The 576,716-nt window shown below is 48.8% G+C and overlaps 1 protein-coding gene across 12 annotated transcripts; it reads right to left on the reverse strand.

Moving 5' to 3' along the window:
• Positions 1–3,328: 3,328 nt before the first annotated feature.
• Positions 3,329–468,556, reverse strand: Agap1 (ArfGAP with GTPase domain, ankyrin repeat and PH domain 1). Of its 12 annotated transcripts, none has more exons than XM_052750467.1 (20): positions 467,853–468,556; positions 312,187–312,245; positions 307,178–307,265; positions 306,484–306,495; positions 287,817–287,902; positions 285,328–285,469; positions 281,968–282,102; positions 249,068–249,195; positions 247,295–247,450; positions 241,351–241,443; positions 180,799–180,903; positions 161,759–161,927; positions 141,838–141,996; positions 115,741–115,902; positions 80,829–80,906; positions 70,068–70,222; positions 66,703–66,793; positions 60,811–61,033; positions 12,859–13,114; positions 3,329–9,778 (listed from the first exon to the last, which is right to left on the reverse strand). In XM_052750467.1, exons 1-20 carry the CDS (start codon positions 468,013–468,015, stop codon positions 9,575–9,577), a joined length of 2,664 nt encoding a protein of 887 aa, XP_052606427.1. In that variant the 5' UTR covers positions 468,016–468,556; the 3' UTR covers positions 3,329–9,574. The 12 variants fall into 12 exon arrangements, with proteins under 12 accessions (XP_052606427.1, XP_052606421.1, XP_052606428.1 ...); XM_052750461.1 differs by lacking the exon at positions 467,853–468,556 and adding an exon at positions 333,681–335,070; XM_052750468.1 differs by lacking the exon at positions 306,484–306,495.
• Positions 468,557–576,716: the final 108,160 nt, after the last annotated feature.

Here is a 576,716-nt window from a genome sequence, read left to right on the forward strand (position 1 = left end):
GGGCCCTGGCTCCCAGGATGGCCCTGACAGACTGGCTTCCTGGAGCTGACAGGAGGTGCCACAGTAGACTTGAGACCTCGTGAGGGCTTGCAGTGGCAGCTCCAGAGCTCCGTGGAGGTCAGGTCACTAAGTGTCACCTTTGAGGAAGAGCCATTTTATTTCAGATGCCCTCAAGGTAAGGCACTGGCTGGCAGGTGGGGCCTTCCAGGGTAGGAGAAATGGTGGGCGGAGGGTCCTGAGCTGCAGACCCAGGGTGTGGGAGGATCGGGCAAGGACAGCCAAGCAAGGGGCAGGGAGAGGAGAAGGCTGTGAGGAGGTGATGGAGCTTGCAGTGTTAAGACTTTTGGACAGAACCCTCAAAATAACGGAAGCACGAAGGAGTTTCCAATAAGGACAAACCAGGTTAGATGCTCAGAGCATGAGAGATTGGCTGTGCAGCCAAGCTGTGAGGGACAAGGGTGGGCCAGGGCGGAACAATTCAGAGCCAGCCTGGGGCCCTGTGGGAGACGAGGAGCTGCGAGCAGGGAAACGTGTCCATGCACTTGGATCCAGGTCCAGGGATTGTGGAGGTCCCCGGCAGGCCCATGGGGCCTGGATGGTTCTGGCCACATGCTGAGGCTGCTGTGGAGGCCAGATGGAGCCCTTGGGATTGTTAAGCTTTGCCCCTCACCCTAATGCCTCCTAATTCCTAATCAATTTGTTTCCGTAACAAAATAATCAATTAGCCAATGGGTTCACCAATCTCAGCATGAGTGAACAGTGTATTAATAAACAGTCCAACCGCTTTCCTCACTGCCAGGGGGAAGCAAGAGCCTTGGCCTATACTGAAACTCTTCAAATGCCTTTGGAGAGAAGGATAAAGGAAAGGACTCGGAATTCAGAACATTCAGAATTCAGAACACTCAGAACTCTGTCAACATTCTGAATCCCCCAGTATATTAAATGGTTATTTACGGAGGTCAGTCTTAAACGTACCTTGCACCCTTTGTTTTTATTTGTATTACTCCCTTGAGGGACAAACACACTTTGAGACAGGCTCCCAGGTGGCTCAGGTTGGCTTCAAGCCTGTTATGTGGCTTAAGATGACCTTGAACTTCACACCTCTGCCAGCATCTCTGAAGTGCTTGGGATCACCGGAACTTGATACCTACACCTGGGGTTCAAACCCAGGGCCTCATGCATGTTAAGCAAGCATTCTGTGAGCTACACCTTCAGCCCCAAGCTCTCTCATCTCTAATTTTTTGGGGTGTGTGTGTGGCGGTGGTGGCACTGGGGTTGAATCCAGGGTCTCATTCACACTAGGCAAGTACTATGTCTATATCCCAGGTCCCCAGCCCCCAGCCAACAGTGCCATCCTCATCCCTCCCTTTATATGTTGGCCTGAGAGTTGTCCAGTTTTGTTGTAAGGAGCACAGTGATGAGCATCTCACATGCAGAGGTCAGAGGTCATCCTCTCCTAGGATTCCCAAGTGGTAGATTCAGTCAGCTCTTCTGCATGTTCTCGGCTGGACCCACAGTGACAACCGTGTGTGTCTCCTGGATCTGTGGCTGAGGGGAGAGCTGGGGCACTCTCACATTCCCCATAAAGTCTCTCACTATTTGTACAACTGTTTGCACGAGGGTCTGTACCTTGCGGGGGTGGCTGGTGCGCCAGGGTAAAAGCATTTGCTATGTAAGCTGGACACCAGGAACCCATGTAAAACAATGGCGGTGGTGGCCTGCCTCTATAGTTCCAGCTCCTGGAAGACGGGAGACAGAGACAGGGGGATGGCTCTGAAGCTCTCAGCTAGCCTGGAGCAGATCTTTGTGCATTAATGGCAAGAAACAAGAGAGACCCCGCCTCAGCCAGGTGAATGGAGAAAACAACCTCTCAAAGCTGTCCTCCAGTATCTGTGCACACCCTATGGGACATGGGTCTGAACGTACACAGACAGGCCGGGCTGTGACTCAGTAGTCGGGCACTTGTCTAGCATGGGTAAGGCTCAGGATTTGATTCCTAGAACAAAACAAAAAACAAACAAGAAGCCTGCCTCAGTATCTAAACAGCGTTTTGCTTCTGACCCAAAAGTGTTTCCCAGAGCACTGTCCTGAAAAGGGGGTTCAGAGCCCACCTCTGGGGCCCTGAAGAAGCTGAATCCTCCTGGGTAGGAGACCTCTCTGAGGTGGACCTACAACTTTGGTGCAGCGGGGACAGACAGGTGGGAGGGGGCTGGTGCCTGCTCACATGGCCTCTCAGGAGGAGTATACTCTTCGGACCACAGGAGGAGTGTGCATGTGGGCTGAACAAGAATGGGATGGCAGAGACCATGGCTGCCGCTCCCCTCACTCTCAGCAACCACTGTACCAACCGCACACCCTAGTCCTCCATGGGGTCCTAAGTGACCAGTGGAATGGACAGAGCCACGAGCGATGATTTTCACTGTGCCCTGCTTCCATCTGGAAGGCATCCTGGAGAACAGCATTCTAGACACTGTGGGTAACAGTACCAAATGACTGGGGGAAACCAGGCCCAGAGCACACCTCAACTGGCCAGGCGGTTACCCGTGAGGAAGAGGGAACGTCCGTTTATTCATGCCATTTTGTAAATCTCTCACGGGAGAAAAACCCAGCGTGTGTTGGAGCACTTCCTGAAAGCCTCTGTCTTTATCTCCCAGAGGACACGCTGCCTGGGGATGCAGTCACCTGTGCTGAGTGACACGCTGTCCTGGGTATGGAGTCACAGGCTTACGACTGGGATCGTCCACGTGGCAGTCCAGTACCACAGGCAATTCAATTGTGCTGTGGGAAAGGGTCCACAGACAGGATTCTCACAGAAGCACCTGTGGGCATTCCTTACCTGTAACCCGATGTGGAGGGCTGGGCAGGTGTGTAGAGGGTGGGTATGTACGGGATGGGTGTTACTTCCTTTTGTAACGTGCGAGTGATGATATAATGTATTGTGTGTGAGAAAGCTGCAATACTACTTTTGACAGTAGTCACATTGATAGTGCAGGTCCGAGTGAGGTTCATCTTCTAGGTGTCCACTGCATCCCTGTCAGTCATGTGGGGAGGGTGGGCAGGGCGATACTGAGACACACACAGCATCGGGAACTGCCACTCACTCTCTTGGGCTTTCCACCCGTGTTTGAAGATATGGAAGAGATGCCTGTCCAGCTTCATGGGTCCCACTTCTGGGTCTCTGGCTGAAAGCTGAGGGGTTGGTCTGTCTCTAGGACAAGTTTCCCTTGGGCAATTGAAGCCCCTCTTGTCTGATTTACCTTCCCGGGAGTGAGAAACCAATTAATTGTGACAAACTGCTACCAAGAAGACACGTCACAGAAGCCATATATACATATTTTCATTTCTTTATTAGAAAGAGGTCTCTACACTATAGCCACCTCTCTCCGTTACTTTACACACTTTTCCTTTGCCTTTCCCCTTAGAATACTGTACAGCTGACACAAAATCCCAAGGCAAGAAAATACAAACCAGCAGATTGAACCCGAACAAGGTCGCATGAACAGACGAGCGGAGTGGATGTCTGTGGATGGTTTAATTACAGGACAAACAGCATAAATAAAGCCATCAGTCATGGGGAAACACGGAGTTATGGAATGAGGTAATATCAAAATGCCCAGGACGGACCACCCCCTCGGAGAAGCCCCACTGTGCTTCAGCCTTCTAGATGGGTCTAGGCAGGTGAGGCAGTGGCCTTCTTTGCTCCCACCCAGAAATGTGCCATTGGCACCCTGCCTTGCCCTGGGTTTTCTCTCTACAAAGATGCGCCTGTGGCAAGATGAGGACTCGGAGGAACTGGGGGAAAGGAAGGGAAGAGGGCAAGAGAGGATGCCAGGGACTCTGTCCTCTGCAGGTCCAGCCGCAGGCCACTGTAGGGGCCAGCCACCTCCTGGGCCTTCCTGGAGCTCAACACCCTTTCAGTTCTCAGGGCTCAGGGCTGGAGGACCAGTTCTCATCTTGAGAACTCATACATTTTAGAAGAAAGCTATCACCCCCCTCAAACAAAACAAAACACCAAACAAAAAACCCCACAATGTGGGGGAAGGGAAGGGATGGTTTTTACATATAAGAGGAGGGTTATTTTCAATAGGAAGGTGCAGGTGTCTTTCCCTTCTGGTCACAGGGACGTTTTGAGGGTATCTTTTGTCTGCCTGTCACACAAAAGCCAGGTCTCCACTCAGCTGCCCTGGGTACCCTCAGTACCACCCTGGTAAGAAAACTGCAGGACCTGGTAGGTGAGCAAAATGTGTGTGCCAGAGCAGGAACCGGAAGCCACATTTGGACTGCACAGCACCCTGGGCCCCTTCTCTGCCCATCCTGAAGAGGCAGGTGGGTCAGGTGTCTTGCCAGCCCCTCAGCTATGGATAGAAGGCTGTTTACAGTTCTGTTTTGGGCCACACAGGTCTTTCTCCTCAATGCCCTCCGTTAGTCCACATGACCCACGCAGCAGTTTGCTAAGTGTGTCTTTTTGCAAGCATGTGAGAGCCCTCTCTAAAAACCACACTAATATCTGGGCTCCTGTGGCTGCAGTCCTGAACCTGGACATTGGGGTACAATGTGATCCTAGGATGGGTTCCTAGGGTTCCTAGCGGCAGCGTGCCAAGGCGCTCTCCTCTGGGCCTAATCCCACCCCCCACCCACTCACACCTCTTGGTTCCTTCATTTCACCCACAACAAGACAAAGGCTATGTAATTCCCTGCACACAGAATTCCAGATCAGTCCTCCCCTATGGCAGGAGAGTCCATCCTATGGCTTGATTCATGACCCCCAGGGGGTCCCCTGCAGATGCCATGCGCCCAGCAAAATAATGACAAGCCCTGAGCTGACCTCTCTCACTCACCAAGGCCACTTGCTTGGACCCTAGAGCGGCAGCCTGTGCTGGGTGCCCACACCCACCTGAGGCTCACTACGGAAGAGGCCTCAGTTCAGAACGCTCTGACCAGACAGGAGCAAACCCCAGACCAAATACTGCTCTTCTATAGGAAAGAGCAGGATCTGCTAAAACCAAAGGACATACACTTTGTTGGCTGTTTAGACTCATCTACGATGAAATGTTCTCTCTCAACTCGGACTCAGGGGTGCAAACCAATGTCTAAAGAGCAGCAGGCACAGAAACTCAACAGAAATCTTAGCATCTGAAAAAGCCCTGTCAGGCCAGGACTTCTGAGCAGGGAGAGACTTTGTGTCCTGAAACACTAAGGCCCCAGATGGCCGGCGGTTTCTTTCCCCGAGGTGAGAGATGAGCCCTGACTTTGGGTGCGGGCTTCTCTTACAGATGTTCCAGGAGATGAAAGCCTGAGGACCTGGGCTGCAGTGAGGAGCTGGGTCCTTCCCTCTCCTTCCCTTTCTTTCCTCTCAAGGAGGAATGTTACATTTTGGCCCCAAACCCATCTACCTCAGCGCTTTACAGATAAGGTCCCCAAACAGGCCAGACACAAACAGCTGGATCACGTGGTTCTCCCGTCCGTCCGTCCGTCTGTCCGCTGTGTGCCAGCCAGGCCTGGCAGGGGTGGAGCCATTTAGAATCCAAGAGACACAATGGAAGAGAAGGTCACACGTGGGATACCAGTGGCCCTGACAGCTTCCTGGTGAGTGACAGGAGTGGAATCATCTCCAGCTGTGCCTTCCCAACAGAAGCAGTGGGGGATAAACTGCTTTTTTTTTTTTTTTTTTTTTTAAAAGGAAAGATGTCCATCGGTGTCACATTTCTGTAAATCCCTTCCCTGACTGCTTTTCAATTTGTTTGCTTCAAAGTCATAAATACAATCCTGACAGGGTTCTAGCAAAGCCTCAGGGACCTTGTAGGGTGTGAACGATGGAGACAGAAGAGCTGAGGAGAGCCCACCAAAAGGCATGGGCTTGCCTCTCAAAAACCTCAGGCTCCTGGCAGCTTGGAGGCCCTGATGGCAAGCCTCCTCCCCCTCCTCCTCGCTGTGGTGCTGCGGGGCCCTTGTGTCCCCAGGAGCAATGGAGATTGCACATCTCAGCCATCAAATAGCCTAAATACAGGGAAGGATGGTGGCAGCCTCGGCAACACAGGCCCGGGGCCAGCAGGTTCCTGGCCCACCAGGTTCAGACACACACTCACCGTGGGGCTTGACAGAGCAGGAGGATGCCACAGAGCGCTCCGACCAGGCTCTTCTGGGGACAGTTGGGGCAGTGAAGCCCAGGGCCCAAGGTGCTATGATCCTCAAAGTTAATGGGAACAGCGCGCCGACAGCGTGTGTGCACGCGTCCCAGCAGCCTCGTGGGAACTGCGGGGAGGAGATTTGATGAGCCAACAGCAGAGGGACAAGGCTGGAGGACAGGAGGCTCATTTCGGGCTTGAGTGACACTTGGGGACGGTGGGAGAGCGGTGCTCAGCTCTTCTCTGTAAAGCAAGACAAATTGGGGGGGGCTTTCTCAGAAGTGGGGAGAGTAAGGAGGGCTTCACCTTCCTCCCCGATACTGTTCACAGGCCTGGGGAGGGACATCAGGTGTTCAGCAGAGGTAGCCACAGGCTAGACCGCCTCCTCAGGACAGGTGACGGCCAAGTCGCAGGCCCGTTTGCAGCCGCCCCCCAGCTGACTACTTCTCAACAAGAGAGGAAATTCACCTGGAGCACAAAGGTTGCATGGTTTGCAGGGGGCGTCTCACATCCGTCACTTCCCAGAGGCCCTCGCTCCTGGCAGAAAAGTGGTCTCAGCTCTAACACTGCATCCGGAATGAGTTCCCATGCTCCTTCCCCCTTCCCCTGCTTCTCTGACTTGTCCCACTTCCTGTCTTGATTTTAGTAAGTCCACTGTACCTTCTTCTGACATGCTCCTCAGAGAGTGTCTCACATTGAAGGAAGTGCTGAGTGTGGCAGAGATTTCCATAAAACCCCACCTCCCTTCCCCACAACCCTGATCCTCGTGGACCTCAGCCTTGGTGTCAACTGGAAAATGGGAAAAAGAAGCTTGTCATTGAGGGAAGGACTCGGGTCCGAAGGGGAAAGAGAGGCACAGGCTAGGCCGCTTCTCTCCTTCATCTGCACAGAAACCCCCAGAGGCCCCCATCACCACTCTGTTGTCAAAACTCAGGCTTAGGAGAAGTGGGCTACCTCTTGGACAGGCCAGCCCAGCTCACACTGGCAGGGGAGGGGCCGTGTTCCGAGGAAGAGCTGATGATGTCGGAGTGACTGAGGAAAGGAGGGAGGGAGGGAGGGAGGGAGGGAGGGGACCAGAGCGAGCAACTGAGCATTCAGGCAGTGGAGGGCGATGTGGAACAAGGAGTCATTCAGGAAAATATCATATTATAAACACATAAGAATATGTACACACTCATATACACCCCAAGAGAAGCTTCAGGGAGGGTCCCACTTCCTTCCTGCAGTGGCTCCTCTGTGATAAAAGCACTCCTATCGTGGGAATTAACTACACTGAAATAATTTACGAATCTCATTTATACTCTAGCTGTGTTCTCTATAGAAGTCTATGGTAAAGGCTACGTGGAGGCGAATGTGGACTGCAGGGTCGGGTGCTAATGCAGTCTTCAAAAATAGGCAATGACAGCTTGTTTTCTCTATTCACATTTAAAGTAACAACACAGTGACGGAGAGCAGGGTGAGAAACCAAACGCAGGGCTTGCGGCACTGAGCTCAGGGGTCTCAGACCTGTGGCTTTCGCACCTAGGACGTTTTTTTTGGATACCGGTCAGTTCTAGCTGTGTTGAGACTGGAGATCTCCACGAGACACTTACCCACATAGAAATGCTGTGCAAGGCTTTACTTCTGTTCCCATCTACTTAAATTTTTTTTTTTTTAAAGTGAAAGAAGAGGAAAAACTCTTACAAAATATAAAGTTCAGTATATGAGAGCAAGGAGCCTCTCCACAGGTACCGGGGTGGCTCTGCCCAGCGTCCTGTCTCCCAGTGTGCTGGCCTTCTCCCTGTCACACCGCCAGGAGGGCTCTCTGGCAAGGCTGCCCCCTCTTTTTTTAAACTAAATAGTGTCACGGTTTGGTGTTCTTCACCACTGTGCCGAAGGTGGTCCACGATGGCAAGTCAGTCATCCTGTTAGAAACAGACGGGGTGGACCGTACGGTCTACAGGCTCCCAGGAGCCGGATGCACCAGAGCGGTCAGCAGCCACTCACAGGGCGCTTTTATGCGGCTGGTGTTCCCCAAATCACCCCTTCCTGCCACAGCCCCTCACTTTTGCTTGGGAAGAGTGGCCTCGGCTCTACATCCTGCCTTTGGGATGAGGACTCACACGCTCCTTCCCCTCCCCCCTTCCCTTCCTGATTTTAATAAGCCAATTGTCCCCCCATCTCATTCTGATATGCACCTTTTAAAAAGCTGTTTATCACATTAACGGAAGTGTTTACTGCTGGGGGGCACTTCCCATGCACAATGATCTGTAACCCTCTGATCTCAACTAGTTGCACATTATTAGTTCCCATCCAGCTCAATTTATAAATTAACAGAGGTGCTATTTGTCTGCACAAAAATCAATGCATATTTATGAACTTCTTTTATTCAAATAGATTTTCACACATCTTCTCTACGACAGAAACGCGGGTAACTCAGACCTTGTGGATCGGGAGTGACTGAGGCCTGACGTAGCCAATGTGGTCAAAGGACAGAAAATCTCTCTTAGGGAAAAAAAAAATAGCATTTTCTATATTTACTTAGTTTTGGAGCATACTTGAGAAGCTATTTTCAGCTGGATTCATGATTTCTTTTTGAATTTCCAAGTTATTCTTATTTATTTTTTTCCATTTTGTTTTTGCACCAAGGAAGGAGATTGCAGTCAAATAATACCCGGCAACTGATTTCCTCTCTTTGGACTGAAAAATTAAACAGATACTAAATTATGACAGTGAATTTAGAAAGGAGGACTCCAAGGGCTGGAGAGACATGTCTGGGATAATATGATGCTTCTAAGCGCACTGCAATCACATCGTGGCAATCACCGGAGCGTGCCGTGTAACTACCTCCTCGGCTAATATGCCTTCTTCCCGGTGATGACTAATCACGTTCTATTAAACAGCGGTAATGCTGGAGGAACCCGACTGTACAAGTGTAATGAAGCCAGTATTCTCCCTGGACAGATTAGCTACAACTGATTTGACACCTACCATCATAGGGGCTTCAGACCTGACAAACTGTGCTTGTTTCTGATTTATGCCGTCAAGCTCCCCAGAGAAGACGTGAAAGCCAAGCCTCCTTTTGGTCGAGGTGAAATGTACGGATGTGCTTAACTGCCAGTTAGGGGAAGCTGCCCCTTCTCCTTGCCACCCCTCACCCTGCGCTCCAGGTCACTGGAACGGGGGTCCCCCGTCATGTGCTATCCTCAAAGCCGCGAGGTTGTGGTCCCTCCTGCGTTGCTTCCGGAGTGTGGGAAAAGAAAGGGTTCGGTTCTGTGGCCTCCAGCCTCCTCTTCTCCCCTTGAGGATGTCCAGGTTTGGAGACTTCAGGTGGGGTGTGTGAGTGGCAGGTGGGTGGACGTGACCACCAGGAGGAGGGAGGGAACTGAGGGACTCACGTGCTGTGCCCACCGTCGGTCCGGAGCGGGCGGGCGGGCGGGCGTGGGATCCCGGGGCGGTGTTGGCTGAGCTCAGATGATGCTGGGCGCCCTCCCACTACTGCTGTTCCTGCTGTTATTCTTCCTGGACAGGTTGGGGGTAGCCATGAGCACAAAGCGCTCATCGGGGCAGCCGTACTGGAGCAGCACATCGATGCACTCCTGGCTGGAGGCCTGCCGGGCATAGGCCAGTGCCGTGTTCCCGTGGGCATCGCGAGCCATGACGTCCACCCCGTACTGTAGAGGCAACAGAGAACAAGTCAGTGTCCCTGGGGCACTAGTGCCCCTGAGGGCAGGCGGGGGAGGTCACAGCCTCAACTGCCACATGTGGATTGAGCTGAAATGGAGACACTGGGCCGAGGACTGAAAAGGCAATGTTCAGATGTTGTTTAGAACAGGCTGGATTGATATCTGTTAGGGGAAGACCCCACACCCCCATTTACGTCACACAGACATGTCAAAGAGGACTTCAGGCTTGCTCTTTGTTTTACCTTTCCAATTGTATATCCATGGGGAAGGCAGGAGGATGGCTCAGAGGGCCAGGGCTCGTGTCAAGACTGAGATCTGAGTTTTATCCACAGAACTTACATTATGAGAGAGAGAATCAACTTCTGCAAGGTGCCCTTTGACCTCTGCGAGACTGCTGTGCCGCATGGGTTTACATGTGCATGCACACACACACACACACACAGAGTAAAGGCAAATATTTAAAAAACAGTAACATTTAAAACAATCTCAGAGGCAGCTCCGTTTCACTGCAGAAAGTACGTAAGAACACATGAGCACGAGAGGAAGAAGTTCCTGCCAATCGTTTGCTGTTTCTTTCTGTGTCCCCTTCTTTAGTACTGGAGATGAGGTTCCGGTCTTGGCACATGCCAAGGGAAGACCCACTACTAAGCTATGCCCCAGCCCTTTGTAAGGAGTTTGCTTTGACTCAAACAGACTGAACTGGACTTTGATCATCTTCTTACATTATCGACAATTACTCAAAAGCATGGTTCCGAATAGCCATGTAACATCAAAACACCTGAACCCAGTTCAGTTACTCCGTCCTTGGCTGTAGCACATTTTGTCCAAATGTTGTCACTGGCAGAGCTAGTGAGGAGAGGTTTATCTTCAGTGAGTCTTTCTCAGTAGCCCAGGGAAGGCCTGAATGATCCTGCTGAAGATTAGGCCAGGGCAGTAGTACACTTAGCCACGTAGCACACAAGCGGGGCTGGGGTTGGGGTTCAGTGCTGCCATCCTGACCTAGCACTCACAAATAAAACAACAGAGTCAAATAATGGGCTGGAGAGACGCACAGTGGCTAAGGGTCGCTGCTGCTCTAGAGCCCTGAGGTGAGTTCCTGGCGGCCACCCTGGGTGGCTCACAACTGTTTGTAACTTAAGCTCCAGGGGATCTGGTACCCATTTTTGGCCCCTATAGGTACCTGAACACACCTAAAAATAAAATAACTGCTGTTCCACAGGGTGTGAATTTGGATCCTAGCCCCCAGGCTGGATGGCTCACACCCATCTCTAACTGCAGCTCTAGGGTATCTGACCCCATTTCTGGCCCTCAGGGGCACTGGTAGATATCTACATACATACACATGAATAAAAAACGAAATAAATCTTTAAAAAGTTAAAGAGCAACAATCCATAAACACACACCACACACACACACTTTTAAGTTTCTTGCTCATGGTAAGTGTAGGTTCCCACATGCTTGTGTAACTCCATGTTTGGGCGGGGGGTGGGGTGGGGTGGGGTGGGGTAGGGTGGGATGGGGGTTCAGACACTCAAGTAACATGGAGCACTGCAGTTGAGAGCTTCTGGCCACTGTGAGAAGGAAATGTGTGCAGACGGGTTATGCTCCTCCAATTACTATGCTCAAGTCTTAAAAAGCCCCCCGCTTTAGACTGGGACTCTATCTGTCCAAGCTGAGAAGTCCAGTGTCCTGAAGGAACAAGACACCGGAGGCACACTCACAGAAGAGACCACACGGGGCCACAGTGAGGTCCTATCTGCTAGCTGAGGAGCAAAGCCTCGTGGGAAACAAAGCCTCGGGATGTTTTGATGTCTGTCTTTAGCTTCCAGAGCTATGAGGGCATAGTATCTGTGTTACTGCGGCCCAAGCCAGCCACACACACCTGTCATTTAGTGACACTGAGGGTGAGGATGAACACTGAATTAGCCTTAGTACCCGCATCTAACCAAACTCTCCCACTGTACTCCAGAAAGCGGATTAAAACCAGGAAGAAAATGGGGCGAGAGATCTCAGTCAGTAAAACGGCTCATCTCCCAATCTAGAGGACTCGAGTTTGAGCCCTAGAACTATATCGGAAAAAAACAAAAAAACAAAAACACCTGAGTGTGGTGGTGCAAGCTCGCACTCCCAGGTGCTGGGGAGGCGGAGGCAGGCGGCTCTCTGGGCTTGCTGGCCAGCCAGCCTAGTCTACTTGGCCAGCTCAGCAAATGAACAGCAGCAACAACCACCACCGTAACGTGTCTAACTCACAAAGAACAACACTTGAGGTAGTCTTCTGGCGCATGCGCACACACACACACACACACACACACACACACACACACACACACACACACGTAAACGTAGAAATGCCTCAGTCTTCAGCTGTGTTGTATCCCTGTCACCAGAGTGGAGGCAGAGGAGAGGCCCAGGGTATGTATGAGTGGCAGATGTCCCTGAGAGGTATTTAGGAAGTTGCCTGGGGACATGGCATTAAGCATCTCAGCTCAGCCCACAAAGGCAGGGCTTCTCTGTACAACCGTGTTACCCAATTTCAGTTTCTTAAAAAGTTCAAATTCAAACTTCCCATTTCAACAAATTAAAATTTTTTTTCAGAGTAGAAAGTCATTAACACAATGCAAGAGAGGCTTGGAGACAAACTCCCACCTCAGACCTCGGTGCCTAGGACCAATACTTTTGTGTTATGAGAATAAAAATTCAAAGGTTTGGCAAAAGGCCTCCTAGAAGCCATTCAAGTTATTCATGCCCCTGTCCTCACCCGCTAGAAGATGGCATTGAGAAACAAGTCCACGCCTCCCCACGGAAGGCTTGACCGGAGGGGCCATCAAAAATACACTTCAGAAAACTCTAGCAAAGTGTGTCTGTTTCACTTCTGCTCTGTACCCAGAATTCCCTGCTGTTCTATACCCTCCTGCAGGTAAGTCCAGGCGGAAAGCTCAAATCCCATTAGGGTCAACTCTTAGGCACAGTGGTCTTCTACCGGAAGGAGAAGCAGTATCAGAATGCATTCTGACCCCACAGGAGCTCCACCCTCCGTTGGGCATGTGGTGGGCACCCACGCCACCTACCCAGATTAGCAGCTGGGCCAGGACCACGCTGCCCTTGCGGCAGGCCAGGTGCAGTGCTGTGCGGCCATCTCCTTCCCCACAGGTCTCATTCACCTCATCCCGGGAGCCGTGTGCCAGGAGCAGGATGACAGTCCGCAGGTCTTCCTCGGCAGTGGCACGCAGCAGCTGCTGGCCCAGGGAGAACTCTGTACACGGCAGTGGGGCCAGGAAGAGTTTCTGTTCATACTTGGCCCGGATCCATCGTTCCTTTTCTTCCCTGAAAAAGTCACCAGACAGGCACACTCAGGACTTTGTGTTAGAACGAGTCTGGGACCTCTGCTCTGGCAGCCAAAGTGGTTAGGAGGCAAGGCAAGGGAAGGGAGCAGAGCGAGTCTCCTTTGGGGATAAAGTCCCCTTGGGGAATGCTCCACTCATGGCTTCAGAAGTGGTATCCTTGCTGTCTACAGCGTCCACTCCTGATTCCGTCTGGGGTGTATTTTCAAGTCATTGCTGGGCTCCTGTAACCTAGTGTTGGGAACGGTGGCACGCCTTTAATCCCCGGCATATGGGAGGCAGAAAAAGGTGGATCTGTGAGTTCAAGGCCAGCCTGGTCGACATAGTGAATTCCAGACCAGTCAGAGGTACATAGTGAAAGGCTCCTGGTGAGCTGCCTTTAGGCTCTGGAATAGTAAGGTTAGGCATGGGTGCTGGTTTCTCAAAAACAAAAACAAAACAAAACAAAACGGCAGACAGGAAGTGTGAGACACTGAACTCCACAGTCCTCCGGACTGGGCTCATTGTTAGGAAAAGAGGTGTGTGTGTGTGTGTGTGTGTGTGTGTGTGTGTGTGTGTGTGTGTGTGTTAAAGAGGATCTGCGATTTCACGAGTAGCCCTTAGAACTTTCCCAGCAGCCTGTGGTGTGTTCCTGAGGCCCGAGCATGGCTTTTTCATGAGGACGATGAAGAGAGCAAGCCCTCCCCCCGCCCCAGACTGTAATTATCTCAGATTCAGTAAGACACTGACTCACAATGATTTCTAAAACCCAGCGCCTCTCCCAGCAATAATCAGAGCACACAGCCACAGGGAAGAACCAAGCGCCCTCCCCAACCCTCCAGAAAGAAAACTCATTCCATTTCTGCTTCCAAGGCCCAGAAGAAAGGCCTCGTTTACACCCCTGCACCGTGTTTACATTGCGCCCGGTGACCCAGTGTCAGGCTAACCCTAATCTGTTTTTAAATACTTAGGCAAACAGATTCTTCCAGGAGTAAATCTGGATTAGTTTTGCTTCACTTCCTGGTACATGTGAGTGACCCCCAAGTGACCCCCGACTCTTCATTCAGAGATTTCCAGGACAAACACTTGGCTACAGCTGAGATGAACTGGCTCCCAGAACTGCAGCAAAGCCCTTACACATCCTTACTTAGGCAGAAAGGTGGGGGACAGCCAGGAAAGGCAAGACCCAAACCCCAGTGGTTCCGATTCTATTTTAGGAGCTTGTTTATAATATGTTACACGTTTGTTGATGGAGGTCATAAATCAGGAAGGAGAAAGAGCAAGGCGTGAATTAAATGAGAAGGGCTAATGGTGTAGGAGACGTCCAGACCTCCAATTTCCAATCTGCTAACTCTCATTTTTGGGTAGGCATTAAAATCAGACTGTCTTATTCTGCTCTGGTTGATTTTAAAAGTCATTGCCAGATCATCCAGGGGGAACGGGGGAACTTAACATCAGAACTCTGGTCTTAACTGCAATGATTAAAATTTCATTTTAATATTCCAATACCCAGCCAAAGACTGAGCACAGGTCCCTGCCTCCACCAAGGACAATCCCGAGACCCACTCGTGGTGCGGCTTTTAGCATCAGATGCAAAGGGCTCTTTACTGAATCTTCGTACACTTCTAGAACACAAAACCCTGCAATGCCAACTGCTGGGTCCTCTGGCCTTCGAGCTCACCAGAAATCTAAGTGAGGCTGCAGGCTTCGTGCCTGCATCAGATCTGACTCTTTCTTTCTTTCTTTCTTTCTTTCTTTCTTTCTTTCTTTCTTTCTTTCTTTCTTTTTCTTTCTTTTTTTTTAGCTGAAATTCATTTAGTACATAAACAGAGCCTGGCCCAGGGCAGTGGAGGTTTCTGGGTGTGAATTCAGTTGCTCTCACCAACTCCCAAATTCTCCCCGTTGTTCAGAATCTGTCTTCTGTGGCCACCGCCCATCCTAACAAGTGCACCCCATGGGCTTGGCGAGCTTTTTCCAACAGCTACAGGGAGGGAAAAGGAACCCCATGGGTGCTGGGCTGTGAGGCTTCATTCTCTCCTCTGAGGAGATCTCATGGTCTTAGCACTTGCTCTTCTTACTTCCCCCCAGCCCCAGACACTTGTTTTGCCATCCGTAAAATGGGTCTGGTGACACTTATTAAAGTCAGGGCTGTCCGGATACCCATGTGGTCAACGCACTGGCCACAGCAGCCCTTCTGTAGCAGCAAACTGGAGAAAACCTGTCTCTAACCACTCAGGGTCAGTTACGGTCAGGCACAGCACGCACCAGTGTGGTGTCATGTGATGGGCAAGCAAAGATGCCGTGCTGGGTTGTGGGTTTCTAATCTGTGGCTGCCTGTCACTGTAAGAGTCCCAGAATTCATCATGCTGAGCAGCTCTTGTCTAGGGGCTTTAGTGAGTCCCTGGAGGGTGTTGGAGGTCCCTGGGTGCTTGGGGCAAAGGGTCTTGGCTAATTCAAAGGGTCTCATGGCTGTCAGCGTGGCTGGGGCTGAGTTTGGGGTGTGTGCATGCACAGGCCTGAGAAGCCTAAGGCTCCTTGTCGTCATGAGCCAAACTGGTTGACTCCAAGTTCACATGTGGAAGCTGTAGCCAACAGTGTGGCCTTCATTTGGAGACAAGGTCCTTAGGGTAGATAAGGTTAATTGGGGCCCTTGAGGTGGTTCTCCAAACCACTATGGCTGGGGTCCATAAAAAACGAGTTACTAGCTACCCCTCTTCTCCCTCCACGCACAGCGGAAGGGCCATGCAGGCCAGGAAGGGAGGCCTCCCCAGACAACTAGCCCTACCCACCACGGACCTTGAACTTGACCATGCACTTCCAGTCACAGAAGCCTGCATATGATGCTTTGCTATGGTGGCTCAGCCACCCTTCTCCACAGCTGTCACCAGTCAGAGAGGACACTCTGATAATAGTTTCTGTTCCATTCTGTCAACACTGCCACCCCAGGAAACCACAGTGCCAAGGCACAGCGACTCCAATTGTTATTCTCAGGTCCCTTGGCCATGCGCTTCATTGTCCCCAAGGAAGGCCAGTTCAAGAGCAGCGGAGCTGGCAGTAGATCACCTCTCCTCATTCCAATGCCCTGGAGGACCACTGCTCACAGCCTCTGTTAGCTAATGAGCTAAAAAATGAATTATTGGCACGGCTGCCATCAGCAGGGAGGAGGGGCTGGCTCCTCATCAGGTCTTGGTGCTGACACACCTTTAAATAAATCAACTGCAGAGAGGGAGGGAGGGGGGAGTACTCCATCAGAAGACAGATACCAACCCCATCCCTAAAAACACAAAGAAGAGACGTTTTCAAGAGATGCCCTCTCTTCCCTAAACTGGAGCCCGTTGGGAGTGGCCTTCGGCCTCCCTCTGGATATGACCGTGAACTGCCTGGTGTTTAAACCACAGGCTAGCAGTGACCGAACATAAGACTTGGGTTTAGAGAATGGGGAGGACTGGGTGGCAGAGCTAGAAGCCCTGCAGGTGTCTCGGTGTCTACTGGGCTCGGCCAAGGATGCTTTGACACTATAGCTTGATGGATGGACACAGCTACTCCTGACCTTAAGGAGTGGTGACTTGGCCAAGTGCCCAGGTGCCACCACAGAAACAGCTGCCTAGTGTCCTGGCTAGTTTTATGACAACTTGACACAAGCTAGACATCAGAAGAACACGCCTCCATAAGATGGGCTGTAGTAGGTAAGCCTGTGGGTTATTTTCTTAACCAGTGATTGATACACAGGAGGAGGGATTCCGCACATTGTGGGTGGAGCTACCCCTGGGCTGGCGGTCCTGGGATCTATAAGAAAGTAGCTGAGCAAGCCATGCGAGCAAGCCAATGAGCAGCACCCCTCCATGCCCTCTGCATCAATGCCAGCCTCCAGGTTGCTGCCCTGTTTGAGTTCTCGCCATGGCTTCCTTCAGTGATGGACTATAACATGGAAGTGTAAGCCAAATAAGCCCTTTCCCCCTCAAGTTGCTCTGGCCATGGTGCTTTGTCATAGCAACAGGAATTCTTAACTAATATACCCAGGTCATGTCTCACTCGAGGTCCGTCAGAACTGACAGTTGGTAATATGGCCTGCCAAGGGATTCCTCAAACTGAGCAAGTGCTGCTGCTGGTGGGGATATGACTGACTTCATGGGCCACAGTCTCCTGTGAGTAGAAATCAGAGGTCCCACAGATGGAGGACCACTGACCCTGCGGCACCAGAACTGAGGCGAAATTCATCAGATCTCAGGATGGGGACTGAGACAGAATCACTGCCATGTGTGAGGGAAAATGTGAAGTTTGAGCATGTAGAAGACTTTACCACTTCTGTGGAGACCTGGGCCAGGAGCTCTTCACTGTGCAGCTGCACTGCGCTCCATGCTGGACCCTTGGGGTCAAGTCTTCACATGAGCCCCTACTGTGTGCAGGCTACACTGCGCTCCATGCTGGACTCTTGGGGTCAGGTCTTCACATGAGCTCCCTACTGTGTGCAGGCTACTCTGCGCTCCATGCTGGACTCTTGGGGTCAGGTCTTCACATGAGCTCCCTACTGTGTGCAGGCTAGACTGTGCTCCATGCTGGACTCTTGGGGTCAGGTCTTCACATGAGTCCTCTGTGCTTAGTGCTGGCAGACCCCAGCCGGAGCACTCACAGCAGGGACTGTCACCAAGGCAAAGGCAGCCCAGTGACAACACCATCAATGGCTAGGATGGTAATGACTGTGCCTTGTCTGTCCTCAGGTGACTGAAGGTGTGTCCTGAGATGCACATACTCCCCGAGCTTCCAGCTGCCCAACACTGGTGTCTAGGGTTTACTTCCTTCTCAGTGAGTGGAAACTTGGCAGGAGCTTCCTTATGAGTTCAGGAGGGCACTCCCTCAACAGCACTTGTGACTAGTATGCTCTGCAAGTACATGTCCCCACCCCTGGCTCGATTGCTGAAGTCCCAAGCCCGAAGGCAGAAGATTGGTGTCTTATCTAGGATGCCCCAAGGAGGTGGCTTGCTCCTTCCATGGTATGAGGACTCAGAACTGAAAGTCATCTGTGGGGCAGATGCTGCGCCCTCGCCAGATGTCCAATCTGTTGGCACCTTAATCCTGAACTTCTCAGCTTCTAACCCTGAGCAGTACATTTCTAATGTTTTACAAATTGTCCAGTCTAGCTTGGGGGGTAGTTTAATAGCTCGAATGTGGGAGATCCTGGGCCCTGTCTCCAGTTCCCACACTTTTCTCCCCCCGAAAATTCTTCAGTGTAAGGTATTTGTTGCAACCATCCACACTAAGACAGACTAAGATCTAACCCCTCTGTATCATTTATAAGGAATGAGCCAAGTGGTGGGGATGGGTCATCAGCCCAGGGACGGATGTTGGAACGAGATGACAGGGTCTGAGGGCTGGGTGGGGCGGGGTGTGAATATGACCACAATAGCTGTACTCTGTTAGGCAGCCTAGGCACAGGATCAGGAAGGGCTCCAGCTGGCCCCCATTGAGGACACTATGGATCTAGAGTGTCTCTGCCACTGCTGAGGACGAACTGACAATCTGTTCAGTGGCCCCCCACCCCAACTTTCTTCCCTACTGAAATCATTCCACAATCATTAAGAGCAACAATTTACAGAAAGAGGTATAGAGAGAAAGGGAGTACAGCTATGTGTGGGTGTGGGGGACTGAAGCCATTGTCCGAGGCTGAAATCCTATGAGTGCTCAGTCATCTTGCCTGGGACCCTACAGGCGAGGACTATCATTTGAGCACTGGCAAATTCTTGGCCCCAGAGAAGAGAAAAGTGTAGAGTGAGACCCTGGGGTGAGTTAGAGGGAGGTCTGGGAGACGCAGAGGTCATACTATGCATGGGACACCTTTCTTAGAGAAGGGCTCCTTTCTTCTGTCTTTGTTTTGGTGAGACAGAGCTTCATGTAGCCCAAGCTAGCCCTGAGTTTACTACACAGCTGAAGTTAGCCTTGACCTCCTGAGTGCGGGGATTACAGGTGTGCATTACCACGTTTGGTTTTATGCAGTGCTGGGGACTAAACCCAGAGCATCATGGGTGCTAGGGGAACCAACTGAGTGCCACCCTGAGCCTGCGAGTCTTAATGCCCCCTCTCCATTCCTGCTGCAAAGCCTCTCCCTTTCAGCTCCTACCGCAAAGACGGAGCCCTGCTACTGTCGCCAGCTGTGTTTGGGGTCTGGCGGGGAGGGCGCAGCACACTGCCAAGGGGTAAGAAGGTTAATGGGTTGATTCCCAGAAAGAAAAAGTTCTTCAGAGAGCTTGTGACTGGCTTTCAACACTGTCCTGTGGATGTCTAGAAGATGCGTCACTAAAACACAGACGTGGGGGTGGATGGCCAGACAACCCTTGGTCCTCCAGGGAGCCTGTTGCCCTGGCTGGCGATAGTGCTTCTGGGCTGGTGTGATGAGCTGTCCCTCAGTGGTATGGTCCTCAGCTGTCAGACCTCACAAAGCATAGAGGCTGTGGAGTACCAAGGGCTTTTCCAAGAAGTCTACTCTCCGTGAAGTCCTCTGAGCTCATTCCTATTTGAAGCTTCCCCACAAACGGTAAAGGAGTCAGCAGTCATTCTGCATGTGCACACGTCACTTATCACAATGCTCCTTCTGGAAACATCCTTTCTTCCTAAAGCAAGCAAAGGGATTTTTTTTTTTCCAGCCGTGATTTTTATAGGCCATCCTGGAGGAATGAATGCCCTTGGGGCAGGGAGGCGAAGCTGGAGGAGCCACACACGGCCTGAACTGGTGACAGATGAGGAGAGGAAGGACAGAGAGAGAGAAGAGCAAAGAAAGGGCTAGCAGCAAGGAATTTGTAAAGTGCTTCCTGCCTCAAGCCAAACAGGAAGAGGGAGAAGAGGCATGGAAGAGGGGGCTGGAACAATATGTTCGGGAAAGAGGGGGGGCTCCCTCCCTGCGGGGCAAGCCCAGGCCCAGGGCTAGCTGAGCACCAACCCCTGCTCACATGCATGCCTTCTCCGGAGCTGCGTTGCTAGGGGGTCAGGCCACAGCGCCGAGGATGGCCAACAAAGACCGATGGATATTTATTCCTTAATTACTGAAAGCTTTTAAGAAACTGGCCACTGTAAATCCCACATGCAGGGAGCGGGAGACAACAGACGAGAATTTATACTCATGGAGCAAAGACAAAATAAATATCTGGCCTGACTTCTGATCAATAATATGAGTGTTTTTTGCCAACCTGCAGGGTATTTTATGAGCATGGGGGAACAGAACAGGATCATTATTAATTAAATAAAGTCAACCGTATTAGGCTTATTACTTGTGGGAGTCACAGTTAACTGTGCTGGGCCATGGGGCTGGGCAGATCTACAGGCAGGTACAGGTCCAGGCACTGGAAGGTGCTAAGTGCTTATCCCAGTGTTCCTTATTCAAAGAGGTCATCAGTATTACAGTGCCTGGTGTAGCCCATGCATCCCGGAGGGTACCTGGGTAATAGTGTGGTTTTTAGAGGGCTGAGTTGGGCCTCAGCCTGTGCTCTGGTCCAGCATAAGGCTGACACCTGGAGCCCTCACGGTCATTCTGTCTCCACATGCCTGGCTCCTCTCCACACTTGCCCCTTAGTAACCTGCTGGAGCCACTAGAACTTAACACCAAAGAAGTCTCCAGGTCACAGCTCAGCAGACAGACATTCCTGGAGTTTCCTTGCAAACTACCAGACCCAAGAACCTTCTTCAGCTCCAGCCATGGTGATTGCCAGGATTTGTTTCAACACAGGAAAAGAGTCGGAGCAGATAGCCTGTGCCCGGCCGGCAGAGGGCTGGGGAGAAGCAGTGATGGACGACAGCATAAAGCAGAGATGGAGAGGGCTGTACCTCCTGGCTGGCTCTGCCTCTAACCAAGGCAGTTCTGGTTCTGTACATCAGCCTTTGTCAGAGTCCTATTCATCAAGTGGCTAAGCACTGTGGACTCTGAGGTACTAACCTCAGAGGCCTGCCTCCCTAGGGACCAGAGAAGGACAAGGTGTCTGTGAGTGTGAGAGAAGCAGATACCCTGGGTACTGACTTAAGAGGAACCATGTAGGAGGCTGCAGGAATGAGGTCTCTGTCCAGGAACTCTGTTTGGTACCTCTCAGAGTCCTGGCCCCAGGAGCTATGGCTGGACCCAGTCCCTTGACAGGCATGCTCGGAGCCTCTTTTCTAAGTCCTGGGTACAGGACCCTTGGAGCAGTCCAGCAGCTTATATTTCCTCAGTCCTGGGTTCAAATTCTCCCTTAGACTCTGTAGAGTGGTATCAGGTTCCTTTATCTGAAGAAATGGGAATAAAAATATCCACAGAGTGAAAATGGAAAGAGGTTATGTATGGTGTGTGTGGAGGGGTGCAGAGGCCAGAGATGGGGGGCTAGGGTATCTGATGAGGAAAGAGAACCAAGACCGAGCTCTAGGCTGAGGCCAGGGAAGCCCAGTGGGAAGTGGCAGACAAGGCTGACCCTGCCTCAGGTGACATGCGGAGGGCTGACAGGCGCTGGGCTAGGAGCTCTGGGTGATGGACAGGGGCTGGGACCCATCCGGCCAAAGGGCAGTGAGTGACTGCTGTGGATGACATTTTTCCTTTTCCTGGGAGGCCAATGGGAGCCAGGAACAGGGAGTGACAGAGTCCCTGATTAGTGTTGAAGGAGAGGAACCCCTCCATAAAAAGTGGGAAACAAGAGGCAGCAGTGAGCAGGGCTGCTGTTGGAGAGGCGAGCCCAGGAGGCCAGGTACAGGGAGCAGAAACCCAGGCTGGACTAGCAGGTGTGTAGGGGGGGGACTGACGGACACCAAAAACCATTCACAAATGTAACTTCTAAGCAAATGACTTGAGAGAATGCCACCCTGTTAGAGAAAGGAAAAACCCACTTTAGCCCCAGAATCAGCCAAGATAGAATGTCAACATTTCCCTCTCCTTTCTATCCTGCTAGAAAATAACACGACAAAACACAGACATTTAAAGGATTCCAAGCCCAGGTCTACCTCTTTAAGCACAATTTCTCTAGGCGTCTCTCAAGCCCTGTGTGTTTGTGTAGGAAGGCCTCTCAGCTTAACTAGCTGCATGCACAGTAGATGCAGCTGAGCCTTGACACCAGGAAGAAACGAAAGAACTGTCTGTTTTAAGGAATAAATCCAGGAAATCTGTGCCAGACGAGAGCGAGCCTGGGCAAGTGGAGCGAGGCAGATCTAGATTCCGTGTAATGTGGCATGAAACGCAGCCAGACCTCGGTGGCCCTCCAGGCTGCCCTGGTGGTGGAGCCCCATCACAGTGAATTAAGTCCGCCATAACAGTGGCTGATGTGATGGGCTTTGGAACATACCGCATCATAAACAGATAAGGGAAGAGAAACGGCCCTTTTCCTCCACCCGCAATAATTTAAGATGGATGCAATCCCTCCCCTGGCGTGCACCACTGCCCTTTAAACACCAGGGAGAGGGAAGCCCAAGGCCCCTTCTGCAGGGAAAGGCCAGGAACAAGAAGAGCCCCAAAGCACAGGCTCCAGCCATGGCTTCTGGAAGTGGCCCTCAAAACAGGGCCGGTCCCAGGTTGCTAAGCTGCAGCCCATTAGTGAAGTCACAGGAAGTCCTGAGCAATTTTCTGCCATCAACTGCCAACTGCCTTTAAGAACATAATCCTTGGTAACACTATTTTAAAAAGACGTAAGACTACTGATTTTGAACAATACGGTATCTTCTTAATGTAGCTTTTTTCTTTGAATCTAAGGGTGGGAGGAGATTCCATAGTCACAGTTACCAACCATAACAATAAGGACACAGGCTTCCCAGGAGGGGAGGCATTGAGAGTATGCAAACGCAAAGACACTTAATGGTAATTTGCATTTTAACTTTTTCCAAAGTAGGGAAACATGGAAAGTGCTCAGGATATGAACAGGATTAGTAGACTGGGACCTGCTGATTCCTTCCAGTGGGGACCACAGACAAGTTCCCTAGTGGGGAAGGCCGGCCTTGGAGCAGCTATTCCTACTAGCTGGGACGGGCTCTATTCCAATGTAATGTCAGTCGAAATGTTATGGAGACCAGATACGGCTTTTTAGAGGAAATCTTACAGATGAACAACTGCTGTATTTCTTTCTCAACTGATGGACTGATGTTACAGACCCGAGCTCACGGCTGGGGAGACGGCGCAGGTAGCAGAAGACTAAGACTTAAAGCATAAGGCCCTAAGTGTAGGTCCCCAGCACCTACATAAAACACCAACAGTGTATGCCTGCAATCCCAGCACTGGGGTGGCAGAGACAGGAAGATCCCCGAGGCTTGCTGGTCACACGCACGCACGCACTCATGTACGCATGCTCAAATCCATACACCCACTAGGTAATTTTTCCAAGTGTAGCTAGCTCTGTTGTGGTGGACCTGGCCACAGAACAATTCATCTTAACGGTAAAAATTCATTCTCTTTGTAGAGAAAACATTATTACTTAACAAGGGTCAATGAAATTCTTTCATTAAAGTCACCAAATCTCTAACTAATGGGACCAGGAGGCAGACATTGGCCAGATACTTCATTTTCCACAAGTGATGAAAACTAACCTACCTGACGTCATCGCTTCCAGTGGGCAAAGTGAATTCTGAGAGGTGACCTGGGCAAAGTGAATTCTGAGAGGTGACCTTTCTCATGGAGAGATCTTAGAAGCGGGGCTAGAGCAGCTCCTGGCCCTGGGCACAGCATGGCTGCCCAGCTCTGTGGTGACACAGGGAAGTTGGGGAAAGGAGAGCCATCGCTTTGGGGAGACTCTGCTGTTAGTGCCTGAACTGGACAGTTACTGCTCAGGGGTCCCAGGAGTGCTCCAGACAGTCCTGAACAGCTTGGCTGACCAAGTATCAGCCGATGGTGGCGGAGTTGTGGCCAGTCGACTGAGAAATGGCAAAATTTAAACCGGAAGACGAAGACCTGGTGAGCAGATTCTGAACCCATCCACCCCACCCTCTCTCTGCGGAGAAGTCCCTGACTGAGATATTCGATCGCTGGCCGCAGAGCTGGCCACAGCCTGTCTCTGTCTGGAGCCCAGGGTCCATCCTCATTGAAAGCCTTTTATCAAGGCTCTAGAAACAAAAAAGATTTCATTGAGACAGTCAATGTCAAAAATCCAACATGTGAGGAAATAGTATGGCAGTTGTCTGAGTGATTAAAACCAGAATTACTATATGCCCCAGCACCTCCCCTTGCCAGTAGGTACCCACTAGAACCAACACGAGGACCTGGGACTTTGTAGCTATCCAGGCCCACGGAGACATGACTCACAAGAGCTACAGCGAGGAAGCAGCTTCAGGGTCCATTTTGAGATGCACAGGTAAAGAAGTTACACTGAATATCTTCAATGGCATGCTACCCACTGCTACTGAAAAGGGTGGAACTACAATGGATAAACTCTGAGGACACTACGCTAAGGGAAATAAGCCAAACACAAAGGACCTAGGAGTCAGGTTCACAGGAACAGAGCAGAAGCTCCTGGTTGCCAGAGGATAGATGGGAAGGGGTAGGGAAGGAGGAACTTGTGTTAAGAGATAGTTTCAGAGGTTGGAGAGATGGCTCAGCACTGACTGCTCTTCCAAAGGACCTGGGTTCAATTCCCGGCACCTGTCAAGTCCAGTTCCAGGGTATCTAACACCTCCTCTAGCCCCTGTGTGCACCAAGCATGTGTGTGGCTCATAGATATACACATGCAGGCAAAACATCCATACATATGAAATAATGATGATGATGATAAAGACAGTCCCTCGGATAAAAGGTGCCTATGGCTGCATATGATGCATAACTATGCTTAATGCTAATAATGTAAACTTTAAAAGAATTAAGGTGGTAAATTTTGGATTATGTATATTTATACTACAGCGCCCACCCCCAAGACAGAGTCTCACATAGCCCAGGCTGGCCTTGGACTTCTCATCCTTCAGCCTCCATTTCCTAAGTGCTAATATTACATGTGACACCATGCCCATTTCATATGGTGCTAGAGACTAGACCCATGGCTTCAGGCATGCTAGGCAAAGACTCCATCAACTGAGCCATCCCTTGATGTTTGCAGTTTGAGTTACTGTCTTAAGCTACTTTTCTATCGCTGTGACAAAACATCATGACCAGGGCAACTTATAAAAGCAAGTGTTTAATTGGGCATGCCGTTTCAGAGGGTCAGAGTCCAAATGGAGCAAAGGTGTGATGGTAGGAACAGCTGAGAGCTTACACTTTATCCACAAACAGGAAGTGCTAGTTGAGAGTGGTGACGGTCTTCTGCAACCCCAAAGCCTGCCCCTCGGGGACATACCTTCCCAAACAGTTCCACCAACTGGGGACCAAGTCTCCAAACATGAGCCTATGGGGCCATTCTCATTCAAACCACCACAGTTGTTGTGAGTGAAGCTGTCATGGAGTTTTATGCATTGTGTCAAGAAAATGTTTTATTTTATTAGCCAAAATGTCCAAGAGTACTAAGTAAGTATAAGCCATATAGGAAATATGCATATATCCATCAAACTGTTCTCCAGACTAGAAGTGATGAGCACGATATGATTTTTATTTTTTTTATTTTTTATTTTTTTTACGATATGATTTTTAAAGTACTATTTGATAAAAACCAAACACGAAGATGATACAAAAGTGTGTTTTAGAGGAAGTGACATCCCTGTACCAGTGTGCTGTAGACTCAGTCCAAGGTGGCCTCCACATCCCTACAGAAGGTGGGACTCTCACAGCCACAGCTATGCCAAAGTGTGCTAGGAACAAAAACAAACAAACAAACAAAACACCCCACAAACAAACAAACAAAGAACCCAAAACAAAAAATGCTACCCAAGGAGAAGATGGCACACAGGTGTTAAGTGATACACTTGTAAACAGGTTTAAAGGATTTCTAAGTGTGCTTAGGGGGATCAAATTTATAAGGTTGCCAATAACAACTGTGAGACACCCATGTCTGCTGGCTTTCAGCAGAAAAAGGGTATAAGAAAGGCAAAGATCTGAGCGATGGGAAGCATCCCAGTCAGGGCAGGGCCTTTCTCAGCACTGCCAAGGTCCCAGCCCCTGGACGGCTCTGTCAACGGCCTGTTTTTCCATGCCTCTCCCTATCTCTTTGTAGTCTCTTTGGGGCACATTTGGAAATTATTGAAAAAGATAAAATGACCCTAATCTGTTACCAATTAGAAGAAACTCGAATATTATTTTCTAATTTGTGACTCTTGAGCATACATCTCAAAACCCCAAGAGAAGTCATTGGAATAATCACAGCCGCTCCTGAATATTCCTATTATGCTCTTGAACTGGGAGGGTGACTCTGAGTCATGTGCCTGGGGGCTGAAGGTGTCTGTAAGACATCAAAGCCCTGGCTGTGAGTCACATTGCTATCCTGGCCGTGTGCTGGGCCCTGCGCAGCGGGCACCCTGCTCTGGGCAGGAGCTCAGGGAGAGAAGCTGTGATCGCTGGTAAAGACATGCTCCCCCCTGCGATGCCACCCACCCCAAACTTCCCCATCCTGGGGACTCATTTGTAGCTAGAAAACCTGTCTATGGATGAGCCTGATTTATGAGAGGAGAATATGGTTTTTTCCCTCCTTCCAAACCTAGTTATCCTGCGACTTGAGTGACTACCCCCCGAAAATTGATAATTTCTTGGTGCTTAACAGTAGCAGGTCCACCAATGAGGAGTGTGGCACACTAATAAATTTATAGGGCGTTATAGCCAATTAGAGCGCACCAGCCATTCGACGCCAATCAACTTACCATTCCGCAAACGCACTCTTTATGGCCCACTCTTGCGGTTCCATCCCTCATTTATATGTTTGAAAAGCAGCATATTAATGCTGACGGTACAGGAATCTGGAATTTGCAGCAGGCCTTCTGGGGGAAACAACCTCCCTTTTCCTCAGGGCAAACTTCTCTTTGTTCTTTGGTGGGAGGTGTGGACTTTGAAATGGGTAAGGCATTTGTATGGAATATGATTCACTGAAGACTTTGGGTATTACCCATGAGGGCAGGCCATATAGGCAACTTCCTGCTGATACCTGGGAGGTATATTTGTTTTTTAAATCTCCACTGCATATTCGCTGGGCAGAGACACAGAGTGCAACTGGAAACAGACAGGCTGGGGAAGTCACTGGGAATGAGGAGGAAACAGAAGTGTGCAAGTCCAGTTTTTCTGCAGAAAACAATGACTGGGGTGTGTGTGTGTGTGTGTGTGTGTGTGTGTGTGTGTGTGTGTGTGTGTGTGTTTGTGTTTCTTTTGTGTGGATGCTGTCCACATGGATTTGGGTCCAATGGCTTGGGTGCCGCCAGCGACGTGAGCGGTCTGGCTTGACCTTTCCCTCTGGACACTGCGGATGTCCCTCTTCTCTTTCCTGAGTTGTGACATGGGTACCCCTTCTCCCTGGCTGTTTTCAGGGAGGGCCTTCCTCCTCCGTTCTTTGCAGCAACGAGCTCTCTGGCTCCTCCCTGTCTGTTTTCCAGTGCTTACCCTTGTCCACCTTGTCTAAAGGAATACCGGCTGGGCGCTCTCAGCATGTGGATGTCACGTGGCATCCACGTGGCTTGTGTGAGGCTCTGGAACAGGTGGGTGGGGACAGGCAGAGAGGTACGTGTCATAACAAGTGACATTGGTGAAAAGAAGCACTGTGATGCATGGCAGTAAAACCATCAGGAGAAGCCAAGTCCTCTAGTTTCTAATAGGCAGACAGCCTGGAATTCATTCACAAAGTAAGACCCGGGTCAGGAATGAATCCTGCTTCCTTCAGCTTGAGGAACGTAAAAGACACCAGCAAAAATGAGGACATCAACACACTGAGCCCAGGTCACCAACACAAACCGGTGCTTGCAGAGGCCACCTCTGTGAGCACCCATCCTTTACCAACCAAGGGTGGCTCACACCACCTAACAACACACACACTCTCCAAAGTGTTTCCTGATTCACCACAGTAGCTGCAGAGTGGTAACCAAGACTCAAACTCCAAGTTTCCTTATTTCCTATCAGAGCTGGGGTCCCAATACTCTTCCTTGGGGTACAGATGGAGCCCTCACCTTTGCCAATTTCCAAATAAAAAAATACTGATGACTTCTCTTAGCAAGGGTCAGGGGTTACTCTCTGAATAGACCATGACAGGGAGGAGCGAGGCCAGGTGCCTGGGGTCTGGCCGGTTACTTCAAAGTGAAATGCACACCAGCCTTTCTGGAAATGAATATTATCAAGACTGAGGGTCTTTGTTGCTCCAAAGTGAGGTCCTGCCCAGAGTGTATGTTAATATACTGGAGAGACGACCCTTCCCCCGAGGGTGAGGGATTCTGAGCTGGCCTTACTGGGCTTCCTCGCCAGAGCTGTGCTGGAGGCTGAGGTTAATCCAGGCAGCCGTCTTCACACTCTTCCAAGGTAATACAGACAGAGAATACGGGACCCCCTTCTTACCCCCAAGATCTCTGGACTGTCATTTCCCACCATAGAGCCTCATGGTGGGAGTTAGTGAATAATGTTTCAAAGACATCAACTTCTTCCTTGATGGACAGAGAGAGCAGCTGTGCCATCTGGCCGATGCCATAGTACCGCACTTAAATACAGAAAGCTAGTGGAGGACAGGGTGACCAGGTCAGGACAGCCATAGGATTCTGCTCCAAATACCACAGGTGGGAAGATTCTACCACCTCCTTCCTATGCTGCACCCATCAGTTAACAGGGACTGTGGGTCAGGGACAGGCATGTCATGGTAGGGTCACGACAAATGGATGGTCATAATATGCGAGGTAAATGGCCCTGAAAGAGCAACAGCTCCTTTACAGGAAGGGGCAGGGGGACTCTTTCAAGAATGAGCACAGAGCACACAGAACGCTGTCCCCACCCCTACCCCCACCCGGGGCCTCAGCTTCCTCTCATTCCCACCTCACCCCCTAAACAGCACTGGAATGCCCTGTCCCCTGATGGGCTCCATAATGAGAAGTACTGTCAATCACAGCTCCATTAGCCTGGACAGACTTTCAGTTCCTGAAACAATTTATTGGATTCCCAGAAGCAAATGGGCCTTCTTCCTTTTCAGCTCTGTTTTTAGGGAGCTATTCAGAGGGAGTGTGTGTCCCTTCTGTCCCTGCTGGGCTGCCTTTGTTCCCTCCATCTACTCATGAAAACAGTTTCCTGAGTCTACCTACCTCCTCTGTCCTGGGTTTCCCCAGTGTTTGCCAAATCTTCTCTCCACTGTTCAGCTGCCACACAAACCCACCAGCTGTTTCCAGCTACTGAACCAGGGAGGCAGCGGTGAATTCTATTTGCAGATTTTTTTTTTGGAGGGAACCAGAGCAGGGGGTGGGGGAAGGGAAGAGGCACACACATGTGAAATTAAACCGAAGTAAAGGAGGAAGGAGATAATGAATGAATGGTAGAGGCTGTCCATCTTGTCCGTAATTCCCAGGTCCCTACCCTACCCTTCCCCACCAGAATTTAAAAAACTGTATAAAGAATGGGGAAAGACGCAGCTGCCAAACTTTTATCCCACAATTAGCATGTCATTTACCTAACTTTGAGGCAGGATACAGCAGCCCAGGCTGGCCTCAAACTCTTGACCGCAGCCTCCAGGGTGCTGGGATTACATGCATGTACCATGATGCCTGTCGAGTCAATTCAAACGCTTGATATTCACAACGTTTTAGGATCTATGTTGGTGATGGTTAAAGTTACATTCTGAGAAAAATGTCAAGCAATTAAAAAAATCAACCCAGTAACCAACACTTAAGATCTCCATACCTGTCTGGCTTCTGAACAGAAGAGGACAGAGAATCACATCTGATAACATTTCTCCTCACTGCTCCTCTGGAAGAACGGCACACTGTGCCTCTGCACCTGAGCAGGAAGGCGCTGCCTTCCAGGCATCAATCATTTTAACTTTTAGCCTGGGAAAACAGGCCGCAGAAGCGGAGGGCTATGCCTTGCCTTCCGAGGCTCTCAAGTCAATAGTAAATTGGGGGGCACCATTGTGCCACGGAGATCCAATCAGGATAAAATTATGCAGTCATGTACGAAATAATATCTATTAGGCTAATTTAATCACCGAATACTTTACAGATGAATTAGAATTTAGAATCCAATTATTTCCAACATTCGGACTGTCAGAGCCTGTTTCTAGGCAGGAGGAAGAAAAAGGAAAAAAAAAAAAGAGAGAGAGAGGAGGAGGATTAGGGCAGTTTTTAAAAATGCGGTCAGCAAGGCTGGGTGGGACCCAAGGGAGGAATGATGGATCTGATCAGGGGTTCTCCATCACACCACCCTGCCCCACCCTACTGGGCCCGGGACACACAGATTCGGTTAGCCTTGATGGACAGCCATTGTCCTGGCCGGGAACCACACAATCCGCAAAGGAGCCCTCCTCCTCAGGGCTGGCACATCACAAAGGCAGCTGGCCGGGCCATATCCTGAGGTAGCCAATGATGCAGACCCGCTCCTGGGCCTGAGAGTCTGCAGTGGGCCCCAGGGGCCACCCCAGGAGACAGGGTCACCTCCTGGTGATCCCGCCTACCTGCTCCCAGCCCCTGTCTTCTTTAGGGCTGTACTGCCTTTCATGGACAGGAAGGTTGTCTGGAGACTGGGACAAGCTGAGGAAACAGAAGAGGCCAGGAGTCTGTGGACCTCTGGGATGGGAACTTGTTAAGCCACGTGAGAGGCGGTTTACTACCTTTTCTGCAGGGGGAACTGAGGCCTGGGAAGAGTGGTGCCAGGCTCATCTTTAAAAAATGAAAACTGACTTGGCATTCTTTATTCACTTTCTATGCACGAATGTATGTGTGTGCATGTATGTGCCCATCACAGGCATGTGGAGGACAGAAGAAAACAGGCAGGAGGCATTTCTCTCCTACCTCTGAGTTCTTGGGCTTGAACTCAGGTCTTTCAGGCTTGGCAACACGCACCTTAAACTTCTGAGCCATCTTGCCTGCCCAGCTGAGTGCTCATCACTGCAAGAACAAAACTAACCTTGGAGACTGTCCCTCTTCCAAACAGAGAACAGTCTGATGGTCCTGTTAGTGCTGAGACTGGGTTATTACTTCAGAAAGATCAAGGTGGTGGTTTTTTTCTTTCCTATTTTTATAGGTTAGTTCAGGCAGCAACGAACACAATTTTTTTTTTAAATGCTCTATTTTCTTTGGGGAGTAGAAGCATGCAGAGGCCCTCTGCATCCTGGCTCTTTTGCAATTCTTAGGAATTTCCCACATTTCCAACATAGAGCGGGAATGTTAGGGAAAACCCACCACTTAGTAATGCCTTCCATAATGATCTTTACAATGAAATGAACAAATGTACTATATATGCATTTACACTTTAACATGTCAGCAGGTTAGGGGCTGTTGTCAAGACCGAGTACATTTGCTGTTTAAGGTGGCCATGGAGACCCTTGTTCAGGAAGGCACAGACGCAGTTAACCTCCTTGCCAAAGCCACTGTCCAAGGGCCTCCCCCGCCCACTGGCAGGGGGAGGGTTCTGGATATCTGCAGGCCTCAGGGGGTTTATGATGGGGGCTTCCTGCCTGGCTGAACAGAAAGCCTGACCCCATAGACTTTGTGGGTCCTCCTGCTCATTTTCTTCCTCTTGGCACAAAAGGTATCCTTATTATCCCTTTAATTACTGAGCTGGGTACTCTGCTGGGCTCGGCCCCCTGTCCTCAAGGACTTTTGTGTGTGCTCCTGGGTGGGTGCACGTGTGTCCACATCTGCCTCTTTTATTCATTTGATTGAGGGCAAGGCTCTGGGTGGGATCTCTGAGGAGGCAGTTCTTGTTTTAGGACGGTTTATTGCACCTTTTAATAACACCCGTCCAGGGGCTGGAGAGTTGGCCCAGCCCGTAAGAGCACTGGCTGTTCTTGCAGAGGACCTGGGTTCATTTCCCAGCACCTATATGGAGGCTTACAACCATCCACAATTCCAGTTCCAGGGGATACAATACCTTCTTCTGTCCTTTGTGGACACCAGGCATGCATGTGGTGCACACGCATGCACACAGGTAAAAAACTCACACACATAACCATATAGAAATAAACAAAATAAAACAAAGAAACACTTGTCTCTCAGCTTATCCTCTCCTAAGTAAAAATCAAACTTCGTGTTCAGTTTCTTTAAAGTCTTAACTTTTTTCGTATGTAATTATTAAGAAAGAACAGAACAGAACCTAGGATGTGGCTCAATGTAGAGTGCTTTCCTAGCATGCACAGGGTCCTGAGTTCGAAGCCCAGCATGGCAGCTACAAACCTACCAATCAACAAAACAAAAACACAAAAGAAAAACCTCATTACTGTAACGATAGAAACTTGGCTGGATATGCCGGCACACACCTTTAAACTCAGCACTCAGGAGGCAGAAGCAGGTAGATCTGCATGTGTTGGAGGCCTGTCTGGTCTACGAAGAGGAGTTCCATGCTAGCCAGGGATACATAGTGAAATTCTTTGAATAGAAATAAACTATACTTAAGAATAGTTATAAAGGGACAGTGAGATGGCTCATTGGGTAAAGGCATTTGTCACCTAGTCTGATTATCTAAATTTAACTCCTGAGACCTTTGAGGAGGAAGGGAGGAACTGACTTCTACACATGGCATCGCGTACCTACACCTCCACACCAAATAAATGCAATAAAAAAATTAAAAAGAATATTCATATAACATCTGTCCCAATTTGGGGTGCGGATCCCCCCCTGAATCTAGGGGTGCACTGCACTCTGTGGACTTCTGATGAAGGCCCTTTCGCCACTGGTAATTAAGTAGAGGCGGTGATTGCTTGAGAAGAAAAGGCCTTTTTATTTAAAGCCTGTGTATGAAGGGGAACCACATGCAGCGTTTCTATATCATTTTGATAGACAAAAACCAAAGCAAACCAAACAACAAAAACCCCACTTCCTTATGGAAAAGGAAAAAAAAAATCCTTTCTCCTTCCTTTGGGGAAGTTACATGGACAACCTTTGATGAAACTTGAGGAAGACGGCACCTCAGTATTAGACACTGACCCAGGAACTGGCCACACTGCACCCGCGTGTGACAGGTTCACCTGGAAATTCCAAGACCAAAGCTGAGGTGGGCCACATGGCTCTCTCTTCGGCAAGCTCACCCAACCCATTTCAGTGGACACTGGGGCCTCTTGAACTAGGTGAGTTTCACAAACCAGGCGCCTCTGCAGCTAGGTTGTTTGCGCCTCAGTAGCCTTTAGGGCCACACCTTCCTCTCCAGAGTGACAGAGGAGTAGCCCTGTCTCCCTGTGACCCAGTGGGCAGCAGACGCTTGGCAGGACCTGGTCGTCAGCTCCCACCACATGCCTAATTAATGACCCTGCTGGTCGCAGCTGGAAGAGCCGAGCTGGGGGTGATTAATTAAATTAGCTGGCAGAGGAAATTACAGTGGAAAAGCCAAAGTTTGATTGCTCCATAATTAACCGCAGCGCAAATAATATCTGCATCTATAACTTCCAGCGATGAGATCAGAAGCCAGTTGAATCTGGCGCTGATTGAAGCTGTAAATATCCTGCGGTGAGAAATGATAGGTTTGTTCTAGAGGGAAAAACTCACAGAAATGGACTGCTAGCAAATGGGATCGGGGAGGAAAGGGCAGCGGAGGAAGCCGCGGGGAGGAAGCCTCACCTTTCATACTGCCTTTGGCCAACATTAAAACAAGTCTTTTCATATTTCCTTTGGATTGGTGGCGAGACGTGCCAGCCTACGTGCCCTAGCTTCACGCTTCCGATCTGACTTCCCATGTGCAGGACCGACGCTGGGGTTCCATCCCCACCTTCATTCTAGGGATTAAAACCCAATTCTAAAATAATTTCATAGGCTAATAGAAGGGAATACTTTCATCTCCCCAAGAAGAAGAGAGTGCTCTATTTGGGCCACCAAATGTGTGCACTGTGGCTGCTCTTCTGGGTAATGGCATTTCGTCTTTGCAGCAATTCCATGTCCAAAATATGGTTTCATTAGCAATAGGAGTCTACTTAAAAGAAAAAAAAAAGTGTTTTATACAGATAATTGCCTTAGGAGAAAAAAAAAAAAAGACCTGCAGAACTTTCAGCAGACGAAAGCATTACTTTTTTGACCGCCCATGCATTTGTACCAGTGAGTCACTTGGAGGCTGAAGTAACCGTACCAAGGAGGCTCTCAAAGTGATGATGGGTGACTCTGGGTCTGAAGGTCTGGCTTCTGCCTGCTCAAGAACAATTGTCCCAATCTTGATGTGCAAGAAGCACTCAGTCCAGTGGAGGAAAATACCACGGTCACTAAAATGGGATGCTGTTCCCATGATTCAAACACAGAACCAGACATACACGTCTGGGTGTCTCACCATGGAGCTTCACAACCAGCAGGGTAGCAGGAGGGCAATCTCTCTGACCTTCATGAAAGCCGAGGCTCTGGGTATGAATGGCATGACAGGAAATGGCCTAGTATCCTCAAGCCAACCCAGATGTGCCTCTTGCTACCACACAGTGTTGCTTACAACAAAGGGCTGCTCCTGCTGCACCCTCCTCCGAGATGACCCGTAAGAATCATGAATCTGGATGCAAAGAAACGAGAGGACAGAGCCCCGACTGTTGTGTGTGGGGGACTGACGACAGGGCCTAGGCCCATAGAAAGCTGATGGCATGGGCCAGCGTCTAGAGGAGACAGAACAATGTGGTAGACACAACCCTGGCTCCCAAAGAAGTCTACATCCTAATTTTCAGAACTTGTGAGTATGTGAAGGGATGCAGACATACTGGAGATGTGATGAGGTCAAGGTCCTGAGGAAGAGTTATCTTAGACTATTTAGGTGGTCCACATAATCACAAGGGTTCATGTGATAGGGGGGCAAGAGGATCAAAATGATGAGGCCAAGGTCCAAAGTAAATGGGCACCTCTAGAAGCAGGGGAGGTGGGGCTGATGTGGTTCCCGGAGGAGCTCCATTGAACAGGCAGGCTGACTCTGAACTTCTAATCTCCAGGACTGATGGAGAATAAACCTATGTGCCTTCTAAACACAAATGTGTGGCCATTCCCTCTGTGGGCAAGAGGAGTCACACATCCACTCTGTGACAAGGGAAGGCTTGAGAAGGGAAATGCTGGGGTGGGCAGAATATCTAGGGCATAGCAAGGGTTGACCTTGGTGGCAGCCACTGGCCTCAACACCTGACGGCATCAGCCCTCTCGCTCTGTGTGAAATCATTCCTCTTGGCATGGAAATCACACAGTCCTCCACACTTGCCAGGCCACAAGCCCAAGCTAGCATTGTGGAGGTCTGTGGAGACAGCGACTGCTTCTGTGAGACACCACCTGATCCTTGTCCTTATTCTCAGTGAGGGGCTGCTCTCAGGGGCTCTCCCATGTCTCTGTGTCCTTCAAGCACGGCCATGAGTGCCTGTGTTCTCAACAGCTTTTCCACGCGTGGGCGCAGTGGGACAGCCTTGCAGTCCACGGCTTTCTCTGTGGCTCGGGCAGCTGTGAGCGTTGTAAAGGCTCATGCTGAGGAGCTGGCTCAGCTGCTGAAGTACTGGCTCTGGAAGTGTGAGGACCCGAGTTCAACCCCCAGAACTCACGTCAAAGAAACTGGAGAGTGACGGCCTGTGTCTGTAATCCCAGTGCCGGAGAAGCAGAGATAGGAAGATGCCTGGGACTCCCTGGTCTGTCAGCCTAGCCTCTGTGCTAAGTTTCTAGGCTGGTGTGAAATCCTGTCAAAAAAATGTGGTCAGCCCCGAGGAATGCTGCCTGAGTCTGTCCACTGTCTGGCATGTGTGTCTGGACACTCATGCACACCTTTACACACACATAATAAAAACTTTGGCCCCTGGGCCAGGGTCCTCTTCTACCACAGAACCGATTATATGCAGTGCCCATTGGCCTCATCTCAATGAGAGAGACAAGGGCTGATATGCTGGCCACTACTTCTGCCTGACATACTTGCCTCCATTACCTGGCAGGGTCGTGTGTCAACCAGGCAACACTGACAACTGGGTACAATTTCAGACCCTTCACACTTTCCTCCTCTCTTCCCATCTCACCTGGAGTATCAGTCTCTAGCAACAGTGAAATGGACATGACTGAGCTGGGCTAGGGCCCCATCCCGTCTCTGTACAGCTGTCCCATGTCTAGGGTCCTGGGTGACTGTCTTGGCTTCCTCTGCTCACTCCAGCCTGCCTCCTCTTCTCCCTCACCACACTGCAGTGTGTGCCCGGGCCATCCAGTAAGCGCTTCTCCCTGTGGGGGCCTCTTTCTCTCTTGGCGCTGGCCTCCTGAGTGCAAATCACACACAGGACTGGGCGAGGCTGTCGAAAGGGATTCTGCTGCCCTTTGTGTAGATGTGGCCTAGGAAGGGGCAGGAATCAGGCTACCATTCCTAGCTCCGACCCTTGGCTGAGAACGGGACTGTGGTTTCACTGCACAGGTCTTTCTTCTGGAATAAAGGGCAGAGCTGGAAGTGAGAGAGGTTAAAACGGCAGTGGGCGTGGTCATGTATGTACCAAGAGGGATGGAAGACTGAAGGGTCAGTCTAGGACCAGCTTAAGGATCCCAAGGGGAAAGGAGTTATCAGGTCCAAGTCATAGGAGCCAGGTAGGGGTCAAGCTATGAGTAACAGCCCTGTGGTGGGAAGGGATCTATCTACCTGCTCAGGAGAGATAGAGAGATAGACACACACACACACACACACACACACACACACACACACACACACACACACACACAGAGACAGAGAGACAGAGACAGAGACAGAGACAGAGAGGTAGGGGACTGTCACATCTGTCTAGGAAGAAAACTCTTGGAGAGGCAGAGCTCAGTAAGATCTGCTAGAATGGGATCCTTCGGATGGTTCAAAGCACAGCAGACGTGATGGTTTATCTTACAAGTCCATGTGGCGGAGGCTAGGGTCCAGTGATGCTGGAGGCGTTGGGTAGATGTGAGGCATGCCATCTGGGCTGTAGAGTTCAAGTACAGGCCATGACTTTAATAACAACGGGGTATGGGTGGGCTCATCAAGTCGGTTGAGGGTTCTAAGGAAATACTGAAGTCCTGGACCAGCCTGCTGCATTAACTCCCTCCTGTGGTCTGCCCTACAAAGAGATAAGCCAGTTCTTTCTTTACACACCCTTTCTCCTCTTCTTGGCTGTCCTCTGGAGCAGGGGTGGGGCGAGGGGTGGGGCAGGGGGAATGGCACGGGACCCAGTAGTCTGCCTTGAGCAGCACTGGGTCAAAGTGTTAGAATCTGTGTGATCTGGGATGGGCTCCAGGGACCTGGGGCAGCAACGAGGAAGGACAAACAAATGGGAGAGGGGGGATGGAGTCATGCTGAGCAAAGATTCCCGGCAGCCTATGCCCTCTGACTAGCCGGCCTCTTCTTAGGAACCCATCATCACAAAAGACTTAGCAGGCCCACAAGGGGTACACACAGGCATGCCCATCCCAGCACAGTCAGAATCTCAACCTCATCAATTCAAAGTGCTCAATGCGGAGGTGAGTGATTAGACACCCCCCTGCACACATGTTATGAAGCCACTGAAAAGAACAGAAGGAAAAAAGTCAGAACCCACAGCCTCATACACACTTGGCGAGCGCTCCAGCTGTGGTTCCCAATGAAGAGCTTCAGAAGACATCTGCAGTGAAGAGACAGATCGTCTCAGTACCTTGAGAAACTAATATCTCAAAAAAAAAAATGTATTATTTTGTTTTGCCTGTAAGTAGATCTGTGCACCACACGTGTGCCTGGTGCCCGAGGAGGTCACAAGACGGTGTCAGATGCCCCAAAACTGGAATGACAAGTAGCTGTGAGCCCCCATTTGATTATTGGGAACTGAACCTGGATCCTTTGGAAGAGCAATAAGCACTCTTAACTGCTGAGTCAATTCTCCAGCCCTCTCAAACATTTTAATAATTAAAAATTTTCAGGGACAGTTGTTAACACTGAGTCTCTTTATGTAGTCTAAGTGGTCCAGAGCTCACTAGGTAGCCTTAGGATGGCCTTGAACTTGAGATCCTCATGGCCAGCTTCTCTACTGCAGTCGTGTGTACCCCCAGGCTCAACTCTCACTGCTTTAAAAATCAGTGTTCAAGAGAAATCTGCATAGGAACACGATATAAGACAGCAAACACTGAGTATTCTGTGTGTGTGTGTGTGTGTGTGTGTGTGTGTGATCAGTCCTGGATATCCCCCCCCCCCACTCACGCACGCATGCGCACACACATATGCTCTCATAGGTCCTCTCTACTGCTAAGTCTGTTTGGGAAATGCTGTCGAGGCTGGTGATTCAATCATGGGGTCATCCCTTACCACCCTGACACTGCACATGCCAGGAAGAACCCTCTTTCCCTTGTTCCCCTCTCAGTTTCTAGAAACATCTATTACCACTGGCTGGGACTAAAACTCACAGGGACGTATTCTGGTTTTGTATACTCTGGCTTGGGCTGGGAATCCTGGTTCATGTGCTGACATGGTCAAGATGGCTTCAGGAGTTGGGGATCTGCCTTCCAAGTTCACCTCCAGACTCTAGCTCTCTGAGAAGTCCACTCTACGAAGGGGCCTACAGGCAAGGACGGCCAGCGCAAGCAGCCGAGTGTCTGTAGGCTTGGGCCTGGACTCACAGGCTCCTGGCCCCTCTAGAGCATACTTCTCTTGAGATCCAAGCCACTTTCTCTCTTTTTTTTTGGTTTTTCGAGACAGGGTCTCTCCGTGTAGTTTTGGTGCCTGTCCTGGATCTCGCTCTGTAGACCAGGCTGGTCTCGAACTCACAGAGATCCCAAGCCACTTTTTTAAACACAGGTTTCAGACCTAGAATCAATGGTGATGGGCCTGATGGCACAGTGTGTGTGCGTGTGTGACCTAATTATTGTGGAAGGCTTGTGGAGCCTGTGGAGACAAGACGGTGAATCCAGCAGGTAAAGGGAAGTTTCTTCCTACAGGAGGATGGCACAGAAGGCATGCCTTGCAGTCCACCAAAGACTTGCCACGTATCCTCGGCTATTTTCAGATTGAAGAGGCCTGTATTTACCCAGGAGGCCTTGAAACACTAGGAAACCAGGGCTGGGGCCAGATGGCCCGTCCTCTGTGGCTGGGATCCAGCTCACAGTTATGGCCACAAGGGGAAGGGAGTGGGCCCTTTTGTGCTCTCCCTTTGTGCTGCCGTTTTGTTTTGCCCTTTCCTAGTAAACTGGGGGCCCCCCCCACCTCAGTGGGGGTGGGCAGTGATGAGTCTTTTTCTTCCCTAACAGCTTTATTGAGGTATAATTTACATGCCATAAAATTCACCTGCTTTAAATATACAATACAGCGATTTTTATTAAGGCTACAGCACTGTGCAAGCATCTTCCGAAAATGGTCCTAGCCCGTTCCCATCATTCCAGAGGATTCCTTGTGTCAGGCTGGGACTACTGATCCCACACTAGCCAGCTCCTCTGTGTTGTCCATACAGATCTGCCTTCTCTGGCTGTTCCACATGGGGGAAATCACACAGCGCGTGAGCCTTCTGTATCCAGCATTATCAGAAAGCTCGGCCTTAATATTCAGTGCATATACGTGAATAAGCAGAATGGGAATTGGAAATAAAAACACACCTCCAAGTGCTTTGCCAAGAAGGAGTTTCTGGTGCTTGTTAAGTTACTTCTGTGAATGGTTTATAGGAACTCTACACTTCTATTTAGGTTTGGAATGGACCAGAAACACCTACTATGTTATGTTAGGTGCTAGGTTTTATGTGGTCCACTATTTAGTAAGAACAAATAAACATTTTTTTTTTTTTCTGATCGAATAAACCTGAAATTGCCGAACTTAAACTTAGGAGAGTTAAGAGTCTGTGCTAGGCCGGATAGAAAGAGCATTAACTTGCAGGTGTGGCAGCACACTCCCACCTCTGCTTCTGTCAGGCAGGTGAGGCAGTCCTCCCATTCTAGAGATGCTGACAGACAGAACGCAGGAGGTGGCCCCCTTTACTACCTTTTATCCACATTCAGCCTAACTCATACCAAAGAAGCGTCCACACCTTCCAGAAATGACTATGCGGGTGTATGGCGGTGTAAGTGAGGAGGAAAGCCCAGGGTGCTACAGGTTTCCCGCACTTCAAGGGGCTCCTGCTTTTCTTGAATGACCCAAGTGGCTGAGAACTCAAAAAAAAAAAAAAAAAAAAAAAAAAAGTCACTCGGGCTATCTGTGAAGTAGCGCCCTCCAGTGGCTGGGATGCGCAACGTGGGCCTGGAACAGTTATTAGGAGAACTCGGTAATGAAAGAAACCACCAGGCTTTTTTTAATGAGGGGGCTGCTATTGTAAAGGGCCATCTGGAAGTCAGAAGTCCTGGGTTGTGTTCCCAGAAGCCATCTCCATCATCCTCTGCCTTTTCAGAAGCAGCTCTGACTTCTCTAGAAGTGAACATGCTTCCTGGAACACATGTGCTCTGGAATAGGGGGCCCTGGAGACCAAGCCAGGCCTGGGAAATTTATGTACACAGCTCCAGGGCTGCCTTCCAGAACTGTGTTTGGATAACGGGTTTGAGGACACCAGGCTGGTAGCTGCAGGGAGCGGTGGGCAGCAAGGTACAAGATGTTTCATTGGCCACACAGGCCTGGACCTGGCCACTGCATTGACACAAAAGGTCTCGGGATGGACTTTGACACTGGTCACGTCCAAAGGTTGGGAACAAATATGACTTATCTGAAGAGCAGACAGCAGGTCTGGGGGACAAAAACCCAGGGCTTGGAGCAGTAGGACCCAAGGTAATGGAAAGGCAGTCAAGGCATAATCCATTTGCTGCAGTCTGGACGGGGACTGGGCCTTCAAGATTCAGGTGCTGTCATGGACTCCCACTTGAGAGGGGGCAGGACCTCAAAGAGGTCTGACTTACAAGGGGTGTCACAGGGTCATGAGGCATGGCCCTTCTGAATGAACTCATGTCTTCTCTCCAGACTGGATCAGCTACTGCCAGACTGGGCTGTTATGAAGGGGGCCAGTACAAACCTTACCCGTCCGAATCGGGCACTCTAATCCCACAGCTGCATTGCAAGGTGGCTGAGCAGGTGGTACTGTCCTCACACAGTGCTCAGATCCGTGATGTCCAAATGCTAGTGTCTACCGGACAACCGAAGTGCGGCTCGTCCCACTTCAGGTGTGTGCTGCGAACTAACAGACTGTTAACACAGACTCAATTCAAAAGAAGAATTTAAATAGCTCACCAATACTTTAAATTTATCTATTCATTGTTTATTGTGTACCATGGCATGTGTGTAGAGGTCAGAGGACAACTTACAGGAGTCAGATCTCTCCTTTTACTATGCGCGTCCTGGGGATTGAACTCGGGTCATCAGGCTTGGCAGCAAGCACCTTTACTTGCTGAGCCATCTTGTTAGCCCTCCTAATACTTTTCTTTTTTTCTTTTCTTTTCTTTCTTTTTTTTTTTTTTTAAAGATTTATTTATTTATTATCTATACACAGTGTTCTGCTTGCTTGCATGTACCTGAACACCAGAAGAGGGCACCAGACCTCATTACAGATGGTTGTGAGCCACCATGTGGTTGCTGGGAATTGAACTCATGACCTCTGGAAGAGCAACCAGTACTCTTAACCTCTGAGCCACCTCTCCAGCCCCCTCCTAATACTTTTCTATGGTGATTACAATGTTGGGGTTATCATATTAGCTAAAATGACTTTCAGCACGTTCTTTGACTTCCCATGACTACTAGAGAAGCGACCAGTGAGAAGGTAGAGGGGAAAATGCCAGGGCGTGGTAGAGAGCTGGCTAGCACCCAGGAGACCCTGGCATGCAGCATCAAAAGAGAACAAGGAAAAGACAAGACACGTCTGTACGAGGAAATAAAAGGACCACCGGTATCTGTTTCTAAGCAAGCTTAGATATCTCCTGGAGCTGGCCACCATTTGAAGGGCAATCACCGGGCCTAAGAGTGATTCTTACCAAGGGTGCCCAGCTCAGCATCCACTTGTCCAGCAGAGGCCCCAGGACCCATGTGCTTCCTACCACCATTGGTTTTTGTGAAAACTGTATCCTCAATTCAGCTCTTCCAGATGAAAAGCCGAAGTCGGACAGCGGCTGGCGTCCATGGGGCTCAACGTCACGTAAGTGAGGGTTTCTTTGGCGTGCAATTCTGGGTTTTAGCTCATTATAAACGAGGACGGGAACTCAAGGGAGGAACAGAGAGATGCTGTGCTGTCAGAACACAGCCCTCTATCCAGCCAAGAGCAGGTAGGGAACGCCGCACGCACCACTGCCTGCCTGGCTCCCTGCTTAGGGAATGGTGCTGCCCACAGTGGGCTGAGTCTTCCCATGTCAGTTAACAATCAAGACAGTCCCCGCCACAGACAAAACCACAGGCCTATCTACTACAGTTTCTCCGCTGAGACTTTGCCCAGGTCATTCTAAGTCCTGGCAAGTTGACAGTTAAAACCAACCATTACATTCTTCCCACAGTTCACAAGCCCTCCCTGGGGTCTGTCTCTAACCACATCTTTTGGAGACTTCAGAACCTGCATGCATGCATGCCTTCAGTGGTTCTTGGATCTTTTTGAAAGAATGCTGGGGACAAGATCATTGGTGCCAAAGAAATGAGTCTGAGCTGCTTCTCAGCCTGCTGGGACTTGTGATTCCCCCTTGAGATTTCTAAATACTTACTTCCTGTCCCAGACAAAATAGCTTTCTTTGGCCTCACCTAAAACACCAGAACACATCGTTTCTGATTTTTCTCTTCACTGAAAGATTGGCATATTCCTGTCTTTTCTTTATTGAGATGCAACTCACACAACGTGTCATTTTGTCATTTAGTTTGAGTATTTTGCAGTCATGTAACTATATAGAACATTGTTATCACCCCCCTTACCCATGAGCAGTCACTGTTTTCCTCACGCATCCCCTCTCTGCTCCCTTCTAGAACGCACACCTAGGTCACACTGAGCTTATCTGTTCAACACTTCTTGGCTGAACCATGTTGCTACACACATTCATACACAGGTTTCTGTGTGAACATGCATTTTATTTTTCTTTTTAAATATTTAATTCTCTAAGTGTTTTGCCTGCATGTATGTCTGTGTACCCTTTATGTGCCTAGAGCCCCAGGAGGCCAGAAGAGGGCATAGATCCTCTTGAACTGGACTTTTGACCACTGTGAGCCACCATGTAGGTGCTGGGTATTAAACCTGGGTCCTCTGCAAGAGCAGCAAGTACTCTTGGCTGCTGAGCCAACTCTCCAGTCCCTGGACTGGTCCTTTCATTCTTCTTGACTATATACCTGGAGGGGGAGTGCTAGGTCAGACTGACTCCTGAGTCAGTCACGGGGTTGTCGATACTGTCACCTGTGAAAAGGTCTTTAGAATCAGTCTATGATGGTCTGGATATGGCCCTACTCCATCTTATTCACAGAGACAGGTGAAGCAGGCCATCTGAAAGCTGCCCTTGACCCTATGACCTGCTGAGATCTCATCTATGGGAAGAGTACCTCTTACAAAGAGGGAACAGGCCTGAGGAGGCCAGGGCTCAAGTCCAAGTGTGATGACTCTTCCAGCCTCAGTGTTCTTAGCACAGGCTCCAGCCAGTGCACAGGCAAGTACGCCTTTGGGGGGCTACTCACCTGCTCACATTTGGTGAGACGCACAGGCATGTCACTCGTGTTGAAGATGTCCCCTGTTCCTCTAAGACTTTGATCTCACAGGCATCTTATACGAATAGTGCCAATTAACAATTTACAGTACGTTTACAAAAGGCTTTTGACTTTGTATACTGTGGCCATCTGTCTGTTACTACATTTCCAGTTGCACTGAATGTAATGGGCTAAAATGTCATACTGTATATGCTAAAGGATTATCATATAGAAATAATGCACATGTTATACTCTAAAAATGTATGACTGAGTAACTGCAAGTATTACAATATACTATGTGACTACTACATGGCACCTATGTATTATATATATAACTATATAACTGTGTACATATATATTATACTTAGATATGATTTACATTTTACAGAATGTGGCATATACAATATTTTACATTAAATTATTATGTGTACTAGGCTTGATTAAGTTGTTCAGTGGGTATAGGAGCCTGCCATCAAGCCTGAAAACCTGAGTTTGATCCCTAAGACCCACATGGTGGAAGAGAACTTCTGAAAGTTGTCCTCTGACCTCCACATGTGTGCTGTGACATGTTCTCCCAATCCCTGCCAAATAAGTGCAAAAAAAAAAATTAAAGTAAAATATTGCATATGCTTCAATACTTATCTACTTGGGATTTCTGCTTTGTTTAAAGCTTGAATTTGTAAATGCAGTAATGCAGCAGGACGTTTTGTAGATGCACACAGCTCTCACTGCTCTGGGTAAGTGTTAGAGAAGGCTCTTTGGGTCAGAAGCCACATCACTGCAAAGGCTGTGGATTATGTTGCCAAGCTTCTTCCAGGAAGGTTCTCAGTTTAAACTCTTACAATCAGTGTTGGGAAAGGCAGAATGCGATACGGGCACATTTCCATGAAGCCTTGGCCACACTAGGGATTACTGTTTTTTTTTTTGGGGGGGGGGCGGGGAAATGAAAGCACACTTGTCCATTGCATGTTTCACACTGAACTGCAGCTGCTGCTAATTATCTGACGTCAGTAAGGGTCTTTCTTATTATAGGAACACATGACTTGCCCTCCTCCTGCCTGCTGAGATAGGTGCAGGACCCATTTCAAAGTGACCGTGAAAGTCCACAACAGCTGTCCTTTGGGAAATGGTGTAGAGTACACCATGGGAGAACAGTTATTGATCTGTTGTTTCCTTGAGTCACACATGAAAACCACTCGCCATGGCTAGGTCTCACATTCCACGAACCCAACAGGCTGGCCGAGAGGCCATGTTTCTATCCAGAATGGGGAAACAGACCCTCTTTCATTATTTCAGGTACAAGTAACCCTTGGTTTCAGTCCATAGTTCAGGGCATATACTATTTCACATTATTCATTGACAAAGTTATTAAATTCTCCCTCCCAAAGGGATTGGCTCAGTATTAGTTGTTACTGTGGAGAATGATGGAGTGTGCTGATCATTTGACATAGGAAATAGTAGTAAATGAGACACAGCCACATGACATCTTTTTTTCTTATTTTAGTTGCTCTTTGTTTACTGTGCATGGGTGCTCTGTCTGCATACATGCTTGTGCAGCATATGCATGTAGTGCCTGGGGGCCAGAAGGAGGAGTGACAGGAGTTAAGGTGGGCCTAAGTTTTCTTACAGGTGCTGGGAATCAAAGCCAGGTCCTCTGAAGAGCAGCCAGTGCTCTTAGCAGCTGAGCCGTCCCTCCAGTCCTTTCATTGTGATTTTTGGGTTCAGTCTTGGGATCAAACAATCACCTATAGTAAGGTATGTGCTCTACCACTGAGCTATATCAGCACCACCTTCAGCATAACTTCTTGCCAACACGCCCCACACTGCATTTTTAAGCTATGTCTCTGGACTTTCCCCAAGTATCTAATCTGTAAAGCCCCCTAGCCCCCTTTTAAAAGCATGTTGATTTTCCTTTAAAAACAGACGACAGTTACATCGAATTTATAGCTTCATTTGGAAGATGAGTCATAGCAACAAGTTGCACATGCTGCTAATTTAATTCTCAACATCATTCTAGCGATGTGGACACTAGACAAGTCCTAAATTTTGCAGAATGGAGCAGTGTGTCACAGAAATGTCAGACACCTAGCCCATCCCAGTACATCATAACGCTAAGGGCCTGACCCAAGGTGGAACAATCCACCAAGATTCTAGAACCTGCTGCTCACCTCCCAGTCCCTCCATATCCTCCCCTTACCACTGCAGCATATCCCACCAAATTTCTGCACTGATGCTGAGGAGCCAAACAAAAACAAACATCTTTGCAACACCTCTTCATTCACCACAGTGGCATCGGGAGCTGCAGTGTGTCACACAGTACACCCCTTTTGTGCAATCAGTCCCACCCACAAAATGTTCACTGCAATGAGTCATTGCTCTGGTTCAAGGTACACCATCATCTCTGGGTCCTCATCAAAACTCCTCTGGAATATCTTGTCCAACTATACTCTTTAAGTTCTAGAAGCCAGGTATGGAAACACTGCTATTCCTGATTGACAACTTGCAATAAGAAGTGTCTTGAGCATTAAGAAATGTCTTGGCTGTAGTGCACGCCTTTAATCCCAGCACTCAGGAGGCAGAGGCAGATGGATCCCTGTGACTTCAAGGCCAGTCTGGTCTACAGAGCAAGATCCAGGACAGGCACCAAAACTACACAGAGAAACCCTGTCTTCAAAAACCAAAAACCAAAATTTAAAAAAAAAAAAAAGTCTTGGGGCTGGGCTGGGAAGACGGCTCAGTAGATTAAGAGCTTGCCATGCAAGCACGGGGACTTGAGTTTGGATCCTCAGCATCCATGCAAAAAGGCTGGGCATGACTATAGTGATATTTGCTCCGCTCATGACCTTGGGCTATCCGGCCCAAAGGAGGTGGTGCTTCCTGCCCTTGTGTGTGACCTCTGATAAGGGAAGGGAGAAGGGTCACTAGCCCTTTTCCCTGCTCCTGCCTGCCAGGTGGATTCGCTCCTGGTCAGATCAGAGGATGACTCCAGCTGTCTACTCCATTCTGTAATCCTGAGTGTATTTCCTCAATTTATATCTTAATAAATTCTGTTACCCATTTAATAGACTCATGTGGATTGATACATAACAGAATGTGCCTGTAACTCCTGTGCTGTGGAGGAAGAGACGTAAGGGTCCCTGGAGCCTGGTGACTAACTAGTCTAGACAAACTGGTGAGCTCCAGGGTTGGTGAGAGACCCTGTCTCAAAAACATAAGGTGGAGGTTGGCCAGATGCTCAGAGGTTAGGAGCACCTGCAGAGGACCCAAGTTTCATTCCCAGCATCTCATGGCTCACAACCGTCTGTAACTCCAGCTCCAGGGAATCTGGTCCAGGGACTTGCATGAATGTGTATTTACTTACATACAGATATGTGCACACACATAATTAAAAGTAAAACAATTTTGTAAAAAGGCGACCCACTAAGAAAGACATGAGGTGTTGATCCCAGGCCTCCACAGGCATGGACAGGCACATGTGCAGAGGTACCCATCACACATTAAAAATTTAAGGGTGTCTAACCCATGGGCAGCATACAATCCAGAATGGCTCTCTGTGCTACAATATTACACAAACCAAACCTGTGCATGGTTTTGCAAACTGTTAGCCACAGGATGGACACCCCTGAATTTAATATGTGGCTCAAGACAATTCATCTCCATCCAATGTGGTCCCTCTAGAGAAGCAAAAACACTGGACACTCCTGGAGCCTAGGGCGACAGTGAGGCACACTTCCTGTGTGTATATGAGGGTGTTTCCAGAGAGTAAGTGAGTGGAAGATCTATCCTAAATGTGGTGGCACCAACCATGGGCTGAGGTCCTCAATTCAATCAAAATGGAAGGGGAAGAAAGAGCCAAGTGGTCCCCCTCCCTCCCCACTTCCTGATCTGCTGAGATGTGTGCAGGAAGCTGCTGCATGCTGCCACCACCAGGCTGCCCAACGCATGTCTTCCCTGCCATGATGGATGGTATCCCCTCAAACTCAAGCTAAACAAGCCCCTCGCCTTCCTAAGTCCTTTCATCGTATCAACAAGATAACTGATACACACGCATGCATGCACGTGATTCCATCTACAGAGGTTCTTGTGAGAAACTCAGCTAACCTGAGCTAATAAGCACCAGATCTGCAGCTGTCCTGAACAGGGAGGGCGAGGAGGAGGAAACTTCTAGGGGTGACGGAATACCACAATAGGTCCATGAATGCAGGTGTCGAAACTGACCTGGTGGCACACCTAAGCCGTGTACAATGCACACGCAAACCTGACCAAGTTTCAATTTCTATATTAATTTTTAAATTCTGTGTTTATGTGCGTCTATGTGTGGGTGTTAAGTACAGGTGCCTATGCAGTCCAGAAGAGGACACTGGACTCTACAGGGCTGGATTTATAGGCGGCTGTGAGACACCCCAAGTGGGTGCTGGGAATTGAACTATGGTCCTCTGTAAGAGCAGTACGCTTTCCTAATTACTGAGCCATTTTTCCAGCCCTCGAAACTTTAAGTTTTTTTTTTTTTTTTAAAAGAATCAAGTAGAGCCACGCACAGTGGCACACTCCTTAAATCCCAGCAATCAGGAAGCAGAAGCAGGAGGGTCTCTGTGAATCTGAGCCTAACCTGGTCTGCATAGAAGAGTTCCAAGATAGCCAGGACTACATAGAAAAATCCTTTCCTAAAAACAAAGAAACCCAACAACAAAAACAAAACTAACAGAATACTCTAGCTGCCCTCAGTGATCCAACTGTTCACAACTTATATCAACAACAAGGATGGCATTCTATTGAATATTTCGAATAAGGCATTTATATTTCAGGTAACACTCCTCCACTGTTGGTGGGAATGCAAAGTTGTACAACCCCTGTGGAAATCAGTATGGTGGTTTCTCAGAAAATTGGAAATCGATCTACCTTAAGACCCAGCCACACCACTCTTGGGCATATACCCAAGGAATGCTCAATCATACCACAAAGATACATGCTCAACTATGTTCATAGCAGCACTATTTGTAATAGCCAGAACCTGGAAACAACCTAGATGCCCGTCAACTGAAGAATGGATTAAGAAAATGTGGTACATATATACAATGGAGTACTACTCAGCAGAGAAAAACAATGACAGCATGAAATTTGCAGGCAAATGGATGGAACTAGAAAATATCATCCTAAGTGAGGTAACCCAAACCCAGAAGGACAAACATGGTATGTACTCACTCATAAGTGGATACTAGATATAAAGCAAAGAACAATCAGACTGCAACCCACAGAACCAGGGAGGCTATACAGCAGGGGGGACCCTAGGATGACTGTGGCTTATACTAAGTTTTCGTTTTACTCAATTACTGGACAAGCCTCAATGAAACATTTCACTATTAGGATAAGAATTTATACTGTATCAAGCTGACAGTAGAAAAATAAATAAATAAATAAAAATGAAACAAAAACAAAAACAAAACCGTAGCCAGATATTGGGGTAAAAGCTGAAAGATCAGAGAAACAGAACAAGCCAGCCACAAGTTCTTACCTCTAGGAAATCCTCTAGGAAGTCTCAAGACAGGAGTTCTGGTTCCTCACACCTTATATACTTTTCTCTGCCCTGCCATCTTACTTCCTTGGATTAAAAGCATGTGTGCTTCCCAAGCAAAGGCATGAGCTCTCAAGTGTTGAGATTAAGGGTGTGTGCCATCACTGTCTGGCCTCTGTGTCTAATCTAGTGGTTGGCTCTGTCCTCTGATCCTCAGGCAAGTTTATTAGGGTACACAATAGATCACTACAACACTGTTCACAGGGACTCTGCAATGTTGTCCTGAAGCTGGTGGCTTCTACGTGCCCTGGCAGAGTAAGAATGGTGGCTTCTGCCTGTGAGGGTTGTGTCTGCACCTGCTTCACCTGCCCCACTGCGCGTGCGCACAGCACCAGCGGGCAAGGAGGGGATGGGGGCGGGGCTTTCTACTGCCTCTGCAGCTAGCACCAGGCTCTTCAGGTTCTTTGAAGGCTGTTGGAATCAACACAGCTGTTTCCCTATGTGGCCTCTCTGTGATAGACACATGTGGAGGGTGCCAAGTGAGGATAGTAACCATAGAGTCTGAGGGGCCTGGGTTCAGGAACTGACTCCAGAAAGCCAGTTAAGGGTGGAGGCCGGATTCTTATGTCAACCAAGTAGGACCACACCTGCCCGGTCAATGGCTGCAATCTATAGCTGCTCCCAGAAGCTCGGAGTCCAGGAAGAGGAGGTCTGGGCTGGTGCAGTTCTGTGTAGGACTCTGGCCACAGCATGAGATTTTCTGCTGGCCTGTGAGGGAGTGCTAGAGGAGAAGAAAGTCAGGGGCTAACAGACCTCGCTGGACATTGAGGGCATAAACCTCAGTGGCATCTTGGCAGTGTGGTTCCTGTGACAGTGTGGCTGATGCCCAAGGCTCGTGGAGGTTAAAAAGGACCAGGGCAAAGAGCAACTTTGCCTTTCTGAAATTCCCCTGTGGTCTGGCATTATCCATACTAGTACCATGGGCTCCCCTCCAGCTCTACTGGTGACTGTGGAGTGGGATTCTCCTGCTCTGGGCCTCCTGGCATCCCTCGGACCCTGAAGAGCAGTTTAAGTCACCTGATGTGGGTGCTGGGAACTGAACTCGGATCCTCTGGAAGAGGATTAGGTGCTGAGCCATCCCTCTACCCATCTAAAAGCCTTTTAACCAAGCTTTGGGTCACACAGCAGGTAGCAGCTTGTGCAGGTGATATGGTGGCCTGTTCTGGGAGTCACCATAGTCTAAGCAGTCTTCTGCAAGACAGATATTCTGCAGAGCCACTTAGGGGTCACCTTAACCATGTGTCAAGGTCCAAATTTAGCTTGTATTTTGGGGTAGAATTCCACTACAAAGTAACACTCTCTCAGCTACTAGCTGAGCATGTATCATGTTCTTCTGGAATGCTATAGAATGTGTGACTACTCTTGCCTTCATTTATCATTATTTAGAGAGTTATTAGCAATCTAGGGTGAAAATACGTTTGTCTTTCTCAGTTTCTACGGGGTCTTGAGGAAACTATCTGAAGGACACTGTGGAGTTTTAATGAGAAATGCCTCCTGTAGTACTAGGCATCTGAACACTTGGTCCCCAGTTGGTGGTCCTATTTGGGGAGGTTTAGGTGACATAGCTTTGCTGGAGGAAGAACACTACTGGGGACGGGCCTTGAGGTTAACAGCCGAGTTTTGCTTTCAGTTTGCTCTTTCTTTGCCTGTATGTTAAAGGATGTGCACTATCAACTTCCTGTCCCTGCTGCCCTGCTTCTCTGCCATGATGGACTCTTACCGCTTCTGGAAGCATAAGCCCCAAAAAATTCTTTCTTCTAGAAGTTGCTTCTGGTCATGGTGTTTTATCAGCTATAGGAGAGTAACTAACACAGAGCCAACCACCTACTTGAGAGCAGGTTCTGGATGGCTCTATAGCCACACAGGTTAGGTTTTTGTGGGCTCCTCCCATGGCCCTCAGTAAGGGTACCAAAGCTATTTCTTATTGCTTAGAACCGTCCTGGGCCTCAGCAGTCTCTGCTGACAACTTTTGGAGTTCTGAGAAAGAGTAGCACACGCTCTTGTAATTACAGGCACATGAGGAGTATGCGTAGACTCTCTGAGGACCTCCGGTGACAAGTCCCCAAGTTAACTTAGGCCTGGTCCAAATCACAGGTCAGGTTACAGGCAGCTCTTTTTCCCTGATGGAGAATTCACACATGCAGTTTCAGTAAGATAACACAAAGCAGTGTGTAAACACTGTGGCTCCCCTTGGGGGCCCTCGAGAGACTCCAGGCAAGACACGATGGCAACGCATTCATCAGTAAGTGTCACCAGCATTCATCAGGAAGGCTCCAGGTACTTCTGGACCTCTAAGACTGAGTGACACGTACTCCTGCTCGCACTGGTCTTTTGGACTCCAGAATAACTCTGTTTTTCTTGAGATCAAATTATTTAGTCAGTTTTACAGTCTCTCACATTTCTAGGTCAATTATATTTCTATCAACTTGTCCATTTTTTTGTTTGTTTGCTTTGGTGAAAAGATAAAAAAAAGGCAGCTGTGATTATGGGAAGGACGTGTTGAATTCATACATCAATTTGGGGGAGTTGCCATCCGAACAATATGAATGTTCCAGACCACAGTCCGGATCCTGACAGTTAATGCTCCTTTGATCTCTAACAATCACGCTTTGTAGTTTTCTGTGCACAGGCTCAGTTCATTTTTATGTGTGGTTTTTTTTTTAATGTTATTTGTAAATGGAACTGTTTCCTTACTTTTATTTTGGTTATTTACTGCTAGTTTTAGAAACATGACTGAGTTTTGTACAATGCTCTCTCGGCCCTCAATCTTGCTGACCCTGCTTGTTAGCTGTCACTGTGGCTTGTGATTCCTTAGGATTTTCAACATAAACATTATGGCATCTGCAGGTAGAGATGTCTTATTTTTTCTTTCCTCATCTGGAGGTATCTGGTTTCTTTCCCTGATAAATTCCCTGGCTTGAACTTCAAGTACAACGTTGAAAAACAGTGGTGATATTTCTGTCTTGTTCCTAAGCTGAGGTAAAAGTTGCCAGCACCTTACCACCTAAGGATGAGGAGACGTGTTAGTTTTTCATAGATGTCTTTCATCAGACTCAGAAATGTCTCTTTTACTCTCTTTGTAAAGGTTTCTGGTGTTTGGATCACAAAAAGGGATTGGGTTTTGTCAGAAGTACTTGCTCTATTTCCTGAGGTGATTGCTGTGGTATCTCACACAGATGTGTGTACATACTTGAGTTTGTTGAACCAACCTTGCATTCCTGGGAAAATTGTCACTTGAATATAGTGTGTGAATCCTCTTCTAGGGGGCAAAGGGATGCTCTGCGGCTGTACCTCTTGCTGGGATGACATTCTGGACATACCAGGCAAGATTGAAATGTGGCAAAGGATGACAGCTTAGATCTCAGGAAGTCTGGAGGCCTGGGCTGAGACAGACCGTCCACAGGCAGGGTTATCGACATTCTGATTATGGAAACAAAAGCTTCTTGGACTCCAGCATGTTTTAGAATCACATCACTGCTTTTTATCCCTGGGTGCCAGTTGCACAGGCTTGGGGTGGGTCTTGAGGATGTATGTTTTTAGGTGGTACTGATGCTGCATAAGCCAGTGTACAGATACAGAGTAGAATCACCAACAACATTCTCCACGCTCTCAGGGGGAGCACACAGGCCACCTGCTCCTCTTACTGGCAGCAGGCAGGACCCAGGAACAAAGCCCAGGGCACTTTCTAGATAAGAAGGGGCCGAGGAAATTTCATAAATGTTATCTTCTTTTAGCATTAACTCCACATGATTAAGTGGGTAGGCATAATGACTAGTTTCATTTTACAAAGGATCAAACGCCCTTGCTTTGAAAACCAGAATCACAGAAGATGCTGAACTACAAATCCTCTGGCCCAGCTCCATATTTCATCATGTAGATACAAAACGATGGATGGGTGAGTGCAGCATCCACATTTTTGGCAAACAGAAGTCAGGAGTTGGGTCAGGGACACAAGCAGAGCAAGGCCAGGTCAGGAATAAGGCGTAGGCATGTGAAAAGCTTGGCCAGCACCTGTGTTGGCTGATCAACTGTTCGGGGTTCTCAGTGCCATTTTCTGCATGAGTACTTAATATCGGCACCAGTTGCAGAGAACGTAGACTCCTGACTCCTGGGCAGAGTGCGAGTTCAGGCTGGCCACACGGAAGGAAACAGAAACAAAGGGCACCTCACTGTTCTTTCTATCTTTACCAAGTGAGGCTCTGGGAGGTTATTAGTGGGAAGACACCGTGGGCATACTCCCATATACAACGAGCTTACACTAAAGCCCACACCAGACACAGGATGGCTAAGGACAGAGAAACTGAGTGCAAGCTGGGCTGGCCACTGCTAACATTGAAGCATCTCCTGCTGCTGTGTGGATATGATCTTTCCCAAGCTACACAGCCAAGACGAACAAGTACAGCAGGAGTAAGGAAGGTGTCAGGAGTCAGATTCCGGCTCAGGTGATCAGTGTGATCCCAGGCAGGAAACACAGGAAACAGGAAACACACAGGAAAATCCCATGCCTGCCTTGTCCTCATTTGCAAAACACAATCTCTCCATGCTCAGGAAAAGCACAGGGCACTGAGGACACCAGGTATGTTCACCTTCTTTCCCTTTCATGATGGGGACAGAGAGAGGAACATTTCCCATATGGAACAAAACTGCACTGAAAGAACGACCCTTTGGAAGATGTCACAAGAGTCAAGAGCAAGCATTTGTTGGTTCATGGTAAGTAATTCAAGCCTAAAACAGTTATCCTCCCTGTCCCCTTCCTTCACAAGCTCTCCCCAGAGGACAGAAGCTCAACTTTCTGAGATGCCTGAGAGACATCTTCCAAGCATGATCAGAAACCTGAACATCCACAAGCCCCTCAACTGTCTCCATGGTTACATTTCAGAGAACAACACAGGTTTCCATCCACCTCAAGACTGCTTTCTGGCAGGGAGGCTGGCTTCCAGCTCATACTGGCTTCCCACAGCCATCAGATAAATAACCAGGTTCCTGGGTAGCGGGTGGCGTGAGAAACCCTGCACATCACCCTGTCCAAAGGCAAATGTGAGTGCAGGCATCCTTTGCAAACCGAGACCCTTTCTGGTTAAGCTTAGGAAGATTCTTCTTCAATCCACCCTTCTCATGACAAGAGCCAGCCTGTTAGGGCTTTCTGTACTCAGAACAAGCTCCCTGGCCTCGGCTTGTGTGAGGAAGTGCTCTGTTTCTTGTCACTGTAATCTATAGGTATTATTTCTAAAGCAGTGTTAATGTACTCTTCATCTGTACATTTTCCTAATTGGCTTAATATTTATAGTAGAATATTTGGGATCTGGGCCCAGTGCTCTAGTAAACTCCAGCGTATTTAGCAGCGTGCTAATGAGGCCCACCCAGACAGGAAGGGCTGCACCATGAGTTACGGCACTCTCGGCTGCAGAGAAGTTGCTAAATATCTTAAAGTAAAAGCGGAGGTCCCCAAGCAGCTGTTGGGTTTGTAGAGCTGTGGATGTATAAACTTTATTGGCAGTAAATGTCACTCCTGCGAGTAGACAGCGCACCGGCAAAGCCTTGGCTCCTCAGGAGTCTGCTGCCGCCGGGGCTTGTGCTGGACACACAGGGGACAGGGAGGGTGGCCTTACTCTGTGGCTGGGGCATGGCTGCCGACAGGCATGCGATGGTGACAGAAATTCACTTTGAGTTGCAATTAGTGGCACTGTCATTTTCGGGGGGCTCCTGCCAATTAATTAAGGCTGTCAAACAGAAAAACCACAGCGTTCACATGGTAATTTATATTGGAAGAGACAGGCCTCGGAAGCACAGCGGCTTCCTCCACAAACAGCTTTCTCCCTCAGAGCGCTGGAATAAACACGGCAAAATAACCAAGATAAAAGCTGCGCGTGTGTGCGCGCACGCGTGAGAGGGTCTGCGTGGGCAAAGAAGAAAAGTTAAGCTGCCCTTGTTATAACTGTTAACTCTGGTCGCCAGAGAAGAAGACAGGCTGATTAAAACTCCGAATGAGCCCCCAGCTCCCTGAACCCTCTGCGTCCAGGATGATAGAATCAGAGGAGTTTATTCATGCCATTAAGCCCCAGAGAACTTAATTGAAAGAAGAGCACAGCCCGGACCTTGACAAGCGGGAGGTCACAGTAATTGCTGCCGGACATATTTAACATTAAGATAATCAGGCCATTAATTACCCTTCGGATCATTAAATCAGCCAGTTGCAAAATGAAATTTCTGCCTCTATTACTCACTTGAGAGACCACAGGGGTGGCCTTTAATTTATCAGGGAGCTTGAGCTACAAAGGCTGGGGCTGGGGGAGGGCAGCTGGGGAGGGAGGGGGCTCCCCCACACGAGCGCTGTGGCAGTGGTGGCCGGGCAGGCATCAATCCACCATGCTTGGTGATCGTGGCAAATTAACTAGGTAAGATAACCTCCTCGTGCAAAGGCAGAAGCTGGGGGTATGTAAATAGATGAGGGCAGACAGGGAGCTCAGAGTGTGCACACCACTTAGCAAGATAATAAAGGGAATCATCCTTGATTATCAGTGCTAATTTGGACACTGCCGGTAGCTTGTTATGCGTGTTCTGAGTAGCATTTAATTAATTCAATTGCTTGTTAATGAGGGAAGTGACATGTGGGGAGCAGATGCCACCCAACTGCAGATGGACTCTGGTCAGCCCAGCAAAGGCCTTTTTTCTGTCTCCTACTTCTCCCCCTCCCCCCCTTTTTTTTTAAGAAAGAGAATAGAGAAAGGTGTCCAGCATAGAGAACACTCAAAAGACACAAAACATTGACCCCAGCAGGCCAAGAACTGCTGAAAAATAATCAGAGGAGACAATCCTGGGGCCGCGTGGGCAGTCATGTCCCTGAGGCCACATTTAGAACAGCGCATCTTTATGCCAGAAATTTGAGCCTGAGATTACTATATTGTGATCTTATGATCAAACCTAACAAGACAAAGACATGGCCAAGTGGGGCTGCTTTTAATATCTCCGAGTCAGCTGCGGGGATCCAATTATTTTCAGTTTGGATACATTTCCCCTTTATCAATATCTCCGTGTGCATAAATAAGATAAAAGTGGCCCTGTAGAATCAAAGGAAGTGGCACTCCTCTCGCCGGGCACACTGGTTGGGTCTGGAAGTGTGTGGCCACTCTTCTCCCACGCAGGGTTCTGATGTGGGCCCTGATCTTCCTATCGATGGCCAAAGACAAGAAGGGAGTTTAGGCAGGGAGATGAAGTTACAGATAATGAAAGGCAGGTGGGGAGGATGCGCAAAACAGGAAGAGAATGTGTATTAAACCCGCCAACATTCCCTTCCCAGTGGCATCAAAGGGGTAATGGGTGATTTCAGCTGTGCTCTGAGTTTCTCTCCTGAGCTGTGCCTGGAACTGAAAACACAGTTTGGCATTCCAACTTCCTTTGATTTCCCAGCCCAGGCCGGCAGGTGCCAAGCATCGCATAAATAGGCTACCTGCACTAAAATGTAAATAGCGTGGTCCCCGCTGACCCTCCCAGGCCAGACACCATTAGGGAGGCAAAGACAGGAAGCCAGTCGAGTGGGGACAGTTACACCACCAAGTCCCCTGGCTTCGGCCTAGAGGTCTCTGCCTTGTTCTGGGAGGAAGTTACCTTCACCTAAGCCTCCATAAGCAGCGCCCACATGGGAGGGCGTGACAATGAAGGGGACAGGTCAGAGTGGTGCCACACATAGCCATGAGGACAGGAGTCCCAGGGGTTTGCTGGAGCAGCTTGGCTATGTTGCAGACTCCCAAGCCTCCTTTCATTTCTGGGAGGAGCCAGGTGTTGTGGCCACCAGGAGAACACCTGACACCTGGGTGTCAGTCAGGTGACCCTGTTGTGTGTTGTGCGTGGCATGAGCAGTCATCTGACTCACAGTGCCTTCACCCTAAAGGCTATTTTCTTTTCCTTTCAAAGGGTCACCAATGATCTTGGCACTCCCTTCAGTGACAGTTCATTAGTCTCTTCACATTGGAACCCAGAGCCCTGAGCACCTGCTGGCTCCAGACTCAGCTGCTCCAACTGTCTACTACACAGCAGGACACACACACACACACACACACACACACAGCCCGAGGATCACAAAGCACACCCATTCCTATCCCCAATTCCAGATAACTGTCCCCTGCTGCTGCCTCTCCGACCACCTGGACACCCCCATTTACAATCGACATTTTAAGTGTGTGCTTAAATGGTATCAGTAGCAACACAGGAGGGGGGGGTGTTCTGATTCCAGCCCAGATATAGTTAATTGTTGTAACATCGATCTCCACTCTAACATGATTCTTCCTCCAAATCAAACCCCCCATTACAGAGGGGTGGAGGGCATCCTCTCCCCTCCTGCGACAATAAATTTAATATCGAATGTACTGGAAAAAAATGGCAGCTGTTGCAGAATCCATCCAAAAAGATTTTTTTCTTTTTTTCTTTTCTTTTTTTTTTTTTTTGCTTCCTGGGAGTAATTAAAAGATGCTTTCCCTGACTAATGATCCCCCTGTTTAGGAATGGGAAGTCAATACTGCTTCAGCTGTCGTCAGCTCCGATTGATCACGATGTTGCTCAAGTTGGAACGGCAGTTCTCAGGGCGGCTGAGGATCGCTGGAACCAATTATAGGCCATCCAGAGCTGCCCTAATAGGGGTGTGGGGACAACAGGCAGAAGGCCGGCCAGCTGCGCCAGGCGCCCGTTCTCCCAACCTGCCTGCAGTCCTGGATGATGCCAATGCATGGCTGTGCCAGGGGACTGGCTGTTTCTTTATAGAAAGATATGTTGTGTGTGTGTGTGTGTGTGTGTGTGTGTGTGTGTGTGTGTGCATATAAGTGTGTCTATGCACATGTGTGTCTATGTGTTTGTGTGCTAAGGTGTGTAGATGTGTGTGTATATATGTTAGAATGTGCCTATGTGTACAAGTATGTGTATATATATGTGTTGAGGTATATATACATGTGTATATGTGTGTGTTGGGATATGTGTGCATGTGTGTATGTATATTTTAGGATGTGTGTATGCGTGTGTTGTATACATGTCTGTATATGAGCAGTACATTTTTAATTACATTCCACAGTCAGAATGAATCTCCTGAACCTCGCAATGCTTCTAGATCTGGCCTCAGTTCCTATGGAGAAGGTAGGAAGTCTGGGTGTGGGGGGGCAGATAGTGCATCTAGGACAGGCAGTATTTAGACTAGGTACCAACTCTCTTGGGGTGAATCCAGACCGATTCTAGCCCAGACTGCCAGGCTTCTGTTTCTATTCGGGGAAAAGGTGGGAGGCGGTGAAGGTGGAAGGCGGTAGGATCTCTACTGTGTGTGGGCTGTGGTATTTCTCATTTATGATGGGGTCTCTAAGGCTGGTAACCTTCTAGGTGGTCCTGGCTTGGTCTGTCTTGTCCTTTCCAATCGCCCTGCTGCTGACTTCAGTGTTCTCGGGAACAGATGGAATGTGGTCAAGCACAAACGCAGACTATTCATCCTACCCAAGTCCCTCTGATATCAGCCACCCAGGCTCAAGAGCTTACCAGAGCAAACCCGTCCTTGCTTCTCGTTCTGAGGAGGTCCAGCCCTGCAGGAGGCACGCTGCTGAGCATGCGCGCTGCAGGCAGGACCTTCCTGTCTTTGCTTAGGCTGTTCTATCCTCCCACACCTCTCTCCTGGAAATCAGCCATGGCTATGAACTTGCCGGAGCTGGTGTCCTCAACTGGTCCCCAAGGGTCCACATGTCATGATACTCATCCTTTACTCATTCCCCGTCTTCTTATGAGTGTTTGGTGAATGTTTATTGAATTTAACCAGACGAAAAACTTCCTGGGATAATTTTACCAAAGACACAAATAAGCCTCCAGATCTCATGCCTGTCTGAAAATATAGAAATTCCAAAGCCTTGGAAAGGATTACTGATCAGGGAGGCTCTTGAGAATACCCAGTGTGACCCAAGGCGACAGGTTCAACTGCAGTCACCCTACTTGTGAGGGGACGACTCCTCCCACCTTCTCTAAGTGTAGAGGGCGACATGCGCAGTGCTGGGCAGAGCAGAAAGCCACGGCACCACAGCACAGGGCAAGCAGCAGTGAGACCCGAACACTGCCCACCAGCAGCCACTCACTGCTGGGTACATGAAGACAAGCACAGATCAGCTTCTGAGTGTTCTACACTCTAAAGGAATAGCAGACGTTCCTAATGCACGCCATTAAACATAGTCTATATGTTACTTTTAAACCTAAATGGTCAGGTACATAAAATTCATTTTTTCTAACTCATTTCAATGTTTTTCTTCATACATTAAACAATTTAACTTCCAATCATCTTCTCATTTTCAGATCGAAATTTAACTACACTATAGAAAAAAACACACTACTACAAAGCAAATTAATGTTTTAGGATTGAGTGAATAGCCCAGCTGACTTCCATGTGAGTGCAAGATAACAGCTTCTCAAAGGGCAGTGTATCCTGTTTGTGAGAATATCACTCCTAACTGTATTACACAGACGAACTCATAAAATGAGGAGCTGTCACAGCAAACCTCTGTGATTTTAACAAGCACACTTTACGCACCTTGCTGGCCTTACCTTCCTGTTCCCCTTCATGCCAGCCTAACACAAACAGGATTATGGTCTGGCAGCGTCACTTCTGATGTGCACCAGAGGGGGCGCCACTCATCCATTCTGCAGTGTTAGTGAAATGAACCCAGCCGGCAGGTCTCAGGAGATCACTGGCTAGGAACCTGGATGTGCAGCCTAACCGCTGGTTTATAGCCACTCGGTTCTCACTGTATCTCACCAGCAAACAAACAAACTTCCGATGCTCAGCAGGACAAATGCCTCTTCCTCTGGTTACCTTGAGAAGCATGGCAGAAGCAGGCCTCAAGCTGAAGACCGGGGCGGGAGCAGGGGCGGGATAGTGGGAACACAGAGCACCCAGTACCTTTTCCATGTCCCTGGTTAGACCAACTAGAGATGAGCTGACCCCTCTGCTACTATGAAATGGGACTTCTTTGAAAATGGGCTATTTCAGCCACCTCTTGGGAGGATTAAATATGTATGCATATCCTCAAAAATGGTTTATAATCGCTGTAAATGAAAAATGAGAAACTAAATGGCCTCAAAATAAATGCGTTTTTATCCTGGATAACAATTAGCATTAATGAGGAGTCACCATACATTATGCTTAACTGTACTTAATTAAATGTGTTAGAAGTATATTTTAGAAAATAAAATACATTTTCTTCATCATAAACTCACTTGTTGGCAGGGGCAGGTGAGGGGGTTGGTTACCCACAAGATGCTTACCAAGGGTGTACGAAAGAATACAAAACCAAAGAATCAAAAATTTATAATTAGTGTTAGCACAGCTTGTGCCTATTAGAAATATATTAATTAAAGTAATATATTCATAAGATTAGAAGCCTAATACATTTCCAAGAGGGGAGGGGAATCCCCAAGGCCTAAAAATAAACATAAAAAATTAAGGAGTTTGAATCACCCAATCTGCTCCAGACCAATTTCAAATACAGATGCATCTACTCTAGGCTAATCGGCATGCCTATCGGTTGCCAAGGCAACTGCTGCAGCTGCCCCTGAGGTCATCCCCAGTTGTGTAGCTGCTGGTGGAGCACCTGTGCATTCCTACCTTGTGGAGTCCAATGAGGGTTTTGTCCGTCCCTGGCTGCTCTCTTCCCACACACTGTTGGCCAACTCATTCCCGATGGACGACATCACCTTGATCAGCTCCATGGGCCAGTCATCAAGATCTAGAGATCGGACCCGAGAGAGGTGGGTGCCAAGATTCCGGTGGATCCCTGAGCACTCGATGCACATGAGAGCTCCCAAGTTCAAACTGGCCCAGTTAGGGTCTACAGGAAGAGAAACAGGAGCAAATTTCAATCAGACCGCCACCATTCATTCTCAATGTTCCTGAACTCCCAGGGACACCTGACCAGGCAGTCAGTCCCCACTGTCACATGACTTAGAGCTGTTCTTGGTGTCAGGGGAAACATGGTATGTTGCTTGCAGCTGTGGCAAATCCAGAGTTTCCCAGAACTGGTATTCATTTGGACAGAGATACCTCTTCTGAGACTTTAGCAGCATTGTTCGGGACTGGTGCACATTAGAAAAAAAAGTCATGTGTATTGAGATGTCCACTGTGGACCTCTGATGATGGAGTGAGAAGCAGAGACAAGGCATCTGGGTGCCACCAAGGCCTAGGTCATGCCTGGAGGCTTTGCTGGCCCTCATAACCCCATTCTGCTCCTGTTAGCCCAGCTTGGTTGTGTTAGCAAATTTCAAATATGGAAGAGGCACACTCCTGTGAGAAGATATGGTCATCAAGGGTCTTACTTAAGGGTACCCATTGCAGTGATTCACAGGGTTCCATTGGCCACTGGCAGGTGAGTGGGCAGGTATAAGTTCTATCAGGACCCACCAGTTCCCTCAACCGTGACTTGAGGAGTGAGCAGTGTATGTTTCAAGCTGGGCTGGTAGGATGGTGGGCTTGTGTAAAGAATGGCTGGGGGGTGGGGGCCTGGGACAGATCTGTCATTGTATGGTGATGTGTGATGACATCATCAGAAGATGCTGGAACTTGGGCCCAGGGCTGGCTTTGAGCTTACAATCTCTGGATGTTTTGCAAGGACAGGCTGACCTTGATGACCACCGGCTCTCACTGGTATCAGGAAGAGAGGCTAAACTCACACAGGTAGAATTGGCATTTATTCAAGGCTACCAGAAGAGTCAGCAAAAACTGATCTGACCCCCTGGGGAGACTTCCTATATTCTCTACAGGGCAAATGACCATGGACGGCTGCATGATGACTAAGCAAATGTCAGCAAGCCACTTATTTAAGATCAGTACAACTCAAGAAGATGGCTGATTCATACCCCAGAGGAGGCCCGTGATCTCAGAGATGTTCTGATGGGGAAGGGGAAACCTAGGTCTCTAACAGAAGCAAAGAGAATAGGATACAGAACCATACAGACTGTGTCAAGACAAGGAAGGATTAAGTTGCAGGCAGCAGAAGACAAGTGTGTTGTGGTTTGGATGTGAGATGCCTCCCTACCCCAGGCTCAAGTGTTCGAACACTTGGTCTCCAGCAGGGGGAGCCATCTTTGGTGGGTGTGAAACCTTCCACAGGTAAGGCCGAGGTGGAGGAAGTGGATCTCTAGTGGAGCGAGCCTTGAGGTTTGGGGCTGAGCCCCATTTCCTGTGCTGTCTGGGCATCCTGATCCATGGAGATGGGACCAAACAGCTGGCCCAGCGGAAGATCCCCATCCCCATCACACCACAGACTCAGCTCCTCAAACTGAAGTCAAAATGAGCACCCCCTCTTCCTGTGGTCACAGAAATGAGAAAAGCAATGAGTGGGAACAGCGTGGAAGGCATCATGGACACAGGCCACTGGACGCAGCTGGTGAAGAGCTTGCATACACTTCTCAGCAAGGCTCTCGCCTGTGTCTGCAATCCCTCAGAGCTGGGCTTCTGCTCTGCTGCCCCCATCAGCTCCGGCCACTGAGACAGGGCTGTCATAGCTGCCGGCCACCTCCATGATTACAACCCTTCAGCCTACTGTTGGCCTCTTGCCACTGCCCATTTCCTGATGCTGAACTGATGCGGCTGGAGTTAAATGTCTCTTTGGGATTTTCTCCCTGGTTTTAGTCTTATCCCCGGCATTTCCCCCTCAAATTGGCCCTCACCTTGGCTCCTGTAATCTCCTCTCTTCTGATACCATTCTCTCTTCCTGGCAAAGCCAGCTTGACCCTGGCTTTTGTGAGAACCCAAACTGTAACAACTGTCAACAGCTCTTACCTCTTCCTCGCTTACCAGCTGAAAAATTCTGTACAGACCTGCCTGATATCAGCTTGCCCCATGATGGTTTCTTCTGTCAAGCTTCTTTCTACCTCTCCCAACCACACCAATGCTCTCCCAGGATCTGGGGAGTCGACCTTCCTTCTAACATCGTCCCCATAGATACTCTCTCAAATTCAACCCTTCTTGAACGGAGACCCCACTCTTGTCCTTACTATCTCCATACATCACGGTGGGACTATCACAGCTCATATCTGTATGTTCATATCCTGACCCCTGCAGGCCACCTCCCAAAAGCAGCCACGAAATGTAGCAGGCCCAATCATGTAACACAGAGACTCAAAACCTGCTGTGGCTACCACCTGCCACCGGGATCAAGTCTAACCTGATCAGACAGGATCAGAACCGAGCCCCACCCCCTCAGGAAGGATCCCAGTGGGATCAGAACTGAGCCCCACCCCCTTTCCCCTGTCTCATGTGAGACCCTCACTGCCTTCATCCACCTGTACACAACACTCACTTCCAGCTCTGCCTGGCATGTTGCTCTCTCTTTGGTCTCAGCTAGAATTACCTTCCCCAGGACAGCTCGCTTGGCCATCTCCCCGCCCCCTGCCCCCCAATGTAGTATCAAGAACCTAGTCTCTGCTTTGGGTAGAGCTTGGTGTGCCCACTCTTCCTCGTGGCTATGGGAATTCGAGGCTGTGACAACACACTGTATCTGGGTGAATACAGAGCAGCCCCACCGGAGCAGAGCCCACTTCTAAGGGACTGGAGGATGGTAGAGGGCAAGGCTGGTGGGTGAGACAAGATCTACTGGGAACCGACAGGGCTCTAGCTGGATTGTACAGGCAGCACTGACAATGACAGAGCTTCGTGGACGAGGAGTCGGAGGCTGGGCTGCCTCTCAGCTTCGTCCTGGAAGGTCTGGCATACTGATGAGGAGTGAGTGTGTGAGTGTGTGTGTGTATGTGTGTGTGTGCGTGTGCATGCACGCACGCGTGTGTCTCCAAGCTCTGGGATTCCCTAGGTCCTTTTCTGGACATGTTGCTGGTGGCTGGCAAGTGGTACCCCCAACAGAGGTTTCCACTGTCAGTGGGTTCTTGAAAGCTAGGCTGAGCCAGGTTGCAAGTTCACTCTAGGGCAAAATTCTCAGATAGTGATGGGCCTTTCCCAGAGAGGTGGATACCACTGACTTTTCCAAATTCATTGGACCAGAATCTCTCTTTATAGACAAGCAGCCGACAGCCAAGGGGGCCCATGGCCCTCTTTGGAACCAATGAGACAGGCTAAGTGTGCAAAACAGAGGAGATACTTGGTGATCAGCATGAATCGTGGCCTTAAATCCCACACTGCACTCAAGTCCTCAGGCCATATCCTCAACCCCCAAGGGTGATACACATGAAATGGGGGCCAGGGAGACTCTCTAGCTGGGGCTTTACCAGGAGGCACAATGTCTGTTACACACTGACATGTGTCACCAGTACTTCTTCCGAGCCTCTAGATGTGGGGTGGCCATGATTTCGGTCCACAGAGTCCTGGAGAGGGACATCTTTAAAGCTGGTGTCTGCTCCTTTCCTGCAGAGATCTCCTTCCTTCCCACTGGGATGCTTCCTAAGGGGAACTGCTGCGGTCAAAGGCACACAGCCGCCACAGGCTCTTAGACACACTGCCCTGACACCCTGTGAACATGCTCACATCTCACTGCCAGCGTGGGCTACGTGGATCTCATTGCTGGCATTTACACTGGGTATTTACACTTCAAATCCCTCCCTGCTTGCTCACACAGTTCACATTGGATGTCCCAAGCATCTTAAGGCCTCTGAGGAAGTAATAGGCTGGCGGAGGGTGTGGGCTGAATTGCACAGTACTGCTCGCTACCTCAGTAACCTGGACAAACTGCTGTAGGCCCAGACTCTTCCTTCCCTGTCCTGTCCTGTCCATGGGCCCATGACAATACCAACTATCACTCTTTAGAACTCAAAAAGACAACACATGTGTGGACTGGATACAGCATACTTGGTGAATGGTCTTCAAAGCTTTTTTTTTGAAGCTCCCGACTCTGCCTTTACCATCTCTGTCCCATCTGCTCACGTGGCTTTGTCTCCAGTCTGGTCCCACGGCCTCCCCTTCCTGCCCATCCTTAGCATGCATATGCCTGTCTCTTCTCAGAAAGGACCTGTGACCTCCAATTTGCCACATGCCACAGTTCCCGTGAAGCCACAGATTGGTTTCTTTTTGAGGAATCTCTAGTTGCATGCTGGAAACAATTACAGACATCAATCTCTGGAATTTTTTTTTTTTAATATGCCTCAGGTTTTATGCTTAAAAAAAAAAGTCTGTTTTAAGGAAAGTTTTGGATAAAAAACACTTCAAATAATGTTCTTTTCTATCTCACATTTTGAAAGTAAAATTAAAAAATTCAAACAAAGAGAGACTTTAAAGCAATGCCCAAAGGAGTCTGTGGAAGAGCTTGCCCTTCCTGCCCTGAGGACGGGCTCCTGCTGGGCTATGGTCAGTCAGGCCGCATGGACAACCTGCTGGCCAGGGCCCTTGGGGGAAGCTCAGCTCTTCCCCTTTGTCCGCAGCAACCCTAGGCTAGTGCTTCCGTGTCCGAGGTGATGCTCACATTCTACCTGCTCTGACTCCGTCTGCTATCTTCCCATAGAGTGAGCTGGTGCAGTCAGGCAGTGCCTTCCATAAAACAGCACAGAATCTGCTGTGAGACTTGGACAGTTCACACCCCTACAAACGCGTAAGGACCTCACCATCCCTCCATCGGCACCCAAGTATCTCCATCATCTCCATCCTTTCCGGCCTGAGATGCCACTCATTTTCCTGGCTCACCCAGGGAGGCCTCTGTGAGGCTGCAGCCTCCAGTGACACCATGTTCTCTCCCCCCCAAACTCTTCCTCAGAGCCCTTCTGACAAGCCAGCTCTGGTGGGAAGCTTGCTTTGAAGTAGATGATCTCAAAGACCTAGGTCCCTTTTGCTCCTTCCCAAGGCTGTGGACTCTGTGCCCTGGGTGGGTGGGGCTTATGCCTTGCCCACTGGGCTGTGACCAACAATACAGGTGTGTTCAGTTCTCAGACACCCCTCACCTGAACCAGCACCTCGTGTTTGAACTGCACCCCTCCACCTTCAAGACCCTACATAACAAAACGAACGGGCAAAGTTTCCTCAATATAGCTTCTGAGGGAGCAGATGTAAAGCAAGGCTTTGTGCCCCCAGGATCTAGGAAGGGAACTCCACTCTCAAAGGGAATATTACCTTTTACAAGTCAGAAAGTGTGACTTGCGGGGGTAACTCCAAGGGATGCAGTCATTACAGTTTCAGTCCTTCACTCACTGTGATGCCCGAGGCTTAAGAAACACACACAGCAGTCCAGTGTATAAGAAACGGCACACTTAGCCGGGCGGTGGTGGCGCACGCCTTTAATCCCAGCACTCGGGAGGCAGAGCCAGGCGGATCTCTGTGAGTTCGAGGCCAGCCTGGGCTACCAAGTGAGTTCCAGGAAAGGCGCAAAGCTACACAGAGAAACCCTGTCTCGAAAAAAACAAAAACAAAAAACAAAAAAAAAAAAAAAAAAAAGAAAAGAAACGGCACACTTGAAGCACCAGGATGGCTGTGTGCAGGACACTATGTGCAAACAAAACCCAAATTCGAATATATCAAGCCCTCAGTGCCAGAGCCGACAAAGATCTAGGGGCACCGTGTACTTACTTTGGGCGTCACAGTCCACACAGTGGGAGTTCCCTCTCATGTTCCGGATGGACTGCAGTGCCATGGCCTCGCTCTGGCTGGTTAGTCGGGACTAGGCACAAAGGAAGACAGAAAATGCAAGATGTGAGCAGACAGGAGAAATCCACACACCTTCTAATGGTGTCAGAGAAAAACCAAAGAGATTATGCACAGGCGCAGCGGTGTGCAATTTCCAAACAATTACTGTTTTTCTGATGTCTTAGGGAAGTTTGTGAGGGAGAGCGAAAGGTCATATGTCACGATTACTTGCTGAGAGGGACTTTGCCCAAAATGAGCTAGGTGGTCAGACCTCCGCCATTTGTGAATGAACCAGAGACTGCTACCCAGAGAGGCTGATACACCTTCATGGGCATATAGCTACTTGGTATGAAGATTAAAGAGTGAGAGAAAAATAATCTGTGTATCAGCCAAGGGTCAGACCTCCATCAGCATACACAGAGCTGTCTCCTGGTTCTTCATCAGAAAACTCCCAACCATACCACACATCACGGCCAGGAGAGTCTCTCTCTCCCATGTGACGATCGCTCACTTGCTACAAAATCCAAGTCACTCATTGGAGTGAGGTAGGGGCATTCATTTTTAAGCACACTTTACAGTCTTCAGAAGAGATTTTTTTTTTAAAGGTCCACCTAGTGCGGCAACGTTAGAAAACATGGGAAAAGACACGAGCATTTATACACCAGGATTCGATCACTCAGAGGATTCAGATCATGCTCTGGCTGTTTTTCCTATCTGTACCTGTGCACACAGGCCCTGCAGGAAAGGCGGATGGGCAGGTATGCATGACCTTGCAGCTTGCCTCTGCTGCCTAGTAACTACTATCTGTCCACCACTTTATGTCCACAGAGCCTCGGCCGCCATCATTAGGCACATGAGTCCAGTTAGTGAGTATGTAGCAAGTACCTTGGCCATGTACTAGGGCTGCTCTAGGCAGCCTCGACCCTGGACAGTGCTGTAACGAACACGCTTCCTGTAAATCTCTACACACATTCCTGACTACGCAGTAAGGGTGACATCCTGGAAGCAAAGAGGCAGAACGGGAAAGGGTATGCATATTTTAAAAGGTTTATTTATTCAATATGCATTTGATATTACAGTTAAAGCAAAAGCTGATCAGTTTCAGAACTTAGAATAAATTGTTTTGTGTACAAATTCTTCACAAATTGAGGTATGTTGTGTTAAATAGATAGATGTGAAACAATTTATTGCTTGCTACTTAATAGTAAGTTATCATTTATTTATTGCTATTGTTTAATTGGCATTATGTACTACTGTGATGGGGTTTTTAAAAATAATTTATTTTACTTTATTTTTTATGTGCATTGGTGTGAGGGTGTCAGATCCCCCTGTAACTGGATTTACAGACAGTTGTGAGCTGCCATGTGGGTGCCTGGAATTGAACCTGGGTCCTCTGGAAGAACAGCCAGTGCTCTTAGCTGCTGAGCCATCTCCCCAGCCCTACCGTGTTTTTATTTCCTTTAGGAATCAGAGAACATTTAACACTTGAATTGGCATCTGGAGGCGTCACACACTCATACGTGGGTGGTGGTGGGGTTTACCTATCTCCCTGTTTCTTTCTCCATATATCTGAACAATTCTGTGGCTCACTGGTTGGTTGCTCTCTCTTTCTGGGTCAGAGCTGAAATACTAGGTACTTCTCTCCTTAACGGAGTCTGGATTTTCTTCCCCAAGTCACCCATGGTGGGAGTACTATGTCCCATTCTATCCTCTCACCCCTGGTCAGGAGCTGCCCAGGGGTGTGTGTGTGTGTGTGTGTGTGTGTGTATGGTGTCCTTCAGCTGCTCAAGCTGCCCAGGGGTGTGTGTGTGTGTGTGTGTGTGTGTGTGTGTGTGTGTGTGTGTGTGTGTGTGTGTGTGTATGGTGTCCTTCAGCTGCTCAAGGGAACCTCCTCTCAGGGGAAACCATTTCCACAAGTATGCTTGCCCATGGATACAGAGGGCAGCTTTGGTGGGCTTGACACCCTACTGTCTGGATTCAGAGGAGCAACCTGGAAGAGGCTCTCTGGGAAGTGAAATGGGAGAAGCCAGCACTAGCCAGGGCTTCTGGAATCAAGGAGAAGGGGTGTGGCTTCAGTCAGAATGTGTGAGATTCATTTCTTCATAACACCTGGAGACATGCTTGTCTGGTCAGCAGCATGTACCCTCTTACCTGCTCTGAAACTAGAATTCCAAGCCTGCGGATGGCAGGTGTCACCAAGCCCATGGCCAAGGAAGGGAGAGACAACATGGCTGGGTAGGGTGGGAATATGACCCGAGAAATCAGGGAGCTCAGAATAAAAGACAGTGGTTCTTCCCAGTTGGGTATAAACTGTCTTCCAAGAGAGAAGCAAATTACATAATAATAATAATGACTGTGGTCTGGCTTACCCTGGCTCAAGAGTGTAATAAAATAACATACCCCATCTCTCTGAAAAAACAGACTCCCTTCTTAATGACAAAGCTGGCCATACATCACGGGCAGAGGTTTCTTTAAATGCTTATAAATGAAACTGCAGGTGGATGGCAATGTCTTTCTTTGGTTTCCAGTCGATCACAGTTTGAAAAATCAAAATGCTCACCAAGAATCTCAATGGGCCAGCAAAGGGTTCTGAGTATCTAAGGGTTCAAAGACTGCAATGGAAAGAAGCCAGCTGGGAAAGACAGGACCACTATAAGGAAGATCGCCGAACAGTGGCCCAGAAAATGCAGTGAACACACTTTTATTTCTGGCCAAACAACTGCTGGAGAACTCTTTTTAATTACTGAATGAAACATACACCAGACTTAAAAAAAAAAAAAAAAAAAACCCAGAAAATTCACCTCGCCCAAACTCCCTCTATCTCCTTTGCGTCTCGTTTGTATCCCTGTGACGTGCGAGGCATTGATGAGGGCAGGACAGGGCATCTTTTAAGCCAACGTCTCTTTTTCTGATTTATTCTGCCTCAAACAATAACAACAAAAAAATATAAGTATGGACGCATAAGCAGGCAGAGTCCAAAAGGCTCTGTCGCCCACAGAGAGAGACGAGAGCGTCCCACGTCGTGCTGGCTGTCACAGCAAAGGCTTCATGTTGGACATCCTGCCACACACAGACGGCCAAGCCAGGACACCAACACATGCATGGTGTTTGTAGATACAAAGTGGTTTTATCTTTTCAATTACTTAGTTTTTTTCTCCTCACAAAGCGTACCTGGGTCTTGTCATCCACACAAGCCATCTGACGCCCCTGTGTCGTCCCCCCCACCCCCCCTGGGGCTCCACTTGGGCCTTCTTTCCCCTTTAATGATCGGCAGCCTTGATTTTGGGGCAGCCTGCTGAGGGCCTTACCTTATTCTTGCTGCTCTCGCAGGACTGCAGGCTGGCTAGGATCTGGCTCTCGATGGCTTGGACCCATGCGTCTCGCTCCTCGTACGTGGTAGCTTCAAAGTGCCACGTCTGGCCAGTGAGGGACACAATGATAAACTCAAAGTTTTCTTCTTGCTCTGGAACACAGAGGTGGGATGAAGAGCTCACTTTCATGAGACGGCAGCGCCCGAGCCCATCCTGTCACAAGTGCCGCCGGATTCAACGGCACCGGCATAGGGCTGGCGGCACACGCAGGCTGGGAGCGCTGAGATCTGATCCACACACCCGCCAACACTCAAGGCCGGCTTCCAAAAGCCAGCAGCGGTAACTAGGTTTCAATCAATGCTCGGGGGACGGGGAGAAAGGAGAGACAGCGTGGGATGTCAGGGTCTCTGTGTGGGCACAGACCAAGCAACTTAGGAAAATAAGTTTGCAACTTCCTGCTGGCTCTCGGATCTGTGGGAGGAAAATGGAGTTAGTTCTGCTAGATGTGAAACGGGACTATGTAAGCATCTGAGTATGGATCCACTGGGAACACCGAGGTGGGTGTCCTTCCAGGGCTGAGTAAATGTCAACGGGAGCTTGAATTCTCATTGTGCCAAGACTTGGACAAAGTGACTCCAGGCAACTCGGAGGGCTTCAGTGGACACAGGTCTGGATGAGTGGCCACAGAGAGACACCTGTTTCGAAAGGGGACAAGAGGCCTGTGTCCACACCCTGCAATACTACCTGCCCCTCAGTCTTTAGGTAAGTTCTACTCTCAAGGCTCACTTTCCTCCCCTGTGGATTGGGCACAGGCAGCTTCTCCTGAGTTTATCAATAGCTAATGTTGTGCATGAGCACAGCAGTGCATAGTCTGGCCACAGGAGACCGTATGTACTCAGTCCTTATTCTCAGTGCCTGACTCAGAGGGGGCACAGCTCAGGAAAATGCAGCTGGAAGTCGAGGCTGGACCCTTCACGTGCCTCACTGGATGAGGAGTTGCTAACATTGGCCTGGAACTGGCTGTGTGGTCATGTGTAGTCACAGGGAAAGAGTAACCCGGAGACTTGCTTATCAACGAAGTCATCCCTACCCCGCCAACTGTACTGACAAGGGAATGGTGCCTTCCTTCTGATCCTGTGGATGCCATCAAGCCCCACTCCCAGGACCTGGGACACTACCCAGGAATGGGAGGCTCTGGTCTTCAATGTAAGACTTCTGCAACCACCACCACCACCAACCGCCACTGCCGGCGCCACTGCCACCGCCACTGCCGGCGCCATCACCAATTGCTATGACACACTTGTGTGGAGTCTTTGTGTTCTGAAAATAACAGGATTAAGCTTTGAATGTAAGCAAGGTGGCTGTCTCTGAACTTTTTTTTTTTTTTGAGTTTTCGAGACAGGGTTTCTCTGTGTAGCTTTGCGCCTTTTCCTGGAACTCACTTGGTAGCCCAGGCTGGCCTCGAACTCACAGCGATCCGCCTGGCTCTGCCTCCCGAGTGCTGGGATTAAAGGCGTGCGCCACCACCGCCCGGCTCTCTCTGAACTTTTATACTGATGAGCAGGCCTCAGCTCTCAGTCTGAACGCCCCCCCGGAAGATGGGCAGGTGAACACACCTGTGTGCAAACCCCCTGGTTTCTCCCAGACAGCCTGTCTCAGGGAATGAAAATGACAGCTAACAGAAGCGTCCACAGCCTCCCACACCGCGAAGGCCCGTGACTCCCCTGCAGGGTGAGAGCTGCTGCATTTCACTCACGCTCTGTAGCAGCGACATGGGTGCCGAGGAGGGGCCAGGCTTGGGCCTTACAGCCATGGCTCTGGCCTGTCAGCCCTTTGAGGGCTGAGCTCACGGCAGGGCCACAGTGTGGCCTGAGCTCAACAGGACACTCAGGCAGCCCAAGGAAGCCGTTAGCTTGCTTAACCCCGGGCATGCGTGTCTGCCGAGCTCTTCCCTGATCCCTTTGCTTCTTGGGTTTTGGAGCTTGAGTAATAAGAGTTCAAAGCGCAGGAGTTAGCCGGGAATGGGACTCAAAAGAGGCCCATGTCTGTGTGGAAGCAGAACAAGTCCACCTACTGTGTGGAGGGCAGCTGGGGAGGAAGCTCTAAGGCCTTTGGACATGGGAACTAGCTGAGTTTTTCATTAAAAAAAAAAAAAGACTATACAGTAATTTCAGACAGGGTTCTCCACGGCTGGCCTGCAACCACACCCTGCAATTACCAGCACAGCCATGGCATCTGTGGGCTTGAAAAGACCTGTTCTCTTTATCCATGGGCTTCTATGTCATGATACTACTCATTACAACCTTTACCACACAGAGGTCTTAAGACAGCACCCGATTCAGTACCTAAAACTCCTCGTGAAGGGAGAGGTAGGGCAGGGACAGGCTATATAATTTATGGGTAGAACACAGGACACTTGGTCATTCATGGGTGGATGTTAGTACTGTTCGTTAGGACATTTATGCACAGCCTCACATCATCGTACATCTGTGAAACTCAAGGACGGTAAGAAGGCTTCCTCTGGTCGGGGTTTGCTGCGCGTTCAGTGAAGAAATGACAGCCGTGAGCCTCGCAGATGGATCTCCGTACACGGCTCTCCCTTAGAGGATTTCTCTTCACAATCTAGCCTGAATCATGAGCTGCAGTGTGAGCTCCAAGGCAGAGAGCCAAACTGGCTTGAGTGGGGTGCAGGTTGGTCCCAGGGCACTCAGCTACCTCCTTCATGCCTTGGGTGTCAGGGGGGCAGAGGGTGGTGTGTGAAGGATTCTACTTAGCAGGGACATGCACACCCACACATGTGGAGGACAGAGCACGAAATGATAGAAATGGCCGGGTACCCGGGTCAAGTGCTACACAGCCACCACCAAGCTTTCTGCCTCCCTCCGATTCCGGCTTGGGCAGCTGTAAAGTTCAGATGAAGCCGCAGAGATGCAGCCTGGCTCTGCCTGTCCTGGGAGCCATGCCCTCTCTCTCCAGAGGAACCCACTGTGCCACACGGCCGGTTTTCTCTCCGATGGACAGGTTCCCTGCGGCAGCCTCTGTGCGCTCAGCCTTCCTCCCTCCTTTCTGCTCCTGGTGATCTTCCGTTCCTCCTCTCTGCTTTCCTTAGGGCTACCTGACATATCCTCTTGGCATCTAGATTTTGGAAGGGCTTCCTCACTCTACGCCCAGTTCCAAGAGCCCCTCTATAAATGTGTTGACCTTCGTTAGGATGTTCACCCTGCAGACAGACCTTTCTGCTCCACTCCATACAGCGTGCCACCTCCCACTTGACGGCCCAACCTGTCAAGCAGCCGCACCTGCTCAGCCCCTCATGAACACTGAGGTTGTCTTCCCTCTGGCACCTCACTTCCAAGTCTGTGGATGAGCGCCCAGGCAGGCCATGGCTCGACGCTCTCCTTACCCTCAAGCCCATCTCTCTGGAACTGTCCAACACATCTACTGTCCCCTGACCTCGGTCATGCTGAATCCACTTGGATGGGAGGAAGGTCTGGACTGGGTGAGTGAAAGGGAGCTGAGACAAGTTACATTGAGTAGTGACTCCCCGGAGGCTTCCGGAGCGTGCCTCCAGTTCTTAAAGCCGGAAGGAAGCAGGCTGTAGGGCCGCCTCACCAGCCTGTACCCTCCTTTTACCCGATTCATGTTTTTAGTGGGGTTCTGAGTGAAGTCTGTTCGTTGCATTTTGAAAAAGAGGAGTTTTGGGGAGGACAGCAGAGCCCAGAGTGAATGTACCCTGTGAGGCTATAAAGCAATCTGAAATCCGAAACTTTCTGAGTCCTGAGGTAACACTCACGTTTAATTCACAAAATCTAAGCATGCTGTGCATCCAGGGGTGTGGTCCTGCCCTCTCCTCTGGTGGAGGTCACTGAGTGACACCAACACACTGCAGCCAGGAATCAAAGTGCCAAGAGGCTCAACACCTTCCGGGCCCGAGCCCAGACGCCTCTCCAGCCAGCTGCCTCTCCCGGCCCACAGCTGGATATGTGGGATGTTTTATTGTCTTTATGGCCTTTCCCCTTTAAAAAGGTTTCTGTCACTTGCACCATGTTCGGGTCCTGGCTGGGCCTGCCAGGTGACTGTCAACGCTTACTGACGGCACCTCAGAGGACTCCTGACTGGATCCATGCTCGCACTTGGGCAGTGGCCGTGACTGAGAAAGCAGATGACGCAATGCAACAGCTGATGATACCAGAGGTTTTTTTTTTTTTTTTTTTTTTTTTTTTTTTTTTTTTTTTAGCAAACAGATTTAAAAAAATGACCATACGCACAACTGACGGTGTGATGCTGGTTGGTCAGAAAGGGCTGAGTGCTGCTGCTATCCTCTATTTATTAACTGGCTTTTGGAGACTGGGTCTCACTCTGCAGCCCTGACTGGCCTGCAGATCTCCTGCCTCACCTCTGCCTCCCAAGGAGTGAGATGGTGAGATGACAGCCGCAGTCCCCCCGCCCCTGCCCCAGTGATAAATACTTGAATAGTGAGAAGGGCCAGTCCTGGTGTTTCATTCTCCAGTGTCATTCACAGCTACAAACCAACCACTAACGACAGGCACAGTAGCAGACTTCATCACAGAAAGAGACTCAAGTTGTAGAAGATACTGCTGGCATACACATTAGAAGCATGTTCTTAGTTCGAGACACACAAGCACAGAGTTACTCCCTACCCAGACGAGAAGCCCAAAGGCCACCTCACCCCAGCCTGAAGCTCCAGGCTATGTGCAGTTCCGGTCCCCAGCTCACTCACACAGTGATTGCGCTCCCGGGGGTTTAAACAGTTTTCTGTGTTTAACGGTTGGTTGTGGAAAGGTCCACTATAATAGTATTTTAGAGCCATGAACCTGTCGAAACCAACCTGCCCAATTATTCCCAATGACATTAATAACACCGGATATCGCACTAATTGTGTCCAGTTTCTATGCAGACGAGGCCCCGGGGGGCTAATTTTGCCTCCTCAGGGGCGAGCATCTCAGCCATCAGACCGACTTCACAGGGAATCCCTCCTCATTACACAAGTCTGGGCTGTCAAACTTTTTTTCCCTTAAAGGTTAATGGGCCAATCAGTCATCAATTATTTTTGTGGAATTCTAGCAGACAAAGGGTTAAAGGGCTACAGACAGCTGAAAATAGTTCAAACATGTGGCGGTTGTTTTTAACAGGAGACACCTGATGAGGATGAATACAGAGAAGGAGGATGGGGGAGAAGGAGGAGCTGGACACTTGCAGATACTGGCCTCATAGAGGGGACAGGAAAGAGGCCTTCACCAAGGCCAAGACCAAGGCCTTCCAACCTTTGTCCTCAAAGCCATGCTCCACAGTGGTGTGACCAGAACAAGGGAGCTGAGTGGGTTTGTTTTCCAAGTTGAAAGGATGAATGGGCTGCAAGGGTCACTCCCGCCAGTTCCTTACTGACCACATGTGAATCCGCATTCTGGCAGGAGAAGATGTCTCCCAGGCTTCCTGGAACCTGGGCTCCTGACCTGAGGTCCACCCAGCAATCCGCCGTAAGGCGGAGCTTGCTTCCTGCTGCACTGACTGACAAACACTTGGCAAGAATGGCATGTGCTTTTGGCGTTGCCTAGAGAAGAGTGTTCAGGCAGAGAATGGAAGTAGGTATGGCTGACATGGACGCTGAGGGGAGTGAGCCTAGAGGTATACAGATGGGTACCACTGAGCATGATCAAAGATAACACAGCCCAGGCCGTCAGGGAGGAGGGCACCCTGTCCTCACCTCCTGTCACAGAAGGATGGGTCTTTGGTAGGGTACACCATACCTCTGCTCAACACACAGACACCAACTCTGTCTTTCGCCACCCCTTCATTCATGAGTACTAGCAAGGGGTTTCTCCAGTGGGGCATCTACCTGGTGGAGAGGGGTTTCCCTTATACCCTGTTTAATGGGTGCCTGGAAGCAGGTCACTCACCTCTTTTTAAAGATTCCTGCCTGTGTGAGTTATGTGTGAGTGCAGGTACTCAGAGACCAGGAGGGGATCTGTATCTCCCGGAGCTGGCAGTACAGCTAGTTGTGAGCTGCGTGGTATGGGTGCTGGGAACTGGACTTGGGTCCTCTGCAAGAGCAGCATGTACTCTTAACCACTGAGCCATCATCTCGACACCTTTTTGGTCTTCAGCCACACCAGCACTAGCTAGCTAGGGATCACCAGAGCATGCTGGCCCCACCTTCCTGTGGGGACATCCCTGTGTTCTAAAGAGGCCACTGGCCACTGGCCACTGTCTTTGATGTGAACTGTAGACAAATGGTCAATATTCACAGTTTCAGTCCCCAGGTCTCCCACAACCTGAGCCCCATGGGGCCATGTGAGGCAATGTCATACACAGCCTCAGGCTTATATGCTCATTTTTTGAGCAGTACATTTTGTAAAATGTTTCTGTGTCTATTTTAAAAGCCCACATTTAGTCGGCATGTAGCTTGGGCATTCTATCTGATGGTGGAAACTACCCGTTTAAGATGTCAGCTCAAACCCACCACAGCACAAAGGTCCACTTCATCCTCACATTTCCTCCTTTTTAAAGGAAAAGATGGATGTGACAGATGTGACGGCCAAACATATCTGCGTGTTTCCTGGTGGGATGCTGTCTACGTCTTCCTCGTTTGGGGTCCTGGGGCTCCCAGCTGCAGGCACAAGTGAGTGGGCTGTGCTGGGAGATCCAGGTCTGTCAGGGACTATCACCAGCCCTTTCTGTTAGTCCAGGTGTGCTGAGTTGACCAGCGTGGCCAGCTTCCTTTTCTCTCCATGAAGCCAACGGTGCAGCTTGGATTTCCCAATCTCACTGTAGCTCCTATGACGTTAATGAGAATGGCCCCCATAAGCTCCTATGTTTGAATAGTTGGTCCCTAGTTGGTGGAACTGTTTGGGAGGGATTAGGAGGTGTGGCATTGCTGGAGGAGGTGTGTCACTGGGGGTGGGATTTTAGGTTTCAAAAGCCCACACCATTCCCAGTTAGCTCTTATTGCCTTTCTTTCTGCCTCATGGTTGTGTCTCAAGATATGAGCTCTCAGCTACTGCTCCAGCGCCATGCTGCCCACCATAATGGTCATGGACTGACTCACTCTCTGAAATTGCAAGCCCAATGACCTCTTTCTTATATAAGCAGCAGAGCAGTTGCTAAGACAGCTGCATTAACACATTCAGCACTTAGGCATGCTTGCTTCTGCCAATCTGTCCCTATACTGGCAAGTGACATTCCATAGAGTCTTTAGGTTGAATTTTAGTGATGAAATCAGGACACCACAGACCAGATTCTGCTTGAGCGGTCTGTGCCACACAGTGACAGACCCACTATGGGTTTTCCTCTGTCTGTCTCTGGACAGATTCCAAACCCACAGAAATGGACCTTTGCAGACAGAGGTGGACCACAGGGTCTTTTTGGACTATGGGCCACTCCTGAGTCTGGCTGTGGCAGGATGGGTGGGCTCTGCACACCAAGCAGAGCTCATTGCTCCCAACCCCTCCTCCCTGTGTTCACTCCCATATCAGCAGTTCTTCTCTATGTCAAATAAGCTAAGAGAAGCCAGAGAGTTCCTCTGTCCCTCAGCTGGTGAGTCCACCTGGCTCTGGCATCTGGGGTGGGGGCAGCCTTTTTTACTATGTCACCCTAACCTGGAAGGATACTGTCACACAGGGCCTGTTTTTCCTACATAATGTTTCTTGGCTCCTAGGCACTCTCTCAGAAACATCTGCTACAGGGGCAAACAGTGAAGTGAGGCCCACTTGACCAGACACCTAGCCCCTTTCTGCTTGGGCTAGCAAGAAGGCTGGCTGGAGAACCACACCGCTAACAGGCCTTGGACCCTGCTCCATAGGCTTCTGAGACAAGTCAAAGTTGAAATTCCTGCTGAAGGGCATTCAGTTTTTACCAACCCCGGGCAAGAGTTGAACTGTGGAAGAGCAGCAAAGCGTTAACCCTGGGTGCTACAGAAGGCGCACCAAGCGTCTACCTGGCTCTCAAGGGTCAGTAAGCCTGACGGGCGAAGGAACCACCATGCTTCTTTTCTAATCCATGCCTGTCCTTCTAGTAATCCATTTCACACAGTCGGGGCTCATCCACCATCGCCCCTCCCATATGGATCTGGGAGTGGAGGTCCTGGAGCAGACAGCTCAGCACACGGTCCGTGGAACTTACCACAACCTCAATTTCCTGTGTGGAACACAATACCTACCTGGCAGGGCACTGAGAGGATCAAATGAGACCATGTGGTCCAGGGGCCAGAAAAGCATGTGTGTCAAGGAAAAGGCTTCAGTGAGCTCACAGGGCTTCAGGCTCAGCCCTGTCTGTCTCACAACCTGTGTCCCCAGGAGGGTCCCACAACTTCTGAGCCAGACTCAGGCTCCTACCAAAAATTGGGTTTATTAGTTGGTCCCCGTCCCAATTAATAAACCTACTTTTTGTGTCTAGGGAACTGAACTCTGGTGTCAACTTTATTTTGGTATTTACTGGGAATCCCTGAATAAATCTATAAAGTGGAGCATTTTAAGAAACACTACATTTCAAGATGGGTACCTTTCAAATTATCTAACAAAAGACAGAGTCTTTAGCACACACATTTTCATGAAGGGTCCGTTTACAGCGAGTAGTCATGTGATAACACCATACATTAAAAGCCTGGGATCAGAAAGCTATTTTGACAATTTATGGAACTACATGAGTTTTGTAACCAATTATTCAAAGTTGTATGGAATGAGGTAGTATGCATATACACACTAATGAGGAATGGCCATGTTGCTCAACTGAAATAAATATAACCATACATGGAGCAGCTTACTGTGGCTGGAAATACGGTAAAACCGGAAGTGTGGTCACTGCCTGCACCCCAAGCCTCACGGCTACCTGTGTCTCAATCCCCACAGCTGCCTGCACCCTAATCCCCATGGACACCTGTGGTACTCACTCATCTGGAGGGACCCCAAGTGTGTTGAGCTACTGAGGATTCAGGAGCGGACTTCATCTAGTCATCTTCTGCCCTCTACCACCTCTAAGTGGCCTCCTGCTCTGAAGCTCTGGCTGCCTTGGGTGCCAAGTCCCGTTTCCTGAGTGGTGAAGACTGAGAAGCCAGCCTTCCCGTGACACCCTAAATGCACAGAGTGTCAATCCAGCCCACCAATGTCTTCTGGGAGGCCCTCTAACAGGTGATGAGTAGGAAGGTTTAGCCTCAAAGCTAAAGAGAACTGTATGACTGCTCACTGCTCCCCAGTTTTGTATGCAATAACATTTAAAACCAACGTCACAACTTTCTTTAGTTTTTAAGGCAAGAAGTCATCAATAAAGCTATAACCCACACCATATAAAAGAAAGACATCCTTGACAGAGACACAGGGCAGAGAGATGACACGTATCCCAAACCAAACAACCAACCAAACAAACAAAAAAACCGTGAGGGATCGAATTGACACCCTTTACGCTCAACAGAAAATTCTAACTGATGAGATGATTTCCTAAATCCCCGTTCTGTCTGCTCTGAAGGGACATGTGGCCAGGCCAGGGTACACCAACACCTGAACCAATAACCTCCTCTCCACGAGTGGAAACAAAACTGTGATTACAAAATGGCCCTTTAACAAGCCACCCTGCGAGGGTGGCTTTTGTTTTGTGCATTCATTTCTGCTCAAGAGCAGGGCTTTTGGTGGTGAAGCAGGAGTAATTGTGAAGGGAAGAGAGAGAGGACGGGGATATAAATCAGGAAAGGTTAATGACTGGGATGTGAAGAAGGGACTTGTTTACAGAAATAGTGTGCAATTTAAAATTTACAGGAGATTTAATGCCACTACTTGGCAATCGCTAAAATCAACAGCCCAGAAAACAGTGACATTAAGAAAAATATTACAGTTATAATCATCCCCAAATAAGTCAATTAGTGTGAGGGCGCGAGCTCGCCATTACTTGACCATTTGGCTTGCACTTAAGTGAAAACGAAATCCCCCCATTATACCAAGCTCGCTGGATTGTGACCTGCTTTGCATCGCGTATTACCCGCCAGCCTCTTTTCCTATACCTGGGTGGATGGCGCTGGTTCTCCCTTGCCTGGTATCAAAATAATTCTGACCCTTGACATTTGTAATCATAAAAAAAAGGCAATTTATAATTGTGTTGTTCAAATGAAGGTGTGGGGGGGAATTCAATCTGCTATTATACAAAAGCAATGACGGCTGTCTTCGGTGAAAAAGCAACCCAAGTCAATTTGTGAACTTTGGCACCAGACGACCTTTAGAAACAAAACAATATACGGAATTTACAAGCAATAGCAGCCCATGCAAATGGCCCGGGCCTGCCTGCCTCTGGATTAGAGCTGCAGAGAGCATTATGGAGAATGCTTCCACAAAACAAATTAAGACTGTTACTTAAATGTCACGGCACACTATTGTATTTGGCTACAGATCATTACACCTGATACTAACACTTTTAAAAACTGTAATAACTTGGGAAATATTACACTGAGTGCCCACATGTATAAAGGAAAGGGGGGAAAAAGAGGAGAAAATAGGTTTCCAAAGTAATTTAAACATCACTACTCCACGACGGAAGGGAAAGGTCAAAATTTAAGTAAGCTGAAAGGAACATGAATGGTAAAATAGAACACACAAACAAAAGGATGAAAAGACCACAGGGCCGACTGCAAACACAACATGGGGCATGCGGCTGCAGGTGGGCGGGTGCATTTCCATGTCTGCATGGGGGAAAGGAAGGGAGGAGGCAGGGAGGCAGGAGCCGGGGCGGGCGGGCGGGCGGGCAGGCGGGCGCGGTTACCTTCGGTGTTGGTGCTGCTGCTGCTGTATATGTTGCGCAGGCTACCAACACGGTTTAGTTTCCATGCTTTGCGTTTGGCTGCATCCCGAGAGCAGAGAGGGCAGGGGGAGAAAGAGACAACAAAAAGGAAAAGAAAACAAATGAAAAAGGGAGAAAAGAAATGTCAAAGCAGCGCGTGAAGTCACCTCTGGGTGCGCGGCGGCGGCGGCAGGTGGGGAGCACCAAGGGGCTCCTCCGCGGGCCCTCCACTCCCCCCAGGACAGCACAGAGGTGAGAAGCGTAGAGGTGAGCCAGCATCTAGTGGAGTGCTCACAGAATCAAGGATGTTCCCAGGCCAATGTGCAGGCGCCCTTTGCTGGCTACTTTGCCCAAGGGCAAATGCTGGCCTTCGGGCTGCTGTGGGCTATGGTCCAGAGGTAAGCGGCGTAGGCCTGTACATTTCAGAAGCAGGTCTTTTATAACAAGAACATTTTTGTCAACTCCCCCTCAACCCCATTCGTGAGATGAACACTAGCCTACAGCTGAAGGGCCCTAGGACCAGGTGGGCTCCCCCACAGCAGGTGCCTCCTCAAAGGCTTCACAAAGGACAGACGCCAAGTCACTTCTAGGGGAATGTTGGGGTTAGGAGTAAAATTCTGAGCCAACTGGACATAGTGCAGTTGTATGCTGCCCTATAGACATGTGCTAAGACACTCCAGGGACACAGACATGTTCTCCATTCCATTTGGCCCCTTCCTTCTAATGACTACCTTGGATATGTGCTTGTGTGTGTGTGTGTGTGTGTGTGTGTGTGTGTGCGCGCGCGCGCGCGCAGATACAGGTTACAGAACCTAACAAGCGTTGACAAGGTGGCTCTGGGAAGCCTCAGACAAGTAGGCAAAATATTCAGCAGAGGTGAAAGTTACCATGTTTCTGAGGAAGGGCACCATGGGCCATCTGCTTCTCAACTCCACAGTCAGGAAGAGAACCTGCTGGAAGCTTCCAGCACAGAGGGGAGCATGTGCTGGAGAGCGGTCAGCTCTGGTCCTGAGGCCTCCCTGACTCAGGATAGGCTAACCATTTCTATTGGCTGCTGTGTTCAAGTCACTCAATTGCAGGCAGTATGGTGTCAGGCCCTGGCTAGGACGTGTGAACGCCGGGTCTCTGATGGGTAGAGAGTGACCTTGGGAGATGTCTAGGTGAGCTCAGTTGCAGGTCACTCTCATTGGGCTTCTTTATAAAGACTCATGTGAGAAACCTGAGCTGTCAAGGAAGCAAAGCCGGTTCTGAAATACACCTTATATATTCAGAATGCAAAGTGTAATCACGAGAGCAGACAGCTGTGAGTTCACTGCCCATTGATTTAAAATGATTAAAGCTGCTATAATTAAACACTTAAGGCTCACTTTGCAGCGTGAAGACCAAACAAATAATTTGGGAAGAAATGTAATTCCTAACCAGTAAATACCTACAGCTCCTGCCTGGAGTCTTCTGCATATCGTATGTGTACTGAAATTTAACTTTTCATGGTCGGGGGAGAAGGGTGAAGGGGTTTTGCTCATCGCTGGGTCTTTAAGGTCTTGTGTCCATACCAGGAAACAACACATCCAGGAAGGGCTGTTCAGATATCAGCCAGTACTGATGTCAACTCTGAGCAATGATGGAAATCCAACAGCTCACAGTCTTCCAGAACAGTCAAAGGACTGGTGCTCCCCCACACCCCTCAGGTTACACTGTGTTCCTACAACTGGGCACGGGCTTCATTTTTCACTAGGGCATGCTCCCAGAGTCTTGGGGCATATTTCACAAGTTCCAGAAAGAAGTGGTTACTACAAAGCTTCATGGGGAAGCGGACCTCCTTCTAGACATTTACATATAAATAGGCAGAATCCCGGCTGAGCTCTGCAGAGGGGGTAAAGCTCAGCGTGGAAACCTCTTCCTGGTTGCTCTGCACTCTGCATTTTTCATGCTCTGTTCTCCCATTATGGTTAGGATGTATAACCAGGAAGTGAACTTACAGCCTGGATTTCTATTAACCTATTGATGAAATAATCAATTCCAACGTATAAAATGTCATGGCTTTTTCTTCCTTGTAAACAAATGGTGATTTTCTGGCTGATACCAAGGTCCTGATATGAGCATTTGTCTCCTGGGGCATTGATTGCTTAAGTTGTCTTGTTTAGAAGCTTTTCAACAAGAACTACAATCAGGATCCTGGGTAACATTTCAGAGGAACAGCCACATGGCACCAAATGGAGTTCCCAGTACTTCAGCCTGATGCGGTGGGCCGACCACCAAAGACTACACATCATCCCCTGGTCTCAGACCTGGCAAGAGGTGTGATGCCTAAGGTTGCCATGCTCAAAAGATGATGTTTTCTGTGCAACCCTTACTTATTTTTCCTCAGAGGGTCTTACCATGTATCCAGACAGTCTCAAACTTCTCTCACTTCAGCCTCAGGCCACAGACATGCAACATTAGAACCCATTTGGATAATCTCTAAATAAAATTTTAGGGTTTTCAAAAACTTTAATGAACATTTTTTTTTAAACACAGGCTAACATTTAGATTTTGCAATTAATGTTACTTCTCAGAATTTCATGTGTAGCTAGACAAAAGACAGCATGGTGAAAGCATGTGGTTGCAATTTTTACCCCATGGCTCTGCTTCTGGGATAAGGCCAGGTTCTCATCTGGATTAGGGCAGGTAGCTAAAGACACAAGGCAGGAGCAAGGTCTCCCATGTTAGACACCTGCATGGACACGACATCCCAGAAGACACAATGCTGGACCTACATACACACCCTGGGTGTGATCTCTCCCTTTTCATTTCACTTTACAAATGAACCTAAGTGTGGTAACACACAGCTGTGAGTGCGAAGGACCATGGTTGCCCTCCTAACAACAACAAAACACACAGTCAACTCAGTCACACACGGGCTTGCTGTAGGACAGCGAAACAGGGGGCCCAGGAAGCAAACAAGGTTGATGGCCGAGTACTTAGGGGAGAGATTTCAATGTATCATCACTGTATTGAATAATGAATACCTTTCTCATTGCTGTGGCGAAACATCTGGCAAGTGCAATGTAATGAAGGGGTTAATTTGGCTTACAGTTGGAGGGCACAGCCCATCATGGTGGGGGAGGCAGCTGGTCACCTCATATCCAGTCAGGAAGCAGAGAGAAATGGATACTGTTGCTCAGCTCCTTTTCCCCGTTCACTCAGCCCAGGACCCCAGTCTGTGGATTGGTGTTACCCACAGTAAGGGCAACACTCTTAATTGTCTTCCTTCCTCAGTTAACGTGTCTAGAAACTCCACTACAGGGATGAGCAGCTGTCTGTCTCCAGGGTGATCCTATGTCATATAGAGTTGATAATCGAGATCACAAGGTCCACTGGCTGCCAAGTTGTTTTCTAAGGACTGGAAGGACTAAAAATTGGAAAAACTCCGGCTAAAAGTGCAGAGATACCACTGGTGACCATGTGATTTGCCAATGGTATCACTGATTTTCTTTGAAAATATGCACTGCTTAGGAGTACTAAGCTAGACGGAGAGGGCAATCCGTGGGGACTAGGAGACCCGGGAAATCACACCATTAGGAGGGATGAGAGTGCTGATACCCATATTCGGCTGTTTAGTCATTTCTCCAAGGCAGTCATTTCTCTCGATAGACACCAGGCTGGCTATGAGGTAGACACCACCCTGTACGTTCAGATCTACAGAACAACACGCCCAAGCCATGCTCTGAACATGAGTGACAGGATAACCCAACACAGTGTGTTTGTGAAGTGCCTGTGAGTGAAGAACTTGGGGTCTGTATGAGCCAAGGAGCTATGGCATATTACTCTTGACTCGTGGTAATCACTAACAGACAGCCTCGGTCTTTTCAAAGACAGAGAAAAGAAAAATGTGTAAATTACGGCTTTCTAAGAAGAGAGAGTGACTGGAATCACTTAGCATCCACAAGTCTCGATTGTTGCACACCACCTTACTCTTGGAAGCTAGCTTTTCATACGGACTTGCACGACCCTGAGGGACTCAGAACTTCATTTCAAAGTTTCTGTTATTCTGTTTTCCTAAATAAAACAATCACTTCATTTTACCACAGCATGAAAAACAACCAGAAAGCAGATTTTCAGGGCTGAGACTTCTTTTTTTTTTTTGGTTTTTCGAGACAGGGTTTCCCTGTGTAGCTTTGCGCCTTTCCTGGAACTCACTTGGTAGCCCAGGCTGGCCTCGAACTCACAGAGATCCGCCTGGCTGTGCCTCCCAAGTGCTGGGATTAAAGGCGTGTGCCACCACCACCCGGCAGGGCTGAGACTTCTAAGCAGCTCTTTATAACCAGAAGAAAAATATTCCTTAGTCTGCTGGCATGATCGAGCCAACAAGGTTTTATCTTAAACTCTTTCTCCATCACCACGCCAGGAAGACAGACTTAATAATTAATGTCAACTCTGCTCACCTTCCGACAGTTGTCTTTGTTGATTAGATAAATATTCCCTGAACAGCTGATTAAAAATGATGTAGCTATGAGGAGGTTATGTCCAGGCTTGCAGGCCATGTTGGATGTTCCAGCGCACATGAATTATATCCTGGGTACACACAGAATGGCTGATGGAATGAGGCTGCTGTAGCCCTCAGAATCAATTATGAGAACTAGCAGGGTCTTTGTACCTGAGGAAGGGGCTGGGCCACTCACTTCTAACGATGTCTCATCTCAGAAGGAAATGAATAACCTTCTTGCTCACACAAGGGAGCATAACTGACGCCTTTAAGAGAACTCATACCATCACCTTGTCAGACAGTGATTTCTTGTCCACAGTGGACACATGTAAATCTAAAGATGTTATCAGCACAAATCCTATCATTGCAGAGGACGGCACCTTTGTGCCTCAGTCTGAGGGCTGACTGTGGCACCACGGCCTTTATGTGACGATCATCTCCCAGGAGCCTCTGCAGGCAGTGAGTGGGTGACACTGTGGTTTTCTGTCACTTCCAGTATAGTCTGCCCCATGTCTCACGAGCTTTGGTCTATGGCAACTGTGTCCTGAGATTAAGGATGAATCGAAAGAAATTAGGAATTTCTTTTGTCAGGCTGTGTGAGCATTCATTTGCTCAGACTGCGTAAATGTTTACTTCTTTTATAAACAAGGCAGTGACTCCCCTCACAGGATGCAACCAGAAAATTGTTAGATTATGTGAACACACTACTTGAGGTGTGAGGGGGCTTTATGTAATGGCTGCCTCCCAGAGAGGAAATCCTGGTGAAACATTTCTCAAAAGGGACTTTGAAAAGATTAAACAAAATCCGAGGCCAAGCAGATGGATGCAGCACAGCCATGTTTAGGAGACAAAATACCTTCAATGCTGGCAGCATCCAGTGAGACCCAGTCTTCTTCCCAACTCCAAACCACAGGCAGTAAGTTATCCCCTAAAAGGATACTACTGGAACAAGCCATCGATCCTTAATTGGAGAGCTTCAATTTAATTTCTAATAGCTAAGAATAGCTTTCTTTACCACATTTTATCTAGAGCACACTGGATTTGAAAACTGCCAAGGGCTTTCACATAGTGGGCCGATGCAGGGACTCAGAGAAATGTCACTAAACCTGGCAGACAGAGAGAAGAAAATCAATGCAAAACTCCCTTGATTTACTAGAAAACCAGAAGCTCCCAAGAAGGGGATGGGGGGCTCTTTCTGGCCGAGAGATGGACTGAGCTGCAGAGGGAGAGCTCAGGGGGATCTCCAGTCAACTGGACAGCCTCGGTCTCATGCTAGAGTATAAATGTGACCTGGGATAACTGTGGGATACAAGTGCCAACAAGAACTGTCTCCAGGGTGTATTTACAATGTAGATTCTGCTGTCTGGCCCATTCTTAGATTGGAAACTCGGGGGGGGGGGCTGAGACCGGGACCCCATGACCTCTTGGCTTCCATGCTCACCGGGCCCATGGAAAGAGTAGGAGACAGGACCCTGGAACTGGGAAGAATACTTTACCAAGGTTGTGCCACTGCGTACTGCAGGGCTGACGCCTGGCATTCAACCTGTAACGTACCCTCATGCACATGTGCACACACATACCATCCACACGTGCACAAAGGGCAGACTGAACCCTCGAAGGAGGGTTTACCAGTTCCCCAAACTCAGCGGTATGTGGGAAGAAACCCGTCATGGTATCTGGGTCGACAGCCAAGCAATAGCAGGGCTGGAGGTGGTCAGAGACCCCTGCCTTACTTCACTTTGCAAAGTAAGGACTCCATTACCACTCTGTGGAGTCAGACAGGTGGGGGCTGGGGAGTAGGGATGGGGTGCTGGGGCCCTTCAGTGGTCCCGACTCAGAAATGAGTGAAAATGGGAAACAGTCACTCTGTCACACTCCCCCTCTGGGGGCCCTTCCCTTTCTTCTCATCTTGGTTCCTCTATCCTCCAACAAAAATATATTGCTGATTTTTTTCTTCTCTTAAACATAAAATCTTTTTAGACAATTCCAGGGAAAAATTGTTTTTTAATAAAACTCCAAATTGTGTTATCATATTTCAAAGCAATGACCAGTTAAGGCAACTAATCAAAGGCATAATTATTTAATGAGCACTGCCCATGCTTTTGCACAGGGCTGTAATTGAGTGGCTGTGATCACTGGACCACCAGCTTCAATGGCAGCAAACGAGGCCTCGGCATTTGATCTGCTCTTTCTGCGGCCGCGTTCCGAGGGGAGGGGTGGAACACTCTACTCTGGGGCTCCCTCCCATGTGGCATCTGAACCTGAGAAGACTTGCTATCAGATCAAGCGGAGACAGGTCCACTGTTTCCATTTGGGGCCAGCTGCAGAATCCTCTGAGACTGTTGCTGATGTGTGGCTTCAGGAGACACACGGAAGTCAGTGTGAAAAGACCAGAGAGGAAGAGAAGTCTAAACTCATTCTTCCTGCTCACAGAGACATTTATTCCTTCACACACTAACAATTTCTTCCCATAAAACTGCTTTGACCGTAACGTCAGGGCTTCTTTAGCATGCTCCTTAGTCAATGGTGAATGATTAAACAAGGTCATTACCATCGAAGGGGGGTCTGGGAGAAGTGCTGCAGTGCTGAGCCATCAAAAGAATAAAACGTCAGCTTACTTTCATTAGAAATTAAATACACCAATTTGATCCAGGCTTAACCAAGAATGCCTGGGAAGGCTACTTTACTGTTACTGCTGAGGTGAGTTGACTTCCTGTTAACAGCCAGCCTCTCCTTCCCACATTCCCTTCGGAGGGATTTATCACATTGGAAGTGCCCTGCTGAGGTGGGTATAGACGACTTCTCAACTGAAGGTGCCGGATAAGGCAGCTACTCAAATGTCCCTTTATCATAGAGAGCATCTCTAAGGCCTTGGGCTAGTTTCCTAGGACCACCAAGGAGGGGGACGGAAAGGAGAAGGAAGGGGAAGCAGGTAGGTGGGCCATGTCATGTTTCCTATTCTATGCTATGTACATACCATAATTTATTTCATATAGAAACATGGGATCACATATTGAAACATTTGCGATGCTGATTTTACCCAGGCTAGTGGCCACAGACACACTTGTTTGCCTTGCAGCAAAGAAACCCAGTAGCAAGAAGTGAAGGCAGACCTCAGTTTCTTATGCCATTCTCATATATAAAGAACCAGGAATATTTAGAGAAAGGGCTGGTTCTCAGACGTGCAGGAAAACTACAAGGTGAGCCTGGAAAATCTCATGGTGCCAGAATTTGATGAAAAAGCATAAAAACAGAACACCCACACCCCCACCGATAGGGCTACATTGGAAAGGTCACAGAGCCATTGTAAGGGCCCCTGACTACCACGGCTGGGATGCTTCAAGGAGCTGAGTTGGGTTACAAACTAAAATATCAAATAATCGTGGTTTCCAAACACGGTAAATGACTGAATATATTAATAGTAATGAGTGAAGAAGAGATGAGTATTATCGTGGAAGGATTACAAATAATTTCTGTAGATCCTCTGCTCTCAGTGTAGGCTGGGCATAGTGACTTCCCTCCAAAAAATTCATGACAGAACAATTCATAGACTGGGGACTTAAGTGTGACAGCCACAGGCCCCATGAACAAGGACAACGTGGTCATCAGCAGACAGAAATTACATGGACAGTGTGGGGATGTATGGAAATGGTGCTTTATCTGAGTCAGGAGACACATCAGACTTAGAGCCCCTGAATGGTCTGAGGAAAACATCAAATGAGTTCCAGTAGTGGTACCCATCAGAACCCCTCTGTGACTGACAGCTTCCCAACAGGTGAAGCTCACTGACAAGGGAGTCTGAAAAAATGCCCCAGGCAAGAGGAGTCTAAGGCAACGGAGAAGACGGCTACCAATGGAAGGTAATGTGGACCTGGACCAGGAGGATGCATTAGATAAAAACTAAACAAATCTCAATAAAGTATGGACTTCGAGCAGAAGGTATCAGTCCAGTTCATCAGCTACGACAAACATCATGTTAATGTAAGGCGTAGAGGGGAAACCATGTGTGTGTGTGTGTGTGTGTGTGTGTGTGTGTGTGTGTGTGTAGGAGCACATGGGATTGTTTCTACTTCATCTTTTTTAAAAAAGAGGATATCTGTCTCACTCGTTTTTTAAACAAAATCATTTTACTATAATCACACAGCTAGTTTAAGAAGCCACTTGAACATGTGCCCATTTCTAAACTCTTATACATCTCTACAGTTACAAAGTTTACAACTACAACTTTTTTTTTCTAGAAAGTAAGATCTATTAAAATACTCTAATGAGCATATTGGACAGGAACAGGACATTTCTTTCTTCCATCTACATTGATTATAAAGAACAAAATGTTGGTGGTAATGCTCCTGAATTCAGGGCTACTAATATCTATGGTTTGAAATATACACAACGTTCCATTTCCTCTACTCAATGAATTTTGCAAGTTGAAGTCAACTTGAGATCTTACGGTATAGGCTAAAGTGCCACCGAACCAATGGGATGATGCTGTAGGTCTGGGCACCCGTGACACGCATCTGCGCATGTGCATTCCTGGGAGGGCCTTGTGTATTCTTTCTTCTTTGCAAAGTGTTTTTTTACAGAGGGCTTAGGCCTGCAAGCTTCCGAGAGAAGGGAGCAGAATAAGGTCCGGCGACCTGAGGTTAGTTTCCAGATGGGAAAAATGACACCATAGATCAGCATGGTGGGCTCAATAGCATCCTCTCCCAGTAGTGCTAGCTTCCAGGGAAGAGAAGAGCAAGTAACGAACGCCAAGAGAGGACAGGAAGTGCTGGGGCCCTCTGGGAATGGCACAGGTGGCTGGGGACTGACTTGGGGCTCCGTGCCCTGGACCCCTTGTCTGTGCAGGGAGACTCCATCTCACTGAGACACACCAAGAAGACCATATGGTCAGTGGCTGGGGACATGCTAATGTCTTTCCTTGGCAGTGTGAGGCTGAGCCCATGCAAGGCACAAAGAACCACAAAATAAAAGTAACGCAAGAAATGAGAACATTGTGTCAAAGAGACACACAGTGACTTTGGGTTCAAAGTTCACTGTGAGAATTTCTCAGTTAGCTTTTGCATTCGTTCTGAGGACATAACCACCAATCTCCATTCTTTTGGGGAGCAAAGTGGAATAAGAAATGAAGCCAGCAAGTATTTTGTGCAAATCCAGCTGCTCTGGGTCCTTCAGTTCTGATGCTCTATGGATCCTGACCTCAGAAGTCACTAGTTTTCAAAGTGTACCTGAGATTGCACTGAATGAAATTAAAGAATGCTACAACTAGATTTCTCTAATTTGGCAAAAATCAATGGTTTTATGAGATGCTGTTCTTCAGGGTAGCTCTCATCTCTGTCCATCCTGACCCCTCCAACATTTAAGTGTCCTGTATTCACCTTGGAGGGTCAGGTAGGGAAAAATCACTCAAAGGCCAACAGCCTCTGGTGGAAAGAAACAGATGCAATTGTCCTTATGAAGAAATCTTACAATAACAGGCAATGATTCTTCTTGAGAAAGGGTGACAGACAGGGGCTGAGGAGAAGGCTCAGTCAAGTAAATATGCCTTGTGCATAAGCCAGAGGACCTGAATCTGACTTACCAGCATCCACATAAAAACCGGGTGTGGCAGTACTTGTCTGTGGTCTCGGCCCTGGGGATGGGGTGTGGGTGTGAAGACAGACTAGTGCACCCTTGAAGCTCATTCGTCAGCCAACCTAGCTGAATTAGTGAGCTCTAGGTTCAAGTGAACCAACCAACCAATCAACCAACCAACCAAACAACCAACCAACCAAGCAAGCTGGAAAGCAATGGAGTCAAAGTTGAACCCTGGCTGCCACATGAATACACACGCACCTCCCCACATCCACTTGCTGACATACATGAGTGAAGGTTAAGACGGCACAGTCAACACACTCTTTCCATATCTCATTTGTTAAAAAAGCAGCACTTGAGGCCATGTTGGAAACAGTTTGTCTTCCTCTCTTTCTCCTTCTCTCTCTGTAGCTACTGCTTGTTCTGCAGAAGTCAGCTCCCCCTGGCACACAGCTGAGAGAATCTTCTCACTCTCTCCCATGGCCTCGGTTCATACTCCCCAAGCCTGGCTGTTTCTCATGAAATCCTCACTCCAGATTCTAGGGCCAAGAAGGTCCTCAGCATGCAAGCCTCACTTGGGATTGAGAAAGATCAGCAGAAGGAGCTTGTGGGTACTTAGTGATTTGGGAGATTGTCAGAGCAATGGCATTGTTAGCTGTAAACCAGAAGCCTGGCTCAGGCTCAACCAAGGGGTGCTGGGAGATCTTCAGCAGAGCCTCCATTACTGACAATGCTCTTAAGGCCACTGTCAGTGGCTCCTGGACACCTACCCCATGGAACATTAACAAAGAAAATAGAATTCCATAACATACCTTCTATATGCCTATGACCCAGTTAACAGAGAGAGAATAAGTCAACCTCCACCTCTCCAGGTGTGCCTCCTTCCAGCTTCCTGCTCTCTTCCCGCCTTCCCTCTTCACACATCATGCCCTCCAACAAGTCCGAGAAGCTTTGCTTCCAAGCCAAAGTGGGCACCCCACCTCTTCTCCCTGCCATGCCTGCTGGAATTCAGGGACGGTCCCCTGCTCCTGACCTCTGCAGTGCACCGGCTACAGCCAAGTAAGGGACATCTGTGGACTGCTCCCTGAATGCAGCCGGCTCCTGCCTTGTGGTGGCCAGCATGGAGTACCACAAAATGGTGGTTCAGAACGACATGGATCATTCATCCACTCATAGCTCTGGGGCCAGAGGTTCCAGGCACAATGTTGCAGAGGGCTGTACTCCTATGGAAGGCTCCAAAGGATGGTCAGTCAGTTCCATGCCTGTCTCCTGGCATCTGATGGTGGCCATCCTCGTTGGCATTGTCTCATAACTGCACCATGCTCATCTACCCATCATTGCCATATAGCCCTCTCCTCACCACCTCTGTCTATAATCTTCTCTAGCATGAATAATCACGGTGACAATGACCCTATTTCCAAGGAAGCTGTGTCCCCAGGCTCTGGGGTTAGCACAGTCCTCCTTGGAGGGGGTGCATTTAGTCTTTGACACAGAGTTCCAACAGTCCTCTGTGATGTCCACACTCTGCCTTGCTCACGAGCAGCTCTTTGGGTTTAGGACCACTCTTGTTTCTTGTCACCCATGGCTCACCTGGATGGTCCCCAGACCTCCTCTGGAAGCACAGCTGCATTATCAGCACCCCCGATGTGTGCCCACGCCATCACCCCACCTCTACACTTCCTAAACTGTTGGCGTCTCCACCGTCATCCTTCCTTTTCCTCACTAAACACCTCCCCAGAGGGGACACAGGAGGCCAGTCTTGTCATGTTCCTGGTGGTCCTGGCAGAGTACTCCCAGACCTCTTTCTACAACAGGGGCCGCGATGAACCTCTAGGAGGTGGCCTGGAGGGGGTTAAGTGGTGAGATGCAGCACTACCCCTCCAAAAAACTAACTAACTTTCTTTTTTCTTTCTTTCCCCCACACATTGACTTCTCTTTCTCTGACAGGATTTTATGTAGCCCAGGTCTTGATTTTACTATGTAGAAGAGGCTGGTCTCGAACTCTTTAAAAAGATTATCTATTTACTGAGTATGTGTATGCTGGGGGAAGATGCCTGGTGTCTTCCTCTATTGCTCTCCACTTTAGTTTTTTGCGGCAAGCTCTCACACTGAACTTGAAGCACACAATTTTGTCTATGTTGACTGACCAGTGATCCCCTGGGGTCCACCTGCCTCTGTCCTCCAACAGTGGAGGTCCTCCAACACGTGCAGCCATGCCTGGCTTTATGTAGGTGCTGAGGATTTGAACTCGGGTCCTCTTGCTTTCAGGACAAATGCTCTTCCTCATGAATCATCTCAGTGGCCCGCGGCCTTGCTCTAGGTCCTCCTGTCTCCACATCCAGAATTCTGGAATTACTACAGGAATGGGCCACTCCGAACAAGCTTTCCCTCCCTCGGACTATCTGCTTTGCTATGGGAGTTGTCACAGGTCTGTATTATTTTATAATTGGAAAGATAAAAATAAGAACGGAACATGTGGCTGTCCAATGATCCAGAGACGAAGACTAGCCCAGAGGGATGTGTGTCCTGACAGACGCTGTAAATCTACAGCTGTAAACAAACTTTGGAAGGATGCAGCAAGCAGGATGATACTGAATTGGCCTTAAGGTCTAACTTCTGACAGTAATTAGGAGCAGGATCAATTGGCTGTTGACTACTGCTAATTCACGGCTATAAAACTCCATCCACTCTTGGTGTAGGCTTACATTGGGCACCCCAAAAGGATTAAGTCATTACATACAAGGATGAGTGAAGTCAGAACACTGCTCTGCTTGCCCCGCAAACCTCCCCCCAACACTAATTAAGGAAGAACAAAGGTACAGACTCTAGACAACCTCAGGCTCTCACTGCTTATCACCAGCCACCAAAGTCCCATCGACCACCAGACCATAATGACTGTTGTGAAACCAAGAGCATCCCTGCTACCAGCATTATCATCACTTCCACTGCCAATGCCTCCATCGTCACCGTCAAAGTCACTAATGACTGCAGTCACTGTCATCACCACTGCCCTCTCTATCGTAACATCACTACCACCAACCCCATCATCACTACCACCATCCTTCCCTCATCTGCATCACGTCATCGCATGACTCCTACCACCATCACCATATTACTGATATTAGCAACGTCATCATCACCTCCGCCACCCTCCTCCTCCTCCTCAGGATCACCTCTCATTCAGTTTCCACAGTGAATTGCTCTCCTATCTATCTGCACGTAATGAGGACCAGGCCGAAATCCCCACAGCTTTCCCATGGTGAAGGTGGCTCAGGGCTCAGTCAGACTCCAGGGCCTCTGGGCTCAGCTCCTCTACACTCGGATCCTCACCACTCTAGGGGCTCAGGGGATGTCTAGAGCCTCAGCCAGTCCTCCCTCCCGGGTCTCGCCACACACTGCCAACAGCACAGACCTTCCTCATCTCAAATGAAGCCTCTGCCATCCACACCCGAGAAGGGCTGTGACTTGAGGCAGTGTAAGTTATTAGCTTTATTAGCCAGAGCTGATGTCCCTTCTCTTCTGTCTGAGCTGGCAGTCTCTTTCAGAGGACTGAAGGTGATGGATGGTGGCAGTGATCGATCACACTAAACATCCTTGTTTATAGCCTATCATAGGCCAGTCCTCCAACCTGTTAACATTGTCAGTTCCTGGGACTGAACCTGGGTGCTATCTTTGCAGGTCCAATTCCCCCACGAGGGGCTGAGAAATTACAATTAAAGGAGCACACCAGAACTTGCCATGTGAGATGACTTTGAGTTTGTAGTCACCAACAGTACAGGTTTGTTACCGTATCTGGAAAATTGTATGTCCTGGGGAGTTTGGGTGGCTTGGAAGCTATACAGACCATCTTCTCTCAAACAGTAAAGCCTATGCCTCAACAGAGGTTGGCCTGATAAGCCAGTTACCACACACGTGATCTTCAGGAACCAATAGCCAGAGACCCAGGCAGAGCCCTCAACGTGTGTCAATCAAGCTGTAGAGACACTGAAGACACATCTGAGGACTGCATAGAAATGTCTTTGGAAGCATTAGAAACACAACTCAAAGTAATTAAAAAAAATTATGCCATGCTGTTTCAAAATCTATACATTACAGTAAAGGCGGTAGCTTGCCCTTCCTTTGGGGGCTGCCGTCCAGGACCTGCAGGACACACCTAAAATGTCAGTAATAGCACACTGTTTTTTCTTGTACATAAACAGAGATGCTAAAGATAAATTTAGAAATCAAACAATGCTGACAATAACTAAAAAGGCACCGTAATAAAACGGCAGTAATCATCACTCTTGCATTTGAGGCTACTACTTCATAAAAGGAAAGCGATGTGAACACACTCACCCAGATTGGTGGCAATGTATGTGATACCTGTGATGGCCTCCAAGGCCACATGCTACTGCGTGGGTAGCACACAGGCTGTGGATCTGCTATACACATAGTCATTTACATTTGGGCTAGATAAAACAGGATTTTAATCATGATGCTAGAAAAAGGGTATAATTGAAAACTTATCAATTTATTACACATGATCCATTTCAGTATTTTCAAAATGAAAGGAAGATCACAGATATAGGATAGATACACACTACTGAACACAAATATGCACTCATTTAAAAAATGATCCAAAACCTTAGCTACTCCTTCTCTCCCACCCTCAGTTAGCACTAGCACGATTTTCTTCACCAATTACACTTACTTGGGTGAAAGGCAAAAGTTGACAACCAATGGCTCTCAGTAGTTCCCAGTTTAAAAGAAACGCAGATGCCCAGTGATGGTCACATTTCAGCGGCAGTCTGAAACGACTGCTTCCTGGTGAATCACTGTATGAATATATGCTCACTTCCAGCTACACTAAGGACTCCTGGACCAGACCTTGACATCTGTCTTAGTTGGCTCTCTGTTGCTGTGATAAAACACCATGACCAGAAGCAACTTGGAGAGGAAAGGATTAATTTGGCTCTCACTTCCACATCACTGTTCATCGCTGAGGGAAGTCAGGGCAGGAACTCAAGCAGGCACCTGAAGGCAGGAGCTGATGCAGAGGCCATGGAGGAACACTGCTTACTGGCTGGCTTCCCATGGCTTGCTCAGCCTGCTTTCATATATCATCTAGGCCCATGGACTCAGGCATGGCACTGCCCCAGTGGGCTGGACCTTCTGACATCAACCTTCATCAAGAAAATGACCAACAGACTTGCCTACAGGCAATGTGATGAAAGTATTTTCTCAACAGAGGCTCCTCTTCCTAGACAACTCTAATATGTCAGGTTGACAAACAAACTAGCCAGGACATCTCTGGTAGTCTACCACGTAGACCTAGGCTAGGAGCCATGCCACTGTCCTCCTCCATCCTCCAGACACACTAGGCTCTGTGAGGACAGCAGGGCCTGGCCACCACCAGCTGCTGCTGATACCAGAGTGTTAGGAACAAGATGGGACCTCTGCAATCAAGGTCGCTGGTGTTTAAATCGAAGGGCAAAACTGTTAGGACAGATGGCCCAAGAGGTCAATGAAAACTTCCCAGCCATTTGTTCTTCTCAGAGCTGGAGCAGGGCATGCCAGGTGTGGAGGTGCTCACATGCAATCCCATTACTCAGGAGGCTGAGGCAGGAGGAGAGTGAGTTTGAGGCCAATCTGGATGACACAGAGAGACCCTGGCTTGAAACATCACACACCAACTACATTAGGAATGAACTGTCAGAGCCCAATTTTAAGGACTCAGAACATGCATGTTAATTCCTCACTCTACTCTGCTTCGTGAGTGACAGCAGGTGGTGAGGTCAGACGGTCCATGAGAGAGGAGGGCAGAAGCAGACGGTCTGCTCATGCGCAGGTGTGATGCACTGCCCGGCCAGCAGCCGCAGCCCGCAGTTGTTAACCATGGATGACTAAGTGACAACGCTCCTACTAATCATTTATTGAATAATGAAAATGACACAACTGATAAAAGGTTTCAATTTTGAGAAAAATGATTTATCATCTTTCAGTTTACTGGCACTGCTATTTGTGTGACAAACGGCTGGAGAGCCCCCAGTTAATCTCTGCATCTCCAAGCCGGCTGCGGAGACTTCGGTGCACACAACCAAACAATCAGGAATGGCTAATGATACCGTTCTGAGGCTGGGAGGGCCGAAGCTGGTCTTTCATCAAGGCTGATCTCCAAATCCATTTGCACAATGGATTTTTGGGGCCCCGGTGAGAGAGAGGAGAGCGAGCAACAGTCCCAGAGGCAGAGAACAGAACCGTCAATAGGATCAGAGTGCAGGGACCTCCGGTCTGTTCTGCAGTGCTCACCCATCTCTGCGGGAAAATCTGATGGGTAGTGTCAAAGTGACTGTCAGGGCTGTCCGTCCCAGTGGAAGGCAGAGCTGCCGGGCACCGTAAAATGCCTTCACAACCCGTTCCTTACTATGGGAAGGAGACGGTCTACTTAACTGAAGGCTTAAATGACTAGCAATACTACAAACACTACACTTCTTCCACTGTACATGATATAACTTGTTCTAGTGTTGGGGAAAAAATTCAAATACATTCAGCATGATCTTCTGAGAAGTCCATGGGACATGGACTTCTTGCTCTCCTGCCTCCTGTGTGGTGCCTGAATACCATGATGTGAGAAGCTGGGACTGAGTGGGGCAAAGTCAGGACCATGGTCAAGCTCCAGCTAGCTAGAGTGTAAACACGACGCACATCCACTGCATTCGATGGTGATGGTAATGAACTTCTCGGAACCCAGAGAGGAAGAACACGTTTCTGTTCACCTGTCTCATGTCACTCAGGTGTCACTCATGAGGACCAGCACCAAAGGCTTCATCTGCATGACAAGAATGAACCCTGAGGTGTGCCTTTCAAACTGCACACAATCTCCATCATGCTGCATGAGGATAACAGGGAACACCCCCACGTGCTATCAACCTCAAGGACTGCAGGAAAACACACTGACTAGGATAGATGCCAATAAAAACAGACGGGCACGCTAGGAATGTGTTGTCTTGTTGAAAGGAGATAAAACCACACGGTTATTTCAAAGAACATACTTAGAAGCATGTTTTGTGACCTGGGTGATATATAAGAAGCTGGAGCCCAGCCTTAGTAGAGCAGAAGGCGGGGCACTGCCAGCTGGCTGCTGGTGGAAGGCTTGTGTGCCGGCCGCTCAGGTCTACTGGGGCCTGCTTTGCTCTCTAGTGTTGTGATAAACACCAGGACCAAAAGCAACTTGGGAAGAAGGGGTTTATTTCAGCTCACACTCATCATGAAGGAAATCAGGGCAGGAACTCAAGTCAGGAACGGGAGGCAAGAACTGAAGCAGAGGCCATGGAGGAACACTGCTTACTGACTTGCTCCCATGGCTTGCACAGCTACCTTTTTTATACAACCTAAGACAACCTGCCAAAGGATAGTGACGCCCATGGTGGGCTGGGTCCTCTCACATGAATCATCAATCAAGAAAAAAAAATGCCTCGACAGACTTGCCTACAGGTCAATCTGATGAAGACATTTTCTTAATTGAAGTTTCCACTTCCCAGATGACTCTAAGCTTGTGTCAAGCTGACAAGAACTAACCAGGACCCAGGGGAGACATAAGGTCCACACAGCACCCCAACATTGGAAAGCACTCACCCAGGATCTATGTATCTTGTGCGAGGATCTAGATTTTAAACTAATGCAGTTGTACTTGCTCACCAGCCACCCCACGTGGAAAACACGACGTCTCCACACCGTTCCCTCTGCCCCACGCTGTAGGATTAATAACAGAAAGTGGAGTCTTCAGTTGCCCCAACATTTCTTAAGTGTGTCTCAGGACACAGCTCCCGGGGACTGAAGGAACCAAATGGAGGGCATGGCCTCTGCACAGGGCTTAAGTCTGATGACTTAAGATTTCAGAAGGTAAGTAGACTGCATTATTCTTTGAGAAAACTTTTTCATTTCAGGTCTTGCTGGAGTTTTGTCTGGTTTCTATCACCGAAAGCCATATTATAGAGAAGAAATACACTAGAAATCCATTTAGCACATCCGTGAAGGCCTGGGGAGAGAGGCCCCTCTTCCTCCAAGAGCTGGTACTTGCCAGGCTGCCAGGAAGCACAAGGCTGGTCTATTTCTTCAGATTATCTTTCCTTTCTTTTTAAAAATGTTATTTGAGTCAAGCTTTCATGTAGCATAGGTTGGCCTTGAACTTCCTAGGTAGCTGAGGATGACCCTGAACTGGTCCCCACACTTCTCTCCCATAAATGCTGGGATTATAGATTGTATCACTATCCCTGGCTAGTCTTAGATTTTCGATCTCATAAATGCATGAGACTGACTGTGCCACGTACATAATACAAGGCTGCCCACACAGAGTGACTGTCACCCACACTGTGCGGTCCAATGTGAGAATCCCAGAAGGTCACTGAGCCCCTCCTCCAAGAGGGCCAGGTATTAACTATGTGCCTGTCAACTGCTGCCGTACTTTACAGTCCCCGCTTGCCTTTTAGTGATGTGCACTCTCTGTATTTGTTAACATGATTGTCAGCTAAACTTAGTTTCAGGCTATATGTACTGAGAGTAGGGGCCTTAGAGAGAGGAGCCACCTCTGCAGGGAAGCAGCCTGTCTGCCCACATTGTTTGTTCTACTGTGTCACAGCTACATGGCCTCAGACTGGGAAACTGTGGGAAATGTGTGAGGCATCCTAAAAACTATCAGCTGATGCATTTTTAGTGTATGCCCATCCACAAGCCTTTCTTGGCCAGTAAGAGTTGCATGCATACTTGTAGAAACCTGGCTAGCTACCTCACCAGGAAATGGAGCAGGGCTCCTGGCTGAGGCTCCCAGGCACCCCTGAAAACATCTTCCAGTCACTGCTGTTGCTGCTGCCTTGTGTCCTGATCTTATATGGCCACCTGCTTTGTCTACACAGGCTGGACCCTCTAGGGAATGAGTAACAGCTGTGAGCAGACTCACTGGTACCTGAATGATAATAGAAAAATCTAGAAACTTTGCAATGTCGGCTGACTCACAATTCAAAGCTGACATCACCAGAGACATTCAGAGGCCAAGCATTTTCCAAAGCCAGGGCAAAGAGAAAAGATAAAGCCCTTACAGGACATACAGCAGCAAAAGAGAAATTTCTTATTCAATAGTCTAAGGGATTGCAGAGTGTAATGTCTTAATTGTCCACGAAACAAGATAACCTTGTGGAACGGCTTTCATCATCCGAGTGCAGATAGACAATGACTGGCAGAAGATGCTCACCACCTTCCCAACTGTTGGAAAACTCTGACCTCATTTCCCAAGCTCCAAAAATTATCCCATGTGGAATAAAACTACTTCAAACCTCTTCTGCACCCTGTCTTTTGTTTGAAACTGTTTGAGTGGTAACACGTATTCCTTGCACACCCCCTTGTATGGAATGGTTCTCTGCACCACTTTCTTAAAACTACACAACCTTCTGATTTCTTACATTGTTCGGACATCATAAATCCTGTGAGTGAGTACCAGTGTCTAGCTGCAGATCACGAAGAAGGCAGAGGGTACTGAAAAGGTTTTCATGCTGACCCCTTAAAGAATGGAGAAATAAGAGAGGCAGAGGACATCCGCAGAGGACAGTCACAATACTGAAATGAAGTGTGATGGTTGACCTTGTCTATCAACCTGATGGGCATTAGAATCACCGAGGAAGACACATCTCTAGTGCATCTATGAAGATGTTTCTGGGGAGCGTATCCAGGGTGCTAGCTAGTTTTTTGTTCACTTGACACAGCTACAGTTATCAGAGAAGGGGAACCCTCAACTGAGAAAATGCCTCCATCAGACTGGCTCATGGGCAAGACTGGGAGGGCATTTTCTTGATTAATGGGAGGACTCAGCCCACTGTGGGCAATGCCATCCCTAGGCAGGTGGTCCTAGGTGGTGTAAGAAATGGAATTGAGCAAGTCGTGGGGAACAAGCCCAGAAGGTGGTATTCCTCCATGGCCTCCGCTTTAATCCTACCTCCATGTTCCTGTCCTGACTTCCCTGGATGATGGACTGTACACTAAAATAAACTCTCTCTTCCCAAGGTGCCTTTGGTCATGGTGTTTATCACAGCCATAGAAACCTAACCAGGACAGGCGAGACAACCGACCCTGAATGTGGTAGCAACACTATATGAGCTGGAATCCGAGGCCTAATAAAACGGAGAAATCGCCAGGCGGTGGTGGCGCATGCCTTTAATCCCAGCACTTGGGAGGCAGAGGTAGGTGGATCTTCTGAGTTTGAAGCTAACCTGGTCTACAGAGCAAGTTCCAGGACAGCCAGGGCTACACAGAGAAATCTTGTCTCAACGCCACCCCCCCCCCCCCCCCCACACACACAAAAGGGAGAAACTGAAGGGTGTAAAGACAGCTCAGTGGTTAAGAGCACTAGCTGGTCTTGCAGAAGAACAAGGTTTGGTTTCCAGTGTCTAAATGGTAGCAAAGAGGAGCCTCAACTGTCTCACAGGGAGGGGGTTGGGGAGAAGGGGTACAAATACCTGGGAGTTTTCCTCTGGTCTATTGCTATCTTCGGTGTGTGTGGGGGGGTATGTTTGTTACATTTTTAAGACATGAATGTTTACAATTCACAGGGAGCCTACTCACAAGAGCTTCTGCAGTTCCATACTACAAACGAAAAATAAAATAAAGCCAGACTGATATCAGGAGCAGAGAGAATTGGGCAGTTCCACAAAAAGCTAAACAGAATTAGTACGTGACGTGGCAATTCTGCTTCTAGGTATAGGGCTGTAAATCCTGAGCCCAGTGATCCACAGGTGCCCATCCAGAGATGCTCATCCCAGCATCACACACAACCACCAAAGGGGGAAGCAACACAGAGATCCACCAAAGTGAGAAACAGACGCAACACAGTCCCGAAGCCCAGTCCACCTCAAGAGGTTCAAAGACGGGAACGTGGCAAGAGGCTCAGGAGAGGGGTGGGGGGGGGAAGGAGGAGGCGGGTAAGAGAAACAGAACCCTCACCTACAGCTGTGACACTGTTAAAGAACTCAATGAAAAGAGAGAAGTGGCAATAAGCCCAAGAAACCAGATTCGGAATGACACATGAGTCCCCTTTCAGGAAACATCTAAAACAGGCGATCCCCCAAAGCAGACAGGCGAGAAGGGACTGCCCAGGCTGGAGAGGGGGGGCAGAGGGAGCTAAGGCTCAGGGTCACAGAGTTTCTGCCTGGGCTGAGGCACTCTGGAAGCAGGCATTGTGATGCTCAGGACTGTGAACGGGACCAGTGCCACTGAGCTGTATGTGGGATGTAGCCTCAGTGGCACGCTGCAAGTTCTACACTTTGCCGTAAGCAACAGTCAATGAAAAGAAAAGAGTAAAGACGGTGAAGGAGGAAAGTTAATGGGTATAGATGGAAAAAAGAAAAAAGAGATGAGGAAAATGTGCGGAATGAGGAGAAACTAAGGAGGAATGGAAAGCGCCGTGCACGGGGAACATGGGGTCAGCTCTAAACAAGACGCTGGACTCAAAGGCTGGAGTCGGAGGATGCGGCCAGGCGTGTGCCCTCAAGTCTGAGCTTGCCCTGACAGCACCTGCTGGAGCTGCCTAGTGATGGGGTTTCTCTCCAGCTGTGGCTGGCTGGCCCTCACACCAAGCCCTCCCCCTTTCCTACCCAGTTTCTCCCTCTTCCCAGGGGCTGCCCCCAGCCCCAGCATCCTGGATGGTTTCCCAAAATCTGGTTAATCACTACAGTTCTCTGTCTGTCTGTCTGTCTGTCCTCTCTCTCAGCTAACAGCACCTCTACAGACCTTGGGGGCTACAGAAAGTAACCCCCAACAAAGTTCTACAGTGTATTCACGGCTTCTGATAGGGAGGAGTATTCGAAGTATTTTTTTAGTACTTTGAAAAGAAAGCAGGAACTAGATCTGGCCTAAAAATCCATGCCTTTCGGTTTGCCTTCAACTCTTCTGACAGAAGAGCCTGGAAGAGACCCCACCCCCGAGCAAATTCACGATATAGTAACGGTAACTCCCATTCTGGGAGAAACCAAGTTACCTGTTAAAGACAGACTGGAGCCAGTCATGAAGAGAAGGCTCCTGTCACATGGTGGTAGGGTAGGGATGGGGGCGTGGGGTTGGCTGTTTCCTCCCTTCCATGAATTGGAATTCCATGCCATTTCTTGACAAACATGGGTAAACCAACTCCATGTCCCATCCCTGAGCCTAGGATGGCAAGGGAAGAAAGCACATGGACATATCTATCTTCAGTCACCACCCACCAGCAGGGACGACCACATACACTCAGGCATTCAGGAAGACCGAGAGCCAGCACACCACAGTGCGGACTTCCTGCAGCCTAGGTGCAAGGCCAGGCTTCCTGCAGCCAGGTGGGTCCTTTACCCCAATCTTCTAGCTCAGATCACATCACTGCAGTCCCTGAAAGACTAACGTAATGCCAAGAGGGATCAAGAAAATAGCTAACAGATCTCAAACTGCGCGACTGGGTCGCGGGAATTGCCAGAGTGTCATAAGCTGTTCTGCATTCACTTAGTAAACTGTTCCCTCGGGCCCACCGACTCTCTAATTCTCTTTAATCCTGGGAACTGGATTCACCCACTGAGGTAAAATAACCCACATTTTGTCCATCTGCTGATACACAGTCACGGGTCAAATTACGTTTTTGAGAGGTTGGCTATTAACTTATTAAAACGGAGGAGAAACATCCTTCTGATCATCCTTTCCTTGGTATGAACTGAATCCACAAGAGTGTTAGGTAAGGCAAGATCTGAAGGGAAGGGGCAAACACGGTCCGGTCTTCCCGGACGGGAAGGTCAATGCGGAGGCAGCTGGAAGCAGTACGCAGAGCAGTGGTGCGTCCCGCGTGGATCTGAGGTGGCGCTTGCTATGTCTGTGGCCTTGAGCAAGTTAGTTAAAGTTTACGACCCTCGGTTTCCTCGGCTATAAAAACAGGCATAACGGTACCTACCTCGCAGGCTCCCAGGGATTATGACAGGACACACAGTACTCATTTACCAGCACCGCCTGGCACACAGCAAAGTTCGGCAACTATCTGCAACCCTACCACTAACAGACTGTCAACAGACTTCTCATTTTGTGACTGATTTTCTCTGTTAAAGAGGTATCAACGAATCGAAATTCTGATAGGACATTATTTTGCTTCCCGGTGGTTTCTCTCAGGGCAGGGTTGGGAGCTGTGCCTAGAGTACATCATGGCTTGTGCTGGGCTGACTGCAGGGGGAGGCAATTCTCACCTGAGACATCATGAAAGACCCAAATGAAAAGCAAGTACAAGAACAAAGCTTCCAATTTATCTCATTAGGAAGAGTCAAATCAAGTTATTGAGATACCCAGTGGAGCAAGCCAGGGCTCTTAGTTCACACATCAGCTCGGTGACTGGAGGTTCCCTGATACCGCGCTTTTGGTGACTTCAAAGTATTTTTCAGAATACACTACACTGATCACTTACTCGGTGGTGTTCAATTCTGTGGTCTCTCTCTCTCTCTGTCTCTCTCTCTCTGTCTCTCTCTCTCTGTCTCTCTCTCTCTCTCTCTCTCTCTCTCTCTCTCTCTCTCTCTCTCACACACACACACACACACACACACAAACATGAAAAGAAATTTTGAAATTTTCCTGCCTGACAGTTCTAGAATTATCTATAAGCCAAGAATCAGATGTAAGAATCTGACAGGAGGAAGGAAGCAAAATTCTTGGCTCCTCAGTCTCCTAGACATGTGGTGATTTGTTTAACAGCATGGTCTTCAAACCAGGCAACACGGTGTACTTGTAGGAAAAACATTCCAAGCTTTCAAATATGCCTGGACCCTAAGACAAAGCCAGAAAGGCCAGAATTCTTTGGGGCAAAAAGCAGAAACACACATCTCACACTAGCAAGGACATCTTCTGCCATCACCTAAAGGGTAGCCAACTCCATCAAGGAGCATTTCTCCCCTCCTCCTGCAGAGAAAAGCATCTTTGAGTTACTTTTAGGAGAAGGCCGACATTGATCCACAAATTACCTCAACGCTGCGATCTGTCTGAAGGCCTGAAAGAGATGGCCATGTGATTGAACCTATCCAGCATGCTCAACACGCATGCTTGGAGGCAAACACGGTGAGGTGTCCCACATATTAGCAAACATTACATCATTAAGCAGAAATTAGATGGAAAGGAAGGGAGTCTAAAAATTGACTAGGAGTTCGGATGCTCTAAATGGCTAATACGGCCATTTTTCACCTGAAGCCCTCTCCAAATGCAGTTTTGCTATTAAGCAAAACCCAAAGAAAGGTAATCAATTCCAACTAAAAAGCACTTATCCTGAAGACGGTGTGTGCAAGGCTCTTCAAACTCCTGGCTGCCTGCCAAAGCCAGACAACAGCCATCAATGTTCCTGCCTATCCGAGGAGCACAGGGGCCATGCATAATTGACTAGAAGATGGGCTAAAACTGTGCCCAATCAGTGTGTGATCAAAAACGCGTGGAATATTCAGCGCCACTTGATTACACGAGCCTCCGTCCTTTCACTCTCCTCGCGAAATCTCTTCAAGGTCCACAGTGCTGTAATAAGATCATTACTGTCAAGCGGTACGAATCGTGGGCAATGAGTCTTGGGATGGGGAGTCATACTTCACAAGCTCCCCTGGTTTCTCTCTCCCTCTCTCTCTCTTTTTGTATTTTACTGCATGCAGAGGCAGCAGGGCGACGAGGTGGCGGATAATGATCATATCACTGTGTGGTAACTAGAAAGGCACTTTTAAGAAAAAGCCGAGAGAAATCAGCTTAAGAGAAACTAAAACATTTCCCTTTGCTTTTTCCCCCCTTAAAAAATTAAATAGAATTAAACTGTGTGCAGTAGGCACGCTCTTCATGAACTCTGATATAAAGTCATTGCATGTAACCATTTGATAGATTTTCATATTGCACAAAGCCCATTACCCCACAGACAAATGGCCAATTTTCTCCATCTCCTGCATACTGAAGATGCCCCAGTGAAGTGGGGTGTGTGCAGGCAAGGCCTGCTGCTGAAGTTTCCACTGTCCTCCCTTCTTTCATGGGAGATACGCCCATGGCGTCATACCTGGTGCTTATTATTTGAGCAAAGGGTGTAGTTGAAAGGCAGGAAGATAGTTGAAAGGCAGGAAGATAGAGTGCCAAACAAACTTGCACTTCACCCTGAATCATGCCTTCTCTAGAGGACAAGTAAGACATCTCAGTAACACAAGAGGTCATTATCATCAGACCTGGAGCTAGGGCACACAGGTCTTTAAGCAATACCTGAATTAGCAAAGCAGAACTCCTATGAATGACAGAGGGCTCAACCAATCACTCCACGCCTCCTGCTAACCTCAAACTGTCCTTGAAATGCTCACTCCCTTCATCCAGAACAACAAAAAGAACAAGTATTATCCCAAACACAAAAACTGATTATGCTTCTGAAGAAACTGCAAGAGAGACTGCCCCCATAAGTCAGCTGGTGTTTAATCCTGTAGGTTCTAACTGCCTGCAAAGTAGCTGAGCAGTGAACTGGGCCTTTACTTTGATCAGAGAGGGCGAACACATACAGGAAAATGAAATGTTTGCACACGAGTCAGGAAGAGATCCAGTTTGAGAAGGATTGTTTCCTAGTCTCAAGAGCAAGTCAAGAGTAGAGAGGGCAGGGCCCTTTGGGGTTCAAACAACCCTTTCACGGGGGTTGCCTAGGACCATTGGATATTTACATTAAGATTCATAACAGTAGTAAAATTACAGTTATGAAGTAGCAATGAAAATAATTTTATGGTTGGGGTCACCACAACATGACAAACTGTATTAAAGGGTCACAGCATTAGGAAGGTTGAGAACCACTGCTCTAGGGTTTATGCCCAAGAGAATAATCAGGCACAAAGCCAAACACAGACTACCCTGACCCAGAGGCCTGACAGAGCCTCTGACCTCAGCTCCCAATCTATGGGACATAGCACTCACTACTCTACTGAACCTCTGTCTGCATTTGTAAAACAGAAGGAGCCGCCATCCCTGCCTACCCACAGGGATGACATGGTAGCCCCGTTGTGGCTTTGTTGGTGTCTGAGGATGTATCTTGACAATGGATCCCATGATTTGGGAGTGGGACCATCAGGATTTGTTCAAAAGTCCCTGGCCTGAGGTAAGATGAGGTGCAGGAAGTAGGTGAGGCCTGGGGAGAAAGCGGTAAGCAGAGGGGTACCGCCATGAGAACCAGCGCTGCCTCTCTCCTAGATGTGATCATGGTCTCAGGGGTTACAACTTCATCACTGAGTTAAGTGACAGCCGCAGCACCTGAGGACGTCAAGGCAGATCCTGACTGTGGAATGCTAGCAGACCCAGGGGCTCCCAGCTGGACAGTAGAAATGATGTTATTCCAGATTCTTTAGAAGGAGGCTGGACTGACAGAGGCCCCCAGGCAGGAAGAGCACCTCCAAGGATAGGCAAACAGCGAGGTGTGGAGGCTTGCTGCACATCTGGGTTCCAGAGCGGGGTCTTGTAACTTGTGTTTGGCAAGGGTGAGTTTATTCTCCTGTGTGGCCGTGGACAGGGAGCTTGAACTGACCACTTGTCCTGCCACACTATAGTCTCCTCAGGACACTGAAAGGGCTCTAAGCCACTTCCTAGGACTGATCTCATTTTCACTTAACAGAATTCCCCTACATTTGTGCCTTAGGAGAGTAGACATTCCATGCTCTTTCAACGCCAATGGGGATACTGTGTCCCTTTGTGGAGTCTCCCGGGCAACCAGGATCAGTGTGGGTATCAGTAGCACAGCACCAGCCACTGCCTTCTACTGCTCCATCAGTGTGCCCTGCTCTTCTAGTTTCCCGCTCAGTATCAAGCACAGCACTTGGCATCCAGTAGGTGCTCAATGCACTTTCATGGTCCTGAAGCTAACCCTGTTAGTTTGTGGGGACTTACAAAAGGACCACAAATCCTCTCCTATTGGCAGGTTTGTCGTGGTGGGAGTCCTCTGTTCCGGCTTCCCCTGCTGTAACCGACTTATCTTTGTTTACTTCCAACCTGCTGACTTCCACAAAGGATCTGAGAGCACTTACAGCTTGTGTGTGTTTGTGATGGCCAGACTGTACCCCGCAGGATGGCTTTTGAGTCAACTGTGTCCAACGTACAATGTCAACGTCTAGAGCAAGCTCAGCCCTACTCACTTTCAGCAGGTTTGTTCTCTGGGAAGCTGGAGTGACTGTCCGAGGACTCTCTTGGAACAGCCAAGCCGGTGTATGGGTAGTGAGTCCATCAGGGCCCATGATGTCTCCTAGAACCCACAGCTTAAGGGTGGGGAGACCCTGGCAGCCTCTGGCAGCCTTGGGCAGAGAGTCAAAACCACTACATTTCTTTTTGTGTTATCTTTGGGAGGATGGTGGAATTCTTGGTTTTTGACATTTTCTGTACAACTCAATGACTCAGGACCCGCCCCACCCGCCCCAGCTCAATACGAGGGAAAGGTCTGGGTTTCAGGCATGAAAATGACTACTGATCATGCAATCTCCATGCTGTTGACCATGGAGACATATAGAGGGCTGGTGAAGTGTTCCCAAGGGTGAGAGAGGAAACGGAGTGACAGATGACAGCATGAAAGACCTGCATGGTCACCTCTCACAAGTGTCCCATCCCTTCTCCTCTTGGCGCTTCTAAATAACACAAAATGAAGTCTGAAAACGCATGTAGAGGGGGATCACATCATATGCACAACAGGTCCTGAGCCCTGACTTTCGTCAGTCATGTATGCCATGCACATCACTGTGATAAGACACCCACAAGCTTGTCACACTCTCCTAATGGCAGGTAAGACCTCTAGCTCACCCCCGACACCCAGAGAGCATGGCGATCAACACGGTCGAAAGGCCAGGCATGGGCTAAGAGCTGCGGGTGCCTAAAGGTTACTTGCTGATAATCCTAAAGAGGGGAGGTAACCACATGCCGCTCATGCACAATTCTTCATGTTCTCTGCCAAGTGCCTCCCACAGCATCAACTTACACCCACCCCAAGACCACCAAGCTGAAGTAGGCAGGAGAAAATGTCTTTCCAAGTTGTATTAAGTAAGAACCACTGTGTACTAAACACAAAACTAAGTTCTACACAGGTCAGACGAGCTTTCTCTCACACTTATCCTGGGCATGTGGCTAGGCCGCTGAATGCCACACCTTTCTTGAGTGTTCCTCTGACACCCTAGGGAGGTACCATTTATAGTTCATGCTTTGAGATATTAAGGGGCTGAACCCCCTGGGGGAGAAAGCAGACCTCAGTTTTAACTCCCAGGGTCTCCAATGGTGCCAAAGCCATCGTGTTTCCCCAGGGTGGTTGCTTAATATTTGATGGGGAAAAAAAGAGACATGATTCATAATTTTAGGGTCTTCTCTGAGTGAATGAAGAAAAACCAAGTTGAAGGTGACCTTTGCAACTATGGAGTTAATGGAATTTGTCAACATATTGGGCCTCACCTGTGACTGCTCAGAGAGAGCGGCTGGGATGAGCAATTCGTTTTGTACTGTGACAGAGAGGCCTGTGGGTGACTTACCTTGTCTAGGATAATCCTTTAATAGCCATTTAGAATCAACCACTCAATGGTTCACTAAAGACCCAGAAAGCACCGAAGGAATAGGATGAGAAGGATGAAATAAATTCCCGTTGAGACCTTTTATACAAAGCACTGTGAACTTGGGGGAGGTGGGGGGGGCAACACCAGGAATTCTGCAGACCCTCTTGTATAATAAGAGTGGGGACATTGAGATGGGTCCTGCATTTTTAAAAAAGATCTTTGCCACACAACTTCTAGATGTTCAGACCTATATGAAAGCCAGTGTCTTTCCGTGGAATCTGAGAATTCAAGGAGGCTTTTCAGTGTGCTCCACTCCCAGACTCAAAAGCTGTTTCACATAGCTCAAAGCCTCGCTTTCCGCCCGGTGGAAAGAGTCTAAGGCAGAAATCAAGAGACAGTTCTATCACCTACCAGCGATCTGACCCTGGACAAGAAAGCCACTTAACCTCTCTAGTTCAGCCTTTTCACTGGGGAAACAGGGAAATTAGCACCTGATGCAAACGTGCATGAACGTTGTAAAACTAACCAAGACCACCAGACTCGGGGCCACAGAGCAGGGCTCCCGGGCTGCAGCTTCCTTTCAGCAAGGCTACATAACCTTACTGTTGGATGACAGGTAAGAAGGAATCCAGGAGGTGTCCAAATTCAAAGACAATGCCCATGGTTAGTAAGTCGTCAGAGGCCGAGAGAATTTTCAGCGCTTTCTCAGACACACACCTGTAAGCCAGGTCCTGGAACTCCGAAGATGGTACAGAACCCAGAGTCCTCAACTGTGGCCTGTGGCCTGACCAACCCTGCACCTCACTGCAGTGCTGGGGCCATCTCCTCTTAGCACTGTCTGGCTCTTAACTTCCTTCTAACCCAAAGTCATCTCCTTGAGGCTTCCATGCAAGGGTCCCACTGTCACTTCCTTGATTAGTCAGGGCCACCTAGCACTTGACAGCCATCTTCCATCAACTGAGCATGCCCTATGTCCCATGTGACTATTCTCTAGGTTACCAGGGCTCCATGACAAGGCACAGCTCCATTTCTACTCTTTCTAGGCTCCTCATTGGTTCATGAATACAGATCTAAATGATATAGCCAATTTTCTCAGTCTCTGCAATCCTTCTCCACAAATAGAACTCATCTGAAGACCCAGAACACCACTGGTGTATTCAGTCAGTGTTGGTGATGGTGCGGGGAATGGGACCATGTGAACATAAGTGGGAACAGGTGTCAAGGAGAGGGGACAGTGGCTTCCACTGTGCCACCTGTGGCAAATGTCCTATGCCCAATGCTTTAGTTAGCAGAAATAAAAAAAAAACCTAAGTTTTTTTGAACAAGAAATCATAGAGAAAAAGTCATCTCAAAAGACCAGCCTGTATTTCCTCCTAGTAATTCAATTACTGGCAGGATGTAATGTAAACATTCCCTGAGGAAGGGTGTCACAGACTTGGGGTGTGCGTGCGTGTGTGTGTGTGTGTGTGTGTGTGTGTGTGTGTGTGTGTGTGTGTGAGAGAGAGAGAGAGAAGCTTTCACAGGTGCTCTGCAGGTGGCAAGAACAGATCCGAGCTGTGGGAGACTCCTGACGTGGCTACTGTGCAAACCCGAGAGCAAACAGCAGCACTCAGGCTCCTGTCTGTGGAGAGGCCACACCCTTCAGCTAGGCTCCTGTCTGTGGAGTGGCCACGCCCTTCAGCTAGGCTCACTGGCTGTGGTTGGTAGGCTCGGGTCTAGGGTCTGGAGACACTGGGCATGTGCCCACCACACAATGGGAGGGTGAGTCCGCTGTCCTGACTTTGCCTTACCCACCTCCAAGCCTTCCCAGGGCAGGGTGGAGGATGGGGTGGGCACAACATGACCTCCACATCTTAGGATTCCTTTGATGCCCAGAATTACTTAAGAGCCTAGGGAAGGGCTTGATCTCCCCAAATCTACAGTTAATCACTAGATATGATTGCCAAATTACCTTGTTGGAGCCCCAATACAAAGATTTTTTTAAGTTACAGTTTCTGCTTCTGTAATTTACCATGTTCATTTGATTCATTTTATGATTAGTTTTTAGGTTAGCATACAATCAACAGGTCTGCACACATATGTTTTTAGGTTAGTATACAATCAACAGCATCTGCACACATATGTGTCAGTATTAAAATCATAACAGCTGTTCTACTTAAGCTTGGAAAGACATCTTCTGTCTCATGGTGTAGACTGCAGTGGTGTTCATCCCCAAGACCTGAGTTGAGTGCACAGGAGCTAGAGTAGCTGTTGGTGTCACACTAAGGTACCAGTCGGGCACTATTTCTTAAGTTGAAGCAACATAAACACTGACACAGTCTTTCAGCCTGCATTTCTGACTGCAGAAACCGCAGAGGGAGACATCCCAGGAAGCCTGTGAGCAGCTCTTGCCATGCAGCTGGGGATGGCACCCAGGGGCATGCAGGGAGTCCTGGGGCTCCTGCACTCATGCACAGCCTACCCCTTAGCTCTCCAAGGCCTCTGGTCTGTGGCATGTGTGAAAGAGGACTACAGGCAGCTTTCTTCAGGGCTGTGCAAGAGGCCCCGTGGAGGTGACAGGTGGGGCCAGCAGCTTGGAGGCTCAGGCCTTTGGCTGTCGGTTCACTTATACTGAGGACGGGGGGAGGAGATGAGGAGGCAGGTAAGGCACTTCCTTGACTTCTGGCTACCATGGCTGAACTGCACCCATCCCTCTATGGAAGGCCACAGCATCTGCCAGGAACACTTCCCTCCCCCACTCACTTCCTCTCCAGGTCCTTTCTCATGTCGCCAGAGACCCTTCGGTAAATCTGTACTGACCAGCCTGAGCACACCACCAGCTTTCCCCCTACGGTTCTGACTGAATTAGATATCAATGGGATTTTATCTTTTTTATACTCTTAAAATGTTTGATTGTAGTTGTTCGTTACCATCATGGAAAGCGGAAGGCAGAGAGAGCATCCAACTACCTCACAGATACTTTCTATAGCCCAGCTTCTTACACAGTGGATCCATGACCCCAGACAACGGCCTTCTCTGGACTGCAGTGTTTACACTGTACTCTTATAAAAATATAAGGGACAAAAATATAAGAAAACAAAGACTTAGTATTTTCCTATAGTCATTCCTCAGAGCGTCCGCATCAAATTAGTCTACCTCTGAAAACTGTTAGAATGTTTGGGTTTAAAGACTACCCTTGGAGCTGCTGACTTGACTTCCATTAAAAATAAGATCACTCAATGCATTCTAGCTTAGGGTTGAGAGAAATTTTCCAACATTTCGAAAATGGCCCTACACACACTCTACTATTTTGTAGTATGTATTTATGCAAAGTGGCATTCCCAGCTGATGATTATAAAATCAAAACATCTATCAAGTCTGAAAAATGTTGAAGATGCTCTACACCTTGTGGTATCTGACATCCAGCCGAGATTTAATTTTTTATGCAAGAATAAAGAAACATCCATCTCATGGGCATGCAGGTGTGCTTTTGTCTCTTAAAAATGCTGTTTTTAATTTGTGTGTGTGTGTGTGCGCGCGCGTGCGCATGCACGCACACGTGCATGCTATGTATATCCCAGTGCCCTTGGAGGCCAAAAGAGGGCACTGGAGCCCTTGGAGCTGGTGCTGTGGGTGGTTGTTAGTCATCTAACATGGGCGCTGGGAACAGAACTCTGGTCCTCTAGAAGAGCAGCAAGTGCTCTTAGCAACTAGCCCCACTTTTGTCTTTAATAAATATTAAAAATTATATTGTACATCTGCAAAAGAATCATTTTAAAATACATTCATCATTTATTATTTATAGATCTGAATACCTATTTTATATCTCTTTATACCTGGGGCTGCAAAACCCTTTTTCAGGTGGAAATGAGTCCCAGAAGAGGGTCAGAAGCCCTGTGCTGGGGCACTGTGTGTGTCTCAGACGGCAGAGGTAAAACAGGAGGCCATGAGTAGGGGACATCTGAGGCCACCAGCAGTCAGCACCGCCCCGGAGTGAGCAACAGAAAACATGCTGTTTTCCTTCTTACTTTCTTGAAGGAGTTAATTTTTATTTTATGTCTATTATGTTTTACCTGCATGAATATCTGTGTTACTGGAGTTACAGATGGCTGTGAGCTGCCACGTGGGTGCGGGAATTGAACCCGAGTCTTCTGAAAGAGGAGCCAGTATTCTGACCTGCTGAGCCATCTCTCCAGTCCCCAGAAACAGTCTCACAACCAAACAGCACTGTTAACACAAGTGTTCACACAACTGGCTTTATTCTGAAGGCGACACTGCTTGTCAGACTTCAGACTTCTGTCATCTAAGGACCAGAGAGGCCTGAAGACCACACACGGTGTGTCAACGGTAGAGTAATAGCACACAATCTGACTTTAGAAGTATGCACTGTGGGATGTACACATGCTGCACGCAGGAGGATTATGAGCTTGAAGCTGGCTGAGGCTCCATAGTGAGACCCAGACTCAAAAAAGAAAAGAAAAAAAAAAAAGGAACATTAAGATGTGGGAAAACATTGTCATAGACTAGCTAATCACATACAGGCCTCGTACAACTGACACGCTGGCAGTGGGGCAGGTTAACACTTTCGGGGAAACTATACAGACGGCTTTATTAGAACTTACTTCCTATTAGAAACTGACAGCGAACTGAGGGGTGGTCTCTGCAGACCCATCCAAAACTTCTGAAGATGTGCTGCCCACTCATCCAGCCTAGCTTGAGACACTGTTGTGACTTTCTAATCTATGTGTTTCTGTGGTACCTGTATGCACAGGCATGCTCATGGGGAGGACACAGGATAATCATTCCTTGGGCATCATTCCTTAGGCACTGTACACCTTTTTTTTTTTTTTTTTAGCTTGTTTCGGAAGCAGGATCTCTCACTGGCTTGGAAGTTGCCAAAGTGGATTTGGCTGGCCTTCCAGTGAATGCCAGGCATCTGCCTGTCTTCACCTCCCTGGTGCTAAGATTACAAACACATACCATTATGATTGGCTTATGTAGGCAGGTTCTGGGGCTCAAACTCAGTTCCCCATATTTAGAAGGCAAGTATTACAGAGCTACCCCCCAAAGCTGCCATGTGTCTGTCTGTTAGGATAGAGTCACCCTATCTCAGCTTGACGGCACACTATTGCATAGCACCCACCAGATGACCCCATGAGCTCAGAAAGTCAGTGAAGGTCACGTTCCACATTCCTCTCAACACCCCATTGGCTGAACATACTACCTCTGGATTACCGCAGGCTTGCTCTTACAGCTTTAGGCACAGATCATGTGTGTAGGTGACTGAAACGCATGAGAGCAGCTGTAGAGAACTGGCCTTCAGTTGTGCTATGACATTAAGAACAAACACCATTTGGAAACGTGTGACATGTTCTGAGAGACTTATCTGTTACATGACATGCACTTTAGGACAATAGTTAGGGAAACTCTTGCTTGGGTCCCTAGGCTGGAGGTTGGGATGGGTAGCAGTACTGCCATCTTGTTCCAACCTCTCCTTGGGGCAGGTTGGAGCTGACATCAGCTGGTGGCTCTTGATGAGGTCTCAATAGCTCTTAGCATTTGAGCAGAACCTTTTCTAGTGGGAGCTAGAGCAGCGGCATCTAACTCAGTGCCTGTACCCTTCAATGTTACTTTCCATGACTGCTGACATGGCAGAATCATCCTTATAAGAAAACTGGTCTTCACGGCCTAACCTTGTCAGCAGGAAGCTGCTGGGGACAGAACCGGATGAACCTTGGTGAAGGAGAAGAGCTTAGGGCCCTGCAAGGAACCCCAATCTGTGAGGCTCTAGACTCCAGCCTCCTCATGACGACACCCAAAACAACATGGTCCACCTCACAAATGATGGGGCACCCTGCTGAGCCCCACTGGTCCTTGTCGCTTGCTATGTGCTGTGGGCTCACAAAACCTCATTGGGAGTAGCATCTTGCAATCCACAGTTCTGGACAAAAAAGGAGAATGTTCAGGGAAAAGCTTGGCATGCAAGGAAAGAGAAAGGTTCTGAATGACAAGGTAGTCTCTAAGAATGGGAACCTTTGATCAAGCTAAACTCTGTTACTGTCCATCTCACTAACAAAACTTGCTGTTAATACAACAATGTTTCAAATTTTTGGTTTTCTTTTGAGTATTTCTTAAGTTCAGTTCCATTCACACTTCCTATCTTTGTGTGCATGCATGTGTGTGTATGCATGCACATATCTCTACTTGCATGTACGGAATAAAAACATACTAAATTCACTTGCAGAAGACACTTCAGAAAGTCCACATCTGGCCATTAGGTAAATAGCGGTCTTCATGAGCAAGGACATTTCCACAGTGCAGACGCTCACCCTGGCAGCCTGGGGACCCTTACCTTCAGCAGTGCCTGAGAGCCCGTCAGCCTTGAAGTTGCTGGTACTTTTCTTCCTCCGGTGTTTCTTTCTGTTGGCGTGGGGGGAGGGGGGCGGGTCAAGCTTGGGGCTGGTGCTGCTGGAGATACTTGGGCTGGAACACACCGAGTCACCCAGCCCCGTGTCTGCAACCGAACCAGAAAAGGCAAAAGAACGCAAAGGTGAGCTTGGAGCACAGAGCAAAGAAAAGGAGGCGATCCCCACTTCAGCAATGTCCTCCAGCATTAACACATGAGATCTTTCCATCTTTCCTGAGACACGTGCACACAAGGGTGGCTGGGTTGGAGGTCTGGGGCTTTGGCAGGGAACAGATCTAGGCACTTTGGCCATGTGCACCTCCCAGCCCAAAGCAGGCACTGGAAATCCTCTGTTTCCGGCCACTGGACTCCTGGCACCTCACAGACTCACACACGACATCAGGGACAGCAGGATGTCAAACTTCGGATTCTGAGTCTTCCCTCTCCTTCCCTTATAGACCCTGATGTACCAGGAATGAGACACTAACACATACAAACCCACAGAGAGACTTGTCCTGAGTGGGTGTAACCTGCACACAAAGCGTGAACAATTCCTGATCTCTCTGCAGCACTACACGCGGCTGTGACTTCACTTTGTCATCCGTGAGAGGTGGCACAACACGCCACAACTCTCATCAACAGCCTGCAGGAGTGTCTCCAAGCCAATACCGTACAGCTACAGGTGAAGAAGAGTCCCTCTGGCTCAGCTCCATAGAGAGGCTTGAAAGCCAATGTGCAAATACAGTAGTTCATGTTAAATAAAACTCAACTCATTATTTACTTTATCTTTACCAGAAAGGCCAAAGTGGTGCCAGAAGACTGGGAAGAGTCAGAATGCAAGTCAGAACAGTACACCGAGCAGGGGACAGGAGCATGAGTGGTGCACCTCACCACACGCCAAGTTTTCAGAGTCCGTGGGTCATGATTCAGGAGTCCTGCAACTCCAAGGACAGAAAGGCTTACACTGACTCCTATCCGCTTGGCTCCTGCTTTCTGAATACTGCCAGCCCTAGAAGCTGGGGATCCACCTCTGAAAAGCCATTCTGAGACCCCTCTGAAGAGCACCACAGAGCTAATGGATACTGATCACCACCTTCCGGTCTATCCCCCAATGCTGCCACCCACCCTTCCACTTCTACCAGGCTCCAGGGTTTCCAGCTCATGCAGTTGGTTCCTCTCCCGGGGTGATCTGTACCCCAGGGACAGCCAGCAGTCCCGAGCCCCACTTTAGGCTGTGGGGGGCAGGCTGGCTGCAGTGGTGGTGGTGAGGATAAGGTTTGAAATGAAAACAGTGACCCCTAGCTGGGCATGGTGGCACACACCATTAACTGAGCACTTAGGAGGCAGAGGCAGGAGGAGCTGAGAGTTCCGGAACAGACTTATCTACATAGTGAGACCCAGGCTCTCTAAAACAACAAAACCCTACCTACCTACCTACCTACCTACCTACCTATCAGCCAACCACCAATCAACAAACCATCATCACTAAAACCAAGAAACAAAACAAAGCAACAACTTCCCAGACAGTCTGTGTCCCCCAAAGCCCCCATCTGGTCCCTAGGACAGGTACCAGACTCCAAGATGGTCACTCATCATGGAGCTCCCTCCCCTTCTGTAGCTGTCCCGTGCTTGACAGTGAGCACTTCTGCTCTTCTTAAGTATTTCATGCACAGATCTAAAAAGATGCCCCCGCCCACCCGCCCCATGCCAGGCCCACTGACAGTGGTCCATGCCGTCCTGTGCCCCACTAGAGAGCTCACTCATCAGGCAGGGGGGCAAAGCCACTCACTGCTCCTATCCAGAGACATTCCCACGTAATAGCCTGAGTGTCCCACTGTCCTGTTGCTTTAGTTCTGCCACCTCTGTGACTGTCAGTCATTCTTTCTCCTAAGCCACCAAGTTACATCTCTACTCCAGGGGTCTGACTGTGGACACTCCGCACTTGGCTGTTAGTGGTCTAAAGCTAACTAGAGCTTCTCCAGGGTGGCGGTGGCTTCTCTCCCCCGGTGACCTGTAATGCCCAACACAGGGGGGAGGTGAATTGTTATTAAACTACCGTCTACTACCGAACACAACCCAACATCTCTGTGAGACGCTTAGCGCATGAGCTGCACAGCGGACGGGACAGACTCCCACACATGGGCATCAACCCCATCACTCTCTCCTCCGTGGGCTCTCGGCACAGAGGCAATCTGGAGTGCTGCAGCTTTGGAAGCCTCCCCGGTTGTTATGCACAACCTCCTTAGCAGGTCTCGGTTGTTTGGGGCACAAACCTCTACGTCCACAGCCGAGTCACAGTCCTGAGCAGGGTGGGGTTGGGACAGGCTCGCACCGCCACTAGCCCCAGTCCACACCTGGAGGCTTCGAGGAAGCAGCACTGAGCTCAGACAAAGCACTCGTGTCTCTGTACCCTGGCCACCTGCTGTAACGACAATGGAATGGCTGTATGAACAACTCTCCCACAACATGCCTATGAACTCGCCAAGGAATATACGGAGCAAGGTGACCCATGTCTATAATCCCAGAACCCAGGAGGCTGAGGCAGGAGGAAGACCATGAGTTTGAGGTCAGCCTAGGTTGACCACACAGCTGTTACCAGGCCGGTGAAGCCTACCTTGTAAGACCCTGCCTCAGAAACAAAATAAAACAACAAGAGCTGAAAACAAAACCAATAAACTACTTTTTCAAATACCACCCTGAAGGCCAAAGGTACCCAACTTACACAGTTTTGCTAACCAAGAAAAACTAAAGGGGCACAAATTCCAGTTTTTCCTCTTAGTGAAGCGTCCCTGTCAAATGAGTCACTCTTTTATTTATATTTATTTATTTTGCAATACAATTCAGTTCTATATATTAGCCACAGACTCCCTTGTTCTCCCCCCTCCCGCCCCCCTCAACTTCCCCCCCAGCCCACCCCCCATTCCCATTTCCTCCAGGGCAAAGCCTCCCCCGAGGACTGAGATCAACCTGGTAGACTCAGTCCAGGTAGGTCTAGTCCCCTCCTCCCAGGCCGAGCCAAGCAACCCTGCATAGGCCCCAGGTTTCAAACAGCCAACTCATGCAATGAGCACAGGACCCGGTCCCACTGCCTGGATGCCTCCCAAACAGATCAAGCCAATCAACTGTCTCACCCATCCAGGGGGCCTAATCTAGTTGAGGACCCCTCTTCTGTGTGCCTGCACATGCCCTTTTGAAAACCTGCTTCCCATTCTACCTGGGCAGGCCTTGAACTCACGGGCACATGGATCAGAATTTTCCTTTCTTGGGATGAAAATCAAATGTGTCTGTCTCCAGGCAACTTCTTCCCTTCCCTCCACAGAGAGCCTTTTCTAAGGTAGGAGGAGGGAGCACATCATCTCCTCTCCAGGTGCCTCAGTATCTATGGATTGTCATTATTCTGGCAGAAACTCTCGCTTCCATGGAGGAGTGGCAAGTGGCAGTCTTGGGAAGTGATAATACTGGCAAGAAATGCCCCCACCTTCCTGAGAGCCCAGCGGGCCAGGGCGCTGACTTGCCCTGCACTCTGGCTTTCCCCCACAGGCATCCTTCCGCATGGTGCTTCGTTCTGTTCTCAGCGTCTCTGCTGGTCTAGCTAGCTCCTTGTTCTCAATTAGAAGCACCTCCCAGGCCCACACGGCAATGCTCTGAGACAGACGTGAAAACCACAGCGAGCAGGTTAGTGGTACTTCAGGAACCCAACATCCCGAGATGTTGGGAAGTGCCCTTCCCAGGACAGCCCCAGTTCACGGGACCCTGGTCAGTAGGTCTCTCTTCCTTTGGACATCCTGACTTACAGGGCACTGTCTTCTTGGAAGGCTCATTCCACTCTATACTCCCTGGAAGCCAGCTCTCCTGGAGACATGAATCCCATCATTCACACTTGAAAAGTTGAGGCCCTTTCTTTAAACCTAACCCTCTGGAAGCTATGCCGCTGCATGATACTCTACAGATTCTGGGTCAGGAATTCTCCATTTTCACAACAGCTCCCCAGGCTTCTTGTGATGTCACTCCACCTGCCCAGGTGAAGTCTGGTCCCCATTCCTCCCCCTGCCAGGCCCTTTCCTTCCTGATACCTCAGCAGCCCCCTTCCCTGGTGTCCTCAGGGCTCTGCCAGCTACCTCCCCGACTCCCACAGCTCATCCACCTTCTCACCCTTACCGTCTAACCTTTGTGGCAGGTCCCAACATCCTTTACTACTAGAATCATCTTTGAAAACTCAGCTTCCCAAGTTTCCCTCCATGGTTCCTGACAGGAAGCCTAACTTCATCTACTTTTCTTTTTAGGGCCATGGAGACAGCGTTATGCTGATTCTGGGTCCCATGTGCCTGGGTCCCTTATGCACCAGGACCCCTGCTGCCCTGAGCTTCTCACACTTCAGTTAGAAATCTACCTGCCACTTTCCTAGATGCTCATCCATGGCTTCTCCTGTTCCTCCTGCATCCCTCACCTCACTCCAACCCCCACCATCTAACTGAATGAACTTTCCCTTTCCTTCTCCCTCCCCCACCTCTTTCAGAAACAAGCACCCCACTTCTCCCCAAGAACTGGCAGGCTCTGGAACGCCTCATCCTGTGAGCTGGGGCCCACTCTAGCCTAGATAGTGACTTTGGTCCCAGCATTTCATCCCTCCCTGCCGGCACCGGACATGCTGGATCCCTTCCTGCCGGCACCAGACATGTCGGATCCCCTCTTGCCTTTTACAGGGTGCCTCCCTTGCCCACTCGCCCGTTTTACTGTTTGACTTCTGCTGCTTTCTGAAGCAAAGTCCACTGAAGGGCTCCTCCTCACTGCTGGCCACTGCTGGCCTCCCCGGTGCCCCTGACAGGAGCCACTTCAGGGGACAGGCCTCCAGGGGCAGCATCTGTTTCTCCTGCATCTGCTGTGGCCTGTGCCTCCATCCTCTGAGGGGAAGCTCCAGTGAGATGTGCGTCAGGAGGTAGGGGCACCACAAAGCGCAGGGCCAGCCCAGAGTCCGCACAAGCCACTGCCCTCCTCGCACCATCGGCTTGGCACTTTCCACATGGTGACAAGCATCTGTCACAAGAGCATCACTGGCTGGCTATGACGTGAGCTTCATGATGCAGGCAGGATCTGTGTTTTCCCTCTTCACCACGATGACAGCCATGAGGGAATTCTCCCTGCACCTGCCAGTTTTACTGAAGAACCGACTACCTGAGGTGCTGGCCCAGGTGGGAGAGGACCTGTGGTCCCCAGTGGAACAGCAGAGTGCAATCAACTCTGCCACATCCTTAAAAACTCACCACAAGCATGCTTTTGTGTCCAACACTGTCCTGCAAGTTTCCAACCGTCTGGAAGCTATTTTTAGGTGAACGGCTACAGCCATGAATGGGATCTATTGACAGAAAGAGTCTCCCTTACACTCAGCCTATACTTACTGAGCATGCTCTCTGAGCTAGCGGCTGTCAAAGAATAAAGGGCAGAACCCCTGTCCCCACGGAGCCGATTTCTAAGGCCTGAAAAGAATGCCTATCTAATTTCTTGCTTGATGCCTTCAATAAAAGACTGTTCTTGGGCCCTGCCACTGGAGCACAGAATGCTCAAGAGCCCCCATCTGGAGCAGGCACACCAACCCCACAGATAAACAGACAGGGGCGGGGGGAGAAGACTCATCCCCAGACAAGGACTGTGACTCTGTGGCCTGTGGAGGGGACCCTCAGGGCTCAGGGATTGAGACTAATGCGAAGACAGAGGTGCCACTGTGTCATGGGGAGGGTGTAGGGAGAAAAGTGCAAGAGTTGTCTCGCACTATGGAAGACTTGGAAGTGTTTTCAGGTCTGACCAGTGAGGTGGAAAACAACCGCAACACTTATGACCCCTTTCGTTCATTCTTAGATGAGGACAGGAGTGAACCAGTCACTGCTCTGTGCCCTGGGATGCACAGGGCACAAGACCCCAAGGGGAGGGGCCATTCTTGCTCATACAGACTGAGCAGGAGATAACTCTGTAGGTCTGGTCTCTTCTCTTGCAAGAGAAGGCAAAGTCCTACCATCTTTCCATCTGCATCTTCCCATGTGCCAAGGCCAAACACTCCACGGCTCAGGGAAGGGAATCCACCCCCGCCTGTCCAGCTTTCCTTTCCCACCAGTGGGGGTAGGCATCGATGTGGTACTCTAGGAGTTTGGCCTCTTCACCAGGCTAAGGGGGAAGTTCCTGAGGGACCAAATGCTGGGCCAGGCTACCTGAGGCACCAAATGCTGGGCCAGGCTACCTGAGGGACCAAATGCTGGGCCAGGCTACCTGAGGCACCAAATGCTGGGCCAGGCGACGTTTTGGGTCAGAAAACAGACCTGCAGCCAGGCTTCGGCACATGACTGGGCAGCCTACGTGGAGATGTGCACAAGGCTGATGTAATCAGGCACTAAGAGGATGACAGTGATGGTGAGGACTGATGGACATCAAAAGGGTAGCAAAAGCCTTGGTCACAGGAGACAGGAGGAGGCAGGGAAAGCGGCCTTGGCTTGAGACCTGAGTGGGCTAGACTGACAGCCGCCTCATAGACACGGTGATGGCTTTCTAGTTACTTAGAGTCTGCACACAGGCACCTGCAGTCTAAGTATTTATGCCCTGACTCCCAGAATCCCAGGAACTGCCTAATATCCCCCGATCTAAAATATGGGCAGTCATAGTGTGTGAGGCTTCTACACTGAGCTTCCTCACCCCCACTGCTCCTCCAGCCTGACAAGATGTCCCTCAGCCCCACCCTCAGAGTCCACCACTCCTCCTGACTGCCTATGAAGAATACATTTCATTTTGTATCAATTACTAGGCAGTAAGACAAGAGACTACTGTCTGTGGCATTAAATACAGGAGAGAAGCAAGGTGAAGCAAGGCGATCAAATTAAAAAAAAAAAAAGCCAGTGCCTCATTACTCCATGTTTGAATCTGCTCTGGTGTAGGGATCCCCCAGATATGGGTTGTTGAGCTGGGAAGGGCAGGCCCATCCTATGCTTTCAATGTTGCCTATTAGTTCTTCCCAATCGGGCATCAATGTTCAACACATACCCCCCAAAATATATAACATGAGCAATAATGATCACAATCTGCAGTCTCTCGGAGCTCCGGCATGTGAAGTATGAGTCCAAGAAGCAGTTTCACTTTTCACTCGGGGAGCTGACAAGCATGACCAGAGGGAGAATAAAATAACATTCCACTCGCATAAATATCAAGCAGCCTGCTCGAGACTGATGGGCCAGGAATGTATTCTTAGCTATCATTCCGGCAGACAGGCCCAAGGACACTCATAACTTATTTTACAATCATTTAGTTTCAGCTCAAGTGGAAAACGTGACAACTTATCTCTGCCGACAAGATGCTATATCGAACCTCACAATTAACTCTCCTCCGATTATCTGCCCAGCCGATCATTAGCTGAGCCCATCTCAATGGACTGTTGTGGGGGGCTCTTCTCGGGAAGTGCCTCTGCCAGGTACACAGAGGGTTTCTAATATCCAGGGGCATTTCCACAAACAGGGTATCAGCTCCTCGCTCCCATATCCCATTGCTTCGGTGGGTGGAGAGCCAGGATGTGCCTGTTGGGAACACCTGAACTCTCCAAGAATCACTCTTGCCTCTGTTTTTCACATGTGAGTCCCAAGTCATACCGTGGGTCTTCTAAAGGCCTGGCAGTTGACATTTCAGACAGTATGGGGGATAGGGAGAGCTTCCTGAGGGACATCTCTACCCACTGTCCCTCAGGGGTGTTGTTGAGGATGATGCAAACTTGCTCCTAAGAGCCACTATAATCCAGATGAGCGGCTGACGGGACGAGTGGCCATCACCCGCAAGTGTACGAATTACTTTAAATTGTGTGTTCCTCAGAACCACGTTTCCATGAACAAAAAGGGGGAACACCCCGCAACAGGAGAGAAAGAACAAGGGTGGCATATGCACCTGGTGCTGATGGCGCTCTGGTGTCCACAGGTACCCTCACACACTTCTTTGGCTGTGTTAGGTACAACACATCGCTAAAATCTTTTAGTGTTTTTTTTTTTTTTTTCCCTCCCTGTATTAAAAGAATTCAGAATTTTCAAAGACAGAGCCATTTGGCACTGCCAGGGGGAATCCGCTGAGGGCTAAGGCCTTCCACAAACTCAACAGCAAGTCATTGTGGGAAGTAGAAAATTAAAGGCCACTTGCTTTGATCCAAGGTCAACAATGGGAGACTCATTTGGATCTTTAATAGGGCCTCTGTCCCTTCTGAGGCTCAGAGGGATGTGTCGGCTGGTAAATAAAGAAGCAGCCACCTTTGCCATTGGAGGAAATCACAACATCCCGGGTCCCTGTTAAAAGGTGAGTGTGAAGTGAAGTTCAAACCCTCGCCCGGAGCTTTTGACGGAGCTTTCAGCGGGAGGAGGCTGACTTCACTCCCATCTCTGAAGATGGTTCAGAGACTGCCATTATTGTGTGCTTCCCTTTGCAGCGCACGCAGGGGTATACAATGTCAGAAGGGGCAGCGGGACACGGCGGGGGGCGAGGAAGATGACAGGTGTTGGGGGAAAGGAAAAGACAACACAGTGTCAGACGGAGTTACAAAAACGGGGAGGTGAGGTGCACAATAGGAGGGGCCAGCGCGGAAAGGGGGGCCGGGGAGAGGGGTTCCTTCCCCGGCCACTTTCAATTACACACCTCGGGCTCTGCAGAGGAAGTTCAATTTAAGAGAGCTGGTGGACGGCCAGCTAGACGAAGCTCTCCTTACCAAATATGTTTACAGAGCCTCTTAAAAAAGCACCAAGTGGGTTCACTGTTTAGGGTCCAGGGCTTCCCTCCTCATGTAATGAAAAATTTCCGCAGTTGACCTGGGAAAAGCTGCAGAGATCCATAGCTGTTTTAGAAACTATTAAGTTACACTTCAAATGAGTGAAGTGAGTCACGTGAATTTCACCTACAAAGAAGATTTTAAGAGAGAGAGAGACACACACACACACAGAGACAGAGACAGAGAGACAGAGAAGGGAAAGGTCATTGTGTTAAACACTACAAATCAATTAAATAAGAAATGAAAAAAAAAATCCACTCTGCAGTCTAGGGAGATGGGGTAGGCATCTGAGCTGGGAGTCCCCAAGTGGTTTGGGGATCCTTGGGAAGGGAGGGCGAAGACCAGCACCAGGCTTGGGCCATCAGACTGGGTTCAGGGTAGAGGGAAGCATCTGCCAGGCTGGGGCTCTCCAGAGGCAGACCAGCGCTCTCTCTGCCGGTGGCGGCCTGTATGGCATGGGCTCCTTTACTCTCCTGCTCCCCTGTGTCACTCCCCTACTGGACCCCACTATTTCTCTGCACTCTGTGGATTTCTAGGGTTCTCTTGGTTCTTGTTTACAACCAGAAGCTTCAGGAAATGTACCGCAGGATGAGGATGTATGGGCACCAAATAGCACCCCAGATTTCTGAGGACCGTACAGTGATCAGGGAGGCAGAAAGCCAGAGGAAGTTGGGGGTAAGCCTGGGCCACGGCGGGAAGCGACTGGCTATGTCAGTCAGGATTTGATATTTAAGGGTCAAAAATCAAACTGTTCTCTAGTTGATTTTTAGCTGAATGCAAGCTGCACCAAGTTTAAATTAATCTAGTGTACTTGGAAAGACGTAAAGGCAGGCTGAGCAGGGCTGGGAGGTGGAAATGAAATCATTTCAAGAGATTCCCATTCCCTTCCAGCCTCATCTCTTTTTACATAATCAGCCACAACCATTTTTCAAGTTTGGTGCTTACAGCTGCTAAATTACAAAGAGTCTGTTTCCCATGGAGGGCTGCCCTGGCTGAACAGGCTAGGGAGAGATCAGGCATGTCTACTAGGAGAAAACTCTAGAAGTTAATTAGATGTATGATTGCTCTTTGATAACATGATTCCACTCCCTTTCTGAAACTGAGCTGTCTCTATAAAAGTCACAAGGAGTTAAGAAGTGATGTTCTCAGCAGGGGCTGAAGGCAGGCTAAAACCCGGCCCCAGATGTCTCTGTCCAGGGTCCTGAAGACAGACTAGGTTCTAGTTCTGTGCAAAATGCACAAATAACTTGCAAAATACACAAACACACCAAAGTAGCTGCTTTCTTGCGGCCCTGCCTCTTAACCCGCCACCTTCTGGTGGTGCTGCAGTAGTTTTGTGCAGACCTGACATACAGAAACCCAAGCTTGAAAAAGAGTCAAGTTGGTTTTGACATTTTATCCCAACAATTCAGGGCTAAATGTCATAAAAAACGTCAGCGATCGGATTCATTCTCTGTTTTCTCTTTCAGATCATAGGCCTTGGTTGGCATGATTATTTCCCACTGCTTAGATGGGCTCTAAAGTCATGAATCAACACTCCCATCTATTTAAGCATTGGGGCAGTCTTTAAGACAGGAGTCCAAGAAAACAGCTACTTCCAGGGCATTGGATGCACATCACTAAACTGTTTCCAGAAAAGTTCAGAGCTTTTCCCACCAATGACCATTGGGGACAGTCAGGCTGTCACATGACATGGTTCCAAAACAAGGGCAGTAAGAGAGGAGGTTCGAAATCCAGCCCGGCCCCTGCTATGCTGGGTGGTTCTAACACATAGTTTAATTTCTTCCCATGTGAAACAGGCAACCCTCTGGACCTGCCTCACCCCCACCTCCACTGGGGCCAGGACTACCCCCACAAGTCTGCCCTGTGGCCAGTGAGGGACCAGATGGATGGATGGACAGACAGACTCTCTCTCTCACAGGTCATGTTCTGCAAGAGGTTGCATCACCCACAGCAAATAAAATATTTGCTTTCCCCAACACAGTTAACTTCAAGACGTCCCAATCAGAGCTGTAACAAAACAGACATTGATTATGCAGAAGAGTGACTATTTCACAGGGAAAGTCTTGGTAACTGCTGGAGAGGCTTTTGGGCAATTTACTTTCAGAACTGTCACAATTAGAGCTGTGTGAACCACAGTGAGACCACAGCCTCCCAGTTCCAGTAGCCATGAGGTTGGAGCCACTTCCCTTCAATTCTGCCTTGGTCTCAGCCTCCTGTTGGTGTTTCCCTACCCTCTTTATGTTTTCACATCAATTTATGTGTATGAGTGTTTCATCTGTGTGTGTGTCTGCATACAGACACACTGTGTACCCCGTGTGCCTGAGAAGGTCAAAAGAGGGGCTTCAGATCCCCTGGAGTTACAGATCCTGTGAGTCACCATGTAGGTGCTGGGAACTGAACCCGGGTCCTCTGGAAGAGCAAGCAGTGCTCTTAACAGGAGCCATCTCTTTAGACCGCCTTTTACCTTGAAACTTCTTTTAATGTGACTATTGTACAGAAGACATCCAGCACCAAATAGATGCTTAATTAAAAAAAAAAAAGAAACCAAATATGCCAGGGGCTGTGGAGACGGCTCAGTCAATAAGGTGCCTGTCTGACAAGCATGAGGACCTGAGTTCAGATCCCCAACTGCCGTGTACAAGCCGAGTGTGACGGTACATGTCTGTAACCTCAGCACTGGGGGCACTGAGACAGGAGGATTACAGGAGCTCAGGGGCCGATCAGTTGAACCAAAGTGGCCAGCTCCAGGCCCAGTGAGAGACCTTGTCTCAAAATATAAGATAGAGAATGTCCAAGGAACCCAACTTTGATACCCAGCCTCCTCCACATGTGTACATACACATACATGAACACACACACACACACACACACACACACACACACACACACACACACAACCTGCAAAACAAGATAAGTGCAGTATGAAGAATGAAATCAAGTCTTTGACTGCAGGAGAAACAAAGATACCCAGTATACCCATATGCAGTAGACTTACGGGTGAACATAAAACCCAGGGCTTCTAACTACCAGTTGATAAATCTGCCTACATGTCTTTATAGCCAGAGCAATGTGGAGAATAAATTGCCAACATATTATGATGATGAATTAGAACTTATTTTCCCTTGGGGGTTACATGCAACCTTTTGTTATGTTTGAAGCTAACTGTGGAAAATACCAGGGTATTAAAAAGAAGAAAAAAGAAATCAAATGCTAATTTGTGAAATCCACACCCCCTTGCCCATACTCAAGAAAATATCCCCTTGTAAACATCTAGATGAGGCCTGAAAACCTCCTGTGTGATTCCTAAGCAGGAGGCAGGTGGGTGGGTCATGAAGAGGGAGCCTCGTGGTTCCCAAGCCTTTGTTGAGAGTGGGTGGCATACTGCAGCCAGAAGACAGAGATAACATCATGGTGTCCGGTGCCTCACAAGGCAGGCCTGGCCACTTGAAAGACAGCCTCCGCTCCCCAGCCTGTCTGCCACACCTGGGCTCTGACAATCGCCCCAGTCAAGGGCTGGAGGTTACCCAGTGGGACGGGACACCCCTGCCCTTCAATCTCTGCTCATGGGGAATGCTTTGAAGGTTCTGGTTCCTCTGGGATTTTATCTACAATGACCCTGAACAGACGGCCCTACAGCTGCAACAAGAAAGGCGGGTGGGTCGGGGACCAGGCGGGTGAGGCTCAGCTTCAGAGGGCCACAGACGACACTCAGGAAGGGCATGTGCAGAAACAACAGAGTTGCTGATTTAACAAGGACAACCCTGGGTCACCCCCTTCTCCCCACAATGTGTGTGTCCACACACGGGTACAGGGCAGCTCTATCTTGGGTCTGGGAAAGCTAGTGGAACAAATCCAAATGACACTATGTTACAAAACAAAAACAAAACCTAACAGGAAGCTAGACGGACTGGCACGTGCCCGCAATCTCCACGCTCTGGAAGTTGAGTCAGGAGGATGGTGGGCTCCAGCCTGTGCCACAGTGAGACCCAGTCGACACACAGAAATGACACGTCTGTAACGCTAACCCCTCACACTAGTGCAACCTTATCTTTCACTGTGATGGACGGACGTGCAGACGCGGAGGCTAACTAGAAAGTATCTCTGCTGATGGCACTTGGCAAGGTGCCTGCTTTCAACATGTACAATCTCTGAAAAATCTAAACAATTCTGATAAAGATACACTCAAAACATCCCGTTGACATTTTGGGGATCTGCTCTATGAAACTGAGAAAAGAGTAAGTGGAGACTTCTGCAATGAGCCCTGAACACCCCACTCTTAGAGTTTTGCTAGACTGCTAATGACTGTTTCTTACTTCATACAGGTAGGGGCTGAGGCTGGAGCCTGAGGAGCAGCCAGGTATGCCTACCCCTGGCTCTGACCCTGACGCTCCAGTAGCACGTGCACTTGAATAAAGAAGCGGGGAGATGGGGACATGAGGGTCACTGTGCACTGACAATTTGGTGTGTTAATGCCAGTGGCGTCCTCTGGTGTGCTGGTCCGCTTCACCAAACGTAACCGACGAGGAACACACCAGAAGATGAGCGCCCTCGATCTCCGAGCTGCTGGATGAAGCACGATCTTCTGAAACGACTCAGTGACATCAGATCAATGTGTTCTCCTGTCTTTCCCACCAGGAAATAAGAAGTGAGGACACAGAGGGGGCTGAAGAAACGGCACAGCAGTTAAGAGCACTTCCTGCTCTTCCAGGGGACCTGAGTTTGGTTCCTAGCACCCTCATGATACAGGTCATAACCACCTGTAACTCCACCTCCAAGGGATCCGACGCCCTCTTCTGGCCTCCAAGGGCTCTTGCTCCACTTGAAGTATACACTCACAGCTACACATGAAAAATAAAAATACACCTAAAAAACAATCAGGAGACAGTCCCTAAAATCCACACTACTGTTTAATAACCAGGACTGTGGGGGCATGTGGTGCAGTGACAGAGGACTCACCTGCCATGTACAACAATTTGGGCTTGATTACTTTTGTACAGGAAAGAAAGCTAAGGTTAATATCACTTCTGGCAAGGGACGAGTAATTCAGCACTCATGTTAGACCACTCAAAACAACTAACGGACTTCATTTGCTCTAGTAAACCTCATCATGTTATTCTTAACACTGATTTTGAAATTTGGGCTTTGTTCTTGGAGGGGAGGGAAGAGGAGGGGAAGAAAGGGGAGGGGAGGGGAGGAGAGGAAAGAGAAGGGAAGGGAAGGAAGGAAGGAAGAAAAAAGATCCATCAAAGTGTTCCAAGAACCAGGGTCAGATTTCTTGGGGTTTAAAACGTTTTCTTCATCATGGCTAAAATTTTGTCAATACACCTCAGTCAAACCTGATGGCTGATCTTTGGGAAAATTGCTTTAAAAATCCAACAAAAAGATAAGATTGTGTTCCACAACATAATAACTGACATTTTCTCCTTTTTCCTTAAGCAAAAGGCCCAGCCCGCTGTGGCTGGCAGCAGGGTCAGGAGCGGGCGCAGCAGAGGTGGGTATGGGCTCGCTCTCCATCAAAGCACACTTCATTCCCATTCCTCTCCTCCACGGCTGCCTTTGATCCCCCAGGGTGAGGCTGAAAGCAGAGACTACCTGAAGCCTCCCCAGCCTAGGAGGAACCCCTCTCCACCTGCCTGCACACACTGCACCCTGTTTCTGACTGTAGCCCTCTTCCTAGGATGCATGACCCTCCTCTGCTCCCCATACTGCACAAGGCTCATTTTCTCTCACTATTCATGCCTGCCTACACACCTGGGATGCCCTCTAGCTGATTGGCAGCTTGAGTGGTCTTGATGAGCAGAAGGAACCTCAGTTACCACCAGGTGAGAGAGCTTTCCCCAGGTTAGTAATTTGGGCCAGGTACCAGGCGTTTCTCACTCCAGATTCATCCAGGTGCACCAGGACTACAAACTGGACTAGATACAGCTGTCCACCATATCATCTGAGTTCTCAAACTCCAGCACAGACCTTCATCACAATGGTTAATATTGTCCAGTTGACACAACTGAGCATCACTCAGCAGACAACTCTGGACACATCTGGTTCTAGATCAGGCAGAGGTGGAAAGAGACACCCTAAATGTGGACAGCATCATTCCATGAGTTGAGGCTCTTGGATTGAATTAGAAGTGACCAAGCAGCACTCATCTCTGCTTCCTCACTGCAGATGTCATGTGACCAGCTGCCCCCCCACTCCTGCCACCATGCCTTCCCCCAAGTGATGGCCCATACCCCCAAACCATGAGCCAGAATACGCCCTTTCTGCCTTACGTCGCTTCTGTCTGGATTTGATCACAGCAGTGTGACAAGTGACTGATGTATTCACACAGCCAGGCAGGCTCCTACTAGCCAAAGACCTCACTTTCCCAGGGAACAGCCTCAAGGCTATTTTTAGCATCTCTCCAGTTGAATCATAGCGACGGGACAGGAGGCAATAGGTGTACATCCTTCCATCTAATTCCTCACCTTCTGTGGCAGCGGGGACTGAACCCACGGCCTCACCCACATGAGGCAAGTGCTCTCACCGACCGAGCTACGGCCTCAGCCCTTCAAGTGGGTTTTCTAGCTCCAGCACACCTTCTTCTGGGCAAACACCTCATTATCTTTTGTTTTTCCCAGCAGAACTTTCCACTGTTCAGAAACGGAGACCATGAACCTGAGCGCTGTGGTTGTCAAGGAACTCAATGGGCAATCCACACACTAGGGGCAGGCAGCGGGCAGCTCTGGCTGGTTCTTCTATGGGGATTTAGGCCACTGGAATAGTTTGTTACAGTTGGTTCTTACTTTATGAGTAGCAGAGGAAATGAAAAAACATAACCAAATTGCTGATAGTGCAGAGAGTGCATGGCGCCCAGGCTTTATATGGAAAGTGGACACCTAGGTGTAACCCACTGGGCATGCTCAACCTCGGATGCATGGGGGATTCCTGCTGCATCTGCTCACCTGTTAAGAAGAAGATCCGGGAGACAAGGGGGCACAGCTGGAGACGAGGCACGGTTGAACGTTTCACGGTATGCCCAACTGTCAGTGCCTGTGACCACCTGCTTTGCTGTGCTATGACTACACTGCTTATAGATTATTCTGTAATACACGTTTCTTGGGGAAAATATCAATGACACCATCTATGCATGTGTGAGCTTGCTTATAACTGAAGACACATCTGAGCACTTGCAGAACAAACCTCTGGACTCCAGCCAGCTAACACGCTGGAGAAGGTCCTGGGGCTGCAGTCCTAGCTTGGGAAGTCAGGGTAAAGCTGGGGGTGTGGCTAGGGGAGGAGTGATACTTACTTCACCTATTGCCATTAATACAAAGCTTGCCGTCAAACGAAGGGCCAATAGCTGGCTTAAGTTGAGTGTCTACTTTTGAGAACTTATTGATGCTTATAAAGGAATTCTGTTCCATCTGTAGGAAAAACTCCAGTGCTATGCTTACCTCGGCTAGGTGCAGAACCCAGGAAAGAATTAAGAAACAGTAAACAAACAAACAAAAAACAACAACAACAAAAACATAACATGCCCACCTAGAAAAGCTAACCCAGAGCTCTGTTAACACGAGATGAATGCTCTGGACAGCTGTTCACACACGGGTGCCGAATTCTTGGAACTATAAGCAGCTGTGAGAATCATGGAAGTATGCTTTTATTAAGCCCTCCCCCACACTGTCTTTGAAATGGCATTAAGATCATTTTTCTGCAAGTAAGTGCGTGCATTAAGAGATTGAAATAGACACAGAAACACTTCCCTGCAACTGCAGGAAGATTTTAAAGACCCCACTGTAGAGAAATAATGTATCAATTAAAATAACATTTATAACTAAATATGTTTAAATGCTTCTTCATAAAAAGGCTAAAACTTAACTCATTTTAAATAACCATCTGCTTCTGCGATATAAAATTTTTAGTATCATTGTGTAATTAATATTAATAACACTTTCTGTTAATAATCTTATCTGTCAGATAATCAGGCCGAGATTTAACATAAGATACATCCATTGACAGAAGTTTAAAGATGCAAGGCTACAGACTATAAACATGAATGGAGACATGGACCTGAGGCTGGCCCCAAGCAGACACAGCTGTCCTCGGCCTCTGGGAGTCCATGTCCTCCCAGCCGTCTTAGGTTTCTAACTGCTCTTTCCCATGGCTCATTTCTATTCACGCTTCTTCATGCCTTGTTTTTAGATGCCCTTTAGGCTCGACACATTTACAACTCTAACATAGGAAGCCAGGAGAGGCTGAAAACTCTGATTTTATCTAGGGCTGTAGGGGTAGCTCAATCGGTAAAGCGTTTGCCATGAAAGACTGAAGACCCGAGTTCAAGTCTCCGAACCCGTGTTAAAAAAAAAAAAAATCTAAGTGTGGTGGTGTGCACTTGAAATTCCAGAATTTGGGGCTGCAGAGATGGCTCAGGAGTTAAGAGCACTAGCCAGTCTTCCAGAGGACACAGGTTCAATTCCCAGCAGCCACACGACAGATCACAACTGTCTTTAATTCCAATCCCAAGGGATCCAACAACCTCCTCTGGCCTCTGTGGGTACCAGGCACACACATGGTGTATACTCAAGGCAAAACACGCATAAACAAACAAACAAACAAACGAAGTTCTAGCACTGGGGAATATATCTGAGTGAGATATCCCCCATATGTCTTAGGAATTCAAGTATCGGGTCCTCACTTGTTGGCTCTGTTTATGGAGACTTCGGAGGTATGGAGTTGCTGGAGGAAGCATGTCACTATGGGTGGGCTTTGAGATTTCAAAAAGCCACAGAAAGGCCACTCTAGTCAACACTCTCTGCCTCCTGTCTGCGTTTCAGAGATGGGAGCTCTTGGCTATTGTTCCTGCCACCTGCCACCTCCGCCCTGCCATCATGGGCTGTTACCACCCTGGAGCTGTAAGCCAGAGAAGCCCTTTCTTCTATAAGATGCCATGGTTGGGGTGTTGTATCTCAGCAACAGAAGAGTAACTAAGACCGGAAGGTACAGACAGGTTGGCTGGCCAGCCTAACCAAACTGGGACATTCCAAGCAAAAGTCAGAGATCCCCATCTCAAAATACAATGTGGACAGTGTCCCAAGGAACAACAAATGAGGCTGACACCGCCTCCGCACGCACGCACGCACGCACCTGTGGGACCTAACTTTAGGCCAACAGCTGATGACTGCAGGGGATGGTAGGATTAGTTTTTCACATTGCTGGATTCCCAGATTGAGTTTCTGACCAAACCACAGAAATTCCAAGTGTGTATTTTCCAGGCCTAAGAGTTGCATCCAACTACGGGACAAAGTCTTGTCAGGTATGCATGGACGATCATCCAGTCTTCTTTGAAGTTGAAGAAATAACACACGCACTCAACACATCATTTATGCTTTCCCAGCAAACTATAACGGAGGCTCATGTCGTCAACCTTAACCAGTCACACAAAGCCCAAAAATTCGTAAGTGAAAATACAAGGGCCCAAAACAACAACAACAAACCCGGCTAAATAACTGAATAAAGTTTTGGAGCTAAGCTTTAAGAACTGAAGCAACTAAAACACAGTTCTGTGTTAGAGTAGTGAAACGGCCCCTGTGCTGGCAAACTCTGTGTCAATTCGACACAAGCTAGAGTCCTTTGACAAGAGGGAGCTGGAACTGAGAAAATGCCTCCATAAGATCAGGCTGTAGGCAGGCCTGTAGAGCATTTTCTTAGTGGTTGATATGGACGGGCCCAGCCCATTGTGGGTGGTGCCATCCCTGGGCTGGTGGTCCTGGGTTCTATAAGAAAGCAGGCTGAGCAAGACAAGAGGAGCAAGCCAGTAAGCAGCATCCCTCCATAGCCTCTGCATCAGCTCCTGCCTCCAGGTTCTTGCCTGTTCTGAGTTCCTGTCCTGACTTCCTTTGGTGATGAAAGCGATGAAGAAGTGTAAGCCAAATAATCCCTTTCAGCCCCAAGGTGCTTTGGTTGCTTTGTAACATAGCTCCTAAAATGGGGACTGAGGAACATCACAAGCTGTGTGACGTTGGTACTGGACCTACAGTCCCAGGAAGATGATGGGAGATGAGACAAACTGCCCTGCTGTTCTTGCCTTGGGCTCTTACTCCTCATATGATAACTCATGTGGATTCTGACCTACTTAAACATCCCAACACCGTCTCCCTGGGCCATCCGGGCATATTACTGCCATGTCAGGACACTGTTTGGGAGCCTTTCTGTGTCTCACCACCACCTGTTGCCCTGATATCCACCCACTGAGCTCCAAGGATGCCTTGTGCCATGTCTCAGTCACCATATCCTTCCCCCGCCCGCCCGCCCGCCGCCCCATGTATACACCACATGCTGTCAGCCTAAAGAGGTCTTAACAGCACTGAGATCCGTGTGCTACATATCTCTCTTCTTGAGGACCACTACCAGTGTGTGCCAGGGCCCCACTGTGCATGGTGAAATGCTTACTGCTGTACTCTTCTGCTGGTCTCTGGTAGGGAAGGGTGCCAGGATCCTCTGGAACACCAAAAACAGCGGATGCTCAAGTTCTTCATATGGAAAGAACTTCTATACATTCTCCCATCTATCTGAAGCCCTCTCCAGCCCATTCAATACCCCACACAGCACGGATGCCGAGTACATGGGTGCTATGCTTCGGGAACAATGACATGTCTGCACCCGCTCAGTACAGATACACGGTTTCCCCTGAATACGTATGACTGGTATAGGATTCAAGCATAGGCACCAGGTTGGAGGGCAGTGTGGATCTGCTGAATGAATGAATGAAAGGTGTGTTTGTGGCCAGTAAAAGCATGCTTAGTAACCAGCGCGTGCAAGCGTGCAGGACGGCCCGATCATGAAGCCGTCCCTGCCCGTCCTCTCACTTTCTCTCCGCTTGACAAATACATTTCAATTTGTCTCCTCATCGATTACCTGTCGCTCTCCACCCTGGAGACTCTGGAATTGTGTGGCTGCTATTCCACTCCCAGGCCCAGGGTGGTGGGTGGCACGGCACACAGCCAACGAGCACTCGTGGGACAAACGGCATTAGCTGCCAGTTAGGTGGAGGGAGTGCAGTCCATGTCATCTCTTAGAGCTCCACTGAACTTGCCTCTGACTTTCCTCATGACTCACTGTCTCAGTCTCCTTTCCTGGTGCTGTGGTAACATATTCTGACAGCAACTCAGGGGAGAAAGGTTTATTTGGGCAAGCTCCGCAGTCCATCGATGACAGGAAGTCACAGCTGCGAGATGGAGACGGACGGTCACACTGCAGGTGTGGGTCAGGGGACTGCTGATGCTCAGCGGGCATGCTCCCCACCGAGGCTGCCGAGTGGTTACACGTTTGAAGCCCCCGGGGAACACTGCGATGCTCCGGGTCTGTCTCAACCCACATGAATCACCTCTCCAATTGTTGTCCCAGAAATTGCTATTTATATGTTAGAGATAGGGCCTCACTCTGGTGGTTCAGAATGGCCTGGAAATCACTATGTGGCCCATGCTGGCCTTAAACTCTCGGCCATCTTCCTGTCTGTGTCTTCCAAATGCTTCATTACAGGCAGGACCCAGAGACTTAGGGGGCTTTTAACAGTACCCAAGAGGGCAGTGTGCAGGGAGGCTGAGAGCCATTGTGTAGAACAGGAAGGTTGCAGCTCCTGAGGCAGGGGTAAGAATTAAGTTGCAGCCACCATATAACCCCAGCCTCCATCTTCTACCATACTCTCAACAACAGAAGAAACTTTCTGAGACTGTTCTGCCTCCCGCCATCTGCTTTCCGGTCTCAATACATCCCAATTTGCCAAAATCTTCCTGGAAATGTAACTCCACAGGGGAGCCCAGTGGGCCTGGGATCATCCTGCAGACAAGCCACGCTTAACTCCTGCTCCTGACTTGGGGCTCGGTGCCCCCTTCCCCGCTGTTTGTACAAGAGGCTTGTGGAATCGGAATTTAGGCCGTTAGCTCTAACTTCTGACTCATTTTCAGTTCCAGCCTGGAAACTGAGGACTGGGTAACAGCCAAGGCCCGTCTCCTCTGCTCCTTACAACAGTACCAACAGCCACAGACTGCCCAGGCAGCCCTCTCCTGGCTGCAGGGCCATCCCAGCCCTTGAAAGAGTGGTTTCCCCATCTCATACAGCATTCTTGGTGCAGACGAGCCCTACTGGCTAAGGGAACAGCGGAGGGATGATAAACTCAGCATCTTTGAATCCAGCCTGATGTGCTCCCCAGTGGTTAGGCAAGATGCCCTCTACGTTCATGTCTGCCTCTTGAAAGAGGCCTACACGGGCTTTCCTCTGCATCTGCTCCTGCCTCCAAGTTCCTGCCCTGTCTGAGTTCCTGCTGTGGCTTCTCTCAATGAACTGTGACTTAGGATGTGGAAGCCAAACAAACCCTCTCCTCCCCAAGTTGCTTTTGGTCACGGTGTTTCATCACAGTGATAGGAACGCTAACTAAGACAGGCCTTGTCAAGCAGGAACTACTTAGTAAATGTCAGCCTGTGTCCACTGGTGGCAGCATGTGGATCGCCACTGAGCTACGGATGCCACCATTTCTGCTGGCGCAGTCGTGGGAGAAGTCGCGTAGAATTGACTGCCCACAAGGCCCTGCGGTGACTCTCTCACAGGACAGAGTTGGCTTCCATTTCCTCGGAGGAATTCTTACTGATGCCTGCGGAAGTGTGGTAGCAGGAGCTGGAAGGAAGCACAGACCTAAAGACCATACACTGTCTCAGACCAGGCCAGGCCACTCCTGCTATATGGTTCGGCTAACCCCTGCTCATGTAGCTCTTCTGTGGTGGGGTACTCTTCCATTAGATCCCCCTCTTGAACCACTGCTACTATCAAAAATGTCTCCAAGTATCCATGATTATTCCCTAGGTGGCTAAAACCACTCCTGGTAGAGAACCAGTGATCTAGAAGATTCTGAGCATGGGGGCTATGATGACCCATGACATTGGCTATCTGTTTCCAACATTCCTAGACTTTTGTCTGGCAGTGTGAAGAGGCCTGCTGGCCTTCAGGCATGAAAGTCACTGATGCCTGTCCTGGTAACCGGGGTGGCATGTGGCTGTCCTACTTCTCCTGGGTCAGCAGCTACTTCTGGAAATAGCTGAGAGCCGGCACTAAGGAGGCAGAGCACAAAGTCAGCGAACATTCTGATCAGGAGGGAAAGAAAGCCACCTTTCCCCCTGTGGCTGGCTACCCAGGAAGCTCCTGCTTCCCCTCAGACCACATGCAGAGAAGGGAGCCTGGGTCATCCTTCTAATGAGGCTGCCTAACATGGTATATGGAGCAGACCCCTGCCCTGCAGGGGGCGGAGACAGAGTGTCAGCCTTTGAGATCTGAGCGCACAGGGGCTGAAGGTTGACTAACCAGGGGACGGTTCTCCAGTGTGAGAAGCTTTGGGAGGGACTGACGAGGGTCTACAGGGTCCATGGGAGAAGAGCAAACACCTATATTTTCATCGTATAGTTTCCTAAAAAAGTAAGCACTATGAAAAAGACAAGTAGGAGCTGGAGAGATGGCTCAGCGGTTAAGAGCACTGACTGTTCTCCCAGAGGTCCTGAGTTCAATTCCCAGCACCCACATGGTGGCTCACAACCAACTGTAAATAAGATCTGGTGCTCTCTTCTGACAGAACACTGTATACATAACAAATAAACAAATATTTTTTAAAAAAAGACAAGTAATTTGTAGGATACTATGTCTTAATTCTACATGGGAGTCCTGTTTTAGAAAACAAACAAAACCACAGAAGGAAAAGAATGTAAGAAAGACTTGTGTGAATGTGGGTACTCACTAAGGGTGTGGCCTTAGCGTGTCACGGTTCTCAGGGAATGAATGTCAGATATGAGGCATGAAACAGGTTCTAACCCTCCCTCCAATTAAAGTTCCCTAAGTTAACAACTTGGTCAAAGCTAAGCAGTGTCACACTACTGCCACCTTCTGGTCAGGTCCTAGAATTGCCAGTATAATACCCATAGACAAAACAAACAACAAATGCCACCCCCCCCCCCACACGATCAAATTAAAACAAAGACACTGAAGAAGTTATAGTCTTTATCCTCAGTGATTGCTGGAGCCTCTCTGTTCTCAAATTTGAGGTTGCTGACCTTTCTTGGATGGGGTGCAGCAGAAGCTATGAGAGATAACAAAACAAAGTGCAGCCCATCACCAGAGCTACGGCGCATTAAAATAGGCATGCAAAATATTTCCACAATGGGAAAAAGACTTGAAAATTAGCAAAACAAGCACTTCCAGGTCAGGACCCACTGACTAATAACCATAGATCTTAGCAGGAAGGCATATAATTGACTGGAGCCCCACCCCCAGAATCGTGCAGGCACGCGGGTACCAGTACACACACAGAGACATCGGGTACAACTTCCCTGTAGAAACATAAAAGACTGAATGGTGTCTGTGCTTAACACTGCCAAAGCTGCATGAACCCGGGAGCCTGAAGGGAGACCGCGGAGTGCTGAGAAGTCATATGAAGAAATGTGTTCACCATGGCAGCCAGACACTGAGGCAGAAGATGAACTGTTGGATTGAAGCAATCTGGGGAAGGGTGGAGCTATCAGAACAAGCTGACAGTCGGGGAGGAGGGGTAAGGAGGGGTGAGGGCGCTGCTGTCACAGTGATGACCACGGCTGAGGCCATCAGCCAGGGCTGCCACTTGCAAGGGATGGTGTGGGTATGGGTATCTGTGGTGGTGGGGGGAGTGGCAGACTGGGCCAGACACTCCGGAACACCGGAAGACTAACGCACAGGGGCCTTGACATTGGTTCTCGCCCTTGGCACAGAGGTGATGCATCTAAAACAAACATCTTCCTTTGAAGTGGGCGACGACAACCAAGTCTGCTATAGATGGCCCTCCAGGGCCCACTCGCAGCAGGGGTGCTCGCTCCTGCCCAACACTTCCAGAGAAAATTACTCATAAGAAGAGGATTAATAAAAAATAAAAAATTACAGGCTTGCAGTAAGGGTTGAGGAAAGCCTCAGCCAATAGTTGTTGCAGAGATAATTGTTCTGAATCTATCAATAATGCTAAGCTCCTCTTCATTGACTGCAAACACCAATTTCTTTCACCCAGGATTATAAGTTGGTGTTCCTGGGCTCACTACTGCCATTACGGTGATAAACAGTTGAGGCCACAACAGCATCTGACATGTAGATCAATTCTGGGTCCATAAAGCGTCTACACAAGAGGTTCCAGGACAGGAATTTACAGCCACCAGTTTTTATTCTCTCTTGCTGCAAAAATTACTTCTGTCAAACACTTAGGAGAGTGAGGAAAAATGTAAAAAAATTAATTTTTCATGTACTACTGGAACAGCCTTTTCCAGTGCAGAAGTGCAAGACGAATATACTCGGCGTTTAAAAAATTACACGGCGCAGCATGTGGTACTTAGCGGAAGAGGGATCCAATCCCCGGTGTTGCTCGCAAGCCAGCAGACAGCAATTTGAAACCCTGAACAGAGCTGTCTGGATTTTCTCTGAGGGCAGATGCCGGGCTCACGTTAGCAATGCCAAATTATATTAGACGTTTAATTTTAAACCTCAGGTATTTAAATGTAAAGCCCTCCAACAGTAATAGCTATAAAGCAGTGGGGCATTCCATCTCACAGAATGGGTTCCTCTTGCCTTCTCCTCTTAATTCCGCCAGCGCCTCCTTCCTCCAGTTCTACCCACTACAAAGTCATCTATCTAATTAGGAGCTGCTCGCAGTTGCTTAGAGGCAGAAGCCCCAGGGGTACCTGTGTGTCAAAGGGGAAAGATTGAAAAGTTCTCTGAAGCTGAAATCTTAATTCAGGGTGGACGAGAGGGCAGAGAAAACAGACTTCTAGTGCCGGGCTGGAAGACATAAGCCCTTCACCATGCTGGTGGAGGTCAGGTCTAACGCTTCTGGGCCCTGGCTGCACCACTGCCGTGGGGCAAGCTGCTGATAACCTTGACATACAGACCAGAGACCAGTGGTGTGCGTGGGGGTGAGGTTAGGTGGTGAAGAATGTGAGTATAAAAAGAAGGGTCTGGTATCAACTAAGTAAACAGAAGACATGATGGACAGACCTCATGCTTGTCTCCTTGGTTACTGCCATGAAGCACTGAAGGGGAGTGTTTGGCAATGGGAGGTCTTATCATGCACACACACACACACACACACACACACACACACACACACACAATTTTACGTAAGTGTCCCAGAGGATCCTGTGCTCCTCTGTTCCTTTAAAATGGTGGGGTTTTGGGGCTGGCCCCTGATGGATCTGTGCACTAAAGGTGGGATGGTACTAACCAGAGGGAGGTGGTACATGGTACTCCAGTGTTTGGGAGCAGCCTGGGCTCCTGCCCTTCTGCCAACTCCTGGGAAGTGTCTGTCAGATACCCCTTGGTTCAGATCTCCTTTCCTGACCTCACTCCTCTCTTGCTTTTGGCCAGTCTGGCCTGGAAGCATCTGCCTGGCCCCGTCTGCTGGAGCACTGTGGAACAACCAGAAGTAAGATGGTGTTTACCCAAAGGCAGCGTCCTGCTGCAGCAGCTGGTGGGTCCACAGGGAAGACCTGATGTGGAATCTTTTAATTAGAACAAATTATGCTAAAATGACTCTCAAACCCGGTCTGATAGATTATATACAACAGTGGGAATTCCCTTAAATACCGGTGAACAGGCCACAGACAGAATGCCACAGCAAAGCGAGCACCAGTCAGCTCGCGGGCACACTGCATAATTCATGTTGTCACACATACGTCAAAAGGCGGTTTCCAGGGTGCCACATCTGTCCCCCAAGAAGCAGGCCACACTTGTCAAAAACTGTGGGAATCCAGGAGAGATGATGGCAGAGGGGATTCCCCAGAACTTAGAAGCTACCCCAGGAACCCTGAAGACTAAGAGGCAGAATGAACTGACTGAGCAGTACAAACGATGTGCAGGTGGCGAGACGCTGGCATTCACACAGGGCAGGAGACTGGCATGAAACACCCGCCATCCCCTTTCCACCTCACTATATCCCTGTCACATAACCACAGGTGACACACTTGCCCCATCCGCAGCCTCAACGTCCAAATCTGACCAGTGAAGAAGAGTCAAGGTCTACACCCTGACCAGAGAACGGATGAATGATGGGATGTGCACGAGACAGGAGAGCTAGGACAGAGTGCTCACAGATGACTGGTGAGACATGTGTGTCACTGTCATCGCAGCCCCAGGGCACCGTGCTCCCTGGGGAGCATGGATGCCCCGGGCATTAAGCCCAGCCCTGGGCTTTCACAGAGGACCTGGAGATGGCCACGGTCTGCACCCCCTCTTACCACTGCTGATGGCGGAGTTTGCAATGACTGTAGCGTCACTCCACTGGTCGGCACTGGAGACTGAGTAGGAGCGCTGGTGCATGCTGTCGGGTCGGCTGTTGAAGGAGACCAGGCTGATGCCGCTTGCCATCTGAGACCCAGACGCATTAGTGACATTCCCTAGGAATAAACAAGTCAGATGAACACCACGACGGACTGCAGACCACAGAAGCCAGCAGGACCTCGTCTACGGGGCTTCACGGGGGCACACGTACCTGACCTGCGCACTCTGCCGTCATCCTGCCTACACGGCAAATCGAAGGACGCATCGCATAGCACAAGATCATGGAGGAAAAGGGTGCTGTGAGCCCCAATGGTGCCCCACTGAGCAATGGTGAAGGAAGACAACTGCCCACAAAACTATTACAGACGGGGGGCCCGACTACCATCTCTAAGACAAGAGAACCAGCCAGTCCAGGGAAAGAGCCACCACAGGACAAAAAGAATACCATCCACACAGGCTCACCCACTGGGAGTCAACTGTCTGGTACCAGGGGACCTTGTTCATGGGGCAGCTATCCTGTATGATCAACACATACCCTCACTCCTGACCTCGTAAAGATTCTGCAGAATAAAAAAATCACCCCCGTGGCTTCAGAGCTCACATGGACAGTGAAGAAAGAAAGATAGTTCTGTTGTAGGCTTAATGACCTGATTAATTTGCTCAAAATCAAAATACGTTATTGGTCACACCAATTTTAGACTCAAAAATATAATTAGGTGCTTTTTTCCTAAGGCTCAACCAATCATGTCCACAGCTTGTGAATGGGTCTGTTAGAGAGATATGTGGATCTTTGAAGATACTGGCTTTTTTTTTTTTTTTTTTTTTTTTTTTTAAAGTCAGGGTCTCTCTACATAGCCCCGGTTGTCCAGGAATTTACTACATAGACCAGGTGGCCTCAAACTCACAGAGAAGGTGTGCCCAGCTACTGGTGTCATAATTTTTAATTTTCCTAGTAGTTTTGGTTCAGAACCCAGTAAGTTCTAAACTGTTTCAGTGGAAAGTTTTCATGAGGTGGGGTGGTTAAGTGAGTGGCCCATTAGTAGTTCCCAAGTCTGGCCAACTTTCAGATTTTTCTCCTTGAAAACCAGGTGCTTAAAAAAAAAATCAGAGTTCTGATTTTGGTGGATAAGGGATAGGGCTGGAAGAATATGCATTCTTATGTACTCACACAAGAATGCGCGCGCGCGCACACACACACACACACACACACACACACACGTTAGAGCTCTTTGCTAAGAGGCAGTATGGAACAGACACTACGATATGCTAAGTGAAGCCTGCACACACATACACATACACACACACACACACACACACACACACACGCGTTAGAGCTCTTTGCTAAGAGGCAGTATGGAACAGACACTACGATATGCTAAGTGAAGCCTGCACTGATTATTTTTCTCATTGCCATGACAAAACACCTGAAGAAGGCCACTTATGGGAGTGATGGGAGAGGCTCCTCCTGGGTCTTCCAGGTCCTCTAAGCCTATCCAGTCTACAGAGACTCCTGCCAGTTAGCGACATGTCAGGACGATTCTGCCTACATGCATTTTTAAGCCAGCTTTAGGCCCACAAGGCCCAAATACCCAAGAAACTCAAAATGAACGTGTCCATCTTTGGTCCATGATGATGATAATGCTCACCATCACAGCCAATGTTTCCTTTGTCCATTCTCTAACAAGGATGTCCTGATGGCCAGCTTTAATCACCAATTTGACATACTTTAGAATCACCTGGGAAGGTAGCTTCAGTAAGCGTGGCCTGTGGTTCATCTTAACCGATGTGAGAAGGGCCATCCTGAAGTGGGTGGCTCCATTCCCTGGCTTTGGGCCCTGAACTGTAATAAGAGTATATGAAGTGTGCTGAACAGTCAGGAAGGCACACTTACTCTCTCTGCTCCTGACTGTGGATACAATGTGACCAGATGCTTCAAATTCTTGTCCTGACTTCCCGCAATGAAGGACTACAACCTGGAGTTGGGAGCTGAAATAACCCTTTCTCCCTGAAGTTGCCTTTTGTCAGGGCATTTTATCACAGTGACAGAAACAAAACTAACAGGTGTCCGAACTTTTGACACTGTCATCTACAAAGTTCGCACTTGAGATTGGGGTAATCAAGTTACAGTGAATAAATACAACCGCCCAAAAGCTTAAGTGATTGTGTGTTTGGCTACATTCACAACTTTCTTCAGCCCCATGTAACCTGGAAGCTGGACACCCTTGCTGGAGGGTGGGTCTACATGTCACAGACCTATAACCTTCTACCATGGTTTTCCTGAAAGGCCAAGGAAAGGATTCCTAGGTCGTTGTCACTGTCTACGGAAACAGGCCTTGGAGGGACACTTGGACTGCCCAGGCGGCCAGTCCTTCTGGACCCACAGGAGCACAAAACATTCAGATGGAGATGTCAGAAGGACCAGCTCGGGGTTGCCCGGGCTCTGTCTGGTGGTCGGACGGCAAACTGGAAAAGGAAGGCAGGTTTTCTTAAAGTGTACGTGCCACCGAAAGCACACGCCAAGGCTGCTTATGCACTCCTGGTTGCTCCTCTCCACTGCAAGCCTCCTGCTGTTTGCCAAACGACATTTAAGCACCATCTAGATGCATTAAGATACTAGCGAGGCAGCCGCGGGGTCTGGCACAGAGCTCCTGAACAGGACGGAGTCCCCGGGGAACCAAATGGAACCTTAGGTGGCCAAGGACCTCCTAGCCACCCTGGCTGCTCTGAGAAAGCAGGTACCCAGAAGCCCTCGTTTCCCCAGATCCCCAGATCCCAACGGCGAGACTACATTGGAACACCATTTAAGGTGTATGTGACCACAGTTTCAAAGGTAGAACTCTGAGCTGGGTGTCTAGACCTGTGGCCTGGAGGAGTGCCCAGGAAGTGCTCACAGGTAACATTGTGCTTAGGTACAATGACTTTATACTCTAAGTAGAATAAAAATTGGGAGATTCCGTCTCAAAACGACAACCACCACCAAACAGTCCACGGTTTGGGCTAGCAATCGGTTCAGCAGATAAAGACACTGCTCTCTGAGGGCTTGAGTTTGATTCCTGAGACACACGTAGAGGAAGGAGAGAACTGACCCTCTCAAGTTGTCCTTTGATCATAAAATGTCCCAAGAAATAAAGAATTAAAATTGACGGCTTCTGGAATGACTTGGCCATGCCAGTGTCTGCCAGCTGTGGCCCTGGCTTTGCTCCTGGCACAATGAGCTGAGACAGTATGGGCTGACTTACCCAAATCACGGCCTTGCCATCTACTCAACACCCTGCCCACTGGTTCCTACTCTCTCACGACAAAGTTAAAGAGTTCTCTGAACACAGGGGGATATGCTAGAAAGCTAACAATTCTGGTTCTCCTCCACGGGAGAAAAACTCTGTATTTGTATGTACTAACTGGTTCCATTTCCACGCGAGTTAAAGACTTGTACCGATTGTGACACAATAAACTAAAAAGTTTTCTTTGTCAGGCGTGGTGACACACACCTACAGTCCCAGCACTCAGGAGCCAAAGGCAACAGGACGGCCGCAGGTCTGATGCCAGCCTGGCCTCCACAGTGAGCTCCAAGCTATCTAATGAGATCTCATCTCAAAACAATGACAACACATTAAAAAAAAAAAAAGATACCCTCAGGGCTGACACAGGAATGCATTTGTCAAACTGAAAATAAGAAAAATATGAACATTATGAAATGATGTTTCTACACCTAATATACAGTTCAGAAGTTCACAAGCAAGTATTGTTTTTAAACATAAATATATAAGGAGAAATGTGAAACTTGGGGGCAAACCACTGTCCGGGGCTGCACATAACACATGGATGTGGTGAGCTGGCCCATTAGGGCCAGGATACCGTTCCCAGGATGCACATTTCTGACCAGTAGTCACACTTTGAAGCATTTCTATGCCTTCAGAAAGTCTGCCAGGCAAAGGAACCAAGCCTACAATGTTTACAGAGTACTTTTTTTTTAGTACCTATACCCATTTCTAATTGTACCCACGGCACAATTTCTATTCTATTTTTTTTTCCTGTTGCTAAAATAAAAACACACCAACCAAAAAACAGAAAAAGCAGCTTAGGGGAAGAAATTCTTCAGTTAGTTGATAATTCCTGGTCACAGTCCATCACTGAGAGAAGTCAGGGCAAGAACTCAAGCAAGAACTTGAAGCAGAAAGTATGGAGGAACACTGTTTACTGGCTCACAGACTGATGCATGTTTAATTAGTGTTCTTATACAGCCTAGGGAATGGTGCTGCTCACAGTGGGCTGGGCTCTCTTATTTCAGACAGTAATCAGGACATCCACCACAGACAGGCATGCCCACAGGCCAATATGATCTGGGCAATCCATCAGCTGAGACTCTCTTCTCAGGTGGTTCTAGGCTCCGTCACCATGACAGTTAAAGCTGACTAAGGCAGTATCTAATGCTTCTTTTTTAAATACACCCATGAACATGTAACATGTAGTTCCATTTCTGTTCCCAAGTGACAATCACTAATTGACCAAATATTACTGTCCCCATGCCCAGTGTTCACAGGGGAGTACCTGGCTGGACCTGCCTATGACACCGCATAAAGAGCTCGCACTTCTGCAAACACCTATACACACAATGAGTGGCTACACTTAAGATACTTTCATTCTCCAAGCACTCGAGGGATAGGGTTCTCATTGGATGGCAATTCACTTCATGCTGGCGAGTTATTAATTAGGCCAAGAAGCGGGAGTCCTTATCTGGGAAGGATGCTGATGACTTTGACTGTCTGAGAGCTAAGGACCTTGACCTCAAGACCACTTAAGACAGAAGTGTGTATAAGCACCGTCTCAAATACCGTCAAAGCCATGCTGAAGTATGCCAGTGATGCAGGGGCTGGCTTTGCTCCCTACCATTATGTTGAAGGGCTGGGGACCCTGTAACTACATGGTGCTGATGCTGTTACACAGTTAGTGAAGCCTGTACCTACACCAGCTATGACTAGAGTATGTTCTGAGCTCTTGCTACCCAGTGTTAGAACAGCCAACTGCATGATGGTCAATAGGACCAACTATAAACTAAGCATGCCAGGAGACGCGCAAGACACAATCACACCCCAAGCTGGAGCTGCTGGCTCCAAGCTGAACACGTTCATGGCCTGCAGGGAGCCATGCCAACCCAGAGCCCCAGGAATGCCCAGCAGAAAAGTCTGGAGTGGGTCTCTATTGAGGAGGCAACCTCTTAAAAGATCACATGCATGCTGAGCTAGATAGCATTTTGTTGGTATGCCTGGGATGTGGAGGAGTTGGCAGCCTCAGAGCTGGTACCTACTGAAAGCCATATTAGGTCCCTCTTGGTTGGTTCTGGGAAAGAGGAGGGACCTGTGATCGGTTCTGATGCACCAAGCTCAAGCTAGTCACAGACAAGAGCCTGAAAAAGAAACTGCTTCTCTCTGAGGCCAAGTGGCCACTGGTCTCCTCGGGGCTGAGTCTGCTGGACTAAGGACTTGGGCCTCTTTTCCTCTTCCACCCCGACACTCCTGTGGCCTTACCTCTCTTCTGGGCCCCACTTAGTGATGGTGGGCAAGCAGCTCTCTCCGGACCTTGGTCTTCCTCACATCTCGTGGGTGTAGCCACCAGCACCTTCTTGTTTTGTGTCATTTTTCCCCAAGGGTGTCTAGAGAGCACACTGGTGACAGGGACCGTGTATCCCCAGAGAAGGGCAGAATTCCTAGACCTGTGAAAACACTGTCACTTTCTATTGCAAACGCAGGGATGACTGGTTTGCACCCCACCATAAAAGACTGGGGAATCCTGAGTTTGGGGTTATGTACTGTAACCCTAGGCTATGTGCTCTGTCACCCTGTGCGAACTGGACCTGGGCTGGTGACAGTGCTGAGCTGTCATTTGTTCTGGCTCCTAAGTCTTCTCAGCCACGTAACCGGCCGGAGCACAAGGAGGATGAGCTTGACTCCTGTATCGTTCTTGCCCCTGATTCCTGGTACTGACCTCTTCTTAAGATGGCCTGGTCTCATCACACTCAGTCCCTCTGTACCAGGTAGGCATGTCCTTAGGAAAGAAACCTGTAATCTGGTTTACCTGAAGGGATCAGACAATCAGAGGGTCCCTCACTCAAGGCAGAGACACAGAAGCCTTCAGAGGGTGTAAGGGGCAGGGAGCTCCCCCTGCTGGAAGGTCCTGGAAGGCCTCCTTGGAACACTGCAAAGCTGAGTTTGGACTCTGGAGAGATGGAGGACACACTGTGCTCTCAGGGCAACCAGACCCTTCTTTTGACTGACTCCTCTCAAGGCAAAGCTCCACGGAACGTTCTAGTCCAGTTCACTTCTCTCGACGTTCCGCTTCTCCTTTCAACCCCCCGCCCTCACCAAGTCACATGCCCAGAGAGATCCAAGCACATCTACACGAACGCACAATGCTGCTCACTGTGGTTGCTCTTCGTCATCTCACACTAGATGTCAGCAGCTGTACCCACTTTCCAAGGGCACGCCAAGAACGGAGGAGCCACAGACCAATGGCAGGAGGCGGAATGGCAGCCAGGCCATGGGGCAGGGGACAGCAGGGAGGAGGACTCAGGCTGCTAGGGCTGGGTTCTAGAGGCATGTCCTATCCACGGCATGCCCAGCCAGAGCGGCCACCCGTGTGTGCACTGAAGGCCGGCACAGGAGGGCCACCGGGGCTGCCAGGACTGGCCACGTGCACACTCAGCTGCAGTTCAGAATATTTCAATTTCTTCAGATATTTTTAATTAATTACATAACTAATTTTGTTTGCGTGTGTATGTGTGTCGGTGCATCCTTGTCATAGTGTGCGTGCGGGAGCGGGAGCAACTTCTCATCTTTCACAATGTCGGTCTGTCATGTGGCAGGTGCTTTTATCTGCTGAGTCATCTCGCCAGCTTGGCCTTTGCACTTTTTACACAAATGTTACATCAGTCACATTTACCCGCCTCCCAAAGTTAAAAAACAAAAACCACTGCCCTGGCAGTTTGTGAATGCAGATGCCACTTCAGAAGCACAAGCAAGAACTGGGTTAGGAAGTTTCCCAGCAGTGAGTCTGAGGACAAGACCCTGCTCTGAACAGTTTGGGAGGCTGATGTCCCAATACGGTCCCTGAAGCACCTACTTGGCTTTTCATTTGGGAACTGCCTCCCAAATATTCCCAAGAAATCCAGGGCTTACCAGCTACCTGGCTAGCTCTGGGCTCAGGGAGGGAGTTTCCTGGAAAACTCCCTTCTGGGATCAGCTGGTGCTGGCCTGATTAGCAGGGGCAGAAGCATTACCATGCTAATCCATGTCTCCCCAGCTCCTCTTCCTTGATATGGATATGTGCGCGTGCTTAGCCACCCGTCTTGATGAGCACAAGCCTCCCTGTGTCAAAAGCCCCGATTCTCTCCAAAGAATAATTTTCCTTGTACTTACCTCCCTAAAGTGTAAGAGTTGATTTGAAAAGATACTTACCTCCACCATATGCTATTTTTCTTTAAACAATTTGCATTTCAAAGTGAATATGGCATTTATATCTGAATGAGCATCAGTATGTTGCCTGAACTGATCTCAGACGAGCGTGAAAAAGATGCTGCTTGTCTATTGAACGAGGATGTTTTCATCCCCTAAATGACATCAAAGGCACACTTCCTCTTTCAAGCTATAGGCTTAGTACATTAAAAATAGCCTGCTCTGATTAAAAAAAAAATACATACTCTGAGAAGATGGCTTTCCACAGCGTTCAAGTATATATTCATCAACAATTATCTCTTTAAAATACATTTTCATCACCTATTCAATTTCTGTCTATCTTTACAAACAGGATATAACTTTACCAAAGAGTTTAACTAAAGAGTGGGGAAAAAAAAAACCAAACAAGCCTTGGCTTTGGCTTTACTGATTAAATAAGGATGAAACAATTAATTGCTTCAGTTATTAGAGAGATGACCCTGAACTTCCATGCATGCCGGGAGACGGGGAGAAGCCTGAAGAACCCCAATAAGCATCAAGCCAGAAACCAACACAGTAGAATTCTAACATTAAAACCCCCAAACCAAATCACAATCAGAAGAAGAGAGTCCACTTCTCTACTGGGGCCTTCGCTCTACAAACAGCCAGAGAACATGTCTCAGGTCCAGGCTCTCAAAGCTGACGGGGTCACTGCAATCACTGTCGGACAAGAGAGGCTATTCCAATGGTCACATCACTTCAAGCTAGGCCTTCGCCATCTGCTCCATCCTCTAATTACAAGCCCGAGAAGACTATAATTCACAACACTACCATAAAAAGTGAGATACAAATGATTTAAGTGCCCAGGAGAGGGGCTGTTCGCTCCAGTATTTGCATTGGAAAGCTGCCCTCCTTTTGGTAACCAGAATTTCAGTCTAAGAGGATTTGTTTTTTTTTAAGGACATGTTCAGCATCTTTTCTTCAGGTGCAGGAGCCTGGCCCTGCATGCTATATGTGGCTCCTGTTTTGTAGACAGGTGCCATTCAACATGCTCATTACTAGACCTGAAGCTGAGATTATTTCGCTGTAGGGAGCTAATCTTTCTGCTACTATACTTTTCCTATATTGTGTTTCTCAGAGAAAGAAAAGCCGGTCTAGACTTCAGTGCAGTGAAATGTATCTCATTACCAAATTCTCAGGATGACTACGCTCATACTTTAAAAACCTAGCATCAGAAAGTTGAGTTGCTCCCTAAAGTCTGCAAATAGATATTCCTAGTCCGATTTCTCTTTATTCATGATGCCAAAAAAAAAAAAAAAAAGCCTATTTTATTGCATAGATGCCTTAAAACCAACTTTGCCAGGTGAGTACTGCGAGTTAAGTCTGTTGGCATCGCACCAACCAGGACAGTATTTTACTGAACACATGCAGATGTTTTCCTTAGCTATCACCATAGGAAAAGATATTTTATGTTACACAGCTTTCACAAAAAATTATTGTGTGCATGTGTGTGGGCACAAGTGTGAATGGAGGCCAGAAGACAATCCCAGGACAATGTCAGGATTGGTGGCAAGTACCTTGACCTGCTGAGCCATCTTGCTGGCTCTGTGTTAGACAGCTTTGACAGGAACTGTCTTCCTACACTGTCACACAGTCATCATCAAATTTTTAAACCCATAGCTTGAGCTTGTTGATTCAATGTAGGCAACTGGCATTACCGCACTGCTCTTCAAGGTAGCTCTGGTTCTTTCCTTGGTTTCCCAAAGGACACTGGTTTTGGGCTCTCCGAGCATAACTCCTCAGAGGGTTAGGACTAGGGTGAGTGGTAGATCTTTCTGATCTATGTTTTGGATAGATTTTCTTAATGACCAATGCCCCAAAGAGGACTGGACAATATTAGAACAATGCACTCCACAGTTTACAAAACAGATAAAGAATGTGATATTGATGGCAAGATCATCCTTGTGGATAATAAAATGATCAAATTATGCAACCAGCCAAGCCTCTGAAGATCTTAGTAGTTAGGAGTCTCATCAACAGTGGGTTTTCCTTTCCCCTAGAGTCTATATACTAACTTTTAAGTAAAGGTTTAAAAAATGGCGGCACAGCTAATTCAAGATCTAGATCTGTGTGTGCTCCTGGCTCATCTGGTGGCAGGATCTCACTGTCCCATCTGGTGACTTATGTTTGCTTTGGGGTTGCAGCTGGCTTCACGTTACACTTTGAGCTAACTCATCTGATGATGTCACCCAGGAGGCACTCAGCATTGGGGACAACTCAATGACAGGCTCACTATTACCAAGATGCCAGAGGTCTGGTGATCTCTGTGCTAATGTGGCCAGAGGTGCGGTTTATAAAAGGGGAGAAGAGAAGGGAGACGAAACACGTACGTGGGATACAAGGGCAGTAAGGACTGGCAGGGGGTGACAGCAAGTGGAGAGCAGACAAGCCGCTAGCATTCCATCGCTAGTGACTAGTCTTCCTCAGGATGGCTACAGCGGAGTATTGGCACAGCTCAGGAGACAGTGCTGAGTATCTATCTCCCAAGGTGAGTTCCCACCCAAGAGATCTGATTCAGAAATACTGTAAACCTGTATTCCCATGGCAACGCCTGCTTTTGCCCCTAGCCACACCACTCAAAGTTCAGCATTACAAACCCTCCATTTTGCCAGTTTTCATCTGCTTACAGAGCTTTTGCTGGGAAAATTCTGTTTAAGGAAAACCATCAGGAAGCTTGCTTGGCTCCAACCCATTTCAATGGAACTACTATACGAAAGGATATCAAAACCTGGGCTTTTTGTATAAAACAACAGCATACAGTCACGTATTCAGAAAATTAGGTTTACAAAAACCTCCCAGGTTATTCATACCAGGCCCTTCTTATTTGGCTCAACTTCTAAAGAACCAAATGTTTAGTCTCATTTGCCATGCCTAAATTTTTTTTTTAAAGAAAAAATATTTTTTATGTGTACAAGTGTTTTGACTGCATGTGTGCACACCACATATGTGCAGTGCCTGCAGCAGAGCCCCAGAACTGGAGTCGCAGATGATTGTGCGCTGCCATGTGGGGGTGCTGGGAACCCAAACCTGGGTCCCCTGCAAGAGCAGTTAGTGTTCTTAACCCTGAGCCATCTCTCCAGAACCCTTTAAAGAATTCCTTCTACTTTATGTGATCAGTGCAACAGGTGCCTTATGCACAAAATATACTTTGATTTCACAGGACTATTTTGAGGGAGTTGGCTCTTGTCGCTCCGGAAGAGGCCATAGTGGCCCTGTGGCTTTACCCTCAGAGGTGCTTACCTATACCCCTCTCTCTCTCCCCCACCTCCATCCTTAGTTCTTGTAGAGCACATCTCACACCTCAACAGAATGACACCACACAGCAATAAGCAATAGCATTTGCATGGGAACTAAGGCATTTGTGCTTTTCCCATGGTCTAGATGCAGTTCAGAAAGATAAAACTGTCTACATGGTGGGTCCACGCAGAGCCAGCAGCCAGGAGGTTGGGAGATGGCAAAATGTCAGGATGACTTTCAGTGGCTCTCCTGTGTCAGTTGGGAAGGTAGGCAGACTGAAGACTCAACTCCTACTGAGCTTCTCCCTAGGCCATGCTGAGGTCTGCTCACGGGCTGTTTTTCTAGAAGGCTGCTGGAGCAGCAACAGGGATCATGGCTTCTGCCTGCCCCAGGTCGTCTCACTGGCATGTCCTACGGTTTCATTAGAGGAAGCACTGAACCCATGCTTTCAAGGTGAGAAAGTTCCCAGAGCCGCTTTTATTTACTTGCAGGCTCACAGGTTACCATAGAAACACATAGCTCAGGGCCCACAACATCCATAGTACATCTTTCATGGCGATCCCGTAGAATCTGGTTGCTTTGTCAGAACTTACACAAAATAACACTTTACCAATAGTTCAAGTTTCCAGAAAAGGTCTCCCTAAATTGGAAGCATATTCCCACTTCCTTTTGAATTACACACCAATGATCTTGAGCAGAGGGTATGTCATTCAGAAGAAACAACAAAAAAAAAATTCCCTTCCTCAGTATTTATCACTTGTTTCTCACATTATGAAGAAAAAAAAAAAGCAGTTGGAAGATGAAGAGCCGAGAAAAAGCAGCCTCTGACACAACAACGGATCTCATTTGGACGCTGTGTTATTATTTTTTTTTTCTTTAATAGCTATTACCACTGTAACAGCAGCTTAGCGACTCCTCGTCTGCAGTGTGAGCAGTTTTGATAAATCTGCCTGCAGCTCAGCGCTCTGACTCCTTGTACCAGATTCCCCATGGCCTGGAAGCTTCAGTCTCAGAACCTTGACCAAACAATTATTTCTTGCCCAAAATTAAAGAGCCATCACAACTTATTCTAATAGATCTGTTCCCCAGAAGCAAGTATAATATGATAATTTGTATTTTTTTTTTTTTTTTTTGGTTTTTCGAGACAGGGTTTCTCTGTGTAGCTTTGCGCCTTTCCTGGAACTCACTTGGTAGTCCAGGCTGGCCTCGAACTCACAGAGATCCACCTGGCTCTGCCTCGTATTTTTTTTTTTTAAGGAAAGTAATTCCCAATCAATTGCTTTGGGTGTCTAGCACCCAAAAACATGGTTCTTCCATGTTTCTGAAGGGTGTTTAGCAGAAGTGTCCATTTCCGTATCAGAGGGTAGAGTGTTGCGACCAAAGTCCAAAGCATGGGGAATTCTGGGTAAGCAAGCAGGGCCAGGATAGGCCAGGCTGGAGGACCTCGGACCTGGTGCCGTTCTACAAACAGGCTGCCCACCCATACACTGGAGTTATTAAAATGTTTTCTAGACCATTTGAAACTAAACAAAGAAAAACTTTGTCTCTCTGACACAACAACGGATCTCATTTGGACGCTGTGTTATTATTTTTTTTTTCTTTAATAGCTATTACCACTGTAACAGCAGCTTAGCGACTCCTCGTCTGCAGTGTGAGCAGTTTTGATAAACAGCCTCTGCGGGCCACACAACGGGGATAATGTATCCTTAAGTACCGCCAATGAGCTGCCATTCTGCACAGCCAATTACTTCTGTGCGTCTGTCACTCAAAGGAAAAATGACTGAGCCCATTAGATCAAACCTTTGTCACTGTTCCTAATGCACTCTTAGGCCTCATTAATCTCCGGGAGCAGCAACAGAGCGCCGGTGCCTCGCCGCCTCCCCCGAGCAGGCCCACGTGAAGCCTCTCATGTCTCCCCCAAGTGCGCGCGTTAATCAAGCTCTCCTTATTGCCCCGGTCCCTGTCACGGCGGAGAGCGCTCCCTCTTAAATGCTCTCATTATGACCCATCCTTAGAGCCGGCTAAGTGGAAAAAAAGAGAGAGGGAGCGAGGGAGGAAGAGGACGGGAGAGAAAGAGGAGAGAGCAAGTCCAATCCCATTAATATTCATGACAATAATTAGTATTCTAGGTCACTGAATATTCATGCTATTAGTTTGGTTTTTTATGGGTTTGCTGGATGTCCTGATTGCTGAAGTGTGGAGAAAACAGCATGGTTGAGACTGTAGATGTCAACGGCAGTTCAATACTCAAAACACATTCCGTGTCCGCCCTCCCCCACGTACTCAGAGCATCAGCCTAGCCCTCCTGCGGGCTGGCCTGCCTCCAACTGCTGGGACCTCAAGTGGGGGAGGCGGAGGAAAAGGGGTAAGGGTCTCTCTTATAGGGCTAAGGTGCCAACTTGGGCAGGATGAAAAAAAATAATTGCAGAAACTCAACAAAGATACCTGCTACAGGAACAAGAAGATAAGCTGTGGTCCCAGAACAAAGATGTCGCAGCCAGAGTCATCCACAAACAGATGTCAGGGCACAGAACAGGGGAGAGGCCTCCGTGGAGGTGGAGAAAAGTCCCAAAGAACATTTCCCAGGCCGCCCAGCACTGCCATGACAGTAAGGTGTCTAGCGGGGCACAAGGACCCGGATATGCCATCTGTCCCCTACCAAGCATTTCAAACACCATTCAGCCACCCCTCCCCCAGCTTAATTGCTGTCACAAACCAATGATAGGACTCTGGAAGTCACGAGGCCAAGAGCACAGAGGTTAGAGTCCGAGAACTGAGGGAGCTGTAGACAGACCCGCATGGGAGGCCCCAAGGTGCTGGTCGGTTCTACGTTTCTGACTGCAGAGTGGCTACACTCAGCTTGCCTACGTTCTACCGAAATATCAAATAACCCAAGGGCTGATAGAATTCTGTCACGGTGTACCTACATTTGCCAAACCAGGTTGTGGCTAAAAACCCAGTAAAGAAAATATGAAAGGATATTTCAGTTCTTTCTCTGGAAGGATTTTAGGAATTAAAATTTGGGGAGACTCTCAAAATGAGGCTTCCAGTAATTCCCTGTTACCATGGCAACTCAGGGACTCTCCCACAAGCTCCTAGCAGAAGAAACAGAAATGAAGCCCCTGCTGGGCATCCTGAGGGAAGCCACCTCTGAAGAGAGAGAGATATGCCATGGAAGGGATTTCAGCCAGGTTGCAAGCATTTTTTTTTTCCTGGATGCTTTCATTTTATCATTTATTTTTGCTGGAGCAGATCCTTAAGTAATTTTTTTCAAAAACCTATTCAGACAGAAATATTCTATACCTCCATATGTAGCCTGCTAAATGTCTTTATTATTATTATTATTATTATTATTATTATTATTATTTCTGTTCTTATTGGCTAGCAACAGTCAGGCTTGGAATAGGCTTCCAGGGGTCAGGGTTGTTTGTCCTGAGAAGGGAGCACCTACACTGTCCCCCAGCATTCTGCATTGCTCTGAGAGGTCTACAACCCTGGGCTTCTCTTTGGCTAGGACTGCTCTCCTATCTCAGCATTTTTTAAAAAGGCTTTTTTGTGTGTGTTTGCAAAGTTTTCTCTTCCACCCACTCGGTGTTTGACTTTCAGATGGCCCTGCTCAATGGCAGTAATTTTTTTCCGTAATGTCTTCATCAAAATTGTCTTCAATCATGCTTATTTCTACCTGATAATGTTTTAAACTATTTTTTTTTTTTTACATTTATTTATTGTGTGTGGAGGGTGGAAGACAACTTGTGGGAGCTGGCTCTCTCCTTCCACCAGGTGCATCCTGGGAACAGAACTCAGGTCCACAGGTTTGGTGGCAAGTGCCTTTACCCGCCAAGCCATCACACCAGCCCTATTTACTTACTTATTTGAGATGAGGTTTCTTGTATTTCAGCCAGTTCTCAAGGTTGCTAGGTAGTCAAGGATGACCTTGAACTTCTGATTCTCCTGCCTCTACATCTTAAATGCAGGGACAACAGGTATGCTCCATCAAATCCAGGTTATGTGCTGTTGGGGGTCAAACTCTGGGCACCATGTATTAGGCAAGCATGCTACCAGCTGTGTTACAACCCAGAAACATATGAGGAACACAAGAGACATGAGGTATACAAGGTTAACCAGGTAGCTGTCATGATAATGTGCATTTCCTGTTTCCCAAGGCCATGGCAAAAATGGACATTAAGATTATAACATTTCCAGCATTTTCAACGTGTGACATGCAGTCAACACTGCCATAGGGAAAAGGAAAAAAAATCTCTAAATTTAAAGTTACAAAATGCATAAAAGTAAACAATAAACTAGCACTGTATCTGAGAAACACAATACATTGATATCCCAAATACATAAGGAAACACAATCCTGTCTAGGTGTGGTGGTACACACCTTTAACCCCAGCAATTGGGAGGCAAAGGCAAGAGGACTCTGTGAGTTTGATGCCAGCCCAGACAACATAGTGAGTTCCAGGACAACCTGGACTAAACAGAGAGACATTGTCTCAAAAAAAACAATCGACCAAACAACACCACCACCACCACCAAAACCCTGCCAACAGCAGATGCACCAGTCTGATGCACCAACTGATGGTTGCACTGACCTTAGCTGTGTGCTTATCTCCTGATTCTTTGATCCCACTGAGGCAGTGGGTTCTGGAGGGATAGCCTTGAATGGTTCCCCTCACCCTGTCTTCACAGCATTAATCAGGGCTAGGCACATAACAGATCAAATAACCATGGAAGGCAAAAGAATGTGTCTAAATCAGAAACTGGATGGTAGAAATTAAGTCAGCTCAGAACAGAGTTAGGAATTATGGCATTGGAACTGGGGATACATTCTCGGAGTCCTGAGATGTGTCCTGTAGCTGATTCAACTAAAGCAACTTCGATGACATGGCTGGATACTGAAAAATAAAAATTAGGGGCTTTCTTCTATGGTACCACCTCGATCACGTAACAACTCCTCAAAAAAAGATCAACACGATGTGCCGAAGATTTTGAAGATGGGGGTTAACAAACCCTATAGGAGCTGAAGGAGCTGGCCATCCTGAGGGTGTAAAATTAGTCTAAAGAGATCCAGAAAGAGCAACGCAGCCCATCCCCTGCAATTAAAACCAACGCCAGGCCCTGGGATTCGGCTCAGTGGGGAGAAAGCCCGCCTGCCTAGCATGCACAAAGCCCGGGGTACTATGCCCATCACTACTACATAAGCTAGGTGTGCTGACACAGGCCTTTATTTCCAGCACTTGAGAGGCACAGGCAGGAGGATCAGCAGCTCAAGGTCACGATCAGCTATGTACTGAATTCCAGGATAGTCTAGACTACATGAGACCCTGTCTCAAAAACAGGAATAAACAAACAAACCAAATAAATGAGAAATAAATAAATGCCAACCAAGATGGGATTATTTGGCGGTGTATGGGGTGTTTTGAGTCACTATGAGGTTATGTGAAAAACAGAAATAAGCAGCAACTGACTGAAAGAGCTGGAGGTATGGGTGGGATGTTCAGGCGTTACACTGCCATACAGAACTAAATCCAGACCTAACACAATGTGGTAGAGTTACAGCATAGACAACATCCACAGGGAACAGTGCATGGAACAGATTAGAACACCTAGAAAGTGCATTTCGTCATGTGATTTAGTTGTACACAGAAGAGACTTAGAATTAATGAAGATCTTCAACAGAAAGGACATGTGGCTGTTTAAATAGACAATTTGCTTATATTTCCTATCACATATAATGGATCCAAACAAATCAAAGGTGAATTAGAAGTTAATGATATTTTTTAAAGGGAGAGGATTTAATAAAACAATAATAAAACTTGGAAATAAATGTTAATCAGCTGTGAACAGACTCCAGACCACTAAGGATCTTTGAACAGCTTAATGTAGAAACCACAGACATATGAGTCACAATTTTAACAAATAGGAAAAAAGAAAAAAAATACTATTTGCAAATAAGACCACAAAGCAAAAGTAAATAAACTATTATATTTTAAATTTTATACATATTTAAAAATACCAATATCTTCAATATATAAAGAGCTTTTCCATATCAACAAGAAAAAGGATCTATTAAGCCCATGAGGTGCCTGGATTCACAACTGTTGGAAGAAAACACACACAGCATGAGGTGTTTTTACCCTGTTGATTCTGAAAATGACAGTTAAAAGCAGCATCATGTGGGTATTTCATAGAAAATATATCTAGAGGTTATTCTGGAAATATACACCAAGAAGCTGACAGGCTCACTGGCTGAGCCACACTACTCATGGCTATTGGCTGAATGAGTAGGCATTGAGTGCAGAGGCTTAGGTATGTGCACACCCCAGACCAGCCAGATGGATAGATACCTCAGAGGAGGAAAACCAAATAACAAAGAAATCACCAAGGGAACCAAACATTCCCAGCTACCTCAGACTCCCAAAACATCCCCACAGCAGAATCCAAGAGTCAAGAGTGTCCTCAATCATCATGTTCAATTATTTGACAAATAGCTTCAAAGAACTATTTTTGGCTCAAGTCCATCACATCAGCAGAGCATCGGTCCAGCTTTCCATGCCGCCACTCTTCACACTGAATGTTTTATGAATAACAATACCTCAAACACAGGGAACTCGACTTTCAGAGGATAACTGATAGGATGAGAACTCAAACCCAGCAAATGGGGTGATTTCTTAAGCAAAAAAATGTCTTATTTTAATGTCCAGGTCTAAGAAGTCAATAAATCAAAGTTTTAGGATGAGAACTCAAACCCAGCAAATGGGATGATTTCTTAATCAAAAAATGTGTTATTTTAATGTCCAGGTCTAAGAAGTCAATAAATTAAATTAAAGTTTCACATTTTGGTGAAATAACTATCTCTTACAGTACTGGACTCACAGTCCTGCCTCATGATCCAGGGAACAGACCGGCAAATACCTGGGGTATGTTCTAGAGGTCTTACCAACTCTTACTAGATGATATGATCTGTATGCCTCCTGAGGGGGCTGCACTTCCCAAGTATGACTGAACCTGAGGCATGATGACTAATGTCACACCCTTACTTCCCTGTTCCAACTGACATCAACAGACACAGAAAATCAACCAGGTGCCCTCGCAGATTATCACAGTAGATGGTTGTCAAGATCCTTTGTCATGAACCTGAGGGACTTGACTATGCAAACGGGTCTTACTCATGCCTCAGACCCTGAATCTGCCCATTCACAGCAAGGCTTTCCCTGTGAATGAACCTGAAGTGGGGACACATAGCTCCAGTCCTTAGAGAGATCCAATGTGTGGTCTGGTATATGTGACCTTTTGTATTTCCCACTTGGAAAGAAACATTTTGAGCTCCTTAGGACTATCGTCATGTAGCACCCAAGGAACTCAAGTCTCAAGACTAAAAGGTCCAGAATCTTAACTTCATGCATTGGTTCCTGCACTCACCATTACTGTTTCCTTACGTAGGTTTCCAGGAGGTTCCTGTCTCCTACTACCGGGAGCACTTCCCTCTGCCTAAGCCCCGCCTCTCCTTCCTGTCACAGAGCTCTCAGCCCTTCCCCAGCTGCTGCCTTGGACTTGCTGCCTCCATCCCCAACCAGAGAGTGACAGTCTGCGTCCCTGGGTTCAGGAGGGTGGGTTTGAACACTACAAAGTTGGGAAGTGACTTCAGTCAGCCACTGAATGTCTACAGAGTGTCAGTCCTAAGGGACAAATACCTGTAACTTTTGTCAATTTAAAAATAACTTTCAAAGTATTACAGTCCCTTAACAGTTATCGAGCGGGTGTTCTGGATCTTTCCACGAAACTCCCACATATAGGTTTATTTAAAAGGGACATAAGTAAATGCTTGCTGCCATGAATGAGGGGTGGATGGATATAGTTTGACAAGTTAGCTGGCAGTGACTGCCATGAACAGGGATTCTGGAGGTCAGGGAGTCCAAAGCCACAGGGCCCATAACTTTTGGAACAAAATTGGCCAGTGATAAACATCTCATGACTGAATGAAGGGGTGATGTTGTGTAATAAAGTACGGAGACTAACTTTTTCTTCACTCTAGAGTTTTTCTTCTTCCTGGAGCACCATTTTCCTCATCATCGTTTTGGGAGTGAGGGGACGGCTTGGAGAGGGCTGCAGAGCATCAACCTCACCCTTCTGGAAGGCGCTAGTCCCTCCCTTTGGAGAGGCCAATTTTTTGTTTGATTACTGTCTTCAATGGTGCTGACTTGGCCCCTTCTCCAGGCTCTCTTCTGTCTGTTGACACAGGTAGGCAGCATGGTAAAGACCCGGCTAAGATACCAAGAGGCACTGTCTGGGGGAGCCCACATTCGGCTCTCTCGTGTTACTCCATGTTAACCAACCAGTCATTCACAGCCCCGTGCAGCTCACCACACCGTCCTTCACAGCACCCAGTGTTACAGAAGTGAGAGTACGTTATTCCCAGAAGCCAATACGCATGCTAACATCTCCCGCAGAGCAAACGCCAGGAGACTGGACGCAGTGAGAGAAGGGCTTTGTTAGCCGAAACAAGGAACCCTCCCGAACAGCTTCCAAATGCTGAGAGAGATGACTCCAGCTCTTTACCTGGCTCCTCTAAGAAGCCATCGCATGAAGACCAAAACTGCTGTCAATCACCTACAAAGATGCTTCAGGAAAAACAAACACAATGCCAGATGCTGCGGATGCTCGGAGGCTGAGAATTTCCAAACACACCAAATTCTTGCAAAACAAGACTTTCTCTAATCCTGAATGGAAAACAAAACCAAACCAAAACCAAACTTCTTGGAAGAAGAACAAAGAACAAAGTTGCTTTAGCGGACGAGAGATGCTAGTGAAGAGAGCAAGGGGCAGCTGAGCCATGCACAGGTCTGCACACCTTGCTCACAGCTCTCCCAGGACTGTATGTGGAGTTACCAGGCGCTCTATCTTTACAGCCGATTCCTCTCCTTACATAACCTCGGCTAGCTGATCCACACACGAAGCTGCTCTCAACAACCCAGCCTGGGAACTCCTCGGACACTCAAGCTTGTGTGGCTGTAGCCTGCTTGCTACCATTCACAGAACAGATGCACAGAGGAAAGAGCCCAGGGACGCGGTTTCAAGCCTGCCTGAGGCTACACCATCTAGCTGCAGCAGCACCTCGCTCCTCAGGTGCACCTGAGGTGGGAGCTTACCTGAATTTGGTGAGATGTGTAAACTGCTCATGTCCTTGGCCAGGCCATTGGTTTTGGGACTGGAGATGGGTGCACAGGCTGACGTGGCTCGGGGTGGCCTCTTCCCCGGCACTTTCACAGTGGTCCTCAGGAGGTCAATCTCTTTGCCGTGGACATTCTGCATGTAATCCTGTGTGAATGTTAAACACCCAAGAGAGATTAAGGAGAGGACGGGCTACAGTGTGGGACACAAGGCCCTACTGATGTCATGAGCTGTAATCCCGAGACTGGCACTTTCCGCTGCAGGATGTGGGTGACATCATTGTCATTTAAACCTGAGCTAGGCATCTATGTTCTGATCTAACCTGGGGCCATGAATGGGAAGACGAATAGCACCAAATCCTGGCTCTCTGAACTCCTGCTTTCTACATCAGCTTAGGAACCTGGGCAAGTGCTGTGACTTCTGAGTAATAGTCATGGGGTGGGAGGAAAATTCATGAGAACAGTGTCCAAAGTTTAAGGATGTAGCTAAGGTGTGCTGGCTAGTTTTATGTCAACTTGACACAAGCTAGAGTTATCTGAAAGAGGGAACCTCAAATGAGAAAATGCTTCTATAAGATCCTGAGTCATTAATGGGAGTGAGCCAGCCCACTGTAGATGGGTTCCATCCCTGGGCTGGTGGTCCTGGGTTTTGTAAGAAAGCAGGCTGAGCAAGCCATGAGGAACAAGCCAGTAAGTAAGTAAGCAGCACCCTTCCATGGCCTCTGCATCAGCTCCTGCCTCCAGGTTCCTGCCCTGCTTGAGTTCCTGTCCTGACTTCCTTCAAGGATGAACGGTGATATAAAAAGTTTAAGCCAAATAAACTCTTTCCTCCCTAACTTGCTTTTGGTCATGGTGTTTTATCACAGTAATAGAAACCCTAACTAAGACAAGGACTGGAGGTGTTTGAGGGACCAGAGGCAAGGTATTAACAACAACAACAACGACACATTCACGAGTAGACACTCACAACAACATATTCACAAGTGGACACTAGCAACAACACATTCACAAGTGGACACTCACAACAACACATTCACAAGTGGACGCTAGCAACAACACATTCACAAGTGGACACTCACAACAACACATTCACAAGTGGACACTCACAACAACACATTCACAAGTGGATGCTCACAACACATTCACAAGCGGACACTCACAAGGATGCGCATGTTTCCCTTTTGGCGTCAGAAGCAACACCCATCAAGTCTCACCAACATGACTGCTTAATTGTGAGCTGAACAAGGAGGACACGGACAAACGAGCCAGACTGCATGGGAAGAACTAGGAGCTCTCAACCCTACACACAGAACTACAGGCGTGTGAGGAAGGCCAGGAGGAGGAGAGGGGCCTCCTCCAGAGAAGGGCACACCGACTGGTTGTCCAATGCCAAATGGTCAGCCCTGGAAAACATGCATACAAGCAACACTATATATAGACTTCAAAGGTTTTATTTGGGAATATAGATGCAGGTACAAATACATATATGCATACAGTAACAACTGATGACAGAAGATGCCAGGAAACTGAAGGAGAGCAGGGAGGGTTTGGAGTGAGGAAAGGGAAGGGAGAGATATCATAACTAAAACACAGTTTCAAGAATAAACGAACAAAGAACAAGCGTGCTGGGGCTTCCACGTGAAATGCCCCACAGGCTCATGTGTCTGAACAACTGGTCTCTGGCTGGGAGTGTTGTCTGGGAAGGCTGTGGGGCCTTCAGGAAGTGAAGGCTTGCTGGAGGGAGTGAGTCACCCAGGACAGGGTGTAAGACTGAATAGGCTGGCCTCACTTTCTGCCCACTCTGTTTCCCGAGTGCAGTCACAACGTGACCAGCAGCCTCCTGCTCCTGCCACCAAGCCTCCCTGCTCTAATGAACCACAGCCTGCTGGAACTGTCAGCTAAAGGAGAAATCTCAACCTTCCCAAACTGCTGCTCTTCAGGCATTTGGTCACACTTAGACAGGAAACAAAATAAAGCAAATCAAAACCTAGAAACAAATCCATCAGACCCTCAGCCCTCATGTCAGAAGCCAGCAGCCAACAACTATCAGAGGGTAGCCTGGGCTAAGTCACGTAACAACCCATCGCACAGTGGAACCGACACTACCTGGGAATAGCCGAAGGAAGGCGGTGGCAGGGCAAGAGTTTGGGTGAGCATCTTCAAAAAAGGACCGTGTGCCAAAGGCTTAGCTGTCAGGCTGTGGTGCTCTTGGGAGGTAGTGAGATTTTAAGAGATGGGACCTGGTGGGGGAGTTACGTCACTGGGAGGGACACTGGGAGGCCAGTCTGCCTTCCCTCCCCTGCCCATCCCTCCCTGATTCCTGCTGCTGTGAGGTGAGCAAGTGTCCCCGGCCACGATGTGCTGCTACAGGCTCAAGGCAACAGGGTGAAGTGACCATGGGAAAAAGCCTCTGAAACTACAAGCCAAAATGTAAGACTTTCTACCACAGAAGTTGATTATCTCAGGAGGATTTTGTCACAGTGATTGAAAGCCGAGGAGTACAACAACTGATCCAGGGTGCCGGGGCTGCTGGGAACATGGTCCTGCGTCTCCATCATCACCACCACCACCACCACCACCACCACCACCACCACCACCACCACCACCACCATCACCACCACCACCACCACCACCATCATCACCACCACCACCATCATCACCATTATCATCATCGCCACCACCACCACCACCACCATCACCACCACCACCACCACCACCACTATCATCACCACCACCATCACCACAGCCACCACCGTTGTCATTGTCACCAGCAGCACCACCAGTACCGTCATAGTCTTCTCAATGAGGCCTCTTACTTACAGACACAGCATTTTACATATTCTGGATGTTACCCCATCACATACCAGAGAAGGATCTATCCTGAATCACTCTTAGATAAATAATGTTTCAAGTATTTTAAGAGGCAGGAGGAAGGAGGACTAGGAAGGAAGCGGGGAAATAGGATTTTGGGTAGACCTAGAAATTTGTGTTTGTTCTCAGTGATTACATCCAGGTTGGGGTAACATTAGGAGAAGCGACCATCTACCTTACATGTTGGCTGAAGGGCCCAGCAAGCTGGAAAAGTGAGCCGGTTGTTCTGAGCACTTAAGTGTACAGGGAACTGATGCAGACAGATAACCCATACAAGCAAAATGGGACGGTCAGGGGCCTTAGTCTGCTGGAGAAACGCAAGGCAATGCATACTGACGGGGTTGTGTAGGCACAGTGAGTGGCATGGAAGTCATGGCAAATCTCCCAGCACTCCTGGGGAAGAGGCAGCCATCTAATTTAATCGCAGAAGGATGTTCACAGCCTAGGAGACAAGTACTGTGAAGACAACTATGATGGTCAGCTTTGACTGTCACCTTGGTTATGCTGAGAAGTGTCTAGGACCAGGATGAACTGACCCTCAAGGTATGCTGTCAGGACGTTTTGGAGGCTTAGTGGAGGTTGGAGGACCTGTCATGGGCATTGGAGGCACTTGCCACATGAATAAAGCCATTGCAGGATTTCCTCTCTGGTTCCTGGCCACCCTGATGTGAGCTGTATTTCCCAGGCCCGACCTCCACAATGGAAAGATCAAAGAGGAGGGAGTTATCTTCATCAAGTCAGTCTAAAGGACAGTGTGGACTCTGATGGGAGGAGCTTGCCACTGAAGATAGCAAATGGATGTCCACCAGGGAAGAAAGGGTCGTCAGCTAGGGCAGGTCATTAGAAAAAAAGACTGTTCTCATCTCTAATGCCTGCTGCCATTAACACCCACCCAGACGCAAGCCCAAGTTTCCAAACAGAGTCATGCTTGCAAACAACACATTCCTTCTTGCACGGTTACTCCTTTAAAACACCAACTTGCTGTAACTTTCTCCTTTAATGCCAATTCTTAACAAATTAAAATACAATAACAGGAGTGTAATTGAGCATTTATTGCTTATGAGCTCTAAAATGAGGCTAATCAGAGAGTGACTAAGCCCCAGCGTGGGCTCTTTTAATAGGCATGTTTTAACATACAATAACCAGGATATTTTACTTAAAATTATTGTAGAAATGTAGAGCCTGCTTTCCGGATCTGAACACGCCAAGGGAAGACATTTATCTTGAGCCCAGCATGGGCTGGCCGGTCTGTTTTCTTGCCTGTGTTAGGCACTGCAAGCTTCAGAATTGGCTCGAAGAAACTTGAGCACCAGGGGCCTGGGAAGATGGCTCAGCGGTAAAGTGTTTGCTGGGCCTGAGTTTGACCTCCAGCACGGCTGCCTCTGATCTCATTGCTGGGGAGGCCTGGACAGGAGCACCCTTGGGCTAGCTCCCCAGCCACTCTAGCTGTGTTCCAGGTGGAGGAAACACACACACACACACACACACACACACACACACACACACACACACACACACCCCACCCAACAGGATGGAAAACAGACATTCACTTGGCAATTCCTGTATTTCCATTCCGCCTAGTTTCTACTCCCAAGAGAAAAACTGCCCGGAGTTTGATCCTGCTTCTGCAAGAACAGGGCCTTTTCATCTCTCCCCAGCTTGGTACTTGAGGAATTAAAGCTGCGACCACTAAACAATGTGGTGCCTTCAGAAGCGGACAGGCTGTGCAGACCCTGGGTGGGTGGGAGGTAGGGACCTCGCTGGGTGAAATAAAGACAGCAAGCTTATTTTGATATGCAAATACTACTCAGCTACCCTTCTCCACGTTAGCTGCAGAAAATGCTGATCGAAGATAAAAGAGGGGAAAAAACCCTTTAACAAGGCATGAGGGTAATTCAAAGCCAAGTACTTTTAAACAGCACTTAACAAGTCCCTGGGGCCCACTCAAGAGCCAGGCCCCCCAGACGTGCCATCTCCTGCCCCTCAACAGCTTGAAAAAGTAGTAATTGCAAACCTATTTGCATTTTTCTCCTCAACTTGTCCACGCTTATCATGCGGATTCTTTTTTTCCAAGCAGGCACCAGAGCAAAGGGACCTGTTCCCGAACGCGCCAACAGCTCAGCGGCGGCGGCAGCCATGCCTTGCTGTCTGTCCCCTGCACCCCGAGCCTACACCTTTGCCTTCCCGTTTTTTACATTTTGCTCCTAATTATGTTGCATCTATTGCCGTACACTTAATTAGCTGCATTAATGTGATTTCTTTTCACATAGTCAAGCAATTAAGAGCTATGATTGAGTTTCATTCAATTAGCCTCAACAAACATGCTAATTGATGTCCCAGACGCAAATGAGGTGCAATGAGAGACCTGCTCACAATCGAGCCACATCAGAGACCCAGAGCTTCCAGCTTGCTGACAGAAGCACAGTTTACCGGGGACCCCGCCTTCTGTGGGGGTGGCCTGAGGAGAAAGGCAGGGGCCATTAGCGCCTCTGTGTTCCCCATCATTCTGGATATTGAGAATTCACTGTTTGGCTGCTGTACAATGTGGCCTCACACTTCACAGACAGGCGTCCCTGGACTGGAAGGGGATCCGCTGGGTAACATTTGGCTGCTGCAAACAGACTGCTGCAGTCCCCATCAGCAGACAGTTACAAGCCTGTCAAGAAATTTCCCCCCAAGAACTTCCAAAGCAATCGCAGCCATCCCCGAGCCCTCTGTGTGCGTGATGGCCTAGATGTCTTCAGTAAAGGGGAAGTTCATCTTCGTCACCTCTGGGGCATTGGGCACTTGAGTTAAGCACAAAATACAGCAATCCATCAATAGTCCCTAAAAATATTCTTAGCAGATCGATTCCGGCTGCCTTGCATCTGGAGGTTACTTTCAGCCGCCTGTGAAGGATGGTTTGCTGATGCACTCACGGGGTTAGCCGAGGCACTTGACATGATCCTGAGGCCGGAGTGAAATACACAAACCACGATCCGCACCCCCAAACTGGATCTACCATAAACAGGAGGCCCGGGGAACACGGCAGCAGCTTTACTTGCTGTGAGTCCAGTTAAGAGAATCAATGAATGCCGTTTTTTTAAACAGATAATTTTTTAAAAGAATTACAGTGCTTAAAGTCAAATGGCAGACAAAGTAAAGGAAATCATTGTTGTAATTAGATTTTCCCAGTATGCTCTGGCTCCTAAGTACAACATGTTGGTAAAGTTGCTGCTTTACCACAAAGCATAATACTTGGAGACAGATAATTTTTATAGCCCTGTTGAAATTTGTTTTCAATTTAAAATTACATTTATTATCTTTATTTATTTTATTATCTCTCTGTGTGTGTGTAGTTCAGAGGAAAACAGAACTCAGTTCCTCAGGGTTGGCAGCAGAAGCCTTTACCTGATGAGCCATTTCCTTAGTGCTACTTTACTTTTGGATACAGCCAATCTAACTGATCTATCATCCTCTCTATAATTTATCTTAGCAGTCTTCAAAGTGTGATCCTCCATGCCTGTCAGGGGTTCCAGAGGTCAGTGAACATGCTCAAAATAGTTCCAGAAGGTAATTCCCCCCCACCTTTTTTAAGTTTTTGGAGATAGGGTTTCTCTGCATAACCCGGGCTGTCCTGAAACTAGCTCTGTTGATCAGGTTGGCCTTGAACTCACAAAGATCCACCTGTCTTTGCCTCCCAAGTGCTAGGATTAAAGGTATGTGCCGCCACCACCACCCAGCTAATTTGCTTTTTTATAAATAGGATAGAAATTTGTTCCAATGTTGCAAGAGTGACTGTAAACTGCAGGAGCAGTTTACCTACAACAAAAAGCTACTTTTCACTTGATGAATTTCAACTGGTGAATACACACCTTGCCATTTTCTGAGTGCTGTCCCAGGCAGGCTGCAGGAAGCCTTCCTCCAGGTCTGACAGTGCCTGGGTGCCTCTTTTGGAATTGCCAGCTAAACTAGCCACTTTTTAACAATGTTTTCACCTAACATAACAATTGTCACACACAGGCTACAGTTATCTCTTGGGAAATTACACGTATTTTCATGAAAAAAAAAAAATGAACAAGAGTCCTTCACGGAAAATATCGGACAGTATTGGTGACTAATGATGAAACCTGAGCTTCCTTGCAAAAAATAAAAAATTTAAAGCCTTGTTTCTCTCTCACCACGAGCCTAGTATCTTTCAGATACCTAACATTTTCTGAAAAGACTGGCGATGGTATTTTGATGAAGTATGTGGATATTATAGATTGAAGGGAAGTGTCACTGTTTGGAAAATCTACACACTTCATTTCAGAAACATCACTGTATTGAAGTGACCGATGCATGTCGCCTTGTGCATGGATGCAGGTGGCAGGCATGTCTGGATAAAATACACAAAAAGGTCATCCACAGTGCAGTGCAATGGGCGTTAATGCATCAGAGAAGGCCATGGTTTGAGATCCCACAGTGCATTCTGAAGCTCTAAGATGCACACTGTGTTTCAGTGAATCATTAAAGAGCCACACTCAGGACAAGCTGAAATGGTACTTAATGTACACCCCTCTTCACCATGCGAGTGGATGCCTTTGTCCTACACTCCAACAAGACTTTGTCCAGTCTTAAAGAGGGTTGGACGAATGCAAAAGAACATTGCTACTCTCCACGGTATTCTTTTGGAAACTCCTCTTCTTTTGTCTTGTTTGAGCAATGTTTATTGACCTAAGTCGGGGAGGCACATGGGTAGCCAGGAGATGGCTTCTCTAGTGTCTTCTCGCCCTCTACCTCGAGGCTTGCTGGGATCCAACTCGGGCAGTCAGGCCTGACAACAAGCACCTTCAACTACTGAGCCATCTCACTGGTCCATGAACTCTTATTTTCGTAAAACTATGATCTATGTGAAAACAGAATGTGTGGGTCCTTGTTTTAAAATGAACTTCAATATTTTAAGATTTTGTTTGAATGTTTGATGTGGAAAAATAAGATTGAGTTCTTATTTTCACTATACTTTGAAAACGTCCAGGTTCAAAAAGGAAGCCTTAGTTCATTAACTTCTATTCTAAAAAAAAAAATCTCACAAAAAGTGTATGTAAGAGAAGCCATTGTTAGGTACACTGCTATTCCCAAACTCCATTTAGTATTTTTTCAAAGGAAACTAATCCATAAAGACAGATATAGCACCAGCCATTCACTGAGATCAAGCGCATGTGAGAGTCCCACACGTATGAATGATAAACAATAGACTCATGCATAGTCACGGGCAGAGGAGAGGCGCACGCCTAAAAATACCGTGGTGGAAATGCTCAAGGACTATGAAGAATCTTCAGGCCACATCCTTTCAGATCATGGAACTCAAAGACGACAATTTCTCCTTCTCTCCAAAGGGTCCTGGCCACAATAGCAAGGTAGGAGGCAGCTTCAAAGCCACACAATTTCTATGAGGAATAATTTTGTTTCCCAAGACAGCTGACAGAATTCCATCGCTCTACTTTCATAAGGGTCTTCCTGAAGAAGGCCACTCGTCAGTGTATAGGCACCTGACCCTGGACCACTGTAGGGAGAAGGCAGCTGGTGAATGAGAATCTATCAGTGACCGGACCAAGGTATCAGTCAGGAGACTGTGTGTTTTCTCTGATGAATGCCTCATTGGGTCTGGGTAATTATGGCACTCATGGTGGCTGGTGGAACATGGCTGGGGTTCAGTGGCAGCACACTTTTCCTACAATAGTACAATGGTGGGCTCACTCCTGCGCTTCAGCAGGGCAAACCTCTCCATTCTGTGGAATACCGCTGCCAGCATCCAACCATGGTGGGCAAAAGTCCAACATCAGCCCAGGGGGATAGGTTATTGTAATATAAATCGAAATAGCAGAAAATCCCACAGTGAATTATGAATCTACCTTTGGCCCCTTGATTGTATCCGTCCTGATTGACTTACTCTACCCAGCATCTTCTCATTTGAGGCACGACCGAATACTACCCGGCTGTAACCCATGCGTGCTCAAACTCAGTCTGTACCAGACGAATGCTTCCGCTATGTAAAAGACTGTCTCTTCAGGAGCAGCAGGCATCTCTGAGGGCAGGGCAAATTCTACCACAGCAAATTGCAAGGGTAGGGTAGTGTCCTTTGCTAGTGGAGGACTTTAATATTTAAATACCAGCAGAGCAGTGGGTGATCTTCCTTCCCATCTGTGAGTTATACAGAAGTGATCATCACAGTGGTGTCTGGCTAGCCCGGAAGTCTTGAAGACTTCAGACAGTTATGGAATAAACTGGCCCGAAGAGATGCTCCCAAAGGAAGAACTGAGTCAGGAACAGCAGGCTTTGACAACAGAGGGTACCGCGTCTCACCTGTTTCTTGACCTAAGGGGGCACTCAAAGGTCCCAACGGAGGCACGGTTTGCCCACCACTGATTTTAAGTACTTCTAATTTCTAAGCGTCCACATAGGCCTGCTTAGAAGGATCTGTTTACATAGCTTTCCAGGAGCTACTTTCTGAGAAGCTCCCCCCCCTTCCCTTCCTGCCCACAAGGTAGTTTACAGCACCCCATGATCTTATCTCCCGCATAGAGCTATGTTTGGAAGACAACATGGCCTCTCCCTCAACCAGACTGCAGGTCTCTACTGAGTGGCCGGAGTGACAGGGGCCGTCACCACTTCCTCGTTTGCTGTGCGTGCGGGGCTGGTTGCTTCGGTATCCCGGTCTGTGTGTCCACACAGATGAAAGTGCCGGAGCTCTTAATAAATAATGCTCTCACTGCACTTTCCCAGGAAAAACACTGACTTTCCCTCTTCCACTTTATACAGCTATTTCTTGAGCTAAAGGTGTTATTCCCAACCTTAGATAGCAGTTCTGACGTGAAAAGCCATTAGGGGTGACTGTGAATCAATTTTTCACTTTACAGTATAGGGGAAAAAAATTCCTTGAAATGCTGACATTTTCTACTTTTTCTCCCCTCCTCTTTTTGGTGGGGGAGGCATGGATCTGGCAGTCAGACATTTTTATTGCAAAACGCTGTCTGGAAAAGATGCAAACTAAAACCTGCTAAAATGCAAGGGCAGAAACCCCCCCACAAAACTAAGGGGGAAAAACAAAAGGCCCCTTCCCTTTGCTTATTGAGTTCAGAGGCATAACAGACTGCACCCTGCAGCAACCGGGAAGCTACACTAATTTTAAAGCCATAAAACGCTATCAAGTGCCCTGCGGGGCAGGAGACTCTGAAGCTAGTGGCACCTAAATAAGACATGGTTCATTTACTTCGCAGCTTAGCCTAATGTAATCATCAGCGGTTTCTTAGCCTAGAGTTGTTAACAGGCAAGTAGCCGGCGCAGAGGCGGCCCTCCCAGCCACTGAGGGGGCCGAAGCTAGATTGCTGTTGATTAGAAAATTTTTCAGTTTTGACAAGCACTTAATGAACATAAATCGCACCTTGATTGGTTTCCTTTCGGGGCCACGGGCACACCTGAGCAGATGGGAAGGGGCCTCGCCGGTGCCACCCCCGCCCTACCTTGCGAGACCCTAGCAACAAGCCAGCAATCAGGTTATGAGCCATAGAAGAAAATATTTATAAAATAGAATAATGAAATTCAATTTCGCAGAAGAAGAGGGAGAACATTTGCTACCCCCCTCGGCCAACCTCTCCCACTGAGACCTCGGCGGTGACTGTCACCACAGGAAAACACAGGGGTTTGATTTATCTGCCTTTCTGGGGGAATTTCTGGCCACAATTTGTAACACTAAAAGGCGAGAGAGAGAGAGAGAGAGAGAGAGAGAGAGAGAGAGAGAGAGAGAGAGAGAGAGAGAGAGAGAGAGGGGAGGATATAATACAAATTGGGTACAAAGGATGGCCATCGCCATGTGAGCTGTCATTTGGTGTACTGATAAGGCAATGTCTCCTGGAGTCTTCTAGAAGCTTAAAGACTCAGACCCATGAGCCACACAGTGTGGCCTGTTCTCTCTCTCTCTCTCTCTCTCTCTCTCTCTCTCTCTCTCTCTCTCTCTCTCTCTCTCTCTCTCACACACACACACACACACACACACACACACACACACTTTACTTCTTCATTTTACTAAAATAAGCAAGAAGACAGTTTTCACCTCAGGAAACAGCTCAGTTGGAAATCTGGGACATCTGTGGTTCCGTTTTGACATGACTGTCCCGGCTTCCCCACTCACAATAACCCTCGTCGACATCAAGACAGCTGCAGAGGGAGCGGGCCTATTATTTTGGCCGTTTGCATTGACTTGATCTGGTGTGTGCCTGTGTCCATGTATGTGGGCTCACACATACCACGGTATGCACGTGGGGGTCAGGGGGTCACCCTCAGGCACACCTCACTTTCCACCACAAGAAAGTCTCTTCTTGTTCTCGATGGTGTTACATCAGGTTAGTCCTCAAATGCTTTGGGTGGGACTCCTGTCTCTGTCTCCATCACATGGAAACAGCCCTGGACTACGCTGCAGCTCCTGTACCTGGCTTTACATGGGTCCTGAGGATTCAAACTCAGCGTTTCCCACTGCACACAGATGTAATCTATCCACTGGGCCATCCCTCAGCCTCACTTTTATCTTTAAATCTTAAATGCTGCCCAAGACCTGGAACAGCATAAACAAACAAACAAACAAACAATTCCTTGGAGAAAATGAGGCTTTCACAAAGACTAACTATGTGTACAAAGGAGCCTGGGTCTCCCGGGGGCCTGCCTCCCAGTCAAAGTTGCAGACATCCCCCAAACACCGACACTGTCACATCAAAGTCATTCCATGGCTGTGGCCCACGTTAAATGCTTTTGCAAGGAATTTGGATGAACGGTAAAACTATTTACCAGGTCACCCAAAGCACAGGTCGAAGGTCTCCCTTGTCCTGGAGGAGACTGTGTGACCACGGGGTGGCTGGAGAGAGGATTCTGGATGGCCAACAGAGTTATCAAACTTCCATGATTTATCATACTCATGACTGAGCCTGGAGAATGTCCCGTGGCTTCTCTCAAGCAGGGCCCTGGAAGGCTGAGTGACTCCACAGTACAAACATGTCTATAGCTTTCCCACAAGTAGAGTTTAACACTGAATATCTCCAGCTCTAAGGAGTCATTTCCACACTTCTCCCCTGTGGTTTCACAAGTCACTTTCCCCAGAGGATGAATGCATTAACTCAACATGCTCTGACCCTACCATGGAGACCTTGGACACACCAGCTAAGCAGTCCACTACGGAGGGCCTTAACGGTGGCCAGGATGGCCCAGTTGTTATGTGCATTTTACTACAGTTAAAAAGCAAAGCAAGGCACCCTCCAGCTCCTTCCTCTCCATCAGTCACACCGGTTCCTCACAGAACAGAGTCTTGTAAGGGGCTATGTAATCTTCCTGTTGCTTAAGGGCATCACTGGGTGGATTCTTCTATGACCTCAGGAACTCTACCCCTGCAGACTTCAGGGCAGGCCAAGTGTGTGGGTGCACTCTGTGTCCGTCCATCCATCCATCCATCCATCCATCCTTACCCCACCACCCGCTCACTCAGCCATCCATTCCTCCGCCATCTGCTCATCTCCATCAACCAGTCTACCCATCCATCCACCAACCTATCTCCTTTCTCATTGCCTGTCCCCCTGCCCATTTATCCACCCACTCTACCCACCAATCACTTTATCTGCTCTGTCCATTCCCTTTATCCACTTACCCACCCAACCCCACCACCCACCCACCACCTGACAGACACCAGAGATATGTTGGTGGTATTATCTACAAGGCCTGTGGCCACAAGTTGCTCCCAGTCCTGTGGAAGAATTTGGTTTTGAAAAAAGCCAAGAGAACAGAGAAAGGACCCCATGAAGCAGGGTGAGGACATGCCCAGAAGGGCACTCCAACATGTCTGATGAAGGGCATGTCCAGGAGTGGGGGCACAGGAAATGATCCTAGCAGAGGCAACTGTTCCTGAAGATGTGGGGGCGGGAAGACAGGCAAGTAGGAGAAGCTGAGAGAAAGCTCCGAGGTGCCGGAGGCAAGAGGAGCAGGCCAAGGTGAAAACACACTTAGGAGCCAGGCTCCAGGAGCTTGTGTGGTGTGGTCATGTCTGAAGGACTACATGGAGGGAGAAAGAAGAAAGAGATGAGAATTCCACGAGGAGAGGAGAAACCCAACACAGAAACGATGCTCTTCTCAGCCGGAGAGCCGGCAGACTGCAGCCAACTTCACAGCAGGGTGTTACTCCAAGCAAAGGAGGCAGAAAGGGGGCCTAGAGTTCAGGGGTGGTAAATGCGACAATTCCTCTGTCCCTGTGACTCCTGACAAGTTCATGTAAGAGGAGAATTGCAGACGGCCCAATATCCTCTTTCTAGAACCTGACCCCAACGCCCCTTTGGAGGTTCCATCTCTTCCCAATGGAGTCCCAGGACTGGAAACTACACCCCTAACATAGCTTTTAAGGGACACTCAGCAGAGCATCAAATGTCACCTGCAGTGACAGCATTCACATGTCAAGGACCTTGAGGTGTGGTCCACCCACCATGGGCCCACAGTCAGGCCCCTGCTAGAACGCTGGATGGCATGTGTTTCAGGGAAAACACAGGCTTCCGCACATCCAACAATGAGCCTCCATCCCAACACGGAGGGAGCTTTGCCCCACGAGGATGCCCTCTTGAGACCCAGAAAAGCCGTATGCTCGTCTGCTTCCTGCCATGCACAGAAACTCAAAAGAAGTATCAGTTGTGGTGTGGTCTGTCATTTAGAAAACTGCTTCTGTTCCAAAACAGGTGGCTCAGAGCACAACAATACTGACTGCTGGCAGGGAGATCCCAACCTTTGATCTCCCACATCTATAACATAACATCCTAATCCAACTCTGGGCGGGCTCTTTGTATTGTAATAGTACTTTCAGATGGTGAGCCACTGTGTGTGGCGCGCGCACAGAGTGTGTGTGTGTGTGTGTGTGTGTGTGTGTGTGTGTGTGTGTGTGTGTGTGTGTATTCTCCCCACCCCACTAAGTGACTCCACTATGGATCTTACTGTGTGTGCGCACATACTCTGGTCAAAAATCCACATGGTGAGGTATGGAACCCAGGCCATCTTGGAGCAAGGACCCCACAAATCCACATAACCCTGATATCCACACTCCGGGCAATGCTGCCCCCCAACACTGAGCAAGCTTGTGCAAAGCACAGGCCAGACAGATGGCAGCGAATAGCGCAGAGCCACGAGGTGCTTACTCATGGAGAAGCAAGATGAAAAACCACTAATCATAGAATAAGTGACGCAAACTGAAGCAGTGTGTCACCAATGTGACTCACTGACTATGCTCATGTCAGAGACACAGGAAGGCCAGCCATGTCCTGTCAAATGGCTTTCCATGGGGGAACAAGAATAAGGTCTTTTGCAACTAGGATCTTGCTGTGGAGGCAGGAGCTTTTCCGATTTCTGCATGGCTGGAACCACCATCGAAGGGCTGAGTGTAACTGCATGCTCTCCACCTCAGGAAGTGGGAGGTCCATGCTGGCAGAGGTGGGCTGCTGTGGGGAGGCATGACCAGTCAGTCTCCTCCAACTGCCAGTGTGCACCACCCGTAGGGGGTGCTATAAGAGGAGTTTCTTGCTAACACAGGTTCTTTCCCTGGGAAGATGTCTTTCAGAAGGTCTCGTTAGGAACCATCTCAGATCCTTTTCTGATGCTGTGTTAGTCAAGCTACTTCCTGTCTGCCTGTGAAATCTGGAGCTATTAAAATCTGCATTATGATGACAACTTCCAGAGTCACTGACTGCTGACTCAGAAAAGGACCGAACTCAAGGTTCACAGTACACGTAACCATCCCTTGCTATAACCAGAGCGCCTCAGCCACCCAACTGCTAATGGATCTGTAGAGTAAAAGATGTCCTTGCTCGAGCTCAGTTCCAATTTTGTTTATCAAGGAGAAAAAAAAAACAAAACCAGGGCTAATCTGGTTTCAAGAGGGTACAGGAAGGAGGAGAAAGGAATCCGAGGAAGGGGAAAGTGATCCATACACACCAGGCTGGTCTGACACACAGGGGAGGGCTGGGTGCAGCTGCCAGGCGGCTGGCAAGGAGGGCAGAGCTGGGCCTGACTGCAGTAGGCTTTCTCAGCCAGGGTCCCATAACGTGATGCCCATGGTTCTCGGGGCTCACTCTTACAGGCCCACTTAGGAAGCCCACCAGACAGAGCCGACTCCAAGAGCAGGATCGTCAGCCATGCACGTGGCTGTTCCCCGACACAGAAGATGAATAGGTGGCTGTGCTGCGCTGCAGAGCCCCAGGGCAAAGGTTCTTTCTCATTATCCTCTCCAGTTTTTCCATCATGGTGCTCCCTACGGCTCATATCTAAGTCCACAGAGAGGGGACCTAAGGATCTCACAACACACTGCCCTGCACCCACCCCATCAGGGTCCAGCAATGAGTCTTAAATCCATGAGACCTTCAAATATATCTCCTCCTCAGGGCAGCTAAGTGCTCTGGGTCTTGGGGGTCTTAGAGATGACTGATTTAAATTTTTTTAAAATTATTTTATTTCATGTGCATAGGGGTTTTGCCTGCATGTGTGTCTGTGTACCACAAACCCAAGGAAGCCAGAAGGTGCCGGATCCCTTACACTGGAGTTAGAGATGGTTGTGAGCCATCCTGAGGATGCTGGGACTTGAGTGAGCCAAGGTCCTTTGGAAGGACAGCCAGTGCTCTTAGAGCTGAGTCATTTTCCTGCCCCCAAGATGGAAATCATCATCATCATTATTTATTTATTTAGAAACAGAAACTACAAAAGAGCAAGCCATTGAGTCAACAGCCTAAGGCACCAGCAGGCTTCAGAGTGAACATCCCATGGTGCCATCAGGCTCTCTCTTGGTTGCTTTAGTTTAAATGTCTGGAGCTGTCAGGACACAATCTCCAGCAGCAGATTCGGCTGGTCCATCTTGGAGTAGGGCAGCAGACTGCCCATGACCCCTGTAACTTCCAGGGCACCATGTTCCCTGGAAAAGCATTCATTCTGACTTTGGTTGAGTGTTCTTCCTGTTACTAGCCTGGGTTCTCAATTTTATTCACTGAGCATCAGCTGAGAAAGAAAGAGGAAGGAATGGAGTGGGTTTGGGGGGACTCCAGTTTTAGGCCGAGTGTGTAACTAAGTGATTCCCCTCGGCAGCTGTCATCTTTGGGGAGGGCTTTTCCTTGGCTATCTGACTCCATTAGCTCAGTTTGGTGGAATTTCTGGGTCCCACACCCCGAGGGTTAGAAGCCACCCTGAGGGCAATATCACCAAACTTTACCCAGCGAGTGATGCTCTGGGTTTCCAGAAAAGACAGCTGCCAGCCAGACTCAAGGATACAATGGAGGGCAATCGCCACCAGTGTAGGGTTGAGATACCAGGACGCATCTGCCACCTTCTAGACAGTCCATGCAGATCACGCCTACTGCTGACCTACTGCTGAACATGTGGTAAGTAAGGGGGCACTTCCCCAAGCTGGCCTCCAGCTTCAGCATCTGGAGCCCCGTAGGGGCCCTGCAACTATGGTACGCACCAGTCTGGAAACCACTGTTTTGGAGAAGTTCCCCATCATTTCCTTCTCCTGTGCCCCTGCCTTCTACTCTCCACTAACAAAGCAAAGAGGACCAGGGCCAGTTCAGCTCCCAAGCCTTGGGGGAAACCAGGAAAGGTAGCAGAAGGGAAGGGCAGGGTGATGGCTAATAGATCACTGGACAGGAATGTTCTTCTGGAGACACGGGGATCCCCAACAGGAAACTGAGTAGTTCTCTTCCATATATTCCATGAGGACAGAGGGAATATGGTATAGGCTTGGTTAAACACAGGGCAGAAAGAAGGTGAGCCACCAGCCAGATCTGACTTACTACTGGTCACCAAGTCCCAGCTCTGTTTTCTAAGGCACATGATGCACCAGAGCTGATAATGAGGCCTTTGGTTTCTGACAGGACTTGGGGAAGACCCAAGGCAGGGCAGCCTTCCTTGTAGATTGGGTTGCTCTAGGGATGGGGAGGGCCTGGAAAGGCCCTGCTGTATGTGCTTGGTGATGGAATCTCAGAGTGAAAGGGCTGAAGAAGCACAAAGCCCCCAGCAGGGCAGTTCTGGAAAAGGCATGGGCCCCCTCCCAGGTGGGTTTCCAGAAACAGGCATTCAGCAGGGCAGTTCTGGAAAAGGCATGGGCCCTGTCCCAGGTGGGTCTCCAGAAACAGGCATTCAGCAGAGTAGTTCTGGAAAAGGCATGGGCCCTGTCCCAGGTGGTTCTTCAGAAACAGGCATTCTATCCTTCTGCCATCAAGGCCATCTGGAGAACCAAATCTATCTATACCCAAGGTAAGCTAGACATAGAGTCACACAGTGTTTCATCTAACAAAGAACATCTCTCTAGACATGAATATAGCTATACCTTTAGAATATACAAGAACCTACGAAGACATCTGTCATATGTACCTTGTAAACACAGATGTGTACACACACACATATCTCTTAGGATGAGGCTACATACCAGTATATCCATTGTCACACTGAAAACACCACAAGTGGGGCACTCACTCAATTCTTCACTCTATGGAACGTCCATCTTAGTCTAACCCACCTCAGTCCTGTGCAGGACCTGCTTGTACCAGCCTGTGCTTAGGCAAATTCATCTAAGACAGGGTCTGTTTCACGGTCACATGTTGACTACCTTCATCACTCTGCTGACTATGGTAGGGGGTGTGACAGGATGGCTGTGTGGGAATGCTTTCACCCTGCTGTCCGGCCAAACATCTGGCATGGGACCGCTGTAAATCAGATGCTGCCTGCAGACTGACAGCCAGGCGTGGCAGGCACTCTCATTAGCGCTACAAGGAAGCCAGGGATCTGGAGTGAAGCAGGTGCTTTCTAGCGTGGTTCTGAAAGGTACAGCTACTGCCCTAGGCCAAGGGGAGAAGGGAGTCACACCAGCAATAATCCACAGGAGGACACTATGTGTCACCAAGGGAAAATGTTTTTTTAAAAGGTGAATGTTCTTGAGTGTTGCAGGGGAAGGCCCCTCACCAAAGGTTCTTTACGGAGACAAATGTTCATATGGGTCCTAGGATTCTGACAATGTATGCTGAGGCCAGAAATGTCATGTAGACCTTACAGCTCTGAAAAGTGATGACTGGGAGTCTGTCTTAGGGAAACAGACAAAGACACAGATAACAGGAGAAAGCCCGTTCAGAGTTACTTACAATAATGGAGAGGGGGTGTCAAATTTATTGTCTTATTTTTGTTTTGTTCTGAGATACTGCTGAAGCACTCATGCAGTGGGATAGTGGAATACTATATAAACATCAAAACGGTACCATGCATTTGCAGTCATGGAGAAATGCATGGGACCTATCATTAGTGAGGTGAGCATGCTGTGAGATGTGCTGTGTCTGTGGAAGCACCAAGCCCACATGCACGCAGACACAGGCATCCACACTCCCAGAATTCACAATGACATGGAGTGCTTTCAATTTCTGCTCAGTATGTGTATTTTAAACGTTTTGTTAACAACTGCAATTTCAAAGTATTTCAGTTTTTAAAAAGGTAACAGTTTGGTGAGAGTGGTGAAACCCAATGATTAATGGTGTAGGTTTTAATTCTCAACCTCTGCAGGAGTTCATGGAACCGAAGTGGACAGTCCACCTTAAAGGCGCTCACTGTGGACAGAATGACCAGATTCCTGTCAGGATAACACTGAGTCTGCTTTCACAATCTTATGGAAATCACAAAGGGAAGGTGACATCCTGTGGAGAAGCAGTTTTCCCGGTTTCTGAGCTGATGTCTGTGCTTTACCTCAGCATGAAAACCGTGGCGAATGACATCTAGGCCTGGTTTTGCTCTTAGCTGCTCAGAGCTGGGCCCTGGGGTCAATTCCGCTGTTGTAGCTTAGGTCTTCAGACACTCTCATGGCTTCTCACGGCTTACCCCACCTTGCCACTCCCATTTAAAACTCGACTTCCTATGTACCTGGCACTGTAATCCACTACAGAATGGGGAGTCCTAGATTAACGGGTGAAGGGGGCAGGAGAGCAAGACACCTGGGCTAAAGGAGCCTGAGGTACTTAATGCATTATAGACACCTCAGGGGACCTAATACCACTGTCCTCTTCACACGGAGGCAGAGGGCGGGCCCTGGCCCCATGCTCTGTCCTGCTAACTGGGTACTGCTAACTGCTCCGTGGAGCTGTACTCACATGTAAACTGGGGTGGTAGGTCAGCACGCCATTGTCGCACAGGGTGACGTACTTCTTTTTCCACTCTTTGTTTAGCGACTTGCCACTTCGCTTCAGCAGCATGCCCTGTGGGGGAAGAGGAGCCAGAGGTAAGGTCCTGTGGAGTGCAGAAAGGGCTAGCAGACACAAAGGGACGCGGACACTAGAAACTTTCTTTGGGGTTTGCATTTTTAGAGGAGATTATCCTTCTGTTTAGATTTAATTTAGGTTTTTCTGATCTTGGGTATTCAACGTAATAGGTGATTTGAGAGCTGAACTTTGCTATGGACTCTGAAGATCCACCGTTGATGAACAGTTGAGGTGGACATCCTGGCTGTCCATCAAACTCCCCACAGAACTGAGTCATAGCAAGTGGGAGATGTCTAGTGGAAAGACACTTTTATTTTTTACTTGTTGGTTTCTGTGGCACCGGAAATTAAAACCAATGTACATTCGAGGAAAGTACCCAACCAATGAACCCCAGCCCAACCCCGGCCCCGGCCCCAGTAGTAACATATTTAAGACAGACCCCAAGATCAATGATCTTCTCCCCTTAATTTTACAAACACTACGATTTCCTGTTATAATTTCTTCACAGGATTTTAATTTATTCAAACTGAAATTCCATTTGCAAACTTCAGTAACAACATTGGGTGGGTGAGCTGTAATTCACCTCAATCGATTTTTAATGGTGTCCCATTAGTGTCTCTGGGAAAGCTTTCAGAATTGCAAACTAACATATTTTGGAAGTCACATGTGGCCTCGCCTTCCCTGGATGGCTGCTGTGGATGTGTTCCTGGTCTAAGTGCCAAGTCCCAGCAACCCTTGCATCTGTTCCCTGGCTTTCCTAGGTGAGGACAATGGATGGGCAATCCTGAGTGGGGTCAGGCCAACGCTCCAGCCTTGGGACCCCCATGCTTCTCAAGCTGCAGCTTTTCTGCCAGCTGTGCCCACTCCTGTGCATTCTAATTCTGTCCATGTGCAGTGAGGAAACCTTCAGTCGGTCCATCAAGAAACTGCCCGGATTATAAGAATGGCCGAGAAGGCACGCACCTAACACTAGCTAACCCAGCCAGACTGAGGAAGCACGAAGTTACAGTTCTCCAATACATCGTGACCCCTTGGGGACGTGGAGGCAACCTCCCACCCCTGCCTTCCCGATCCTGCTCTTCTCCAGGGATCTCCCTCCGTGTGGGAGAAAATCGGGCCAGCCTGTACAAGTGACAGGAAGGAGCTCACATGTCAATCAACACTGTGAGAATATAGCGGTGTTTACTCAGATTATAAACAAGCTTCAAATCCCAGCGAGGGGATCTGGTCCATTAGTACCTGATACTGGGAAATCCAAACAACCCACAAAGGAACCTTTGGAAGGCCACTGCTCTGTAAGATTTTATCATGTAAAGAAAGCATGTGGCAAAAACTGACACAGGAAAACATTTATGCTGCACACCAAAGCAAGAGAAGCTCACCTGAGAGGAACAAATAACCAGGCAACCGTGAGTCACCCCACGGACACAATAATAAACCAACAGCCTTCAAGCCCTCACGTCCCCTCCCCATGGACAGCTCCATTCTTAACCCAGCAACACAAAGCCGCACCCAAGTTCTCCAGCGGGCTCACATTTTCCCATCATCCACTTCAGATGGAATTTCAACAATACAGAGGGCTGAGGGTCACTGCCATGCCACTAGAAGATTAGGGATGCTGCGGGCTTCAGAAGGCCATGTCCCTTCCTGCTCAGGCGAGCGCCCGCAGATGGCTAACGCGACTCCTCTGGGAGGCTCGTGGGCACTTTCATGAGCCAGCCCTACACTCCTAATTATCCTTCCACCAGTGGAGGCTACAGAGGAAAAGAAGAGAAACTGGTCAGACTGGAGGCACGTGGAGAGGCCCTCACAATTATCTGGGGAGTGGAAAAAAAGGGTCCATTTTTGAAAAAGACTTTTTATGTATATATTTATTATGCCAGTGTGTGTGTGTGTGTGTGTGTGTGTGTGTGTGTGTGTGAAGGGTGAGAGGACATGTATGTTGTGTGTGTGAGCTTGTCCATGCGTCTGAAGGATCAGAGGACAATTTGCAAGAATCAGTCCTCTCCTTTCACCATGTGGGACCCGGGGATTGAACTTGGGTCAGCAGCCTTGGCAGCTAGGTCTTTAGGTGCTCAGCCATCTTGCTGGTTCCAGGCTAATCTATTTTGATGCTATGAAAATAATATTACCAGGAAGGAAAACATGAATGTTGACAATCATGAATAAGTCCTACTGCTCCTTGGAGGACACTGTTGGCTTACTCATTGGATTAGCTCAACACTGTGAGAGTAGGTGGGCCTGAAGAGCAGTGACCTGCCCAAGAACCACCTCTTTCACCATGCCTGTCTTGACCTCCGCCCTTCAAGGCTGTAAGAGGGGCTGAGCCCCTCATCTTCCTGTTCACACATCCTTGAAGACCTCCTTCTGTGGCCGAAGCACCGGCCCAGCACCTGGCCTCCCTGAGCACTGACTCTCTTGCTCCCCACCAATCACAGGCCAGAGGTAGCAGAACCAGGAACACAAGACTCCCTTGTAGACGAGACTGGCCACACAGGCAGAGACATGCGGTACTACAGCGAGGCGCAGGCCTCCTATACCTGCCTGTACCCTGGGCCGTGAATGTTGCAGTTCCCAGCTACAGTGAACAACCTGCTCTCACAGCACAAACTCCTGAGTGTCTCAGCCACCGCCTGGGACCGCTGGTTCCCCCTTTCTGAAGCACAAATCTAAGGGCTGGCACCTAGCATTCTCAGTGGGCACCTGTGACTGGGGTTCCCTCCAGAGCAATGTCAGATGACATACTGCAGGCCAGGCACTCATTTCACAGCACTCCACAGTCTACAGAGATGTTCTTCAGCTACCAAGAAATTCCAGCTTAGCCAAGGGACAGGACTGGGTGGGGCTTCCTTTTCGGGTTGCCCTGGGGAACCCATCCAGCTCTCAAATTTCTACAGAATACAGTGTATTCAAGCTGGGCACTGTAGCACAGGCCTTTAATCTCAACACCAGGGTGGGAGAGGCAGCCAGATGTCTATGAGTTCGAGGCCAGACTGGTTTACATAGTGAGTTCTATGACAATCAGAGCTAAACAGTGAGATTGTCTTAAAAACAAAACAAGAACAAAAAAAATAAACAAACAAAACACCCCCCCCCCAAAAAAAAAAAACCCCTATCATGTGTTCAGAGTGAGAAAAAGCATGGCCACCACTCTCAGCTGCAGAAAATGCAAAGACACTAGAATCTATACTGCAGCTGGCTGCAGAGGACGGGGCTCCGTGGAGCACCCTCAGAGCAGGCAGGAAGCATCCACCTATGAACATTTCCCAGGCAGGAGGAAAACAACGAGCTCGGCGGGCGTGACTCTCAACCTACAAGCCAACTCAGGAACAGGTGGACAGGGCTGAAGGAGCTAGACGGTCAGACTTGCTGAGTCTGCGGCTAGGACACAGCCCATCGCGTGCTACTACTGTGGGAATGCGGCCGAGATCCCAGGGGGTAGGCAATCCTGTCCCGTCTAGATGTCTCCCCAGTACAAGAAGCAGTACCAGACTTGCCTCAGAAAGCTCCTTCGTTGAACATATTGGCAACAGCTCGGAAAGTTTTGCACAGAACACAGATCAGTTTGTTCTGAGCAGGACAGCTACAGGAGGGTTATCTGTTTGAGACTTCTAGGCAAGAGTCCTGGCTGCACCGGATACTGGTTTCTTAGAGCCTGGAAGCAAATGTGGATGGACTTGTGAGATAACACAGCCCAGGAGTGCTGGGAGACAGGCTGAGTCAACACTGGATTGCAGGCTGCGAGCTGCAGACAACACACTGAGAGTCAGTCCACCACACGGCGCAACTTCCTTGGACAGAACAGGTCTGCAGAGCACAGAGCCCCAGACAAGGCTCCAGCCTGACAACCAGTATGTGACTGGCCATTCAGAGACACCCCTGTGGCCACATCCTGGCCCACATAGGACTGTTACTCAAAGGTCTCATAAATACAAGCATTTGTGTTTTGAGTGTCACCTGGCCTGGGAATTCTAGAATGTGAAATGTGTACAGTGAGCACTTTCCAGGGCAAGGTCATGGTACAGTGAGGCCAGAAGCGGACTGAATTACAAAACAGCCTTAAAACCAAGAGCGATCTCCTTCTTAGCAGCTACAGACAGAGGCTGGAGGAAGACATGATGTGGCTCCTTCCACCTCAGGACCGAAATGTACGCCTGGTCCAGGATTCTCCTGCAAAGCCCCAGTTTTCAACAAGTCCCAGTATACCTTTTGGGCCCATGTCAATGACAGTTGCCCCCCTAAACTACTTCCACGTTATAAGGCCAAGTTCATTTGATGGGGTATAATTAGAGCCACCAATGGGCCCCAAGTGAGAGCACCTGGCTGTTACATGATTAAAACATGTTTCCCTTTTCTTTTCTCAAGTACAGAGTGACAACCACTGTTTCACAATCTAAACAACCAGAAGTTAAACCACAAAGCTCTATGTGTACTAGGAGGGTATGGTGCCCAGGCTCTACTTGGGTCCTCCAGGCTCTCCTATGACATGGAGCGGTCAGGGAGTTCCTGATGGACAGGTCCCGTGGTGAGGCAGACAGCTCCATGCTCTGCCATCCTGAACTCTCACCCATCTCGAATAACCAAGACAGAGGCAAGCCAAATCAACGGTTCATTTTAAACTTTCAGAGGACACAAAGCCACAGTCCCCACAGCCAGGAGATGACAGAGGCCGGAAGGCTCCTGGCTGTCTAGACACAGGCGGGCGGCTCCCGTCAGCGCGTGCAAATGGCCCTTATGATTCTAAGTCTCTTTGAGTGGCTGTAACCTAGGGCAAAACTGCACAGCAGAACGTCAAGACGCATCCTTCGCCCATCTTTCAGATGCCAATCTGGTACACGGGAAGACAATCCTTGCTTTCGACAGTCCTTGCCGACCAGCACAGCCATCGTTTGTGAAGGCTTCATTTCCCTCTCAGAGGCTGACGCATTCCTTTGGGTGTTTTAAGTTGCAGGACAATACCGGGCTTCACTCAAAAGACAAGTCTGTCCCAGCATGTGCAATCATTCGTCTACAGGAAGACAGAACCCGCAACCACGAGCCTGCAGAAGGCTAGTGAGCATCTGTAAATTGTGTAAATCCACCATCTCACACTGTCTCTCTGTGCTGCTCAAGACTGGCTTCAACCCACGGCACCCAAGGAACAGACACTGTCAATGTAGATTTAACCCTTGTTATTAAAGCCGGTGAGGAGGCTGGAGAGATGGCTCAACAGCTGAGCGCAACCGCGCATCTTCCAGAGAACTCAAGTTTAGTTCCCAGCACCCATATGGGATGACTCACAGTCGTCTGTAATTCCAGTTCTGGGGGATCAGACCTCCTCTTCCGGCTTCTATTAGCCCCTAAACTTACATGCACATACCCACATATGTGTGTGTGTGTGTGTGTGTGTGTGTGTGTGTGTGTGTGTGTGTGTGTGTGTGTGTATGCCTGCTTTAAAAAAAAAATGAAGGGCAGCTCTAGGAGGGATGTGTGACTCTGCTTTGTCCTCAACCATGATGTCACAAGAAATGACAAAATGACCGATCTCTCAGATCACTCCATTCCAGGGTGGATAATGCAAATTGGCATCTCATACCACTGTGTTTGGAAAACACATACCCCGTGGCATGGGTGTGGACCCAGTCAGGTGGGAAGCCAGCAGGACTCAGGAATGTTAGTGGAGTTCTGAGGAGACGGAGGCAGCATTGCCTGAGGCTGAGCAAGGGTGGCCAGGCCACAGGCCAGCAGAACCTTCAGCAAACCCACAGACTAAACGCCATGAACAATTCCATCATGAACCTGTGCACATGGCAGTAAGATTTCCACACTGAATGCTGAAAGCACTGTTGGCCCCAACTCTGGGGAGAAGAAAGGGCCAAGTGAGTTTCCGAGCAGAAGTAGAAAAGCCATTCCCAAGTCCAAACACCAATGCACCCATCACAGAAGAGTTCCTTGGTGCCTGCTCCTCCTAGGATGGAAACCTTCGGAGGAAGTCCCAGCCTCAGAGCTTGGATCAAATGCAGACAAAGATGGCAGTTAAGACCTGGGACCGAATGAGGGTCTTATGTAAGATGTGGCAGTCTGACCCTTTCTTGAGAACTTAAGAAAAATGTCAATAGCCAGTCAGTTGCCTTTTGTGTAGAACTGGAGCTAGAGATGGCGGGTAGGTTTCTGTGCCTTGGAATGGCCTATGCCTTGATACAATGAAGGCTAACAAGAATTAAAAAAAAAAAAAAAAAGGTTGTATAATCTTGAACTAAAATGCTAGAAGGTTCAAAACGAAGCCTGGGGTCTGGACAGTGACTCCTAGGCACAGCAGGAAGGAAGCAGGGTGAGATGGCCACACAGCAACTAATAGAGGACACTTCTTGAGGAGGAGAGAAGAAAGAAGGACCCAGGACTCCCTGTGCCTAGGGCAGGGTACATTAGGAGCAGGCACCTGGCTGAACCTTCAGAACACCTGTGGGCCAACTGTAGCCATGTGTCTCCTGTTCCTTTCCATCTCTCTAGAATGTAGGGATCTGCTGCAATTCTGTCACTGGGCTACTGCTACATCACACGGGTGTAATACAGCTCCTCTTCCGAATCCCTGTCTTAGACAGTGAGGACGGGTCCATGGACTTCACTCAGGTGTGCCTGTGTAGATGACCACAGCATGAACTTCCAGTCTGAAACCCCAAAGACTTGAGACTTTGGGGATCCTAGGACAGGCTGTGGGAGGGTAGGCTGAAGCCAGAGACTTCAAAGAAGACCTACAAAACCCCAGCCTCGGTGGGACTCACACTCCATGACCCCTGGTTCAATCTACCTCGTGGAATGTGGTGGGGATCATCTGTGCTAGCTCCAGCCTCAGCCTGACAGAGCCGGATAACTCTGGCTTTTATGTCCCATGGGATGTCCTGGGACTCTGCCTGAGAGAAGGACGAGGTGCCTAAAGGACGACTGTCAATGCCTTCTTACTGACCTCTGCCCCCTCCTTTGCTGACACTATACATGTGAGAGAAGGGCTTTGGTGCTCCAGCCCCAGAGGTACCTGTGGTGCACAGAAGAGCCGCTGTCCCCAGGACCCCCAAAATACCGATACATAACAAGCCACTGTTGTTTTAAACCACCAGGATTTTGGTTCAATTACCTAGCACCAGATAGCCAAAACACCAGGCAGTGACAGAACCAGGCACCTGCGTTTCCGCCCATGGCCCAGAGGCTTTGTTGCCTCCCTGGGAACCACTTCCCCACTAGACCAACTGTAAGGCTCCCACAGCCTCTATGTTTGTTTAAGAAATTTAAGGGCTTTGTGACAGCTTGTACTATTCCTTGGAAGTGGCCAGTGTTGGTCTAATTGCTACACCCGATTCACTGATGCATCACAAAATCTGTGATTAAAATGATCTACAACCCAAACATCAGGGTCCCAGGAAGGGATGCCTTGCTCTTTGCTCAGGTATCCTCTGTGGCACAGGAGCAAAAAGCCGGACCGCCTTCCACGCCGCAATCTCTTTATTCGTCATGTGTACGCTTCTAGTCCCAAGAGGTCATTGAAAGCCAAAAGCAATGTTAAGTGTACAAGCTTTAAATAACTTACTAAGTTAATGTAATGAATGTAAGTGCGATCTGAAATCCATCACTCACTGCTTGCTGCAGCCCCAAGCTGTGATAAAACACCACTCATAAATTTATATTAAAACTCTGCTCGATAGCAATTATTTACCAACAAAGATTTATTGACTGCATTAGAGTCCGGGGGTCTTTCCCAGTTAAATCAGTCTTTGAGTCTCAGGGGCTGGATGGTGCTGGTCCCCGCTCAGAGAAGGACTGTTGTGACAAACAGGGAACAGATGATGGGAGGCTCCACCGTGGCAGTGGAGCACCAGCTGAGACATGGCCACCCACGTAAAGACGGGATGACCAGCCAGCTTGACCAGCCCAGGTCCCCTCCCTCCCGGCAACATGCCTTACCTGGTTAGACATACATCTGGCCTATGTGTGTATCTGGTTTAAGAAAAGCACACACGTGAGATTTAACAGGGACAGAAGATGAGCCACTCTGTATCTGAGAGGGTGCTGACATTTTATTCCCTAATCAAGTACGAAAGTTACCAGTTTGCCAGAAATGCAGGCGGTTTCTACTCATCCAAAACAAGCGAGGTTTATCGGATGTGCTTACTACAGACCCAGCTGCTCAGAAGGCTGGAGTGAGTGTCAAGGCGACATGTGAGTCCTGGGGCACACAATGAAAACAACTCTCAGAAAGAACACAAAACCTAAACAAACGCAGAGTGCGGTCTGTGTTCTGTGCAGTTCTAAAGCAATCATGTGTCATGTCTGAACTACTTGAAGAGATTCTCATCACAGGAGCTAAAGGCTCCTCTGATTTGCTTCAACATCTCAGAGAAAAGTGAGCTTCCTCAACTGACATCCCCAAGATCTGCCTGCCAATCACTAAACTTTTGAATTTACAATAGATATTTTTATTCTAACTAAGATTTCCCCCAAATATTGCCAGTCAGCTTGCCGTCACCGTGACACATGATCCCTCAGAGGATCAGCTCATGAGGAATGCTTTAGCTTCTGGTTGTAGGAGTTTCATTCCAGGGTCTCTTGGCTCCGTTGCTCGGAACCTGTGGCAGTACAGTTCAACACAATGAGAGGTCACAGTGGCCTGCTCACCTCTCAGTGGCCAGGAGGCAAAGAAACAGACCGGAGGGGGTGGATGACTAGTTATCTACCTTGAGGACATATATACCCAATGACCTAACTTACTCCATGATTTCATGGCTCCACCATCTTCTCATAGTGCCACAGATTGGTGACCAAGCCTTCCAAACATGGGACTTGGGGAACACTTATACAAACCATAGGATGCATGTTACAACTCGCTGTAAAAACCTAAGAAAAGTGGTGGGTGGATGGAATTCCATTACTAGAAACCTGGCCGGCAGCACAGGGGCTGTGTTGAGGAGCCTCATGTGTAGCGTGTTTAAATTGTCCCCTGCATCCAGAACAGAAATGTCTCCACCCTATTCTATCGTCTCAATATGTGAAGCCGCCTCATGCAGGTGACAGTACGTAAGTTTCCAAGGAGAGGCCTGGACCTCAAGGCATAGGAAACGAAGGTGCTGTATCTCTGTGATGGACTGAGGCGGCAGAGGCACCCCTCCTGCCAGTCAGTCACTCTGGCACAGCTGGGAGTCAGTGCTGATCCCGAGCACCACTGAGCACTTACATCCCGACCCAGATCAACTGGAAGGCTTTCATAGCCTTCATCTGTTTGCATAGTAAGAAATTTAAGGGCTCTGCAACACCTCAAATTACCCCTCTTGTCTTACTCAGAAATGGCCAGGGTTGATCTAATTGCTGCACTTCAGTTACTGATGCATCAGAGAGACTGTGATTGTAATGATCCCCAACTAAAACCTGGGAGGGTCCCAGGCAGGCGCTTGCATTTTGTTTAAGGCTGTCTTTGGTACAGCGGAGAAGAGCAGTGTCTATCACTGCAGTCCCTTGTCATGTGTGATCCTAATTCCTGAATACAGTTATCTTATAAAAATTATCTTTGCATATGCGTGTTTGCTTGCATCTATGTATGTGTACAATGTGTGTCCCTGGTGCCTCCAGAAGTCAGAAGAGGGCACTGGATCCCCTAGAACTGAACTCATGGTTATAAGCTACCATGTGCGGGTGGGAAGCTGATCTTGGGTTCTCGGTGAGAGCAGTAAGTGCTCTTAACCACTGAGCCATCTCTCCAGCCCCCACACACAGCCATCTTCACAGTTTCCCCCAACAAACACACTCTTGAAAAGGGTACTAATGCTAACACTCTATAGGACCACGGCTGGGACACGCCAGCCAGCAGGCGTGGTCTGACCTTTTGACTCTGCTTGTAAATACAGTTTTATCAGAACACGTTCCAACTCACTATATCCTGTACAGAAGAGAGAAGCAATTCAAGACGGATTATTTGTCTTGGTTTGTTGTGATGAACTCTTACCAAAAGCAACTGTGGAAAGAAAAGAATTTACTCTGGCTTACAGGTTACAGTCCATCCTTAAGGGAAGTCAGGCAGAAACGCAGCAGGCACAAATCTAGCAGAAACCGGTGGCAGGAACTGAAGCAGAGACCACGGAGGAATGCTGCTTACTGGCTTGCTCGGCTTTCTTTCTTTTTTTGGTTTTTCGAGACAGGGTTTCTCTGTGTAGCTTTGCGTCTTTCCTGGAACTCACTTGGTAGTTCAGGCTGGCCTCAAACTCACAGAGATCCGCCTGGCTCTGCCTCCCGAGTGCTGGGATTAAAGGCGTGCGCCACCACCGCCCGGCTTCGGCTTGCTTTCTTATACAACCTCAGGAGCACACGACCAAAGACGGTACTGCTCACTGTGGGCTGGGACCTTCTACATCAAACATTAGTAATAATAATAATAATAATAATAATAATAATAATAATAATAATAATAGTAAGTGTCCCACAGACTTGCCTACATGCCAATCTGAAGGAAGCATTTTTTTCTTATATTTTTGGTTGTGAGCCATCTCTCCAGCCTAGGAAGCATTTTCTCAGTCCAAGTTCCCTTTTCCCAGAACTGTCTAAGTTGGTGTCCAATTACCAAACAGCGAAGCAGCACAGCCCCACAAGCTGTGGCGCCTCCCTCCCTCCTGTCCTTCCAGAGAAGGCTGGCTGAGACCGGCCACAGGACAGAGAAGATGGAAAGAGCCCAAGAGCCATCTGCTCAGAACCGTAAAACCTGGCCCTTTCTCTTCTCCTTCCCTACTCTAAGCATCCTATCTGCCCCTTGGCTTCTACATGGAGCTGCAGAGTCACAGGCTCTGGGCTTCACGGTTTCTGCTTAAACAAGCAGAGACATCCCCTAGCAGCAGCAGCCACGAGTTTAGCTGTGCCCATCTCACAGTCCAGATGTGGGGTCCTAACCCTCAGCTCCCCATAATGCAAATGCTGACAGGATCTCTGCAGACGCAATTACATCAAAGTGAGGCCACCATGTCGGGGAGGGCTGTAGTGAGAACAGGGAAGTGGGACATGAAGACGTCCATCTACAGACCAAGGGGGAGGCCTCAGGAGAAACCAGCGTTTTCTGTGTCTTGACACCTGACCTCCAGCCTGCAGAACAGTGAGGAAAATTTGTTTAAGCCTCAGCCTGGGGGACCTCCACATGTTGGCTTCAAACGATCAGCACTCGTGTATGGAAAGGCTGTGCAGTGTTCCAGGGCAGAAGACACAGTCAACACTAGATGTGGGAGGTGACACACCTCTCTCACCACACACAACGCACAGACTGCATTCTCTCTCTTGGGTCTCCCGCCCATGAGGAGCCACATTTGATGGTGTGTCTCAGGTTCTTCACGCTGGCCCACTCTATAAGACACATACTATGTCTCCTCGTGGACTGGCTCTGCTTCCCAATTCTAACGACAGTACCTCACAGGGTGTGGGGTCAGACACTGACTGGCACCTCACAGGATGTGGGAGAGATGCCAAGACCACCGATTCACCATGGATCAAGACAGCCTGTCATGATCAAGATCAAGATGGCTCTTAACCAGCCAAAGGCAATCAATAACAGAAACCATTAGCTGTGTGCAGGAAAGCAATCCCAATTACCTGGTATTTCCACATCACCCCGAGAGGAGAGCTTCTGGAGGATCACTTACAAGGTGCTCAGATGTACCTTTTGGTAGACGGCCAGATGACACAAGCTCCACCCCCTTTCTAAATCAGTTCAACTTTCCCTCTAGTTTAGAGTGTTTCCATAGAAACAGCAGGGATGCCTCCAAAACCGTGCTCCCTCCCCTCCCTCTTTAAAGCGGGACCTGACAACTGCACAAACAGAGGCCTCTTCCCCAGCCTGCCCTGCACAGGGCTCGGGTGGGGGAGGGGAGGCAGGGACTATTCTAGATCTTTAACCGGCTCCCTGGTGACCCCCTCCCTGTTCTGGTTAGTAATATTTCTGTCATTCTGCCAGGCTGTCGGGTACAAAGGGTTACACTTTAATTGAGCTGTCAGCATCTCCAACCATCCTGTAAAGCCCCGATTATGCACGGCGGGGTTAGTGACACACTGGTTATTGTGGATGCCCTATTTGCGAAACCCAAACCTGCACCACACACAGGTCAGATCACCCGCGCGACCTTCCTGTCATTAGCCGCGTCTATTCCTACCTCACCGCTGAGAAAATCACACGGCATGGGCTTCAAAGCGCAGGCTGGGACTGGATTCGACCAGGAGCTAATCACCCACAAATCCAGCTCAAATGGCAACAATTGGCTAAACTGCTCCCCTCTCCAGAGCTCAGCAGTAATTTGGGATCATAAAGAAAAGAATTATTCAGCTAACTGCCCCGAAATGTATGCTTTGTGACCGACACACTTCACATTTTAATAATGATGGACAGAGAATCCAATTTAGTACAGTCACACGAATAACGAGACCAGGGACCAGGACCACAGATGTGTGTGTGGGGGGAGTTTGCTGTGCCCCCCTCTCCTGAGGGGGAAAAAAAACAAGGTGACCATGAGTGTCGCTGGCATCAGGCTCAGCTAGCGCCATGGAGGCTCAGTTCACCTCAAATGCGGATGGCAAGAAGAAGAGAGAGGAAAGAGAGGAGAGAGAGAGAGAAAGCACCAGCTGAGAAACTGTTATACAGTGCAGTGGAAAAGCAAGACCCCCTAAGAAACCCCCAAACCATGTCATCTAGGAAGCTGCACTTCCCCGCCAGGCCTGACAAACCCCATCTTTATAATAATAACTCCATGGGTTGTGTTGTTTTCCTCCTCTTGTGTTCTATGGGTCCTTGATTTAAGTTTTCAGCACCATGGGTGCTGTTTTCTGCCTTGGTTGCTAGGGGACACCCCTATGTGTTGCTCTTCCATGTTCAGTGGCACAGGGGTACTGGAACCCTTTATCACCTCCCTGCCTACTTGCTCTTCCTGCCCTGACCACCGTGGAGGCCAGGCCCACAAACACAACCAGAGGTTCTTCTGGCAGTCTGCAGATGGACCTCCCTCTCCCCTCCTGATGCTACAGAAAATCATACTTGGCCGCCTCCCTGTCCTGCTGGCCTAGGAAGCATGTGAATGCACCCAGCCAGTCCTTCACAAGGCTACCGTGGGAAAGTCAAGCCCCTGGCAGGAGAGCAGGAGTCTTGCAAAGATGCTAACGACTTACCAACTGCAATGGCCGTGGCAGGGCCAGAGGAGGCCTGCAAAACCAACAACAACATCCTGCTGCTGCTTTATTCCAGCCACGACCCCTGAACACCGCCAGCACCGCAGGTATCACAGGCGCACAGCGACAGCCTATCGATGCCCGTGGGAACGGCGAGTCTGTGAGCTCGGGCCCCACCTGTTAGGAGTCAAAAGCTAATGCGGCAGGTACGTTATGGAGTTGATTTTTATATCTGCATAATGCACTTAGTGTCTGCTGCACGGGAGACGCGTCCTTTGTGCACAGCTCACGCTTTCAAATATGTAACAGTCTTAGAAAACACCCTATGGCAGCCTTCTATGGCTCTCCTCTAGGTCTCGGAATTTGTCTGCCTGACTCTGGGGTGCAGCCACTCATGTCTTAGAGTCCACTGCTGTCCACATCACACTCGTCCCCCAGGAGGAGTCAACCGCCCCCACACCAGGTAGCTCACTGCGCTTACCCAAAGGCAGTCACCTGCCCTGCTGGAGCTTGGCTTGAGCATGGCTGCAGAGTGTTGGGAGTCTTAGTTACCTTCCCTGCTGCTGTGATAACATAACCCCAGCAAAAGCAACTCACAGGAAAGAAGGAGTTTAGTCTGGCTCACAATTCAGGGCGATGGTATAACTAGGGAAACCAAGGTGGCGGCTGGTCACATCGCCTCCACAATCAGGAAGCAGGGAGTGATGACGGCAGACTGCGGCGGCGCATTCTCCTTTCTTCCCTCGTACCGTCCAGGATCCCAGCCAGGGAACGGTGCCGCCCACGGTGGGTGGGTCTTCCCACCTCAACAACCCTCCAAGATTAGTTCCCAAAGGCATACCCAGAGGCTTATCTCCTGTCACCCAGGCAACGCTAACTGGCAATGCTGAAGGACTCCTTGCTGAAGACATCACAGCTGCAGCGAAAGGGACGGAGTGTGAGCTGCACTATACTGGACTGCAGGGGCTTAGAGGTCAAAGGTCACTTTACATACGACTCCCATGTTCAATAAAACATGCCATCAACATTAACTTCATTTCTTATTCTATGTAAAATCTCCGGAAAGACCAGGTGGACTGCACACTTCTCTACTCCATGCTGCTGTTCAGCTAGCACCAACCCAGTGGTTCGGCCTTCATCTCTAAGTTACTGGCTTTCTGGACAAGCCCATTCTCACCTTGCTAATTCTGTACACTCAAAGCCGTGCAAATAAACATTCATAAGTGCTTCATGAATGACTGAAGGCTTACAATCACTGTCATGAGTGGGGGCTAAACACTGAGGTCAGAGAAAAGGAGCAGTGAGCAAGAAAGGGCCAACTCACACTGTCTGTGGGCTTCACATACCACAGCAATAAACACACACATGCACACACACACACACACACAGAGAGAGAGAGAGAGAGAGAGAGAGAGAGAGAGAGAGAGAGAGAGAGAGAGAGAGAGAGAGAGAGATATCTGGAAAACACACAGGATCTGATGGTCACCACACGCCTAGCTGTGTGTGCAGAGAGCTGCCGATGGACACAGGCAGAGCGACTTGAGTGCCCTGACCTCTATTGCACTCACTTTCTGTGGAAACCAGGTAACTGCCAAGGGACACATTCCTCTGACAAAAGGAAACGGCACAAATACAGGCACTGAGGACTCTCAGGAGCAGGGGACAGGGTCCTCGACAGCCCCTACCCTTCTGGGTGTTTCTCTTGCAGACTCTAGGGGCTTCTCCATTAGTTTCATGTGGAAATGCCAGCAAGCTGGAGATCACAATTGACTGTCAGAGTCATCTGGCAAGCTCAGTCTTTGGATAAACCAGTCCCCAAACTGTTACCATCAGTGGACAAGTGCCTTAGCCTACATGGACCTAAGGCCAAGTAGAGAACGACCAGCACACATACACACTGCAAACCCCAGGTGTGAGGGTACAGCCTACAGTTAATCCAGGGAAACCTGAAGGTGCCTCTCCTCTACCAAGCATCCCTACAAGGACCCTGATGCCCTACTTGGAGGCTGTCACACAACGAAGTGCTATTGCTGCAGGCATGGGACATGGTTCCTGATGAAGCAAACGACCACGGTGCCCGAAACACCTTACTGATGGAGACACATCTGGACTAGATAGCCAGAAGCCATCCAAAACACAGCTGGAAGAGGACACATGATTAGACTTCAAGTCCTCAGATGCCCACCCACGGTCATGAAGGAGGGTGGGGTCACACCAAACCAATGCTTGGCCTATCACACTTTTAAAAATGGACTGGAATGGCCCTTCTCGAGAAACCGATTGTTAATCAGGGCAGGCTGATGATGAACAACAGCAAACCTTGCGTCAGCAAGTTAAAAATGGCCTTATTGTTTCCGTGTGAGAATCACTTAGTACATGCTATATGTAGAGACCGCATTTCACGCCCCATTTGATGGAACATATTAGTGGATTCAGTCATCAAGGAGCAAGCGTCCCCTTGCCCGGCTCAGATATTGTGAGGGCGTGGGAGGGGCTCCTGGGTGGAAGAAGAACAGAGCTCGGTGGTTCTCTGGCTGTGAGCGGACAGATATTTGGCCCTCCTCACTCTGAGGGCCTGTCAACTGTGTTAAGTAATTGCATGTCAACACTGCGGCGGCAAGTCTTAGCAAATCCTGATTCCACAAACATACTTACTAATTGAACCATTATTTGGTGTGTTGTTCTTCATCTAATTTATCTGAGATTGCTCAAAAAGGACCACTGCATAGCACAGCCTTTCTGCAATTACTTGACTGATTTCACTTCAGCATTGAAAACGTCGGAAATCTTTATCGGGAAAAACGGAGTGTACAGGGCACAGGTCTCTGCCAAGAACCACAGTCTCTTAGGAACCCCTGTGAATCTCAGGCAAGGGTCCCTCATCATTGCTGGGCTGAGGAGGGGACAAAAGAGGAGGCCACTTCCCTGGCTGGATCCCATTTGATTTAATGTTACTTATCTTAGATGCTATTACCAAAGTGTCTACCTGGGACCTGGGACCAGAAAATTCAGAGAAAAGAAGGTGGTTAGAGGCCTGTGTGGCTACAGGAAGGCGGCCTGCACACTGTGAATACAACTCATGACTTCAGCTCATTCAGGATGGACCAAAAGGAAAGAGGGCGGTGCTCAGAGCACGACTTTTTGAGGGAGCTTGCAATTCCATTTTCCTTTTCACCTTGACTGACAGGATGCTCAGGTGAGCCACGTTTTAAAATGACCAAGTGTGTATTTTCTGGGATAATGTTCTTTCCTGTTGCTTAACGCTTAGCTTGCTTATTGTTTTAATGAGTATTTGAGCTACTTTCTGTGGGTGGGTGGGCAGAAGACGAAGGAGAAGATGTAAGGGCTGGCTTAGCAGTACTGAGGACCTAAGCTAGGCAGGTAGGTGGTGTGTGTGTGTGTGTGTGTGTGTGTGTGTGTGTGTGTGTGTGTGTGTGTGTGTGTGTTGGGGGTGACTGTGGGTTGGTGAGCCCAGCCTGGCGCCTTCTCAGGAGACCTGACTGTAAGTGTCTGGCTAGCGGAGGGTACAGCATCAGGCAAAGACTGGAACCCAAGTCACTGTTCCTCGATACCCACAGGGGCGCTGGTCGGAGCATCACATGGCATCCCATCAGTCTTTTGAATCATGCGCGGTGCTGTGAAGTGGGGGGGGGGGGCAGCTCCTCAGACAATAGTTCAGAACTTATTCAGCAAAGCTTGCTATTTTTTTTCCTTCAAAGGTTGAAGTTTGTTCTGCAGATAAAAGCAATGCCTTTGGGAAAATAACTCTAAGGTTTTCCTTCTTGACAAATGGAAGTGGCTCTGAGAATCAAGTCACCATTGTGCAGGGTTCGGTCAACTGTGGAAATAACAGGAAGGCAGGGGAAGACAGAACTTTTAAAGAAACAGCTCAGGGGAAAAAAAAAAAAGAAACCAAAAAAACAGGCAGCTAGAGAGCCGATGCCAATTAGTCCTCCCTACCTGAAAGCTGGCTGACCCAAAAGAGTAGCCAGTTTGTAGAGGCGAGATGCCTCCTTTCTGGACATGGTGGGGACAAAGACAAGGCCTTGCACATCGTAGGCCATGGGTCCAATGTGGCTGGGAAGAACCCATTCCTCCAGCCACAGACCTGTTCCTGGGCCTCGGCAAATATTTCCTCCTATTTCGCTTCTTTTAAAACTTCCCATGGGTGGGGAGAAAGTTAATAAAAGAAACAATATGTATTTAAAGGAGGAAAAAAAAAAAGCAAGGTGCCCAGAGTACGGCTAATGGAGTTTGATGCTGGCTTTAATTTTAATGAAGAAAGTTGCCAGTAGCAACAGAACTGTCAACCGCCGCCGAGCGCCATTAATAAAGATCCAGACAACATTAGTGCCCGGCTCCAGTACAAAAGGTTCCCCTCGCTTCATGCTGTGCTAAATTGGCTGCCCAATTTTTCTTAAGTGTCCATTCTATTTAGAAGACAATTTATTAATTTTTGCCATTCATTGTCAGTTGACAGGCCATCATTTTGTAGCCCGAATTTTAGATGAAAACTAATTGAAAAGACTGGCAGTATTTATGAGGGGTATTATTTGTCAATTACAGCTGCAAATACTCCTTGCTCCCACCAACTTTGATGCCCCCCGTCCTCTGGGTGAGGGCACTGTGACTGCTGGCATTAAAATATGAGCTGGTCTCGCCCAGCTCATCAATTTCATAGGCATGGAGGAAAAGCACCTTTTCTGTTCTGGAGACCCTTCATGTTGGAAGAAGACATTGAAACTTAGGACAAAGAGTAAGTCTGGATTATGTAACAGTTACAATCACGCACAAAACAGCATTCTCTGAGAACCAATCCACACTCATCGCTGTCTTCGCTTCTGCCCAGCTGCCGGAGTAACCCCCCAAGAGGTCTGTAGCCCAGACTGTGCAGCTCTGAAATGACTTCTGCCCCTCAATTCGTGTCTTAAACAAACGTGAGCAGAGATATACACAGGTGTACTCAGATATTTGCCTGCACACTCACGGGCTATATGCACCAACCTGCCAAAATGAAAACAAAACAATGCCTTTGCTTTAAGAATGCTATGCCTTACCTTTTCAGAGGAAAGCGTTTCTCGTCAGTAAAACGCCCTCAGAACATTCCAACTAAAGCGTTTAACAAGTTTATTTCCTCAGAAAATGTTACGGGGCCAGTAAGATGGCTTAGTAAGCACGGGTACTTGTAGCTCAAGCCTAATGGCCTGAGTTTGACCTCTAGAACCCACATAAAGGTAGAAGCAGAGAACCAACTCTGCATCTCTCTCTCTCTCTCTCTCTCTCTCTCTCTCTCTCTCTCTCTCTCTCTCTCTCTCACACACACACACACACACACACAACACATACTAAATAATAATGCTAACTGAAAAATAAAAATGTTATGGTGCACATTTTATACTTTTAATGAGTGCTACTACAACCCCAACAAATGCATATTAGAAATAACAGCAACATCAACCAAAGAAAGATCGAATGAATTACGGACGTATGTGACTAACTTAACTTCCCTTCTTGGGACGATGCCATTGATGGGGTCTGGTAAGGATTGCTATGCAGCCTGCATGATGTTCAATTTTCATTTACACAAAGTTAAAGGTCACAGCTATTAAGATGCATGCTTCCCAAAGGAGTAAGAAGAAGCTGAGTGAGGGAGGGCTGCTGCGCCGTCAGGCCTGAAGCAGACGAAATTCCCTAAGGTCATTAGGGCAGTGGTGTTAAATGTAGCTACAGGCACCCAATGCAGCTGGCTGGTCCCGGAGGACCCCTCCGTGCTCTGTTCCCGTCCACCACGTCCAGGGACTCATAGCTGCTTCCAGTCAGTCTTCCCTTACAAGACTTGACCTTGAACCTGGGGTGCTGCTGTGTCACATGTCAGTCGTGCACATGGAGAAATGGATGGCGTGTATGTGTGTGTGTGTGTGTGACACACACACACACACACACACACACACACACACACACACACACACACACGTGTAAGAGTCATGCAGCTACCATTCTTCTTAGCTTCAGTTTTGAAAGCAGCAGCTGCACCAAGGGTAGAGAGCCTTCACAGATACACACACTTTTAGTGTCAGCAACACTGAATGGGAGGGGCTGAAGCCTGGAGCGTCCTGAAGGTATTCCATTAGGAGGCAAAGGCATACCACCCCATGTTAGCACAGGCCCCTTTGTGATACAGGACACCACACTAGCCTCTGGGTGTGGGTCCAAGAGGGCACTGTGCAGGGAATACCCATTAAACATGGGCAGATAGGATAGGAGAGCCAGAATTACTTGGGGTTTATGTACAAGCAAGCCTGCCTCGCCTGGTTCACGGAGCTGAGGGTAACGAGCTTCCTTCCAAGCTAACACCAGGCGAGGCAGGCTTGCTTGTACATAAACCCCAAGTAATACTGGCTCAACTACTGGGTATGAGGACAAACTCAAGAGGAAAGTCAAGAACTAAAAATATTCTTGCTTAGCTTTTGAGGTGAGGCTGCTACCCGGGCAAGCAGCAGCCTCTAATCTAGGGTCCCTATGCATAAATACCACTTCTGCTAAGTTCAAGGGTATCTCCTCTCCTTCACAGGTGCCTTATCCACACCAAAACCACCCTCAAATCCCCAGGAATGCCCACTGACTTCAGTGGAGATGCTCAGGCCTCCAAGTCTTTGCTGAAGTGTTGAGGGAAAAGAATGAGACAGGAGCAGATGTGCATTTACGACATAAAAATCCAAAGCTCAGGGCCACGAGTCCATGGGAAAGATGATACGTTCTTGACTCTTCTACCAGGGGTTGCTCTACTTCACATTTAACAACTCATCTTTTATGACTCTGAAAGCCTACCAATAGTTCTAGAACTCTGATATGAAAAATGACAAACCCTGTTTGAACAACCGTTCAAATAACTGTGGCAGAACTTAAAACTTTCTTTGGTATTTAGTCCTGCACACCTCTGATGGTGATTGGTTTTGGACTACTAGACACTGAACTCTCTGGACAACTTAGTCACCATTTTCCAGGTACTGACATTGATTGGACTCTCTTCTCTTCTGCTGGCCACCAGGGACAGCAGACCCTACATCAGCAGTGCATGGCTGAACATCTATTGTGAGTGTCTCCCAAGCTAAGTGACCACTGTGTTCAATTGTGTCCCCCCCCAACCCATGCAATAAGCTGGGTTTACCTGCCTTCATAGACAGGCAAGAGGGAGATTCTCACTGCTCACTACCACCTGGTGACTTTATACTTGGCCTGAGGGAGAGGCTGGGGCATGTGGAAGCCTCCGGCTGGTTGGAGGGGAGAGCACACACTCCTATTAGCAGTCCCTTGGAAGCCCAATGAACTCACTGGTTCTGTGGAGTGAACTTTGGTGGAACTGTGTCCCTCCCCCCCCCCCCCCGGGAAGGAAATTTTAGCATCAGCATCACATTAACAAACATTTCATCTTCTGTTTTCCTTTGCCTTTACAACTGGGTTGACCAGTACTTTCTACTATGAAATGATGTGGATATTAGTTTGGAAGTGACCAGTGTAGAGAGCAGATGGTCCTGTGACCACAGTGAAAGGAAAGATGACCGTATATCTGTGCCATGTCAGTGGATGCCACTCAAACCATCCAGGGTGTTTGGCAGGACAGCACTCTGAGAAGGATGATGTAAGGAACGCTTCTAGGAGTTTCCTCCATTAACTCAGGTAGGAGACTACAGTGATGGGAAGACACCGTGAAAGGCCAGGTGCCCCTGGGGTTCTGCCAGGCCACTCCTACCATCCTGACAGTTCAGCACAGTACCTGTGAGGGCTTGGCAATGTGACTGGATCTGCCTTAACTGAAAGCCAAGTCCTTCCCTGAGAGTAAGCCACACCTTCGCCTGGAATGGGAGGTACAAGGGACACACTGCTGCCTGCCCCACTTCTTGCTGGTGGTACTCACTGCCACCAGTCAAGCCTCTGATGACATCAGAAAACAGCTCCTTTGGCCTTCAAATACGGACTGCACACCAGGGACTCTCCAGGAATCCTCTCGGTCTCCAGTGCCAGAGCAGACCACTGAAGCATGGGGCCTCATGGACTGAGCTGCTACCGGGTTCTCAGACTCTCCAGCACGCTGGTGGCCATTGCTGGACAACCCAGCCCTCACTGTATAAGCCAATCTAAGTTCTCTTCGTTCTCTTTATTGGTTTTGTTCTAGGGAATTTGACTAATCCAACACTCCACCTGTGTAAAACCAATGACATGAGGCTTCGAGAGATTAAGAGACATCCTTCGAGTGGGAGGACTTGGCAGGACCTGGCAACAGGCCGCATTCAAGGCCTCCAGTGCCCTGCTCCCAGGTCCCGAGCTAACACCTATCTGACATGGTAGGTGCCTCCTTCCCCTTTCCTCTTGCAGGGACAGTGACAAAAGCCAGGAGACTCAGCGCAGCCAGGCCTCTGTGAAATGGTAAAGCGACCAGGTGGGAAGAAGCCTGTCAGTGGCTCTTGTGACATCACTTAGACACATTTCCCTTGGGAAGGAGGGAAGGAGGGAAGGAAGGAGGGAGGGAGGGAGGGGAGGGAGGGAGAGAGGGAGGGAGGGAGGGAGGGAGGGAGGGAGGGAGGGAGGGAGGGAGGAAGAGGGAGCCAGGTCCCAGGTCCTGTGGTCAGCTGATGGGAACAGAACAGGCTTTACCTGGTAGCAGAGGAGGGGCCGTGGTCTCTCCCAGGCAATATTTTCTGTATGACCTTGAATGTGAAACTGGGCCTAAATTTTCTCTGACAGGAGCTGATGAGGCCTGATCCTGGGGGTTTTCAGATTGGGTTTTCTAGAAGTGACCCTTGAACTCTGGAAGAGGGGAAGGCTAAGTAGGTGGAGCTTGCACCCTAATGGCAGACATCTGGCTTCTACACCCAGCTCTCAATCATTCTGTGAGCCTGTTCATCTGATTCCTTTCCCTACATGCAAAGCAAGCTCTGGATGGACTTATTTCCAGTTACCTGCTTCATTAAAAACTTAAGAGTCATTAGGTATGGCTCAATTACAGCATCTAGTGTTTCTATATTGGATGCTAATGAAGACGGTCTACATTTATTAGTACTTTCTGCTAAAGCCAGTACTCTAATTAATTCTGTGCACAGCCTACATTGACTTGTAACCAGCACTCAAACAAACTAGCACCTGTCCTTCCCCACCAGAGCCCGGCCGGCCGGCCACTGGCTCCTCATCTCACCCCTTCAGAAAGTGAACCAGTCTGCTGGGCCGGCCACTGGCTCCTCATCTCACCCCTTCAGGAAAGGTGAACTAGTCTGCTGGGCCGGCCACTGGCTCCTCATCTCACCCCTTCAGGAAAGGTGAACTAGTCTGCTGGGACGGCCACTGGTTCCTCATCTTACCCCTTCAGGAAGTGAACTAGTCTGCTGGGTATCCTTCAGCCTTTGAGTACCAGGACCATCCTTCATTGCTGCAGTGGGGCCGAAGAACACATTCATCTGATTAAATTTTCATTAGCATTTGAAATCTGCACCCAACCATATTATCTTATCAAACATTCTAGCTTTTGAGCACCCCAGAGGGACACCACGGGGTCTCAAAAAGTGACAACCAACAAAGAAAAAGCAACTGTCCTTTATGATCGCTGGATCAGAGAGCCACTGCGGGAGACGGGGGGGGGGGGGGGGCGGGGGGGGGGGCTCAGCTATGGCTGGGGGAAAGGTTCAGCTATGGCTGGAGGAAAGGCTCAGCTATGGCTGGAGGAAAGCCTCAGTCAGCTATGGCTGGGGGAAAGCCTCAGTCAGCTATGGCTGGGGGAAAGCCTCAGCTATGGCTGCCGCGCCCCAGCAGTGAGGGGAGGGGCTGGGGTATCTCTACCTGCCGGAGGCTCATTAGGAAGAACCACAAGGAGACTGGCATTGCTAGGTCAGAATTTGCTTAATTCAGTATCCTGAGCAGAAAGCCACAGCCTGGCTCCTAGTAACAGGTCCTCCGTATGCTGGTATCAACTGGGTTTACATCTTGAAAGGCAGAGGGGCAGCCACAGGCTCAAGTTGCCTTTGATTTTAATGCCTCACTTTTGAGCACTGATTGTCTCCAAAACATGCCATGCACCAATAAATAGGATTTTCCTTTTTCCTTTCTTTTAAAGAAGTTTCCTCAAAGAGCGTGTAATCTCCCATCGATTCCATCTTTTGTGACGAGATTGTCTGCTAGAGAAATTAAGGGTCTTTTGTGAGTTGCCCAACTTCTCTGGAGGAAGGAGCCATCTCGGGGCGCTCTCTCCTCTAACCTCTTTGTTGCAAAGTGTCAAAGGTCCATCAGAGATGCGCTGAAGTCAGGACTAACCGAGTGACCTGCCGGCTATCGGCTGGGGGATCTTCAGTCCACCTCTGTGTTAACTCCCACCGCTAATTCATCATGGCCCGGACAGCTTCTCTGATTGTGGAGCCTCCCAGCACAATGTGGGGCTCGGCTGACCACCCCTCGGCCCTGGCCAGGGGGAGGGCTGATGGGCACGGGCTCCGGAGGCCCGAGATAAGTGCTAGCTGTCAGCGCAAGGACAAAGAAGGGCAGGCCCTGGGGAGAGAAAGGAGATGAAAAAAATCCTCCACAACTGCTTTATCTGATGAGGGTTATGGCTAATTAATTATAAACTCAATTACCTACCCCTTACTTCAGCAGTCTCTATTCATTAAGAGATAAAACTTGACTGGCAGCTAACTTTCTCTCACACACACTCGGCGTGCTGGCTTCAATTTACACTCACTGACACCAATTCCTAAAAAGATCAACAAAGACACCTATACCTGTCAGGCACTTGTCAACACACAGCCTTTCTTCGGGGATCCCCCACTTCTCTCCCCTAAACTCCTTTTCGACACCCCAGGAGGGCCTGATCCCACGCTGGGCCCTGGCATTCAGGAGCATACAGAACTAGACAATAGACGTTATGCACTCCTGTGCCCTGCGGTGACTACGCACGCCTCTGCTGCATTTTAAGACAATCTTTAACTCTGGGTGCTAAATTTGGGGGCAATTGACTACAGAACCACTTCTCCTCTCCCCAACTGGAGAAGAGAAGGAGCGAGAGCTCAGGCATCTATTATTTTAAACACAAATTTCCACCGTCCCTAACTCCGGACGGGCCTGACCTCCCGCGTCAGCTCCCGCACCTGGTTTCAGAGGCAGCAGCCACAGGCCCGCTTCATCAATAGGCTCTATTCAGTGGAGGTTGTTAATCTCTCTCACCCTCTCTCCGCTTTGCCCACTTTAATGTATTTTCATGTCTATAAGTTCTTTTAATAAGCTGGGAGGGTCTGGGAGAGAAATACTTCAGGTTTCCTTCCTTACTGCTCGTCGCCAAAAATTACCTCTGGCAGACTGTGGATGAGATGTGCTGGCTGTGCGTCAAAACACTTGGGTTTATTTCTCTTGCTGACTTTGGAGGCACCCAGACCCCCGGGTTTAGTGTCAACTCAATTATTTTTATGGCGAGGACTCAGAAGCCTCCTGTCACCCTCTTCTTTCTGTTCACCAGCTCAAGACTGACCCTTGTGTTTCCAGGAGCTGTCCTGGGTGGCTGTCCTCTGGCTGCAAACAGTCCAGTGTGGGGGCCATGTGGGGATACAGGCAGAAGATGACTGATTGCCAGACCACACAATACACTTTCCTTGGAAAAAAAAAATTCCAGAAGCCAGAGGCATCCCCGTGCCTCTGCCTGCCACCATGACACACTGGTTAAAGGTAAGGGCAGAAGGCAGAAGGAAGGCACAGACGACAGAGGGGCTGGATGGGGGAGCTCAGGCCTTGCAGAGTGTATTCGCCGCTCTGAGGCCTTCAGGCCAAACTCTGTAGCTGTGGAGAGCTACTTTGGTGCCTTGGATCAGGGAGAGCACCGGGCAGATATACAGCATTGGCATCTTGGCATGACTCGGCTAGGGGAACGCAGACCCAAGGCTGGAGACTAGACCATTTTTCCTATGGGGGTGTCCTTTGTATGCTAATCCAGCCAGCATGTGGCCTGGGAGGGAGCTCTGAAGGTTATGCAGGGAAGCTGGGGACAGCAGGAAGTCCCAGGGCAAGGCCTGGCACTGTCATTCCCTTGCTGAATTACTTCCAGGATGGGTCAGTTGACTGAGCCCACAGGAGGGCCACAGGTCTGGAGGCCACTGGAGCTTAAACCTAAGTACCCACTCATCTCCTGGAATGGGTGGGCTGTGGGTGAGGCATGGAACCCTCAGACTGTAGTGCAGTGTTCTCAACCTGGGAGTCAAACGACCCTTTCACAGGGGTCTTCCTAAGACCATCAGAAAACACAGATGTTTACATTATGATTCATAACAGTAGCAAATTACAGTTACGAAGTTACGATGTTATGGCGGGGGTCACCACAACCTGAGGAACTGTATTAAAGGGTCGCAGCATCAGGAAGGTGGAAAACCAGTGCTTTAGTGCAATCCTTATCTGGAATGTGGAAGTCATCACCCCACAGTGTGGGGGGCAGCAGGAAAATGACCGGGAACATGAGCTCTCCTGGCAAAGGGGCTATGCCCTAACTACCTGCAGCCTCAAGGCATGGGTTCCACGTTCCAATGTGGCCTCCCACACCTTCCAAGGCCACATGGAATGACGACTTGGTTAACAGTGCAGAGCCGCTTGGCTGACGCACCACACCATGAAGCCGATGACTCCCAAGTGCTGGTCCCCAAGGAGAGCAGGTCGGGGGCTGCCTCTGGAGGGTGACTATTTTAGAGCTTGTGAGCCTCCACTAATCTGCAAAGCCAGATTAGTAAGGGGGGCGCAGTCAGTCACCGGGAACTTGACATTTCTATCAGACCCACTCTTTAGAAAACAGAGACCACTTCCCAGTGATGAAGTGGTTTCTCCGTGCGGGGTGAGAGCGTGCACACCTCTCCTGCGCCTTGCTGCCCGAGCCATGCTTAGCACCCTGTGTCTCCGTGCAGTCATCGCCCCACAGTTTTCAGGGTGTCTGTGAAGTGCAGCAGCCTGGTCGAGGACGCAGAGGGGAGGTGAGGCAGGCAGGGAGAAGGGACGGGTACAGCCATAGGCGAGCACTAGGCTAGGCCATCTCAGGGGACACTGGACCTTCTCCTGTTCTTTCCTTGTCCCTGATCTCCCTCCGCCCCACAACACCAGAGGGAAAAAAGGCAGTGAAGGAGCAAGAGAGTGGGACCAAGAGAGGTTGTGCTGACAGAGGAGAGAGGCACATCTCTGTGAGCTGAGAGAGGGTCCTCTGCATGGCCAGGGAACCGCCATCTTCTTCCGTCAGAGGCTAGGTGGGGGAGAAGACGGTGAAACAGAGGGCCTGTCGTGGAAAAGGAGGATTGGCCTGGTGGTTGTGAGAAACAGAGGGCAGCCAAACCAGGTCTGGTGAGCCTCGCAGCTCCAATACCTGTAGTTGGGCAGTTCTCCCACGGCAGACACAGGACAAGGGCAGGACACCTTCAGAGCCACACACCGAAGAGCTGAGGGCCACGCTCAAACCAACCCTACAGGCCACCACGGCAGGAAAGAGCAGTGGAGGGCAAGTCCACGTGGCCCTGTTGACACGAGCACCACTGGGATGGAGGGGCCACCCTCCACTGAGCTGAAATGGTGAATACTTGGAGAGACATTCAGAAACAAACCAGTTAATTATAGTCCCAGGGTGCAGCCACGATGGGCCCTGGTCGGCCAATAGAGGGAAGTCGTTTGCAACTTTCCTTAGGGAATTATATTCTGAACCCCTTCACGAGGTGGACCTCGTCCTTTTCTGAGGAAAACGATGGCGGTCTTTAGTATTCACTGGCGTAATTAGGACTGCAGTTAATTTCATTAAATTCTCTTGCTGCTAAATGAAGCAGATTATGAGACATCTTTTATTGCAAGGCGTGAAATTACAGCCTGTCAGCTGCCAATGGTGGGGGTGAAACTAATGAATTACAGGGTAAATAACACCAGAATTAACCAGCCAATTTAACACAGCACCATGGAACAAAGTCATTTTTACTTGGGAGCTTTAAGGAACAACACGGCCAGGATACCTCTAGAATACACGGGATGAACAGGAAGTGGGTGTGGAGAGATGGGTGGGGGGAAGCAGCAGTGGCTGCAAGCCCGAAGACCCTCTGACACTGCAGAAGTATACAGAGCCCAGTGAGAAAGGGGCCCCAGGTACTTACAAGCTGGGGAGCAAAGTTAAAGAACTGAGTGATCTAGGGCAAGCTGCATCCTCGGTTTTTGCCAAAGCCCGGAGGGAAACCTTTTCTGGGTGCAAACTGTGCATCTCAATGACCATTAATGGTGGGATCTGGACAAGACAAAATCATTGAACATGGCGCCTTCCACATGAGCCGGACGATCTGTATTCTTTAGGGACGAGGTCTCATCAGAGGCTTCACAGCCAGTGGGAAGCAAGTTTCAAGGTGAATTGTTTCCTCTTTCGGATGACCCCAAATCCTTGTGATAGGTCAATTTGCCTGCCCCCTTCCCCTTTCCCCCGCCCCCACTTCTGACGCTGTATAGGCTCCAGATCTGCCAGTGAGAGAAGCTATCCTTTCTGAGTGTGAGGACACCAGCCGCTCAATCAGCCAGAGACCATCACAGTACTGTGCTGGGCAGGAGAGACACAGGATGGTGTGGGACATTCCCTAAAGAGGATGATACTGGAGGACAGTCTGAAAGCTACACACACGTGTGGCTTAGTGGTACATGGGATGCTGGAGGCACCAACCAATGGCCCCTGGCTCACGGTGGGATGGCTGAAGGGGGCTGCAGCGTGTGGGAGGACCCTGTGGCAGGATGGAGAGTAACCCTGTTTATGAAGCAGTCCAACACAACACTGTCACCGCCCAAAGGTCTGTGCCAGCAGCATGCGCTGACAGAATTACCTACAGTACACCTTATGCCAAAGGATTTTAATATGTTCCTACCTCACTGACCAGCCTGTGAAGGTACAAGAAATGAAGGAAAAGTGACATTACAAGTCTATCTCCTACAATGTATGCTGGGGACAAGACCATCTGTACCCTCAGAGCACAGCTCAGGTGTGGGACACTATCAGGGTGGACACGTGGGGAGATACGAGTTTCAGCATCTACAGGCAGAAACAAGGGCAGACATTAACTCTCCCCAGAGCAACAGCAGCTGAACTACACTTGAGTGATGAAGACTCAAAATATTGAGAATTTTTCTTGTTTGATAAAATGACACAGATTAAATTACTCTGGCTGAAACAGTTTTACGATAAACTTGATTCATTTTAACCCTGTCATATCTTTTCAAAGATGTAATTTTCTATACAAAATGAACTTGGGGCTAAATAATTGATGAAGTGGTTCACATTACTTATGAATCCAATAGAGAGTGTGTACACTGCAACAGCATCATTTTCATTGGGAATCATTTTTCTTCGGGACCCAAACTGAAAGTAAGAGCCATGTGAAGGCTAGAGGGTTCCGTGTTTTGGCATGGCATGGAGAGGCCGAAGAGCCACGCCCCACACAGACACCAGTCAGCAGGCAGGCAAAGTCCCACTCTGTTCTCTCTGCACCCCACCACCTTTCTTCCCTCTCTGTTCACAGCCCCTCAGGGGACTCCATCTTTAAACCTCTATTCAAAGAGTGTCCCATGCCACATGTGTGCTTCCCACTCTGCAGCTGCAGCGAGCCTCCGCATTCAGCTCCACAGTCAACTGAGAAGCACTAACCAGGCTGGCTGCCAACCTCGAGGTGTGGGAGGAGGAGAAGGCCCTTTTCAAGACCGAGAAGACACACACAAACTCTTGTGCTTCAGTGTGGGGTCTGAGGAATCTCCACTTGTACAACAGACAAAGGCACAATCAGTCTATAAATGGCTTGCTTCCTGTCCTCATCGTCCTAGTCCTTGATTCAAGTTCCAAACAGACAAGAGAGCTGCCAAGGATGTTCTTTTAAACTTGATGGTTTGTGCAAAGGAAGTGGGCTGACCAGCAGCCCTCCTTCACCTGAGGAATGGAAAGTTGCCCTTTCATGACCCATGATCAAGTGAACAGCTCAAGGATACTAAACAAAAAGCTAAAAAATAAGCCACTTTCAAGATTTACATTCTACATTCTAAATAATGTCACTAAAATCTCACACTACCCTGCCTCATCGATTCTGGAATGTCAATCTTGCCTCTTGCTCCAGAGTATCCAGGCAGTACCCTGTCCCCCCGCCCACTAGTTGCTTCTGAACCATCTTGATTATCAGAGCAGTTGTTAATAGTATCAGAGTATTTTATTTTATTTTTTATGACTAGTCCCCAAACACAACGGCCCTGACAGAAAAGAGGCACCACACAGACAGCAGGTTAACTCTGATGCTAAGTGGCATCACTGTAGGGTGATAGGAAGAAGGAGTATACTATCCACAGCTTCACTATGGGTCTTAAAACGCATCTGCTAGATAAAGGTGAGCTACTGTATAAACAATCACAATGAAATATGGGAAGCATTACATAGTATGAAGATGTTAAAAGTAGTTACAGAGAAATTTCTAGAAAAGTCACGTCTTTTTGCTTTACTAGAGTTGGTATGCTTGGGGTCTTGTAAAGTATTGCTATGCTGACAGTTAACAAGAAAAACTTGCCAGGATCCTGATCAATGCTGTTATAAAACCCGAGGATGCAGCCCAGCAGCAAGCAGGAGCCAGAGCATCAGAGCCGCTTCAGGCACAGGCTTCTGGGGCCTCTGGAGGTGAGTCACACAGGACACAGTTCTCTAGCAGCCAAGGGCACTAGCAAAGCTGTCCACCAGGGAAGCTCATTATATCTGGAGGCCTGGGGTGCTACTGGGTTTGTTACACACATAGGTACCCTGTGCCCAGAACCGAACTAGCTTTCAGACTACCTACCAAAGGCACAGCAAGATTACCCTCAGTGCAGGGAATGGTCAGACACTTCTTGGCCACTGCACTGAGTTCCCAGAGGCTGTCCAGGGACAGCTGGCAAGCAAGCCCTTCCTAAAAACAGTTAGTTTTATCTCAACTTGTCACAAGCTGGAGTCAGCTAAGAGGGAATCTCAACTGAGAAAATGCCTCCATAAGATAAGCGTGTGGGCAAGCCTGTGGGCATATTCTTCATTAGTGACTGATGGGAGAGGCCCCAGCCCATTGTGGGTGGGGCCACCTCTGGGCAGGTGGTCCTAGATTATGTAAGAAAGCCGAGCAAGTCGCAGGGAGTAAGCCAGCAAGCAGCACTCCTCCACGGCTCCTGTATCAGCTCCTGCTTCCAAATTCCCACCCGGTCTGAGTTCCTGCGTTGGCTTCCTCCAGTGAATGTGATTCGGGTATGTAAGCCAAATAAACCCGTTCCCACCCAAGTTGCTTTTGGTCAGAGTATTTCATTGCATCAACAGAAACCTTAACTGAGACTCACGCGGACTTGATACTATTTGCAAATTTAGACTTACAGCTTTTCTTTATAAGTTTGAGTCACCCAGGGAAGCAGCGGCCACTGAGTAGGATATGGAAGCGACACGGGTACTTCCAGGGAAGTTGAGGCTGGCCTCTCGGTTGGTCATGACTCTTGTCCCCCTTTTTCCTCGGTAATTAAAAGTCCATGTTTAGCGGCCCCCTCATGAATCTGTGTTTACAGCCTCTGCACTGAAGTGAGTGTTACTACTCACTTTCCAAACTCCTAAAGACAGGGGGAATACAGAGCAGGAGACAGAGTACAGCCCGGGCATAGGGAGGTGTGGGGGCGGCCGACTTACAGAAGCTGCAGCCAGGAGGCCTTCCCATACAAGCCAAGGTCTGTCACATATAGACAACCAAAAGTTACGAGAGGCTCTTCAACAGGAGACTTCACCATAGCGTAACACGAATTGCTAAACAGTCTTATTAATAAAAAAAAAAAAAAAAAAAAAAAACCCTGAGCCAGGGTAAAAGGTGAAAGATCAGAGTGGCAGAGCAGGAAGCCACTAGTTCTTACCCCTAAGAAATCCTCTGCCGAAAGAGAGACTTCCTGTTTACTCATGCCTTATATACCTTTCTGTGCCCTGCCATCTTCCTTCCTTCCTAGTGCTGGGATTAAAGGTGTGTGTCACCATGCCTGGCTCTGTTCCCAGCGTGGCCTTGAACTCACAGATCCGGATGGATCTCTGCCTCCCGAGTAATAGGATTAAGGGTGTGTGCCACCACTGTCTGGCCTCTATGTCTAATCTAGCAGCTGGCTCTGTCCTCTGATCCCCAGGAAAGCTTTATTGGGGTACACAATCTATCACCACACGATAGTAAAGAGATTGGACACAAGAGGCCACGCCAAAGCTAAGTTGTCATTGGTGGCCCATGGTCAAGTTCTAGGAGCGGTGTTTCAAGCTCAGAGCCAGAGCAGCGGGCAAAGGCTGAAGAGCCAGGCCCTGTATGCTTGTTCTGACCTATCCAACACAAGGCTGTGCCTCATGCAAGACTGTCTCTTCATCGGCTCCCACCAGAGGTGGGGCCTGGAAAATGACCCTGGGTCAAGTGTGGGCACAAGGGAAAAGGAAAGGCTGCAGTAAGTCTCCGTGTTGTCCCAATGCTGCCTGTGGACATGGCCTGGCTCAGTGCCCTGCAGGGACCTCACTTCCTAGATAATAATCCCAAGTGGCTCTAAGAGGTGCGGGTCTGAAAAGAGGCTTCTGACTTAGGGCAGGCAGAGAGCAGCTCCCCAGGTATGCAGCCCGAGCTGGAGGGAGCAGACAGAAGAGCTGCGCTGCAGGAGCGCGTGGGAACGCTTCAGGAGCCTAGAGGGTGCCTCAGGTTCTCAGCGGCAGAGCTCAGAGGGCTGTGGCATGATGCCCAAGGAACAGCACCTTTGTGAAAGCAAGATATCACCCACCAACCCAGGAAAGTACAGTTCTGCAATGCAAGCTGGGTTCTCTGATGGCAGAGGGTACAGGGTTGCCGGGGCCGGCATAGGGCAGAGCTCTAAACTGTGCCCTGGCACAAAACGGCAAGCATGGGGGGGCAGTGCAGGTCAGCAAGGAGAGAAAAGGAACCTTCCAGCAGGAAAGGGGTGCAGCAAGGGCAGGGTAAGCAACTCCAGCTCATCTTCCCTAGACCTGCCTTCCAACAGCGCAGGGGTGGAGGTGGGCTGGGAACACCGGTAGGTGGGAAGCACTGAGCTGGGGTCACAGAAGCCCATCAAGGCACTTGGACTTGACGGATGCTGTAGTGAGGAACCAGGAGTGGCACCAGGGCCATAAGCATTTCCATTTCATTTTAGCATCAGTATCCTTGACTTTAATTAGTATTTTATCAGTGTATGAAAATGTGTTCAGTTTATAGAAGTGACTGACCAGGAAGCTAGCCCACAGGGAGGCTAAATGTGTGTGTTCTTTCTTGGTCCTTCCCAGAAGAACACGATTCATGTTGATGTCTTGAAAGTCAATGGATTACAAAAGAACCAACTACATTGAGATCCACTCCTCAAAATATAAGAAACTGCTACAGAGAGGAACTGAGTCTTCTTTATTAGGACCTGCTGAGATACTCAGGTAGATTTAGTACCTATCAGACCAGTTACAACAGAACTACAGGATGATGGGAAATAGCTGGGACTTCAGGGGTGACCAGGTCACAGGTTCTGCTAAGCTTATTTGAAGGTATTGTTGAATTTCTCGCTGATCACTTCCCCCAAGCTACTCATGGCTCCCTAGATTCTAACACCAGAGTCTTGGCAGGAGCGCCCGATCTCAGCTATCCACTCCAGACCAAGTCATCTGCTGCAGCGACAGCAGAATATAAGCTGTTCATGACCTCGGAACCCTTGAATACTTGGGCTAGACTCTGAAACTTAGAAATGGAGAAGAGGAGGACACTGGGAGAGGGGGAACCGCAGAGTGTTTCCAATGACAAGGCGAGAGGTCTTCCATGCAAGTGACACCTCACATCAGCAAACAGTGAGCCAACCACCGAGGTGGGTGTGGCCATGAGGTTTCAGTGTGCAAACTCTTATGACAGTGCTCGAAACCCCTGCTACGTGTGGAAACCTGGGGAGCTGGTAAGGAGGGGACAGAGCAGAGGGTACCGAGGCTTCAGGCAAACAGGAGCTCACGAAGAGATGATACTCTTCCTGGCAAGACCCCAGGAAGGGATCGGATCTATGCTTACATCTTTTATTCTTTGTCAGAAGGTGGCAAAACCCGAGCAGTGTCTGGGAGGAACCAGACCCTGGTGGAAATCAAAGAATGCATGATATGCAGAGTGTCCTTGATGGGTGCTGGGAATTCTTACAAATCGCTAAATGACAAGCTAGTTACTAATCTTAAACTAATGTGTCCCACTGACTAGACCTATTGGTCAGGGTACCATCGATCACGTGTTAACTAGTACCTCCTGGTCCCGCTTTCCCCCTTTTTATCAGGGCTGGGTTTCTCAGTATCGTTGTCCCGTTCAGTCTTCCACAGCCTGTCACCTACTTCCTCTCCCTCTCCACTGCTCTAGTGACACAATGAGTGGACGCTTTCAGTCTCTTTCCTGTTGGACACCTCTCTCCCTCCCTCCCCACCCCCTCTCAATTTCTCCAGTTTTCTCCTGCTTACCTAGACAGGGGTTTCAAATTTCTTATCCTTGACTGCACGTGGATGTGTTTGTGTTCACTTGTGTGTGCTGGTGTATGTACACATGTATGTCTCATGTATGTGGAAGTCAGAGACAGTTTTCTCCTTCTCCCTTCACATGGGTTTCAGGGATCAGGTCCATCAGGCTTGGACGACAAGCACTGTACTGTCTGAGCCCACTCTCTGGTCCAGTCAAGCTCACTGCTTTTCAGACAGGGCCTTTCCCTGAACCTGGCGTTTCCCAGCTCAGCTACAGTAACTAACTGGCTAGTGAGCCTTAGGGATGCTCCTGTCTCCATGTCTCTAGTGCTGAATCACAGGAGAGCACCACTGCTTAGGGATGCTCCTGTCTCCATCTCTCTAGTGCTGGATCACAGGAGGGCACCACTGCTTAGGGATGCTCCTGTCTCCATCTCTCTAGTGCTGGATCACAGGAGGGCACCACTGCTTAGGGATGCTCCTGTCTCCATCTCTCTAGTGCTGGATCACAGGAGAGCACCACTGCTTAGGGATGCTGTCTCCATCTCTCTAGTGCTGGATCACAGGAGGGCACCACTGCTTAGGGATGCTCCTGTCCCATCTCTCTAGTGCTGGATCACAGGAGAGCACCACTGCTTAGGGATGCTCCTGTCTCCATCTCTCTAGTGCTGGATCACAGGAGGGCACCACTGCTTAGGGATGCTCCTGTCTCCATCTCTCTAGTGCTGGATCACAGGAGAGCACCACTGCTTAGGGATGCTGTCTCCATCTCTCTAGTGCTGGATCACAGGAGGGCACCACTGCTTAGGGATGCTCCTGTCTCCATCTCTCTAGTGCTGGATCACAGGAGGGCACCATTGCTTAGGGATGCTGTCTCCATGTCTCTAGTGCTGGATCACAGGAGGGCACCACTGCACCCAGCTTTCTATTGTGGATAATGGGGATGGGACTCAGGCCCCTCACGCTCATAGAGCTGGCACCTGACTGATGGAGCCATCTCCCCTCCCCAGCCTCTGTGTGCTGCTTCACTGGCCCACATCCGTGCCCTGGTGTCTGCTTCATGCCATGTAGCGCCCTGATTGAATAGACTTCTCGGTCTCTCCCTGGGGTGCTGCTCCCCCCACCCCGCTCCTCCTGGATCCTGCCCCGCTAGCCCAGCCTCCATGGCAAGGAGACCAAGACAGAAGTCAGGCTAGAGAATGGCATTTCCACCTGGTTCTGCAGCACAGTGAAAAGGACATGCGGTACCCCAGGGACTCTCCTGTCTCCACCTCTCCCCATCCAGTGCTTCTCAGTCTTGTCTTCTAAACAGTTACCGCAATGATCAAGTCCACTAGACTGCTGCTGGACGGCCCAGCTAGGCTTCAGGCAGGCCTTGAACTGCCCCAATCACAATATGGGCTGATTACAAACACTCTTCTCAAATGTTTTGAATACGAAGCTAATACACTCTTAGCTGGAGAATTATTTTGCCCATAAATTATTTCAGATTTTAATTTTCCCCTTTTCTGGTTATGTTGCCTCCCTTCACTGACTTTCTCATTTCAGGAGAAGTTCATAATTCTTTCTAAGTTTCTCTCACCCTGTGTTGGTGACATCTATTTCTGGGTTGAAATCAAGCTACAGAAATGTCTTTCAATGATAATAATCTGAAAATAAGGAACCATTTCACATGCAAAATGGCAGAGATGGCTCCCTTCCTTAAAACTCCTGGAAAGGAGGCAGCAGCAGCCCCTGATAAAACGTTTACCTGGAGAAGGGAGGTAGACCAAGAAAGAGCAGGGGTTCTCACGGGAGGGGGTACACTGGAGCATAGGTCCGTATGGGGGAGAGAGACTTAGAGCAGGGTTCTTTTGGGGTACAGACTTGGAGCAGAGTTCTCATGGGAAAAGCCAGGCTCAAAGCTAGGACTCTCTCTCTCTCTCTCTCTCTCTCTCTCTCTCTCTCTCTCTCTCTCTCTCTCTCTCTGTGTAGTCAGACATGACAGTGTATATGTGGAGGTCAAAGGACAACCATTGAGAGCTGCTTCTCTCCCTCCACTACATGGCTTCTGTGAATCAAACTCGGGTTGTCAGGTTGGGTAGCAAGCACCTTTACCTATTACCCCACCTCAGCTGCTCTTAGAGCAGAGCTTCGTGTGTGTGTGTGTGTGTGTCAGATTCACCTCCTAATGGGAGATGGCACTCTGAGCAAGGGGTCTCGTAGGGGGTAGCACCTTGAGCGGAGATTCTCCAGGAGGTAGCAATCCAACAGAGGTCTCAAGGGGTTGTCAACGCACTAGGAACCACTCACAGAACCCGGGTCTGGCTTCTCTAGTTCTCTAGTTCAGGTGCTGTCATCATCTTTGAGAATCATGAGGGGAACCCCAGCCACTCCCCAGGATGGATAATCCCCGAGTGGTGCCTGTCTTATATGTATGCACACACATCTCAAGGCTGCAAACTGCGGGACCGAGGCTTTGCATCCCCTGGGAAATGTTTACGTGGAGAAGTACAAACATTTTATTTCAAACATATGCTGTTATTTTTAAGCTTGTTTCCATAAAAAAAAAAAAAAATGCTTCCAAGGAAACACAGACTGGGCTCCTGGGAACAGGAACACCAATGGCGAATCTTCTGACATTTAGATTTCTCATAGTAAACACATAACACAGTTCATTTTAAATATGAAAACACCTACAAGTGTCTTGAATAAATTACACATTCATCCCAGTTGGCTGAACGAAAAAAAAAAAAAAAAGGCTTCATGTTTCAAAGTAAATCCCTAAGGGGCAACATTTAACCAGAATTTTAGAAAACGGACTGTTACCTAGTGCCCCAAATTAAAAGTGTTTGCTTCTAACTCAGACTTAACCTTGAATCAGTCAGGATCCCAAAGGGAAGCTCTGGCTTCCTACACGTCATCTATGAAAACCGCCAGTCCTGGGGATGGAGGACATGCACACAGCACTGGAGTGACTGGCCCCTTCGGCTTCCCTGGGCACTTCTTGTGGGGCCCAACCTAGGCCACAGCTTCGGAGCCTAAGTCCTGACCTTCCTCCCAGGTTGTAGGTTCTTAGAGGCCTGACAGAATCTGTCTCAAATCTGTTTTCCCTTTGCACTTAGGGGAAGGTAGGCAGCACTCAGCCACAGAAAGCAGGCTTCGTGGGTCTGAGGTTAACTCCTCCACAACATTTAGGAGTAAGCCCATTTCACGAAATTTTCCAACTACTTTCTCCTGGGGAGGAATAGGTACTTCAGAGAATGTGGCTTCCAGCCATCCTGTTGCATGGAATGTTCTGGCACATGACTTGAAAACATCCTGAATGCAAATATTTACAAGACCAGCCTGTTTTCAATCAACACTCCCATTAATTACACTCATCAGATGGCTCAGCTGTCAATTAAGCATTCCCCCCCCCCCCAACGCTTCCTTTGTGCTACTTTCTGTGGCACACTACTTCATGTGTGCTTAATGCTTTCAAATTTACCTGGGATTAGGAAGAGTAAATTTACTGAGGAGAAAGGAGGCATCCCCGTGCACGGTCACCATGATCTATAAGGGTAAAATACGGTGCTAACTCATAGCGGCTGCTACCTAAATACGGGATGAGGACACGATGGCAGTGCTGCTTACTCAGCTATCAGTGTGGCACCTGAGTCACGTGTCATGATTATCTTCTTCCATCAGCCAAACCTAGAGACGAAGACTATCTATCACCGTTTCCCTATGAGCTCTGATGGTCTGCGAGAGGGCCACAGCTACAAACCTCATTCCAAAGCTCCGACTGGTCTTTATACTCAGCACCCTTGACCTTCCAAGCAACTCTAGGGTCAAGGCTCACGCCAACGCCATGTGTTCTGACCTTTGGTAAGGGTCTCACCTCTCAACTGCCATGCTTTGCTGAGCTCAACTGCTCTTCAGCATACTGAACTTGAGTCATTCTCGAATTCTCTTGCTCCCCTCTGGCCTGCCTGCTGTCCGAGAATCAGCCAGGCCCGAGGCACCCACCAGCTCCCTCCATGCATGCGTATGGGTTATTTCTCTCTGTGCTAGCTGAGAGGAGGGCTCTAGCTGCAGCTGAGGCTAGACGCCTGGGGCCGCTGGATGCAAACAGCGCTCTGTGAGGGGGGCCTGCTTTGGTCTTCTCTTGGTCTCAAAGAGGGTGGGCAGGTGAGGCCAGATCATCTAAAATCCTCCATCTGATGAGTTTTGGGTAAGATTTGTCCTTAAGGGCAAAGCTCCACACCAGCAGAGCCCCAGAGGAGGCAGGGTGCCAGACGCTAGAGCTCATATTTCCGGTCAAGGGTTTGTAGCATGCAGGCTGAGACATTCACTTGGCATTAAATGCACACCAGAACTCCAGTGACAGAAAGTGGCCGACATGCTGCTGCTGTGCTCTCTCTGAAAGAGGTTTTCCTTAGGAACTGGGACTGCTTCCCATAGGACCCAGTTTTGGAGGTTGTATCCTGCAGTGTGTGGGAGGCTGTAGCCTGCTGGCTTCCTGCCTGGTTTCATGAGGCCAACCTGCCGGTGCTCCGGGTTACCTGCTGCACCTCTCTCTATCTGACCAGTGATCAGTCTAGGCTGCTCTCGACCACTGCGCCTTTACTGAAGAATTAAGGTAACGGAAAACGTGGAACAGTATTTACAGTGTCAAAAGTTTGCTTCATTCAGAAGGCGGCTGAAGGGCTTTAGATGCTTGCTGTTCAGTTTACTCTTCTGATTGCTTTGCTGCTATGTAAATCAATTTGTTAATGTTCCTTACAAAATGCATGAGCCAGTTATACTGACAAACACACAAAGCTCATTCGTAATTAGCAGTTAATTAGTAAGAAGGAACAGATGCTGCCGGAGATTCAGCAGGCGAACAGGTTCTGTAAACAATGCTTATAAATCTAAATGAATTTATTAACCACAATACGACTGTCAACATTTTTTTGGCAACCATACAAAATATGGCGGAATCCCCAAAATGTCTTTACAACGTATTAATAATCGCGGTGACAGCCGAGCCACTTCAGCCAGTGGTGAGCTGTTCCCAACCGCCTTCTTCGCCTCACTGAGAGGCAGCAGAAGCTTCATTACTTCCCACCTTAATCTACACAGGCTGATTAACACACGGCAGGAACGGCATTTAACACGATGTGAGCTCTCTGCAACGGAGGCACGCAGTCTTCTGCAAGTGTGCAGCACTTGTAAACACAGGGAGAGTCCTCTGGGAACCCACTGTCTCAGGAGAGCCAAAGGGTGAGCCGTTCCCCTGGAGACGTCACCTGGGGTAACAATGGATAAGGTGCTAAGCAGCAGCCGTGGGTGGGAGATATTCTTGCCTGAGGTAAACCAGAAAGGTTTCAAAACAGAGAGAGCTAGGAAGAATATCTTCAAAAGCGACAAGTTTACAAGACAGGGAATGGGTGGATGAATAGGTGGTTTCTGCAAGCCGAGAAACCGACCCATGGAAGCTACCACACAGCATGCTAGTGTCTGCACACAGGAAACGCGATGGGGTATATGGGAGCTTGCGGGACGTGCTGGAGGGGAGTGAGACTCCACCCAGCGCTTCTGGGCCTCCGCAGGGGTCAGGACACTTTAGGGCAGGCAGTGGGAACCACTGAAAGGTCCACATTAGTTGTGACCAGATCCTTGTCACATTTTTCTGGAGGCTCCCTGTGAGGGTTAATGTTGTCAACAAGATTTTACTCTTGGAGAAGGTCTGTGAGGGCAGTTCTTTTTTAAAAATCCATTTATTACTATCATTGTGTACGAGATGTACTATCATTGTGTATGTGCGTGTGGCTGTGACTGCCACAATACACACTGGAGGTCAGAGGTCAACTCAGCGGCACTGGCTCGCTCTGTCTTTCTGTAGGTTCCAGGGACTCAAGTCCTGCTTGCAAAGTCAAGTGCCTTCACCTGCTGGGCCTCCGCCCAGGTTCCTGTCAGGGGTTTTCTAGATGGTGTTAACTGAAGTGGGAAGATGCCCTAACAGTGGGCACCAGCCCACGTGCTGTGGCCCTGGGCTGAATACAAAGAAGAAAGTCAACTGAGCCCCATTCACCTCTCTCTGCTTCCTGACTGGGGATGCAGCGTGAGCAGCCTCAAGCTCTTGAAGCCATGGCTTCTCTTCCATAACAGACTGTACCCCCAAACTGTAAGCCAGAATAGACCCTATCCTTCTTCAGTTCTTTTCATCTGAGATTTTTGTCACTGCAAAGCGAAAGGTAAGTGAGCACCCATGGCTCCCTCGTGTGAGCACTACCCAGAGGAGAGCACGCTGGAGGGCCTGCTGTCCACCTGGGGGCTGCTGTGTGACTGGCGAGGGCGGGAGAAGTGAGCGGGAAGGAAGAGGTGGGTGTGTGTGCAGCCGACCAACGCAGGGGAGCACAAGGTGACAGGTGAGTCGTCCTAATGCCTGAAAGTCACTACTGTCTACTGCAGTTCATGAATCGGATGCCCTCGTGAAGCTACAGGGACGAGCCTGGCATTTCCCCCAACAGAGTCCGTTCCGCTTGCTTAGAGTTCTAAGAAGGGCCGCACTGTCCCCGAGGCCCAGAGCTGTGTCCTCGGCACTGGAAGTGGAGCCTATTCTCTGCACACGGTCCCAGGAGGTGAGAGGCTTGCTTCCTGCCACACTGGCTGTCTCTCCAGCTGCCTGTCTCATTTCAGAGCCTCTCCTCCTTGGATGACCTTTTATTTAAATGATATTTTCCTACCCTCTCATGGGGACCTCCTTCATAATAGTCTGCTAAATGAATAATCGACAAAAATGGATGCGAACTCCAGTGTAAGGTGCCCCAAATATGACATTCCAGATAAAATATTTTCTCAAGGCAGGCTTGAATGTGTGAATTAGGAGTTATAATTACGAGTTAGGCTGCAGAGGATGGGAGAACTCTGCCCTCCTGACACACAGAGACTTGGTATACTCGGCAAGGCTAGGCAGCTCTGCCGTTTTACACACAGCCCAGGAAGGCAGGCAGTTGCTGCGCAGGCTGGAGGATGCTGAGTGGAGAACAGGGAGGTGTATGAGAATACCCGGGGTGATAACCTACCCCTGCGTTTTGTCCTTAGGAACTAAAATCTTGAACCAGATTCTAGATAGGACCGAACAGCTCATACCTATGCGTGTGAGTGAAGAAGACCCGAGACGGACCTTCCTCCCACAGTGCTCTAAGATGGGAACCCAACTGACTGCAGCAATTCCAGCGAGCCTAGCGGACTGAAGTCACTGCGAGGGTGGATTTAGCCCTCTCTCAACACCACACTCAACCAGACCAACTCAAGCTGGAAGGAGGGCTGGTGCATAGAAGTGAAACCAGAGTTAACGACCGCAGGACTTTCAGACTATGATCCTCAGACAGTAAGCAGGTTGGACAACCACCAGAGGCTGTGAGTAGCACTTACACTAATAAATCAGGGCAGATGAGTGAGGACAGGTGCCTTGACAGGTGCCTCTAGAAGTGTAGAAATGGCAAATGGGGTGTAACTAGTGTACCCTGCTGGATGGTCCCACTTGCAAAGTACATTTAGATACACACTACTGTTTCAGGAGCCAAGACTGCATGCCTATGTAGAAGCCAGAGGATGGGGGACCAGCCTAGGTGGCAGCAGGAAGTGCTCTGAGGAGGATCTAGGTTTGAGGGAGAATGGACAGACCCTTTAGTGTCCCCTCGGTGCTGATACACTGGTTACCTCTGTACTCAGAAGCTTGCTTGCTGACCCCACCCTGCCAGCAACTATGCCGAAGCCACCCACTATGAGGCTGCCCAGTCATTCCTGTGACCCATCTTGCCCATCAACTGCTCCATGCCATCTCGGAGCCAAGTTCCTGACCCTGGCTAAATTATAGGGTTAGAGGGATTATTATTGCCGTGAAGTAGGTATCAACTGCCTTATACCCAGGAAGGAGAGGGATAGATACCGTCTCCTAGCATCTCTTCTCTCTCTCCCTGCTCATAATACCCACTCACCCATGGTACTATTTTTGCTGATGCCCACCTGCCTGCCTGTCCACAGGCTGTGCCCCTCCCCCAGGCTCAGCAGAGCCTGGTCTGTACACTCCAGCCAGCAAAAACAGAAGCCAGTAACCTCCGTTACTGAGGTCAGTAACAGGGACAGGACAGGTGAGCATGATTCTGCATGAGAACGTTGCACAGTCCTGAATGCTTATAAACTGGAATTAACTTTGAACATCCTCAACATGTAACTTCTAACATGTGTCACCCATCCTGAGGTCCTTGCCAATTAAATCATCCAGAGTTGAGGAAGCATTCACTCATCAGGTTTTAAAACACTGTAAAAATGGCTGACATCGATTCCATTCAACAGTAAGGAAAATGGTAATACAATACTACAGCCTAAACTCAACAAGCCTGAGATCAGAGCGAAGGCACACATCAACAGATCCACGGAAGGACACTAGTGAGGACAATGTGTTCACAAACGACACACACCACAGGGGCACACCACCCGAAGCATACTGTGGACACCGAGAATCGGTGACAACATGAACAACTGAAGCTCCAAATCGGCAGCAGACTGGAACAGAGGGCCCACCAAAGAGAATGCAAGGAGGGGAGGTGGGGGGAGCAGGCCGCAGCATTCAACACCCTAGGGACCTGCAAACTTAGGGAGACCCAGCGGTGCAAGTGATGGAATTGCCAAGGTCTGCAACCGACAACAGGAAGTGCTGAGGAGCACCTGGGACAGCAGGAAGTCTGTGCCTTTGGGGATGAAAATGCAGGACAGTGCAGCCACTTCGGAAACAGTTTGACAGTTTCTTATGAAACTAAAAGTTCTTCCCATACAATCTGGCAGTCATGTTCCTTGGTATTTGCACAAATGTGCTGAGAATGTAGGTCCATAAAAAACCCTCGGACACAAATGCTGGTAACAGCCTTAACCATCACTGTCCAAACTTGGCAGAACTCAAAAGGCCCTTCTAAGAGGTGCATCCAGACCCCTACGGCAGACTCTGACAACAGCACATTACTAAGAAGTAAAGGCAATGAACTCTCCAATCATGGGACAAGTTGACAGAACCTCTAAACGTGAGTGAATGCCATGACCCCCAGTTTCATTTCTGAAGCCATGATAAAATGCTCTGACAAAAAGCAACTCTCAGGAGAGAAATGGGTTTATTCCAGCTCACAATTCCAGGTTATAGTCCACCACTGTGGGGAAGTCAAGACAGGAGCTTCCAGCAGCTAACCATGAGACACCCAATCACGAGCAGAGAGAAATAAATGCATTCATGCTTGCCTGCTTATGTGTGTGCCTTCAGCTCCATGTTTTCACTCTGACAAAGTTCAGAACTGCCTGCCTAGGGAATGGCACCATCCACAGTGGGCAGAGTCTTCCCACATCAGGTGACTTAAGACAATCCCTCATAGACATGTCCACAGGTCAACCCAATGACTACGATCCCTCACTGAAACTCTTCCCAGGTGAATTCAGGTTGTCTCAGTTGAAAATGAAAGCAACCACCACATCATTTTAAAAAGCTACTACAAGATTCTAACTATATGGTATTACATCTTGCAAAAGGCACCATTATGCAGACAGTAAAATGGTCAGTGGTGCCTGGAAATGGGGAAGGAGGAACAAATAGGTAGTAAGATTCCAGAACCTTGAAGGCACACACTGTAGTTACTTGGAATGACAATACAGTGGTAGTGTATTAGTATATATTGCCCAAACCTATAGAACGCACAACACTGGGAATGAAGCCCTCATGTGAAGCATGGAGTCTGCACAATGGTGTGTCTTCTGTGAGCACAATTTGTATAAAATGAATACTCAAGTGAGGACCCTAGCAATGGGAGTCCTGTGGAAATATTCTCTGCATCTTCCCACCATAAGGCATGTCTGGGAGCCCTCACTGGGACAATGATGACAGACCTGGGACTGGACCTTCCTGGGCTTGCCCAAAGACGCCAGCATCCTCCATGATCACTTGTCTCAGAGAAAGTTCCGAGCGCACAGATCCCCTGGGATCCCACCCTGAATTCTGAAGTTCATGACAGCTTCTGCCCCTTAGAACCTGTTGCGCACTAAGCCCAGGAAAGGACAGACTTTCTCCGTAGCTTTCTGCGTTACCAGACAGCCAGTAGAACGATGTTCTGAAAGGGAAACAGCAGACCAGTCAGTTCCAAGTCTTCCTGGGCCAGGCTTGCTCTGACCCAGGGAGTGGCAGGACCACTGGTGACAGAAAGCAAGAGGCCCTTGGAGATTACCACAGAGCAAAGGAAACCTCAGCCTAGTAAGCACTTAAGTGACCTTTTAAATATAACTGACTTACCAGTACATGGACTCACCAAAGGCAGCCCACGGTGATTTCAGGTCAGCCCACCTGCTGTCATAGAGACCCCTATGGAGAGCCAAGTTCTTCCTTGTCCAAGTCTTCTGTGGTCCTAACCTATTACTCCTCATGGTTCCTTATGTTTTAATCCCAACAGCCTTCCACTGGACTTTGTAGATGGCCCCCAACTTACAGTGGCTCAGATCAAGGTATTCACCTCTATGCTAGTACAAACATGGTACATGATCAATAGGAATGGTACCCTGAGAGCCTGTTTGTATAATCTGCAGCGGGGGTCACAGTTATTGGTAAGCACTTGACCGCGGAAGGCGTTTCTAATATAGGGAACAACTGTCCTCTTCAATCTAGCATGCAGTGGGGAAGAACGCACATAGTGTGGAAGGAGTAAGGAAATGCCCCCCTAGACGGCCAGGTGAGGCCAATCAACCCTGGCCATCGATGGCATGACTGACACTGTGGTCAGTACTTTCAATTTTGAAGTCGGCATTTTTTCCCTGGGCTAGGGATGAGGATCAGTGGTCCCATCTGTCTTGAGATATTGGGCAATACCAGTAAGTGCAGCCCCCATCAGACCCAGGATCACAGTGGCAGCCACCCCCAGTCTGCTATGTACTGTACAGGGTACCCTTCGGCTAGAGGCATTAAGTACATTTCTGACTCAGTATTTTCAACATATAATTGCCATCAAGCCTCAGTGTGAAGTAGGAAGCCCTCAACAGCTCATGATGTCTCAGTATTCTTATTCTTGAGCTTGGCTAAGGAGCCATGGAACTTCTATCCCGAAGACACATCTGTCCTTGCAAACTGAAGGGACAGTGCTACCCACCATATGCAGGACAGCAGAAGATAGGCTCACTCTGAGAGAGGTCACAGTGCCCCAGATATCTGCAGAAAGTGAAGTGCCTCACCACCAAGCGAGGCCAGGGCAGCTGGGCTGACCTCTGTGGATTCCAGTAGCCACCGTGGCAAAGGCTTGTCACAGTACAAACGAAGGCTAAAAGATCTGGAGGTAGCTTTCACCCCCAACCATCCAGAATTTGGCTGCAGAAAGGTTCCAGGAATTCAAGAGCGCTTGGCCACTCATCAGCCCGTGTGTAGGGCAGGAAGCCACTGATCAGCCTGTGTGGAGGGCACGAAGCCACTGATCAGCCTGTGTGGAGGGCACGAAGGAACTCATCAGCCCGTGTGTAGGGCACGAAGCACAGTGTAAGGTAATGACACCCAGTCCTCAACACTGATGATCAGAACTGGGGGGAGGGGGTGTCAGGGTCCAGGAGATGTGTCCTAAGGAAAAGGGACCCCTTACTTTTACCATCTCAGGCTGAAAAGGGCCTATATGAATGCTGCAGAAAGGCAGCCTCCCCTCTGTGGGAGCTAGGGACACCAGACAGCAGAAGTCAACTCCCCATCTCAGAATGGAGCTTAGGCATGGTCCCCTTGGACACTTCTTCTTAAGCATTTTCTGTAAACCTTCCAGAACACACAACTCGGGCTTCCCACTGAAATCTTGAGGAATACAGCACTGCCCATTCCAAGCTTTGTGGCTCCAAGAAGGCAGCTGACCTTCCCAGACCACTTTATCAGGCAAGGCATTAATCCGTATCTTCTTAAGGTGGTTGTGGGAACAGAGGTTCCCCAGGTAAGTACTTACTGAGGGCTGCTCTAGGAATTTTGGATTACTAGTGAGCAAATGGATTAATACTGGACTAATTGACCTTGTGGTCTGTATACACCAGGAGGTGGCATGGCCCCCCCGCTAGAGTGCAGTTAGCAACACAGATCCGCTTTTGCTTTGCTGTGAAGTAGAGTATTTGTTTAACTATGTAAAGATGGGTTGCATTTGTTTGTGTTGCAGGATAATTGTTAAACTATGTAAATGTGTTGCATTTGCTTATGCTGCATTTGTTTAACTATGTAAAGATGTGTTGCTGTTTCACGTTGCCTGCCTAAGGCACCTGACTGGTTGAATAAAAAGCTGAACGGCCAACAGCTAGGCAGAGGAGGGATAGGTGGGGCTGGAGGGCAGAGAGAAAAGGGGAGCCAGCAAGCCAGCCAGCTGGGGGTTGGGCAGACAGACAGACATGGAGGAAGCAGGAAAGCAGGATGGACAGCACACAAATGAGGTAAATGAGCCTCTGGGCAGCACACAGATGAATAGAAATGAGTCAATTTAAGTTAAAAAACAAAAAAGCTTGCTAGAAACAAGCCTAAGCGAAGGCCGAAAATAACTAATTGTAAGTCTTATTTATAATAATAAGTCTCCATGTCACGATTGTCCAAGTAAGCCTGCTCCAGCGCTTCCCTGTTCTTGGAACTCTAGCGCCACCTGTGCCCAGAAACAGAAGCCAGAGAACAACTCGCAAACCCCTGCCAGGAACCTAAAATCAAGCTCACTTTCCACACTCACCTTCCTCTGGGAGGTTTGTAACAATTACATCAGACCACCTTTCTGCATGAAGGTGCCATTTCAGCAGGTTGTTCAATGGTCTGAGTAATAGGCCTTCTAGAACGTTCACTGCCACACAGGAACACTGCCAGGTTTGCTTCTCTGGACCTCCGGAAGCTCCTATCAGTCAGTTCTTCCTTTGTGATAAACTTTGAAGTGGATCTCAGGGCACAGAACATGATTCAGTATGACACCCATCCCATACAGCTCAGAGCACACGCAGGCAGAGATCCATGTCCATGCCCTCTCTCCTCCTTTCAGGGACCATGACAAAGTACCCTCACACATTAAGAACTTTTAAAAGTCATTGATAAGGTTCATTAATGTATCAAAATGTCACCTACTCAATGTGAGCCATTAAAAATTATTAGTACAAGTATTAGGAAAAATAGTCATTAGAGGGCAGAAATACCAAGCACACACAGCCATCACCTTGGAGGTGCCCTGCCAGTCCTTCTCTTGTACCAGACCTTCAGCCAAAGACCTGAACCCCAGCATGCACAGGATGAGTCTTGGTGGAGAACCAAATTCACAAAAACCCTTAAAGAAAAACAGTCTGTGATCTGGTATTGGGAAATACTAGAAATTTTCTTCAAACATGAGCTGCCTAGAGAAGGAAGAAGTCCTATTTGTAACATCTGATGTTTACAATTGTGTCCTCCCAATCTGAAAGCCAATGTATTTCCTTTCCTCTGCAATTTGGGGAAAAGTGCAAGCCCTGGTTATCAGCAGCCCAGGGCTGTGCATGTCCCTTGCTTCTTGCATCCCTCAGGTCCAAGTGGGACTTCCTGCTGAATTCTCCAGAAAGTGGAGCGCCTTCTGTGCTATCTGAAAACTGAAGGCAGGTTGGTCAAATGTATGGGGTCAGTGGAACCAGGAAGGAAGATAATAAAGCCACTGCTTTGGGGGACGCTGTCTGAATCCTGACCTTTTAAAATCTGGTAAAACAAAGGGACGAATCTAGGTACCTATGTAGCATCTTCTGGCAAGCGCAGCACAGTTGGTTCTGTGGGAAACGATGATGACATTTAAAAACATCTGGGGAAGTGGAACAATAAGGATGGAATAAGGTAACAAAACTAAACTCAAGACGAAGAGCTCCCCTTTCCTTGATGAAGGACACCAAAACATCAGCATCTGAGTGACAGACGCTGCATACTGTAGGACCTTAACAGGCCACACTAACTAGTGAGCACCATCCCATCAAATGGGTTTCTCAGCAGAGAGCTGGGTGCTATGTGAAGCTATCATCTAGCTACCTCTATCCAATGAGTCCAGCTAACACAGAGAAGGTGTTCAGATTAAGTATTGCATTTTATTGTTTATACTGACTATATCTACCAGATGAATAAGGGAATAAGTGTGTCCTGATAAAGGACTAATTAATCCCAGTCACAGCCTTATACAGAAAAAGAAACTGTTAAATGTAAATACTGTCTGTTGTTCTTAACTGAAAATGAAATATCATCTGGGCTCGAGATGCATGTAGCTCAATGACAGAGTGCTTGTCTACTGGGCATGAGGACCGGGGTTCAATCCCCAGGACTGGAACAAATAGTCTCTATTTGGAAAAGTAGATTCTAAGATGAAGTATGCCGAGTACCATAGGTGAGTGAAGCAAAATGGTATTTACACACGCAGGTGGCACAGGGCAGGAGAAAACACAATTGGATAGTTTAAAACCAATGGAATCACATTTCCCAGCAGTCTTCCATATTGCTTACTGGGTCACGAGTGCAGCAGCCCTCAAGATGCTAAGAACGTCTTCCTCCAAAGAACAGTTCTGTCTTTCACAGAAGCAGCATTAACATGAGTCTCAATTTTAATGTCCTTTCCTTTGAGTCTTTAGGCAAGGCGGCAAAGGGACAACCAGGGCACAGGAAGCCATTTCTGAGCAGCCCAGCCATCCCTGGGTGCTTCTTTTATGCACGCTCAATTTCAGTGTAGGTAAACGGGCCTCATCGTCTTCAGAAATCATTTCCAGTAGCAACGTGCACTTTCCTACAAATGGTCTTGTATTCAGTCTTGCCAAATTGCAAACAGTTAAGAGTTGTATGAGTTAAGTCTAAGGAATCTTCCCTAATGTTGATAAAAAGGAGGTGTTCCATTAGGGGAGAGGTGGGGCGGTCTGTAACATGAGACATAAGAACACACTCTCCTTCTGCAGGAATTATTCTGTCCCACCAAGGCAATGGCCACCATGGCGGGAACATAAAACCACAGTCAGCCTGGAAAGGCACACTGCAGTTGAGGCAGGTGCTGCAAATGTAAAAGGAGGCAGTGTGATGGAAGGGCATTACCTAATCTAAGTGTAAAAAATATTTTTATTGCTCTGGGAATAGTCACTGTTAACTGAATGCAACAACAAAAAGGGGGGAAAAGAGCATGCGGGCCCGAGGGGATTACCAAATCAATTAACAAGTAATTCAGGAACTAATTTCTATATTGCCTCTTAGCACAAAATTGTATCTTTAATTTCTCCTGCAATAAGCATTCCCTGTGATGGCCCTAACACACACTGCCGCTGTAAATGAGTTTACAAGTATCTCTTTTTGATTGGCTATACAGCATTATTTCTTCACAGTTCAATGCTGCTGCAGCCAAGTGCTCTGAAATATTTAATTACGCTGGTAGCTACCGGTTACCAATTTGCAAGACCCACAGTGAGTACAGTACATTTTAGAAAACTAGTAATCAGCTAATTAAAACCACAGCGAATTCCAGCTACTCCAATTACCAACACCGGCTGCTGGATACACTCAGAGGGCTTGCTTTCAGGAAGGAGATCTTCAGGACTAGCTATCCCCTGAAACACGGATGCCACGCAACCCAGACTGCTCCTTACAAGCTCTAGTCAGAGACTCTTTGCACAGCTGTTCTGGGTACCATCCTGTGCCTCGGGCGGGCTTTAATGTACCCGGTGAAGCTGCAATGGTGGCTTAGCGGGTTTGGGGGGGAAGCAAACTGGGTTCGAATCTTGCAAGGTGAGATTTGGCCTTCTCATCTGTTAAAGCTGTTGGCTTTTGCATCTGTTAACTGGATGAATGTCGCTTCAGGGCTGCTAAGGGGACTGTGAAGCTTGCTAATAAACACACATATAAAGAAGTGTGTTGGGTTCTGCTGTGAGAACCAGGTCTTCTCAAGGGCCATGTTCTTATTTATTCCCTTCTTCAACCAGTAGGAGGTTTAAGGAGAATGGCCAGTTAAATGCTAACAAAATCTGGCTTGCGACAGGCAACATCATTTACGCATGTCTTCAGGTGAACACAAGAAAAAGAAACATGGTGCTTACTGTGGACAGAGCTCTGGAAACGCTCCTGTAAAGATGGGTCCTAATCTGCCAGACATGAGCGCTTGGGTCAGTCTATTCTTCCCGGGACTCAGTTTCCCTGTATGTAAAACTTCTCAGGTTTACAAGCAGCTATTTTTACCATGCTAGGATACTGACTCAGAAGGAGGCCACTCGGTTATGTGGGAAAATATCGGAAGACAGCACGTGAAGGTGGGTGGGAGGGGATCATGTGGTTAATGTATCATACTGGTGTTGATTAGCATCTATTAGTTTAAATAATATGCTTCATAACTGTACATATAAATACATATACATTCTTATTCACCGAGAGCATTACCTAAGAAAAATTAGTCAAATCCTAAGTAGCAGAATTTTTAATTCCAATGGGGGGAAAAATCACATGACAAACCCCAGGGCAGTTTGGCTAGCGGGGACCCTTAGAGGAGATTTAACAATCTGACCTTAGTGGAAGGCAGTACCACAGTGGCGCTCCAGCCATATCTGCAGGGTGAATGCTCCAAACGAAAGGAAACCTTGGCTAAGGGCAGAACTCTCCACCAGGTACTCTCCCTGAAGCCTCTGGCCACCATTCTGAAAGTCCACTCCCTCCAAGTCTACCTGGAAGGTCTTTCCTACTGGTCCCTCTAGCCTCTTTATACCACGACTCTCCAGCCTGCCCTCCACTATGGGATGAGCACAGAAAATAGTAAATCACTGAAAATTTAAAAAACAAACAAACAAAAAAAACCAAATAATCCACTGTAACAACCAAGCTCTGAAATACTCGAGTTGCAATACAATTTAAAGGTCTGATTGATACTGGAAAAAAAATAGTAGTTTATGAACTAACACCCTTGAAATCCTTGTGTAAGAGCTGGGAGATAAGCTCTGCTCTGCCTACACACACACTTATACACACAAATACAAAACACACATACATACACATATAAATGCATATGTGTGCACATACACATAAATACATGGTACACATGGCTTAGACATGAGAAATTTTCAGAAGAAAATAATTTTCTGTTAAACTGATCTATGATTGAATACAATTCATGAAAACAGTTTTATAGACTATGGCCACAGTGTCCGAGTAGCAACTCAATGTCCTCACCACTACCTTCACCAAAAGGAAACTCAACAGTGACTTCCCTTGGAGAAAATTCCAGTTCTTGCCTCTCCAAATGATGGCACCTAGGGCCACAGACTGCAGCAGCTAAACCAGGAGCTTCCTCCTGCACACACCAAAGAGCAGGAGCTCTGTGTCCTCCCCACTAGAAACTCACACCCACACCCAGGAGCTATTCAAGAGACATCAGATGGTCCAAGATGGCTGAGCAATGTTCCTAACCAAGGCTCAAGGTTGTGAATGGCCAAGAAAGACTGGGCACTGTCAGAAAGTGCAGGTGGTGAGGTACAATGCATAGTCCAATGCCTCCCCCTTTCTAAGGTATTTTTGCTAAGCTGTCCTCCAAGAAGCCTTCAGTTGCAGAGCAGCATAGTCCTAACACGTCGATTCTCCTGATTTGTTTGCTTATTAGTGGTTAAACCCAAGTATGAAACCATTACTCAATGGCTCAAGTCTCCATTGCTTTAGACAGGGGCCTGGCACCTACAAGACTATCTTCTCTTCCAAGTCATTCCCTGAGATAGTGTTGGAGCATCAATAACGTCTCATTAAGGGAAACTGGTCAAGAGAATACAATCTCTGGCCTATATCTCTGGCATAATATTCCAGGTGGGTGGGACCAGTCAGAAGCCAAGGGACCACTTCTAAGAAGGCAGGCTCACCTTAAGCCATGCCAAAGAGATAGGTGGGAATAATTAGTCCTTCAACGAGGTACTGTGCTTTTCCTTCCCAGGATGCCCACCCTTAGTGCAGAAGCTTATAGGGAGGGGCTTGTGCCCCCCTAAGTCTGCCTGCTTTTCTGAATAGCTAAGAAAGATGGCAACTTCTCCTTTTCTTCTCTCCACCCCTGCTGTAAGCACACTTTCCCCAACTTTCCCCGGTGCTTCCTTAGTTTTCTCAAAACACCCCTCTCTGCCATGTGGTGGCTTGTCCACCAAGTCTGCTCTCCATGCCACCCCAAACAGCACAGCTTTTTCTTCCTCCCTCCATTCTTCTCGGGGCAGTGTTTTAAAACCTGCCTGCCCTGGGGTGTTTTAAAATATCCTCACATATTGTTTGAATCTATTCTTAAATTCTTTTGTTAACGAGACTAATAACCCTGAGAGGGGACCCTCATTTCCTCGGTATCATCTGGTGACCCAGATGGGACTCCCCAAAATCTGGTAGCAATATCAGAAGCATCTTGCCTTGTGTATTTTTTATGTAGCTGCCATGATACTTACAAACTTTAAACAACTTTCTATAGAACAACAAAGTGGTTGGTGGAGATTGAGTATCTGCATGGTATTTAGCAATGAAGCCATAGGCTAATGTAATTAAACCCTGTAGGTTTGCCGGGCATGGTGGCGCACACCTGTAATCCCAGCACTCTGGAGGCAGAGCCAGGTGGATCTCTGTGAGTTCAAGGCCAACCTGGTCTACAGAGTGAGTTCCAGACCTGCCATGGCTGTTACATAGAGAAACCCTGTCTTAAACAACAACAACAAAACTCTGTGGGTTTAACATTTAAAAATTCCTAAGTAAAATGATGAGCATGAAGACATTTACTTAGAGACAATTTTTCCAAATGAGTTCTAAGAAGTAGAAAAGGCTGAAAGAAACCAGTTGTCTGAGATGATTTCTGGGCCACTGACAAAGGCTTTTATTCTTTGAAGAATAGACAGAGAATGGCCACTTGTATAACCCAAATATAGCATCTTATATACATGAAACAGAGTTAAATATAGAGGATGATGGGTTAAAAATTATATCGTTTCTAAAGTGTAACAATGTATAGCACAGCTTCTTAAACGTTAACCAATTCTTTTAGAAGAATATAAAATTCATTTGAGGGAAGAAAAAATGTTCATACTATCAACTTACATGCTTATCACCACCACTGTCACCTCTACTACCTCCACTACCACCATCACCACCACTGATACCACCTCCACCACCACCTCTATAACCATGATCAATACCACCTCCACCACCACCTCTAAAACCATGATCAATACCACCTCCACCACCACCTCTATAACCATGGTCAATACTACCTCCACCACCACCTCTATAACCATGATCAATACCACCTCTATAACCATCTCTATAACCACCATTGATCAAGACCACCTCCACCACCATCACACCTCTACCACCATCATTACTACCACATCCATCACCATTACTAGCATCACTACCACAATCATTACCAAACTCAGTAATACCATTTTCACCACCATCACTACCACTTCCACCATTGTCACAACCACTTCTTCCACCATCACCATCCTCACCTCTATCACCGTGTCCTTCTCTCCACTTCCGCCTTGCTCTTCAGACACCGTGGAGACAGCACTCCATCATGGGTACACAAAACAGGGGAAGCAGAAAGAAGACCCCAGTGTTCAACAAGGTGTTGGGAGATGAACAAGGAAGATACCACATCTCATCAGACGTAAAGTATACTTTCTGGGATCGACTGTGACCCTCAAAGGGGAGAAGCCCCAGGAGACCCCATGTGCCTAGATAAGGGAAGCTCAAAGAATCACCTGCATCATCGAGCGCGCAGATGCTGAGTTTACAGACTCAACCTTGCAACCCTGACTTACACATCACTTTCCTCAGGGCCTGTGGTAACACTGCAAGACCTCATTTGGTCCATATCTAGGTCCTACACAACAAGACGTAGCCGCTGGCACTCTTGAGGAGAGTATACTGTGTAATGCACAGTATCAGATGGGAAATACAGCTGCAAAGATTTGCCAAAGGCATGCCATAGGGCTGGGAGGCCTGAGTCCCGGCTCCTCGGTTTGTTAGTGCTGCGACCCTGGTCTTCCAGAGCTGCAGACTGCTCATCTGCAGCGGGCCCAGGCTGGTGGAATTTAAGCAGGGCTCTGATCTAAAGCAGGATGATGTCCTAACACATCAGAAGCCTCCCTCACACACAGGGGCACTCAGCTCATCACTGCCAGCACCTCACTCCAGACTGCACTCAGGAGCACGGGGCTGATGCTAATGCTGCCCCACAGGCAGAGAGATGGGAGTCAGCCCGGCAGGTGAGGGTCTGATGCAGTTGGGAGAGGGCTCCAAGACCGCAAGTATTTAGTGCTTCCACTTTCCCTAGTCTACAAACAACTCTTGTATTAGGTACTTCAAAGGAAATGAAGAAGCGTATGAAAATATTTCCCAAGCTCTTCCATGTCCATTTTAAATTTCACCAAGCTTCTATATACTTAATTATAGCTGCCAGTGTTGGTATCAAGGGAAAACGGTGTACTTGACTTTAAAACTTGGCCATCAGTGACTCTGTTAAAAATAAATTCTCTTCCTGAGATGGAGGAAAGGAAAATGTACTTTTGCTATGACCCGATAAAAATGTCACTGTGTGATGCTTTTCTTGAAAAGCTTAGGACAGATACCACTGAGGACTTCTTTAGATGTCCCCTTCTCAGTGGAGTAGGTCCCCAGGGGAATCTGCTGTCAGGAGTGAGCATGGCTGAGTGTGGCAGGGGCATTCCACTGCAGATCACATGCAGGAGCACTGTGGCCAGGGATGCTGCTGCTTCAAGCAGAGAGAGCGAGAGCCAGGAGTCAGTATCATAGGTGAGGGGTCTGATGTATGTCTAATGGTGTTTAACAGTTTCAGTTACACCAGTCGACAAACACAACTCCGATATTAGATAATAATATCAGATATTAGGTGTATCCCAGAACTCTTCCATGTTGCAAATGAGGAAACAGCGGAGTGCACTGCAGACACCCCAACCATCTTTTGGGGTGTCCAGTCTGAGAGCCAGGCCATACACCCCAGGGGCTCACTGTTGCTGTTTCCAAGTAAGTTTTTGAGACAGATCAGAGGGACTCATTTCTCCCTGATACATGGGGATAGGAGGGAAGCAGGGGTGGGCAATGCCAGATACTATACATGCTATAAAATATTACAGAATGGAAAATCACAACAAAATGAAAATGCTAGAGTGAAACCTTTTGTATGACTTGAAAAATTAAAAGAGCTTTGAGTTTAGCGCTGAGCTTTTGCTAAGGCTTTATTCTAAACACTCTTAAAATGTTTTCTGTGAATAATTCAAACCCTCAGGAATAGACCATCTAACAGGCTCTTCCCTTACCCTGGCAGCCTTGAGCAGGGAGCTGCCAGGCAGGCAGCCCCTTTACTGGTCAAGTGCCCTTGTGGCAGCCTGGCTGAGAAATCTCTCAACCTGAGGACACCCCGACATCTATAAAGGACCACTATTGCAACAGCCGCAGGCACACTCCAGTCATGACCCCTTGCCTCTGAATGAATCTGCTTGCCCTCTGCCATTCTCACGGAGGCCAGAGGGGGAGCTCTTCCCCTGACGGCCCAGAAGGTGGCCCTAGACACACCCATGCCCTAGGGAGGTAACCAGGCTATTCAGCCCCAGGGCTGTCTGCACTGAAGTACTATGCCCCAAACACAGCTTCTCCCAGATGATCTTCCCATTGTACTGGCAGGTAACAAGGCCAACAGTGCAAGAGAGGCGGCACAGCCTCTGCCATGCAGTGACAGATAACAACCTGTGACAGTACGTGACTGATGCTGCTTCATCTTCACTGTCAACCTGCCTGGATTTGGAGACACCCGGGAGACACACCTCTGGGCGGTCCTGTGAGGGCATTTCTAGGGAGTAATCCCACTGAAAAGAAAAGCCCCCTTGAATGTGGGCAACGTCATCTGATGGGTCGGGATTCCAGAAGTAAGAAAAAGGAAGGAGAGAACTGAGTACCAGCCTTTGTCTCTCTTTGCTTGCTAAGGGCACAATGTGACCAGCTGCCTCACACTCCTGCTACGATGATGGACCACACCCTGGAGCTATGACCAGAATCAACAATGCTTCCTTCCCTGGGGTTCTTCTGGGGGACACTTTGTCACAGTGGTAAGAAAAGTAACTAATGCCCCTACAGTACTGACAGGTCACAGCACACCAACACTCAAGCCCTCTGGGCAGAGCGTGAAGATGGAGGGGCCAGTATGATAATATTAGGGGGAGGGTAACCACTGATCGGAGAGTAAACGGCCGCCTGGACTTGAGTCCATGAGACAAGTTCTTTCTCAATAGCAGGGATGTGTCCTCTGAGCCATAGTAGAGATGGAGGATGAAGATCCAAAGAGCTGGAAACTGCTTCAAACCCAAGGAATGAAATCATGTGGGCATGATGAGATGTGGCACCCTCCTGCTTCAGAGTTCAGGCTCTCTACACGCACCTCCCTGGGGTTCTTTGGTGAAGTCTAAATCCTCTCAAAATACCAAAATCAAGAATCAAATAACAAGCCCAGGGCTTCCAAAAGCAGAAGGCAGAAGCAGTGTTTTGCAGGGCTTTGCAAAACCTCCCCCAAGCAAGGACACCCCAGGGAAAGCTGAGACCGGCCTGTGGGGACCCTGCACTGACAAGGTGGGGTCTTCACTGGGGCCTGACTTCAACATCAAAGCCACTCTGGGTATGGTAGGCTCTTAGGAGGGGACCCTGAGCCTACCTACCTGCAGCTGGCCTGCACAAAGAGTGAAGAAAAGATCCCCAAACAGAAGCCAGCTAAGCGAAACAGTATTTTCACGTCTGGAATCTCGGAGACGTCTGCACAGGCCCGTTTTTGTTTGTCACCACCAACCGAAACCCAAATTCAAGTGTGGAAGTCTGACGAGCTACAGTGACCTCATGCCTACTCCTGTGTACGCGTGTGTGAGGCATGCTCCTGCCGTCCCTGACTCTCAGCATGAGCGTTAGGCCCTGGCTGGGAGTCCACGGGAGGGGAGGAGGCTTAGGGCTGTGTATCTGCACTCAAATATAGAGATTAAAAAATGCTAAAGAGAAAGAAGAAAAGAGAGTACAGCTGCCGTCCCCCAAACAGACCTCCCATCTGCCACCCACGATTTGCATGTCACCTTCTCCGGGCTCATTTGTACTTCATTAACTGCCATTGACTTAACAAGATTTATGCAAATGACACTATAGGAGCTCCCTAACTCCCACTGCAATCAAGTGATTATGTATGTACAACTTGCCACAGCGATGAAAAATTAATACGTGACAAGCCCACTGGCCGCTGAGCTGGGCCGCTGGCTTTTATTTTTCTTGCTTTGCTTTTTAATTTCTACTCGAATAGACCTTTATCTTATTAGTAAGAAAAGAAACAGGACTCTCTAAATCCATCCACGCTGGGTACCCAGACGGGACAAAACAGGAGTTGGAACTAGAGCCTGAAGAAATGAAGTGATTGCCTAGAAAACAATTCCCTGCTCTTGAGGAACCTTTGATTGGGGGAAGAGAGAAATAGAGTCACTGGTGACAGTGACGTGGCCAGCTACCTGTTACAAGGTAAACAAGGGGACCCATGCACAAGGGCAACCTGTACAACCACGAGAGAGGTTGTAGGCATGCAGATCGTCTTACTCGATTTCTAAGCACTTGCAAAATTCCCGTGGAGGGGCAGAAGAGTACAATGACTCCAACACCAAGTGTTCAAGGACAGGAGCTTCCGCAGTGACTCCTCTGCCTTGAGGCCAACAGTCCAGCAACTGGATGGGGCTCAAGCAGGATTCGTTGAAGACCAAGGACTCTGCTGCTTGGGAGAGGGACAGAGCGGGTAGTTGCAAATGACGAGCAATGATTTCCCCTGAGGACAGATGCACATTTCTGCAGCGTCCCTGGAGTAACACACTGCTACATGCATAGCCTTAGCTGTTTCTTCTACACAGCACAAGATACTTCTGTGTGAGAGGAGAGTTCCCATGTTTGATTTAACACCTGTAACTCAGGGCTGAAGAGATGGCTCAGGGGTTAAGACCACCCAGGGTTTTCACAGAGTGCCCAAGTTTGGTGTCTAGCAGCCACATGTGGCTCACAACCACCTGTAACTCCAGTTCCAGGGGATCCAACGCCACCTTTTGGCCTCTGTGAGTACCTGCATGCACATGGCGCACAGAAAACTAACACAGGCACACAGGCATGCACACATAAAAACAACCTTCTTTAAAACTGTAACTTTGCTTTGGAGGCTTTTTGTCACCGTGTAGTGGAAAGAACACAGACATGAGGTCCTTGGCTTCCCAGCTACCTAGTCCTGAATGTTCATCCTGCTTAACTTACAATTAAAATAACCTAATGGCTCCACTCTGCAATGCTAAGGGTTAAGCGGAACTCTACATAAAAAAACACATAGATAACAAGCTCTCATTTAAATGTTCATTGATTTAAGAAGTCCACCTGTGCACTTTCTAGAATATTCTAGGCAGGTCCTGCCCCTCCAGGCTCCGCCCTCCCAATCCTATTGTTTCCATACAGAGGTCACCACAGCAGGGTGAGGACAGTGAGGAGTGTAGCTACTCTCAAAAGGTCCACATGCCTTGAAAATGTGAGCATACACAGTATGCAGCATTAGGTCACTGTAACTATTCAGACCACCTACAACCTCCACCTTACTCCAGAGAAAGTGCAGGATGGCCCTGACCCGGGGACCCAGAACATCACAGACGGATGGAAACATTTTCTGCAGAATGTCTAGGTAAGACATGAGGGGTGTGAGGCCTGAGCATCAACTTCAGTGGGAGCACGTGACGCTGGGAACAGACCCTGGTAGGAGTTAGTCCATGGCTCCTCACAGTGGATGAAACCAAGTACTCTGTGCCCAGGAGTCATGAGAAAACCACGGTTTGGATTTCAACAAGAATATCATGAACACCCAAGAGCGCAAGGCTTCCCAGGGAATGCAGAGCCTGCATTTTACACTGACACCTTCAGTCTTGGCAAACTGAAAATCCGGTTTGAGAAGCCAGTCCTGTCCAAAGATGAGCAGGGAACAAATTAAGGGAGGCTCCAATTACATCAGGGCCTGGCTGGCTCCCCAAGAGTTTCCTGCTGAGAAAGTGAGCTCCCCGCCCCCCATACACACACACACACACACACACACACACACACACACACACACACACACACACGCAGGAATGGACAGGAACCAGGAAGATGATATACATGAAGTAGCAATCTTCTTCAATGTCCCAGCACCAGCTTTTTGAAAGGATAACAGCTCAATAATTTTTACAGTCCTACATGAAGTAACACTGAACAGAAATCTTACATTACAGTGGCTCTGTGTGGAGTCAGTTAGAATCAAATAAGCAACAGGAGTAAACAACTATGTACGCGGCCCTCAGAAGTAATAAACCTGTTTATGAGGAAAACACCGCCCATCACCAGGGAGGCTGCTTGCCTTGTTAGTAAACACAGGGAAGGTGAAAATTTTTCTTCGAGGTGCTGCAAGCTGGCCCCCAAATCTGTCACCCAGTATAGTAAGGGGGGTCCTGTGCAGAGGCACAACAGCACTGACTAACGCCTGTAGGCCTCCCCGCTCCCTTGGGTCAAGGCTCACACTGCCTTGTGGGCAGAGGGTACATGTGGCACACAGGCCACTCTGGCTGGCAGCTGGAGGGTGGGACTGCAGTAGTCTTGGCTTCTCAGCCATCTATGGCTCTTTAACTCACACATCTTCAATCTGAAATGGTCCAGCTTCTCACGAGGGCTGCAGCCATTAGCTGCAAACAGGTGAAACCCGCACGGCTGAGGAAAGCTCGCTACATCTGCATGAACACTGCCTCTCCCTCAGAGCCCACGCGCACAGGCCAAGTGAGGCTGGATGGTAGCTATGGAAAAGGCGATGGACGCCCTAGATCAACCAGAGCTACAGAATGGGCCACCAGCGTCATCCATGGAAGGCAGAGCTATTTCCTGCTCACAGATTTCCCACCCCCACCCAAACAGAACACACTCTAAATCAATTGGCTTTCTTTATCAACCAAAAAAGATGACATTTCCAGAGCCGCTGAGCAGGGTTGAACTCTTTATTCTTATTGTTTCGGAAATGAAGCAGCAAAAGACGTCACACGTGAATTCCAGTGTGTCTTGCTAGAGACGTGAAGCAATTTAGGAGCCGGTTTCCGGGCTAATGAAAACCCATTTCAGGCTAGCAACATTGGCCAAAACAAATGCTTGAATTCAAGTCCTGTTGTGTAATGGGGAAGTTTAATTAAGGCCCCACATTACAGCTGTAAATGTTCCTGTGTATAATAAGGTCTAAATGAAACTGAACCTAATCAAAGTTACAATCCCTTCATTAGCAAATTACAAACAAGAGCGCACAGCTGACATGCCAGCGATGATTATTACAACTAATTGCCTCGTTGTTACAGACCAGCCTGAAACAGTGTTCAGATGTCCGTCTGCAAGAGCAAATTAGGGCCACGTCAGGCTATTCCTGTGATCACAAGGGGTTCTTCTACAGCGAGCTGATTTACCCCTGTCGCCTGGCGGCCAGCGGCCCAATCAAAGCCACGCTACAAAGGCAGCCTTTGAAGCCAGTGCGGCATGGAAACACACTCCATATGCAGGCGGGCAGAGCGCACTTCATTAGAGCTGTTGTCCTATTCCCTCTTCTTATTCTAATGATCCCATTTTAATACTCACAGGAACCCCTTCTAATTGATGTCAAGTGAGTGACTTCTACATTCATCAACAGAGCACATCAAACAAACCCTGGTGCCCGAGCCGGCATCGTCTCAGGCTGCACCGAGGTGTGTCTCCAGCGAGGCGGGGAAGGGGACAAGTGTACCTGTTTAATTGGGATGGCTCGCCCGCTCCCGATGCTGTCCGCGCGGCTCTCCAGGCCTTTCTTCTCTTTGTCTGGGTCGCTCCCTTTCCTAGACTGCAAGCAAAAGTAAAGTTAGCATTTGGGCGAGGGTTGTGTCTGTCAGACGGGTCTCGCCCCTACGTCCAGAGCTCCCGCCAACGCGATTCAGAACCGCCGCCCCCAGCTGTTCCTCTGCACTGACTCATCATTCCAAAGAGAATTTTCTAAACTTTCCCCCTGACTTTTCTACTGCGAAATTATCTTTTAATTCTTTTTTAAAGAGTTCAAAATGCAATTACTAGAAACCAATGGACCATCCAGGAAAGCAACGCCCACCGAGAAAACATTCTAGAGCCGCAGTTAGCACAGCTTAGGAGGAGGCCCTCGAAGGTCATCTGGAAGCCCAAGCACAGAAGCGTGTGGATTAAATGGACGTCTGGACGACTGACTTACTGGTACACCCCCACGAACTGTTTCAGGGGCAAGCAACGTTTCCTTTCACTGCTTCTGGATGGTTAGAAAGGAGCAGGCTACCGTGCAGCAAAAAGATAAGGAGGCAAAACCTGAAAATCTCTTTCTGACAAAATGTCAATATTCGGGGCACAACGAGCAACTGTCTGTTGGCCAGGTTCCCGAGCCAGTTATCTTGGGCGGATTGTTGATGCCACGTGAACTGCCGGGTGGCTGGCAGGTGTGGGGAGGAGGGCACTTGGGGAATGCTGCAGGAGCGCCAGCCACCGTCCATGTCCCGTCTCCTGCTGGCATGAGCAAGTGTAAGCATGGTGATTGTCTGACAGATTTATTTTATTATGAGAGAAAGATCTGAGACTCGTCCTCCTTAATAACGGTGCTGACAAGTGACAACTTCACTCCATTACTTTTCAATGGGAACATTACTCACGCAATATTGAAAATGGAGAAACATTTTCCTGTGCTTTTCAAATCTGAGATGATATATGAAACGGAGAGACTCGGTGGTGTCCGGTGCTGCTGGGAGCAGCTAATGAAATTCAGATTCAAAAGGATGTGGGATAGAGCAGATGATGCTTCTAAAACAGTATCCAAAAACGCAAAGGCCCTGAGATACAAAACAAGCAAGGGCTGATGGGATTGACTTAAGATTCCAGAACGGATTACTGCCAAAAGACCCAGAGAAAGGTGCCTGCGATATCACTCGGCGCAGGTACTTCAAAGGTGGTGATTTTGCCGCGTGGCCGTGCACGTGAGAAAGCGCACTCTTAGCTGATTACAGAGGCTTCCGCTTTTGTCAAATGCCTCCTCGGTGCCGCATGCCCCTGTGCCTTCATCATGGATCGCAGCTATGCTACAGAAAGCCCTTTAGTTTTCTTTACTCTTCCACTAGTAACGCATAGCAAGAGCCCACACAGCCAGTTCTTTCCCCACATCAGTTCTGGGGAAGGTGGGCACATGAGGTTTCCAATTGGAAAATTAAGTTCCAAGACCCATAGCCGACAACATTTTAGAAATTCTGAATCAATGAAGAGCATAAAGGGCATTTTGGGAACTTTATCAGTTCTAAATACCTAAATTTGAAAATCCATCTTCATTATTCTCCATTAAGCAGAATAATTAACAAAACAAACATTTTTTAAAAAATGAACATTTTCCTGGAGGCGGCGCATCTGTCCCTAGTTGCTGTTCTCAGAGCAGAATTCCAGATTCCTCAGAAGCAGGAAGCAGCAGCCGGAGTCGCTGCACACAGCTCCAAACATGTAAAGAAACAGGAGCCACGCTCGCACAACCACAGCGTCAGAGAAAAATGAGACAGAAACTCAGGATACACATTGGAAAAAAGGAACTCCACCAACAAGGATACCATTTTTGTGGAAAGTGCCATACAATTAAAGGAAAGAGCTCCAACAAGCTTCTGGGCAGAGGTTTGCCGTTTCCAACAGGCTGACTCCGGGAGACCGGAATCCAACAACTAAACCACAACCCAATCCACTAGCTATGAAACCCTGAACCTCCGAATCCCGAGGGAAGACTCCTTGCGTTCCTGCCCACTTCACAGAGTCGCCAGTGGTGCGTATCCTGTGTCCTCCCCTCTCTGCCAAAACTACTCACTAGAGGCTGCTGGCAACCCTTGGTACCCATTGCTAATCCAGCCTGCCGTATTCTTCAGAAGCAGAGTTTATCACACCCACTGCACTTCTGGAGACTTCAGGCCACCAAAATGACTGCTGAGCCCCACAGACACCAAAGACAGAGGGAAGGGAAGGATTATCTACTTCGTTTCAAAAGTGTTCAGCTCCCTATACGTAATAAACCGAGTCCCTTGTACACTGGGCAGAGAAGCGTGTCTGGCAATGCCGCCCATCCAACAGAACCTACTTTCTCAGCTTCAACCAAGAAGGCAGGAGCAGATGGAACACACCATGCCAGGCTTCAGGGCTCCTGTTCTCCACAAGATACCAAGTGTCAATTCCTTTACACTATGGACTTCATTGTCCTTTTTTCTCTGAGTAGGTCCAGGTTCTGGGCAATCTTTGGGTACTGGTGTACTTAACTGTTTAATGGTATCAGCATCACACCACACAGCAAGCTTTTAAAACACCACGTAAAGACCCAATTCTTTAAAAGCTTGAAAAGACATAAAGCAATGCCATACAGAAGTTGAGGAGCCTTGCTAGCTTAACACCCACAAATGCAGGCAACACATATACACCCATTCAGGTAAATGGCAAGCCCTGGAACAGAGGCAGGGGAATGGATGGGGAAGCTTGGACTTCCACTGAGGATGTGTGTTCTTCATGAAACAGTGGCTGCAAACTGCTCAACCTTGTGATTATCACAGAGACTACATGTAGGGTTTTTTTTCCCCTGTAATTCTTATATATTTCAAAATGTTATTCAATAAAATATTTCATCTACATGTAAATCAGGCTACTAAATGAACTGTTGTAAAAAATTCTGTATTTCTAAAGCAGGCATCCTGTGGGTCATCTTTTAATGTTTCATTTCTCAAGGCAATGGCCTTACATAAAAAATTAACAAAACATGATACAGTTTAAATTCCCATTGGTAAGGCAGACATAATTGCCGCTGCAAAGTAATGCATAACCTGCTACGACTGGAGAGATTTAGTTTATATAATTTCATATAAAATACATGGGATTTATTGTATGTTTGCAATTTAAAACATCTGAGAGCTGGAGATGTTACCCCTGTGTGGCACAAAGCCACTTTAAAGGATATGTGGGGCAGGATGAGAACTATGTGCCTACACCTGACCTCCAGCCCTTTTGGAATGGGCTAACAGATAAGTGGACGGTGCCCACCAGCTGCACATCTCCATTCTGGGCTGTGGAACAGAAACTAAGATGGTTTGTATCAGGCACAGCTGTTGACAGGTCTAAACACATACACACTTTGACAGTGTCAGTCAAAAGTCACCCATAGCGACAGATACGAAGGCTGTAAAACTGGAAATACTTAAAGAGGCTGTTTCCCACTGAAATCTGGATCCTTAATTGCCTAGATTTCAGAATTAATTCACCTTCATTTCATTCCTTGTATGACACTGACATCTAGTGGAGTTGATGCTTCCAAGTCCTTCAACTCAAAATGCTCATCACCCACCTCCACCGCCATTCTGCCCAGCCGCAAAGCCAAACCTGGGAACAACCTCCATGTCGGCCATTTCCTGGAATTTCAGCTTGTTGATCCTTAAACCACAACACAAACCTGTTGCAGCACTGGATTCCTGTACGACCCCAAACTTCTGTTCCACGCACCTTAGCTGGGCAGCTGGATTCAACTTTTCGAATGCTCTACTCTCAAACTGTCTTCGGACACTTAAGAGGAAGAGATCAAGCACATCGCAGACACACAGCCGGAGGCATCTAAGATCCGGCGGTTACGAGCAATTCACTGGGATTTCCAATCACTGCATTCTCACCAGCTTGAATAAGGCCTGTAGCTCTGTGGCTTCCTGGCCTCTGTTTTCTTTCAGTGTGGCCAGCTCCAGCCACCAGCATACCTCCTAGACACTGAGCATAGTCAGGGCTCTGAAGAGCAGGTAGTGGCCAAACCATTTTTCTTCTTCTTCAGATCTTAAAATTAAGAGTCCTTCTGTGAGCCATCAATTATCCAGGTCATGGGAGTTGTCAATCATCCAGGCCCCAGGATCTTTTTTGGATAGACGAGACTTACAAATAGTTCTGTTTAAAGTGGTATTTCCTGGTTTCCATATTTCTTTCATGTGGTAGAAAACAAAGGTAATGTGAACTGAATGGTGCTAGGCAGGAATCACAGGCTGGGCCTCCACAGCCACTCCTAACAGTGTGGTGGTGGGGGATACAGAACTTCTCATCCACCACTCTTGGACTACTACATTCCTGGAGCCCAAAGCCTCTGAAGCCAGCTGTGGCTTTGGTAACTGGTTTTTCTGGACCCACTGAGTCACAAGTGAATGAGCACCCTTTTGGGGAGGGGGCACCTTCTTAACCAACAGTCCTGCTCTGAGCATCCAGCTAGAAACCAACTGTTAATGTGACTGCTCATGCTGTGTCGAAAAAATTTTATAAGGCACAACCTTACATCCATGCTACATGTTACTACTGTAACATATCAGATACTTGCTTGTATGTACAGAAGCCAAAATGACCCCTTCAGACCTACCCAGCAGTCCTACCAACTACGTTTGCTGACTATCACTGGTGTCCATGCTCCTGACTTCAATAGCAGTGGAAAAAAAACCCACAAATAATATCACTAAGAACCCCCTGCCTCTCTGGGGAGTGCTCCCAGCTGACAGCCCCACTGAAGAATAGCTACTGCTCCCAGATCAGAGAGGTCCAGTGAGGTGTCTAAGGTAAAACAGCGGCCAGCAGTGTTTGTCAGAGCTGCATGATACAGCTAGCAAAGGAAAGGACAGGGTGGCTCAAAGGGGGACCCTCTGTCACCAGCAGACAGGAGCATGAATGTTCTAACAGAAACGGTCACAAAGAATGATGGAAAAGAGTGAGGCACCCACAGATCTGGCAAGTACCCACAGCATCATGTGACCATCTTCAGTTGAAGGCTTCAAGTCAGACAATGAACTTCTAGCTATTCCTTTAGGTCAAGCTAGGAATAAGAAACTTCTTTGTGACTCAGTCAGTAGGAACCAACCAAAACCAGAGGCCAAATGATTTACACAGACACTGCACAGAGCTGGCTAGAGAGAGAAAGACTTCCTGAAATCATACCATAATAGCTCTGGGCTTAACTGCAAAGCCATCCATGATTGATTGGTGATGTCTGCTGGGCATAAGAGGCAGGAAACAGTAGGTTTGCTTCTTCAGATAATATCTGTACCCATCAACCCAAAGAGCTTGTAAAAGTGCACATTCCTAGCCCCACCCTGGACTCAGGGTTTCTAAATCAAAGCTCAGATTTCCAATCCAGGACACTCCCTGGAGGACTTTGAGCACTGGTCAAGAGAAGCCTATGATAGGGAGTCCCTTGAAACCCTGGAGAGAGGAGCGGGGGTTGCAATATTGAAGGAAAGGTAAGTCTTAATCCCATGCCCTTCCCTGGGGTCAGTTCTCAGACCCCCACAGATGACAGGGGCGATGGCTAAGGCCTCTCTGTGATTGGTCAGATGCAATGGGAATCCCCCAAGACCTTCACTACCTCTCCGTGTGTAACACAAGCCTTTAGTGTGAGACCATGAAAGTACTGGGAGAGTGAAGGTTGTGCACAAACTCCTCAGGATTTGCACTCAGTCCCCACCGGGTAATTCCCATTCTGCTCAGGACTCAAATCTTCTTTTCTTCTCACAACTTTCTCAGACTCGAGTCATTGTGATTCTCATTCAATTTAGTTTGGATTCTGCAACATCACTGGACCCTGGGACGGACATCTTCCTGTGACTGAGATGCCGGGTGACACTGAGAGGCTGGTCCTGAGGACGGACACTCACCGTGAAGAGGTTGGACCTGCGCTTGGACTGCTTCCGGACAGGCGTTGGGGTGTTGGCAGTGGGCGGGACATCGATCCGAAGCTCCTTCTGGCTGGTGCTTGGGGTGGAAGGGACAGAGGAGGAGTAGTCACTCAAACTCCCGCCTCCATTACTCGTCTGTAAAAATTAGACAAACAAACCAACAAAATCAACGTTCTGTGAACGAAGCAGCATAAAAACCACCCAAGCAGGGTCACAGCAAGAAAAGAGCAAGTGACAGAGAAGTGTCGGGGAGACGAGGTGTCAACTCCCTGTGCCTGGCCGGTTTACTAAGACCAAGCGTTGCCAGAAGTAAGTGTTGCTTTGTCTGAGAAAAAGCACCTCAGGTCTCCACAATGGAGCTTGAAAATGTCTTTCCGCTTCAGAGTCTCACTCTGTAGCCCAGGCTGACCTAACACTCACTAAGTAGCTCATGCTGGCCTTGAATTGGAGCAATCGTCCTGTCTCAGCCTCTAGACTACTCAGACCAGAAGTGTGAGTTACCACACGCAGCGAACTTTGAAAAAAAAAACCAAAAACCCAACCATTATTCTTCCTCTGAAAAACAAAACTGTAGTTAAAAATGGCCTTACGGGTGCTTCACTGTTCCTCCTGGGATGAAGAAGGAATGGCCACTCAGAACACCAAGCAATCATTCTTAAATGACATCCCACAAATCAGAGTACTAGCCTAAAATGAGTTTAGATCACTCCAACACCGAAGACACCAATCGTGAAGGTGTTCAGGGCTAGCCCATGCCAGGCCCGAGCGGTAAGTGCACCAGGCAAGGCTTCGCAGGCAAACTGAGCACTCGCAAGAAAACCTTCTCACTGTGCCGTCTGGAAAAAGCAGCAATGGGACACTCACCTAAGGAGGACTGATCACGAGGACCAGCAAGCCACCCGCTCCTTACTGAGGGCCTGGGCGGATCCCTGGGACAAGTACCTTGCTTCCAAGTTAATGATTTAGCAACATTGTTTAGGGGGGCCTTCTACAGGGCCTAAAGGAGGTGGGAGTTATAAGCGGCTTCCAGATCTAAGTGTAAGTGCATTTCTTAGCCAGTAAGACTTATTAACTACTGTTCACCCTATAAACCAACCAAGAGCAAAGCCAGCGATTTCAATCCACAGCCAAGATGGCAGCATACGTCTGTTGTGGGCTATTTGTACACTGTGTGAAGATATACTGCTCTGACTGGTTTAATAATGAGCTGAATGGCCAGTAGTTAGGCAGGACTTCTGGGGACAGAGAGGACTCCAGGAAGAAGAAAGACAGAGACACCAGGAGACACAGAGAGGAAACAGGAGATAAACAATAGAAGAGAGGTAATACCATGTGGCAGAATGTAGATTAATATAAATGGGTTAATTTAAGTTATAAGAGTTAGTTAGAAACAAGCCTAAGCTACAGGCCAAACTTTCATGATTAATAAGAAGTCTCCGTGTCATTATTTGGGAACTGGCAGGCGGGACAGAAAAAGACTTCTTACACACACCTGGCATCACCTCATGCCAGCATGCCTTATAACACAGGCAGTGTGCAAAGAGAACATTAAAGACTGACTCCCGTAAAGCCCACTTGGCCACAACAGCTTCTGAAGGAAAATGGGAAGTCAAACACAAACATGCTGTTATTTACAAAGCTGGAAAGAGAAAAACAGATGCTAACAGCTTTGGTACTGGCTGTGACCGGTCTCCGGCCCACGTCTGCCGTGGCACTCCCTCGCTGCCTCACCTCCCGCACTACCTTTCGTACCTGGCTGATGTGCACGGCTGACACCTGGGCGGAGCACACAGAGGAGTGGCTTGGAGAGTTGGGTAAGGACTTGCAGGGGCCTATGGACAGCTGCTGCTTCTTCCTCGTGGCAACAATCTTCTGGGCAACTAGTGGACACAGAGACAGGAGACATCGATGTGAGGCTGGTGGCCGGATGAGGTGAACCACAGGGACCTCTGATGATCCCTGGCTTCTGCCATTCCTGCATCCATAGCAAGTTTCATCTGGATCCCTGACCACTGGAATAAACAGGACATTTCCCAGGGAGTCTGAATTCCCATACCCAGCTTACGGAGCTGAATACGGTCCATAAGCAAGCAAGCCCTGGCCAACGGGACTAGAGCACAAGCAAGCCCTGGTAAATGGGCTGAGAGAACATCAAGCCCTGAGCAATGGGATTAGCACACACACAAGCCCTGGCCAATGGGACCAGAGCACACATAAAGCCTGGCCAATGCGACGAGGCAGAAAGCTCATGGGGCTTTCAGGACTTGTCTCCAGGTGAGAGCTGCTCTTTGCCCCCTTCTTCTTTGTCTCTTTTGCTTAATCTCTCTGAAATGTACAGATGTGTGACTTTGGTGCCAGAAGCCACCCAGGACCGTTGGTAACACAGGGATGGAAGCCACATCAGTAAGACAGGATGCAAAAGAGACCAGTCCTGACCCCTGAGGACTTCAGCCAGCCTGCTTGGACCACCTCAAGGGGACTTAAATGTGCAACGAGAACACATGCCCACCTCACATAGGCTACCCTAGTAAAACAGCGTTTTCCAGTTATTCAAGGTAACCCCAAATAAGGAAAATTGAACCAACTCCATTTGAAAGCTTTTTTTTGCACTGCCTAAAGAATGACTTGTAACTTTTTCAGGCTGTGTAGAATTATACTCAAGCAAGAATAATTACAACAAGGACCTTTTTTTTTTTTTTTTTTTTTTTTTTTTTTTTTTTTTTAATTCTAACATAGGACCACTTACACTGGAAGCTTATCTTAATCGATACAAATCTAAATTCAACCAGCCATAACTTATCTCAGCAAATAGGCTTGCTGATAAAGCATATGGAATTTAAAGACAAAGGAAGTCAACAACTAGAAAACCACTCTTACACCAATGGGTGTCACTGCAGGGGAGTGGCTGCAGTTTGTACCTTGCATGGGGGTGTGTATTGGGGGAGGAACCGGAGTTGGCCTGGAGCCTCCCCGCCCTCGCTCTGCCCATACCACTGCTGCATTTGAGGCACTCTGCCTCTCCAGGACCAACAGTTACGGAGACAGAGGCCACAAGGTGCTCACAGATAATTTCACTTCCAAATGAACACAACTTTGAGCAGGAACTGGTGTGTGCACAGCTCATGGCTTTCGTGCAAATGAATGATAGTGTTAAATGTGACTAAGTGGAAATGCAATCTATAAAAGATGGTTCCCAGAGATGAAGCAGAGGCTTCATCAGTCACGGCCCACCTCCAAAAGGCTTCTCATCACCCTGAAAGGATGATATCAATTAATTTATCTTCCCTCCATGTATTGATCATAACCTTCATCAGCTAATCATGTTTAAATTACAGAGGAATATCGTGGTACTCCGTCATTTCAAAGCCATTGGTGTATTGATCAGGGACTGTTGAAAATGTATATTGGACTACCTTAAAAAAATCATTACGTGAACTCAAAATAAAGTCTAAGGTCAGTGTCTAAGAACTGCAAAGTAAGTAGAGAGTAGGGAGGTTCAAGACCCAAATTAACCCAAATTTCAAAACTGCCTAAGTGCCGCGGCTTGAATGTGAAAAGGCCCTGTGGGCTCATGTGCTTGAAACTTGGTCCCCAGTGGGCAATTCTATTTGGGGAGGTTCTGGTGACATTAGTAGGTGGAGCCATTTTGGAGAAAATAGTCACTGGGGTAGCCTTGAAGTTTGTACAGTCCGGTTCCACTTCCTGCTCTCCCTCTTCCTGCTTCCTGTGTGCTAAGGAAAAGTGATCAGTCAGCTTCCTGACTGCCAGGCCGTCTCCATAGCCTGTTGCCAGGCCGTCTCTATTGGCTGTTGCTCTGCCTTCCCCGCTAGGATGGCCCTATTCCCTCTGGAACTGTCAATCAAAACAAACTGTCCCCATCTCAATTTCTTTTTGTCATGATTTCTGTCTCCGCCTCAGAAAAATAACTAATATACCCTGTGACTAATCGTTTGCAAAAAGAGGTTCAGATGATCAACTTGCTTTATGCCCAGTCTGAGTTCCCATCCATCTGGACCCACAACGACTTAACTACGGAACTTAGTGGAGAGGCACAAGACACGCTCAAACCATACTCTTAAGCGCTTTCTGGACACCTGCCACGGAGTTCTTCCACTAGAAGGGAAGGTTTAGTAAACTGAGTCAAGTATGTTACATGGAACTTCAAATGCAGATCCCCACCGTCCTTCTTAGAAGGCATTGGGCAAGTACACAGCGATAAAAAGAACAGCTCACAGCAAAGCCACATGGGTGGCACAGTGTGGCTGCACACCACGGCTAAGCCCGTGTCCCCAGGGAGACTGCTCTTCCAACCTTAAGGCCCCAAACACAGACCCACACCTCTAACAACGACCGCGTTTATTTTTACTGCACTGATTCTCATGTTTGACCTGCTTCCTCATTACTCTTAAGACCTTCTAACTCACAGACACCAATAATGGAAAGAAAATGATTTTACAACGTTTTGTTCTACGGTGCCAGGAGAACTCTGGAAAGATAGGATAAAAGATAAGAACAGGGGCAAATTTACTTAATGAAGGACAAGAGGATTCTGGGTAAGGGTGAGAGTGAGAAAGAGAGAGGTGAAGAAAATCCGTCCTGTGTCGCAGAACTTGTCACCCTTGGCGTCTAAGGGAAGAGGCGTATTTACTCTACAGTCACTTCTCGCTAACGGCTGCCGCTGCCTGCCTTATGTAACAGGGGGGAAACAGCACACCCGAGTGCCTTGGTTATAGACTTTCCTAAAAATGTCTCTAGGTGAGTAGAAAGTATAGTGACAGCTCCAATCAGGAAGGGACTGTACTATTTATTACAGGATCATGGCCACCAATCATGGGACTGTGTGGAAGTCCGGCAGATCCACAGGGGCCTTGACCCCAACATGTGAGCAGTGGCCCTTCTCTAACCTCTGCTCTAAGGGATGGCCACCAGGGACAGGAAGCAGGCCCTGCCCCTTTCAAACTGTAATTATCGGCGAAACTTGAAATACGCTATGTGCCGGTAGGTTCAAAGATACAACTCCAGACTCCGCTGGCTGGGGGATGTCATCCTCTCTGTGTTGCTAGTACCTTGATCATTCAACAAATACACTGTTCCGCAAATGTCTTATTTAATGTGCTATGCATCCAACATACAAACAGCCAAGCCCGAAAGAATCAGCTTTATTTTTTTATTATTGAGATTCAGTAGTCTCTCACTTGGTGGGATTCCGGACACTATGTGCTGTGCTCCATCAAAAGTGTCACTTAGGAAGACATGACCACTGCCTTTTACCACAGGGGCCCACCAATTCCTCTCTTCTCCTCCATGGTATTGCTTGAAAGTTGCTTCCTCTACAATTCAGCTTTCTGTTTGGACTTGAGTAGGAGACAGAAACAAAACAAACCCCTCCCCTTAGCCAGCCCTTCAGTCCTACCTATGGATTTGATGGCACAAGACTCACAGAGCAAGCAGTCAAGCTCAGGCAGAGAAGCGATGTCAGAATGGCGCCACCTTATGGAGGAGGTGGGTTAGTGCCTGTGAGCATGACAAAGGTCTCCTCCAGGCTGGAAAGGCTCCATCCTAATCTCCACTAATGTATGACATCTTTAAACTGAAACATATATCCATGTACACAGCTCCATTCTTCAATGGAAAAAGTTACAGACATTAACAACAAAAACTGACATGCACGTACTTGCTTTCTCCACAAACTGTACATTTTCTACTGAACAAGAAAGCACCCCAAAACTCTGAGACTGACTGCTCTGCTCAACCCTCATCAAACACCCCTTATCTTCTTCCAGGACATTCCTGGGTCATTCACACAAATGCTCAAATCACCTTACCTTGGTCCTGCCAGGAGAGTGAGCCCTCTGCTCACAGTCCTGTGACGATGCACACGGAAGTATTTTGCCCTGTCTCTGCTACCTGAAGGCTGAGCATGGTTGGGTGATTACACCCTCACTCCATCCGGCAGATAAAGAGGACCCAGTGGGAGCCAGTTGTGATGGCTCACTGGTCCTGCAGAACCTGAAAGACTGAGGCAGGAGGAAAAGTGCTAGTTTCCAGCCAGCCTGGATTACCAAAGATAGAGCCAATCTCAATCAATCAATCTACACCCCCAACTATAACAAGTGATCAAAAAACAGACCAGAGAGATTAGGACAGCCACTCAGACAATGGCTGGAGTGCTCAGGCAGAAGCTCCAACCCAGCCTGCACTGACCCAGGACAGAAGCTGGGATATCCCTTGCTCTGTACCACTTCCTCTGTTTCTGAGGGGACCTCCATAAATGACTGTGGTGATTTAAATGAGAAATGGCCCCCACACTCTTGGGCATTTAAATGCTTTGGTCCCTGGATGCTGCACTGCTTGGGGAGGCTTAGAGGGCGTGACTTTGTGGAAGACCCTGAGAGTTTAAAAAGCTCATGCAGCTTTGCGTTCTCTTTCTGTTTTGTGCTTGCTCATGAGCTCTCAGCTTGCTGCTCTAGGGGCCACCGAGCTGGCTACTTCCTTGTCATGATGGACACGTCCCTCTGGACCTGTAAGCCCAAATAAACTCTTCTATGACTAATACAGTGACACAGGGAAATGAGCTTGTCATCAGGACAATGGTGTGTCAACCAAGCAGAGGCACGGGCCCTCTCTCCAGCAGTCTTCCTGTAGTCTGTGTCCTTGGCAGAGGCCACCTCCCCAGTCTCTGAGTCCAGCACCTCAGGAGCTGGTCTATCTCTGTGCCCTTGTGTGGTGCCCAGGGAGCTGCCCGGAGGTGACACCTGTTCCTACATGGGCCCTGGGCAGTTTGTGCTGCAGCTGGCCATCCCATCCACTCCTTCCTTTTCCCAGAATACACTAGGTCCTTGGCCTCACCCTCTGCCTGGAACCCCTGAAGCTCCTTCATTGGCTTCTCACAAGGTGCTTCCAGGGTCATCAGCCCTGTCCAGGCTCCAGATTCTCTCTTGGAGAGACATCTACACATTCATTTAGTAACCACATCCATGTGAGGATTCTCAACAGGGATCCTGTCTTGAGGCCTTCCTGCAGTCTAAAACTGCAAGAGCAAGGCCAGCTCAGCAGCCGACTGTGTTGTGCTGGGGCACTTCCGAGTCCACACTGCCCAGACCACGCCTCCACCCTTCCCTCTGCGACCTCAGCTCCCGGGCAGCAGCCCCTAGCCCCAGCCTGGGCAGAGAAAACAGCAGACTACTGGTTCAGCCACCAGACTTGCTCCCAAACTCACCTTCATGGGCAATGTCCTGAGCAAGCCCTCCACCTCCCAGAGCTGATTACAGACAAAGCCTTAAAGGACACTGAACTGCAGCCTGAGGCCCAAGCACGCAGCGGGGTCATCTTCTCCAAGGCAAACCTGAAGGCTAGCCTGTGCTACATGTGACTTCGACTGCTTGGATTTTTAATGGCTCTGGTCACACAAACCCTATGTGGACTAAGGGTGGGTTCTAAACTCCTGTGACAGGCCTGCCTTAGCACATGTATGTAAGTGTTGCCATTATGCTAGAACCCTCAGAGATCTCAGACAAACTCCCACGCGGTTCGAGAGCAGTGGTTCTCAAACTGTGGATAGTGACCCCTTTGGCAAAGCTCTATCTCCAAAAATACTTACAGCACAATTCATAACAGTAGCAAAATTACAATAATGAAGTAGCAACCAAAATAACTGTGTGGTTGGGGTCACCACAACATGAGGAACTACACTAAAGGGTCACAGCATTAGGAAAGCTGAGAACCACTGCTCTGTAAGGAGCAGATGACATCTGAGTATAGGAAGAGCATGGGGCTATGAGCTCAGGACGGCACACAGTCCTGTCATCTAAGGCACACAGATCTGAATGCTCAAGACCCATGGTTAGACACAAGTGAGGAAGAAGAGTTAGACACTCTTCTACTGGGAAAAAACTGTAGCACACCGCTAATCTAGAGCCAGAGGGTCCAATTTTGGGGTACTATTTTAGATAATTAAGTATACTAATATGTATATAAAATAATAAAAATGACATTTTCAATATCCATAACAGATGTGCTTACAAAGGCCCACAGCCATGTGGTTGGACATGAAGGGCACTGTACAGTGAGTGCTGGAGACAGTCATGCTATGGAGCCTAGGAAGGCATCGTACCAGCAGTCATCCTGTCTACACCTCCAAGTGGGGAGTTGCATATATTCCAATTCACTTCACCCCAAAGTATTTTAAAAGCCTGGATTTTGGAGCAGTAATCACTGTATGACTTGTGATTCCCTCTTGTACTTTAATCCCCCCAAAATACCTCTTACACCTTTCACCACAAGGCCCTGGGGGAGAACCGTGAGGGGCTCACCTGGGGAACCCCCATAAATAACAAAAACCCACTGCAGACTATGAATCTTCCACTAATGACTCTACTTTAAATTACAGGAGAATGATCATTAAACTAGCTTATTAATTAAGGAAAAATTAATTACCAAGTTACCTATATAGCTCTGAATGTGTGACTTTGAAGTAAAAATAAGAAACCTAAGGTGGAATATTTCTCACCACAAAAATGGCAACATCAATACATGTTAGAGGGGGCATGTTCGGTTCTGCTGGGAACCCGATCTGTCTGCTGGCTGTGTTTCTATATTACTAGGTTTTGAGTAAGGATGAAGCTATGGATGCCAGAAAAACCAAGAAAACTGGATGAAGGCTGGGAGGCAGCTTGTTTGGTAGAGAGCGGGAAGCCCTAGGCTCCACCCCCAGCATGGTATAAACTGGGCGAGATGGTGCACACCTGTAATCCTGGTACTTGGGAAGTGGAGGCAAGGGGGTCAGGAGTTCAAGATCATCCCCGGCTACATGGTGACCTGAAGGCTAGCCTGTGCTACATGAGACCTTGCTTCAAAACCAAACCAGCAACGACCCTGGAGCAGGAAAGGGAACAAGAGAGAGAGGACAGGAGAGCAGAGACAGAGCATGCTCCGGAAACTGAGAATTTCAGTGTCCTCCCTGGGGACACTTCCCAAGCCAGGGGACAGCACAGTCTGCCACCTGAAAGGTTAGAACAAGTGAAGGGGAGAGAAGCTCTGAAGGGCACAGAACCCCGTTTCTAAGGCTTCGATACGCAAAGAGTGCTGTTGGCAGCCTGAAGGCAACAAGGAACCTTTCCAGCTCTTCTAGAATACACTGACAAGACCCACACTTTGCAAAGAAAACTAGTGTGGCTTGCAAGATGCAGGTCATTCCCACTTGGACACTTGAGAAGGGGAACGTGAGTGCTGTGCATGGGATGAGACGGGCTCCAGGGACTGGAGACACCCCCATATCTACTGTCAGTTTGTCCTTCTCGTTGGGTGATGCTCCACAGGCTGACTGGGCATCAAAGCTGCCAGAAACTCTATTCAAGGGGTCACAGTTCACACTGTCCTAACCCCCACAGTTTTAACATACATGGGGCCTTTCTGTAGGCATGCGACTCTGCAAGGGAAATCTCATGATCCTGCACCTAGAACAGTCTTCACCCCGCTGCTTGTCACCATTAGAACCAGCTCTCAGCTCTTCTCAGGTCTAGTCCCTTCCAACCACCCTATGTGGCCACCAACTCTGCCCCTTCACAAACACTATTTGGGCCCAACTGCATCCGTGTTTCCTAGAAAACTACCACCTAGCCATCAGAATAAATACTAAGAAGGTGACTTTCCTGCAACTGAACATTAAATACAAAGGCCTTATCGACCTCTGGGACTTTGCTTTTGAAAGCCTCGCCAGTCAAAGCCCAGTGAGAGGCTCTGGTCAGAGATCCACAGCTGCAGTCCCCATGCCATCAGCAAATCAAGAGAGGATCGATGGCCATGGTATAGACTCTGCTGTGACCTACCTTCATCATAACCAAGACACAGATTAAGACTATGCATGTGCCTATCTCTCCATCTACCAATATATGTATGTCTATCAATAGATCAGTGTGTGTGTGTGTGTGTGTGCACACACTCACAAGTGTGCATGTCTATCAAGCAAGCAAGCAGGTTTTATTTTCTTGATTTTCAGTGCCCAGATAAGACCCAAATTCTTGATCATGCTAGGTAAGTACCTTACTCCTGAGCTAGTCCCCAAACCCTACAATATTTCCATTGCACTCTTTAAAATAAAAAGCCCTCTAATCTAAGACAGGCTATGTTTAAAAAGCCATGCTGTAATTTCTTCTGGTGAGGCCTTTGAGTTTTTCCTGCAGTAATGAAGTCTGAATTCTTAATCTGAGATTCAGTTCTTATCTGTATTCTTTTTATCTCGTTGTATTAAAACAAATTTATCTTCATTTATGTCGCAATTACCTATTAGGGTTGTTAATTTGCTGGAAATGAAGCTATTGTTTAATTGCTCCTATTAATCGGGGATTTAAATGCCGACTGTAATAAACAGTTACCTTCAGGACGGAGCAAAGTCAAGGCTGCTGACATTAATTTCAGAATTTTAGACCGAAGGGGAATTTCTGCATTCAGGGACACTGGATTTTCTGTTCACAGAAAAAGTGAAAGACTACTGAATACTCACAAGAGAAACTCAACTGAACAGATACAGTCTGCTGGCTCTTTTTCACACATGTAACAGATTGTCGTGTAAAACGATTGCGGCAAAAGGACAGGAAATCCTGCTGCAGGAAACACACCCATCCCCCCTTTCATGGCTCCGCACACAAGATTCTTTAAAATTTAACCTCCAAGTAGGTAGCTGAAAATGGGCATGTCTGATTCAAGTGGTGACCAATGGAGATGGTTCTGTGCCAATGGAGATGGTTCTGCAGATAACTCAACAGGGTGCCAGCCTATGGGGGACAATGTAAGCATTCACTGCTCTGAAAAATGAGCCTCACCACACACCAGCTGGGGACTGCCTTGGGCTGGATCTGTCTGCAGGCAGGGTGGACACGGAGCTTTGGTGAGCAGAGCTCTGCACCACACACTTCTCCCAAAGCTTGCTGGGAAAAGCGTGCCTGTCAAAGCCGATATCCTCCTGGGTGTCCTTTAGTCACATCTCAAGGCCCAGCCTGTCCCCCTGTGCAGACAGGTCCGAATATTCAGGGGTACACTAAGATGCTGGTGGGTCCCCCAGTTCTCTCCCACCTGCCTTCCTCAGCATCAACTCATCCACATCTTGTTTTCTCACACAACCACCCCCCTGGATTACTGAGTCCTAACGGGTCTTGTCAGGATCCTTCCCTAACTTTCAGTCTCCCTTGTCTCCCGCTTTCTTTAGCTTCCTCGTCTCAGTGAACCTCGGCTTTGGTCTGAAAGCCGCATCTCTGGCTTGCTGTCCAGCAGCCCTGAATGATGCTCTGCTTCCCTGGGCTTTCACTGGTCTCAATCCTAGGTGCGAGCACAGCCTTCCTAACCCTGCCCACCCCACTGGTGTGAGCCCACCCTCAGGACCAGGCTGGAAGACAGGTGATGCCCGCATGACTAGCATGACTCAGAGCAGCAGCCCCAATACCAGTTCCCAGAAGGTCCTAGAAGGTTCTTAGTCGTACTGATGGTCCCACAATACTCTTGGTGGTGCTACTGTTCTCAGCACACTCTTGATTCAGGAATGCTCTTAATCATGTTGGCTCCAGGAGTCTCTTAGTGACACTGTTAGTTATGTTGCTGGCCCCAAACACTCTTGTATATTCTTGATTGGTGCTCCAGCAGAGCTAAGCAGGTTGATGTCCATTCCATGTCTAACATACACGGTGTTGGCTGCTTTGCCAGGCTGTATGTCAGGGACCAAACATGGACCATGGAAAAGTACTAGCTAGGCCAGAGAACAAGCCCCTACCCTAAACCGGATGCCCCCAAAGATAAAGAACAGGTCAGGTAGGTCAGGTAGCATAGCAACAGAACAATGGGCCCTGACCAGTGACCTTACCACCTAGCACAACACCCTCACGACTTGCACGTCTCCCTTCACCTGCACGTACAGCACGTCGTGCACCCCTTCCCTCCTTCCTACCCCCTCCCATGCTATATAAGTCCTGCTGAGGAGAATAACATTTGCAGCTTGATCAGAACACTGTCTTGCTGTCTTCCTTTTGTGTCTCCCAGTCCCTTTCATTTTCTCCCGCAGGTGGGTCGCCCCCGTTGACACCCCGCTGGCCGGGGCAGCTGTACAGCATCCCTCCCTTACTAACTGTTCCATACACTGTACCACTGAGATGGTGCACACATTGGTGAGTTTACCTAGGGACAGTGGAGACTGACAAACTCACACAGATCTGTCAGCAGCACTGGCCAGCCACTAGCATGCTAATAAGTACGCTTTATTGACCTTCCAGCCAGCCCAAGCATCCCATGGATGTGATCCTTCAGGACTTTGTTTCCTTGACTATCAGGAATCATCCCCGGAGTCTCCGCTTCTTGATACCTGTGTTGGAATTCACTTCCTCCTGGATCCTTCCTGCTTGGTGCCAGATAATACAAACAGTGCCGCAGGATGGAAGCATGCAGGAACTGTGTGCACGAGGGGCAGACAGTGCCGCAGGCTGGAAGCATGCAGGAACTGTGTGCATGAGGACAGACAGTGCTGCAGGGTGGAAGCATGCAGGAACTGTGTGCATGAGGGAAACATTGAGGTTATAAACACCGCAGAGAAAACTACAACAAGCAGGCAACATGTAGGCAGATAATGAAGTATGAGGGATGTGCCCAACCCAAGGAGCAAGCAACGGTGAATGCACAATGAAGAAAGGTTTAAATGTTCTGCAAAGCTGCTGTGCATGGCTGCAGCTGCACCAACAAAGGCTATCACAGTCCCTATGTGCCCAATTCTCAGTCAGGATCAGTGAGGAAATAGATATAAGAAACCTGTGTCCAGATAACTAGAGCCGGACCTCCAGAAGTGCCCAGACCATAGGGGGCAATAGCGTCCTCAAAGATGTTTAATGTAGACAAAGCTAGTATATGCTGGGGAAAGCTATCCTGGAGAACCAGGAAGACTGACAGGTGTGGAAACGCGTCAAGCTTCTTACAGAACCTAGAAGGCCCACTGCACAGCACAGGAGAGATGCTTCCTCTTCCTGTAGACGGGCCTTGCTCATAGATCCTGTTCCCTTCAGACCCTCAGCTCTGCTCTTCTTCACAGAGGACCCTAAGGACAGAAGGCTGCTCACAGCTCCACTCACTGCCTGGTGAGCATTCGTCACTACCACACATCACGGAAGCACATCACCCTCCAAAGGAGCAGACAGTTGAGCACACACCACCATCCTGGCACTCGGGAGGCTGAGCCAGGAGGATCACGAGTTTGAGGCCAGTATGAGAGTTGGACAGTGATACCTTGTGGGGTGGGGGAAGAAGGAAGGAGAGAAAGGAAACAGGAGGGGGAAAGGGTGAGTGAGAAAGAGGAAGGAGAACAGGCAGAGCTCAGAGCCGCTCCCCCAGCTTGCACGGTCTGACATGAAGGAAGATATGCTCGAAGCGTGAACTGGAGGTCCTCGGAAGAGCGCACTGTGTGGACTGCGCATCCTATAATCACTGATTCAGTGTGTCAGCGAGTGCAACATACACGCACACTGATTAGAAAACATGTAACATTTCAAACACCACAATTAAACACTGGGAAGAATCTGTTCAAAAGCCCAGGGGATGATTAACCTCCCCACTCACTTGTCCTCAAGTCGGATGCAAATCAGTGCCTTCTGAGCCCAGGCAAGTGAATATCCCAATAAATTGGCAATACAATTCGGATGGCAGGCAAGGAGCTCAAAGATAAATGGCTTAAACAAAGAGGGGGAAAATGAACCTGTCACTTCTCCTCAACTCATCAAGCTGTCTCACACAGAAGCGATGATCCTGGAGCAGAGCTGCTTCTGACACTCCGAAGCGGAGTCTCCCCAGGAATTCTTCAATCTGCAGACTCCCAGCTCACCAACCACAAGTATAGACCTCGCCGAAGACCAAACTGCTCACAAAATACACCAACACACTCTTATCAGTTACATCAAAGACAGCCAGAAGGGAGATGTGAAGAGCATCGCCGCCATGAGCAGCCTGCTAGAGATCAGAAAGGCAGTCAGGACTGGCTGACTGAGGATGGACACACACACGCACATACAGACACAGACAGACAGACACACACACACAAACACCCCCCCCCCCCCACCAGGGCATGCAGACACACAGACAGATAGACACACACACACATACACCCCCACCCCCACCAGGGCATGCAGACAGACAGACACAGACACACACATACATACACACACACACACACACACACACACACACACACACACACACACACACCAGGGCATGCAGACAGACAGACACAGACACACACATACATACACACACACACACACACCACCAGGGCATGCAGACAGACAGACACAGACACACACATACACACACACACACACACACACACACACACACACACACACACACACACACCAGGGCATGCAGATGACCAGGTAAAATACTAACGCCAAGGCAACGGCTCAACATTTGAAAGAGCAGCATGAGGAAATCAAGGTCACCTGTGCTCAGGTGACAGGCAGAGCCCTACATAAGGGCACGGCACGCAGTTCTGTCACCTAAAGAACCTGAACAGACAAGGTTCAGTGCAACCATCCGTTTTCCTTCAATGAGCTAACCCCCTGTTGCCCTAAGGGAAGTCAAAGGCCTAATCTCTGAAGATACCCACAGTACTGGAGAGCGAAAGCACTCAGACCCGTCTCCAACCTCTGCACCCATCTTCAGATCGCTTTCAACTCTCCAGAAAAAGACAGGGCAAGTGAGGTGGCTCGGCAGTTAAACACCTGCTGCCGAGCCTGGTAGCTGCAGAGCCAGTTACCCCAGGATGCACACCATGGACGGAGAAAGTAGAATCACAAGTTGTCTGTCTCTGGCCTCTACGTGCATGCATGCACTTGAAGAAATGAGGCCTCTCCTCCCAGCTCTGTTAGCCACGAGGCCTTGCTGGAAGGTCTGGGGACAAGTGACAGTGACACACAGGTTGAATTATACAATGTATTGTGATGTGATTAGAAAGAAGGATGAGGTGACAGAACAGATTTCTACTCGGTCTTCAGCATGGCTTTGTGCATTAAGACACTGCAGCCCCTCCCCCAACACACACACATACACACATCAATTATTATTACTCAGCCAGCACCACCCAGAGCCCTGCCCTTCCCAGTGCCTCACACAGGATTCCTGATGGGGCAGGCTTGCCTTCTGGGACCCTACAGTATGCTGGCCACATAAATGAATGAGGTCAAAAGTGACAAGACTGTTCAGTGGGTAAAGACACTCGATGCCAAGCTTGATGATCTGAGGTCAATCTCCGGAACTCACATGGTGGACGGAGAGAATGGACTCCTGCAAGTTGTCCTCTGAGCATGAGTGTGTATACACACACACACACACACACACACACACACACACACACACACACACACACAAATAATCTTAAAAAGGGAGGAGGCCTGTGATGAATCTAAAGAGCCTAATATAATAGAGGATGTAAACTTCTACGGAATTAACATAAAAGCCTCAACAGTTCTTTTGAATACCCTGCGGCTGCCAAAGGGTTAAGCACATAGTGGACAGAAACTTTCCAACATTTCTTTCCTTTAATGAGAAATTAAGTTTATCAACTGCCATTGTAATTACACACAGCACCTCAGGTAATTAAAAGGGATCTAAATCTAATTTTATTTACATTTAGAATACCTGAGGTCATCTCCGATCAAGACTTCACATTCGTGACTAATATTACTTCAGTGTTAATTAGAGATCAGCAGAGAATGCTGACTGATTGTGAATCTATAATCTGCAGTGGTTTAGCAACATCGAGAGAGTCCAGGCACCTCTTCCTGGAACAGAGCAGTTCGTACAATTGACGAGCATCCTCTAGAGTCACCGGTACTTCTAACTCAGCAATGTCTCAGAAGAAGCAGGGGCTCTAATGATACTGTGCGCTTCTACTCGCGAGAAAACATCTCATATTAAATACAAATGAATCTGTCTTTGTATGGGATGGCTATGGTGGAATTTTAAATAGACTATTGTGTTGAGCTGTCCCTAAAATGTTTATAATACAAGTTTTTATAGTGCAATGAACATGCATTTCTGTCCCATGTAGACTTGATGATGGCAATGTGTTGCTATGTCTCCTTTACTGCATACCTACACATCCATCCTTCATCCCTCCGTCCTTCATCTCCCTCACTACACTGTCTGATGCACATCAAGCCTCATGCAGGCTTCAGTCCACTCCCAAACACTTCACTGGAGCCATAAATAAAAGGTTATAAAGTCTCGTCGACCAAAAGGCCAATCCGTTTCTCCTCAACTCACTGTCTTTCTACTCCAAATTCTTGCTTTAATCTATCCCAAAGAGATAATCCTTTGTCAACAAAAAAGTGGGAACATCAGGGCTAGAGCCCCCAGGGAAATACAGGATCTTGAAAGTCTGTGGTGGTGGAGGCTAGCTTTACAGACTGCCAGGCCTGGTCACCAGACTGCAACATAAACACACACGTGTACAAGAACATAAACCACCATCTCCTGGTTTAAAACACTAAAAGCTGAAGAGGAACAAACAGACAACCTGTTGACCACAGGTGCGGAGAGCTGTCCCCATGTGATGCTTACGCTATTTCCCCACCCCAGCACACGTACACAGACTTCAACACATCTCTAGGCTGGCCTGGAGCTGGATGTTGAAGATCAGCAGTGTCAGGCTGCTGTTCTCTGCCATTCTGGGGTGTTATTTACAAAGAAAAGAGTACTTTTATAAGTTGACTCAAAGAAGGCAGGCTTTTCTTTGGGGGTTGGAATCCTTCCGTTTATCTAGCTGAACATCACAATTTATAGAATTATTTGATTTTTTTAATTACGTGTGTGTGTGTGTGTGTGTGTGTGTGTGTCTTTGTGGAAATGTGTGTGTGAATGTACTCTCAGAGTCCAGCGAAGGTGCTGGATTCCTTGGAGTAAGGCAGTCACTAGCCACTTGACATGGACGCTGGGGACAGTACCTGCTCTGAACTGTTGAACTACTACCACATGACATTTTATATACTAACAAATTCTTTACATACGAGGTTCTCTCATGAGGCTTCTGGGAAATCACCTTGAACACAAGTGCGTCAAAAAGAGCTTGCTTGTGCTGGTTATTAACCCAAACCCTCGGCGCTGCCTCAGACTCAGAGACAGTGATTGGAAAGTAATGCTCTCCTTTTGTGGAGGTACTCAAAAAACCGCCCGTGGGTGAGACACGCTAAGTGAAAGGCAAATTACAGCTGGGGAATTTAATGTGCCAAATGGTCACACTGTCAAGCTCAGGATCCTGGGCATCCAGTGGAGTCTTTCTTTCCCTTCTCAAAAATGCATGGGGAAAAGGTGACAAAGGCATCGTGTGCCTTTGTTTCTAAAACAGATTTCTCTTTTCACGAAAAAAGCATTAAAAGGGACGATTACAGATACACAGAGTAGCCACACTTGTCCCCCTTCAAATACACTGAAATATCCATAGAGCCATGCTCTAAACCATGGTCCATTGAAGCAAGGAGCCACTCTGTCCCTGCAACTTCTCTGGAGGTCTGTGCTTTGAAAGCACAGCAAAGGGCACACAGTCCGAAAGTTGCCCAGCGGCACTGGGCCTTGGTGACAGGGAACCGCAGCCAGGAACGGTAGGCATTTCTTTCAGCCTCCTTGAGCCATGAAAGCAAGCCAGAACTCCTTGTGGACTGAAGACATCCCGCTAGAGGAGGTGGCTCACTCCCCTAGAGCAAACCAAGAGCGGGGATGACATGCTGTTTAGGTATTTTTAACTTGCTTGTACTGGCTGGGCAACGGTGAGGACCATACCCTCTCCAGGCCACAGAAGGAATGGGCAGCATCTGGCTTGTCAAAGCCTCTAGATGCCTAAGACAAAGCCAGATGGGGAGGGACAGGCATCCAATCAAACTAGGGTTTCCTTTGGGAAGCACCATTCAGTATCCAATAAACGTGCAAGTCTTCCTGTGTGCCTTTTTGGCCTCCATAAGCATCTAACTGTCATAACATCTATAATTCAGCATAGAAAAGGCACCATAGAGCATTCATTATCAATCTCACAAAACATATAAGGCTCCTTTGCACCTCAATCATTTGCTAACAGTTACAATAAGATTGTATTAAAAATTTAAACTGCCCTACTTAAGCAATTTACCTTCAAACGTCCATTTCCAGGGAATGAGTCCGAGGGACATGAATGTCGAACCCTTGTTCAGATTTATTGCGCTGGAGAATATTTCTCCTGATAATGCTCTGACGAGTGAAGTCTAATGACTTTAGTTTTATTACTTTTTAAGCACTTAATGGGAAAATTTAGACATTTTCACAAGACTGAGCTTCAACACGAATGGTACCTTTAAAAAATGACAGGCAGAGGCAGGTCTGTGAGATTACCACAGACACGGCCAGGCTAGTGCAATCGAGAGATCTGAAGTCAGTGACTAACACAGCAGGCTTGCCTCTGACATTATCAGTCTGAGCACACCCACACACACCCCCCTTGCTTTTTTTTTTAACTGTCTTAAATAATAGCCCAGAGAACATTTAGCAAAGACTAGCTGTGGAGAATTTTATCATTATACATGTAAAAATTTAAAGCCATTAAAAAAGCTCACAGTATTTAATCTTTTCCCCTGCACTTATAAACCACCTTCCGTGGGGAAGTTACAGGGCAAATACCATAATTATCTCAGTGTCATTACCTAAGCCCTGGTCAGTACTGGCTGCTTCTACCACCAACCATCGCGACAGCGGGAGAAGCACCTCTGAAACACGGAGAAACAAATTTGAAAGTTCTCCTTCACTCCAAGCCATTTTCCCTCCACCTCAGCCACAGCTGTGATCACTCAGACTTCAATTAAAGCGGAGGCAGGAGTCCTATCAATCACGAGGGACGATAAATTTCTTATCTTTCTCATTAGCTACCCCGTCGCACAGCTTAAATATAAACATACCTTGCAACAGGACTGTAAATTACTCAGCCCTTGGTGACTCTCCCCAGCATCGGAAGAGGCAGGAATGATTTGAGCAAAATCCGAGGCACGATCACCACACTAAAGCTGATTTACAGACCTCAGAAAAATAAAAGGCCTCCAAGAATCACACTGACAGCAGGTCTTTTTGAGTTTGTTTATTTGGCTTAAAACTGGTAATGACGTGTCTTTATTAGTATGACTAAGTTTTATGTGCAAAATCCAATTTTCTGTAGAAATATTTTTGCTGCATCTGCCAATAATATCTCTTGCAGTTACCCGTAGCTATTAATTTTTTAAAAGCTAAATTCCTCAACATTTTTTAAGCTTTAAAGGGGGGGAAAGAGTAGACGACCAACAAACTGTTTTTTCTCAGAATAAAATGGAACACAAGTGGATCCAGAGACAGCAGAAATGGCTGTGGGAGGGGCTCCCATGGAGGCCATTACTCAGAGTCCCAACTGAATAGTTTTCACATATTCTCTCTAATCCTGTAATAGTAAGATGTGGGCTGTGGGTGTGCAGCTCCCGGGTGCAAACTTCATTCAGAACACAAACATTCTGCTATCTTCCTGCTGAGCTGAGCAGCTAACGGCTTCGGGCCGCTGCCACTGTAAGGAAAGCTACTCGGGCCTCGGGTGTGAGCGTCCAGGTTCCTAGCACATCACATCCCCCGTGTGCCTGGCTCAATTAACTGTATCTTTCAAATCAAAACGGAGGCAGCACAGGAACTTGCCACCACCCTCAGCCCCCAAGGCAGGCAGGTTTCTGCTGATCACACCTGAACCCAGGCATGGCAGGCAGGTCTGAAAGGCTACGCTCTGAACGGGCGGCCCTGGCTGTGACAGCGCTGCCGCCTAGTGGCCTGCACTTGACTTACCAGGCATAACCACGGTGAGAAGAGGGCTGTTCTGACAGACAGCCCCAGAGGACGCATTACAGTGAAGGAGCTGAGATAAAAGGCAGAAGCAAAGTCAGGCCAAGACAAGCCCCAAACCAAAGGCTACCACCGTGCCAGAGCCGACAGCGTGTGACCGATGGCTTAGGACAGCTGTCATCTGAAATCCACAGCACTCCACACCCAGAACGGCTAAAAATCATCTTCAAGAAGCTATGATTTCTCCAGCCACTGAGACTCTTCTCTGACTAGTGGAGTTTTCAGTGAATACATAAGTTACAGGCCGCCCAACAACAGTGGCCAGTGCAACGGAGAATCCTGGACACAGAACTGTCAGTGTGGCAATTTATGACTAGTGTGAACTCCGGCAGGTACCTGACCATCCAATGCCTCAGTTTCCTTACTGAGAGGTACACACACAGTATCTGTATCCACTGACAGACGTGAAACACAGCCTGGCAGTGACGATGTGGCATGGGATACAGAACAAATGTGGTCCCTGCAGACACACCAGGAAGGCATCTGCCATCACCCTTTCCCTCCATCAGTACCCACTCTAGGCTTCAGCAAGTGCTGTACCAAGTACATCATGGCCTCCAGAGTAGGAGCCTGAAGCTTGTCCAGCTCAGCAACCCTGGCAGCAGATACAAGACCTGGGGCAGGTAGAAACAGGGCAGACATTTTTGTAAGACCCCAGTACTCTGCTGGAACCTGCCAGGGGCAAGAGCAAGCAAGGCTGGGGGGAGAAGATTCAGAAAGATGAAACACAGCTTCACCAAGAGTGATGGAGCAGTGGGATGTGGGGCTAGAGCATGCGGATTCTCGGGACTAAAGGACTGGCCTCCGTCCAGAAGGCACCCTCTGATCACACCTGTATTACAAAGCCCTCTGGAGGGGTGGGAAGAAAGCTTAAGAAGAAAGCTCAAGATTAAATGTGTGAATCCACACAGAGTGGATGAGGTGGGCACAGGGAGGAAGAGTAAAATGGAGTCAGAGCTGCCTAGTGGTCTTAGGTATCAGAACAGGAAGCTACTATTCCTTGGGGGTCCCAGAGTCACTGAGATACCCAAACCCTGGCCCAGCACACAGGTCTGAGCTGGAAGAACCTCGAGAACTCTGGTGAACCACGGTGCAAAGGCAGAGGGTATAGTGAGGATGGGCATCCACAAAGCCACCACCCATATGCAACAAATATAAATGTTTCCCCCGTCTGCTTCAGCTCTGTACTTCAAGGGAATCCACCAGGCCTCGGGCATCCCAGCACCACTGCCTTGGGCAGGAGAACAAACCCCCTTCCCAAGGACACTTCTTGCATGACCACTAGGCCACACTCAGAAAAGGTGTACGTGTCCCAGTTTGTTAGGCCAAGACCACATCAGAGAGTCCTGGCGGCTAGGATCGGATGAGATGCGGCAGGAGGTAAGTACAGGTGCCACGCTCTCTCCTGCGGTAGAAGACGGAGTAGGAACCGGTGCAGGGCGCTGCAGTCTGCTGCTGGGGGGCTGAGTGTGCTTCTCCGCTGAACACAAGCTGCCCGGGGCTCCAACAGGTCAGCAAGTGTGGGCATGGGGAGAAAGAGCCAGGAAGGACTCTCCCAGCTGGACACAGCCTCTCTGTGGTGGCTCTGCACCTGCTACTTCCAGGACCTCTTCAGCTGTTCTGCTCACTTCCCTGCCTGACTCAGACCGTCTGCAGCAAAGTCGCTCATGGAAGCGCTACCGAGAGGATGCGGCCAGCCGGGCTACGATGAACACAGCCCAATCTTTTCTCTTTAGTGCTTCCAACGGTGGAGGAAGCAGAAGGGGATCTGGGCAGCCGAAAGGTTCTGGAAAGGAGGCTCCAAGCTGGTGCTAGCATCTGCTGTGTGCAGGGCCTGGCCAGCTGCACCTGGCCTCTTGGATTAAGGCAGCCATGGCAGCTTCATGCAAATGAGTACCTGGATGGTAGGTGACTGTGCCCCAGTAGGGAGGAAGTGTCCTGGCTACAGAGGCGGCCTTCTCTAAAGAGTTTCACAGACAGCCAAGAAAGTCTATCCAGGGGCAGTTGAAAACCACCAATGTGGGTGTTGGGAACCGAACTCTGGTCCTCTGAAAGAGCACTAACTGTTCCTAACTGGTGGGCCATCTCTCCAGCACCTCCAATTTTGTTTTAAAAGTTTTAGAAATTGAATAGGACTCTAATCATAAAATGTTAGGCTAGGACCACAGTTCAGTTTTTGAAGTCCTCACGTGGCATGCACAAAGCTCTGGGTTCAAACCCAGAACCACGTACACCAGGTGTGGAGGCACATGTAATCCCAACAGTGAGGAGGCAGAGGCAGGAGGATGAATGGTTTGAGGACACCCATATACAGAGCTGAGGCCAGCCTGGGAGACAGGAAATCTATCTCAAATAAACTAAAATAAAATGTTGTATCTAATGGCAGGGTTCATAGACCATTTTTATTGGCATCTTCATTGATTATTGTTCCTAAAATATTTTAATTGGAAAAATGCTAAAATGTTTCCAAGAAGATACAAAATATACACAAATCTACTGAAATCTATTTTACTAGAAATAAATGTGAATTTCAACTTTGAAAGCTCTAAGGATGTGATGACATCAGCAGAGAGTGAAGTCTTCAGCCTCCCAGGGCCAAAAAGCGTGCCCACCAGGCTGCCTCTGATGGCGTGTTCCCAGCGGCCAGTGACTCGGTTGCTATTCACACAGCAGGCTTTTAAAACCTACCCTGTTCTGCAAGTGGTACTCTACAGCGGCTGAGCTGGCTGCTTGCTGGGAGGGCTGCCTCTGCATATCACCTCACTCCCTAACACCTTCCTAACAGCTCACAGCCCAACCTTACATCGCACACCAACTGGAGTGACGACCTGGAGGCCAGAAGCTGAGCCAGCGAGGCTCCAGGATCTCTGCTGCTGCTTGAGTGCGACTTAAAAGTTTTAAACTTGATGATGGCGGCATGTGAGTGTGGACAGGTGTGTGCATGCATCACAGCACATGTGTGGAGGCCAGAGGACAACTCTGCAGAGTTGATTCTCTCCTTCCTCCTTCAGGTGGGCTCCGGGGATCAAACTCAAGATCAGCAGGTCAAGTTTGTGCCGCAAGCCCCTTTCCTCACCAAGCCATCCCTCCAGCCCCTAAAGCCCAACTTTTAAAAACATGTCGGTGTTTTGCACCATGACAGCAGAAGAAAATCCAAAATGAGACTATTCTGTGTACGTGCTTCTGGCACCCCCTAGTGGCAGCTCTCTAGACTACAAAAGCACTGGACCCTGCCTGCATACCTTGTAGATTCTGTGAAGGAATTGCCTGTGTGGATAGGTGGAAATAGTCTGCATGCTGGCTACAGCCAGTTAGTCTAAGAACTCAGCATGTTAAAATATGCTGATTCTATGAAACACAAAGAACCTGAAGCATTTTGGTTCATTACCAGGTAAGATCTTAACCACAGTACGCTAACATGGTTCTGGTAATGTGCCTGCCTAGCTTGTCAGAGGACCTGGGTTTGAGCTCCAGCACTGCAAAAGGTAAGTGAGTAGATACATACATAGTCAAGGGCTTTCAGCAGGACACTTAAAACCAAAGTAACACTAAAGCCAAAACACGGAGAGCTGAATGTGCCTGCTCTGCCAAGCATGCACCCTGCCAACAGGACGGAACCTGCTCACCTAAGAGGGAGGGGTAAAGCCAAACAAGGCTTAAAATCCGCCCGGTCTGTAAGTCAGACAACAGGTGAATTCACACAGTAGACACTACTGTGATCTGCACATTACAACTCTTGGTGCAAAGATGGGGGCGTTTCCTAGCACGGTAGCACGGGCATTTGTACTTTCTCACTACCGACACAAAATGAAATCTAAGGGGCTACCCGAGACGTGGGACCAGACCGCACTCACCGTCTGCACCTGAAGCACGGGCAGACAGAAGAGGGAGGTGAGGTGACGCCGAGCAGGGCTGCAGCACCTCCCACAGCAGTCATGACAGGATGGGAGCTTCATCCCCGTCCCTGTCCCTGCTGTGCCCCTGCTCTGGGCTGAAAACGCCCCAGGAAGCCTGGGCGACTCCCACTGAGCAAAACCTCGGTTTGAACATAAGGTACCAGGGACGTGTTCTCGGTGAAGGGGCCAGCACCCACGGGAAGCTGTGACTGAGACAGGGGTGGGACCTGCAGGAGACAGGTGCAGTGCAGGACACATGTGCAGACACATGCACTTCCTGCTGGACCCTTCTGGGAAGGGAGCCCCAGGCCCCAGGTGGCCATGGAATGAGTCTTTTCATCTGGGGTGTCAAGATGGCTCAGCACATAAAAACAGTGACTTTATAAGTTTGACAGCCTGAATTTGACTCCCATGGAAAGCTGTCTTCCACCCTCCATATACGTTTCTCAGCATGTGTCTCCTGACCAGCTCCCCCCTCCCCTGCCCACCTACAATAACTATAATAAATTAAACAATTTTCAAGTCTTTACTCTTCACTGCAATGACTTGCTGGAGACAGATGTCCCAAAGATGGAAGAGTAAGGTACAGCTGGATGCTTTTGGTGAGGGAGGGGAGATGCTTTAGTGTCTGGGAAACACAGCTGTGCGCAGCAGCAGGAGAGAGTGAGGCCACAGTCACGGCCACTGTCAGGGCCACAGTGGCTAAGGCCGAGGCCGCCCCAGCACTTCCCTGGCTAGCTGTGTGTATGGAAAAGAAGTGGTTCCGAGGCTGCTGGAGTTAACACCAAGCAGAACACAGAAAGCAGGGTCTCTGGGGCTCTGTTTCTCCTACCTCCTCCAGAGGGCTGGGGAGAGCTGGAGGAGGTGCGCCACTTCTGGGGGCTTAGCGGGACTCCAAAGCTCCCAGCTATATGCAGGCCTGGGGAGCAGCCCTGAGTGCGTGCACACCTGTATGAACAGGAGGTCGCTGTGTGCCACACACACCTCTCCCACCGGAGACACTGACTGCTGCCTCTTACAAACACAACTGGTGGTGGGAAATGAACTGATTTTCTTATTACAGGAAGACCTATGTAAAACAGTTCTTGATTTATCTTTTTGTCTATAATCCGATGAAGGGTTTCTGTGAAGACAAACAATTTGGACAGATGTACAGAGAGACAGCTGCAGGAGGAAACCCGGATGTGCACAGGCTCCCAGATGGCTGTTGGATACCAAGGACCAGTGGCTCAAGCCTGTGATCCCAATGCTCCCAGGGCTGAAACAGGAAGGGTGAAGTTCAAAGCCAGCCTGGACTACAGAATGAGAACATGGCCAGCATGGACTAGAGAGTGAGACCTGTCTCAGGAAAACAAAACAGGACCTAAAGTTACGCAAGTCTACAATGCCACAAGTCCTCAGTTCTCACGTCTGAGGGCCTCTGTGGGGATTGGAGAGCCATCTGTTAAAGAGTGCCATGAACCAAAGCACTGAGTCTGCAAAGAAATTAACAAAGCAGGAAAACAACCCAGTCTACGAGCAGATCAACAGCTGTCCTGCCCACTCACGGAACCAGGGCAAAGACCAGCAATCACAGCGTGGGAAAGAACCATGTCTGTCAAGCAGGTCACGCACCTGCATACATACCATGCCTCAGAAGGAACTGCCACTGAACCTCATGCCCATGATGTACGTTTCCACTTCCATGACTCATCTATCTCACACCCCTTGTGGTTTATGTCTCTGGGGACAATGAACCATCTCTCCTTATTCTCCTGCCTGGAGCTTTACAGTATAACAAATGAGTATGTAATCCACTCTTCATGGTTTACTTTGCCTGAGTCAGGGAAGACAGGATGGCTGTTTCTATACTGCACAAATGGTTCTGCCCTAAATAGGCACCCTAACCCCAGAGTCCAGAGCTCATCTTCTGGGGACACCAGTCATCTACTCCAAGCTCTCCAACTTTTGGGGCCAAGACCTGGTCAGGATCGCTCTGTTTGTGTCACAGGAGAAACTGTCATGATGAACACTTTCCACCTTACAAGGTCAGTATCGTGAGGACCACATCTACTCCTCCCCTGTGGACTGGGCGAACGGAGTGCTGCCGACCACGCATTTGTAGACGGTGCCTTAATGAATGAAGATTATTCAGGGCTGAGGGGTAGAAGAGTTAGCCAACCACGAGACTTCAAACGAGTGGGACACATCAGCTACAGACTGTAACCGCTCCTGACTGCCCTAGTGAAGTGACATCTCCTTATTCTTTTGATCAGCGCCTCCATGCAGGGCTAAATAGGTCAAAAAGCACATCACTGTTCAATCATTTTAAAAACATTAGCAAGAGCAGAGCACCACAGCATTATGAACAGATTATGAACAAAAATAAAAGCCATTTGTATGCATTAATGATACATCAAGCTAATTCAAGCTGGCGAAAGTCATTAGGGGAAAATCCTGGGGCAAAACATGGTACTGATGCCGAGGCAAGACTCAGATTAAAATAACCATTTTCTATGTCATTGATAAAATTAATTCTATGAGCCTGGGACAAGTCTTAACATGAAAATCAAAAGAGAGAGCAGTCGCTAATAGTGTGCTTAATGATCTAATTCTGGCGGCGTGAGAGTTGACACAGACGTTTCTGCAGATACAAGCATCCGGGTACAGAGCGTTTCCCAGAAGAGAGGCACAGCATGAAGACTTCCAGACTTGGGGTAAGAAACTGTCACGACAGACCACAGCCTCCATTTCCACACCATCCTCCACGCAATCAAACAAAAAAGTTGCTGTTGTCTCCGCCTGCGACAGGACTCTTCTGTCTTCCTACTGTGTGTTACTGTAGCAAATGCTGGGGATGGAGAGCTTACCAAGAAGAAAGGTTGATGCGGGCTCCCGGTTTCAGAGCTGTACCCACGGTTAACTGGGCTCATTGCTCTGCCCTCAGACGAGGCTGGCATGTCCCTCTGGGAGTAGGTACTAAGCCATGTGGCTAGAACATGAATAAAAGCAGAAGGGACCATCGTCTCACCTTCCCTCCAAGGGCAGAAGGGACCACTGTCTCACCTTCCCTCCAAGGGCAGAAGGGACCACTGCCTCACCTTCCCTCCAAGGGCAGAAGGGACCATCGTCTCACCTTCCCTCCAAGGGCAGAAGGGACCACTGCCTCACCTTCCCTCCAAGGGCAGAAGGGACCACTGCCTCACCTTCCCTCCAAGGGCAGAAGGGACCACTGCCTCACCTTCCCTCCAAGGGCAGAAGGGACCATCGCCTCACCTTCCCTCCAAGGGCAGAAGGGACCATCGCCTCACCTTCCCTCCAAGGGCAGAAGGGACCATCGCCTCACCTTCCCTCCAAGGGCAGAAGGGACCATCGTCTCACCTTCCCTCCAAGGGCAGAAGGGACCATTGTCTCACCTTCCCTTCGAGGGCAGAAGGGACCACTGCCTCACCTTCCCTCCAAGGGCAGAAGGGACCACTGCCTCACCTTCCCTCCAAGGGCAGAAGGGACCATTGTCTCACCTTCCCTCCAAGGGCAGAAGGGACCACTGCCTCACCTTCCCTCCAAGGGCAGAAGGGACCATCGTCTCACCTTCCCTTCGAGGGCCTGAAGCCCTCGTACCAGGCCCCATCCCTGTAAGGTTCCATTTTACCAGCAATGAAACTGAAGGCCAGGATGTTAACACAGGGACCTCTGGGGACACTTCAGCTCCACAGTAAGACAGAAAAATGCCTTTCCTCAAGAGTGACCCAAAAGGAGATGTGAGGCTCACAAGCATGTCAAGGCCAGCCCAGGCTACATAGTAAGATCCAGTCTTCACACAAAATCAAAACAAAAGAACAGGGGCTGTAACTCAGCCCTGGACTGATGTCCAGTACCACATAAAGGAGGTCTAGCAGCTCGCACCAATGATTCTAGCACTTGGGAGGTGGCAGGAAGAGGGTCGGATCGGAAGTTAAAGTTCATCCTCAGCTACACAGTAAATTCAAAGACAGCCTGGATTACATGAGACCTTGTCTCCAAAAGAAAAAAAGAATGGCCAGGTTTCACATCTGACCCCAAGTCATTACAGCCACAGGTGTGGTCTGGACCACAGACCTTAACAATCATTCCGACAATACCCACTGAAACACAGCCATTTTGCATGGGTGACTTTAGACAAACCGACTAAAAAGCTAAGGAACGAATTCTTTAAGTCTGTCCTCTGAGTCCACTGAACACTCCTATTTACAGAGTGTAGCAGAAACACCACCAGATGTGGGGCTCATCCAAGGGGCATGTGCTTGGTTGGAGCACAACATGGGTGTCGGGATTTCTGAATCCAAAAAAAAAAAAACAACTATTTGAGGTTTTTTTTCCTTTTCACTTTTAAAGTCTCTGAATATATGTTTTATTATACAAAAGCTTATGTTTTAGTGTTGATACTTCTGTCTGTGGTTAAACCTCGGATATGACAAAATTTACTGGCTTTGAAGATGTTCATGCACACAGAGGTTACTGGCAATATCATGTCCAATAAAAATGGTCACTATAAGACACGTAGATCTGCAGGGGCTGGAGAGGTGGTTCAGTGGATAAGAACACTGGCTTCTGAACCCATGTCAACTCTCAGCACCTATGTGGTGGCGTGCAACCATCTGTAACCCCCCTTGACATGACAACGGCACACAGACATACGGAATGCGCCACATACAACATGGAAAATTAACGAAACCGCATATGCACGAGGCTACAGCAGAGGAAAGAGCCCACCCTGACCTACCAAGCTTTCCCCACCTGTGGCTGGGGCACACGTGAGCAGCAGCAGACCTTTCCACCTAGTTCCCGAGCCCATGTGACTGCCTGGAGACAACCTGCTGACTCTTATCTCTGTGGGATTGTGCTGTGTGAGGTGCTGCCATGCACGATGGCCGGAGACACCCACTGTTGATCGTGACAGCAAGGTGGCCACCAATCATCTCAGGAACCATCTGAGGAGGCTCACTGGCTGCCTTCAGAGCTTGAAACATGCTTTCTGTCTCTCTCCCTCCACTTCAGCAGAGTCCAGCAGCACTGAGCTTCGTGTGGGAAGGAATTTCCCATCACCTTTCACTCTTGTAAGTTCTGAGATGCCAGACCCCTTTAACCAAGTGTCACTGGGACACCAGACCTGCCCCATCCCACCCCACTGCAAAGCCAATCCTTACTGTTGTTTAGGAGACTGTAGGTTAGGCTGTGACAAGTAAGGGAATCTTAACAAATTGTCAACACTGAGGCTCAGTGAGCATTGTGGGGGACAGGAGAATTGGGGGTGACATGGAAAAGAGTAGGCAGGTACCAGTGGGGCAAAGGTATCATGTGACACGGGAGTAAATGCCTGTGTGTGTGGAACAGGCCTGCCCTCCTTCACCAGAACCAAACAAGAGCCGGGTTCTTTAGTTCCCCTTTCCAATTATATTCAATGCCTCAAACACATCCAGATCATCTATGGCTGGCTTCTTGGTTCCAAAGATGAAAGATCTTACTTGAATGTATCCTTTTGCCAAAACACATTTAGTTTTCATGAACGAAGGAGAAAACCAACAGTAACAGAAATAACTAAATAGTAACTCCTCTGCCTCCCACATGAGGACGAGACTGACTGCAAGGAAAGATTAGGCAGGTCTAAGAGGCATCTCTGCAACAGTGCTAACCAAGGGCTGTGGCATCAGCATAACAAAATGGTCTGAGATGCTCCAGCCCAAACATAATAATGCTCAGGCATGCGCCATCGGGCTCCACAAGGAGGCTCCTTAACACAGCGCCTTGGTGATTAGGACAGGGCGGCTGCAGAGGTGCAATGTGAGGGTGTTTCAGTCTGTGGGAGCAGTAGATGTGAGGTAGGCTGAGGCCTCCCATGTACCCGATAACCAGGAAGAGGCAGGAGATCTCTCACCGCACTGGTTTCCAGCCAGTGTTTTCATACAGGTGAGCTGTCGCCCACCAGGCAGGGACAGAAGACAATAGAATGGCTAAGAAGTGCCTCCAGAACGTTAACTGAAGCATACGTGTAACCCAGCAAGGACGGTAGAGTTAAATTAGAGGACTGTCACACATGTTCCCAGAATGGGGACCACTCTAACAGATGCCGTCCATCTACCAGGATGATAGGTATCAGCCCGCAAAGGAAGCCCTGGCAAGTGAGGGCTAGGAACCTGACCAAGGGTGTCCAGAACCTTCTGACATGGGGTTTCCTGTTGGCCTGCATCCAGAGCAGAAGCGCTTCTTTGACAAGAACAACAAATCTAAACAGGAAAGGACTCCCGTAGGAGATCTGTGGTGGTCTGAGGAGGAATGGCCCCCACAGGCTCATGGATTTGAATGCTTGGTCCTTAGAGAGTGGTGCTACTTGACAGGGATTAGCTGACTGGGCTTTGGTGGAGTACGGCTTTGGGGTTCCAAACGCTCAAGCCAGGCCCAGTGCCTCTCTTCCTGCTGCCTGCCGATCACAATGTAGAACTCTCAGCCACCTCTCCAGCACCATGTCTACCCGAGTGTTGCCATGCACTCATTAAACCTCTGGACCTGTAAGCCAGCCCCAACGAAATGTCTTCCTTTGTAAAGTTGCAGTGGTCCTGGTGTCTCTTCACAGCAACAGAACAGTGACTGTTGGTTCAGGAATTTTTCCCTTTAGATGAGTGTGGTGACACTCATCTGTAATCCTAGCACTTGGGAGGTAGAGGCAGAAAGAACATAGTTCACAGTCATTCTCAGCCACACAGTAAGATCAAGGCCACTCAGAGCCACAAGAGACCCTCCCTTAAACCTCTTCTTGCTCCCTTCCTACCCCCCCCACCCCCATCTCTCACACATACACACACACTCACAAAACAAGCTATTTTTAAAATTCAATATTAATAATGACCAAAACTTTTGTTTAAAACAAGAAAACACAGCAATAGAAAAATCATGTCTGCAGACAGAGCCTAATTTTTCTGTAGCTCATTATTTTTACATACCCATTTAAGCCCTAAGGGAACAGATCACAGACTCTTCAAAGGACTTAATGCTATCACAGAAATGACCTTTCACTTTGAAAACATGGAAGCCAGTGTGCGGCTATCTCCCAGACACCCCGAGGAGCAAAGAACTGCGGAAAAGCAGACCGACTGAAGACGCTGGCAGAGGTCGACCAGAGGATGGAGACAGGCCTGAAGCCCACAGCGGCCCAAGCCTGTGCACTTGGCTTACAGATGCCCCGGCCACCTCCCCGAGGCACCGCGGGTAATCCAGAGAGCCACATGCCCTAGGTCAGAGTCAGAGGCCAGATCCAATCAAACAGAGGGCATTAACCCTGTAAAGTAAAGGTTATTTAAAGGAATCCATGGAGGTCAGACTCTCCTACTCCACCAGCCCACATGAACAAGCTGGATGCCCCAGGCTATGGAGATGGAGAGCAGGCAGAGAACACCCCGGCCCATCATACCCACTCCTCCTCCATGCAAGGAGACGGCCATCCTCCCTGGTGGACCCAAACCTCCTAATGGATGGGACCCTTCACTCCACATTCTGCCCATCTCCAGCCTAGTACACCTAGCACAATGCTGAGCTCAGGTGAGCACTGAGTGACATGGCCAGGCTTCACATCTCCAAACCCCAGGCCACAGAATGCCCACGGAATGTTCAGGCCACAGGCTCAGAGACAAAGCAGACAGAAGTCTGCCTCTCTTCCCGTGTTCCAATCCACCTGTTTTGGGGATACCAAGAGGCCACACTGGAACACTGAGAACTCTCTTACGCTGGCTGGCCAACCAGCAGGAATGTGGCAATGCACTCTCTGGTCTAAGGACCTGGCTTGCTGGTTTTTAATGACAAAATGGCCCAGTGTCTGGTGAAGGCTTAAGGCTCTGGGTTCTCCAAAAGGCAGATGCAGTCCAGGCTCTGTCCTTTCAATCAAGTTACCTCATTTTCTTTTCCTGAGCCTCACTGCACTTGCGTATCTATTTCTCCTGTGGTACTGGGGACCAAACTGTGGGCCTCACACTCACTCCCCAAGTATTCTACACCGTGTCACATCCCTAGCTCTCAATCAAGTTTTCTTTCTCTTTCCTTTGTGAGACAGCAGGTTGCCATGTAGCCCAGGCTGGTTCCCAACTCATGACCTGCTTGCCTCAGCCTCTTGAGTGCAGAGATCACAGGCCTACACTCCTCAATCTCTTTAAATTTAAAGACCATATGAGTTTCAGGTGTTTTGTCTTTTTCCCAAACACCTGGCAACTACTTATATCCTAATGAACAGAGTTTATGGTTTAAAGGAAAGAAAACATCTACCCCGTAAATACCATATATGTGCAGGAATAGAACCTCAATCTTATTTTTTAGAACTTCTCTTCACATAAAACACTTGATGAACAAACACAAATCTGCCACGCATCTGGATGTTCCGGCACCATGGGCGTTACTTATTTCTGAGACCCTAAAATGCAAACGCTTATTGTGTTTGTTCTAGAATAAGAAGTAAAGTGAACAGAAGTCTGCAGCCTATGAAAACACACCCCAAGAACACACCATGTGATCTCAGTGAGAGGCCAGGGAGTAGGTACACGCCAGCATTCCTGCAGTATTTTATAGTCCCGGCATTTGGAGTGAGCATTACCCCCTCGGCAGCCTCCCGTCTTGGAGAGGACAATGTGATGGATGTCTCCATCCCACAGACGGGTGCCAGGTGTGACCCCAAGCCTTCTGCTGCGTGCTGGGAACTGAGCATCTGTGGTGATCAAACGCCTACCCTGAACTCTTACCCTTCCTTCCCTGCCTTCATGAAGACGCTGCGAACAGGGAGACAGGCCCTCCCCAGGCCCTTGAACTTGGGCTTTGAGTATCCAGACCTATGAGGAAAAGCTATCTACTGTCTGAAGCACTCTATGAGAATATGCTGCTGTATCAGGAGTGAACTGAAGCACTTCCATGGTCTTGATGCTGCCAATTATCAATCTGCAAGATTATTTGTGTAGAACTAGTTCCTGTCATTATGGGAACCCATGAGCATTAAACAGGATAAATATAAGAAATAAGGAAGTCGTGGAAGAGAATGAACCCACACAAGCATCCTCTGGTGGCCCACCTAAGGAACAGCCATTCCCTGAGGGCTGGGGGTACCTGTCTTAGGCTTGGCAGCATGGTGTCTCTGCTGGAACGCCTGTGCCCTCTGAGTCCCAAAGCAGATGGCTGCATCGGAAAAGCCCATCTATGTAGAAACAGGCAGTCAGCTAGATCTGCCTGTGACCCTGCCCAGGCCTTTCCAGTCCTTCAGTCAACTCAGTCAGCTCACACAGGTGTCTGGGTCATGCAACAGTGAGCGTGGACTTGGCTGAATCCACGCTTTGGAAAGACCTCAAATGTGTCCTTGCTTCGTCTTTACAGCTCGCAGCCAGCCCTAGCGCAACTCAAGCCGTGAGGCTGGCGGCAGGGCAGCTGCGGACTACATGCTCAGGCAGAGGTGCCTAGGGAGGCCTGGGACGCACGGGAATGGGGAAGGAAGGGCGGGACCCAGTTTCCTTGGATTCGGCACCAGGAAGGATAAAAAGCAGAATGAGACAGAAGGAACAGAACAGGACCAAGGGCCAGAAAACACGTGACTGACTGTGAGGTAGAGGAAGAAAGGGATGGCAAAGTTCTGGAAGGGCCTGGCTGCCACAGGAGGGGCAGACTGTAACCATGGAAATGTGGACCAATGCTCAAGTTTATTACAATAAAAAGAGTTGGTCCCCACAGTCTCAGCTGGAGTCCGTGGGATATCCCAGGCCACTTAGTCAAACAGTACCAAGATGAGTTTCCATTTTCTGACTGGGTCTCACGCAGCCAGGCTAGCCTCGACCTGATATGTAGCTGATCCTCCTGCCTCTATCTCCAAGTGCTGAGGCTACAATCATGGCCACACACCTAGTTTAGGTACTGTTGGGGGTTGAACTGAGGGCTTCGTGCATGGTACACAAGCATTCTGTTGACTCGGCTACACTCTCAGCCCCAGTTCCCGGACTGGGGCGCTGGAAGCAAGTTTTCTTCAGGGTCAATGAGCAGCAAGGCTTTTGACCTTTACCCTTCTGGAAGGATCCCAGCCTGTCCCACTCTGCTCCCTGCCAACTCCCACCACAGAAGCGAGGGACAGAAGCGACCTGCTGTATGCAGACTTAGACCAAAGGGCTTCGGGCTGATTTCCCCCAGGGGCCACCAGAAACAGACACTTTCCTGGAGTGTCCTCCTAAGACCTCAACTCTAAGCCCACTGGTGCTCCAGAATGTCTAATCCCCGAGGCTGGAGGCCACCCATCCCTTCTGTCCTGTTTTACAGGGTTTTTCATAACCAACAGCTGGCATCACCATCACTGGCATGCCCCCTTGGCAGGGCCGGAAGCCAGATGCCCCCCTAAATTCAACTGTTCCTAGAGGTGGGCAGCCAATTAATAATCCAATAAGATAAAACAGTTCCTCAGCCTGGCCCACACTTTCAGACCCAAGTTCTAATTTCACTTTCTGGGGTTCAAAGTTTACTCTTTCAGTTTTAATACCCCAGGGCCAAATGTCAAATACTTAAGCCTTTTGTCTTAAAGACAAGGCCTGGTTAAGAATGAGCAGTTACAACCATGAGTCTGCGCACCGTGGAGTTGACGGAGCTTTTTGGAGTTGCTCATTTACGCAGAGCAGGCTGTGCGGTGTGCCACACGGATGCCATGGAGGACTGCTCTACAGCGCCTCCTCTCTTCTGAACACAGCTCTGAAAGTGGAGTGCCCCACACGGACGTCTACACACTGCACGGTAGGCTCCCGTGCCCACACCCGTGTGTGACTATTCTCCCAGAGTGGGGTGTCCGAGTGTCACTGTGTGCTGCAGGGCCCTGGCAGTCAGTCACAAGCTGGCATTTACCGTCCTGGAAGACCCGCTCCACGTTGAGCCCATAGGTGGCGCATGTCTCGTAGTACGTGCACCGCTTCAGGTCATTGGAGAGCTTCCGTGCCCTGGCGTCGTCGATGACCCTCGGGTTGGTGGAACTTATGGCATCTGCAACAGACAAGGACAGCGTGCTCATCAGCAACTGCTTCCCGTGACTCTAGAGCCCACGTGACTCAATCCTGCCATTCTGGGGGCCCCTTGCCACTCAAAACCCATCATAACCAGTGCACATATCATTCCTCCCCAAAGCTGGAATTCCGAAAATAGTTCATCCCAAAATAATAGGCTCAAGCTACAGAATGGTGAGGGCAAGGAGGCCCACACCAGTCCTGACATTTGGGAGGGCTGAGTTCAAGGCCAGCCTGGAGAGAGACTCATAAACCTATCCTTTGGGCTCACTTCTTGGTGCATCTCAAAAAAAAAAAAGTGTGATTTGGGACACTTAGTGTCAGGTGACAATACCATCCCCAACCGAGGTTCCTCAGGTACAGCCCACCAGAGCACTTCATCTATCTCGCTGGACAAGTAAGTACGTCAACATATCATTTACAGCAAGTAGGGAAAGAGGTCCTTTATAAAGGTCTAAACATTCCTTTAAGTAAACCAGGGAGGAAAAAAGTTAGAAACCCCAATTTCTCAAAGCCCGTGCGCGTCTAATCTGGGAAGCCCAGCCATTGAGCCCTACCTAGCTCACAGTTTATCCAGCCATTGAGTACCCACCCTCCTGCAGCTGCTTCACCCACAGATGAGCGCAGCTCGGCTGTGTCACAGGGGCGCCTCTGGGCCTGCAGCTCAGCTCGGCTCTGCCCAGTGCCATCTTGCACCACTTTAACTTGGCCATTTTCCTAACGCTGCTTCTCCTTCTATTTGCAAGTCTTTGGGGGCAGAGGTGGCCTAACGGGCACTGCAGGGCCTCCCCCCCACTCACCCATGTGTCCCCGCTATGAAGGGCAGGGCACCCATCCCTGTCCTAGAAGGTGCACTGAGCCCAGCAGCTCTCCCAGAACTGGCCTCCTGCCGGCCAGGTACTCTTAAGGGTGAACGGCCGCTCTTCAGTTCTTTCTCTGGCCTCTGAAACCACCCAACCCAGCCAGCAAAAAGGAAACCTCGGGTACCTTCTCAGATCACCATCCAGCCTCACTGCTTATGTCCCCAGAGGTGGCACAGGTGTCTCAGGAGCCCAGTGTGCACACAGCACATGGGTACTGACAGCAGATCATGAGGAAGTCACACACAGTCCAGTTTCCTGCCATAGGTGCCCCAGGTCCCTTAGTCCATCACCAGCAAGGTCTGAGCAGGGCCTCAGAACAACTGGTCCCATGTCGAGATATAAGGGATAAAAATGAACCTCAATCCAGGTCAAGTCCTGTGTCTCCTGACTGGTCCTTGACACATGACTACATGCCTTCCATCCATTCCTCAGTTTACCCTCCCAGAGCACTGAGAGGCAAACAGGGCCACCTGGCCACCGCAGCTCTGGTCTAGGTGTGTGTGAGTCCAACACCTGGGCTCCTACTCTGCCTCTCCACCAACAGCAAACCAACAGTGGTGTGCATGAGAACACGCAGTGATCAAATCTGTTCTCTCCAGCCCAGCTGTGAGCCATGAGTCACAGAGCGTCCACAGTGGGAAAGCATCGTGTCTCAGACGCAGGCCCACACAGCTCTTAAGATACCAGGCCAGCTGCTGGGAATTGCCTGGCCAGCCACAGGGGAAGTACTCGTTCACAAATTCCGTTCCTGTTCTAAGACAGCTGTGGGGAAACCCTGCCTGGGAAATGCACTGGCTTTAAAACACCATTTGAAGACTTTCCCAAGCAGGCACCTCAGCCACGCCGGCCACGCCGGCCATGCTGCCCAGTGCCATCCTCTGGGAGCAGGTTTCAGGGCTTTCTGAGGTACACAAACGTACAGACATTCCGCCCCTTCCATGAGATGGGGCGACACCTGACTAAGACTTGTATTATCTGCCTGTAGACTTCAAGTCATCCTTGGGTTACCTACAATGTCTGTACAGTCCGTGCACCGTGTACAACGCTCACAAGTTCAGGAGAGGTGACTTTTTCCCCCACCTCCCCGCTCGTTAGATAGGGTCTCACTGTGTATCCCTAGCTGGCCTGGAACTTGCTACAAAGACCAGGCCGGCCTTGAACTTACAGAGATCCACCTGAGTGCTGCTATGAAAGGCATGGGCCACCACACCAGGACACTGTTTTGTATTTTTGAGAGTCTAATTCTGTAGCCCAGTCTAGCCTTTATTGGCAATCCATCTTCCTCAACCTCCCTAGTGCCAGGATTACAAGTGTGCACACTAGACACATCTTCAGTATTTTTAATCCTCAGTGGCTGGGCCCCAGGAAGACAGGAGGGCTGCACTACAGTAAGAACCAAGGCACTGTCTGCAGGTGACCAGCAGAGGGAGCTAGAGGAACAAAGATGTCTTCACTTTGGTTTTAGGTTCCGTTGTAGTTTTGAGCTGCAGGTTTCCAAAGCAGGAGAGACCAACTGACTGGCCACTGCATGCATCAGAACACAGAGAGAAATAGTGTTCTCTGTGAAAATGTGACTCTATTATTTTGCAAGTGACAAGCTGAGGACATATACTCCGTCCATCAATACACTGCTTCTCAAACCCTGCCCATAGTTTGAGTCTTGACTGCACTTGAACTGGTCAATACCAGATTTACCAGTTCCAATAGAAATAACAAAAGCAGCTCAAAATTAAGAAAACCCAAGAAGAGAGGCTACAATTTTGCTTAAAATCTTGGCTGGACTCCAGTGGCCAACTCATGAGTGCAAGTCTTTGACCTGGGGTGAGGGTGCTGCCTGACTCTGTGTGACAATCCCCTTACTAAGAGGCCATGTTTAAAGTGACACGGAACACAGTTAAGAATGAGAGCCCCAGGTTCCCTGGACTGAGAATGAGCTGCTGGGTGGAAAAGGAGAGACCATAAGACCCCAGGAAACAGAAAGGGTGAGGCAAAGCTCAGCTGGGTATCAGAGCTAGTATTACTTTAAAGGGGTACTGAAAGTCAAAATAAATCAGATATTTGTTTTAATAAAAATAAATAATAGCAACTTGATTAAAAGGTGTCTTGTGCAAAAGGCAATTAAGGCATCATAATGCAGAAAACACAAGAAAGTGGGTTTTCCTAAAGCCTCTGAGGTGTGTAGGGTGGGACTGATGTCTGTCTAAGGTGAATTGACTTCTCCATAGAACCAATCAGGAAACGCCTCAGCCCCCATTTCCTGTTTCAGGTCATTTTCAAATCCCTCCACACTGAGAACATGTCCACAAAACCTTCAAAAACGCCAGTGGAAGGCTAGCACTCACCCTGGGTCCCCACCAGCACAAGTGGGATCTCGCTGGTGTTCCTGTAGTTGGCCATTCGGCTGTAGTAATGGTAGACAGTCTGGAAACTGATCTCATCCTCCAAGCTGAAGACAAAAATGACCGCATCCACCCACATGGCAAACTGCAGAGAGAAGAGCAGAGAAGGGGCAGCTGAGGGGGGTTCAGGATGAGGTGTGGCGCCACACCTCTGTGAGCGTCGGGGCGCCCTTACCTGCTGCCTGTGCACTGTGGCTAATCACTGAAGTCTTCTATGTGTACATGGGAACGGGACACCCTCCGCCCCCCGTGTTTCCACCAGGGTCCTTCACGTTCTGAGAACCCAGCCCTGCTGTTTCCCTGGGTCACTGTGATCCTAAGTGTCTATCTACCCTCTGACCTGACTGACCCTGCAGCTAGAAGGCTGGGACGTGTGTGTGTGTGTGTGTGTGTGTGTGTGTGTGTGTGTGTGTGTGTGTGTGGTGGAGGTGGGGTTAGTTCCACACAGCCTCCTCAGAACCTTTGAAAAGACTTAGTGGACTAGAGGTTGAGACGGCACTGCTCCTCTGTGCCCACACAGTCTGCTCAAAACTGTCCTGGTGCCTACACTGCCCACCACTTGAGACTGATGGCCTTTTCCAGAGAGTTCCTGGTAGAGCAGAGGCTGAGGTGTCACTAAACTCATTCAGCCCCCTGCTGGGAAATTACTACTTATTTTTAGGAAAGTTAAAAGGGGAGCGGTAAGGTTAATCTATACTCAGTCCTAGGCAGGGTGAAGCTGAGGGAGTGGGGCTTCCCACAATGCCCAGCAACCTACTCTCACAGAAGCTGACAGGACAGCTTCTAGAACCTGTCTGAGTCTGGTACTAAACGCTCTTCTCTTTACGTGTATAAACAAACAACAGAGCCCCTTCTCTAAAAGCTTATCCAGGGTAAGTGATTATGGTCAAGGCAAGGCACGCAATTTGTGTGTGTATGTGTGTGTGTGTGTGTGTGTGTGTGTGTGTGTGTGTGTGTGTGTGTGTGTGTGTATAAAGTAACACCCACCACAACAAACCGCATTCATTTAAATGTGGAATATTTACACAAGAGACTCCACACCCTCATGTTCCAATGGCACGTACACATAGAGAACCCTTCTTACAGCAGAACACACTCCTTGTCTGCCAAGCCAAGTGAAGAGAGATTTTGCCTTTGGGTGGCACTGGTCAGAAGCCAAATGCTGCAGTGATCCAGAAGGTGGAAGTATTCGGGGAGCATGCCCTCTAACTGCTACGAAACCAACATTTTTCACTTTCAACATGCCTTCACAATTCTTTCTTTCTAACCATCAAGTATATTGTGTGACGGTTCAAGTCAGTTTGTCGGGATCTAGATGGGTCCCTGGGAGATGGGTCTCTGGTCGTATCTGTTGGTGAATACCTTGACTGAGTTGAGGTGGGAAGACCCGCCCACTGTGGGCGACCCCATTCCCTTGGCTGGGATCCTGGACTGTGCAAGTGGAGAAAGGGGGCTGGGCAGCAGCACGCGGTCATCACGCTCTGCTTCCAAGCTGAGGATGTGCCGTGACCAGCTCCTTCAGCCTCCTGCCATCTTGACTTCCGGCCCTGATGGACTGACTGTGCTCTTAAGCTGTGAGCCAGGATGAACCCTCCCTCCCTTAAGTTGCTTTTCCTAGGGCATTTTATCGCAGCAACAGCAAAAGGAGCTACTATCTGAATGACATTAAGGGGGTAAAATTTCCCCTCGGTGTCTCTGGCTGTACCTCCTCCTGACTGCTTTTCACAGCTTCGCTGGAAGCATTCTCCTAAACTTAGCTGGTGTTCCACAGTGACAGCAGCATTTACAGCGGGTACTGGGTTCTTCGGCAACATCTACCTTAGTCACCACCAAGATCCAAGCCAACAGGGAGAGATGTTCAAGACAGAAAGGTCCTATGCGGCCTTCCCTAGCGGGGTGTGGGCTGTGGTTAGGTCTCAGCTCTTTTCATGGAGAAGATCATGGTGTAGATGTAGAAGACAGTAAGCTGGATAAAAGCGGTGCTGTAACCTCTCTGGATATAGTCAAGGGGATCACAGTACACTGCAAACTAGTTGTTCCCTGGGGACTGAGGTGGGCTAAGAAGCCTGGGGGGAGTGGGGGGATGTCCACGCCTGTCACTGCCGGAAACAGCAAGTGGCTACTTCCACCCAGCAGACTTTGAAAATGATGTTACTCTGGGATCAAATGGGGGGGGGGGGACGACGACAACACGGGACAGGACAATTTTTTCAAAGCACAGAAATTTCTAGAAGCCACCCTGACAGTCTGTCACACAGATGCATCTGCTTTTTCTTCCTTCTTAAAAACTTAAAAAATCAGCCACACAGACCCAAACTTCATGTGTTTCTAAATTCCCTTATTTTAAAACATGACATTTCTTGTTCGGGCTTTTAGATAAGGTCATCAGTGAGCAAAAGACAGTCTGGCTTGGGTGTGCATGCAGTACTCACCTGTGCCTCAGGGGGGCCCCCTTCATCCCTAATCAGCAGCAGATAACTCTGGCCATCAACCACAATCTCCTTCTTGAACCTGCCACCTGCCATACACAAAAGGCAACGTTACAGAAGGGCACGGAGGGTGGGGGGCAGACAGACACGGGCTTCGCTTGCGGAAAACTACACTCTAGCCAGGCGGCCGCGGTGGGCTAGCTGGCTGGGAGAACTCAGGAGTCGATTTTAGACATCTCCCACAAGCGCTGCATTTTTAGAGCTGAACTCCGATTGAAGTATTTATTTAAGAACCCGTGCTCTCTTCTGGTTAGAAGGCACGGCCTCTGTGCAATGCCAGGAACCCTGGCCGAGGCGTGTATACTTTTCACGTAGAACTTAATACGTGAATGGACAGCTTCTCGTCCCCTGGCACACGGGCGAGGGCAGGCTCTCAAGGCCCAGAAATGCTTTTTCATGCTTAGCAGCACCTGAGAACCTGCATTCTCCTCAAGGGAAACCCAGTGCTTGGGAGGGAAACAGACAACGGCATGAGGATGGTGTCTCCGGAGTCACAGGTCACAGTTAGGGAGGGATGCCCGACTACCACACACGTTAGACAAAGCTACCGATGGAACTGCACAGTCGAGACAGCGGTGCGGCCGACTGACAAGCAGGTGTTAGAGACCACACGGGTTAGCGAGAAACCACTGGGGCCTGCTGGGACGTCAGGACCAAAGGGAGGGGGACTGGCGGAGGGAGGCCCAAAGGTGGCCCCCCAACACAGCCAGCACTGGACGATGAGGTCTGCACAGGGGAGACATGTCACCTCCAGAGACACGCTGCTTGGACAAGTCCCCTCTAGTCGCTCTCTCAAGGGCTTCTGTCTTACTGTGGGGTATGCGTCAGTTCCTGGCTCTCATCTTGGGTCCTTTGTGTAGATGCCTCACAGGAACCCCAGTGAACCCACTGACCTCAAAACAAGTCTGCAAGAACCTTCCAGAGCCACTTCTGCCCCATCTCAGGTCTGGGTCACTTCATCACCCACAAAGCTAAGTAACTACATCCTCCACACCAACTCCAAGTGTCCAAGACCTTCCTTAAATAAGTGGTTACAGAGGCCAGGGGGACTGGTCATCCTTCCTACACAAGCACGCACAAATGTGAACACACACACACACACACACACACACACACACAGCCCTCTCTTCCCTTGTGCACACCTAATCTGACGTAACAAGGAGTTCTGCTTGCCTGCCTTTCCTCTTTCAACTTTTCAATGACAGAATATAACGAACCCTTCCAACACTGCGATACACAGACCCACACTTGTGCTGGCATCTCCCATCCTGAAAAGCAAGGGGGAAGCCTGGGAAAGGGTCCGGTGGAGATGTACTAGGGAGTGGGGTCTACGTAAGCAGGGACAAGATAGCTGCCCCCAGACAAGCTTTAAAACTTCCCACACAGGCACGTCAACGCCACAGGAGAACTCTGCGACTTCAGGTCCCCAAATCAGATTCTTCAGCTAGAGAGATGACATCCCTTCTCAGAAGGGCTTCCTTCCGTCACACCTGACACAGAGCAGACACCCCAAGGACAGGAGCTGAAAGCTCAGCTGTACCCACACTCTACCACCGTTACCAACTCTGTCTAAACCGGGGCTACCCCCACACCAGCCTCATCACAGCCACCTCCCTCCACCTCAGTGACCCCAGCCAGAAAATGGCAAGGATGCCATCCTGGTGAGCAAGAAGTAGAGTGTCACTCAAGCGGTGTGAGCAGCACCGGCTGGCAGGACTACGGCTAATATTCACAGTTTCAGCCAAGGGTCAGCACATGCTTCTATGAGGACATCCAAACGGCCAAAACTTGCTCACGGGGGTGAACGCACACAAGCTGGGGGAGCTGTCAGCATTACTTCCTTGATTTTACTTTTGAAATAAGAGATAGGGAACCTGATGTTTCCTGATGAGACAGCTGAAGTCAGACTTCAAAGGAAAAACAATGTTTGCAAAGCAATCTGCCATTCTTGGCGCTGGGAAAACAGAGATCAGGTCCAGGCTAGGCACACTCACCAGGGTCTGGGGAAAGCAGAATTTGCGTGGAGATTGAAAAAATCTTTCCCAGGGTCCTCTGAGATCTAACTTCAATGATACCTGAGTGACGTGACATCCCAACTGCAGAGAAATCATCTCTGTGGGTCACGGCAGCTAGCAGGCAAGCCCAAAACACACAGGTTCTTGAAGCTCTGGAGTGAGAGAAGGTGTGTATGTCGGCTGACCTAAGGGTCTCCAAGTGGGGCACTGAATTTCTTTTCTGGGTTTGGCTGGGACAGTGGTGGGGTGGGGCTGACCTTGTGTCGCTCTGCCTATGTCCTGTCCTCACCCTAGAAGTGCCACCCAGTCATCCCGGCAGCCCCTGGCCAGTGCCCATGGAGGTAAACTCCAGGGCTGGATCTGTATGAGGCTTGTCTTGCTCTGGACCGTCTGGTCTCATGCTCCTGTCCCTATTACAATGTATTGTCTCTGCACCAAGAGGCAAAGAATGGGGACCCTGAAATGTCCCACAGCAGCAGCCCTGGCTCCCTGCCCCTCTTCAGACATAAGCGCGTCCACGTACTCTCTCCAGGGACCCTCCTGCAGCAGGTGACCTACACACAGCTCCTGTCTGCTCCCTTGGACCCTGCCACAGAAGCTGGTCTAGACAGCTGGTCTAGACAGCTGGTCCACACTCGACCCTCACAGGGCTTCCCCAGCTTTACAGAAGAAGGCTGGCTTTACAGGTGTCATGACCTCAGGTGAAGGGCTTTCAGACATATCCCCACCACCTCCAAATATAGGAGGGCACCTCCGTCCACCCACAAGGCCTCTGACAGCTCTGACATCACTGACTCCCCGAGATACACAACACACGATTCCTATTTCAACACTTCATTTCCAAGAACACCCATGGATGACAGGCTTGTGTGGAAGGCTCCAGAAATACAGCAAAATCGGGAAACAAAAGCCAACTAGAGGGAAGTGGCCTGAACCTGGAAGTTTAATAATGAGGTAACCCAGCCAGGGGCCTGGGAACAAAGACTGCGAGGAAGCAGTCCACAATAAAATGGGATACTATCACCACTTGGTAACTCTGCTGAAAGAGACACTCCTGGCTTCTGAGAAACCAGGCCCAGGAAGCTACCAAAGTAACACATTGACCCTTGTCTTCCACCGCTTCCCAAAGATGGAAATATCATTGGCAGGGGGCTGGTACCTGGCTAGCATCTCTGCTCTGAGGTTGGAGACCCCAAGTCAGAAATGCTAGAAACGGGAATTATTTCGGCGATCACATCAGCTGGAGTTCAGGACTATTTGCCCAGGTTTCACCAGCCAAGCAGCCTTGACCCGAACATCTGACGTTTTCCGAGAATCAAAAGTATTGTGGATTCTGGCATACTTTGGATTTTGGGGTATCACCGTTCGCTACTAAAAATTTCAGGATATAACTAAATTCCAATTACACTGCTTGTTTGTTGTTTGGTTTTTCGAGACAAGGTTTCTCTGTAGTTTTGGAGCCTGTCCTGGAACTCACTCTGTAGACCAGGCTAGCCTGGAACTCACAGAGATCCACCTGGCTCTGCCTTCCGAGTGCTGGGATTAAAGGCGTGCGCCACCACTGCCCAGCCCCAATTTCATTTTTAATGTGGATTTTTCTTAATGGTGTCATGCAAATCTTCTCTGCTTTTCCAACTTTAGTGTATGTGCTGCCAACATACATGTAAGCACTTAGAGCACCACGGCTGTCCTATGAAGCCATCCCGAGAACGACGGCCAACCTTCTCTGATGAGTGGTCATGATTACCTAGCATTTCATTGCACTATGGTAGTTTATTTTCAAAGAGTGTCACCAATCTACACCTGACCTCTCTGGTAGGTCTCAACGACCTATGCCTGGCTCACTCCGTGTGTGTATGCAGGTGTGATGCCGGGGTGTGGGCTCACCCTGTAACTCAGAGCCCCACACAGTTGCCCCCAGGCTGGGAACTGAGACGGCAGCACAGCCGGTGTTCTCTGGCTTTCAAGCACACTTTTAAAGGTCTGATTAGGGGTGTTTCTCACCACCCAACCTCAGCCAATTTCAAGGTGACTATTCTGAGACTCTCACAGCAGGAATCGGCTCCAAATCTGGGACACCACATGCCAGATAACTGGGTTCCTTCTGCTTCAGCTCATACTGGGAGGAGCTGCCACGGTTTATTCCTCTGGCATGCTGGGCCAGGGTCCCATCTCTGTCCAGTTCTGCTTTAAGGGGTAAAAATAAGAGTAAGTGGAATTTTCCCATTCCAAAAAAGGAGCTGCCTGGAGTAAGCGCTGCCACAGATGTCTGCTGGTCCTGTTTCATCGTTTTCAACAACTGGACTGCAAGCTGGTACTGCATCTTAACAGTTCTCCAAGCAATGAGGAGTGCGGACGATGGCAAGCTGGTACTGCATCTTAACAGTTCTCCAAGCAATGAGGAGTGCGGACGATGGCAAGCTGGTACTGCATCTTAACAGTTCTCCAAGCAATGAGGAGTGCGGACGATGGCAAGCTGGTACTGCATCTTAACAGTTCTCCAAGCAATGAGGAGTGCGGACAATGGCAAGTGCCCCTCACACCGACATTGCCAAGCATCGCATTGAGGTATTCCCCACAACTGTCTTGTGACGCAATCATCAAAGACAAGCCCAGGGCCTCTTGGGAGCCATTTAGACAGGAAGGTACAGAGAGACCTTCCCTCAGCCGGCCTGCAGGAAAGCCAGAGGCTTCCGATTCCCCAACCTTCCACGCTGCCACATGAATGCCAAGTTCCACATGACCCTAACGTGACCCTGTCTGCAAACGGTCCAGGAGCCTGTGTGTCATTCTCCTCCCCCTTGGGGCTGATGTGGAAGATGCAGGGATCAGAATAAGCCTTCTCCCACTCCACACTCAGTGGGCTATAGCTCAAAACCATCCCCTGCGCCTCGGAGACCAGAAGGACAGACCCCATCAGGGTCTTATTGGTGCTGACGGTCTGGTTCTGCATGCATAAGTGAGGGCCTACATAAAGTTACGCTGAGCCTCGAGCTGCCTTTGTGGGGCCACCGCAAAGAGGGGGGCTCATTCTTGCATCTGAACCTAACCCAGTCACCCTTGCAGCAGGTGCCAGCTGGCCCAGAGCCCCAATTCCAACTAGGGAAGAAGAACAGAAATGGATGATGCTAGGTCTCCTCCTGCCTCCGTTTAGAAGAACCGCATCTAAGAAGATAACTTCCTTTTCCCCTCAGCTTCAGGAGAAAGCAGGAAAAGTCCCCACAATGTCATAGTCTCCCTGTTATCTAAGCAAAGGGCACTGGGAGGTGCCGAGGGCCGCAGGCCTTCTGGCTTCTCCCTAAGGGAACATAAAACAAACTAAACCACACATGTGCCAAGCCCCTTTAAAAATTAATGCGGCTTTTAAAAACTATGTTAAGTCGGTACTTCATGAGATTGGGGCTTTGGAAAAGTTTAGTATTGTGATATTTAAAAGGAATTTTGGAGCACAGTATTTTTACAGTGGGAACGGGGGTTATTGGTAACACACTGGTTTGTAAAACTTGCCGTGCTTTTTAAGCTTACGGTGGAAACAAAACATGACAACAGCAGTATGCTAAGAGTGATCAAGGAGCTAACGATGGAGCCTGCTTGGGGCTCTGTGGGCAGAACACTGCGGAGGAGCCTGACTTCCCTTAACGCAAGTCCATGTCAGAGGAAAAAAAGAGGATGAGGAAGGAGAGGGACGTCTCAGTCCCAAGCTGGGCTGGCACATCAGAATTTCACAGGGACTGACTGACTCCTCCATTCCCGGAATTGGCCAGGAAGGGCAGCATGAGAAGGACCAGCGCAGGGCAAGGCTGTGGGGATAACCTGAGGCCCCACTGAAGAAACAGAGCCCTCTCGCACACCTGCAATGTCCGCATCCCCAGCAATCTGAGGAAAAGGCACTGACACTCCACACTCCAGGACACATGATGGATACTGGGAGAGGGCCTTCACAGAGCCCTGGTCCTAACAAAGAAAGAGTTACCTTCCTGGGGAGGCAAACAGAGAGGTAGGCAAGATACTTGCAACCAATCTGACACTGTGATTATCGAGGCTGGTGATGTTTAGCTCTCAGTGAGGCTCACCAAGGCCCCAGAGCCCTCCTCCCTGGCAGCTGATGAGACACGTGACAGAGGTCTACAAAAGGGCATTTTGGAGGAACAGGCACCACGGTCCTGGAGCCTTAGTCAGTGTGCAGAACCCTGACTGGTACAGATAACCTCTACCTGCCCCCGCCCCCCGGCCCCAGAGTCATTACAGCCCCAGTCTCCAAGAGAACGACTGGGCAGACAAGGGAAACAATCAGGACAAGATATTGAGCTAAGATCCCACTGAGAGAGAGAGAGAGAGAGGGAGAGAGAGAGAGAGAGAGAGAGAGAGAGAGAGAGAGAGAGAGAGAGAATGAATGTGTGTGTGTGTGTGTGTGTGTGTGTGTGTGTGTGTGTGTGTGTGTGTGTGTAGCAACCTCACAGGAAGAGGGGAAAAACCCAAGCTGCAGAAGGAAGCCACACACCAACGCTTCACACTTCAACGTGACACAGCCAACAGCCAGGTGTCCAGTAAGAACAAGGGACCCAACAACAGCACCTGGGGGCCGAGACAGGCGTGCTGGGGGCAGCAGAAGCTGGAGCCGGAGACCCCGGATGGCATACACTGGTGATGATGCCACTGCTCTCCTAGGCTGTGGTAAGACATCTGGTGATGTCCACGTGGCGATGACATGGCCTAGAGACCCATTTCTGAGATGATTCTGTCACTGAGCTGTGCCTGACTGCCGTAGAAGAAGCTATTTCCATAAAAGACTAGAAAGGAAGTATTTTAGGCTCTGCCAGTGTCTATTTTTATTTCTTTGTGTTAAAAAAAAAGACAAAAAAAAAAAAAAAACACCGCTTCTTAGCTCACAGGCAGTAACAATTCAGGTCCAGGTGATCCCTGCTGGAAGGTTTCTCCAGGTCCCCCTGCCCCTCCCATGCCAGAGACAGAACCCGGGGTTTCAGCCAACCAACCCTCCTGACAGAACCCAGCTACACGCCAGTCTGCACCTTGAATATTCCTTTTGTAGATTGCATGTACTTAGTGTTCTGGAGGTCACACCCTGTTCTATCCCAGGTCTCTGGGACATTATTTGTGTCACAATCCTATGTCACTTGTTTACTAGATGGAACACAGCCCATTTTACCTCCAGGCTTCTGCTCCTCCTAAAAGGACTCATCACTATGAGGACCAGTACTTCATGCTGGGGAGCACCTACCACCACACCAGCCTCCCATCCTTGCTGGCAAGATGTCCTTGTGCCCTCTCTTCCTGGGGCTGGAGCTACTGGCCCTAAGGCTCAGCCCAAGCCTAAAAGACCTCACTTTCTCCAAGACCAACCTGCATCTGGAACATCTTAGAGCAAGGTCTATGTGGCACCAACACTGGTGTGCCGGCCCCAAGCTGGCATGTGCTGAAGAAGCCAACAATCCTGATGGGACATGGGAGTTGAGTGCAGAGGGCTCTGGGGTGTTGGGGTCTACCAGATCACCTCTACCATACATAATCCAAGTCAGTTCCAAGGCCCAGAGGTGGCCTGGGAATTCCCGTCTACCTCCATAGTCACCTCCAAAGCATGTATGCTGTGGGATGTCTTTCTGTACACTGTGAATAAGTGTTGCTCTCATTGGTTGATAACAGAGCTGCTGGCCAAGGTCGAGGCAGAATAAGGTTAAGCGGTACTATCAAACTGAAGACAGAGATGAAGAAGGGCAGAGTTGGGGTAGCAGCCAGCAGCCGCACAAGGAACAAGATGCCAGAGCACCAGTAAGCCACGAGCCACATGGCAATACAAAGATTAATAGGAATGGGTTAACTGAAATGTAAAAGCCTGAGCCATTAGCCAAACATTTATAATTAATGTAAGCCTATGGGATGGGGCGGGGCAGAGAAAGTCTGTTTACATGTACTACGCCACCGTCAATTCTAGTTGATGGTGACAGTTGTACAATTCTTCAGGGACCCTGTTCTGTTCAGGCATCAAACTTTACTTCCCGCAACCTAAGCCATCTTCCTCTCCCTGCAAAGGGCAGGCACAGGCAGTGTGGACTGGTTCTGTCGTCCATCCCCTCCCCTCCCCAACAGCACACACATTGTCCTTTCAACACAGCTGGCTCACTCACTTGGCCCTCACGAACAACTGCTGTGTTTCATTATTTTTTCTTCTGTTAGTCAAGGTGTTAACTTTTTAAAAACTAAATGTTTATCAACAGGCCGTGGGGCTCAAAAGATAGAAACTGCTGGCCACATGTGCTGACACCACAGTCACAGGGACAGACCAGCCTCAGGCCCAGAAGCAGTCGTACATCACACACCACAAGTGTCTCTGCCTAGATCCCGCTTCAGAATCCTAACACAATACACCCTGGAAACCTCTATGGACGGAGGCAGGACAGCACTGCCAGCTCTATCTGGGCCAATCACAGACACAACAATTACACAAACTCATTCCGGTCACAAGGAGCTGCTGTCATTCATAGGCTGCTGTCAGGGTGAGGCTCCATCTGTGCTGAAGTTACACACACACACACACACACACACACACACACACACACACACACACACACACACAGTGGCGGGCTCAGGCCTCCCTGGGTACTGCGACCTGTAATCACGGTAGTTATGACAAGCACAGACGTCCTTGTATGGACCAGGAAGGGAAATATTTCCAGGAAAGAGCAGAGCACCCTAGGCTTGGAGAAGCCACAGAAGTCAAGGAGACACCTGCGTCAGCCAGGATTGGGGCGAAGGTACACAGTGCTTTCAGACCCACATTGCATATGTGTGCCGAGTGACGGGAAGCTGAGGTGCACTGTGCAGGCCCATTGGTTAAAATTCCCAAGAACACTTGCCACTCTGTAGATATGGCACAGGGCTTGGATCTTCCTTTACATCCAACAGTCCAGAAGCACACAGTGAGGAAGACCTCACTGCTGCTGTTCTCTGAGAGACTGGCTGATCAGAACATTTCCTTATGCCCAAACATGGGCTCAGTTCAAGGAAAGGCATAGGATGTGAGCAAAGCTAGTCAGAACAGTCCCTGAATATTTTGCTGGAAAGAGAAAAACTGAAAAGCAAAAGAGAAACACATTCAACTCTTTCTCTTTACCAGGTATGAGCGCCATGGTCACAGAGGTATCAACTAAATCCTTGGACCACGTGGGGAGAGCTAACCAGCTAGAGAGCTGAGCGTTAAGGCCGGGACATGCGAGAGATGGGAGAGGGAGGCGCCCCATCAATCTCAGTCAAATCTAATATCAAATACGCCCCTGAGCTGCTCCAGGAACCTAAGTCAAGAAGCCTTACCCTCCCTATTTGTGCCGCTCTGGATGGGTCTCCTAGCCCTTGCCCCTAACCTGGGTGCAAATTGACCCAGTGAACGCAGTCTTGTGGCAACCAGATCTCAGCGGGCTGTTGCCAGGAGGTGGAGGCAGGCTGCCCGCTGGAGGTCAAAGCCACAGACAAATGACACAGCACACCCAAGTACTAGATGTCGGGTCCAGGAATAACAGATTCCCAACTGAGACTGACAGGTAAAGGTGATGGACTTGCAATGTAAGAAACACCTATGGAGGTAAAAATCTCTGGGCAAAGAACCCGCAACTGTAAATGTGAAACTGTCTAGACATGCTATGCTAAGAATGGTTGCGCTGTTGGACCAGGATACAGCCTGGGTGGTAGAGCGTTTGTCGAGCATGCGGGAAGCCCTGGTGCTATTTGCAGCATGCATGAACTAGGCCTGGTGGTGCACACCTGCAATCCCAGCATGGAGAAGTAGAGGCAGGAGGATCAGAAGCTCAAGTCATCCTCTGCTACACAGTGAAGTCAAGGCCAGTCTAGGACATGCCAAACCCTGTTCCAAAAAATATTAATTAGAAAAAAATAATGGCTATGCTCAACTCGTGGGGTTGCTGGGACAGCAACGGCTGTGTGGAAAGCCAGCCTGGCTGTTTCTCACTCTGGAGCCCAGTGGCATCCAAGTGCACTTCTAGTGACCATGAGGAGCTGGATCCCTCCCTGCACATGCCAGCTGGTCTACCCTAGCTAGAGAGCTGGCAGACCTGCACCTGGCCAGGTGGGAATCACTTCCGTGTAGTTTATCCAGGAAATAACTTCTTCCTGGGTGCACACACCAACCCCAGGCCCCGACCAGCTTGCAGTGAGTCCTCGGCTTCTTGCTGAAGTAATGATAAAAACATGGACAATCCCTGAGTTCCTGCCAACCAACTGAAAAACACATTTTATTCTGCCAGACTCACGGCTGCCAGAAACATGACAGCCGCCTCTTCCTGGCTCTGCCGCCTTTCCTCTTGTTCACAGTACACACTCCTCTTTCGTTATGTTCTTCAAAGTCTAGTAAAAAGTTCAGTGTCCTTCCCCTGTCTTACGCAGAATCCTACGCAGGTTCTACATCACTGGTTGAGTTGCAGACTGCCACACACAGAATGATAAGGTGGAGGCAAGGAAGGTGACTTCCCCATCAGGTTAGCACCTCAAATCCCCCAGGAAGAGCAGCTGAACCAGAACCAACCAACCATCGGGCCCATAAATCTCAAGACTCACAGATGACCCTAAGCAGTTGCTTTTGCTAAAACCCCTTGGTTTCAGCAAAGTGGTAAAAGTCACATTAAAAAACATAAACGGGTAGATTTCCAAACCACTCCAGTTTTATTAGGGCTGTATGGATTTTTGTTCCGCTCGAATGTTAAGCAGGATCCAAGAACAGTTTGAAAAGAAGCCTAACATCTGTGCAGTGATCACGGCTGACTAAAGTTTTTAAAAGGTTACTAGATTTGGAAAAGGTTCTAGGGGCTGACAGCTTAAATGTGTTTCAGCGTCCCTGAGAAATCAGGCTGGGTGTTTACCACAGCGTTTGTTTCTAGGAGACTAAGTAAACATCCATTAACAAAATATTTCAGAGCCATGTGCTTCTGAGAACACACTCACTAGCCTGATGCTAGCCAGACATATCTGTTAGGACATTCCGGCAGGCTCTTTGGGGGAATATCAAGACTGAGGCATGGGACAGGGGCTCTCAGGCAACTGCTGGATGTAAGTGACCACTAGGAACCTGCTGCAGCCATGTGACATCAGCAATTCAAGAAAAAGAGAGAAAGCAACTCAAATAAAGCCCATACAGGAAACCTAGTGCCCTGGTCTCTCTGCACACAGCACCCATGATCCCGCACCTATCCATGAAGGTAGCAAAGACCCTAGAGCTTCCAGACCCAGGAGAGGGTACCAACCACCTCGCATCCTGTTCTCTGGTCTAGGTTCCTGGCTGTAAGCTGTGGTCCCAGGTGACGTATAGGCTTGTGCCTTTATTGGTCTCACCTCCACTCAGGGGGATGTCTGGGATGCCATGAGATGTCTGATGGCCTCCTGTGGACAGGACAGTGACTGGGGGCTACAGTCACACCTCTGAGAACATCAGTGAGAGCTGAGCCTGCCAGAGCAGAGGGTGCAGAAGGAGCAGAGGCGGAGTCTCTCATGGCACCCACATAGGACAGCCTCACATAAGAGAGGCCCACACAGGAAGAGGCCACCCATGGCTCTGCGGAGACAGGGCTGTCATTATACAAAGGCTGAGATTTTTTGAGTACTCTACACAAATCACTCTGTGTCTTCATCACATGTGGAATGTCGTAAGACTGCTAAACGCCTGAGAAGAGCTGGGAACCCTGACCATTTTCAACAGCTCCAGGCAGTCATGGTTGCCATTAGCAAGCCTCTTCAGGGCATAGCAGGAATAGGTAGGATGGACTGCGGAGCAGCCCTGGACTGTACTCTTGAATGTTGCCAGGTTATGGGGTGCATCTGGTCCCCCCTGCTGGCACCCCTCCTCCCTTCCTAGAACCTCCCCCAACAAACACACACATCTCAGTTTGTCTTCCTCCCAAAATGTGGACTGGACTCTTCTTTCCCACAGTCCAGCCAAGTTCTCACCAAACCTAAAACCACTCTGTAGGGGAATATTGGATCACACTGGGAACCCTGAGTTGGCATTTGCGCTGATTAAATAAACTTAACATTGGGTCAGGAGGCTGAGTTAGCAACTAGTTGACAGAAAGTAATCAGATCATCAGAGGACATCCGGGAGAGAGAGAGCCACCAGAAGCAGTAGGGTGGGGTTTGGAGTAGCACAGCCTTTTCTGGTTTGGCAGAGAGGAAGCAGGGGTCTTTCAGAGACGCCAGCAAGGAGAGAGGGTCAGCTACTTGCTACTCAGCCTCTCTGAGCTCGCAGGTTTTCACCCCAAACTTCAATCCAAATCTTGTTTATAAATAGAAAGCCAGATATTTAGTTAGAGCTACCTTTAGTGGCAGCGACAGGGCCGGTGCCTGAGGGAACAGAATTCTCTCCAGGCTGCTAAAGAAGCAGGCCAGTAACTGCGGAACTGCAACTGTTGGCTAAAATAGACTTAGGTGAAGGTGCAGCCACTACCAAAATTAAAACACCACTACTCCATCAAATGTAAACCGACAGCATACGTGTAAGCTCTGAGCTTCTCTCAGAAATGAAGAGTTGTGACCCATCCTCTGCCCGCTCTCTTGTTAGCTGGGCATAACAAAGAACGTGGTCAAATTTCTAGTGATTCAGGCTCAAAGAGTCTAGTTTCCTGGTGTGAGTTATGAAACTGCTTCATTGTGCTGTCCTCTGAGAAAAACAACTGCCATCTTTATCACATCGGCTGTGCCTTCCTCCAAGAGTCACCACTGGTAGGCCTGTGGACCGTGACACTCAGAGATTAAGAGGGAATTGGGAAGGTCTGGTCTAGCCACACCCCCAGCCATTTGTTTACAATTGGCTCTAACTGCACACAGCCTCAGGGTCTCAGGAGGTGCTAGTGCTTACAGGTCTAGAAAGGTTAATGGAAGAGGCTCCACCTACATGCTATGAGGAAGCCATCATCCATGCTGGGCAATGATGTCCCAGTGCAGCTACTTTGGGGTCCTCATTCCTGCCAGTCAACCCCTTACCCATGCTCTGAGAGGAAGCCCAACGATCTCACTGGTTCTTCGGGGTGAACCGTGGTGGAATCATGCTTAGTGGGGCTTGTCACTGGACAGTCATGAGGAGTGGGCAGCATCATTTGGGGCTTCCCCGAGGAACTCTCATGACAGAGACCCTCTGAGTCAGTTCACTCGGTCTCTCTCAGAATCAACTCTCCATACCCACTGCTGCACACCCACAGATCCAGCCAACCCAGGTTAAAATATCCCCCAAAATAAGTCATACCCAGTGAGCATGGACAGACATTTTCTTATGCCACCATTACTCAAACAATATAAAACTGCAGTACATGTGGCATGTGCCCTGTATCCTTAGTCACCCAGGGCATTTGGAATACACAGAGTTCAGGCACAAGTCACATACAAGGACCATGCGATCTGAAATAAGATTTGAGCCTCTGCAGGTTGGGAACCTGAAGAGTCCTAGACCTGCCCCACCCATGGCTACCTAGAGGACTGTACTGACCTCGCCCTCCTCTGGTGGTTGTGACTCAGTAGCACACATCTACAGCTTTCCTAACAGGCAGAATGTGGAGGCTCCTTCACCTCCCTCAAATGCTTCAATCTCTTCCTTCTGCAGGAACGCCCAGACTCCTCTTCCAAGGAAAAACACTGTCATTCTGTTCCTTGTGTCTCCCTAGTGAAAGAGCCGCCTTGAATTCTCTGCCTGGACTCTTAAGCTTTCTTGGGCTGTGACAAAACTGGGTGACTTGGGACCAGACTTCTGATTCGTTGTTTTTTTATTCTTGGGGAGAAGAAACCTGAAGTGGGGACCTCCAGGCTGTTGTGGGCCCCCCTCACTGTGTATGGTTGTGGGCACTGTGCATGAGGCCACTGTGTGTCACTGCTTCTGGGATGGTCAGGAGAGCATCGAAACTGGGCTGGGGCAGAGGGGCGGAGCCAACACAGGGCTCCTGGAGGTGTGTCCCCATCACCCAGCTCCTGGCCAGGCACCTCCTAGACAGATCCAGGGCAAACACAGCCTTGAAGCTTTTTGCCTCCAAATTTGAACTGGCTGAGGGGTAATGAGCAAAGAAAAGTCAGTGGCAAAAGAAACAAGTCTTAGGTGAGTGAATCCTGTCCCCATAGACTGGAACGGCATGTGCTCCCTGCCACACCTGGTGAATCCTGCCCCTGTGGACTGGAACGGCATGTGCTCCCTGCCACACCTGGATCCCGGACGCATCACTTCTTCACAGCCTTTCCCACAGCTGGAGCAGGTGACACTCACTCGTGGAGTGAGTCTACTGTGCCTACTCTCCTACCTCTTCAGGCATCGTGAGAGCCCCGCAGCAGGTGGGCCTCAGCCTCTAGTTACTGTAATTTTTACCCAGATGTGGGTTTGTTTATTCTGGATCCGGGTAAAAGATGAGGGTCTGCCGGCAACAGGACACAATCCCACGATTTAACGATTTAACCCTGTCCCATCGGCAGGTTGCGGCTGAGAAGGGGTGATCAATGCATCAGTGTTCTCACTGCAGGAAGGCAGGCTACGGCCATTCTCAGGTGTGTCGCCTTTAACATTAGAGCCTTCCACTCAATCTATCCCTACAAACACACACCCCTCCCCCCACCCCCCACCCCCACATTGAGGCCGCGGGATCTTAGATCTTCACAGTCCACAAACAGGAAGAAACAAGACCCAGGGACGCTGTCCAGGGCCGAGGGACTATCATCCCTGAAACAAAGGCAAGTGTCTTGGGATGAGGCATGATTCCCAACACCTCCCACATGCTGCTGACAAGCTGTTTATTTTTTTTTCTCTCTCCCATAGAGTGTTAAGATTCACATAAAACACAAGGGTTTGGTATGAGGGAAGGCAGGTGCACAGAGCATGCTAAGCACCTAACACATGAGGGGGAAACTGAAATTACAAACACCGCTCATATCTCTAATTAGCAGCTATTAATAGGACCTTAAAAGGGAGGTGTGAAGGTCACACCCAGGCTGGTCCTGTCCTGTGGGACTCCAATGCCAGCAGCACTAATCAACCCGTGCCCAGGAGAGGAGATGCAGAAGAGCCCTCCTCCAGAGCTCTGGGTATGGTGCCTGGTTAAACAGCATACATATGGGGTAGAGCTGTGTCCCCAAAACGATTCATCCTAACCTCACCACTAAGCCAACTGTAGCTGTAACTCCAACACTCAGGAGGCTGAGCCAGGAAGATGACTCCAGATCAAGGCTAACCTGATGACATAGTGAGTCTCAAGGAACAAACCAAAAAAATAAATAAATAAACACAACAACAGCAAAACCCCATGCTGGGTACCAGACAGGACCTTATCTGGAAACAGAGCCTGCAGCTGTAGAGTCTAAATGAAGCCACACTAGGGTAGGCTAGACCGTAAATCAAAACCACTGGTATTCTCCTGGAAAAAGGAAATGCCAACATGGGGAAACAAGATGTAACCACAGAGGCCGAGGCTAGAGGGGCACGTCAATAGCCATGGACGCCTAAAACTTCTGGAGCCAGCGAAAGCTGGGGACACCAAAGGACAGAGAGCACCAGTTAACACCACCACCTAGAGCTGCCCTGACTGTCTCCTCAAAGAAGCAAACTTGCCAAGGGACTTTACTGGGACTCTGGTGCCAATCATACACCACAAACACACACATTTACAAACACGCTCACTCCTGAAGGAGACTGCCTATACACAGACTACACTCTTTGAGCTCCCTGCTGAGACAAACCGGTTTGCCCCGAGTCACTAATTAAAAGCAGCATCAAGCATAATGCACAAAGTGTTTTCTCTGGACTACATCTCCAAGGCTTTCAAGTCAACTCTCTTTTCTCATAGAATAAAATGTCAGCTAAAAAGGTGTCACTCAAGAAAGACAACTGAGCCACCCTGTGAGGTGACCCTGAGAGGTATCTGAAGAAAACAGTCCAGGATGACTGCACCAGGAACGTTCCTGCCAAGAGGCAGCTCTCCTGAATGAGTGGAGTTCTGTTTTAAGCTCCGTGACACATTATCCCTCCCAATACCCAAACTTCCCAGGGGCAAGTCGGGATTACAACAAAGGATATTTATGTGTGCATTAAACTAGAGGAACAACTCCCCACCACCACCCCGCACACCATCAACAAGAATGGGGGGAATCCAGTGAGCTGCAGACTGGCAGACACACAGCCATGTGGATGACAGAGTGGCAGCTGTCCAGCTGACTGCTCTAGCATTCGGGGATTTCGGTGGCTTGGACATGGTTTGAGTGTGTCTCCAAAGGTTTGTACACAGGAAGCCTGCGTCCCAACCACAGAAGGTGGTGAATCCTTTCCCAGGTGGGGAACCGTGCAGGGAAACTACCCACTGGAGATTCCGTCCTCAGAAGGGATGAGTGTGGGTCTGGAAGGACCACAGTTCGTTCTCAGTAGGATGAATTGCAGAAAGAGCAACACTGGCCCCGTCCCACACTCCGGCTTCCTGTTTCGTCATGGCCCTGTCATACATGCTCTGGCTGTGAGGCCACCACGAGACCTCACTAGACTCCAAACGTGGAGCTGACCAGTCTTGGACATTCGGCCTCTCCAACTGTGGGCTAAAATAAAAATAAACCAGTTTTCTTTCTAAAGCAATTAACCTTGGGGACTTGTCATGGCGATGGAAAAATGAAGTGTCACAAAGGACAGATCAGAAGGCAACAGGAACACAAAGAAATCGGAGGCCACACAGCTCACTCCAAACCCTAAGTTTCAGCCAGGCACCAACTCCATCCCTCTCCCATGAGCTACACCTCCCACCCGGGGGGTAAGGAGTCACTGGAGGGAAGGTGGAGCGACTGCTGTCCTTGACAACTTCCTGCACACCTGATGACCCACACCACCTCCCTCTCCACACTCCTGGATAAAGACAGTAAATCAGCTGCCAATCCTACAGCTGTCCATGCAGCTTCTCTGTTTCAGTGAGCATGGGTAACTGGTTACAGTAACTCATGGGGAAAAGACTGCAACCATCGCCCAGCCCTAAGTTCCCTGACCTCATAGAAGAATCTTGGGATTGCGAGGCAGCAGTGGAGGAACCACAGGCTGATCACACACGTTCCTCTGCCTCCTGCTCCTAGTATAGGACCAGGGATCGTGGGGACAGGAAACAGAAACCAGCACAAAGACTATAGCTCGACCTGCTACATTCCAAAGAGGAACACATGGGCAGCTCTATGGAAACAGACCTGCCTAGGCCAAGGGGCTTCCAGGCACACAGAGGCCTCCTCATTCACAGTAGATGTAGCTGAGCATCCTGCTGGATCCACCTGGGCATGGTGCTGCTCTAAGCTCCTCCATCACACAGAACAATCGCCCTAGGCACAAGGTCCACAGCAAGAGGATGGACAGGTGGGCAGGGTGAGGGTGTGAGAGAGATCCTGAATTCTGTCTCCCAGATCCAGGGGTCCTCAGCTGTGTGTCTGCCAGTGGGATGATATACTCCCACTCTGCAGATGATGGGGACGGGGTGTTAGCAGCCAGTGAGGTCATCTCACAGGGTACATTTTTACTTCTGATGTGTGAACATTCAAGAGAGACACCGCTGTGTTGATCAAAATAGAAGGCCACGTTCTACACTGCAAATAAATCAAGTCGGACACAAGCGTGTTAGGACAGACTGAATGTCCAACGGGAAGATGACAGACACCACAGTAATGACCAGAGGTGGATGTGGTCCTGCCTCTTCCCTTAGAATCAGCAACTTTGGCACAACCTACCTCTAAAGCCCTAGACTTCTGAGCCACAGAGTGACAGTAAGAGATCGGGGCGGGGCTGGCCTGAAACTTCCAGCCATCCTCCCCCGAACTGTGGATGTTGGAAGACGTTCAAAACAGGGTTGTCTGAAAAAGGCGTATGCTTGCCTTGCAGGTGGGTTAGCTGCAGACCCTTAGTAGCTGGTGTCCACCAAGTGTACGACAGTGAATCCCGCTACACAGAGCCCTGAGATGAAAGCACTATAGACTCCAAGTCTAATCCAGCTAGCTGTGATGACCATTCACACTCAGGCACAAAGAGGAAAGCCCTGCCATGACCCTCAGCGGGACCTGGGAGTGACAGATACTACCTTTCTCCCTCCTCCGCACTGTGAGTTCTGAGTACCTGGTCTGTAGTCCCCACAAAATCGAGCCTTTGTCCATTTGGTCTCACTCATAAACCTTTGTTTGAATCCTGTCCTCTTCCCAAATCATCGATCCACGGGGGAGAGTTTGAAAAGTGGGCATTTCCCTGATATGACAGCCGTGAAGCTTTCACAACATGGTTGGAAATACTGCAGAATGGTGGCAGAGCCCCAAGCAAGGCCCTCAGAATTCTGTTCTTTCTAGATGGTTCCACAGTCTTTAGGACAAGCGTTAAGGGGCTAAAACATGTGTTACAGGGGACACGTGGAGCTACTTAGGACTACTACTCAGAAGACAGCTAAGGGACAAAACAGGTGGAATGGTGAACTTAAAGAAAAAGGTGAAATGAAACCAAACAGGATGAGACACAGACCGCGGTGGGAAGGGAGCGCTACAGTACAAGGTTGTGCCTCTCCTCTCTCCAGAACGAGACAAGCACTGCCATGAAGAAAATGTATAGTTACCTGCGTCCATATCTGCAAAGAATGGAACAGCCAGTAAGAAAAAGAAGGAACCAGAAATTCAGTGTCTCAGAGTTGGATTTCAAAAGGTTACATGGGGAGAAAATAGTTTATAAAATGGCTTGTGAGCTACACTTTGACTCGGGGACCACGGGGCTTCCTATCACCACTGTCATAATCTTCCTTAAAGTAAAAAAGAAACAGAACCACAGTCAGACATGGATATGCCAACGGAAGAATCAAAATGTCTAATGGCAAAAGAAATGCCCAACTCACATGCAAAATGATTATTACATGTTTGTAATACAATATAAAGGGAAACATACTCAAACACATAGTGGGGTGATCTGGATTGTATTTAGAAATGCTGGTGTCTGTGACTAAACAGCATTACAAGGTCAGTGTCCAGATCAGAGAGATGTCCGACCCATACTCAAAGGAGCAGCACTGGACTAAGGTTCGAGAGGACATGCTTTACAGTGGAAATGCACTCAAGAACATCTCACGGTTAATGCTCAAAATGCTGGAGTGAATGCACTAAAGCCCTATAGGACGGAAAGTCTACATAAGTCTCTTTGATGCTCGGTGGCTTTCTTATGGCCTTGGCATGGGTCATCAATGATTTAGAATATGCTAAAAAAAAAATTTTAAACCCTAAAATCTAAGCTGGTAGCTAACCACCTGCCCAACAACATACCTTCTGGAGACTCCTCCTGCACGTACGTGCCGGTCAGGTACCGGTGCACCAGTGCGGACTTGCCGCTGGCCAAGTTACCCACAATTCCCTGCAGCAAAAGAGAGAGAGAGAGAGAGAGTGAGAGAAAGAGACAACAGTTAGGAGTGGTTAAACCATTCAGTTAGTTTTTCTCACACAGCAGTTAAAATACGTAGTAACCCCACACAGGGTTTAAATCACCCTCCCAAAAGCGCTGGAGAGAGACTGAAAAATGAATTCAGCATCTGTTTCTATTGGAGACAGAGTCAAGCCTGACTTAGGTGCTCCTGTCCTCGCCAGTCCCGGATGCTGGGTGTCAGCATGCTGGCACTCTTCCGGGAACACCCACGCTAGCTGTATATGGCACATGTGTACTGGCTCAACTGTCCACAGGGATAGGAGCCTCCCTAGATACTAAGATGGAAAGGTTCCATGGGACATGATGCTACAACACAGAGCCCTTGGCAGATAGGGCCATCTGGTACGTTCCACCCTAGGAAGGTGAACTTGGGCAAGCTGGAGACAGAGTAACTGGGGTGGGCGAGGGGAGCACAGCAAGCCTGCCTCTCAGAAACACACAACCAAGAGGAAAACAACAGCCAAGCTGTGGCAGGGACAGCCAAGGTGACCCCAGCAGGTGGAAAAATAACAGGAGAGGGCAAGGGTGGTGTGAGTGCCACTGTCCAGCGGTAACCAGGGTGGCAGGCGAGGCTGACACCAGGGCTCTGGTGAAAGGGCACTTATTTAGCCTGTGCTAGGAGCCCTACATCTCCCCCGCTCCCTCCCTCTCTCCAGGGAGCTGCTCCACTCAGCAGCCTTGTGCATTCTAATTTTTGCTCAATGACCATATATCAATCCCATGTTCTTCCCTCCCAACTGCCCCTATAGTTCATTGGTCTGTGTGACGATCCCCAAATCCACAAGCTGCCCGGCCCTCTCACTAGGCTTTGCAGCCCCCAGCCTTCCTATTTCCTGGTTTTGTCTCCTATGTTCAGAAGCCTCCAATCTCCTCTCTACAGGCTGTACTGTCTCCAGGTGACTACAACTTTCCACATTGATTAACCATGGCCCCAAATCCTACTCCAGCTCAGGATCTGCAGCCAGTTCAGACATCACCACCTCTGAGGACCAATTCTATCAGTTTCTGAATGCTTGTGTTCCCTCAGGCCCCAGGAGATGTATTAGGAGGTAGGGCCTCTGAGAAGGGATGGGTCACAGGGACACTATCCATATGGAAATCAGCATACATGTGAATGTGGCCCAGCAGGGAGGAAAGGGGAAAAAACATCCTACCAGTGATCTACAGAGCAGATGATTCCCTAAGTCCTCACCAGCCCTCAAATCTGCAGGTTCCTTTGACTTCCAACCTCTAGAACTATGAACACAGGTTTCACTGTTCACAAGGCACCATATCTTGTCACAGCAGCCTGGATGGATGAGGACACTTTCAGGCCACAGCCTCACCTGGGGCCAGCAAGAAGCCCTGTGGCTGCACTACAGCACAACACAGCCTTCACCTTATGGGAAGGGACTGTGTCCCGTTCTCCGCCCGGCCAAGGCACCTAGCCCAAAGAAGATGCACAGCCCCCATGGAATCAGTGTGTGGATGGCTGATGGATGGATGGATGACTACCACTAGTGAGTATAAATGAGCTCTCTCTGCCACTGAGAGCTGGGCTGAGGGCCAGAGCATGTGGACGGCTCCTGCACAACGCTGTCTCCCTTCCAAGTCCAACCTGAATCTTCCTACCTTGAACCTCCACAATTTGAGAATATCTGTCTATTAATTATTCTTTTGCTCAAGGGCACCTGCTGCTCGTCAGCTTCAAGCTGAGAAAATCCAAGCCAGTAAATGCCACAGAAATGAAATGTTTAATTAAGATCACTTTCTCTTCCTGGAGGAAGAAACCCAGCACTGTGCAGCCAGGCTTTCTCTATGTGGTGACACCTGCCACTCTTCTCTGCAACAATGGGCAGAGGTATGGCACATCCCTGAGCAGGCCAGTGCCATCTACCCTGGGCTGGGGACGGACAGAGGCTGCCTGGCTTGCACACCCATCTCACAGACTGTGAGCAGCACTGTTTCAACTTGAAACACTGGTAGAGACTACCATCCGTTAGGATGTGGCCCTCCTGTGAGACGGTGACAGCCACTCCTGAATGTCACCTGCAGAGAAGGAACAGAGGGCTTCATGGGCAGGAAGGGGGTGCCCTGATGATAACAGAGCTGTCACCTCGTCTCACCTGTGCAAGCCATCAGTCAGGGCTCTGCGGCCATGCTGTCCACCAGAGGAAGCAAAGCAGAGCCCCTTTGTAAACCTGGTTCTCCAGCACCCTGTGTTTTCTACTCCACCACTAAACACCATTCTACTGCAAAACAAAAGAAGCCTTTCAGTCAAAATCCCAGCTCAGAGTACGAGCAAAGTCAACAGCGGCAGCTCTGCAGGCAAGGTCTGCCGACCGCTTCCACCCAGGCGGGGGCATGGAGCCTGTGCAGCCTGACCCACGTCTGTCTGCGGGGCTGACCGCGGCGGCAGCTACAGCACAGCTACAGCCCATCAGGAAGGAGCCCCGGCAGAGGCCCACCCCTCTCACAAGGAGCAATGGTGAACTGTACGTCCTGACGGATTCCGAAAGACGCACTGAAACACACTCCATAAAAGGCCCCCTGGGAGACCCAGTGACATCATTCCATGGCTACACTTCCAGGCAGGGCTGAGGGTCCCCAGGCGATGACCTAAAGGGCCACCAGTCTCGGGTGCTGCCTGAGGGCAGAAACAGTAACAGCCCTGTGGGCATGCCAAGGGAGATGCTTCCCAGAACAAAGGGGTGTTTCTCCGGACCTGAGCATCCTCACCACACAAGGATGGGCTGAGGTGCCCTTGACGACGACGAGGTGCCTGCTGATGCCAACCACGAGAGGGCGCACACCACAGCAGAGCTCGTGGCCCTTGACTACAGGACAAGTCAAAGGCAGAGAGCTCAAGCCGGCCCAGCTGGAAGAAAGTCACATTTAGAAGAACTCTACACTGACTCTTTAAATGTCGATACTTGCTAGACACACCAAATGCTTATAACAGAAAGCCACACAGCCGAAAATAAAGTTTTGGTAGCACTCATCCTCAGTTATTACTGAATATGTGGACCAGATCAGGTGTCGAGTCACAAGCCTGTTTAATTCTAGCACTTGGGAGGCTGAGCCAGCAAGAGGGTAAATTAAAAGCTAGCCTGGGCTACACAGTGAGCTCCACAGCAGCCCAGTACATAAGTAAGATACTGTCTTAAAAAGCCCAAACCAGCCAAACAAAACCCACTCAGGCCCCGAAACCTGCAACACCTTTTAGTTCAGGCAGGCTCTCGGGAAGACAGCCCCCAATAACACGGGTTCCCAGCCGTCTCTTGTGCTGCCAGAAAGTTGAAGCGCAGCGTGGCATCCCACCCCACCCCACCCTGCTGCTGTGCTGACTTCAACGGACACCTGGGGCCAGAAGCTCTAGCAATACTGGGGACAGATACACAGGAGGCTCTCCAAGGCAGTGCTGGCTTCGAATCTCTACCCTAGATGGCTTCCGAGGAAGCTTTTCACGCCCCAGACCTCATCTGTGACAGAGGCTAACAACAGGACCTGCCCCTCCTGGGGTAACTGTCAGGACTGAAGGCTGTAATTACACGGGACCTGCAGGCAGAGCATGCCCAGCAGTGCAGCCTCGTAAACATCTGGGCAAACACCCTGACCTTGTTGGCTGTCAGTGACTGTAGAACCAGAGGGGTCAGCACCTGGGGTTCCCACCAGGAGGATCGGAAACTGGCCAATCTTTATGAAAAGGTCCTGTTAATGGCATGGGCACCCTCTGACATTCATTCATCGGGTTTACAGAACACGCTAATACTGTGCAAGTTATAGTAGCTATGAAATACAGAAGACGGGCGAGGTAGCTGTGTCAGGGCCGTCTTGCGGAACCCCAGAGGCTGGGAGGAGGGCTGGCTTCCATAAAGGAACCACCCCATTGGCAGGCACTGCTGAGACACACTGGTGTTCTGGAGGGAGGGGCTTACTTCCATCTCAGGTGTGAGACACAAAATTCCTTATCCCATCCTCTCTGCATCACTGAGGCTGGGGCAGCAGATATGGGGGGACCCTGGAGCTTCAGGCAGGTCACTGGGAAAGTGCTAGGGCAAAGAGTGAACTAAATGAAGAGATGCACAGTGAGTGGGCAGCCCACATGGAGGTCCTCCGCCATCTGAAGCTTGCTGATGGGCAAGAGCTCATCTGTCTTCCAGCAGATAAGTTAGAGTCCAGCACAGGGGAAACAGGAGTGTGTGCGTGCTTGCGTGTGTGCGTGCGTGCATGCGTACAAACACAACCAAGAGCCCCACATCTCATGACAAACAACACTATTATTTAAAATGTGGGCTTGTCCCTTCCTTCCATGCCAAGGTCAGAGGCATGCAATGGAGCCGGGCTCTATGAGATGACTGTCGTGGACAACATTCACAGAAGCCAGCGATAAGCTTTAACTCTGCTGGAAGTTGCTTTTATTAAAAGCAGAACACTTAACTTACGCCAAGGGTTCACAATTGTATAAACAGTAGTTACTTTTTAAAAATTATGACTATGGATGGCTTGTTTCAGAGGTTGTCATAACACCCAGCAAGGGACAGGTTAAGCCCACGGTGGCACGTGCATACAAGTGTATGTGTGTGACGCAGACACAGAGTGGCACAGAGCGGGGCGGGGGAAATGCACAGAGATAATGCTTTAGTCCTGTACACAGACCACCACCTTCTGGATGGCAATTATGGCTCTGCCAGACACACTCAAAGTTCTAGCTCCTATCGCCAGTGAGAGCCTGGCCAGGTGCATACGCCCCAGAGAAAGCACGCCCCACCCTTCAGGCCCCAGGAAACAGAATGGAGTAGGTACGGGCAAGCTTGCAATCTCACACCCTGCTTATTCTAAGTGCCTCCTACAGGCTAGAGGTGCCACTCACCACTTTGAGCTCCGGTACAGATCGGCTGAGTGTCCATTCCTGGCTGTTCACGAAAGCATCTGCAATAGAAGATGGAAATGTGAGGTGACATGTCACGACTCAAAGCAAATCAAAATGTCCCCTAGATGTCATTTTTGGAAGCGAGGAAAGGGCACTACAGAAGGGTCACACCAGCCCCCCACCTTACTCCCACCCTGGAGGCCATGACTTGCCCAAGTTCACACTTTCTGGCCTCAAGGCTGTGGTGTGTAATCCACCCCCCAGCAATGCTGAAGGCCTCTCATGCTGTCCATTCCTCCCCCAGCTCAAGCTCCGGACCTTCCTCATGTCCACAGCAGACCTGATGGCTTTCCTGATCCTCGGCACAATGTGGAGCCACTGTGGCAGAAGCCTGACCTGCCTGGACCTGACCCTGTATCAGGCCAGCTTTTCATCTTGTTGTATTCTACTACAACAGTTACCTTTCTGAAATCTCACAAAAAAGAAAAAGACAGATGATAACTAGAACTGGTTACAAGATTGCAGGGTGCAGAAAGAGTCTCTGCTGGATATGAAGATCCTCAGGGAGGTGATTCAGCCAGGGTGGTTTGGGGTATGTCAGAAAGACAAGGAGTCCCTCGGTCCTGGCGGACTCAGCCATGGTGCTTATCCCCCAGCCTGCCTCACACCTGACAAGCCCACAACCATTGTCCATGGCTTTGCTCACATGACTTTCATACTTCCCGTGTGCCATTTCCTGTCAGAAATGACAGCCTGCGGTAGTGGCCACCACAAGGTTGCCACAGGTTGCACTTTCCAACATAATTCACTCCTGAGAGTCTTCCTCAAATGACTCCTGTTATCTCTTCAGTCGCCCAAAAAGCCAAGTCACTCACACCACATTCAAAGTCAAGTTGGTCATCATTCTCGGAAGGGTACACGATGCTCAGACCCAGCAGGAGTCAGGGCCGGGAGCAACGGCCTGCTGCTCCCCTCTAGGATGCTGGACAAGGGTGAGAGGTGCTTAGATGAAACCAAGCAGACCAGGAAAAGACAGTCCACCTGATACCAAAGAGGCTGCAGATGTCCCTGGCCCTGCAGTGACAGGGAAACCCTGACGCCCAGAGGGAGATCCCTGCTCGGGGAACCCAAAGCAGGAGGAGCTGGGTGGCCTGCAGAGGCTGCAGAGGACAAGACACATCTGTACAAAAGCACTGTGGCATTGTGCGGCATCTTTTTATTTACAAATACATCCACGTTCAAATGGTATGTTCATTTTTGTGGCAACTAGGTTAATAAAATATTTGACTTAATTGGTGAAGGGAAAAAAAAAACCTAAAAACTAAAGAATTAATACAGCTTTCATTAAGAAACCTTTCTTTAAAAAATGTCTGCCCAGTCTGAAGGGAAAGTTGGCGCACTCAAGACCAAAAGAAAAGAAACAGGCGCTCTAGTCAGAGACGCCTGCACGGCAAGCTTCTGCCACCTTTCTCTGTGTGGCTTTTCAGTGGCCGAGCCTTGTGCAACAGAGAGCACTGGAAATGCAGGCTATGCAGCACCTACCTAGAAACTTCCTCAACCCAGCAGGAAGGGGCCCGGGGCAGACCACATCTCTGTCTCACTCAGAGTCTCCAGAGCAGCTACCTGTTTCAAGGAACAACTCTGGATACGTCTGCACACACTTTCCAAGGATCTTCCCAGTGGAGCAGAGCCAAAAGTCACAGATGTCTGTGGGCTTGGTTACTAGCCTATACTAGGTCCAAGATTCAACCCCCTGCAAGGAATAAAACTGAGTGTGATGCATGCTTGCAATCTCCACACTTGAGAGGTAGAATCATAAAAATCAGAAGTTCAAGGTTATCCTAGGCTACACAGTGAATTCAAAGCCAACCTGGACTATCCTGTCTCCACATTCACGAAAACAATGTCACAGAAGGAACTGTTGTGCCCCACCTAACACCCCACTCTCTGGAATACACATTCCACGCATCAGTTGTTTGGATAAAGTGCTACTGGGCTAGAATTTAACGGTAGGGCAGAGATTACCACTGATGGGCTGTGGGTTCCACTGAGCCTCTGATGGGTGTGAGCCAGGCTACCTGGATCCTGCTTGATACCACAGGTGTTCACCACTGTGGCTCAGGACAAGAAACTTTCATCATTCCTCATCACCAACCTAGGGCTAGGATTTCTTTCTTTCTTTCCTTTTTTTTCCTTTCTTTCCTTCTCTCCTTCCTTCCTTTCTTCCTTTATTTATTTACAAGTGCAGTGCATCCAATCAGGGCCTCCTGCATGCTAGGCAAGTGCTCTAACAACAAGCTACATTCCCAGAACTTAACAGTCTTTATTCAGTTCAACAAGAGAAAGTGGGTGCTGTGTCTTGGCCCCCCTGTAGTGACAGAGTACCAGGATTCCAGGTTAGACATGTAACATGTGACATCAGGTTCCTTCACTGGTCTCTGGTGATCAGGACCAGTGGATTATAAATAATACCCAAGTGGACACAAGTACAGAGGTACAGGGACTGCACTGCCCACAACGGGCTCCAAGATTCATGACGACACACCTCAACTATAGCATGTGCTGGCAGATGACAAGCAGGAAGGCCATTGACTAGGCTTAAGGGGCCGGGGCTGCCTCCATGCTCCTTCTGAGCAGCTCGAAGGGCAGCTATTGCCCCACGGAGGGCCAGAGAGGACCTGGTTCAGCAGGGGACACCATACATCCCCATGGGGGCCACCCACTTTAGAAATACTACAATGCCATCAACTCCACTGTGTACAGATGCAGACAACAGCCTCCCCAGGCCTCTGCCTGGACCTCCCCTAACCTCAGCTCCTCCAGACTAAGGAGTGTGGAGGCCAAAGGCATCCTGAACCCTCCTTTATCTGAGAGGCAGAGGATGCTGAGCTAGCTGGGTGTGAACAAAGATCGGACATAAAAAGATGATGATCTCCCAGCTCAGGCAGCATGGAAATGTCAGCCCTGCCCCCTACCCCCACATAGCCATGACCTACGCCCTGCACCATGCCAGGACAGGTTCATCCATCTCCCTACCCTGCCTCAAACATAGGCACAGCTTTCAGGACCCTGGAGACTGGAACGTGCAAAGTCTCAGCACAGCCTCCTCAGAACCATCACTCACTGCCATCCACTGCCCACCCACTCCAAAATTCCTATCTTCCTTTCAGGAGGCCTTGGGCTCATTTGGAGCAAAGCTCCATTCCCTAGTCACCAGCAACAAGAGAAGGCAGAGCAGGAACAGGGTCACTAGTAGGCTTTGTCCCTCTGATGGCTAGTGTTGGTCCATGAGACAAACTGGAAGTTCAGGTCAGAAGAGCCTGAGCAATGACGATTTCACTTGGTTCAATCCACAGCACATAAGTATGAACACATAGGGGGAATCTATGTGATACGATCACAAGCATCTTAAAACAAAGACCCTCTGGTGAGCTGACCCTTGCACCATGCCCAGGCAAAGTCCAGCAGGGACCAGAGAATAAGCAAGATGACTGAACTGGAACCCAGGTAGCCAGGACCCACGGGCTTCTCACCTGTAGCCTGGAGGAGCCTGGCTACAAATGGCATGTTTCTAGGGAAGCCTTCAACTCCACACAACTCCACTGGGTGCCTTCCTGGGGCCTCAGAACCTTGAGCTAATGGCTTATAATATTCTTTATCACCGCCCCCCCCCCCTACCGCCCAGAGTTCAAACTGCATCATTTGGCTGGTGGACACAAGCCCCAGCAGAGCCAAGCCCGGAGATAAGGTACTAGAAGCCAGGTCTGCAGGACCACAGTGACTTCATGCACCCCACCCCCACCTTGTTTGGCTTCAAGGACCATGGAAACAAGCTCCAGCCACAACTCACGAAGAAGCTGCCGCCAGGGGAAAAAAAGGAAACTGAAATTGTAGGTGAGAGGGGGGGAAAAAAAAACACACACACACACCACCGTCTCAGGGACTGGAATGCTCTTGGAACCTTACATTCTGCAAAGGTTTTTTAGAAATGCACTCTGTTTAGCAACAGACATGATTTTTTTTTAAACCTGAGAACATTTGCAAAGCCCTGAAACAGGAAACAGAACAAAAAAGAGAGCAAGTCTACCCAAGAGCAGGAGGTGGGAAGTCAGGTCCCTGGCCCTATCAAAGCCTTGCTGGGGAGGGACACAAGATACCTCAGGAGGAGTCAGAGCTCTGTGGCACAGTGCCTAATACCCAGGGCAGCAACGACTTCCAGACCTGTGTGCGACAGGACGGCAATTCTTATCAACAGCCTCCATTGCTGATGATCCATGAGCAAACCCAGTCCTCAGGGGTTCCCTTGTGAGTTCCAGGAGCTTCTCAGTGGCCCCAAAGATTCACAACCAAGATGGCTCCCTCCCCAACATCCCTGACACCTTCCCCATTCATAAGACCTTTCCTTTGAAGAGTGGCAAATGTCACGTCACCAAGGTACCACCATGCCCGCCCAGCCCTGCAGGTATGGCCACACCACAGCCTCAATCCCAAGCATCTTTCCCGAGCCCTGATGTGGCTCAAGATCCTTCTTCAGTAGAGGCCCTTTCTCTTCTCCCCTACAGTCTCCAAGTCAAAAGGCACCCGCTGAGGCAGGATCTCAAGGACTCAAGGAACTGACTCAAGGGACATAGGGTTCCCTTAGTGACTTTTCCCCCACAGTGCCCTTCTTAGGAAGAAGGGTGTTTGTTCTAGGAGCAATGCCTAATGCTCATGCCTATCAGGAATGGCTTGAGAACACAAGTCTGACAAGGAAAAGCAGAAAATGTGAGGATGTGAGATTGGAAAGGAGGAAAATATTCCTCTAAATGTGAAAACCTAGGCCAGAGCTCACAAGCTGAGGGGAGCCAGGAGCGGCAACCACGGCCTCCTGTGTGAGCTTGGTATGTCCATACTCCACACTTCCTCAAGAAAGATGTGTGCTGGGTGGGCAGAGGCTGCAACATTCCGACTAAAATATTGGCCGCTCTGAAGCCTGTGCCCTCATTCCATCCAATTTTCATTCACTGCCATCACCCAGATGATGAAGGCATTTGCTATGAGCATCTTCCCCGGGCAGGCTACAGCTCCTCAGGGAAAAAGACCACAGCCCCAGCTCTTTCTGAGGAACAGAAAGAATAAAAGGCATTGCATCTCCATGCCCCTCAAGGCCACCTGAGAGCTGGGGTGTCTATAACTGACCACCCCCAGGCCTCCTAAAGACCTGCTGCTAACCTGGCACCTCCAGCCAAGAACGACACCTTCCTGTTGCCACAGGTCTTCCTTTCAGCCTGTGTCCCAAACCTGAATAGCACACATGGGTACAAGGCATTTGAACACTCGGTCCTAGTTGACGGTGCTCTGCTGGAGAATTGACAGGGAAAAGACATCCCATTTCCTGTTTGCTTTCTGTTCCATATTTACAGTTAAATATGTGATCTCTCAGCTTTGTGGTCCTGCCACCATGCCCATGGCTCCCCCCACCCCCACCCCACCAATAGACTCTGATCCCTCTGACACTGTAAGCCAAAAATCAACTCTGTCTGCCATAAACTGATTCTGGTCATGATGTTTCATCAGAGCAACAGAAAAGCCACACAGGCAGTCATTATGCTCAGCTCAGCTTGACAATCCCCAGGCTCTGTGCTCTAGTGATCCAACATACCCGCAGGGTCTCCTGCAATATTGCCACCCGGACTGCCACCTTTTGCCACTTTCACCCAGCAAGGTGCCCCAGCTGCACCAGCCTCATTCCCTGGGTGTCTGTGTCTAAGTGACACAGCACAACTCTGCTGGGATGGTCATATATGCCTGAGCACAGGCCTGGCCCCGGCAAATACTGTAACCCGAGCAAATCAGGCTTCTCACAGACCAGGTTCTAAAATAAATTTGGTATAACATATGGAGCACGAGAACTAGGTCACAGACATGTGCAACCGGCACTCAGTCTGTCCACCGAGTAATTAACTAGGCAGAGTGTGAACAACACAAAGGGTGGTGGGTGGAGGGATGGCCAGCGAGCCGCGGGGGCAGTCTGAGAGCCTAGCTGTGGGGTGTGCTGGTCAGGGGTGGTCTCTGAAGTACTGACATTTAGAAGGCACAGGAGGGCACGGCGGGGGTGGGATGAAGAACAATATGGCCTTGGTATTGGGACAGTTTGCTTGGAGCCACCCGGGGGACTGAAGGGTGGGAAGATGGGATAGGAGTCACATTCTGCTCTCGAAAAGACAGAGATGTGATGTGAACCTGGGATATGGAGAAAGCAGAAGTATGCAGATTTGAAGAAGAGGAGCCATCAAGGATGAGCCAAGTGTGGGCAGAGACTAGGTGCCTGCTGGAGCAGCAGGTCTTATGGAAGGTGGTACAGTGTCCTCATGATGGGGGCAAAGCCAGGGGGCTAGGAGTGTACCCATGCATAGAGGCTCCCCACTAGGGAGCACCCTGAGTTTGGGCTATAATATAAAAAACAAAAGTCCCATTGGTTACATAGTCAAAACAGAGCTCAACATGCAACTTGGGGTCTGGGATCATTCTGTTTCATTGGTTCACAGTCTCTTGAGCGATCTTTGTAGTTTCTGGTAACTCACACCACCCTGCAGCTCACTAGCCAGCCTTTGGGTGCTTGTTTCTTTGACAAAACTCCCAATACACTGAATGTCTGTCTACACTGAGGAACTAATCTCTGGTCCTGTCCCACCAGCCACTAGCTCCCGTCTGCTGGCTGCCCCGCCCAGTGCTTCCTCCTCGTGAGTGGAGTGGTAGAACAGGGTGAAGGAGCCCATGCAGTGAAGGGCACTCTCAGAACCAGAGGAGCATGGGAAGGGAGAAACAAGGGTCCCCAGAACAAGGTCCCCGGACTCCTCCGCAAGGCCCTCTGCTGATGAGATGAACCCAGAGCAGGAAGGATCTACTGAGTCCTCCTGGGCATCTACAATCCAGTTCCTGTCACATGACCCTGTTATGGTCCCACGCTCATATACAGTCATCTCATCCTTGCACACCTGACGTGGAAATGAAAAAGAAGACCAGAAGCCAATCATGGCTCCCTCAGAGCCTGGGGAGGTGAGGGTACACCCAAGTATCTGGCTCTAACCGACGTCTGCAGCAGGATGCTATAGCTCTTCTATACCTCTACATATGCATCTCTATAGATAATAATTCCACTACTCCGCGGGGTAACAATCGACTGAACGGGGCTGTCAGGACAGTCCGTACACTGCTGACTGCCATCTTCTTCCAACATACACAGCCTAGCCACAGAACTCTAAATGATACCCTTTTCAATCCTAGAATAACAAACAATAACAGCAGTATCCACAGGTAGAAAGGCTGGCCTGTCTCTGGAGATGACAGCTCCATAGTTGGCCGCATGGGCCTAACTACACACAGGCTGGGCATACTCAGGGCCCCAGAGCTGGACTCTCACCAAAGTGACCAAGGCCTCAGAACCATCTGGACAGATTTTCTGTGGCTACAGATCTTACTGTGAACCCCTCCCCCAGTGCTCCCGGCACCCCCATCTCAGCAGGCTGAGATCCCAGCCTAAATGGAGAAGAGCCCACAGTGAACAACTTCCAAGGTTTCTGGCATATCTAAAATAGCAGCCTCGAGTCTGTGCCAAACCCTCAGCCCAGGCCCAAAGTGTTTATGTGGATGAATTTAGAACTCTGGATATAAAGCCATCGATTTCAACTTCTTGAAACCAAGAGTAGAACCAGACTGGAGAAAAAATAAACCACGCAATAGCAGCAGGAGGGTGTCAGCAGAAGACTACAAAACAACAACCATTTCAGACCCACACACCCAGGGCCAGGAGGTCTGCACCTTACCCAAGTGGACAGCCCAACACACTGGGCACCAAGAGCAGGCAGTAGGGTACCTGGCTCCTCATATCACTGCTCTGCTAGGGACCCACTAAGAATGCCATGCTGCACAGAATCCACTCCCATGTGGAGACCGAGTCCCTCCCACCATTCTTGCTCTAGTTCCTAACTGTGTTCCGTGGCAGGTATTCTTTTTTTGTTGTTTTTGTTTTTGTTTTATTTATTTATTTATTTTTTTGTTTTTTTTTTTTTTATTTTTTTTTTCAGGTATTCTTAAGAAGTACTATTGAGCCGGGCGGTGGTGGCGCACGCCTTTAATCCCAGCACTCGGGAGGCAGAGCCAGGCGGATCTCTGTGAGTTCGAGGCCAGCCTGGGCTACCAAGTGAGTTCCAGGAAAAGGCGCAAAGCTACACAGAGAAACCCTGTCTCGAAAAACCAAAAAAAAAAAAAAAAAAAAAAAAAGAAGTACTATTGAAATATAGTAGGGTGGGGGCTGAGAACAGGAGTCCTATGGTTGGAGTTCCTGGGCAGCCGCTGGCTTATTTCTCAAGCTCTAGGCGGCTCTCTATACCTCTCTATATGCATCTCTATAGAGAGTAATTCCTTTACTCAATGGGGTAATAATCACTGCACAGGGCTGTCAGTATGGTCAGTATATGGCTGACTGCCACAGGCTTTCACTATACCCAGCCTGGCCAAGGGACCAGAGGATGTGCTGGCTGCTGCTGAGACCGCTTGCTGCGACACAGCAACAGAGCCAGTCTAGGAATCAGGTCAGTTCCTTGAATGACAGTGAGTGACAGGAGTATGAGACGAAGGCACCAGGGTGAGAGGCTGGGTCCGGCCCGGCCATGCTCCCCTGCACGTCTCCTAGCACTCTAAAGCCTTTTTCTTCTGTGGTTGATGAAAGGGACAGCGGTTTCTACTCATCAGTGGTCACTCCCCTGTCAAAGTCCCAATGGTTGCTCGCAGAGTTAGACAGAATCTCCACCAATGGGAAAAATTCTAATCTCTACTTGTCCACTCACGGGGCTGCCGGCAGACCCGGCCCTTGGTGTGGTGAAACCGGAGCTTTCCTCAAAGCCACCTCTGCTGCTTCAGGGAGAAGCAGAAAGTTCCAGAAGTGTGCTGGAAGCGAGGTGGGGGGCACAAATAAGGTGACAGGTCCCCTGCCAGCTCCAAAGAGAATGAAAGCCCAGTGCTGGCCCAGAACAATGCGGGGAACAGAACTGAACCCAAGTACTCAGCCTCAGGACCCGTCCAGAGGGAAAAGGAGGGGTCGGACACACAGACCAATGACAACTCCACAGGACTACAGACCGAGGTGTGCAGGAGCAAAGTTCTGATTCAACTGCCCATGTCAAGAACAGAAGTTAAGAGAAGAATCCACAAGGATCTGGTAGAAGTCCAGATTCATCAGAAAACACACCTTCCCTTAGAGACATTTAGTGAAGTCCCTCAGACCTTCCTGGTCCTGCTAACATCCCAAAGGAAGCCTCCAGCAATGTCCTGTGTATGTAGCTAACTCTGACCTGAGTAAAGATGGCTTCTTCAGGCGGTGGTGGCTCACATCTTCAATCCCAGCACAGTGGATCTCTGAAGTTTGAGGCCAGCCCGGTCTACAGAGTGAGTTCCAGGACAGCCAGGGCAGAGAAACTTTGTCTTAAAAACCAAACAAACAAACAAAAAAAAAAAAACCAACCAACCAACCAAACAAGATTCCTATTTATGCTGGAAACACTGGGGAGTAAAAGGCAGGCCACGTAGGCCTAGGTCCTGGAAAATGAAGTCATTTCACACTTCACACATGCAACAACACCATTTGATCTTCATGTTTTATTAAATTAAATGGAGAGACGCCCAGTAAATATGTAGAAATACAGATTTTGTTTTTCACTAAGACAGGGTCCTAGCTCAGGCTGGTCACAAACTGGCTACACAGCTGAGGCAGCTACTGAAGCAGTCCCCTCCTGCCTCTGCCTCCCAAGTGCTAGAATTACAGACAGACACACACATACACACACACCTACCTCTGCCTCCCAAGTGCTAGGATTTTACACAGACACACACACACACACACACACACACACACACACACACACACACACACACTCTTCTTTTGGGCAGTGCTTGGGATACAATCCAGACCTTGTTCATCACCCAAGCAAGCACGCTGTCACTGATCCCCTGAGCCCCTAACACAGATCTCAGACTAATATTTAAGATGAATGATCTCTGTGTGACGTACTTGGTCTTACACATCCAAAGCAAACTGTCACTGCCATAGGTTCATCTAGGACAAATGAAAAGTCATGCCTAGGAAGTTCACAGAGCTGAAATTCCGCGCTGGTCAACACTGGCCACCTGGAAAACAGAGGCCGAATGACTGGACCTGAGGGAACCGGAGCACTTTGCCTGCCAAGAGACCAAAGCTACCTTAGTCAAGAAAAATGACTCAAAACTCTCATGCACTGCAGAGATCAGCTGTCTTTAAAATGTGAATGTATGTGCCAGCAAAAGCCTACATTCTGCCAGCACAGAACATCCGAGAATGTGTTTCCTTTCAAGGCAGGGGACATCTCATTGTAAACATAAGGAAACTGGAGTCAACAGGTTGCTCTCAGCCCCTCCCTTTGGCCTCCTCCAGATCCCTGGGGATCCAGATGAGAGAGCAGAACAGGTCAGCAGATAGATGGTGAAGCCCGAATCCTCAGAACCAGAACCTGGAGAGCGCATGTGCACTTGTCAGTGGCTGTGATCAAGCTCACACACCTCAGCCTAACTCCAAGTGCACAATTTAGTCCTCATGTTATGACATGGGTGGCATTAGAAATTTTATCCTGGAAAGCAAATATTTACAGTGTTAAAACTCCGCCTTCCTTATAAGCCACAGAGAAAACGCCTGAGTAAACGCCATCATAAAGCACACTGCCAAAGAAAGGAACTGCATCATCACCTGCCACCTGCCTACTCACCTTAAGCACCTCTTCCTCTTTCCCAACGGGTGCCCAGCCTGGTGTGGGCTTTGTCTGTCAGCTGCCAATCAGAGGCTCCTGCTTAACTAACTGCATTGGACACTTCACATTCCTAAAACACGCTCTGGCGTTAAATATTTTTATTTCTCAAGTTCAAGTGGTGCTAGCAACACATCAGAAGTGGGTGCAGTTGTCTCTAAGTGGGCAGCAACGATGGCAGTACTGTTCCTGTCACCCTACTGGTCAGGTCTGGTCATTAGTGGCATCAACTACACGGGATCTAGAACACCTAGGGACAGGCCTTTGGGCACACCTGTGGGAAATTATCTCCATCCTATTAACTGAGCTGGGAAGACCCACTCACTGTGAATGGCATCATTCCCTCACTAGGATCTGGGACCATACTATATCCCTGGCAAGGGAACGGACCAGCAGCATGTGTTCATCACTCTGCCTTCTGATTACGGGTATGGTGTGACCAGCTGCTTCAACTTCCTGCCGCCTTGATTTCCCAGCCATAATGGACTGAGTCCTTCAACTGTGAGACAGAGTAAACCCTTTTTCTGTATCTGTTCCCCTCACTGGCTGTTCAGAATAAACCCTTCCTCCTTGCCTTTGTCAGAGAGCTTTATTAAGGTACAAGAACGTAACTTAAGACATCAGGCTAAAGGGGAGCTCTGCAGCCACTCTAGGAGCTGCTGGAAACCAGGAGCAAAGCAAAGAACACCCAAGCTGTAACGGCCCACGTGCTTCCCCATGAAAGACAGTGGAAGCATCCTGGGCCTGTGACTACAGCACAGGAGAGGAGCTAGCAGAGCTCAGTGTGATCCAGAGAGAGAATTCCACTATGCAGAACATCAGAAATAAACTGCGTTCTGCTAAACATCTACAGGATGAATGAGCATCTGATTGAATGAATGGGAAGGAAAAGAGATAACAAAACTGTCCCAAGGCAAGGCAGGCAAGAAGACCAGAAGGCCAAGCCCTCGCCCAGTCACCAGCTCACCAGAAGTGGGCACCACATACCCTTCACCACCATGATTTTACAACTGACTCTCCAGTCTCAGTGCATCCACAGAACTTTCACAGTCCAACAATCACACCTCTTGGGACTCTTGACAATTATGAACGCAAAGGACCACGCAGCCATACTACAGTTACATGGCCCCAAAGGCTTCATGATGGTCACAAGCGATCATACACCAGCCCAGTTACCTTGGTAAATACTACACAATCCTAATGCCTAAGGGGACTGCCCTAGATGACTCTGTTAGACAGCCCCAATTCTTCAGCTCTATAAGATCCTCTACCATGGAGATGTGACACCCATAAACCACTGAACTGGTGTAGTTTGGAAACACAAGCAGAAACTGATGGCAGCTATCATCAGAGAAGAAAATGCTCCATGGTTCCTCTGTCTGCATTTCCTCTACCAGCATATTCCTACCCATGTTCCAGAAGGAATGTGTTTCCAGCCTTGCTTCTAAGGCTGCCCTGAACCTGACATGCTAACACCCTGAACTGAACCTGACATGCTAACATGACATGCTAACACCTTGAACATGACATGCTAACATGATATGCTAACACCCTGAACTGAACCTGACATGCTAACATGACATGCTAACACCCTGATCATGACATGCTAACATGATATGCTAACACCCTGAACTGAACCTGACATGCTAACGACCCAAGTCTCTGGTTCTCCAAAGGAGGCTACAGAGGAACTGAATCCCTAAATGGAGACCTGAGAATTAACAAGCAGGGACTGGGTGTGGCTCAGTGGCTAGACTAGCATGTCGGGCAACCAGTGTTTCATTCCTCGAACAAGGGAACAAGCAGAATTAACATGCACTACGTGGGCCATGAGTGATGATTACTTTTGTCTAGCTGGCAGCCAACCCCAGGCCAGAAAGGGCAGAGGAAATGTCCTCAAACATGTACCTTCCACCTCAGAGGTTCCCCCCCTAAGAGGTCACTGTGCACTTTCAAATCGTAAATGTAACAGATTTGTAAATGTTAAATAAAGTTTATAAATTTATACCATGCATAGATAGGTATCAGTACAATACATAGTATTAAATGAAACCTGAAGAAAATTTCTCTCTGGCTCTCAGACTAGTGTGGTTTGGGGGCAATGACTTTAAAAGCCTCGTATCCACTCCTCCCTCGCCTCCCTCCCTCCCTCAGTCCATTCCACAATCTATCTGCCTGTCCATCTTCCAGTACATTGTGGATCAAGGAATGTTATGTGACGATTCGGCTGCTCTCAGGTGTATTTGGCTTGTAAGAAGGGAAGTGACTCCCTGTGGGACAGAGGGACAGCCCTTCTCCAGTGACAGGAACAAATGGGGGAGGGGTGCCGAAGCCGTCTTCTCCCTGCTCACTATCATAAGGCATGCTGGCCAGTCGTTTTAAAAGCAGCAGCTACATGAAGGCCGTGGGAAAATATAAACAGGTAAGGGAAGGAGAATCTGAGGCTAGCTTAAACAGGAGTGTCAGGAGCGAGAAGCCTACCCACCAAGTGTGCATCTTGACCATAATCCTTTGCAAAAATGTATCACAGGCAAATACAGTGAAGCCTTGATGTTAAGTGCACAGGTTCAAACCTGCTGCCATGCCTACTTCTGCAGCTTCACAGGAATGGAGGGAAGCGTGAAAGAGCTACTTCAGCTCCTGGGGCAGACAGACTCAGGGTGGCTTTGAGGCCTGGCTGGGCTGCCTGGCTAACCGCATGCTGTTGCAGCTGAGACAGAACCCAGTGGCCTGCCTGGCTTGCTCCAGGTGGCGACTGAGATGCAGCCTACAGAAGAAATCTCCCTCCCATTTCTGGTCATGTTACACATCTCACACCAGAGGGAAACCTGCGGGAGAAACATTAGGGCCAGGCTTGGCCACTGCTCATCACCTGCACTCCAAAAGAACTGGCTGATTAGGTCTTCAAAGGGCCCAGAAAACACTGCCCATGGGAGACCCTGCTGGAGTAAGGGGAGGGCAAAATAGTTCGTTGTTGTCAGACCCCTGCCTGATGGTGGGCAGGGTAGACACTAAACCTCCAACAAGCCAAGAGAAGCCAGTGAGAAACAGAAGTGAGATGAGAAGGGGCAGACACATTCTAGACACAGAGACAAGCGCGTCCTTTCTGCACACTGGAAGCAAACCACCCCCGGGAGAGGACCAGGTATAAATATCATCAGAGTCCTAGGTGCCATGTCCGGTCTTTTGACAATGTGCCATGATGGACAGTGTCATTTCAGTTTATACTGAAGAATGGCACAATCCAGTCACCAACAGAAAAACAAGAAAAAAAGAATCTCCTAATAACTTCAGGTTAACAATTCTGTGTTGAGTCACATTCAGAACCCCCCGTGGCTGTGTGGGGACTGCAGACTGAACAACTCCCATGAGCCAGCACCCAGGAAAACGCTGGAGGAGCAGCACCTTCGAAACTCAAATCACAAACCCACAGCCCTCCCTCCCACCAATCTCTGGCGTCAGAGTCCCAATGATGGAAACTTCCCACCCATTCTGGAGGACAAGGTGGATGCTGTGCTGTGGACACTGAGTCAAAAGCCTCCCGCCCAGGAGTTTAGTGAACCCCTGCTGTGTAGCTGCATCCTGGTTCGGGTTCTGGGAAGAAACCTTCAGGTTCCTGGTCTTCTCTTCCAAATTACAATGCTCAGAGTCTTCCTTGAATGTGGCTTCCACATGATCCCAGGGGCCAGGTCAGGCTTGGCCTTAACTTGTGACTCCTGGGTACCCTGGCAGACTCTTGAAAGTCTGAAGTTCTGGTGTGGGAACTAAATTACCAAAAGAATGGTATGTCCACCCAACCTGGAGCTCTGTGTTGAAATGTGAAGTGTTGGGCAGAAAGAACAAGACCGCAGTACCGTGTGCACTGTGGGCGACTGTCCTGCTTCAGACGACAGGACTCGGGTTGTGGGACACGATTACTATGCTTTTTCCTTTGAGACAGGGTCTCATGTAGTCCAGGCTGGCCTCAGATGAGGATGACCTTAAACTTTTGATCATCCTGCCTACACCTCCTCATTGCTAGGATTATTGGGGCGCATTATCAGATCCGGTTTATGTGGTACTGGGCATGGGACCCACCGCTTCACGCACACTAGGCAAAACACTCTATCTACTGAGCTGTATCCCCTGAAGTTAGAATTCTTTTGAAGAGCTCTTTGGAGCAACAAGGTAAACACACTAGATAAACACCGTCTCCCATCCCAACAGAAGCAGCATCAGCACCAGTCTGCCCTGGTAGGAGAACTAATGAGTGAGGGCGGGGCCTCACAAGGAAGGCTGTTGTCATTGTTCATGGAGTCAATTCTCGAGTGTCTGACAGTCACAGGCCCGTGTGCAGTGGCAGGCACAGAGGACAAGAGGGACACAGGAGTCCCTTTGACAACCGTCTCACACAAAAGGACACCCACTCTCATCACTGGAGCCCCACTGTTCTACACCAGCCGTGCACTGGACAAAGAGAGCCTTCCCGCATGCTGACCACACCAGCTTGCATGCCACATCACGCAAAACCTCACATGGAGAGAGCATCGGATCGGAAGGGATGCATGGCTTCTCCTGGGCGAGGGTGGTGTGAGAACGCGACCCTCTTTTCCCCTTTCACTCCCATGGACAGCACGTGCCTCGTAAAATTATCTTCACGTGCTAGATAAGGAGAAGCCAAAAGAATCCCGTCCAGCACTCGCCCTGGTGCGCCCTGGTACTGACAGTGAGGATGGAGCTCGCTTTCCCATCTTCTGGTCAGAGCAGCTTACTGCATGCTAAACTGTCTGAGAACATTATACCTGTTAGTGATACCAGGGAGGGAAGCAAGGAGAAGTGGAACAAAAAGCAAAAATAAGCACAAAAGGGGGTGGGGTGGGGTCTAGAACCCACTTTTAAATTAAAACCAGCCAAGTGGATGGCACGGGACTCCGTTCTTTTTAAACCACAGGGGCACTTTTTAAAGCAATGTCTAAAATAATGACCAGGAGGAAAACAAGCTAAGCCAGGTGAGTACCTGCCTCACCAGGGGCCATCAGGAGAGGTGGAAGCCCAGGGCTGTCACCCAGGACAAGCAGAAACTCGATGCTCATCAGGAGCCGAACTACCATGGGCAGATGGTCCTTCTCTCAAAATAATGAAAAGATAATAATCTCCCCTCTTTTCTGCTAATCTGTTGACCTTAATACCAATTCTGCCCTTAATCATGTGGAGCGGCCGCAGACCTGTAGTCAACCCCAACAGTGAGGCCACTTCAATAAGAAGACACTTCTCTTTCCTTCATGATCTTACTCACAGTGACATTTTAAATTAATATAGCTGTTCCAAGTCACTGCACTGGAAAAAGAAAATTTTACGCCAGGAACATAAACATTTTTAGAAGATTATACAATTTCCTTTTGACTGCTCATGTTGGTGTATTAATCACAACCATGTATTAAGATCTGAGGACAGGGTGGGGTGCTTAGCAGTTCCTTAAAGGTAGCCTAACCAACTTGCAGGTGGGGAGTTCTTTCTTCACGTGGTAAACTCCTGATGATCCTGCAAGGTCCAGCTCATTTTACCCTCATGAGGACACCAGACAACTTCTTCCCCAAGAACACTGGCTCTACCATTTGTGTCCCCTAGCTCTCTGCTCCACCCTCCCCACAAACATTTCACAAGAGTGTGTGTGTGTGTGCGTGCGTGCAGTGTCTGTGCTCCATCGTCCACAGAGAAATAACACCAGCAATGGCCCAGGAGGAACCCACTACCGAGGCTTGCGCATGCTGGTATGAGAAAGCCAGTGTATGTGACACTGGGGACAGTCACAGCTTGCCCGAGTCCCCTGCAGACTCGCTGTAACTTCTCACTCTCCCCCAATCTGCTGCTCATCTCTTCAGACTGGAACTGTGCTTCCATTAGATCTCAGATTCTGATGCTTAGAAAATGCAGAGCACACTGCAGATGCCCCGTGGACATGTCAGTGCACCACCAAAACAAGACAAACAAAAATCAAAACCACAGCGCTTCCAAACAAAGAGCAGCCATTAATAACTAGACAGCAGAACAGGTTGCTGCTCTGGGCACATCTCTGAATACTCTCCTCTAGCAGCAGGATGTTCCAAGCCCAGGTTGTTAGAAGAGAAGAAAAAAAAAAAAAAAAAAGATGTAAGCTGGTGACCTAAGCCGAAATGAAGCTCCAACCAGAGGCCATAGACCTGGAGGAACACAACACAAATCCTGGTTGCCCAAAGATTACCAGGCTGACCTTCAAGGCCACTCTTCAGGGCATACCCAGTGCAGCTGCTGAGTCTCCAGGAGAGAGCAATTCCCGCCCATCCTTCCAAACAACAACAAAACCCCCAATCTGCTGCTCATCTCTTCAGACTGAACTGCGTTCCTGTTAGATCTCAGATTCTGATGCTTAGAAAATGCAGAGACTACCGCCATCAAAGACTGAGTAGACAATCATTCAAAATGTTTCACATGAAAGGCTGTGAATGATACAGTTTCAGTATAAGCTATTTGCCCTGTCCGGTGGCAAATCAAATTGAAAACAATGTACCAAGTTACAGCAGCAATTTTCTTTCATTTAATTGCTATTTCCTTCTTCTGGCCACTAAAGTTTCTTGTCCTTTGCTTGATACTCTAATAGCTTTTCATCCCATCATAACTAAGAGATACAGAAGCAAGGGAATCAGAAACTAAGGAACACGGCTACTGTTGAAATGTGCTCTCAAAAATCAGTTGTAAATTACTAATTTAAAAAGCTGGTCCTAGCCAGAGCTATCAAGGAATCACTTTATTGCAGTAATCAATCCTCCCACATAGTAAAAGACCCTGCATGTATCTCTAGCCTGGCGGCTAGGTCCCAGGAGTGGCAAGTTAGTCTAATGGCACCTGTCAGGCACAGAGAGCAGACTCCAGAGAGCGACACCCGTCAGTGCTATTAGCCACTTACAATTTTATCTTTCCTTGTATTGACTTATATTTGTGTCAACAGACTGTCTTAATACACGTGTGTCACATAACACAAAACTGCCCTGGATCTGACACAAGGTCTTTCTGAAAACTGTGTCTAACCCATATAAATCCTGGGACTCCAAACATCAGTGAGAAGAGCCTGTACAGGCTGAGAAAGCCCAGTGAGGCATCCTGGGAAGGTGGGCTATTTCTATCCTTTCACCCTAAAGCTCTTAAGTTACGAATCCAGGAAAACCAACCACACATCTGTCCAGAGCCTCTGTGTATGTCTTAAAACAAGATTTTAACCATTTTGCTTCTGCCTGTGCTAACAGAGACATCTAAGACCAGCCATGTATTCTAAGACAGGGAAACTGTTTCTCGTAATACCAATTTAAAGTTACTTTTCCTACAGCCAACTCAAAATCAATAGCTATAGACAGAAAGCGTCTGTGGGTGTTGCCACCTCTAATTCCCTTTATACTCATGAACTCCAAACCATTATGGCCTACATTTAAAGGAAGTCATCGAGGTGTCTGGTGATGCTGATGATGTTTCAGGTCTGCAGAGGCTTAAGTCTGGGGTGGTAAAAGCAGCTTGGTACTGGCACGGGCCTGGTGTTCCTCAGTTTAGCCAAGCTCAGGCTTTGCTCTCAAACAGCAGCCAGCTGCATGCAGCTGTAGGCGGCCCCTGACCTCACACTTCACATTTCATAACAAGCTCTGTTCTCCCTTCCTAAAAATAAAATTTCTCAGTCCTGCAAAGCCACCTGAGCCCCAAAGTAAGCTTAGGCAAGGCAGGATGGGCCTGGCCCTGGCACTATTCACAAAGGGAAACCATGGCATCTGGGGTACCCCACCATAACTTCAGAGCAGGGATTTTCACATAACACTTAAATTCTGAACAACTGATATATCCTGTAAGAGCTGGTTTATTAGTTATGGGTATTTATGTCTTGTATGAGTATGTGCATGAGTGCAGGTGCCTGTGGAGGCCAAAGGCATCAGAACCCTCTGGCACTAATGTTCCGGGACATTATGAACTGCCTGATGTAGGTGCTAGGAACTGGGTCCTCTGCAAGAACCTTTTTGTTTGTTTGTTTGTTTGTTTTCGAGACAGGGTTTCTCTGTGTAGTTTTGGTGCCTGTCCTGGATCTCGCTCTGTAGACCAGGCTGGTCTGAACTCACAGAGATCTGCCTGGCTCTGCCTCCCAAGTGCTGGGATTCAAGGCGTGCGCCACCACCGCCCCGCCAGTTATATACTCTTAACCACCTCTCTTTCCACCTTTGCCCCAACAACTGACATTCTAAGAAACAAATACATAAAAACCAAAACAAAACAAAGAAACCAAACCAAACCGTTGCACAGGATCCTGATAAAATGGTAAGACCTGAAGCTGGGGTTCTGCAACGCCAGCTGTGACAGCCACAGAACGGGCTGCTCCTAAGTCTTGAGGACAGTGACCTGACAGTTCTGACATTTTCAGCAATGGCAACGATTTTATCTGGATGAAAGGTGTAGAGCTTTATTTACAAATACATACATACACATGATTCAGAACTTTACAATAATGTGAGGCCCAAGAGGTCTGTGATATGCATATGCTATGACCCAGTACACTTCTTTTAAAAATGCTATTTTCAGTTTGGGTTTTGTTTTCTTTTTTCCCTTTTTCTGAGACAAGGTATCCCAGTCCTCAAACTTGATATATATCAGAGACTGATCCTCCTAATTGTACCTCCCAAGCGCTGGGATTAGAAACACACACCATCACACCCAGCTTGTGGGTTTTCTACATGACCCATAAAGTTTGTGGTGATGGTCTGTCCACAGAGACAGCCAATAAGATCATTACTACAGTCATTACTATTAAAAACTTGTATCCCTAGGGGGCAAACTTCCAACACACTTAACACCTTTACTATTGCAAACCCACTTTCAAGTGTTTGTCCCAAAGGACGCATCAAAACCTCAAATGCTTTTAACTTGTACCTAGGTGCAGCTGAAGCATATTCATGCCAATCATTCCTGAGCTTCTCCCCCATCTCTGTAAGACAGGTACTTACCTGGAACCCAGGCAACTAATTACTGTTTTCTACCTAGTCCACAAAACAGAGATGCAAGCCTGCTTGTCAGAGTCAACAGGGACCTTTCGAAATTTTCACTTCCTCTGGGCAAATGGCACAACGGCCACTTCATGCAAGCCAACTCTTTTTTTCTTCTTTTATTTATTTTCATGGGTGAGTTTGCCAACTGGCCCTGTGGTACATGTGGGGAGGTCAGAGGGCAACCTGTGGAAGTCAGTTCTCCTCTTTCACCTTGTGGGCCATGGGGATCACACCTGATCACTAGCTTGGTGGCAAGTGCCTTTACCTGGCTGAGTCAATCTCACTGGCCCCAAAACTACTCCTGCCATTTTCTGACACTTTGAAAGCATATTGGGAGGGAGGGGAATGGAGAGGGATTAATGGTTGGAGCGGAGCAAGGCATGCTAAAACTAGACGGGTTCAAGGCAACTCAACCAACCAAGTCTGGTGACAGGTAACCTCCCAGCAAAACAAAGAAAACAAGCAGGCAAGCATGCCGTGGCAGGGTTGGCTCCAACCCTTCTCTGCTCTAGAACCACAGGCAGCAATATGAGAATAGTCTGTCTTCCACGGGTCCTCTGCCAAAGTTGGTGTTAATGTGAGCCTGGACCTAGGGCAGTCAGCTAGCCTGTGAGGTCCAGCTGGGAGAAGCTCTTTCCAGGGTGGCAGGAGCCAGCTGGTATTGTAGAAACCACTATACTCCACTGCTTCTACCTTCGTGGTCAACAGCAACATTTTTTTGTAATCGGAAGCAAGATTAAAGAGTTGTCCTAGTGAAATGCCAACCTCCCCCCCCCCCAACACACACACACAATAGTGTAACAATTACTCATCCGTGCCCAGTCTTTTCCCTCCAGGTGATAAACAGAAACCAGATCCATGTTTTGTGGTTTCAGGAGGTTTCTGAACCCCAAATGCTATCAATCATATGGCTAATTCACTGCTTTCAGTATCTACCCCCAGAAATTTCTCCACAAGACCCCAGTAGGCATGTGAGAGACAAGAGACACCTTTAGTTTCAGGATGGGCTGCAGGACTGGCCCCTCATTCCCTAGCATCCATTACCTGGCTTGCTTTCCCCAGTGACATGTGGAGGGAGAGGGGCCTGGATGCCTGTCATCCGCTCTCACTGGCTATGAGCTGACTACCAAAAGCTCCCTAGGTAGAACCACCCAAATCAGCCATCACGGCATTCGGATAGTGGAACCAACAGCAGCCTGCTGCGCTGAAGAAGGGGAGCAAGGATAGACTCGAGAGAAATGTGGGCTCGTCGTCGTGGCTGGCCAGGAGCTGCACCTGCTATGCCCACCCCAACCCCCAACCCCGGTCTGAGCAAAGGCGCCTTCTAGCTCCATCCTGCTGATGGAAAGGGTTGAACTAGCAAGAGGAGCAGCAATTGGCCAGCCAGGTGATCTTACCCTAGTCAAGATCACTAAGACCAGGTGACAGACCCAGAACTGTTAAAGCACATAAAGCCTGGGGTGGTTGCATTCAGGACCACCCAGGCTGCCACCCAAGCAGGACATCGGGGAAGGCAGGTGTCCCCGCTGCTCCAGGGCCCTAGTGTGCTCACACTTGCAGGCTGCCGGAGCGCAGGCCCAGCCCCCACAGCTCTCCTGCTTGTCCAAGAGCCTACCCCCACCTCCCCGCCACCCCCCGAGCTGCCCACCTCTGCGCGGGGACCCCTCGATGCTCTCTGCGCTGGATGAGTGTGTGTCGGCCGGGGCCCTCCGCAGGCTGAAGTAACCGCGGGAGCGCAGGGCACCGCTGCGGGGTGAGGGCCCGCCGTCCCTGCGCGCGAAGATGCCGCTGAAGAAGCGCAGCAGCCGGTGCTCCGAGGCTGCCCCAGGGCCAGCGGCCGCGGCCCGCGCACGCTCTAGCCGCTGCAGGTCGCTGTTGTCCAGCGTGCGGTTCTTGCTCTTGCTGCGCTCCCAGCGCTCCAGATCCGAGAGCGCGTCGTTCTTGCTGAGCACCTCGCCTACATCCAAGGTGTTGCGCTTCTCCGTCGCGGGCTGCGCTCCGGCCACCGGCTCCGGGGCGGCCTCCGCCTCGACCTCGTCGTCAGGCGCCCATGCCAGGCTCTCGGAGCTGCTGTGGCGCCTCCCGCCGCTCAGCGCAGGGCTCCGCGGCGCCTCGGGCTCGCTCCAGTGCCTGAAGCTGAGGCTCCGCCGCAGGGGCGCGGCCCGAGCCTCCTCCCCATCGGGGCTGCTGGGTCCTTCGGCCGAGGGGCTTCCCATCAGGTCCTCGGGCTCCGCGCCGCGTGTGCATGGCCGCAGCCGCCCGAGCTCCAGCTGCCCGGTGCTGCGTGTGCGGAAAGCGCGGAAGTCCCAGGCGCGCGGCCGGGCCTCAGGATCCTCAGCCGCCGCCTCCTCGGCCTCCTCTTCCAGTCGCCCGGGCGCGTCCGGAGAACGTGCGGGCCGGGGCCGCCGAGCGGGGCGCGGAACAGGAGCGGCCAGCTGCTCCTTCCTGACCATGGTCACCGAGATGCGGTAGACGGTCTTCCTGGGGGGCGTCCCGCGCGGCATCGCGTCCGCGGGCGGCGACGCGGGCTCGCCGCTGCCGTCCAGCAGGTACATGTCCCCAGGGGCCGCGGCCGCCGCGCCGCTCTCCCAGGCCCGACTGCATCCAGCGCCGCCGGCCGTCGGGACGCGCGCCGCGGGCGCAGAGCCGGCCAGGTGCAGAGCCCGGGCCGGCAGGGAGCGGCGCCCACGCCCCCCGCGCGCAGCGAGGCCCGCGCTTAGGCTGCGGGAACAGCGCCCCTGGAGTCCGCCCGCCCGCGCGCCACGCGGCCCGAGTGCCGGGGTCCGCGCCCGGGGAGCCGAGCCATGGGGGGCCGGGCAGGCGCTCAGGCGCGGAACCCGCCTCGCCGGCAGGTGCGGCCTGGGCGCGCAGGGCCCACTGCGGGCGGCGGTGCCCGCGGCTTCATTGTCTAGGGCGCGGGGCCCAAGCGCATCCCACGGCCTTTTCCTGCACAGCTCGGCGGTCCCGCAGCCTCCGCCTCTCCCGGGGATCGGGGCGCGCGGGTTGCTGCGCCGGCCGCGGTCGGTCGAGGGGCGGGCGGGCGGGCGGCGGTTTAAAATGGAAATGCGCGCCGGGGCGGGGCGGGCGGGCGGAGGCCGACGTGCGGAGACTGCGGGCCGCGCGCCCAGCGGGGCCAGCGGGTCCCGGGAGCGCGGAGGCGGCGGCGAGCGCGGCGAAGGGAAGGCCCAAGCGCTGGGCTGGATCCCTGCCGCGCGGAGCGGATCAACCCTACGCAGTAAACCTATACCACTCTCCAGGACCTGCTGCAGGGTCATCTGAGGCCTCTGCTATCCGTGCAGCTTAGAAGATGAAACTCAGAGGACTTGCTGGGAAATACTCCCGAGGCTGAGGCAGGAGGATCGTGAGTTTGAGGCTAGTAATTCCTGACCACCCACCCACAAGGAGAGACCAGATTTCAACAATAATATATTTCTTTGAAACATGTAACCTCTAACAGGTAATTCCTAGAAAACAAGAGAAGCTGTTAAGAGAACTGACTCTCCTAGGTCGGGTTTGGTTCCCACATCCCACATAAGGGGATCACAACTATCTGTAAATCCAGATTCAGGGGACCTGACGCCCTCTTGTGACCTCCAGGGGTACCTGGTGTGCTTGGTACACATAAATTCAAGCAAATACCCATAAATAAAAAAAATGATTTTAAAAGAAGATAACGCCGGGCGGTGGTGGCGCACGCCTTTAATCCCAGCATTTGGGAGGCAGAGCCAGGTGGATCTCTATGAGTTCGAGGCCAGCCTGGGCTACCAAGTGAGTTCCAGGAAAGGCGCAAAGCTACACAGAGAAACCCTGTCTTGAAAAACCAAAAAAAAAATAAATAAATAAATAAATAAATAAAAAAATAAAAGAAGATAACAAAAAGTCACTCCCCGAGGCACTGGGCCAGTGTGTCTAAGATAATTCATAAGTTATTTTCCAAAATATAAGTCTGCTACCTGAGTAGCAGGCTTAGAAGCAGGAAGAGCGACTTGCCAGGCTCCTCTCCCTCCTAACCATCTGGGTTCTCCGACGGTAAGATGGAGGTAAGAGTTCTCTAGCTTAGATGAGCACTTTTGGGATAACTGGAGCTGGTTAAAAATGCTATGAGCCCATTGCACTGCCCTTCACTCCCCTGCTTACTGCCCCTCACCTCCCACACGTGTTCATCTGGGACCCCACCTCCATGTACTAGAGGATTTACATACAGGCATCCAGCCAGTTCAGACCATCCTGAACACAGATGTACTGCCTCTGGTGTGTTGTTTACAGGGTCCAGGAGGAAAATGCACTGTGTATATATATATATATATATATTTATATATATATATATATATACAGTGCCCACTAACCGGATGCTGGGGGTCCTCTCTTGGCCTGAAAAGGCCAGAGTTCCCTGGAGGGTACACCTAGGCAAGGTGCAGCTGGCTGTGAAGTTCAGGCACTTCTCAGGTCTCTCCAGCTAGTATTGTAACCTCACTACACAATGTTGGGGGGATCTGTTGTGGTCATGTCAGTGAAAGTGGTGTAAGAATGAATGGGTCAGGTCTCCTGAAAGAGACGGCAGTTTAAGAAACTGGGATTTTTACAGAAAAAGATATCAGAAAAGTTTCTATATGGTTCATTTACTTATTGCCTGCATGTGGGTGTGCATGTGTGTGTGGGCGTGCATGTGTGCATGCCCCTGTGAAGGCCAAGGGTGGATGACAGTATCCTTCCTCACTCACTCTTCATTTTATATGTTAAGGCAGGGTCTCTCACTTGAACCCTGAGCTTGATCTGGCTCGTCGAGCTAGTCAGCTTGTTCCAGGGATCCCCCAATCTCTGTCTCCCAAGGGCTGGGATTACAGGTGGGCTGCCACATCCACCTGACATTTAAGTGGGTACAGGGGTTCAAGGTCCTGCCCTGGTGTTTGGATGGCAAGCACCTTCTCCCACCGAGTCTTCTCTCCAAACTCCTTCTTTTTAAGATGCTTGAAAACAGCTAACCCTGGTGAAAACACCACCAGTGACGGCTACCTAACAGCTAACCCTGGTGAAAACACCACCAGTGACGGCTACCTAACAGCTAACCCTGGTGAAAACACCACCAGTGACGGCTACCTAACAGCTAACCCTGGTGAAAACACCACCAGTGACGGCTACCTAACAGCTAACCCTGGTGGAAACACCACCAGTGACGGCTACCTAACAGCTAACCCTGGTGAAAACACCACCAGTGACGGCTACCTAACAGCTAACCCTGGTGAAAACACCACCAGTGACGGCTACCTAACAGCTAACCCTGGTGAAAACACCACCAGTGACGTCTACCTAACAGCTAACCCTGGTGAAAACACCACCAGTGACGGCTACCTAACAGCTAACCCTGGTGAAAACACCACCAGTGACGGCTACCTAACAGCTAACCCTGGTGAAAACACCACCAGTGACGGCTACCTAACAGCTAACCCTGGTGAAAACACCACCAGTGACAGCTACCTAACAGCTAACCCTGGTGAAAACACCACCAGTGACCGCTACCTCAATCACATGACCCTTCCATCAGCCCCAGGCAACGTATAGCTTCTGTGTGAAACTCTTGATCTCTGCGGTGGTTCTTCAGACACATCATTCAAAGGTCAAGGCCATCTTACCCTCTGGTTCAATAAAGCAATTCTCTCAGATAAAACCCAAGAGACACCAACTATTCTAGGGTGGAAGCCAGGCACGAAACATCTATTAAAATATCTAGATTCATCCTGGTAGGAAGATGTTGAGGCTCAGAGAGGGTGGAGACATGCCCCAAGACTACACAGCTCCTGGGTGAGAACGGAACTCCTCAGTGCTCATACCTGCACTAATGTCTTCTGTTTGAGCAGCTTTATTAGCAAGGAAGAGCAAACAAAACATGAACGGTACTGGCCTAGACTCCATTAAAAATTACACAAAACCCTGATATTACCAGGAAGTATTATGAACATATTTTCATTGTTTTTCTGTTGATTCATCAAAGTGTGTGTGTGTGTGTGTGTGTGTGTGTGTGTGTGTGTGTGTGTGTAGTGTATGTATGTGTGTGTGTGTGTGTGTGTGTGTGTGTGTGTGTGTAGTGTAGTGTATGTGTGTAAGACATACAAAAACACAAGGCAGGGTCTCGTGCCTCAAGGAATTCACAAACTTATCAAAATGATGTTTATAGTTCTAAAAAGACTGGAGGACAGGGTCAGAGAGGACAACAGTAACCAGCGCTGTCCAGCTAATAAATTAGTACCACCAGGACCTGGCAACAGTCTAACCTTACAGCTCTGGCTGTACAAACGCCCGGCTCACCAGGTCTGCAAGCTGAGAAACAGGAGCTGCACACTGTGGGAGGAGAGAGCCTTGCAAGGGGCAAAGGTAGGGAGGGATTCAACCCAGGCTCACTGGAGCCTGAGGCTAACTCTCAGTGTGCAAGATGGGGCTTCTTTAAAATGCCCACGTGAACCTTAACAGCTACTGCATCGTGAAGACAGGGAAATACACTTCCTTATTACCTGAGGCATACTCAGAGCCAAAATGAGGTGTTGGGGGAGGGGGTGGTGAGGTGGGAGGTGCTTTGCATTCCTTTAGAGCTGAAATACTAGACAGTGCCAGGCCATTACTCTTTCTTGGTATGGAATCCATGCCGGGTTTTGTGCTTTGCCATACTAGAATGCAAGCTGCAGAGTAGAAGAATCCATTCCATCCACCTCAGATGACACACAGTCTCCCAGGAAGACTCAGAGCACCCAGCCAGCCAAGCTGCTGCTCTCTCTCAGCACTCTCTCCCCAGGAGGAAGCACAGGCTCCACATACCAGTCCTGGAGACGCCCCTGAAGACCTAGATATCCTGGTCATGGCACGTGGCCTCTCCCCACAGCCCTGGAGACTTGGGCTCTCCCAGTCTCAGAAGACACAGGATCCTGAGCCTGTCACTCCAAAACCTAAATCCCCTGCACAAAGCCAGACCTGCCTCTGCTAAAAGAAAATGCTTCCCATGGCATGCTGAGTGTTCCTGGGGTATTCTGTTGAGTGTTCTTAAATGGATACTACCAGACTACATCTTGAATCTTCTACACCATACAGCCACACACACACACACACACACACACACACACACACACACACACACTGTGTCCTTGATCTCTTTGATCCATCCTTCAAAAGCACATGGGCAGGGCCTGAGCACTGCAGGGACTGCTACCTAAATAAGAAAGCCCTAGAGGATCCAAATAGCCCTTCCAATGCCTCAACCCTTGGAGGAGCCTTTGGCCACCCTCCATGTCCTGTATCCAGTGCCATTTCTAGCAGGCCATCAATTAAGCCTCCTTTGTGAACATTAGATTTTGCCCAGTGTTGGTTAGGAAAGCCTAGAAGCCTTATTTAAAGGATCTTCTCTCTGCGAGTCAGCAGAGGCCATCTGCTTCACAGGCCGACTTTCCAAAAACACAACTTGATAGCTAGTAATCAGGCACACTGTCTTTTAGATTCATGTCTGTTGGCAGAAACCACCAAGCATGGTCCTCTCCTGGCCTGGGCACAGAAGCTGAGAGCCACAAAGAACTATTTGCTGGGTCTCAGGAGCGACCTTCTGGTAACTGGCTATCTGACAGGGAGATGCTGCAAGAAGAAAGACATGTATGTATCTGACTGACACTTCCGGATCTCAACATGAGCCTCCATCCCATCCTAAAGGCTTTGGAAGGATTTCTGATTGGAGATTTGTCACGATGTGTTGGATGGCCTGGGTACTGTCCCCACCTACGATGCTGCAGTCTGTAGGGACCCTAGTTTTCATATTTTATAAGCTGGGGGTTGCAAACAGAATCATGTCAGACCTGTTATTCCAGCTACCTGGGAGGCTAAGAAGGGACAGCAAATTTGAGGCTTGCTTGAGCCACAGAGAGAGTTCAAATTCCCCTGGGCAACTTAGCAAGACCCTGTCTGGGAACAAAACTACAGAGATGGAGTCGTAGCTCCGTCGTCTAGCAGGTGCAAGGCCCTGGGTTCAGCACCCAGAGCCATCCCCCCCAAAGAAAAGGGCGGAAAGGTAAAGGAAGCGTATTGGATCCTGGAAAGCTGGACAGGAAGGGCAAGTGTGCTCTTCTTCAGGGCAGGGACATGCTGACTAGGCAAGCGGAAGGACCGTAGTCCTCTGAGCACCATCACCCTTCCTGAGCTGTTCCTCATGCAGTGGCCACAGGAGCAAAGGCTGCCAACAGGCCAGAGACATGGCAGAGTGTGGTCAGAATACTTGCAGGCAGTATGCCTCTGTGAGCTCTTCAATCGTGACTGGGCTGGTTCCTGGATGTCACCTCGGTGACAGTGCCACCATGGTTTAGACATTAACAAGGATGGAAATCCGGTCAGGGCAGCTTACCAAAACCAAATTTGGCTTGACTCCAGGAAGATGGATTTTGACTTCCACGTCCTGTCAGAAGGCAGTATGGTAGGGATGAGTGGGTACCAATCCCCCAATGTGAGGGGAAGGACAGTGGAGAACAAGGGACCCTGCTGTGCCCCTGAGAGTACAGAGTCCAGCGCAGTGTCCTGCCAGCCAGTGCCTCCTCTGGGCTGCCTTCCCAGGGATGCCTCGATGTCAGGAAAGCACCACCCGAGTTGACAAACACACCTGCATGATGCAATGGGCAGGACCGGTGCCCTCTAGCTACAGCGGACTCGGCCACCAAGCCAGGGAGACCTGTTAGCCTTAGCGGGTGCTGACAAACTTCAAACACGAGACCACCCTGCGTTCACCTGCTGCTACTGGTGCAGGTGCCATGGAGGCGGCCTCCAACAGTGCGTAGGCCAGGCCCCGAGCTTGCGGCAGGGAGAAGGGGAACTGATGGGGCAGAAGGTCACAGAGAGGCGGCGGGAAGCCGTTCACTAAGGCTGAGGCAGTACCAAGTGCTGCAAGAAGGAAGTGTATGGCAGCCATGGTGCAGGGCACAGCAACACTGAGGGGACAGAGGTTCCAGGCCAGGCATCCTCAGTGCTGTGACAGTGAGCTGGCCAGTCCTTTGTTACAGGGCTTTCTTTCAGGCCTGACCTCTACTCACTTGATGCTAGTAGTAACAACCTTCCCAGCTATACCAGTAAAAACGCCTCTAAGGGTTGTCAAACGTCTCCTGAGGACGAGACTGCCACGGATGGAGAAGGCCTGCTCCACAGGTACAACACTAAGGAGAAACTGCAGGACGCTTCCCGGCCACACCTTCCCACCTCTGCACAGGTTAAGAGTACGGAGCAGCTCTAGGCGGGCTTTCTATAAGAGAGGCTGCCTTCTTTCCAGGAACCAGCCCCCCAACAGAGCAGCCACAGCGAGAGGCAGGCCACCAAGCCACCCACCATCCTGTGAGGATGCACAGGTCACCCACTAAAATTTCTCTGAATGAACAAGTATCATGGCCGAGAATAAAACACGGGGGAGGATTCTGTGGAAGTCTACACCGAGGCAACAATACGTTCATCTACAAAATAGCCCACGTTAGGTGTGGAGGGGTCAAGAAAGGCCAGCACTGACTGGCTTCTCCGAAGCCTTGGGATCCCCCGCTGTCACCCTCACAGAGATGCCATCCTATGACACTGGAGACCACCAAGGAACAGAGGATAACTGAGCCTCCTTCCTGCGGGAGAGCCAGGGAGGAGCCCAAGTCTAGCCACAGCTTCCAGCCTGGAACAGTGTACCCAGAGGGCAATCCGAAACCGGGTAGAAACCTCACCTCCGCTTTCTACCAGGCTCTACAGAGCACCTGCTGTGAGCAGCCTCGCTGTCACACAGGGAAAGTGTTCTAGGTGTCAGTGAAGACCTCAGACAGCAGTCTGATCTATGAACCATCACTTCACACAAATGAATTTGAGCAACACTTAGCACAGCCCCACTGAGAGTGACTCCCCAGGGGCTAGGCACGGCCACAGCCAGAGCACACCAAGGATTCACACCCCATAGTCCCTGCCTCCAGCCTTCCACACACCAGCTCCGTGCACGTGCAGCCAAGGAAACAGAATCAGGAGCATCAACAAGGGGACACAGCCTTCAACGGCTGTGAAGCAGGCCCTGGTGTTGTGGGAACTCTTTCCCAAGAGGGCTGTGAACATCTACCCCTTTCTTTAGAGCACCAAAGACAAAGTACCGTTCCACTGATGAGTTGGCCAGGCTTTCAGAGCATGGATGAAGGGTTACTCCTACCAGTGCAGGTAACCCTAATGCAGCTGCGCCACCATTACACCTCCCCCCAGCGTGAATGATGACTCGCCATAGACGCAGAGATAGGGCCCCCTTTCCGGTAGCCTTCTGCAGCCTATGGACTCGAGCACCTCCCAAGACCCCAAGGCCACATGCAATTGCAACCGAATGCCATACAATGGCTGTAAAGCACAGGACAGAGGCATTAAGACCCCGTGAGAATCCAGTGGACCTCCTCCGTGAGAGGCACTCTTCTCTGAGCGACCGTCCACAGTGCAAGAAGCCTGATCTTGAGGTTCTCATGCAAGCAAGCTCAGCTGCTCTGATGAAGACAACGGCAGCTGGCAGAGAGGAAGACAGTACTCAGCAGGCGTTAGTAGAAAGACAAAAAAGAATCCTTTCGAACCACCTCACCTTCCTACATTGCGGGGTTTCACAGGTCTTCCTTTAGATCTGCTGACCTCAGAGATTTAGACACAGTGCTATTTACTGTGTCTAATCAGTCTAATCAGAAAATCAAAATCAAGGTACCAAATGATGCCCAAGGTCTGTGCAGATACACACAGAACCAGGCTTCCAGGAAAGCACATTTGATCGTTACCACTTCTGGACTTTGGTAGTTACCACTACCAGGTTGGGTTCTCTCTGGAATTCTCTATGACGAGAGGCTTCAAAGGAGGATCCATTCTCCCGTGCTAAACGTCAAAAACTATCTAAGCTGCCTATTTAACCCTCAATCCCTCCCTCCCTCCCTCCCTCCCTCCCCTCCTCCCTCTCTCCCCTGGCAGCAGACATACCATCACAACCCTGCCCCTGTCAACCAGTGGATCCTTCAGTGCTCCTCCGGCTCCAAGGATGAACAAACTCAGGCAGTAGACATCAACCACTTCCCCTGGAGGTTTCAATTAGTATCCGAGCTCCTCAGAAGAGAAGGACAGGTGGCCATATCCTGGCCGACACTAACAGAGACAAAAACATCCATAGTGTCTTATCCACCTGCCTCCCACCCGCTCCCAGGGGCCCTGTGCAGAGATCAAGCTAGGCATCTACAGTAGCAGGGCATGGAGTCTGGGGTGGAGGGCATGAGGACAGAGGGCTTTGTCAGAATGCCAGCCACACCACAGCCACTGAGCTTCTTCTCTACGCTCTGATGCTTAGCTAGCTACCTGCGACTCTTTCCAAAATCTTCCAGAAAGAAGACAAACTGAAGGAGGAGAGTGAACTGAAGAGCAATGGGCATCAGTTCAGTTACCCTTGACTTGTAACGGTTCTCCCACAACTCTGCACTTTGTCTCTCGGGGGATGTTAAAGATGGAGAACTAGCTGGGCACACGCAGATAAAACTTCCAGGATCCAGGAATAGAGCGCCTGGCTCTGGGCACCGTGGGGCAGTGCCTTTGCAGCAGGACTCCCGAGACACCGCGACATGTTTGCAGTTAGGAACGTGGAAAGCGGGGATAACCCTCCTACCCCCACCTCAAGACCAGCCCACCACCAAAGCAGCCAGGGGTCTCAGACCACACCTGCCACCTCAGCTTCCCTTCACTCCAGGCCTCCTTCCTTAAGCCACACAGGGGACATGCCTAGAGCTGACAGGGCCCTGTAGTCCTGGCTTTCTCCTCACTATCTGGCAAAGAACAGGGGTTGGTCCTTACAGTCCACAGCAGGCACTATTCTACCTGGCCCTGGCTACTCCAAGATACCACACCTGGTCATGGCCCAAAGGAGATCCTTTCAAACCCCAATTCAGACATGGCCTTTGGATCAGCACACTGGTGTCACCTGGGAACATGTCCCACCCCATCTTTATCCCTGGGAGGGGCACTCTAGGACATGTGCAGCAGCAAAATGTGTCACCCACAGGACCGGGGCCTCACTGCAGCCCTGGCCAGCTCTTCCGCACTCCAGTGACTTCAAGCTGCCTGTCCCCTCTTAGATGACCTCGGGTCATCCATGTGAGTTGGCAGATGACTGTGTTGTTCACTATGGTCACCTCTTCTCCCTCAGACTCGTTCTCCACCAAGTGAAAGGGCTCCTCCACCTGCAGGTCTTCCGGCCAGCGCCCACCTCCCTCCCATCTAGGGGATTCCGCACTCCCTCACCCATTCCACACAGAAGGATTTCCAAGCCCGGCCCAGCCTGTCCCAGGCCTACCCTCAGCTCCCTTCCCAGGAACAGTCCTCAGCCCTGCTCTCAGGGCTTCGCGGTACAATTGTGCTCAGTGGCTACGTCCTGCCTACAGAGTGGAATGCACACTCTTCAAGTGGCACCAGACCCGACACCTTCAGCCACACTGCAGAACACAGTGGCTGGGGCCAGGTTCCATGACTGGAATGACACGGGGCCAAGAGGCCCCGAGTCTGTGAAAACACGGCAGAGCTATGACAGCCAAATGGATAAATCTGATCTGGTGTACGGAGTGTTGATCTGGTGTGTGTTTAATGCAAGTGTCTGCCCCATTTCCTCACTGGCACACCTTTATCTCTTGTCTCAGCAAAATGGAGCTAAGTCCAACTCATCACCAGGGCCTGATACAGGTTCTTCTGCTGGCACTGGCCATGCCCTCCCTGAAGAAGAGACACTCTTCCCTGTCTCTGCCCCAGGCACTTAACAACCTCCCACCTCCGTGGACTACAGCTTCACCCCTCCCCTACCAGTTTCCTGGCAGATGGTTCAGGATCACTTCTGCAGGGCAGCAGTCCTGCCCCAATCATGTCGCAAACCAGGTCAGCTGACTTGCACTGCACCCCCATGGTGCCCCTTTTTGGACCCCTCTCCCACAATGCACCTCACCACTGCATGGAAGTTTACCCACACAGTCTCCAGTGGTTAGGGACAGACACAGGGACGGAGAGATGGTGAGTCACTTCTTCCCTGACCACAAAAATCCTCAGCTGCAGCTGACCCTGGGTGGCCGCCCTCTGCGATAGCCTGTTCCTCCCTCAGTGGAAACCAGGAAAACATACTTAACTGTGTGTCCCAGGGGGAAGGGTTTCTCCAAATATGACTGCCTATGGAGAGCCCAGACCTTGCTTCATCTCAGGGAACAGGGTGATAGGCATCAGGGTTGGGTGCAGAGGCTCCAGGGAGCCCTTTATGTTCATATCCTAGTTGGGCAAATGGTAGGTCCATGCCAGGCCCATCCTTGGCATTCCTAGGATTGGAAGTGGCTGTCTGGTCCACCAAGACTTGACATTCAAAGGATCTACAGAGATTCAGGCCCCGGGCTCAGAGGAGCCAGAGAAAAAGTCTTGGAACAACCTGGAGCTGCTTCAAAGGAGAATGGCAGTAGCTGTGCCCGAGAGCTGGTGGTGAAGCCTCATCCCCTCAGTCGCCAGCCAGCTCTGCATGCTTTTCCAGTCACCACTGTCACCGCCCCAGGACATGGCAGGAGTAGTGACAGGTAGATACAGGGGGGACCTCACCTGCTGCTCCCCTGGCTGTCAAAGGATTTCTAGAGAAGCAACAGTCACTGTGGGGAATTTCAGGCTAGAGAGGGTGGCAGAGAGACAGCGGAATGTTCCCCTGGGGACTTTTCTCAGGAGGATCCTGGAGAACTTGGGGTTTATATCCAGGGGGAACAAGAGCCTAATGCATCCCTGAGTAGCAATGTGGCGAACACACTGAGCTCAGGAAGCAGGCTTCTGTAACTCTGCAGCATTCCCTGGTTGTTATCAACCACCAACACGAGCAGGTAAACATGGGATTCACAACACTGCCAGCCCGCCTGGCCTACCCTCCTGCCCTCCTGGCCAAGGGCAGACCTAAGCAGGATGCAGCATGCAGCTAGTTCCTGTAAGGAGTGCATGAAGCACTTATACCTGGTCTGATTGAAATAAGGTACAAGAAAAGAGACCAGAGACTCCAAGGCCCCAAAGAGTATGTCACGTGGCTCTCAGTGAAACAGCTCATCTCTGGAAAGTAAGACCACTGCCGACCCAGCGTCATCACAATAGGGGCAGATCCACTCCCAAGCTCTCTGCAGCTAAGCTCCCTGTATTAGGGCTCAGCTTGCCCCTCCTGAGTGGCAGACCAGTATTTGAGAAGGGCATTCAAGGGCAGGTGTGGCTACTATGATCCCTATTTTATGAATAGGGAAAGTCGCAGATTCTAACTGTGCCTGGCTCCCACAGAAGATGATGGAAACTGGCCCAGGCCCAACAACCCATGGGAATCGTGTTTCAACTATTTGCTGGGCCGCCCTACCCCCACACCAGACTCCAACTCCTGATTTGAAAGGGTGTACTGAGTGTTACATGGTTGCATCTCCAGAACACTGGCCAGAACTAATGCAAAGTGCCCTACCAATCGTTGTTTTGTTATATTGTAACTTTTAAGAGAATAAGCACAAGGGGAAAGGTCAACCCATGCTTTGTTAGAGCTGCAACTTTGTTACCAATCTGTCCGATGAGTGGTCAGCTTTGGCAGACGCAGAATGCATGGAATCTGTGATTCTGCGGGCCCAAGTGTAAGCAAGAAGGAAGAGGAAGGAGGAAATGGTGGAGAGGAGGAACCGAGAGAAGGGAGGAAGCAGCATGGAGAAAGAAGTTGCAGAACAAGCAGACTGAAATGGTAACTGAAGGAAAACATGGAAGCAGGTGGCCTAGGGCCGGAGCTCAGGAAGGGAGGAGACCAGGGTCAAGTCCTAAGGTTAGGACAGTCCCCAAGATCATACCCCATTCCCCTTGCCCTACTGAACTCCTAGAGTGAAACCAACCAGGCTCTGAAACTACCCCCCTGTTGGCTTTCCACTGGCTTCTGCCCTAATCCCTCATGCACCCCTCCATCCCATAGCCCCCATGCCAAGCCCACACCCTGCCAGGGTATCTGCTGTCCTGCCCACCCTACCCTCTGCCACTGTGGGGCCCCAGGCTATACTGGGCTGGGCTCTGGCATTCATCCTCCCAAGCTCCGCCCCCAGCTTGGAGGGCAGTAAGAAGGTCTCCCAATTGCCAACTTCCCTTCCCTAAATCGGAAACATTCATTTATAAAGCCATAAATTCTTTCCCACAGAGGCATTCCGGATATAATTAGAGCTCTACCCAGGCCTGGGCACGAGAGGAATCGCTTGTTCCTCTGAACATATACAGACTCTTGCAGGTGCCAAGGGCAGCTACTCTATTATTTCTGCTAGTACAGGCATTTCTCACCCTATAGGTCACGACCCCCCTGGGGGAGGGCAAAGGACCTTTTTACAGGGGTCGCCTAAGACCACCAGAAAACACAGATATTTATTACGATTCATAACAGTAGCAAAATTACAGTTATGAAGTAGCAACAAAAATAATTTTATGGTTGGGGGTCATCACAACACGAGGAACTGTATTAAAGGGTCGCAGCATTAGGGAGGTTGAGGACCACTGTGCTAATGGAAGCCCTTGCACTAACAGAAAAAGATGTACACATTCTGCAGGTAGGAAAGAAACATAGAATGGAAAAACTTGCATGAATATGGAGCTGCTCACCAATATCTTAATGGCCCTGGCAAGAGCCACCCTTGGTTAGCTAGGGCCACCCTAACAAAGTTCCACAGGCTGGGGCTTCAATGATGGGTGAAAGATGTTCATAGCTCTGTAAGGTGGAGTCCAAGACCAAGACATAGGCAGAATCAGGGTCCCTCTTAGCTAGTGGATGTTGTAGGTTACCGATGTGTCACATGACCCCTTCCATCATGGCCTCCCCCATTGTCTATCATGTTCTGATTTCTTAGAGCCATCAGTCCTACTGGACAAGGGCCTCATGTTAACCACCTTGTTAAAGTCTATCTCTAAATGCAGTCACATTTTAAGGAACTTGGAGCTCGGACAGCAGCATGCAACCTCTGGGATCAACAAATGCAGCCCACAGCAGTCACCATCTGTTTCCTTGGTTACCAAATGACTGACAGAAGTATCCTAAGGAAGGCTTACTGGGCTCAAAGTTTAGGTTACCAGACCATCATGGCATAAGAACGGGATGCAGCTGGTCGCATCACATCTGTAGTTCTTTTTCAATTCAGTCTGGGACCTCAACATATGGAATGACACTCTCCACATTTAGGGTGAGTCTTCCCACCTCAATTAACCCATCTAGAATCTCATTCACAGTCAGGCCAAAGGCTTATCTTCCAGCTGATTCGAGATGCTGGCATGCTGACAATGCTAACCACACCTTCGTAATGTCTGAATACTACTGAGGGTCTTCTCAGTAAAAACTCAGGACAACAGCAGCATAAACGGGACCGTGCGTGCGTGCGTGCGTGCAGCCGGTACCTGTGCTTCAGCAGCTGGAGGTCACCTTGAGATGGCAGGGAGACCTCTAGTCTCTCATGATGAAGTCCCCACCTCTCTGCTTGGAAGTAGCAGAGTCCCTTCGCAGCTCAAAGTCACTGTCACCCACTTGGGAAGCTAGGAAGCCAACGGCACCCAGGTGGGTTCGGGCAGCTTATCTAGACTCTCACTACCTCCTGATGAAAAAAACCCAACAGATCCGTTTAAAGCCAGGCATGCCTTGCTCAAATGCTGTAACTGTGTTCAGCGACGCCAATGACAGAATCCTTGTGCAAAGCTTCTCCCTGGCTTTAAAGGAGTGACTGCCATGCATTCATGCAAATCCAGTCTGAGGCTGGAATCCAAACCCAAGCACACTGGGCCTGCCCAGTAAGGCAGCTGCATCTTCCTGGATCCAGGTAACTGCCCCCACTAGGGCATGAGGAACCAAGACAGATGGTGGCAATATTCACTCCCTACATGTGGCCTCATTAGCCAGCAGCAGCAGACGCAGCCCTGGAGGCATCAGAATGGGGGTTGCAGGCTGCAGGAAAGGACAACCCTAGGAGCCTGGAAAGGAAAGACTGTTCGATGGTCTGTCTTCTCTGAACATGGCATTTCCTTGCCTTTCTTGGTTAGGCTGTGTTGCCAAGATAGTTATTTAGTAGGGAGAAACAAAGCTCTAATCACTGTCTGCCCCCTCCCATTTCTATGAATCCCTAGAGCAAAATCAGTCCCTTACTCCAACATCAATCACCCCAGGGCTTTCAGAACAGCACCATAGGCACTCATGCGTACATGGGGCAGGGGGAGGGAGTGTCGCACGACAGTGACAGAGACCCACAGAGAGAAGGGGGAAAACAGGCACACACACCCAAAGGCCTTCTAAGTCTCCATTGAACACATGTGTGCCAGTGACTCCTGTGAAATGTGTGAGAAATGCACGCCTGGCACTAAAGATTCCTTCCTCAGCAGATAAGGAACCCTGCTCTAATGCGCCCTGCAGAGCAGCATACTGAGCCAAGGCCCTGCCCCTGCGTGACTCACACACAACCTTGCCAGAGAAGCCCCATAACTGGCCTTAATTGATGAGATGAGAGCACTCAACATGGGTCTGCTAACCCAGCCACCTTCACTTTGGAAAGTGGGGGTGGAGAGGGCAACACTGAACACACACAGGGGAAAGACGCCCACGCAAGTAAGCTCTGCCCACTGAGCTTGACTTTCAAAGATGTTGCTGAACTCCACTGATCTTGAGGTCACCGATAAGCAGAGCCAGGACCTCACTTTGAGCCTGTCTGCTGTCACATTCACCTGCTCAGTCTGGTGATACACAAATGGAGCATCCCGGGCGCTGACCTCCCGATGGAATAAAGCGCTTTAAAGAACAAAAGCGGAAGCCACGGCCGCCTGTCTTCTGGCACCTGGACACCTTGGTAACTACTGTTCTCAGTTCCAGGATGAATTACATTTCAAAGCTTCCGCCTGCTTTTAAATCTATCCTGACCTTGTACTTCTAGATGAATACACAACTCAAAGAGAGGAGGGGGCTGCTCTGGATACAGCAGTAATTAATATTCTTCCTTCATGGAAGGCATTTGTTTGAAATGATAGGATTCCATCAGAAAGTCATTTTCTTTCCGAGTTCGCTGGGCTTCCTATATGAATGCCAATAGCGGTGACAGAGAGGGACTGAGCCCACACTGTTTGCTCCTTGTAACTGTTCGACTTTGGCCTAGACACAGCTGGAAGGAACAACTCAGAGGTCCCAATAGACTATTTTGGATATTTTTACTCTAATTTGGAAACCATTTTGCCTACGTGTAAAATAAAGCAGAGATCCGAGGCAGGGAGCTTTCTGAACAAATTATAATCAAGCAATGTTATGCGGGAGGAAAAAGGAGTAGTCTTAAAGCTCCTGAGGGCTCAGTAAGAAGGCCGTCAACATGGGTGGCTGGGGGCACTGACTACTAATAACCACTGGTATCTAGTGCACGTCACATCAGATGTATCACCATCTTGGGATCGTTCGTCCGCAGTTACACCCACACAGGGATGACCTTCACCTCGGCTGGCCCTCCACTTCACTTTGGTGTCTGTATGAGGACAGTGGTGGGCCTATGAAGGTCTTTCCTGTCATCCTGCCATCTATGGTAGGCATGACAAAGAACACGGAGCCTTCTTTCTTTAGTGACTGCACAGTAAACATTCAAGTGACAACATCTCCTTCATCTCTCTGTTGTATTGTAGGTCCACAGCTAAGCAACCCCAGCTGTTTGGAAAGCTATGGTGATGTGGGGTTCTTACCCCTGATTCCCACGCTGCAAAGGAGCTAGGGAGAGGACACCCATATGGCATTAAATATAGAGCTGTAAACAGAATCCATCCCCTACCCCCATAGCCTTTCTTCACCTATTTAAATCTATGCTGAAGCAAGCATCCAACAGACTGCAAGGGCTGGACTACCCTGGGTAAGGTCTATTAAAGGCCACTTTCATGTTGTTTGTTTTATGTTTTGAGACAGGGTAGTGGAGAAGGACCTTCGATTGCTGGTGCTCCTTCCTCCAGTTCCCGGGCTGAGACTGCAGACGTGCGGCACAGTGCTCAGCTTTCTGTGGCGCTGGGGACCAACCCAGGACTCTGCTGTGCCACACAGGAGGCATGCTCCAGTGAGCTACATCCCCAGCCCTAACAAAAGCTATTTTTAATTTTAAAACTTGCATGTAAACTGGCTTTTCAACAATTGTGTTTATGCTCTGAGCAAAAACATAAATAGCTTTTAAAAACTATCTTTACATCTAGCTCTGTGGTTTGCTCATGCCTAACTATCTTGAAAAGCTTCCCCTCTACTTAACCCATCAATGGGGGACAGCAGGTACCAAGCTGTGCATCCTCCCTTTTCATTTGGGAGAAGCAAGGTTTACGTGCTCTCGGCAATCAGTACCACTTCCTTCTCCTGGAAGGCAAACCAGCTTTGAGGGGCCTGTGATGCATCCATGGTCAAGGAGCTAACTCAGGGCTGGAGAGACATTCAAGGACATAGCCCCACCCCTTCCCACCCCCTCCCCCATGCACTCTGCTGAGCGGTCAGAGCACCATTACTGTCAGTATCTATGCTTTTGTTAAACTCTAGCCATAAGCTCTCTACCCATGAAGTTTTGGGGCTACAGACACCCCACCCCCAATAATCTTGCCCTTTTCACACAAGCAGCACTGTGACCCCACTGACAAGGTGACCTGGGGAGCTGCTTAGGTTTTCCTCATGAGGCTGACAGACTAACGGAGGGCAAAGAACGTTCAGAGTAAACAGGAGGGCTTTGGGTGGGATAAGGGGACCAAATGGCCAGGGTGATATTTACTGATAAATATGGAAGTCAGGTTCCCACCACAGCCCACAGGAGCCAGCTGGGCTGTACCTCAAGAGACACTGTGCCTTTGATCGAGCTGAGAGCCTGTCAATATACTCACTGCAGATACTGTCTATGCCACCCAGAACGCTGGTCAGCTAGACTCCTGCCTAGTCCAGGTATCTTTTAAATAAATGAAAATCAGCTGACCCCCAACTTCACTATCATCTAGAGTTATGAACCTGGACTTCCTATCCCCATTAGGCAACCGTTAGAAAACAGTTCAAGACACAGAAGGCTGAGAAGCTGTCCTCCTGGGTAGTACCTTGATGTCTTTACCTTCATGTCTATCCCTCCCGGTGGGTTCATGTCATCTGTACATCAATCAATGGAAATCAACCAATAGCCATAGGAAAAATTTAATGACTTTCAGTTTCAGCAAACTATCCCTGGGCCAAATCCTGTGACTCTTTTCTATAATTCTATTCCCAAACTTGGGAAGGGTCGGCAGGCCCCCCATGAAGGCTGCTTCTGATATGAGCCCACCCCCCTCACTCATGCTAAGACCACAGGCCTGGACTCACTGAATCTTTATCTAGCATACCGTTTCTAATCCTGGCTTCTCCGGTCACTACAGGTATCTGAGATGAACTGGGTTTGCCCACTTGCCTGTGAGGAGTTTTGTGTTTGCATGTGGTCTGTTTGAACTCTCCAGGCACTTTTTTCGGGAACATCACCACAGACTTGTTTTCTTTAAATGTATCTAAACGGAGATTTGAGGATGTCAGCAGAGGGCCACTGGGAGCTTGCAGCTGGTGGATATGTGGAGCAGTTTTCTCAATGGTCTGGAGCTCCTCCTGTCTGTCGTCACCCATAAGTCACTTCACATCTTTTCCACCAGACTCCTCTGCTGCCCATAAAAGTCTCTTTATCCCTGCCATCTCTACCCATGCCAGCCTCCCGTCTCTGCCTCTGCTTTCTTAAAGCCTACGGCACCTGGTATTTATTCTCAGGAAGTCTCCTATCCACATACTAACTGAGCCAAACCCTGCTCAGCTTCCAAGATCAGAGATGCGCAGTCAGGGTGGGATGGCTGCGGTCCCCAACCTTACTTCTGCAGCATGCACTGGCCCTTTCCAGGACACTGTCCTAGAATACATTCTTCTGAGCTTTTCACTCACTTAAAGCTGAGTTCAGGTTTGGAATCTGCAAAACCACACTTTTCCTATTCGGAAAAATAGTAGTAGTTCTTTTCATTTTTTTTTCTTGTGCCCCATTTGCTCCACTGAGGAGTGGAGCAGGAAGGAGGAGAGTAAGTGAGTTTATAAAACACATCCACCCACCTACATGCTTGCCACCAGGCCCCGAAGGCTCTCAAGCCACAGTGAGAGCCTATCCCATACCCCTGCTGAGAAGCAACCAAGAATATACTCAACTATTATATGCCAGGAGAAAGGGGTAGGTGGCATGTGGGTGGAATGGATGGGAATGACAAACTCCTGGTGTAGCAATGGGCCGCCTTGCAATCTCCTTATACATCCTCCAAGTCCAATCAACCCTTATTTCAGCCTTTACAATCCAAAGACCACCCTCTAATCAAAAACTGATTTCTTAACTAGATGTGAGGGTTCAAGCCAATGCCCCGAAGACTGAGCCAGAGGAAATGTTGTGAATCCAAGGCCAGCCTGGGCTATACAGAGAGTTGCCATGAATTCAAGGCCAGCCTGGGCTATATAGCAAATCCCAGACAACCAGGGAGGGATGCACAGAAAGATACAGCCTCCTCTTTCTCAAAAGAAAAAACATGAGTACTTATCTCTCTGATGATACGGTGCAGCCGCACAGTTTCATTGACTGAAATCTGTCCCTTGCAAGTGCTGTAACCCAAGCTGGACACTAAAAGGCCACTCTTTGCAAGTACAAGGCACTCCTCAGTTGAAAACAGAGATACCCATGCCTGGAGGCAGGGGCTGCTGTGGTCCACCTGATTCCATGTTCTAGAGGTGTGGATTAGTAAATTCCAGCAAATCTGAAACTGCCCCGTGCAGACTAGGCTCTGCAGGAGAGAATGGAGACTGAAACAGCCCTAGGTGAGGCCTGGTGAAGGGAAGAGGTGGAGACTGTCAGTTCCAGGGCCCTGAACAATGGTGAGGCAAAGCAAACCCTGAGATCTTTTACTAGCGGATCAGAAGTGGGAGGCAGGGAGGTGGGGTGACCTGAACAAGGAAGGCAAGAGACAGGGCAGGCACACGTTCACTTTCGGCTGTTTCTCTCCCATGGTTAAAGCCACCGACTTCTCGATGTCAGTTCCCAGCTGCCTGGTTTCTGAGAGGTCTGATCAGGATAGCAGTGGAGGGGGCCAAGACACAAAATTGGAGTCAGGGTTACTGACCTAACCTGTACTCCTGACCTCCTTCCTCCTTTGCTGACTGCCTGTGGTGAAGGAAAAGAACTAACTTAGCTCTAACCTCAGCCTGAGGGGAAGGGCATGGCCAGGTGAGCTAACAAGAACAAAAATTAAGGGAACTCCAGGCTCCCTCTAAGATTCCCATGCAAGAGCCAGGCTTGAGCCTAGATAACAAGACAAGGATAGGATTAGAACTAGGGAAGTAGCTGGGGGTAGAGAGCTCTGGGTACCAACATACACATTGCAATTTTTTTTTTTTTTTTTTTTTGGTTTTTCGAGACAGGGTTTCTCTGTGTAGCTTTGCGCCTTTTCCTGGAACTCACTTGGTAGCCCAGGCTAGCCTCGAACTCACAGAGATCCGCCTGGCTCTGCCTCCCCAGTGCTGGGATTAAAGGCGTGCGCCACCACCGCCCGGCTACACATTGCAATTTTAAAAAAGAAACTTTCAAAATAAAATAGGGTGCTACACAGATGGCTGGGCAGGTAAAACCACTTGGGGAACTAGCCCTGACAACCTGAGTTTAATTCTTGGAATCCATGTAGAAAGCCAAATGTAACCCCAGAAATCCTACAATGAGAGAGGCAAACAGAGACAGGAGAATCACCCAGAAGGTCATGGGCCAGGTGTCCTGGAGCATGGAGCCTAGCAGAGGCAAAAGATCCTGCTCATAGGAGAGGTGGGTGAAAGAAGTTCTCTGACCTCCACACGTGCATGTGGCAACTGCATGTTTGTGCGCTCTCTCTCTCTCTCTCTCTCTCTCTCTCTCTCTCTCTCTCTCACACACACACACACACACACACACACACACACACACACACACACACACAAGCGTGCGCGTAACTTTTCAATGCTGAAATGAGACTAGAACAATTTGCTTGCTCATGGGCACCCAAAGTTCAACCCTGTGAGCAGCAGAAGCTCTTGGGCCCCCACAATGTGATCCTAGAACTGAAAACCTCTGAAGAGCAACTTCAAAGAGATGTGGGATCTGAGACCCTCACATCACTGGGACCCTCAGGTAAATGCCTCAGCAGATCATTTGAATACCTTTATGGTAGGGTGCAGAGTGCCTAATTACCAACTGATAATTACACAATCCACTCACATCAGATTTTTTACAATGAAAGCCACCAGCCACCCTGGTGCTGCTGGGAGGAACTCACTTCCAGAAATTCTGCCTTTCCATGACAACGAATTTCCTCTTGTCACAGTCATCTGGGAGCCCAGCCCCTGGCTTTTATGGAATGCTTTGGTTTACATCACTCAAGGTCTAAAGGTGGCCCCATGAAATGCTCCCCAACTAAGACTCCAGCACTGACCATTCCCCTATGAAAGGGGCACAAAGGTAGAGAGATCAGGGTGCGTAAGAAAAATGTAAGGCAAGGTGTATCAAACCTCCGCCCCCCAGACATAGGACAGACAAGTCTACTCATCAGACCTCCGCTGGGAGAAGAGAGTTCACAGGAATGCCTACCTTCCCAAAATGAAGAGGAAGATCCCATCAGCAAGGAGCAGCAGAGCCATAGCTGATGGCAGTCAATAAAATTATTCCCCAGGCACACGGAAGAGTCAGTGTCAACCACCTGCACTTCGAGCTCTGGTAAAAAGGCCTGGATGGCAAAACATCTTGCAGCGGATTGTATTGATGGGTTGGGAACGTGTCCAACTTGCAATGGGTTGTGCTCAGGTAACAAGAATATGGTACTATTGTGAAGGGTCCTTTCCTGGTGGTGTAACAAGACACCCTCCACGTCCTCAATCCAGAATCTGACAGTCTCTTGCCACCACTTCGAGTTACAGCAAAGGAAGGGCAGCTGTTAGATTCTGAAGTACCTTCCCCACACAGTAAAGTTCAGGTGAGAACCTCACTCAGGAAGTATAAATGCTCTCACAGCCAGAGGAAAGTCACCTTCCAGCTGGGCGTAGCTCAGTGGCAGGGTCCTTTGCCCAGCATGCACTGCACTGCAATAAAAAAGGTTACCTTCCTCAGAATGCTTGGCAGAGTAGGAACATGACAGACGGGCAAGCTGCTCCCACACCAGTGGCCTTCTAGACAGACAACTAGACTGTCTCCCAGCCTCCCCTGCAGGCCCAAGTGGTCACTTGTGAGTTCTGATGGATGGAATGTGGGTGAGCACACTGTGCGCCCATCTAGACTCCTCCAATACATACACACTGCCCGTGTCCCCAGAGTACTCCTCCATTCACCGTAGGTGAACTGTGACTGGACAAGTGCAGCCCTGCAACTCGGGGCATCTCTTTGGACTTCAGTGAAGGACAATGAGCTTGTACTTGGTTAGGCCACTGGGGTATGAAGGTTTCTGCTCCAATCTAATAACCACAGAGAGCCCCTTCACCTGGACTAAAGCTACCTTCCTGAGCAACTGCTAAGCCACTGTGCCAGCCCATCTTTTGTTCAGGTACAGTTAATCATTTTTCGATTTTAGTTCCATACTACCTTAAGACAAGGCACAGGTCTGAGGCCAGGCTCTGCTAATGCTGCCCTACTGCACCGGAACATGTTCTGTATAAGTGAAATCTGTGAAGGAAGCAGACGGAGGTGAGCAAAGACTTGTGATGTTCAGAGGGCGGGCACGCAGCCCAACAGAAGTCACAGTGCAAGGAGACAGGACTGAGCACCCATCTCTGATTCCAGTAACCAACGCTCTAAGCAGACTGTTTATTCCAAGCAGATGATGACGATGAGCTGCCAGGGGATAAACTGGGGTGCGCCCCCCGGTTTCAGGGCGTAGACTCCTTGAAAACGCCTGTGCAAACACCAAGACATTCAGGGAATAAACATCAGGCATGGACTCTCGGAGAAGTCCCCACAGACAGACACACATCTGCCAACCCCTCACATGACAAGGATATCAGGAGGAGGCGCTACTGGCAATGTTCTCTTCCCTCCTTCTCAACCTCCCTCATATTATCTAACCAGGAAGAAATCCAACTGTTCTTCCGGGCTCAGCCCATCCTCTCCTCCAGTCTCCAAGGATTACATCCTCTATTTCCCTAGCAGCAGTGGCAGCCAGAGCTTCTGGGATCATCCTATGTCATCTTCAGGGCTAGCACTGTGGCTCCCAACAGTCCTTCAAAGCACAGCATGAACTGCTTGACAGTACGGTGTCCACCCCAACAACACAGCCAGGGAGCCGTCTTCCTGCTCACTCCAGACCTCCTCTGTGACACAGCCAATGAATACAAGCAGCACATATCACAGCCTCTGTCCTCTACTTCCTTTGACTAGAGAATCTGTTTTCCCCCCGAGAGGATGAGCAGAGGACAGCAGTGTGTGTGGACCCAGAGACGAGGAAATCACATGGCAGAAAGGTGAGTAGTTTTTACAAGGAGTATTTCGAGGCTGTGTGTCAACAGTGTGTTGCTCAGTTCCTGACTCCCACTCAAAGAAAAGCAACAGGGCTATGCTCAGGTGGAGACGCAAGACGATCTTACCTTGCAGGGCCTCTGTGATGGGGCCAATATTCCCAGTGACTTTCCCAGTGAGATGCTGGGAGCCGTACTCGGCAACAATAAACAGTGACAGAAATCATGAGTGTTTTCCAGTTTCCTTCACCTCCCCAAAGCCATTCTAACTCTCCTTGACAAACACAAACAGCTGTAGTTTAATAGTACAGCACATGCTTAGCATCCCCCAAAGCCCTGGATTCAGTCCCTAATGCCAAACAATGATAACACAGGGGAAATCTGGTTTCAGCGTGTGTGTGTGTGTGTGTGTGTGTGTGTGTGTGTGTGTGTGTGTGTGTGTGTCAAGACTGTAACGACCCCTGTAGTCATGGCTACTTGCCCTTCTTCTGCCTCAGTCATCCCCTCTTTAGTGGGGAGATCGTCTTTCTAAGGTTGGATCCCATTGTGTCTCTCCATTTCCTTCTGGGAAACTTCTGCACACCTGACCCCTATCTTGAGCATTCCTCCTCCACACAGAGCTTTACCAAGTCCCCACTGTGTCTGGTCTTGTCCAATAGAAACCAGAGTCAGGGCCCAAGAGATGCATTCAAGCCTAGTAGCTTAGGCTCCTCCTGCTGTGTGTAAAGCTAAACCATCTTACCCCACACAGCCAAGTCTCTCCTGGAGAGTTGCATGCTTCTCTAGGAATCCCCCACCTGTCCATTGGTGTCCCGTGTTGTCTCCCCGCTCCCTCCCCTTCTGAATGCAGATCATGGCTGTGCTCATCTCTGGGACAGAGCCCTCTGCTGCTGGTGCAACTTCTCAACTTCTGGGAGCAGGAAGACCCAATGGGAGGCAGAGACCAGACACCCAGAGCCAGAACAAAGGAAAGAAGAAAGGGCAGACTGGGACCCACTGTCCCTTGGTGGGGCTCCACAAAACCAAGAACTAAATCCTTGTCCAGGGACTGCGGCGGATGAAATACTCTCCTGGACCTGCAAGGACAGTCCTTTGAGGCAGAGGCCTCACCATGTCCCTGAAGCAGGGCTATCTTAGTTGCAAAACTCCCTTCCAATCTTGTCAGCAGTCAGGGCTGAAGGTCCAAAGGTAGGGACGGGATACAGACGGCCTTAGCCTTGGGCTCCTTTTGTACTTCCTTCCCAGGGAAGGTACCAGACTCTTAAGTAACACATCAGCAACACATACAAGACAAATCCCTAAAGCCAGGCAGGCTGTGTGTGTTTCGAGAGCAGGCAGCCATTGGATGACCCTCTGTGAATGAGGAGGCAGAGTCCTGAACCCAGGAACTGCAGCTGATATTCTGTGCTGGCTAAAAAAGGCAAGATGCAGGAAGGCATCTCCAGAGAAGGGCAGCCTACACCAAGCAGCACAGATGCTCCCAAGGGTGTGGAGACAGGCAGGTGCCAGGACACCTGCTTCAGGGCTCAAGTAATCGTTGCCAGGATACACAGCACTCAGAGTATCTATGAAATAAAATGTGTATTTTTTAAGTTAGGGAGGTGCTTGTCCCTGAAAATATCCCAGAGGCAAAGTAAAGTTTTAGAGAGAGACAGAAGCCTAGGGCCAGGAAAACAGCTGGCAGGCACAGGCAGGCCAGCACACCGCCCTGAACCTCCAACTTTTTGACATTTACCAAAGTGCTGCTTGAATTATGCCCAGGAATGCTAGGAAGGCATTCTACCCAAAAAAGGGGGTGGGTGGGTGGAGACATCTACTTTCTAACCCCAATTTCCCCTACAACACAATCACAGCACATTAAGAAAAGGAATTTCACATTATGGAAGCCTGTGTAGGCTTCTGCTCAGATCTCTGTCCCTGAATTTGTAAAATCCAAGAGTGCGTTGTCTCGAGTGGAGCCTACCTCATCCAACCTAAACAGACCGGGGGATTACAGGGTCCAAATTCAATGATTCCCACCCACCAAACTTCCAACGTTTCTCCTCCTATAGGCAAGAAAGAAACCTGCATCCCAGACTCCAGGAGGCAGGCTCCAGGAGGAAGGCTTCCTAGAGTGAAGTTCAAAGGGTTTGCTTGACACTAGGCTTCAGAATTTGCTCCAGGACACTCATAACAAGACCATAGGATAATAAGAAGGGTGGCAGGTAACAGGAACAGACAAATGGGCAAAAGAAAAGACGCCAGCCTATCCCACACATGCTTCCCCTTGCAATCCCTCCCAACTAGACGATTTAATTACAGACTCAGCTTTACGCACTGCCCTGTGGTAAACAACCAGGAAATGCAACTCTGCCTTACTCTCTAATTAAGCCAGCCCAGTGGTAGGGAAAATGGTATTCTGAACTTTAGGATTTCCTTGTTCCTGAGTTCTGAGGTAGGAGTTTAGGAACTAGGAGGTGAGGCAGAGTTCAGTCCTTTTCTGGAACAGTCCTTCTATGCCCAGCTAGAGGCTGGACCCTTGAATTGAGGGGTGTGTGGAATGGCACCTTCCCTCCTGGCCTAGAGCCACCATGACCATTAGTGATCATTTGTCTTCTGACTATGCGATAGAACCTCGAGGGTGTAGGGAGCTGGGCCAGTGTGAGTCAGAAAGCAGAACTACTAACATCTCAGGCTTGTCCAACACACTGTAACCTCTATCTGGAAGCTAATCTTCACACTGGAGACTGGGCTCTCTGTAAATGTCCCCTCAGTCAGGGGCTGAGAACACCAGTGATACACGGTACTCTGCCCACAGGAAGGGAAAGAAGTTAAGGGTCTGTAAACAAAGCACTATAATGAGTATGCCCTGGAGGCTGGTGACCCCCTCCTAATGCAGAGAGGAGCCTATCCTGTTGGACTTGCAGGAGCCGGGACTGCTAGGAGCACCCCGAGTGGGTCTCAGAACCCCACATGGACAAATGGCACCATGACAAGGGAAGCTGTCTGCTCTTGACGGCACTGTCAATTCCTGGTCCCCTCAGGGCCTTGCAAATAACCCAAGGACAAAGACCTAGGGCAGCTGAACCTTTCCATATGTTCTCCTCTCAGGCCCCGAGAAGCAAACTGTGACATCCGGCTCACAGAACGGAGAGCGCCCAGTCTGACCCGACAGAATGAAGCACAGCAGAGCAGGCAGCCACTGTTCGAAAAACATGCCCTGTAGTTCGAGTCAAGCAAGCGCACCTCTCACACATACCCAGAGGCAACAAAGGGGACAGAGGACGGGGAGAAGCCCCCCCCTCACCATGAGCTCACCCACCCCGGTTTCCACATCTGGTCCTGAACATCTTCCTCCTCCCACCTCCTTGGCCCGAGTTGCTGAGCAACAACCACCAAGAGAAACAAACTCCCCTTCTTGACTCTTCTCCCCCTGGAAAGACTGGGATTCCCCAGGTTCTATCCCAGGCCACGAAGTCTCTGGCCACACAGCCACCACAGATGACTTCATCCACCCCCATGGCTTCCTCCTGACCTCCACCAACCTTCAAGTGGACTGAGGGCTCAGCTCTAGGCTTGAGGACCTTTCACCCTGCTACCTCCCACATATCTGCAGAAGGCTGTCAGCATCACAGCCAGCTGAACCTCTTACGGTCTTGTCCTCCAGAACCCCACAGCGGCTGTTCCCCAATCCCACATCCAAGCTCGCCCCACCCTTCAGTCTTGTCTTGTACAAGCCTGACCAAAAGCTCTCCGGAAGTGTTCTCAGTTCTCCAGCCCCAGTCCATCACTTTAGGCCAGCGGTTCTCACTACAGAGAATGTCTGGTCTGGATTGTCAACAGGGTTAGAAGGGTGCTAGTGTATCAAGGCCGAGGACGCTAAAACTCTACAATAATCAGGACACCCCACAACAGGATGGCCCCGAACAAGATGCCAATTGCACCAAAGTTGACAACCCCTACCCGAGGCCAGTGCCATCCCTCTCAGTCCAGTCTCCGTTTTCCCAACCTGCCATCCCCTGAGAAACCAGAGCAATCACCGGACCCCATCACTGGGTTCCTCTTCCCCGACCCTGAAAAGCAAAGCCCATGCTGAGAACGTCCTCACCAGCTAATCCTGTGCTCTCTCCTCCCCTTTTCTGGACCACTGCATAGCTTGGAAGAGTCTGAGGTTTGTCTTTAATACTGTGTGAGATATTCAATCTACTGTCTGTTCATCTGTCTTACTTCTTGTTTAAGATTTGTGTGTGTGCGTGGGCACGTGTGTGCGCACACGTGTGGGCCTGCACCACACAGCACACATGCAAAGGGCAAAGGACAGCGTGATGGCGTCAGCTGTCCCTCCACTTTCACATGGGTTCAGCCGACTGAACTCAGGGCATCAGGCTTGCGCGGCAAGCGTCTTGACCCACTGGGCCATCTTACCAGCCGACCTTGATAAAATCAATCAGCATTTTCCACCCATGTTTCTGATGTTACTTTCTGACTCTTGGTCCTCAGCTCAGTCCTCACCTCCTCGGCAATGGCAGCAGCCTCGTGCCCCGGGCCTCACTCCACCTACCCTTTCCCTGCTGTTGTACACAGCCTAGCTACTCGGACTCGGCCCATGTCTCATCTTCTACGCGCTTCATGTGTGACCTTCTGTTTACCTCCGTGACAGCAGCCTTTCTAAGACCCCAGGCACACCCTGGCTTCCCCGGGATCTGGCAGCACCGTCATCTTCATACACTTTGTCGTTTATTTACATTTGGAAGGAAACAGTTTCCACGTGTTTCTTTGCAGGAGTGATGAACCCTGCTGATGCCAGTCTCCAAGTCCTGTGGATTTTCCTTGAGCTGATCGCCTGGGCATCACTGGCAGATTTGCATAGGAAGGGAGTGTCACTATGGACCTGTCAAAATATTTTTTGACAGGCTAAAGACACATTTTACGGCAGGCTTTGCAGTTAGCAGAGGGTGTTTGGCAATATGTTTCTGCAATCTGCCCACCGCGCAGAGGCAGCTCTTTGTTTTCATCAGGCTGTGGCTCACTGTCACTCGGGTGTTCATACATTATGCAGACCCCAAACAGTGGGGCCAGCACACAGACCTCGTTCAAATAATTAGGAGGAGGCTGCGGGGCTGAGCGTTGCCATGGCGCCACGAGGAATGATGGTCGCATTCCGAGGAAGAAGGCAGTGAGAGGACAGCAGTAAACGAGCAGTTACCTTCCATGAGACCTGCAACAGAACTCACCCCTGCTCCCCAAACCCACTCCCTAGTTCTGTATCCAACCGAATTTACAGGCAGCATGGATTTGCCAGAACATGCTGTGGGGAAACGCTAATGCAGTAAGGGCGAGGAACCCTATCTCAAACATCTTTTCAAAGGACGTACGGAGACATAGCGGGGAGGAATCCCACCAGAAAACATACAAGGGATGTGTGATAAGCCTCCGGGCTTCTAAAACGTAACTTTTCCTCCAACGCTTGCTTTATTTGGCACAGAAATATTTTCCACAGAACTGTATTTTGAAGTCTCCAGCTCATGCCATTACCATATGGTTGGAAAAATAAAATGCAAAGAGGTCATTTACATGAAGTGATGTGGTTGTTATCTTGCTTTGATAAGGCATAAAATGCCCTTGAGTAAGGATCATTTCTTACCTTCCATGAAGTCAACCCATGTCAGATGACCAATGGTCATTTCTTTTTTTCTTTTTTTTTTTTTTTTCCAGTTTTCCGAGACAGGGTTTCTCTGTGTAGTTTTTGGTGCCTGTCCTGGATCTCGCTCTGTAGACCAGGCTGGCCTCAAACTCACAGAGATCCGCCTGGCTCTGCCTCCCGAGTGCTGGGATTAAAGGCGTACGCCACCACCGCTGGCCAATGGTCATTTCTTACTCTTAAAAGCCCTTACATGGTCCCCGTGTAAACCCTTTTAGGTTACCAGACTGGTCACTCGGGCCTCAGGCTGGACACTGGGGCTCCAGCAGGCCACTTGCTCCTCACACTGGACATGGGCATTAGCTGCCAATCTGTGTGCTTCTGTCTTGCCCTTCCCTCCAACCCCGGCCAAGAAGATCCAAACTGCCACCATCCTCCTCATTCCCCACACACCTCATCATGTTGTATCTAACTCAAGAGACAGGCCAAAGCTCCCCATCTTCTCAGGTCATCGAAGGACCCACCAGTCCTGTCCTTACACTTTCCTCCTTGGTCAATACCACCCTGGCTCTTCTGCTAGCCTTTCCACCCAGCTTCTCTTCGGCCAATCAGTTCCCTGGAAGCACCCAAATTCCTCCTTTCTGTCTCACACGGGTGTCTAACGAGGACACTTCCGGCACTCTTCCTGAAGACAATAGGCACATGCGCATGACAGTGACTAGGTGTGGCACTCTCTGCTCTTACAGAAGTTCCGTGATCATCCTGAGAAGAACCACAGACACAGGCATCGTTCCCCACACGGTGGCAGACCCACATATGCTGGTCACCAGATCTCTCTTCTCCCCACTCACGGACTGTGGTGGTCTGAATGAAACTGGCCCCCGTAAAAACCATAGGGAGTGGCACTATTAGGAGGTGTGGCTTTGTTGGAGGAAGTACGTCACTGTGGGGGTGGGCTTTGAGGTTTCCTATGCTCAAGATACCACTACCAGGTGTCAGACACTTTCTGTTGCCTTCTGATCAAGATGTAGCCAGCACCATGTCTGCCCAAATGTCGCCATGCTCCCTACCATGATGAGAATAGACTTAACCTCTGAGGCTGTAAATGAACCCCCCCTGCCCCCTGCAATTAAATGTTTTCCTTGTAAGAGTTGTCGTGGTCATAGTGTCTCTTCCTAAGGAAGACACTGACCAACTGAAACGCTGTGGGGTCTTTGCTCCTGTCTGCTTCCATTGGGCCTGGACCTGCCTTGCCCTGGTAAAGAATGTGCCCAGTAAGTGAGCAGAAGGCCAGGACCCTCTTCTTTGTGCCTGCTAGGGACAGGAGACCCTCCATTCTCTCCTCCCTTCTTTCCACCACACACACCACTTCCTTTCCCAGTGATCTTCTCCCTCCCTCCAGTGGAGAAGATTCCAGGACATATTTTTCCCATTCTGACCTGGCCCCCATCTCCCCTTGGCCAAAATTCAAAAATAACATTCAAATCACTGAGAAAAATTATCAAGTATAACTATTTCCGGTCACAGCAATACATGAGTCCTAATCAAGTCATTTCCAATGGGAAAGTGCACAGTAGATTGGAGGGCCTAAGGTGCACACACACACACGTACACACACACGCACACACGCACACACACATGCAACAAGGCATCTGTTGGACATTAGATGCGGAACTGACGTCTGGTTACCAGGTCAGCTGAAGTACACCTGGGAGCATGGCCACACTTCCTTTTCCTGCCCTTAGCAGTTATCGGTGGTAGGTCCCCCGGGATGGCTTACAGATATGTGGTATGACCTAACACGGTTGTGAGACAGTGTAGATAGAAGTGCTTTGAAACATAAACAGAACACATATCATTCTGATTGATATATGTGTGTGTGTGCATATATACATATACATGTATTTTTTTCTGCATGTCCTGTAAATACTGAAAACACCAAAATGCTAAGAAAGGAAAATCTGATTGGAAACTAATGGCAGGGTGGCTGAAGGCAGAGACAAACTGTCCACTCAGAAAACATGTAAAAATCAAGGCGCTCGAAGCTCCCAAGGGAAGCCACACTCGTAGCTTTATCCCACACCCCACATTCTCAGTCCGGCCTGGTTTCACCAGCAGTAGCAGCTGGCCTGAGAGCCACCCTGGGAGGACCCAGCAACAGGGAAGGACAAGGTAGTGAAACACGTGTCCTTGGACTAGCCGAGCTGGCTCATGTCATCCTGAAACCCTGAGGCAGCAGCGCCAGCAGCCGCTCGGTGCAGAACAAGCAATCTAACAACCCACCATTTCCCAATTAACTAATTTTCCATCCCCAAAATGTTTTGCTAATGTTTGCACAGCGAGGCAGTGCGACTCTCCATGTGCAAGCTGACGCCCGGAGATGCCTTTGTTGTTCCCAACAGGCTCCATCAACAGGCAGAGAGGTCAGCCTGCAGGAAGGGCCCAAACCCCTAGGGCAGCACGCCTGCTCTGGTGTTCAGAGGCACTGTTTCTGCAGCTGGCTGACGGTTCCCAGGGAGAGGAAAGGCACATTTATTCAAAAATATCATAACCGTAGCGGCTGGAGAACACACGGCAATCGACAGGAAAAGGAGCTGCTAGTGTGCCCTCCCCAAAGGATGTCCAGCTGGCTCCTGACATCTTCCAAATATCCAAACTCAGCAGTGGCCACTGTGATGTAGCTGTATCCTGCTCCCGAGTCCCTGTGGATGTGAGTGAAGAGAGCTGGGAGCAGAGGTCAAGGCCGCCAAGACCATGTGCTCTACTCCCCTCCTTTGAAGCAAGTTCACCACTAGAGATGGAACCCATCACGTGTGGTTCCTGCAGTGACCACCAGGGCATGAGTGCAGAGAAGAGCAGACTGTCATCCTAGGGACCCTCGCTGCAGGGCAGGGCTGGGGAACAGGTCAGTGCTTGGACCCAACCGGCCACAGCTGCTGTGTACCAGCTGATCAGAAGGCCGGAGGAGCCGTGGAACCACCTGCTTCTGCCGGTTTGATGGATTTTCCCAAACTGATGTTGCCGGGGGGGGGGGGGGGGGGGGGGGGGGGGTCACAGTGGATTTAGTGAGCCCAATGACAGGAGCCACTGGGCCACTGGGCTTAGAGATCAAGGGATCCTCCTCCATGGCTGCTTCAGAACCAACAGGCCTTTCTGCAGAATGAGCACTGTTCACTCATCAACCTCATGGTGTGGGCACACAGGTAAGGGAAGCAGCTGTCGGGAAGCTAAGAGGTCACTAAAGGACCACTGGCTGGCTAGATTCAGAGATGGGGAGCCTTTTCATTGACTTAATTCAAACCTAAACCACTATGAACACCCACATAGGCCATGAAAGAGCCAGAGGCCGGCAGATGACCACTATCCTGGGGAAGTAAAGGGTGATGGGCTCTGATTCCAGCCCAAGCCTCAGGAAGAGAGAAGGAAACATCAGCTTTCAACCAGGCTGCTTCAGATGACTTCCTGTGTAGCACTCAACACAGCACAGCAGGGACAGTCTCCATTCAGCATCTAATGGGTAGGCAGGGGACAGTGAGCAGCAAGCTCATGTCAGCCAGAGAGGCCGATCTTCAGTCGCACTCTATTATCTGAAAGAAAAGAGACAGTGTCTCGAAGAGGGATAGGAAAGGTCCATGAAGGACAGGTTAAGACGGCTCACAGGGTAAAGGCGCTTGCCACCAAGCCTGATGACCTGAGTTCATTCACTCCCTGAACTCCCACGGTCCAAAAGAAAACCGACTTCTGCACGGTGTCCTCTGACCTCCACAAGCACATTAATATATATACACATATTAGTATGCTATGTATATGTGTGTGTGTGTGTGTGTGTGTGTGTGTGTATGTATTAAGGTGCAGTGTGTGTGTGTGTGTGTGTGTGTGTGTGTGTGTGTGTGTGTAAGAAGAGACAGTGAAGACAAAGAGGGGGAAAAGGAGAAGGAAGAAAAGCAATCCAGCACACAACGAACACTCCCGGGGGCTGGTCCCCACATACTCCCTCAAGTACACTGCAAGGACCTTGGCAGTGATGGTCACAGATCTTCTGTGTTCTGATCCATGAGGTATAAAATGTGAGCACATCCTGTGCCTAGAGAAATGTGAGCAGGGGAGACTGGCGGGCTCTGGGGGCAGTGCTCCACATGGTTCCCTGATGGCTAAGGGAGGCTGATTGGGCTGGGGGTACCCTGGCTGTCAGGGGGGAGAACACCACAAAGGTGACACACCCAGCCGGGCAGTGCAGGGCCGAGGGGGACAAGAAGCCATCACCCTGGACACATACATCTTCCTGTGTGCTCTAAAGCACCTCTGGATGACTCTGGATGCTTCACACCACGAAAACCCCAGGGAAAGTCACCAGACTCCGTGGCTGGGGAGTGATGCCAGAGCAGATGATCTGCACGTGTTGCGGACAAACGCAGGGCAAAGGGGGTTTCAACCTGAGACTAAAATCCACCGTTGGAACCAGTGGACAGGGTGTGTGCACACCCAGCAGGCTGAGGGGACAGAGGGTGGGGGCTGGTGACAAACCTCCAACACAGCAGAGCTTCATAGTGACAGAAAGGTCCCAAGACCAAAAGCTATCACGGCCCAGCAGGCAGTTCTACTCCAGGAGACATAAGCCACCATGGAGAGTAGCCATTGGTTACCAAAGCCAGGGCACACACAGGCTCTGGAGACCTCAGGCATTCTACCCAAGCCTACGAGGAATGCAGAAAAGCCCTGGTTGCAACCTAGAAAGAATGTCTAAGCTCTGACGAAAAGTGAACACCTGAGCCCTGTGACAATGTGCAGTATCCCAGGGACAGCGCAGCCACCATGACCCTGGAAGGCCCAGGACCGGGCACAGGAAAAGCACCTCATCTACACGGAGCCTGCACTCCTGGCCAGGAGCCTGCAGCAAAGAGCTAAGAGTGTGAGCTCCACCCCGGGCCATGGCTGAACTCGGCGCTGGCTGCTCCTGTGAGAGGTCACTGGAGTCCTACGGAGGTCACCGGTCTATTCCTACCTGGGTCCTACTCTGCATTGACAGGCTGCCGCAGGCACAGTGACTCAATGACATGCAGCATGCCTTAAGTCCAGAGCCGGTGTCAGCTACACTCAGCTGGGGCTTCTGATCAGCAGTAGTGTGTCTCAGGCTCTGTGCTAAGCTGCTTCCTCTTCCTGCCCCCATTCCCTGGATCACAGCCCCACCGCTCCAGCCTTGGCCTCCGTGGCTGCAGCCTTCTCAGTCTCTGACCCAGAACCTGGTTCTCGATGTTGCCCTCAAACGAAGTCTCCTCAGATGACACTGGGCCCACCAGACAACTCAGGAACACTTCCCACCCCGTGCCCGCTCCTTAGCCCTTCCGCAGTAGTAAATAACCTCGCCACAGGCTCCAGGGGTCTACACATGACGGACTCTGGGTCATCTGCTATGCACCATTATTTATAATTCCAGAAATTTTGTTTGTGTTAAGGATTAAATGAAATAATATATGCCTCTTTAAAAAATACCACTTATTGAAGAATCACTATTAAAATTTAAAGTCTCCTAATTTCAAGTGTTTACAGTACATGACCTATGTGCAAGCTTAATACTGGGCCTTATTAATGAGATGAAAGATGAAACAATTCAAGTCATTTGTGTCCATATATCCTTAACTTGAAGCTGCATGCCTAGACCGGGCCTGAAAACTATCCCCAAATGGAAAAATAGGTCTACGGCCACAAAGAGTTTAGGGAAGGACAGCCCAGAGGTAGCCAGTCAGGAAGGTCAGGTCAGAGATCCAAAATCCAAAGATCGCTAAGAAACCAGATATAGATGCACATCGCCCCCAGAGCCCATCGACAGTAGCAGGCAGCAGAAAGGTGGATCCCACAAAAGCCAATTGCTCCCCCAAATCACCCACAAACCTGCTAGACTGTCACCCTATCAACAACAAGGATACAGACAATACTAGACAAAAATATCCCTCTCTGGGTCCCAAGCAGAACAGGGTCCAAACAACTCATTGACTGGGACACAGTAGACAAGACAGAAGCTCCCAGCCACAGTGACAGTGTGCACCCAAAGATTATTCACGCGTGGGACATGAAGCCTTCCCAATGTTGGCGTTGTGAAACCAGTAACACCCCCACACTCTCGGTGAATCCCTCATGAGATACTATTTATAATTCACCCCCCCCAACTCTACCCCATACAAATGAGACTCGGGATCCCAAGTGCTGTAGAATACTATTTTAACTAGGCAAAGACCTGTTACATTTGTTTATGCTGCAGAATATTACTTTAGGGCTGGAGAGATGACTCAGTGCTTAAGAGCACTGATTGTTCTTCCAGAGGTCCTGAGTTCAATTACCAGCACCCACATGGGGGTTCACAACCATCGATAATGAAATCTGATGCCCTCTTCTGGTGTTCAGGCAAACATGTAGACAGAATACTGTATACATAATAAATAAATAAATAAATAAATAAGTCTTTAAAAATTAGAATATTACTTTAACTGTGTAAAGGTGTGTTACATTTGTTTAAGCTGCATTTGTTTAATGATGTAAGGATGTGCATTTAATTATGTAAAGATGTGTTGCATCTGTTTCATCTTGCCTGCCTAAGGCACCTGATTGGTCTAATAAAGAGCTGAACGGCCATTAGCTAGGCAGAGAAAGGATAGGCAGGTCTGGCAAGCAGACAGGTTAAATAGGAGGAGAAATCTAGGCTCAGAAAGAAGAAAAGAACGAGAGAAGGAGGAGGAGAGAATAAGGGAGACATCCAGGGCAAGAAGCCAGGAAGGGGCCAGCCAGCCAGCAGGCAGGAGAAGCAGAGAATGTGAGAGAGAGAGAGAGAGAGAGGGGGGGGGGGAGGAGGAGGAGGAGGAGGAGGAGGAGGAGGAGGGGAGGGGAGAGGGAGCTGGAGCGTGGAGAGAGGAGTAATAAGCCCCGAGACAAAAGATAGATAAAGTGAACTGGTTAATTTATGTTAAAAGAGCTAGCCAGAAACGTGCCTCAGTTAGGCCGAGCATTCAAAACTAATAATAGTGTCATGATTTGGGAGCTGGTTGGTGGTACACCCAAGCTAAGTATTTAAAATAAAATAAAAAAGAGTGTGCAGGCTGGGGGATGGCTCGGCTATGAAGAGCACTGCTGCTCTTGAAGGACTCGGGTTTGCAGCACCCACATGGCGGCTCACAACCACCTGTAACACACACACACACACACACACACACACACACACACACACACACACACACACACACTGATGCACACATTAATCTATTTTAGAAATCTGATTTCCTATATCATAATTAAACCTTAATAAAAGAAAAAAGAGAAGAAAATCACAACCTCATGTTTGGGTCACTTCAGTGAGCCAAAAACAAAAGCCAGTGCTTCTCTCCTCCTGGCAAACTTATCAGATGTGAACCCCGCCCAGTCTCCAGAGAGCTGCTCAAACTCCAACTTTACTATTCAGTCAAACTCAAGAAAATGAAAGATTCCCATTTATTCATTTCTGAGCATCTCTAGGGATGTTACTAATGGCATTTGGCATTACACAAGCCCTCACCCCCACCTGCCCCATGATGAGGCAATGAGGGATATCTTCCCAGAGCTTTCATTAGGCTATGAGTGAACTTCCAAATTACCCTCAGGATTCCTTCCCGACTATTCATTTCTCCCACATCTGTTTGGGACAAAACCGTGTATTAACAGTCTAAGTCAGCCAGGAGTAGCGTTGAGTGCCTGTAACCCAAGGAAAATGAAGATTCAAGGCCAAACTGGTTTACAGAAATAAAAGTAAAAAACATGAATTAAGAAAACAAAGTCCACAGATGGGGTTGAAGCATCAATCTTTGGCATTCTCTCTACAGTCACACAGACATTCTGTTAGAGGACTGTATTAATCTGGGGTGAGGTCGATCCAGAAGGGCCATTTCCAGGTAGAAAGCTACAAACATTTTTAAGGTTTTCACAAGTCTGATATATTCTTCTCCATAGCTATCTCACTTTCCTCTCCTTACACCAGTGTAAAAAGAAAACAGTTCAATGGACCGGTTCCATGAACTGAGCTGACTCAGAGTCTCTTAGTTTTAATATTAAAATGTCAGCCTATCATTTTAATTGTTCTCTAACACCGCCAAGTATATTTACAACTTATTTGCCTGTGCATTTTTTTTTCAAGGGTTCTATGCCCATTTTCTTCTGTTGTGGAGTTTTTCTCATTGTTTTATAAAAACTGTTTACATATGAAAGACCATCCCTTGTCTACACTGTAAATACTTCATACTTGCCCTTTAATTTTGCTTAAAATGTCTGTAAGGGCAAAAAAATTATTCAATCATTTGGATACTGTCAAAGCATAAGTCTTTTTCATACTGCCTCTGATGTCCATCCCAAGAACATACAAGCACTCAGGGAGGCACTTTTTTTCATGAAAGGATTCTGTCTTTGGAATAGACCAAGGCAAAACAAAGAAAAACAATGATCTGACCCAGTTTTGAAACAGCCCAGCTCCCCAGAGGCAGACCACATAGCTGTCCTGTGAAGTAGCAAGCAGAAGACAGCTGACCCCCTGCCTGAACTTTCTCTTGATATAAAAAAAAAAAAGTCAACAACAGCCCAGCAATGAGAACACCACCAAGCACACATTGGATTCATGTCCGAAGACAGATGTGGGCATATGCCACAGACCCTCTGCCAGCCACATCAGATGATGTGGCTTTGGAAAACACCTTTCCTGTTTTGTGGAAATATGTGGTCATCCAGCCTGGCCACCATCACAGACCATTCCAACATGAACCATGCTGGCATGCTGCTGGGAAGACACCGTCCAGGCAGAGCAGACAGGGATGGAGGCTGGGCACTGTGCTCTAGGAGGCCAGGCTCTCCCACTGCCAGCCTGTGACCATGAATGACTCAACCATAGCTGTGGAGACCAGGGGAAGTGACGAGGTCCAACTCCGCAAGTCCTTCTGGATATCAGAGAGGAAGATGGCAAAGCTGCTTCATTTGTTCTTCATTAGCAGCAGAGAAACACAGAAGAACCGAGTACTCTCCACTCAGCACTCATCCACAGAGGGTGACTTGGCCTGGGCTATCTGGAAGTTGGATTTGGGATTACTGAAGTGAACAAAATCTGTGCTGGAATATCACTCAGTGACACAGACACAGACACAGACACACACACACACACACACACACACACACACACACACACACACACACACCAGGACTTTGAGCTCTAATGCAGGGACAGACAGACAGACAGACACACAGACACACACACACACATACACACACACACACACACACACACACACATACACACCAGGACTTTGAGCTCTAATGCAGGAAGGGACAGACAGACACACAGACACACACACACACACACACACACACACAGACACACACACACACACACACACACACACACACACACACACACCAGGGCTTTGAGCGCTAATGCAGGGACAGACACACACACACACACACACACACACACACACACACACACACACACACACACAAGGGCTCTGAGCTCTAATGTAGGAAGCCTCCAAAGTGACTGATAACCAGTGAAACACATTTATCCGCTCCACCCCTCACCCTGAAGTATGAGGGGGGTAGGATGGGGGGTGTGATCCTGTTCTTTTTCACACTAAAGAACTGTAATATGTCATTTACCATGCAGCCTCTTCCCTGGCATTGGGAGAGGTGTGTTCCCCAAAGTAGGGCATGCCCCAATTCCCAAGGTAGTCTGCACTGGGGGGAGGGGGGATCTGAACTCCTGCAGAGACCTCCTAGCACTGTGGGTTCAAACCAAACTGAAAGGAGACTGTATGTCGGAAACAGAAACGCTCCGGGGATGGCCCACTGAGGCAGGCTAAACATTAAAGCCCTGCCCCCTTCACATTTTCTGTCCTCTCTGAGCTACCACAGCCTTCTTCTTGTTCCCCAAATACACCCCTCCCACAACAGGACCTTGGCACTGTCCTCTGTAATGGCACATTCTTGCTCCCTTTGAGTTCTGAGCAAGCAGCAGCTGCCTAGACAACGTTCAGCTTCCAGCAAAGCCCAAAAGGACCCAGGACATTACTAGACTCTAGTCACACTGCTCATTTTATGGCCACCGGGGTGACCCTGGCTAACATCTACGCATCTAGTTCCGCCATGTCAATGTCCTCCCTTGCAGTACCCAGGGGCTGGCACGCTTGCTCAGTGAACAGCCAATGAACGGGTGAGAGGGACTAAGAGGCATTTTTAATTATTTGGCAGAAGAAAGACACAGGCGCCCACCCCAAAGATCCATCGCATTCTGACCGACGATGAATTCTGCTACCCAGGTGTCATGCCGACACCACAGGCTTGCTCCCCAACAGCAGATGGGCAAAGTCCCCCGCAGGGGCCCAGCACTACTGTATGCTAATTCATTGTTAATTGCAAAGGGCCAGGGCCCTATAGGGAGGGCTGCACCAATTAGGCCAGTCACAGAGGAATACCGTGAGTAATTACCAGTTTATTCCAAGCCTCCCTTTAACCTGGAGGAAGCAGTCTACTTAGTGATGTATGCAGTATGTTTCTCTTTTCACTCTCTCCAGCCAATCTCCAGCCTTATTTAGGGAGAACAGGAAGGAACGGGGTGTCTAGAGGAAAGAATGTCTGAGTATTTAGTAGAGCATTTTCCCCGGGCCTGCAACTCTTTAAGAGGAAGAGGGTGTTCTGTCCCTTTCTGAGCCGCTGTCTCTACTCATTAGGAATGGGGGGGGGGGGGGGCGTGCACAGGAGCATTGCAGGCACACAAGTACAGGTTACACAGTAAAACCCACTTATGAAAATCAGCTGCCAAATTAGAAGGTCCTAAAATCTCTAGGGTTGTCTGCTTCGAAGCACTCAGAAAGGGGCTGGAGAAATGGCTCATTGGTAAGAGCACTGTTGCTCTTCCAGAGGACCCAGGTTCGATTCCCAGCACCAACACGGTGGCTCACAACCATCTGTAACTCCAGTTCTAGGGGATCCTAAGCACTCTTCTGGCCTCATCCAGCACCTGGCATACAAGTGGTACATAGACAAACATACAGGCAAAACACCCATACACATAAAACAAAAACTAATACATGTGTCTTTTTTTTTTTTAAGTACATTTTTTTTTTTTTTACAAGCTGTATTAACTGGCTACTCCTGCCTTGGGAAACCAACTCTACCTTCCTATCACAAGATGGGAGATGATCAGATACAGAAGGTCAAATGTTGTAGAATATTATCTTAAGGTGTGTTACTTTTATTTATGTTGCATTTGTTTAACTCTGTGAAGCTGTGTTACTGTGCCTGTCTAAAACACCTGATGGTCTCATAAAAAGCTAAACAGCCAATAGGGAGGCAGGAGAAAGGATAGGCAGGGCTGGCAGGCAGAGAGAATATATAGGAGAAATCTGGGAGGAGAGACCTAGGATCGGGAGAGGAAGGAAGAAGTAGCCAGAGAAGGAGGAGGACTCCAGGGGCCAGCCACCCACCTACACAGCAAGACACGGAGCAAGAGTAAGATTTACAGAACTAAGAGACGTGAAAAAGCCCAGCAGCAAAAGGTAGATGGGATAATTTAAGTTAAGGAAAGCCGGCAAGAAACAAGTAAGTCCGGGCATTTATAACTAAACATAAACCTACGTGTGTGATTTATTTGGGAGCTGGGTGGTGGGCCCCCTAAAGAGCAAAAACAAACAACAGTCAAAGGTTACAGAGAGGGCTGACAAACATGTCTCGTGGAGGAAACACTGGAACTTGAGCTGTTGGGCTGTGCATGTGCAGGGTCATGCCAGCTGCGAGGGTAACGGAGTAACTCGGATTCAAGGTTTGTGCCCCAGTGTATGTACCAACCCGGACGGGACTCGTGGCACATGTACTTTGTCTGGCCGTAGATACGTGGTTGGAAACTGTCCGCCCGAATCTCAACCCTCCTCACAGGTTCCACAGCTCTGTTAAGCGCTAAAGGGCGAAGGGAAATCGCCTCTCAGTATCGTGCATCTCCCTCAGCGCATGAGCGCCATCGGCTATTAAGCGTGTGTTTGTCAGTCTGAATAAGCACAAAGGTAAAGGGCAATTCATAGATCATCAGAAGGGCCCAGGCATGCCAGGCGCTGCCCCTGAGAGCTCATTACCAGCCGCCATGAATTATTTACGCAGGCCTGGCCCGCTGCACACACACATCACATGCTGCGAAGGGGCACCTGGGCCCGCCTTAGCTGGGCCACTGACCAGAGGCTCCTCCTTGCTACCCTACCCCAGGAGAGGGTCAGCCACTCAATTAAGGAGACCCGCAGGGATGAGGGGATCTATGACCCACATGGAGGGCCTCCCCCCAGCAAGAGAACATGCCCAAAGTGCACCCATCTAGCTGTGAAAAGACGCCCACTGGGAAACAAAAGGCAATTTAGGAAACAAAGTCTTGAAATTGCACTTGGGCGACAATTAGGAAATGAAGCCATTCTCTAGGGACACAGGAGGCTGCAGGCCAGAATGATTTTTACATAAATATTAACATTAATAGTGAGGGACAGCTGCCTATCAGGTAGCCTGTGTTCCGACCAGCAGCCTGGGATTCCGTGTTGGCCCTGAGAAGTTGTGACCCAAACAGGGCATTAGCTACACTTTCTGCCACAGAACACCAGCCAGACATTCTCAAGTTGGGGCAGCCAGGAAGGTTTCTTTGTGTCATATGTAAACATATTTATATAAACAGCCCACAAAGGTAAGAAACTGAGGTCCTACATGAAACTCATGAATGTTTCTCAAAGAAATGAAAGGATTCACTCCAAATCTAGACCCCAGGGTCCTATTTCTCACTCCAGCTCTGATGGAGACAGCTGTTCTCTATACCTGGCTTGGTCTCCTGCTCACCAGGATAGCACCCTTGGTCTCCTGGCTGTGAGAGAGAACACACAGAGAAAGTCTTTAATTACACTTGCATGTGACTCAGCCCAGCCCCAGCAACGAGCTAAGTGCACAGGCACCATAAATCGGCCTGAAGGGGATCGGAGCCACCTGCTCACCCCAGGTGACAGAGTGCATGTCCAGATGCAGGCAGACCACTCCTGAGAGTGAGCACTCATTATGACAGTGCTTAGGATGGCATGACCCAGAAGTACTGCCCATGCCCCTACTTTGTGTTCACCACTCACACGGACTTGACAAGGCTTGTCGTCTCGAAGAGGGAATCCGTCTCCAGAGTGTTAGCTCACATGGGCACCAACACAGGAGCACCAGCCTGGGCAGACTGTGAGGTGCTGGATGTGGAACGCTCAAGTGACAGAATGACAAGTGGGGCTGAAGTCGAAGGACAGAGTCCTCACCCAGGAGCTGTGGCAGATCAAGTCTAGAGGGGCTTCAAGGAGAGAAGAGGACTCCTCCTCCCACAGGAGATGGCTGAAAGGACCAGAATGAGAACATGGGGAAGAAGGGCTCCACAGAGGTGGTACCCACAGGGAAGATCCCAAGTCCCACGGTGAGTACCTCTTCTCTGCCTAGACTCAGCTCCAGCAAGGTGGAGAGTCCAGGGGAGCTCACCGCATTCAAAACTGTTAAGCCACTCAGAATAAATGGGGGAAGGTTACACCCTCTGGCTGGAGTGATCTATCTAAAATGTGTTGGAACCCCAAAACACAGTATTATAAGTGAGGTTCTTAGGAGGCAGTTGGGGCTGAAGGCATAAAGATGGGGTCTCCCACAATAGGATTAGTGTCTGTGACAGACACCAAGCGCTGAGTGCGTGGTCCCCAGCTCACTCTCCATCTGTGTGTCTCCCCTTGCTTTTTTCCCTTCCTCCCATGTGCAGACAGCCAGATGACATCTAGAAATTTGGAGGAGGTTCTCACCAGATCCCTCCCATGCTGCCTTCTCTGAGCTCCAGGAAGACAGACTTCAGTTTCTGAAGCCTTCTGGCCTCTGAAATTTTTTTTTTTTATCATGCCGCTCAGATCATTTGCAATGGTGTTCAGTTGTTCATGGGGAAGGAGATGCTCATCACTCTAAGGAGGTCAGATGAACAGTCATCACCTATCCCCAGGCAGGTGACTCAACTTCTTGTAACTCACAGGCCAACTTCTACTTTCCTGACTCAACACAAAGCCAGAAGTAACATCTTCAGCCCCTCTACACAGGTCCCCACCATCCTCTGTACTCCCTGGATGCTGTGGAGTCCCATGAAACCACTCGACAGACTGGGCCTGTGATTCTGACCACACACGACCCATTCCAGCTGTAACGGACAGACAGCTGTTCTCTGCACCTGGCTCAGTCTCCTGCTCGCCAGGCAAACACCCATGGCTCTTTAAGGATGCAACTGCTCAGCAGATTGTGTCAGTGCAAACACACAGCCCTCTAAGCAAGTGTTCCCGACCAGAATGAAGAAGGTATGAGATGGGCCACTCCACCAGACTGGGTGGGACTAAGGGACATGTCCTTGGCCATTGTGGTGGAACATCTGATCCCCAGCTGCTGCAGTTTGAGAAGACTGGGGTTAGTACAGCCTTGCTTGGAGGAAGCACATCACCAGGGACAGGCTTTGAGAAGTAAAGGCTCCTACCATGTCGCTGGCTTTCTGTCTCTGCTTTATGCAGAAGATGGATGATGGACTTTCACACCCCACCCCACCCCACCCCAATAAGTCCAAATAAACTCTTCTATAAGTTGCCTTGATCATGGTGTTTCACCACAGCAACAGAGAAGTAACCAACACAGCTATGTTCCGTGTGGGGACGGGATAACAAGGTCAGAAACAGAACTGGGCATTCTGTTTGCTGTTAGGTCACTGGGAGCAGCTGGGCCAGCCTCCCCCGTGCCCGTCTGCTGCTGCCCTTCACTGCCTGGCCCACCCCCAGCCAGGATCAGCTTCCACTCCTATAAACCTCAATCGGGCAGTCTGTCTGTCCACCTGTTGCTGGAGCTTCCTGCTGTTCTCCAGCCCCCCATCACTGCATCCCAGTCTCGCCCTGCTATGGGACAGAACGTCACCATGCTCCCCTGCAAAGCTGCTGGTCACTTCCCCTTCAACCTCTTCTCTGAGTTCCCACTGCCAACCTGACAACTATAACCAGTAGCCAAGCACTCAGCCCCTTCACTACTGGTCACGAACTCTCCCTACCTAGCAAGAAAACAAGCTGCCTAGAGAAATGGAGAGGCATCCTCTAAAGTTGCAAAACTTGAAAACCCTGCAGAACTCAGTCACTCCCCGACTCCCCCGTGGCTCTCCCTCCAGACACTGTGTGCTGCTGTTATTACTATGACTGCTCAGGCTGCTGCTACTGTCACTATCGTGTGCAGTTAGTGGCTAACGGAGCAGAGGGACAGCAGAGAGAAGATAATGGATCAGGACAAGAGCTTCGCAGCACTGCACATTTCAGCCTTCTTCATCGCGCTGTTTTTGTCCCTCACAGGTCTCTAGCAGACAGACTGCAAGGTCGCTCATGAGTAATGACTCCTACAAATTGTTGTTCTCTCCCATTAAAAATATTGGGAGGTATTTTAAGGATATTTGGGGAATGGGAGAGAGATGACTCAGCTGGCAAGTGCTCACCACATGTGCTGGTTGGCTTTTGTCAACTTGACACCAACCCAGACCTCTCTGGAAAGAGGGGATCACAACGGAGACATTGCCTCCACAAGACTGGCCTGTAGGCAAGCCTGGGGGGCAGCTTCTTGACTGATGTGGGAAGGCAGGCCCAGCTCACTGTGGGAAGGCAAAGCCTGGGTCAATGGTTCTAGAAGAAAGCAAGCTAAGCGATCTATGAGGAGCAAGGCCGTAAGAAGCATCCCTCTATGGCCTCTGCATTAATTTCTGTTTTCAGTCCCTGTCCTGACTTCCTTGGATGATGGACAAGCTTAAGATAAAATAAACCCTTTCCTCCCAAGTTGTTTTGCTGTTTTTCTACAGTAATAGAGAGCCTAACTACGACAGTGTCATGAAGACCTGGCAGGTTCTCCTAACCCCAGGACTGGGGAGGTGGAAACAGGAAGTTTCCTAGAGCTTCCTGACAAGACACTCTAGCAACTGGTGAGCTCCAGATTCAGCCAGAGACCCTATCCCAAAAAGGAGAGCATTTATGGAGGAACCCGCTGTTGACTGCGGGCCTCTCCACCCTATATAGACACATGTAGCTTGAATCAGACATTTGAACCCTGGTGGCACTGTTGGGGGAGGTTGGGGAAGTTCAGCCTTGATGGTGGAAGTGCATCACTGGATATGGGCTTAGAGAATATATAACCTCCCCTCCTTCCAATTTGTTCTCTCGGCGTCACGGGAGCTGTCTGCTCCCTGCTCCCGCCACCATGCCTGATAACGGCTGCCATGCTTCCACACTGGAACCTTAAGCCAAAATAAAGTCTGCCTTCCCTAAATTGCCTTGGTCATGGTGCTCTATCGAAGCACTAGAAAAAGAAATCATACAACACATATGCATCACACCACACACCCAGAGAATAATCTTCTGGGCAGAAGCCAAGGAAAAACAGGCCATTGAGGGGTCAAGGGCCCCCTGGCTCAGCCCTGGCTGTACCATCTTCCAGGTCTGGGACACTGAATGAATCACTTGACCATGTTACTTCTCTAAGCTTCATTACCTCCCAGCATCCTCTTCATCCCCCAGAAGGCTAGCCACATAGAGAGAGGCAAGCCAAGTGCCTCAGCCCAACACTGAGCAGGGCAGATCACTGTCTCCACCTCTACCATGGACTCAGGGCTTAGCCACCAGCCTCCCTGGGCACCTCCCAGTCCCTGGCCTGGGACAGTTCTACCCACTGAGAGCTCCGCCCACAGATTCTCCACCAAGTCTCTGTTGGTCATAGTAATTGGCAGGTCTCCTCACCCCAACCCCAGCACCATATTACAACAGGGGGTGGGAGAGGAGGTGGGGGGATGACAGAGTGGAACTTTACAAAAGCTAGCCATGAATCCAGCTGGCTCCATCAGCCTTCAGCACTGTCTGCCAACCCTCTTTCCCGGGGAGAATAAGAAAGGACTAGATACGTACCAGGGAGGAGTCCAAAAGAAAGAGTGAGTAAGACTAAGAACTCCACAGTCCACCAAACAGTGTGGATTCCTTCACACGACAGGGCACCCTGCAACACATAGGGGTTGGTCTGCACTGAGTGGGCATCTGTGAAGCTGGGCAGGGACGCACACATGCCTAGATCTTCTCACTGTGATGCACAAACTGTTTCTGTCCTAACATATGTTCAGAGTGGTGATGTCTGTTTGCCACAAACACAACATGTAAGTATTATCTGCCTTTGAAAGTCTAAAATACTAGTAAAAACCCCCGGGAACACGGGGCCTGGGAGCCTTCACTCTTACCTCTGTCACCGTTCCTGAAAGCTGTCCTTGCGGTGTCCTTCATCTTTGCACACACACAGAGAATCCACACTACTGATCTGAGCCATCCTCCCCAGTATGCCAGCTGAACTGGGCCTCAGGAGGATCAGGGTTCAACCCACTCTGGTTACACATGGAACTGAAGCTGACTGAAGGCCTATGAACTCTCCATCCTGACAGTGAACAGCCAGGCTCCAGGCCTCGGCCCCATACCCTACTCCAGATTCCATGTGGTCACTCACAGCAGACACACTCCTAGGGACAAACAGGACTTCAGAACAGTAGCTGTGTTTCCTAGCCAGATGGCACACACTAAAACCATGCCTCACAGTTGAGTATAATGCCCATGTCTAGGACTGCCCTTTGTGTAAGTTGGGGGAGACCCAAGCCCAAGACAGGGAGAAGGGACTCTGTCCCTGTGCATGGGAAGCTTCAGGCCAGCACCCTGGAGAAGGCAGGGCAGTAGAGGAGAGGGAGTACTGTGCTGATGAAGGCCTGGGTTTCCCAGGGCCCACAGTGCTCTGCGGGAATGTTCTTTGAGGTTTTATTAGTATTTTAGACTTCTTTCAAGGGGAGATAACATCTCCATGCTGTTTCTTCAAATGTGCTTTGCTGTGCATGGGTCTGGGAACCCTCTCTCCCCCGTGCCGCTCAGTCCTTTCATCATGGGAAACAAGAGCACTGGGTTCAGTTCCCACTCGCCCGCCTTCTCGGCCAGGTGAGGCTAACCACGTAGCCAAATCTAGTTCAAGGTAATAAGTGCTGCTTTTTGCTTTGAAACACCATGCATGGTGCTCCTAACTACTTCTATTAGGACCAGCTTTAGAGTCCATCAGAAGGTGTAGGGCTGGCTCACTGGGATGCACAAGATACGCTGTTCAAACGCCTCCTTCTAGACTCAAGAACCAGTCCTCCAACACGGAGTAGCTCGTGTTCTAGGGCAGGGGTTCTCAACCTTCCTAATGCTGTGGTGACCCCCCAACCATAAAACTATTTTCATTGCTACTTCATAACTGTAAGTTAGCTACTGTTATGGATCATAATATTTGTGTTTTCAGATGATCTTAGGCCACCTCCGTGAAAACGTCATTTGATAACCCCAAGGGGTCCTGACAAGTCAAGAAATGTTGTTCTAGTGAATGAGGGCTCAGAGACTCTACCTGTCCTATGCAAGCAGGTGCCAGCATATCTGGATAGCTACAGCCAGAGTTCTGAACTGATGAGTGCCAGGTGCTGCCAAGCCGGAGTGATAGCAATGGGCAAAGAGCTGAAGTAGTGACTAGTGAACAAATGACTATCAGAGGCTCCACAGACCTCTGCAGACACAGTACTGCTTACAGTCTAGAAAGCTCTTCCAAGCAAAAGGAACACACCATAATCCCACCCAGCACTGTGCTCACTGTTAAATAACTGGGTGCCCAGACCAGAGGCTGTGGACTAGGGGTGCATCCTCTCTCCTCCCCCGAGAGACATCTGTATTCCAGAGTCACTGGCTGCTGGACAGACCTTCTGAAGAGGCTTTCCACAAAGAACCTGCACAGACTTCCCTGCTTCTCCTGAAAAGTACACCCAAAACCATGACACGGACATGCGCGCGCGGGCGGGAGGGGGGGGGGACGGACAGACAGACAGAGAGACAGAGAGGGAGGTGTATGTACATGGTGCACATTTGTGTTTCTAAATGCTGAGTTCTTGTTCTCCTTTAAGGGAGGGGATCTGAGAGACTGACTGTCATGTCCCCACACTTCACCTGGCAACAAAGCCACAGGAAAGTAAGTGGCACGACGACGCAGATGAAGCCATGCTGAGCCACGTGGCAGCAGACCTTGGGAAGAACGCTGTGGGACTCAGCTCTGCCAGGAACTGGCTGTGCATTTGGGGACAGCTGCAGACCCCCGAGCAGGGCTGTCCTCATCCGGAAAGTGGGGACAAGAACATTCCTGAGGACAAGTGACACAGAGCGTGTGGCACGGACACCAGAACGCTCCCTTCAGTGTCAGCCCTACCTAACCATTAACTATCACCTCCAGGGGCTGCAGAGATGGCTCAGCAGTCAAGAGCACTTGCTGTTCTTGCAGAGGACCCAGGTTCAGTTCCCAGCCCCCACTTCGGGTGGCTCACTACCACCTGTTACTCCAGTTCCAGAGAATCTGATGTCGATTTCTGGCCTCACCTTGGTGGGCACCTAAACACGCATAGTGCACATATAAACATTCAGGTACACACATATACATATACATACACATACACACACATACACATACACATATACACACACATATACATACACATACACACACACATATACATATACATACACACACACACACACACACACACACACACACACACACACACACACACATATATATACATACAATCATCTGCAAGAAGTATGACCATGATCCCAAAGATCATGGCACCAGGAGTGAAGCAGCACCATATTCCTTTCCTACATCTACCAGGGAAGGAAGGAGAAATTTTGGTTAAATTGCCTTTCCGAATCTATTCCTAATGGTACCTTCTGGAAACTGCCTCTATTCCAAGTGTAATGATTATATTTACCTTATGGGGGAAAAAATAAATGAAGAAACAAACAAATTGCACAGCTCGAGGGCGTCTGACAGGATTCAGCTGCTATGGACATTTTTCCATCTACATTCTTAGATTAGGGACCTATTAATAGCAAGCTTTCCCAAACAGCAGCGAGCTAGCATGGGGATGAGCACCTCAGGAGGCCTCACACCACGGACACCAGAAGAGACGGCCAGCGTACCACTCCACTGGATGCTCACACACACTGGCGCGGGGTGCCAGCCGGTGAGTGCGTGCCTTGCTTGGAGGTGAGGATGACACTACCCCAGCTGAGTGCTCAGGCTGGAGAGACTCCAAAGCCAGAGCAGAGTCGAGCAAGTCTTCACAGGCAGAAGAAGAAAAGCCTGCAGAGAGATGCTCCGTGTCTCTGAGTGGACAGGGCAGGCAGGGAGCGCTGAGGTCTGGCTGGGAAGGAGATAATCGAAGGACACACCATGCGTGTCCCGAGAGGGAGAGGACTTGAACGTGCCCAATGTGAAGAAACAATGCAGGTTTAAGATGGTGGAAATGCTACCTACTTCACTATAGTCATCACACATCACAGACGTGATCAGAGCAGCACAATGTGCACGTAAGTAGGTACAACACTTACGTGTCCGTTTGGGAGCCGGAGAGATGGCTTGCTGGGTAAGAATGCTGTCTGAACAAGGAGGAGGAGCTGCCCTAGACTGCTTTGTGTCCATGTGATAAACACCATGACTAGGAGCAACCTGGGAGGAAAGGGCTCATTTCATCCCACACAGCTTTATGGTTCACCACGAAGAGAGTCAGGGCGGGAATGCAAGCAGGACTCTGGAGGCAGGAGCTGAAGCCGGGACCATGAACGGTGCTGCTTACTGGCTTGCTCCCCTATGTCTGCTAATCCACCTTTCTTACAGCCAGGACCACCTCCCCAGGGATGGCACGCAGAACGCAAGCGCGCGCGCACACACACACACACACACACACACACACACACACACACACACACACACACTTTATCTTTCAGTGACAATGAGGCCTCCTAGGGCATCAGATCCCATGGGCTCTTCTGCCCCCTCCCACCTTCCAAAGCCTCTGAGGACAACGCTTTGATCACAGAATACAAAATGAAAAGGTAAACTGCCAGTTTCACACCTGGTGCCTCTGAGGAGCGTCTGAGAGGCCCATGTGCATCAGTGTACACCAGTTTTGAAAACTACACTGTGACTTTGGAAACACTCCCAAGCATTAAAATCCTATCATTATTTATTCTACATTAAGTCCTTCAACAACACAAACTAAATGTTCCTAAGCTGGTTCCAACTGCCACGGCTACACATCAGTGCCTGAGGGGATCTCACAGACCGGCAGTGGTGGTCAGGTGAATACAATCCTCAGAAGTGTGAGGTGCCGGGCTGCAGAGAGATCTGAGAAAGAACACACAAGAGCTCACCTTCTATCTCCAGAAGCGTGTTTTTAAAAAGCCAGGCATGGGCTGGTGAAATGGTTCAGAGAGTAAAGGGCACTGACAAATAAGCCTGACAACCTGAGTTCCATCCGCAGGGCCCGCGTGCTGGAAACAAAGAACCAGCTCCTTCAGGCTGTCCTCCGACTTGCACACCTGTGCCCACACATAAAATAAACAGAATGTAATTTAAAAGAAAAAAATTAAGCCAGGCATAGCCAGGAGGTGAATGGGTACTCGGGGCGGTGTGTAAGGAAGAACAGAGACCCTGACTGAGGTCTGTGGGAGGATTGGTCAGGAGAGGCGGGGGTCGGAGGGGGGTGGGGGGGTGGAGGTCGGAGTAGGAGCCAAGAGGCTGAGCAAGAGATTAGCAAACTTCTGTCAAGAAGCAGACAATAAACAGTTTAGGTTTTGTAAGCCGAGAGATACAACCAAAGAATTAGTATGTCTCTCTGGCTCAGCTCTGTAACTCTACCAATTCCTTGTGAATGCAGCCAGACAGCACATGAGACACCAGGCATGATGTGGCTCCATCCAATGGCATACAGGGGGCTGAGATCTAGATCTTGTCTAACTTCCCTGCACCCCAAAGCTGTCCTAAGAACCTTGGCTCACCATGTAATCCACAGACACGGTCCTGAGCTAGAGGGCCACGCACACACAGGTTAGGGCGGTCTGGCCTGGGACGAAGGCTGGAGTCTAAGACAGGGACTGGGTCGTCACTGTATGCCAAAGGGAGTCACCACAGAAAGAGGCCCAGAGGAAGGCCATGGAACTTGGCTTCACGAGTACCTCTAGGAAAACTGGCTGGAGTTCTGGATCATGGGGGAAGACAGCATGGACCCACAAAAGAGACTAGTGGAGCACCACAGGTAGGCTGTGCCACCGTCACGGCGGAATCATGCTGATCCACTTCTCTGATGGGGACTGCTGGGGACCTGTTCTTCAGAAGGTAACTACAAGTCATTATGTGAGGCCACGGGGCAGAGCTCCGATCAGATGGGCCCTGGTGCTCCTTATAGGAGGAGTGGGAGGAGGAAAGGGGGGCAGCAGATCTTATCTCCCAGTCAGGTCAGTTCCGAGCAGAAAGGCCAAGTGAGGACCTAGAGAGGTGTCGTCTGAGAGCCAGGAGAGACGGCCTCACCAGAAATGACACCCTGGCCTTGGCCACTGGCTTCCAGGACCCTGGGGAAAGGGCTGGTTTTTTTTTTTTTTTTTTTTTTGGAAGCACCCTCTCAGGGCCTGCCTCGGGGCTGAGTGACACACACGGCAGCTATCTGACAGACTGTGAGCTCCGGGGGACCGTCCCATTCCCTGAAGGAGCTATCTCAGAAGCCATGAAGAAAGAGTCCATAAAGAACTCTGGGGAGTAGAGCAACAGAGAAGCTCGCTGGGAAAACCAAGTGTCCAGGTGAGCTGGGGGAGGGAGACAGAAGCAGGGTAGGATGCCCTGAGCATGGCCCGCCACCGTAATGACCTGCCATCATAGAGCTTATATGACGATGCACGAAAACTAATGAACCACATCAATGACGAAGTCCTCCTACCTCTGATCTATGTCCTTATGTCACACCTGCACGAACAGAGGCAAGAAAACACCAAACGCCACCTCCCCAGAGAATGTCAGCCTGACTTTACCGCAGAAGGAGGTCCAGGATCCTCCCTCTCAGACTTTGGACAGGGGATGTGAACCTGCATTTGGGAGGGGGGACTCCCTAGAAGCCACTCATGTGGATGCTGGTAAATTGAGGTTCACAGTAGCTACAGTTTGCTCGGCTTCTTTAAGTTTGTCAGGCAAAACCACCTATGAAAGCCCCTGGCGCTTCTTCCCCAGCGAGCGACACTGGGCCAGTGTCACGGGAACAGCCACCATTCCAGTCAAGACTAACCCACATACCACAAGCACACAAAGGAGGCAGTAAGAAACCCACAGGGGCTTGTAGAGTCATGACCACAGGCAGCCCAGCCTCCCCAACGTGATGAGTGGAGAAGTATCACTGTTATGTGGGGGCACTCTGTGACATCTATTCTGGAGGCTTTTTCAGGGTTTATTTGGGGGGGGGGGGTCATGCCTGAGAGCCACGTGTTGAGACCCACACAACTCTGTAGCACTTCCATTTCACATCTGACACCTGCCATGTCTGAGTATTTAAACACACCTTCCTGAACAGTTCACTCGCAGAGACCACATCCTTGCCCTTCTCCTGTATGGGGTACCAGGGTGAGAACACGTCCCCGGTCTCCCTGGACATCATCTGCTCTGTCCTCTGCTTCCTCCTGGGTATGACTAAGTTAAGGAGACATACACATACAGGAACACTCACGCAGATATTCACGCACACACGCACACAGAGGGATCCACATACAGACTGTGTAAGATGCACACTCACACAGGCTGTGCATGCGCATACAGACACGGGAACATGGAACACACTCAGTTTGTACATCCTTGCTGACTAGATCTAAAAACGTATCTGCATGAGACACTCCCCACCTCAACACACTCAAAAGCAACTGGCACATGCAGATGCCCCCTACAAACATCAAGAAGCTTCCATGCTGGCTTCACACATGATCGTCATGGGTGAAACACAAAAGCCAAGTGTCAGTTGACCCACATGAGTGCATTTTCATCTGCTCCAGGAAAAAAATAAGCTCACTGGCACACACTGGACACTACACTCAGGGAGGCAGTCAGCCCGCCCCCCTCAGCTGGCCAAATACACAACACAGCTGAGCCCAATCACAGCCCTAAATATTTACACCAATGAGTGACCAACTGGTTCTTCATGTGCTTTTAAAATAGCTCCATGATTCCACACACAGCCAGAAAGGGGACCGTGGGGGAATCAAGCGCACTCCATCTCTCTGGGTTTGTCTATAAACAAGACGTAATCACCCCGCTACCCTCATCCCTGGGGAATTCAAGGTTTATCCAAGGATAGTAGCTCTCTGTGGCTGGCCAGTAATGGACCCATGATGTGACTTTCTCATCTCCCCTGGGCCTCACCTTCCTGGACACCACACAGCTGGGAGTACCCTGCTCTCTGGAGGGAGGAAACAGCTCTGAACTCCTCCCAGGAAACAGTTCCAACTCCTCAGGCTGCACTGAGACTTCACTCCAGCACAACCTGATTGGACCTGATAACGTCCCTGATTCTCACCCTCTGGTGGGGACATCTAAGCATAATGACCACTAGTATGTGCTTTATATCATCTGTGGGGGGCTCCATGGTCCGTGTTGTCCAAATTCAGGGTCTCTGATGACTACACCCAAACTCCCTGTAACCTAGCATTGTATGCTTGTCCCCTGTTCTTCATGGAAAGCAAACGTGATCAATTAATTATCTAAGGAAGTACCCAGGGAAGAGTGGCCCAAAACAGCCTTAGGTGGGAGGGGTCTTACAGACGTTGTCATCTTTCCTTTTATTTAAAAATACCTTCTAAAAATAATTAACATTAAAAATAAAACCAAAGATGCTGCCAATTGAGTCCAGTAGAATGCCACGTGTCATCAAGCCATCCCAGGGCACAACCTCGGACGCCTGCCTGGGCCACCACAACCAGCCACACACCCAGAGGGCCAATGGAGCTCTGCAAAAACACCCAGCACAGTTCTAGTAAGCAGGGACACTTGAGGCCACTGAACCTCGCTTGGCAATCTAAGTTGAACGACCCGACTGCAATGAGGCGGAACAAGGTGAGGCGTTAGACACACAGATGAAACACACACATGGGCCACTTCCCCAGCCCCACGGAAAAGCCACTCAGAATGGGACGCAATGCACCGGACTTCAAGTCTCCTGGGAGACAAGGGTCAGAGTACAGGAAAGGCCGGTCTCTAGGAGATAAGAGGAGCGGGGGCCACTGCAGGGTGGTCTGAAGGGCTTCGCTGTGTGTGGCCAGGGGTCAAGCCCCGAACATGACTGTCTTGATCCAGAGTGAAGTTGCTAAGTCCAGATCTCTGGGAACTGCATGTGAAGAGATGAGTGCTGTGGCCCAGGATGGTCCGGAAGGAGCCCTTGTTGGGGTCAAGGTGCATTCCAAGCACAATGCCTTCAGACAGGAGTCTGCTCACTCTCATTCTCTCCGTGACAGAGCTGACTCAAGTCTGCCTGGGCTGCCACAGACTGAGTGACTTGAACAGAAACAGGTGTTCTCAGAGCTTAAGTCCAAGGTCACGTGCCAGCCAGGACACCCTAGATGACAGGCTATCCCCTAAACTAAAGAGTATTTAATTTATGCCTCTCAGCCAGAGCTGGGGACACTTGCCTTGCTTTGCTGGGGGTTTTTTTTGGTGGGGGGAGTCTCACTATGTTGCCCAGGCTTCCTTCAAACTCCACAGCACAAAAGATCCCCTACCTCAGCTGCTCAAATGCCAATACTATAGGCACCGGTTAATCTGCCCTAGCTTCCTGACCTAATCCTTAAAATCACAACTCAGTCACCATAACCAGCTATCTAGGACTGAGGTCTGAGGAAGGAGTGAGAGCCGTCTCCAAGGTTCTTCTCTAGAAAACTCTGCTTTTGAAGTCAATGAAACCCCAGCATCTCCTCCTACCAGCCTGTCGAATATACCAGGAAGTTCAGAGGGTACCCCAGCTCCTCCTGCATCCACCCAGACTAAGAAGCAGTGCAGAGTACTGCCTGGAGCTCACCAGACAGACTCTAGGCATCCCCACCTGCTAGACTCAACTCTGCATGGAAGAAGGTTCCCTGGGACTCAGCATGTGGAGCTAGAACAGCCTGGACCACAGTCCCGTCCTGAGGAGATCCCTATCCCAAAGGTCCAGAGGGCTCCAGTCTGAGCCACAGACCCTCTCCAGGGACTCCACAAGGTTGTACCTCCTATGTCTGCCCAGATCCTACCTCCCAGGTGTGGGCAAGTGTTGGCTGAGAACACAGGAATACAGGAAATGGTCTGCCACCCCACGTGTCCTGGCTGGCACCTCAGCATCATGGCCAGCTGTGCCACGTCACTGACATGAAATCAGGTCAGGGTAACCCCCTGAGCATACGGCATTCCCTTCAGGAGTGCATGCTCGGGTGTTGTCCGGCCACTTCCAAAGCACAACCAGCTAAGTAGGAGAAGTGCCCGCCTTGCCGCACAAACATGCATGACAGTATACCACCAACCTTGCGGTTCTCCACCATATTTCTACAGCCCACTCTGCTGCTGCGGCTGACATAACCACTAAACGGGTGTTTGCAAAACAAGCGAATGTGTACATTTTCCTCCATTTTCAAAGATGACTAAAATGTCCAATAACAGCCTTTGCCACTCCATATTGCTACCAACAGTTCATTCCTGCTGACTTCTTTCAGCTATAAACACTCAGCCACACCGGCATGGGATAGATTAACACACAGCTTTAGGGATGGACTGCCTGCCAGACACCAGGCCGTGGGGAGGGATAGCACTCTGTGTTCACACGCCTCGCTCCCTCCATCTACTGGTGGCTGATGGAAATGGGTCAGCCCAAAGCCTGGCTTCAGAGTTAAAACAACTGGTAAGATCACATGATCCAGCCACACCTAGGCATCTATCCAAAGGATGGAAGCACTCCACAGAGACACCTGCTCACCCATGCCTACCTACCGCAGCACTGTTCACAACAGGCCAGGTCTGGAAAGAGCTCGGGTGTCTGGCACCAGATGAATGGATAAAAGTAGTGTATATACACACAGGGGTTTTACTTAGCCATGAGGAGGAAATAAAGTACGTTATTGGCAAGTAAGCCAGACCCAAGAAGACAAACACAGCATGTTTTTTGTCATATGCAGAACATGGGTGTCATACACACCACATCTCACACAACCTTACACACATGCAGAGCATGGGTGTCATACACACCACACCTCACACACATGCAGAGCATGGGTGTCATACACACCACGCCTCACACACATGCAGAGCATGGGTGTCATACACACCACGCCTCACACACATGCAGAGCATGGGTGTCATACACACCACGCCTCACACACATGCAGAGCATGGGTGTCATACACACCACACCTCACACACATGCAGAGCATGGGTGTCATACACACCACGCCTCACACACATGCACAGCATGGGTGTCATACACACCACGCCTCACACACATGCACAGCATGGGTGTCATACACACCACGCCTCACACACATGCACAGCATGGGTGTCATACACACCACGCCTCACACACATGCACAGCATGGGTGTCATACACACCACGCCTCACACACATGCACAGCATGGGTGTCATACACACCACACCTTACACAACCTCACACACATGCAGAGCATGGATGTCATACACACCACACCTCACACACATGGTGAAAATGGGGGAGGAACTATTTGCAAAGAGGAGGTACCAAGGTAGGGAGAGACAGAAGGGGGTTAAGGGGAAAGAGATGATAAAAGCGAAAGATACACTTGAAGATGCGATTATAAAACACATTCATTGGACAAATATAAAATAATTTAAAAAATCAGAACTAGCAAATGTCCACAGCATCATTTTGGTGACAAATATAGAACCGAATAATGTAAAGCATCACACTCAATGAAGTCAAAACACAGCAGACACACGGACACAAGGGTGATGAGCAGACACACAGACACAACGATGATGAGCAGACACACGGACACAACGGTGATGAGCAGACACACGGACACAACGGTGATGAGCAGACACACGGACACAACGGTGATGAGCAGACACACGGACACAACGGTGATGAGCAGACACACGGACACAACGGTGATGAGCAGACACATGGACACAACAGTGATGAACAGACACATGGACACAACAGTGATGAGCAGACACACGGACACAACAGTGAGCACTGGGAGAAGGCAGGTCCGGACCTCACCCCCTTCTGGGGATGTTTCCCTGCATCCTGGATAGTGAACAGAAGCATCCTCATCCTAAGATACCCGCTGTTCTGCTCCGAGAGCTGGGCTATGCAGGAGTTAGCACTACAGTCAAACAGGCTCCCTCACAAACCCTTGGTTCCCACCACTTCTACACACTTCCTGGAGAAATCTGAGCTGTTTCCCCTGAGATCCCTCCTTCCTGTCAGCTGACCTGGGTCCTGACTCGAGCCACTGCTCCTGGATGGGGGAGATGATGCCTCCTTCCAGGCTCTTATCATCACGGTTCTAACCTTTAAAAAGAACTAGCTAGCTGGCTTGCACGGATGGATGGATGGATGGATGGATGGATGGATGGATGGATGGACGAACGGACGGACGGACGGACAGACAGACAGACAGAATAAAAAGAACTAGCAGCTTACAATAACACTAATCACTCACTCAATTCTTCTTTCAAACAGGAAAATAAAAATTTTTAAAAAGGTAAACTCTCATGAACTAAGTCCATAGGTCAGTCGAAGGGCAGAGGGAAGAAACAACCAGAAAGGAAAAGACTATCACTTAAGAAGTCAAAAGACCCGGCTTAGTCCTGGGGAAGAGAGGAGGGCCGCAGAGAGGAGGGCCGCAGAGGAGAAAGAGCACTGTGGTGCGTCTGCAAACAACTGCCAGCCCACTTGCTGCTACAAGCGGAGCATCCACGGTGCAAAGTCTGACACAGGCCAGCAGGGGGCAGCAGAGGCGAGCGAGAAGGCAAGTCTAAGCCTCCCCTAGCCACTTAGGACTTCTCAGGCCCCCGCTTCCTTCCTGCCACTGAAGAGCCTTATTTGCTGAACGTGAGTTTACAATCACTGCAGAACAAAAATTTTAATCTATATGTACTCTTAAAATTCCCCTAAGAATGTGACTCATCTTTCTATAAACAAGTTTGAAGGCCTCAACGCCAAAATTCATGGTATAATACATACTTGATTATATGTGTGTTTGCATGGTGATGTTACAGTCAGTAAACATCACTGGTTTAAATGAAGCAAAAATCTTTTGGGGGGAGTGGGGAGGGGTGTTTTAAGACAGGGTTTTACTGTCTAACAGTCCTGGCTGTCCTGGAACTCACTCTGTAGACCAGGCAGGCCTCTCAGAGATCCCAGAGAGCCTCTGTCTCCCTATCGTAACCACCACAGCCCAGCAGCAAAACTCTTGAAGGTTTTTATAAAGTTCGATGGAAATATTTAATATGTTGGAGGGCGGCGGAATTCAGAAGCTCGGTGGCCCTTGAGGCTGTCTTCCATGCCACAGTTCCAAGCCCCTTTCATGTGATCACCATAGACAGCAGTGAGGAGGGGGAAATGTGTCTCTTTAGGGCGCCAAGAATTCTCTGCCCACCCTCCATCTACTTCCATGGTCAAACAGCCCACCCAGCACCCTCGGACTGAGAGGATGCTGCTTCCCTGGCAACATCAGCAGCCAAGGCCAGGCCCTGGCTCCCACCATGACTGTCTCCCAGAAAAGGACTGCCTGGGAAAGCTGGCAGACTTGTATCCAAGGTCAAAGAAACAGGTGAGTTTCCGTAGAAAGAGCTGAAGAACAGTAGGAGACACCAACTGCTGAGAAACCGAGAGGCCGGCTAGAACTCGGGAAATAAGCCACACGGGAGCCATCTCCACCAGAAGAGTCTTTAAAAGTTCCCGGAGCAACAGCAGTTTCCCCCGTACTGTGCAGCAGGGCACAGGGTGTCTGCAGAGCCAGTGTTGGTGGACTGGCATCTGCGGCAAGCTGGATCTGTAGGCTGGCAATCTCAAAGCAAAACCATCCTTAAAAGAAACAGGAAAGTAATTACTGGTCTCATGCTGTGGACCGAAGGAAATGCAGAGACTAGCCAAACAGAGAATTCAGGAGTCCCAAATCAATGACTATGGCTTCCTCATGATGTGGCCTTTGGGGGTTCTATGAAACCCCAATGACTATTTCGTACCCAGGTCTTGCTATTCCAAGAGACCATTGGTCAGAGGCTGGGTGACGGAGACACCAATACCTCAGCATGGGGAGTGAGAGGAAGGCTGTGAGGGACTGGAGGCCCAGCAGAAACAGTTCTCAGGGAGAAACCAGTGTTCTCCGTTCTAGGTAATCACCAAGTGTCACTCTGAAGAGTACCTGCCCTGCAGTTCCCATCTAACACTGTTAGAACTCAGCTGTGCACCAAAAAACTGTTCATCATCCTGCACACGGCTCCACTTCCATTCCTGAGACCTGCAGGAAAGGGGCAGCAGCGCCCGGACCCCGCCCAACCTCAGCATGCTCCACGGAAACGCTCAAGCTTCTGGCTGCAGTAACAACCCAGCCACAAGGCTGCTCTTTGACAGAACAGATTGTTTCAAGGCTGTTGTGGGGACCCTCTCCCTGAAGAGACAGGGCATTGTCTTTATCCCCGCCCCCTACAGGACACCAACAATAAACCACACAGTAAGATCCCACTGAAGCCCAATGGGAACCAATGAAAGCACAGGTGATGGTTACTTGCAGGAGCATTAGTAACTCCAAAGCTGTCCACCAGGAAGCCTCACCCCATCATGGACGAGGGCTTCCCCACAGCTGCACCGAAGGAGCTCTACTCCCCAGGTAACATCCCACTGTCTACAGCACTTCCCCCAGACCAGGAGGCCATGTACAATCAGGGAGAATTAACATATAAGGTACAAGTGGCCCCGTGGTGCAGAAGGGCGTGACTGAGATCGGGTGAGGGTCCCTCCTACGATGAAGGAATGTCAACCAAGTAGTCACAGCTGCTGGGATGACAGGAGTGCTGTGCTCAGGGGGCAGCACTGCACAGCAGACATTAAAACCCAATGGGTGTCTTTCCATCCTTTCAAAGAATGTCAAACACACCCAGCAGACACTGCACAGGCTGAGCCCGGAATCCCAGCCTCGTACCTGGTACTTGGACTTGGCAGAGCACAACTCAAGGTCAGCTGCGCCTCAGGCTGGCTGGCTGTCACTGGCCAGCTGTCTGGAGCTCCAGACAGGATTCCTCACCCTTCCATGGACTCTCCTCTGCCACCCGGGAGGCTTTACAAATTGGCAAGCTTGGTGGACAAAAGGGTCAGAAGTGATTCTGTGACTTTCTCCATGTTTATATATGGGTAATACATTCTCTCTACAAATGGCTCAAAAAGATTATTCAATTCAAGCCAATGGCTTTTCCAAGCAAGCAAGGATTTAACGAGCATTTCCATTAGGAAAGGTCAACCACAAGCAGAGTTCAATCAAGTAAGTGAGGTGTGGGGCTCGAACCTGGGCCCTGGCTGTTCTCTGAGTCTAGCACGGGGAGTTTTCTCAAGTCATCCATCCATGGGTGTGCACTGTATAGGAATGACAGCTCTCGGATCATCCCTGAACAGCTGAGACAGAATTCCTGTTAGGGATCTGAGGACCTCTCCTGGGGCGTGTGGTCTGACGAAAGAATGTGCCACACCTCCAAGTGGTTAGTTTGCTCACACATCAGAACTGCTCTCTACGGAGTCCTGGGCAGTCTCCTGTCACAGTACACACAGGAAGGGTTGTGAGGTCAGAGCTCAGGACAACAGATGTGTCACTGCCCAGAAACCTCAACCTACAAGGACTGGGACACACAGAGGACACAGGGTTCATCAGAAGTCAAGATCAGCTCCACCTTTCACTTGAGAAGCAGCTACTGACAGGGTCTGCCTTCCAGCCTGCCCATAGGAGGTTCCTAGCGGAGGAGAAGTGCACAGGTCCCCATTGGTAAACTCACACACCTCAGGTCTCATGGGCCTCCCGCACACGGTAGGGTATGAATGTGAGGTCAATGTGGGTAGTATAGCCAGCAAGAGGAAACAGGTCTGTGTCTTTGAAATAAAATGTCCAAAAGGCAGCCGGAAAGCTCACCTAATATGTTCATAAGTGCTCTGGACTGACTCACACTCAAAACTCAATAAAAATCCTCAGTCTATTCTCCAGGAAAAATTTCTCAGCCCCCACTCCCCAACCCATCAGCATTTAACCAGTTGGTCACTGAAGTTCCAAACCTCTCTTGGAAAACCTCATCCTGTCTTAGTTAGGGTTACTACAGTTGTGATGAAACACCATGACCAGAACTTGGGGAGGAAAGGGTTAATTCTGCTCACAAGTCCATAGTCCAGGTCATCACTAAAAGCAGTGAGGGTAGGAACTCACACAGCAGGGCAGGAACGTGACGGCAGGAGCTGATACAGAGGCCACAGAGGGGTGCTGCTTACTGGCTTGCTCCTCGAGGCTTGTTCAAACTACTTTCTTACAGAACCCAGGACCACCAGCCTAGGGATGGCACCACCTACCACGGGCTGGGCCCTCTCCCACTGATCACTAATTGAGAAAATGCCTACAGCCAGACCTTATGGAGACATTTTCTAAATTGAGGCTCCCTCCCCTCTGATGACTTGTGACATAAAACTAGCCAGTACACACCCCATGCCTGGTCTGTCAGGAACTTGTATAAACATGCCTGAGTGACAGCTGACACCCTGGAACGCAAGGACAGGTCTGACTTTTACTGCACTTGGCCCTCCCTAACAACCTGCCATGACCTCAGCGTTGTCCAGTAGACCCAGACAAGGAACCTGCCCTTTGTTCTGCCATGTCTGTACACAGGGAACAGGGCACGGGGAAGGGAGACAATGGTGGGTACTGAAGATGGTGTAGGAAGCAGGAGAACACACCCGCTACTGGATTGTACCTACACACCTTTAACAAAGTAAAAATACAGTTAAGTAGGATGCATGTGTTCATACAGCTACCGAGCACAGAGCCTGAGAATCTGTAGCTTCACTTGATAAAAATCACTTCCCACATGTAATTAGGTTAAAGATTCTGAGCTGAGGCTTTTTTTTTTTTTTTTTTTTTTTTTTTTTTTTTTTTTTTTTTGATGACTCTGAACCATGGCAGAGACCCAAAGTAACCCTAAGGGTCATTAGGAGAGAGAGGTGGGTGAGGGTCAATGTTGTGGAATAATCTTTTTGTACACTGTGAAGATATGTCTTTGCCAAGGCGCCTTCTGGTTGGCTTAATAAAGAGCTGAGTGGTCAATAGCTAGGCAAGAAGAGGTTAGGTGAGACTTCTGGGCAGAGAGAGAGAAGAGGAGGTGAATCTAAGTGTGGGGGAGATGCCAGAGGACATAGAGAGGAAATTGGAAGTGAAAGATGGAAGAGAGGTTAAAAAAAAATGAGGCAAAATGTAGATTAATATAAATGTGTTCATTTAAGTTATAATAGCTAGTGGGACAAGCCTAAGCTACAGATCACGCTTTCCTAATTAATAATAAGTCTCCATGTTGTTATTTGGGAGCTGGCTGGCCCAACGTATGGTGCCATATGTTCACCCAGAGAAAATGCCCCAAGAAAAAGAGTAAGTTGGTCTAACGGTGTAACATAGTTTCAACAGGACAAAAGCTCATAAATCTTCCCAAATGTTTGTCATGACTGCTCTCTACAGACATATAAAGCAAATGAATGGTCTTTTTGTAGTCCTAATTCAATTAAAAGCTGGCTCTGGAGTTGGATGGAGTGTGTATCTGTCCATCTCTAAACTCAAGCATGCTTGTTAAAGGAGAAGCCAAAATATCTCTCTCATGTCAGAGGAAGCACTTGGTATGGGACAGAATAAAAACCAAAATTAGGGACTATTCTATTGTCATTAATTTCATAATCCTTTGGTTTTGACTCTTTAAAACTTTTCTTAAGGTATATTATCTCAAAATGTATAAGTATTTAAACTTTTGTTATGATATTTATGGTCATATAGAATACTAACTAAATCTAAATTTAGGCTTCATCTAGCTTCCTGTATGTGATTTCAGGCTTGAGTATGAAGCAGATAATTAGGTATTAAACATGTGTATCCAGTGTGTTTAATAGATTATGGTCCTTTAACCTCTCCAAGATCTGCTGCATATGACATTTAAAATGTTTAAGTTTTCTGCAGTGAACCATGAACATTCCTAACAGAGACCTTTGAAGTCTCCAAAACGATGATGGGACCCCACAACAACGATTCCACCTGGACTGTGGTAACGCCACTAAGCTGACAAACACCGTCCAAAGATCAGCTTTGGAGTACAAACTGCTCAGGACAATTTCAAGGGGGTTAGCTAAGATGGTCCAGCCTCGTGAACCACTGCAGTCAGGACTTCAGATAAGCCTTGCACCCTCTCATCATACCGCAACTGGACAACAACTAGCTCTCCCAAAACTTGATCTTTATCTCAACTTTTTCAGGGAACCCTAAAGAAGTTGTCACCCCAGATAACAGAAAGTAATCTTAAGAACACAACACCCACTTTCCCAAGAGGCAGGGTGGATGGTTTTTGGTCATCCAATGGATGCTTGTCATCACTTAGCGGGGTTGGTCACAAGTAGTTACTGGTCATGGTCAGGAAGGAAACTAGGCATAGGAAATTAGATTCAGGGATCTCATTCTGAAAAGAAAAAGGGAGTATAGAAGTGAAAGGATAAAGGTAGACTGTATCTACTTTAAACTAAAAAAGCAACTACTATTCTCAAATACTTTACACTGGTATAGATTTTTGTACACTGATACAAATTTAAGTTTATTTTTGCTATACTGTATATATGTTTCTATTCTTAAGATATTTTTGTATATTGATACAAATTTAAGGTTATTTTTGTTATACTGTATTATATGTTTCTATTTCTTGTTTAAGGTATTGTACCTATGCAGCTCATTTAAAAATGTAAAGTTCTAGTCCTTGAAAGCTATTTAGGATAATAAAGAAACACAGGTTAATAGTCATCTGTAACTATCAAACTTACAGTCATGTTAGGCATGTTTTCAAGGTCATACAGAGATATATTTTAGATAGATTGATGAGCACTTCAAAGCACTTCAAAGACCAACAGAACATGGCATTTAAAATGTTTTAATAACTTAAGGCTTTTCATGACAGTGAGACACATCTGCTCCTGGCAGCACCAATTTACTTCAAGTAAGGATGGTGGGCATCAAAGAGCCTCCACATGGAGTTTGCTTTCCTTGTAGCAAAAGCTAGGTATTTGGGCAAGAACTGCCCTTGCCTAGACTCCTGACAGAATGCTGTCCAAACTGGACAAGCAGGACACAAAAGAAAACTGCCAAACTTTGCCAAGATAGGGTAGGACAGTCCTTCAACATTCCTGCTTCACAGAAAAGTCTATCAGATATTTTAGGCCTGTAGGCCAAAGATGGATGCCCCAACATTAAAGAGGAAGCTTGGGTGACCAGGCAGCCAGGTGTTTCTCTCATTTCTCATAGTTTTGGAAGTTGTTTAATGGGTACTTCCTGTTTACTCTGTTAATATTATTTCCTTCTCAGGTCTCTGACAGAGTTGAAGACTAGATAGTTATAGTTTTTTCTTGTTAACATATTCAGAAAAGAAGCGCACAAAAGAGGTGTAAATTGTATAAGGTTAAAGGACATAAAAGCTTAAATTGTTTATCTAAGAAAATGTTTTGAGGTCTAAAACAAAGTAATTTTGGGTTGGTAATACAAGTTAGGATCGAAAGTAGATTAGGTACTTTGGACTCACCAAGATAGGATAGATAATGGAGTATTTTCTCTAAATTGCCAAATACAAATGGACTGGCCGTTGTGAATGCAATTCTTAGCTAATAATTGTTCTTATTGTATATAGTTTTACTATGTTAGAGTTAAAGCCTTCCCTTTTAATTTAGACAATACCTGATAATTGTTCTGTTTTGTTTTGCTGAGGCAAGTTTTCTCTGTGTAACAGCCCTCGTTGCCCTGGAACTTGCCTTGTAGACCAGGCTGGCCTTAAACTCACAGAGATCCACCTGCCTCTGCCTTCTGAGTGCTGGGATTAAGGGCATGAGCCACATCCACCCAGCTCATAATCGTTCTTATTGTATATAGCTTTACTGTGTTAGAGTTAAAACCTTTCTTTTTTTATTTAGACAAAACGGGAAAGTGTTGTGGAATAATCTGTTTGTACATTGTGAAGATATATCTTTGCCAAAGCGCCTTCTGGCTGGTTTAATAAAGAGATGAATGGCCAATAGCTAGGCAAGAAGAGGTTAGGTAGGACTTCCAGGCCGAGAGATAGGAAGAGGAGGTGAATGGTGCGAGGGAGATGCCAGAGGACACAGCGAGGAAACAGGAGGTGCAAATAGAAGAGAGGTAAAAAGCCACGAGGCAAAACATACATTAATATAAATGGGTTAGTTTAAGCTGTAAGAGCTAGGGGGACAAGCCTAAGCTACAGGCTGAGGTTTCAGAATTAATAAGTCTCCATGTCATTATTTGGGAGCTGGCTGGCAGGACAGAGAAAGACTCGGTACAGGTCAGAGAGGGTTACCTGGCTGTAGAGGCAGAGGGGCAGGGAGAAGGAGAGCTTTAAGCCACGTCAGGAACAGCTGGGAGAGGTCAGTGCAAGCCCCTGAAGGATGACAGCCTTAGATGCAGCCCTGTAAGCTGCATTTTACACACCTGGTCCCCAGAACTTGAAGGTAGCAAACTTTTGTTTGTTGAGGCCATACATGCATTCAGATGGCTAGAGAGTGACATCTGAATGACCAGCTAGTGTGACAACTCAACAGTGAAGTGGGAGAGAAAGGTCTCCAGAATTCACTCATAAAGCCACTGCTGGAGGAAATCTACAAGAGGCTTGGTGAGAGAGGCGAGGAGGGGGAGAGGACAAAGAGAAACTCGGGTCAAGAGGGGAACGATCCACAGTGTCTTGCCAGGGGTTTCTTCGAGTCATGGCTGAGCCATGCCGGATCTGTAAGTACAAGACAGACACCCAGTGGCCTCTAGTTCCCTGGAGAAGTCGTACAGAGAACACTTAGTAGCTGAGGGTGCAGAAAAGAGAGCACAAAGATGCAGAGCCTGTGGCTGTAGGTGCCTGTGGTAGTTATGGACAGATGTGCACAGCTGCAGGTGGCTGCTGGGGTTTTAGGCCTTCAATAATGAACCAGCCCAATTGGAACAGTGGCAATTTATTCTCACAGGTCTGGAAGCCAGGAAAGAGGCCTTGCTCTTCATGAAGGCTCTCGCCTCTCCCTGGCTTCCTGGAGGCTGTCCACCCTGGGCTCTAGTCTCTGCCTTATGGCTACAGCTCTTCCTGGTCCCTCTAGAACAGGAGCCTGGGACAACGGGGTGCTGCCCACGTGACTTTCACCACAGTGACTTCCCTTCCTCACTTTCTTGCCAAGCTGATTCAAAGGGGGTGTCTCTGAACTTCATCCAGTAATGAAGTTTGGAACCCCAAATTCCCTCCAAGACTTGGCCTATGAGTAGAGGGGTGAGAATACACAAAATGATATGCATGCCTCTACCTGCAGGTCTGGCAGGCAGAAAGGTTAGCGCAAGTGGACACTACAGACCCTAACCACTGAAAAGCACTGTGCTAGAACATAAAAATGTATTTGAACAGCTTTTTTAATGTGGTAAATACAACATATACACAACATAAAACTCACCATCCTAGCCAGTTTCTAACACACAGTCCATTGACCATAATTACATTTATACTGAGTTGTGGTTACTCCAGGTTTTTTTTATTTTGTTTTGTTTTTTCACAATGTAATATTTTTATTAATTCTTTGAGACTGACTGTGGGGTGCTTATCCACACAGTTTTTAAAGAAGCCCTCACACTACTGGCTTCTCCTCAAGCTCTCAGTCACGGGTCCTTGCCACAGAAAGTGCAGGGTGTGACTCAGCCAGGGTCTGGCTGATGGTGCCTGAGGCCACAGCTCCCACATCTGTGCATCCTGCACAGCTAACGTCCGGGCAGCTCCCAAGATCCTGCTTCCTCTGAGATTCTCTGCTCTTACCTGGGTCCTCAGACCTCCTGTCAGGACAACACTGAGACCTGCTTCTCGCGAGGGCTAGTGTTGACTGATGCCACCCACACGGTTGGTACCTGGGAGGATCTCTGTGCAGGTAAAGCCCCCTAAGCACAGTGCACTCTTCTCTGCTCAGCAGCCTCCTTTACACACACACACACACACACACACACACACACACACACACACACACACACACAAAGAGAGAGAGAGAGAGAGAGAGAGAGAGAGAGAGAGAGAGAGAGAGAGAGAGAGCGCCAGTCCTGTCCAGGCCTTGCTAGTTTGGTCTTTCCATTCCATACAAAGGCAATCTATTAGGTCCAAGCCTACAGACATGAGGCTTTTGTGTAGAACTGAAAAGGGGATCGAATGTCAGGAATAGCAAACCTACTCTCTCCTGGAGGAGGGTGTAAACAAGGCTGCTGAATGAACTTTTTGTTCACTGGCTCAATTAGCAGAACCATCGAGGGGACGACGGCACACTCTCTCCACTGGGCCAATGCTGGGGATGCTCAGAGTTCACTGGCCCAAGAAGAGTCACTGGGGGAAGGAGGAACAGCTAAACTGCCTGCTGGCCACCAGCCACACAGGAACATTCTGGGCAGCACGGAACTCCCAGACACCACCATCCTGCAAGCAGTCAGGGTATGGGCACTTCAGATGAGCAGGCAGCAGGACCTCCAGCAAGGGCCCTAAGCTGAGTGGAGATTGACACCACATCCTGTTCAGCACCACAGCTGCCAGCCACCATAGCTAAGAGAGCCTGCAGCATGACAGGCTGGAGCGAAGGCTACATGCAAGAGGGAGTACACATGCCACACCAACGGAATCTGCTAACTGCAACTGAAGTACACATGCCGCACCAACGGAATCTGCTAACTGCAACTGAAGTACACATGCCGCCCCACTGACGGAATCCACTAACTGCAACTGAAGTACACATGCCGCCCGCTGACGGAATCCGCTAACTGCAGTTGAAGTACACATGCCGCCCGCTGACGGAATCCGCTAACTGCAACTGAAGTACACATGCCGCCCGCTGACGGAATCCGCTAACTGCAACTGAAGTACACATGCCGCCCGCTGACGGAATCCGCTAACTGCAGTTGAAGTACACATGCCGCCCGCTGACGGAATCCGCTAACTGCAACTGAAGTACACATGCCGCCCGCTGACGGAATCTGCTAACTGCAACTGAAGTACACATGCCGCCCGCTGACGGAATCTGCTAACTGCAACTGAAGTACACATGCCGCCCGCTGACGGAATCTGCTAACTGCAACTGAAGTACACATGCTGCCCGCTGACGGAATCTGCTAACTGCAACTGAAGTACACATGCCGCCCAGCCGATGGAATCTGCTAACTGCAACTGAAGTACACATGCTGCCCGCTGACGGAATCTGCTAACTGCAACTGAAGTACACATGCCGCCCAGCCGATGGAATCTGCTAACTGCAACTGAAGTACACATGCCGCCCGCTGACGGAATCTGCTAACTGCAACTGAAGTACAAATGCCGCCCAGCCGATGGAATCTGCTAACTGCAACTGAAAGGGCAATGTGTCAATCCGTCCGATGAAACCGTTCAGTCAAGTTCACATGTCTTTGCACTGCTCTTTCAGGTGACTACTAGAAAGGAGTAAATGACATCCATGGCTTCATTCCATTTCTAACAGACTTCAAGAGAGCCCAGGCACTGTGGCCATATAAATCCTGCTAGATGAGGATGACGAGGTAGAACTTGGGTGTTCACAGTTGAGTGGCAGGGGCGTGTCTGAGGAAAGATCTGGAACTGGGGTGGACCTGAGACAGGGTAAATGTGATACAAGCCAATGCACAGTGTCATCTTCAGAAATGTGAGCCCAGGATGGAGGAAAGGGCCCGGGAAACAATGGACAGCAACTCTCAGAAACCGTGAGCTAAAATAACACACACAAACCCCTGCCTGACACACACACACACACACACACACACACACACACACACACACACACACCCTGTGTCCGTCTGGTAGTCTAGTCACAGGAGCACAAAAGCAGTCATCACCGCTGAGTGTGACTACAGAGGCAGGACACAGACGTAAGCACCTGTGCTCACAGCTGCAGTTCACTTTATCAGATAATACATGCGAACTTCATTTCATTAAACAGATTATGTCTTTAGCAAAACAACATATTTAACACACAATTAACTCAACCCACTGGCACCATCCCATTAAGGGGAGGGAGCTTGTCTATCCAGGAATCCTTCCTGATGACAGAAATGGGGTAGGCTTAATGGCTGTTGTTTTGTTTTGTTTTGTTTTGTTTTTCAATTTTATTATTTTATATGTATGAATTTTTGCCTTGATGTATGTATGTACACCACACGTGTGCCTGATGCCCACAGAGGTCAGAAGAGGGTGTTGAATCCCTGGAACTGGAGTTAGGGATAGTTCTGAGCTACCATGTGGGTCCTAAGAATTCAACCCGGGGTTCTGTGCAAAAGCAACAACAGAGCCAACTCTCCTGCTCCCTTAATGGCTGTCTCTGGAATGAACATCCATGTGGATGTTCACAGCTAAGCTGAAGAAGGCTTAGAGGGTCGGGTTTCAGAGCACATTCACTGACTAAATCCCCAGCATGGAGTCATGCTGTGAACCAATAGCAACTTTTAGAGACATCTCACCAAACCCCAGCTCCAAGTGCTAAAACCCCCAGGGAACCCAGACAGTTGAGAACACAGGGAATGGGCAGGAGGGCCCTTGCCAACACAGGACAGGCCACTAAGTGAAGAGGCTGTGCAGGCGGTGGGGAAAGCCAGACAGACTGCCAAAACCTCTGGAGCTGGCTCCAGCCCTGCCTAGGGCAGAAGGTGACAACCTCACAGCCAGCAGGCTTCAGTGCTGGGTACTGGATGTAACTGGATTTTAGTAACATACACTGCGCAGGGTAAAGCCGCCTGTTCTATCATCCGAGAACTGAGTACCCACATTAGCAAGCACTCCAGTCCTACAATAAATACAGCAGCCAAGCTCACCTTTGTGAAGGTGGATGGCTGCCTCACCCACATGCTTCCACACCCACCAAGGGACCTGGAACTGGAGACCAACCATCTTGCTTCCAAACTTATGTTTACTTCTAACAGTAATTACATCGCTTAATTAAGTATCACACCAACTGCTTAAATGAGTTTTAATAAGACTAACCGTAATTATATCATTTGACAAAACATTGCACACATGGACTAACTCACTTCGAAAACAGAATTTCCTATGAAAAACCAACAGAACCCTTTGGGAAGACTCCATGAAGATGGGGGGTGCACATACCATGGCATAGACACCCTACGGAAGAACCCCAGGATGGTGATGGTCAACAACCTCAGGATATGGAGAACAGCCCTGGGGGAGAGCAAGCAGAACACAGGAAGCCTCTGCTGATGGGCTCCATAGGGGAAGCCTTCAGGCCAGGGCTGCCCAGAGGCCAAATGCCATTCCCAAAATAGGCTTAAAGAAACCCTGAGTCACAAGGCACAGCTGGGATCTGGCAACTGGTGCAGCCAGCTGACAGGGAGGCAGAGCAGCCTCCCCTTATTCTCAAGAGCTATGCTTCTTCATTGTAGCTGTCAATCAAAACACACTGAAGTTCAGACCCAATCACCAGCCATGTCCCACTCATGCCAACAGCACAGGTTTGTGTGGAGCTAGGACCTGTGGCTGTCCAAGACAGGAGGACACTTTCCCTTCCCTGAGTGCCGACTGTACCCTAGAGTGTGTGAGTGACCCATCTCTAGACGAGTGGCCCTGATGCCCACAGAGGTCAGAAGAGGGTGTTGGATCCCTGGAACTGGAGTTAGGGATAGTTCTGAGCTACAATTCACAAAGATCTAAGATGTATAGGAAACCTAGCAGGTGGTATAGACTTGGGAATCCCAAAACTCAGGAGTCTGAGGACCATGAATAAGACCCTGAAGCCCAATACAAAACAAATGAAAATAAAATCAAGTACTGGAAACAGTCCAAGGTCAACACAGATAGCTATTCAGTGTGCGTGGTTAACATCCACTGTGGCCACACAACTGTCCTAGTGATGGTAGTACCCCACAGCTGTGCAGTCCAGTAGGGTCACCACAGCAGCACATGGCTGCTGAGCCCTCAAAATGTGATTCCCAGGAGTCAGGAAATGGTTTCTGGTTTTGTCTCTTTTATGAGACAGGGTCCCATGTAGCCCAGGCTGGCCTCCGACTGGCTATGTAGCTGGAATGACCCTGAACTTCTGGCCCTTCTGACTCCACCTCTGAGTGAGGATAAGTGATGACAGGTATAAGCAAGCCACCACGCCCAGGGCTTCATGCATGCTAGGCAAGCACTCGCCATCTGAGCAGTGTACCCAACACCTAAGAAAGAATGGTTAATGGAATTTAAACAGCCAGAGGTAGCTAGTATCTGCCATATGTAAGGCACTGAGCTCGGTAATTCCTGGATCCTCACAGCTCCAATGTTCTGCGACAAGCAAAAGACACCTGAGATTTCTCCGGTGATAAGTGAGCAGGTGGAGCCGGCATGGTGGGGTACACCTGTGATCCCAGCACCAAAGAAGTGGAAGCAGGAAAACTGCTGCAAGCTCCAGGCCAGCCCAGGGATACAGAGCAAGGCTTTGCCACCAACAAACAAACAAGTTAACAAACAGATAAACAATAAGTAAGTTAATAAGAGGCAGATGAAGAAGCAGACGCTATGTGTGTAGCAGTTAAGTTTAAAATACATCCAAAAACTAAGCCAACGGGGGTGGGGACAGACAAGGGAGAAAACAGGGACAGCTCAATGCTGCTCACAAGCCTTTACAGTCCACATGAAAGCACTCACTGTAAAATCCTTGCCATCCTCTGCATTTGAAATGTTCAAGAATAAAACATTGTAGAAAAATAATAACTCAGTAGCCACACATCCTTGTAAAGTCTTTACATCTAAGTTACGTGAGAACATTTCCACACGAGTCAGGAAGAAGTGTCTTCACACTGCCATCAAACACAGGTCTTACACACTTCTCTCCGCCGTCCCTTTCCTACATCTCACTATTAATTACGCCAGGCAGGGGTGAGCCCTGAAACTGCTGGGCAAAATGCTGAGAAGCAGAAGCTAATGAGGTGAGCGTCCCCTTTGCTCCCGAGAAAGGCAACACAGAACTCCATGTATCTCCTTCACCGCCTTGGTTTACAAATGCCCCGGGGTCAATGACATGTTCACACCTGGCCAGCCCTGGGTGAGTCCAGGCTCACACTCAGCCACACATCAGCTCCAGAGTAAACGGCTGAGTAGTTCAAGAACATGAAGTGGGCACAACACGCACTACACAGCGTGCTAGAGCATCGGTCAGTCGGTACAGGAACAGACTCTGCAGAGAGCCGTCTGCTGTCTCAAGGATCTGCTCTGAGCAACTGGACTGTGAGCCTTCCTGAAGTGGAGGCATCTGAGGCCTCCCAGGCCTCGATGAACATCAGACAGAATCAATGTCCCTGGGAAATGATACTGAGTAATAGCAGTCACCTCCCCAGGGTGTCTGCCTGCTCAGAGCAGGCTGGAAACTGACATTTAAATCCAGCGCAAGCAACGCCAGCATCACAGGCGTTCACTCTTAGTTGTCAGGAGATGGGCTTCTGGAAGGTTCCATAGGTACAGGCTAGGGCTGTGGTCATCAGTAGAGCTTCAAAGGTCGTGTGGGCTGGCAAGAAATGGTCCTTACAAAGAAGGTCCAGAGACCTGTCGGGAACCACATGCCAGGAGCTGCACCACACACTCACAATAAAGGCCCAGGAGAGGTCCGAGAGCCAGGCTCTGGGAACACAAGACCCATTCCCCATCACCTGGCTTCCTATCGAGAGCCAAGTGACAGGGACCCTTAACCTACCCAAGCCTCAGTTTTCTTATCTGTAGAGACAATGACAATATCTACTTCACAGGGTAGTGATAGAGTTAAATCAAACACAACTGAGCCATGAACACAGCACCTGACATAGAAGCCCCTAAGTGCAAAGCCTGGCCTGTTTGTCTGTCTCTCTCTCTCTCTCCCCACCCACTCTCTGTCTCTCTGTCTCTGTCTCTCCCTCCTTCCCTCCCTCTCCCTGACCTGCCCCATTCAGGTGCTGCTCCCTAAACCATAATAAAGGTCATTATAATGAATATGGAGAAGTTACTCAGAAATCCAAACTTATCTTACCCAAAGAACAAGATGCCCTGCATTAAGAAGAAAGAGTCCCTGGGCTACAATCTATAAAAGAAAAGGTCATAAAACTCTAAGGTCAGGCTGGAAAAACAGAACAGTGTGTGTTGAGGACCCTGGATCCAATTACTTACTCACTTCCTCCACAGAAGGGACCAAAGTGCCTTAGCGTCCGCCCTGTCAGGGCTGTGCAACTAGAGAAGCCAGAGACCTGTCCAGCAGTGAAGACAGCGGCGTCCACTTTAAGAGACGGGAAGAGAAGGAAAGCAGCAGGGCAGAAACTGCCCCCCGGAGGAGGGGGCGGGGGGGGGGGGGAACTGACCTAAGGGCAGAGGCAGGGCTGGCAAACCTCCAGCCCCAAACCTCACCCCGGGGGCAGAGTGACTGCACCTCCTGGCCCAGGCAGGGCATGCAGACTTGAGGAGAAAGCTGCAGCCACACCAGAAAACAAGCAAGCAAGCAGGCAGGCTTGCTGTTACAGCCCACTGCACAGATAGGCAATGGAGGGCGCCCCCCCTCCCCGCCCCCAGAAGCAGAGCAAGGACCACCACGGAGTGCAGAGTGCTGCACAGGCCTGGTTCTTGAAGATGACTTCCTGGTTTCACACTGAGGAGGGCTTGGAATAGGAGGGTAGCAACAGACTTGAGGGGGTGGGCTGGACTGAGGGAGAAAAACAACACACACCCCTCACACATCATACTCAAGGCCATGTGCAGAAGCTCTCTCTGCTGCGAACTGCACAGAGGGGCAGAGTTAAGTGTCTGCACAGTGTCTGCAGAGAGACTTCACAATAGAAGGCCTGTATCCCATCCCGTCCCCACCCACAGCAGTGAGAAGGATCCCCAAACACTGTAATCACTTGATTACAGTCATAATACATTCTGATTTGACTACACAGCTCGCTTATTATGGCATGAGAAAATAGAGGAACAGTTTCAATTACACTTCATGTAAGAGATGAATAAAAGGAGTAGCTTTCAATCGTGGTGAACGGGTGTGAAAGTTCATTAAACGCTGATTCCTCTAAGTCGACTCCTGAAGGTGATCCTCTACAGGCAAAATTTTAATGCGTACTTACCCCAATCTCTAAGCTCAAATATTTTGTCACCATTTATGGAGATTAGCATTTTTATTCATTTCGACAAAGCTGTGATATTAGCTAGTTTGCTTTGGATAAAAATCCCAAGCTCATCCAGGGAAGACCCAGAGATTTAAGTTAAAACTAAAAACCCACATCCTGTAAAACAGGACAAAAGTCCAATTTGGGAGGACTAAAAGAAGTCACATTCCAGCCAGACTAGAAGCCAGTAACCTTCCTCCGAAACAGGACGGGCTCAGCTCAAATCCATCAACAGCTTTTAAATCAGAGGCCTGTGCTTCTGCCTTAAATGCTAGGTCAATTAGAATTCTAATCCAAAAATGGTACTTAATGGGCCTAATTAAAGTTCACAGATACTTGTTCCAAATGCTGAGCTTGCTGTTTAATCCTCCCCCATCCTTACCAGAGAAGCTACTGAGCCATAGCCCAAGAACACTGGCTGGGCCCAGGCTGTCTAGGGTAAGGCCTCGACCTGAGACAGGCACGCACGCACACGAGCTTGGCTCTCCCCTCTCTCAGCTACCCTCCAGCTCAGGCACAAAAGGAAGGAAGTGAAGATAATGGGTGTCTGTCCCTAGGCACGTACAGCTGCCTACTGCAGGGCGGTGCACTCCTGTGGAAAGCTGGGTGTGGTGGCGCACATGTGAAATCCCAGTGCTCGGCTGCGGACAGGTGGATCCTGGAGCCTAGTGGAAGGTTAGCCAGCGTAGCCTGGTTGGTGAGCTCCAGGCCAATGAGAAACCCTGTCTCCCTGGCTCACAGTCTGAGCACTGTCCTGGTCACTTTGCACCCACAGTAAAGAAATGGACTGAGGAATGCTGGTTACATAGCTCACTTCCTTCTTTTGATACAGTCCACGACCCCAGCCTAGGGAAGAATTCATGCCACCCACAACGGCACTAACAGCAATCCCACCTCAAACTAATCGAGATATTCTCCCCAAACAGGCATGCGCAGAGGCTGATCTCCCAGATGATTCTATACCCTATCAAGCTGGCATGAGATAAACCAACACACTAAATTCTTTTAAAATCAGAAAGTTTAATGCACCCAAGAATGCTAAGAAGGGCATGGAAAGGCATACCACAGACTGACTGCATCCATAATTCCAACCTGAGAAGGGATGGCTACCCAGAATACATGAGGAACATTTACAATTCAAAAATACACAGTCCAATTTAAACATGGTCAAAAACCTTAAAAGGCAATTCTCCTTAGAAGATACACAAAAAGACAAAAATCACAGAAAAACTGTTTGACTCTGTTAGTACTGGGATGCAGAGGGAACCTCCAATGAGACACCCCTTCTCACCATCTGAGGCAGCCACAATGACAGAGACACAGTAACAGTATGAAGGGTGTAGAGAAACTAGAGCCCTCAAAATCTGCTGGTGGAAACTAACACAGCCGAAAGGCAGAAGCAATCCAGCACCTACCTATGGACAAATGGATGAGCAAAAGGAGATGCATGCATACAATGAGCATGTTCAACCCCACCTTTAAGAAACTCTGATACATACTATGACATGAGTGAGCCTTGAATGTATTATGGTTAAGTTTAAAACAAAAAAAAAGGCCAGTCAAAGGGGCCATATATTACATGTTTCCATTTATATGAAACTGCCAGAATAAGTAAATCCACAGAAATTAAATGCTGACAAGGCTAAAAGGAAAAAGAATCTGAGAGGGGTCACTAACGGGTCTAAGTTACTTGGAAGTGACATCAAAAATACAGACTAGATAGTACTCATAACTTTATGCATAAAATCTTTCAATTTATTTTTAATCATGTGCAGGGGTGCACTTGAGTGCAGTACCCATGAAGACTAGAAGAGAATACCGATCCCCTCAATCTGGAGTTACAGGAGGTTGTAAGAGTCCCGACATGGTTGCTGAGAACTGAACTCAGGTCCTCTGTGAGAACAGTATTCATTCTTAACTGCTAAGCCATTTCTCTAGCCTCAGGCTATACACTTTGAGGAGGATGGACTTTAAACGGGCCACTGGGATGTACTCTAGAAAGGGCCATCTTTCCTCCTCCCCAATCCTCTTCTTCCCTTCTCTGCTTCTAACACAGGATGGGCATCTCTACTCTGTCATGCCTTCCCCATCATGATGCATCTGCTGGCCCCAGACAGGGAACAGTCCAGCCACATGACTATGGCCTGACACCTCTGAAACCATGGGCTGAAACAAATATTTCTTCCCTAAGTAGCTGCTGTAGGGTATTTTACCATAGCAAGGACAATGTAACACAACCCTCAAGACGTGGGACCCGGTGAGTGGTCTAGAGGTCCCTGGAGGGCTATGCTTGAAGGAGTACCGTCCATTGTCACTCCTGTCTCCTGGACATAAAATGAGCACTTCCTTCCATACTCTCCTGTAGTGTTGGCCTGCCACAGGCCCACACAACTGAACCAATCAATCATGGACCAGTACGTCTACAACTAAGAGCCGCTGTCGTCAACAACAACAAAAAAAAACAAAACAAAACCCACAGCTCTTAAACTCAAATGAGTAAGAATTTATTCCGAAGCCAAATATGAATGCCCAGGAACACAGGTTTGGGTTGCCCTGGATACCATGAGCGACCACGGCCCAGGAACACAGGTTCGGGTTACTCGGCTCCCCTGTGGTAACCCTTTCATGAAGAGCTCATGGCAAGAGAATGAAGTTATAACAGGTGGGTAGGGCAGAGCAGGGCAATCTTGCCATAGATTTAGATTCTGCCTAACGCTATCCTTAGCCTTGGGTTGAGGGAAGCTAGGGCTGTTCTGTACATCCCAAAGGGTTCGCCTGCTCTCGCAGGAACTTAAGTCACACGCAGAGGTGGGCCAAAATGTCTACTGAGACGAATGACGGCCCAAGACCACTGGGCTCTGGCCCTGCAACACTCTTACACTGTGATTTTCGAATCAGTCTTTGTACACGCAGCTTCCTTCTGGAGATTTTTGTTCACATCCACAATAAACATTTCCTGTGAAGTCAATGATCTCTGTGTTCAGAAAGAAAGATGAAAACTATCTGAAAGTATGTAACACACCAGGGACCAGAGGTTACAACTAGAGATCTAAATGAAGAACCACAGGAAGGACCCTTCAGCATCGAGTTTCCATCAATGGTTGACTTTTCCTAAGGGCATTCTCTCTCTCTCTCTCTGAGTGTGTGTGTGTGTGTGTGTGTGTGTGTGTGTGTGTGTGTGTGTGTGTGTGTGTGTGGTGTGTTTCACTGACCTTACAGCCTCCGGCGAGGCCTCCTCCACAGTGGTCAGCCACCAAGCAAGGGCAGCGTCACCAGCATGGAAGCTCTGTTTGTCAGAGGCATGCACCAGGACACATAAGACAATCTCCCCCATTTCCCAAACTACCCCATTATCATCTGGCTGACAACATTTTTTAAAATCTTTCATTGAAATGCGCCGTGAACATTTCCTTATGAAAAGCAGACCTGTTCAGGGCTGCAGTGATCTCACATGGATCAGATCTGTGTGTGTTCTACTTCCACCCAGGCAGCCTGGGGTTCCTCGGGAAGCCAATTTATACTAAGCTCCTCGGCTGCCAGCATGGCCGCGTTACTGTAAATTACCAGGGCTGTGGCAAGCGGGAGCATCTTTCGAATTCAGCATCTCAAGGCTGAGTCTTTGGTGAGGAATGCAACCCCTGACCGTCAGAACACTCATCTTATGGGAAACTGCAGACAGGGCTTCCTGGAACTCCATGTGAGAGGTGGGAAAGCCTCTCTGGGGTCCTTTTATTGCTCCTGAAGGCAGGAAAGGGGGAAAGTTGGATTAAAGCAGAGAGGAAAAGGAAGTGGACGGAGACATGAGAACATTCTGGAAGGCCTCAGTATTTTCAAGGGCCTTAGAGGTCAAACTGCAAAACATTTGGTTTGTCTGGTCACACTTTATTCTGAGAACCAATTGTATGCACGAGAGGTACTGGGCGAAATGGATACCCAGAACAAAGCAAAGACATCATCAAGACCACCACCCATCACAGGGAGGTGGGGGAGAGTGCAGAGGCCAGGAACGCTTTCACAGGTAAGGCGGTAATTTAAAGAGGGGAAGGGCCAGCAAAAGTGCTCAGTGAAGCACTGGCTAGGCAAGCCTGATACCCTGAGTTCGACCCCCAGAATCCACGTAAAGGTGGAAGGATAACCGACTCCACAAAGTTGTCTTCCAACCTCCACACACACTGGCATACCCACATATACACTCAATCATTTTTTTAAAGTGTTTTTTTGGGGGAGAGGGTGATAAAAGTTGTTGGTGTTATGAAGGTAACATAATTAAATCAGCCATAAAATAGGGAAATAAGCGCATGTGTGCGCTCACGCACGCCAGCCTCTGAGGACCTTAATCTCCCCCACATAAGTGTCTGCACACTGCGGACAGCATGCCTGTAGGAGTCAGGGCTCTCTGAAGAAACGGCTGATAAGATGAGAGGCTTTCATACTGCTGTCTGGAGAGGGCAACAGCGGCTGTCTCCAGACGAAAAGCCCAAGAATCCATACTTGTTTCTGATATGGGACTGGATGTCTCTGTGTCCCAGTCTAGTGCTACAGTCTTCAAGGATTCCTAGAAAGCAGCTGGTCTCCAGTCTATGTTAGAATCCTGAAGAAGCAGGTTCTAACACCAGAGAAGGAGTGTTTCAGGGCAGATGACCTCGCCAGTGAGAGAGAGGCCAAGCACGGAAAAACAGCAAAAATGGCCTTATTCCTCGTCCTCTTACATGGGCTGCCACTAGAAGGTGTAGCCCAGACTTAAGGGTTAGTCTTCCTACCCCAAATGATCCAGTCCAGCTGCTTGGGTTCCAGTTGATTCCAGATGGAGTCAAATTGACAACTGAGATTAGCCATCAAAATATCCTACACAGACAAGCACACAGTGAGGCCTTCTCTGTCAGGTGAACGGCACTCTCCCACTGATAAACGAGATAGAGCTCAGGAAGACAACCCTGAACCCCCACCACACCCCAGGTAACACATGGGGTGAGGCCAGGACCTTGCCTGGCATATCTTCCTATCACGACCCAGTAGTCAGTTCAAATATATCATTTCAAGAAACTCACCTGTCCTGAGCCACAAAGTCTCATGTATACAAGGACCAGGGAAGCACCAAGAGGGGCCTGAACTGTTGTGGGGGTGTCAACAGTCAAAACCACAGTCAGCTACATCTACCTTCCCAGTAGATGTAAGGCCCCCCAAGTCTTCAGCCAAGATGCAGACAGCCCCCAGGTGTAGTCTGCTACCTCTGAGTCACAGGGCCAGCTGGGAAGACAAGCCTGCCACGGAAACCTGACCTCCCATCCTCACCTCCAACTTCCCAAAGATCCCAGGCAACAACGGTGGCTACTTGATGCTCACCAGCCTGGGAAAACCATATTGCCAGATTCCAATAACACAACCCTCAATACAAAGTCACTTCACATTTTCGTGAGTGTAGTGGATATCTGCTCTACCTAAGACCTTGAAGCACCACCCCTAGAGATGCAGCAGGTAACTGTCCTACCTACCTATGACCTTGAGGTACCTGCCTCTGGGGCATGGCCTCCAGGCTACCCTTATGGCCTGAGACGCACATACGCAGCTCTCTTCTCTCCTTCATGGGTTGGATACTGAGATGGACTCAGACAGAACAGTGTGGGACTGTGCCTCGGCCTTCCAGGACCCTGCAACAATTCTGTTTTGTTCAGTGTGTCTTCCTTCCTAATAAATTCCTTTACCCTTTAAGCAGACTCCATGGATTTCTTGTAAGTGAGGAATAACAAAAGACCATGCTAACGGTTCCAGTCAAAACCAAACTCCAAAGGCACATCACACAGGGCAGCAAAGTCCCCACAGCAGAGAAGGGCCAAGCCAGTCGACAGCAGAGTGGAGGAAAACTTCTGTATGCCCACTCTGTGGTCTTGCAGGCTGTCTAGTCACTGTTCTACTGCTGTGAAGAGACACAGACTCTTAGCAAAGAAAACGCTGAACTGGGGGCTGGCTCACAGTTTCAGAGGACTCGTCCATGATCGGCACGACAGGGAGCATGGTGGCGTGCATGGTGCTGGAGCAAAAGCTGAGAGCTGATCTACCTGATCTGCAGGTAGAAAGAGGGAGACTCCGGGACTGGCAGGGCTTCTGAAAGCCCACCCCCAGTAATACACTTCTTCCAACAAGGCCACACCTCCGAATCCTTCTAATTCTTCCCAATAGTGCCACCCCTTTGTGATTTTGCATTCAAATCCATGAGCACATGGGGGCCATTCCCATTCTAACCACCACAGGGGGCAACGGTCGTCATCGGACGACTCTGTGTCCTGGGCCAGTTGGTGAGCTGGTGCGGTCACACTCACACCCAGCAGCTTCTGCCGATTTCTATGTACAGCTCACGACTTACTCACACCGTGAGAGACACACAAGCAGGAGAATCAGGCCCAGCGCCCACCAAGCTACTCAGGCTGCTCCTCCCCAGGCAGCCCTCCTGGGACAAGGCCGGAGTTGACACTACGGGCCTCACTGGAAACCTTCTCTCTGGTTTGTGTCACGTGTTCCCCACAAGCCAGGTGTAGCACAGGCCACAATGCCACACCTCATCCCGAGAGGCCGGGGTGAGGGCGGTGAGGAGGCAGGATCAGCTCAGCTTATGTCCTGGGGTCAAATTTCCTCTTTCTTTAGCTACTAAAGCAGTAGCTTCAACCTGGAACACAGAAGGCAGATGCAGGCGGGCAAGGACAGAGTGACCAGGATGATCACAGCCCTGCTGCTTGATCAGGACCTGACACCTCATCAGCAGTCTCATTGGAGGAGTCCCCAGTGGTCAGCCAGGCTCACCAGGAGGCAGCTGCAAGCAATGGGTAAGTTCAGAGCATCTATAAGCACACCTTCCTTCTTCCCTTGGGTCTCAGAGAGACTTCCAGAAAGCTTCAGGTTCTCTTCTCACTGCCCAGTGCTCTCCTCATTCACAGCATCCTCCCATCCCCCAGTGCTCTCCTGCACAGCATCCTCCTATCCCCCAGTGCTCTCCTACATAGTAACCTCCCATCCCCCAGTGCTCTCCTACATAGTAACCTCCCATCCCCCAGTGCTCTCCTACACACTACCCCCCCATCCCCCAGTGCTCTCCTACACACTACCCCCCCATCCCCCAGTGCTCTCTCTCCCACACAGCATCCTCCTCCCTCACAGCTCCTCTCATGAGTAACTGTCATCAGCCCACAGAGAGACATATCAATGACAGCAGCCAAGTCTATGAGGTTCTGCTTTGCAGTGGTCTGTCACTTTGCCTCACTGTACAGGTGGCACAGAGTAGGTCTCCTCCACAATACAACCAACCAATTTATCAGCTGATCTTCCCAAATCAGCAAGGTAGCAAGCTGCCTAGCTAAGTAGTATTACATCTCATCCCAGTGACACAGAAATGGTGATTAACTCAACCATGGCTTCACCAGAGGGGTGAACAAGTCAAGACAGAAGTCTGTGACTGTGATTCAGGTCTACCTCCTCTGATAAAGACTAGGGACTGCACAACTCCCACAGAGCCAGACTCCACACAGGACTCCCTGGTGTTCACTTGGGATATCTGGGGAGGCAGGGCACACTGCACCTGCATTCTTCACTTGCTCTAGTGAACTCTCCCATGAGATCCAGCCCTGGGTGTGCCATTTCTGGGTTCCACCCACTCCACCTGTGCTCTGCTATCTGTGTCTACCAGCAGAGGCCAGGCTGCTGGCGGCCTTTATTTAAACACTCAAAATGGAGACTGCTGTGAACGGAGTGTCAGGGGACTAAGGAGGTAGGAAGCAGGTTTTCTGCATCACAGAAGGGAGGGAGACAGTGACAGCACACCCCACACAAACAAGCAGCTGGCTCCTTTAAGAAGGTCCTCTTGTCATGAGCCCAGATCCCTGAGGATGCCTCCATCTGCAGAACAAAATCAAGCTGGTGCAACCCTCAGGTGCTGTGATGCTAGCCACAGACTAGACCATCCCACCTTGAGCCCTGCCTGGCTCTACACCATCGGCCCAGGGTCCAGACAGCCGAGAAGCCAGCTTTTTTTTTTTTTTTTTTTGGTTTGGTTTTTCAAGACAAGGTTTCTCTGTGTAGCCTTGGCTATCCTAGAACTCACTCTGTAGACTAGGTTGGCCTCAAACTCACAGAGCTCCACCTGCCTTTGCCTCCCCCATGCTGGGATTAAAGGCGTGCGCCACCACCACCCAATTTAGCACTGAAACTTATTGGCCAAAGAAAAGGTGTTTTATAGCAAACTCAAAAACACAATCCCAAACACATGGAGGCTTAGTGGGGTACCTGGGACTTCTGACTGCAGGGTTCCTATAGAATAAATACTCTTGCTTTTCTCTCTAGAGAACGGCTGAACAGACCCTGGACAGTGGCTGTGGACAGGAAGAGATCCTTGCTAAAGAGCTGTAACATGGCAGCCTAGGTGGCTGTGACGTTTCTTTCCCTTCCCAGGAACACTCCAAGCGTGCCCAGAATGCCCAGGGGATGGTGCCTGGTCCCACCCATAGCTGCAATCAAGAGCTCAGACATCATATGACACAGAGAGAGACTGCACTGTAAATGTCATTATGCCGGCCCCTGCAAACTTCCTACATAAACATCCTGAATAAGCAGGCAGAGCAACGGAGCAGTACAGTAGCTGCCCAGCCTAAGCACGGCACTAATTAAAACACAGCACTTGAGAGCAGGTTCCTAACAGCCCGCAAATTAATGTACTGTCCCATAACTCCCTGCCTTCAATACACCTCTCTCTGTCTGAAGATGGCTTCCCTCAGAGGGCTTCAGCAAGTCCCCTGCAGCCACCTGGCTTTCGCTACAACAGAAACTTACATCCAAGTAACTCCAAGAAGAGCCTCTGCCCACCCAAACAGGGGCCCCAGGAGGGCTGACCTCAGGCCAAGCGGGGCCCAAAGTGGTAGAACATAAGAAAGGTGCTGATGGACTGATCCAAGGTTAACTGAGCTCCAGTAAAGAGGAAATGTGACTTCAGCTGGCTGATCTGTGCTCATGGCTGTGCTACACGGCTCCTCTCTCTCCCTGAGGGATCTTAGCCCTGGGCTTCAACCAAATCCAAACCCTGGGAGGGTCTCAATGATCCTACTATGGCTGTGAATGGAAAGTGCTAACTGGTGCCACCAGTGACTAGGCCAGAGCTTCCAAATGTCAACCAACAGGGCAGGCAAAAGGGCTTGGAATACTAAAGTGCTTGCCGTAAGCCTGAAAACCTGGAGTTCGACCCCCAGGACCTACAGGAACAAGGAAAGAACCGACTCCCTCGGGGTGTCCTCTGAGCTCACATCTGTACCATGGCACTCCACACACCTAAGAAATACATTAAATGAAAGAAAAAAAAATTCAAGCAACAGGACAGGGGACACCACACACATACTGGCAGTGATAGAGATGCTGAGTCCAACATCAGCACCCATGCAGCAGGCCACTACTATGAGCAGAGACCTTAGCACAAGTCTCAACCAATCCTGAAAGACAGGGGCTGACGCTACCTGCAACCTGCAGATGAAAATTTGGGGGACAGAGTCTCACACTGAAGGTCAGGTTAGTCTCATAGTGATCGTGTCTTAGCCTCCCACATGCTAGGAATACAGGCATGAACCATCATTCCCAGCTCTGTACTGCTGTTCTCAATTAATACCTCTAAAACTGAAAAAGGGAAGTGTCTCTACCACACACAAAGGACAAGTCTGGGTGGAATGGGAAGCAGTAAAGACGGTCACAAAACAGCCTCATGGGCAGGAATATTAAAATGGTGAATGTTATCCGCCAGCTGCTAAGATGTACACAGCATGGCATGGGACTTTATTTCTTTTAATTTGAAAAAAAAATGCAGACAGAGAAGTGGAGAGAGAGAGAGACAGAGATACACACAGAAAGATATACACAGAGAAAGAGAAAGCACTCACAGTCAACAGCAGCTGCCCACAGGCTAGCAGAAGATTAACCAGCAATGCAATTCCCCAGAGACACCCTCTCAGCTAGGTCAGGCCTGTATCTAAGAACAGAGGCTGGATGGGGAGGGCCACAAAGGCTGATGAATACCCACATTTCCTCTGAACCTCAACAACTACCCTCTTCCTAACAAAGAGATATGCTCCAGGGACCTATATTCTTTCCTTAGGGAGACATGTAGGACACCAATTTCATTGGGCTATATACATACAGGCTCCTCCCAACCACCTCCCACCTTGGCATTATCAACTACCTAAGCCAACCTCTTCTAGTGCAAGCTCTTTACACACAAAAGGTCTACAAAGTACAATTCGTGTAGTTCACCGTTTCCAAAGATGGAACCCATAGAGCATCGGTAACTGCATAAGCTCCCAGTGCCCCAGACTGCCCTCAGAGCAGGGCGGATGTTCCCAAGGCATTCAGCAGCTTTTCTACAAAGCATCAAATGCAATGCAGACCAGCGCCCACGGGCAACAGGTAAATAAAGGGCAGAGCCCAGTTCTAATCACAAGCTTCCCAGGCTGCACTCTGCTGCCCCCTCCCTCTAGGACTCCTCTTTAGCACATGCACTGGCAATTCTGTAGCAGACTGTGCACACCTTCATGTGCATGGCCACAGACTCTCTGCCACACACCTCAGCCTAACAGAGGAGCTTCATTCAGGGCTGCCAAGTTCCAGAGGAGGGTCGGGGCCATGACATAGTCAGTATTTCTGAAAGTAACAGACGAGGGTCAAAAAATCCTAAGGGAAAGAGGAGAGAGTGAGCTAGAGAGAGTGTCACTTCTCACAGCACTGAGGTGGGAGGCCTAAGACCGGATGTCACCTGTGGGTTCTGCTCCTCAGAGGGGAACTAGTGGGCTGTGCACTTCGTGCCCAAAGGGCAGAACCTGGCTGCTCCGGAACCATCAGAGCCTCACAGCACTCCTCCTGTCCTCACAGAAATTCAGACGGGCATGGAATCCTCCTGGGCTCTCCACCGTTCAAAGCACAGACCCCAGCATCTCCTGTCAGCTCCACTACAAGCGCGCCCAACCCTGTGAAGCTGTCCCCACTCTGCAGCATGAAAACATGGGAGTGACTTGCATGGAGTGTCTAGGGGGTCACTATTGTCTGCAATTTCTGGGAAAAGCAGATGTCCTACAACAGACCGTGTGGTCATGTGGTCACCATGGCGAGAGAAACAAAACATGATGGTGTATTGCCGATATCAAAGTACCTTAGAAGTGCTGGGGCTCCAGATAAGTAGGAGGCACAGAGTCCGCTGCCCCCGAAACTACTACCTGCTTGTCTGGGCCTTCTGGCTACCCCTCACTCAAATCAAGTTTTTCTCAATATAGGCAGCAGGCTACATGACTATAGACAATAAAACCCAGGTGATGGATAGGGAAGACTGTATGGACCGCCCTCAGAACCCAGCCAACGGCAAAGAGGAGGAAGTAAGCTGCGAAGAGGGAGCGAGGAAGGACTACTTCTCACCTAAGCACTGGACTGCTATCTTTTCTTTCTAGGCTGGCACCTGATCTCATAAGATCATAAGATAAACTGCCTCACTTAGTTATTATGATGTGAGGTCCTGTTTACTCCCACACTGTGACAGAACTCTGAGCAAGGCCCATGCAGAATGCCAGACACACTGACATGCTACACAAGGAAGCAGAGTGGGCAGCGAATCCAAGGGAGCTCGGAAAGAGCATTTGAAGCCTGCTCTTCCAACGGGGACTCCTCATCTCTGTGCTAACACATCTACACAGCAAGTTAATACATCTACACGGCAACAGCAGGCCTTGCCTGTGCAGGGCTGAAACTCTGACCTCCCTCGGCCTGCTGTCTCATGGGCCTCTGTTCAGTGTCCCAGGATGGCTTATCAAAAACAGTGGGATAACATGACCGGCTTTCCCTTATCATTTTACAGGTATGTTCAGACATCAGGATGGGGAAGCTGAGAGGGTTAGGGTTAGGGTTCTCTAGAGCTATGGGAGGTTGGCAAACAATTCAGACGTCAACAGGCGTCTTGAGGAGTGAGGGATGCCTGGCCAAGCACCTTGGGCAGAGCAGTAAGGAAGACAGGGGACCGCAGGTGAGCAACCTGGTAGAAAGCAAGGTTTCCTGCCCACTATTCATGATCTCTGTCCCGGCCTTTCCAGTTACCTTCCTCTTCCCCATAAAAAGGCAAACATGGATGCACGGATGCACATTCTGAGGCCAGCCCCACACTACCAGCAATCCCTAAGACATTTCGCCTTCCCTCTGCTGCCTCCGGAGACTGGCGTCTATGGTCAGCCCTGTCCTCTGGTTCTGCTTGCCCCCACTGTGCCAGAACCCTCCCCCACTTCCTGCCTTGGCAGCCAGTCATCAACAAGTACCACTTGGTGCTCAGATAGTCTACTGACCTCTGAGTAGTTAAATCAATGCACGTTAAAAGGTAGGCAGGTCCTTTCAAGACCAAAAGAGCCCAAGCCAAATCCAGCTCTGTCTGGGATGGGGCACATCCCACAGAGCAGACTGGAGTGTCACTAAAAGACGAGACGGGTACATATAGATGGTGTCTAAAGGGAGCACTGGAGCACCTAGCTCCAGACTCGGGTCAGATGGGAAAACCCTATGGGTAACGATGGCACACAACTCTGGAGACACATGTCCAGCAGCCTCGGGAAGCAACTAGCTGCAAGAACCTGATGACGCCTGTCTAAACGGGGCAGTGTGCAGAAGAAACCCATCGCCATTCCCCTGCTTCCCTTCTTGCAGCGCCTAAAGGCCCAGGCAGGCTTCATCTCTTAGAGTCCACCTGTGCCCTCAGCAGACCTGCAGCTGAGGCTTCCCACACTGGCCCCAGGACCTCACCAAGAGCAGGATGGATGCCCAGATGGGGCCAGACTGCGGAAGTGAATGAAAATGTGCTGTGTGTGTGTGTGTGTGTGTGTGTGTGTGTGTGTGTGCTATAGTGCATGTGTGGGCCCCGTGTGTGTGTGTGTGTGTGTGTGTGTGTGTACTATAGTGTGTGTGTGTGTGTGTGTGTGTGCTATAGTGCATGTGTGGGCCCTGTGTGTGTGTGAGTGTGTGTGCTATAGTGCATGTGTGGGCCCTGTGTGTGTGTGTGTGTGTGTGTGTGTGCTATAGTGCATGTGTAAGCCCGTGTGTGTGTGTGTGTGTGTGTGTGTGTACTATAGTGCATGTGTAGGCCCGTGTGTGTGTGTGTGTGTGTGTGTGTGTGTGTGTGTGTGTGTGTGTGGACTCCTGTGTACAAATCCAGAGCAGACATCCATGTGTTCCTCCTTTGCTCTCTGCACACTGCCAAGAGACAGGGTCTCTCACTGAACCAGCTCACCATTCTGCTAGGCTGATTCAAGATCCACTTGTCTCCATATCGCAGAACTGGAATTAAAGGCTCATGCGGCCATACCCAGCTTTTTACTCAGGTGTGGAGGATTCAAACTCAGGTCCTCATGCTTGCAGACCTCTCGCTTGCCTTACGAGCCATCTCCCTGGCCCGTCTGCACTGTTTCAACATAATGAAGAAGTGAGTCGAAATCATTTTAACCAGCACTTCTGAGCCTGATGCTCAAAGAGTGGTTCTGGGAGTGCCCACAGCACACGTGCATGGGTCATATTTCCACCCAACAGATTGCCATCTAAACCTCCAGCGGGCAGTCACAGGGTAGGAAAAGACAGGCTTAGACAACGGGCTAACTGTGACCACTGTGGCAGCAGAGACAAGACTGGCATGGTCCCTGTGCAAGGATGACACACAGTTAGGAAGCAGTCCACACTAAAGATGGGGGAAGGGGGTGAGAGGATGGGGCAGGCCATATAAACTGCACAGGCACAAGGCATGCAAGTCAATGGGCCTGCTTCGCTCTGCACAGCACTAATTAACTTCGCCAAGCTTAGTTACAATGACCACTAAAAACTTCTGTCCATGGGGATGCTGTAAAGTAACCAGAAGCAAAGCAGTTCTGAAATCTGAGACCAGAGACCAACAGTCTCCCTGGAATCCACATTCCAGCAGGGAGACAGAGTCTTTCCTTAGGCGGACTGGAAATTCAAGTCTGGCAGCTTGGCCAAGGAGGACCTGCAGGAGAGCTCCTGGCTACAAAGAGAACCTCGGGTTCAGGGGCATTTATAATGGGAGGGGGTAGTCCAGAAACCATGTCCGGCTCCACCGGTACAGGACACACCGAACACCCAGTGGGCACAGACCAGATGGGCACAAAGTAAACAGGGAAGGGTTTCACAGGTCGGCCAGCTGGCTAGGCTGAAGATTCCCAATCAGTAAGAATACTTCTCCCAGCCTCTGGTTTGGGGAAAGATTATGTATGTTCAAAACCAGGGGCAACTGTTAGGACTACCCCCCACACACCCACAAAAGTATCCTGTCCTTCTACCTGGCCTGAGAAAAACTAAACAGAGACACTGCACAGGTTAGAAAGGCACCATTGGTGGGACTCAGGCCTTCACAGTGACTCCTGAACGTACAGAAGCAGGGCCCGGAGCATGCAGCCTGCACTGCGAGGTTCCATTCCATCCTGCCTATGGCAGTCTCCACCCAGCTTCGACAGTCCGGGAAGAGCACATCCCTCCTCCCAGGGAAACCACACTGAGGCTTTTGGTCACTCAGAAAGACAGGCGACCCCTTCACACACCAAGTGTCATTTCAACATCTAAGCATCTTCATGGTGGGCTTCACAGAACTGTCTGTCACAATCACTTGGCATGCAAACATGCCGTCTTGAATAAAGATGTAGGTGGCTTGGCAGTCCGCAATGGAGGGATAAGGGGCAGACACGAGGGGGTCCCAGACAACAGACACATGAATCCTACATGAGGCCAGATGCGGCTGTATGTTATCTTAGGGTGTGATTCTCTAGTCTCTCTATGCATCTAGAGAGTGCATGCAACCACTGGACACCCCAAAGTCCATCTCCCAGGACCAGGGCAGACTTGGTGTGGCCTTCCCTCCACACCATCCATCATGCCCTCTAAGAACGCAGAGGCAGAGGCAGGACCTTCCAACAGAACCGAATGGCATGGCAGAGACTGAGGGGGCAGGGCTGATGCTGCAGCTCACTCACTGGTGGGCTCTTCATCCTGCTCTGCTATCAGAGCTTGAGGCAAGGCTGGAGGCCAGGGGCAGCCCTAGCCGCTACCCCACGTGGCCAGGCAGGGCCGCACCTCTCACCTGGATGCTCTGACACAGCCTGTCTTCAGGTTAAGATATGTGAGTGGAACTACTGTCAAGTCCCTTGCCCGAGTTCAGCCTTCTCCATCACAGCATGCTCCCACAAAAAAAGTGAACCCCACTGGGACCTTTGATCCCGAGAAATGGCTGCATTTTAGCTGTGGCCATTTCTCACTGAAGCTCAGCTCCCAGGTCCCTGGCCTAAGAAAGTCCCCACTCAGAACCTGCAGGTCACACTGTGCTACTGTGGCTGGCATGGCAACTGGCCTCAGAGCCTACCCTGCACCCCACTGCCTCCTTTCTTCAGGGAAGCCCTGGGGCAGGATCACACAATGTCCAGGATCAACTGTGGCTCAACTGGCCCAACAGGTCTCAGCCCCCCTGAACAGGAACTCAGTGGGAGGGCCCCAAGTCCTGAAACCCAGACAAAATCACCACTGCAATCCAGTGGCCAGGGTCACACAGGTGACAGCGGGGGTGGGTGTCTCTTGAGAGCCACTGGGGCTATTGTCAGGAAGCCGGTGGAGGTGGGGGAGCAGGAGAGAAAGGAACACTGGGATAACCCCCATCTGCATTAGGAGAGAGCCCAGTCTGCAGTGAGACTGAATGAAGGTCATGGCGTCTGCAAGACTTTGGGGAGCTCTTCATAGTTCAGGAAACACATTTATGTCACAAATGGACAGAAAATGAGAATGTGACAATGGCTCAGTGGGTAAAAGACCTCACTGTGCAAGCATGAGGACCTGAGTTCAAATCCACAGACCCACATAAAGCCAGGTGCAGTACTGTGTGTGCTTACACTCCCAGAGGACCTGAGTTCAAATCCACAGACCCACATAAAGCCAGGTGCAGTTAGTGTGTGTTTACACTCCCAGAGGACCTGAGTTCAAATCCACAGACCCACATAAAGCCAGGTGCAATTAGTGTGTGTTTACACTCCCAGAGGACCTGAGTTCAAATCCACAGACCCACATAAAGCCAGGTGCAATTAGTGTGTGTTTACACTCCCAGAGGACCTGAGTTCAAATCCACAGACCCACATAAAGCCAGGTGCAGTAGTGTGTGTGTTTACACTCCCAGAGGACTTGAGTTCAAATCCAGAGAACCCACATAAAGCCAGGTGCAGTTAGTGTATGTGCTTACACTCCCAGAGGACCTGAGTTCAAATCCACAGACCCACATAAAGCCAGGTGCAGTAGTGTGTGTGTTTACACTCCCAGAGGACCTGAGTTCAAATCCACAGACCCACATAAAGCCAGGTGCAGTTAGTGTGTGTGTTTACACTCCCAGAGGACCTGAGTTCAAATCCACAGACCCACATAAAGCCAGGTGCAGTAGTGTGTGTGTTTACACTCCCAGAGGACCTGAGTTCAAATCCACAGAACCCACATAAAGCCAGGTGCAGTAGTGTGTGTGTTTACACTCCCAGAAGACCTGAGTTCAAATCCACAGACCCACATAAAGCCAGGTGCAGTAGCGTGTGTGTTTACACTCCCAGAGGACCTGAGTTCAAATCCACAGACCCACATAAAGCCAGGTGCAGTTAGTGTGTGTCTATACTCCCAGAAGACCTGAGTTCAAATCCACAGAACCACATAAAGCCAGGTGCAGTAATGTGTGTGTTTACACTCCCAGAGGACCTGAGTTCAAATCCACAGACCCACATAAAGCCAGGTGCAGTTAGTGTGTGTCTATACTCCCAGAAGACCTGAGTTCAAATCCACAGAACCACATAAAGCCAGGTGCAGTAGTGTGTGTGTTTACACTCCCAAGGCTCCTACTGCAAAGTGAGAGGTGGAGGCAGGAGAATGTCCAGCAGCTCAAGGACCAACTAGTCTGGAGTACACAACACAGCAGCAGACAAGAGACCCAGAGTCAAACAAGGTGAAAGTTGAGGACCAACAGCTGGGGTTGTCCTCTGACCTCACACGTGTGCACACACACACAGACAGAAACACACACACAAAAATTAATTCTTTTCAAAAGATCATACTGAAGTCCTCTCAGAGTAGCATATTTTTAAATGATTTCAAATGCTAGGTACAGAGTTTCTAAGCATTTTTAAACTCTGAATGTACGTATCAAGCATACATTATTATCAGGTGGCTTTGAAGGGGTTCCACACGGGTCTAGGGGTTTCCTGGTACCGATTGATGAGCACTAGCAGGAAGAACAAGAGCTTTGTTTGGGGCAGCAAAGGCTGAGAGCTGATGGGCTCTTGTGATCTACTGCAGACAGAACAGCCTGAAGCAGCAGGGGGACAGCCCACCGACGCTTCCTTTCATCTAATGACTCTGCTTCGCTGGTCTACAGGAAGGGCTCTCTGAGGGCCAAGACCAAGCCCCCAAGCCCTGAGCCCCTTGCTCGATGCTTCAGAACTGCAACACCTGCTCTGACAAGTAGCCCCATGGGGCAACCGCTGTCTGAACTGCACTTTGCTCCCTAGGTCCTGCTCTGAAGCCAAACACTATGAATGAAAGAGAAGAGCATAAAGCACACCCACAGTCCTGGCCAACGGCAGCACTGTTTCCACGAAGAACATCAAGCCCTCATTCATCAGGTTAGGTCCTCCTTTTAAAATGTCACCTCTGATCCAACATTAACATCATTGTCATTGTTGTCATTGTCATCATCATCATCACCATCATCATGTCATTGTCATCACTATCATCATGCAGCCGTCATCGTCATCGTCATTGTCATTGTTGCCATCATCATCATCGACATCACCATCATCATCATTGTTGTCATTGTCATCACTATCATCATGCAGCCATCATCATCATCATCAACACCAATGTTGTCACTGTCATCATCATCACCATCATGTCATTGTCATCACTATCATCATGCAGCCGTCATCGTCATCATCATTGTCATTGTCATCGTCATCATCATTGTCATTGTCATCATCACCATCATCATCATTATCATCATCATCACCATCATCATTGTCAGTCATCATCACCATCATCATCATCACCATCATCATGTCATTGTCATCACTATCATCATGCAGCCGTCATCATCATTGTCATTGTCATCGACATCCTCGTCGTCGTCGTCATCACCATCATCATCATTATCATCATCACCATCATCATCAGTCATCATCACCATCATCATTATCATCATCACCATCATCATTGTCAGTCATCATCACCATCATCATCATCATCATCATCATCACCATCATCATTGTCAGTCATCATCACCATCATCATCATTATCATCATCATCACCATCATCATCATTATCATCATCATCACCATCATCATTATTGTCATTGTCATTGTCTATAATTCTTGCTTAATAATTGTTTTGTTATATGTAATTTTACTATGTTAAAGTTAAAACCTTCCTTTTTTCAAAAAAAGGGAAAGTGCTATGGATATCGCTCGCTCTGTGTGTATGCTGTCAATGTGTTGCTCTGATTGGTTAATAAATAAAATGCTGACTGGCCAGTAGCCAGGCAGGAAGTACAGGTGGGACAAGCAGAGAAGAGAATTCTGGGAGAGGAAGGCTGAGTCAGTAAACACTAGCCCACTGTCCAGGGATCAGCATGTAACAGCACACAGGTAAAGCCACGGAACACGTGTCGACATATAGATTAACAGAAATGGGCTGAGTTTAAGTGTAAGAGCTAGTGAGTGGAAGGCCTGAGCTAATGGCTGAGCAGTTATAAATCATATTAAGCCTCTGTGTGTTCATTTGGGTCCAAGCAGCTGCAGGAGTGAGGGACTGCAGGAGCCAGGTGGGACCAAGAAAACTTCTGGATACAATCATCATCATCATCACCATCACCATCACCATCACCATCACCATCACCATCACCATCACCATCACCATCATCACGGTGCAGCCATTAAAAATAAGCAGCCAGCCGGGCGGTGGTGGCGCACGCCTTTAATCCCAGCACTCGGGAGGCAGAGCCAGGCGGATCTCTGTGAGTTCAAGGCCAGCCTGGGCTACCAAGTGAGTTCCAGGAAAAGGCGCAAAGCTACACAAGAGAAACCCTGTCTCGAAAAACCAAAAAAAAAAAAAAAAATAAGCAGCCAATAAAAATAAAAAATAAATTCCACAGTGGAATTTGTACTGTGGACTTCTAACATGGAATGCTACCCAGCAGTGAAAATGACAAGTACAGGTATATGCATCATGACTGGTCACCCAAGGTCATATTTAACCAAAAAAACATCACCGATTAAGCTGCTCTTGTGTAAAGCTTACAGAACTGGGCAAATGAGGTACACAGATAGATAAGTGGAGAGGCAGGAGGCAGTAAACAACCTGTCAGGAGGGGGAAAACATCGATTCTGTGGATAGGAGGTACTTGGGACACTGGAAGGTTCTAGAAAGCATGCAGCACAGCATCCCAAAAAGGACAAAAACTTCCAGGCCAGGGGTTGGCGGCACGAGCTCAGATGACCCCAAGCAGAGACAAGTCCAGTCAGCCACACCCACCCCTCAAGCTGGGCTTGAAATAATAGAGACTCCCCTAAGAGGTCAGTTACCTGCCACCACTGCTCTCCGTCCTCAATCCTGTCTTTTTTTTTTTTTTAAGTTTTTGCAGTGCTGACCATTAATGTTGTCTGAAGCAGAGTCAATCCAATGGGTTCCAGAAAGTTCTACCAGAGAAGGTAACATTCCTATAACACATTTCTTCCCTTGTAGTATTTGAATACAATATTGATCACAGTGGAGTGCTGGCATGTCAGCAGCTCCAAGGCAGCATGGGGGTTTCCAGAAACAACCAGGACCACCATCTAAATTGAGAAATAGTAGCCACCACCGAGTCTCTGCTTCCCTACTCCATCTGAAAACTTGTGTGTGGGAACACAGGTACTCCACAACACAGTGCAACATAAAACTGTCATCACTCTAAAGCCGTCAATCAGACATGACCAGGCTTTTCTCTCTGCCTCCCACCAGGAAAAAAAGCAGTTTTTAAAAGCTATAATAAAGTAATAACTGGTTCAAAACCATTTTCCACTAATGCAAAAAAAAAAAAAAAAAAAAAAAAAGGTTTTAAAAAAATCCTGCAAAAAAAAAGCCAAGCAGTGGTGGCGCATGCCTTTAATCCCAGCCCTCGGGAGGCAGAGGCAGGCAGATCTCTGTGAGTTCGAGGCCAGCCTGGCCTACAGAGTGAGTTCCAGGACAAGCTCCAAAGCTACACAGAGAAACTATGTCTCAAAAAATAAATAAATAAATCCTGCAATAAACAGCAAGTTTTAAAAGTATCTTTCTTCTCATGTTTTGGTCTCCTTCAGGTGACCTGATTACTACACTGGGATTCCGTTAAGTCTTGCACTGGACACTAAATGCTGTCTGGAACAATAGACTTTAAAAAGGTCCCTAAGAGAGAGGCCCCATCAAAAGGAACAAACTATGCTTGGGAAGGAAGGAGGGAGGGAGGGAGAGAAGGTAGATAGGTAATCCTCAGATAAGCAAAGATAGTTCAGCCTGCAAGGAGGAAAGTGGGGAGTTCCCCCAGTGGGAAGACCCCCCCCCCCCATCATTTGATCCACACCCTGCACACACGGACAGCCAAGAGTGCAATTCTGGGCTCAGACACCACCCTTCCCACCCTGCACAAGGATACGCACAGATACACACAATCACAGCTGAACAGCTGAGGGTCCTCCAGAGCCGGGGGGAGACAAGGCATTCGGACAGTGTATCTGGCAGCCTGGTGGAACAGGACCTCTCACAGAACCAAGCCGCTCTTCTCTCACAGACACAGCACGCCTCAGCTACAAACAACTCTTGTCCTGCTCTGGAAACAGATTCCACACACAACCATAAACATGCCCAAAACCTTCCAAATTCTCCGCATCACAATACAGATTAGATTTTGTTACTGTTTTAAATATAGATTCTCGGGCCTCAAACTCACTAAGTAGCTATAGATGACCCTGAACCCCTGATCCTCCACCTCTAAAGTGCTGGGGTTATAGGTGTGCACCACCACATCCAGTTCACACAATACTGGGGATTGCACCACCACATCCAGCTTACACAATACTGGGGACTGAACCCAGGACCTCATGCATACAATTTATGCACTTCGCCAGCTTATCTACAACTCTGGTTTAGACTGTGTAAGGAATCTCTGCACTCGGGGAGAGAAAACATGCACGCACACACACAGAGCACAGGCTGAGTGGTCAGCGCTTACAACCACACCAGACACATTCACAGCTGGAAAAGGTGTGAGTTACACTAACAGGACACCACTCCATGTGGTTGGCACGTGCTATCAGAAGATGACTTCAAGCCTGCCATTTAGGGAAAGCGTGCCCCTTTTTCTGATGACAGAAGCACAAATCCTCCATGTGGACGAGTTGGCTTACCAGCATGCTAATCAAAAGTGCACAGGCAAGAAGAACAGAAGGAAAACAGGGGAGACCACGGTGAGTCCCACGGATCACTCAGTTCCTGCAGCCTCCGAACCCCAACGGCACACAGCGGCAGATCGCCAAGATAACGACCAGCTGGATTTAGAGTCCAACGCTGGGAGAGGAAGAGAAGCAAAGTGAGCCCTCTTACAGGAGCTGCAAGGCCCTGAGAATGCCCATGTTTTCCATAAAACCTCGATGGGGGAGATGAAAGTGGGCTGCATTGTGGAGTGACCGGGATGCTGCCCATCTCCACCCACCAGGATCCATTACACCTTCCACACCTCTATGTACTTGAGGCCTCACATCACCCGGCCACGTGGCGTTCCTGAACTCTTCAATCCTTTCCTGCTGGCAACCCTTGAGTTTCCTTAAACCTTCTTCCTGGGAGCCCCAACCATGCATGGTGGGACATGGCTGTCCTTGGAGGCCACTGAAGAATTCTCATCAGGCATCCCTCATGAGAGCCGCTCAATGGGAAGGAATGACTAAATGGGCCCATGGACAGGTGGACAGATAAAGGAATATTATGCACCCTACCGCCTGCCATTGGCTCAATGACCTGTCAGTCTGTGGAGCTGGAAGGCGGGAAGACAGATGAGATGTGGGATAATGTAGTTGCTACAACTTAACAAAGATGGCACTTGAACTTGGAAACCACTGCGTAGAGACAACTGGTGGGAAACTCAGAGGAAGGTCCAGATCTCTCTCACTGCAGGCCACAAGCCCACACCGCAGCCTGCCCAACGCGGGCACATCTACAGTGCCAAGGCAGCGGACTACACACACACACACACACACACACACACACACACACACACACACACACATACACCTGTGCACAGTACACAGATGCTGTCTGAGTAGGTGCTAACTTAGCCATGAGGGTCTCGAACAAGGCAGACATCCAATCTCCCCACAAAAGAGACGAAGCAAATACCTTATGGAGAGAATGTTAACCTTGACCTGCCCTTAAGTGTCTATCAGGACAGTGGCTAAGGGAGACAGACTATTCTGACTGGAAGTAAACTGTCAAGAGCAGGACAAACAAGTCAAGAACCTACAAAGGTCAGTCTTACAAAGCAAGGGTCACTCAGGACCCCAGGAGGACAGTGACGGAGGCAGAGATGACCACACCTTTCCTGTGAACAAACTCCACAGAGTTTCGAAGGACAGGCTAACTGAGGGGTTGAGCATGCCTCCCACTACCAGAAGGTTCTGGAAAGTGGATATGCAGAGACTTCCCAAGCCCACTGTGTGTCACTTATTAGGCATGAAAATAGAAGTTTTGCTCAAGGCGCAGAAAGGCTTTTCTCTGGGAAATGAAAGTGCGTGCGGCAATAGCGAGAACCATGAAAGGGCTCAGCTCAGCGGCGATGCCCGCCTTGTGCGGCCCGTCGGCCCCAGGGTCTCTGAGGAAACCTTCTGTCACCTCGCCACTCCTTACCACCTGCGGTGCAGAACAGAGAGAAGGAGGACACAGAGGACAAGGACTTCATTTCATGTGTTTTTTCACATCCCAAACACGATCCTAAGATCATCCTCCTGCACCTCGATGGGGGAGGACGGGCGGGAAAGTTCTAACTTCACTGAGTAGTGGCTGGTATAACGAGGGTCAGACCCCGGCGACCTCCACACCCTCTTCAATCAACGTGCGCATAGGCACTGTACTTCACTTTCCTGAACTCAGTTCCCCCTAGACGCTCACGTGCACACCTACGCATGTTGAAAAGCTGGCTCACATAAAACAGGCCTGAGCATCGTCTCTCCCCACAAAGGGCAGAAGCCACCAAGGCAGGACCCAGGACTGAGGGGCGGAGGTGGGGGTGACTTCTTCAGCTGGCACACACCTCTGAGCCTTTAGTGGCAGAGACTTTCACATCTCAAACACACCCGCCTGACTCCTCGGAGGAGCTGGAAATAAGCAAAGGGCATATGCAGAACAATCCCCCAGGACTGCCCTGGAGCAGGTGTTTGCTTCCCACGGCCACTCACTTGAGGACTGCGCGAGAGGCTGGAGAAATTATCAAGGCTGCAGCTGGCAGCTCACCCAGGGATCCCGGAAATGGAAGACCAGAACACTAGAACCAAACGCCCTGACAGTTAAGAAGAGGCTTGGCCGCTCCCTATGTTGTTTAAGACAGCTCTTCCCTGGGCTACCCTACTGCTCTGAAGAGGTACTATTGGTATCTTCGTGCCATAGAGGGGAGAAAACAAAACAGTCCATCCCTGAGAGGTAACAGAATAATGTGCAGTAGGCATATATTAGGATCAAACTAAATAATCTAAAGACGGATGGGCATATAGACAAACCACCCATCCCAAACACTCATCAAAGAAAGTGCATGACCTTGAAGCTGAAATGCCTTATAGAGACCAAGCTAACCAGCGTAAGGCTGAGACACCCAAAACCCACGGGATCTGTAAACGCAGCACACTGCCAGGCGCTGGAGGCAGAATCTATGCTCCTTGGGAAGTGAGATGTTTAGCCAAACAAGCCCTCACAGGGATGCTGACCTACAAATGATGGAAATGCCTTGCCAAAGCCCTGGTACCAACACAGCAGCTACCTCTCATTCAGCTCTTCCGGGCCTCAGTGATGTGACAACAGGCACTCAATTTCTTCACTACACACCCACAATGTGTTAGCTATCTGTCTCATTTTGCAGAGAACAACACAGCACCCATTAAACCCTTGGCCCAAGCTCTGCAAGGCCAGCAAGGCCTGGAATCTGGAGACTTGAGGGCACTACTCACAGGCAGACAGAAAACCCTCAAGACCACACCTGTCCCAAGGTTCTATGGCACACTGTGACAACACCATGTGTTATAGATTTTTTTTTTTTTTTTTTTTTTTTTTTTTTTGGTTTTTCGAGACAGGGTTTCTCTGTGTAGCTTTGCGCCTTTCCTGGAACTCACTTGGTAGTCCAGGCTGGCCTCGAACTCACAGAGATCCGCCTGGCTCTGCCTCCCGAGTGCTGGGATTAAAGGCGTGCGCCACCACCGCCCGGCCCCATGTGTTATAGAAATGCTACTCAGAGCTTTTCCTTTCCCTTTCCCAGAGCCCACCTCACTTCCCAAAGAAGTTCTTTCCAGAAATTACTGGTTTGGTTCAGCACCTAAAGTGAGCAAAGCCCTAACAACTAGCCCTGGCCCACCCCAGCCAATCAACTCATCATTGCTGCCCCGCTCCCAAAAAAGATGCTTCCAGCCGGTGGTGGCGTATGCCTTTAATCCCAGCACTCGGGAGGCAGATCTCTGTGAGTTTATGGCACCAAAACTACACAGAGAAACCCTGTCTCGAAAAAACAGGAAGAAGGAGGAGGAGGTGGAAGAGGAGGAGGAGGAGGAGGAGGAGGACGAAAGAAAGAAAGAAAGAAAGAAAGAAAGAAAGAAAGAAAGAAAGAAAGAAAGAAAGAAAGAAAGAAAGAAAGAAAGAAAGATGCTTCCAGCACCAAGGTGTTATGGAATATTATTTGAAGTAGGTAAAGATGTGTTACATTTGTTTCTGCTGCAGAATATTACTTTAACTATGTGAAGCTTGTTACATTTGTTTCTGCTGCCTTTGTTAACAATGTAAGGATGTGTTACATTTGTTTATGCTGCATTTGTTTACTCATGTAAAGATGTGTTGCATTTGTTGCACCTTGCCTGCCTAAGGCACCTGATTGGTCTAATAAAAAGCTAAATGGCCAATAGCTAGGCAGGAAAAGGGATAGGCTGGACTGGCGGGCAGAGAGAATAAGTAGGAGGAAAAATCTAGGCTTGAGAGAGAAGAACACACGCAGGGCCAGAAGTCAGACATCCACCAGCCAGTGAGACACAAGAAACAGTGAAAATAAGATATACAAAACGAAAAGGAGGTAAAAAGCCTAAGGCAAAATATAGATGAAGAGGTCAGGTGAAGTTATTAAGAGATAGTGGGACAAGCATAAGATAAGGCAGAGCATTCATAACTAATAAGAACATGTCATGATTTGGGAGCTGGTTGGTGGCCCAAAAGAAAGTCTGCTACACCAAGGGTCAAGTGAGGAGGGATGTAACCCCATGAGGCAGCTAAGGAATGACCCAAGGGGTCAGCAGCATGTCAACTCCTCATGGGTAAGAAATTCCAACAAATATTTCCCGCTGGCCTCCTACACAGATTCCATGAGCATCTCTTCTCATTAGGGACCAAGATCATACATCAGGATAAGATTCATGCCTTGTGGACCATCTCAGCCAGAGTAAAATTCTCCAACATTCTAACCAAAATTTTGGTTTTAATCCTTAGCACAAATGCCACTCAGTTTCTAATCACCTAATGTGCCTCTAGACAGTGTTAATTACGCAAGGAGTAATGGCCAGACATGTTTCCCTAAAACTCTCTACTTCTCGGTTCCAGAGCAATTAGTCATTATGCTTTCTTATGAAATTACCTATTAAAATATGCCTGATTTCCTGCCTGCCACTAACATGTAAATACTCACAAAATATAAAAAGTAGAAAGTCAAAGCCTCCTTCATCTAGAGGTGGCTACCATGGCTTTCAGTGAACTTGGCCACTTCCAGTTTTTCCAGACATGCAGACTGGTATGCTGCACATCGCTCATGCTCCGAACTTCACAAGGTCATGATTGTTGCCATCAACAATCCACCACGCCCAGCCACAGGGAGATATGGGTTGCAGAGGGAAAATTTTGTTGGTTATTTTTTGAGTTTTGTTTGTTTTTAAATGGTAGTGGTATTTTTCCCCTTTCTAAAGATTGGTAATAATTTATTGATAGATATTCATTGATTTTTTTCCCCTTCAAGTAAACAATACCATAACTAGTCTGAAGCACCAGTAACAACATGAAGTCAAGAGAAGCCAAACTTACATTGATTGACTTTCAAAGGCAGGTAAGTAGGGTGGGTAAGAGACTTTGCAGGGTCAACACTGGGAATCACGCCAGCCACTTGTACCGAGGCCTCAGCCTGGAGGTACCCACTCCCCCTGTGTTTATCACATGATACAAGAAGGGGTCGGGGGCAGAGATCTTAGTTTTCTTTTTTTTTTTCCTTTCCTTTTTTTAAGATTTATTTATTTTATTTTATGTGTATTGGTTATTTATTTTATGTGTATGTGGAGTGTTTTGGTTACATGTATGTCTGTTTGCATGTGTGCATGTGTGCCTGGTGCCTATGAGCTTAGAAGAGGGTGTCAGATACCCTGGAACTGGAGTTATGAGTGGTTGTGAGTTGCTAGTGGGTGCTGGGTATGGAACCCGGATCCTCTGCAAGGACAAGTGCTCTTAACATCCGAGCCAACTCATCAGCTGTTTTTTCCTCTCTTTTAAACCTTAACTTTTGTCAATTTTCACCAAAAGCATTCGAAAGGCTGAAAACCTAGGAGCCCATCTCTACACATGACTAAATATCATGCAGTCATTTCCAAAGAAAACTAGTGATGCAGGTATTCTTAGAAAACAGGAAAACATCACCTGTGACTCCAGAAGAGAAGAAACCCAGTCACACCACGTATGTGAGACAATCTCAAACCTTGCCAAACACAATGGCGGGAAGCAGACAGCATGGCGGACAGTCAGAGCAGCAGATCCAGCCACTTGGGTGATGGCTGGATTGTCTTTTACTAGCACTTAAGACACATCACAATCAAAAGGAAAGATCACTTCCCAAAAGGTCTTTTTCTGACCAACTCTCCCCTTTCTCCCGCAGTTCCTTTTAAAATTCTAAACACAAACAAGGCCCTGCCAACACTTCTGTCCACTTCTCCCAGACTTGGGTTCCTGCTCACAAGGACAAGGAGAAGAGAGTGAACAGGGGCACAAGCTTGAATCACTACGGAATCCCCAGGAAGGAGGCAGGGGGCAGCCTCGGGGGCAGGGAGCTCAGGTCACCACCGTGTGGCGAATAAGAATGAGCAGCACCAGGCAGGGCTGACAGGAAGGACAGACTGGAGTCCTGGAGGTATGGGGCTGAGTCTCAAGGAGGATACCTGAGTCTACCTGGCTGGGGAGAGCAGAAGGGTCCTAGCGCTCTCCCTGCAGCTGACTGACCAGTTAGGGGTCCCACGAAGATCCGGAGAAAGCCCCGCCTCCACAGCACAAAGCAGAGCTCACACAAGGAAGACAGCACAGGGCAGCACGCCCTGGAGGGTAAGAGCAGGCTGCGGCTTCCACGCTGTCTTCTAGTGTGGAGCTGGCCGTGTGCACACAACTGTCAGTGTTTAATTTCAGACTGTCTAACTGCATTCCCCGACTGAAAGATAAGTCACAATTCCCCCCCCACCCCACCCCACCCCCCCGCTTCTTGCCCCAATGACAAGAGGGTATATGGCCCCCATCTCCCACAGTGAGATGATGAAGGGGACTGAAGTGGGTAGAAGCCCGGTGCTCTAGGTGCCCATGCCCGCTTGCAGATGCACCATGGTTACAGACTTAAGACAGAATCCCTGCTGGAGAATCCACATGGGCAAAGCCACCATGGGGTGGACAGGAGAGGTAGCTGCTACTCTGCTGCCTGTAAGGATGGAGCCAAGGCTGCAGACAGCTTCGGGAAGCTGGAAAGGACCCTTCCCTGGAGCCCTGCCAACACTCTGGGTTTAACCCTCCCAAACTGGAGAGTCTGTATTGTTTAAACCACAAGATCCAGGAACTTGTAAGGGCAACAACACAACACTGGCACAGGGCAAAGGTCACTGAGAACTAGCAAGAGCCTGAGGAATGACCATGTGTTTCAAGCCAAGCAGTCAGGTGAGACAGATACTGGCCCACACTGGTCAGCAGTACGCTCACTCCTCCTCCCAAGTCCAGAGGAAGCAGGCTGGGACTGACTCGTCTCTACAGCAGTGCTTCCACACAGCTCACCAGCTTGGTTATAACACCTGCATCTTTGGAGTCCCCTCCCTTAAGTTCTGGGGGACCACTACTGGACCAAAGCTTGCTGTGGTGTCCAGAGCTGTCCTGTGCTTTCTCGTCTTAGACACTTAAGGCCTCTCGCTTCCTAATCCCCATTGACCCCATACCCTTAAGGCAGAAAAGGCTCCAACAAGCCGTATTTCAAACTCCTAGACCCCATGGGACAGGCATTTCACAAACTCCACCACCAGATAAGGGAGATGGATACAGGCCTGTCCATGACCCAGGTAACAGCAGTCCCAACTGCAAAGGCTTCGGCAGACAGGCCTAGGGCATAACCTTACAATCTGAAGATACAGGTCATCACAGTGAGGAAGGCATGGGGCACAGCATGGGGCACAGCACAGGGCTGCTTGCTTACAGCGGGGCATCTCGAGCAGCAGAGTGAAGCCTTCAGCTGGCCTTCTCCTGCCCTCTTTATTCGGCGGTGCCTAGGGGATGGTGCTGCCGTATTCAGAACGGGTCATCTTTCTTCAGTTAAGCCTCCCTGGAAACACCCTCACAACTGCTCCCAAAGGTCCGATTCACCAATGCCCGAGGTTTTCCAGAATCCAACCAAGCTGACAGTCACAATTAGTCTCACAGCCTGGATTCCTGCCAGCCCAACTTCACTCCTCCCCTCCAGTGTCCAAATGCTACTACCTTCTGTGGGCCTCCACAGCCTGGCTGACCCAGCACGGGTCAGGTTAAGGAGGTGAGGTGCATGCTGGTCCCTCAATGGGGACATGTCCCTCAATGGGGACAGAAGAATAGAGTCATGACATGACCTAAGTATAGAGGCTCTGTGCACCCTCTGAGCTTGGATTTGGAAGTAAACGAACAGAACCTGCAGAGAGACAATCACTCACAGCAAGTCCTCAGGACCACACACTACTCAGCTCTCAACCTGGCTCTCCAGGGTCCCCTGGAGTTTGGGTAGTTCTCATCTTACTAATTTCAGACTTAAGTCAGCAGAGTCCACGTACACTATTGTTTTGAAACCCAAGAAATCGTAAAAAAAAAACCAAAAAACAAAAAACAAAAAAACCCACAACTCTGGGGTGAGAGTGACAGCCAGTGGAGGAGGCAGATGGAGACTGACCTGGACAGGGACTGTTAAAGAATGAAGGGCCTGGAACAGCCTGGAGCACCTCTCGGCTCAGCCAGCCTCCCCTCAGAATGCAATGAGCGCCCTGTTTGGAGGAGAGCCGAATGAAGGCCCAGATTATCCTGGCTACAAAGTAACCAGTATAAACTTCCAAGCAAACCTTTGTGTTTATTGAGACACTGTAGCTCAGGCTGGTCCCAGCTCACGACTAGCTCTGGCTGTCCTCCAAATCAGCCTCCCAGTGCCAGGATTACAGACATAAGCAACCACACTACACGGCTAAATGGTATGTTATTTTTATTTTTAAAAAAATTAATAAAGCAATTACCTACTAGGTCAATATTAAAAAGACAGTGGTGAATGCCTGTAAGCTCAGCAATCAGAAGGAGGATCAATCACCATGAGTTCAAGCCGCCCTGGGCTACATAGCAAGATTCTGTCTCAAAAAAAGGAAACAAAACAAAAAGAAAAAATGAATTCAGAAACTGTTAATTATGAAAATATTCTTTACCTGACTCAAAACTTAAACATCCAAAATATGCTCAGACAAGAAACATCTGTTCACCTAGAAGATGCAGAGAATTGGGAATGAAGCTGTGTTTGCAGGCCAAGTACCGCAGCAGCCTGTGTCCAAAGGTGCAGCCCACAGGATCTGCGAAGACATGCTCAGACACCACAGCCCCGGGTGGGGAAACACTGTCAAATTCGAGGTGCAGGAGAACTCTAGGCTATGGGTGGTTTTCCCCAGGTCTCTACTCCGAATAATCATACAATGAACACAAATTACAGACATTTAAAATAACTGCGTGTTTAAAATAATAGGATAGTTCGGGCAGACCACAGTAATTGAGGGCTATTGTTCCCAGAATTTTGCCCGTTTATTAGTAACATTTTGATTGAGGTCAATTTCAATGCATAACTAGTCACACCTCCACACTGCGAATCCCAGGATCGCCTGGCTGGTGCCGACTCTGAAGCCTTCTCCAATCACATTCCAGTTACCACTTCCTGCTTCTGAGGGATTTACCAATATCTGGTCCCTCTTGATGGACAAGAACAAAGCCATAACCCCCACACACAGCAGCCACGGCTTCACAGAGTCACTGATGCTGATCCAAGTTTGACGGTGTTTCCATTTCTGAGGAGAAACAACTCCGCAGACCTCCATCCCCAAATGAGACGCTACCCCCTCCAGCTGTCCCTCTGCTCCAGTCATCAATGAAGGGGTGTGGGGGGGATGCTATCAAAACTTCTCAACAACCTAAAGAGGCAACAGTGCCCCCAATATCAACCATCTGGCTGGCCATGCCACGTCACCCCCTAACTCATGTATTCATCTGCATTTCCCTGGGACATATTTAAAAACATCACCTTGTTCATTCCTGTTGCTTATAAGGTAAGGTTTTTTGATTTCCTCCTTCATCTACTGTTCACAGAAGGCTCACTAAATCTTTGTGTGCTCAGGTTTTCAAGAGGGTTACACGTCTCCAAATGACTCCCTTGGCTCAAAGAAACCGAATCCACAGACTCCACGTTAACAAGGATGAAGATGAAGCAGATGCTTGAGCCGTGGCCTTCCCAGGCAGGAGGCCCGGCACACCCGGGGCACCACCAAAGCCTCCCCACATCCTCCTCCCAGCAAAGTTGCGGGATGAAGAGCATGCGGCTGGGCCCCTGGCTCAGCCCACCAGCAGAACCCAGCCATGCCCGGTGGCTTTGAAGCCAGCCATCAGCTGTAACCATTCCAACATCCACCTGCATTACACACCACCAGCCCTCTTACATCAGAGACGTTTGCTTACAACCACACCAATACCTTGACTTCTCTACACAGGCACTGACATAAATATAAATGTAATATTAAACCATCACCACCACCCCCGGGGTGGGAGTGGGGTGGGGAGGGAGTGAAAGTAATCGATCTCAATTTTGTTTGCCAAATTTCATGCCTGTCTCATCTACTAACTGTGAGAAATTTAACCCTGACATTTTAAGGTGACATTCACATTCTGCAAACTAAGAGGGAATACATGATAGATACTTTCTAATGAAAAATCCTATTTTGCAATGAAGACATTTTACGTACAATGTTTCTCCAGAATTTAATAACTCCTCAGCCAGCAACATCCAAGAACCAGGATGGGTGAGATGGTTCAGTGGGTAATACACTTGTTACACAAGCGTGAGATCGAGTTCAGATTCCAAGCACTCGAAGCTGGGTGGATGTGGTAGCCCACTGTAACCCCAGCTCACAGGGCCGTGGACAGGTCCATCTGGACCACAAGAGGCCTGATATTCCCTGGGTTACTGCTGGGTTCGGGGTCTGCTGCACTCACTGCAGACAACCAAGTTCAGTCAGGTCAAGGGGCAGTGGCGCTGTCCACCAGTGGTGATGCTAAGGGCACCGACCAATGATGCTCCCACAGCATGACTCACACCCTTGGATACTCCTCTCAAGCTCAGAGCAAACAGCCATCCTCACTGTCGCTGAGCAGAGAGGAGAATGGAGAGCAGCCCAGGAACCCCGGCCAGGTCACACAGTGCTCTGTGGACCATTCATTTAACTCCAGGGTAAAGCCAGATGTGGTAGCATAGCAATGCAGGGAGGTGAAGACGGGAGCTGAAGGCCATCCTGGGCTACACAGTGAATTCAAAGACAGCTTAACCAGATCCCGTCTTTAAGAAAAAAACCTCCAGCCTGCCTGAACACTGATCACCCATGTGGCGCCTCTCTGAGGACAGTTCTTTACCCTGAACCCTAATCCTCTCTCACTGGTTGGGGCAGAACAATTCCCAGGGCGTTTATCATGGTGAGGGTCACCGAGAGCTGGCAAGGAACAAGGGGACAGCCCCACCCTGCCGTGGGTACCTTCTATCCATGGAGATTGGATCTGTCTAGGGCAATCATAACAGACCTGCTGGAAAACTGACCCCTCCCCTCAAACACTCCAACTATCCAAAGGTGTTCAATAACCAGAACTGCACAGGGAAGGCATGGTTTCAGACAGAAGGCCACCTGTGACTCCACCCGAGGCACACAGAAGAGACACTGGATGCCTCGTGCCCATCCCGTTACACCTGACGGCCAGTGAACACCAGAAGCCACAAGCTGAAGCCCTAAGGCCCGGGTGACATTAGAAGGGCTTCAGGAGGTGGCTACATTTACATGAGGCCATGGGGGGAATGCCCATGGGAGAAGCAAGGGCTACACTTACTCTCGAACCCTGCCACATAAAGACACAGCAAGGAGGCAAGGCCCAGAAAGGAGACCGCCCCAAGCTGCCTCTGCCAGTATCCTGACCTTTGACCTCCCAGTCTCCGGAAGGAGAAGTCGGGACTGTTAAGTTACTGCTGCAGCAATCCAAGCAGATGAATACACCCACACTATCTCCATGCCAGCCACCAATCCTGAACACAAGCAGAACGATCCACCCTCCCCCGCCCCTGCCCACCAGCTGCCCAGAGATGCAAGACAGTCTAGAACAGCATCGGAAAGACACTGTCTTAATGCCAGGGCCAGGCCTGCTGCACCTCCACTCTACCAAGAAAACAGGAGCAGGCTCAAATACCACGACTTCCTCTCCTCCTCCTCTGCAGGCTTGTGTCCCCATTCTGCCATTTCCATGCTCCCTCTCTGCCTTCTCTGAGCATGCACACCCTCTCCTTGCAGCCAGCAACTTCAAGCTTCCACAGGGTTCTGGGAATTCTGTCCTGGGTTTCCTCCTATTTCAGAGCACCAGCTACAAACCAAAGTCTGACTCCATCCAAGTCCAACCGAGGCTTACTTATAAAGCATGGGTTACTTAGAGGCACATGGATGGCCTCGAAACAGTCACACCAAGGTTAAGTCTCACTCCATCAAGGACAACAACTCTCCCATATATGCACAGACGGGGTCCCCAACTCAGTCCACCTTCCATTCCATCTACTCTAGCACGTCCCAAGACCATGCCACTATGTGCAACTAAGGCAGGATTAAATACCAATGGCTGGGATGTGCAGGGCTGAGTATCTGAGACAGAATCAGAGTCTAATGACCCTCTCCACATACCTTCTTCTTGGAGGAAATGTCAACAGCCAACGAGCCTCAAGGGTCTCTTACAGGCAGTCACGGCTGTTCTGATAAAGATAACTGTTAAGGTTGGAGGACAGAATTCTACCACAAGGGGGTTCACTGTGCCTCCCACGTCCTCCATCTCTGCAATCTTAGGGGCCTGGGTGTACCAGGCACCCTCCTGCTCATCCTAAAACCTGACCTTCCTCATGGCAGGTCTTCCTTCTCTCCCAGCTCAGCTTCCTCAGTGTTACCTGTGGCTCTTTCCACCTCTGCATTCTCTCCTCTCTCTCATCACCATCTGCACAACCATCCCCACCTCCAGCAGCACACGTCCATCCACAGGGCACAGAGCTGCATGCGAAGGTAGAAGCTAAGCTGCAATGGAGACCCTGAATTTAGGTGGTACCATCCCATAGGCTGGGGTCCTCCACTGAATAAAAACGACAAAGTAAACCGAACACAGCCATCTTCCTGACTGCAGAGACAACCGGACCAGCTGGCTGGACTCCTGCTGCCATGATGGACTGATGCCTAAAACCATGAGCCAAACAAACCCCATCTTTCTGAAGGTGCTTTTGGTCAGGTCCTTTCTCACAACAACAAGCACATTAACTAACACACGTGTACACACATGAGCACAAGTACCCCTCTACATAAACTCTGTATGCCCTACATCAGTCAGTGCACCCAGAGGACGTGAGATTAATCACCACTCAACATTCCACCTCAGATTCTGACATCTCCAAGTCGAGAATGATGTCTTTGGATTGCTGTGGGAATTAAAACATTCAAGAGCACAAACTTGGCCACACTGCATTCCAATCACTGCCACTGACACAGTACCAGTGGCACACGGGGGAAGTCTGGTATGAGCACTGCTCTATGGAGTGGGACCAGCAGGCCAGACTGTCCTGTCAGCCCCAGCTGCTGAGGTCCGAGGACAAGACAGTCTGCCAGCGAAGGGTCAGTGTGAGTGAATAATGAAACCCACAGAACTATTACAGTTCAAATCCTCGGGTGATACAGGAGGCAGAGGGACAGAAGGGTGTGTAGAGATTAAATTGTGTTCCCCTCCCAAATCCTATAGTGAAGGCCCAACACCAGAAAGTGACTCTCACCAGAAATGGAGGTAATGGCATTGACTGACGTCATAGGGAGAGACCCCTGGCGATATGACTAATGTTCTTATGAGAGGGAAAGAAAGAGGGCTCCCATGCACATCTGCTTGCAGACCATGCAAACAGAAATGACCCTGAGAGGACACGGTGAGAGGCTACAGCTGCCAGCACCTTGCTTTGGAACATCGATCGGCCTTAGGTCCATGAGGACTTTCACATCACTGATCTCCCTGGGGTGGTTTCTTGCTGTGGTCACACTTGCACAATGTGGTACACCAACACCAGCCTCTCCCAGTCTCCAGCACCACCATCAATCGGCCTTCACCTTGCCTTGCAGAGTCAATGCCTCTACCTGCCTTGTGCAGCAGGAGCATCTACATGCTGACTGGAGGAATGTCTAGTATGAAGGGCACTGACAGGAGAGGCCCATACTCTGCTCCCTGATGCCAGGCAGCTGCCACACTCCCTTCCAGAAGATCTAACACCTCCTAAGGAAGTTGAGTGAACCCACATGCACCCACTTGACCACACCCAGTATTTCTGGCTGTGGTAAGAGGCTAGGGGCACAAGCAAAGACTAGACACCAACTTGGCCCTACTGTTGCCCCCTCCCCAACCCCACCACCACAGTGCAGGCAAATGCCCTGGGACAGCACTGATTATTCTCTAGGACACGGGGGACAATCACTTACACTCATTTCCTTTGGACTCAAGTTAAAGAGTCTGAGATGGGGTACAGCCACACTGTTGCGTTTATTTCTGTGGCTGGAAGGAGCAGTAGAATGATCTGGAAACATTCATTCCACAAGCACTTAATACCAGACATGCATAGGAGAGGGATGCCAAGTGCCAGAAGGACGGGAGGACAGCAGACTGTGACCAAAATGTCTGGGAGGGAAGACCAGGAGCCCAGCCAAGAGGAGCTATGGGAATGGAACGCCCGCTTCAACAGCACCACAGCCTGAGGGGCCCATAAGCAAGAGTCCGTACCCAAGCACAGAAGCAGCCTACCAGCCACCATGGTCCACAGAATGACCCAGTTAGGAAGGACCCACTCAGTCCAGCAACTGGTCATAGCAGACCCAAAAGTCCCTAGGTCAACCCTCCCTGAAGGGTATCTCATTCCCATCAGGACCCCAACACCGACACCACCCACCCTTCAGTATTTCCCCAGTTCTCTCTGAATGTCATCTCCAAGCTTTGTTTACAAGGAGCTCAAGATGCTGTAAGCAGTGGATTCGTTTACACACCTGTGTCAAAAGTCACCCATACAACATCCCTCTCTCTCCTGCTTTACATGCTTTATTAAACAGTACTCAACAACAGCCCAAAGGCTCATGCGGAGTACACAGTAACTTGAGGGTGTGCAAAGGAGCTTTTGGGGAGCATCTCACTGCAGGCAGGAGAGCCATGGAGGCAGAGAGGCATACCATGAATGGATCATGCTGTTCTGTAGCCCCAGCCCTTGGAGCACTTCTGAATTTTTTCTTGAGGACCAGCCTGCTCTTCTCTATGCTGCCATCCTGATGAAGCTGTCAATAAAATCCTACTCTGCCTTGCCCTTTCCAACCAAGCACTGGCAGAATCCAGAGGAACAATTTACTCCAATAGTCCCCTGATGATACAAGGGACGTACGTGGGCCTGTCCCTTGGACCCCAAGTTCAGCCCATCCTAATGGCTCTTTGGTCAAAGCCAAATCTTTCCGTCTCCATGTAAAACCCCAGGTCACCTTGCAGTATTCAGAATGGACTTCTTTTTTTGTTGTTTTGTTTTGTTTTGTTTTTTCGAGACAGAGTTTCTCTGTATAGCTTTGGTGCCTGTCCTGGATCTCACTCTATAGACCAGGCTGTCCTGGAACTCACAGAGATCCACCTGGCTCTGCCTCCCAAGTGCTGGGATTAAAGGCGTGCGCCACCACCACCCAGCTTAGAATGGATTTCTTAGACTTCCAGTCATGGACCCAACTAGTCCCCAGATGGAGATGAACAAGTCCTGACATTCTTAAAGCAAGAAGTATGTGCTTACAAAAGAGTTTTTTTTTTTTCCTTTTTGAGACAGGGCTTCAAACTGGTTATGTAGCCAAGGCTGACCTTGGACTTCTAATCCTCCTGCTCTGGCCTCCCAAGTGCTGAGATTACAACCGTGCACCACCACACCCAACTAGAGCATCTAACCCACGGTTTTATGCCTGGGAGGCAAGTACTCTACCAAGTGGGCTACATCTCCAACCTGAGATTTCCTATATTTGAGGACTTTACCTAGTGCCATAAACTCCGATGACAAGTCCCTAAGAGGATCTCTCAATGACAGTCATGGCAACCTCAGCAACCTGAGTGTACAGCCTTACCAACAGGTCACTATGGCATGGTTCCTTCCTTACCTAGCCTCAGTCCTTGTTACCACACAGGTACAAGTGGCCTTCAAGGCCAGAAAGGGTGCCTCCCCTCCCCCACAGCCAGGATGCACAGGGCAATCTCTGCATGCCCAGTCCTGGGTAAGATGCTGGCTTTGTCACATGACCACAGTCCCCGAACACTTTGGGCCCTTGCTGAGGAAATATGTGCAGCCACCCTTAAAACAAGGTGCACAGTCACATGAGCCCACAGGCCCAACCCTGGCACAGCCATCAGAAGCTATCTACATGGACTCAGGGAAGCAGTGACTTCAACCATCAGGCCACTCAGAGTCAGGCCATAGATGACCCAGAGCCCAGGGTGGAGCCTAGGGCAGATAGGAGCCAGCCAGGAAGAAGTGTAGGTGGTACCCATGTTGTCCCCTGGAAATGAGTCCATAGGCAGCTGGCAAGGCCAGGCTAGAGAGCAAACGGGCCCACTGCAAAGGCCAGGGGTGTTGAGCTGGGTGACTCCATCTTTATTTCTTTCTTTGCTTCATGACTTAGCCTCAAAAGCTTTCAGGGCGAGGCCAAGAATGCCATTTCATTCTGGAAGCCCTAGTGGGCCTTCTACAGGCTTGGGCACAGCAAGGCCTAGCTAGGGTTATGTTTTCAGATCTATTTATGGACTAAGTAGTTGGTTGGTCAAACATGTCGTTCTCCAGGGGGAGACATATGTGTGTGCACACTCACTGGCACACAGAGGTGGGCTTGCAGAGTCACCTGTGTTTGGTCACATAAACACAAATGCAAGGCTATGACATACACATATCAAAGGCAGGAACATCCCGGCTGGGGAGGGAGGGCGGTTCGACTGCTAAAGCGCTTGCCTTGTAAGCATGAGTTTGATCTCCAAAGCTCAGAGGGGGGAAACTGGGTGTGGTGCTGTGTACTTATAATTCCAGTGCTGGGATGGAGGGATGGAGAGAGGGGGATCCCTGGAACCTGATGGGCAGTAATCAGTCTAACCTCGCTGGTGAGTTCCAGGCCAGTAAAAGACCCTGTCTCAAAGGTGGCAGACAGCCTTCCTAAGTCATGACACCTGAGATGCACACGCATTCACCTGGATACTCGTTCATGTACATAGGCATGCTTGTGTGAGGATCTGTGCACGGGCATATGGGTACCCACCACAGAGGCCAAAAGGCACGGGATCACCAGGAGCTCCAGTTCCAGGCAGCTATGATTCACCAAGCTTGAGTGCTGGGAACCAAACTTAGGTCCTCTGTAAGAACACCAAGAGCCCTTAACTACTGAGCCGTCAGCCTCAGTGGTCAAAGTGACAACTTGAAAAGCTACAAATTGATGCCACTGGAGAAGAGTCAAACTCAGCCTCAAGAAAGCTGAACAATAATAGCAGGCACTGGGCCTTTGGGCTTTTCACTAAAAAGGCATGAGGAAAGATCCGGACACATAGTTATCACAAGATGGCACGTGGGTCCACTACCACCTAAGCAGGAAGATGACAGGAATCACCGCTCTCCCCAGACTCAGACCCTCTTCCTACTCCTCACACCACGGCAGCTGGACAGGAGGCTCCCAAGGGTCCCATCCAAACCAGCAGTGCCCTACCTGGGAACTGACAACAGGCTGCATACCTAAGTGTCACCCTGACCTCCCTTGTCACCCTCCAGGACCGAGGAACTGAACAGTGATCCCTTGATACCATGGAGCTGTTTCTAGAACTTCTGAGAATACCAAAACCCACCGGGTTCAAATCCCATCTGTACAACGAGTTGTACCTGCATGCTGCCTATGTGCAGGCTCCTGTCACCTACATCACTAGGGCAAAGTCGGCGCTGTGTTTAAGGAATGGGGTGGGATCCGTGCATCTGAGTACAGATGCAACTTTCATGAATATTTCAATCCACAGGTGGCTGAAACCAAAGACGCAGGAAGATGCTGATAGACAAGGAGGTTGCACCCTATGTGACCACGTGGAAAATGGGGGCCACGGTGCACACAAGCACACCACAGTCAGAGTAGGCCTCCTGGACATGGAGTGAGGAGAGAGAAAATGACCAATCTTCTTTTTCAAACTTCATCACATCCAGGTTATTCCGGTATCAAGAAGGGGCCGGGAAGCCGTGTTTGAATTAAGAATGTGGGAGAAGCTGCTGGAACTGACATGAAACTCCCTGAGGAATACCCTTGATCAGACCAGAATGCCACTCCAAGAAGGACTGCCCAGACAGAGGTGCCACACAGCCAGAGGCCCAGCTCTGATTAGAGGTGAGAGGCACTTAACTTGAAAGACTATTTTAGTCACCTATTTTCATGATTTCCTGGACAGGGAGGCGAAGGCGGGCTCTCGGCTGGTACAAAGGTTACATACCAATAAGGGACAAAGAAGCCACGAGGCTGTGACTAGCCAGACAGAAGAACCAGGAAGTCCAGCATCTGCTTGGCAGCAGCACACAGCAAAGCAAGCCCTAGCAGGGAGAGCAGGCAGGTCAGGAGGAAGGACAGGTGTGAGCGCTACCCTAAGGTCTGCACAGCCCTTGGCATTATCCCCAATGGAAAAACAGCCTCTTGACCAAGATCAAAGGCAGCTTCCCAGGACTGCTGAAGCAGGGTCAGGTCAAGAAGGGCTCAAAGACATGGCCATGGGCAGTGACTGACCATACACTCTAAATGGAGGTGGGGGGAGAGACAGACAGATACACAGAGACAGACAGACAGACAGACATGGAGAGAAGGAAAAGGATGGACAGACACACTGGGAAACAGAGAGAGAGAGAGAGAGAGAGAGAGAGACACTGAGAGGCAGACAGACACACAGAAAGAGACAGACACACCAACCAACATACTAAACCCCTCCAAGGGGCCTCTATGAACCAAAGCCCCCAACTGTGGAAACTGCATGGGCTTTTCTTCCCACCCTGTAAGTTCCAAAACAAAGGCTCTAGAATGCGAGTTGTCCAAAAGGTTTACATGTGAAGGTTTCCAGGAGGCTTGCTGTTGGCCAGAGAACAGGCCAGTGATGTAGCCAAGCAAAGGTTAATCATCAAAGAAGTTCGTTAAAGGCTTAAGAATGCCTACCAGGTGTCAGTCACACAGCACTGGGGGGAGGGGGGAGGGGAGGTGCCTAGAAAAGTCAAGCTGCATGGCTGCCATCCCTGGGCCTGGAGAGGGCAGGCAGGCAGTCCCCGAGGAAGAACCAGGGATCACAAGGCTACACACAAGGGCTGGGTCACTCCAGCACACAGGCAAGCACGCCTCCTAGAAAACACCACCACCTCCACCTGGAACGGGTGTGGAACCTTCCCTAAGCAGAACTTTACACTGCAGACCAGGGTCAGGGGAGCCCAAGACTCCCAGCCTCAAACTACTGTAACTCTAGGCTGCCCTGGCGCCAAGATGAGTTAGCAACAGCCCTGCTCCCCTCTCCACCCACAAGTTGCCAGTAACAATCCTCCCCTAAGGTTGTGTCAAAGAAAAACAAAAAAACTCTACACATTGCCAGAGGGTTTCTATGGAGGACAACATGGCTTACACACCCACCACACCCTGCACCCCTAAATGGAAAGAGATCTTAGTCAACACCTGAATTTATACACAGGGAAACTGAACCACTAGGGAAGGCAGAGGCATGCTGGCTCTTGTCTGTACTTTCCGACCTCTACAGCAACCCTTTCCCTGCCTCGAGTATTGCCCCTACAGCCAGTCATGCTCACCCCATGCTCACACTCACGAGCCACGAGGCACAGTGGGAGATCCTTTCTGAGAGCAGGTGCTAACCCTGTTGGACTTTTATACATACACGGCTGGTGAGAGTCAGTCGATACAGAAGACGGTCTGGCAGTGTTCTTCAAAGTTAAGCAGATGCCCACCACACCTCCCAGCCCCTCTCTTCCTAGATATCTACCCAAGAGTAGATGAAAGTACCTGCCTAGCCAAAGACACACATATCTGCTCGTGATAACTTTATTTGTAAAAGACACAAACTGAACACAGTCAACCAATACCCTTACCACCAACAGGGTAAACAAAACCCGAGTTCAACCAGTGGAATATTACTCTGCAGTAAAAAGTAAAGCAGCAGATACACAGAAGTGGGACGCATCTTCAAAGCAGACTGAGTAAAAGGGGGCCTCTGCTGCACGAGCCCACTCCTCTTTAATTCTGCAGAAGACAGAAGGATCTGAGCTGACAGAGAGTAAACCCAAGCAAGTGGACAGACAGAAGGGCAAGCCACAAAGGAGTGTGAGGAAACACAGAGGGCCATGAGAACAGTCTGCCGTCAACCATGGTTTCGTGGGTATGTCAAAACCCATCAAACTACACCTGCAGGACGTAAATCACAGCCCTCAAGTCACAGAACTAGATTGCACACAGAAAAAAAAAAAAAGCACTGGAGGTGTAAGGCTGGGCCACTGCCATCCTGCACTCCTCCACCTTCCAGGACACTACGGTGGGACCCTCCACTGTCAGACACCAGTGAGAGGGGTAACATGGTCTCATCTACTCCTCCCACAGAGGCGGCAGGCCAGGGCACTCCCTACACACAGCCATTTCCACCCGTTACCTCCCTTCTACAACCTCAGGTGCATCACTTTCATTCTGGGGGTATGGATTTCCATCAGTTATACTATAATTACAGGTCAGGACTACATCTGTTAAAAAGTGACTTCAGTTGGTAATGAAGGTTGGTCTCAAGCATGAGGAACTGAGTTCTAGTCCCAGCAGCCACTGAAAGGGGGCAGGCATGAGGTATACACTTATAAACCTAACACTGGGGGAGGAGGGACAGGTAGAGACAAACATATATCCCCAGAGCTTGCTGGCCAGTGAGAGACCATCTCAAAATACAAAGTGGACAGCTCCTGAGGCATGACATCCAAGGATGACCTCTGGCCTCCACATGCACACACATGCATGCGCACGCATGCGCACACACACACACTAAACTACTTGCTAGTATCTTTATTATTAACGTCATGGAATGTGTGTGGCTTGAGTTTAAAAGCTATCTTCTCAACTCAGCTGCCAGCCAGGTGAGTTTCAGAGGCACAGCATTTGGAAATCCTCCTTCCTCCCAGATGGCAGAACCTGTAATCCCAAGCAGCCAGCTTGCCATGTGCCTCCTCCTCATGCAACTGAAACCCTCAGTCTCGGTGCTCAGCCACCACCAAGGCTGTGAGAGGAGCCCTGCTGCTGCCTCTGCATAACCTCTGAGCAGCGCAGCCCACAAATCAGAATGCGTGGAGCTGAGGGAAGCAGCCCTCTGCAGAGTCTCAGGCTAGCCTCGTTTGCTTCTGTCTTAGTTCGGCTTCATTCAGACATGACAGCCACTGTGGCTGCTGTCAGCAGTCCTGGGTTCCGATCCTGCCTCGGCTACTGACTGCCAAGAACACATGACCTGAAAATGGGGTTCCACCACTTCCATCATGGGATAAACCCAGGTGACAAGGCCCCATCCTTAGATGGGGTCCCACAGAGCGCGCTCAGCAGGCAGTAGACAAAAGGATGAAATGAGAGGAAAGTAAGTAGTACATGAAGTGTTTAACAGAAATTTCGGGAATCCAGAAGCAGGAGCAGCTGTCAGAGATGCCTGCAGGCAATGGTGTCATTTACAAGGCAAAACCAGTCCCTGCTGCTGGAGCAGAGCTGATCCCAGGAGCCAACCCTGCCCACCCTGGCAGCTGGCCTCTCCCTGGCCCTGCTCTCAGCAAAGCTCACGCCCTCTCTTCCTGAGAACTGCTCAGGGATTAAACCTGAATGGAAGCCCTGGGGAGGCGCAGGCGACAGTGTGCACCTCGTCCTGGTTACTGCCCACCTCTGCATGGCAAGGCAGACTTGGGCCAGCTGCTTTTTGCAGAGCTCTGCAGATGCATAAATGACAGTACACCACTGCAAATGGGCCCCCAGAGAAAGGAGTCCTGGCCCCTGCAAGCTCAGGGGAGAATGCCAGAGATCTTAACACACAGGGCTCCTGTCCCTGTGACCAGATGGCAGGGCTTCCATGAGACTGGGGCGGGGGTGGAGGGGCTGGTCATCTCCCCTGCCTACCCTAGCCCATCTTTCCAATGTTCATAAGGAACAAGGGCCAGAATCTGGGCTAACGGACATGCAATGGGTCCTGTAGCCCTGAGCCCTGGCAGCCCTGCTATAGGCACCTGACCAAGAACAGTTCCGTGACATCACAGTCTGCAGCTTCTCAAATAAACTCCAACACCTAATGAAAACCTCTAGTTTTATGTTCAGAATAAATAAAGGATAGCTCAGTCTTGTGGCTTAGGTCATATTTTTCAAAAAATGGAACCTTTCAGTTGAATCTGAATCTAACAGGAGTTATGTAACAAGAGCCAAGGTAACTGTAACCATGGAAAAGGGATCTTGCAGTCATGTTTCTGGAAAAGTTCACCATGATTAGCTTGACAGGGCATCTTCCTCCAGAACCTGAAGACAGGTGCTGTTTCAAAAGTCAACATTTGGTTACAGGATGCAGAGTGGTGACCTCTGACCTGAGCCAAGCCAGTGCTCGACCCAACAGCCAGAGTTGCATTGCTTCATCCCATCTCCTCAGTATACACCTGCCACAGATGCAGGGCCAGGCTCCAGGATCCAACTGAGAGCAAGACAGACACTGGCCCTGCTCTCACAGAGAGAAGGTGTACACACACACACACACACACACACACACACACACACACACACACGCGCGCGCGCGCGCGCACAGACAGACACACACACACACACACACACACACACACACACAGAGCTTAAGTTTCCACACCTGATACAATCTTGGTACACCAGGTCAGGTGCAGACACTAATTAGTACTTCTGGGATGTCTCCCCAGCAGACCCACTCAAGTGTCCCAGCAAGATCTTGGGTATGCACACTAACGACACATGAGTCTCTATCAGCTACATGCCACACACACGACAGGCATACACCGTGTGTGTTCTTCCTTTTTGGACATTACTCTTCCGAGATCATCTCTCCTCGGGACTATGTTTGCTGTGGAGGGGGCCTACGGGAACACCTGGTGAGATATACTAGAACAGTCCTCTGGCCTCTCAATTCCAACCACACCAGGTCAATGTGGTCATGAGTTTGGGAACAAAGGAGTAATGGATGAGTCATTTCAGGGCCAGGAAGACCCTTAAGACCAACGCTAGAGCAAGGTGCTGTGGCTAACACAAGTAATCCTAACACTATCAAGTCAGGAAGATACAAAGTTCAAAGCCAGCCTGTGTGACACAGCCAAGAGCGCATCTCAAATAACAACAAACAATAATAGTACTGGGTGTGACATATGCCTGTAAAACTAGCACTTGGGAGGTGGAGGCAGGAGGACCTATGGTTTTAACATCATCCTCAAACACTTAGGGAGTTTGAGGCCAGCCTGGAATGCAGGAGACTCTGCCTCAAACAAATAAAATACAAAAATAAAAAGGCTCAAGTCCGACCCCATGGGTCTTAGACACGGAAATGGAAGCACAGAGGAGTGAGTCCTTCCCTCAAAGGCCCTCTAGCAACTTGGTGTGGTAGAAGCCTATCCCAGATCTGCAGGTCGGCACATCTGTCCCCAGCAGACCAAACAGAGCTACCAAAGCTGTGATCCTTGGTATCATCAGTTTGCTTCAAGAAATCAGTCATGGCATTACAGAGACACCTCTGACTCTGTGACAGAACTGTCATAAAAGCAATCCTAGGACACCCCCCAAAGCCACCAAGGTCCAAACATGGGTCTGCTCTTCCACTGTGCATATGTGTGTATGTGTGTGCATGCGTGTGAGTATGTGTGTGTGTATATGCATGCGTGTGAGTGTGTGAGTGTGTGTGTGTGTGTGTGTGTGTGTGTGTGCGTGTGTGTGTTGCTGTTACTTCAGTCAGGCCACAGGCTTCCCTCTGGGCTCATCTGTGAACTGTCCCAGGGTTAACACACACATTAAGAAAAACTGTCCTCCCAAGTGAACGTTACACCCATATCCCCAGAAAAATGAGACACCCTCTCACTCAATCCCCACTTAACAGGTACTTGTCTCCACAGTACCTACCCACACATATGGACCCTCTGAACTCCAAGCCACTGCTGGATTTGTCTTGGCATACTTTGTCATGGACAAAAACAATGGCCGTTAGGTTGCGCTCTAGGCAGGTGGAGAGAGGAACACAGGCTGGTGCATGGAAAAGCTCACCCTGCAGCCATTCAGCTCCTCTGCGTGCTTCAGGTTTTCATCTTAAAATGTGAGAGGAAAAGCCTCCCTTAGGACGTGCTGAGTTAGCTATCAAATCGCTTGGTTAAAAATCCCGGGGCCACACAAAGCCACTGTCAAGTGGGATGCACTACGACTCTCTACTAGACAGACCTAGACGGGGCTGAGGAAGATGCCACGGGAGGGCTGAGTCAGTCAGGGGAGCCACGCACTCCAACCACACCCTTGACGGCAAGAGCAAGCCAATGCCTCTGGCCACGGGTGGAAGAGTGTCCTGGCTTCCCACAAAAGTGAGCCTATGTGGCTCTAACTTGGCTTTGTCTAGCTAGGCCACCTACAACCCCCAAATCCTAAGCCTGACAGTCACCTGCATCCTACCAAGAGTGGATGTCAGGTTCTGGAAAAGAAGCCCCAGTTACGACAGCTCCATGTGGGGTTCTGAATCCTGCTGTGTCCACTGTCTGAGCCTGAGGCTGTGTCTGAGGGCTCAGTGCCTACACGCCCTCAGTCCCACCATGCCATAAGCTTTCCAACCTTCTGTCGTCCTCCAGTGCCCACCTCAGCTCACTCACAGCAGGCCAGAAAGAAGCAAGCTCCGGGCCCCTGTACCTCAAGGCTAGAATTCCATGGATTAAATAAAACCTTTATGTGGCCAAATATACACACCTGAGGTTGACAGATGCGTCAAGCAGGCACCATGTGACATATAGTTAGTACATTTTACAAAAATCTGATTGGTTAGGAGACTTTGGGGGCCAGGTTATGTCAGATGTCAGTTACGGCCCAGGTGGCCTGTAAAGTCTCAATCAGTTTAAGCACTCCTGGGTCAATTCCGCTCATAGAGGTAGGTAACAGTAGCCACATCCACAAGAAACTCGTGTATACCTCACCTCAAACACCTGTTTAAAAATCCACAGCCAGCAAGAGGCTGCACCACTGTCCCTGCCTCCCCAGACTTCCAAGCCCATCCCTGCAGACAGAGACACGTCTACAAATCCCACATAAACACCAGTGACCAGCACCTCCCTTCCACCCAGACCTCACAGCCCCTGCTCCCATGTTACCAGAATAAAACCTCAGCCTCCTCACCACCTTCTCCTGTAGCCCAAGGCTCACAGGCACCATTAGGCTGCCCTCCAGTTTTTAGAATTGTCTGTTTCCCACCCATCCTGACCCCTGCCTGCTCTCCTACCTCCCCCTTCACTCACACCCCCTTCCACTGCCTACCACCTGAGCAGGGCCACACAGCCCCACCAGCTCTGCCCTGCACAGTGATCCTGCTCAGCTCCTGCCCTGTGTAGGCCTGGACAGCCCTCTCATGCCCTCCTGATTCCCAGCTTCTGCGGCCCTCCCTCCCCCGACCTCCACCCCCACAGAAAGAGCAATGCTCATCTGCCAGTCCATCAGCCTCAGAGCCCAGCTCTGGCTGCCGCAAGCAAGGCCTTTGGATAAAATCTGCCTACTGCTCCCACATTAGTGCCTTCCCATCCCAAACAAAGTGAGGAGAAGGGAGGCCCTCCCACCACCAGCCCTCAAAATAAATATTTGTCTTTGCAAAGCCACTGGAGAAATTCGCACAGCCCTGATCCATGTCCCTGTGTCCTTCCTGGTTGGCCCGGGGCAGTCAGGGCTGTACAGAGGGGGAGGGGCCACTCCTGGGACGGAGCAGAGAGAACAAAGAAAACAACCCCTTGAGAATCCAGTTGGCAACACTTGGCCTTTCTTTCTTCCTTTGTGTCTTAGCTCTAATTGTACAAACAACAGCAACTGAATAGTGTTAATATGCTGTCATCAGGACCACAGACAGCTGGGGCCAGACTCCATGCAGCCAGCTGCCTTTCAAATACCAAGGAGAACATAGTGCTCAACCCCAGGGCAGGGTGCAGAGGGTGACCACATGCCCCAACTGCCCAACATCCACCCGAGGCCTGGCGGAGCCCATGGGGGCCAAACCCCAGCCCTACCCACTCCAGGACAGGGCTCCTCACTGCAGAACTGAACACACAACTACACACAAACAATTGGTGCTCAGTCAAGGAGAGAAAAGTCATCGGGCAATCCCGGAACTGAAAACTTGATGCCGAAGCCAGAGGCAGAAGAGTACTGGCCACTCAGATCTTTAAAGCTACTGGTAAAGAGGATGACCTCTAGACAGGGAGGCAACAACCTGTCCGCCATCCCGAGTGCACTAAAGTGAACCCATTTTTGTCTAAGCGGTGGTGTCCTGACTACTGTGTGCAGCGTTGAAGGAGGAAGCCAGAGGACCCTACTTCCCTTCCAGCCTGTTCCCAAGTGGGCAAAAGATTCGTCTGAGAGCATGCCCTGCCATGTCGGCACCCACATGCCAGTTGGTGGAACAAGAAACACACAGCACCGCTAAGCCTTCCCCCCCACCACCCATGTCTCATCCGCCATAATCAGTATGCAAAACCTTCCTTCCTATAACTTGGGTGTCCTTGTTATAGGTTAAAACAAGGGGTTCCCGAAAGTGAGGGCACCTGAAGCTCTGTTAATCCCACCATCCCCAAGTCCCCAGCAGTGATAAGACCACTGACTTAGCAAGAGTGGGCAGGGTGCTGGCTCGCAGCAGCCCAGGACCTCTGATCACTGCCAAAGGCAGGCGGGCGGGCTTCCAGGAGCCACCCAACTCACCCGGCATGACAGCTAATACTGACCACCAACCTGACAGGATCTAAATCATAGGAGATGAACCTCTGGGTATGTCTGCCCGAGTTTCTAGATTGGGTTAATTGAGGTGAGAAGACAGGGTAGATGGAGACGACACCATCCTGCGGGCTAGGATCCCAGACTCAATAAAAAGGAGAAAGTGGGCTGAGCACCAGCATCTCCCTCCGCTTCCTGACAGTGGTGCAATGTGACAGTGGCCTCACTCTCCTGCCGCCGCCGTGCCTTCCTGCTGCAAGGGACAGCACCCTTCAACCTGGGGGGGGGGGGGGGACGGGGACGGGGACGGACAGACACAGTACACTTGTCCTTCCTCATGACAAATGCAACCGATACAAGTCTCCGGTACTGAGAGTGAGGAGACTCTTGTGAAAATAGAAATAACAGTGCTGAGTTCTCTCCAAACATCCTCAGTTAGTGTGCCCATGTTAAGTAAAACTAAAACGCTTGCATTAAAACTAAACGGTCCTGAAATGACCACTTCCCTTTTAGACTGTGACCTGAGACGATGGGTAAGAGGTTTGGTGAGGCCCGGCCTAAGCTGTTTTCAGCATGGTCCCATTCGCTAGAGCCTGCTGAATACTGGCATGACAGGAAATGGACGTCTGTGAACACGGTCAGGAAGTACTTGGAATTCTTCTCCCAGAAGCAAAGTGTCTCCCACCCTTAAAAGCCCCTACCCATGATGCTAATGACAGGCAGCCAGCATGCGCAGCTTTAAGGATGAGACAGTTGCTTGTATAGAAACACTGAACAAACACTCCAACACTGCGGCCCGAAAAAGACAATCCCCACCAAACAGCGTGAGAAGTGTGAAATGTGCAAATGAGCCTGCTTAAACAAAAACCCAATCTGCTCCCAGAGCGTGCAGGGTGGCCACCTGTTCAGGGCTGGTGGAGTCCTGATTACAGGGGAGGAACAATACCAGGGAGATGACAGACCCCTCTTGGGTCCTGGTCCCCACCCTCAAGCCTATATTTAGGCTGCTCTCTATGGAAAATGTCCCGACCCTGCACACAAACAAGCTGTTTGGCTGGTTATTCAAAGGCTCCATTAACAACCTCTCCTGTCCACGTGACGGCAATTGCTCTCCTCCCTCCCTGGTCCCAGACACAACCCCAATGCCCCTCTGGCCTCTGGCCTTGGTCAGCTGTGAGCAGACAGCATAGGAAGCTAAAGAGACTGCACCCGAAAGACTACACTGGCCCTGTCCATGGGCATCTCTGATCTCAGGAAGGCACATGCCTGGGTCCAGGTTCCAGAGCACTAGACAAGGGGGACCAAAAACCCCTCCCACCCCCTCAGAGGCCAGGACTACCTGCTACACCACACACAGCCTTTCTTCTCCAATCTCAGAACAAAAATAACAGATGCTGAAGAGATTGGAGATTAACATCTGCAGAGTGCATTTTCTCTCTCAGGGAAAGGTACTCAACAAAGAGAAGGAATTATGTAGCTAAGCGCCAGATCAGAACCCCAAACCTGGGCTTAAAATAACTAAGCCTCATCCGGCTTTTCCAGACTCAATCACTTAGGCTGGGGATGCGAAGATCCCTGAGTGTCAGGAAAGGGGCCCCCGAGGGGACGCGGGTCTGTGTGAGTGCTGGAACCATGAAACAAAACCAACAGAGAGAGGACTAGCAGGTACAAGCGACCTGATGGGGGAACTGGGAAAAAGAAAAGGCTCTAATTAGGGAGGAGGGGGAGGGGGAAATACAGAAGAGAAAGGGGTCAAAACTACAGTGAGGATGTCTGAAAAAGTCCTAAGGAATCACACACTATTACCTATCTAAAAATACTTATCATATCTGCAAGTCAGTGTATAAATATGCATAGTTTAAATGAAATTTTCCCACCTGGGCTGACAAGTCTCCCTCCAAAAGCCACAGAGCAGCTACCAAAAACTCCAACACTAGACGTGACTGCCACTCCTTTGAGCTCTTGCTCAGGAGTCTCCAAGAGACTCTCAAAGCAGTACAGGCCCTGCTCTTGCCCTCGGCTGCTCCCCAGAGGTGGAAGGAAATGCCATTTGCGGAAGACATCCGTGCACTTCAGACACAGGACTAAGAGGACCCAAGTGAAAGCCTCCTCCTCTAGGACTAGCTCTTACACTACCAGAAGGTGCCATGCAAGCTTCCAATGGAGGGAAGGAACCGAACGTCCTACCCAGCGATGGTACCTATGACCGCAACAATGGACGGCATGGCAGACAGCCTGGCAACACCCACCAGCTCTCCAAGTGGACTTGATAAGGCCCACGTAACAAGAAGGAAATTCAGACACTACAAACCTTGCCGGTGATCCAGGGCTAGGGAAGGAGGAGAACTTAACCCACCACTCTGCTAAACCAGCGCAAGCCTAACTAGTTCTGAATCTTTATCCTCATACCCACAGGTCAGTGCAATGCTCACCCCTCATCAAGGAAAGTTCTCTCTGCAACAGACAGAGACCATTACAGAAATCAGTAATCAACCAAAATGCAGAGTTGTGGAGCCAGTCACAACTGACACATAATCCACAACACAACTCCTGGACCTAAGACTCGGAGAGCTTTGGGCTGGGGCGAGGGGAGTTAGAAAGACTGTAAGAGCCAGAAGAACAAGAAGTCTGCTGTGAGGTGGGGTCTCCTAAGGGCGTCTCCCCAACGTGGCTCCCTGAACATGACTTGAACACAGATGACACCAGAAGACATGAGAGAAAGCTCAGAGGCCTCAACCCTAGACGAAAAAGAAAAAAGGAAAAACTATAGGCAACTAAGAAATGCTGAAATAGTCTTCCCCAGGGAAGAGCCCCCCAATGTGTTATCCAACACCAAATGGCCAGCCCTGAAATCATACACATACATGTAACATTATACAGGTTAGGCAAGTTGTATTTACATATTCGGGAATACACACACACACACACACACACACACACACACACACACCAACAATAAAAGAGGTCATGAATTTGAAAGAGTGGGGGTAGAAGTAAGATGGGAGGAAAGAGAAGTGAGAAATGAAAAAACATGCATAATCTCAATTTTTTAAAATTCCTTTAAGAAAACAATAAACAGCCAGTGGTGGTGGTGCACACCTTTAATCCCAGCACTTGGGAGGCAGAGGCAGGCTGATCTCTGTGAGTTCAAGGACAGCCTGGTCTACAGAGAGAGTTCCAGAACAGCCAGGGCTACACAGAGAAGCCCTGTCTCAAAAACCCAAACAACGCCGGGCGGTGGTGGCGCATGCCTTTAATCCCAGCACTCGGGAGGCAGAGCCAGGCGGATCTCTGTGAGTTCGAGGCCAGCCTGGGCTACCAAGTGAGTCCCAGGAAAGGCGCAAAGCTACACAGAGAAACCCTGTCTCGAAAAACCAAAAAAAAAAAAAAAAAAAAAACCCAAACAACAAAGGAAGCATCCAGGGAGCTGCAGGGAGCCAGCTGAGACTTACAAGCTGACCAAGCCTGCAGGGCATGCGAGGGAAGGAGGGGTGTGAAGCAGGGGGTCTGGGGGCAGCAGAAGCCAAGGTCTGGGTGGGTAAAAACAGAGGTGCTGGTAGTGGGGCCCTGGGTCTTCTTGTGTCCCTGCAGCTGCGGGCCCTGTCTCTGCCCCAGCTCCTCCAGGGCTCTCTGAGCTGCGGATAACATGCAGCACCTCTCTTTCACAGATGCTCTCAACTGCTGGGAAATCGTGGTGACACAACGTATCATCTACAAGTTACCCTAAGAAGCAAAGATTGAGAACCCCATCTAAATATGCATGAGGCTGTGCTCCAAAAGCCAGGGGAAGAAGTCTACAAAACCACAGCCTGGGACTTAGAGGAAATGAGGCACCAGGGGTTCCACTTCCTATTGGACCCTCATCTAGGCCTACTGTCCCCCTGACTCCAGAACTCCACACTCAGACGGTGCTCACTCCTTTTATTTTTTTTTTTTTTTTTTCGTTTTTCGAGACAGGGTTTCTCTGTGTAGTTTTGCGCCTTTCCTGGAACTCGCTTTGTAGACCAGGCTGGCCTCGAACTCACAGAGATCCACCTGGCTCTGCCTCCCAAGTGCTGGGATCAAAGGCGTGCGCCCGGCTGTGCTCACTCCTTCTACGATCATCTCAGAGACAAGGTGGAATCGCACTTGAAACCATCCAAACTGGCTTCCAGTCCTTCATCATTGTTCAAACTTTTTGACACTGCCAACTTGCAAAGCGACTGGTGGGGACCCCACCGCTAGCTATGGACACTGCAGGCCAGAACAAGTGTCCAGCCACAGCAAGTGTCCTCCCTTTCTTCTCTTCTACACAACGGGGTCCCTGGACTACAGACCTTAGAAGTGCAGGTTCCCAGGGCCACTCCAGCCCACAGAACCAGGAAGCCGCCATCCGTTTCTGCAAGCTGTCGACATCATTCGCTTACACACTTAAATCTGAGAACCACTGCTGAGTGACACTCAGTGCTCCATGACATCAGTGACACGGCCTGTCACTCACTGATCCCTCTGGACCACGGTGATTCTCTGAATTTAACAGGCTCCTGTCAGAAAGAAGCGCCCACCTTTGCAGACCATTGATTTAGAAATGCCGCCGAAACCAAGCTTTTCCTTCCCCTGTCTTCAAACAGTAAAGAAAATGGCATGACGTTTTGGTCCCCTGAAACTAATGATCTATAGATCCAAAAGTTGCCCGGCCCCAACTTCTATACTCTGGACACAGGCTTCGCTGCTGCAGGAGGATAACTCAGTTCACACCCCCGATGAGGCAAAAGGGACCTGTGCCTGGGAGGAAAGGGTTGCCCAGTGCCAAGTCCAGGGCATTCTTCAAGTGCAGATACCGACCCATCAAAGCACTGAGGACTCAAATGTGAGTGAGGGCTGAGTTCTCCGGGCTGGAAGGAGGGCAGTAGCTAAGCCAAGGGCCACCGCACACAGAGCAGGGGGACCTTAACTCCAGTGAGGCAAGGCCGGCTGTGAGTAGCCCTGACCTGGACCAGGCCTCATGGCAGCTCTGAGAAGGAGCATCCGTGACATACCGAAAAGCCACCAGACTGGGAGGGCTTCCAGTGCCGGCTGGGCATGAGGTTTCAATGGGAAGCAGCACCTGGCCGACAGGGCAGTTTCCAAAGGAGGTGGTGAAAGCACCACCCCGGATTAACCCTGAACAATTACCAGCACTGTAGACAACGTCCAAGGAAAAGGACACCCACCCATGGCAGTGGGGAGAAACGTTTTTCCCTAAACATACACACCTGCAGTAAGCAGACTAAACAAACGCTTGCCAAGTTTACTGTATTAAGCAACTCTATGGAGAACAAGACGCCTTGGTTACTTGGGGCATCCCCAGCCTGTCTCTTCCTAGGTCAAGGGTACACGTCTCAAAGGCTCAGACAAAGGGCTATGGGAATTACACATAGCAGGGGCTCTCCAATTCTACCTCATACAGTGAGGTTTGGCCCAGGCTGCTCATCTCTCCCAGGTAACTTTTCTACACTCCCTGGGTTGAAAGGTGTGTTGCAAAACAGTTTCCTCTGAAATGGAAACATCCCATCCTGCAGGCAAACTTTTTAAACGGGAAGGCGAACAACTCAGAACAGCTCCAGGAAGTCCCTGAAACTGACCAGGTTCACTAAGCCCCTCCCTCCCTCCCAGAGTAAGCAATAAAAGCTGAAGAGTCCCTCTCAGGTGAGCCACCTCACCACGACCACCCCGAGACCAGAAGAGCAGTCTGGAAGAAACAGAAAGCGGTGGCGCTGCCTGGAAGAGGTTTAGACCAACGGGGTCACTCGCGAAGGACAACGCTCCACTCTGCTGAGCTGCCTGCAGGCTGTGCAGTTTGCTCCGGGTCCCCAACTTCTGTGAGCTGCCACCCACACTACGGTGGGCTTTGGTGATGTAGCTGTCTTTTGAGTTATTTCTGCTCCTGTAAGTAACCCCTCACCCATATTCCTGTAAGTAACCCCAAAGCTGGAGTTTGGTCGTATCTGTCAGTCTGTCATGAGATCCCTTTCCAGGAGGAGTGTGTTGTGTCTCCCCAGGAAAAGTTTTGTCACACAACAGGGTGGTAGCCATGTTTGGGAATTACCTCACGATGAACTGACATAATACAGGTTAAGTACTCAGCACCCCACTGGGTACAAATGTTCAACCACACAGTTGCATCATGGGACTGAGCAGACTCCCTGCCATCTTCCAAGGTTCCCCAAATGCTCAGGCTTGGATGCTACCAAAGAGCCATCAAACGTCCACATATGCGTGTACACTTAAGAGGACCATGGAAGGTTCATGCCCTCCCTCCCCTAGTCCTCCTGTGGAGGATCAAGGTAGAAGACAGGGGTCTGCAGATCAGCCACCTAGTAAGGACAGCAGCATGGACACTAGTTGAGGAGGTGGGTGTCTCAACTTCAGGGACTGGCTGAATTCCCCAGCAGTGCCTGAGAAGCTCAGAAACAAGCATGCTGCTGGGCTGAATGAGCGAGCACTAGGCAAGCACATGGATCCCGGCTCTGCTGCTGGCAAGCTGAGTTACAGTGTGTGACTGCTAATAGAGGTTTTAGCCTTAAAAGAACGACCAGCTTTATTTAATAAGAGAGGCAGTTGGCTGGTGCGCGTCAATCCATCCACCCAGACAGTCTTTGATGAGCCACAGGAGAAGCAGAGGTGAGGTAGGTCCCAGGCTCACTTCTGAGCACGGGATGGTACATGCTACATCCCACAGCGGGCCATGCCCCTGCACGGCACCCCAGAAATCTGCTGGCCTCAATGTGAAACCAATCATTAATGTTTCCTTATATCCCAGAGTTTCAGGAATCAAGAAGATTCTCAGAGTAAGAAATAAAGACTAAAGAAAAGTTTTAAAAAACAAACAAAAACCAAGGTAATGTTTTTCAACAAGGTTGAGGATGGAAGGCACATGGATCCCAAACCTACAGACAGTATCCCCAACACACTGTTATTTGGAAATTTCAGTGAGCTCTTGCAACTAAATAAAATACATCTTGTCCATCTTTAAAAGAGATTTTCCAACAAGGTCAAAATTGACTCACTGTGACATAAGCAGCAACCAAAACATCCTCCTCTTTCCCAAGGTCGTCCCTCACCCCAAGAGCAAAAATTCACGTAGGTGCCAGAAAACAGCGAGGTTTTAAACACGGATGCTGGCATGCAATGTCAACACAGAAACCGTATCTTCAAAAGTCCTCCTAAGCTGAAAAGGGCTCCTGTTATAACAACCCCAAGGCCTTGATAGGTCTGACTAGATAGCTTTGGAAATGACAGGTTTGGTTTTGTGAAGCAAGTGATTTTTTTTTTTTTAAAAATGTACGATGACATGCATATCCTTTCCTGAAAGATTCACATTTTGCAGTCTCTTGTGCTCATCTCTAGTCACAGGAGATTCGGTCTGCCTCTGACAGATGAGGTTTCACCTCAGTTCATGTGGTGGTCCAGCATCAGTCATGGTTTCTCGTGGCATCTTGTCCCACAAGGCAATACCTTCCCAGCTCCCTATCAGTGAATTTGGTTTTGTTTAACCTTTTCTTCTTAAAATTTATTTTACTGTGCATGCGTGTGTATGTGTCTGTGTATGTGTGTGTGTCTGTGTGCGTGTGTGTGTGTGCACGTGTATCTGTGTCCATGTCTGTGTCTGCATATACCTGCAGAGGCCGAAAGAGGGTATCAGATCCCCCTGGGGCTGGAGTTACAGGCACCCACCTGACATGGGTACTGAAAACTGAACTTAGCTCCTACAGAAGAGCGACAATGCTCTTAACCACTGATCTGTTTCTCCAACCCCCCCCCCCAAAAGTTACTGATCAGTGGGAAACCACAGACACCCCTGAAACAGACTCTCCTCACAGGCTACTACCATCACTCTTAGTTAATTCTTAGAATTTGATAGTAAGACCCTGCTGCTGAAGACACCATATACTTAAGTCATAGGACATGGAAAAAAAAAAATCAAGCTGGTATTGACCTTGGAGTTGCATCCTCACTGGCTAGCTTTCATAGTGCTGGATGGTTCTATTTATGCTATCGAGGGTGAAAAGTATGTAGCCAGCTATGAATCCCACATGCTACAACCGTGACTGGCCTAGCAAGATGTATCCACTGGCACAGAGCAAGACACGCATTAGTGGCACACACGCTATGGGAGTAACCACCCACTTTCTGGTTGGGAATAAATCCTGTACCTCGAGACACACTCTATGCCTGGTACTGTAAACAGGCCCAAAAACTCATGACCGGCCGGCTATCGGCCCCAGAGGAGAACCTAAGTTAAACGGACACAGTGAACAAACTGCCCCCTAAATTAATCTTTATACCCATAGATTAGTGCAGCTCTCAGCCCTCATCGGAGAAGCTTCTTTCTGCAGTAGATGGAGATTAGTAAAGACCCACAGCAGATCAGTATGCAGAGAATAAGAGCCTGGGAGTGCTCAGCTCCAAATGGAACATCTGTATAACACTCCTTCCCTCCCCCGAGGCTCGGGAATCATTGCAGAAGAGGGGTCAGAAAGATTGCAGTGGATGTCTGCAGGGAAACAGTGTTTGCTGGACATGACAGCATCGCTGCACGTGAACAAATGGCAGCCGTGACAGCACACACAACACCAAGCCTGCCAAAGTCCCAGCATGGCTGCGGAGGGCATCATGAAGTCCCACCCCTAGCTTAGAGCTCCCGGTACCTAAAGACTGCTGTGGGAAGAGTCAGTTTTCTTCAGGGATGTAGCCCCTAAAAAAGCAATCCACGCTCCAGTGGGCGGTCCCACACCCGTGTACGTACACATCCGTGTACAGACACACCCGTGTACATACAGACAGCACTAATGGACTCAGTGTGTTTTTAAAGAGAGAGTAAGAAAGCACATGAAGTTCTGAGGGGAAATGGGAGGTGATTGGGAGGTAGAGTTGATCAAAATGCATTATATGCATATGTGATATTCTCAATAAAAAACGTCTGTTCTCTTCTCACTCAAGCCTATCACGCTATCACAACTTGGCAACCCTCTCCCATGCCAAACGAGAATGGAGCAATGTAAGACCTGCCCATATCTTAACACTGACATGGAAAGACCATTCCATTTTAATAAATGAATTGGGATTTAATTAGAAGAGGCAGGGTGAGGTCCTGAAAGAGTGATGCTTTGGGAAGTCAGAAACCCAGGGCCTAAATCACCCCTCAGTTCAGAGGTGCTTTTGAACAACTTCCCTCAGATGTTCAGGAGTCATCACCCTCCCATACCTACCTCCTCCTCTGTAAGACAGGGCCATTGTGAATACCAAAGCATCTGTGCTCAAGTTCTCCACAAATGAGCGGTGTACCACAGTAGATAATGGCAGAAAGAACAGAGGCAGATACGAAAGCTTCTCCAGTCTCGCTGAATTTACTACAGTCCTGGCATAATACAGGCATTCCTAGTCCTGACAAAAATTATAGCATTATCAAAGTCTCCAGCAGGATCCATCCATCAGTTTAAGTTTTACTGAGAATGACAAAGGTTATAGCCAAAAAGGGGCTTGATAGCATCTGCGATCAAGAAAGGATCACTGTGGAAAAACAATTAAAAAAAGAAAGAAAGAAATGCAACCACATCCTCCTGCTAGAAGTCCAAAACCCCAGAGTGCAGCTTTAAGAATGGGAAATGAGTCACACCCAGCTGGAGGCCTTCCTCTCCTCCAGAGCAAGGAGCTCCAGTCAGGTGCATTCCATCTCAGGCACCAGCTTTCAGAGGGTTTCATCAGACTTCTGTATATGCAACCAGAGCTGAGCAGAGTCATCTGAGAGAAACATGAGCACTTCCAGCACTTTCCGACAGGGACCCAGACCATGCTCTCAGAGGAACCCATCCTCGACATCTCCTCACCATCAACTGAGGGGTGAAGGGGGGGGTGCCCATCCTCAACACCAAAAGATTCCACATCCCACAGAAGCCATGGCTCTTCATGAGTCTGGAAGCATCTGAAGTCAGCCACAAGCAGCCATGAACACTCAGAGGGCCCAGGTGCATTGAAAGCCAGTCCTCCTAAGGACAGAACCTGTTGGGACCCTCCCCTGGAATTATAATATATCCTGTGGATAGTCAGTCAGTCTCCCAGGCTGCCTGGGATGTGGTTCAAGTACACGAGGCTGCCAAATGCCAAGGGGATCAGCAACACAGCGTTCACCTTCTCCACACCAGCAGCCAAGTTTTAAACCCAAACACTTCAGGGTTAAAAGTTCAGACCGCACAGGAGTCAAGCTTTCCTGGGGGCTGAAGCCTTATGTGGAGGGGGGGCAGTACCTGCACCTGTTTTGAACACACTCCTGCTGGACTTGGAAGGCTCCCATGCTCCTCAACAGAGGACTCACCAGCCTTTGGCAGGCACAGTATTATACTAGGACAAGCCACCTGCAGGCCTTTCGCTGTCACTGGCCAACAGCAACTCAAGAAGGCAGGCTGCTAATCCCCTGGCTGGACTATGAGACCACATTACCCACTTGGATACCACCTGCTCCCCTCAGGTAAGTGAAGGCAGGCCCAGAGACACAAAACAAGCAAACAGATTAGGCACCTAATAGCAGAGAAACAGGAGCCATCAGTGGTCCAAAGAGAACACAAACCAGGGCAAAGCAGCCAGCTCCATCCTCTCCTGCAGGGATACTGCCCTGGCAACACTGGGGGTCAGGACAGTGCTCTGCACACCCAGGCTTACAGGCAGCGGGATCATCCACTTTTTCTCCTCCTCTTGGGTGGCTCCCAAGTGGCAGGTGTATTATAAAAGTGCCCCCTTAGCAAGAGAGTGTGGAGGTGTCCTGCCTCCCTAGAAGGGAATAATTTGACCCAGGACTTTGGTTTAAAACGCCCAGCGTTTGCACACGGGCAGGCAGACCTGCACTTGGAAATGATGCTGCCTGGGTCCCACTGGCTCCCTACATGCTCCAACTCCAAATGTCTCTCCTGTATCCGCGAACTGGGAAAAACGACAGCCATGAAGCAACTGAACAGGCTGGCCAGCACAGCACCCCCAGCAGCAGCGCTTCTCAAAACACATCTTCAACGTCCATGCAAGACGCTCAGGCCCAGCCTGATAACCTGTCACGGATCGAGTGGCGCCATCCCAGGCAGCTGCCCCCAGGCGTCGGCTGGGCCGGGACGGGACATGCGGGCGGCCCAGTACGCAGCGGCACCGTGCCACTTTCTCACAGGAGAGACTCTATTGTCCATTATCAAATGAACACTGATGATCCATCTTCCCTGGCAGGCTGGCTGCACCGCCGGCCTTGCGGGGCAAGAGGCACCGCAGTGCTCTCTCGGCTGGGCAGCCGCGTGTGTACACACGCACGCACACACGCGCGCACACACCCCGCCGCGCCAGGGGCGCCCGCTCCCCCGTGCTTTCCAGAAGCCCCGGGGCGGCCTGGCCCTCACCTTCGATGGCGATGACGTGCTCCCGGATCTGGTTCTGCAGCACCGGCTCCTCCACGCGCTCCAGCAGCTCGTAGATGGAGTAGATGTTGGGGTGGACCGACTCGAAGCGCTGGATCTCGGCCCGGATGGCAGCCGAGTTGGCCAGCTGCTGCTGGTAGTTCATGGTGCAGGCGCGGCGCCCAGAGCCGCGCGCCCCCCGTCGCCGCCGCCCGGCGCCCCGGAGCCCGCGGGCCACCGAGACCCGGGGCGCCGCAGCCCCCGGGGAGCACGGAGCCGGGGAGGTGCAAAAAGAAAGGCGAGGGTGAGGCAGTAGAGGGGCTCAGTTCATGGCCGGGACGCGCGTCCCGGGTCAGCGGGCCGTCCGGGGAGACCGCGGCGCCATGGAGAGCGACCGGCCGCGGAGGAGGCTCGCTCAGGCGCCTTCCCGCGCCGCAGCCGCCTGCACCCCTACGCGCCGGCCAACCGAGCAGCCATTAAAGCGCAGGCAGCGCGGCGCTCTGAGCGCCGGGGCCGAGGCCCCCGGGCAGTGGCCGCTCTGCTCCGGGGCGCACGGCTGCGGCTGAGTCCGCGCGCTTGTGAGTGCCGCGCTACCGCGCGCGCCGGGCCCCTCAACTGCCCTGCGCCGTCCGCCAAGCCGGGACCGAGCCGTGGGCGCCTTGCCAGCCGCGGAGACCGCTCCGAGCGCCGCCCGCCGCTGCCCGGCCGGCCCCCTCCCTGGCACGCAGGGCCCTGGCCCACGTCGGCCCCGCCCCCGCCCGCGCTCGCCGCCCTCCGGCCGCCGCTGCGTCCTCCGCGGCGCTTCCCAGCGCGCCGGATCCCGGGGAATTGCGCCAGACCCCGCCCCGCGCTGCCTCTGGGCTTGCTGGGACTTGTAGTCCGTCACGCCGGCCGGCCCGCGCTCGTGGGGTGCGCTCTGCGCTCGCGTCGCAGCGCGCTGGGCGGGCCCCGCGGGGCGCCGGGACGCCACTCCTGCGGGCCTATCTGCAAGCTGTTCTTGACCGCCTTGGGCGCTCTCACTTGTTCCCACTGCCCGGTGCCAGCCCCCCGCGCCAAGACACCGGGAAGGTGGCGTGCGAGCCCGTCCGCCCGCGCTTTTGTTTGCCGGCCGAGCTCTTGAGGAACCTCTGCGACTCTCGGGGTCCCCTCCCCCGTCTGTCAACTTTCTGCCTCCTTTTCTGAACCCAGCAGGAGAGTTGCTTCCCTTCCCGTGGGATACATGGGGGCCCACGCTTCATCAATAAACTGAAGTTGAGGCTGGGATGGTAAGCGGGACGGGATTTCCCACGAAAATGTTGCACAACTGAGTTACAGCCTCTAAGCTGCAGTCCTCCGAGCGCCGCCGCCTGTTCTGCCCTGGCTGGCCCCTTGCAGGCTCGCCCAACACTAACCCCACTGAAGCTCAGCCCAGGAGACTATGAAGCTAGACCGCACTGCAGCTGAGAACTCATCCCAACGGCTCTAAGTGAATAAGATTATTGTAGATTTTCAAAGATCCAGAGCGAGCCCAAGGCCCCAAAGGTCCTGGGTCTGTGCACTATGGCAGAGTCCCTGTATCGCCATCCGGGGTGTTTCATAAATAGCCCCACACCCCTGATTCAAGTGTCTTGTGTCTTACCTGCTTCAAATTCAAGCTAATGGGCAGCCCAGTGACCCAGGCACCCAAACTCTTGGGTTTCTCTTCCAGATTTCAGTATCTTTCTCAGGCAGATGTATTGACCCTTTCGATAATTCAGCCTTCCTGGTCCCTGACACTGCAGAGGCCGTGGCTTGTTCTGTACCTTGCCTCTGACTTTGCCCTTAGCAGTAACACTAAAAGAGATGCTGACATGTGGTTTCATCTACTGTTAGCAATTTGAAACCCCAACTCTGTGAAATGGTTCCAGGCCTCCCCTGCCCAACATCTGGCTTCTCAATCTCTTTGGGGTTCTTCTTTACTTCTCTACCCTGGTTCTTGTCCTTAGACCTGTTCTATTTGTGTGTCTTATGGCTTTGAATATCATAAGGAGCTTGATGGTGTTAACTTGTATATCTCAAATCCAGATCTCACCCCTGGGCACCAGACATCTCCACCTGTCCCACCTCTTCTCACCCAGCACCCATATAGTTTATCTCATGTTGGACAGACTCCAGAGACCAAAACAGGAGGATTGCTGTGATTTCAAGGCCAGCCTGGACTAAAGATGAGACCCTACCTTTAAAAATAAATAAGTGGGACATTTTTTGCATGCCTGTGAGCATCTTCCCATGTCAATCCGAGGCAGTACAGATATTTGTTTACCAATCTGAAAATTCAGTGTGGTTCTTTTGCCTCTTGTCCTCTTAAGTCCCAGAATGTCGGCTCTGCCTTTGGAAGATCCAGAATCTTCTCACTTTCCTTCACCCTGCGAAGGCTTGACTATCCAGCCTCTGAATTGCTGATAGAGAACTAACGTAGGGGTCTGCCTCCTTCTGATTTCCTTACTGACCTTTCTCAAGAAGGTAGTTCTAGTGAGCCTTGTAAGCCTAAACATGGCTCTCCTCTGCTTAAAATCCTCCTCCAATGCTACCCAGCCTCCCTGGCTTCCAGAGCCCTCCTGGCTTGCACGCTTACCAAGAGCTAGGCAGAATCTCGATTTCCTCCTCTTGTTTTGGGGTTTTTTGTTTGTTTGTTTGTTTTTGTTGTTGTTTTCATTTTGAAACTCACATAGCCCAGGGTGGCCTCCAACTTGCTATATAGCCAAGTTGACCTATATTTCTGATCCTCCTGCCTCCACCTCTCAAATTCAAAGATCGTAGACATGTACCACCAACACCGAGTGTATGCTGTGCTGGGGACCAAACCCAGGCTTTGTATATTCTGGGCAAGCACTCCATATCTGAGCTACATCTCCAGTGTGCATTCTCCTACTAAGCTTGTAAGTTGGCCTTTCACAATCTCAAGGACCCTATTAGAAGACACAGACTGCATCGTTTGTAGATGCTGTAGAGGGCTGCCCTACTGATAGCACACTGATCATGCCCAGCACATAGTAGGAACTAGATAAAGATTGGTCCAGTTAAAATGGAAGCTCTCTTATCACTACTATCCCAGGAGTATTCATCAGGCTGTTACTACTGATTCCTCTCCTGTAAATACAGCCAAACACTGTGATTGTTCTTCATGTGATGGTCCTTCTAGACATTTAAAATTGTGAGTGGAAGTCCCATAATGAGAATGAGCTGACTTTCAAAGTGAGGTATCCAAAGTTGGGGCTTGTAGGGCTGGAGAGATGGCTCAGAGATCAAGAACATGCACTGTGCTGGTTAGTGGTAGTATGTACCTTTAGTCCTGGCACTCAGGAGGCAGAGGTAGATGGATCTCTGTGAGTTCAAGGCCAACCTGATCTACAGAGCAAGTTCCAAGACAGCCAGGGTTGTTACAAAGAAAAACCCTGTCTCAAAAAAGCAAAACCCAAAAACAAAATCACATACTGCTTTGCAGAAGACCCAAGTTCAGTTCCCAGCATCCATGTCAGGCAATTCACAACCACCTGTAACTCCAGCTCCATGGCCCCTGATGCCATCTTCTGACCTCCATGGGCTCCTCCACCCACAAACATATAAATTTAAAATAATAAAAATAAATCTGGAACTCAAAAGAGCAAGCAAGGAAGGCAGAGAAGAAGTTGTTTGGGTTACAGTTCCAGGGTACTGTCCATCATAGCAGGGGAGACATGGCCGTAGAAGAACGAGCCAGCTGCTCACATTGAGTCCACAGGAAGAAGGGAATTGGTATCCACCATAGATTTCTTGTCTTTATTCAGTCTGGGACCCCTGCCCATGCAGTGGTGCTACCTACATGTAGTGTGGATCTTTCCCTCTCAACTCAATCTAGAAACTCCCTCATAAACGTGCCCAGGGGTTTGTCTCCTGAGTGATCTAGGTCCTATCGAGATGACATACCTGTGTTCTCAGCCAGGTGAATTGTGGCTTCTGTAAGGACAACTTCATAGCCACTCTTTAAATATTGAAATGTTCCCTGGAACACAGCTTCACATCCCTTCCTCCTACAGTATCTGCAAGGAGCATTTGAGAAATGCAGGCAGCCCCCTGTGTCTGGGGATTTTGCCGTACTACATCCGCTTCCCTGCACTTGACCTGGTTTTGTTCAGCTCCTTTCCACGCTCTGCTGAAGAGTGCTGAGACTCCTCTTTGATTGTGTGTGGCAATCATGTGAGCCTGGCATAGGTCTTGATGCCCAGTAATGGGAAGTGTCTTATGAAGGTTCCTGGTGGCTCTGGGGGAGAGGTCACAAGAGGAGAGGCAGGAGGAAGGAGAGTCCAGAGAGCAAATAATTTCTTCTCAGGATTTTACCCCCGTCTGATGAAGCAACACCACAGGGGAGAGCAGAGCAATCGGCGTGCCTAGAAGTTTGGTAATTGACGGAGACTGTATTGATACCAGATGCCACATAATTGACACCCACAATCTCAGCAGCACTACATTGAACATTTGATTTGCACAGACTTCCTTCTGGATCAGTGGATGTAGTTAGTCTAGGCTCTGTCCCATGAAGCCTTCTTCATAGCCACGGATCTCTTGGAGCCTTTGTTTTCTTAACTAGAAAAGACAGATCACAGCAACCACAACATTCGGTTATTACAGCAGAAAGAGTGGTGGTCAGCATCTCGAAGCCTACCCTGACAACGGACTAAGGCAGGATTTGAATCCATAACTGTTTTACTCCACACTGTGATGGGAGGCCACAGAGAGCTGGTAACCATGTTTTCTCTACTGAGAACACCTCCAGTCGCAGTGCACAGGAAAAACTTGGAGGTGAGATATGTGAGCTTGGAAACATGGATGCTCAGAGTCTTGCAGTCTCTTCTATCTGTCTCTACCTCCAGCTTGCCCTTGGCCACCATGATGTTGAAGAGGCCCAGCCTACCCAGAGAGAGCATGTGTGAATCCAAGCCTCTCTAGATGGTTCTGGCTGCTAAGCTCCAATTCTTTCTGTTGATATCCACATGTCGTGGGGACAAGCCATCCTGTCTGTGCCTCCTGTGAAATCCTGACTCACAGATACTCAGAGATAAGTGCTTATCAGAGGCTAACATTATTTAGAACACTTTAGACGCTACAATGATCTGATGTAATTTTTTTCTTGTTGTTGTTGAGATAGATCTCTAAAGCTAGCCCAGGCTGGCTTCAAACTCTGACTCCTCCTGTCTCCACCTCCCAAGTGCTGGGATGATGCATATGCACTATTATACCCAGGTAATCCGCTCTAAATTTAGACACACTCACAGGGTACCTGAAATGCTGTCAAATGCAGAAATGTGGTGTGTGTGTGTGTGTGTGTGTGTGTGTGTGTGTGTGTGTGTGTGACTATACTTGCAAATGGGTGTCCTCTTTACTTCTCCCATTTATCAAGCTTTGCATGTTGTAAAGGTCCCTGGGATGTCTTCTCCCTTGACCTCTGCTTGTCCTTTCCAGACAGCCCTTATTTGGGGGTCGTGGATCACCTGGAACCTCATTGTCAGATTTCTCTTGCTTTCCCAGACTCAGTGACATAAACACAAGGGAACGTCTGTAGGTCAGCTCTCAAGTTAAAATCAGCATGTCTGCTGGGCTGCAGGCCCTTCTGAGGGTCCGGTGGGATCTCGGCTTTTAGAGGCTGTGGAGTACCTTGGCTTGTGGACTTCCTCCATCTCTTTGCAAGCCAGCAAAGGTGAGAAAAGTCTTCCTTACACAGTCACTCTGACCCCTTCCTTCTCTTCCATCCCCCACTTCTTCAGGACACTTAGGAGTGGATGGAGCCCAGGAGGATAATTCAGGGTTGTCTCTCCACTTCAAGGTCATCGGAATTAGCACTTTTAATCCCACCTGCCTCCTAGACTCCCCTTTGCCACAGAAGGCCACACAAGGCCAGGCTCCAGAGGGACTGGGCTAGGACATCTGTGGAGAATGGGCCCACTGATCTGTCCATGACACATTAATAAACTCTCCACTGTCTGTTACAGATCTTGAATTTATAGATCATAACTGGTGTTGCACGAAAACACACAACCAGAAAAATATTCTAAAGAAACACTGGGCTGTCAGATTAGTGTAGAGCCAGCTATAGTAAGTAACCTCTGTGGGGTCTCTTGAGCTTTGTATGACCTGATGGGTCAGCCACCGCTAACCTGTTCAGAATCTCACTCCAGGACCTTGTGTCCCACCCAAAACTGACAGGGTCAGAGCACAGGTGGGCATTATTAGTTTTTGATGGTTCGTTCTATGTCACTATTGTGTTATTTTGTTTATTATTGTTGTATATGTGCATAATGTGGGCTGAGGGGCACATGTGAGCCGTGAGGCCAACATGCCACGGCCAGAGTGTAGAGGTCAGAGGACAACTTTGTTCTCTCTGCTGCTTCTGCTTCCACCTTTATGTGGGTTCCAGGTATTGAACTCAGGCTGCCAGGCTTGCACCACAAGCACTTTGCCTGCAGAGCCAGTTCACCAGGCCTGTCTTTATTTTAGTTTTTTGAGACAAGGTCTCGTGTGTCCCTGGCTGGTCTTGAGTTCACTGTGTAGCAGGGGATGACCTTGAACTTCTGAACCTCCTGCCCCAAGCTCCAAGTGCTATGGTTATAGGCGCGTATCACAATTCCTAACTTTTATGTCTTACCTCTTTTGCACTGATATTTTTAGGCCAGTGCATATTTTTAAGGACACAAAGACTGCCTTCCTGCTATGTAAACAGTAGGCAGCAATACTGTTTAACGTAAGATTACTTTTTCAAAGACTTTCACGTTAATGGACTAGCTGTAAGATTATTTTAATGGGCTACTTTGTTGTTGAACATCCCTAACCCAAAAATCCCAGGGTGGAAATTCTCCAAAATCCAAAACCTCTGCAAGCACCAAATACTATGTAAAATGACCTTCAAGCCATATGAAGTTATCGTGAAGCGCTGTCTTCCAGGTACCACTATGATTGTCCACAAGAGACCTTTATAAGAGTGTGCCATTCGGTCATAGAAGTAAGGGTGGGAAGGATCATTAGGCCTTCAGCTCAAATTCCAGTGCCTCTCTTCCTTCTGCACCCCTGACCCAGATGCATGTAATCCTGTCCCAGTCATCTTGGGAGGGCTTCACCCATGCAGCTTCCTGGAGGTCATCACCCATGATGATGAGATGGGACTTTCAAGTGATATAGCTGTGTGGGGTCACTCACACTCCTGTAAGTAAGCCCTAGCCCAGTGCTCCTTTAAAATAAGTCCTATAAACCCACCCATTTATCAAGCTGGACTTGGATGGACTCAATTCTGTCAATCATTGATGCTCTGTCTGGGGTGAAAGGACATTTCTTCATGTCTCCAAGAAAAGGTAATGCAACAGAAAGGTATGCAAAGGACCAATGTGTTTTATGCTTATCTGTGGGTCCATCCTTCAGATTTCTCACTACACAAAAACAAACTATCCTAAGTTCAGGAAAATCATAAACACATCTGGGGTCACAAGCACCTTGGGTGAAAGATATGTAATCTACATAGCTTTATCAAGATTTTCAAATCTCATTGCAACCACACATGATCCCCTGTTGAAATCCAAGTCTTATTCTTCCAAATGGCACTAAAATAAAGGTGAGTTTCTGAAGGACCCTTAGCTTTGGGGTGATAAGAGTGGCAGGGGGCTAGTTAGAATCAGGATGGGTGAGTGTCAAGGGGTGACAGAACACTAGACATTGTTTGGCTTGGAAATCCCTCAGTCCTGGCCATATGCTCATGGCCATCTCATAGCTGACCTTCACCCTCAGGATCCAGTTTCTACCTCTTCCGTCCTCTCCTCTTCCCTGAGAGTGTACACACCTTTCCAGCCCTCCAAGGTTATCAGGAAGGAAGCTGACCCAAGACGTGGCATGTTGTGATAAAGAGTGGAGGGGTGGAGGAGGAGTTTTCCTGGATTAAAGAGCACTGTTCAGAGATGACCAAACGAGCCACGATTCTTTGCTAGACTGGAAAAGCATCTGAATCAGTTGGGGGAGGGGACCAGATGAGATATAGGCCACAAAGGAGGCTGGGTGGTCAGTGCATCTCACGGGGTAGGACAGCTTCATCCAGGGATAGCAAGTGCTCTCTGGAAGACTGGTGTTGCGTGAAGACAGAAGCTCAAAGGCATCCTGCTTCTCGGGAGACAAACATAGACAGAAAGCCCCCACTGAAGCGTGGATTTAATTAGTCTTATTAAATAAAAAAGCTAGAGTCAGATATCGAGGGTGAAAGCTGAAAGATCAGAGCAGCCGAGCAGCCAGCCACTAGGAGTCTTCTTACATCTACAAAATAAAATCTCAGACCAAAAGGCCAGGGCGGGGGTGGTGGTGGTGGTGGTGGTGGTGGTGGTGGTGGTGGTGGTGGTGGTGGTGGTGGATCCTGTCTCTACGAATCCTCAGACTGAATGGCAGAGATCCTGTCTCCACCTGCCTTATAGTCCTGTCTCCACCTCCCTAGTGCTGGGATTAAAGGTGTGAGCCTCCACTGCCTGGCTGTTTCTCTTTTAGACTGGTTCAATCTCATGTAGCCCAGGGTGACCTTGAACTCCTGATCTTCCTGCTTCCTCCTCCCAAGTGCTGGGATTAAAGGCATGTGCCACCATGGCCTGGCTTCTATGGTTAACTAATGGCTAGCTCTGCCCTCTGATCTCTAGGCAAGCTTTATTTGTCATACACAAACAAAATATACAACACCCCACTGCCTTCTGCCAGACTCTGCTAAGCATCTCTATTGTGGAGTCTCTAAGTTTTATCTGCTTCCTGCTGCTGTTGTAAGATGTGACCACAAACAGTAACATAAAGAAATGTGTGCTGATTATCTTAGTGCTCTGAGGATGTCAGAAGTGGATCCTCCTGGGCTGAAATCCTGGTGCCAGCAACACTGCCCTCCTTTCCAGAGTCTCTAGGGGGCAACTGCCTCCTCTGCTTCCAGCTTTGGGAGACACCTACATTCCTTGGTACTTGGTCTGCCCACTATCTTCAGAGCATCAGAGCATCTTCAGATGTCTCCCTGCATCCCTTGCTCACTCAAAAGAACCCTGGTGAGTTACAGGGAAGGCCTTCAGGAACCCCCAGATAATCTCCCCATCACAAGACCTTTAATTTGGGTGGGAGGATGTAGCTCAGTTGGTAAAGCGCTTGCCTAGCGTGCATGAAGCCTTGGATTTGATCACCAGCACTGCGTAAAACAGATGTGTGGTGCACACTTATACTTAGCACTCAGAAAATGAAGGCAGGAAGATCAGGAGTTCAAGAACTTGTCTCAAAAAAAAAATAAGAAAGAAATTTTTTTGTAAAATTTATTTTTACTTTAGATAAACAGCTGTGGAGCCTGCATGGGACTGGACTAGGCCCTCTGCATAGCGAGACAGTTGTGTAGCTTGATCTGCTTAAGGGGCCCCCTGACAGTAGGATCAGAATCCATCCATGGTTCTTGAGGGGGCTTTTTGAAGCCCACTACCTATGATGGGACACCTTGAACAGTCTTGAGGCAGGGAGAGGGGCTTGGATCTGCCTCTACTGAATGTACCTCCCCATGGGAGGCCTTACCTTCTTGTAGGAGGGAGTGGGGGGGGTGTTGAAGAGCGAGGCTGAAAGAGCAAGAGAAGGGAAGAGGGGGATCTTTGATTGGTATGTAAAATGAATAAAAAAAATTTCTTAACTAAAAAAAGAAAATTTGAAAAATTTATTTTTACTTTTAAATTTGCATGTGTGCACCTGAATGCATATGTATGTATGCTTTGTGTGTATGTGTGTATATGTATATATGCTGTGTGTATGTGTGTGTATGTATATATGCTGTGTGTATATGTGTATGTGTATATATGCTGTGTGTATATGTGTATGTATATATACTGTGTGTATATGTGTGCATGTGTGTGTATGTATATATACTGTGTGTATATGTGTGTATGTATATATGCTGTGTGTATATCTGTGTATGTATATATGCTGTGTGTATATGTGTGTATGTATTCTGCACTTGATGTACAGAGGAAAGAATTTCCACAACTCCGTTAGTGTGTGTGGCTATAAACATCCACCATAAACACCCCTGAAAACTCATGGCGGGTTTGAGTGTGTGGATTAGAAGTGGCGCTCACCACCCCAGGAAGCTGAAAGCAACAGAGACCATTCTGCTTTCTGTCACTTCATGCAAGTGTAAGCAGAGTCATACAGCGTTGGGCCTTCTGTGACTGCCTTTCTTCATTTAGCACCATGTCCCCTGGGGCCCCTTTGTGTTGCAGCCTGGGCAGAACACCTTTAGAAGGCTGTCTGATACTGTACTGTATGCAGATTCCATGCTGAAATAATTCATCTGTCCCAGGCAAGAGCATTGCCTCTGCCTTTTGGCTCTAGTGATCCTGTTGCTCTGAACACAGATATGCAAACATCACTTTCAGGTCCTGCTCTCAGTCCTTTATTGCTGAGTAACTCCATAAGGTCAGGGTGACAGCTCCAAAGATTCATACCTAAAGAAGCTAACTAGAGAAAATCAAAGTGAGGATGCTATGGGAAGGATCATAGCATCCATTTATTTATCTGTTTTTCTTGCTATATAGAACAGTCTGGCCTCAAAATCACAGAGATCTCCCTCTGCCTCTACCTCCAGAGTCCTGAAGGTGTGCAACACCTTACCCAGCCTCTCAGCATCCTTTAAAAACAGCAGTGAGAACAGAGGCCTCGCCAGTCCAGTGATGGGTCACTTTCCCACAGTGCCTGGGGGGGCAGACCAGGAGCAGGTAGCATGAGCCTGGGAAGCTACCGACTACTGAGCCAGCATGGATGACACAGAGCAGAAGTGAGCCTATGGTTAAGAAGAGGGAGGGGCCACAAAGAGATTACAGTGCAGCTTGTCAATGCTCTTTCTCTGGTTGGATAAGAACATAGCCACCCAAGATCTGTTTTCCCACAAAGTTTTCCTGAGTCAGCTGCTGGGTTTTTTTCCCCCTCTTTCCAAGTGAGGGTGCTAGGCAAGGACACCTTATTCTTCAAGGCACCTCCTCAATCCTCCTTCTGCATGTGTCATAAAGACACTGGTCTCTGTTGCTTTCAGCTTCCTGGGGTGGTGAGTGCCACTTCTAATCCACACACTCAAACCCGCCATGGGTTTTCAGTGGTGTTTATGGTGGATGTTTATAGCCACACACACTAACGGAGTTGTGGAAATTCTTTTCTCTGTACATCAAGTGCAAAATCCATGATGGTTTTCAGTTCCTGAATCTTTCTCCCATAAAATGGAAGATTAATTTGCTTGCACACATTCTGAGAGCTGATTAAAAAGCTGGTTTTATACACATAGCTTTGGCTGATGAGCAAATTAGACATTGAAAAATCAGATGCAAATGAGTAGTTTACAGACACTTCTGAAATTATATAATCACCTCCCAGATTGTGTGAAAACCAGAAAATGGTTTAGACCCAGCCTATGGGAGTGGCTAAAAGAGGGTTTCTAAATGTTTATCAGCTTTATTTTTTATTGCATTTGTTGTATATATTACATTCATTTATTTGTGCATGTGTGTGTGTACATGGGAAGTCAAAAGGCAACTTTGGAGGGTTTGTTACTGTCTTCCATCACATGGGTTCTGGGGATCAAACTCGGGTCTTCAGCCTTTGCTGCAAGACCCTTCACCCATGGAGCCATCTTATTGGCCCTTGTTGCAGATTTTTCAAGTATCTTTGGAATTTAGTTTTTTTGGGGGGAGGGTGAGGGGGTGTTTTCTCTTTTAGATTACCTGCCACAATATCTTGGGGGCTCTTGTAAAGTTTTAGGATTTAATGCATCCAGTGAATGGTTCTTTCAATGGACCCTCTGAACAGATTATGCCAAAAAAACAAAAACAAAAACAAACCAAAAAGATCTCTTTTCTATTTTTCAATTTTTCACTGGAAAATACACAGTCTAAATGCAGATCCAGTGCAAATGTTTATGGAATGGCCCCCGAATGCTATGCTGGTTGTCAGTTGCCATCTGTGACTCCAGGGAGGCTGCTGTCATCCACAGTGATCCACATCTCAAAGACAAGGAGAGAGTGACTTGCTCCACACCACAGCCAGACAGGGATGGCACAGCTCAGGTCTCAGGTATGCATCCAGGTGCCTTTTCCCTAAACACCGACTGCTCCTGATTTTATAAATGACAGGGACGGCTTGGTCTGTGTGACGGCAGTACTGTTCAGAAAGTGCGTTTGATGGATGAGCCTGGCTTCTTCAGGCACTAGGTAATAAGCATTTGCATTGCTTTAGCTCTTGCCTTCTCCCAAGGCAGTGTTTTTTCACTGAGTTTTATGACCCATCCAGCTCAACCTTCCAGCTAAGGGCAGAATCCCTTCTGCTGGGGCTGAGTGGGCATGACAGAGGGCCGGCCAACACATGCCCACTGGGACCCTCATCATAGTATCCAAGAGGGATTGGCTCCAGTTTCCCAAGGATACCAAGACTCACCATTGTTCACAGCACTTAAATAAAATGGTGGGGTGTTTGCCTGGGATTTGTTTACACTCTCCCACATACTGCCAATCATCTCTAGACATATGATACCTAACACAATGGGAATGCTTTATAAATAGCTATTACAGGCCTCAGCAGACTCGAGACCCATCTGGGCTGCATAAGACCCTGTCTCAGAACAATAGCTGTTACTCTGCATCATTTGGGGAACAAAGACAAGAAAGAAGTTTGCAGCATTTCACACACAATCATAAGCTAACTACACAGTCCACAGAGACTCCTGGAGAGGGGAACTACTGCTGGTCCTGTCTGCACGACAGATTAACCACAGTGCTCGGCACGTGGAAAATTCAGATTTAGTTTTCTGCAATTTTTTTTCCGTGTGTGTGTGTGTGTGTGTGTGTGTGTGTGTGTGTGTGTGTGTGTGTCTGTCTGTCTGTCTGTCTTGCTTCCTGGGTGGCTGGCTGGTATCTCCTTGACTCCACCCTCCTTCTTCCCATCATTCTTTCCTGCCTAACTTCCTGCCCAGCTACCAGCCTGCCAGCGTTTTTATCAACCAGTGAGAGTAATACATATTCATAATGTAGAAAGGATTGTTCCCCAGCGCGTGTGTGTATGTGTGTGTGTGTGTGTGTGTGTGTGTGTGTGTGTGTGTGTGTGTGTGAATGTTGAACTCATGGTACAGAATGCTGACTCTGGTGTTTTGTGGCTCTGTCATCATCTCTGGGTGTCACCCACTTGGGACAGTTCTGTAAAGACTCGGAGTCAGGGCTGATGCAGACTGGTGAGGAAGAGAGCTCTCTGCTTTCTCTTTCACTCCCTGTCTCTAGTTCTAGCCTGCTTTCCTCCACTGGCTCCCTGTACACTGCAGCCTCCTGTCCAGGGCAAACCCTTTCTTTCTGTTCTCTGTTCAGCAATGCCCAGAGCCCAGCTCCAGGGACCCTTTGTTTCTCTTCTAGAAGTTCCCAGCTGGCCCATCTGTAGCTGGAAAGTTTCTCTCCAGGTCCCTCCAAGCCTCCACAGTCCTGCAGCCCACTTATAAAATAATCACTCAGAAGCTTATATTACTTATAAACTGTATGGCCATGGCTCAGGCTTCTTGTTATTTAGTTTTTATATCTTAAATTAACCCATTTCTATTAATCTATAAGTTGCCATGTGGCTTGTGGCTTACTGGTATATTAATATCTGCTTCTCATGATGGCGGCTAGCAGCGTCTCTTCCTCAGCCCTCCTGTTCCCAGAATTCTCCTCTCTCTTTGTCCCACTTCCTGCCTGGCTATTGGCCAAGCAGCATTTTATTTATCAATCAATCATCCACAGCACCCATCCTCTGTCCATCTCTGGGCTACAGAAAGAAGAAAATCTTATAACGCAGGGGAGTCCTGGGTAAGTACAAGGAGTGGGGATACACCCATGTGGGTCACCCTGGCTGCACCCCAACTTTCTATCACCTGGATAAAGGCCATCCACTCCTGCGCCTCCTTTTCCTCCCTTGAAACATGTCATTGGGACCACAGGCCCTGTGGGCCATGCTGTGTGGACTTGGACTAGTCACGGGAGCCTTGTGTAAAGACAGGCTCTGACCACATAGATCTGGGCAAGGGTCTGAGATCCTGCACTTTGCAATGCCAGGAGAAGTTATCTGGCCATCTGCTGCTCTCATGCTGACCAGAGAACGATAGTGACCCTGTCTGCTGGGCTCTCCATCAGACAACATGGTATGGGTGCAGGTCCTGGAGCTTACACACAGCTGTCCCTGGGAATGGCCTTTCTTGTCCTAATGCACACAATTAAATTTCTCCATAGAGGCCATGTTGATGGTAAAGTACCCATGTAGCATGCAGGAGGCCTTCTATCCCAAACACTGAACAAAATAAAACAAAACAACAACCCCAAATCAAAAAGAAACACACAACAACAAAAACAAAGAAAATGTTTTAAAACATTTTAGACAGGGCTGGGCAGATGACTCAGTGGTTAAGAGCACTTGCTGATCTTGCGGAGGACTTAGATTCTGTTCCTAGCACCCATATGGCTACTCACAATTCCAGTTCCCAGGGATCTGATGCTCTCTTGTGGCCTCTATGGGCACCAGGCATGCACGTAGTACACAGACATATATGTGGGCAAAACTCCCACACACAAAAATAAAACTTTAAAAAAAAATCTTTAAGACATAGTTCTCTATTCAAGGACGCCAACTGTGTGTATATATTTATATTAAAGAGGCATCTCCTCAGTTTTATTGTTAGTGTTTTACTTTGTTTTGAGACAGTGTCTCATGTAGTCCAGGCTAGCTTTAAACTTGCTGCTATGTGGTGGCTGGACTTGAATTGACCCCCATCTTCCTGCCTTGGCATCCAAATGCTGGCATTGTATACATGTGCCACCATACCCCAGATAAGTCCCTCAGAGTTGTTTAGAAATAACTTAATTCCTGTTTCTTTCCCTTACATATCACTTTCCTGTGTTCCAAAGGTCTTGACTATGGTACCTCTGTATACTGCTTGCATAATTATTTATTTATTTATTTATTTATTTATTTATTTATTTATTTATTTTGGTTTTTCAAGACAAGGTTTCTCAGTGTAGTTTTGGTGCCTGTCCTGGATCTTGCTCTGTAGACCAGGATAGCCTCAAACTCACAGAGCCTGGTTCTGCCTCCTGAGTGCTGGGATTAACGGCGTGCGCCACCGCTGCTCAGCTGCTTGCATAATTTTTAGAAGCAGGAAGTCACGCTCCAATTGATAAGGTCAGATGTTCCCAGCAGGCCAGTGTGTGTGGTACCCCCAGATAAACAAAGAAACAAGAGGAAGAGTGGCCGATGGTGGAGGACCCATGGTGGACCAGGGCTCTGTCTAGGGAACTACCAAGTCTAACTAACCACGGACAACAGTGCCTGTGCTGGCCCTGTGACCAGATTCCGGTTCAGACACATTAGCTGCCTGTCTTGTGGGGACTTCAATTCTGTTTAGGTCTTGGTTTCTCCCTCTGCAAAACGAAGCCTCTAAAATCCCAATCCTGTATAATGTTATGGTATTTCTGGGAATGGACCCCTCTCACGATCTCATCGCAACATCAAAAACTTAATTCCCACACATACAAATGGTCTTTTACACTTGTCCTCACACGCCATGAACAGCTAATGAAGGCTGGGGACACTGTCCTCTGCAGTCTGATTTCCTTTTCCACAGTAGTAGCATGTCTAGGCTAATCTGGGTCTAGGCTAAACATGGGATCATGAACTAGTCGACCAGTAAGTAGCCGTTGAGCAAAGACTCGATGTGATACAGTGTACTGGAAATTCAGAACACCATATTAAAAGAAATGCAGTCACTTCCTTCTCAGAGCTGTCAGAGTGGGCAGAGTGCAAGTTAATACCTCCTCATCACTAATTAACTGACTTCAAGGGTGGACTCCAAGGACTCGAGGTAGACCATGCTTTGTCTTGCCTGTGGCGTCTGCAGCCCAAGGATCTGGGCCATATTTTCCTCTTCCTGTCTCCTTAGTTCGTTCATTTATTTTTGGGCAGTACTTGAATTTTCCTTTGACCTTGACTTTTATAAGTTGAACTCCAGAAACACACTTTGAGGACCAGAAGTTGGTGAAGCCTTGGTCGGGCTTATGTGTTTGTTTGGGGGGAAAAAAAGAGGAATCCTGGTGAAGAATAGACCTGAAAGCCTGGGGTGGTAGAGCATGGATCTTCTATCTCCGAGTGAAGAGACAGAGGTGGGAGAGATTAGTAATGGGCAGCAGATCTAAAACTAGTAAGAAAAGCAGTGTGACTAATAGGAAAGTCACATTAAATTTTACCGTATGGCACCCTTCACTCTCCATATAAAACCAGCAAAGTCCACATTACATGCACATGTGTTGGATCTGAGTGTGGATTTTTTGGGAGGGGGAGTGCTGAGTGGGTGGTAGAGCAGTTGACATCACTTGGAGATTCTAACTCCTACAGCTGTGGATGTAAAGACTGTCCAAGCTGAGGGTCCTGCCTCGCCATGCTTGCTAGAGCAGCCTCTGTGTGAACTCTCCTGAGCCCCTGTGTTAGAGTGTTGTTCTATGCTGGGATGTCCAGGGCCACAGAGAACAACACGTGGGTGAGGTCCCAGAGACAAGCACGCTGTATTTTAACTTGAAGTAAAGACTCCTTGATGAAAATAGGCAGGTGGTTCACTGTGGTGGGGTAGGGGGTGGAATCAGTGCTGGAAAGTGGACCAGCTTTGTGGATCTGGCTCCTCTGAACTCTGCCTCAGCCATTGTGTCACCTGTCTTCGGAGTGCTAGAGACATCAGTAGGCCAGTCACAGCCATGACAGAGTCTGAAGGAAACACCCCTGTCTTTGTCATTCCAGATCCTAATGGTGTTCAAGTCTAGGTATGATCCAAATAGATCAGAGAGGGCAGAAACTTGAGTGACAGATAATTGCCTCATTTCTGATGTCCCTCAGCTGAGCTCACAGTAGTGCTCATACTACAAAAGGACAGGCCTGAATCAGTCACCTGGTCTCAATGGGGTCTCCAGCATCGTCTTAAACTGTCCCCCATCTCCGTGAAGATGCAGAGCTTTGGTCCCTCTGCATGCCTCACACAGGGTTCTCAGCAGAGCAGGGGCTAATGTGAATCTTTGGACAGATCTGGGCTCAGATGGCCCTGGAGCTTCATTAGTGGGCAGTCAATAATGGCTGCCTGGATTTTGTCCCTCTCCAGATTTAGACATGGAAGCCCCAACTAACCTTCAATGTGACTGTATTTGAATGTAGGGCTTTGGGGAGGCACTTAAAATTAAATGAGGTCACCAGAGGAAAGTACCTGAGATGAAGTGGGGTCTCATTCTTTCTGTGGATGCACACACCGGGAAAAAGCCATGTGAAGACAGCAAGAAGGTGGTGGGCTGTAAGCCAAAAGGAATCCTTAACAGAGCACAACCGTGTTAGCACCCCCACTTAAAACTTCCAGGGAACAGAGAGATAGCTCAGTATGTAAAATGCTTCGGTTCAATCCCCAGAACCTGAGTTTGATTCCCTATAATCCACATAAAAAAAAATCTGGGCAAAGGGCCACACATAATGGTGCATGTCTCTAATCCCAGCATTCCAGAAGCAAAGCACACACACACACACACACACACACACACACACACACACACACACACACACGGTGGTATGGACTTGCGATCCCAGTGTGTTGGGGGGTGGAGACAGGTGTCTCCCTGGGGGCTTACTGGCCAACCAGTTAGCCTAATGGGCAAGCCGCAGAACAGTGAAAGGACCCTGTTGTAAACAAAAAACAAACCAAAAACAAAGCCGATGGTATCTGAGAAAGAACACCTGAGGTTGACCTCCGGACTCCACACTGGCATGCAAACACATGAATGTGCACACACACATGCACACACAGACTTCTAGCCTTCAGGAGCATGTAAAATGTAAAGTAAATTTCTGGATTGTTTTTTTGTTTGTTTGTTTGTTTTTCGAGACAGGGTTTCTCTGTGTAGTTTTGGTGCCTGTCCTGGATCTCGCTCTGTAGACCAGGCTGGTCTTGAACTCACAGAGATCTGCCTGGCTCTGCCTCTCGAGTGCTGGGATTAAAGGCATGTGCCACCACCACCTAGCTTAAATTTCTGTTTTTTAAGCCATCCAATCTACAGTATTTTGTTATAGCTACTGGGGCTAGGACAGCTTTTCTGGCTTCCTAGCTCCCAACCTCCCAGCACCTCATGGGCACTAGACACAACTATACCCTGACTGGCAAACACTGTGGCAATATGCTGGGGAAATGTTTATGGTTTTGGCCTTGCAATTCCAGTCTTAAGCCTTTTTAGAAAGTCATTTCAATGCAGGAAAGAACCCACAGGCCTTGGTTTGTCTTACAGATTATCCCATCAGAGGGCTATGACAATATCGTGTTTTACTACAACAGGGAACTGTGTCTACGTGGTGAATATGGTATAGAGAAGCTACAACCACGAGCCTTACATATCTATGCTGGTTAGTTTTTATTGTCTAGGAGATAGAGTGCCCTGCTTAGCTTTTCGTTGTCAACTTGACACACTCTAGAGTCACCTGGGAAGATGGAATCTCAACTGTAGAATTCTCCTCATCAGACTGGCCTGTGGGCATGTCTCTGGGGGAATTTTCTTGATTGTTAGTTGATGTAGGGTACAGCCCACTGGCCATAGCACCATTCCCTGAGTAGGTAGGTGGTCCCTGGCTGTATAAGAAAGACAGCTGACTTATGCTGGGCAGTGGTGGCGCACACCTTTAATCCCAGCACTCGGGAGGCAGAGCCAGGCGGATCTCTGTGAGTTTGAGGCCATCCTGGACTACCAAGTGAGTCCCAGGAAAGGCGCAAAGCTACACAGAGAAACCCTGTCTCGAAAAAAAAAAAAAAAAAAAAAAAAAGAAAGAAAGAAAGAAAGACAGCTGAGCATGGGCCAGGGAGAAACCAGTAAGCAGCTTTTGTCCATGTTTTCTGCTTCAGTTCCTGCCCTGACTTTTCTTAATGCTGGACGGAGACCTGGAAGTGTAAGTAGAAATAAACTCTTTCCTCCCTAAATTGCTTTAGGGCATGTTTATCACAGCAACGTTTAAAGCAAACTAGAACCGTGTCAATGTGGAAATGTGTTGTATAGGTTTAAAGAAGGAAAAAGTGTTACCTTTCATGAACATTTTAACAAAAAATGTGAAAAGTATGTACCCATACAACGGACATAGGAAGAATATGATACAGTACAATTTACCCAGGGAGATGGAATATTGTGGAATTTTCAACATGTCCAGTGCTGGAGGTTCATCAGAGAACACAGCACACCCACTCTGTGGTGGATCTTCAATAGGATCTCTCTTCAAGCACACTTCTCTTCCAGGAGTTTCTGTACCCACAAGGCAGCATCCCCAGTCCCAGGGTCTCCATTTTCCCATAGAAGAGAATACCTCCTGTCCAGGTCCCTGTCCTCCATCTCAGCATAAACAGCTGTCTCCATCCTCAGCACCTGGTCCCTAACTGCACACCTGGTGAATGAAAAGCCTCCATCAAGCCCACCGTCAAGACCAAGTGTGACTTGCCTCAGTGCTGGACTGGCCAGCCATGCTGCTAGCATGTGTCACATGGCTGGCTCTTCATGACAACATTCCCTGGAACCAGATCCTTCTCTGAGCCAGCGCTGGATCCTCTGTTGCAGATGAGGTGACTGCAGGTTGCTTATCAGGACCCTGGTTTCGGCTCGCTGTGTGTGCTGGCAGCTCCAAACTCCCAGGCCAGGATTCCCATGTTATCTTCATACACTTCTCAAGTACACACAGTCCTCTCAGGGTTACATTTACTCAGGAGATAACTGTTTTCTATTTATATAGCACCTTCATCCATTTTTGAAAACGTTTTCTTTTTTATGTCAATAAATGAAAGCAAATGTTGAGGGGGAGAACAGAAAGTGCGCGCACACACACACACACACACACACACACACACACACACACACATACACACACACACACAATCTAAAGAGGAAAACAAAACACTATTCCTGTCCAGAAGGTTTACTCATCTAGAATAACTGTTCTTGAGTTCCTTTGTGTCTGCCTATCTTATCTGCATATATGCAAAATATATATGAATATTCTGTAGGTCTTGCCAAGTTAGGATTGTGCTGGGTACTGTTCAACTATACATTTTTTTCACTTTTTTGGTAGAGGGGAATCTGATGTATTTGGGGGATTTTACGTATTAGCATGTTCTCTCTCTCTCTCTCTCTCTCTCTCTCTCTCTCTCTCTCTCTCTCTTTCTCATTTGTTTGACAGATTCTTACTCTGTAGCCCAAACTGGCCTCAAACTCTCAATCTTCCTCAGCCCCAGAGGAGCTAAGTTCAGAGGCACACACTACCACTATGCCTGGCACACACACACACACACACACACACACGAATGTGTCATGGAAATGTTGGACTCCCACCGTATCACTACAACTGGGTTTTTTGTTTCATTATGCTTTGTTGGCAGTACTGGGGATTGAACCTAGGACCTCATGTATGCTAGGCAAGCGCTCTAACCACTGAACAGCCTCAGCTCTAGTATTTTTAGACAGGATCTTATTATGTAGTCCAGGCTGGTCTATAACTCCTGGTCCTCCTACCGAGTGTTGTGTTTACAGGTGTGCATCAGCGACTTGTTAGGTTGTGACGGGTGACACAGTAGGTAACCATTCTGTGGATAGAATTGTAGGTATCCATAAGGATGTTTGTAGCCCACATTCCTTTTCTAAACATCTAACTAATTGATTAATTTTGTTGTTGTTGTTATTTTAAATAAGGGTTCACTCTGTAGCCCAGGCTAGCCTCAAACTCAAGGGCAATTCTCCAGCCTCTCTCTTCTGAGTGTTGGCTTTAGGGTCATGTTCCACCACATCTGGCTTTACAAGGTAGATTCCTTTTCCTAAAAATAAATAAATAAACTAATGAATGAATGAATGAATGAATGAATGAATGAATGGAACCCTTCATGGTGGTACACAGCTTGAATTCCAGCACTTGAGAGCATGAGCAGAACAGCTTGATCTACATATTGAGTTCCAGGATAGCCAAGGCTACATTGTGAGGCCCTGTCTCAAACAAATAAATAACTCCCATAATTTTTGTTACATTTTATTTACTTATTGTGTATGAATATCTGTGTATAGGCACATGTGCATGCCACAGTGCACATCTGGAGGCCAGAGGACAGTTTCCAGTAATTTCTCTCCTTCCACCATGTGGGCCCAGGCAATCAAACTATAGTCCAGGTCATCGGGTTTGATGGAAGGCACCTTAACCCCGTGACACTATAGGGTGAATTCTTAATGTTAGAAAAACTGGGTCTAAGGTACCCTGCATTTTAATGTGGCTTCTGCTGGCACTGCTCCCAGAGAGGTTACTGTAGTGTACTGTACCAGCAATGTGTGAACCTGCCAGGCTCCCCACACTCTAGCTAAGTACACACAGATCGTGGATGAGTGACCTCATCCGTGACTTAATGATCGCACCATCATTATGTAATTTGCATTTCCCCAATTATGATGGAAGTTAAGCACCATTTAATGTAATTATATATTTGTTGGCCATTTATATTTGTGGCTCTATGAAGGGCTTTCTCCTTTTCTAATTATTTTATTAAGGAAATTAGCTTCTTATCTAGTTGTAGATCTACCCTTGGTTTTCCTTGTAAATCTTCACTATTGGAAACTTTTTTTTTTTTACAATAAACATTTAAAATTGTGTACCTATCAAGTTGAATAATTCTGCCCTGGTTTCTAGCTCTTTTGCTGTTTTTAGAGAATTCTTCATTCCAAAATTCTGAAGATCTATATTCATCTCTCCTACTGCTTAGTAAAGTCCACAACTGAAACCTTTCCAAGAGTTGAACCACTTAGGGCAGCTTAGGTGAATAGAAACATGATGATGGACATGCCCTGCATGGTCCAACTTTGTAGCCACCAGCCACAGCCACATGTGGCTCTTAGACACTTGAACTGTGGCTGTCGTAACAGAATAAAGAAGCATTTGCCTTTGTTTTTTAATTTTAATTTAAGCTTACGCATGTGACTACTGCCTAATTTTTAAAAAATATTTATTTATTTTATGTGTATGAGTGTTTTGCCTGCATGTGTGTCTGTGCATCATGTGTGTGCCTGGTGCCCTTAGAGGCCAGAAGAGGCTGTAGGATTCCTATAATTGGAGTTACAAAGGTAATGAGCTGTCCTACAGGAACCGGGGTCCTCGGGAAGAACAGCTAGTGCTCTTAACCACTGTGCTGACTGATTTTATGTCACCTTGACACAAGAGTTATCTGAAAGAAGGGACCCTCAGTTGAGAAAATGCCTCCATAAGATCCAGCTATAAGACATTTTCTTAATTAGTGTTTGTAGAGGAGCTTCCAACACATCATGGGTGGTGTTATCCCTGGGCTAGTGGTCCTGGGTTCTATAAGAAAGCAGGCTAAGCAAGCCATGGGGAGCAAGCCAGTAAGCAGCTCCCCTCCATGGCCTCTGCATCAGCTCCTGCCTCCAGGTTCTTGCTCTGTTTGAGCTCCTGTCCCAACTTCCTTTGATGATGAATTACAACGAAGAAGCATAAATAAATAAATAAATAAATAAATAAATAAATAAATAAATAAATAAATAAATCCTTTCCACCCCAACTTACTTTTGATCATTGTGTTTTGTCTCCGTAACAGAAACCCCAGTTAAGACGATCTCTGAGTTAAGACGATCTCTGAGTTAAGACAATCTTTGAACCATCTCTCCAGACCCTTCTTTTTTCTTAGACAGCTCTCACTATGTAGCCCGGGCTGGCCTTGAACTCACAAAGATCTGCCTGCATCTGCCTCTCAAATGTCGGAATTAAAGGCATGTGCTGCAGCACCCAGTTTTGAATTTTTTTAATTACACTTCTTTTATTTGTTGTACATGAATGCATGTGAGCATGTGTACATGCATGTACAGGCCAGAGGACAACTTTCAAGAGTTAGTTCTCTCCTACCAGTGGATTCTGAGGCCTGGCAGCAAGCACCTTTACCCACTGAGCTTTCTTGCTGGCCCAGTTCTTACTTTTATTTAATGTTAATCTATGTTTAAATAGCTGTGTGTGACTACTGGTCATTTTCTAGCAAACCACATTCATATGTAGAATCCTTTTTCTTTCTTTCTTTTCTTTTTTTTTTTTTAAAGGCACTGTAGCCCAGACTGGCCTGGAACTCACTTTGTAGCCCAGGATGACAAAAAGTTCATGCTAATCTGTGGTAATTTCACCCTCCCCAGTGTTGGGGTGACCAGCATGAGCCAGCACACCCAGTTTAGGATTTACATTAATGCTGACACTGAAGCAAGACTCACCCTGCTCAGTTGCCAAATGCCTAACCAGTGTTCTAGCAACACCAACTGGACCGACCTGTTCTCTAGATCTGAACTGTCTCCGTTATCACAGGTTCAAGTCCCGTGTATATGTGCTTTATTTCTGGACCTCCACTCAGTTCCATTGATTACAAAGAAGCGCCACGTTTGCGCTGGGCTCCCAGTAAGCTTTCCCCAGCCACTGGCTCTCAGTGTATTTGGGTGACTTAACAGACCATCTCTTCACTAACTATTGCACAGGAGGAGGCAATTCATTCCTAGTTATTTCCTATTTTGTTTTTTGTTTGTTTTTTTTTTTTTTTTGGTTTTTCGAGACAGGGTTTCTCTGTGTAGCTTTGCGCCTTTCCTGGAACTCGCTTTGGAGACCAGGCTGGCCTCGAACTCACAGAGATCCGCCTGGCTCTGCCTCCCGAGTGCTGGGATTAAAGGCGTGCGCCACCACCGCCCGGCCCTATTTTGTTTTTAACCTTATGCTTTTCACCTAAATGTACCATGATGGAAGAGAACATAAGAAATGGGTGAGGGTTTGACTGCTGTGGTTTTTAAGAAATAAACATATACGTGGGGCTGGGCTGAGGTCAACATCAGCACCTCTGTCTGTTCATATCGCATTTCTAGACCATGCCATCCTGAACAGCGATGCATCATTGGGCATCCGAGTCTCCCACATCTGTCCTCTCAGGAGAGGCTGACACCTTGTGAGAAGAAAGCACTCCTGGTCTTTTCAGAATGATCTTCCTTTTAAGAAAAAAGATTGCTGGCTTTATAACACTATTAAAAGACCATGTCCACAGAGTTTCAGGCTCCATATGTAAAAGAGAGCCATAGTGAAGTCACCTTCTTGTCTCCTTTGGAATTTGATTTTTTTTTTTTTTGAGACCAAGTCTCATGTAGCCCAGGCTGGCCCCAAACTTTCTATGCTGCCAAAGTTGATCCTCCTGTGAAGAAGGGAGAAGTTCCACCTCCCGAGTGCTGGGATCACGGTCATGTACCTCCACTCCCTCCTATGAAATTTGATTTGTAACTAGTCAATTGAAATGCCATCCCATAGTCAGGTCCTGACTTGTGCTTCCAACAACCTTACCTGGAGTGTCTGCACTCTACTCATTCATCTACCCTCTCTTGTCTAAGCCTGAGGGTCAGGGCAGGGAAAAGGGGGCTATCAGAAAGAAGTCCTCGGAGCTGTCCATTCTGTAGTATTTTTCACAGTGCTTCCATGGTTCTCAATGTCGTTAGCTGTGATAGGTCTCTCAAAGTGTAGTCTCCACAGCCATGCTTAAGGGATCAGCTCTTGCTATTTTCTCTGCTGACAAAAATAGCATTCCCAAGCTCCTACCCCTTGGGTCTACTCCATTGCCTCCCGAAACTGTGGTAAATCTGACATCACTGACTGACCCCAAGATATGCCCTACAGTATCATTTTAGTATTCACTGCCCCTCAAAACTCAAGTATCATGATGAGTGTGGTGCACACCTTAAATCTCAGCACTGAAGAGACAGAGGCAGGCAAATCTCTGAGAGTTTGAGGTTGGCCAGGTCTACACAGTGAGTTCTAACCAATAGGGGTTACTTGGTAAGACAATGTCTTAACACTTCTTCCCCGCCCCCAAAAAAGTCCACACCAAAAGAAAACCCTCAAATAGTACCTCCTTCTACTCAGAAAACAAAAATGTTGTTCAACACTCCCTAATTTCTCTTCTTTTCTCCTCTATTCTCTTGACACAGCCCAGTTTCTCTCCCAGAGCTTGTGAAATTTAGCACAGAATACTAGAGCAACAGCCAGCTCCATGAAAAGAGAAATTAAAGTCGGCAGGGCAGGCACTCAACCCACTCTGAAGTTCTTTCCCTGTGCTACTGGGAAGGCTTTCCCACTTCCAGCAGAGGTGGCATCCAGTCCATCTTCCTCCAGGAGCAGGAAGCGCTGGACGGTGGGAAATCCTACACCTGGCTTGGCAGTCAGCAGAGGTGGCATCCATTCCATCTTCCTCCAGGAGCAGGAAGCGCAGGACAGTGGGGAATCCTACACCTGGCTTGGCAGTGCAGGTGGTCAGAGCCAAACTGCAGTACAGGTGTAAGCCATAGAGACACCCAGATGATTGGCATGGCCACAGGGCTCCCCAGGGGACCCAGTAGAAATGATAAGAGGGATCTGATTAATGAGAACTTTAAAGAAGATCCAATCTGTGCTTCATAGCCAGCAGTCTTTTACAAATTCCCCAGACCAAGGCTACTGAGGGACCACATGGTCACAATGGGCCTAATTGTCCATTATTGAAAGACAGTTGGGCACAGTGGATAGTCAGGGATCCGGTTGTGGGAAGGAGGAGGCATCCAGTTCCAGCGTCTTTTCTATTGTTGAGGTACAGAGACGTTTTCCTCACCAATGAAACACAAAGGGGTATTTTCTTTGGTACCAACACAAAGGTTTGAAAGTCAAGCTGTGGAGGTCTCTGGTGTTATATTTAAGTGTGGGTCCCTTAAGGTGTAAATGGGGCCTGCCTGGCCACTCTGTACTCAGCTCTCTGAATCTGCCTGCTTCAGCATTTTTTCTCAAGCAGAGTAATTATTTTGTGACCGCACTCCTGGCAAGGCCTGTTAGCTGGTTCCTAAGTGAGCAGAGGAGGTGTTTGCAAAGGAAGGGAATGTGGGTTCTAACTCTGGATCTGAATCAAAGTCTGAGGCTGTCCCTAACTAGACCATGGGCTGCCATAACAAAGTGCTACCAACTGGAAGCTTGAAATGCCAGAAACTTATTATGGCTGCACAAAAAGCATGGCTGGGTTTCAAATGACAGAATAATGATTACAAGCATTATTTTTGTATTTTTTTGTACATTTATGTGTATGTGTCTTAATTACTTTTCTATTGCTATGATGAAACACTATGACCAAGGCAACTTAGACAATAAAGAGTTTCTTTGGTGATTACAGTTTCATGACAATTATGGCAGGAAGTATGGCAGCAGGCAGGCAAGCATGGTGCTGGAGCAGTAGCTGAGAGCTTACATCTTGAGGCAACAGCCATGAGGCAGAGAGAGCGAGCCAACTGGAAATGGCATGGGCTTTTGAAATCTCAAAGCTGGACTCCAGTGACACACCTCCTCCAACAAGGCCACACCTCCTAACCCTTCCCAAACAGTTCCACCAACTGGCGAGCAATCAAACCACCACAGTATGCATGGGTGCATGTGTGTGCATGTGTGTTTAGAGGTCAGGGGACAACCTGTGAGAGCCGTTCATTCTCTCCTTTCATTGTGTGAGTCCCAGGGTCAAAGTCAATGCTTAGGCTTCCTGGCAAGCACCCTTCACTCACTGAGCCATCTTGCTGGCCTATTGATGAAAGTTCTTTATTTGGTGATACAAAACCCAAATTGATGCACTAAAAAAAAAAAAAAAAAAAAAAAAGCAAAAGAAGTGTTAAGCTGGGCAGGTATGGTGGTGCATGCCTGTGATCCTAGCTCTCATAAGGGCCAGTCAGAAGAATCAGGAATTCAAGATTAGTCTGTGCTACCTAGTGAGTAGGACAGGCTGAGTTACATGGTGAGAACTTTCCTGCCCCTCCCCCAACTGTAAAGAGTCACAGTTAATACCTGAGCTAGTAAGATCTGTTGTCTACACTTCTCCACACATCCCCTACCCTTCATGAGCACCAACCTTTGGTGCGATGGAGACATGATACTTTTTCCTTCGCGATGTCTGTTTTCTCCTGAGGTCTGAAGTCAGAGCCGTCTTGATGGCATACAGTTGTCAAGCGTCTTCTGATTTCTAGGCTCTGTAACTGTAGTCCTTTGTCACCAACACCCATCCTGTTTCCTGTGCTTGCTCTTATCTCTGCTCCCTCCCAGCAGTGAATCCGAGCTGTGTCCCCAAAAGGCTGTGGATTGCACCAGCATTGATGGAACATTCCATCTATTCTGACTTTCCACTGTACTCCCTTCAACTCAGCCTGAGAGCTTCAAACAGCTGACGCTGGTGATGGGGATGCGGAAGCGTTTCCCACCACCATCCCTCCTCTCTCTGTCACCCTCACTTCCGCTCATCTCCCCCCTCATCCATTTCTTCTGCCCATGTCCGTGCTTCCCCCATGTCCCTCTTCTTTCTCCATCATCTCCCCGTTCCTGCCATCATTCATCCTATATCCCCATGTCCCGCCTCTGCCCCCCATCACTCCCCATCTTCATCCTGTTTTCCTTGGTCCCAACTTTCATTCTCTCCCTCTTAGGTCCTCCTGAATCTGAAGCCCAGGCATTCATGTCCTTGGCTCTTTCCAGAGAAGAGCCCATGGTATTGTGCCTGGAATTAAGGTCCTGCATATGAAAGAGGATGGGGCAGGGGTACAGAGCCAGCAGAGAAATAAGGTCTTACCTGCTGTTTTCTGGAGGGGCCTGCCCTGGACAGGAACTTACTACCTCAGCTACGGGCTTTACAGGGGGTGTAAAAGTCTCCTTCTTTCCTTCCTTCCTTTAAAAATTTTAAACAATTTATTAGTGTGTGTGTATGTGTGTGTGTGTGTGTGTGTGTGTGTGTGTGTGTGTGTGCAGGATATGGCAGCTATTGCTAAAAATGGCTCTGGTGCTGTTTAAAAAAGCTTTTCTTTGATTATCTTCACGGTTTGGGGGCCAGACGGCCTGAGTTCAAGTCTCAGTGCTAGCATTTGGCATTGTATCCTTTCATCTCAGAGTACGTACCTGGTAAGAAGCTGTGATAGATGGGTCCCTGGGGCAGTGATAAGATTCAGGAGGGCTTGGAGGTCCCTGGACCACAGCATGTAGCCAGCACTTGGCTGGGGTCCAGAGTGCTGACTTTCAGAATCAGTAAGAGGCATCCCTCCCCCTGACTTCAGAACAAAGGCAAACTAAGAAAAATCAGCAGAGATCAAGGGCACCTTCAGAGCTACATTCCAGGTTCGGGGAATGGCCTTCTAGCTCTCGGCCTGTCATCTAGACCTGGCATTGGCCTGAGGGAGAGCTGGGTTCGTGCCCAGCTGCTGCACTTTGCCTTGGTCTGAGCAGGGGGAGAGGACAGTGGTGGAGTGGGGAGGGGAGAGCCAGGGGAGAGTTGGCTCTGGGCTTCCAGGAGCTCACTGTCCTGCCCAGCCTGAGGCAGAAGGTCTGCTGTATTCTGGGAAGTCTTCCTTAGGAGAGCCAGAAACTTGTTCCCAGTTTCACATCAGACCTTCCAGTTCCAGGTACCAAACCTCTGCGGATTTCCTAGAGACCTGGAGAGCTGGACAGACACTGTTCCCATAAAACTGACTGGCGAACTATAAGGCAATGATGAATTCCTGGTCGTCTTTCAGCAAGATCGTACACCTATTCTCTGCTGCCTTTCCTACCTCAAGCTCTATTGGCTGTGCTGTCTGACATGGCTTCTCAGGGTGCTGTCTTGTGATCAGTGGCATCCCAGGACACTCCCAACAAGAACGGACATGGAGAAGTCACCTCATCTCTGAATGCATGAGCAAGTTCCAGGGAGAGCTGACGAGATGGGTAAAGGTCCCTGCGGCCAAGCCTCAGGATCTGAGTTCAATCTCTGGGTGGAGGAGAGCGCCTACCCCCGAAAGCTGTGCTCTGATTTCCATATGTGTGCCGTGATATGTGCGCATGTGTACAAATATGTAAATGAATGTAATGAAAAAAAGAAAGAAAGAAATTCTTGGAGATAAAAGAAAACCAGAAGACTATGGCCATTTGCCAGTCAGAGCTGAAAGTGTGACCAGCCAAAGAACAAAAACTCGAGTTCCTTCTTTTTTTCCCCTGCTCTTGTGAATTGAAAGTCAAAGGGATGAAAGAATGAATCTTACATAATTTGGTTTCAAGTTCATCTCTGGCTCAGACAGAGGACCCCCTCCTCAATCTTACTCTAGGAAATGGTGAGAAGAGCCCCTGGGAAGACACAGGATCCAAGACAGAGAGAGGGCTAGGCAGAGGGATGAGGCTGTTTACCCACAGCTACAAAGACATCTGGCTTATAGCCAGATGCCAGCCTGGGAGATGACTGACATTGTGTTCCCTTTGCAGGAAAAGAGGCTGAGCGAGGTCAGATAACTTACTCAAGGTCGCTGGAGTAGCTGATGGAGGCAGAAGTCAAGCCAACTCCCATCTGCCGATAGTGTTTATAACCACGGTGTGACATCCCATCACCACAGATGTGTTCTGTCGTGTGGAAGTGAGTCACGGTTCCTGCCCTCACTCATAAAGAGGCGGCCACATGAAGGTGTGAGGTGTGGTTATGGGGATGACATCATGTGGGTGTTTTAGAGTCTGTGCACCATGGTATCTCCTCGAGGCTAGTTCTCAAGTAATGGTCAGAGGCTAATTTTCTTGACAGCAGCCCATTAAGTATACAAAAACTCTCTCTCTCTCTTAAACTTTTATTAACCACAGAGGTCCCTGCCTTAAATATTCCTGTATATTCATATTCGAACTCAGCATCCCATCCCCACTTACTTGTTAGGCAAGAATGTTCTTGGTGTTCCATGAAGAAACACACGAACAAACTAAAAGGAACCTGGCAATGCATTTTCTTTTTGTAAAATGGTATGCTGTGACCCAACAAACCAGGCTAGCAAGCAGAATGCATGGATGGCCAAGGTAGTCTCTATCTTTTATCCCAAATGCAAGGAGGAGCTTGCCTGGTCCTCATTGGCTGAGGTTCAACCTCACAGTCTGCTCTAGACTGGATAATTTGAAAAGCAGTGTGAAGAAAATGAAGGAAAGGTGGAAGGGATATGGGCCATTGTAGAACATCAAGTTCTGGGAATGTAGCAGGGGCTTTGTAGAAAGAAAAGTTTTTACCAGGTCGGGGAGATTTGTGGAATCTTAGCCCTTGGCAGGCTAGCCACCTTTGATAGAAAAAAAAAAAAAATTCTCACAGTAATGTAATGGTTTGAACGACAATTGTTCCACAGGCTCATATAGTTGAATAATTGGTGGCCAGTTGGTGGAGTTGTTTGGGAAGGATTAGGAGGTGTGGCCATGTTAGAGGAAGTGTTTTGGAGCTGGCTTTCACGTTTCAAAACCCAAGGCATTCTTAGTTGTTTCTCTCGCTCTGCCTCATACTTGTGGGTCAGGATGTAAGCTCTTAGCTGCTGCTCCTGTGCCTGTCTGCCTCCCTGCTGCCATGCTCCTTGACAGGATGGCTGTAGACTCTAACCCTCTTAAACAGTGAGCCCCAAATCAAATGCTTTCTTATTTATTTATTTATTTATTTATTTATTTATTTATTTATTTATTTAATGTATGTGAGTGCTCTATCTGCATATATGCCTTGATGCCAGAAGAGGGCATCAGATCCCATTATAAATGGTCGTAAGCCACCATGTGGTTGCTGGGAATTGAACTCAGAACCTCTAGAAGAACATCCAGTGCTCTTAACCACTGAGCCATCCCTCCAGCCCCAAATGCTTTCTTGAATAATTAATTAATTAATTAAAAAATTGCCTTGTAATTAAAAAAACAACTAAGAAAGTACTCAATAAAGAATAAAGCGTTTGTGGCAATGAACGAAGCAGAACAAAGTTGAGTTGCTCTACAGGGCAGTGATAGAACTGGCAAAGGTGGACTATTCCGGAAAACAACAGAGACTGCCATGGAGATGAAGCATGTGCTGGGTGACGAAAGCGAGCACAGCAAAAACATCTGCAACAGGGACATTTCATGTGTGTTGTGAAAAGCTTCAAGTCCTATGATTACAGCTGTCTGTGAGGCAGCCTCTGGGAGCCACTGTGCCAACTTCAGGTGGCCCAGCAGTACACAGGACGAACCAGGAATAGAGTTCAGAATTGCAGACATCCTCAGGAGGTCTCTACCACCTTCAGGAAATCACTGGGGCGAAGAGCTCCCGGGGGGGGGGGGGGGGGTTGGTTCTTACATTCGCATGTAGCTATTACAAATGCCACATACAGAGGCTGACTCAGTGGCCACAGTCAACACAGACAATGAGTTTCCAGAGTGCATAATTTTGTAATAGGTAATTCAAACACAACAGAAACCTTCCTCATGGGTAGAGTCCCAGTCCTCTTTGGGGACCCCTGCCATTGATCCTTCACTCACATCAGACGTTAACCGTCTTCTGAGCGAAGGACTTGGCATTGAAACCAGCCGAGAAGCTTCTGAGATCCCTTCATTTAGCTGGCTGAGACAGCTGATATTCTGCCCCACGCCTTGTTTTGTGGCATTTTTGTTTTACTTAAATGTAAAACAGAAGATGATTTGGAGTACAGAAGGTGGGAGATGTGAGTGCAGGGTAGACTCTCACACCCCTTTCACAGGCCACTTTGTCCCATCCCACTCTGTGCCTGAGGAGGTTCCCCTCCTGGGCCGTTGTTCTTCCTCATTCCTCTTCTCCTGGTGTTTATTTCTGCTTTCTCCATCATGCATACCTGCAGGCTCCAGACTCCCCTACCAGTCTAGAGGTTCCGCACACACTTAGAACAGCACCAGAAATGAGAGTTCTTTTTATTTAAATGATGATGGAATGCTGCGGTCCGAATTACAACATTTTTGACAATTACAAAGTTATTTGCCCTCTAAACATTTAAACTTGCAGGAAGGCTATGACTGTCACCTAAGCAGTTCAGGGTCACATTGGAGGTGATTGACACTGCTTGGATTTTCAGTTGGGAGGAGGTTGTGAATTTGAAGTAATGCTCATCTTACTTTTCTCTGCTAAGTCTCAGGAAAGTGGCAATGGGTCTTGGGTACATTAGGCTTTTCTCCATCTTGTTCCCCAGGGGAGAAAGTCTTTGCCCTTGGGCCGAGTCCTGTAAAGTCAATAGCATGGATGTTGCTCTTGGCACCTTTGGTTACCATGGTCTTTCCCTTGGGTCCCTGCCAACAGGATGGTATGGGCATTTGGTGCCAAATGACCCAGAAACAGAGGCTGTGAGCTGAGCAGAGTGGAAAACTACCTTGTATCCACACAGTTGCCTGCATAACTCCACCTGTGATTTAACTGTGATTTACTTAATGCATAGAGCAGAAAAACAAAAACAAAAAACGCCTATACATATTTGCCTCTCAGAGAGCACAAGTCCACTCTGGGTGTGAGTCCACTCTCATGGCAGAACTTTCTGTGTTTGAACGGAAAGTTTTTCTTCAGCCGGGAAAACACGGGCAGGTCACTGACACCTCATGGTGCTGATCATTTTTTCTCCAAAAATGAAAACACCTAGGAGTTGACTTGACAGTTTCAACCACTGAAAGGTGCTGCAGGAGGATAATTTTTGTTTTTTGGTTTGTTTTGTATCTCAGGGTGTAATGGTTTGAATGATGAATATCCCCTGCAAGCTCATTCACGCATTTGAACACTTGGTCCCAGGATGGTGGCACTGTTTGGAGAGGGTTAGGAGGCGTGGTCTCGTTGGAGGTAGTATGTCACTGGAGGCTGGCTTAGAGATATTTTTTTTTCTAAATTCGGATTTATTTATTTCACATGTATGAGTGTTTGCCTGCATATATATAAGTGCACTCTGTGTGTGTGTGTGTGTGTGTGTGTGTGTGTGTGTGTGTGTGTGTGTGTTAATCACAAAGGTCAGAAGAGGGCATCGGTTCCCTGAATTGATCTACCATGTGGGCGCTGGGAACTGAACCTCAGTCTTCTGTAAGAACAAGTGTTCTTAACCACTGATCCATCCCTCCAGCCCTGTGTTTTGAGAGTTTAAAGACTTGTGCTATTTCCCTTTGGTTCTGTCTGCTTTGTGTTCGCAGTTCAAGATGTGGCCTTTTAGTGTCTTGCTGCAGCCACCATGCCTGCCGCTTGCATCCATGCTTCCCCGCCATGATGGGCTCTTCTCCATCTGGAGCTGTAAATCCACATAAACTCTTTCTTCTGTAAGTTGCCTAGATCATGGTATTTTATCACAGCAACATACAGAATCCTGTGTGCAATAACTCCAATTTCAGGCATCCTGTCTTCTCCACATCACATCATTTTAAAAATAATGCCACGTTATTATTCTTTTCTCTTCCACCTTCATTCCAAATTTTGCTTCACTTCTCCCCATGGATTCTGTTTTGAGTAACTTATATGTCTTCATTGATTTTTCTGGGTTTTTATAAATATACTTTGGTGAATCATACTCGTTCCTTTATGTTTTTAAACTCGTCTTTCTCAGCTGTCCTCTGACAGTGTGAGTTACGTGCTTCTCACACTGGCACATAACTTCACCCGCCTCTTCACTTCTGGGGCCTATTGCAAAGTGTTCTAAATGTGATGGTTCACCTGGTCTGTTCCCAGACTGACCAGAAAGGGGCTGACCAAAATCTCTGTGGACATTATTCACCAAGAGTGACAGCATTCCTTTTCAATAGCACATAAGAAGCGCTTGCTAGAAAATTAAGAGGAGAAAAGGTAGGAAGACATGTAAGTCTTTTGTTATTTGAACCCCTAGGACCAACTGTTCCTAAGACTTACTCCTTGCCTTTGACCTCTCTGTTAAGGGAGCCACATTTTTTCATAGTATGCTGGTTTGACCTGACTTTTCCTTGCTATCATAACCAAAAAGTTCTTATATATATTTACTGGTCCACTTTTGTCAACTTGACATAAGATAGGGTCATCTGGGAATAGGGAACCTCAGCTGAGAATATCCCTCCATAGATTAGCATGTAGACAAATCTGTGGGGGATTTTCTTGATTAATAATTGGTATGGGAGGGGTCCACTCACTGTGGGTGGTGCCATCCTGGGCTGATGGTCCTGGGTGTACAATAAAGCAGGCCGAGCAAGCCATGAGGAGCAAGGCAGTAAGTAGCATTCCTCCATGGTCTCTGCTTTAGTTCCTGCCTCCAGGTTCCTGCTTGAGTTCCTGTCCTCACTTCCTCCGTGATGGACTGTTAAACTGGAAGTGTCAGCCAAATAAACCTTTTCCTCCTCAAGTCACTTTTGCTGTGTGATGTTCTGTATGGCAAATGTGTTGCTCTGATTGGTCAATAAATAAATCACTGATTGGCCATTGGCTAGGCAGGAAGTGTAGGCGGGACAAGGAGGAGAATAAAGTGGGAAGTGGAAGGCTGAGTCAGAGAGACACTGGCAGCCACCATGATGACAAGCAGCATGTGAAGATGCCGGTAAGCCACGAGCCATGTGGCAAGGTATAGATTAATGGAAATGGATTCATTTAAGCTGTAAGAACAGTTAGCAAGAAGCCTGCCATGGCCATACAGTTTGTAACCAATATAAGTCTCTGTGTTTACTTGGTCGGGTCTGAGCGGCTGTGGGACTGGCAGGTGAGAGAGATTTGCCCTGACTGTGGGTCAGGCAGGAAAACTCAAGCTACACACTTTTGGCCATGGGCTTTATCACAGTGATCTGAAGCAAACTGAGACAATATTTATTGACTCAGCAATATCATTTCTAAATAGTGTGTCCTAAAGAAGTAGTAGGTTAAGAGGAGAGTTTACCATGCTGGATAAGAAGTGATTCCTCATATACAATGACAATGTGTACAAAGGCTTAGTCTGTGTCCACTCCTGGGAGTGGAGAGAGGTGGATCTTCTATGAGGCACCACGGAAGTCTTCTGGGGTAGAGCCGTGGCTCCCAGAAGTGGACATGCAGAACAGCAAGCAACATCCATATTTTACTTTTTGATAATACACTTCCAGAATGGCCAACCAGTTTACATTCTCAGAAACACCCATGCATTTTGCTTTGCATCTTTTCCAGCAATAAATATTTTAAGACTTCTCATCAACAGGCAAAACATGACTTGATTTTTGCTTTAACTTGAATTCCTGTGATTACTATGGGGTTGGACATATTTTCACATACTGAATGGTCACTTGTTCTGGGAGAGTCAGTGTGTTGCAGGATGATCTTTTTGTACACTGTGAAGATGTGTCTCTGCTGAGGCACCTTCTGATTGGTTTAATAAAGAGCTCAATGGTCAATAGCTAGGCAAGAGAGGATTGGTGGGACTTTAGGGGAAGAGAGGAACTCTGGGAAGAAGAGAAGCAGGATTTCACCAGTGAGACATGGAGGAGGTCTGACACACAGTATGGAGGAGAGGTAACATGCCACGTGACAGAATGTAGATTAATATAGACAAGTTAAGTTATAAGAACTAGGTGGGAGCAAGCCTAAGCTAAGGCTAAGCTTTCATACTTAACAAGAAGTCTCCATGTCATTATTTGGGAGCTGGTGATTCAAAGAAAGTCCAGTTACAGCAGTGTGATCATGTCTTGCCTTTCTCAGGGCACCGAGGGAGCTGGTTAGCTGTAGATGGGGCCCCTGTGTCTCAACCTGGAAGCAGAGCTTCTCTGTTTCAGAAAACAAAGCTGTTCCTGCTCTCAGCTCAAGCCAGAGACTTTCCCTATTCATTTCTCTCTCTCTCTCTCTCTCTCTCTCTCTCTCTCTCTCTCTCTCTCTCTCTCTGTACATTTGTGCATGTGGAGGGAGGCTGAAGACAAGCTTGAGTATTGTCTCTCAGGTTTTGTTCACTGGATTTTTTTTTTAAAAAATTTATTTATGTACATTGGTGCTTTGCCTCCATGTATATCTGTATGAGGGTGTCGGGTACCCCAGAACTGGAATTACGGACAGTTGTAAGCTGCCATGTGGGAATCGAACCTGGGTCCTCTGGAAGAACAGTCAGTGCTCTTAACCACTGAGCCATTTCTCCAGCCCATTCACTGGATTTTTAAACAGGTCTCTCACTGGCCTGGAACTCACCAAATAGACTAGGCTGGCCATCAACTCCCCTGAGATCCTCCCGCCTCTGCCTCCCCAGTGCCTGGGATTGGCGAGTGTGTGCCACTATACCTGATTTTGTTTGTTTGTTTGTTGTTTTTAATTACCCGGTTGTGGGGATTGAACTCAGGTCCTCATGGTTGCAAGGCAAGCGCTTTCCTGAACGAGCTACCTCTCCGTATGTGGCAGATGTCAAATGGCATTGCTCTGAACTTCTGTTTTCTCCATCTCCACGGAGATCATGCTGTTGTCCAGGTCCCATACTAAGCTAGCCCATCAGTGCTTTTCAGTTTTCACTTGATAAGGTAAAACCTCCTGCTACACCCTGTTCCCCGGGGAGCTGGGGAGACCAGCCAGCCCTGGCTGTACCTCTGCCTGTACGGGTCACAGCTGAGCCAGGAGACCTCCCTTTGCTCACAATCCTCTCATGCCCTATGCCAGGATCCTGTCCTGGAGGCTTCTTTCTGCACTTCCTGCAGGCAGGGTCTCAGAATAACACCTTTTCAGCACATGAATCATCGCTTCCATCCACTGCCAGGCACCTGCCAGCTTGTTTTTGCTTTGGCCATGAGTCGGCTACTCTAGTCAGGTCCAGCTGGGTGGTCTCCCAACCTGACTCCCTCTTTCTTCTTGAGATCTACTTTCTGGGGACAGACAAACTCTCTGTGTTGGAGAGTAATCATGAATGACTGGGCACTCAGCACTGCCACTGTGAGCTTGAGCTGCAACAATGTATCACTTTTGATTGTACCTGACTCATAATCTCCGGGAGAAGTGTTTTCCGAGCCAAATGTTTTAATCCCTGGAGACCCAGATCATAGCAGCAGTGAAGCAGACTGGGGTGGTTGATACTGTCAGTCAACTTGACAGGATCGACAGTCAGCCAGGGGACAAACCTCCAGGCATGTCTGGGAGGGAGTTTTTAGATTGGGTTAATAGAGCTGGAAGACCCACCCTGAATGTGGGCAACTCCATTTTGGAAGCTGGGACCCTGGACTGAACACAAACGAGAAAGCAGGCTGAGCACCGGGGTTCCTCTCTCTCTGCTTCCTGAGTGGGAATGCAGTGTGACCAGCCTCTCACGTTCCTGGTGCCATGCCTTCCCCCACCATGATGGACTGAGCCACAAATGGAGAGTCAGTGGAAACTCTTCTCCCCTTAGGTCAGGCATACGTCACAGAAGCAAAAGTAAATAATATAGAAATAAATCCAGATCCAGACCCAGAAGGACTTAGAACTCCTTGTCTTCATCTTAGCTATGTGAGGTTTGCTTGGCTGACTGATGACTGGCATCCAGCGTGAAAAAGAGGGAGGGATATGGGCATCAGTGGTGAGGCAGGAACCATACAAGGAGAATGGATATGCTTGGCTTGTGAGTGAGGGCCAGGGGAGCAGTCTTGGTAGCCTAGTCCAGTTTGGAGAACCTGATTTAGGTCCTGCTCCTGAGAGGCTGCAGACCCTGGAGAAAGGCCACAAGGTGGAGAGAGCCTCAGGGTCCTGCGGCACCATGGTTCCCCTGCGTCTGCAGCCCTTTGCTTTCCTTATCTTTTCTTACCAGTAATTCATCTATCGTCTTCAACTGAACGTGGATATTCAATTTTTTATTTGTGAAATTTCAGTTTTTTTTTTCAAGTATACAAGGTGAGTACACTAAGGGTGCTGTGGATGTCTTTTTGTACTCTATGAATATGTGTTGCTGTGATTGGTTAATAAATAAAACCATTTGGCCTATGGCAAGTCAGGTTATAACCAGGACCGGAAAGGAGAGAGACAGGAAAGAGAAAGACAGAGTCTGGAGAGACGCAAGCCAGCCTCCCAAGGAGCAACACGTAATGGGACGCAGGTAAAGCCATGGAACATGTGGCAAAACATAGATTAATAGAAATGGGTTAATTTAAGATATAAGAGCTAGCTAGCAAGAGGCCTGCCATAGACCATACAGTTTGTAAATAATATTAAGCCTCTGGGTGATTGATTATTTTATAAGCGGCTGTGGGACTGCGGGGGGAGGGGGGCAGGTGCACCAGAGAAACCTTCCGACTCCACTAAGGGTGTGCTACTCTCAGGTCACAGGCCATCAGTTTACCATGAAAAGCCATGGCGAGATCCCACCGTCTCACGCTTGTTGACGGTGGCCCACACACTTACTTTTCCTGTTGGCAGGGATATGGATGTCACCTTTCCTTTTACAGAGCTGTATGCTTTCTGAGCTGTTCAGAGTGAAAGATGCAATCAGACCTCTCCATCAGCCCTGCCCCCAGGGCCTCCAACCACACCTTCTCCTACTTCTGACAGCACCTGCTGCTACCCAGGCCTGAGCCTGTGTGTGGTGAGTTACCATGACCTTCAGTGGGTTATGAAGTCAATTGAGAGTGTTAGAATTTGCACTTGAGAAAGGTGAAGTAGGAGAGGGAAGATATGGAAGTTACTGCACTAAGAGTATCTCTTGGTAAAGAGCTTGTGTGTGTGTATGTGTGTTCGTGCATATATATGCCTATATGTGTATGTATGTGTATATGTGTGCACGTGTATATATATGCATTTGTGTACGTATGTGTGTATGTGTGTGTGAATGTGAGTGTGGCCACCATACAAAATATAGTTTTGATTGTGAGTCATGGACAGTTGATGTTTGAGGGTCAAGGTCTGGGAGATACTTGACGCTCTATCTTCCTCTGCAGCAGGGCTACTTTAGGTGCAGAATGAGTTCTGGTCATGTTGTAACTGTCCAAGGGAGCGTTCTTGAATGTGCTCTGGTCTCCTGGGAAGCCACAGCTGCTGTCCTCCCCCAACACACACATGTTTGCTCTTCCATGACGCCACACTTTCCACACCTGGCTGACACTTTGCTCACCTGGCTGCTGTGGGCGCTGTTGAGTCTGCCTGGCTGGAGCTCCGATAAGAAGTTTTCACGTCCGGGGAAGTGTTTTAGAGGTTGAGCCCCTAGGCCAGATGGGGCACGAAGGTGGCGTCCCAGGTAGTATTGCTGTGGAGACATGACATCCTGGTCTGTGAGGGAACACCAGGGGTCAGTTTATGGAGGAGGCAGAGAATGAACACAAGGCTGGAGTAACTGGACGTGCTGGGCACATCATCTCAGAAGAGCAAAGACGAGTCTGTGAAGGGGAAGGTGCATCAGACGTCCATTCAGCGCGGCCCTCGACACCCGGGGTGGGGCAGACTGGAGGCCCTAGTAGGAGTCTGGTAGACAGCGAGCTGGCAGGCTCCTCTCCTCTCAGCAGCTGGACATGCTGGCTTCTCGTCAGCTCAGAATGAGTCCCTTCTTTTTCTGGGGTCCCAGTCAGTGTTTCTGGGAGGTGCCATCTCCTGTTTCGCTTGTCAATATCGAGCACCTCAGGTTAAGATAGTGTTGTTGCCTGATCTCCACATGCTCCTCAGAGGCCCCTGGAGTGGTCTTTGGGCTTCTTATGTAAGTAGGGCTATGGGAAGTCCCTGTGTCTGACCTCAGAGATGCACCCTCAACCCACTCTTTCCAAATTGATCGATATGGAAAACCAAGTAAACAGATAGGATTCTTAGCTGTGGCTGCTGGTGAAGAATCCAGTCCTGTGTGCCTGGAACCTCAGCACCCTACATAGAGGAAGCAGGCCTGAGAAAAACAGTACTCTAGGAAGAGACTGTGCCTGAGCCTGGGAAGTGGTACAGCAGGCCCAGCAGGTCCTATAGTTCTGTGTGTCCGAGGCTCAGGAGCCTGTTTTCACCCCATCTACCCTGGGCTTGCTTAGGAATACTTCCTGACTTAAATCAGTAATTAGCATGGCATAAACACACTCTGTTTGTTTACACACCTTTTTCTTACCCTAAACTACCTGCTCCTTTGAAGCCAGAGATAATACGACTCCGTCTTTTATTTTCTCATCACAGCCGGAGATTGTACACAGTAGGTGCTAATTAAGCATTTGCTGTATTGAACTGGAAAGCACAGTGGAGTGTTCTCCTTTCTCACAATGAACTATTCCTTGTGCTTTTGAAGTCGCATTCAAGAGCTTGGGTGATGGGCTCCATGAATCATGAGCCCGAGTTAGCTCTGTTTCTTCATGCAGAGAAGGAGTTCTTTAAAATAGATATGCCACCCATTCTCACACTGGCTGCCTTCCTGGGAAGACAGCTCCAGTGTCTACCATATCCCTTGCTGAAGAGGTGGGTGGAGGTTGGGTGGTGCAGGGGAGGGAGGAGAGGAGGTGTTCAAACGCCAGGGGAACAGGATGCGCTGAAGTAATTGAAGGGCCAGGGTGGTGGCTGTGTCTCCCCATTCAATTAAATGACTAACACAGTGATTAGCTAAATGGGACTTCCTGGAGAGGATGTCCTGGCCATCTGCAGATGTGAGCAGCAGGTCCTGTAGCACTGGCCAGGCCATGAAGGGGGAGAGGCAGCTAACACCTTGGGATCGGAGAGTGGACATTAGAGTGAAGTTGGGGCTGGGTGCAGGATGCAGCCCTGGCTCAACTCCGAACTCACCAAAGATCTTGATAGGCCACTTCTCAATTCTGCAGGTCAATGTCCCCACCTCCCTAAATGTTTGCTGCGTGAGCTCTGAGGACCTTTTCATCAGACACTTTGATTCTTCTAGGTCCTGGACTTCTGTAACTGAGAAGAGGGATGGGCAGGGAGGGGACAAAATACAGATTCTGAAGCTGAGAGCACAGCGTGGGGAAGCCCCAAGATGACACCACCCCATGGGAATTTCTAAAATCGTCTTGGAAATGCAAATGGAGGCCAAAAAGTCTAGCAACATTGGAGTAGCCGACTCTACCCTCCCCCGCATCTTTCAATGACATAGCCACTGAGGGTATTGATGGAAATCTCCTTTATATGTAAATGGCGGGCCAGATATTTCAGAGTGAGGTTGAGGGTTGTATATCTTCACACACAAGCACATCGTGGCTGCCTGTGACCTGACAAAGAGGCTCGTGATTAAGATGGGGCTGCATAATAAGGTGCTGGATACGGGCAGGCAATGTTCACATTCAAATAATACACGGTGCTGCGGGAGAGTGGCGTTCTGCACAAACGGTTTGAAAGGAGGACCTGGGTTTCCACCATCGTCTCAGATTTTACTAATTCACATTTTCTGGGGAAAAGGTGAGATCAGGGTGGCTCTCTAACTCAGTATCTTCCAGATCTGCTGGATGGCAATAGGCTCACATGGAAAACACTCCAGGGACCCCGAAATTTATGTCTTTTAAAAATATACAAGTTCCCAAATCATACAATCAATATAACCTTTTGGGCACATGTTTGAAGTTGGAATTGGCAAGATAAGCGACTGGAGAGATGGCTCAGGGGTTAAGAGCACTTTCTTTGTAGTGATGAGGAGCAGAGTTTGGATTCCAGCACCTACAGAAAAAGCCACGTATCTCTGCAAATGCAGGTAACCCTGGACCAGAAGGGAGGGTTGACAAAACATGGATCTTCGGTTCAGAGAGAGGCTTCTTAAAAAAAAAAAGCAGAGAATGATAGAGAAGGACGGCCCATGGGCTTTTTTCACCACTGTATTCATGAACAGGCACACATACACCTGCACACACATGGGCACATACATAAATTATTAAATACAATATAATAACTCAATAAAAAGAGCAGCACACTGACAAAATATTAAATGTTGAAACCTTCTTATAGATAGATAAGTCCAAGGACAGGGGTTCACATGGGAGAGAAGGTCAAAACAGTTGTCCCAAAGAATTGAGCCCCTCAGTAACTTAGAAGCCCCAAGGGACCCCCAGAAGCCAAGAGCTGTGCTGAGAATGTGTCCCGAAGCGATCGTTTATTACATGGCATGTATCTGCATTTCTTGGAAAGCAACTTAAATATTAATGGTTCCTTTAAAAGCTGATAAACTATTTATAAGGAGAAATATTTTTTGCACACCTATAATAGGTTACTTTAAGAGTTTTGGTAAGAAGTATCTGTGTGAATACTGATGGTCTCTGACAAATGACAGGATTATGTCCTGAAAGACCCACCATGACTTGGAAATTTTGTAAGTCAAAAATGCATCTAATACTTTTAACCCACAGAACCTCTTAGCTTGGCCCGATCGGCCATAAATGTGCTCAGCACACTCTCAGTAGCTGACAGCTGTGTAAAGCCATCTCACATGAATCCATTCATAATAAAGTGCAGAATAACACACACAGTGGGTTGCAAGCTGTGGCACTCCACTGCTGCCCGGCATAGCAAGAGAGTGCTGTAGATATTGCTAGCCTGGGGACAGATCAAAATTCAAATTTCAAAGTACACTCACTACTGAATACGCTTCACTTTCACACCACTGTAAAGCTGAAAAATCCTGTTGAGCCATTGTGAATTGGGACCATCTGTGCATTATCTGTTACTTAGGGGCACATAACAGAGTAACCAGAGACTAGAGCATTCAATAACAGACATTTACACCTGGTAATTCCAGAGGTCCAAGGTCAAGGTTCAGCTAGCTAGGTAAGTTTCACTCCAAGGTCTCTCTCCTCTTGCTTGTGGGGGGCTGCCATCTCTCTCTGTGTGCTATCATAACCTCCTTTTAGTGTGTACTTGGAGAAAGATAGCACTCTCTCTTACAAGGGCACAAGTGCCCCCATGATGCCACTCCTTCATCACCTCAGCTGACTTTGATTATCCCCACAAGCTCCATCTCCAGAAACCATCACACTGGACGTTAGGGGTTTCACATAGGATATTTGAGGGCATGCAAACCTTTGGCCCATTAGCATAATTTTTTGCATAAAAATATGTATTTGCTTAGGAAAAAAACCTCTTTCAGGATAGCCTTGAAAGCCCATAGTATCAAAATCAGGAATATCTATTTGCTACAGGGGCCACCAGACATGTGAGTAGATCAGAATCGAGGAGAACCTCAAGATGTCTTCTTGACTTGGCAGTGAGTGTCAACTGCAGGGCCAGCCTCCTTAGCACACCTGAGATCAGCATATGCGTAAGCAAGTTGGGTGAATTCTATAAGGCAACACTGAAACTTTTATTCTGAAATGATGGCTCAGCTCCTGGCCCTGGGGAACATTCTCAAACCAAGAAGGAATCATTCTCTTACTCTGGGTTCACAGAGTTCAACACCCACAGCTGTTCCCGTGTCCTGACTTCATGCCAACAGGGCAAGCTAGCTCTCCAACTGTGCCAATAAAGTGTGCCTCTCCATGGCCCCTCTCCTGGCTGGAGGGCTGGAAAGGATCACCCAGCACCTCCTTGTGTATGAGGCTGTGGTCTGGAGAGCTTGAGACAAGACGGTTTTCTGGTCTTAGTCCTATGAGACTCCTATTCAAGATCCCAACCCTCTGCTACCTCAAAAAGCCACCTGATCTTGTTGCCTGTCGTCCTCCTTTGAGGGCTTCAGGGCAACCTCCTAGTGGCTTTGGTGCTCCCCAAGGTGGCTCTAACTCCCTTGTTTGCTGGCCTATTGAAGAGGGAGACGAGAAGCTAGGTTGGATCTAGAATTCTAGCTCAGCATCTTGCAAAATGCTGCCTGGTGTCAAACAGAACCAGAGAAGGTCCCGGTCTTTGCTTGTAACCTGCTCACTATGAATTAAATCTGGGCAGGCAAAAAGGTTCAATTCAGAGTTAGAGAAAGTCCAACCGCAGGCTGACTCTGTGTGTGTGGAGGGGAGAACAGTGGATCGAGGGCCTCCCATGCCTTCCAGGAACACCCCTTCCCTTCCTTCTCGGCCTTCTTTCTGTGGCTCCTTTTCTCTGTCTCTTCTCCTATCCCTCACTGTAGCAGCCTCTGGCCCTTCGGCTCTTGTGGGTCCCTGGCACAAGCTCAGGTCTTTTAGAGTCTGTAGACCCAACTATTCCTCAGGAAAATGGTCCTTAACTAACTTCTAGATCAACACTCAATCCCTTGATTCAGCGACCTGGGGCAACAGGGCTTCTGCTCTGATGAACAGTGTCCCACAGAAAACCTTGTCTGAGAGATGTTTAAAGGGAAGAGATGAAGGAAAAATGGAGGGAAGGAGAAGGAAGGGAAGGGAAGGAGAGAGTAGGGGGAGAAGAGAAGAAAGGAAGGAAGAAGAAAGAGGCAGGAAGGAAGGGAGGGAGGGAAACAAAGGGCTGAGAGAAGGAGGTAGGAAGAGACTGGGCAAGGGAGGGACTAAGGCAGGAAGAAAGAAAAGAGGAGAGAAGAAGGAAGGAAGGAAGGAAGGAAGGAAGAGAGGGAGGGAAGAAGGGATATGGAAGTCAAATATACATTCTTCTTGGTCTTCTTGGACCTCAGTCTCATCTTTGAGGGACTCTGTTCTTTTCTTTCTTTCTTTCTTTCTTTCTTTCTTTCTTTCTTTCTTTCTTTCTTTCTTTTTTTCTTTCTTTCTTTCTTTCTTTCTTTCTTTCTTTCTTTTGAGACAGTGTTTCTCTGTGTAGCACCACTGCCCAACTCTCTGGTGTTTTCTTTAGGAGCTGGGAGAAAGCATGAGGACAGTGTAAAGTTTCTCCACCAAGCGTTCCCTCCTTAGACTTCCTTTGTATGTTCTGGAAGTCCACTCTCGGGTTCCACGTAATTTCAGCACAGACACTCTGTGCATAGAGAGAAGGGAAGACACTCCGTCTTCCTGGGCTGTGCCCTCAGAAGACAGGGCACCACCAGCTCCCCTGTGACTGTCCCATCATCGGTCTCCCATCCACCGAGGGAGCCCTCCTACCAGGCTGTCACCATTGCAGAAGAGACGAGACAACAGGGACAGAGAGGGCATGCCATCTCGCATGGGGACCTCACCGCACAGTGGCCCTTCAGCAGCTCAGCTCCTCAGATACACAAGCCTCTGTATCACTTTTTTTTTTTAAATAAGGTAGATGGATGTTTTGCTGAATATATGTCTATGTGTCTTGGTGTGTCTATGGTATCCACAGGGTCCAAAAGAAGGTGTCAGGTCCCTTGGAACTGGAGTCACAAAGCTGTGAGCCACCATATGGGAGCTTGGAATTAAACCCAGGTCCTCTGGAAGAAAGTCAATGATCTTAACCACTAAGCCATCTCTCCAGCTCCATGCGTGTTACTTTAAAAATGTTAGGCTGGGGGCGGGCTAGAAGGCTCAGCAGATGAAGGTGCTTGCTGCCAAGCCTGAGAAACAAAGTTCAATCCCTGGGACCCAAGTGACAGAAGGAGATAACTGACCCCCAAAAGTTGTCCTCTGACCTCTACATATATGCTGTAGGTATGGACAGGCTGAGTGCGCGCGCACACACACACACACACACACACACACACACACACACACACACACACACACACAGTAAAAATTTAAACAAATGTTGGCTTAGTCATTGAAAATCATAGTGCAATTTTGGTGTGGTCAAGAGATGAGAACTGCAAAATGCTCCCTTTTAGAGTCAGTTTTTTAATCTGTATTCTGTCCTACTTTATGCTAAATATGCATGGAGTATTTCTTCTCTAATACCAAAGTCCTTGAATCATGTCTTAAACACGGTGTCAGTGTTAAAAGTATTATTCTCATCTGGAGGAAGAAACCCACAATTTCAGAACTGTAATACGGGGCCTGAGGCACTGGGATTGATTTTCTTGTCAAAATGATGCTCCATTCTGACCGTGCTTCAGGCAGACCGTGGAATAAATAAGGTTTCCTCCATGTCTTTCTCACAAAAATATATCACATTTAAATTGTGCTTCTAGGATTCAAAGCACTTAACACACTCCATACCACCTTCAGCTTCAGTGGCTGTAGATTACTTCTCTCACTTTATAGTTGAGGAAGCAGAGGCCCAAAGAGGTCGAATGGTTTGCCTGCTGTTAAAACAGGAGTGCAGAGACCACATGTGAGAGACCACAAGGACCCTATGCATTCTTTTCTGCCCTAGAGATTTGCAAATACTACCAGCCCTGTATTTTAGCTCAGTTTTAGGGATTTATTTAATTTTGGAAGTGTGTGTGTGTGTGTGTGTGTGTGTGTGTGTGTGTGTGTGTGTGTCTTTGGATGGCCAAGTGTAAGTAAGTTCATGTGCCTTCAGAGGCTAAAAGAGGGTGTCAGAGCCCCTGGAGCTGGAGTTACAGGGAGTTGTGAGTCACCAGCATGGGTTCTGGGAGCTGAACTTGGGTCCTTTGCCAGAGCAGCATGTCTCCTAACCACTGAGCCCTCTTCACAGCCCATTTTGGTGTATTGGTGACTTTGTGACTTTGTGAGAAAACATGGTACGTATCCTCTATCCCTCTGTCCCTCTGTCCCTCAATGATGGCCTGTTGTCATTTTTAGCCCTGAGCTGTCTTTCCTAGGGTGACATGTTACAATTGCAGGACTTCTTCCTCCCAAGGGTGTTTCTATTGAGAGCTTTGCAAACCCTGATTACCTCACCCCACCTCCACTCTGTTTTCAAGCTGCAAAGGAAACAGTCTTTAGCCGTGGTAGTGAAGGTCTACACAGGGTAGCTAGGCTACTTCGGGACAGAGCTGCAGGTCCTTGCTAGCCCAGAGTCGCACTGCAGGCTGTTGGGGGATGGCATCCTCTGGGCATGACTTGGCCACTGCCTTCTTGAACTCTCAGTAGCTATGGCTACCCACACAAGAACTGTGCAAGATACAGCCCATCAATGTTCTCTCATGGGGAGAGAGACTCACGGAGCCCCGCCCTCTCTGAGGATGCATGGGCAGTTAACAGATTGCTGGGGGATATAGAATATTTTCTCCAGTGATATAGCTGCCCATAAGTCGCCCATGTTCCTGTAAATAACTGTAGTCAAGCTTGTTGACTCACAAAACTGGACTTGGGTGGGATTATTGTTTGTTTGTTTGTCATTGGCGTCCTATATGGGATGAGCAGACATTTGTTCATGGCTTTTCAGAAAAGGCCAGACAACATAGCTTGATGATGCTCAGGCATCTGCTTCACACATGTTTACTGAAGCCCTACTAAGTGTTCCTATGTAACCAGACTTCCATCCACCTTGTACTCAATTGGATATAAGAGTGCACTACCAGGGGCCTGGAGAGATGGCTCAGAGGTTAAGAGTACTGACTGCTCTTCCAAAGGTCCTGAGTTCAATTCCCAGCAACCATATGGTGGCTCGCAACCATCTGTAATGAGATCTACATACATGTAGGCAGAACCCTATACACATAATAAATAAATAAATCTTAAAATAAAAAAGAATGCACTATGAACAAATTTGTAATGTGGATATTTCATATCACTTCTCATGTCGTGGTAATTTAAAATCTTGATTTTTCTCACAATAAATATGTTTAAGTCCTTATAGGCTTTGGGGTATCCACTTTGCCTAGAACCAAGGCACTGCTGGGGTACAGGACTTTCCAGAACTGAGGAGGAGGTCAGTTGGCCACAGTAACACAGGAATGAGGCTCAGGCTCACAAGTCTCCATTCTTAGATCCCAGTTCCAGAGCATTGGTCCTTCTGAGAATTGGTTCATTGTGGTTGCCTTACCCTCGACACAGTGATGCCCGTGAGAAGTAGCCACAAAAGTGGCTTTAGAAGGGTTACTTGGATATGAAGTGGAGATAAACAAACATACTCTTCTAAGTAACTACATACTGTAGTGAACTGAGGGTTCCTCTGGAGTCAAGTCCACTGGAATCTGCCAATGTTATTTGGAAACAAGATCTTTGCAGATGTGATCAGGCTGAGGGTAACTGCATTGGTTACTTTTCTGTCGCTGTGATAAAATACCCTGACAAAAGCAACTCAGGGGAGAAAGAATTTATTTCAGCTTATAATTCTGGGCCTTACAGTTCATCATTCCTGGAAGGCATGGTATCAGGAGCTGGCTGGTTGCATTGCATCCACACCCCAAAAGCAAAGAGTGATCAGGAAGTAACACTGGGCTATAACACCTCAAGGCCCACCCCAGTTACTCACTTTCTCCAGTAAGGCTCCACCTTCCAAGGACTCTACAGCCTTCCCAAACAGTGCCATACTCTGGGGGACCAAGTGTTGAAACTCATGAGCCTATGGAGGATATTTTACCTTCAAAACTCAATATCACTATCGTTCTTTTAGTAAGAGAGATTTGGACACAGGGATAGATAAATATGAGAGAAGGCCATGTGAAGACTGAACTAGAGACAGAGCTCAGGGAAGTAGAAGAGGCAAGGATGGGTTCTCCTCAGGAGCATTTGCTAATGCATGCGTGGCCCACTGTGCCGAAATCCTCCAGAGCTGTGAGCAGATAGGCTGCTGCTCACTCCATCTATGGCAATTCCTTATAGCAGATGCAGGAGACCAATACATGCATCAAATTGTTTTCTCTTTGTTTTTGAACATTTTATTTATCTTTTTACAATCACACACACATGTATACATAATATTCCTTGATTAAACACCTCTCCCATTCTCCTCTTTATCCCCTTTCCTCTCCCACTCAAACCCTCCATCTTCTCAAGTCCTCCTCTTACTTTTGAGAGTGTGTGTGCATGTGTATGTATGTCCCACTGCATTTACTCAGGATTGTCTGAATGAGCATAGGTCAACAGTTACTTGCTTGAGTGGAGGCAACATAGCTGTGAGCAGACCACTAAAGAATGTGACTCCCTTCTCCTTGCTCCTTGAGGGGGCGAGTAGAGCTTTATGAACCCCTCTGCCATCCACAGTGGAATGTTAATTTCCCCAGTCCTATGCTGGTGGCCATTGATGCTGTGAGGTCATGGGTGAGGCAGTCGTGTCATAGCCAGGAGATGGTCTTTCACAGCATCCTTCCCTCCTCCAGCTCTGCTGTCTTTCTGCCTCCTCTTCCTCGATGTTCCCCGATACTTCCTCTTATTACTGCCCTCCCACATGAACTTGAACTTCTTGTCTCTACTTACTGAGTTCTGAGATGACAGGTGTGAGCTGCCACTCCTGGTTTATGTGGTGCTGGGCATCAAACTCAGAGTTTCTTATCTGTTAGGCAAGCACTATATCAGCTGAACATTCTTCTTCTTCTTCTTCTTCTTCTTCTTCTTCTTATTATTATTATTATTATTATCATTATTATTATTATTATTATTAAGTTACCATGTGGGCAATTTGAATAGGCACTTGTAGCTCATGGGAAAATGTACCTTGATAAGTGTGCAGAGATTTTGTGTTTTCTTCAACAGTGTGGCTGCTGCCTATTGCTTTTGTGACTTCACTACACAGAGGCCACAGCCTGCATTTTGTGTTTGTTCACATGTCTTTTTTTTTTTTTTTTTTGGTTTTTCGAGACAGGGTTTCTCTGTGTAGCTTTGCGCCTTTCCTGGAACTCACTTGGTAGTCCAGGCTGGCCTCGAACTCACAGAGATCCGCCTGGCTCTGCCTCCCGAGTGCTGGGATTAAAGGCGTGCGCCACCACCGCCCGGCTGTCTTTTTTTAAAAATTATTCCTTTTTGAATATTCAAAGCCCATGGCCTGAACAAGAATTTACTTTTAATAATATTTATTGACAAAATGAGTGGATATAAGGATGTAGGCTGATTCATTCTTACCTTTCTTTCTTCCTTCTCTCTCTCCCTCCATTCTTTCTTTTCCTTCATTCTTTTCTCTTCTCTCTCTCTCTTTCTCTCTCTCTCTCTCTCTCTCTCTCTCTCTCTCTCTCTCTCTCTCTCTCACCATGTCCTTTGAGTTCATTCCCTTCAGTCTCACTAGAACAGGGCTTCTGGTGTTGGAAACAGAGTCACTTTCTCAAGATGCTTTGGTCTCTGGTCAGTCTCAGTCCTACCCATTCTCATTAAGTAGAATTTCTGGGGAATGCTGTCTTAATACTTTTCTATTGCTGTGAAGAGATGCCATGACCTAGGCAACTTATAAAAGAAAGCATTTAATTTGGAGCTCAGGATTCTAGGGGGTTAGAGTCCATGAACATCATGGTGGGGAACATGGCAGCAGGCAGGCAGGCTGGCGTGGTGATGGAGCAGTAGCCGAGAGTTTACATACATGTAAACCATACACATGAGGCAGAAGAGCTAACTGGTAATGGCATAGGTTTTTGAAACCACAAAGCCCAGCTCCAGTGACACACCTTCTTCATCAAGGCTACACCTCCTAATCCTTCCCAAACAGTTCCACCAATTGGAGACCAAGCATTCAATCTTACCAACCTATGGGGGCCATTTTCATTCAAGTCACCACATTTGCAAAGTTGGAATTCAGGATAAAGGAACCGGTTATGTTTACAAATGAAAGGAGACCAAGAAAGCAACCCACCCATCTAAAATTCAGGCAGATATAGGTAGTAACTGCTCTAGAAAGGAAGGGAAGGTATTACTGTTGTTTTTTTTTATTTATGGGGGCATTTGTGTGAGGGCACATATATGGAGGTCAGGGGAAAACTTCATGAAATTGTTTATCTGCTGATATTTCTATGAGGGCCTCAGGGATCAAACACGGGTCTCCAAGTTTGTATGACAAGAGCTTTGCCCACTGAGCCATCAAAGTTTTGCTAGGATTGTCCATGAAAGTAACACACTCTATTCTAGGAATCCAAAAACAAATGACTCCTCCCTCCAAATACCTTATTTGGCAGTGTTTATTGGGAGGGTTTCCTGGGCTGGCAAGGGCTGTGATGGGAGAGAACACCGTCCACTAGGAGGTTTCACTTCCTGTATCACTTTATTGCTCTGCTTTTCTGAAGCAAGTTTGTATTACTTTTGTGATCAGGAAAAGCAATAAAGAGAAATTATTTCCTTAGGGTAAAAATGTTGGGAAGAAATAAAAGTCCTTTAGAAAAACAATTTTTGGAAAGCCTTATAAAAAAAATTCAGGGAGGCTTCTGTTGCTAGGTGGTTGCCAAGGAACAGACACTTCTAATAGAATCCGCCGAGCAGTGATGGATGGGTGGAAGACAGCACCATCCCCCTCAAAGGGCAAGAGAACATTCTTTCCTTCTGATTGGAAGCCATCCAGGAGGAAGTTCAGGGTTAGTGCATCAGGATACTGTTTGGCCCATGAGAGGGGTCAGGCCACGGAAGTGGTAGATGAGGCAGAGACCCTGTGAAGCGTGGCAGTATGGAGCATGACCCAGTGCAGGGACTGATAGGTTACATGTCACTACTATCCTACAAGGTAAATGCAGCAACAGAGAAGGAAAGAAGGAATAAACGGATTGAATGATGACGTATCTCCACCAATCCCACTACTAAGTGCAGGTCTGGGACTCACATGCATGTGTGACCCCCAAAGACGTTGTGTTGGCTAGTTTTATGTCAACTTGACATAAGCTAGGATCACTGGAAAGGAGGGAACCTCAATTGAGAAAATGCAGATGTAAGGCATTTTCTTAGTAATTGATGGGGAAGGGTCCAGCCCATTGTGAGGGAGGCTACTTTTGGGCTTGTGGTTCTGAGTTCTGTAAGAAAGCAGGCTGAGCAAGCTAGAAGAAGCAAGCCACTAAGCAGCACTCCTCCATGGCCACTTGTGGTAGTCTGAATATAATTGGCTCTCATAAGCTCACAGGCAGTGGCACTATTAGGAGGTATGACTTTGTTGGAGTAGTATGGACTTGTTGGAGGAAATGTGTCACTGTGAGGGTAGGCTTTTGAGGTCTCCTATGCTCAAGTTATACCTAGTGTCAGTTCACTTCCTGTTGTCTGTGGATCAAGATGTAGGACTCTCAGCTCCTTCTCTAGCACCATGTCTGCCTGCATGCCACCATGATGATAATGGACTAAACCTCTGAAATTGTAAGCCACCCAGTTAAATGCTTTTCTTTATAAGAGTTGCTGTGGTCATGGTGTCTCTTCACAACCATAGAAACCCTAACTAAGACACCTCTGTATCAGCTCCTGTCTCCAGTTTCCTGCCATGCTTGAGTTCCTGTCCCAACTTCCTTCAGTGATGGGCTATGATGTGGTAATGTAAGTTAAATAAACCTTTTCCTCACCAAGTTGCTTTGGTCATGGTGTTTATCACAGCAATAGAAACCCTGACTAAGACAAATAGGAGCCTTTCCAATGCACTAGCCTTGTTCTGAAAGAGAAATTTGTACCAGATGGACAACTTCTGGTCACAGCTGAAATGATCCACTTATTGAAGTCACTTAAATATTGATGGGCAGTGTGCTGGCTAATTTTATGTCAACTTGGCACAAGCTGGAATCACTTGAGAGGCAGGAATCTCAATTGATAAAATGTCTCCATAAGATTGGGCTAGCAGCAAGTCTGTAGAGCATTTTTAAAATAGTGATTGATTGGGGGGGGGCGTTAATTGCGGGTAGTGACACCCCTGGACTGGTGGTTCCAAGTTCTATAAGAAAGCAGGCTGAACAAGCCAGTAAGTGCCCCTCATCCATGGGCTCTGTATCAGTTTCATGACACCAGGTTCCTATCTTGTCTGAGTTCCTGTTCTGATTTCTTCAGTGATGAACAGTGATGTGGAAGTGTAAGCCAAACAAATCCTTTCCTCTCAAGGTTGCTTTTGTTTATGATATTTCATCAGAGCAATAGTAACTCTAACTAAGACATGAATTGGTACCAGGAGTGGGGTATTACTATGACAGATCTTATCATGTTGTCTTTGGGAGAGTTGTGAAAGGGGGAGCCTTGGAACTTTGGGCTAGAGAAGCCATTGAGTCTTGAGAGCTCAGTGGATTGTTCTTTAGGATCTTGGAAGATGAGAATGTTGAGGGCAGTGCAAAAATGATGGAGGCCTGGCTTGTGAAGTTCAGAGGGAAGTTTAAAGAGTCTATTGGGACCATTTGCTATTGTGAATTAAGGTTCTGTGGTTCTGGTCAGCTGGGGCTGAAGGATCAGCTGTGATTAAGAAGAGACTAGCATCATTGAGGTGAAATCTTCTGGAAAGTATTTCCTGAGAGTTAGCACACAGAAGCTGTGATCCAGAGGTGGCAAGGTTGTACCTTGTGCAGTCAGCCAAACTTGGTAGTGTAAGAGTCACCCAGGTGGTACTAGTTTTGAAGTCATGAAGGAGAGCAGCTGAGGAGAGTCATGGAGAGCAGCTGAGGCCTGGCACTATGTGGCTGGGCTGGTATTGGTGAAATTATTAAGGCCACTCCACGTAGTTAAAAGGGAGGTTTATTTAGTGGCGTAACTTACAAATGAAGAGATAAGTAGGTTGCAGGGTCTGGGAAAGACGTAGCGCAGTCTGGTGGTGTTCTCTGGAGAACTCTGCTCGGTCTACCTCCAGCATCCAGGGTCCCGGAACCAAGAGAGATGGTGCATCCGGATCTCAGGTCTTCAGGGGTCCTCTCTCCCATGCCCACCTTGTAGGTGTGACAGTTACCGAAGCCTCAGTGGGGGTTGGAACTTCCAGATCAAGGTTAGAATGGCTACCCACTACAGACTGGAGTCCCTGAAGAGAGTCCAGGAGAGGCTACTGATGAAAATGCAGAAGATCCCAGCATTTTGGAGATGCTAGTACCATGAGATGATCACCAAGAACAGCAACAGCTGTGGAGTGGAGTCAGCCTGAGCCTAGAAAACAACTATGTGTGCTGTAAAGGGTGGAGCCAGAGAAGTGACCCAGGTCCTTCGGAGTAGCCCAGAAGACTGTGAGTGGATCCTAGATATAAGACACTGAGTTATTCACACAGAATTTGTCTTTTTGCTTTGTTCAGGTTGTGACTATTCCCTGGTTCTTCCCTCTTGAAGTAAGAAAGTATTTAACTTATTTTTTTATAGGAAACTACCACAAATGAAACTTTGAACTTTTAAAGATATTTTGGATTTTTAAAAAGACTAAACTTTTAATGTGTTTGAAATTGTAAAGACTGTGGGACTTTTAAAGTTATTTATGTTTTATAATGTGGTATTATTATTATTATTATTATTATTATTAATTTGCCATATTGGTGACAAATGAGAAAGGGAAGGTTCTAACTAAAAAGTCATGTGTTTGTATGTCGAGTGGACAAGGGGTTAATTTTGCTGTCTAGTTTTATGTCAACTTGACACAAGCTATAGTCATTTGAGAGGAGGGAACCTCAACTGAGAAAACTGTGTATACACTTCCTTATGTTTCCATAAGATCATGTTGTAGGCTAGCCTGCAGGGCATTTTCTTAATTAATAATTCATGGGTGAGGCCCAGCCCATTGTGGATGGTGCCATTCCCGGGCTGGTGGTCCTGCATTCTATAAGAAATCAGACTGAGCAAGTCAATAAGCAGCACGCCTCCATGGCCTCTGCATCAGCTCCTGCCTCCAGGTTCCTGATCTGCTAGAGTTCCTGTTCTGACTTTCTTCAGTGATGACCAGCGATATGGAAGTGTAAGCCAAGCGTAAGATAGGTAGCAAGCTTAGCTTTTGTCATTAGCTGGTTCCCATGTCGCAGAGTCAGCTCTTGACTTGAAATTGTGTATACACTTCCTGCTAGTGGGGCTTGCTGACCAGGAGCTTATAGACATTGTTGTCCCCTTATCATGTAGCTCACAGATTTTCCTGAAAACAGTGGGGGGGTTCCCAATGTGTAGAGAGCCACAGGTAGATGTGGGTTGGTAGAGATGACAGTCTTGCAGGTGGAAGTGTGACATAAAGAGATGGGAAGATCTGGCTGAGGGACTTCGGAGTAAGCCACATAGCTGAAAGCAATTTGCCTCAAAGCCATTTGGAGAAAGCAAAGTGGCCAGTGGGACCAACTGGGAGACAACAGATTTGTCAATGAAAGTCCACCACAATACTTTGAAAATTAGCAATTCTCATGCACCACAAAGATGTTTTATAACAGGTTTTGGGGCATTTTTTCCCCACCCAATTATTTCCTTCATGCTATTTACTTGACGTTTCTCATTTGTATCCAGTGGATTTTCCTGAGTTCCCTGGAGATGGAGGAGATGGGGATGCTGAAGCAAAGAGAGTAGAGTCCAGATGCTGGAAAGAGAACTAAACACAAGGGGTTGAGTGGCAACTCCGTACAGGTCAGGGTGGGCTTGGGTCTGAGGGTCATGTGTCTGAACAGACTGTCTCAACAGCTGTGGCTTTTGAAACCCTTCTAGATTCCGCCTCTCCTAGGTAACAACTGCAGCAGATGAGAGCACCTGACAATATCTAACTTTAAGAGCGCTGCAGGCATTAGCAAAGTCACCTCTGCTGTCTCTCTGAGGTCTAGAAGAAAGTGGGGGGCTGCCAGCAGGCCTGGAAACTGAATGGACTGACTGTGAAATCCCATATAAATGGGAAGCCCTGGCTGGACCGTACTGTGTGCTGCCTGGTCCTTCCCTGCCAGAGAAACACCTGGGCCCCAGCCAGCTACACCTGCCCCAGCCAGCTACACCTGCCCCAGCCAGCCACACCTGCCCCAACCAGCTACACCTGTGCCCCAGCCAGCCACATCTGCCCCAGTCAGCCACACTTGCCCCAGCCAGCTACACCTGCCTCAGCCAGCTACACCTGCCCCAGCCGGCTACACCTGCCCCAGCTGGCTACACCTGCCCCAGCCAGCTACACCTGCCCCAGCCGGCTACACCTGCCCCAGCCAGCCACACCTGCCCCAGCCAGCTACACCTGTGCCCCAGCCAGCCACACCTGCTTGTCCGTTCTGGATGCCATCAGCTCTCCCAGGCTATGTATGCTGTGTGCCCCACAGTTGCAGTTGGTACAGTGTGTAGACCTTTGATTTTTGCTTACTTTGATCCTGTGAATTGTAAGCTCTTTTTAATCATGTGACCTCCCATGGATGGAAGGATTCATTTTCTTGGAGGAAAGGCTCAAAGGTTAACTACCTCTTGGTCTGTAGCATAGAAATGCCTGCTGGGTTGGGGGGGGTGGTGAACACATGGCCTTTGCAGTGATGGAAACATGTCCCAGTGGCCTAGGGCTAAGGTGATCTAGCATGGGCAACAGCCACAGGTTCAAGAAGCCCACATGACTGATCGAGATGGTGTCTGTTATACTTCCAAATGCATCATGGTTTTTATTAGTTGTCTCTTTCTGCCCAGAGGTATTGCACGTGACGACACAGATATAAATAGTGTTGTGTTAGTGGCTTTCAGATTCTGCAACCATATCCTGGACTGGGATGACAGTCTTGCTTTGCTTCCTCTGGGAGGCACCTGCTACGGCGGGCACTGCCCCGTGCTTCACACACCTCTTCCCAGTGTGACATTTGTCTGTCTCGTCTCTCAGGAAATTTCCAATGTGTCAGGTGTAAAGTCTGTCACCTCTGAATGGGGTTTTCATCACAGGCTTCCTTATTGTTATTGAGACACCTGTCCCAGGGGAGTTTGAATGTCGCACTCCTCACTTCCCAAAGGCACCTGTTCCAACCAAATGCTAGAGCATGATGCTGTTTGCTGAACTCCCCTGTGCCTGCGGAAGTCAGCTTTGAAAGACACATACGGAGGGACTCAGTCGTATTTATACACAGGACCGCGGGAAAGCCGCAGCTTCACAGTATCTCATGTGTTTACAGAAAACACACATATGGCTTGGTGCTATGTTGAATATATATGACACATCTCTATTTCCATCCCATGTCTACATCTAAACTTTGGATTACTGAAGTTGAAATAAGAGAGGACATCTTTGAACAAACTGATTTTAGTTCTTCAGCTCATTTCAAGTGAGGAAAACAAAAATCTGCCAGGGGGAAATAAAGTAAGAATAAACAGCTCACGGAAGTGAAGCTGCTTTGGTGACCCAGCCAGGCTAGAAGGTGGCAGCGCACTTGACCCCAGCAGGATCCATCCCCTCCCCTTCTCTGCACCCCTGTCCTTCAAGACAACCTTTGGAATCACATCTGATGTATTCAGTACTTTCATTCTTGCCGTGACCAAAAGTTGGACAAGAAACAATTCAAGGGAGGAAGTGCTTGACTTGGGCTTACAGTTTGAGAAGATACATTCGTCCCTGTGGGGATGACATCACAGCAGCAGGATGAAGTGGCTGGTCACACCAGGGCCATGTCAAGAAACAGGAAGTGGACAGGAAGTGGAACTGGGCTTTAAAGTCCCAAGCCCCTCCCTCCCTGTGGCCCACTTCCTACAGCAAGGCTCCACCTCCTAAGAGTTCCACAACTTTCCTGTCTTAGTTACTCTTCTACTGCTGTGCTAAGAAACCATGGCCAAGGCACCTTATAGAAGAAAGAGTTTATTGGCGGCTTAAATTTCCAGAAAGTGATTCCATGACCCAGGGAACATGGCATCAGGCAGGCAGGCATGGAGCTGGAGCTGAGAGTTTACACCATGATCCACAAGCAGGAGGCAGAGAAAGAGAGCTAACTGGGAATGGTATGGGCTTTTGACCTCTAAACTCACCCCCAGTAACAAACCTCCTCCAATAAGACTATGCCTCTTAATCCTTCCCAAACAGTACCACCAACTGGGGACCAAGTATTCAAACCTATGAGCCTATAGGGCCATTCTTAGTCACAACACCCACTTCCCTAATATCTCCATCATCTGTAGACCAAGTGTTCAAATATATGTGCCTGTAGGGGACATTTTACATTTGACCCACAACACCTTGGTCTCCATTTCAGTTGGCCTCAGGGTGGGCTTGGCAGAAGCCCAGAGGCAGATGGGAGAAGGACTGGGGATATCTGTGACTTTCCATAGTTGCCCTGACCCCTCGTGACAACACTCACTGAGGTTGAACATGCCCTTGGTTTGGTCTGTGGGTCCTCAGCATTTCCTAGCCGGAATCTGACGGCTGCTCTATTTGAACCCCATAGCCGGCACAATCCTCACTCAGGCTTCGCTTGGTAGACATGGCATTGTCTCTGCCTCAGTCTACTCTCTACTGTTGTAACGGCACCCCCCCCCCAGACTGAGGACTGTAGCAAACAAATTTAGTTCTCATGGTTTGGGAGGCTCTATAGTCTAAGAACTTGGTTCTGACATCTATCAAGCGTCTTTGTGCTGTGCCATGCCATGGTGGATGGTGGGTAGGTAAGAGTGTGTCTAAGGTAGAGGAGCAAGAGAGCCACCCTGAAGGCCACCCTGAAGGCCACTCTTAACTAACTCGATCCCTTGATGGCTGTATTCATCTCTCTGTAATCACTTAATCACCGCTTACCAGCCCAGCCTCTCAACACTATTGCACGGGGATTTGTTTCCAAATAGCTGGATATTGGGAGACACATTTGAGCCCTAGCTGCTCCTGGTCATTTGCCTCACGGGCCTGTATTATGGCCAGCATCCTAACTGGAGTGTGTGTGTGGGAGGTCACAGCCCCGTGCTTCTCAGAGGGAGCAGAGGCAGAGCCACTGCAGGCAAGAACATGTCATCTTGTCCTGGAATGACAGCCACTGTGGGTCAGTACAGCTGCCAGGAGCCTCTCTGTCCCCAGAAGACACCCTGCCACAATGCAATTTGCACACTGGGGCTGAGGGGGGTGGTCTAGGGAGGGCGTGTAAATCAGGGCTTTTCATTCTGGGTGGCTCACATCATAGTGGGAGAAAGGTCATCGTGTGGCCACACAGCCCTGGAACCATTCAAGGGACTGTGCGGGAATTCTACAGAGCGGAAATGAAATGTCCTAGCTCAGAGCTACCAGGCCAGATGACATGCCCCACACAGTCACGACTTTATTTTGGAGGCCCAGAGCCATACAATGCATGTCCCAGGGCTGAAACCCCGTCACCCAGGGAGACAGAGGCCTTTTCTCTCTCAGGCTGGTGACTTCATTATGCATTCCCCGGCTGTGGACAGCACTGGTGAAAACCTCTTCCGCCGGGCCCTGACAATTCTGGGAAAGTGGATGAGGGAGAGGGTGCTGGACCAGACCTGGCAAGAAATGGGTGAGAGAGTTTTTGGTGAAAGATTGCCACGCAGATCGTGTGGCGCTTTGGATCAACCACAAAACACGGTCTTGTGTGCTGGAGGTTCCTGTCACAGCTCCCCAAGAGAGGAAATGTAGATATAACGGCAATAAAACCAGGTAGGGAGAGTCTGAATGAACACTGGCCAAGCACCCTTAAGATGCCTGTACTTGGTTTTGTGTGTTAACTTGACACAAGCTAGAGTCATCAGGGGAAGGAGCCTCAGCTAAGGAAATGCCTCCATGAGATCCAGCTGTAAGACATTTTCTCGTTTAGTGACCAATGGGGGAGGGCCCAGTTCATGGTGTGTGGTGCCATCCCTGGCCTGGTGGTCCTGGGCTCTATAAGAAGGTGGGCTGAGCAAGCCATGGAACAAGCCAGTAAGCAGCTCCCCTCCATGTTCTCTGCATCAGCTCCTGCCTCTGGGATCCTGCCCTGTCTGAGTTCCTGTCCTGACTTCCTTCAGTGATGAACAGCAATGCTGGAGTGAAAGCTGAATAAACCCTTTCCTCCCCAACCTGCTTTTTGGTCATGGCGTTTCGTCGAAGCAATAGAAACCCTAAGTCACTGCCCAGCTGCAACTGACATGTATAGATTTTGAAAGGTCTGAGACTGTCCTCCTATCTGAAAAGAAGTCACACAGCCCATCTCACCTGATGGCCACATGATCAAACTATATAAAGTATATGACACCATGGCTGAAATAAAAGTTAGGAGTCAGTCGTGATTTAACCTGAGCTATGTCCTGTAAACTGGTATGTTTAAACATCTGGTCCCAGCTGGTGGCACTGTTTTAGGAGGTTTCAGGAGGGCTGGTTGGGGGAGGTAGGTCATTGGGCCTTTAAGGGTTATAGCTCGCCCCTGCCACAGGTCCTCAATTGGCCCGTAGATTGATGTGAAAGGGGCCCGTCCCACTGTGGGTGGTGCCATCCCTAGGCATGAGGGCCTGGGCTTTTTTTTTTTTTTTTTTTTTTTTTTTTTTTTTTTCGAGACAGGGTTTCTCTGTGTAGCTTTGCGCCTTTCCTGGAACTCACTTGGTAGTCCAGGCTGGCCTCGAACTCACAGAGATCCGCCTGGCTCTGCCTCCCGAGTGCTGGGATTAAAGGCGTGCGCCACCACCGCCCGGGATAGGGCCTGGGCTTTTAAAAAAGGTATCTGAGGGGCTGGAGAGATGGCTCAGCAGTTAAGATCACTGACTACTCTTCCAGAGGTCATGAGTTCAATTCCCAGCAACCACATGGTGACTCACAACCACCTGTAATGAGATCTGGTGCCCTCTTCTGGCCTGCAGGGATACACGCAGACAGAATACTGTATACATAATAAATAAATAAACCTTTTTTTTTAAAAAAAAGGTATCTGAGAAAGCCATGGTGAGCAAGCCAGTAAGCAGCACTCCTCCGTGGTCTCTGCATCAGTTCCTGCCTCCAGGTTCCTGCCCCAACTTCTCTCATTGATGGTGTGTGGCCTGGGAGTTGCAAGCTGAAGGTGGCATTTGCTCAGTGTTTTATCACAGCAATAGGAAACCAAAGTAGGGCAGGCGGCTTCTAAGAACTGGGTCTGATGTCTCCCCCTCTAAGGCTCACCAGGGTTCACTTCTCAGCACGTGGCAGGGGCCGGACCTCAGTTTCCCTCTCCACCTCCACGCCCAGCCAGCTAGGCTTTTCTTTTATCTTGCAGAGAACCACAGGATAGAAACCCCAGGCTCTTCATCACTTAAGACTTTTTCTTTTCTGGCTAAATCACACTAGGTCAGGGGTTGTCAGAGGGGCAGCACAGATGTGGCCCACAGAGAAGGATGTAGGAGATAGTTGTCTATATAGAGCCAAGTGTAACCCTCCATGTGCTTTCTAGGAGCCCAGAACTACACATACAGGCTACCCAGGTGGCTGACTCCACCACTGTGGATTAAGAGCCAGGCATGGGAGCTGCTCACACCTGACCCAGTCAGGTATCTGCAAGTAAGTCCATGTGTGTTAGTTACTTTTCTTGTCTCTGTAACAAAATGCTTGACAAGAAGCAACTTAAGAAGGAGGGGAAGGGTTATGTTATTTATATAAAGAAGAGGTACGGTCCATCAGGACGGGGAAAGCATGGTGGCTGGACTGTGAGGCAAGCTGGTCACATTGCATCCAGCCGGGAAGCAGAGAGAGAAGAAGGTTGGTGCTCGACCAGCTTTTTCCTTTATGTTCAGTCTAGGACCCGAGCTCGAGGGATGGTGTTGCTCACATTGAGGGTGGGTTTTCCCAGCTCAATCAATCCAGTCTAGAAACTCCCTCACAGACGGGCAAAGTGGTTTGTCTCTTAGGTGCTTGTACATTAACTGTCAACTCGACAGAATCTAGAATCACTTCTCTCTAGCCGATTGGACTCCTGGAACTCCACCTGGGGTCTGGCCGTGGATCTTTGCATCTGCTTCCATCAGTCATTGGATGAGAGATCTATCACAACAGTTAGGGTGTTCGGCCATCCTATCACCAGAGCAGGTCAGTTTGGGCTGTCTCTTGATCATTGCCAGTAGTCTATTGTGGAGGTATCTTTGTGGATTTCTGGGGACCTCTCTAGCACTTTGTTTCTTCCTATTCCCATGGGGTCTTCATTTATCATGGTATCTTGTTCCTTGTTCTCCCTCTCTGTTCTTGATCCAGCTGGGATCTCCTGCTCCCCTAAGCTCTCTTTCCCCCGACCCTCACCCTTCATTATCCCCCTCACGTCCAGGCTGTTCATGTAGATCTCATCCATTTCTCTGTCGTTGGGTGATCCCTGTGTCTTTCTTAGGGTCCTGTTTTCTAGGTAGCCTCCCTGGAGTTGTGAGTATCAGTCTAGTCATCCTTTGCTTTACATCTAGCATCCACCTATGAGTGAGTACATACCATGTTTGTCTTTCTGAGTCTGGGTTACCTCACTCAGGATGATATTTCCATCCATTTGCCTGCAAACCTTTGATGTCATTGTTTTTCTCTGCTGAGTAGTACTCCATCCATTGTGTATATGTACCACATTTTCTTAATCCATTCTTCAGTTGATGAGCATCTAGGTTGTTTCCAGGTTCTGGCTATTATGAATAGTGCTCCTGTGAACATAGTTGAGCATGTATCTTTGTGGTATGATTGAGCATTCCTTGGGTATATGCCCAAGAGTGGTATAGCTGGGTCTTGGGGGAGATTGATTCCCAATTTTCTAAGAAAGCACCATGTTGATTTCCAAAGTGGCTGTACAAGCTTGCATTCCCACCAACAGTTGAGCAAGAGATATTGAGACCATGATTGGAAAAAGCACAGGGACAAATAACCAAACAAATGGAAACACATGAACTATGAACCAATAGCTGAGAAGCCCCCATAGAACTGGATCAGGCCCCCTAGATAAGTGAGATAGTCGATTGGCTTGGACTGTTTGGGAGGCCCCCAGGCAGTGGGACCGGAACCTGCCCTTGGTGCATGAGCTGGCTTTTTGGAACCTAGGGCCTGTGCTGGAACACTTTGCTCAGCCTGGGTGAAGGGAGGAGGGGACTGGACCTGCCTCAACTGAATCTACCAGGCTGAGCTGAATCCCCAGGGGAGTCCTTGCCTTGGAGAAGGTGGGAATGGGGGTGGGTTGGGGGGCAGGGGGGGCGGGAGGAGGGAAATCCATGGCTGATATGTAAAATTAAATTAATTATAAAATTAAAAAAAAGAATTACCCTCACGGAAAGGTTTTGAATAGGTAAAAGGAATCGTAGTGACACAGTATCATCAAATACTTGTAACCTGTTCTTACCTTATTTAAATGTCTCTTTATTAAAATATGAATTTTAAAATTATGAATAAAAAATTGCATTAAAAAAGGATCTAGAATCACCTAGGAGACAGGCCTCTGGGCACACCTCGGGCATTGTTCTGCGTGTGTTAAATAACCGGTAAAAACACACCCATGGAGTGGGCACCACTCCCTGCGAGGATCTGGGACCGCATAAACAGAGGAAAGGAGCTGTGCACTAGTATGCATAGTCATCACACTCTTCTTTGGACCACAGGTGTGATGACCTCCCTGCCCTGGTTGACTGTGCCTGGAACTGTGGGTTAAAAGAAACTCATTTTCCCTTACGTTGTTTTTTTCAGGATATCTTGTTACAGTGACAATAAAAGAATCTGAGACAGTGTTTCTGGATATTGATGACTACTGAAGGATATATTTATATCTATCTTCCTGTCTATCTATCTATCTATCTATCTCCATATCTATCTCTCTATCATCTATCCATTCATCCATGTATGTATTCATCTATCATCTATCTATCCATCTATGTATGTATCCATCTATCTCCCTATCTCCCTATTTCCCTATCTATCTATCTATCTATCTATCTATCTATCTATCTATCTATCATCTAGCCATCCATCCATCTATGTATACATCTATTGTCTCTATCTATCTTCCTATCTATCTATCTATCTATCTATCTATCTATCTATCTATCTATCTCCATATCTCTCTATCATCTATCCATCCATCTATGTATGTATGTATCCATCTATCATCTATCTCTCCATCCATCTATGTATGTATGTATGTATGTATGTATCATCTCTCTCTCTCTACCTACCTACCTATGGGGGAAATATAAAAACCTTTATATTTGATCTAACAGAAGTAAAATTTTATTCTGTATCACAATAGCCTAATAACCATCCTTGCCTCGAAGCTATAGGATTATGTAGGCATAGAGTGAGTCAAGGTTTTACTTAAGTGTGCTGAGTTCTGCTAGATTGTTAAAGAACCTTCCTCTTCTCTTGGGAAGGCAAATGCTTACAAGAACCTGTCTTAAGAAATGATTACTGCAGCTTTCTGGTCAACCACAGAACCTATTTGCTAAGGAAGGGATGTTTGAATTGTTCTCTACAATGTTAGTTCCTGCAATCATGTCTAACTTGGATAGAAAGGTTGCTTGGTGGGCATGACTCAAAGGCCACCCCAAGATAGTCATGTAGAAGACTGGAATTTCAACATTGCCAACCAAACTTTAAAAACTATAAAGAAACTGTGCATTACTGCTGAGCTTAGGTCTCAGCCCTCGAGAATTAAGCTAGGTTTCCCTGCTCTTCAAGTACCTGCTTGATTCTTCACTGGTTAGTGTTGTGGAATATTATTTTAACTAGGCAAAGATGTGTTATACTTGTTTATGCTGCAGAATGTTACTTTAACTGTGTAAAGGTGTGTTACTTTTGTTTATGTTGTATTTGTTTAATTATGTAAAGATGTGTTGCATTTGCTTCATCTTGCCTGCCTAAGACACCTGATTGGTCTAATAAAGAGTTGAACGGCCAATAGCTAGGCAGAAGGGGATATGAGGCTGGCTGGTAGAGAGAATAAATTATAGGAGAAATCTAGGAATGAGAGAAGAAAGAACAAGAGGAGAAGAAGAGAGGAGGAGAGAACAAGGGAGATGTCTGGGGCAAGAAGCCAGCCAGCCTGCCAGCCAGCAGACACGGGAGGCAGTGAAAGTAAGATGTACAGAAGGAAAGAAAAGTAAAAAGCCCCTAGGCAACAGGTGGATAAAAAGAAACAGGTTAATCTAAGTTAAACGAGCTAGCCAGAAATGAGCCTAAGCTAGGCCGAGCATTCAAAACTAATAATAAGTGTCTGTGTCATGATTTGGGAGCTGGTTGGTGGCCCAAAAGAAATAGCCAGATCCTGGTCAGTATTTCCATAACATTACAGGGTGTGTTTGGGAGGTCTGTATTCTCTCAGTTGGTTTATCATCTTTGGTGGATCATTGCCAGCAACTATCTTACCTTGATCATTAGCAGGGCATACAGGAACAAGCATTAAGGTGGGGTCCATGCTCTGCCAGAGGGAGTCTTATCTGGAATCCTAGTCATGGCATAAGCTGTGTGAAGGTGGTCAAGTTCCTCCCTTTTGGCACATGTTGCTTCTGTAAAGTGCATGTGACCATTTCTTGTGACTGATGCTTTCAACAAGGTGGCTCAGAGAAGAAAGAGGAACACACAGATGTATTCACCATGTCCCTGTGCATCCTTAGGACACTGGTTCTAGGTGTGCCCAAGTCCACTAGACAGGATGTGCATGTTACTTGTGCACAGTGTCCTGTGCATTTCACATGATCTCTGCAGAACAACTGATGTGGAGAGGAGGCCATGTAAGTCGATGTGGGAGAAGAAAGACACGCTTATGTTCAGGGTAGTCATAATCTGCTTTTCTCAATGTTTTTGGTCTACAATTGGTTGGATTTGTGAATGTGGAACCTAAAGAATGCAGATAGATGTCTGGCTGTGTGTGTGTATGTGCATGTGTGCGCATGCATGTGTGTGTATAAATCTGGACATATTCTTTTTTGTTAAAAGATAATTTAAGGGCTGGTGTGATGGCTCAGTGGGTAGAGGTATTTGCTGTCAAGTCTGATGATCTGAGTTTGATCCCTGGGTTCCATGTTGTGGCAGGAGAGAACCAATTCCTGCAAGTTGTCCTCTGAGCTCCACATGTGCACTCTGTGGCTCATGCACGCCTACAGATATACATGTACATACACTTACACACACACATACACACACACACACACACACACACACACACACACACACACACACACACATGCATACCCTAAATAGTTATAAAATAGTAAGTTAAATAAGTAAGACTATATCCACATGAAAAGTGAGCCTAGTTTTTGTTTTGAGTTTTTAAACACTTACACATGGAGTGTTCCTATGATCTTGTCTCTCTCTCCCATATTTTATCAGTTTAAACGTATAGCTACATGCAGACCCAATGCATTTCTTCTACTAGTCCACCCTGGTGGCTGTTTATTTCATTCACACCATTCTTGTGGGCTTTGGGTACCAGTTTCTGTTGTTGACAATGATTTCTAGTGTATGGTTTTGCACACATCTCTGCATTTCCTTGGGATCCAGAGACAAAATGTAAATTATCACACTGCAAAGCATATATATTGTTATAGATGCAACAAAAACAGTCTCCAGAATGACTGAGATAGTTTCTATTCTCAATAGTGATTTAAGAGAAGATAAACCCTGGCTAGTGAGGTGGCTCAGCAAAGGTGCCTGCCACCAAACATGACAGCCTAGTCCCACCCCTGTGCCCCACGTAGTGGAAGAACACTGACTCCTACAAGTTGTCTGCTGACCTCCTCACACACTCTATGATATGCACACACAGAAAAAAATAAATGGATATAATCAAAATGAAAAAAAGGAGCTCTTCTCTTCCATTCCTGCTTATACTATGTACATTTAATCTAATGTTTGAGTCTGATTCATGAAAGCAACACCTCACTGCTGTTCTCATTTTTCAGGGTTCACTAAGAATTGCCAAGACTGAAGAAAGATATTTCATGGATTTGTAATACATCTTAATGAGTAACTTACTTATCCACTGCATCAGTTATATATCAGGAAGAATTTGTAAGAGACAAATAGTTTTGACTTTAAAGAGTTTATTTTAATATAAAATTCTGCATGCTCCCCATTAAAAAAGGTAAGACTTGTGCAGATGAGATGGCTGTGTGGGTAAAGATGCTTGCTGCCGAGACTCACAACCAGAGTTTGATCCTCAGGGACTCCATGGCAGGAAAGAACCAGCCCCTGCAAACTGTCTTCTGACCCCCACACTCATGCCAAGGTGTGAGGTCCCCCAAATAAATAAACACATGAAGAAATGAATGAAATAATTTTTCCCCCAAACCCATAGAACTCTATTGATTTAAATGATGTAAAACAAGATGACCCAGCCCTCCCTCAACAGTCCCTGCAGCTTGGGAAACATACGATTTACCCACCAGGAAGGGGTCCTAGTAGAAAGACCATCATGCATTTCAGGTCAAGGTGGAAGCCAGGCTGTCCTGGGTAGTATCCTCTGTGACTGCCTTATGGTTGGCATGCATTTCCCTGAACATCTGCAGTTGAGTTCACAGACACCTAGTGATTCATAAAGGGCCTCTTTCCGTGCCAGAGTATAATAATTGACTTCTTTATTCCCCATTCCCTCAGCTGGTTGTGCCAATTGTTGCATTTTATTGTATTTGATCATGAGTTTTCTCTCTCTCTTGGTCCCCGCCCCCACATATACGCACATGCACATGCACATACTGATTGATATTGCAGATACATTTGGGACTGAACTTTAGAGACAGGTTATATTTTATCACTGTTTCCATGTGTATCTTTGGAGAACAAGGAGCACTTATATGTGCAGAATGTAAATCATACACACAATACCATCTCCTAACACAGTACACACTCAAATTCTATTGTGGTTTTTTTTCCAGTAAAGTCCCTAATTGCAATTTATTTTCCTGATGCAGGACCCAACCCAGGGCACTCACTGTACATGGCTGCCATGCCTCTTTGTTCTTTAATCTGGAACTGTTGGTCACTTCTCTGTGTTTCACAGCACTGGACTTTTCTAGGTGTGCAGGCAGCGCTTTTGTGTCCCTCAGCTGGAGCTCGTCTGAACATTTCCTTGGATGGCTCACGGCTGACTAGAAGGGCTGTGTCTGTGCTAACGTTCGCTTAGCATGTCTCACACCAGGAGGCTCCTGATGTCGGCGTCTGAACCTCGCTGCATTTAGCAATGTCATGACCACTGCATTCCACACTGGGAATGTCATTACTCCAACCCTGCCCTGTGGACAGGCAGGCGCTCAGGTTATTCCCAGTGTTTAGCCAATGAAAGCAACACTTGCAAGGAGCACTGTGAATGCCAGAAGGGTGAGAACCAACATGGTCAGGAAAATAAGGGAGAAGAAAGAATGATGGAAGGGTGGTATTTGAGCCCTAAGCAGCCTCAGGTGCAAAACTCAGGGAAGGGCAGTGGCTACTACTAGAAATCGCATTTTGGGGGCATGGGCACCATCACTTTGGCTGCCATAGGGGATGATAACTGGAGGCAGGAAGACCATGCCAAAGGCTCCCCAAGAAACCAGGGAGGGAGGATGGTAGTGGGCTGGGAATAGAGGGTGGGGTGGGATTTAAATAATTTCAGAGAACTATTGAAAGTGCTGCAATATGGGTGTGCCTCAAAATCATGATGCCAAGTGTAAGAGGCTAGTTACAAAAACCCACTCTGCATATTTTGTCTATGACAGATCTGTGATGAGACAGAAAACAATGAGATCCCATTTTTGACAGCAATAAACAGAATTGACAGAATAAAATAGCCAAAAATGAACTTCGGGATGTCTGCCACTCACATGAAGAAAGTCACAAAACTCCCTGCAAAACACAAAAGCAGAACTTCAGTAGATGGAAAAATAGTTGGAACTTGAGAGAAAATAATTAACAATTCATTAATGTACACATTCAGCATAATCCCAATAAAAAATGCCCACAGCTCTGTAGCTGAAGTTTTTCTGTGTCCTGCCTGGTCCTCAGTCGCTCAGACCCAAGTAAACACATAAAAACTTATATTAATTAAAACTGCTCATCCATTAGCTCAGGCTTACCATTGACCAGCTCTTACACTTAAACTCAGCCTATTTTGTTAATCTATATGTTGCCACATGTTCCGTGACTTTACCTGTGTGCCATTACATGCTGCTCTCTGGATGACGGGCTGGCATCTCCTGACTCAGCCTTCCTCTTCCCATAATTCTCCCTTGTCTGTTTATCCCGACTAAACTTCCTGCCTGGCTACTGGCCAATCAGCTTTTTATTTATCAACCAATCAGAGCAACACATTCACAGCATACAGAACATCCCATAGCACAGCTGCCTGCCATGGGGCTGAACTAGTAGATTGTAGAACTTTATTTATTTTTATAATTTATTTATTTTTATTTTATGTGCATTGGTGTTTTGCCTGCATGTATGTCTGTGTGAGGGTGTCGAATCTTGGAGTTACAGACAGTTGTGAGCTGCCATCTGGGTGCTGGGAATTGAACCAGGGTCCCCTGGAAGAGCAGCCAGTACTCTCAACCTCTGAGCCATTTTCCCAGCCCTGTAGAATTTATTGCAAAGAAATCATAAGCAGGAATAATTAGGAAATCTCCTGAAAACAATGTTTCTTTGCATGTCTGTGGAGTGGAAGGACGAGGTGTGTGAACCCAGAGTGAGATATGTCAGAGATCTAGCTGGGTCCATAGGTAGAGCTATGAATGCTGGGAATGTCTGGGTTTCTCTGAGGCTGGTAGGCTCTGCAGGGGCAGCATAGAGGTGCCAGCTGAAGTCCCAGGAGAACCAGTACTTGAGGATGCTCTCAGTGGTTGGTGGCTGGGGAAGGGAGGCAGATGGATGCCAGGAATGAGGGACCCTGGGGAGGAGGGCAGCTGGGGAACAGCTATCGGTGTCACCGAGACAAGGGTTGGAAGAGGCTTCTGCAAGGAGGTGATGATGCCGAGTGGGTGACGAAAGGACTGGGCATTTATTTTATCCAGGGCTTTTGTCAGGAATCCACCTGTGACCAGCAGCCCTCTGGGGTGTGAAATCTGAGTGCATGAGACAGAGGTACAAATAAAAAACAGTAGAGATAATGACCACATTTGGGTGACTTTCCTCCAAGACGTTGTCCTCTGGCTGACGCAGGTGGCCTCTGTGAGCACACGGAGCCACTGACGTATGACACTGAGCAGAGCGCCTGTCTCTCTCTGCATTGCCCGCTAAGTGACACATTGTGAAACTCCCCATGTCATGCCTTAGTCATCGTTCTATGTCTGACTTAACACAGTAAACAGCCGGGGGTGGGGGTGGGAGTGTGGACCGAGGCAGATGACGTCATTCCTCATCGTAATGCTTGTGCCTGTGTCAGGCTCTCCTCTGGATGCTGGGGATGATGCGTGGTGAATGAAACAGCCCAAGGTTTCTCCCCTACAGAAGGTCTTGTCACAGAGTGGGATGTTAAAAGCATTTATTGTGCACCACGTTCTCTGCAGGTTCAAGGTCAGGGAGTGACATGTGGTGAAGGCCTTGTTGGCACAGTCCCAAGACAGTACCAGGTATCACACGGGAGGGGGAAAGACATAGATCAGGCTGGGGAGATGACTCAGTTGGTAAAGCATTTGCTTTGCAAGCATCAAGGACTTGTGTTTTTTGTTTGTTTGTTTGTTTGTTTTAAGGACTTGTGTTTGAACCCCAGAACCCACAGAAAAGGGCGAGACATCTTGGTGCATGCTTGTGATCCTAGCACTGTAGAGCTGGACACAGGTGGGTCCCCGATTCACCTGCAGCCAGCCCAGCCTACTCAGCAAGATCCAGACCAGTGAGAGACACTTGAAACCAAGGAGGATGGAAGGTGGGTGTCATCCTGAGGAATGGCACCGAAGTGGACCTGTGGTCTCTACCCCCACTCACGCACCCATATTTAACGTGTACACATAACTTCCATTCTATTCTGATGGGAGTTAGGGTGACTAGAGTGAGGGGCCTGGTCATACTTCACTTACACTCAGGAAGCAGAGAGATGAAGATTGGTGCTCAGCTCACTGGCTCCTGCTCATTCAGCCTGGAACCCCAGCCTGTGGCGTGGCACTGCCCACATTCAGGGTGAGCCTTCCCTCTTCGATGGAACTCTTCTGAGAACGTCCTTACAGACAAATCTAGAGGTTTGTCTCTGAGGTGATTCTATTCCCGTCAGGTTGACACTTCAGAGCAGAGATTCCCAACCTTCCTAACGCTGTGACCCTTTAATACAGTCCCTTATGTTGTGGTGACCCCCAATTGTGAAATTATTCCATTACTACTTCATAACTGTAATTTTGCTACTGTTATGAATCATAATGTAAATATCTGATATGCAGGATAGCTGATATGTGCTCCCCAGAGGGGTCATGACCCACATGCTGAGAACCACCACTTTAGATCAACCATTCCATCAGTTCCCCTACCTGGTCTCCAGTATAATGGACTGTAGTTAGAAAGGACACCTGGCGGAAGGCCATCTATAATGCAGGAAGAAATTGTACGTATTTGTAACGTAGTTGATTCCTTTGGGCAACAAGTGACAGAAATTAAGCAATGACAAACAAATTTTGATGCACCAAAATGTCCTGTTAGGAATGGAATTAATAATCAATATTTAATTACAATATACACTGATAGGACAGAAATATGGGCAGCATGCTAAAAAATGGTAAATGCACAGCATTTTAAAAATGTAATTTAGCAGTGATGTATTGCCAAGTGAGGCAGAAATCATAAAGCAAAACACTGACAGATTTTACAACATAAAAAATCCTTCAGCATTCCAGAACATACTGTGCACAAAAATAAAAAAAGCCAAGCAACACATTTCTGGGGGGAAAGAATCATGTATGCGCAACAGGAGCAACAGAAAAGGGGTCAGTATCTTTTTGTGGTTTTGTTTGTTTGTTTTAGCTTTTGAGACAGGATTTCACTATGTAGCCTTAGCTGGGTTTGATGCTGACAGTCTCCCTGCCTCAGTCTCTTGAGTGCTGGGATTACAGGTATACTCTGTCATGCTTAGCTGTGTAAAACCCTGGGCCTCTAAACTGATGTATATGCTAGTCAAGTTCTCCCCTACTGGGCTTCAAATCCCGCATGGTTTCTTAATCTTATATTGACCCCATGGGCTGGGGTATTGCTCATTGGTAGAAAACTCACTGTGGTGGTTGGAATGAGAATGGTCCCCACAGGCTCAAATATTTGAGTATGGCCTTGTTGGGAGGGATGTGGACTGAGTGTGGGCTTGGAGTGCTCAAAAGCCCGTGACAGGCCCAGTCTCCCCTGCCTCCCACTTCAAACTCATGGGCCAAATGTGAGCTCTCAGCCACTGCTATAGCGCCATGCCTGCCTGCCTGCCTGCTGCCATGCTCCCTGTCGTGATGGCCATGGACTTGGCCTCTGAAACTGTAAGCAAGTGCACACTCACATGCTTTCGCTCATAAATTTCCTTGGTCATGGTGTCTCTTCACGGCAATAGAAAAGTAATGAAGACACTTGCCTGACATATACTAGGCCCTGGGTTCTAGCCCCAGCACATTTTTTTTAAGTTTAAAAAATCTCTCAAAATTGGTTAAGAAAAAGACTAACAGTTCCTACAATAAATGACCAGAAAAATACAAAAATTGGGCTGGAGATGCAGCATTATTGGTAGGGTACTTGCATGCATGGAAAACCTGGGTTCAGCCCTAGCATGGCATAACCTGGTGTGGTGGCATACACTTGCCACCATGTCAGTCCTTGGGAAGTAAAGGCAGGAGATTTCAGAAGTTCAAGGTCATCTTTGGCTGTTTTGTCCTGCTCCACTCTTGTGCTCTGAGGCTAGAGAGAGGGATGATCTCATCTATGCTCATGGAGCCAAGAGCAGTAGGAAGCTAACTACAGTCTGGCTTGGAGTGTTGGTTTTAAAAGGGGGAAGCAGGACAAAGAACATGATCACAGCCACACCCCAAGGCCACTGCTGGCCCCCACTGTGTGCTATGGGGCTTCTCCCAACTGCCGGGTTTCACTCTGTGACAATATGAACAGAAATATTGCTGCAGGTGATAGTTCTCGCTTTCCTTGGTTATTCTGGTCTAGAATCACAGGTTAGTCCAGTTCAACTGTGTTGATTTGCTGTTGTGGAGGTAACTCTTCACTCCACACCCATTCCAGGGTGGACCCTAGCTCATTCTAGGGAATTAGGAGGGTGTGGGTAATCTAGGGAATTAGGATGAGTCTCTGCTTCTTCAAGTCTCCCTCCAAGAACTCCGTGAGCTGGGGTCAGGGTGATCTCAGAAGCATGGCTGTGCTATCTCTACTGGGGAGGGGCGACATCTAGTCCTTTCCCTGGGGATAGTAGACCTGGATGCTCAGAAAGTAGTCTTTAGGAGAATAAGATCTTTTGGCTGAATCAAGTTCTGTACTCTAATATCCTTTAAAGCAGTGATTCTCAACCTTCCTAAGACTGCGACCTTTTAATACAGTCCCTTATGTTGTGATGACCTTCCCCAACCATAAAAGTATTTCATTGTGACTTCATAACTGTAATTTGCTACTGTTGTGAATCATAATGTAAATATCTGAGATGCAGATGGTCTTAGATAACTCTGCAAAAATCCCCAAAGGGATTGTGACCCACAGGTTGAGAACCACTTAAGACTTCTCTACTCTGGTCCACCCCTTTCTGAAGTATTCTCTCCTGATCATCCTTCCTCTTCACCTCCCTTTCCTACTGCTGTTCCCGTTCCTCCTCCTCTCTACTTCTCACCTCCTTATCCTCCTCACACCTCTCTTCCCCTCCCTTCCTCTCTCCAATGTCTCATTGTATATCCCAGGGTGGCCTCAAACTTGCAATTCTCCTGCCTCAGCCTCCTACATTGCTGGGGTTACTGGTGTGAGCCACTATGCCCAATGTCACTCCCTCAGATGACACAGCACCCGAGCCAGATGACCACTGTTTTCTTCACGTGCTTTTTCATTCGTTTTTCTGCCTCTGACGTTTGAAATCTCAGGGTCAGGTCTATCTCCCTGTCCTGTGGTGAGTGGAGCATTCCTTCCTGCAGACTTGAGCCTTCGCCCACCTGCCTCTCTCCTCTCTCCTCCAGAGAGGCAAGGCATATCTTGTCGCAGGCTTCATTTCTGGACCTGATGAGCTCTCTATCCTTAGAGCCCTTGCCTCACTGTTTATTTGTTTGTTTGTTTGTTTATTTATAGTCTGTGTCACTTCTGTGGTGGCAGGTTCACACTGCTGGGCACATGGCAGGGCTCTGTGGATACTTGCCCAAGGCTTGTAGGAACAAGAATCTGCCATTGGTGAGATGGGCAGTGTCGGAAGGGGAAGAGGGGCTGCTGAGGGCGTGGGCTGGCATCTAAGACTAGGCATCTAATGGGAGCTTTGGAAAAACCTTAAAATGACATTTTCACGTATTTATTTATCATGTGAATGCAGGCATATGGAGGTCAAAAGACAACATGTGGGAATCAGCTCTCTCCTTCTACCATCTGAGGCCCCAGGATCAAAGCTAGGTGGTCAGGTTTGGCAGCAGGCACCTTACCCACTGATCCCTCTTGCTGACCCCTGGAAAAGCTTTTACCAAGTCCATGGCCTTGGTCTCCGCTTCTCTCTGGCCCTAGCATGGCCTAAACGTGCAGGATTTTTGTTTTTCTTTTTATCGACAGATCTTCACACAGAAGCGAATTGTCTCTTTCTCCTGCCTCCCCCTTGGTGTTGGCTCTTGAGAAGAAATTCAACCATTTGCTTTTGCTTTTATCTCACGGGTAAAGTTGGCGACGGGTCTTTGACGTGATTCTGGAGCACTTTGTGGGAACACACTTCCTTGCTGGTGAAATGAGCAGGGACCTCAGCTAGTCAACTGTGCCTCCTCCTGCTCAGAGAATGTGCTCACAGATGGAGCTCACTGCTCGTTTTCACTGTGAAATCTGAAGCTTGTAAGCAGAGTCTTGAAAAATGCTCAACTGCGTTTCCCAGGGTCGCCATGGAAGTGAAGGATGCTTTTCCTTGCTGTGTGCCCTCGGTTTCCCCGGGATATTTTCGTTGATGTGTCATAAGGCGTATTTTCCTCTGTCACCTTTTCCTGTTCCAAATCACATCACAGACTGTACACGGTTGATGACTCTAGTCTCCGTCACCCGTCACCCCTCTTCATGTCATAGGCTGGAGACCTTCGAGTCAGCAGGGGAAATGACAGCTAGACCTCCAATAGTCTAGGTCTGGGTTGACGTGCTGGTGACAAGGCAAAAATCGGGACAGTTGGAAACGGAAGCCTCTGGCATCTGCCGGACACTGGAAGAGGAGACCAGACTCCTGGCAAGCTGGGTATCTCTTCTTACCATGTCCTTGCTGAGATACCTCAGTGGCTTTTTTTTTTTAAGACAGGGTCTCCAGTATCCAGGCTCATCTTGAACCCTTCATGTAGCTTACAATGACCTTGATTTCTTGATTCTTCTGCCTCTACCCTTGAAGTGTTTGGATTATACATATACACCACGATGTCCAGGTTATGTAGTGCTGGCCTGAACCCAGGACTCACAAATGCTAGGCAAGCCCTCAGCCCACTGAGCCACCTCCTGGCCCCTTAGTGACTTTTATAACTAACGAATCCTCATGTGTCGCCGTGTTTGACATGGTCTCATCAGTCTCCCTGCCTCAGCTGTCTACTTTATAAACCCCAGCGCTTCTGGAGCGGCAGAGCAGGCTTGCGATGTCTAGCTCGTAAGTGTGTCTGGCTGACGTGAAGCAAAGAGAGCCTCTTAAGGATGAGAAAACTAAGACTTGATGGTGCCTGGAAGGAATGATCTGACCTTGTCTGTTCACTGACTGCTGAGGGCAGAGCAGGCTGGAGTGGTACAAGTGTTTTTGGAGAGGATGGTGGTGGCAGGGATGAGAAGCAGGCAGATTCTGGATATATTCTGAAGGTAGCACCTCATGACACTATGATGGGTAGGTTGCAAAGTGACGTGGGAAGGCTGGAAGGCGATCCCTGCTGTGGCCTGGGCAAGTTGATGGCTGACTGTATTCCTCATTGACTTGAACTGTGCTGGGAAGCAGAGACAAGTAGTTAACCTAAGGGTTCCCTCCCTAACCCCATCCAGGGTGGACTGGCAAGTTTAGATGCTCAAAGGAATCTGAGGAATGGTGAGGGGCAGGCCACTGCATCTCAAGAGTCTTCTGAGCCACTCGAAGTTGGATCTGTAACCTAGAGGCTCTGGTGATCTTGATGGGGTTGCACTGGGTGGCCTGGAAGGGAGACTGTGATGCAGAAGGTGGGTATGTGGGATGTGGGTATAATGGTAGGCATCCAGAGTGCTTAGAGGAGAGCAGGAAATGGGGCAGAAGCAGGTCAAGAAGCCACCATGCATACGAGGCTGATTTCTCAGATTTCAGCTCTTAGGACCTGGCTCCAGACCTCTTGCTCCCCCTGGAGCACAGCATGGCTCACAGCCAAAGAAACCTGGCCTAGGACAGGTGTTCATTTGCACTGTTGGCCTCATTAAAGCTGGCATATCCTACCATAAGGATGCCTCAAATCATGAGACAACCCCCTGCCTAAAAATAACACTATGTGGCTCTTACCCAGCGCTTTGCCTGCTGATTAGCTCATTCATACTCTTGAATGATTACCTCTTCTTGTGGTGGGGAAGGCAGAAGTCCTAAGTCACACACTGGATTTACTAAGTCAGGTTCCTCACATGCTGGTGGCTCCTTAGCCTCTGGGCAACCCTGCCTTTTTCTATGTGTCTGTCTATCTGTTGGGAAACTCTCCTTACAGACGAACTAGAAGGCACCTGAACAGTCGGGAGCAGAGGGGTTCAGGGGATACCTGGGGTGGGAGCTGGAGCCATGAAGCTCCCTGGTGAGAGGAATGGACAGAGTCACACCATGGCAAGCAGAGGACTGTGAGCTTCTCACCAAATCTGCCTCCATTCCCACTAAGATACCACACTCTAATGACGCCAACAGTGTGCATGGCAGCATGGCTTCTGTTTTTGTTTGTTTGTTTGTTTGTTTTGTTTTTTAGAGTTATTTACTTATTTTAATGTATATGAGTTTTTGCCAGAAAAGATATTGGATCCCTTGGAACTGAGTTACAAAGGATTGTGAGCCATGACGCGGATGCTGGGAATTAAGCCTGGATCCTTTGCAAGAGCATCATCCTGTGCTCTCTACTGCTGGGGCATCTCTCTAGCACCTTGCCTTCTGTTTTTAGAAAATTATACATTTGATCACTCTCTCAGTTTCTTTCAAACAAGAAAACACTCTCCACTTTTCCTTTTTTTCAGTCCTGGGATTTGAACCCAGGACTTCACATGTACTGGCCAATAAAACAAAGCACCCCAAAGGAAGCTTGTGTATGGTTTCCCCGTGGTCAGCAGTGAAGGGCCAGGTATGGAGGACCTCATCATGCCGGGGACACAGTGGTTAGGGATAGCCTGAAACCAGGGCAGGGCTGGCCTTCACCTGGGCAGCCTGACCAGTTCCCATGTCTCTCCTGGAGTTTTTGTCTTTTTCCTCCACTCCAGCCTCTGGGCTGCAGTCAGGAAGAATGTGCAGCTTACTCTGCTTGGCTAAGAGCTCTCCACTCTTACTGGACAAGCCAGTGCTGATGGGTAGAGAGGGGAGGACGCTGGGGGCAGAAAGTGGGCACTGACCCCTTCTGGGGGGAATGTACTCTGAATAAAAGGGAGCCCCTAAGGACTGGTGTTACTGGCTTGGACACAAAATGAGTGAAAAAAAATAACACAGCCCTACTTGCTCTAGAGCTAGAGTTGGGAAATCCATGAAATCCACATGTGGACATGAAGAGACCTGGCTGGGTGCTCTCCAAGGACCCCAGGCTTTCTCTGCCAAGCAGCTAGTTGTGCTTCTGGAGAGCAAACATCTGGCTTGCAACATGGCATTTTCAAAGAACAGCAAGTAAGTGTGAAGTTATTTAACGGAAAGCCAGAAGCTTCAAGATTAGAGGTTCTGTCGTCCAATAAGCCTGGTGCATTGGGAGTGTCTCCTATATCTGTATTCTCTGAAGTCACATGCATCAGTGGGGACTCTCCAAAGAATCAGAACCTATGGTGTGTGTGTGTGTGTGTGTGTGTGTGTGTGTGTGTGTGTGTGTGTGTGAAGAGAAGTAGTTCGGCTCACATGGCTACAGTAGCTGGCAAGTCCCAAATCTGCAGGGCTGTGGGGCAGTTCAAGACTAAAGGTTATCTGCTGCATGATTTCTTCTAGCCTTGGAGAAGGTCTCACTCAGAACACTCTTTGTTCTAGCTATGCCTTCTAAGGGTGGAGGAGGCCAACCTACCTTAGGTACACTTTATTTAATTTATTTGAATGTCAACATGATCCCTAGACGGCCACCCAGATCCACCCAGAACAAAGTCTGAATGCACAACCCGGCAACCTGTGCCTCAGCAATGCTGACACATTAACTATTGCACCACACAAACTGTTGCATTATGGGAGGGGCTTTTCAGATGGTATCTAATCCAGTCTCTTCACATTTCAGGAAATGAAAACGTGGGACATTAAGGCCACTCACCTTTACTGACGTTTAAGACTAGTGTCCACCTCACCTGGAGGGTCCTTCCCATTACCAGCACTCCCATATCATGCAGGAGGCCCTTCTGCTCTGCTTCAGAGATGGCCAAGGAAGCTGTGGCAGAAGGAAGCTATTGGAAGCATTCTCCCACTCTCCAGAGGGTGTGACGTCAATAGAACACACACTTCCTTAGCTGCAAACACATTCCAGTCTTAAGTCTCCATTGTGAGCTGGGGTCTGCCTCTGCTTTCCCGACAATGGATGCTAACAAACCAGCATCCAGTCCACAGCAGTGAACCATGGTGTCAGCATCTCCCCCTAGAGCTGGACCACATCCTGGCCCAGATGCCTTTGTCTGTATGACTTGGGCAAGTTGCTTAGCCTCCCAGTGCCCCATTAGGGTACTGATGGAGGAGGCCGGGCCTCCCGACACATGTGCCCAATTCAAGTTAGGACTCTCCATGCCCACACTTGTGTCTTGCTTTCTGGTCGAAGGATGGAGTGCTGGCTTGTGCTAGGGGCAGCTCCTGCCAGGACAGTGCCTCTTACTCCTCCTACTGGGCAGGCTGGCCTGGCAGCTTCCTCTTTGCAGATGCACCTCAGCTGGTATGACTCCTTCCCCAAGCTCCCTTGTTGCCACTGAGCTGCCAGACCCCACAGGACCTGGTGGGAACTCATGCCTGGTGTTGGTACTCCCAAGATGGGTCTGCCATGTGGGATCTGCTCATGGAAGTCTGGAGGATGCTTCTGTCACTAGTCAGACAGGAAGTGCACAGGAAAGGGTCACTGGTATTTCTGAAAAGGTCAGGGAGGTAGTCGTCCATGGCTGGGGTGAATCAGAAGGGCTCTCCAGAACTGGGAGGGATAGGTTTAAGAGCGTTTACCCAGCAGGGACAGCGTGTAGAGCATCTGTCTCAGGGATGGTGCCTGGATCCCAGAGGCAAGCAGAGTACATGGGTCCTTGGGAACCTGTGTTGGCTGAGCACCCCTAAACTGAAAATCTGACACCTTTTGAACACTATGATGTCGTATGTGGAAAATGCCATACTCAGAAACTGTTTCATGCATAAAATTGTGAAAATTATACAAGTATACATGAAACACATTAATTTCATGTTTAAACTTGGGTTCAATCCTGAAGAAATCTAGTATGTATGTACTATATAAACTATTTGGAGAAAAAGCTGGAATGCTTCTGGACCCAACATTCTCTGGATACTCAACCTGTGATGATTTGGTAAATAATGGTTTTCTTAGAAATGAGAGATGGAACAGATGTCAAAATCTTCCTTCCTCCCTCCCTCCCTCCTCCCTCCCTCCTTCCCTCCCTCCCTCCCTCCCTCCCTCCCTCTCTCTCTCTTTCTTTCAGCAGGGTCTTATGTAGCCCAGGATGGCCTCAAACTCATTAGACACCTGAAGCTGGCTGATAACCCTGCCTTCACCTCCCACATGCTGGGGTTACAGGCATGCACCCCATGCATGCCTAGCTCATGGTAGTTGATTTCTGAGATCAAAAGTTGTGGCTCAGCCAGACATGGCAGCCCAAGCCTGTCATCCCAGCACTTGGGAACATCAAGCGTCTGAGGTCATCCTCAGCTACATAGTGAGTTTGGGGCCTCCCTGGGCTGAAAAAGAAAAAAGTTGCTGCTTGAACCATGTCCTCTGAAACCACATGTGGAAACCCTTACTCTGTACTTCAATGTGACCTTATCTGGAACAAGGTTTTCGTAGGTGTGATCAAGTGAAGGCGAGGTCATCCTGTGTCAGGACAACCAAGAAGTATGTACTTATGGAGAGAGAGATTTGGATAGAGGCACAGAGAAAGCCACTCACTAAAGGAAGCCACATGACAACAGGGATGAAGAGAGAGAGATGTGGAAGGATCCTTCCTCAGAACCTTCAGGAAATGTGCTCTGTAGAAACCTTGATTTTGAAGCACAGATCTCTCTTGTTCCTAGTGAAGGTGGTAAGGCCCGTGAAGTTCATAAGCAACCAAGAGCCAATGTGTAGGAGGACACTGCCTGTGGCTAGGATGGGAAAGCATGCCCATCTCCAGACATCCAAATCTGGATCAGATCACAGCAGGACTGGGATGATGATCACTCCCTGGTGCTGTTTTCTCCCCCTAACATGTAACCGGAATCGACATGCCTAGAAGCTGAAGGGACATCATATCTCCTGGTGCCTGCAGAGAAGGCCATGAGAGAGGCAATTCCTCTTGAAAGCCCTACGGTGACACCTGGACTCTAATGCCGTCCCTGCTCCTTGCATGGCACGTGGTACTGCAGTCACCAGGATTGCTACAGAAGCTGCTGCAGCTCCTCCTCATCTCCTGAGCTGCAAAACCATCCCATACCATGCCACATGCAGCTGTTTGACTCTGGAATGTCTCATGAAACATGGAACGAGTTTGGGGGCTCAGCTTTTCTGGTCTGGTTTCCTTTCTTTGCTGTGGTAAGAACAGTGACTTAAAGAAACGTTGGAGGAAAGGGTTTGTTTCCCCTTACAGGTTATAGTCCAGCATCAAGGGAAGCGGGGACCCAGAGGCAGGTGGCCATTCCACACAGCCTTACCTCTGACCGGGGAACTGACTCAGTAACTGCGGAGGAATGCTGGTGGCTAGCTGGCTCGTACAGGTTCATGCTCAGTTAGCTTCCTTATACAGTCCAGGACCACGTGACTAGGGAATGGCACCTCCCACAGTGGACTGTGACCTCTTTCATCAATGACCAGTTAAGACAGTTCCACACAGACATGCCCATAGGCCAATCTAATTTGGGAAACCCCTCATTTGAGCTCCATTCACAGATGGCTGTAGGTTGGATCAAGCTAACCAGGAGAACCTCCCCTTCCCCATGTAGCTACCTTGCCCAGTGCATGCTGCCTGCCACCTCTAAGTCCTGTGATCCGAACTGAATAGGGTTGGCACATAACTGGCACTGTTGCTGTCCTCCCATCCACCCAAGCCCAGACAGGAAACACTGAGTCTCCCCTGCCACTCCCCTGACCAGCCCATTCTTACTTCTTTTAAGCAATGTCACAGAAAAAAAAAGAAATTTAAATACATTACGTATTTCTTACTAGCAAAACATTGGTTTCTTGAACATCCCCCGTACTACCTGTGGCCATGAGGTGAGTCATCTTCTACTGTCTTACCCTCTGTGTCCTCCTGGATTTCCTGGCTTCCAGCAGACCTTCCTGGTTGAAAGTGAAATGGAAGTGGTCAATTATTCGAGTCAGAGCACAGTGCTCAGCAGCTGACTGGATTACCTTGGTGGGAGGCCCCTTTCCCACCTGCGCTTTGGTTCTGTTCGACTCACCTGAGTGGTGTTCAAGGTGGCTCTTGGGGGTTCTCCTTACTGTGTGCCTGCAGAGAAGTCATGCCCTGTGATGACACCGTGGCCATGGAAAATAAGCTCATTCCGGAAATCCCACTGGAGTCAAAGGACTTAGAACAACAACATTTCCCTTTGTGCTTCTGTTTATGGTATGTCTGTGGCTGGGAAGCTCAAAAGACAAGTCCAAACTCACACAACTCACAAACACAAAGACCTTTCATACCCTGAGGTGTGTGTGTGTAACCCTCAGGGTCTAAGAAGACAGCAAGAGGAGAAGGGAGCACATTCTTCACAGCCAAGGGGGCTTTGGATCTTCCCCATGTGGCTTATAGCTCTGCAGGGACTTCCTTCACAAAGAGCCACTCCTGGACACAAAAGGTTCTATGTAAAATGTACTCTGAGCCTGCATCTACCTGTATTCAGACTTTCATTTATTGATCATGAACCTGTTTGGACAGTTCAGGCACTCTAGCTTGCCATTTGGCTAAGTGTCTATGTGATTTCTTCATCCACAGACAGTGTAGCCCTGGCTGTCTTGGAACTCACTCTGTAGACCAGGCTGGCCTTGAACTCAAAGATCTTCTTGCTGGTCTCCCAAGTGCTGGGATTAAAGGCGTGCGACACCACCACCTGGCTTGTTGTTACTTTCTTGTTGCTGCACCCAAGATATCTGACAGAGACAACCTAAGGGACAGAAGGCTTGGCTCATGGTTGCAGAGAATATAATCCAGCGGGGTGGAGTGCACAGTGGGCATGTGGCAGAGGCTTGTCCTACAGCCGTGAACCAGAAAGCAATCTGGAATTAGGGGTGTGTTTATCTTCAAAGGTCTCCCAGTAACTTACTTCTGCCAGCCAAGCCTCACCTCCTAAAGGCTCTGTAGTCTTAAATAGCACCCCAAACTGAGAATTCAAAACATAAGCCTGTAGGGGGACACATTTCAGATTCAATCCATGACATTTCAGCCCTGGCTCCCAAAAGTTCATGGCCATCCCATAATGCAAGATGTATTTGGGCCAAGTACAGAAGTCCCCAAAGTCTGAAAAGTCCCCAAACTGTTTGCAAAGCCCACAGTCTCTTCTGAGAGGCCAGGCAACTTTCTATCTCTAAAATAAAAGAGAAAATCACAGACTTTCAATACACAATAGCATAAAAGAAGCCATTGTCATTCTGAAAGAGAGAAACAGATCAAAGCAAGGAAAGACTGTTTTGAAGCAATCCTGAAGCCCAGCAAGGGAAAACAAAATGTGTAGCCCTGTGTCCATCATTCAAGGTATGTGATGTCAGCATCAAGGCTCCAACAGGTTTGGCTACCCCTGCCTCTAGAGCGCTGCCATTTTTAGCACACATGGCCCCTCTCTTGGGCCTGCTCCACTCAGTTTTTTTTTTACTGTGGTTTTCCTCAGCATTCCACATTTCTGGAAGTTCCAACCTTCTGTGGTCACAATGACTATTTAGGCTTCTTCACAGCCCTCGGGGGCTTCCTTCGAGGATTTCGGTCCTGTTATACACAGCCTAGCCTTGTAGACTTTTCTTTGGAATCTTGGTGCAAGCTATTCAAGGCATCTTTCCTTTTAGTGCAGTGCAAATGGGCTGCTTATTTTTAATGACACCAATACCTGTAACAATTACAGCACTGTCTCCACAATTGACTTTGTCCATAACTCTAACCCACCCATGGTCCCAAATTCCATGTTTTCTGCTCCATTATTGGTTACTCCCAATTTTCACTATAAATATGACTAAAAGCAGCCAGCAGCAACCATGCTGCTTACTACCTGAAGGCTATGCTGCCTTGGAAACTCATTTGCAAATCAGTTATCCCATTACTCTTGAGTTTGGCCTCACTTAAATTTTCAGGACACAGGCAAAACATAACTATGGCCATTGCCAGAACTGAACACAAATGGGCTCTAGTCTGTTGATAGAGCTCTCATTTACATTTAGAATACTGTCCATGTTTTCTGACACTGACTGGTTTTGTAAACTCTCACCCAGGTTTCTGCTTTTGGGTCTTCCTTAGCTTACATTGTCAAACACTTCCATACTCCTTCTGAAAACAAGCTCCAAAGGCCCAAGAACCACTTGGCCAGTGTGGTGGCTTGAAAGAAAATGGCCCCCAAAATGAGTGGTACTATTAGGAGGTGTGGCCTTGTTGGAGGAAGTGTGTCACTGTAGGGATGGGCTTTGAGGTCTCAGACACTCAAGCTTGTTGTATTTTAAAAGTAGCGCAGCAGCGGTCTTGGTGGGTTGCAGTCGAGGGGCATGGTGGAAAGTCACTCACACTGTGCGGTAGCGCTCACGTGATATTATTAAAGGGGGAGGGAGAAGGGAAGGGAGGGAAAGAGAGAGAAAGAAAGAGAGAGCACATGGAGGTGTGGAGGTGCATTGCTCTGGTGGCAAGAGAGAGGAAGGAAGAGAAGGGGGGTTTCTTAAAGGGGACTTTATATAGGATGATGTTGTCAGGATGCTTGGCAAGCCAGGGGCGGGTCCGAGTGCTAACATTCCCCCCTTTTTGATTATTATAAAAAGGTGAGTTATAGACAGCAAGTCACGGGGGTGGGGTGGAATGAGGACCCCAAATTCTTGAGATGGCTTCCTGCTGATTTTGGGACTAAGTGGGGAGGGAGAAGTTGGAAGTTGGGGTCACACACAGCAGAAGGTGTGAGTGAAGAAGCATTCAGTTAGCTGTCATTGTGGAGACCTCTGGCATCTGTTCCTTGAGGGAGCTGAGAAGGCAGGTTGCTAGGGGGAAAATAGATGGTTATCATTGACCTCATGAGCAAGGCTAGCCACGGGAAGAGTGACAACTGCCAGAAAGAATGGGATGGAGACGTGCCCTGGTGTACAGAAGAGGCAAGGGTGGATGAGCCAGATGAAAGAGCAGACATGCCCTTGAGTCTGGAGTGGTGGTACCAGCAGTGATGTTCCAGGAGCTTGGGGGATGGCACACCAAATTGAGGGATGATGTGTTCCAGGAGTACAGGAGCCATCCCATCTGCCAGGGGCTACTGTTGGGCAAAGCCTGTGTTATGGCAGCAGAATCTTTCCTGGTTCCGGTGTGAGGTGGGACAGGGTGGGGACTGCTGAGGAGGATTGTCTGAGTGCAGTTATACAGATAGGCGTGGGGAAATGGCTGGTGGGTAAGTGCTTGAGTTTGGATCCTCAACACCCATGTGAAAAAGCAGGTGTGGTGTGCTTTCCTGTGATCCCCGTAGCAAGGAGGCAGAAGCAAGAGGATCCCAGGGATGGCTAAGCCAGCCAGTCTTGCTGTACCGGCAAGCCAGGTTTAGTCCTCTATGTACATTCCTTATCTCATGACTCCACCAGCAAGAAAGGCCATTAGCAGAGGTGATGCTTTGACCTTGGGCCAGATCTATGAGCCAAATGACACCACCTGTGGCATCCGGATAACAGACTTGCGTATTCCCACCTCATCTTTAAGGGACTTTGGGGTTCTGTATGATGCCTCTTAGATAATCTGTGTGGAATCTTACAGGTGAAGGTCAGGGGCAGAGAGGTGGGGATGGGCGAGCGAAGACAGGGTCATAGTTGGTGTTCAGGTCTACACTTCCCAAGTGTTCCTGCCACATGGTAGTTGTTCAGAGACTGGTCCAGGTACTGAGGTTGTGCAGAATTGGAGTGATTTGTTACCACCTAGAAGTGATGGTGTCCCCGCTGGCCTCTCTGGATGTGCTTGCATTCTGTTTTCATGAGTAGAAAGTGTGGGGGAGTTTTCAACAGCCCAGGCCAAGCCCAGCCTGCAAATATTCTTAAATTTTGTCTGACTTGATAAAAGACTGATGTATTATTTAATCACTTTCTTTCCCACTTGCTGATATTTTTATTCTTGTTTCTATTAATCCCAGCTGACAGGTTTCTTTCTTTGAGGTTTTGTTTCACAGCATCAATAACTGACCGCCATGAAAACCCATCTGTTGCCAGGACATCAGTGGGCACCGTGGGGCGATTTTCCTGTTGCACCCACAGCTCTGAGTACTGATCGGAGGTGCACATTCAGACAGGCAGGGTGCGGCCGCCACTTGTGTAGCAGGGGGGTGCAGTGGGTGTTTAAAACATTCTACATTATTCATAATCAGTTTGGGGAAGCATGCTAGGATTCAAGCCAAAAGAGAATGCAAAGCAAGTCCCCAACACAACCTTGTATCCCTTTACATATACTACTCCATGGTTAAACATGGCCTGTTCACACCACACAGAGAGGTTGATTGAAGTCAAGGAGATTGCCGAGGCCTTTCTAGAGGATGAGACGCTCAGTTTACATCTCCAGCTTCAGCCTGCTTCTGCCTTCTGGGGACTCTTTCCAGAAAGTGTAGAACCCATGGCATCCTTCACTTCTCTTCCTCTTACCACTCCTCCCCATTTCCAAACTTCAGAATTGGTCCAGGAATCGAGCACATCTCCCCAGTCCCTCCCACCAGCCCTGCTCGTCACTGCTGTTTCCTTCTGCATCCCTGAGCAGCCTTCCTTTCACCATCCCTGGCCCCGTCTCCTCTTCTCCCTTCATCTTTCCTTAACACAGTAGAGAAATGATACAGGAATACGAGGGTGTCTCTAAGAATGATGGAGTCTCTTTCAGGGGCCTAAGTTCCCCCAGCTTCGATGGCCACCACAGCTGCCTCCAGCCAGTGGATTTTGGCTTCTTTTCTCAAAAATTTAAAGACGAAAATTCATGACCATGGAAAGTGAGTTTTAGAGAGAAGTTATTATAGATTCATAGGTTGGAGCTTAAGAGGGAGGGAGGAAAGGAGAGAGAGTATGCTAACATGTCCATAGATCTCCTGAACAGCAGGAGGGTCCCAGGAAATAGGGTATCACTGAGTTACTAGTCTGGGGGCATTTTAAAAGGAGTCAGGGCAGAAACTTGGGGAGAAGGAAGAGCTGGTCAGTTCAGTTGGCCCCACCACAGGGACCCAGGTGTCTCCTCTCTGTTTTAGTCATGTAGCACCATAACCTCTCAGCAGAGGTGCTCATTAAGGAGGAAAGAAAGAGGTGCCAGAGCTCTTTTCAGATTCCTGGCCTCCCTCTAGGACATTGTTGAAAGTGCTGCTTTGGGGTCCCGGACATGCCAGATAGTTTTACCTCCTATTCTCCTCCTCAAAACGATCTTTCCAATCTGAGATGACTTGGTTATTCTCTGCTCAAAACCACTGCTACAAGGTTGGCCTCCCTCTAGACTAAAACAGATGTCCAATTCTCACCACGATGCCCAGGGACCAGCACAGCTGTCTTGTTCTCTATGGCCCCTAGTCCTGGTCAGCTGTCATTCTCCCTTATTTCCCATCACCCTGGTACCTCACTGTGCCCGATAGGGCTGGGTGCCGTCATCCTGAGTCTCTGCACCTGCTGCTCCCTCTGCCTGCAAGGCTCTTGCCCAGGTGTCCCCAGGCTCAGCTAGCCGGCACTCAAACAGCACCGTGTGTGTGTGTGTGTGTGTGTGTGTGTGTGTGTGTGTGTGTGTGTGTGTGTGTGTGTGAGAGAGAGAGAGAGAGAGAGAGAGAGAGAGAGAGAGAGAGAGAGAGAGAGAGAGAATTTATTTTACATCCTGGTTGCAGTTTCCCCTCCCTCCTCTCCTCCCAGCCCTCCACCCCTGCCCCCATTCCCATCCCTCAATCCATTCCTCCATGTCTGTTTAGGAAAGGGCAGGCCTCCCCTGAGTATCAATAAAACATGACATATCAAGTCGCAGTAAGACTAAGCACCTCCCCATGTATTAAGACTGGGCAAAGCCACCTAGTATGAGGAGTAGCGTCCCAAGAACCAGTAAAAGAGTTGGAGACAGCTCCTGTTCCCACTGTTAGGAGTCCCACAAGAGGACCAAGCTACACAACTGTAACATGTATGCAGAGAGCCTAGGTCAGTCCCATGCAGACTTCCTGGTTGTTAGTTCAGTCTCTTTTAGCCCCTATGAGCCCAGGTTAGTTGATTCTGTGAGTTTTCTTGTGGTTTCCTTGACCTCTCTGGAAGGTGAGATGTGATCTCTTCTGCAGGATTCTCTGAACTCCACCTAATGTTTGGCTGTGGATCTGCATCTGTTTCCATCAGTTGCTGAATGATGCCTCTCTGATGACAGTTGAGCTGGGCACCAATCTGGTCACAGGAGTTGGCCAGTTCAGGCTATGTATCCACCATTGCTAGGAGTCTTAGCTGGGGTCATCCTTGTAGATTCCTGGGAGATTCCCTTGTGCCAGGTTTTTACCTGATTCTGAAATGCTCCCCCTTTCCAGTAGTCCCTTTCAGTACTCTCCCCTTATGTTTCCCCCAACCTGGCCATTCATGTTCCCATCCTGCTCTCAGTCCACTCATGAAATCTCTTCTGTTTCCCCTTCTCAGGGAGATTGGGGTGTCCCCCCCATGAACCCTCCTTGTTACCTGGCCTCTCTGAACCTGTGGATTGTAGCATAGTTATCCTTTATTTTACAACTAATAGCCACATGTGTGTGAGTACACACCATGTTTGTCTTTCTTGGTCTGGGTTACCTCACTCAGGATGATTTTTTTCTAGTTCCATCAATTTGCCTTCAAATTTCTTGGTGTAATTGTTTTTAACAGTTGAGTAATACTCTATTGTGTAAAAAAATTTTGAAAGTGGCTATACACGTTTGTGTGCCCATCAGCAATAGAGGAGTGTTCCCCTTGCTCCACATCCTCTCCAGCATGAGCTGTCACTTGTGTTTTTGATCTTAGCCAGTCTGACCTGTGTAAGATGGAATCTCAGAGTCATTTTGACTCACATTTCCCTGATGGCTAAGGATGTTGAACATCTAAACAGTGTAACGTGGCCTGTGCTACAGGTTGGATCTTGAAGATCTCCTAATGTTCCATGTGTTGAAGGCTTGGTTCCACAGTGATGCTACTAGAAGACTATGGAACCTTTAGTGGGAGAAGCCTGGTGGGAGGCTCTTGGGTTATTGGTGGCGTGCCCTCTGTGAGGACTGTGGGAACTGAATCCCTTACTCTTTGCTTCCTGGCCAAGAGGTAAGTGGTGTGTACCATCACGTGTTCGTCGTTGCCATCTTGTATCCTCACCAGAACTCTGCCAGGAGTGTTTCAGCTGCCTGGTCTTGGATTAGAATCTCCACAATCATGAGCTTAAGAGTCCTTTTCTCCTTATTACTAATTGCCTCAGGCATCTTGGGATAGTGATGGGAAGATGATAAACACAGTCTGCTCTTTTCACTGTATTTCCTCCAACCTGCCTTCTTCATCCCAGAGGCTGCCACTTCACTTACCTGCCTGACCTTTGCCCTCTGTGGCTTTCAAGGTCTTCTAACACACACTAGTCTAGCTATGGCTTGTCTCCTCCAGCCAGGTTGTAAGACCCTCAGAAGAAAGGACTTCTGTCCAATTTGCTTGCTGACATTTCTCAGGACCCAACAGTTTCGTGCCCAGGCGAATATTCAGTCCCTGGATGACATAAGGAATAGCTCGCTTCTCCATCCATTCCCACTTTTCCTCTCTTTATACCTCTGAAACGGTTCGCCCACTCACTCCTTCAGCTTCCTATATGCTTTCTGTCATCTACCATCCGGACCAAGAGGGTCCATTCCTCACCATTTTTTTCATGGATATGCCTTTTGATTTGTGGTAGCTGTTTTTGTAAAGGTAGCCTAGAGGGCTGGAGAGATGACTCCGAGCTAACTGTAAGTACCTGCCCTTTCCCACAAGATGGTCTCTCACACACAGTTCATATGTACAGGGCAACACTCAGTACAGGCCTCAGAAATAGTTGTCAAATGAACAGATGCCAAGGAATCTGCTCTAGGGCACCCTTGACCTTGACGTCCCCGGGGATCCTGTCTGGAGGCCTTGGTGCGGTTTAGGTCTGTAGTTATGACTTGAGGTTTACAGTTTGTCACACTGATGTGCAGGTACCAGGTGTGTGGCTAGCTGTGTGACTGGACCACCCTGAACCTGTCCTTTGTCACGACAACTCCCTCACAGCTTTTGTGAAATGAGACATGCCAGGTGCTCAGCACAGTATTTGGCTTGGAGCAAGTGCCCAATAAGTGGCAGCTACTGAAATGTTACCGTCTATTGCTCACACCAAAACCCAGAGTGCACAGAAGACAGGCGATTTCTCCTCAGAATCTGGCCATGAGAAGAATGTGGTGGAACTGAGATACTCCAAGTTCCCTCACCAGCTGAGCAGTGTCTCCACCTACACAGTCTTTTCCCAAATGGCCAGTCACACCCGTTGATGGCTTGAGCCCCTGTGTAGCATGAATCTTAAGAGGTCTTATTAATAAAATCAAACCTGGAGCCGGGTATCGGGGTGAATGCTGGAAGATCAGAGAAGCAGAACAAGCCACAGCCACCTCACCTCGCCAGTTCCTCAGCTGATTCTGTTTCCTCAGACTGGAAGCCTCTCAGTCCTCATCCAGAGTGAATCTCAGCTGAACTGTTGCTCAAAAGCCTAAAAGCTTAACCAGCTCTAGTTCCTGGTTCTCACGCCTTATATACCTTTCTGCTTTCTGCCATCACTTCCTGAGATTAAAGGCATGCGTCACTATGCCTGGCTGTTTCCAGTGTGGCCTTGAACTCACAGAAATCCAGACTGATTTCTGCCTTTGGAATGCTAGGATTAAAGGTGTGAGTGCCACCATTTTCTGGCCTTTATATCTAGTAGCTGTTCTGTTCTCTGACCCCAGATAAGTTTATTAGGGTGCACAATATTTTGGGGAACACAATATCACCACACCCCTGTGAAGTGGGAATTGAGGAGACTACCTCAGGAACAGGCTGGGCACTGTGTGAATTGCCTCACCGGGGAGAGTCCATTTTCCTGTCCTCTCTCTCAGAACCCTCAAGGTGTGATCCACCAAACACATCCAGCATGGCTGTATGTCTCCCGCCAGCTGTGAGCCGCTCCTTGCAACCCACGGCGGAGCACCAGATGCTGAGGCCAACTCTGGACATTTCTTTCTGCCTTTCTTTATCCATAGTGAGTGAGACCCGGTCTCCCAGGTGTGTCCTTTCTGCAAGGGAAAAATGGCTCTCCTAATACAAGGTGTTGTTTTACCAACAATGTCACAACAAATGACAGTGGACTCCAGTCACCACGGTAAAGCTGGAGACCCCTTCTCTCTCTATTATTTTTAGATATTATGTATGGCAGTGCCATTCCTCCTGAAAGGAAAGATATGTACTCTACATCAAATCTATAATTCTGCCTAGACTGGCAAAATGCTATTAGCAGAACTGATGACTCTCTGAACTCCAGGACACTCTTCATCTCCTGTTCTGGGCCAGCCTTCTGCTGCTGCCAGGAGCCAGTGATGAAGTACTCTGTCCTGCTTTGATATCATACAGTGTCTTCAGCGTTCTACTGCATTTTAGATGATGGCTGTCATCACCTCAAGGCTGCCTAGAGGGGTCACAGGCCACAGAACCTGGCAACCCATCACTCTCAAGGACACAGCTTGGGAACTGGGGACGCGGCTCAGTTGGTAAAGTTCCTGGGATGCAAGTGTGAGGAGCTGAGTTTGTATTCCCAGTGCCCATGTAAAAAGATGGATATCATGGCCTGTGTTTGTAATCTTGGTATTGGGGCCTGGAGACTGGAGGAACCATGGGCTTGATGGCTGGCTACCTAGTCTCACTGAGTCAGTGAGTTTCAGGCCAGTGAGAGACTCTGTTCTCAAGAAATAAGAATGATTGAGGAAGATATTCAACACAGATCTCTGACCTCTATGTGAACACACAGATGTGCTTAATATACCAAACATACAAGTTTTTATATATTAAAAAAAATCAGAAAAGAAAGAAGGAAACTGAGATTCTGCAGAACACCGATTGAACTGTGATGATATAGTTGAATGTTAGTGAGCAGGCTAGGAAAACCGGTCTGTCCTGAACAAGGGGCATTCAGACTCTGCTCACAGTCGGATCTGGGCTCACTTGTTAGAGATGCAGTGGACATATGGAGTCCCCCACACTCCTTGTGGCCCATGGCTCCAGCAAATGAGATGGTACCCTGGATAGGGTTGTAAGTTAAACAGTACCCTTGTGAGGGAATCAGTTTCACCAAAGCCCGGGGACAGTAACAGCATTCTGGGAGGGGATGGTGGGTTTGGAACGCAGCAGCCCCTTTCCCCCCTTGTATATACATGGCTTCTCTTTCCCTGGCTTAGTTAGTCACAGTCAACTATGTTCCAAAATGCTAAGGGGAAAATCCCTGAAATAAGCAACTCATAACTTTCAAAATGCATGCTGTTCTGAAGAGAGTGATGTCTCTTGATGTCCTACTCTGTCTCAGCCAGGGTAGGAAGCATCATTGTGACCAGTGTATCCATGCTGTCTGTGCCATCTGCCTGTTACATCACTCATAAACATTTCATTGTTACACTGTCTGTGACCTTGTGACCTTTAATGGCCAGAAGCATAAAATAATGATGCTAGCAACCAAACAATGTAAGATGCTTCAATTTCTCTACTAAATAAGAAAAAAAATGCTTGCTGAAATGGATGAGATGGGATAGAAAGTTATAAATTGAAGCTCATATAGGTGTGTGTGTATGATATAGGAGACAGTATGATATAGACAGGGTTTGATACAATTTCTAGTTCCACTGGGGTCTTAGATCATACCTTAGAGCAGTGGTTCTCAACCTTCCTAATGCTGCGACCCTTTCACACAGTTCTTCATGTTGTGGTGACCCCAACCATAAAGTTATTTCATGGCTACTTCATAATAGTTGTTTTGCTACTGTTATGAATCACAATATAAGTATCTGATATGTGACCCCCATGAAAGCATCATCTGACCCTCCAATGTGTCACGACCCACAGGTTGGGAATCGCTGGGGTAGAGGGTAGGAGTGGAGGCAACTGTACCTGCTGTCAACAGAACAAAGAATCCAAAGCCAAAGCCTTGAAGGGAGAGGATGTGATGGGGGATCTGGGACAGAGCAGAAGGGAAGAGCTAGTCAAAGTTATTTGGCTTTGGAGCTAAACAGAGACGGGTGAGCTCAAAGACTCTAGGATGGCCCATAGGCATATCTGTGTCCCCAGGAAATGGCTCAGTAAGCGTTGGTGAAAGTCCATTTGATTGTAGGGAAAAACGAGAGAGGATGTAAGCCCTGGATGCATTGGAGGGTCCTGCAGTCTGTAGATGTGCTCTTAGGCTGGGCCCTTGAGTCTGATAAGGGACAATTTATCAAGACAGGAAAAGGGTGGGGGTGGCTATGCCCTGGGATTAACACCACTGATAATGCTGTCACCTTTTTGCTATGGACTGAGTAATTATGTCCCCAAATTCTCTTGCTGATGGCTTACCCCCACAGTGGGGTTGAGGAGTTGTGAGGGGTTAGTGTCCTGTAAAAGCCCCAGAAAGCCAGCTAGTTTCTTCCTCCATGTGGCACAAAAGCACTGCCTTTACAGGAGCAGCCGCCAGCAGTCCCCAAGCCTCCCAGCAAACCTGATTTTAGACTTCCAGCCTCCAGAACATGAGAAGTAAGCGTATATTGTTTACTAGGCATGCAGCCAATGTTACAGGCACCCTTCAGCTCATGATGGGATAGTGTTTCCATAAAACACGAGAAATATCCTGAAGGGAAAATTTAGTTCATGCATGTGTTTTAGGCAGGGCTTGCTGGAAGAATGGAGTCACTGGAGGTGCACGTGGATATATTATCAAATGAGATTTGTTGGCTCAACATACATGGCCGGGGCTAGGTAATTCAAAAATGGCCATCTCCTGGGAAGTGAGAGAAGCAGGTTTGCAGTCCAGGAAGTAGGACACCTGAGCAGTCCCTGTTTGGTGCTTGTCTATGGTGGTATTTTATTTGTACTGAAATGTGATTTTAATTGTATGTTAATAAATAAAGTTGCCCGGGGGTCAGAGCTAATAGCAAGCCATAGCAGAGTTGGTCGTTCGTGGGGCACGCCTTTAATCTCAGAACTTGGTAGGCAGAGCTAGGTAGATCTCTGTGTGTTCAAGGATACAGCCAGCATTGGAGACACACGCTCCAATGTGTGTCTGGAGGTCTGTGCAGACAGGCAGTGATGAGGCAGTCACGTGATTGGGTTTACAACCAATGAGAAGGCAGAACAGAAAGTCTATATAAAGACAAACAGACAGAAAGTAGCTCTCTTTCAGAGAGGTCTCTTGGCTGAAGAGGCTAGCTGCAGCAGGCGGGTAAGGCTCTTAGCTCTGATCTCTTGGCTTTCTTCTTTGCATTGGTTCTGTGTTTCTTATTTAATAAGACGGTGGGTTACATCTACACTTGTCTTAGGGTTTCTGTTGCTGTGAAGAGACACTATGACCACTGCAACTCTTATAAAGGAAAACATTTAATTGGGGCTGGCTTATGGTTCAGAGGATCAGTCCATTGCCATCACGGTGGGGAGCATGGCGGCATGCAGGGAGACATGGTGTTGGAGTGGGAGCTGAGAGTTCTACATCTGGATTGGCAGGCAGCAGGAAGAGTGAGTGAGCCACTGGGTCTGGCTTGAGCCTCTGAGACCTCAAAGCCCACCCCCAAGGTGACACACTTCCTCCAACAAAGCTGTACCTACTCCAACAAGGCCACACCTCCTAATAGTGCCATTCCCTGTGGGACTAACGGGCAATTTTCTTTTTTTTTTTTTTTTTTTTGGTTTTTCGAGACAGGGTTTCTCTGTGTAGCTTTGCGCCTTTCCTGGGACTCACTTGGTAGCCCAGGCTGGCCTCGAACTCACAGAGATCCGCCTGGCTCTGCCTCCCGAGTGCTGGGATTAAAGGCGTGCGCCACCACCGCCTGGCCCTAACGGGCAATTTTCATTCAAACCACCACAGTGCTGAAAGCCTGGAAGCTTCCTGGAGCAGAGCTGGTATTGGGTCAGTGCTGAAGAACAGCAGAAGATCCAAATCCAGAATTTGAATAATTATGAAGTTAAAAAAAAGACAGATCTTTATTATTTCCTTACTGGCATTTGAACAGGCCCATTAACCAAGATCAGTAAGCGGCAGAGTGGCCAGCCAATGGAGAGTCCATTTAAGGGGTCAGGGACCCACCTGCCCCTGGCTTTGTGCTTCTCCGGGGCTCCCATAGGCCACTCTGGAATCCAGGGGGTCAGAGATTGGCTCGCTATAGATGGTCAGTCAGATACTGTGAGCTACCTGCTGACCGTTTGGGCTATCACTGGCCTTCCTTGCTCTTCTTCTTGGACATTTTGCCTGGAAACAGTCCTGATATTTGTGGATCAGTATCTACCTCATCGAGTGGGCATTTCCCTGACCCCACCGTTGCCCAGAGGGAGCTGGTGTGACGTGAGACACAAGTGAAGCGGGTGTCAGGGCTGTGTCACGTGAGTGACGGCTGGTGACCTGCCGCTCCATGCTCCATGGTACTGGCATTGACACCTGTTCCGGTTTGCTTCCTGTGGTTAACCAAAAGCAACGCATGGAGGAAAGACTCATTTCATCTCACAGCTTACAGTCCACCACTGCAGGAAGCCAGGACAGGAACCCCAGGCAAGAAGCAGAGGCCACGGAGGAGCACTGCTTACTGGTTTGCTTCCAGACTCCTGTCTAGCTAGTTTTTTTATGCAGCTCAGGACCATCTGCCTAGGGATGGTGCCCCCTATGGTGGGCTATGCCCTCTCACATCAATCATTAATCATGAAAACGCCCCACGGACTTGCCCACAGGCCAATCTGATTCGTACAGTTTGTCAACTGAAGTTTCTACTTTCCAAGGGTGCCAACCAGAATCCTTTGTAGAATATTAAGTGCAGGGTCTTGGACACAACTGAGAAGGACACCAAGGTTCCTGGGAGAGAGAAAGCTCTGGATTGGTGTGGTTGGGGCATGCTGGGAGCTCTGCAGGGAGAGGTCTCTGATGTTCAGAAGGCCTTGCTGCCAGCCTGGCTAAGAAATGCCCTCTCCAGTGTAGAGAAGGTGCATCCCTCAGAGGCAGGAAAGCTGTTTTGACATTTCACAATCTAATGTGTTGGTAGAAGTTGATGGGAAAATTTGAACTTTAATCTGCTCTTAAATTGAATTTGCTGATGTTGCTCAGAAGTCTATTGATTAGATAATTTCTATTTCCAGAAAAGAAATTCACCACTGGGTTAAGGCCAAGCTGCAAAAAGACCATCAGAGAAAAAAGCCTGAAACAGGAAAAAACCTGGGAAATTGGGGTTAGGGGGAAATTATCTTCCCAGAATCCTTTGTTCATGCTGGTTTTGGTATTGTTTTGTTCATGTGCACACAGACAGACACACCATAGCTATCACCCAGACACAGGCACAGCACACACCATGCCCATCACACAGACACAGGCACAGCACACACCCACAACACACACAGGTTATCACTTGTACAGACACACACTAGACCCATCACACCACTCAGACATATATCCTACTCATATATCAAGCACACACCATACAATCACATATAACACACATATACTACATACAATCATACACATTACACAAACACTATCACCTTCATGGAAACACTATCCATATATATATATATTTGCAAAATACATAATACACATACACAAATTAACAAATACACACATACAAATTAACAAATACACACATACAAATTAACCTGTGTGGACACATACTTTTAACTCATCATACCACTCAAACACACTTCCTGTCCCATAATCTGTATCAATATACTAACCATATCACACAGGACAACCACCTCCCAGCCCCCTCCTCCACAGCTCCATCAAACAACCTGTAGGAACTAGATTGTCAAGTGGCCTTCTCCACAATAGAAAAAGTAACTACCGAGAAGGTTGCACAATCTGTTACGAGTCAGCAGCGTGTGCTGTCCTTGCACAGTCCCAGGTAGCCAGTTAGTCTGTATTGACAGTGCTGAGCCCAAATGAGTGGCATCTTTGCTGATCTTTGCTGACGAGAATCGTCTTTGATGCTTTCTTCTGCCTGGATGTTCCACAGTGCTCTCTCTCTCTCTCTCTCTCTCTCTCTCTCTCTCTCTCTCTCTCTCTCTCTGTGGTTTGTGTTTCTGGTGAAAGTCGGGGAGTGAGAGTGAACTTGTACAGCTGTAAGTTTGTGTATAAGTGTGTGAGGTGTCAATGTGGAGCTGGTGCGCATGAGTGTGTGATATGATACGATTTGGGGGGCTGGTGAGCACCAGGGTGTGTGGAGCTGGTGTGACTGAGTCTGTGTGGAGCTGGTGTGTATGAATATATGTGGAATAAGTTTGGGGCTAGTGTGTATGAACCTGGTGTGCATAACTGTGTGTGGTAGGAGTTTGGGGTTGGTGTGCATGGATGTATGTGGAACTGGTGTGTGCGGTGGGAGCCTGGCATGCATGAAAGTGTGTGCCATAAGCATGGGTCTGCTGATGGGGGACAGTGCTTACATATGGGAGCAGGACTGGCTCAGCACTTCCATAAAAACTGGAGTAACATTCCAGCTTCCTTGAACACAAGGAGGAAATACCAGTCATATTTCTAAACCAGCTCAGGGCCCCAGCTGCAGTGGGCTTCACATGTCCAGATTCTTAGTGTCTCACAGCCCGGCTGCATTTAGCCTTCCCTGTGGGCTGTCTGTAGGCTTCTGTGTTGGAGCATGAAGCGCCTGCCACAACACCTCATCCTGGGTGTGTGACCATCTTGGCACCTGTTGAGACTTTCCAGTCCCCTCCGAGAGAGTAACCAATGGAAAGAGCAGATGGTCACTGCCACTGCCCCCTGCCCTCCTGCTAAGACCCGTCTGGGAAGGTCTCAGCATGTGGGTGAAAGACTTGGCAGTGGGTGGAAAAGCAAAGGAAAGCCCTGCCCCGACCCTCTGCTAGTGTCTTTCTGTCCAGTTTCCAGGGTGCGCCATCAACAGGGTGGTACCCTGAAGAGGAGAAAGATGAGCCCCACTAGGCAAGTATAAGCCACCTTCAACCTTTGAGCTTATCTAAGACTTAGACTGTGCCAATGCTTTCCAAGATGTGCTAGCTGATTTTCCAGACATGGGTCCCAGCACAGAGATTTCCAAGAAGCTCCAGGGGGAACGAGACAAGCAGGAAATGTTCCTGAGATTTCTCCATGGTTCAGCCCAGCTCCACAGGGAGTCAAGCTGGGCTTGGAGACAGGAACTGGAAGGGAACACTCTGTGGGCTTATACCCTAGTCTTCGGGTCTCCCTGGGAGGTGCTTCTTCTAGCCCCTCGCCTCCTAGTCCTGCTCTTTCTGCAGGTCTCCACCCATGCATCACCACCTTCTCTGATCCCATAATCTGGGTCAGGTGCCCATTCTCTTGATCCTATAGCAGACAGGTGATGGATATGGTACTGCCCGACTTGCTGAGTTATTTGATGTGGTGATATACTGTGTACCCTAATAAACTTTGCCTGAAGATTAGAGAACAGAACAAGCCACTAGATTAAACATAGAGGCCAGGCAGTGGTGGCACACACCTTTAATCCCAACACTTGGGAGTCACACGACTTTAATACCAGGAAGAGATGGCTTGGAGGAGAAAGGTATATAAGGCATGAGGAGACAGGAACTAGAGGGGTTTTCAGGCTGAGAAGTTGGTGAGGTAAGAGGTGGTGGCTGTGGCTTGTTCCTTTGTCTCTCTGATCTTTCAGCATTTACCCCAATATTCTGGCTCCAGTTTTTTTTTTTTTATTAAAAACCTGTTAGAAATTCATGCTCCAATTTGCTATTAATCTCAGACCTGGTTGTGAAGATGCTTATCATCGATTCTCAGCCTGTGGGTCGTGACCCCCTTTGACAAACCTTTATCTCCCAAAGATGTTTACATTGCAATTCATAACAGCAGCAAAATTGCAGTGATGAAGTAGCGATGAAAATAACTTTATGGCTGGGGGGTCACCACAACACGAGGACCTGTACTAAAGGGTCGTAGCACGAGGAAGGCTGAGAATCACTGTGCTAAAGTGATGGAAGCTGGCAGAGAGGGCTGGAATGTGGTAGGGCAAAGTGGGAAAAATAGCTTCCTTTATTTCAGTGTCAATTCAGTGTGACGTCATTGTAACAGCTACCACTGAGAGACTGCCATGGCAGCACTGTGTGACTCGCTCCCTCAGACTCAGTAGCCTCTCATTGGTTGCAGTCTATTTGTCTAGACTCATGGTGGGCTACAGTCTGACTATAGACTCATGGGAGGTCTGTAGTCTGACTTTAGACTCATGGTGGGCCTCCGCTTGACTTTACACTCACAGGTAGAATGAACTTGCACCCTAATGGCGGATCACAGCTTACAGCAATGGCGGAATGCATTCTGACCTTACACTCATAGGAGGTCTGTTGCCCAATCTTACACACATTGTAGCTTGTAGTCTGACCTCGCATTCTTGGGGAGCTGCAGCATGTTCAGACTCTGGGCTTCAGACAGTAGCAAAGACAGTTCTAGGGGGGTAGGCTAGTGGAGATCCAAAGAGTCTGGAGACCAAGGCAAACTCTGAAAATGCACTGAAAAGTTCTGTGTGGACCATGCCCATGACTGTTCCCTTAACTAAGTTGCCAGAAAGCCAAGTTGAGGTCTCAGCTGGGCAGGACAGTGCATACATCACACAAGGGTAAGAGTATCTACTCAAACTGTCCAAGAACTGACTTCCATCAGCTTAACTTTTTCTTTCTTGTTAAAAAAAAAAACTGTTTAAAATTTTATTATATTTTTTATTGATTTGTTGAGAACTTTATACATGGATTTCAATCATGCTCACTTCCCATTCCATCCCCTAACTCTTCCTTGCCCCTCCCAACTTCACAACCTCTCCTTCCCCCAGAAGCTGTCAACTGTCAATAGCAACTCAGCTGTGGATGGAGACTCCCTTGATCACCACACTCCACACTGGAATGGTGACTGGCTTGAGCTTGCGCAGCTGCTGTGAGCTCATGGGCACAATGTTTCTGTCGTGTCCAGAGGACACTGTTTGGCTCTTGTGTCCCCTGGTCTTTGGCTCTTACAATCTTTCTGCCCCTTCTTCTGCATGCCCCCTGAATCTTGAGGGTAAGGTGTTGTATGATATTTTGTTTGTTTTCTGACAAAGCTTGCCTGGAGATTAGAGTGTGAAGCCAGCCACTAGTTAACCATAGAGGCCAGGCGGTGGTGGCACACGCCTTTAATCCCAGCACTTGGGAGGTGGAGACAGGAATATAAGGTGGGTGGAGACAGGATCTCAGCCCCCCATTCAGCCTGAGGATTCATAGAGACAGGAGGGCCCCTGAGGATTAGCAGAGGTGAGAAGTCTCTAATGGCTGCTGCTCTGCTTCTCTGGTCTTTCAGCTTTCACCCTCGCTATCTGACTCTGGGTTTTTATTGGTTATAACTAATTAGGATCGTGCTTCAGCAAAGGGGTCTAGAGTTCCCCTTTGATATTCTCTGAGCTCTGACCATTTGTATCATTGTAATATTTTGATAATTCCTGCTATAGATTGATAATAGTAGCAATACGTCACATTTATTGAGTCTGACTTAAGTTGGCACAGAGTAATGTTGACATGATTGACATGACTGGCCCGTGTTCCAGGCTGGAAGAGGTTTGATGTGATCCAGGCACTTGTTATGTCCAAGTCCAGCATGGAACATGGTTCAATAGTATCCTCACCTTACTCTTCTAGACTTGAGGTTGGGAAAGGGTTCACATAGCCCATTTAATCTTGGTGAAATTTACCTGAGAGGTTATGATGGGGAAGCCAGAGCACACAGGTGGTGAGGTGGAGCCTGGGGCAGGGGGTGCCATTTATCTCACTGTTTTGAGTTGATATACTAGGATGTCTGAGGCTAGGTCATGTATAAAGAAAAGAAGTCTATTGGCGTGATTCCGTTGGCTTCTAAGTCTGGATGGCATGGCATCAGCCCTTGGTGAGGGTCATGTGGCTGTGCCACATGGCAGATGGCATCACACAGTAGGAGCACATACACAGTAGGAGCACACACACAAGGGCTCGAGGGCTCGAGGGAAAGCAGTAAGCTGAAGCAGCTGGATTTGTTTAACAAGAGCACTCTCAGGCATCGCCCCAGCCCTGTGAGACCTAACACACCACCTGAAGACAGCCAGCCAGTTCTGAGTGGGGGAGCACCTAGAGATCGAATCATCTACCTTTAAGGCTCCACTTCCGAATTAGTTCCTTTTCTTATTGCTTGAATCAAATACCCAACAGAAAGTGGCTTAAAGGAGGGTTTGTTTGGGCTTACAGTTCGAGGGGCTATAGTCCATCATGACGGTGGAAACAGTTGGGCACATTGCATTGGCACTTAGTAGTTAGAGAGTGAGCAGGAGGTGGGTACACCTGGCTATTCTACGTCCAGGCCCTCCCAAGAGACCCATTTCTTCCAGAAAAGGGCTGCTTCATAAAGGCTCTCCAACCTTCCCAGAGAGCACCACCAGCTGCACACCAAAACCCTTTCAAACCTCAGCACCAAAGGTCAGCCGGGGCAGCCGGGGTTAGCCAGAGGCAGCCAGGGCAGCCAGGACAAGCTTTCCCTACCTGGCTTTGCACTGACTCAGAATGAACACACAATTTCCCAAACAACTAATGGCCAATTATCAAAAATGTAAGATGTGACAGATGGCAGGTACTAATATTTAACTAATCCCAATTCCTCACTTTACACCCCAGGAACTGGAGCCCGAGGAAGAGGAAGTAACCCGCCCAGGACATATGGCTCCTTAATGACAGATCAGGATGGAGTGTGGATTTGGACTTGCAGGCATAGAGCTCTGCTCCTGCTAGCTCAGTGGGAACCATAGAGGTGATGTTGGGTACCACTGTCCTGGGAGGGGCTTCTGGGTAATGGACCCTGATGGAATGTCCCACGTATGCTCCCGGAGCAGCGGAAACATTTGCAGAGTGGCATCTGATGAAGTGAACAGATGGGAGCTGGCCCTTTACAGCTGCTTGCTTGGCATCCTGCAGGCACGGCTTCCTTGAGCTGTATTTAACATGCAGCCATCTGGCATTCGAACAGACCTGCGAGCTATCTGGTGGCATTGATGTAAATATTAACCAGTAGTTGATCTGTTTTATTTAAGAGAGAACAAATGTAAAACTGAGTGATAGACTGTGACAATTTTTTTCTAAAAACAGAGTTTATTATAAATGTTTACCTATGTATTTCTGCTTTTCAATCACTACCTGTATATTATGAACAGTGAGGTAGGTGGATTGGATTTAATTATGGCTTTCAAAGTTAAGGAGGCTGTGATGGTTAATCATCGTTGTCAATCTGACTGGATTTAGAATTAGGAGGTTTAGAGACATACCCAGAGGTGTATGTGGGTGTTTCCAGAAAGGAGAGAAGACCCACCTTCAATGTGGACACTTCCAGAGAGTTTTGACCTAGTTCTTACTAGTTCCAAATACAATGTCCTTTTCCAGGGCGGTTTTCTGTCTCCACTGTCCCTGCTGCTTGCCTTTTTCTGTATGGTGTTTATTTCCTTGTTTGATCCTGAAAAGACTTGTTGACATTCAGGGACCTCAGTCGTCATTGTGGACTTCAGACCACGTACCTCGGAGCCTTCTGCCCCCATAAGGTGTAGCATGGGTACCAAACTTTGCTGCACAGATATGACCAGACAGCCCACCAGCAAGGGGAGTCTTCTCTAATCCTCTTGGGTCTGGGGTCTAAAGTCTTTCAATGGAAGTTTCAGGTCTGCTGACAAGCCTGGAAACGGGAGTCTCTCTCTGATGCTGTTGGTTCAGCTTTTAATGTCTAGCATTTCCTCTTCGCTCCTGTAGCAATTGACCTTGTTTCTGCAATTCTCCATTGGTTCGCACACTCCATACAGCCCTGACTTCTTAATCAAATTCGTTTCAAGTTTCATATCTGAGAACAGCAATAACTGGGTCATTGGAGTCTGGTTTTGTGGCTTTCCTGGGCTCTTGGGAAATGATTATTGTGTCTTTCTTTCTCACATCTTGGAATTCCCATGTTGATGTCCATCATCATATGGGGATTGAGCTGAGGGTAACCATACATGAATGGGCAATGTTTTTTCTTACAGTTGTGTGGGCTTGAGTCACTCTGCTCAGGAGCTGAGTTAAATTTGGGTTTTCTTGTTGCTAGGGCTGTTTTCCATCTGCCACTGTGCCCCCTGGATTCCTCCTGTGCCACCGTGCCCTTCAGGGCACTGAACCTTGAAGAACGCACTGAACGTTTCTTCAAGGTTCCTGCTCCACATGCAGCATGGACATTCCTGAGTGCTTTTGCTGCAGGCCATCTTCCTCCTGCCCATCTGCCTCAGTGTGCACACTCAACTTCTTGTTACTCAGTCACACAGCCTGGTGACGGGGTGGGTGATTAAGCTTTTTGTTATCTTGGCATTTCAAAGCAACCCAGTCCCAAGGTATGAAGAGCAAACACAAGGTACCTTAAGACATAAGAAAAGAGAGACAGAGCCAGCAGTATAGAGACCAACGATTAAGGATTCACAGATGCATGCTTCTGGGTAGTGTCATGACTAGTTGAATACCGACTATTTGGGTCAGAAGACAAGGCATATACAGGGTCAAATGACTCTATCAGGGAGCAAGAGAGATGGCTTAGCAGTTAAGAGCACTTGCTGTTCTTCCAGAGGACCGGAGTTTGGTTCCCAGTATCCACATAAGGTGGTTCATGATTGTAACTCCAGATCTAGGTGACCAACATCTCTGGCTGCCTCAGGCAATTGCACTCATGTGCCCATATCCACATGTATACACACACACACACACACACACACACACACACACACACACACACACACACACACACACATCCCGACTGCAATGAACCTGGATTGTCTTAAGCTAATGTTGTAGAGTCAGACCCACTTCTGGGATCAGGGTGAAGCCATGAAACTCCAGCACTACTTGGCTTCTAGCCTGCTGGCAGCCCATGCAAGAAATGGACCTGGTTTCCTTACAGGCAGCCGTGCTAGCTAGGACACAGTTTGAAAACATAAACCTGACCAAGCCAGGGACTTTGAAAATGCTGTTTGCATTCTTGTGGGTGAGGACTTTAGTAGCACTGGCCCATTTCTCTCTCTCCCTTACCTAAGCCATGGGCAGAGAGACTTAACCTTGGCCTTTTCCCAGCTCATGTTCTTTGGGATACTGGTCTTGTGTACCTTCCCTGGAAGCTCAAACATTTTCTCTCTTGGTAGATTATGTTCAAGAGGGAATATCTTTCCTGAGCCTGTGGCCACTCCTCTCTCCAGGCCTATGCCACAGAGGAAGCCATGTCCTGTGTCCTTTGCAGCCTCACCTCTCTTGGAGGATTTGCTAGAGGCCTGGAGAAAGGGTGTATGACTATGTGCACATGGCCTGTCTCTGCAGAGGCCCTAGAACTGCCCTTGACCCCTTCTCTCCTGATTGTGAGATACTCAGCATCTCCTTGCACATGCGATGTAGGGGGGCAGGGTGCATGCCCCACCTTGGAGCTGCAATCATCACACTGGGTTTCTGGATTCTCAGCTGCCCTCAAACTGCAGGCCATTGCTAGGACTGGGCTTACTTGCCTCTCTCTCGCTGGGGCAGGGACAATGCTTTTCTTAGCTTTCTATATCCCCGATAGAGGTGAAAGGCCATATTTATTTCTCAACTCAATTTTAATCTTTCTCTGGAGTTTTTTTTCTAATATTTCTGGAAGAATATCTTGATATCTCCCTAGATTTGATTTTTTTTCAATTAAGGAAAATCAAACTGAGGCCAAATGGAGTCAGCCAAGTTGTCATCCCATGCAAACACCTAGGAGCCCCTAGGTTAAGAGAGGCCATGCTTCCAGAGTGCAGGTCTACAGCCTTGGGAAAAGAGGTAAGAGAGGGAGGGAAATCAATTAGTCATCTCCCAAATATGCCTGACATTTTAAAATTAACCCTAGCAAAAGCATGGGCAATTCTAGCCCTGACTTCCATTTCCCCATGGCTTTGGAGAGAAGAGGTATCCAGAGCTATAGGTGTCCATCTCAGGACTTGGGAGTGCAGGTGGACTCCCCCTAGCCAGAACCCCAGCTACTCTTGGAGGCACAGGATCTTCTTTTTCCTTCCAAAAGCATTTAGTCAACTCTTGCTGTGGCCCAAGCGGGTCTAGGCACTGAAGACTGAGTAATGGACAGATCAAAGGAAGTCTCTGTTCTCCTCTGACTGGACTCCAGCATGGAGGAGGGAGAAAGGGAATGAGCGAGGGAGAGAGGGAGGGAGAGAAGAGAAACTATGCTGTGCAGAGTTAAGATGAAGAAATAAAGGAAGCTTTGAATTGTAGATATTTCAACATTACTACTCCTGCTTTCCAGCCACGGGCTGCTGGGTTTCTGTCGATGTTCATCTCAGAACCTTTTTCTGCCTCGTTAAAAATCAGCTTCATTGTCTTGGGCTCTTGCAGTTGACCTTTGTCTACGATGTATACTGGGCTGAGCATCCACACGCCCTTGTTGGTTGTAATCATTGACATTTGGACAGTTCTTCCATCTTGTTTACCACTTCCTTGTTTTTTGTTTTGTTTTTATCTGCTTTTTTTTCTTTTTTTTGAGACAGTGTCTCAACTATGTAGCTCTGACAGTCCTGGAACTCACTTGGTAGCCCAGGCTGGCCTCCAACTCACAGAGATCTGCCTGTCTCTGCCTCCCAAGTGCTGGGATTAAAGGCGTGTGCCACCATGCTGGGTTCCTTGAATAACACTTCCATCAAACCTTCTTTAAGACAACGCTTTCTGCCTTTCTTCTTAATGATTGAAGACTGAACCCGCTCTACAACATCTCCAATGTTCTGTAGGCTTATCGCTGCAGGGGCTCGGACTGTGCAGCCCCTGGGGAGCTGAGCCTCACGGTGACTCCCCTAAGCCTCCTCCATGTCATAGCTCCTTCAGCTGCAGGTCACAGCTTCCTGTGAGGACCAGGCCGAGCAATTAACCTGATCAGGAGTCATCTTGTTAGAGGCAATCCGCTGCTCCCGCTGTGAGAACATTGCTGGATCTCTCCCAACATTGTGTCACCCACAAAAGTAGATGTTTTCTTTGCTTGGGTTTGCAATTTTTTTCCTGGCCCTGATCCCATTTTTTTTTTTAAAAAAATATATACCTTGTCTTATTTACAAGCAATACAGTCAAATCCGTGGACATTTTCTGGAGGGGATAGAAAAGTACCCCTCCAAAGAACCCACCAGCATGCCCCCTCTCTTTCAGCTCAGTTAGTTTGGCTGTCACGTGTGAATGTGATTAGGCATCTGTGAAAACAAACTGACAGGGCACTCATGTGTGACAGACAAGTATGGGGCCGCTCAGAAGGCCAACTGAGAGCAACCTTAGGTAGGCACTTCTGCCTACATGACTGGTATGGAATAAACAGGCATGGGCTCATCTAGGAGCTAGAAGATGGCTCAGTGGCTTGCTTGATGTGGTTCGGTTCCCAGTAACCACAGCAAGCAGCTCACAACCACTTGTAACTCCAGCCTGGGGAACTATGCTGCCCTCTTCTGGCTTCTTTGGGTATCTGTACACTGGTGACATTCACACACATAGTGTAGCACTGCAGACTGTACAGAGGCCATCAGGGTAACAAGGCTGTGTTCGTTTCTTACTGCTGATGTAACAAAGTGCCCAGGAGAGGCAGCATAAGACAACAAAGACCCTTCTGCCCACTTCCGCAGGCCAGGAGTCCACGATCATCACGGTGTCCTCCTACCGGATGTGCACTCCTCTTCTGACTTCTGGAACTTTCCAACAACCTTCGGTACCTGTTGGTTTTTAGACACGCCACTCCAATCTCTTCCTCTGTCTTCCTGCAGCCTTCTTACCCTGGTGAGCTCATCTTAATTGATTATACCTGTAAAGCCCTTGTTTTAAACCATTCCCTTCTGGAGGGTCCATGTGGGTACCACGTGTTGAGAGAATGAAAGCCACTCTATGGGCCTCAATGAATACACAAGGGAGGATCAGAGGAGAGTCTGGAGAACCAGCAATGGTCCTAGGAAGGTCGCAGCTCCGAGTCCCAAGAGGGGTGGCATTTGAATGAGTATGGAGAAGACAGGAGAAAGCCCTAGCAAAGATACAAGAGCTCACAGATGTTCCAGGGTTGAGAAAAATAGTAGTCAATGTGACTGGACCTGCTGGGATGTGTTTGGGGTGATGGGGATGGGGTGGGGTACCTTACAGAGTTAGGATCCAAAAGGAGCAGGTGGCAGGAGGTTTTGGATGTCAGGTGGTGTTGGGTACCTTTCCATGATCTGGGGACAGAGGGGAACTGGGTTTCTGACTGTCATTGTGAGTACTGGTGTTGGTGCCAGAGATGTCCACAGACCTCTTGTGATGTCTCACTCAGCATCAACTTCAGTCACCTGTGAAGAACAGGGGCTCATCCGTTTTTCATGTCACACTAACACTGACAACTCTGAGAATGTCCAGGGCCGTAGCTGCCTACTTTCTGATCTGGAGAGGTAACTGGGGATGCATTCTGTACTCTTGGAAGAATGAACTTCTGTCTGCTGCACTCTGTGCTATACAATAGAAAGTAGTTTCCACAAATGGAAGTCTCCATTTGGAGGGACATAGCCCACTATGGTGAACCCCAGAACTTCTTGGTTATCATTGTAATTATAGCCAGGTCCCTGGAGTGACTGGGGAGGGAACTTGGATGTGTGACCAGCTGATAGTGCATTCTTGTGTTTGTGTAACTTTATCGTATTTTCTGGACACATAACATTTATGTAGATCTGTAGATGTAACAGTCTTATTAAATAAAAAACACAGAGCCAAATGCAGAGTTAAAAGCCCAAGAGGTCAGAGCAGTAGCTAAGAGCTGAGACTAAAACCACCTTCTTACCCTTCGCTGCCGCTGTTGTCCTTCCCCTCAGAAAGAGACCTACTTCCTGTGTGTCTGTCTTTTTATTGACTTTCTGTTCTGCTTTCTCATTGGTTGTAAACCCAACCACATGACCTCCTCCTTGTCACTGCCTGTCTGTACAGACCTCCAGGTCTACTGTGGTTGGTATTGAGATTAAAGGCATGTGTCTCCATGCTGGCTGTATCCTTGAACACACAGAGATCTGCCTGTCATGTGATCAGGATTAAAGGTGTGCGCCACCACCGCCCGGCTTCTGCTATGGCTTGCTATTAGCTCTGACCCCCAGACAACTTTATTTATTAACATACAAATAAAATCACATTTCAGTACAAATAAAATATCACCATAAAGATTGGTTTTTTAAAAATGCGGCCAGTAATGAATACGGACAGGAGGTACACAGAGAAATCCTCATGAAAACCACCAACAGCTTTTCAGATGCTGATGTCTGCTCTTCCAGTCCTCTGTATCAAAGAGCAGAGTACTGGGGAAGTGCAGAATGTGTGTAGAGGAAGCTGCTATCCCTAACTATAGGGACTGCATGTCAGCTCTGTCCCACCAGATACTCCCAAATAACCACACAGAGGCTTATTATAAGTTATAAGTGCTCTGCTGATAGCTTAGACTTGTTACTAACTCACTCTTGGAAGTGAATGAAATCACAAATATGAAATCAGATTTACTTGTGTTATGGGTATGTGCATTTTTTAATAGTCTATGTATATTCTGCCTTTAAAAAGATTATTTATTTTATGTATATGAGTTTTTTGCCTGCATGCATGTATGTGTACTGTAAGTATGCCTGATGCCCACGGAGATCAAAAGAAGGTATTGAATCCCCTGAGACTGGAGTTGTAGATAGATGATTGTGAGCTGCTGTGGGGGCACTGGGAACCAAACTCAGAGTTGGAAGATCAACCAGTGCTTTCAAACTCAGCCCCAAACCTTTTGAGAAAGGGATATGTCAAGATAGTAAACACAACCTCACTACAAACACTGCCCAAGTCCTCACCAATTCCAAATATTTTAGCCATAGTACTGTGGGATGTAAAACATAATTAAACAACAACAAAACAAAACAACAACAACAAAAACAGCTGGGTGATTGGTCATGTCACATTCTTTTAATCCCAGCACTCAGGAGGCAGAGACAGGCAGATCTCTGTGAGTTCGAGGCCAGCCTGGTCTACAGAATGAGTTCCAGGACATCCAGGGCTACACAGAGAAACCCTATCTCTAAAGATCAAAACCAAAGCAAATCAAACCAACCAACCAAACCAAAACCAAAACCAACCAACCAACCAAACAAACAAACAACCCCCCCAAAAAACCCAAATAAACAATAACAAAATCCAGCCAAACAAAATAAACCCAAACAAACTGTTATGCAGCCATACTGTTTTGTTACCTGGTTTTATTTGTAGCATAAAGAATAAGAACTTTGTCTGTTGTCTGGGTTGTTAGAGAGTCTGCTTCTCATGTGGTGTAAGGACTAAGAGGAAGGGCAAGGAACCAAACCAACTGGGATTTCAGTTCTCAGTAAGCCAGCAGTGCATCCTTTGCTGAATCACGTGACGTCTCTGTGCTGTATCCTCCCACTGGAAAAGAATAACATGAGAAGACACCTCAGGAAGTCATAGTGGAATTAAATGAGATAAAACTACACACCAAGTGATTCTCCATACATAATACTTAATAAATACCAACACATAGTTTTTCTCTTTTTTATTCTTATGAACATGTGTGTGTGTGTGTGTGTGTGTGTGTGTGTGTGTGTAGGCTGGAAGATTAAAGTTGTGTGCCCTCCTTATTCATTTCCCACCTTATTTTTTGAGACAGGGTCTCTCACTGAACCTGCTGCCAACCAATTGTCTGAGCTAGCTAGCCAGTGGGCTTCAGTGGCCTACTTGTCTGTCTCCCCAGTTGTAAGTGTGTGTCACCCCGCTCAGTGTTCTACATCTGTCAGGGAATCAGACTCAAGCCCTCACGGTAGTGTGGCAAGTACTTGCCCACTGAGCCATTTTTCCAGCCTCTGTTTTTCCTTTTAATGCAATTTTAATGGCTGTATAATAATTCACTCAGTGGGCTGAGTATGGATTTACCTATCTGTGAATTTTGCATTTCTACTTCTTTGC

The sequence above is a fragment of the Peromyscus californicus genome, unplaced genomic scaffold (genome assembly GCF_007827085.1).
Source record: "Peromyscus californicus insignis strain IS unplaced genomic scaffold, ASM782708v3 Scaffold_21__1_contigs__length_65335640, whole genome shotgun sequence".
NCBI lineage: Eukaryota > Metazoa > Chordata > Mammalia > Rodentia > Cricetidae > Peromyscus > Peromyscus californicus.

Bases quoted from the DNA above. Each gene is read 5' to 3' on its own strand.
- Agap1 (XM_052750461.1), bottom strand. From the start codon at position 334,587: ATGTACCTGCTGGACGGCAGCGGCGAGCCCGCGTCGCCGCCCGCGGAC. The intron at 307,266-312,186 runs GTGAGTGGCACC...CTTTTGCTGCAG, and splicing joins CTGTACCGGAGCTCAAAGTG to GGAATTGTGGGTAACTTGGC. The intron at 282,103-285,327 runs GTGAGTGCTAGC...TGTCTGTTGCAG, and splicing joins TGTGCTGGTGGGGACCCAGG to ATGCCATAAGTTCCACCAAC.